At 33.1% G+C, this 522,554-nt stretch overlaps 4 protein-coding genes across 15 annotated transcripts; 1 reads left to right on the top strand and 3 right to left on the bottom strand.

Annotated features, from left to right (window-relative positions):
* Positions 1-44,576: 44,576 nt before the first annotated feature.
* Positions 44,577-318,920, top strand: LOC114330502 (papilin). 12 transcript variants are annotated; one of them, XM_050654186.1, is made up of 37 exons: positions 44,578-44,799; positions 202,130-202,190; positions 216,548-216,781; positions 223,493-223,572; positions 224,553-224,703; positions 230,037-230,160; positions 231,054-231,134; positions 233,320-233,492; positions 234,675-234,807; positions 238,113-238,453; positions 238,624-238,809; positions 240,580-240,747; positions 243,881-244,066; positions 245,183-245,324; positions 245,900-246,135; positions 246,193-246,835; positions 246,953-246,991; positions 247,031-249,151; positions 249,285-249,464; positions 251,135-251,311; positions 257,682-257,858; positions 261,018-261,197; positions 263,622-263,792; positions 268,270-268,542; positions 273,004-273,180; positions 273,482-273,685; positions 278,084-278,275; positions 284,317-284,514; positions 296,498-296,686; positions 301,205-301,438; positions 302,936-303,127; positions 304,281-304,414; positions 307,658-307,808; positions 310,962-311,486; positions 312,971-313,126; positions 315,192-315,314; positions 316,181-318,920. In XM_050654186.1, exons 1-37 carry the CDS (start codon positions 44,771-44,773, stop codon positions 316,378-316,380), a joined length of 8,961 nt encoding a protein of 2,986 aa, XP_050510143.1. In that variant the 5' UTR covers positions 44,578-44,770; the 3' UTR covers positions 316,381-318,920. The 12 variants fall into 12 exon arrangements, with proteins under 12 accessions (XP_028135683.2, XP_050510143.1, XP_050510144.1 ...); XM_050654187.1 differs by lacking the exon at positions 246,953-246,991; XM_050654185.1 differs by having other exon boundaries at positions 246,953-249,151.
* A 51,852-nt stretch (positions 318,921-370,772) lies between these two features.
* LOC114330492 (insulinoma-associated protein 1-like) lies at positions 370,773-395,749 on the bottom strand. Its single transcript, XM_028279839.2, has 2 exons — positions 395,007-395,749; positions 370,773-383,411 (listed from the first exon to the last, which is right to left on the bottom strand). The coding sequence occupies exons 1-2, from the start codon at positions 395,707-395,709 to the stop codon at positions 383,317-383,319; spliced, it is 798 nt and encodes a 265-aa protein (XP_028135640.2). The 5' UTR covers positions 395,710-395,749; the 3' UTR covers positions 370,773-383,316.
* An 85,203-nt stretch (positions 395,750-480,952) lies between these two features.
* LOC126886851 (uncharacterized) lies at positions 480,953-483,727 on the bottom strand. The gene is made up of 2 exons (XM_050653950.1): positions 483,657-483,727; positions 480,953-483,357 (listed from the first exon to the last, which is right to left on the bottom strand). Exon 2 carries the CDS (start codon positions 482,718-482,720, stop codon positions 481,464-481,466), a length of 1,257 nt encoding a protein of 418 aa, XP_050509907.1. The 5' UTR covers positions 482,721-483,357; positions 483,657-483,727; the 3' UTR covers positions 480,953-481,463.
* A 3,207-nt stretch (positions 483,728-486,934) lies between these two features.
* On the bottom strand, positions 486,935-487,492 carry LOC114330190 (uncharacterized). The gene has a single exon (XM_028279518.2). The coding sequence runs from the start codon at positions 487,409-487,411 to the stop codon at positions 487,034-487,036; it is 378 nt and encodes a 125-aa protein (XP_028135319.2). The 5' UTR covers positions 487,412-487,492; the 3' UTR covers positions 486,935-487,033.
* Positions 487,493-522,554: the final 35,062 nt, after the last annotated feature.

The following is a 522,554-nucleotide window of genomic DNA, read 5'->3' as shown; positions in this document are numbered from 1 at the left end:
TTTCCTTGTCCGAGGAAGATTCCTTTGTTCTTTCTAGAACGAGTAGCTGATTGGTATCTATTTGCACAAGATATCGAGCAAGGAGAAAACTGAGTAGAGAATTCGAGGAGCCCTGGTTTTGTTTGTTTTTTTTAAGCAGTTTGGACGAGAGGGACCTTTTCTCAACATCCAAAAAGTACGTGTGGGAGAATCAAGAACGAGGCAATCTGGATAAAGAAGGAGTGAAGAAACAAAAAGGTTAGTCAAATCAATTGTCGATACGGAGAGAGCTTGTTTATATCCACACCATATATGCTTAATTTTTTTGTATTGAGCAGTTCTATAAATCAGTTAGTCATTTCAACTTATTAGTAATCAATTCAAAAGGAGAAAAGTAAATTTTATTAAATTTAGTATGAATAAATAATAATTTATTTAAATAATTTTTGAAGTTATACTTCTTTAGGCGCGATTTCATTGAGGGTGAAATTTTATTGATCTGCGCGCATGCGCACACCGACAGTATGGTATTAGTCGTTATACGGGCTCTGATTGGGTGTGGAAATGATCTGTCAATAATTGTTCAACATGGAAGTTATCGGTAAACAAAAATATTGTATATATTAGTTTTTATTGTTGTGAGGACAGAAATAAAATCAAATTTATAATTATAGTGACTTTTTAAATAGTTTTGAAAAGCCGCAGGTACGTAATTCTAAATGTTTCAGTTGTATTCCAATAAAAAATTATCTTCATACCTATCTATTTGGAAAATGTAAAAAAATAATGTAGTTACCTATAGAGCTTTTCATCGATTGTCATTTGTTTCGAGCTTCTGTCATGTGTCACATAATATTAATATATCAACGTCATACGTCTTTGGTTTGTATCATTGTATATGTATACCAATAACGTATTACGTAGATATATTAATATTATGTGACACATGACAGAAGCTCGAAACAAATGACTGTGAATGAAAATCCCTATTAGTAGGCAATGCTTTAATTTACATAATCTGTATCGTTTTCTTACTCTATATTTTGTTGTATTTTAATTCGACAAAAATCAAACTAATAATTTGATTCATATAAATAAACAAAATGTCAAAAAGTTTATGGTGTAACCGTTTAGGTTGTGTATATTCCCACATGACGTATACGCGAATGTGGTGTAGTGGGAAATCGCTTCAACTCTCGTACGGCGCGGTAGACGTGAAGTGGGTTCAAGCCCCAAGCAAGTTGTTATTTTTTATTTTTTTTTATAGATTTTATGATTGTAAGTATATTATTATATAATTTTTTTCAGAAAATACGTATTTAATTAAAATTTTTGGCAACAATTATTGTTCAGAAATCATTTGTGGCATTTTTCAATGTGTTTGTGTGTGTTTTATTCTTTTATTTTTTTTTATTTTTGGTATTGTTTTAATAAAAAATTTTGGAAAGTAGTAGAGAAACGGTTGAAAGTATATTGATTTCGTTGAAATCATATAATAGAAGTATAACTTCTTACGTGCGTACAAAGTACACACATTCTTTTTTTTTTTTTTTTTTGTTAAAACAAGGAGACATCAGAATTAACGCTTGATTTATTAAGTAAGAAATTGTTGCAACAAATTTAGATTTTAGTATTTTTTATCTTATTTATACGGCATATGGGAAAAATAAATAATAGATTACATTTATATGATATTGAATGTGTTTAATTTCCCTGTCTTATCCTGGAAGGAGTAAGCAACTAGAGATACTAGAAGCCACGAATTAAAGGTATTGCATCGAATACAAAATTAGCCCTGAGAATAAAGTTTATTAGAAAATTTAATTTGAATTTGGTTTTGTTTTTACATAGGCGGAAATTAAAATAAATGAGAAATTAATTAAAAAAGAATTTGCTAATCAATCTAATAAAAGAGATAAAGTAGAGCATAACAATACATACAGTTAAAATAAATGGTAAAGCGGTAACGATTAATTTTATTTAGGGTGCTAAATTATAGAGCGAGGTTTTCACGATTTTTTTTTGCCAAAAAAAGGGGAAAACTTTTTTCCTGTGTAACTCGTTTATTTTTAATGTTAGAAAAAACAATTATAAAATATATGTTAGAAAATACAATTTGTAAAAAACAAATATGAAGCATTTTTAAAATACTTTAAAAATGTTAATAAGCTTTTCCCGAAAAGTGCTTAATTTTTCGGTGATTTCGCGTTGAATTATTCGATTTGGAATTAGACGAATAAGAACGTATTTTTCATGAGCTACAACTTTGCTTTTATTCAATTTATAGACTTTACTGATACACCATTTTTTTTGTTTTTTTATAAGCTACATTTTTTTTAAGAATATTTTTTCCATTAAAATATTTACTTTTTGAGTTATTTGCGAAAAACGGTCAGAAAACGTAGTTTTTTTTGTCGAAAAGTAAACATTTTCAATCGCGAATACCTCTAAAAGTATTGACTCACGTAAAAAACTTTATAGAACAAAAGTTGCTTATAATCTGTCAATTTATCCATTTCCGGGCTTATTTTAAATACGCGTTTTTCACCCCCCGAGAATGGGTGACTGTCACCCCCAGTAAAAGCAACCAACGGCACAAATTCAACTTTGAAGTGAAGGGTAAGTAGAACCTAAATCCAAATTTACAGGATAGGGAGGTTTAATTATGTTAAAAGTAAGAAGACTGCTTACTTGGGGCATATATCATATATTACGAGGAGAACGATACACTTTTCAGCAACTGATACTCAAAGGGATGATAGAGGGTAAGAGGGGTCTGGGACGTAAAAAGATGTCATGGCTGCGTAATATTCGCCAATGGACAGGAATCCACAGCTATGGAATGCTTCTCAATGCTTCTACAAACAGTCTTTCTATAGATTTGATTATGTAGGACTTTTAGTAGGACCAATATTGCATAGCATAGGGTTTAGTGAATCCCTCTGTTTTATAGTGAATCCCTCTGATAAAGAAATATTGCATGTTGCAGGGAAGAAAAGACCAACAAAGAAAGAGAAATTACGAAATGGATACGAAGAAGAGGTACAAGAAGAGGGGTGAAAGAAAGGAAGATAAAGATAGGATTGGGATGGAGGTTAAACAGGATTTGAAACAAAAATTTGAGGTACGAAACTTAAAGAAGGAGGCAATAGATATGAATGAATGAAGAAAAACAGTGACATCAGAGAAACCACAAGAAATATTGAGCAAGGATGTTAAAAATAGATTTTTAAGTGGAACACAGTTACTCTACTAATGGAAGAGTATGGCTTATGTATGTATGCATACTTTTGATTCCTAAAACTAAATGTGTGGCCTGAAATAAAACTCCCAATTCACTAATATAAAAACACCCACTGTCAGTCTACATTACCACTACATGATTAACATAACATCCAAAGTAGCAAAAACTTCGAAAGAATAACAAATAAATTGCTAACATGAAATACACCAACGCTTATTGTGTCGTTAAAACAATTTTTAGAAAATAAAGTGAATGTTTGTAAACTGTTTACATTGCGAATGATTTTCGGCCTTCTGTTTTACATCTGAGAGATTTAATCGAGGAACAAAAAGAGACTTCAAACAAATGAACAGTTTGCAACTTTTTATTACAAAAGTAAAAGTATGCCAATTTGATGTGAAACATGCAGTGCAGATTGTATTTAGGCGAGGAAAGAAGCATTACACCTAAGAATTTTGTGCAGTAAGATGAATAGTCATGCAACTTTTTGCATTCGATTCAGGAGAGTGTCAGGAAAGTTTGTGAACTAAATTGATCTCCAGAAGATGAAAATTTCCATAAGAAAAATGCATTCAAAGTGCATCTCGAAGAGTTGGAAAATGAAAAATTTATAACTCAGGAAATAGTGACGGAAATTAGTTCAATTTTTATACTCAGGGTTTTGGAGGCCGTTGAACACGAATTTTATGTTGACGATGGACTTCAAGATCTGGTGCCCAAGGTGGAACTCGTCGCCTGGAGTTTTATGTTATAATCATTCAAAATCAGTCTATAACCATTACTTGGGGGGTTTTGGTGGTCGCTGAGCACGAGTTCCATGATGGCGATGGTCTCCGGGGTACCTGGTGTCCATGGTGGAACTCGTCGCCTGGAGTTTTATGTTATAATCAGTCAATTATAACCATTACTCGGGGGACGTCGGGGGTTTTGGAGGCCGCTGAGTACGAATTTCATGTCGGTCATTGTCTTCCAAGTTGGTGTCCATAGGCGTAACCAGGGGGGGTTTGGGGGTTGTACTTTGAGCTCTATACGCTTAACATTATTAGCTTCGTTCGCGGTAACGCTGGTGCCCAGGGTGGAACTCGTCGCCTGGAGTTTTCTGTTATTATCATTCAAAATCAGTCAATAACCATTACTCGGGGGTTTTGGTGGTCAAGTCCAGGACTAGTTACGAATTCTCTTAGTAGTCGGATTGTACGCAAGCGCGGTTCAGAATCAGTTCAGGATTGATTTACACCGCGAACGAATTTAGAACTAGTCCTTAACACTATCATAACCTAGTTTTTATGTATCCATCTTATTTTGATGAATTTGTTATTTTAATTCAGATTTGCGTGAACATTTTACTAGATCAGATCAACCAGATATATGTTTATAGTATGAATAGGCATATTTTAATGAAATATTTCATTGTTATAAGTTTTAGTGGCTTTAATAAGCTACGAGACCATAATATTAAAAAACATCCAAATATTTTTCTAAGAAAAAAATTTGTTCTATTATACTGGTTACTGGTACCTATTGTATAATTGTTATTAATTACATGGAGTCTTTTTAATATTTCTAATACCTACATATTTTAATATTAACGTCCATATTAGGTATTGTTTATTAATATTATATTAGGGTATCCTTGTCTAATAAAGATTTCATAGATATAACCGATATACCTATGTTATTTTATTTATTTTTTAAGTAGTACATTTTACATTACATTGGTTATTTTTGTATCACAAATAAAATAAATAATGAACTTTAAAGAGACACACAGTATTTAGTACATATACCTTCATACTAAAAAATGTTTAATTTGTTTATGATCATATTAAACTGTAAAAATTATACACCAAAGTATGTAAAAAAGATTTTATTGACAATCACAATCAATAAATTTCTAAACAAATTAAAATGAAATAAACACAGAATGAAAAGCAAACACCGCTACAAATCAGGTGTTTAGCACAAAACAATATAGAAATGTTTGTAAGTCTTTTGAAATTCCTACTGCGCATATTCGGACTCCGAGTTCGCTTCAGATACCAAGGATCGGTTGGACTGGTTCCGAACTCGCAGTTCGGTTACCGCGAACGACAAATCTGACAAAATCCCGGACTAGCAGTTCAGAACTCGATTACCGCGAACGCTCTTTTTTAAAGTGCGCATGCGAAGCAATCCTGGACTAGTACGGGATCGTTACCGCGAACAATACTATTACTATTCCATACCCCCAGACACCATCCAGTAGTTGTAACCTCCCCCCCTTAGGATCATCCTGGTTACACCTCTGTTGGTGTCCATCGGCGAGATGAAATTCGTGTTCAAGGACCTCCAAAACTGCCATGTATAAAAATTGAACTCATTTCCGTCAGTATTTCCGGAGTTACAAATTTTTCACTTTCCATCTCTTCGACATGCACTTTGAATGCATTTTTCTTATGGAAATTTTCATCTTCCGGAGATCAATTTAATTCACAAACTTTCCTAACACTCTCCTGAATCGAATGCAAAAAGTTGCATGACGATTCATCTTACTGCACAAATTTTTTGGGTTTTTTAGTGCTTCGTTGCTTCGTCTAATTGGAAAGGTACTATTATACTTTTTTATCGCTTAAGGGGATGGGTACATATTTTCGGCTGCAATGCTATTCAAATGGTTATTCATTTTTTTCGAATCCTGAGAAAACTAATAAGTTATTTTGAAAAATTTAAACGCAGAATGAAAGATTACGTTTTTACCGAGGGCCGAAATTCCCTGAAAACTTCTATAATGTTTATTTTAATAAGTTACAGAAGTGAAAAACTAAGAGAAAATTTAGTGTGATTTTTAATTTCAAATATCTCATTCAAAATAAACTTTTTATTTATTCTAAGGGACTTTCGGCCCTCGGTAATAATTTAGTCTTTCATTCTGTGTTTAAATTTTTTAAAAGTATTTATTAGTTTTTTCAGGATTTGAAAAAAAAATGAACACAATGTCCGTGGTAATATTTTCCAAATCTATCTTTGTCTTACAACGCACTCAGTCGAATAGAATATTGTCAGTCAGACAGTGACAATCAGTGACAATTTTAAATATTTGACATGGCATCGGGACTATTTTGAGTTGTTGATTAAATAATATTGATATATACCTAATGTATTTGATAAATAATTGATTTAAGACGTGAACTTAATAAAAAGTTATTTATTGTGTATTATTTGTGGAAGATCCAAACAGAGAATAGATCAGGATAATATATTCTGTGATCCAAGTATTTTGTTGTTAAAGATGTTCAAAATTATAAGCGTTCCATAGTAACAATATATTATTAAAAAATTACCTTAACACTTTTCCTCTTTTCTCGATTGAGTATTAGTTTTTGTTGTACATATAAATTATTACAATCACTGAATACATAGTTAGTGAAAAAATTATCACATTTATTAACTGAATTAATAATTTGCAATTATGCAAATAACAGTTATCCAAGAACATTCAAAAGCCATCTCTTTAAGTTAATGATGAGTAATGATGACATTTTCAAGTAGAATGACATTCTTAGTAATGTTTACATATCCATACCAGTGTGAATTTTACTACACGTAATTTGCCGTGTAAAGACAGAAAAAAGTAGGAATAGCCGCAAAATATTTGCGAATTATGTACCCATGGCCTTAATCTATAAAGTTTGCCTTCTAGTCCAGGGCCGAAAAATAAAAACGGGAAAAAAATCAATACAGGTATTTGAAGGTGCTAAATCGTAGGGGGGACATAGTTAATTAAAAATACATACAGAGGTACTCGTAAATCGAACTCATTTTTTTTATAAACAAAGGCCAAAATCAGAAAATATTGTTTTTTTCCTATAGCATTTTTAGTATCATATTTACAGCAAAAGTTGTTTTATGAAAGTTGTGTATCATAAAAAAACGAATATTTTGAATTTTTACAAGTTAAAATCCATAAAGAATTAACCGAAATAACTGTAAAAAACCACGTTTTTTGCACTATTTTGTAAATGTTAATAACTTTTACCAAATAGGTCGTAAGGAACTTATTATACCTTGATCATGAGGCAATTAAGTGCCTTTATTAGTGTACAAAATTTCAAGAAGATCTGTTTGTCAGTTTACGAGTTATATTAAATGTTTATCCCAGACATCGAATATTTAAACAATCATTGTTGCCCTAGGAGTATTTTCAGAGCTTTTTGGCAAAGTACAATGAGTTCTTAAAGACTAAAAGTACTAAGAAAGTTAAAAAAAGAATATACCTATTTGTTTCTTAATTGTTGTTGAACAGGCCGATAAAAAAATGGTGAATTTTTTCCTTATAGACAATTAGAATATCTTTGTTATTTTTTCTGATAAATAATTATAATTGGTTGTATCAAAAAGCTGGTAAAAAACACACATTAAAAAAGAAAAACAACTTTCTAGGACCAATAATGGCAAAGTCATACTTTTTTTTTGAAAAATCACATCTCGATTATTTATAAATATTAAGAGTTGAAATTTTTACAGAATGATAATAAATATCTATATTTTATATTTCAATTGATAAGTACGGAATATCTTCTATTTAAAACGAGTAATTAATAACCCTTTAAAGTGAAGTTAATCACGCTGACTGAGCTGGGACCATGTGATGGGGAAGATTGTCGAAGTCCAGTTCCGCGCGTCGTGATTTTGCTATAGAAAGTTCAATTTGGAGCGCTTGAAAAATTTTATAATATCTCAGCTTCCAGAGAACGTAGAGCCTTCATTTTTTTTTAATTTGGGTAACTCGACGAAAGAATAACAACTAGCTAATTTTCATTTACCGGAAAAATCGTAAAATTCTGGAAAATGGACTTTTTTATTCAACATCCATTTACAATGTTAACACTAATATATTTTGATAAATATTTTCATAAAATATTATAAATTTGTAAATAAATATTAAAATATAATTATAGTATATATCTATTTATATACAGGGTGGTTCATTTTATTCGCATCGGTGTCTGTACGGAAAACGACTTGATTTAAAAAAAAATTCTTCATAGACATATACAGGGCAATTAATACTACAATCTAAAAATAATGTGAAATATACAGGGTGCTACAAAAAGAGTAGTATATCAAAGATATATTTTTTTATGGAACATCCTACAACTGATGAAATTTTTAAATTGCCCTTAAAAAATAAGCTAGACTATACCTAAGTACAGGGTATTTTTATTCATTTAAATTTTTACAAAAATATAAAATTTTAGAAAAAAATAAATATTTACAAACCTAAGAGTCGGTGACAAATTTTTTCTTAGATCTTCATAATAAGACTATTCAGCATTTTTGAACAGATGTTTATTGTAACAAAATTTATAATTACTTAATAGTACATTTTTAGATTTAAAAACTAATTGAAAACAAAAACCTTCTCAAATTGAAAAAAAATGTGTGTATACACATTATCCCTAATTTTTTTAAACAAATCTTCTTCAACTTCCACTTTCGTCATCTATAATAACTGTCAAAAGGTTGTAGCATCTTTTGTCGCCAGTGTCACCTTTGCAATTTATGCAAAGCTCGGTACAATTGATTTATTTCAAGAAATTATGGATAATGTGGAAGAAATTAATGAACCTGTACAAAAACTGTGTAGGATTAATGAAGATGAATAATTATAATCTATACATAATGTTTTTTTTTAATTGGGAACGTTTTTGTTTTTAATTAATTTTTAAATCTAAAAATGTACGATTAAGTAATTATAAATTTTGTTACAATAAACATCTGTTTAAATATGCTGAATAGTCTATTATGAAGATTCAAGAAAAAAATTGTCACTGATCCTTAGATTTGTAAATATTTATTTTTTTTCTAAATCTTTACATTTTTCTAAAAATTGTATTAAATTAAAACACCCTGTACTTAGGTATAGTCTAGCTTCTTTTTAAGGACAATTTAAAAATTTCATCAGGTCTAGGGTGTTCCATAAAAAAATATATCTTTGATATATCACTCTTTTTTGAAGCACCCTGTATAATTCACATTATTTTTAGATTGCAGTGTTAATGGTCCGGTATATTTTTTATGAATACATTTTTTTTAAATCAAGTCATTTTCCGTAAAGACACCGAGGCGAATAAAATGAACCACCCTGCATATAAATAGGTATATACTATAATTTTATTTTAATATTTATTCACAAATTTATATTTCATGACAATATTTATGACATTATATGTGTTAACGTTGTAAATGCATGTTGAATAAAAAAGTGCATTTTCCAGAATTTTCCTATTTTTCCGGTAAATGAAAATTAGCTAGTTGCTATTCTTTCGTCGAGTTACTCCAATTTAAAAAAAAGGCTCTACGTGCTCTGGAAGCTGAGATATTGTAAAATTTTTTAAGCGCTCCAAATTGAACTTTCTATAGCAAAATCTCGACGCGCGAAACTGGACTCCGACAATCTTCCCCATCACACGGTCCCAGCTCAGTCAGCGTGAGTAACTTCACTTTAAAGGGAGCTCTTAATATTTATAAATAATCGAGATGTGATTTTTCAAAAAAAAAGTATAACTTGACTATCATTGGTCCTAGAAAGTTGGTTTTTCTTTTTTAATGTGTATTTTTTACCAGCTTTTTGATACAGTCAATTATAATTATTTATCAGAAAAAATAACAAAGATATTCTAATTGTTTATAAGGAAAAAACTCACCATTTTTTAGCGACTTGTTTAACAACATTTAAAAAACAAATATATCCTTTTTTTAACTTTCTTAGTACTTTGAGTCTTTAAGAACTCATTGGACTTTGCCAAAAAGCTCTAAAAATACTCCTAGGGCAACAATGATTGTTTAAACATTCGATGTCTGGGATAAACATTTAACATATCTCGTAAACTAACAAATAGATCTTCTTAAAATTTTGTACACTAATAAAGGCACTTAATTGCCTCGTGATCAAGGTACAATAAGTTCCTTACGGCCTTTTTGGTAAAAGTTATTAACAGTTACAAAATAGTGCAGAAAACGTGGTTTTTTGCAATTATCTCGGTTAATGTTTTATGGATTGTAACTTATAAAAATTCAAATGAATCGTTTTTTCATGATACACAACTTTTGTGAAACAGCTTTTGCTGTAAATATGATATTAAAAATGCTATAGGCAAAAAAACATATTTTTTTACTGTGGCCTTTTTTTATAAAAAAATGAGGTCGATTTATGAGTACCTCTGCATGTATTTTTAATTTAACTATATCCATCCTACCATTTAGCACCTTCAAATACCTGTATTGATTTTTACCCTGAAATCGCTCATATTTATTTTTCTACCCTGGTCTATTCTGTCTTCAATTATATTATTTTTTGTTTTTACCTACTAATCTGGATTAATATGAAAATTCCACACCTGTAATTTTGAACCAATCAAAATACGTTATTTTGACAAATCACCATGGCAACGGAGGTATATTATCGGAAATTTTTTGCTCGTGGGGTACCCAACAGCGAATTATAGTGGAAATTTTTTGACGTTTACAATAACAGAACATTTTTGACAGACTGGTTTTTATTTGTTTACATAATTTAGTTTTGATTCATTTTCTATCACTTGTAGTTACTCAAAACTTATGTAAAATTGAAGAATATACTATTTTCTATCTTGAAATGGTATTCCCATGCAACTACAATGAGTAGAAATTACGAATTTGAAAGCCTAAATAATTGCTGACAAAGCTATGGCGCGCTATTAATCTGTTCATGCAGCTTTGGATTTTCAAATGCAAATTTGGTGTGGAATTTTCTTACCGAATACCACGCGAAGTCAAATTAATATCCGGAAATTTTTTTTTGATCATGAATATTTTTAGAAAATTTCCCTCGTCTGCGACTCGGGAAATTTTCAAAATATTCATGATCTCAAAAAAATTTCCGGAAATAATTTGACCTCTAGTGGTATTACTAGTGAAAACTTCACTTCAATTTTTGAAGTGACTACTTCATCAAAAATTTGACATTATAAGAAGAAAAATGAGATCTTGTGCGCTAAAATCTGTCCACTCGGCTCTTTAACCCTTAACCACTGACATGCGTTATGTACCTTGCCGAAAGTATATTTTGTTGTAAAACGTGTTTTATAAAAGATTTCTAGAACATCATCTGTGTACCTTCAAGTGGTGTATAATTGTACCTGCTCCCAACTGCTGCAGTTTTAGTATAGTTTAGTTTTTGAGCTACGTTGACGTAAAGTTTTCTTGCGGTATCACGTACCGCAAGTCAATGTTTACGTTTCTATAGTTAAAAGCAGTTAATAGCTATTTGTATAACAAGGGAGGAAAGTGTAACTTTTCCTCCCGAGAATGAAGTTTACTGCCCGACGCGTAGCGGAGGGCAGTAATCATTCAAGGGAGGAAAAGGCACTTTACTCCCATGTTATACATATGGGTTTTCCACCTTCCTCAAATAACAAGTCATTTTTTCATTTTTACTTAATTTCTTTATGGAACTAACCAACAAAATTTATTAGAAGTAAAACAACGAGTAGGTACAATATAACTGTCAACTGTCAAATATAAGTCAAATTATTAATGTAAACATTGTTAAATCAAAATAACAATTTACTGTTTTTTACCATTCTGCAAAATACAGGATGTTTTATAAATAAACGTTAAAATGTATAGATACTTCGTAATAGAAAATAGATATTATACAGGGCGTCAATAAGTTATATTTCATGAATGAAATACCATGACGTCACTTTTACTTTTCCTCCCTAGGGAGGAAAAATATTTTCCTCCCTAGGGAGGAAAAGTACAACTTTGCTCCCTACAATCAGGTCCGGAAAAGTATACTTTCGGTAGAGGTAGGTGGAAAAAGTATTATTTCGCTATTAGTGTGGCAGCAAGCTCATCCAGTTGTTCTACCTTCAAGTGGAAAGCACTATTTTGCTTTTTTGAGTTACCAATACTGTTTTTTTGTAGTTCAGTTATGTATAAGGATTTTGTAAGAACCTCCACCATTTTTTTAATATTATGCATGCGTTCATAATTTTTATGAAAAAATAAAGTGTGTTATTTTGAGCAGTATTTTATTCTGTAGCAGTGTGAAGAATCATTCCGTAGTTGATGTAAAAAACAAATACAGTGATATAAGATAAATTCATATTGAAAACAAAGTAGAATAGGCAACGGTATGACATACCGCGTGTCAGAGTTTATGCCCTAAAACATCCACGTCAGTAATTAAGGGTGGTTAAATATAAGGTAAAAAGGACTAATCTTAATTTTTTTATATCGCACCCTTAGTAATATAGAGGCACAATTCAAAAAAATAAATTTTTGGGAAATCGCGTTTAAAAATTCTGGTTTCCAAAATTACAGCTATTTTTTCAAATAACATACTTATTATTTAAGTTATAAATGTGAAATTTGACCGATTTGTTATTTGATAATTGCACTATAATGGCAATGAGAAAAAAGAAATAATATAAATAAATTCCATTAATTACATGTAATTGAAAAAAATACTTTCAAGTTAGTCCCATATAGTACAAAAAAGCATAACAGAAATAAGGAACTGTTTAAGTTTGATCCCTTATATTATTAATGCTCTATCACTGTTTATGGAAAATAGCGATCTATTATGAATTAGACCCAGGGAGCGTTCAAGTATTACGTAACGAAGTTTGGGGGGGGGTCAAAAATCTTCAAAAATTGCGTTACGCAATAGTTAAACGCCCATTAGAGTGCGTTACGTAGAGGGGGGGTCAAAAATCGCGTTACGTAATACTTGAACGCTCCCCCATTTATTTATTATATTTTGCATAATATAACGGCTCAACTAAAAACTATTCTATACAGGGTGTTTCATTAATAATTGTCCATATAGTAACTGGAGAAACCTTAGAACAAAATACAAAGATTTAACCTAAAACACTTAAATAAAATGTGGTTCCTTACTCAGTTACAGGGTGTTTTATCTAGAAATTTAAAAACTATTTTTGCTTAGCATTTTAAAACTATTCGACTTATCCTTTTCATACTTGACAGAAAGTGCGACTACTATATACCCTACTAAATTATTATAAACAAATCTTTCTAGATGCTACCGGAGGCGTACGACAGGGGATAGTGAATGGTTGATCCTTCTCAAATTCTACGCCACTGGAGGAATTACTATTTTAGTGCCATTTTTATATTCTCCAATACTTTCTACATAAATAATATACTCTTCATTGGTAACGATAAAGTCATTAGTTTTCGAGATATTTGAAGTTAAATATGAAACGGCACAGTTATTTTGATTAATCTACGATATGATTCATTCATGATTAAAATTTAAAAATTATTTGTACCCAGTACTTTAAAACTATTTGGCGTATCCTGATCATACTTTGCAGAAAGTGTAGGTACTGTACACCTTACTAAACTAAGATAAATATACGTTTCTAGCTACTACCAGAGGCGTACGACAGGGGATAATGTCTGGTTGACCCTTCCCAAATTCTACGCCACTGACAAAATTGCTATTTTAGTGTAATTTTTTGATTTTCCAATACTTTTTGTGTAAATAATATACTCTTCATTCGTAATGATAAAATGATTAGTTTTCGAGATATTTGAAATTAAAAATGAAGCGACACAAAATATTAATCAAAATAAACTTATCGTTTCATTTTTAACTTCAAAAATCTCGAAAACTAATGACTTTATCGTTACGAATGAAGGGTATATTATTTTCATAGAAAGTATTGGAGAATCCAAAAATTGAATTAAAATAGCAATTACGCCAGTGGCGTAGAATTTGGAAAGGGTCAACCATTAACTTTCCCCCTTCGTACGCCTCTGGTAATATCCAGAAACTTTTGTTTAACATAATTTAGTAGTTTGTACAGTACCTATACTTACTGCCAAGTATGAAAAGGATACGTTGAATAGTTTTAAAATGCTGAACAAAAATAATTTTTAAATTTTAAGATAAAACACCCTGTAACTCAGTAAGGAACAACATTTTATTTAAGTGTTTTAGGTTAAATCTTCGTATTTTGTGCTAAGGTTTCTCCAGTTACTATATGGACAATTATTAATGAAACACCCTGTATAATACAAAACATAGAGAAATAACAACAAGGAGAGTGCTTGGTTGCATACATTTGATTGTCACACTAGACGCTAGCGACTCGATGAACTACTTACTGAACTACACGGCTAACAGCGGGCGTGGCGGGTTATTTAAAATTGTTCTAGATTTCACTTAGCTATGAAGATCTATTTACAAAAACAAAATAACTGTATTTTAAGTTTTCTTTAATGTTTTAGTGTAAAAACCTAATTTCTATGAAATAATTTGGAAATTGTAATATCATTTACGCATTATTGTATTTATAATGTCATAAATAATACTAAAATTTTAAATTTTTTCATAGAAATTATATTTTTTCACAAAAAAATTACAGAAAAATATTAAAAATACAGTTATATTGGTTTTGTAAATAGGTCTTCGTAAAACATGGGAATAAACACTGGGAAAAAAACTACACACCTTTTATTTTTATTAATCTTCACGAAGACTTCTTTATTTATCTTATATTTTACAAAATGCAGGTATTACTATTTTGATTAGTAGCCTAAAAATATCTAAAGAAAAATATTATACAATACACAGAGAACTTTACTAAAACTAAAATAAAAGCCTTTAAAATATCAACTCTTACAGTAAATCAGTTATTCCATATTTCTCTCAGAACTTTTCAGAAAAATAGAAAATAATATAAACACTGGGAAAAAAAACTATGTATTCTCCTTTTCATGAACATTTTTCAGTGCGTCACAAATTATAGAAAAAAAGGTAAGTCCGTGATAATACATATTTATGACATTTATTCTAACGTGACATTTTAGTTAAATCTGACAGTTGTCAAATTTTATTTTCAATTTGGAATAAAACCAAATCAATTGTGTCTATTGCATTTATAAAATGGTATTTTCTTTCATTTGTATAGTCTTATAAATTGTACAGATTATATTGATAATATTATTATTTTATTTAATAAATAATTCTTTTTTGATTATGGCGCCATCTATCGACAACTAGAATAATCACCGAACTAGAATAATTACCGAAGTATTCCCAGACGTGCCTTTTTTTCTGTCACATACAATTTAATGCGTTAGAGAGAAATCGAAAAACTGTGACGCACTGAAAGATGATCATGAGAAAAAGAATACATACATTTTATTTTTATTAATCCTCACGGGCAGGGCCTAGCCCCGTGAAGCACCTGCCTCGGGACCGTATTTGAATGGGGCCCGGAAAGATCACCAAACTTTAATTTATTACAATAACAAAACAAATTTTCAAAATTCTTTCATTTTACGAATAAATGATAACCATAAGAGTTATAATTAAGTAGATAGGCGCAAACTTTCGGTTCAATGCTCTTTAAATGCATTCATATTTTCGAATCCTCAAAAAACTAATAAATATTTTTAAAAAATTTAGACGCAGAATGAAAGATTATAGTATAAGAGCTGTGAGACATTTTTGAGTAGGTATTTTAGGCAACCTGAAAATTTTTCAGGTGACTCTTCTATGATAGCCTAATACAAAAATGCCGGTCTGGCTGGAGGGTAGCGGTTATTTTCCCCAAAAATCCCCCCCAAAATTAAACAAAAGGGTAAAAATTGTTATTACAAAAAATATCATTGAAGTGACTTGAAAGTAAATTTAAATATTCAAATATAAAGAATATAAACAGGCCAGGCGATTTAAGGGCGATTTTAACTCTGCAAGATACTTGCATTGGCGCCCCAGGAATATTTTCAGGGGGTGCATCTGAACTTCAGAAGATTTCATTTGAATCTGTACATACTATTAACGAGTATAAAATATACAACTATACATGCATAGATATGTACATTCCTTCCGGACAGGGAGGTGCAATTGTTATTTTGACAGGGTATTTTTAATTTTAAAAATAAATATTCTAAAAAAGACAGGTTTTTTTGGTGAAATTTTCCAATTGCCATTTGATCAAACAAATTATGCGTGCATATAAATGAAAAAGCGCTATAGGTAAGCAGCAGTGTGAGAAAGAGCGTATACCGATAGCTGTTTGCGTCCTCTGTTGTAGCTGAGCGAGTCCGTTCGCTCGAGAAAAATCACGTGACCTGGCGATATCCATGTTGTTGTTCCTCGAAACGTTAGAATAATTATTATATATTATAGTTTTTTAAGTAACTTTTTCTTAATTAAAGAAAAATAATACGTACTATACAATAGATTTTGCAAATATGATAGAAAAAGACAAATTTATTATTATAAATATATAGGTAGAAAAGTATAAAACTATAAACTAAATTAATTCTGTGTCCGAATCTTGTACTTCTTCTTCAAACTCCTCATCTGAGCTTAAATGTTCATTCTCTTCTTCTTCGTCAGACTCCACTCGAGACTCAGATTCCTCTTCTACATGATTTGTAAATAGTTGCAATATGTATTTAGAATTCATTGTAAATTAATTAGTGATTAATTAGTTGAGTTGCTACGTATTCTCCGTCCTTTTATACGGAGTCAAAGCCTGGACAATCACGGGCGCATCTGAAGAAAGACTTGCCGTTATTGAGATGTGGAGTTATCGAATACTGTTAAATCTGAGTCTCGAGGGGAGTCTGACGAAGAAGAAGAGAATGAATATTTAAGCTCAGATGAGGAGTTTGAATAAGAAGTACAAGCTTCGGACACAGAATTAATTTAGTTTATAGTTTTATACTTTTCTACCTATATATTTATAATAATAAATTTGTTTTTTTCTATCATATTTGCAAAATGTATTGTATAGTACGTATTATTTTTCTTTAATTAAGAAAAAGTTACTTAAAAAACTATAATATATAATAATTACTCTAATGTTTCGAGGAACAACAACATGGATATCGCCAGGTCACGTGATTTTTCTCGAGCGGACGGATTCGCTCAGCTACAACAGAGGACGCAAACAGCTATCGGTATACGCTCTTTCTCACACTGCTTCTTACCTATAAAGCTTTTCATCTATATGCACGCGTAATTTGTTTGATCACCAGGCAGTTGGAAAATTTCACCAAAAAAAACCTGTCTTTTTTAGAATATTTATTTTTAATATTAAAAAATACCCTGTCAAAATAACAATTGCACCTCCCTGTCCGGAAGGAATGTACATAGCTATGCATGTATAGTTGTATATTTTATACTCGTTAATAGTATGTACAGATTCAGATGAAATCTTCGGAAGTTCAGATGCATCCCCTGAAAATAATCCTGGGGCGCCCATGCAAGTATCTTGCAGAGTTAAAATCGCCCTCAAATCGCCTGGCCTGTTTATTTTAATTATATTTGAATATTTAAATTTACTTTAAAGTCACTTCAATGATATTTTTTGTAATAACAATTTTTACCCTTTTGTTTAATTTTGGGGGGGATTTTTGGGGAAAATAACCGCTACCCTCCAGCCAGACCGGCATTTTTGTATTAGGCTATCACGGAAGAGTCACCTGAAAAATTTTCAGGTTGCCTAAAATACCTACTCAAAAATGTCTCATAGCTCTTGGACCATTACATTATTACTGAGGGCCGAATGTCCCTCAGAATAAATATAAAGTTTTTTTTGAATAAGATATGTATTTAAACCTGTACTCACCTTATTATGAGTACTTAAATATGTACAGCAAACTGTACCAAGATAACCTGGCATATATTCGAATGGACGGATACCTGTCTGACAAATGCACTTTGGAGAAGGGAGTACGCCAAGGATGCGTTTTATCTCCCTTATTATTTAACATCTATTCGGAGTTCATAATGCGCAGAGTCTTGGATGGTTGGGAGGGAGGAGTAAACCTAGGTGGTGTTAAGATATCTAACTTGCGTTTCGCAGACGACACTACACTTCTAGCCTCTAGTCCAGAAGAAATTACTGAATTATTAAAAAAACTCGAGGTAGAAAGTGCTAAATTTGAACTCATGGTTAACTACAACAAAACCAAAATCATGGTTATTGATCGCCAACAACAGTTTCCTGAAACCCAAACTATTGCGGGATGCGAGGTAGTCTCATCTATGATATATCTTGGAGCTCTAGTTAACAACACAGGCAGTTGTGAACCCGAAATTAGAAGACGCATTTAACTAGCAAGAGCAGCAATAAGTGAACTAAACGGGGTATGGCGTAATCGTCACATTACTATGACAAACAAAAAGAGACTCGTTTCAACTCTGGTCTTTTCCATATTTTACTACGCATGCGAGACATGGACAGTCAAAGAATCAGATAGACGACGTATAGACGCCTTTGAAATGTGGACATGGAGACGCCTGCTTCGAATTCCATGGACGGCTCGCCGTACAAATATCTCGGTTCTGGATGAAATTAAACCGGATCAGCGTCTCTCCAGTACCGTTTACTCTAGAATTTTAAAGTTCTTTGGTCATATCCATCGAAGTGATCACAAAATGGAGCGGTTGGTGGTCCAAGGAAGGCCTCAGACTCAACGTCAACGCGGAAGATCTCCACAGCGATGGGCGGACATTACTAAAAAGCTTCTCAACAAACAGTATACTGAGGCAATACATGTAACTGATGACCGCGACCAGTGGAGAAATATTATCAATCAAACTGTCCGAGCCCAATTATGAACCACAACACATCTACTAAGATGTTAATGACTATGATGATGATGTATTTAAAATTAAAAATCACACTCAATTTTCTCTTTTTTTCACCCTGTAACTTATTAAAATAAACATTATCGAAATTTCAGGGACTTTCGGCCCTCGGTAGTAACGTAATCTTTCATTCTGCGTTTAAATTTTTCAAAAATACTTATTAGTTTTCTCAGGCTTCGAAAAAGACGAATGCTTTTAAATAGCATTGAAGCCGAAAGTTTGCGCCTATCCCCTTAAACAATGTTTAATTGTTTAAATATAAATTTTATTTATTGTTAATAAAAATTTTATTTTCTTGTCCAACTATTAAATAATTAATACATTTAAAAAAGATATTATTATTAAATTATATTTAGGGGCCCGAAAATTGTGTAGTGCCTCGGGCCTGATTTGAAGTAAAATAGCCTCTGCTCACGGGGACCCCCCGCTTACCGCATGCATGTATGGAGTGCTGATAAAACAAAATAAGAAAATCTATGCAGTAAAATTGTCTTGAAATAATGATTTAAAACACAGATCAACACAAAATACATGCATGTCCCCACTCTTCTTTATTTATCTTATATGTATTTTACAAAATGCAGATACATATTACAAATTTGATTAGTAGCCTAAAAATATCTAAAGAAAAAATTATATAATACACAGATAACTTTACTAAAGCTGAAATAAAAACCTTTAAAATATCAACTTACAATAAATAAGTAAAATATTTTTAGGTGATAAACAAATCGAACAAACCTGCAATTTAAATAAATGTTTATAAGAAAAATCAAAATGTTTGCCATTAAAAATTGTTTAACTTTACACTATAATCTCCAGTACAAGGACCTAAAATTTCCTTGATACATTTAAGTTTTAAACTTTGTGTTTGTATTCCCTGCGACATGTCAGACAAACTTTTCCTCTGGGATATCTTTCAGAGTTGCTATGTTTTTGAACGCTTAATTCTCAAAGATGTCACTTTTACGTTATTATGTCTCTCAATACAAGTTTGGTTTATATAAATACAATTATGGTCACAGAGGAAAAGTTTATTGTACGTACATGTCGCAAGGAATGCATACACAAAGCTTGAAACATATATCTGGACCTCAGATTTAAACTATATGATAGACAATATATCTATATTGCACCACTGACCATCTTCTAACAATTAGGACACTAATAGAAAAAGCTAACGAATACCATATAGATCTGCACTTAGCGTTCCTTGACTACGAAAAAGCATTTGACAGCGTGGACATGTGGGCAATAGAAAAAGCTATAAACAACTGTCGAATAGATTCCAGATACAGAATGCTAATACATAATATATATAAGAAAGCAACAATGACAGTACAATTGGAAGAAACCACAAAACCCATACCAATTAACAGAGGAGTGCGACAGGGAGATGTTATTTCTCCTAAACTATTTACATTAGCACTGGAAGATGTTTTCAAAACAATGGAATGGACAAACATGGGAATAAACATAAATGGAAAGAAACTAAACCACCTAAGATATGCAGACGATGTAGTAGTCATAGCATCAAGTTTTGAAGAACTACAAACCATGCTAACCGAACTAGCAAATGAATCCGAACAAATAGGTCTAAAAATGAATTTTGCCAAAACAAAAACAATGACAAACACACAAGACAATAGAAACGTAATACTAAACGACACCACAATAGAAGCGGTTAATGATTATATATATTTGGGACAGATTATAAAAATAAATAAGGAAAACCAAACAGCGGAGGTAAAAAGAAGGGTCAGATTAGCCTGGGCAGGATTTGGAAATTTAAAATGGGTCCTAAAGAATAAAAAAATACAACAATACTTAAAAACAAGAGTGTTTGACCAGTGCATACTCCCAATTCTCACATACGCATGCCAAACATGGACCTTGACCAAGGCAAACATGGATAAAATAATAAAGACACAAAGAGCCATGGAGAGAGCAATGTTAGGAGTAAAATTGACAGACAAAAAGCAAAACAACTGGGTCAGAAATAGAACAAAAGTCAAAGACGCAGGTCAACATATAACCAGGCTAAAATGGAGCTTCGCAGGTCATAACGCTAGACAAACGGACAATAGGTGGAATAGCACGATACAACAATGGAGACCATGGACAGGAAAGAGAGCAAGAGGACGACCCCAGATGAGATGGGGAGACGACATTAAAAAGATAGGAGGAACGCACTGGAAACAGAAAGCACTAAACAGAAGCGAATGGAGGAAACTGGGGGTAGCCTATATTCAGAATTGGACGAATTAAAGGGCAAAAGAAGAAGAAGAAGAAGATATCTATATTTGAATGTATATAATCAATTTCTATAATCCAACTAGTAAAACAAGTGGATTAAAAAACTTGTTCAAAAAAACACCATGTCGACATAGTGTAGGTTACCTCCGAGGTCCAGATATGAGCCGTTGCTTATAGTAAGGGCGAACTCAACATTGGGTCAAAAAAAAAATTTTTTTTGATACCATTTTAAATTAAATTTCCTACCTCATTTGAAGTTTCGCCTTCAAAATATACCTTCAAAACTTCTTTTTGTTGAGTTCGCCCTTACTACCTGCATTTTTAAACCCAAATTTCTTGAAACGCTTTTGTTGAGTTCGCCTTTACTATCCGCAATGCCTCATATATGAGGCGCTCAGAGCAACAGTGGCCTAACCCACAATTTTACCAAAACGATTTTATTACATTAAATTTATCCCTTATTTAAGTGTTTTCAGATGCAGAGTAGCTCAAGCAATGGTTGCTTGAGCCAATCTGCATTTGAAAATAATTAAGTAATGCATAACTTTAATGTAATAAAAGCGTTTTGGTAAAATTGTGGGATGTGGGTTAGGCCACTGTTGCTCTGAGCGCCTCATATATCAGTGAGATTTTAGGTTCTTGTACTGGGGACTACTATACTATGTGAGTTATACAGTGATGAACGTGCTAATAACAGGCAAAATAACGCAAAAGATGGAAAACACATTCAAGTCATGAGATAAAAAGAAATGAAACTAGGAGATGTGAGATTTAGGGATAAAAACTATAAATTTACATTCTACTTATTGGAGGAACTATTTCTTTGCTACTAAAAATGCGTACATTTGAAACAGAGATTTCATCAGAAGAATGTGCAGGTATAGGCAAAAGTTGATCGTGAATTATTTTGGAGTGCACTGCATTATTCAATAGTTTTGTTTTTAAACTGCTTGTAAATTGTGTTTCCTCAAAATGATCTTCGCATAAATAACACATAGTTTCAGTAAATTCAATACCAATAATTTCAAACCAGTCATGACGTCTTTTTAAATCTTTATCTGGAAATCTAAAAAACTTTTTATTTGTATACTCTGGGTCTGTGACAGGATGAAAATATTTGTTATTACAATAGGGCGCTAAACATCCGTGAACATATTTACCGGGTTTCGATTTAGAATTTGACATTGCAAAATGATCAACTAATATTACCTACATACAATATAACCACTATAAATTGTAACTAAACAGAACCTTTATTGATATTTAACCTACCTGTACAAAACACTATCTTTTGTCACAATACTAGTTTTTTTATTTGTATTTACACTATAAAATGATAAACTAATTTTACAGTTGAGTCCATTGGCAGAAAGTGGTTATGACAATCTGTGTGAATGAGGTGAACTTTGTATGTAAATTAATGCCAAAATAAAATTAGTTGTGAAAAAACAAACAATAAACAAACCACAAACGTTGCAAATTGTACTTAAATCTGAAAACGCCCCAAGCGTATTTTTTGCACCTCTATCTTTTCGATGTACTGAGTAGAATGTTCATAAAAATAACATGTGTCTTTACTTAATAACAGGCGGTAGCTGGTTTGTCTTTAGTGTCATGCGTGGAACACAATTGTGCTAAATAAAAAGTATGTGTTTTATCTCTCCAGGTATTAATGAACCACGGGTAAAGAACCATGGACTCAACTGTACCTACATATAATATAACTACCATACCTTTATTAACGTTTAACACCTTGGCTAGCGATCACTTAAACTAATAACTTGTAATTTTGTACAATTTTATCATCACATTTTACTTTCAATATCTAATATGCAAGTTATATTACACTTTTTCGAAAACCATGATAAGTAACTATAATTTCATTATCTTATTTTGAAACCAATATGAGAAACTAAAAACTCTCGTTAGAGCATTTTAAATCATTTAATAACAATGGAAGCCGGCGTCTCACACGGTATTACAGTCACATTTGGTGTGAGATGCTGGCATCTCACACGGTAGCCAAGGTGTTAACCTATCTACTTACATGTATTTACACTATATCTGTTATTCTATTAGTCTACTTGACTCTCTTTGGAGACAAACATGAGAGGCCTATGTCCAGCAGTGGATCGAGAGAGGCTGATGATGATTAGTCTATTATCACTTCTCTGTAATTCCAAGTACCTGAAAATAAAACAGAAGGCAATATTAATACAATGCATATATAGAGTGGATATCAAGGTTAAAGAGCTGAACTAACTCAAAATATAAAATGATTTTCTTATTAAATTTGTAAAAGTATTTCTAAGAATACACAAATAGCATTTTGCAACTAAGAAAAATAGTATATTAAGTATGGAGAACGGTAAGGGTTTTATACCGATCGAAGACAATTGTTTGGGGGAGGAGCGGAGCGACGACTCCAATTATTGTCTGAGATCGGTTACCCTTAACGTTCGACATGCTTATAACGTTTTTTGCACGATTGATACCATTATAAATTATAAAATTAAACATTTTCGTCATATTGACTAGTTTCATTCATTTTATCAAGATAGATACTTTGGTTGTTAGGTAATAACTAGGGTGCATAACAACAATGGAGAATTGAGTTTTTATTTAGTTGTCAATAATTTTAAGTACAATTTTGATTCGAAAATCAAAAAAATCCGTTATCAAAATACCTACCAAAGTTTTAAAAAATGGTGCGAAGGCAAGAATTTAAGAATCGAAGAAAAGACTCTATTCTATTGGCATATTTCTTTCAAAGACATATGCAGTTGAAAGCTCCTGGAAGCCTCTGGGCAGAATATTCAATGATTAAATCCACCGTTTTTCTTTATGATGGCATTGATATTTCCAAGTTTTCAACTTTGATCGCGTATTTGAAGAGAAAAAATGTTGGATACTACTAATGTATGCGATTCTGCAGGAGTTTCTGTTAGAAGTGAAACCACAGCCCAAACAAGTGGGATTTCATTAAATAATTTAACAAATTGTACCATAAGTTTCAATATTAATAAATAATTCGTTAGTTTTCTTTATTCTTTCAAAAAATAAATTAAAATTAAGAGATTTTTTAACTCGACGGTAAGTGAATTACTTACCGTCGAGTTAAAGTACTTACCGTCGAGTTGGATTACTTACCGTCGAGTTGCTAGTAAATGTCACCTACTGACGTAAAATATGTCACGGTAAACAGTCAAAAATGATCAATCGTGCAAAAAATAATATTAATTACTGGAAAATATGGAATTAACATTACTTTTAGTTTTTAGTATAATGCTGTAATTGATCACATCATAGTTTTTGAGAAGTTATCTCCTAAACGAAAGCAATTTTGATTTGTTGTAAACACCACATGAATGTAATTTAAAAATTTGGTTGTATGTTCATTTTTACAATAATTATTAAAATTTATTGACCACCATTTTAAGGGTACATTTTTGGACATGGTTAATAATTTAAAAAGTCCACCGAACCCACTGCAGGTAACATAGAGATTTTAGTTATCAAGGTCCATAAAACACAAAATATTTGTCATATACCTACCTACCAACAAGGTACTTTTTTTACCTTATGGCTCTGTGGATTAAAGTAAAAATATTTATTATAAATAAAATAATTATTTACCTACCTAACGACATTAATGTTATCTTCAATGTTGCTGTACTTCGTAATTATCCTTTTGAAAGTTGTTGCCTTTGTCTAGCCTGTCTATACTCCCAATCCTAGAACGAAAAAACATCAATTTTATTTTAATGAAAACTGAAAATCAATAAAGAGATATGGTATGCATAGAGACTTATAATTTAAACTTGAATGGTATGAATTAAGAAGTTTATAAATAAAACTAATGATAACATGTTATACACTCTATGTTTTGCGTATGATCAGATTCTTACGGCCTAGGATTATCACGATATTGAATATATGACCTGCAAAATCTTAGAAGAATACCTGCACTGGAATTTAGAAGTGAATAGAAACAAAACGGCATATATGTGTGTTGGAGGTATACAGCAGGATCTATAGTTCGAAAATGAAATAATTAATCACTGTCAGGAATATAAATACTTGGGTCTTAAAATTACACAAGATGGAATATTGGACAAGAATATCCAAGAAAGGTGCAGTGCAGTGGCATTATTGAACACAATCCTATGGGACCAAAGACCAAAGTATCTCCAAAGAAAATAAACAACATCTATAACAGCATTGTAACAGATAGCAGCGAAGTTTGACCACTAAAAGAAAAATCCGAAGAGCTGCTGGTATATCAAGAATACATAAAATCAGGGTTTTAGTTTAGAGAAAGGGTTGCTACGATGGGCACTAAAAGGACGGCGGAAAACAGGAAGACCTACGAAAAGCTGGATAGGCTACGAACAGGCACGTAGCCAAGGGGCACGTCCATGGTGTCCGGACCCCTTCCAAAACTGCCTCGGCTTTTGTACCAAGTTATTATTTTTTTTGAAAAAGTGAACGCAATTATTATTGTTTTTTACTAGGATTATTTCTGTTTTTATTCAGTGTACGGATCAACTTATATCCAACTTAAAAATCAGATTTAGCAAAAACGAAAGTATTCTATCAGCATTTCAAATTCTTTTACCTGAATTTGTCTCTACAGAAAAAGCAAAACTGCTAGAAAATTTGGCTGACTATTATTATTTCTACGACACATTCCTTATAGCAATAAAAGCTGAATATATGTATTATATGGAGTACATACATATATCGAAGTTCTCCACGTAATGGAGCATTGTAATAAAGATTTTTTTTCCAAACATTTACAAATTCCTTACAATTTTGGCAACTATACCTGTCACAACGGCCAGTGTAGAACCTTCGTTCTCAACAATGAAGCGAGTAAAAACTTTATCCAGAAACAAGATGGGAAACGAAAGACTCAGTTTATTGGCTATTTGTTCCGTTCATTGGAGGTCGAAAGCCAGATATATAGATATCAAATCATCATCACAGATGTCTTACAGCTAATAGCATAGCTGAAGTGGAATTGGGCGGGCCATGTAGCCAGACTGAAGAACAGTGGTGGACCCAAAAAATTACAGTGTGGAGATCACAAACAGACAGGAGAAATAGAGGTAGACCACCTACACGATGGACAGACAACGTCAAAAGGGTTGCTGGGAATTGGTTGCAGGAAGTCCAAGATCGACAAAACTGGAAGAAATTAGGGGAGGCCTATGTTCAACTTTGCATGGAGAAGGCTAGATGATGATGATATATCAAATAACCAAAAATTATTGGGTAGACAGCTGAATAGAAGACCAGGTGTACTAACATCATCAGGGACGCTAAAATGATATTAAACATACAATGGTGAAATAAGCTATTAAAAACAACTTATTTGATTAGGGTGAGATTGTCGTCATATAGATGTTATTTCTTAGTAAAGTAGTAAACACTTCTTATTGTAATTTTAAAATATTAAAATAGTTTTTTCAAATTTTATTTTGTATACGGATCTAAAATTTATTCTGAATATACTGTCTAATCTAACAAAAAAATTGAGTTGTGTTTGGACCCCCCTCAAGAAAATTTTCTGGCTACGTACCTGGCTACGAAATAACAACTTGTTATTTCTCTATGTAATCCGGTCAACTTAGACATCAAAATGCTTGGCAAATAACAAAAATGGCCGGAGAGCCAAATTTTGGTGGAAAGCTAGGGTATACCATAACAAATAAAGTTTAAAAAGTCCCCATCGATCCCATGTGTGCGTCAAAAGTTATTCGGGGTCAAAGGTCAAAATTTGAGATTTTTTGGATTTTTTTCGAAAACGGTAAGTTTTATAAAAAAAAAACCTTAAACCAAAGTTGTAGATCTTAAAATTCTCTACAAAAATAGTTCTTACTATTTTTTTCCTAAGAGTTGCCATTCCTGAGATATCGTGATTCAAAGAGTCACATTATACATGATATGCACACGTTTTTACACCACCTGTGAGGTAGTGTACTCGGCGCGTTTTTTTTACCGTGGTTTCCCCTGTAGGCCTACTCCACTAACTGTTTTGACAATTTTAGGATAATTTAAGGACACAATACCGGTCAAGTTCTAGATATTACCTTATTATTGATATTGATTATTGATATTGATTATTGATATTGCTATTGATTATTAGGTTAACTATTATTTTGATTTCTTTAGATATTTTAATCAGATTCATATTCTTGAAATTCTACTTCAACAGTCAAGTCTTCTTCAATTTCATCTTCTTCCTCTTCCTCTTGCTGGATGTTCAAAAATTGTTCAAATGTGACTGAGTCATTGGTCTCTTCATTAAAATCACAGGAGTCTTCCTCTGTTGTACTAAACTGGACATTTGAGCAAGACTGACCTTGGCAGTTGGTACACACTAGAGAACACAGCAACCCGACTTTTTTACATCCACATTTGGCACTACAACCTTTTTTGCAATCGCAAAAAATAGTGTTAAGGAATTTTTCTGGACCAGGTGGGAGTAAGGTTTTAATCGGTTCCAGAGTATTATCTATCAATTTCCAACCCCAGTCTTCTGGACTCAGTTCATTGCCTAGCCATGTTTGAACTTGATAATATACTCGATACAAATGTTGAAAAGCAGATGCTGATGTTGGAGGAAGACATGATAGTTGTACTTGTTTCTTGTTTCGCGTATTTTTTACAAAAGTTAAGTATCGGTATTTATCAAGACAAATAATTTTTTTTGAGCTCCATAAACCGCAAGAAGAAAGCGAATTCCTTCCGTAATTATTGTTTGCGGTGTAGAATCAAGCTCTGTAAAAACTTTACAGCAGTCAGTCAAATCTTTTTTTTTTTCGAATAATTTAAGTACTGACGTTTTGACCCTTCTGTACATTGCGGACGTAATGTCGCAGCCGGTTATCGCATGTAAAAATAAAATGTACTTTTGGCATTTGGGATAAGCCGATAAACTATTCGAAGAATATATCTCTGTTCGCTGTTGAGCCCTTCCAGGTTTCAGAAAATAAATAACTTTATCTACTGGAGTCCTTGCAGTAATCAGTACCAACAAATCAACACCTTCACCAACTACAATTGTTGTGTTTGTTGCCTTAAATTTTTCAATTGCTGTCTCAATTATAAGGACATCTGCGTCATTTTTAGCTTGTTTCACTTCAATATTCGCAGCTGTTAATTTGTCAGTTAACATTTCAGCTTTCTTCTTGCGGTTTATGGAGCTCAAAAAAAATTATTTGTCTTGATAAATACCGATACTTAACTTTTGTAAAAAATACGCGAAACAAGAAACAAGTACAACTATCATGTCTTCCTCCAACATCAGCATCTGCTTTTCAACATTTGTAATAATTTGTATCGAGTATATTATCAAGTTCAGACATGGCTAGGCAATGAACTGAATCCAGAAGACTGGGGTTGGAAATTAATAGATAATACTCTGGAACCGATTAAAACCTTACTCCCACCTGCTCCAGAAAAACTCCTTAACACTATTTTTTGCAATTGCAAAAAAGGTTGTAGTGCCAAATGTGGATGTAAAAAAGTCGGGTTGCTGTGTTCTCTAGTGTGCACCAACTGCCAAGGTAAGTCTTGCTCAAATGTCCAGTTTAGTACAACAGAGGAAGACTCCTGTGATTTTAATGAAGAGACCAATGACTCAGTCACATTTGAACAATTTTTGAACATCCAGCAAGAGGAAGAGGAAGAAGATGAAATCGAAGAAGACTAGACTGTTGAAGTAGACTTTCAAGAATATGAATCTGATTAAAATATCTAAAGAAATCAAAACAATAGTTAACCTAATAAGCAATAGCAATATCAATAATCAATATCAATAATAAGGTAATATCTAGAACTTGACCGGTATTGTTTCCTTAAATTATCCTAAAATTGTCAAAACAGTTAGTGGAGTACCGAGTAGACCTACAGGGGAAACCACGGTAAAAAAACGCGCCGAGTACACTACCTCACAGGTGGCGTGGAAACGTGTGCATATCATGTATAATCCGACTCTTTGAATCGCGATATCTCAGGAATGGCAACTCTTAGGAAAAAAATAGTAAGGACTATTTTTGTAGAGAATTTTAAGATCTACAACTTTGGTTTAAGGTTTTTTTTGATAAAACTTACCGTTTTCGAAAAAAATCCAAAAAATCTCAAATTTTGACCTTTGACCCCGAATAACTTTTGACGCACACATGGGATCGATGGGGACTTTTTAAATTTTATTTGTTACGGTATACCCTAGCTCTCCACCGAAATTTGGCTCTCCGGCAATTTTTGTTATTTCAAATGTCTATATAGACCGGGTTAATGATACAAAATGTTAAAACATAATCTAACCAGGATTTTCGTCATAGAAAGACATGTTACTGATTGCTCCCTTAAAACCAGAGGTGAGGTGGCCGGGGAGAGTAAGAGAGAGACATAGGCATAAATATATTTACCGAACCATTCTTTTTCTCCCTCTGTCAACGTTAACCGGTAGACAATTTCATTTTGTGCCCATCATTCAAAATCACAAATTTTGAGTTGAGCCCTTATATTACTGAGGATGTGATATGTATTCTGTTTAATATTATAACATTTTGTTTAATATTATAACATTTTGTTTAATATTATAACATTTTGTTTAATATTATAACATAACATTTTGTATAACATTTTGAATTATTTTCTAGGTATTTTGCACTTTGTTTAATTTGTTAATAACCGTCAAAAATTAAAGCATACTCTTCTAACATTCTAACTAAACCCGCTTTAAGAAAAAAACATTACGAATTGAATTAAAAAATAATCAACTTTTCCGTTTTTATATGCACCATTAATATGTTGGAAACGTCAATGGACCTTCTTCGAAGTTTACGCCCTATTAAGAAACCATCTGAGGCGAACATGGCCCAGTGGGATCCCAGTGACAATTAACTTGTTGATTGAGACATCTGTCCGCAATATGATAGCAAAGAGAAATTCTTGAATAGTTAAAAGCTGATATTTCAGCCATATTTCAAATGAACATCAACAAAACTGTTTCTGAAATGGTAATTTCTGAGATTAAACTATTGATTTTGTTTGTAAAATCAATATTTTTGTTGTTTAGAGAAAAATTCGATAAAAGAGGTATGTGGGTTTAAGCCCAAACTTTAAAACCAACTTATTTCGATAGTGTTTTCTTCGAATACGAATACAAATCAAGCAATTATGAGCCGAATAGTAAACGGAGCAACAATATAACAAAATAAGAGACACTTTAATATTCAGAAACGCTGGTAAAACAATATAATTTTTGCAGATGTGACACATGGTCACAAACAGAAGAAAGAAGCCACGTAAATATAATGTAGTGGAGAAACCACTAATTATGCCAAAGAGGAAGAAAATTAAAACTGAAGAAATGAGAAAATGATAGTACCATTTTTGGCATTCTTTTTTTCCTATTTTTAATGTGTCTGTAAATATAGTATTCTCTGTACTTTAATTTATTACCGTCGTTTTTTGGTTCATATAGTTCTTTAAGTTCTTTATTATTCTTTATTCTCCATTGACCATCTATTTTCACAACTCGTCTTTGTATTTTTCTCTCCCATCTTTCAAAAAAAATCTTTATCTAATTTTTTTAAGCACCTCTGTTTTGCATTGTGACCAATTGGATAGCAGAGGCGCAGAAGAAAAGAAGATGGAGAAAGAGGAGAAAAAGAAGAGGAGTCCAATGTTCAACAATGGACAAATCGGGGCTCATTGATGATTATGATGTTTCGCATGCATATATGTATCGGTAGGTCTACTTTTTTGTAGATTCTAATTCTTGTTCTTCTTGAGACATATTATTATTTAAATTTCATTAATGATCACAGATTTTTAATAGGCCTGGATCCCGCGTGCCAAAAAAAGTTGATTAATAGCAAGCTGAAAATTTGTTGAAGTTATACTTCTTTACGATCGAGAGTGAAATTTTATAATGCCGGGCGCATGCGCACACAGACATTATGTATTTCGTTGCTAAACTTTCAAGATATGTATGTATCAGCGCAAATAAGTAATATTATATCCGCTGTGTCTAGGTACACGCTAACGTGTACGCAAATAAAAAAGTTAGGTACACGCGAATTAAACTTCATCAAGACAGTGACGTCATTATCATGCGCAGTGACTGTATATTTTGGTACAGCTATTTTGATATGTTTAGTTTATTTGTTTGATAGAAAAATATTTGTTATTAAGGGAAGGGGGAGGGAAACAGAACTATTCAGATGTTTCAAACTTAATTGTAATAAATCAATGTGTATATTATAAAAGTATATATTTAGGTTAGCAAAATAAATATTTAGTTGACTAGTTAGTGATTTTTATACGTAAGTTAACGATACCAGTTTATCAATCAATGCTGTCGTGTTTATTTCTTTTTATATAGGGACTTGAACTTGTTACGATTTTCATGGAAAATTGGTTATGACTTTGTAAATACCCTATATAACATAATAAACCTTTATATTTTTGTGATGGGGACGTTAAGAAGATTTCGAACATAAAATAAAATATAGGGTGTTCCATTTAAAAAAAAACATAAGTTTGGTCTGCCACTGTGTTATCGAACGCCCTGTAACATTCTAACTAATTTTGTAATATGAAGCTCAAAGTTTGCTACAATTTTTATTACTAACTTTTATTGCTATCTATTGCTATAACTATCTACTGAGCTTTATCACACTAATCAATCGCCCTGTATATTTTATCTTAATACTTCTGCTACCCTTAATCACGAATTTTTGTCTCTTATTTTTTCATAATGTTTTAAAATTTTGTTAAACTCATTAAAAGAACTAAATAATTGTCCTCACTCTATAATTAATTTAAAAACAAACACTAAACAAATAAAAATAAGAAATCTCTTTACTAATCAATATTAAAATGTAAACACAATGCGATTACACAAATTCTAACCATCGCCACCCTCACTCTGACACTCGCGGTATTCTCAAGTTAGCGTGTATGCAAAAAACCAGTAAAAGTGCACGCTAAATAGTGACGTTACTGACTTAATGACGTTTCGCGTGTACCCAAACTTTTTTATTTGCGTACACGTTAGCGTGTACCTAGACACAGCGTATTATATCATATAAAAGGATATATTAGTGTTCTTAGTAAATTTATTATTTATTATAATTTTTGTGTCTTTGGATTTGTCTTCCTCAGGAATAAGATATTTTATAATAATTGTAAGTATATTAAAGTATTTTTGTATACTTCACATGGTCTATTAAATTTGTCAGTATGTATGAGAAATCTTGTAACCTGTCAAAGCAAAAGGAATATAGCTCAGTGGTAGAGCGTGTGACCGGAGATCAAGAGGTCCCGGGTTCAAATCCTTGATTGACGATTCATATTCTTTTTTTTTTTTGGTACATTCCATGTCAAATCACTCAGGCAAAAAATTTTGGATCTCCGATTTGTCTGAAAATTGGTATATAGCTTCTAGGTCTGGATCCCGCGTATGAAAAAAAAGTTGATTAATAGCAAGCTGAAAATTTGTTAATAGCTTAAGGGTGGCTAGTCGGGCAAACTTTGATATATGGGAACACTGGAACAGGGGAAGTTTTAATTGTGGAACAGGTTAAAAATTTGGAACGGTCAGACCACGAAAACGGCACATGTATTTTGTCCGACAGAACATACTTAAACTCTTAGAACAGAGATTAAACTCTCATGCAAAAATCAGACTGCTATTTATCACCAAATGGGCGTTTTAATGAGTGGAACATGTAGAATATGTCAAATGACAGGAATTATGACAGGTGATAAATAGCAGTCTGATTTTTGCATGAGAGTTTAATCTCTGTTCGGAGAGTTTAAGTCTGTTCTGTCGGACAAAATAAATGTGCCGTTTTCGTGGTGTGACCGTTCCAAATTTTTAACCTGTTCCACACTTAAAACTGCCCCTGTTCCAGCGTTCCCATATATCAAAGTTTGTCCGATTAGACACCCTTAAGCTATTAACAAATTTTCAGCTTGCTATTAATCAACTGTTTTTCATACGCGGGATCCAGACCTATTCTGCGGGACGTAAAAATAAGATATTTAAGGTCAAAAAATCTTCTTCTTCTTTTTTTCTCAAAATGTGATTTTATGCGATTTTACAGTGATTTGGTGTTTATTTAAACAAATTTGCATTTTCTGTCGTAAAGTATCAATGAAAAACATAATATTTTAATAGAAAGGACTCAAAAATGTCATTATATGGCATTATAACAAGTTATTTTGAATCAAAACAAGTTCTTGATCAAATTTTATAGTGTAAAAAACGTTAAAATACCGTTTTTTACATTTTCCTCCATTTCCAAAATACATCATCATCGATTTGGCTGAAAATTTGCCCACAGATATCCAAAAGATAGAACTTTAAGTGGTTAGAAGGATTTGAATTATATTACAATACCAAAAAAGTTACATGCAGTAATATCAGACTCAAAAGTATATATTAGTCCAGTCGGGATAGCATTTGACCTTGAATGCCGAGCTGCTCAAAATTTTATTTTTCTGATCTTTAAGGGAGTCAATAGTAGCCTAAATTTAAAAGCACGAATGAATTCCTCCGTTACGTTAGCCGCCATCTTGATTTTAAAGGAGAACCTGTTTGGCTCAATATCTCCGCCATTTTTAACTTTTCGACAAAAATGGTAGGAACTGAAATTGTTCCAAATAAATCGTATTTACAATTATTACAATTTCTTTTTAACAATTTTTGTCGTGAGGTCGATATTTTCGAGTTAATTTTACTTACAGTAGACGCCTATATTTTTGACTATAATATTGCATGTAATTTTTTTGGTATTGTAATATAATTCAAATCCTTCTCACCACTTAAAGTCCTATATTTTGTCTATCTGTGGGCAAATTTTCAGCCAAATCGATTGTGATGTATTTTGGGAATGGAGAAAAATGTAAAAAACGGTATTTTAACGTTTTCTACACTATAAAATTTGATCAAAAGCTTGTTTTGAATCAATGTAACTTGTTATAATGCCATATAATGACATTTTTGAGTCCTTTCTATTAAAATATTATGTTTTTCATTGATACTTTACGATAGAAAATGCAAATTTGTATAAATAAACACCAAATCACTGTAAAATCGCATAAAATAACATTTTGAGAAAAAAAGAAGAAGAAGATTTTTTGACCTTAAATATCTTATTTGTACGTCCCGCAGAAGCTATATACCAATTTTCAGACAAATCGGAGGTCCAAAATTTTTTTTGCTCCAAAATTGAGTGATTTGAAATGGAATGACCCTTTTATATTTTTGGTATCGTTTTAATAAAAAAGAATGTGTGTGTACTTTGTACGCACGTAAGAAGTTATACTTCTATTATATGATTTAAACGAAATTAATATACTTTTTATTTATATTTTGTTTAAATATTAAACTAATTTATACTTACTACTTCTCAAACATTTTTATTAGAACAGTGCCAAAAATTAAAATAATAAAAGAATAAAACACACACAAACACATTAAACAAGCCACAAATGATGTCTGAACATTAATTGTCGAAATTTTTTTTAACTAAATACGTATTTTCTGAAAATAAAATTATATAATAAATATACTTACAATCATAAAATGTATTAAAAAAAAACAAAAAAGATAGTTTCTATTGGGACTCTAACCAGCGCTGATAAGCGCACTTGGTATTGGAATTCATTCGCCTTCAACGCTTAGCCACGGACAGTATGTGTCATTATTTACGAAGATCGACTAACTAAACGGATTAAACTTGTGATATTTTGATATTTTGAAAATTGATCAAATTATTTTAATTTTGAATTGAAATGATTTAGAATTGAAAGAATACAACAAAACATAGAGTAAAAAAACAATATATTAGGTGAATATTGATAGAAATTTTGATGGTAATCAAATTATATAAATAAAAGTATTACATACTATGTATTTTGGCAGATCAAATAGGTAGGTTTATACCCATGATACATTAACAATTATTACGTACCTGGTACCAGACTGCCATTTATCACCTGTCATAATTCCTGTTATTTGACATGTTCTACGTGTCGGACTTATTAAAATGCCCAGTTGGTGATAAATACCAGTCTGATTTTTGCATGAGAGTTTAATGAAAGGGTAACAAATCAATTGGAAGTTCTGTCCGACAAAATACATGGGACGTTTTCGTAGTTTGACGTTCCAAATTTTTAACCTGTTCCACAATTAAAACTTCCCATGTTCCATTGTTCCCATACATCAAAGTTTGTCCCACTAGACACTGTTAAGCTGTTAACAAATTTTCAGCTTGCTATTAATCAACATTTTTTTGGTACGTGGGATCCAGGCCTATAACGTCTAGAGATGGTATATAAAAGGCACAGCCTACTCCATCATTTTGTTTTGAAGCATCGGTATATATTTGCAGGGTATTTGGAAGTATAATAATTAAGGGTAGTTTTGTTAAGTGTGAGAAGTTCGGAATATAATGTGGTCGTTGTTCTCTGATATAATGGAGTTTGAATTATCGACATTTCTAAAACCTGAAAGAAATCTGATTTAGGTGGTTTTTTAATAATTTTGCAAATATTGCAAGTATTACGAAAAGCTGAATTCATGTAAGGTGGGGGAAGATTTTTTCGACCAATATTTGATTGTTTATTAGAAGAAGTTTAATAAAGGAACTTTATTACTTACAATGGGATCTTTTATATAGGATTTCAGAATAGAGTACAAGGCTAAAAGATACCTATCTTATTGTCTTCGTATTTTATGATAATAACTATGATTTCTATGAAATTAAATAGTTTAGGAATTTTATGAATCAAATATATTTCGCCGGAAATAAAAAGAAGAGGAAGCCGTGTTATCTCGAACGGCACATCCTCCCCACCCACATGCCCGTGTAATTATAATCTCGAACTGATTTTCAGTATCAAAGAAAGACATTTATATTCTATCGTTATATAAAATGGCACAAAACGTTATTCAATGTATCCTTGATGATATATCCATTGATTGCCCACACGCTAGTAGCGAAAAACATTGGCGTTTTAACAATTCAAAATTTAAAATGTGAACCTTAGATAACATTGTACGTAATAATATTTTTTCAAAAATAACAATAATTATTAGAAAACTACCTGAATCGGATTTCTTTCAGACTTTCTTCTACTTCTTCTTCTTGTAGTTCCTTCTCCTATCGGAGGTTGGCTATCATCACAGCTATCCGTACCTTATTGGCGGCTGCTCTGAAAACATCTACTGAGTTGCAACTATACCACTCTCTTATAGCCACTTTACACGATGCAACTAATTGCGCAATTAATTGCACAATTTCTTGCAGCAATAGAAATTGCATCGTGTCATACGAAAATTGGAGAAAAGCTGCAACTTCTTGCAGCAAACGTTCAAATAGAACATGTCCTATTTTTCATGCAATTTTTTCTGCAATTTGGTTATATTTTTAGTAACTTTTAAGGCTATACAGTTTGTTTTTACTACATTGACATTCTGTCAACCTAAATTTCAAACTAAACAATTTTTTAACAAAAGTAGAGGAACTTTTTACCAATCCATTTCACGCTTCACGGATAACATTATTCTGGTGGATAACTTTAATTATGCAACATAGGGAGTAAAAAAACTATTTTCTATATGTATTTCTTACAACTTGTTTCCTTTTGTAAATGAATAATGTATTTATTATATTTGCATTAGGTATTAATTGATTTTGTTATAATACATAGTATTATAATTTTCTCAAATTATAATCTAAAATTTTTAATCTAATATTTGATAACTCTACTTAAAAAATTACATTTAATTTATAAAACAACATAACCTAACATGCTATTTTGTCAAAGTTTCTATTTCATGTCCAACTTATTGCACAAGTTCTTGCGCCTTAATATCTCATATTTCGCACCTCTGCCTAATTCATATCAGTAAGTCCATTAAAAAAAACTAGAAACAACACCAAGAGTCTCTTTGTTCTTCTTTTTCCTAAGCTTTTCCCTTTCCAGGGATCACTGTTCTTTACTCTTCTTCGCCACTCATTTCTGTACATCATGTATTCTCCATTTAAATCTCTCTCTCTCTCTCTCTCTCTCTCTCTCTCTTTCTCTCAACTCCTCTAAAACATAGTTCTTTCATCTTCTCGGTTTTCCTCTACTTCTTTCCCTCAACTTCTAAAAGGTTTATCATTCATCTCACATAGTTCTCATTTCTACGTCTGACGTGACCGATCTAGATCATGTCTAGCAGTGGCGACGCGTGACTTTTTCTAAAGTGTTACCAAACCCACATGTAGAAAATCTTGTTTAAAAGAACTTCGCAAATATAAGTCAGTGGCGGATCTACGGGGAGGGAAAAGGGGAAATTTCCCCCCTAACAAGGTCCAAAATTAAGGAAAAAAATTGTTGAAACATAAAAATATATTAACTGACATGAAACTTGAACCACGGACAGACAAATTCAACCCAATAAACACGCCAGTTAGGAAAATTAAGGGAACTTAATGCATATAAGTTATAATTTATGTCTTTTATGTTGTTTTGGTTTATCTTTATTATGTTTTTTGGTTGGTGTTACATTGGAAGTTCCCCCTAAGGTAAATTTCTTCTCCCAAGGGAAATGTCTAGATCCGCCACTGATATAAGTTTTTGTTTATTTTATCTGGAAGTATGTTAATAACAGAATCGTAGAAAGAGGGTTCTGTCATTAATCCATTTAAAAAGCGTTACTCAATGAAAATTAAAGAAAATGACGACATTCGATCTAGCAATTGGGTATTTCTTTGTCATGTTTTAATACATTTCATTGCTGAAAAACTTTTTGCAACGGATGCACTTGTAGGTAGCAGGAATTATTAAAAATAGGTTTGCCAATTTAAAGGGTTCCTGTACTGCATTATCAAGTTCTGAAGACGTTAAATATTGATACAATTTTTGTACATTTTTTTTTCAATATAATCTGGATCATTTTAAAGAAATGTCAATTCTGTTTTTTAACTTTACTGTGTCAAATTTTTGTCCATATAGCTGTACAAATTGATGAAAGGCCCTATCTGAAAATTTTTTGCTTTAAATTAGAAAACCTATTTTTAAGTTGGATAATCATAGTGTCAAAAATTTAAAAAAAAAAGTCGTCAACGACACTCATCCATGTTTAATTGCACGCACACTGTAATAGCTAACTAACCACTGTAACCATACCAAAAAGTGGTAACGTGCCTACTAATATCCACAGCGCGCTTACGCCTTCGCCTTTCAAAATTTTCATACACGAGCCGTCTCCGACCGTCCGACCGATAGCCGATGGACCTTCATTTGTATCCACATTTAAAAGTGGTAACATTAACCTGCAACCGAGTCGCATAAATTCGCCAATATTTTCGTGCGCCTAGTTGACTTTTTAGTGAATTACTATTAACACTCATATTTTTATAAAAAAATAAAATGGAATTATTTCACAGTAGTCATAAAATATTATTTATTTGCAAGATTTTTAACTGTTACCAATGGTAACAGTGGTTACATGGACGCTTCGCCAGTGATGTGTAGGTAATATGCTCATCATGAAACAAATGATAGAAAAAAAAACAAAGAGTAAAATTTTGAACGCACATGTGATCTTTATCATCTTGGAGAAAGTATACGATAGCGTGCCTAGGAAACAATTTTATTGGAAGCAATGCAAAGAATGCACGTTAGAAAATGGGTGGATGTAACACAAAGAGTGAATAAAGAAACAAAGATGAAAATAAAGTTAAGCAATGAAATAACAAAAGCAGTCACCGTAAACAAGATGGTGGTCTATCACCTACACTTTTAATCATATTATACCGATCAGGCTTTGAAAAGATGGTATAGAAAATGCGGTATAATGTGCACACCAGTACAAGAGAATATTATTATATAGGACATGAAATATATGATAAGGAAATTAAAGGAAGAGTATGAGCTATCTATGGGGACTCAAGATAAGTATGTGTAAGACCGAATACTGATGTATTGGACAAAAGCTTCCTGATTTGAACTTAAGTTTAAAAGAAGACACAGTTAAGAGTTGTCAGACTTTTAAGTATTTAGGCTCAGTGATAAGACGATACAGATAACGTTAACCAAAAATTAAAGTACATAAATACAGCTATACAAACAGCAGGAAAGAAACATCTGACAAAAACGACAACAAAGAACAAGGGGTGGATGACACAGGACATACTAGACTTGATGGAACAAAGAAGAAATATGAAGAATTACCTAGCCAAATACAAAGAAATAAACAAACACATAAAAAAGAGAATAAAAGAAGCCAAAGAGGCGTGGATTAAAGAACAGTGTGAAGAAATGGAAACCTATGAGAAAAAGTACGATGCGTTCAATATGCACAAAAAAGTAAAAGAGATAACAGGAAGCATAAAGAAATGCCAAATAGGTAAACTTAAAGACAAAGATGGAAACCTTATTGTAGATCTAGATAATAAAATAAAAAGATGGACAGAATACCTGAATGAATTATTTGAAGACGATAGAAACAACCTAACTCAGATAATCAATGCAACTGGGCCAGACATATTGAAAGAAAAGGTAGAATACGCAATAAGAAACGCTAAAAATGGAAAAGCAAACGGACCTGATGAAATCCCTACAGAACTGCTGAAGCTTTTGAATGTTCAATCCGTAACCATAATATTGCATATATTCAATACAATATACAGTACTGGTATAATACCACAAGAATGGTTGCTGTCTACGTTTGTCACCATACCGAAGAAAACTAAGGCAGTGCAATGTTCAGATCATCGAACAATCTCCTTGATGAGTCACCTGCTTAAAATATTTCTTAGAGTCATCCACAACCGAATCTATCAAAAACTAGACATCGATATTAACGATACACAGATGGGATTCAGAAAAGGATTAGGTACAAGGGATGCCCTCTTTGCCCTGAACGTTCTAACACAGAGATGCCTAGATGTTAACCAAGAGGTACACGCCTGCTTTATAGACTTTGAAAAGGCCTTTGACAAAGTACGCCACAGTAAACTCAAAGAAATCCTGGAGAGTAAGAACATTGACATCAGAGACATACAAATAATATTAAATCTGTACTGGAATCAGCGAGCTAATATAAAAATAGAAGACCAAACATCGGACGAAATAGAAATACGTAGAGGGGTACGACAGGGTTGTATATTGTCACCGCTCTTGTTTAATATCTACAGCGAACAAATATGCCAAGAAGCTCTCTCATATGCAAACGAAGGGATAATAGTCAATGGAGAAGTTATCAATAACATTCGATATGCTGACGATACTGTGATAATGGCAAGAACAGCGGAAGATCTACAACATCTAGTTGAAAGTATGAATGAGATATGTAATAACTACGACATAAGGATGAACGTCAAAAAAACCAAATATATGACCTTCAGTAAGAATCCAATAAATGACACTAGTATCACAATAAACGGTACCCAACTTGAAAAAGTAAACGAATACAAATACTTAAGAACCCTTATCAATGAAACAGGTGACCAAAATCACGAGATACAAAGACGTATTGAAATTGCCAGATCTACTTTTATAAAAATGAAAAAATTATTTTGTAATCGTGATATTAGTATTCATCTACGAACTAGAATGTTAAAATGCTATGTATTCAGTACTTTGCTCTACGGTGTTGAGTCATGGACTCTTAAACAGAGGAATATTAAAAATCTTGAAAGCTTTGAGATGTGGTGCTACCGCCGTATACTAAGAATAAGTTGGGTGGATAAAATTACAAATGAAGAAGTAATACGCAGAATAAATAACAAGCCAGAAGTTCTACTGAATATAAAAAAGAGAAAACTTGAATACTTAGGCCACCTGATGAGGGGACAAAAGTACACATTCCTACAAAACATAATGCAAGGAAAAATCCAAGGACGAAGAAATCCAGGCCGTAGAAGAATGTCCTGGATGAGAAATTTGAGAGAGTGGTTTGGCTGTACCACTAACGAATTGTTCAAAACAGCAGTAAATAAAATTAGAATCGCCCTAATGATATCCAATCTCCGATAGGAGAGGCACTTAAAGAAGAAGAAGAAGATAAGACGAGATGGTTATCATTCATCATTCTCTTTGCCTTATCCCTATGCGGGGTCGGCTTCCCTAATTGCATTTCTCCACACAATTCTATCTTGGGTCATATCAATGTCAATCCCTTTTACCAACATGTCCTGCCTTATCGTCTCCCCCCGGTCTTCTTTGGTCTTCCTCTCCTACTCCTTCCAAGAATCTGCACTTCAGCTATTCTTTGTATTGAGTGATTAACGTCTCGACATTGAACATGACCAAACCGTCTTAACCCATGCTCTCTCAATTTTTCATCAATTGGTGCCACACCTAGACTTCTCCTAATATAATCATTTCTAATTTTATCCTTCTTTGTCACTCCACTCATCCATCTAAGCATTCTCATTTCCGCCACATGCATTCGTTGTTCCCCTTTCTTCTTCACTGCCCAACATTCAGTTCCGTACATCATAGCCGGTCTTATTGCTGTTTTATAGAATTTTCCCTTCAGCTTCATTGGAATTTTTCTGTCACATAACACACCACTCGCTTCTTTTCACTTCATCCATTTAGCCCTAATTCTACTGCATGCATCTCCATCTATTTCTCCATTACTCTGTAATACCGATCCCAGGTACTTAAAACTATTGCTTTTTACAATCAGTTCACGATCCAAAGATACCATTTTATTTGTAGTAACTTCATCTTTAAATGAACATTCCAAATACTCTGTTTTTGTCCTACTAAGTTTTAAACCTTTTTCCTCCAGAGCTTGCCTCCACTGTTCCAGTTTTTGTTCTAAGTCTCTTTCACTATTTCCTACTAAGACGATATCATCAGCATACATTACGCACCATGGAATGTTACCCTGTAGTTTCGCTGTTATCTGGTCCAAAACTAACGAGAATAAATACGGACTAAGCACAGAGTCTTGGTGCAATCCTACTTTCACATGAAATTTATCAGTCTCTCCCACACCTGTCCTAACACTAGTCGTTACTCCCTCATACATTTCCCTCACAATCTTTACATATTCACCAGGGACTCCTTTCTTATCGAGTGCCCACCACAGAATCTCTCGAGGAACTCTATCATACGCTTTCTCAAGATCAATGAATACCATATGAGCGTTTGTTTCTTTACTCCTGTATTTTTTCATCAACTGCCTTATAATGAAAATTGCATCTGTTGTTGATCTGCCCTGCATACTGCCAAATTGATTCTCAGATATTTCGGTCTCTTCACGTATCCGTTTATCAATTACTCTTTCCCATATGATAAGACGAGATGGTATTTGGATGAAATATATAGAAATGAAAATATCACAGCAAAAACAAGCCACAAAAGCACTCCATAGAGTGAACGGAACTAATCAAAGAAAACAAAAAAGGATCTTTCAGAGCATAGTGGCAAATATCGTCGATAGGAAGTCATTCAATACGAAATAAAATAAGAACAGTTGAACTAATAATGCATTTTTTCATAAAGAAAAGATATTTACAAATCATCAGAGAGAGAGAGAGAGAGAGAGAGAAGAGAGAGATAGAGCATAAGAACCAAGGAAATGTGGAACGGAATGGAAAAGTGGAATGATCAATTACAAAAAGTTGTAAAACGGAGCCCTGCAGTGTGGTACAGGTATGTACAAAGAATGCCAGAGCAATGGTGGCCGAAAAGAATATTGGACTGGGACCCTCTGGGAAGAAGACTTGCTACAAGATGAAAAACGAACATAGGAAATGTACGAAAATGTAGGAATGTAGGAAACGTACATAGGAAAATTTATCATAGCAAATGCTCTGATAGATAAAGACCTCAGAGAAGGTGCCTGAGAGAATATAGTGCTGTGGAGGACGAAAACGGCAAGCTCATGATACAAAAAAGCCGAAGAATGTCTTAGACAGAGCAACCAACACAGAGGTATTGAGACGAATGGATAAAAAGATAAAAGATGGAAATGTTAGCAACTGCAAAAGGATTTAAGCGTCATATCCGGGCCATGTGTTCCGTAATGATAAGTGCAGTCTGCTGCAGCGTATAGTGGAAGACAAGATTAAAGGTATAAGAGGTTTGGACAGAAAGAAGAAATTCTAGCTGAGAAATAAGAGAATGGTTCCGAATAGAACAAGCTACAAACATAATGCCTACGGCACAAGACAGAGAAACCTATTAATAATTTCCACAAGGAAGAATTTCCTGTGAAAACCTTTTAAAAGGTTTTAACCTTTTATTTTTGGGTGGCTCACCATGTTCTTTTTTTCATGTTTCACGTTTTGTTTCTATATTTGTAGCCCTATAGGGGCTTTTTAAACTAATACATATACCTTTTACCAGGACAAAAATTTTTTACTAAATTTTACTTATTAATAATTTGTTGAAGAAGTATGTAGTGAATTTCAGCACTCAGGAAAGCACAGAAATTCCTGTCATATTTTTATATTCACTACATTTATCTATTACTACATTATTTATTTTGTGTGTTCTTCAGTTACTTATTGTACTTTCTACAGTTACTATTTCAAAAGTTGTTTTGTTACGAACGGCTCTTGGATCAGCATTTTTAGCAATTGCTGGATGTGGCCTGCGATATTTTAGGGAGATTGTTTCAAAGACATCACAATACTCATCAGTAAGTTCGTTGCTTGCTTTGTTTAGAAATTCAGCGGGCATAAATGGAACTTTGGTTTTCGGACATCTGGTCCTCTGTTGTGACATGTTTTCAAAACCTTCTTAGTTCTGTTGTTAGATCTTTCATATGTTTTTAGCAGGTACATATCGTTTGCTTTAATTTCTGTCCAGATTAAATCACGGTTAGAGTAGTTTGGTATGGCAAAATTCCTCTAACCGGGGTTTAACCGGGTCAGAAAGTACCGGCTCTAAGTATCATATCAAAGATAGTAGGGATATTTGCTAACTGGTGGATTAATACACGTTTTTCAGTAGAGGGCGGCACGTAAAGAAGAAGAATAAATTTAAATAAACTTCTTGTATGATATTATAATCTTATGTCGGTTTTATTTCTATTCCTGAAGACACTTTTTTTAAATAGGTTATTGTGTGTGTGGAGAGAAAGAGATGGCATTAGACAAAGAGTCTTTTTGCCACAGAATTTTGTTATAAAGATGTTTACATTTTTATCTTAGTATCATTTATAAAAATAGGTTATTGCACCCTCTCATTTATTTTATACGTATTACCGTCGTTAGACAATCATCATCAACCAAGAAGAGTTGGACGTCGCGTCGTTAGCCGTAGGCCGAGTGGGGCCCACCAGCATTGGCCCTTAAAAGTTTTCGAGTTTTCGTTGACCGATGCGTTGGCGTTCTCGTCGTTGCTCTCTGGATGCGGTGCGAGAAGAGATCTTCCGCTGCTTCTGGTGGTTTGGGATTCGTGGTTTCGTTATTCATTTCATTTCATTCTAATCATTCCTCTCGGTGGAGCCGGCGCGTAGACGGACAGTTCTATGGTCCTTTGGACGTGAATTCTTTTTTTTTTTTTGACTTTTTCGTTTACGGCTTTTTGTTTTTTCGCTGTGGTTGGTGAGTGCTTTTGGGGAATTTTCTGTCATGGAATTATTTAGCAGGCGATATAACATGTAAGTTTGTGATTTTTTTTGAAAATTTTTTGGTGTTGTGAACAAGGGTGTACATTTTTTTAAAAGAAGCTTTCTTTTGTCAAATGTTCCAATATTTTTAAAAATCAAGTAAAAGAAAAAAATGCTCAATATACATTAATTTTAACATTTATATCAAAGAATTAAGCAAAAAATGCCCTGTTCGGGACTGTGAAAAATCCTTGAATCCTTGTGAAAAGTCCTTGAAAAAATCGAGTGCTTTTGGGGAATTTTCTGCCATGGAATTATTTAGCAGGCGATATAACATGAAAGTTTGCGATTTTTTTTTGAAAATTTATGGTTTTATGTACAAGGTGTGCACATGGTTTTAAAAGAAGCTAAAAATATTTTTGTCAAATGTTTTAATATTTTTAACAATTAAGGAAAAGAAAAAAATGCACAACATACGTTAATTTTAACATTTGCACCAGGGAAATAAGCAAAAAAGACACTGTACGGAACTGTGACAAATAAGGCTCTGAATTTTTTTAAAGTTATAGGCCTAATAAAGAAAGCCTTTACGTTTTTTTCAAATATTTTGGCGTCTTTTTTAAATATTAACAATTTAGTGTCAAAAAAGTCTTACCATTAAAAAGCTTAATATTTAGGGGGATAGGCGCAAAACTTCGGCTCTAATGCTTTTTAAATGCATTAGATAAATTTTTTCGAATCCTGAGAAAACGAATAAGTGTTTTTGAAAAGTTAAAACGCAGTATGAAAGATTACGTTATTACCGAGGGTAGAAAGTCACTGAAAACTTCTATAATGTTTATTTTAATAACTTACAGGGAAAAAAAGAGAAAATTTAGTGTGATTTCTGATTTCAAAATTTGATAAAATATTTTTAATATCTCATTTAAAAGAAACTTTTTGTTTATTCTAAGGGGCTTTTGGCCCATTCCAGTGGCGGCTCGTGATTTTTACCATATTTTTACCATAAGTACCTAACTGTAAAATATCTAGATAAATTTGCACTAGCAAAAAAATCTGCCAAAAAAATCTAATTTAAGGCCCCATTTTTTTGACCATTTTTTATTTACATTTTATAATATCATCATAATATTTATAATTTCATAATATCATATCATTTTAAAAATAGTTAGTCAAATTGTAAAAGTGTATTACCAAAGTTTGTGTCGTTTATTTTTTAACAATTCTATCTCTATAAGTAGATATGCATATCAAAATAAATACAGATTTGAACTTTTGCAGTCCATACAGGTTGAAGGTTCACATTTTTTAAGATATTCAACTGAATTTTTTTAATTCTAAAAGCGGCCTACTGCGAATCCAAAAGCACAGTAAATTACCGATATTTTGCTTTGCATTACAGATATAGGAAAACGTTATTTGAACAAGTTGTTCCAAATATTATTCTAACCCCACATACCAAATTTCATCATAAAATTCGCACTTTTAGTTTTTTCATTATTTGTAGTCAGGATCCTAAAATTGCAGAGGAGGCTGCTGGCCGATTAGCCGCCCTTGCCCAATCTCCGGGCAGCGTGTGCCTTAAACTATAATGCAGCTCTAGGAGACCGGGTCTCCGTAAACGCTGCTGGGCTGCGCGGAGCATTAGCAAGTGAGATTTTCCGGCCAGCAGCCTCCTCTCCAGTTTTAGGATCCTGATTACAAATAATGAAAAAACTAAAAGTGCGAATTATTTTGTAATGAAATTTGGTATGTGGGGTTAGAAAATTATTTGGAACAACTTGTTCAAATAAATTTTTCCGATATCTCTAACTCGAAGCAAAATAACAAAGTAAACAAAACAGTGTAGCATGTGTAAAAAATTTATGGGGAGGCTAAGCCTTCCTTGCCTCCTCTGACCAGCCGCCACTGGCCCATTCTAATCATTCCTGGCGGTGGAACCAGCGGCGCGCTGACGGACGGTTCTATGGTCTTTTGGACGCGAATTCTTTTTTTCTTTTTGACTTTTTCGTTTACGGATTTTTGGTTTTTCGCTGTGGTTGGTGAGTGTTTTTGGGGACTTTTCTGGCATGGAATTATTTAGCAGGCGATATAACATGTAAGTTTGAGATTTTCTTTTGAAAATTTTTGGTTTTGTGTGTCTACAGGGTGTGCACATTTTTTGTAAATTAAAAAATATTTTTTTCAAATGATTTGATATTTTTAACAATCAAGGAAAAGAAAAATGCATAAGATACATTCATTTTATTTAAATTTAAACCAGGGAAATAAGCCAAAAAGGCCCTGTTCAGGACTATGACAAATCCTAAATTTTTTTATTTTTATAGACCGATATAAAGAAAAATTATACGTTTTCTGTGAGCATTTTGGCATCTTTCTTTAATTACTAACAATTTAGTGTAAAAACGCGTTTTTTCGATATTTGGTTTACCGTTAAAAATTTACCATTAAATTAAATAATTTGGTTTACCATTATTTAAGGTAAAATTACATTAATTAACATTAATTAAAATATTAATTTATTAATCAAACGTTAATTGAAACATTTAGCTTTAAAATGGCGATTGCTAAAATTTGTAAAATTAATTTGTTGTTCAGAAAATTGCAAAATAAGAAAAAAATACTAAGTTAAGTATTTTTTAAATATTTAAAAACAGAATAAAATATTACATTATTACCGAGGGCCAGCCAAATTTTTTTTTAGTCCGAAGTTTCCTATTTTTTTTAATTTTAGGGGTGAAAAAAAGAGAAAATTTAGTAAACTTACTAATGAAGTAAAAACCTCACGTGTAGGTAGATGGTATATAATGTAGCTACCTACACGTGAGGTTTTTACTTCATTAGTAAGTTTTTTATTATGGTATACAGCCAATGAGAGGAATCTTTTCCTTTTTATTTTAGAAAATTTAGTATGATTTTTAATTTTAAATATTTTATTTAAAAGAAACTTTTTATTTAATCTGAGGGACTTTCGGCCCTCGGTAATAATGTAATCTTTGATTCTATGTACGTTTAAATTGTTCAAAAATATTTATTAGTTTTCTCAGGATTCGAAAAAAATTAATGCATTTAAATAGCATTAGACTAAGATTTTGCGCATACCCTCTTAATTATACAATAATTGTTGACTATCGTATGTGACTCAAAACTTTTAGATATCTTTTATTATGTATACTTTTTGGTATATAGAGTTACTTCAAATTGGAACTGATATTATTTTTGATACTGAAAAGATATTTGCAATAGTTTGGACACATTGCCAGAAGAACAGCTACGATTAAAAACTGATAATTGAGGGCAGGGTTGAAGGAAGAATACCTAGGGAAAGACTTCTAAGCCGTTAGGCGGATCAAACCAAAAATATTGACTAATTGAGTGTTATACAAAGCCAAATAACTAGCCCAGAACAGAAAAGGATGGAAGAAAATCATAAGAAAATTATTAAAATTTGAAGGTGTCACCATATCCCTATAGGGGATTAGGACTAAAAAAGATATAAAAATTAAGAAATACATTAATAAGACAAACAGAAAATCGATATCAGTCGTTTGTCCACTGAAAAGGAGGCATACTTATAAAAGAAAAAAAAAACAACATAGACTATTGACCTTTTAATGAAAACTAGTGACAAATATTTCAACATCCTGAAATTCCAAAAAAATAAAGGAAGTCTGGTACCTACGTTAAATTAATAAACACTCTAGTATTTATAGCACCAATACGCTATCAATTAAATAGATCTGATTTTCAGTTTGTATTTAAATTAAATATATACCTGCTTATGCTTAGAATCGTAATGACGCTAAAATTAGCTATGCATCTATTTTCATTTAAAGTAAATTATTATGCTTAGGTTTACACCGAATGATTTACTTTAGGAAGTTGAATAGCCTCTGGACAATTCACTTATTAACGATATACACTTTTTGGGCAGAAAATTTCTTGTTAATGTTTGCCAAGACAATAACTATTGTCTTGGCAAACATTTATTGACTTATTAACCTTTGGTAAATGTTTTTGTATAAATTTGCACCGAATTTATTCATTCGGACAATATATTATACACTTACCGACAAAATATTGGACTGATTTGAAATTTTGCAAAAAAAGTTGTTGAATATTCTTTAATACTTTTTAACTTCTTCTTCCCTTAGCTTTTCCCTTGTCATTGGTGGCTGTTTTTTACTTTTTTTCGCCACTCATTTTTGTCGACCGTGTCTTCTTCATTTAATCTTGTTCAAGTTTTCTGCCACAGTCTTTCCATATTCTCCTCGATTATCCTCTACTTCTCTTTCTCACAACTTCTAACAGCTCTACTCTTCGTTCCATATAGTTCTCGTTTTTATGTTTGATGCGACTAAACAATTAGGTATCCCCAATCACTGCAATAGGTTGGAAGCATTTGAAATGTGGACATATCGAAGAATGCTGAGAATCTCCTGGACATACCGAATAACCAATGACGAAGTACTAGGAAGAATATAGAACAGCATGAAGATACTGGATTCAATCAAAATAAGAAAACTGCAATACTTGGGTCATATAACACGTGGTGACAGATATGAGCTCCTAAGATTAATAATGCAGGAAAAGATTCAAGGAAGGCGCAACATAGGTAGAAGAAAAATGTCCTGGCCGAGAAATCTCAGAGAATGGTTTGGATGCAGCTCAACTGAAGTTTTTCGGGCTTTACTGTCAAAAGTTAGAATAGCAATGATGATTCCCAACCTTCGTCGCGGAGATGGCACGCAAAGAAGAAGAAAAATCACTGCAAATCTGAAGTCTACTGACTAAGATGTTAATCACTCTCAGACAAGGAAAATGAGCAATTTTGTTCTTGGGCACATCTCTTTTCATAATATATTTGTATAGTACACCATGCTCTATTTTATATTTTCTGCAACTTTTCTTAAACTACCCATTCTGTACGTCAATAACTACTTTTATAATGCCCTGGATCATAATATTAAACAAAAGTTGTGGAGCTATTTAACAACAACGCTCATACGATTGAAAGCGTCAAAGATATTAATACAAATGTAAAATGCAATTCTCATTACAATCAATTGTGGTTTCCGAACTTCATAAAAATGTGCAGACGCAATCAGTTCATCCCATTTACAATAATTTACAGACCATGGTGAATACCCTTCTTCTTCCATTCCTATTATATTAAACGAAAAAAGAAATAAGAAATATGTAGTCCGAAAAGGTTTTTGACCAGACGGTAGACGGTATTCGCCTTTAGAGCTTCGATAATTGCTGGTTTGCTTCGATTATAGTTTTTTAGTAGATTAAATAATTTTTTTAATAATATCTTGGTTTCTTATACTTTATTATTTTATCCGAATCGGTATTAGGATTTGAATATTTTTAGCGATAATTTTGATCATAAATTGTTATGATCGAGCTGAAAATTATTGGTTGTGTTCGGTTTTTGCAGGGTTGAATAAACTCAATGGTATAAAATTGTAAAGAATGATATTAAAAAAGAATAAGAAAACTTTACAAAGAATCTGTAAGATGGAATTAATATTTAAATCGTGTTGGAACAATCAATAGAATATTGATACGATTAATACAAGGATAGAAACAACAAAAAATGGAAGGCATATTACTGATATTACGAGAATAAAAAAAGGAAAATTTTAAAAATTTGTCAAAAAATGGTTGGATATTACATAGTAGTAGATAGATAGACCTACTGAAAAAGTCGGTTTAAAATGAACTTAAATAATACAAAAGTGGTGACAAATCAATATATCACAATCGACTTAGATGGAAGTGAGATTGAAAGTGTCGAAAGGTATATATTATTTACCTAGGTCACATGATCAAACTAGGCAAACAGAATCAAACGGCAGAGATAACTATAGAAGAATTTGAATGACTTGGGCAGCAGTAGGAAGACTCAGTGATGTGTTGAAAAACAAGAAGATACCAATAAATGTAAAGAGAAGGATATTTAACAGTTGCATTCTGCCAGTTATGACCTATGGAATGGAGACCATGACACTTACAGAGGAATCAGCCAATAGATTGAGAACGACACAGAGGGCGATCGAACAAGCAATGTTAGGAGTATCTCTGAGGAAACATATACGAAATGAGGACGTATGAAGAATGACGAAGGTGGAAGATGTAATTGGAAGAATTGCGCAAATGAAATGGAACTGGGTAGAACACAAGGCACAGCACAACAATGACAGGTGGACCAGAATCATTGTAGATTGGAGGCCACGTGAACACAGTCGTAGTAGAAGAAGGCCACAAAAATGATGGCTAGACGACATTAATGCAAACATGGGGAGAAACTGGAACCAAATAGCACAAAACAGAGAAGAATGGAGAACCTAAGGGTAGACCTTTGTCCAGGAGTGGATGCAAACATGCTGAAGAAGAAGAAGTAGGCAGATAATTCTTTGATTATACAATTAGAAATAATCTCATTTTAAAATCTTTTTTAAATTTAATTAAAACAACTGGAGTGTTTCCTGCATTTTTAATTAATTAGTGTAATTATAGCTAGATAGCAATACCGACGCATCTGGGAGTGGAAAAGCAAGAGATTCTGACTTTATACCAAACCGACTTATGCACATATATCTACAAACAGATGCCATAGAAGTGATTAGTTGCTGGAATTCGTGGCGGTCGGCTTCTGTTTCTTCCTCCATTCCCTTTCTTTTACCTGTTAAAAGGATGTTTTCGGACTTAATACTCAGGGGCGTACAAATAATAATTTTGTTATTACAATTATTATATCATTAAATCCATTATCAAGACCATTATTCCGGAAAAAGGAAAGATGCGAAGTATTTTAAAAGGAGAATACATATTATAGCTCTTTTGCAGTGAACTAATTAAGTAGAGAGGTCAGAGGACGAACGAAATACCACAGAATATATACTCTCCTAGAAGAAGAGTTTGAATGGAACAGATGGTCACGTTTATTTGTCTCTTGAAAATACCGTAGTCATTGTCAGGCCACATACACTAACTCAGTTGGTGCACAAAATCCTATGCTGAAACGTTACAGGGCAGTACACTTCTATAAGGTATATATTCTTTGGAAATACTTAGTAATTTGTAGTGTGTTGAGAAAACGAACACTATAAATCATCATCATTACCAGGATCATTCGCTTCGCTATTTTTTGAGTATTGTTTCCTGTTTTTGTGGTAGGTTGTAACATAACTTTTCTTTTTTCCATTAATTCTACGGTTTCCCCTGGAATCAATGTTTGTTCTTTTGGATACATGATGTATCCAGCTTTTTATTCCATTTCATGTTTTATTTGGGTCTTCTAATATTTGTGTTTTTTCATAAATTATCAGTTATCTAGAATTATAGTAGAATAGTAATTTGAGGCTGTAGTTCATTTTTAGTAGCTTATGATCTGATCCTCAGTTTGCCTGTATATTGCCACAGTAGGCATTAATTGTACGTTTATTACTAGGATTTTCCATCTTTTACGCAAGAGTATGTAGTCAATTTGATTTTTTTGTTCTTTATTTGGACTAATCCACGTTGACAGCCTTCTTGGATGGTGTTTATAAAGTGTATTTATTATCACTAGATTGTTTTCACTGCTATAAACTGTAGAAGACTCGATAGCATATATTTTGTTTTTTTATTAAGCTCTAGTCCATTTACATGTACAAACCCTCTACACGTTTGCAAAAACTACTGTGTCGTCAGCATATCTCATGCTATGTAGATGAACTTCGCAACTTCGGTTACTGATATCTCTTTCATGAGTTGAGGTTGAGGTATGGTTGAGGTTGACTTCAACCTCAATAGCACCTTGGCAGTTATACATTTCCAATACAATTTCTTTTCTTTAATAATATTTTTTGAAACGATTTCCGGAGTGGTATAATTGAAACGACAATTTTTTTACGTAAAAATATAACTGTTATTACGATCACTGTGACTATTTAATCCCATATAAACAAAATCTTCAAGAATAACTCTGTAAGGGATAACTCTTTTTTTAATAGATAAACCATTAAGAACAGCATTATAAATATATTTTATTTAATATCTTAAGACTTCATAAAATAGTCCAATAATTTTATAGTATTCTTTTATGGCTCAATAAATCCCAACCTTTTGTAAAAAGGTGTCGTTAGCTAAAACTGAGACGCTCTTCTTATATTACGAACCCTTAAACCATCCCAGTGGCGTCTTCAACAATAATAACCTTCTGAAGATTAACTGAGAGAAATAAAATTGTATACATTATTTCCTTTAAAATCATTGGCAATTGTGTGATAATAATTTTAGAATTATTTTATTTTTGAAGTTATACTTCTTTAGGCGCGATATGAGGGTGAATTTTAATATGATTAAAACCTTCAATCTGGGCGCAGTCGCATTATAACTTTGTTCTGATTGGATGTTCAAATAACATGTCAAAAATTATTCAATATGGCGGCTGTGGCACAGCTGTGGTTTGATTATTTATGGTTGTTGCGTTTCGAAATTTGTGGGAAAAGAAACAACAAACAAAAGTTAGTTAATAGTTATACTGCCTTTTTAAATAGTTTTCATATATATTTTTGGACTATTTTGGACAAGGAAAACTCATTCTAATTTGGTAAGTAGTTTTTATTATAATCATATTGTAATTATACATTTGGATTAGGTTGGAATAAATTTATTTTCTCAAGAATGGGGATTTTAGAGAGAAATCCGAAATTAGGTCCGATTTTTATTTTTAAATTATGATTTTTTGGCGTATATTTATTTATCTAGTAGGTATGTAATGCTTTGATTTACATACTTAATTTGATCACCAACAAAAGTTCTACCAATCTTCATCTAATATATTGTTTTCTTACTGTTTTGTTATATTTTAATATTTTCTTCCGCAAAAAACAAACTACATAATTTGATTAAATTCAGAACAAGTGTCAAACAGTAAAACGTTCAGTTGCCCTATTTTTCCACATGACAAATAATGTGTAATTGGATGAGTGAGTCTAGGCTTCGATTACGAATCAAAGCTCCCCCAAATTCGCGGGTTCGAATCCCGATGCAAGTTTTTATTTTTTTATTTTTTTATGCATTTTATGATTGTAAGTATATTTGTTATATATTTTTTTTCAGTAAATGCGTATTTAAATTTTTTGCCAACAATTATTATCGTTCAGAAATCATTTTTTCTTTGTTTTTGTGGCATTTTTCAATGTTTTTGTGTGCGTTTTATTCTTTTATTTTTTTAAATTTTTGGTATTGTCTTAATAAAAATTTTTGGAAAGTAGTAAGTATTAAAATTAGTTTAATATTTTAATAAAATATAAATAAACTGTTTAAAGTACATTATATCAATTTCGTTAAAATCACATAATATGTAATAGAAGTATAACTTCTTACGTGCGTACAAAGTACACACACATTCTTTTTTTTTTGACCTATTATTCTTTGCCTTAGTTCGGGCGAGACGCCGAGACACATTAATATGTGGTCATAAGACACTAAGACCTTTACACCCTACCAAATTCCTGTAAATAAGTCCTGTAGCCTGTAAAAATTATACTTCGAACGCCTCTGTCTTTTTTAAGATGGTCATAAAATGTGATGGGATTTATTTTTAGTGCTAACAAATAATGTTAGTGGAATATGTTGTATAACTGATAAACCAGAACAATATACTTAAAACATAAATACCTATTGTCTGGGTGAGGCTTATAGATGAATATTGGATAAAAAGGGGTACAGCACACATAGAAATAAAATATAAAACATTTTTCTTTTTTTTAAATTTTTCCTTACTTTACCCTTATTTTGTATTATCTCTGTCGCTATTCAACTCTTTTATTGGTCTGTCCGTTCTCTTTTTTCCTATTGGTTTAGCTTATTACACTCTTTTTATTTGCCTGTTACTGTCCACCTTTGTTATATGACCGAACTATGTTAATGTTTTCTCCTTTATAATTTTAAACAATGGTTTAATTGTAAGTCTGTTTCTTATTTCTTCATTTCTGAGTCTAACATTAATGTCTATCATGTTTGTTTTTTGGTTCCATTTCTATTTTCTATCATGTATGATTTTATGGGTCCTAATCTGATTTTTGCCCCTTTTCCATTTATTTTTTTCTTTGCGGCTATGTTCGTAAGTTTTCTTTGATTAAATATTTTTTTCTACAACAGTGTTAAAAATGCAATTTTTAGCACTCCATAGGAGCGTTAAAAATGCTACTTTAAAGCACTAGTGCTTTAAACATTTTAAGGCACTGCAGTTAAAAGTGAATTTTCAAATTGTGAAACGTGAAAATATTTATATTTCATTTATTAACATTAATATTAATAGTACAACTTGCGCAATTTGAAAAAGGTGGTTTAAAGGGTTTTTTAAAATTTAGTTTAAACTGTATTATTGCATGTTTAACACGTTTGTAGAAAAAACAAATTTATATAACGGTATAATATTTTCGCTAAGAATTTTTAGACATTCCCCTCGAGTGTAGGCAACCAGTTCTACCTTTTACGGGTCATAGGTTTCATGGTTTCAGCAATTAACAAAAATATTGTATTTTATAAATTTATAACGTTTGTAGAAAAAATATTGTATGATATACGTGTTAAAAAGTACATTTTTAAGGCACTCATCTGAATTGCAGAATTCGCTTCGCTCATTCTACTTTCACATGCGTGCCTTAAAATTATACTTTTAACACATATCATAAATAACTATCTATTTCTTTTAGTGTCAGGTCACATTCTATGTTAGTAGGTGTTGTTTATATCCTTGTTAATTTACCTTTGGCTTTCAATTTCTCTTAGAATTTTTTAAATGCAATGACACACATCATATTATTTATTTTTTGCTCTGTTTTTATCTCTGTTGTATGTATGTACTATTTTTAAGCTTCTCATTATAAAATTGATTTTCTTTTTTTCCTTCTGGTATACTTCTATAGTTATTTCTATTTTCTCCACTTCTTGTTTCATTATCTTCATTTCCTTCTTCAGATTTTCATTTTCTAGTATTAACTCGTTCATTTGCACTCGTTCAAGGCCGTTTTTTAAATTCTGGTTCAAAAAAGTGACTGAAGCGTCTTTAGTAAATAATTTTTATATTTTATATACAATATTACATTTTTCCCTTCTTCCGAGTACCTATATTGGTAGTGTAATAAGGTTAACATAAGTTATTTCGAAAAAAAAAAAATTAATTGATTGTGTACTTTCAAATTATGATATAAAAATTTAAACCATGTTGGAGATAATAATATGTCTCGTCATGTATCAGAATATACCCCACATCCAGACAGGACTTAGATGTCAAAGAACGCGTATAGTTGACCGTGAGTTCATAATAATTATTTTTGCGTTTTATTGCTCTCTATGTAAAATTAGCAATAGCCTTCGTCATATATTTGTTCTCTATGTAAACGTCGAAAAGCTATAAAATCGGAAATGGTTGATGATGTGTTCCACGTTCTCCAGGTAATAAATATGTTCCGGCATTGCGAGAAACATATTTACCAAAGTTCTATTAAAATATTTGTATACTGGGTAAGGTAACTCGCTCATAAGCCTGAAAATAAACGTAGGCCTGAAAATAAACGAAGAAAAAACTAAATATGACAGCGGATAGGACAAAACATTACCATAGACGAAAATAACTTTGGGGTGGTCAAAGAATTCAAATACCTAGGAACAACAATTACCAGTGGCAACACAGGAGAACGGGAGGTTGAAGTACTAATACTGGCGGGGAATACATCTTTCTTTTCCGTTCTCATCTAATGAGGTCAAAGCTTCTCTTAAGATGTGCCAAAATCCAAATGTACAAAACTATAATCGACCAGCAGTGACATACGGAAGTGAAACGTAGGAACGCAAAATCCTGCGAGTTATATTATGGTCCTTGCAGGGACAGTGTGACAAATGAATGGAGGAGCAGATACAACCATGATTTAGAGACTCTCTGTATTAAATAGTGTGATGTATAATGCCTTTTAGGTCCAAACTAATTAAAACTCTCTTTCTTGGTTCAGATACATTATATTTACACTCAACTCCATCAATGACTAACTATAACAACGTGTTTACATATAACAGTAACGACCTAGTACAATAATTAAATACTGAGTACAATAATCTTTCTCCACCGAGTTAATGTTTATATACACATTTAAATAATAACAAAACATGACAATTCAATGTTACTTGCGGTTATTGATACAAGAACAGATACTACATGGATTAATGACTTTGAATGAGTTTTAAACATATTTTGTACAGGGTGATATTATAATACCACACCTCCCCGTTTTGTTAAAATTACATATTTTTAAAATAAGATTGATTGTCTATCATCGCCGTTTAAAAAAAAAAAAAAGAAAGTCCTAAGAAGAGAAGAAGAATATCTGAGTGTATATCCCTCTTTCCCTTTCACAGAGTGTTTATGATTACCTAATACTATTTTCAAAAATTAAATTTCCTAACTATCCTAACTAACTGTAAAATGGTACATTTCAGATCAATCGATTTTTTCCTAAACATGTATATTCTTTTTCCTATTTTACACAAAAGTTCATATTTTCCCTATACTAAAACTGGTATTTTATAACCTATTACTAGTTCACGTACTTCACGTCGTGTCTTTTCGTCCTTTTTTTTTTCGTTCACTAATTCACTTCATCAAAACAGTGTCCACAGTGAATGAAATTGATCCTAACTTTTAAATAGTCTTTTAGTGCCTATCAGCCGTAACTAATCTAATTGTAATAAAATCTCGACTTTAATACCTCCTAAGCTAAGCTAATATTACCTAAAACTCTATTAAATAGTATATATATTATGGTATAAAAAAATAATTTAACGTTACTTTGCTATTTCATCTTATTATTTCAGTCTTATTTTGATTTATTTATATACACCTTACTAATTTTAAAATATTGTACCTATAATAGAAATGTAATCTCTCTAAAACTTTTAATATGTGTCTCTAAAAAACTTCTAATAACTCTCTTGTACCTATAATAAATATTTAATCTATCTAAGAACTTCACTTTTTGTGTCCCTTTGCTTACTATCTACTAACACTTATTGTAAGATATTGTCTATCCTTAATTCAAACACTTCCATTTTACGCGAAAATTTAACCTGAATTCATTATCTACATTTAAAAATAAGTTATTTATAATTTACATTACTTTAGAGAAAAAAAATTTACAACTTTAATTCTTAGACATAATTCAATGATTAGCTACTTATTTGATATTATTCTTAATTCTGCTTTATTTTGACATTTCTGACAAATTTTATTTTCCTTGTTCCATTTTTCCCACATATTTTAATCAAATTATTTTTTTCTCTCTCTCTTCTTCTTGTCTGGTACTATAACTATATTTCTTAATTTTTCTCCACATAATAACACTTCTACAGTGTACATACTTCATCTTCATATAACAATCATTTGTCATTTAATCATCAATATATCATTTCATAATATAACATCATAATAATCACTTCCTTTACTTATCCCTCAATGCCTACGTTCGACTAATCAAAGTGGCTTTACTCGAGAGAAAAGTTCCAATTCTTCTACATATTCCATATAACAATCATAATACTCAATACTAGCCACGAAACCTCTACAATCTACCTTAACAGAAGCGGGTATAACATCGTTGGCTAGATCAAATTCTTTTACAAATTTCACAACCTCAATCCCTTGCTTTGAGGCCGTTGTTTATTCACGAATAATCATGAATAAAATAGGTACTCTCAAAACACAGAGTGGGTCTCTAATAAGCTTTCAAGCTTCTATAAATCATTAGTACCTTCCTAATTTGACAAGAGCAGTGGGTTTCTTATTTTCTCTAGTTGCCTCATAATATTTAGCTTATAATATTGTTAGTTCTTCTTCTAATCTATATAGTTCTTCTTCAAATTCCTTATCTCGACTCATCAGGTCGGTTCGTTAAAAATATATCTCTTGCTTATAGCAATGTTTGTCTTAGAGCTCTTATATCAACGTATGTCATCACTAATCATTATTCATTAAAAAAATCATTTATATATCATTTATCACACAAAAAATTATTAATTCAGGTTCATATCATACAAAATTTAACACAAAATCGATTAAAATGTATCTATAGAATCAATAAATATCAATAATAAAAACAACTGGCTAATAAAAATTCAATAATGGTATACATATTCGACAAAAATTCAATAAAAATTTAATAATAGCATATGCAAAAGTTAGATAAAAATATTCAAAATCGGTTGATATCTCAAAATTCGACAGAAATTTTTGAAAAAAAAATTCGATATTCCATAAAATATTCAAAAATAACCGTACTAAAAATCGAAATCGGATAGATTTTTCAAATAAATTCAATAAAAATTCAAAATTCAATAAAAATTCAAGAATAGCATATATAATAAACTTCGATAAAAATATTCAATTCAAAAATCACTTCATATTTCAAAATTCATAGATATTCTTAAAAAAAAAATCGATACTTCATAAATTATTCCAAAATCAGCAAAGATAAATATTCAATTTTTAATAAAAATATAAAAACGAGGGAAGCATTTTTAATAAAGATAGACATTCTTACTTACATTTTATCACTTTGTCTTTTTACTGGGTTTCCTGTCCATCTTCGTCCTGGTCCATCTTCGCCGTCTCCGTTTCCAAGCTGGTGCCGCCATCCCTGCTCCTTTCAGAAGACCTCCTCTAGTCTGCAGGATCAGCCATGTATTAAATAGTGTGATGTATAATGCCTTTTAGGTCCAAACTAATTAAAACTCTCTTTCTTGGTTCAGATACATTATATTTACACTCAACTCCATCAATGACTAACTATAACAACGTGTTTACATATAACAGTAACGACCTAGTACAATAATTAAATACTGAGTACAATAATCTTTCTCCACCGAGTTAATGTTTATATACACATTTAAATAATAACAAAACATGACAATTCAATGTTACTTGCGGTTATTGATACAAGAACAGATACTACATGGATTAATGACTTTGAATGAGTTTTAAACATATTTTGTACAGGGTGATATTATAATACCACATCTCTTCGCGCAGGGAAACATCGTGAGATGCATAAAAGCCAATAGACTAAGATTGGCAGGCAGATTAGCAATGTATTTTCGGAACGATCAGACGATAGAAGACTGGCAGGATGGACTAGAAAAATGTGGAAAGATGCAGTCATAGAAGATCTGGAGAAGATGGAAGTGAGACCATGGGAAATAGTAGCATAGGACCTGAACCAATGGAAGACAATAGTAAACGCGGCAAAGACTCACGAAGAGCTGTAAAAGCCAAAGATGATGATGATAATTCGCTCATAACACTGGGTAAGGTGTAACAAACATGAGGTTGTTCTTCATCAGTATTTCAATATAATATTAAGAATAAACATAAAATGGATTAACCAAGTACACTAAAAGGAAGACATTTTTCAACTCACGTTATAGATTAAATAAAATCATAGATAAATTGTAACAACTGCATGAAAATTTTTCTTCCTCTTTCTCATAATCCTTAGTGCCCTTCAGGATGTCGGATGTCTGGTTCCGCTTCTTATCCATTTCTTTCATACGCTTCTATTGGTGGCCACATTCTTCATATCTCTTATACTCATGTGGCTCCGTTCACCTATATCCTGGATTTTGTCCATTCATGTCTTCTACGGCATTCCCTTTTTCGATTTCGGCAATTGTTTGTTTTCGAACATGATAATATCACCAAATAAAACGAAAAATATGATAATCTCTAAAGATCCAATAAGATGCAAGCTGGAAGTGGGCAGCAAAATAATCCAGCAAGAAAGAAGTATCAGCTACCTTGGAGTACTAATGCACAGTCATGGTGATACAGAAGCGGAAGTTGCCCAATAAATAAACAAAGCCAACATAATAGCAGGATGTCTTAACCACACTATCTGGCGAAACACTCATCTACGGACAGAAACAAAGGCCAAGATTTATAGGACAGTAATTAGGCCAATTATTATGACTTACACCACAAGGACAAAAAGACTGATGGAAACGTGTGAAATGAAAATAGTCCGAGATATCATGGGAAAATCATTATGAGAAAAACAACGTAGCACAGACCTCAGGCAAAGCTGTAATATAGAGAACATAGATGACTGCAAACTGAAAAGAAAAAAAGAATGGTATAGCCATATAAGCAGAATGGGAGAAGGAAGACTGGTAAAGACAGTACGACACAGATCACTAAACGGCCGAAGGAGCATAGGAAGGCCAAGGAAGAGATGGAGTGACCACCTGGATACCTGACGAGGAAACATCCGAAGCTGGAACGGGCGCGATCCTATTAAGGAAGCAGGAAGTAGAAGAAGAAAAAATATCTAGATTGAGGGCATCAAAAGTGGACCTCCTAAGTTAATTGTCTAAATGACTCTACCATATTCCCCCAGATCCCTATTATCTTTCATATTTTTGAAGTACATTTTAGTCGTATATACAATAAAATTGCGTTAAATCGTTGTTTACCATATATTTACTATGCCACTGTACCGAAAAAAGAGAAATCTCAAGGGATTTACGTGCGAGAAAGCGGTCAAGTTAAAATACAAATTTAAGGGTTGTCTACGACGACTTTGAAGAATCCCTTCTCACGATAATTAATGCCTTTTTGATGTAATCTCACGCCCTAGTGGTAAAAGATCGGAATGCGTGTGCTTTATTTTTGTTATCATAACTGATACCCAGTGACAAACGAAAAATAAAAGGGTTGAAATAGTTCTAAATGAAGACGTTTTGGTAATTTAAGGCGTTTTTAACTTAAATGTTTAAAGATAACGGCTAATTATTTAGGATTGGGTGAGTTTTTATTAACTATACTCTATAAAAGCTTTTATGACATATAAAATAAATAAATTAGTAATGCTTTTAAAAAACTTTATGGTTTTGTTTAATTTCCTTTTAGTAATTTACTATTTTTATTGGTAGTAAGCCGCAAAGGAAAGAAGACATACGTGAATGCAAGGACTGCAAGGTAATAGTGAGCGAGACAGTAAGCCAACAACATAAGCTGCTTGTTCTGAACATCGAAGTAAAAAGCGAAACTAAACAAAAATATCGGAGAAGACCACAAAAAATCAAGTGATGGATGCTAAAAGATGAGAAAGAAGGTCTATTCAGGGAAAGAATAGTAGAAAAATATGTTTGAACATGAAAGGAAGCCCTAAGACAATTTGGAGAAAATGGCCAGTATTATTAGAGAGACAGCTATTGAAATACTTGGGAAAACGTCAGGAAAGAAGTTTGAGGATAATGAGACTTGGTGGTGGTCAAACGAAGTTCAAGGAAAAATAAAAGAGAACGGAAAATTATATAAAAAGTGACAAGAAACCAGATCGGACACAGATCTTCAAAACTATATGGTCGCCAAAAAGGAAGCGAAACTAGCAGTAGAAAAAGCTAAAGCAGAAGCGTATTCAAACCTATACGATCAACTTGATACCAGGGAAGGCGAAACAAAGATATTTATATAAAATAGTCAAACAGAGAGCAAAGAAAGCAAAAGATTTCAATCAGATTAGATGTATCCGAGATGAAAATGATAAAATACTAATTCACGAAAAGGATGTCAAAAACAGATAGAGAAAGTACTTCGACAGTTTATTAAATGAAGAATTTGACACACAGCCTGTGGAGTTAACGGAGACACCAAAATAACAAACGAGGAAGTGGCTCAAGCGCTTCAAAAAATATAGAAAGGAAAAGCAGTTGGACCAGATGATATTCCTGGGGAAGTATGGAGAACATTGGGAGAGACAGGAACAAGTTGGCTTCTTCTTCTTCTTAAGGTGCCGAGACCGCTTGTCGATCGTTGGCTCTCATGTTGTGCAGCATATTAACAATCATTGTCTTATTTACAGCCGCACGAAATAGTTCAGTGCTAGTTTTCCCAAACCATTGGCGTAGGTTTTTAAGCCAAGAAGTTGTACGGCGGCCCACACTTCTTTTTCCCATTATTTTACCTTGCATGACAAGGTGAAGTATGTCATATTTTTCTGGGTGACGCATTATATGACCAAAGTATTCCAATTTGCGCCTTTTAACCGTGTTCACTACTTCGCAACTTTTATTCAAACGTTGCAAAACCCTTTCGTTTGTGACTCTTTCTACCCAACTGATCTTCAGAATACGGCGGTAGACCCACATTTCAAATGCTTCTAGGTTTTTTAAAAGCGATTCTGTCAGTGTCCATGCTTCAACCCCGTAAAGTAGTACTGGGAATATATAACATCGGACCATTCTTATGCGAAGTTCCAAATTTAGATCATGACTGCACAGGATTTTCTTAAATTTCATAAAACTTGTTCTTGCTTTGGCAATTCTACTTTTTATTTCTGTACTAGGGTTCCAGCTTTCATTAATATGAGTACCCAGATATACAAGATTACTTACTCGTTCAATTGAGTCATTACCGATTGTTACGTTATAGTTATTATTATTTACGGCTGCCTGTTTACTAATAACCATAAACTTTGTTTTTCTTGCGTTGAGTTTGAGTCCATATATCGCGCAGAATGCCACCATTCGATTCAATAACGCTTGAAGATGTTCAATTGATCCAGTCAGCAACAAGGTGTCATCTGCGTATCTGATATTGTTCATAAGCATACCATTAATGAGTATTCCCTCTTTTGCGTTTTCCAAGACTTCATTTAAGATTGTTTCAGCGTAAAGATTAAACAACATTGGTGACATTGGCTAGCAGGTCTAATTAATAGAATTATGGAAGTTGGATAAATGCCAGACGAATTGAGAAACAGTATACGGTGTTGAGCGCGCTAATAACCGGCAAAATAGCACAAAAGATGGAAAACGTATTAAGTTGTGGGATAAAAAGAAATGAAACTAGTTAAGATGGGATATTTGGCAATATTAACCTATAAATTTATTTATATTGATAGTTTTCCACCTTTACACGTATCAGAGGAGTGTGTTAACTAAAACTGTCACTGTGACATTGGTAGTTGCCAAACTCGTTCGATGCGTCTAAAGGTGGGAAACAATCAATATAATGTAAATTTATAAGTTAATATCGCTAAAGTTCCCAGCTCGACTAGTTTCATTTCTTTTTATCTCACAGCTTAATACGTTTTCCATCTTTTGTGCTATTCTGCCGGTTATTAGCTCGCTCATCACTGTATTAGTACCTGATTACAAAAACAAGGGAGACATACAACAATGTACAAACTACAGGGCTTTAAAACTGCTTAGCCACACCATGAAAATATGGGAAAGAGTAATTGATAGACGGATACGTGAAGAAACCGAAATTAATATCCGATAATCAATTTGGCTTTATGCAGGGCAGATCAACAACAGATACAATTTTCACTATAAGGCAAGTGATGGGAAAAGGAACAAAGGAACCAACGCTCATATGGTATTCATTGATCTTGAGAAAGCATATAATAGAGTTCCTCGAGAGATTATGTGGTGGGAACTCAATAAGAAAGGAGTCCCTGGTGAATATGTAAAGATTGTGAGAGATATGTATGAGGGAGTAACGACTAGTGTTAGGACAGGTGTGGAAGAGACTGATAAATTTCATGTGAAAGTAGGATTGCACCAAGGCTCTGTGCTTAGTCCGTATTTATTCTCATTAGTTTTGGACCAGATAACAGCGAAACTACAGGGTAACATTCCATGGTGCTTAATGTATGCTGATGATGGAGTATTAATAGGAAATAGTGAAAGAGATTTAGAACAAAAGCTGGAACAGTGGAGATCATTCAGTTCGTCATCACTCCCAGGGATGGCAAAAAATCATAATTTAAACATAAAAATCGACATGTTTCGAAATTATTTATCGTTCATTCACGAAATAATAAATTTATTCGATTTGGTTTTCACGTACTGTATATAATTTATAATTACTTTTAAATATTACAAAATATGCTGTAATCAACTTTAGGTGAATACTGAATACAAAATAGACTGTGGGATACCCATTGTAAGATCACGGATGGTACACTTCACTCGTATAGTCAACAACAAAAAAACAACATACTGACACGTGGTGTTTCTCTTATTTAAATAAAAAAGACTCTATATTTGATATACTGAGGTGAAGAAGATGTATTTACCTTAGCGCTGGTAAGAGTGCTGAGTATTTTCTTAAATAATATTTGATTTTTTAGTGAAATTTAAGCGAAGTTTGTTTTTAGAGCTTTTGAATGAATGCTTACCGGAAGTTGACAAAAGGCGAAACGTATATTTTCATAAACCGTAAAGAAATCTTAATGCAATTTAGAAAATATATTCATCTTTTGTTCTCCTTATTCTAATTTTTTTCGGGCAACTTTTTCTATTTTACCATGCATACAAAATAAGAAAGAAAATATTAGAAAAAAGAAAGAGATTAAATTTGCATACATTTTTTTATTACATAGTGTTGTATGTTGTATTTACTGGTAAATAAAAATTGATATACGATCTCTATTTGTTGTGGCTTTTTTCCAAACGTAACGGCAGTAGAAAAAATATTGTTCCTAACTTAAGCGGAAAGTGTCTTCTTACATGTGCATGTGTGTTGTCTTGTTTGACATCTACTTCAGATAAATATGCTCTTTTATTTTCTTTACAACTTTCCTTCATCCTTTGTACTCGATTTGTTATTATACAAATTTTACAGTTTATTTTCCGAAACATACAAAGATAGAGAGTATAATATAGGACTATTAAAAAACAGTAAAACACTTTTGCGAAAATCATTCTGCAGCTTATAGTCTAAGAGCTAGAGCCGAAAAATCATCGTCATAAGTAATATGGAGTTTGGCATGTGAAATGTGTCTATTAGTCCGTTCTTTAACGGTAAAATATTGCAAAACCTCTAAATTTTAAAGAACCGCTTGGATTGACATGAAATTTGGCATACACATAGCTAACAAGTCAAAGAAAAAAAGTGATAATGTGCTGATATGTGCTTTTGTCCTGGGGGTGCTTTTCACCCCCTCTTGGGGGTGAAACAATATTTGTCCAAAGAAAGTCAGGAAATGGATAAACTGGCTAATTTTAAGTAACTTTTGTTCTATAGAGTTTTTTCACTAAGTCAATACTTCTTGAGTTATTTGGCAGTGAATATGTTCATTTTTTCAACAAAATAACCACGTTTTTAGACGGTTTTTCGCAAATAACTCAAATAGTAAGTATTTTGTCGAAACATTCTTAGCAAAAATAAAGCCTGTAAAAATTTTAAAAAAATGGTGTATATATCACGTCTCTACACCTAGTAGGAGCAGAGTTATAGCTAATTAAAAATAGGTTCATATTCGTCAAATTCCAAATGGAATACTTTAACGTGAAATTACCAAAAATGAAGCACATTTCGGGGAAAACTCATTACAACTTATTTAAAGTGTTTAAAAAAAAGCTTCATTTTTGTTTTATAAAAAAATTTCTAGCATCAAAATTAAACAAGTTACGCTCAAAATAAAGTTAGTCCCTTTTGGTTTTGGTAAAAAAATCGAGAAAATCACCCCCTAATTAGTATCTTAAATGAACTTAATCGTTACGACTCACAAGTTTCTTGACTCGTGTATATATTGTTTATATGATCTGTAAGTTTCATTGGTTCAAAGTCCTTATTATTGAAAGGGCTGTAGTTAAAAGGGGTTGAACGAGTCACTGATCACGAATGTATGCAAATTTAGAAACACCAAATCTTAATCAATTTTTGTCCAACAGAAAAACAAAAAAATACATGATATTCAGAAAAGCAATGCTGACTTTTTGTCTTTCGAAATTTTTGGTATCTCTAACAATTTTTAAGTTATTTTGAAAAAAAGCATATTTTTTAAAATTTTAATTTTTAAAATTTTTACTTTGATACCAATTTTTTTCAAAAATAAGCACTTTGAATCGATGAAACTTACAGATTATATAAACACAACCTAAGTAAAATAATTTGTGGAGCGGTAACGATTAATTTCATTTAAGTTGCTAATTAGGGGTTGGTCTTCCCGATTTTCTTTTGCAAAAACAAAAGGGACCAACTTTATTTTGAGCGTAACTTGCTGAAATTTAATGCTAGAAACTTTTTGTAAAAACAAAAATAGAGCCTTTTTTAAACACTTCAATAAAGTTAAAATGGGTTTTCCACAAAAAGTGCTTAATTCTTTGGATATTTCACGTCGAAATATTCTATTTGAAATTTGGTGAATATGAATCTATTTTTCATTGGCTATAACTCTGGTTCTACGAGATCCAGAGACCTAAAGGGTACACCATTTTTTTACTTTTTTATAGGCTATATTTTTGCTAAGAACGTTTTTTCGACAAAATACTTACTTTTTGAGTTATTTGCGAAAAACCGTCTAAAAATGTGGTTACTTTGTTGAAGAATGAACATATTCACTCGCAAATAACTCGAAAAGTGTTGACTTGGCGAAAAAGCTCTATAGAACAAAAGTTACTTAAAATTAGCCAGTTAACCCATTTCCGGACTTATTTTGGACATATATTTTTTCATTCCCAAGAGGGGGTGAAAGTCACCCCCAGGGCAAAAGCACACATCGGCAAAATATCACTTTTTTCCTTTGACATATAAGCAATACGTATGCCAAATTTCATGTCAATCCAAGCGGTTCTTTAAAATTTAGAGCAAAAACCGTGAAAGAATGGACTATATTGTATATTGATAATTATGACCCCTTTCAGGCTGACACCTCAGTGGATACAGGAAGTAGTAGCAATAAGGGATGAAAGGGAAATGTCAGTGTAGTCATTAAAGATTTTCACCTCCTATTTTGTTAAACCTCTATCGATTTGCATGAAAATTGGTGACTAGTTAGAGCATACCTCAAGAAATAAACCTGATTTGGTGCCAACTTGCACTTTTACCCTGGGGACAGATACCACCCCTTCTCGGGGGTGAAAACTATTTTATTAAAAATAACCCCACAAATCGATAGAGGGACAAATTTTAAGTAAAATTTGTTATATCATGTTATTAAAATAAATCAATACTTTTTGAGTTATTAAAGATCAAAGATTTCTCTATTTAAGAGCACATGCGTGAAGTTACGGATGATAAAAAGAACATATTAATAAATTGTATGTTAGTAAATAGTATATTGTACAACAAGAGAGAAAAAAGACATATTTCTCATGAGTGCAGAAGTTTGTTGGCACGAGCCGAGGTACGAGGCAAGTACCAAAAACTGTACTTGTACACTTTACTTTTTCTATGGATGCGTTTTTGTCAAGAGTTCTAATTTCAAAATTAAATAATTTAGGTGCTTTTAGGTATATTATATGCCTAAATTGAAATAACATACATATTATACACATAGGTATTTAATATTCTTAATATTTATAATATACTTTATTTATTTAAAATTATAATTCACAGTTGAACAGTCTTAAAAGGTAATTTTTGATAAGTTTTGACAAGTTTGAATACATTTTGTTTGACAAAAATAATTGTGTTTGTATTGTGCATGTTACCATGGAAATGGCGATCTTATGTATGTAAACCGGCGGTGAACCCGTGAGAAAAAATATTTCTCACTACAATGGCCGACTTTTCTCACTGCCTGAGAAATTGTTCGTTTTAAATGTATGTAAGTAGTGAGAGAAGTTGCATATTGTATAGCATCCATAGAAAAATATTATTTTTAGATTATTTCGATATTATAAATTTAGCAAAAATTTATTCGAATATGTCAAATGTACCCATTATTTTACACCTCCAGTTTCTGGACATATTCAGTTTATAATGATAGAGAAAATTCAATTAAATATCGAAATAATATAAAAATAATATTTTACTAACATACAATTAATTAATATGTTCTTTTTATCATCCGTAACTTCACGCATGTGCTCGTAAATAGAGAAATCTTTGATCTTTAATAACTCAAAAAGTATTGATTTATTTTAATAACATGATATAACAAATTTTACTTAAAATTTGTCCCCCTATCGATTTGTGGGGTTATTTTTAATAAAATAGTTTTCACCCCCGGGAAGGGGTGGTATCCACCACCAAAGTAATAGTGCAAGTTGGCACCAAATCAATTTTGTTTCTTGAGGTATGCTCGTAACTAGTCACCAATTTTCATACAAATCGATGAAGGTTTAACAAAATAGGAGTGAAAACTTTTAATGACTGCACTAACTTTCCCCTTTCATCCCTTATTGCTACTTCCTGTATCCACTGAGGTGTCAGCCTGAAAGGGGTCATAATTGTCAATATACAATGGACACATTTCACAGGAAAAACTCCATATTACTTATGACGATGATTTTTCGGCTCTAGCTCTCCGTCTATTCGTTGTTTAGTTTCTTCGTCGGTTAGCAGCCGCAGGTGACTTACGCAAAAAATGTCTTTAGAACGTGACTCATTAAGCTAATAAGACTTTATTTAGCTAATAAGAATTTAATATCTTTGGAATTGTTACAAACGTTTTAGTCAGTCATATGGTATTTTACCCATATCGTATTATATTCTATTAAACATAGAATATGTTAAGTATTTTGCATTTACTAGCTTCACGAATTCAAGACATACAAAATGGTTCTGAGTTAAGTCTTAAGTAGGTAAATACATGGATAAGGATAATGCGTCAATGACCGTTGTATCACTTGACGTAATCGACCGTACAATATGTGAGAATTTGTTGGTTGGGTATCAATTTAAAAAGGAACAGGTACACCTGCCGTAATGTACACATTACCATATTTTTATAGGCGCTTTTCTGAATGGTGAATGGAGATGAAACTTTATTACGAAATCGGTCAAGTTCATTGAAAGTGTCTAACCTTATTCAGATACGAGTAAATATTTGAACGCATCAACATTGTCTTATGTAACAAGAAGTCAACTCTTAACTTAACAACAAAAATTAAACAACCTTAAATTCCTAAATGTTTAGAACACTTATTTTAAGTGATAGTTAGGAAAGAAAGCATTTAGTAATAGAAAAATTATTGGGTACCATTTTTCAACTGGAATATTTGTTTATCCCATTTGAGAAAAAAAAGGTCATATTCAAATGGCTCTACAGGTGCTTTGTTAATATTTAGAAGGGCATTTTTGATCTCATTCTTATCATAAGATCTCAAATTTTTGTTTTTAAAAAAGTATATTCATTTGTAGAGATAAGTAGAAGAATCCGAATGACTTAGGCAGTAGTCGGGAGACTCAGTGATGTGTTGAAAATAAAAAGATACCAATAAATCTAAAGAATCGAGTATTCAACAGTTGTATTCTACCAGTTATAACTTATGGATAAGAGACGGTGACACTTACAGATTTGTCAGCCAATAGATTAAGAACAACACAAAGGGCCATCGAATGAGTTGGAAGTCTCTCTGAGAAAATATATACGAAACGAGGACGTGCGAAACAGGACAAGGGTGGAAGATGTAATTGGAAGAATTGCGCAAATGAAATGGAGCTGGGTACGACACGTGGCACGACAAAACATCAAAACGTGGACTAGAAACATTGTACATTGGAGACTACGTGAACACAGTCGTAGTAGAGGAAGACCACAAAAACGATGGCTAGATGACAACAAAGCCAAAGTGGAGAGAAACTGGCACCAAATAGCACAAAACAGACAATAATGGATAACTCATGGGGACGCCTTTGTCCAGGACTGGATGCAAATAGGCTGAAGAAGAAGAAAATATTCATTTTTAATTGTTTACTTTCAAATAATTGATGCTGAATGAGATACTATTTTGCGCCTTATAAACAATTAAATTATCTGCGCCGTTTTTACCTTTACAAAAAATCAAAATAAACTATCTGAAAGATTATGAAATACAGGTCTTTAAAAAAAGTTTCTAAGACTCATAGAACCGATATAATTCCCATTAAATTTTTAATTTAGTTCGTGCCAATATAGAGAATTTTATGATTTACATTCTACGAAATCTTAAAATATATACACCGGCGATAAATCGTCTCATATACAGGCTATTTTAACCTGTTAAAAAGTTACCCATTTCATTCATCAATCAGTTTCGACGAAAAAAAAAAATGTTGCCTTTTTATTAAAATTTCTAACTATAAGTAACTACAATTTTACTAATATATTCACTCTTAATTTTATCTTTTTTTCACTCTACCCATTCATCAAAGCATTTTAAGATGCATTTGTTGTTCCTCTTTATTTTTAACTGCTCCACATTCATTTCGGTACTATAGTCCAGGGCTCATCTGTTTTGAGATGGACGTTGAGAGGTGACTCAAATTTTTTTGCAGAAATTGCTTGATAATAACTCAAATAATAATATGTGAGTTATCCTCCCACTCAAAATGGTCCGGAACATTGTTTAAATAATCAAAATGTCAAAATATGAAGGAAAAATTCGATTTTTTTATTGGTTTTTTGATTATAACTTTAAAGCTGTTCATTTTTGAGAAAAGTTTTACTGACAGAAAAGTTGCGTAATTAAATTTCCTACAATATAGAACTGGTTAAAAATTTAAAAAATATTCACTCTTGTTGCAAAATAGCAATACTTGCGAAAAAAACCATACAAAAACAAGTATGCGCATTTTAAGTTTTTCAACCATTTATGCTACATTTAGGACATTCATATTTTACCCAGAAAAACTTTATGATATAGTAAAACAACACTGTACTGTAAATTTCATTAAGATCGGTTTAATTGATTTTGCAAAATAAATTTTGCAATCCAGCTTTCGCAAAAAAAATTCATTTTTTAAAAATGTTGCAGGACTGAAAATACAGCAGATAGTAAGTTGAATTTTTTTTTGCTTATAGAAGTGTACTGTACCTTTCATTTGCAATTTGCAAAATTAAAATCGAATAATTACCACGGCGTCAGGAAATTTTTTAAATAAACATTAATTTTTGGTGCTACGCGCAGGACAGAGGTGTTCGATTCACACAAGTTGATTTCCACCAAAATTTCTTCTAATCTTTATCTAATATATTATTTTCTTACTCTATATTTTGTTGTATTTTAATATTTTAATTACACAAAAATCAAACTAATTTTATTATTGTTTGTGAAATATTGTTTAAACAATTGTGTATGTTTAAAAATAATAAACTTTTATTCTCTAAGTTAAAATATATGAACAAAGAAAGTTTTTGCTAAAAAAAGTGTTATTTTAAAGGATAAAGTATGTGTTTTTATTTTGCAATAAACAAATTTATTTATTTATATCGAAATGTAATAAAAATTAAAATGTATCAATCATTATTAAAGGTCATTGAAATGCCCAATCAGAGCAAACTATCCGCTGTCCTGCGCGTAGCACCAATAATTAATGTTTATTTAAAAAAATTCCTGACGCCGTGGCAGTTAATCGATTTTAATTTTGCAAATTGCAAATTAAAGGTACAGTACACTTCTATACGCAAAAAAAATTCAACTTGCTATCTGCTTTATTTTCAGTCCTGTAACATTTTGAAAAAACGAATTTTTTTTGCGAAAGCTGGATTGCAAAATTTATTTTGCAAAATCTATTGAACCGATCTTAATGAAATTTACAATGTTGTTTTACTATATCATAAAGTTTTTGTGAGTGAAATATGAAGGTCCTAAGTGTAGCATAAATGGTTGAAAAAACGTACAATGCGAATACTTGTTTTTGTATAGTTTTTTCGCAATTATTGCTATTTTGAAACAAGGGTGACTATTTTTTAAATCTATAACCAATTCTGTATCGTAGGAAATTTAATTATGCAACTTTTATGTTGGTACAACTTTTCTCGGAAATGAATACTTTTAAAGTTATAATCAAAAAACCAAGAAAAAAATCGAATTTTTCCTTCATTTTTTGACATTTTGATTATTTAAACAATGTTCCGGACCTTTTTGAGAGGGAGGATAACTCAAATATTATTATTTGAGTTATTTTCAAGCAATTTCTGCAAAAAAATTTGAGTCACCTCTCAACGTCCAAATGTACTAATATTTTTACAGATCCGCCCTGGTCTACTAGTCCTATGTCAGTTTTATAGAATCCTCCAACAAAATTTACAACTTCTTACTTGTTTATCTATTTCATATAAGTCTTTTTTTTTCATATCAGTCACATTTTGTGACGTGTTTTTTTTTAATTTTGAAGAAACTCTTGGTTTCTGAGTTAGAAATTTTCGTTTTAACACACTGTATATTTATAGAATATTTCTCGGAAAAAAGTTACTTATTTTCTAAAGCAAAAGTAATATGCTTCTGTCTTTAATTTAAAATTTTTACGTTTTGTCGTGATGAAATTCATTTTTAATTATTAAAATAATTATAACGTATATTCCACGGTATGGAATAATAAGAAATAAAGACATTGTCGTTCAACTGCTACTGCTTTATGAATAAGCATTATTAATATTAAGAGTGACACGATCTAAATAGTAACACGTCTTTCTACCGTCAGGATGTGATTATCATAAATCAGATCTGAAGAGATAAAGAACTTAGCTTAGTTGGACTGTCTAAAATATTCCTAGAGCTTTATGTTAAGTTAAATTATAGTCTAAGCTCTTGCTACTCGTTTTATAAAACACAAAAGAAGAAATAGATGATCGGTAGTGTTAACGGTTTGGTAAATGGTCAATATTTTGCTCATAGATCAGTCTATTTGTAAAAAAAAACATTAATTTCACATAAAAATCTTGTACAGATATTCGAAGGTTCTAAAAGGTATGTGGTCAATTTAAATATGGATTACAAATGAACGTTAAGAAAACCAAGTTAATGATTATTTCTAAACAACATACAGTAGCAAGGCTAGATATCGAGCGAAAACAAGTAGAAAGAATGAATAACTACAAATATCTGGGAACCTTGGTAAATGAAAACAATGACCAAGGTAGAGAAATCAGGACACGCATTGAAATTGCAAGACAAGAATTTATAAAAATGAAAAAAAAATATGTGTTAATCGAGACCTTCCTGTGTGAGCCTCCTGTGAGGATACAAGTCTTAAGATGCTACGTGTTCTCGACTTTATTGTATGGAATGGAAAGCTGGACACTAAAAGTGAATAAAATAAAGAAGTTGAAAGCATTTGAGAAGTGGTGCTGTAGAAGGATTTTGTGCGAGGTCATAAAGAACATCAAAACATGGAATATTTAGGCCACATTACCAGAGGTGCGAAATATGGTATCTTAAGGCTCATACGCTCATAATGTAAGGTAAAATTAAGGGTAAAAGAACCATAAGAAGATGAAGAATTTTCTGTTTGAGAAACTTAAGAGAGTGATATGGTTGCACTCAGTAAATATTTTTAGACAGCTGTCAATAAGGTACGGATAGCTGTGATCATCGCCAACCTCCGATAGGAGAAGGAACTACAAGAAGAAAATGTATATGAGGGGTACCTAACTGATGAAAAGTCAAATCAACAATCTTAAAAAGTGAAAAAAAATGTTTGGCCTATAAAACGTTTTAGACATGGATCCCGCGTACCAAAAAAAAGTTGATTAATAGCAAGCTGACAATTTGTTAGTATTTAGCTTAATGGTGTCTAGTCGGACAAACTTTGATGTATGGGAACACTGGAACAGGGGAAGTTTTAATTGTGGAACAGGTTAAAAATTTGGAACGTCAAACTACGTAAACGTTCCATGTATTTTGTCAGACAGAACTTCCAATTATTGATTTGTTACCATTTCATTAAACTCTCATGCAAAAATCAGACTGGTGTTGATCACCAACTGGGCATTTTAATGAGTGGAACACGAAGAACATGTCAAATTACAGGAATCATGTTGGTTAGTGGTAGAAGTCTGATTTTTGGGTGAGAATTTAATGAAAGGGTAAAAAATCAATTGGATGTTCTGCCCGACAAAATACATGGGACGTTTTCGTAATCTGACGTTTCAAATTTTTAAACTGTTCCACAATTAAAACTTCCCCTGTTCCAGTGTTCCCGTACATCAAAGTTTGTCCGACTAGACACCGTTAAGCTATTCTCCTTTTCATGACCATTTTTCAGTGCGTCACAAATTGTAGAAAAAAAGGTAAGTCCGTGATAATACACATTTATGACATTTATTCTAACATGACATTTTAGTTAAATCTGACAGTTGTCACATTTTATTTTCAGTTTGGAATAAAAACAAATCAATTGTGTTTATTGCATTTATAAAATGGTATTTTCTTTGATTTGTATAGTCTTATAAATTGTACAGATTATATTGATAATATTATTATTTTATTTAATAAATAATTCTTTTTTGATTATGGCGCCATCTATCAAAAACTAGAATAACTAGAATCAATGTTATAAATGTCTGTAATCAGCGACGTGCGTTTTTTTCTGTCACATACAATTTAATGCGTTAGAGAGAAATCGAAAAACTGTTACGCACTGAAAAATGGTCATAAAAAGGACTTTATTAACACATTTTCAGCTTGCTATTAATCAACTTTTTTTTGATCCGCGGGATCCAGGCCTATTTCTTATACAAACACTTTGAAGAAAAATGGTTCAAATAAAAGTTGTAGACCTTAGAAAGGAAAAACGAAAGAAATGACGGCCAAGAAAAGGCTTGATAAATGAAATAAACATGTCATCCAGAAGGATGTGCTACACAGAAATGAAAATGATATCGATGAACATTAAAGCATGAAAAAAGAGAATAGACACCAATATAACAAAAAATCCGACAACTCAGTAAATTAAAAAGAGTGTAGAAAAGTAGAAGATTATGAGGTTTTAATTGAAATATAAAGAAAATACTTGATTGGAACTTAAGACTGATACATAATATTTTGTAATTGTCTTCAAGAGATTTTTCAATGAAGTTTAACTCTACTAAATCGATTCATTTGCGAAGTATTCTTTAAAGTTTAAAGCAACGGTAGCAGGTAGCACCAATATTTATTCACCTTAAATAAACAATTATAATATATGCATTACCTGAGCATTTGCTTTCAGCAACAAGATAACGGTATAAGGACTTAAGAAAAATATTTTATAACACTTACCAACTACTGCATATACTCGTATCTTACCTACTAAATATTATCATCGAGTTCAATAGACTAAAGTGTAAATCTCTAATTTATATTTATCTGGGCTCATTCACAAAATTCCTTGCACGATGAGATATATCTCCGCATTGTGCGCGATGTCAAAATTTTTTGAGTAAATATATATATTGTATGTAAAGACTTAATATAGGAAATGCAAAGCGATCTACTATTTCATTCGTATTCGACCATCTGGCAGACATTTAAATGGACGAATAAATATACAAGTGAATTGGAAATTAATGAAAGGTGAAATGTTTCTTATGAACATGCTTAGATATAATCTGTCCGCAGGTTCTTTGCAAATGTATGCCATTGCTATCAAATTAGCTTTGATATTTCTTTTGTACGTTTCCTTTTCTACTCACAGAGACTAAAATCATGGTTGGGGCTCATGGAATCTCAAATATCATCATTCTCTTTACCTTTTTCACTATGCTGGATGGGTTTCTCTAAATACATTTCTCTGCTTCTATCTTGGGTCATAGCAATATCAATCCCCTTTACCCCCTCTCTCCCCACACGTATTCTTTGGTCTTCGTCTCCCACTCTTTCCAGGAACCTGAAGATCAGCACTTTTTCATATTGGGGATTAACGTCTCGACGTTGAACATGACCAACCATCTTAACCTATGCTCCCTTATTTTCACATCAATTGGTACCACCCCTAGACTTTCTCTAATATCTTTTTTACATGCCATCTTCGCGACGAAGGTTGGCAATCATCATTGCTTTCTTGAATCTTTCCCTGCATTATTAATTTTAGGAGTTCATATCTGTCACCACGTATTATTATATGCAATCCAGTATTTCCCTTCTGTTTTCTATTCTTCTTAGTACTTCTTCATTGGTTATTCTGTCTGTCTAGGAGATTCTCGGGATTCTTCGATATGTCCACATTTCAAATGCTTCCAATCTATTAGGACATTTTTTATTAAGAGTCCATGTCTCCACACCATTCCAAAGAATAAAAGTACATACCACTGTTCTTTAATATACTCATGCTGAATTGCAGTGCCGGCGCTAGGGTATAAGGTGCCCGCCTTCAAAACTAGCACAGGCGCCCCCCACTCCACACGCATACACACAGATACTCGTACAACCCCAGCCTCGGGAACATTATGTGTGTTCAAATGGAACAGTGAGACCCACATGTCCGAAGATCAAACCGGTCACACTACGTAACCTGACGCCGTATCTATCTGACCCCTCAAGCTGTACCACCACCCTCCCATCACATTACATAACGAATAACCGAAAATACTTTCCGTATCCTGTTTTAGTATCGATATCGCTGTAAACTGCGATGCAAGGTCGCGAGGGTGAACGGGTGACACATCCTTGGTATGTGCGATCTCATAAGAAAATGAAGATTTGTTTTGATATCGATGTAGCGACCACGATCGCGACCTACACCGCGCCCATCCATGTATCTTCGGCATGTTTTTACCCTCAGGAGGCTTTGTACTGAACGTTACCTTGGATGCACTGGGTAATGGAACACATCATCTGTATTACTTTATGTGGTTAAACAACCTGATTTTAGGGGTAGTTAGAAGAGCTTTTCTCCCTATTAATGACTTGATTTTGGACTTGTGTCCTAAAAATGTGTGTTCCGGGCAGCGAGGCACCGACTTAAGTCGGTGTAACGCTATCCGCAATTGTCCCCGGTAAATAAAGTTCGGTTACAGTTTTATTGGACCCCTCATCTGAAAAAACAACTTCACTTTAACTTTTTTAAGAAATTGGCTAAGAGAATTAAGATTGTTTTTTTTTGTGTCATTTCTTCTTTTTCGGCTTTTATTTTTCGATTTGTGCCCCAGATAATTTTTTTTATTCCATTTTATTTAACTAAATAAAAATAATAACTTAACCGTAAATTAATAATAGTACTGAGTGAGTAGTACTCAGCAAATATAATTTTATACATTTGAATGCTATTCTTTAACTGCAGAGTACCTACAACTGACAAACTATTCTGTAATCACATGAAATAATACTAAATCTAAAGAGCTCTAAACTAAATTTTATAATGTTTATTTTAAATATTATGTTTTTATGGGATTAATACTTAACTTGATACCTATAGTCTAAGAGCTGGGAGCGGATTTTGTGCGTGATAAGTAATATGGAAAAACTATACGGGGATATGTTGAATTAGTTGTGTACATGACTTTCACCAACGGCCGGAAACCAGAGTTGGGGCCGAGGGTAGTTATAAGGGGTCAAAGTCGCGGTTTTTATTATTTTTTTTTTATGACGCTCATGATCGAGATAGTTCACCAAGATTTGGGAATAAGTAGGTCATGATGTACCTAAGTAAAATCTCTAGGGGCTCAACGCTGCGTGGCCGACAAAGGGGTGGGGGTAGGTGTGAATATAAAAAATATAAGGGGTTTTTTGCGACGTTTGTGATTGAGATAGTGCACCAAAATTTGGGTATAAGTAGACCATGACATAAATAATTAAAATCCCCAGAGCCGGAAACCAGAGTTGGGAAGGAAGGTAGTTATAAGGGGTCAAAGTTCCGTTTTTTATTATTTTTTTTGTGACGCTCATGATCGAGATAGCGCGCCAAAATTTGGGAATAAGTAGATCATGACGTAACTAAGTAAAATATCCAGGAGTGGAACGCTGCGTGGCCGACAAAGGGGTGGGGCAGGGGTGAATATAAAAAAAATGTAAGGGGTTTTTTGCGACGTTCGTGATTGAGGTAGCGCACCAAAATTTGGGAGAAAGTAGACCATGACATAACTAAGTAATATCCCCAGAGGCGGAAACCAGAAGGGCGGACGAGGGTAGTTATAAGGGGTAAAAGTCGCGGTTTTTATTATTTTTTTTTGTGGCGCTCATGATGGAGATAGTGCACCAAAATTTGGGAGTAAGTAGGTTATGACGTAACTAAGTAAAATCTTCAGGGGCGGAACGCAGCTTGGTGTACAAAGGGGTGGTAGGCAGGGGTGAGTATAAAAATATATGGGGTTTTTTTTGCCGTCCGTGATCGAGATAGTGCACCAAAATTTGGGAATAAGTAGATCATGACATTACTAAGTAAAATCTCCAGGGGCGGAACGCTGCGTGGGGGACAAATGTTGTGCCGGGTCACAAAAAAAATAATACACACTGCGACTTTGACCCCTTAAAACTACCCTCATCCCCAACTCTGGTTTCCGGCTCTGGGGATTTTACTTAGCTAAGTCATGGTCTACTTATTCCCAAATTTTGGTGCACTATCTCAATCTAGGACGTCGCAGAAAACCCCTTATATTTTTTATATTCACACCTACCTCCAACCCTTTATCGGCCACGCAGCGTTCCACCCCTGGAGATTGTACTTAGTTACCTCATGACCTAGTTATTCCCAAATTTTGGTGCACTATCTCGATCATGAGCGTCACAAAAAAAATAATAAAAACGGCGATTTTGACCCTTTATAACTACCCTCATGCCCAACTCTGGTTTCCGGCTCTGAGGATTTTACTTAGTTATGTCATGGTCTACTTATTCCCAAATTTTGGTGCACTCTCTCAATCACGAACGTCGCAAAAAATCCCTTATATTTTTAGTATTCACCCCTGCCCCACCCCTTTGTCGGCCACGCAGCGTGCCACCCCTGGAGATTTTACTTAGTTACGTCATGACCTACTTATTCCCAAATTTTAGTGCACTATCTCGATCATGAGCGTCATAAAAAAATAATAAAATCCGCGACTTTGACCCCTTATAAATACCCTCGGCCCCAACTCTGGTTTCCGGTAGTTGGTGAAAGTCATGTACACAACTAATTCAACATATCCCCGTATAGTTTTTCCATATTACTTATCACGCACAAAATCCGCTTCTATCTCTCCGACTACTATTAATAATAATACATAATAATCAAGTATATTCAAATGGGAAATAAGCCACAATTTTACCTAAAAATGATTTTATTAACGTTTCGACGCCCAAGTCGGGTGTCGTTGTCAAAATACAAAATAATACTAAATAAATAAAAATGTTGTTGCTTAGTAAAAAATTCTTCTAATAATTTATTTAATCTGACTCATTTATATCGGCAATTCAGACACGTATTATACATTTTAAAGTAGACGACTTTAAAATGATATTGCCAATATTGATAATATTGGCAATAATAAAATCATTTTTAGGTAAAATTGTGGCTTATTTCCCATTTGAATATACTTGATTATAAAAAATGCCACAAGAAAATAGCTTCAGAACAATACATAATACTTTAATAATTAGACAGGCGCAGGCGGCAAGAAAACAGTATCACAATCTTGTTTATTTTACTAGAAATCATTCATTTCCTCTCATAACTGCTGATACAAAACTAACAACTTGCAAGAAATTTGAAGAACATAAACAAGTTGAGCAAAGTTGTTTGGTTGAAATATGATATCTTTGACCAATAAAATTTAATACATGGTAAGATTTCTATGCCGCATTGCATATTTTTGTATAGGTATTATGTGATATGCAAAACTAACAAACACAGATTAGGGTATTATGACGAATTTAAACCACATTTAAAAAATGAATTTTTGTATTTTAGTATTTTACATAACACCAGCAGAAAAAAAGCTCATTTTGGCGCCCCCCAAATAGGGGCGCCCGCCTGCAATGCATCCCTTGCAGGCCCGTTATCGCCGGGCCTGCTGAATTGTATCCTTTTTTGTCACTCCACTCATCCAATCTAAGCATTGTCCTTTCCAACACATGTATTCGTTGTTACTTTTTCTAACTGTCCAACATTCAGTTCCGTACATCACAGCTGGTCTGCCGGGTGCCCCCATCGATTTTATTTATAAAATCACTGTTTTTCAAACGCTATGGCTTATCGGATAATTCTTGGTTTATAGAAGGAGATGGGGGCTATGGTTCTGGAGTTTTTAAATTTAATTTTGTGACTTGTATGGGTTGGCCTAGAGCTGAAATTGAATCGGAATTGCGAACATAAATAGAATACAAAATGGAATTAACATGAAATGAAATGGAATGCTCACAAATCCTACTTTGGATGCTACGATCGAGCGATTTGGTCTATGTAAGCTCGGGCGTAGTCTACACAAGGAAATTTCATAAACTTCGTGTTGTTCATTTGGAATTTTGGAATGTTCTCTTTGACTGGTCGGAAAAGAGCTGAAAATGCTGAAAGTGTTTGTTGGGTGTAAAAAATATTGTCTTTATTCCTATTGATTTGAGGATTTTGTCGTTTTGTCAGTGACACCTTTACTTGAAGGAAGGAAAGTTTTCTTATGAAAAGGGTTTGAGTCTTTGGGTTGAGATTGAGTTGAGCTAGAGATTGCAACTTGTGGATACTTCTATCCATGTCATTTTCGCGGTAGCCATTTTTGTTGAGGGCTGTTTTAAAGAGACTATTTAATATTCTTATATCATGTATAATGTATAATTTTAATCTAAAACAAGAATCTAATAGGTCTGGATCCCGCGTATGAAAAAAAAAGTTGATTAATAGCAAGCTGAAAATTTGTTAATAGCTTAAGGGTGTCTAGTCGGACAAACTTTGATATATGGGAACACTGGAACAGGGGAAGTTTTAATTGTGGAACAGGTTAAAAATTTGGAACGGTCAGACCACGAAAACGTCACATGTATTTTGTCCGACAGAACTTCCAATTCATTAAATTCTCATGCAAAAATCAGGCTGCTATTTATCACCAAATGGGAATTATAATGAGTGGAACACGTAGAATATGTCAAATGACAGGAATTATGACAGGTGATAAATAGCAGTCTGATTTTTGTATAAGAGTTTAATGAATTGGAAGTTCTGTCGGACAAAATACAATTTTTAACCTGTTCCACAATTAAAACTTTCCCTGTTCCAGTGTTCCCATATATCAAAGTTTGTCCGACTAGACACCCTTAAGCTATTAACAAATTTTCAGCTTGCTATTAATCAACTTTTTTTTCATACGCGGGATCCAGACTTATTACTATGGTTTTAATAGATTTTATTTCTTTATTTATAAAATGAAGTTGGTGACGTGAATCTGACATTTCGTTGTTATAATGTTGATGGAATTATTTTGCATATAGCTTTTCTTGTATCATTAGTTAAATAACATATCCTTGTCGGAGATCTAGTGATAGAAATTGTAGAGCCCGGAAAGGGCTATCCAAAGTAGAATAAAATCAATTGTAAGTTTCTATTTGTGCAAACAACTCATGAGATAATTTTTGATGTGCAAAGTGAAGAATAAAATTTTTTTAAAGTAAAAGTGCAATAAACATTTCTGTATGTGATTGTTCGACTCAAAACCAAATTACTCTTCAAATATTGATTAAAAATCTTCATCAATAACGCACTCAATTCATTGTGTATGAACCTATGCGTATGTTTAAACTTTATTACTCTCTTTTATCGTCTTTTATTGACGGTAAAGAAGGAACTGTGGCAATGGGTCACAGGTGTTTAAAAATTTGGGCCACTCAAACGCATACACACAATTTTCTTCTCCCAAATAATGTGCGTTTAGATGTTAATTAACCGAGTAAACATTCATTTGCGGTTTAACAGGATATCAAACAGCCGGTTATTTGTACAAGTCGAGTTCTGGAAGGTTTTGGCCGAGTTGAACTAATTGATTTCAAGAATTTTATCAAATGAATCAGTCTTGTTATCTTTTACGTTACTATCAATTCTTCAAACTACTTATTATTAGATTTATTTATAGTCTGAATTTGTTGTTTCACTTAGTTCAATGACAAATAGGTGAGATAAATAAGTAAATTTGGACATTCCCTAGGAATCAGCTGTAGGAGATAAAGCAAGATCTGCATTTCAAATAATGTTAAAGCTATTCACAAATATTTGCAGGGCAGCAGTGTGCAAAGTACAGATTGCGGTGATGGTCGCCAACATCCGAAACTGATAGGCACTTTTCATATACGAAATCTGGTTTTTCAGCAGATAAAAAAATACTTAAAATACTCTAACATCGAAGTAAAAACTCCTTAGTAGTAGGTATTTAATTTAAAACCATAAAAATCCAAATTGATAACATAAATTTGTTTCGAACGAACGTTTTCGGGTTTATCAGTCCATCATCAGTGAACTCATGTACTTGCAAAATAGTCCCAAAACTAAACAATGGTTATATGTATAATTCAATTTACATTCTTAAATCGTAAAATTATAAAGGCTTGAAGCCGATGTTAGCGGATACTTTCCGGGAACATATTGCGAGACTCTACCCGAAATCTCAAACAATATAATTTTACGATTTAAGAATGTAAATTGAATTATACATATAACTATTGTTTGGTTCACTATTTTGCAAGTACGTTCACTGATGATGGACTGATAAGTCCGAAAACGTTCGTTTTGAACAAATTTATGTAATTCAGTTGAATTTTTAAGGATATTAATTAAATTATACCTACTACTAAGGAGCCACGGTATACAGCCAAGCCCCGGGACGGGAACTTTCCCGTTTTAGAAAAAAATACTTGTCTTAGATTAATCATCATTCACTTTGCTTATATCCTAATGCGGAGTCGGCTTCACTAATTACGTTTCTCTATAAGTTTCTTCGTCGTCTAGTTTCTGAACCAAAGGGGTACGTTTTTGATAAAGGGTGAATTAATGTTGTTCTGAAGCTATTTCCTTGTGGCATTTTTATAATTTAGTATTTTCTATGGGAAATACGCCACAATTTTACTAAAAAATGAATTTATTAACGTTTCGAAGCCCAAATCGGGTTTCGTTGTCAAAATACAAAATACTATTAAAATAAACAAAAATGTTGTTGCTAAGTAAAAAAATTTTTCTAATAATTTATTTAATCTGACTCATTTATATTGGCAATTCAGACATATATTATACATTTTAAAGTAGAAGACTTTAAAATTAATGATATCGCCAATATTTATGAGTTGCGTTCCTGGGACGACTTTACTAAAAGATAGTTCATTCGATTACATGAAATCAATCCTAACTCAAGAATATCCGTCGCAAAAAAATCATAGCATGTGATCTGTCTTTAAAAAGACAACCAAATGCAACGATGACAGTAAAATTCTCGCGTTAGAGATTCCATAGTAAATCACGAGGGAAAAAACCAGGAAAAAACCTCGTGATACTATCCCGACATCGTAAGTATTTGGTCTTACATTTAATTTACTTCAAAAAACTAATACCAAATTCTGACTTTAATATGTTTAAATTATAAATAATATTAATAATACATAGATATACAATAAGTAACACTAAAATATAAAATTTGTACTCGATATGTTATTGACTTACTAATCGTGTAAAAATTAATGAAATTTATTTAAATTAATGAAACGTTAATAAATTCATTTTTTAGTAAAATTGTGGTTTATTTCCCGTAGAAAATACTTAAAGGGTGAATTAGTACCTATGCACTATACCAGCGGTCACCAATTATATTTCCTGAGGGTCCGTTTCGAAAATATACGACACTTCCGGGGTCCGCAGTTAACACTACCGGTCTGGTTGTTCCAATTCGGTAAACAAATCAGAAGGGTGCAATGCGAAATTTTTAGGCAGAAATTGTTTTTAACAGTATTTTAATAAATCCAAAACATCACCTTTTTTGCTCCCGAAAATATGTTTTTAGCATTTTTGGGTCATCTTAAACAAAAAAGATTTTCTGTCATTTTTCTCAATACTTGAGAGATGTCAAGTTTTGAGCGATTTATAAACTGAAAAATGCGAAAATATGTGTACATTATTATTTTTTTTGCGGTTGTCAAGTGTCTAAATTAAAGTTTAAACATTCAATATCAAGATTCTGATGAGTTATCGGGGTTTATTTCAATTTCGACCGTTTGTTTTTATTGGCCTATTTAATTAGCACATTGGCAATAATTGATTGAATAAATAAATAAATGATTAAGAAAAAAATGTGTTAATAATAAATTATAAAATTTTAATAAATGCGAAGTATTTGTGAAGTACGTATAATATGTATAATAAGTGCGACAGAGACGCACATTAATTGCGATGTGCGGCGAATTAAAAGTCGAGCGGACTCGCATAATTAACAATTAAAAAACAACGGTCTATATTGAAGTGTCCCGTTTACTCGTTAGAATCTTGAAATTGAATTTATAAACTTCAATTTAGGGACTTGGCAACCTGAAAACTAATAATTACATACGAGTTTTCAAACCTCAAAAATGCGTAGGTATTTTCACATTTTTCAGATTTTAAATCGCTTATAAATCGAAAACCATCAACTTTTGAAAAAAAAATGGCAAGAGACCTTTTTTTTTAAATACAATTTTCGGGGCTAAAAAGTAATTTTTAATTTGTATAAAGAGATTGTTTAAGGGGACCCTTCTGATTTGTTTAAGGGGACATTTTTGAACAGGAATCCACAAAAAAAAACGAATCAGAAAATTTGTCATTCTTTACAAAATTAAATTATCAGTGAGAAAAATGACATTTTTTATTATTTACAACCTGTCTGAAGTTTGGAATGAGTTTGGTGCAACTGATTCTCATTGGGGAGTTGAGATATTATCTGTTAGCTGGGATCTGTACCGATTTTTAATAAAGTTCATTCTTGATAAAGCGGCTTCGCACACATGTTGTGTCAAACATAATATACAATTTCATGGCCAAACATTTTCAAAATTGCCAAACGCTATATTCTGAATATAATGACGGTCCGCACAAAAGTAGCTCACGGTCCGGATACGGACCGCGGTCCGCTAATTGGTGACCCCCTGCACTATACTATTAGGGTGCATTAGGGTGAATTATATGCACTTTTTGTACATATACGTCTACAGAAAACCAATTTGTGCCATCTTTTCTATTTTTTCGCAAATATTGTTCTGTAACTTTTTTCTACACAGTTTTATGTACATGTATGTATGCAATGGTACATTTAATAGAAAGAAAGAACTCGTAATAAATGGAAAACATGTCATGGATTGAATATGAATATTTTGCGTACCTATTTATTTTCTACGGGTTTGTGTTCCAATTAATTCACCAACTTAATATATTTTGCAAAATTTTACAAATTTTAAAACATCTGGTGGTACTTGAATTAGAATCAAATCACTCTTTTGTTTGAATCATTCTGTAGAAACATAATACTTATAAGATTTGTGTGTGGTCCAGTCATTAGAACATCATCACCCTCGTTTAGTAACTTGAAGCCCAGTATACCTTTCGTTAAATGGGCTCATAGATACTATAGCAACCAGATATAGATTTGACTTGTAGATATTATAAAGCGATTTTCATAGGCGACCACCGAGGAAGCCATTAGGCCATTAGTACCTGAATTATTGGAAAATGGAAAACATCATGCATTTGGTTACTGACAAACCATATTATGGTTGTTTTTTATTATAAGCTGAAAATATTGTATAATATGGTGTATAGAATTTTATGATGGGATAAAATCTATACAGAAATGAATGAATAGATTTAACATTCAATAATACTGTCAAATAAGTGTTGTCCATTTAAACATTCTTAACAAAAATAATCTGATAGCGTCAGCATTTATGAGATAATTGGGAAAGTATTCAATCAATGTACCAATTTAAATGTGGCATAAATTATTGTAAAAGGATTAAGGATTTGTCCTAAATTAAATGGTTTTCGAGATAATTAAGACTACGATTTTCACGCATCCAGCATTCATCTATTAACTTTTCACATTTCCGCACACGTTTTTCCCAAATTGCAGGAATAGTAGCCTTCAATGCTTCTTGAAAAATGAGCTACTTTGGTCACATACTAAAAGAAATGAAAAATATGATTTGATGCGATTGGTTATTCAAGGGAAAGTGGAAGGGAAAAGAGGAGTGGAGAGATGACTGTAGAAATATATAGTCTGCGTTAAAATCCTTATTAGGGAATAACACTGTAATAAAAGAGAAGAAGTTTTTAGTTTTGTAGAAGTAGACAGATGTGGTAAGACACGAGGTATGAAGAATAAATACTGTTTTAGCATGTACTATTTTATTTAATGGATGAAAGTAGGAAGCCGAGAGATAATTAGAAGACCAACAAATCCTTCAATGACGCACGTCCTGGTCGAAAAATTTAAAGCAGTGTAGTGGAAAAATAACAGTAGAACTTTTAAAAACTGTTGCGTTGCAGAGTTGCAGACAGAGTAAAATGGTCCGTCATAAAGTCCATAAAGTCATAATGTCCTTAAAGGATGATGGCACACGAAGAATAAAAGAAGAACATACCGAATAATCTGAAGCGGAAAGTCTTCGATCAGTGCGTTCTGTCAGTACTGACCTAGGGTCAAGAAACACCGTCCCCCTAAAAAAAAACCAATGCCTGAAAACTAAGACTAGCGCAAAGGTGGATGGAATGTTCACCGATAGGAGTAACAAAAAAGTTAAGATCGGAAACGAAAACCTAGGAAACAGAACCAGAGTTACAGATGTTGTGGAGAGAGGTTGGAGATTGAAATGGAGACGGGCTGCAACGTGACAAGAAGAAAGATTGGAAGGTAGACACAATGGTAAGATGACCAAAAACTGGATCCATACTACACAAGACCAAATACTCGGAGTTAAAACGGTTTAATGATGACGATGATGATATGAAATTAATGTATTTTTGATTCGTATAAATTCCATATTTGTGTTTTTTATACAGGGTGTCCAGAAACTCTACCGACAAATGAAGACAGGAGATTCCTCAGATAATTTTAAGATAATTTAACCCAATTCACCTAGTCCGAAAATGCTTCCTAAGGGAGCTAGAGCTCTTTGAAGATGGCGTCATGTAATTAGTTTTTCTTAAATACCTCCAGAACGCTTCTATTTAGAAAAACGAAAATTTGTATACATATTTACTTTCCAGAAATGAATCGATTCCATCCATTGCGAATTTCTAGTACAGGTCATAGGCGTCCGTTTTGGGTAGGGCAACGGTTATTTTATCGCCTAACTTTTTTGTCTTTAATTTTTAAGCATTTTTGACTCTGAATTATTTAATACTGAGTTATTCTAGTACTAAAAGGTACTCTTAGTTTAAGTCGATAGGATACACCGTTTTCTAGAAAAATCGATTTGAAAATTTTTGGTTCCTTGAATTTAAAAAAAAAAAGATTAAAAAAAAACTATTTAGAAAGATGAAAACGGGTACATTTATTTATATTCCAGAGATTAATCGATTTCATTAATGGCGAATTTCTAGTACCGGTCATAGGCGTCCGTTTTGGGTAGGTCAACAGTTATTTTATAGCATACCTTTATTGTCTTTAATTTTTAAGTATTTTTGACACTAGATTATTCAATTATGAGATATTAGAGTACTAAAAGTTACTCTTGCTTTAAGTTGGTAAAATACATCGGTTTTTTTTAATTTTTTTTAACTTTTTTTTTAAATTCCGAAAACTAAAAACTTTCAAATCGATTTTTCTAGAAAATGGTGTATCCTATCGACTTAAAGTAAGAGTACCTTTTAGTACTAGAATACCTCACAATTTAATAATTTAGTATCAAAAATGCTTAAAAGTTGAAGACAAAAAAGTTATGCGATAAAATAACCGTTGCCCTACACAAAACGTACGCCTATGACCGGTACTAAAAATTTGCAATGGATGGAATCGATTCATTTCAGGAAAGTAAATATGTATACCAATTTTCGTTTTTCTAAATAGAAGCGTTCTGGAGGTATTTAAGAAAACTAACTACATGGCGCCATCTTCAAAGAGCTCTAGCTCCCTTAGGAAGCATTTTCGGACTAGGTGAATTGGGTTAAATTGTCATAAAATTATCTGAGGAATCTCCTGTCTTCGTTTGTCGGTAGAGTTTCTGGACACCCTGTATATATTAATAAATTGTTTTCTTTTTGGATATTTGGCTTTGGTTTCCAATTAGCTTCTATGAGTCTAAAGGGAATACAGAAGTAAGATATGAAGCACGAATAACCCCGAGAAATTAATTTGCAAAATTGATTTTTTTTACATTTTTGGGATAAGCAATAGATGAAAATTTCAGTAAATTAAATTTTGGTTATCATAATAATAAATATAATATATTAATTTAGGCAGTATTTTTGTGTAGAAAACTTTCTCAGAGATTGTGAACTTGTCTCACGATTTTAGCGTCAAGATAACCGCACGTCATCTTATTTTATGACATAGAAAAACAACAAACACCGTCTACTTGAGCTCTTCTCTCAACGAGATGCTGCATAAAGATTTACCATGTAAATAAATTAGGAAACGTGTCTATGATCATTACAGATATGGCGAACCCGCTCATTTGACTCTCGTTCATTTTCTTTTTATTTAATAATTCCTATCCGCCGGTCATTAAATTTATTAGCATAGTACTTTACTTTAAGGTACCGTTAGTATGTATATTGTTTGTGATTTACTGAGTGATTCAGCAACATTGAAAATACGAAATTTATTAAAGTTTAGGTTTAGGTCCTAATGGTAAAAGTCCTTTATTGTTCAACCTGATCAGGGATGAAATAATAAAAAAAGTAAGAACTACAAAAGGGATACCAAATGGGAGAGAAATTACTTAAAATAAGCTATACAGACGATGCAATACTAATCTTTCAAAGTGAATATAACGTGTGATGGTATGCTGCACCAATTTAATATAACCGCCAGAAAATTTAGCATGTTAAATTTTCCAAAAAAGAGAAAATACGTGGTTATAACAGCAAATCCAGTAAAATGCAAATTAGAGCTCGGTGTCAGATTATAGAACAAGTGAAGAAGTTTAAATATCTAGATATCACACTATCTAGCTACGAAAAGTTCCAAACAGAAGTGGAAGATTAAGTAAATAGAGCAAACAGAGAAAAACAGTTATCAGACCAATAATCACATGACATTCGCGGCAGAAACACGACCTGACACAGAGAGGACAACAATAACAGAGATGAAAACCGTTGGTAAAATCGATGGTAAGACACTATGTTCTTAATCGATGGTAAGGACAGCGAGACACGGTTTCCTAATAGGAGGATGATCAATGGAAACCCCACGAAAACGATGGAACAACAACTTACTGGAGGCACATTGAAAAAACAGACCGTCATGCAAGTATATGCAAAAAGAAGAGAACAGAATAGTTAAAAGTTATCTACAACTATCGATCTATACGGACTAATCTACTATATACAGTATGTTTGGAATAAATTCGTTATTTCGTAAGCCAGCGACTTTCGGGAAAAATCATGAAAAAAGTCGATTTTTTATTTTTAAATTATGATTTTTTGACATATATATCATACTAGTGACGTCATCCATCCGGCTGTGATGACGTAATCGATGATTTTTAAATGAGAATAGCTATCGTGTGCTAGCTCGTTTGAAACGTTATTCAATTCTCTATTCAATAATATAAACATTAACATAATTATCATACATGGTGTCCAAGAGAAATTTTTTTGAATTAAATTAATTGACACAAAAGAATAATTTATTTAATTTATTTAATTCAAAATACATTCTACAATTCTACTGCTATCAGAAAACACAAAAAAATGTTCAAGCTGCCACCCAGAGCTGCCTCTTGGCAGTTAGAACATTGAATTTAAGCGAAAAGCAATGTTTATTTATCAAATAAACATTTTTTTCTCTTTTCTGACAGCAGTAGAATGTATTTTGAATTAAATAAATTACATACATTTTTCTTGGACACCCGGTATAAATAATTATGTCAATATTTATATTACTGAGTAGAGAATTGAATAACCTTTCAAGTTACCTAGCACACGACCCCTATTCTTATTTAAAGAAATCATCGATTACATCATCACGCTTAAATGGATGACGTCACTAGTATGATATACATATATAAGTCAAAAAATCATAATTCAAAAATAAAAATCGACCTGTTTCAGGATTTTTCCTTAAAGACGCTGGCTTGCGAAATAACCAATTTATTCTAAACATTTCCACCATACTGTATAATATAAGGATATATTGTTTACATAGATAAGGAAAAAATTATTCGTAAAAAATTCGCAACGTGAATACAAAAGAAAATAGATAAAAATTAAAAGGTGGAAGGTAACTGCTCCTATTTTTCTTTGCAGTCATGTTGCTAGTTTATTGCCAATAATTCTCATTCGTGTTCTATGGATTTTCCCTTTTAACTTTTTATTTTGTTTAACTTACATTTAATGCAAATAATAAGTACACCACAGAACCTATTAGCTTTGAACAGCCACTAACACTTGTTCAGTTAAATGTTCCCATGGACTAGATAACGTAGTGTGTGGTACATTACAAGAAATAGAAAAGAATTAAATTCTTCTAATGGCAATATAACGTTTAACTAAAAAGTGTCTTCAGCTGTTTGCACATGTGTGAAGGAAGCTTGTACCCTATTCCTAGACATGTAGCGTTTTCATGTACAATTGCTATTTACAGATTTTATTGTCTTTTGATGACCAACTACCGGAAATATCTCAGTTGTTTTTGTAGTAGGACATTTCATAGACGTTTAAGTTATGCGAATATAAAAGCCATTGGGGTGCAAGATTTCGACTAAAAATAACCTCAGGAATAGGAATAGTTGTAAACGAAAACATTCACTCATTTTCTATAAAAATTATTAAAAGGATGTTACAACTATCTACGACTTTACTAATATATTCTTCTTTTTAATTTCCTATTACTTTGTAGAAGGTTCTTACAAAGGAAAAAAAGATAAGAACATTTCGCAGAAAATTTGATGTCTAAAAAGGGTGATAAAACGGTACCCGAAAACTACAGAGGAAAAAACCTGCTTAGTACCGCTCTGAAATTGACCACAAAAGTCATAACCATCAAAATCACCAACGAAATAGATCTAGCAGATGAACAACAACGTTTTAGATCCGGACGATCCTGTAACGATGCAGTAGGTATATACAGTGCGTCCATAAAGTAACGCATAAATTCATTATTTCGTAAACCAGCGACATTAAGGAAAAATCCCGAAACAGGTCGATTTTTATTTTTAAATTCCGATTTTTTGGCATACATATCATACTAGTGACGTCATCCATCTGGGTGTGATGACGTAATCGATGATTTTTTTTAAATGAGAATAGGGGTCATGTGATAGCTCATTTGAAAGGGTATTCAATTCTCTATTCACTAATATAAACATTAACATAATTATTTATACAAGGTGTTCAAAAAAACATTTTTTTAATTAAAATAATTGAGACAAAAAGAAGAATGTATGTAATTTATTTAATTCAAAATACGTTTTATTCTTGTCAGAAAACAGGAAAAAACGTTTATTTGACAAATAAATATTGTTTTTCGCTTAAATTCAATGTTAAAACTGCCACCCACCTGTCTCTTGGCAGTTTGAACATTTCGTTTAAGCGAAAATCAATGTTTATTTGTCAAATAATTTTTTTCCTGTTTTCTGACAGTAGTAAAATGTGTTTTGAATTAAATAAATTACATATATTCTTCTTTTTGTCTCACTTTTTTAATTATTTTAATTTTAATATTTGAACACCCTGTATAAATAATTATGTTAATGTTTATATTATTAGATAGAGAATTGAATACCCTTTCAAATGAGCTATCACATAACCCCTATTCTTTTTTAAAAAAATCATCGATTACGTCATCACGCCCAGATAAATGACGTCACTAGTATCATATATATGCCAAAAAATCGTAATTTAAAAACAAAAATCGACCTCTTTCGGGATTTTTCCTTAAAGTCGCCGGTTTACGAAATAACGAATTTATGCTTTACTTTATGGACGCACTGTATGTCGTCAGGCAAGTCATGAAAAAATCACTAGACTACAACGTCTCGGCTTACTGTTGCTTCATAGATCTACAAAAGGCATTCGACCGTGTAAATCTGAATGACGTAATTCACCTGTTATACAGGGTGTCCCGAAAAGAATGGTCATAAATTATACCACACATTCTGGGGTCAAAAATAGTTCGATTGAACCTATCTTACCTTAGTACAAATGTGCTCACAAAAAAAGTTACAGCCCTTTGAAGTTACAAAATGAAAATCGATTTTTTCAATATATCGAAAACTATTAGAGATTTTTTATTGAAAATGGACATGTATAATTCTTATGTCAGGAACATCTTAAAACAAAATTATAGTGAAATTTGTCCACCCCATAAAAAATTTATGGGGATTTTGTTCCCTTAAACCCCCCCAAACTTTTGTGTACGTTCCAATTAATTCATTATTGTGGTACCATTAGTTAAACACAACGTTTTTAAAACTTTTTTGCCTCTTAGTATTTTTTCGATAAGCCAGTTTTTATTGAGATGCGGCTTCTTTTTCAATATATTTACGTAAAAATTTTATGGGGGTTTTGTTCCTTTAAACCCCCCTAATGTTTGTGTACGTTCCAATTAAACTATTATTGTGGTACCATTAGTTAAACACAGTTTAAGGGAACAAAACCCCCATAAAATTTGTATGGGGTGCACAAATTTTACTTAATTTTTTTTAAGATATTGCTGTCGCAAAAATGCCACATGTCAATTTTCAATAAAAAATCTCTGAGAGTTTTCGATATATGAAAAAAAATCGATTTTCATTTTGTAACTTCAAAGGGCTGTAATTTTTTTTTGAGTGCACTATTGTATATAGGTAAGTAAGGTTCAATCAACCTATTTTTGACCCCAGAATCTGTGGTATAATTTATGACCAATCTTTTCGGGACATGTATAAACGAAACACCATCAGATATTATCAAGACTATCGAAAACATATACCTACAGCAGAAATAACATACAGACCAGAATTAATAACAAACTAACACAGCCGATACCAGTGGAAAGGGACATACGTCAAGGAGACTCATTGAGCCCGCTGCTGTTTAACCCAGGATGAAATTGTTCATAAAATCAAAAACCTGAGTACCTACAGAATGGGTGAAGAAATTATCTCTATAGTATGCTATGCAGATGATGCCATACTTATTGCAGAGAGTGAAGATGACCTTTAGACAGGACCTATTTTACCACTAGGCCCATGAGGCACCTGCCTCGGGCCCACATTATTAATGGGACCCGAAAAGATAATTTTTTTTTATTTCAATAACAAAATAAGTTTTCAAAATTCTTTCATTTCATTCATTTAAAATCGCGTTGGACCAATTAAACGAATATTCAAACCAAAAAAGGATGACGTCAGTTTAGGCAAATGATTTATTAGAGAAAATGAATAGGTACGTTAAGTTTTTTTTGACGACTATTTGGAATACAATTTTGGACCAAATAAATGCAATCAGTAAAAATTACAGTAGTGTGTGAACTTTACAATAGTTTAATTAAATGTGTATACAGAATGTTGTTCTGAAGCTATTCCCTTGTGGCATTTTTATAAGTAACTATTTTGATTGGGAAATAAGCACCAATTAAATTGAAAAAATAATTTTTTAACGTTATGTCCAAATCGGATGTCGTTGTCAAAATACAAAATATTGCTGTATATTTTGTATTTTGACAACGACATCCGATTTGAGCGTCGAATAGCTAATAAAATTATTTTTTCAATTTAATTGTGGCTTATTTCCCAATCAAAATAGTTAATTATGTATACAGAAAACAAGACAAAAATTTTCAGAAATTGAAAATGAAGCTAAAAAAATAAGGAAAACAATTTTTTGATGAAAATTCAAGAGTTCCCGATACGATTTTTTTAAATGTATATGAAAATTTTAAAATAAATAGTTTTTTACCTATTTGTGATACTTTAATTACGCAACTATCTATTCGAAAAGATGCTTATAATTCTGTAATAGTTATTTATGATATAAGTGTTAAACGTACACGTTTAAGGCACGCATGTGAAAGTTTGGAGAATGAGCGAAGTGAGTTCTGCAATTCACATGACTGCCTTAAAAATGTACTTTTTAACACGCATATCATACAATATTTTTTCTACAAACGTAATTACAGGACAAATATCTACAAAAACTTTCACTTGAACTTGACTGACATTCCATTTTTATATTTTTTTGACATTACATCAAGATTGCCTATACGGTCAATACGAACTGCAGTGCCTTAAAATTTTTTTAAAGCACTAGTGCCTTAAAGTAGCATTTTTAACGCTCGTATGGAGTGCTAAAAATTGCATTTTCAACACGGTTGTAGAAAAACGATATTTTTAACATCTAGTTCTGACAGATAATAGTAAAACAGTAATATAAGCTTGAAAACTAAAACGGTACTTCGGTGCTTTTAGTACCGAATATTATGAGAACGATATCGATGGTGATGATTTAGTGGAAGAGGTGGCACCTTGTAAAGAACTTTGCAGCACATCTAATATTTTACAAAATCGGCAAAGTATGATGACTTCTTTGATTGAAATTAACATCATATCGATGTTTACAAAAATGTAGAAACGTTACTTACAATTTATTTAACTACATATACCTATAAGGTAAGAGTAAAGTTTTATTTAAGAAATTCTCTAAATCAACAAAGTTTGTCAAGTTTGTCGCCTTTGGCTATTTTAAATATGTATAGAAAATGTTATATTACAAAAAAATTCTATTCATAATTCGAAAAAATATCTTGAATAGAAGTTACTTATTTTTACGTATGGAATCCAAATCTGCAATAAAAAATGGGGGTTCCTATTTCAGATTTTAAAGTAAATCGTGTTTGTTGTCATTCAAGGGGGTTGTGATTGGTGTCATTCGATAGATTTTTGAAAAATATTGGACACGAACACGCATTTTTTTTTCAGTTTTTCGATCTGATGTTCATTTTGTCCAATTCGTTTATATTTAGGGGCCCGAAAATTGTGTAGTGCCTCGGGCCTGATTTGAAATAAAATAGGCTCTGCCTTTAGAGACTTTTACATCAATTTAATAGAACAACAAGAAAGTTCAAGATGATAATTATAGGAAGAATTATAGGATTAATTTAGGACAATTATATAGGATAATATAGGACAATTATAGGACAGTAGTTAGGCCAATTATTACTTACACTGCGGAAACAAGACCTGAAACCACAAGGACAAAAAGACTGATGGAAACGTGTGAAATGAAAATAGTCCGAGATATCACAGGAAAATCATTATGGGATAGACAACATAGCACAGACCTCAGGCAAAGCTGTAATATAGAGAACATAAAAAAGAATGGAATAGCCATATAAGCATAATGGGAGAAAGACTGGTAAATATAGAACGAGATAGATCACCAAACGGCCGAAGGAGTATAGGAAGGCCAAGGAAGGGAAGGAGTGACAACCTGAATATCTGATGAGGAGGCATCCGAAGATGGATTAGGCGCGAGCCTATTAAAGAAGTAGGAAGAAGAAGAAGAAGAAAGTGAAGACACATAGTAAAAACGAACCATTTGAGAAAGGTACTTTGCTGAAACAGCTGTAGTAACATTATGAACGTTAATTTGTAATAAATTTTGGGGAAACATTGAAAACATGTTTTAAGTGTTTTATTGTTAGATTTAGGTCTATTTTTTAAAAACTATAATTTTTTTATGAAAACTGACAATTAGTGGAGTCACTGAAGGTTTTCACCTCCGATTTCGTTGAACCTCCATCGATTTTCATGAAAATTGGTGAGTAATTAGAGGATACCTCAAGGAACAAAGGTGACATGGTGCCAACTTGCGCTTTTACTCTGGGGGTGGATGCCACCCCTTCTCGGGGGTGAAAATTATTTTATTAAAAATAATACCATAAGTCGATAGAGGGACAAATTATAAGCAAAATTTGTTATATCAAGTTATTAATATAAATCAACACTTTTTGAGTTATTAAAGACCAAAGATTTTATTTTTTAGTAAGAAAATGCATATTTTAAATCGGTTTTTCACGTATAACTCAAAAACTACATACTTTTACAAAACAGTTATTATTACTAAAATTGATGATAATAAATAACTGAATACATTCCTCAAACTAAACTAATGTTAGTTAAAAGCGAGTAATTGGCAATTGAATGTGTATTTTTTTCGACGAGTACCCAAATCTAAGTATTCAAGCTTAAATAACGGGAAAACGATGCAATGTATAAACTATACCTGCTAATCATTTGTCAACGTACTTCAGAATAGCTATTAAATGAGCTTCAGAACAAGTTAATGGCGTCAAAATTAAGCAAGTTATGATGAAAATAAAAGAACCCTTTCGAATTTTTTAGGAAAAAATGAAAAATATTTCCACAAAAATTAAAATTCATAGTAACCCTTACAAGAACTTCTTTATATTAGCATAAGTAATGATTTCAAGAATTTTGACCAGATTAGAATGCATATTTTTGAAAAAAAGATATAATTTAAAAAAATCATAATTTTTAAAATTATTGTAATTTTCATATTATTTTGATAATAACTCCAAAAATACAAAAATATTTTACCTGTTTTACTATTTCTATAGGGTGAAAAATAACCGAGATAGAAACGTTTAAATCTTAAATTTTGCTGTGAAAACCATGCAACTAGGGCCATTTAACCTTTTATTTTTGAAAAAATAAGGGGTGTAAAAGATTACTTTTAACGTGGTTAAATAGTCCTTGGAATTAACTTTCAAAAGGTATTTAGATAAACCTAATGTCTTAAAAATAGATGGAGTTATTAAAAAAACACTAACATTTTTTGGAAACATTTTTAAAAAATAAATTTTGAAAAAATTTTGGTGCATAAATTTTAATGCTATCAACATGTTCGGGGGCTCGCTTGATATATATTTTTAAGTACTTTGACAAAAATGTTAAATAAGTTTATGTTATAAAATGCATAATTTTCCCGTTATTTCAGCTTGAATACTTAGATGTTTTTACTCACCGAAAAAAAAATATATTCAATTACCTATAACTCACTTTTAGTCAACACTAAAAGGTTTTTATAGTAAAGGCTTTATTTAGTATTTTATTAGCTTCAATTTTGGTAATTATAACTTTTTTGCAAAAACTTATAGTTTTTGAGTTATTGATGAAAAATCGGTTAAAAACATGCATTTTTCTCAAGAAAAATTAAAATTTTTGATCTTTAATAACTCAAAAAATTTTGATTTATTTTAATAACTTTATATAACAAATTTTTCTTAGAATTTGTCCCTCTATCGAATTATGGGGTTATTTTCAATAAAATAATTTTCACCCCCGAGAAGGGGTGGCATCCACCCCCAGAGTAAAAGCGCAAGTTGGCACCATATCACCTATGTTCCTTGAGATATACTCTAACCACTCACTAATTTTCATGCAAATTTATGGAAGCTGAACGAAATCGGAGGTAATAGCTCATATCCACCTTCAGTGACTGCACTAAATGTGTTTCTATTGTAGTAAGTTGTACTTATTACCTTGCATCGCCTTAATATAAAGGGACTGGCAAAACAGCAAAAAGTATTGCTCAAGCTTAATTGCATAGCACTGCAGCAGTGTATATAACAGCTTTAATAACTCTCTCAAATTACGTGATACATCAGAACTAAATACCGTGAAACAAACTATAACAGTGAAATCCATAACTTTCTCACACAGCTAATAATTCCGGTGAAGACGAAGCATAGCAACCAGCAACGCCTAGAGCGTAGTACTCAAATAACCCTAAATCGTCGTTGTATCTCACAAGATGTGATTACTACAAATGAGAATAGTGATGTAACTGAAATCGAGACGTGCAGTCTGGTGGATATTAAGCTTGTCAGAGATGCCGATAAACCGATTATTTACTATCTTGATTCTTGTTTTCAGCTTCAACAGGTTCCTGAACTTTTACTTAAACTTCTTCTTACCGGTACCACGGTACTGTTGAAATGTGCATCGAGATAACACACACGCGAATCGGCATACATTTGGTATATCACGGAATACTTGATTAAATTCAAGATTTAAGGTAGGGTTTTATGCGAGTTAAACCCACCATAAATAAATAAATAGAGTAAGTCCGAGAGAGAGGGTCGTTGTTTCTGTCAAAGACTACAAAAATCAAATTAGTAGCACATTTTTCGAAATTTTTTTATTTTAATCCAACATTTAATCATTTAGTTATCTAAAGAATATAAAGTAATTGACAAATTTTAATCGAATAAAAAACATAACTAAAACTTTCGATTGTTCAAATGCAAATTTCCCATTTTACAATTAAAATATGTGGATAAGTATTCTAAAATAACATATTTGAAATCCTTGTCGCCTGGGACATCGATTTAATAAAAAATCAAGTGCTTTTGAAAGTGCCTTTCTTTATATGTAAAAATTTTTTAGACTATGTAAAGTGCTTAATTTGGGACCAGCATAATTTTTCAAATTTGCATTTTTTGCTGATCCTAGTTGGCAAAATTATTATGCAAAGACTAGTAAACCGATCTTGACGAAATTTAGCACACAATTATTGCTATTTTTTTTATATAATAAACATTAAATTTTCAATTTATAGCGAGTCAATTATTATGCAAAATTGAAAATCAATCATTTTCTAACCAACAAAATCAATAAACTAACAACTTTATCTGATGAACAACAAGGATTCAGATAAGGAAAATCCTGCGTAGACGCCGTGTTTGTACTAAGACAAATCACAAAAAAGGCCATCGAGTACAATAAACCAGCATATTATCTATGTTTTATAGACCTGACAAAGGCTTTTGATCGCGTCCAAGTCGAAGATGTATTACACCTACTGTATAGAAGAAACATAAAAATATAACATCGAATACAGATCGTTAAAGCCACTGCTCTTTAATATAATAATGGATTTAACTAGTTTTGATGGGAAATAAGCCACAATTTTACTAAAAAAATGATTTTATTAACGTTTCGATGCCCAAATCGCGTGTCGTTGTCAAAATACAAAAAAGTTAATGAATTAAACAAAAATGTTGTTGCTTAGTAAAAAAATTCTTCTAATAATTTATTTAATCTGACTCAATTATATCGGCAATTCAGACATATATTATACATTTTAAAGTAGAAGAGTTTAAAATGATATTACCAATATTTATGAGTTGCGTTCCTGGGACTACTTTACTGAAAGATAGTTCATTCGATTACATGAAATCAACCCCAACTCAAGAATATCCGCCACAAAAAAATCATAACATGTGATCTGTCTTTAAAAAGACAACCACATGCAATGGTGACAGTAAAATTCTCGCGCTAGAGATTCCATAGTAAATCACGAGGGAAAACCAGGAAAAAACCTCGTGATACTATCCCGCCATTGTAAGTATTAGGTCTTACTATAGTTTACTCTCAAAACTAATACCAAATTCTGACCTTAATATATAAATGAGTCAGATTAAATAAATTATTAGAAGATTTTTTTTACTAAGCAACAACATTTTTGTTTAATTCATTAATATTTTTTGTATTTTGACAACGACACCCGATTTGGGCATCGAAACGTTAATAAAATCATTTTTTTAGTAAAATTGTGGCTTATTTCCCATCAAAACTAGTTAATTGCAAAAATGCCACCAGAAAATAGCTTCAGAACAACAATAATAATGAACGAAATAATACAAGTAAAGGTCATGGTTACAGAATGGGGAACAAAGAAATCCAAATATTATGTTATGCAGACGACGCCGCATTAATCGCCGAGACAGAAGACGATCTCCAAAGATTAACACACATATTCAATACAACAGCCAAGAAATACATGATAATATCAGCAGAAAAAACCAAATGTATGACAACATCTAAATACCCACTACAATGTAAAATTAAAATTGATGGGAAAATAATAAAGCAGGAAGCAACGTTTAGATATCTGGGAATAGATATAACTAGTTACGGAGATGTTGAAGAAGAAGTACTACAACAAAGCTTAAAAGCAAGTAAAGCGGCGGGATCTCTTAATGACACAATCTGGAACAAACATCTAAGACAAGACACAAAAGCATGAATCTATAAAGCAGCAATTAGACCTATATTGACATACACGGCAGAGGCAAGACCTGACACATCTAAAACGAGAAGACTACTGGAAACAACAGAGATAAAAATACTTCGACGAATATCAGGGAAAAGTCTGTTGGATAGGGAGAGAAGCGAAAACATAAGAGCATGCAATGTAGAAGACATAAATGGATGGGTGACAAAACGGAAACAAGAGTGGAACGAACACATTAATAGAATGGCAGAGGATAGGATAGTACTAATAGCACGAGATAAGCCACCAAATGGACGAAGAAGTATTGGCAGACCAAGAAAAAGATGGTGCGATAATTTAAACAATTTAGTAGGCTATTATTGAAGAAGAAACCGACTTCAAGGCCTACATACAAGAAAGAAGAAGAAGAAATAAATGAATTTTTGGGTATTCTGACCGAAACACTTACCGACTTGTAGTAACCTCTTTTTTGGTGCATTCGCCGAATGAATGCACGCCAGTGCATTCGATTTGAAATGTTCGATTGGAACCCTCAGGCCCTCGGGCAGCAGACGCAGCATCTCTTTGTGGAGATTCGCGCGCGCCGACAAAAAATTATAGGGTTCCACAAGGTATTTACTTGCTAATTCACGAACCCTCTTCTTTTGTTTTCAATGGGATCAACATCCGATGACATGACAGATTCGTGGTATTTTAACGAACACCATTCGAAAAAAGAAAACAAAAATTAGATAGAAACTGGGAACAGACACAGAGACGGACTGAATTATGACTTCTGTGGTTTTACTAACAATGTCTAAGAATCGAAAAGAGATTATTATCGAAGGTTAACAACGAGCTTCCTTACAGTTGGTATATTTGTTCATTCTGTAATAAATAATAAAAAGTAATAAAATGACAATTCATCTTCATCTTCTTTCTCGAAACTCCTTATGCCTCTCAGGGGCGTCGGAGGTTTTATTCATCCTTTATCCATATCTTTCATTTCTTGCGGTCCTTTGCTAACTCTTTCATTTGTTGATGTGTTTTTCCTTTTCCTGTCCAATTTCTATAATCTAATCGATCCATCTTTTCCTTGGCCTCCCTTTCCTTCTTTTATCATATCTTTTGGATTCCATCACCTGCTTTGGCAGTCTTCCGGTCCATTCTGTTAATATGTCCATATCATTTTAATTTTATTTTTTTAATTTTTGTGATTATCGATTCCTTTTTCAGTCTTTGTCTAATATCCTTATTTCTTATTCGGTCCTATTTCGTTTTCCCTACTATTTTTCTCAACTGCTTCATCTCCGCTGCGTTTATTGTACTGTCTATTTTTGCATTGTTTACCCATGTTTCACTTGCATATATTAAAGTTGGTAAAGATATTGCATTGTATACCTTCAGTTTTATTTCTTTATCTATTTGTTCCTTTCCAAACATTGTTTTATTTAGTGCATAGTAGATCTTATTTGCTTTTTTGGTCCTGTATAAGATTTCTTGGTCTAGCTTTCCATCCTCTGACATTATCATTCCCAGGTATTCAAACGTCGAGACCGTTTCTATTATTTCGTTTTTGCACCTAATATCGTTTGGTTTATATCTTCTCTTTTCTTTTGGGTTACTATCATGGTCTTCGTTTTCTTTACATTTACCTCCATTTTCAAATTTTCTATTTCTTCCACCCAGATATCGATTAATTTTTGCGTTTTCTCTTTATCGTCTGCTATTATTACTAGGTCATCTGCATATAGTAATCCCTCCATTCTCACTGGTACTTAATTACTATACCCTATTGTTGACTGTAATTGCCTTCTTTTATCCATCTTTTATCCATTACTAATATGAATAAAACTGGACTGAGACTGTCCCCTTGTTTTATTCCTCTCCTTAGGTATATTATTGGCGATATGTTTCCGTTTATTTGTACTTTCGCGAGTACGTTTCTATTAGTATAGCAGAGTAGAGAAAATGCTACAACTGTGCCATACAATAAACAAAAAATGTAAATACAGAAAATATAAATACAAACACGAAAATATACAATACAAAAAGGAAAATTTTCAAAACCGTTTATAGACCTGTTCTGACTTTTGGCAGCTTATCATGGGAAAAATAACGAAACAGAAAAAGAGCAAGATACAAGCTATAGAGATGAAGTTTTTAAGGGGAGTTAAATGTGCTATCAAAATGGATGAAATAAGAAACAAAGACATAAAGATACAATCCATATTGGAGCTTATAGAACAGAGACAGCTGAGTTGGTAGGGCCATTTATATCCGATGAAAAATACTATAACAGTGAGAAAACATCAACATATTTAGTGAGAATAGATATACAACCATTTACAAATCCTAATAAAGAGGAAGATTTAGCGGACTAGTCCCTTGGAAAAAGTAAACCATCCAGATTATAAACAAATATTGAAAGGATATTGAACATCATGGTCATAAATAAGTAATTTTTCTAACAAGATAGGGATTAATATTTGCCTTATCAATTGTTTTTGGGCCACTACGCCTCTGGTTCTAACATAACCAAAAAATAAAAAACAACTAAATTAGAATCTGCTGAGTTGGGTGGCCTCATTATTGTTTCTTTCGTACCACCGTTCTACAATTGCCGTTAGTGCTAAATTCATTATTTACAATTATCATCTTGCGACCGATCGAAACAAATATGATTCAGTACTTAACGATTAAATGCAATTGATCAATATGTATTTAACTGCAGTAATTTCAACAATTAATAAATTATACAGCTTCTGACAGTGGTTTATTACTTGTAATAAAAGTTTATATGCACTCCAAAAAATGAAAAACAACAAGGCTCCGGGAGATGATGGAATAGTTACAGAAGCTATAAAACTTGGCGGAACTTCTCTTCTGAAAAAAATACAAGACAATACAATTTCTTCTGTATAAAAAGGGTGACAACATGAACCTAGAGAATTACAGGAAAATTTCTCTACTCAACCATTTATACAAACTGTACACCAGAATAATAACCAATCGATTGGAAGCAAAATTTGAGCTGTACCAACCAAAAGAACAGGCTGGTTTTCGCCCCAACTACGGTACAAATGATCACCTACAGTGCATCAAAGTCTTGATTGAAAAATCAATTGAATACAATAGACCTCTAGTTCTAACGTTTATAGACTTCCATAAAGCGTTTGATACTATCGAACTACCCGCACTACTTAAGGTATTGGAAGAGTGTCGAATTGATCATAGGTACACCAATATTATAGAAAATATATACAGAAATGCTACAACAACTATAAATCTGCACGGTCCTACCAATAAGATATATATCAGGAGAGGTATTCGACAGGGAGATACTATTTCGCCTAAGTTGTTCATCACTGTACTTAAACATGCTTTGAAATCACTGGAATGGGAAAATAGAGGAATAAATATCGATGGTGAGATGCTTAGTCATCTACGATTCGCAGATGATATTGTTCTGATTTCAGATGACCTAAAAACTGCCAATGATATGTTGAATGAACTCCGCGATGCAATACGTAAAGTAGGTCTAAATATTAATTACCAAAAGACCAAAATGATGACGAATTTAGTTCCGAGCCATCCTTTAAAGGTAGAAGACGTCGAAATTGAAGTTGTTGACAGCTACATATACCTTGGACATACGGTAAAAATTAGCAGAGACAATCAAACTGCTGAGCTGCTAAGAAGAATAACTCTGGGATGGGCAGCATATGGAAGACTACGTGATAATTTTAAAGGTGATATACCTATCAGCTTAAAAAGAAGAGCCTTTAATCAATGTCTCCTGCCTGTTCTTACCTTACATATTGCGTAGAGATACTTCCCCTAACAAGGACATCTGCACGAAAACTACAAGTGACGCAACGTAGAATGGAAATTGGGCATAAAGTTAAGAGATAGGGTAAGAAACGAAGAAATTCGTAGAAGTGGTGTAGAAGACATAATAAAACACATAGCCAAAATTAAATGGAAGTGGGCAGGACACGTCGCTAGAATGAGAGATGATAGGTGGACCAAAAAAATCTTGGAATGGAGACCGAGAGCGGATAGACGAAACCCGGGAAGACCACCCACAAGATGGACTGACGGCATAAAGAGAATTTGTACCAACTGGATTGCAGCAGCACAGGATAGATCTGAATGGAAGTTTTTCGAGGAGGCCTATGTTCAGCAGTGGACGACTATGGGCTGATGATGATGAATAAAAGTTTAAAGCAAATAAAAAGGAGATACCAGGCTATAGACACTTATACATAAGTAGTACTAGAACTTACTGTCACTATAGAGATATAATACAACTCAATTATAGTTGTTCGGAAGCTTTGGACATGTTATGAGAGCAGGCACAGAAAACATGGAAAGATTTATTATCCAAGGAAAGGTAGAAGGCCGATGATCACGAGGAAGATCCTCAACAAGATGGATCTAATATGACATTAAAGGAATACCTATGCAAAAGACCTATGCATGAGTTAAAAGAAATGAAGAGATAATATTTGGAGACAGACAATACATGACATCGCGATGACCATTACACTCCCTTAAGAGAGAGATTAGAATTAGGAAGTAGAAGGAAAAGGATATGGATAGATCAGATCAAACAAATAGGAAAGAATAAAGGGAAAACTAGTGAAGAATTAACGACGATGGCCAATAATAGAAATCGATGAAGAAAATGGTTAAAGGAAGATCAAAATCCTGACACGACAGCTGAAAAGGCAAAAGGATATGAGAAGAAGAAGAAGAAGAAGAAGAAGAAAAAAATTTAGCGAAAAACCCAACGTTATAGTCCATGAAAAAATAATCAGTCCATTAAATTTTTTTGAGGAGCATCTCCGTTTTTTACGGTTTTTAACAGTTGTCAAGGGAAAATCATAAAAACCAAGGTTATAGAGTTCATCACAATATGACGGTTTAAAATTTTTTATTGAGAATTTACTTTTAGTGTTATGTTTTTATGAGATTAAGCCATCATTGTTGATGTAATGAAGTTTTCCACTCCGGCAATTAAAAGCAAATCAGGTTTGAAAATCCTGGAAAAATTCTCATAACCTGTTTATGAGAATTTTCCCAGAATTTTCAAATCTAATTTTACAGTTACAGAGCCTTGCTGAGAATTTACTATTTTTAATGTTTTAAGATTTGACAAAAATCACAGCAGGAAAACCAAGGCCATGCAAAAATGATGGTTAAAAATTTTTCGAAAACCATCTCCTTTTTTGGAGCTTTTAAGATTTATCAGGGGAAACCAGAAAAACAAACGCAACAGTTCATACAAGAATGACGGTTTACGATTTTTAATCGAGAATTTAATATTCTTAATAGTTATTTATGATATAAGTGTTAAAAGTACAATTTTAAGGCACGCATGTGAAAGTTTGCAGAATGAGCGAAGCGAATTCTGCAATTCACATGAGTGCCTTAAAAATGTACTTTTTAACACGTATATCATACAATATTTTTTCTACAAACGTCTTATATATCAACAATTATAATTTATTTATTCTCAATTACAGGACAATATCTACAAAAACTTTTACTTGAACTTGACTGACATTCCATTTTTATATTTTTCTTGACATTACATCAAAACTGCCTATACTGTCAATACGTAAATCATAACAACTAAAGAATAACATCTTACTTTTATTGTTGTATATTCTAACAAATTTTAATAGCTTTTTTCTACAAACGCGTTAAAAATGCAATAATACAGTCCTTTTAAACCATCTTTTTCAAATTGTGCAAGTTGTACTATTAATATTAATGTTAATAAATGAAATATAAATATTTTGACGTTTCACAATTTGACAATTCACTTTTAACTGCAGTGCCTTAAAATTTTTAAAGCTTAAAGTAGCATTTTTAACGCTCCTATGGAGTGTTAAAAATTGCATTTTTAACACGGTTGTAGAAAAAATTTATTAATTTGACGTTTTGACTTCCACTTCCAATTCCAATTTCATGTATTCATTGCAAACCTCTAGTAGGTAAGTGTAGACAAATTGTAGATTGTGGTAGACTTTGTCAGAAATATCCGGAAAATATTCTTGAAATCTATAGAAGATTTTTTATGATTATTGAATAATAAAAAATGATATCAAAAAAGACACGCTTTCCAAAATCTGTTGAATCTTTCAAATTTCGAGTAACTTACGAAAACATTTCAAAGGGGCCTTAAGTCCGCCACATTAAATTTACTGTTACATCCAAAAATAATCATAAAACAACATAACTTCATTTAGTACAAAAATGAAACATCTTGTATAAATATAATATTATCTTGGAAAGAATCCACCCAAAAGTAATACCTTCGGTAGGAATACCATATCATTTCGGCTTGTTAGTAACTTAAGCTCGAAATCAGCCGCTTTACCTTACAATTTTCCGATAAATTGCTCAACGATGTTAATCGTGTAAGTACTAGTGCTGAAAATTACAGACATGCTTCGTTTGCAGTATTACTGCGAGCATTTTAAATTATCTTTACCATTTTACGGTTTGCGTTATAAGTTAAAGCTGTAAAAGTCGTATGAATAACAAGCTGATGTATATGGGCTTAACTGAGCTTTTTTTGGATGTATTTTAAGGTTTGCGCCAACTTTTATTTTATATAGGCATATTCCCATCCCAGAATAAGGTTTAAGAACGGAGTCTTTTTTGACTATTTTTGACAAGAAAAGAGTATTTCCTGAAATGTACCACATCAACAATAAGTACTTGGGACATGAAATTCGGTTGGGAAGAGATAACCAAACGTGCGAGCTCCCACGTCGCATAGGATTAGCCTGGGCAGCGTTTGGTTAACTGAGCTATGTATTTAAATCGGACTTACCCATATGCCTGAAAAGGAAAATCTTTGACCAGTGTGTATTGCCTGTACTCACTTATGGAGCGGAAACATTAACACTCACAAAAAAGTAGTGAACAAGATTCACATAACTCAGAGGGCTATGGAGCTCCAGATGTTGGGTGTCTCCCTGAGGGACAGAATCCCAAACGAAGAAATTCGTCGTAGAACAAAAACAACGGACGCCGTCGAAAGAATCGCGTCGCTCAAGTAGAATTGGGCAGGACACGTCGCCAGATTGTCAGACAATCGATTAACAAAACGTATTGTCGAGTGGAGGCCACGAGAAGAAGCACTACGGAGCAGAGGACGACCAATAACCAGATGGGCTGACGATCTGAAGCGTATTGTCGGCAACTGGATGCAAGCCGCACAAAACAGAGAAAGATGGAAAGAGCTGCGGGAGACGTATGTCCAGCAGTGGACGAGTACGGGTTGATGATGATGATGATGACCACATCAACAAAAACAAAAAGTGAATTAATTATAAGACAGATACTTGCAAGCTAAATATAAAAGATTGTTGAATATAACAATAAGTTATCAAAAAATGTTAAAAGCCTTATATTAACAGAGTCCCGTATATATCCTCGCTATATCAAAGCTATGATCAAATACATCTGTCAAAATGCGACAGCAAGCGTTAAACTGGCAGATAAAAAGACCAACGCATTTACAATAAAACGGTGAGTGCGACAGGGGGACACAATTTCGCCAAAATTGTTTACATTATTAGAGCATATGTTTAAGAACGCAAATCTGAGTGAAAAATGAATTGATATCAACGGAGAAATACTTAGTCATTTGAGGTTCGCTGACCTGACGATATTCTTCTTTTTGCTGACAGCATCGATGATGCACTATCGCAACTGGAGAAACTATACCTAGCCTCCCTATAAGTTAGATTAAAAATCAACCATACAAAAACACAAATTATGACAAATCTTGTCTTAAGCGAAAAGATTTCAGTAAATGGCATGCCTATTGAAGAAACCACCTCGTATAAGAAGGTACTTAGGGTATGAGATACGCATAGGAAGAGATAATCAAACGTGCGAACTAAGTCTCCGCATAGGACTTAGTTGGGTGGTATTTGGCAAGGTGAGCTATGTCCTGTTAGAATTGCCCATGTCTCTCAAAAGAAAAGTTTTTGACCAGTGCGTGTTGCCAGTACTTACATATGGTGCAGAAAAACATAAAATTTGTGTTACCCAAAGAACCATGGAAAGCTCGATGTTAGACATTTCTCATAGGGATCGGATTACGAACAAGGAAATAAGACGGAGAACAGTAGTGACAGATGTCACAGAAAGAATTATGACCCTTAAGTGTAACTGGACGGGGCACATAGCTAGAATGTCGGATAACAGATAAACACAGCTAATAATCCACTAGAGACCGACAAGAAGCATATCGAAGTAGAGGTCGTTCGCAAACAAGATGGTCTGATGACATAAAACGGATCGACAAAAATTGGATGAAATCAGCACAAAACAGAAATACATCCGGGTTAAATGATGATTTGCAAGTTAAGTGACATGTATTGCAATATTTTAAAATTCTGATAAACTAAAAACCTCTAACATCTTATTCGATAATAAAACTATTTGGCTCTATGTTACATGTGAAAAAAAGGACCGAAATGACTGCCTCTTCGGACGCTCGTAGAAAAGTATGTTTGGCCAGTAGAATTATTAGTTTCACAAAATAAAATACATTTTGTAAGTGAGAATATTGTGAATGTTATATTTGTATCTAATTGTAAATTAATTTTGTAGTATTTCCTGGATGAAGTTGAAAAAATAAACATTCAACGAAATATCGACCTTCCGAAATAAATGAAGTTTTAATTAAAGTCGCAGACCGCATTCCCCACATTGTAATACGTGAGGAGAACAGAAAAAGCTAAGATGTTACACTATTCCATGTATTTGCGGAAACGTTATTTTCCAATGCCCATTATTTCTCGTTATTTTCCCTGGTTCATTTATTAATATCCCTTCATATTTTTTCATGTATGGATTATTTTTCTGATATCCTCTTTCCATTTTTCTTGTTCCCCGGTAAAAGGATCATATTTTTTTTGTAATTTTTCTTCTATCTCTTGAGTTTGTTTTTGATGTATTTTTTTTTCTTGTTTTCCATGTTCTCTTCATAATTACATTATGTATTTCGTAGTAGAGTATTTCAGAATAGTACCTATTTCATATAAGTGATGTGATCGAGAATTTCTAAATCCACTAGAATTTATTTTTTTACGACAAAAAGTAAATAAAACACACAATCATTTATTCTTGACGTGACAAAATAAGAAATCAAGTTGTTTTTTGTTCGTTGCATAGAAGTGGAAGTGACTAGTGAAGTTGAATATAAAACAAACCGCAGGCAATTCAGCAATTTAAATTAATGACTTTGTGTCGTTGAATTCGCTTTTTCGAAACTTCTTATTCATTAAAACTTTATTATTTGTATTTTTCAGACTGTTACATTACTCATTACTGTACGGATCGCAAATATTTTCCCACACTCACCATAAACTTCAGATATTCGACAAAAATAATTAGGAATAATGTGCGAATTTATGGACAGTGATAATATAGGCAAACATGTGGTATCTTGTAGCGTCAAGTAGCATTTATGAATACAGTGTGGCCTTTACATTTTTCCAAGTATACAACAATTAACAATGTGAGCATAATAATTAACAGTGGCCATCCATTAGACAATGGAAGAAGTCGAAATATCAAATAATTATTGGAAGACTCGACTATCGATCTCCGATCTTCTAGGCAAACAATATAGACAACATACAATTCATCCACAATAAATCGAAGGACACTAACAATTGGCTTTTTTACAGGGTGATCAATATTTGTTACTAATTCCATTATATCTGTTGTTAAGGGGAAACAAAAAAAAATACTGTAACACTTTATTTTATTAAACGCTTTTCTTTAGTTCAATCGTTTGGGTCAAATGTTTAGACGTTAATTTGACTGTCTTTCCTTCAATGCAAATAAACGAAAATTTGCAGATAGCTGCATTCACAGGAACAATACACGAACAGTCAGTGAAATTTTGTTTATGTTTATTAATTATTGTTTAAATAAAAAAAAACAATTTGAATGGAAAATACTTAAATTCTCTTGTTTTTACAATGAAGAAACTTGAAACGTTTCAGATTGTAGCTAATTATACAGAGAGAGTCTGTAAAGTGGAATAAATTCAATATCTCAAATACTAATTGTTTTTTTGGAAAATGCTCAAACCCGTCGATTAGTATTTCAAATTGTCCTTTTTGACATTCAATAAAAATGTATACAGGGTGTCCCAATTTAGAGATATGACGTCATCGTCGATTTTCTTAAATGGCAACACTGTCATTTTGATAGCTAATTTGATAGGGTTTGTAAAGTTATACATAACTGCAAAATATCAAATTTTTATTCTCTACCATTTACAAGATAATAGAAAATAACAAAGTTATATCTGTAATTTGGAATATATTCAATAATTAAAATACTAACTGTTTTTTTGAAAAATGCTCAGACCCGTCGATTAGTATATCAAATTGTCATTTTTGACAGATAATAATAATGTATACAGGGTATCCCAATTTAGAGATATGACGTCATCGTTGATTTTCTTAAATGGCAACACTATCATTTTGATAGCTATTTTGATAGCGTGTGTAAAGTTATACACATCTGAAAAATTTTAAAATTTTATTCCCTACCATTTACAAGATAATAAAAAATAACAAAGTTATGAAGAACAAGAAGTAATCAAATAATAATTGAATTTATTTATTTCAATTAAGCAAATGCTCATAACGTTGCCCATTGACAATTTGACAATAATTGAGGGCAACATTATGAGTTTTTGCTTAATTTATTGAAATAATTAAATTCAATTATTAGTTGATAACTTCTTTTTCATAACTTTGTTATTTTTTATTATCATCTAAATGGTAGAGAATACAAATTTGAAATTTTGCAGTTGTGTATAACTTTACACACCCTATCAAAATAGCTATCAAAATGACAGTGTTGCCATTTAAGAAAATCAACGATGACGTCATATCTCTAAATTGGGACACCCTGTATACATTATTATTATATGTCAAAAAGGACAATTTGATATACTAATCGACGGGTCTGAGCATTTTTCAAAAAAACAGTTAGTATTTTAATTATTGAATATATTCCAAATTACAGATATAACTTTCTTATTTTCTATTATCTTGTAAATGGTAGAGAATAAAAATTTGATATTTTGCAGTTATGTATAACTTTACAAATTCTATCAAATTAGCTATCAAAATGACAGTGTTGCCATTTAATAAAATCGACAATGACGTCATATCTCTAAATTGGGACACCCTGTATACATTATTATTGAATGTCAAAAAGGACAATTTGAAATACTAATCGACGGGTCTGAGCATTTTCCAAAAAAACAATTAGTATTTGAGATATTGAATTTATTCCACTTTACAGACTCTCTCTGTATGAACTAGGTATACATGATTTCACTTTTTACGTTAATTGTTTACGTTATGTTTCATAAATAAACAAAAAAGTTTCAAATTTTTTGCCGATTCCGACTACTTTTCATGTTTGTACATCATATGTGTCATACACATATATTTTAACAAACATGACGATATATTTTAATTACGTATTTTTTATGGGAAATAAGCCACAATTTTACTAAAAAATGAATTTATTAACGTTTCGAAGCCCAAATCGGGTTTCGTTGTCAAAATACAAAATAATAAAATTGTGGCTTATTTCCCATAAAAAATACGTAATTATAAAAATGCCACAAGGAAATAGCTTCAGAACGATATATTTTAATGTTTGAAAAGGGTAAGACTACAAAGTAAAAAATAAAAAAATATGAAAAAAATTTTTAAGAAACGCTTTTCTTTAAATACGATAAAAAAATCAACTAAAAGGCAAAAAATAAAAAATCCAAACTCGAAGGGTTATTCGAAACAAACTGTTAGACAGATTAAATATACAAAAATCTCACACATTCGTTAAAAAATTGAAAAAACTAACACATCTGTTAAAGAAAATCGTGAGGCGAAAACCGTTTATTCGATGAAGACGCGCCCTACCCTTTTCTTTAATAAATGTGTAGATTTTTTCAATTTTTTAACGAATATGTGAGATTTTTGTATATTTAATCTAACAGTTTTTTTCGAATAATCCTTTTAATTTTTTTTTATTTTTTGCCTTTTAAAGTTATTTTGACTTTTAAAAATATAAGTTATTTTGTGTTATGCGGGCTATTAAAAAAGTTATAAGTAACCAATTTTCTATGAAAATCATAATAATCTTAACTCCCTGTATAATTAACAGGTGCAAAATTCATAAAAATAATTGTTTTTCCTGATACTCTTACATTTAATACATGGTGAGTCAAAACACAAATGCAGTGATTCAAAAATCCAAAACTGGACAATTCAGAAAAAACATCAACCAAAAATCAACGCAAGCGAAATGGAACATTAGAGAAAAATGTGCTGAAAAACGAAACGGGACAGGAAAGAAACGGAGATATCAGACAAATGAAAGTAGAAACTTATCAGTGCGTAGGTACATTAAACATAAGCAAATGTTCGGGTTTGGACATATTAATAGAATGCAACCAAAAAGTAATTACTAGGAAAATATTAGAATTGGAACAGAAATGGAGAATGGAAAAGACCCATAAGGAAATGGATAGATCAGATCGAAGAAATAGGAATAAAGGGAAACTATTGAAGAATTAAAGACGATGGCCTAAAATAGAAACGCATGGAAAAAAGCAAAAAAATTGGACTTACAATAAACAAGGAAAAGACAAAATACACATTATGATAATGGGAGAAACAGATAAAGATAAAGAAGACAATTCCACATTGGAGATACAAGGAGAAAATAAGTAAGTGCATGCTTTAGAGAGTTTTATACCTTTATACCTTTGTGTAAAATTAGATGAGAGAGACATAAGCAAGGGGAGGAAAAGGCAAGCATAGCAAAAGGAAATAAAAAGTATGGAGCATTGCGATCATTAATGAAATCCAAGTAGATCTCAAGAAAAACAAAAATTAAAATCTACAGAACAGTTATCAGATCAACAGCTGAATATGCTTGCGAAACATGGGTGCTTAAAAATCAGAAATAGACTTTTAAGTGAGATTGGAGGAAAAATACAAAGAGTAATATATTTATGGAGGTGTGAAAATAGATGGTAAGAGGAAGGAAGGAGAGAAGGAATAATGAAGAACTTAAAGAAGTAAATAACGGATCAAAAATAACGACGGCAATCAAGGCATAGAGAAAGGTAGACCAAGAAAGAAACGGATGGACAGCGTATATGAAGACTCACACAAAAGTAATATTAAGAATTGGAAAGAAAAAGAATTGGACAGAAATAAATGAAAGAAAGTGGTTAAGAAATGTGTGCAAAGGCTAAAAGAAATATTAAATGTATTTTATATAACTAAATATAAATAGTAGATAATTATTGTAATGGAAAATTAAACTTTTCAGTCCTGTTAAGGTTGTTCTGAAGCTATTTTCTTGTGGCATTTTTACAATTTTAACTATTTATAATGGGAAATAAGCCACAATATTATTAAAAAATTATTTTTATTAACGTTTCGACGCCCAAATCGGGTGCCGTTGTCAAAATCTCTAACGCGAGAATTTTAATGTCACCCTTGCACGTGGTTGTCTTTTTAAAGACAGATCACATGCTATGATTTTTTTTTGTGACGGATATTCTTGAGTTGGGGTTGATTTCATGTAATCGAATGAACTATCTTTCAGTAAAGTCGTCCCAGGAACGCAACTCATAAATATTGGCAATATCATTTTAAAGTCTTCTACTTTAAAATGTATCATATGTATCTGAATTGCCTATATAAATGAGTCAAATTAAATAAATTATTAGAAGAATTTTTTTACTAAGCAACAACATTTTTGTTTATGTTGATAGTATTTTGTATTTTGACAACGGCACCCGATTTGGGCGTCGAAACGTTAATAAAAATAATTTTTTAATAATATTGTGGCTTATTTCCCATTATAAATAGTTAAAACCTGTTAAGGTTGTTGACTTCCAAGGTCTGTTGAGCTTTGTAAATAAATAAAGCAATACTTTCCGAACATACTGTATAAGTACATCTAAGTAAAATGGTCTGGTACATCCATTATCTAATTTTTGCTTTTATTTTGTTACAGGTAAGTGAAGTCCGGCTTGGTACGGTATAAATAACATTAAAGAAGACGCCAACGTTACTGACGATGACGGTGACGGTGACGGTGAGAACAACAAAGCTGCAGCAGATAAAGTGTAAAATTCAATTATAATTTGAAAAAATCTATTCCGACAAAAAGAGGTACTTGGTCTTTCAGTTGCAGTCTCAAGGCTGCTTGCAGATGCAGAGGTAGCAAATAAATAGCAATGAGACGACACTTTTTCATACCTATACATAATATTAAAATGAGTATGTGAATAGTGGTAGTTACTGGTCTGGTGTTTGAACAAAGAGTACATAATATACATAGAGATGTATGAGTTAGAACAAAGAATACATTTATATTTAGAATATGTTATAAAGTACAAAGAAAAAATATTGGTAAAGAAGAAGTTATTTTGAAGTGGAATTAACACTTAAAAATTATTTCTTCTTCTTCTTCTTCTTCATGTGCCATCTCCTCTAAGAAGGTTGGCAACCCTCACGGCAATTCGCACTTTCGATACCTCTAAAGAGATCAGCAGAAGTGCAATTAAACCAAGCTCTCAAATTGTTTAACCAGGAGATGTGTCTTCTTCCGCGACTCTTTCTACCCTGTATTATTAATTGTAACAAGTTATAACGCTCGCTCCTCATAACATGTCCCAGATATTGCAGTTTTCTGACTTTAATTGTATTCAAAACCTCTTTATCTTTTCCCATACTTCTCAACACCTCGATATTCGTGACTTTATCCACCCAACTTATTCTTAATATTCTTCTGTAGGCCCATAACTCGAAGGCTTCTAATCTGTCCGAAACATCCTTCTTTAATGTGCAAGCCTCCAACCCATAGAATAATACGGAGAACACGTAGCATCTCAGAAGTCTTATCTTTAAAGAAATTGTAATGTCCCTGCTACAGAATACTTTTTTCAGTTTGTTGAAAGCATTTCTTGCCTGTCGTATTCTTGCTTTAATCTCTTCTGTGTGCTCATTAGTTTCATTAATTATTGTACCCAAATATTTAATATTTTTCAACCTTTTTAATTTGTTCTCCATGTAAACTTTATTTGTAAAAATTATTTGATAAAGCTTTATTAATTTATCGTGTTCACTTTGTATACACATGTATACACATCATAAAATTCTAGTATAAAATAAATAAAAAAGTAAAATTATTTACAAAACAAAAATTTTAATTTAAAAAAAAACTATTCTATATAGAGGGTTCTTTGTAGGTACTATTAGTCTGAATCGTGGTTGAACATTATTCTCTACATACCATTATCGCAGATGAGTTCCACTGTCATTCTCAAGATCTTTCTTTGAAAAATATTGATAAGGTTTATTGTCTTTTCTTTCATGATCCATGTTTTACGTCATATTATTATTACAACTGTTCTTTTACTGGGTCTAGGAATCTCATACATACACCATTTTTTTTAACTTTTTTATGGGCTATATTTTTGCTAAAATGTGTTTTTCAATAAAATGCTAACTTTTTGAGTTATTTGCAAAAAACCGTTTAACACGTGTTTTCTTTTTATCGAAAAAATGCTATGGAACAAAAGTTGCTTAGAATTAATCAGTTTATCCATTTCTGGACTTATTCTGAACGTATATTTTTCACCCCCGTGAAGGGGTGAAACTTACCCCCATGGCAAAAACACGCATCAGCACAATATCACTTTTCTTCTTTGACTTGTTACTTATGTGTGTGCAAAATTTAATGTCAATCTAAGCGGTTTTCTTTCAAATTTATAGGTTTTGCAATATTTTACAATGTTTTTGTTTTACAATTTGCAATGTTTTATAGTCAGCAAACGGACTAGTAAACAGTCTGATTAAATCGATGACGAAAAACATGGAAGTTTTCGATATGTGGCTTTACTGAAGAATCCTGAGATATGCTCGCTAAGAGCGATTCCAGACCCGTCGGCTGGAGAAAGAGGGGGTGGGTTTAGTCGGTAGGCGGGCCGTGATACAGATAGGACGGGCCGAATACGACACACCTGGGACACCTTCCCAGACGGTCTTTGCCAAAACTTTCAAAATAAGTAGAACTAAATAATTAAATAAAGGTACGAAAACTACAATAACTTGGCCAAGTGATGAGGGTAAGGCTTTATGAAAGCGTAGCGTTGGAAGGCTACGAATGCTTTGGCTGCGAAATCTTAGGGACTGGTTTAATTGCTCGTTTAACCAGCATTTTAGAGCAGCTGTAAACAGAATACAGATAGTCATGATGATCGCTAACCTTTGAAACAAGACGACACCTTAAGAAGAATAATAATACAAGGCAAGATAGACTAATGAAGCGGGCCAGATCGAAAAAAATACGTCATGGCTTATAAACACATCCTCTGTATCCCTTTTTCGAGATTCCCTCAACAAAATTAGTATAGCCAATATTTGATAGGCATGGCACAGGAATAAGAAGAAGAATCACCACAGTTATACGAAGATCAATATTCTCTTCAAGCATAGTAATATACAGACGCCCTGTAAAGTTTTGTATGATAAATAATGGCTCAAAATCGTATTTCGAAGAATACTATCCCACACGTAACTTTTTGTTCACGTTCTGTATGTATCCTTCAAATACTTCAGAAGTCATTCATACGCAGAAAATTGCAAAAAGTGTACCTACTTACTACTTACACGGTTTATTATTATTGAAGCTCATATTATTTTGATTAAACTAGTGCCCAATCTTGGTAAATTCCAATTTATTTGACAACACTGGTACGCATATTAGGTACCTACTCACCATCATCATCAAATGGTACCATATGCAACTGCAAGAAGAGAGTCAATGTTGTAATTTCGTTGCATACCAAGCTGAATGACTGGTGCTCGCTGCTTGCCTAGACCCTGACATTCGACCTCAACTGGTTTGTGCATCATACAGGGTGATTGACACTTTTTTTTTATCTAAAAATGGTATTTAAAATTCTCTGCTTATTATTTCCTGATCGTGAATTTTTAAAGAGAAACTTTTTTAATTCCTGGGTTTGACGGTCTGTTACCAAAAACAAAACAGTTTATTACTGCGTAAACGTTGCGACTTTCTTCAGCATTTTCAATAAGCACTTTAATGACTTAATTACTTAAATATTATTAATATTTATGTCTGCACTATTTGCTGGTTTGTGATGGAATTCAGAATGCATACTCAGAAGAAATATTCAAAAAAGCATTAGAAGATGAAGTAGCAGGCATAAAAATAAATGGCTTACCCATATGTGAAATTAGATACGCCGATGACACAATACTAATAGCAGAAGCTATTACAGATCTACAAAGAATTTTAGATAAGGTTGTTGCAACGAGTGAAGAATTTGGTCTGTCACTAAACACAAAGAAAACGAAATTCATGGTTATATCAAAGAAAAATATTAGAAACATCAATCTACACGTAAATAATAAGACGATAGAACGAGTTCAGAATTATAACTATTTAGGGACAAACATTAGTGAAACAAACGATTATACCAAAGAAATCCGAATTAGAATAGAAAAGGCTAGAAGTGCATTCACTAATATGAAACAAATATTATGTAGTGGATACCTCAGATCCAAAACTCCTACAACACAGCAAAACAACCAACGATCCACATCGAGTCAACACTATGTTTGTGCGCAATATTCCTTCTATGTAGATACCAAATACACCAATATCTACATAAAAGGGTGGTTGAACACAAACATAGTGTACAAACAAACAAATTAAACATCAAACAAACAAATTAAACATTATATCACAATCACAATAAAGATGCACTAGAAATAAACAAACCAAGATACGTTAAAAGTTACGGGTAGCACTCCCAAATCATAATTTACAATGTATATACAATGTAATTCCCAAATCATGTTTTACAAAGTTTATCATTGTAAATCAGGATTCGGGAGTGCTTTTCGTAACATTCAACATGACTTGGTTTGTTTATTTCTAGTGAATTTTTATGGTGATTTTAGTATAAGCTGATTTCATAAGCCTTTTGAAATCCCGTTCATGAAATACCATTGTAGCAATGTTTATTTATATTATAGATCTTTCTTTTTAAAGTTCGTGGTATAAATTTATTCGCTTTTTAGAAAATTTATAAGAAAATAACTTAAAGGGAAACAATTTTCTTTTTATCTCACAATAAAACACTGAAAAACGTTTGTTTTCTATACTTCCACAAAATTTATTACAACTATGTTATTACTAGAGCTGTTTCGGCAAAGTGCCTTTGCCGAAACAGCCGAAAAAGGCAAACACATTGTAAAATATATCACTTGAGAAAGGCACTTTGCCGAAACAGCTGTAGTAATAACATAGTTGTAATAAATTTTGTGGAAGTATAGAAAACAAACGTTTTTCAGTGTTTTATTGTGAGATAAAATGAACTTCCATCAAGTAACGGTCGAATCCATCAATTTTCTTTTTAATCAAAGCCTGACTGCGACACATGTCCCTTATTATTGATTGAAGGTATGGTTAAAAGATTATAATATAAAATGATTTTCACTTATAATGTCCCAGCAGGTTTCAATTTTTAATCACCCTTAATATGAACCAGACCCATCAAATCGTAATCTTCACCATTTATTTTATTCGGACCATCAATAATTAATTGTTATTTTCGATAGCACATATTACTCAAAGGTTTTAACAACAACTTTATTTCATAACTCTTATTCAGTAAGTAAATACTAAATAGATTTTTTCCTGAAATCAAAAGTACATTAATTTTTTATTTCATCAGACGGTGGAGAATGATATATCACATATGGAACCTCGTGGTGACTTGAACCGTTCTTGAACAGACCCAGAGTTATTAATGGTAATGGTGTAATGTATTTTATAATTTCGATAAGACAAGTGTGTGACTGAAATGTTATCTATGAAATACCGTGTTGTTGGTTTAAATACCTTGAAATTATTTATCAAACTTAGAACTCGTGATTAATAGTTTTGTACTTTCTATCAAGATTTATTTTACATTTCAATTTAATCACGATTACATCTTAAAAGATTTTACGACTATATTCAACTTCTTCTGATATCAATGCGGAAATTCTCTAGTTCAATCAAAAGATTGTCATCGTTTATTGTCAAGTTATTGTCAAGTTTATTTTAACACTTTGATTACTTGTCAAATACAAATTGGCACTTCGCCACTAGATGGACGGAGTTTTCGGTATTTTGGAAAAATGGTATCTAATATCAGTTTATTTACAATATCTCCTTTCTGATGCATTTTACGAAAAAACATTTCTATACTAAATTAAACTGGAGAAAATTTTCTAAAATTTATGCAGTTACAATTTTTCTTGTAAAATCAATACTTTTTGGCGTACGAGCGCCGCAAAGTACATTTCAATATATTAGGCCTGGATCCCGCGTACAAAAAAAGTTCATTAATAGCAAGATGAAAATGTGTTAATAGCTTAACGGTGTCTATGGTCTAATAGGACCAACTTTGATGTATGGGAACACTGGAAAATGGAAATTTTAATTGTGGAACGTGTCATCCTGACAAGTTTATGATTGTGAAAACTAGCAGGTTCTTTTTAAGTTTATTCAATAGCAAACTTTATAAGTATGTATACGCTATGAGCTTCTAGCGGATTACTAATGCAACTTTCACCGGTAATTTTTAAATTTATTGTTTAATTATTATCGCTTAATATTTACAACACAAAAAAGTAATTAAATCGTAATCGATTTTTTAAAGATTTTGCAAATCATTTTAACGTTCTATTAATGAAATATTAATTTCTTACTTCGGATACTTTCACAATTATCGTGTAGATGGCGCTTAGATTAATTTATAATTACATATTACGACGTATTAAAAAAACTTATATTCAGTATTTAAAACCTAAGTATATTTAAGGTGAAAATATACACCACAGCTTTGACCAACTAATATTATTTCCTATTAAGGGGATGGGTACGTATTTTCGGCTGCAATGGTATTTAAATGGAGATTCATTTTTTTCGAATCTTGAGAAAACTAATAAGTATTTTTAAAAAATTTAAACGCAGAATGAAAGATTACTTTCTTACCGAGGGCCGAAAGTCCCTGAAAACTTCTATAATGTTTATTTTAATAAGTTACAGGGTTGAAAAACTAAGAGAAAATTTAGTGTAATTTTTAATTTCAAATATCTCATTCAAAATAAACTTTTTTGCACGATTGATCATTTTTGACTGTTTACCGTGACAGATTTTACGTCAGTAGGTGACATTTACTAGCAACTCGACGGTAAGTAATCCAACTCGACGGTAAGTACTCCAACTCGTAATTCACTTACCGTCGAGTTAAAAAATCTCTTAATTTTAATTTATTTTTTGAAAGAATAAAGAAAACTAACGAATTATTTATTAATATTGAAACTTATGGTACAATTTGTTAAATTATTTAATGAAATCCCACTTGTTTGGGCTGTGGTTTCACTTCTAACAGAAACTCCTGCAGAATCGCATACATTAGTAGTATTACTAGTATTGCACAATATTTTTTCGGCAAAATCTATTTTATTTTGAAGAGAATCTTCTACATAGCTTTCTGCCACTGTCGATGAACGCCAACCTCCATGACGCTTTAATCCGAGGACATCAACATTCCCAAGCCCGTTCAATTTCTTCAAATTCACTTTCGCTCATATTTTAATTTATAATAATCAAAATTGTACTTAAAATAAAGGCGAGTTGACATTACTAGTGAATAACGAACGTGGCTCACGCTTACGTATTTTGCCCGTGCTATTGTTAGATATTTTATTATCTATTTTCAAACTCGAGTAGTACATTTGTATTTATGCAATGCATAGATACAAATGTACTGCTCGAGTTTGCAAATAGATAATAAAATATCTAACAATAGCACGGGCAAAATACGTAAGCGTGAGCCACGTTCGTTATTCACTAGTAATGTCAACCCGTCTTTATTGACAACTAAATAAAAACTCAATTATCCATTGTTGTTATGCACCCTAGTTACTACCTCACAACCAAAGTATCTATCTTGATAAAATGAATGAAACTAGTCAATATGACGAAAATGTTTAATTTTATAATTTATAATGGTATCAATCGTGCAAAAAACGTTATAAGCATGTCGAACGTTAAGGGTAACCGATCTTAGACAATTGTCACAAACAATTGTCTTCGATCGGTATAAAACCCTTACCGTTCTCCATACTTAATATACTATTTATTCATTATAAGGGACTTTCGGCCCTCGGTAATAAATTAATCTTTCATTCTGGGTTTAAATTTTTCAAAAATACTACTCAAGATTCGAAAAACATGATTACATTTAAAATACATTGAAAATTTTGACAGGCGTCAAAATGTTCCTTTCCTCTTAATGATTTTAATTTCAATGTTTTAAATTAATCACTTTGACATTTATGTCAAATTTCCAGTAAAAGCTTACAGACTTGTCACTACTAGCGCTCGCGAATTTTTAATTATCCCCTCTATACCTACGAGCTCATAGCGTATAATATATGAAAAAATGTTTGTCCGACAAATATGTTAGGCGTTTTAATAAGTCAAACACGTAGAATATGTCAAATGACAGGAATTATGTTGGGGGTAAATAGCAGTCTGATTAATGCATGAGAGTTTCATTAAAGGGTAACAAATCAATTGGAAGTTCTGTCCGACAAACTTCCCCTGTTCCAGTGTTTCCGTACATCAAAGTTTGTCAGACTAGACACCGATAAGCTATTAACAAATTTTCAGCTTGCTATTAATAAACTTTTTTTGGTAAGCGGGATCCAGGCCTATATGCGTTTTGGAAGAAAACGTGGGGTAGATGAATAATAATGTAGATGAATACATAAATTGTAGGAAATTTTCTGTAGTTTAATTTTGTATGAATGTTTTAGTAGTAAAATGCGTCTGGAAGGAGATATTGTAAAAGATAACTATTAGGCCCCATTGTTCCAATATGGCGACGCAAGCGACGGAGATACGAGGTGGCAAAGTTGGTATTCAAAAAGAGCACATCGAAATTTATACGTTCCCTTTCTTAACCAAATGACTGAAATACAAAGAATCATCACTTTGTATAGGCCGCATATTGTAGTATTATCAGTTATCTTTAAGTACAACGTGCCAAAGTATTTGGAAAAGAAGACGTTTGGCCAATTTTTATTTCCAGTTAGGACTCACGGAGCCGAAACATTTTCCTTAAACCAGGCCACAGCAACCAAACTTAGAGTAGCCCTCAAAGAAGAATGGAACGCTCGTTACTTGGACTAACTCTCAGAAATCGGGTTAGAAACTAGGAAAAAGAAGAACAGGCGTCACAGATGTCATAGACCACATAGCATGCCTGAAAGAAATTGAGCAGGCTATGTGACCAGAATGAATGACGGGCGGTGGACCAGAAAAATTACAGTATGAAGATCATAAGCAGATAGGAGAAGAGAGATAGACTACCTACACAATGCACAGACGACGTCAAAAAATCCCTGTGAACTAGCTGCAGAAAGCTGAAGACCGACAGATCTAGAAGAAATTAGGGGAATCTTATGTTCAAAATGGGATGCAGAAGGCTGGGTGATAATGTTGATTATATATAAGACACACAGCATGTGGCCCGAGGGTAAAAAAAATTTTGTGTACTACTTTTGATACACATAGGTCAAAGTGTTAAGTGGTGTTAAGACAGAAAATTGTCCAGAATATCTCAAATAAAGGTAGATATTTTAGACATTTCTGAAACATTTTCTCGGGGAGAGACAAATCTTCATGATTTTCCGAGGTCCTCTTCGCATTTTTATTTATAGTTAACACAATTTAGTGACAAAAAACATGTGTCTTAGAAAAACAAACTATAATGCATTAAAATGTGACACTTGAGGAAATTTTGTGGAAATTTTCAGGTCTTCTTGTTCTGTAGAAAGAATTTAATATTTCAGGAACTTCGTGTTTATTACTCCCGTCCCAGTAATGATAATTTACGTTCTCTTCTAAAATACTTGAAATGAACTCTTAGGTATGCGGAATGCCATAACTTAAACATAAAAGGATGCTAGACATAGCTCTAATAAACTACATAATGATCATTACCAGTTATAATGCGTATCTAATATGCTAATATATATTTTAAAAGCTATAAAGTCAGTAATTTTCTCTAATACCGATAAACTGGCTGTTAAGTGCCTTTATGTACCAACAACTAATTGGTAATGTTTAAATGGAAAGTGTATGTTATCGGTATAATATCAATATCATTAAAAACGACAGAAAAACTAACAAGAAAATTGATCACTCAATTAAGCACGTTCTGAAACTATGTTCTTGTGGCATGCCTAAGTTAAATTAAGTTTATATGGGATTAAACTACGGGATTGTAATTGAAATTATGGATTATATGGAAAAAATACTGAAAGAAAAACTGGAAAAATCTATCTCAAATAAAATCGGAGAAGATCAGGCGGGGTACACGGCAGGAAGGTCTTGCATAGACCACATATTATACAGTCTGTGCAGTCATTAGTTGGTCTGTGCCCATTGAACTGGCAAGTACCTAGCATTTTCGAGCAGGGAAACATGTTGCCCTTTGAGCATGTATTCTATTATATCTAACAACATCGACTTGTAGTCACCTTCTTCTTCTTGCAGTACCGTCTCCTATCGGAGGTTGGCTACCATCACAGCAATCTTAACTTTGTTGGCTGCAGCTCTGAACAACTGTATTGAACTGCACCCATACCACTCCCTTAAATTTCGCAACCAGGAAATCCTCCTACGTCCCACATTTCTCTTTCCCAAAATTTTTCCTTGAATTATGAGTCTTAACAGAGAGTACTTTTCTCCTCTCATTATGTGGCCTAGATGCATGTCTATTAAGCTAGAAAGACCATTTCATAAGGGAGCCATGAAACACACCCCATATTTTTTTGCTATTTTATTGCTAATTTATTACGCAAATTAAAAATTTATTGCTTCATCCCCTTCAGAGAAACAGGTGGCCATTCCAGCTTAATATTAAGCTAGAAAGGCCAACATTCATATATCCGGAACGAAAGTAGATAGAGAGTTGCTTCCGGTGGCCTATTTTATTGCTAATTAATTGCTGAAAGATTAAGTTTCCAAGAATTTACAAACTCACCCCCTTCAACCCCTACCGATATCATCATTCCCCGGAATCCACAAAAAGTGAAAATAACCAGTTTAAAGAGCTAAAACCAAGTACGTATTTTTTGCTTATTTATTGCTACAGGTCTAAGCCAAAAATGAATTTTTTGCTTCATCCCCTAACGAGCCACAATGGCTACTGCGGTTTAATACTTAAGGCTACAATACTCAACACTCCTATTTCAGGAAAGAAAGCAGATAGAGGGTCGTTTCTGGCGGCATATTTAATTTTTAATTAATTGCTGAAAGATGGGGTATACCAGAATTTACAAACTCACCCCCTTCAACCCCTACCGTTATCATCGTTCCACGGATTTCACAAAGAGTGAAAATAGCAGTTTAAAAACTTAAAACCAAGTGGGTATTTTTTTCTAATTAACAGCTGCAGGTCTACGCCAAAAACCAATTTTTTGCTTCATCCCCTAACGAGAAACAATGGCTACTGCGGTTTGATCCTTATGCTACAATACCCAACACTCCTATTTCAGGAACAAAAACAGATAGAGGGTCGTTTCCAGCGGCATATTTTATTGCTAATTAATTTCTGAAAGATATGGTATACAACAATTTGCAAACACACCCCCTCCAACCTCCACCGTTGTTCTCATTCCCCGGATTTCACAGAAAGTCAAAATTACTAGTTTAAAAACCTATGACCAAGTGGGTATTTTTTTCCTAAGCAACTGCTGCAGGTCTACACCAAAAACGATTTTATTGCTTCATCCCCTAACGAGCAACAATGGCTAATGCGGTTGAATACTACAACACTCAATTCTCCTGTTTCAGTAACGAAAACAGATAGAGCGTCGCTTCTGGCGGCCTATTTTATTATTAATTAATTGCTTATTTATTACGCAAATTACAAATTTATAGCTTCAACCCCTTCAGAGAAACAGGTGGCAATTCTAGCTTAATATTAAGTTAGAAGAGCCAACATTCATATTTCTGGAAAGAAAGTAGATAGAGAGTAGCTTTCGGCGGTATATTTTATTGCTAATTAATTGCTGAAAGATTGGGTATACCAGAATTTACAGACTCATCCCGTCCAACCCCTACCATTATCATCGCTCAACGGATTTCACAGAAAGTGAAAATTACCAGTTTAAAAATCTAAGACCAAGTGGGTATTTTTTTCCTAAACAACTGCTGCAGGTCTACGCCAAATCTGCGGTTGAATACTTAAGCTACAACACTCAATTCTCCTATTTCAGTAACGAAAGCAGATAGAGGGTCGCTCTATCTCCTTTCGTTCTTGAAATATGAGTGTTGGGTATTGTAGCTTAAGAATTAAACCGCAGTAGCCATTGTTTCTCGTTAGGGGATGAAGCAAAAAATTGGTTTTTGGCGTAGACCTGCAGCCGTTAATTAGAATAAAATACCCACTTGGTTTTAAGTTTTTAAACTGATTATTTTCACGCTTTGTGAAATCCGTGGAACGATGATAACGGTAGGGGTTAGAGGGGGTGAGTTTGTAAATACTGGTATAACCCATCTTTCAGCAATTAATTAAAAATTAAATATGCCGCCAGAAGCGACCCTCTATCTGCTTTCTTTCCTGAAATAGGAGTGTTGAGTATTGCAGCCTTAAGTATTAAACCGCTGCAGCCATTGTGGCTCGTTAGGGGAGGAAGCAAAACATTCATTTTTGGCTTAGACATGTAGTAATTAATGAGCAAAAAATACGTACTTGGTTTTAGCTCTTTAAACTGGTTATTTTCACTTTTTGTGGATTCCGGGGAATGATGATAACGGTAGGGGTTAAAGGGGGTGAGTTTGTAAATTCTTGTAAACTCAATCTTTCAGCAATTAATTAGCAATAAAATATGCCGCCGGAAGCTACCCTATATCTACTTTCGTTCCGGAAATATGAATGTTGGCTATTCTAGCTTAATATTAAGCTGAAATGGCCACCTGTTTCTCTGAAGGGGATGAAGCAATAAATTTTTGTTTTGCGTAATAAATTAGCAATTAATTAGCAATAAAATAGGCCACCGGAAGCAACTCTCTATCTACTTTCGTTCCGGATATATGAATGTTGGCCTTTCTAGCTTAATATTAAGCTGGAATGGCCACCTGTTTCTCTGAAGGGGATGAAGCAATAAATTTTTGTTTTGCGTAATAAATTAGCAATTAATTAGCAATGAAATAGGCCACCCGAAGCAACACTCTATCTACTTTCGTTCCGGATATATGAATGTTGGCCTTTCTAGCTTAATATTAAGCTGGAATGGCCACCTCTGAAGGGGATGAAGCAATAAATTTTTGTTTTGCGTAATAAATTAGCAATTAATTAGCAATAAAATAGGCCGCCGGAAGCAACTCTCTATCTACTTTCTTTCCGGATATATGAATGTTGGCCTTTCTAGCTTAATATTAAGCTGGAATGGCCACCAGTTTCTCTGAAGGGGATGAAGCAATAAATTTTTGTTTTGCGTAATAAATTAGCAATTAATTAGCAATAAAATAGACCACCGGAAGCAACTCTCTATCTACTTTCGTTTCGGATATATGAATGTTGGCCTTTCTAGCTTAATATTAAGCTGGAATGGCCACCTGTTTCTCTGAAGGGGATGAAGCAATAAATTTTTAATTTGCGTAATAAATTAGCAATAAAATAGCAAAAAAATATGGGGTGTGTCTCATGGCTCCCTTATGAAATGGTCTTTCTAGCTTAATAGACATCCTAGATGCTCCAGTTTTTTCGTTTGTATGGTTTTTATGACTTCGCATTCCTTCCCCATCTTCAGCAAAACATCTTGATTTGTTACTCTGTAGTCACCATATTCTATTAATATATAATATGTAAACCATATATTATGGGGTTACCACTTTAAATAGTGTGCTAATTTCAAACTATTCAGCAGAATGCACTGAAAATGTTCTGAATTAGAACGAAAACGTTCTGCCATCCATTTGGATGACATTTTAGATACTGGTAAATAGGGAGAAGTGTACTTTTGAAGTGTGTAAATTAAATAATTCCTAGCTGAGCGCTTTCGGCTTATAAAGCCATCTTCAGAGCTATGATCAAAAGGTTCAAAATACCACTATGAAGAGAGATGGATCCCATGTATGATATAAAATACTTCTATTTTCTTATGCAGTTTTTTTAATTGATGGAAAAAAATTTGGAAAAAAAACCTTGTCTGACTGTTGAAAAATGCTCAACTTTGCTATTGTTTTGAGGTCGGAAAAGTTAAAAGCATCTATTACAAGCACAAAGGACTTTCACACGAAAAATTACATTACATAAAACGAATATTTGATCATGGTAAGGTCAAGAAAACTTACCACCTAAAGTCTACGGTGACAATTCTGCATGCATCAAATAAATGTAATCTATAATTTGTTTATCCAATATGCCGCATAAATAAGATTTGAAAAAAAATACTAAAATCTAAATTTGTTGCAACAATTTCTTACTTAATAAATCAAGCTATAATTGTGATGTCTCCTTGTTTTAACAAAAAAAATTATTTAAATAAATTATTATTTATTGATATGTACTAAATTCCATAAAATTTACTTTTCTCCTTTTGAATTGATTACTTAAAGTTGGAATGACTAACTGAGTTATAGAACTGTTCAATCTAAAAAAAATAATGAGCATATATGGTGTGGATATAAACAAGCTCTCTCCGTTTCGACAAATGATTTGACTAACCTTTTTGTTTCTTCACTCCTTCTTTTCCCAGATTGCATTGTCCTTGATTCTCCCACACGTACTCTTTTGATGTCCCTGAGAGATCCCTCTGAGATCCCGTTGAGATCCCTCTCGTCCAAACTGCTTCAAAAACAAACAAAATCAGGACTCGCTCGAATTCTCCACTCAGTTTTCTCCTTGCTCGATATCTTGAGCAAATAGATACCAATCAGCTACTCATTCTAGACAGAACAAAGGAATCTTCCTCGGACACAGGAAAATTTTACTTCTCAACCGGTCAATAATTTCGTTTCAACTTGATTCTGCTCGCAAAGGTCGATTTCACCACTTTACACTGACTTCTCACTTTTTCAAAAACTGGACTGCTCTCCCCTGATATTCGTCACACAGTGTTTATCTTTTCTCTCTGAAATTCCGACTCCACATTCTCATCCCTTCCATCGATCTTTCTCTACCAATCAAAAACAACCTCTCTACCCAAAACATTCATACTTTCCTTTCCTAAGAAAACCAACTTAATTTGTATCCAACTTTCGATTTTGTTAAAACTCTAAGAGACATCAAATTACTATCGTTTTTTCAAAAAACTAAACAAAAGGCCTTACATTCTAAACTCAATAAAATTTGTTTATCGTTTAACCCTTCTACGAATTATTTACAAAAATCCTATTGATGTTAACAAAACGAAATAACATGCACATTCCAATATTTTCGAACCATTGTCTGTAAATCCTTTCAAAAAACCCATTAACGAAAACCACATTAACGATTTCACCGTCCCCGAAAAAGCACTGTTTATTAACTAAATTAGACTCTATACAATTTTTGGTCATATACAGGGTGAAGAAAATCCATGATCTCGTGGTCCCGATATAAATTTATTTTCTGAATTTTTCCAAAAAAAAACAATTCTACAACAATTAATATTCTTGAACTCCTAAGTGGAGCATAGAGCTTCAGTGAAAACGCGCCATCGGGTTCTATTTTGCGCTAGAGCCTTCACCTCATTCCAAGACTTTCCTTGACTTCTTATCTCGTCCATGATGGATCTTCCCCAAATTTGTGCTGCTCTTTTTCTTTTTCCTTGGGGATTCCACTCTAGGGATGTATAGCCAACAAATATTTAATAGGTTATGTTTTTATGCTTGGCCTCGATCTTGTAGGCAATAAATAGCCTACTTTTATGAAGCAAATTAGGCAACTAAAAAGGGCACCCGGTGGCAATCCCTATTGCCACCAGTATTAAATATATATACATACAAGGACGAAATGGATAGGGCGAGGATAATGGCTATAAGACCCGTGTCAGCAAAGGTGGGACAAAACATATTGAGATGGTTTGGACAAGATCAACGCCAAACTGATTCTCACATTCTATGGATTTGCCAAAAAACTGAATATAGAGCAAAATTTTCAGATTTAGGAGACCTTGAGTTAAAAAAATTCTTTTTATAGAGATTGTATTTTATATTACCTAAGGCTTTGTTGTCTGATAATTTAGTCATTAAAACACTAAACTTCAAGCAAGTATTCCTGATTTATTATGAATTCTTTAAAGTGTATTTCCGAACTTCAAACGCGTATATCTGCTTCCGTTTCACATACTCTTCCTGCATATTTTGTTTTGAAAGCACGCTGGATATTGCAGGAATTGTGTAATGTGAAATGCCAGTTTCACTTCATGTACATAAATATTGGTATTTTTAGATCAGAACTCGCTTTGGCATTTTAAAGTGACAGAAAGTATTTTCTATCGAATAACAGTATTTATGATTATTATATGAAGCCATGAGAGCTAGGGTGGCCATGGCTAAACTGATAAGAACATTACTTTACATAATCAAAGAAAATGATCAGAAGCTATCAATGTCCGATTGTTTTAGTAGTTTTATGTTGACCAATAATGCTTCTTCTTATACATATACGCCTCATATTATTGTAATAGTAAAAATGGAAAAGATTTTAAGCGTACTCATACCCACTTAAATAATAATATTTTTGAAAGTTAAATACTTTTTTATTTTTGAAATGTTTTGAATCTTTCAGTCCTAACGTATCGTTGAGCTTTAGGCATTGGTTGATTTATTGCATGCAATTTTTACCATAGCAGTGATCTAGATTATGAAGGATTAATTTTAGAACGCCGAACATTTTTAGTAATATTATTTGTTCTCCATTTTTTCACATGTTTTTTATAATTCTTGCCGTTAGTCTATCCACTCCAGGTGCTTTTCCATACTTTAACGTTCTTATTGTTTCTTCTTATAGTTCTTCTTCGTTTATTGAGTTTTCTGTATTATCTTCCAATATATAGTTTGTGTCGTATATTAATCGCATCAACATATCAGTTGATCCGATTAGTTATATAAGGGAAAGCGGAAGGAAAATGGGAGACGACGCGTCCAGCGAAAAATTTAAAGTGGTGGAGTGGAAAAACAACAATAGAACTCTTCAGAAACGCTGCAGGCAGAGTCAAATGGGCCATCATGATCGCCAATGTCCTTAAGGTACTAGTACACTTTAGAAGACCAAAAATAAGCATTTTTTTCAAGATTTTTTTTCTCAGAACCTTTATAAAAAATGAACATATAACTTTTTACATATTCTTATCTAACTCTTAGAGAGTACAAAAAATATATCTTTTTTCACTTATGCATGTACACTAATATTGTAGAGGGCGCAAGTCGAGGCTTCGAAAAAAAGTAGTTTCGATGGCGCACAGTTGGAATCTCTGAAACAAAATATCGTACGGAATTTGAAAAAGGAAGGTTTCTTAGGTGACAATTTACCACAATTTGACCAAAATATAAAAAATAAATATTTTTTAACCATGAAAAACTGAAGAAAAAAGGGCGTCACAAAAAAAATAAAAACCGCGACTTTGACCCCTTATAACTACCTTCGTCCCCGGCTCTGGTGTCCACCCTTATGGGAAAGTCATGTAGACTACACATCTAATTCAACATATCCCCGTATAGTTTGTCCGTATTACTTAGCACGAGCAAAATCCGCTTCTAACTCTCCGACTAGACCACTTTCTTTTATAAAACTGTAGAGATGATAACAGTTTTAGTAATCAAAATCGAGCTAATTTACTTGGTCTATAGTCTATATTTACTAATAATATGCAATACTTCCATAAACTACGTACAGTCGGAAAAATGAAAGAATACCCATGAACGATCACATCAATCACTTATTTTGTATTTGCTGTCTTTTTCTATAAATAACAAACGTTTGTTATAGAAAAATATAGCAAATACAAAATAAGTGATTGATGTGATCATTCATGGGTATTCTTTTATTTTTCCGACGTATATAATAAACTGCTCGTCAAAAGTTAGGGATATAGAAAATTATGCTGATTTTCATAGTTGATTTTTTCGCGAACAGACGGATTCCGCTATTTTTTTTTTATTTTAGATTTTTCTTTAGTATTTACACAATTGTGAAAAGGTTTACTCAAACTTATTTTTTGTACTTATACCGGGTGGAAGAAAAAAATATGTTTTTCTTATGTTAAGTTTTTGACACCCTGTAGGGAGAACGAGGTACAAATGTGACTATACATCAGAATTGTATTGTAGTCTTATGTTTTGTGAACATGTTGTTGTTTGAATGTCGCTGATATCTTTAGAAACAAAAAAAATAGACGGTTTTGTAATTTATCAGGTGTTTTAACCGAAACAAAAGTTTGAGACACCTTGTAGGGTGAAAAAGGCACAAAGGTGAGTATACCTCGATATTATGTTGTAGTCTCGTATTTTGTGAATTTTTTTTTAATTTCTCTGATATCTTTAATAACAAAGAAACTAGACGGTATTACTCTTTAATATGTATTTCAATGTTTCACATGTGTGATGTGATGCATGTCGTCAGTTAAAACACATATTAAAGAGTAGTACCGTCTAGTTTCTTTGTTATTAAAGATATTAGAGAAATTAAAAAAATAAAATATTCACAAAATATGAGACTACAACATAATATCGAGGTGTACTCACCTTTGTGCCTTTTTCTCCCTACAAGGTGTCTCAAACTTTTGTTTCGGTTAAAACACATGTTAAATTACAAAACCGTCTATTTTTTTTGTTTCCCAAGATATCAGGGACATTCAAAAAACAAAATGTTCACGAAACATAAGACTACAATACGGTTTCGATGTATATTCACATTTGTACCTCGTCCTCCCTATAGGGCGTTTCAAACTTAACATAAGAAAAACATTTCGTTTCTTCCACCCGGTATAAGTACAAAAAAAAGTTTGAGTAAACCTTTGCATAACTGTGTAAATACTAAAGAAAAATCTAAAATAATAAAAAAATTAGCGGAATCCGTTAATCTGTTCACGAAAAAAGTTACTATGAAAATTCAGCAGAATTTTCTATATCCCTAACTTTTGACGAGCAGTTTATATAATCGCTAGTGGTCAAATTATATAGATAAACATTAAACGATGAGTAATGCGGAAATTGTAATAGTTGATAATATGTAAAGCGAATAATTTGATATAAATCAAGTGAAATTGAAATGTGTAAGATGTGTTACAAATTAATAACATTTTTTACATTGTGTGTTACCTATGTGTATAGTCAAGAATATAATTTGGAGATAGCAAAAACCAAGAGGATGCTTACTGTCAGTGCGGTCAATCACAGGAATATATATATCAACTCTATTTGTTACGATCACAAAGGTAACTGTAGGGGTCTTGATACCAATCTACGGTATTTTGTGACATCTAGTCGACGAACGAGAGGTGGTATTATTAGTCCTCCATTTAATACAAAACTTTGGAAATTAACTGACAATCAAGCAAAGTATATTTTCAATCACACCGCTACAAGATATCTGCACAACAACAGTATAATAGTACCATCCGGAGCTGTAGCTCTATATTCACAAGGTTTATATTTTGATAAAATTATGGATGTATTCTTTTATTGGTTTCCCAACACAGAACATGCATTTATTCCACTCTTTACGGGAGAAATGGATAATATCACTATCAATCTAGCAGCATCTTCCATATCTTTCATCACATTTAATACCTCTGATAGCACGTTTCTATTAAAACTTGGAAAACGAATAATGATAGCCAACAAATGGGTTTGGTCCACCGATCAAGAATTCATCTTTGTTGATGAGGCCAGTGCAAGTGCTAAACCATACACCAGTCAAGCACTGAAGAAAAATCTGATACCTACAAAGGACACATTTACGATTTACCAAACACACCAAGAAGATTCAAATGTTAAAAGCTCCCAAACAAGCGAAGGAGAATCAAATGTTAGCAACTCCCAAACAGGCGAAGAAGAATCAAATGTTAACAGCTCCCCAACAGGCGAAGGAGAATTAAATATTAAAAGCTATCAAAGAGGCAAAGAAGAATCAAATGTTAAAAGTTCCCAAATAGGCGAAGGAGAATCAAATGTTAACAGTTCCCCAACAGGCGAAGGCGAATTAAATATTAAAAGCTACCAAACAGGCAAAGGAGAATCAAATGTTAAAAGTTCCCAAACAGGCGAAGGAGAATCAAATGTTAGAACCTCCCAAACAGGCGAAGAAGAATCAAATGTTAACAGCCACCAAACAGGCAAAGGAGAATCAAATGTTGAAAGTTCCCAAATAGGCGAAGGAGAATCAAATGTTGAAATCTGCCAAGCACGCGAAGAAGAATCAAATTGGATATTGTATATTTTAATATGTTTGGTGTTTTGTGAAATTTTCAAGTATATTTTTAACTTGTCTACAAATTGTTTTGTTTTGTGTAATTCTAATGGAGTAAGTTATAGAGATATTTTACTAAGATCTTCCTCACAGACTTTAACTCATCAAAAGTTATTTTTTAGTGAACAAAATCAATCAGAAAATGTTAGTAAAATAATTAAAACCGCAAATGAATCTATACTGATTGAAAATGAAGTGTACAGCATGTAAATATGTGTATACCCTTTTTACTACAAAAACACGCTTACGTCATTCAATATTTTTTCCGACGTCAGAGCATTGCTAAAACATTAGAATATGACTTTTCACCACTGCCATTTTATTGTACAGTGAGAAGCTAGGCATTTTTACTTGTGAGATATATTTTCTTTGTTTTTGTTTACTGTACAAATAATATCTATTATACCTAATTCTTTATTCTAATTAATGATTTCAATCAGTTTTCTATATTTTCCGAAATATATTAATTAACAACAATATTATCATAGTGTATAATCAATAAAATAGATCATAATTTAATATTTTAAGGCTAAAAATCACAGATGGGTGTACTGAATGACTATACTTTAGTTACTTTAGTATTTTTTTATTTTGTATTTTTTACTGAGAGATTAGGTTAGTAATAGGGCATTCCAACATGCTGTCAAAATTAAATCAATATGGCACCCGGGAGGCAAACATAAATGTTATTCTTAATGTCAGTTCTAAATTCTAAATATCAGTTCTTAATGTGTTTTATATCATTTTAGTTGCGTTTCGTTGTAATTTTGTTTTGTACAAGGACTAATTTAACATTTTCATTAGAAGAATTAATCTAAAAAGATAATATGTCTCATTTCGGTTTTGTTTTGAAGACCCAAACGAACTAATTTTTTAAAGCCGGACCTGATTTTTTTCTAGTTTGAATAAATCAGTTGATTAGGTGGTAATAGTGTAACGATTGACCAAAATAAGAGACACATCGATCTGACCGTTCAAAAATTATGACGAATATAAATTTCTGTCAAAATGCGAAACTCTCCCTGTATATTATTAAACAATGGGAGCAGACACTTTTTAATGGTCATTTGTTATGCCCCATAGGGGCCTCTATACGAGGTAGGAGTATGTACAGTTCCTCATGACTCACCCTGTATAAACAAACACAATGTTTTACAGTTTGCCTCCCAGCGTTTGCACAAACGTCAAAGTCTTGGAATGCCCTATTGCTGATATGTCATTATTTCTATTTAGGTTATCTAAAGTATTGTATACTCTTTTGTTCCAAAATAATATTAAATTTATTTAAGTAAACTTAATTTTAAAGTACAATTGTGGCTTATTCCCAACAAAAATACTGAATATATTAAATGTTTAACCATCGAAAAATGAGCAATCTTTGGAAATGTTTAAAATCATCTTAAAAGTATCTTTGCCATTTTATTTATTTATTTTTAGTTAAACATTTCTTTACACGTTTTATATTATGATAATATTAGAATAAATTGTTTATTCAATATCAATAAATTAAATTACTATGAAAGTTAATATTTTAATGTCCGACTGGTATATTATTTGACAAATAACGACATGATTTCGAAGTCAATTGGGTATGATATAATGCCCTAGGGAGTTATTTTGAAAAATAACGCCCTAGGGCATTAAATTTAAATAACTAGTTAAATACTGTGAAGTTGACAAATAACAACCTAAGTAAAACTATGGTTACCACAATTACGTTACGACTATTACTGGTAAATGTACTTATTTAAAAACTAATTAATTCAAAATTCATTCAAATTTTTTGCATATAAAGAATAATTTAGTCGGACATTACACGTTAAAGGCACCATCCCTCGGGCCAAAGGCCCTCGGTATATACACCATTGACCTCAAGCGTTATTATCTTTATAATACCCTTGGTCTTGGTACCTTAATAACTATAATCTCTCTGTATGTTCTATTTTAAGAAATACATGATTTTTTATCAAATTATATTTAATTTTAATAAAAGGTTGATATTGCAATAAGGGAACTATGGAAACATCAAAACCACAGTGTCATCAAAACCGCAATATCGCAAATTACATTATAGTCACATTAAAACTTACTATAAGATGCATTTTGTGATATTGAATTAAAATTCTAAATCTTAAAAAGTTGCGTCTTTTAAAGAAAGTCATTCCTAAATTAGATATTAATCTGTTTTTGAGGTTAAAAATAATTTATTAATTAAAAATTAGATTCTAAAAATATCTCCTTATGAAAAGTACTTATTTTTATGTCGATATTCAAGTTATCTTAATACATACACTTGTAAGAAGAATCAAAATGATCATTGATGTCATTTTTGAAAAGAAATGAGGCATTCAAGAGAAATCTGGCGCTTTGCAAGAGGTGATAGAATGAAGGCGGAGGAACTATACATAAACCCCAAACATATAAAAAAGATACATGGATTGATGACATCTTTTTTTATCATCTTTCTCTCCTTCTTCCTATACTTCTGCGAGTCCTGTTCTGCCTTCTCGATACCGACAAGAACTGTATCTAGCTCCTACTCTCATTTTTCATTTATCAACTGCACCTTTCTCACATAGTTGTGGATTCTGATCCACCATCTCTCATCCATCACTATCTTCTCCTAGCATCTCTCTCACCGTCTCAAACACTCTCTAGCTCATTCCTTTCTCTTATTACCCATCTGACACACTCCAAAAGGGTAAGCGGCACCTTGTGCTCCTAAGCCCCATAATACAGACACTTGTGCGACTCAACCATTTTAAACCTGTCCCGTTAGCTGCGGAAGCTATGTATGCATGAATTTCACACTGGTGCTAACAGCGACTGTGAACTCCATATTCGAAGGCTGCTAGGTCGACACTGAGCAGTGCAGCGAGGCGAAAGTGGTGAAGTGAGAGAGAGGGAGATTTGACATGTAAGGCAGTGTTGCCAGATTTCTCCCAGCACATCGTATTCTTTTTCAGTGACATAGGGAACTTTTTTTACAAATGACCCTCGTATGAAGCAACTACACCTGGGCTTCAGAATTTGTTCAAATTTTATTACATCTTAATAATAACAGTGCCTGATGGTCACATTATTAGCTTTAATGTGAAATTCATATATCTTAATTAAATCTTCAATCTTCACTACATAATAAATATAATCAATCTTATCAATAACCACCATGTGTCGGGAAAATTCATTATATAATTATATACCGGAGAATATGAACTGGGAGGATCAAACTGATTAGAAAATTACTATATCTCTGAACTTGAGGAACTAATTATAGAAGAAATTGTTTTAAGTTAGTAAAGTCCGGATATTTAAAACGAGTACCTAATGTCAGAAGTGGGGAGAAGCAGGAAAAACTTATTGTAGGTTAGAACGTGACAAAGATAAAAATGAAGTATGTTTTCTGAAGTAAAAAATATTCTTTCAATCTCAGTCAGACAGAAAACGTTATAATCCAAAGATGTACGCCAAACAAAGAAACGTACTCCACCGAATCAACTGAATAATTAAGATTCTAAATTTTATTTTTTCGCGCAAAATTGTAGATTCAAAAATAATATTACCAGGTTAATGCAAAAAATAAGAAGAAGAAGAATCGCAGACCATGAAGACAGCCATGTCAGAAACAGGGCAAAACTACAAAGAAATAGAGAAAATACCTAAAATATTATCAAAAACTATGTGGCTAGAAGAAAAGTTAAAATAATTTGCAGAAAGAAGAAAAGAGAACATCTAGAAAAGCAATTGAAACACATAGGAGAAGCCTACATAAAGAAAGAGGTAAAAAATGTCTACCAATAAGTTATGAAATCCAGAGAAACTAAAAAGAATAATACAAACAATAATATAAAATAAAAATAAAAGTATTGCAGACACAGAGAAGATTTTTGTTTCTAGGAGAAACAACAGAAAAATTTAACAGATGGGCTGAATACTTAGTAGATCTGTTACATACAGTTTAACAAGAATAAGAGGAACAAGAGGAATAAGAAGTCAAAAAAATTATAAGAGACCTAAGAAATAGCCCTATATTATATTTATGCGAATCCATGGACTATCTGTATTACTAAAAATCCACAAGGAAAAAGTTTTCCTGTAGTTGGCTGTATACCATGTAATACAAAAAATAGTAAAATCCTTTATAAAAGGTATATTTAAAATCCCTAAAAAGGACTACATCACAATCACATAACTAGTTTTCGACTGGTTTACCAGTCATCATCAGTACTTACGTAAAGTTTACATGCTAACCACCAACATATAATTTACAAAAATATTAGGGTCAAAGCCCTGTAATGTTTCCTTAACGGATTACTTTTACAGGGCTTTGACCTTAATATTTTTGTAAATTATATCTTGGTGGTTAGCATGTAAATTTCACGTAAGCACTGATGATGACTGTGATGTGATAGTGATGTAGCCCTTTTTAGGGATTTTAAATATACCTTTTATAAAGGATTTTTTTTTATTTTTTTTGATCTGTATTACTATTTTTTAGATGTTTTATTGTTAGGCCCGAATCCCGCGTACCAAAAAAAAGTTGATTAACAGCAAGTTAAAAATTTGTTAATAGCTTAACGGCCTCTAGTCGGACAAACTTTGATGTATGGGAACACTGGAACATGGGAAGTTTTAATCTTTGGAACAGGTTAAAAATTTGGAACGTCAGACTACGAAAACGTCCCATATATTTGGTCGGACAGAACTTCCAATTGATTTGTTACCCTTTCATTAAACTCTCGTGCAAAAATTAGACTGCTCTTTATCACTAGCTGGGTATTTTAATAAGTCCGACACATAGAACATGTCAAATGACAGGAATTATGTTGGTGATAAATAGAAGTCTGATTTTTGCATGAGACTTTAATGAAAGAGTAACAAATCAATTGGAACTTCTGTCCGACAAATACATGGGACGTTTTCGTAGTCTGACGTTCCAAATTTTTAACCTGTTCTATAATTAAAACTTCCCTGTTCCAGTGTTCCCGTACACCAACGGTTGTCCGACTAGACACCATTAAGCTATTAACAAATTTTCAGCTTGCTATTAATCAACTTTTTTTTGGTACGCGGAGTCCAGGATAATTTTGAAGGATTCCTATAATTTCCTGTGAACAATCAATGTATTCAACCCTTCCTATCATTGACAACTTTTATAAATTATTATACAAAGACATCTTATTCACAATAGATATATTGATTCTTGAAATAAAGTTATATAACAGCGACACACCCTGAACCAAACGATATTTGAATACACCACGTCAAACAATCTGTATAGGAATCTGTCAATTAACAATGAAAAGTGTTGGAGCTTATCCTCAAAGCTTGTCAGATTTTTAAATGATCATGATGACTGAAGAATAACTTAAGAAAGTTCCGACTTCTTCTTGATTATTAAAAAATGTACCCTTTCGCTTATATCTGGCTTGTCAACCACTTAGTGTGCTTGATAGATTATTTTTTTCCGATGATTTTTAATTAATTCTAGTAGGCCCTATTCAACCGGTGTTAGAACTTGGATAAATATGGTAATTTTTTAATTCAAAGAAGTTTTACCGATATACTGGACGTTAAAAATAAAATTTACACAAAATAAAACACAAAGATTATGGAATAAATTAATTTTTTCGAAAATTTGTGATTTTGGAGACAAATCACTAGATTTTTATTTTTAAATTATGATATTTTGACATATATGTATATTATACTATCTAGTGACATTATCCATCTGGACGCGACGACGTAATCGATGATTTTTTAAAATGAGAATAGCGGTCATGTGCTAGCTCATTTGAAAGGTTTTTTAATTCTCTATTCAATAATATACATACTAATGTATTTATTTTACGGATATATAGCTTAGACGTATGTCTGAACTTTAACGGTCAAAATATATTGTTTATTTAACTCTCACCATTCTTCTATACGTGTTTCAAAGCTTTACCTTTCATCAGGAAAGACTTTGTGAGACGACTGAATTGAATCATCTATGTACGTAGGTGACAAGAGTCCTGAATGGTCGCATTCAGGAGACGAAAAAGTGAGGGAGCAGTTCCCGACGGAGCGGTAACAGTTGTCTTTCGTCTTGTGAATGCTCTGCTCCCTAAATTCGTGACAGCGTATCACTTTCTGTTATATGTAAGGTTATATACTGGCCTCTGCATAACAAATTGTTTTTTACTTCATAATTATGGTCAAAGACTATGGATTGTTTAGCGTCTGCGCTATTTTCCAATTGATAATTATATTAGTACTTGACGCCATATTTCAACAAGTCTATTGACAAATTCACAAAATTAGCATACGTTGGGACGGAGGTAGCGAATTAAAACGAGCTCACTCTCATGGTGACCGTTCCGTAACATGTTCAACAAGTAGCGCCACATTCAGAGAACGAATTCCCAACAGTTGCGGAACCGCTCCGTCACTTTTTCGTCTCCTGAATGCGACAATGTACTAAAGTAATGCACCAATAAAGTTGACACTGATCTCATGTTACCTCGTTAGAGGTTTTAGAGCATTTATTGTATTAATTGCATTAGCAAATAATTACAATTTTCATCATATACTTTTTGTAGTAGCAGACTTGTTATTTCCAAGACAGAAATTCATGACAATTGTTGTAGGCATCATCAAGATTTTCTACAAATGTTATATCTACATTGAATTCGCGTTGTCAGTGTCGAAAGGCATTGCAGAAAGATGGTAGATAGCGAATATATTGATACAACAAAAATACTTGTAGATGCAATCAAACGCAAGCTTAATATTTACATAATGCAAAATCACATCGCATAAATTCTTCTGCATAAATGTTAGGCCAGTATTAAATGCAGACTTGGTGTCTTTGTGAAGATACTCGATAATAATCATTGTTAGCTCTTTAATACCACAACAAATAATGTTACCTAATTGGTAATTAACATTTAATTGATTTTAAACGAGAAAAACTGTTTGTTCTTTCATAACCATTGATGCATCTTATCTATCCATTGGACTCTGCTCATTATCCCAGGCTTTTTTGTATATCTGGGATCTGTATGTCTCTGTTTTTGATGTATGATTCATACATTTATCTTATCACTTGGAGATCTGTAAGTTTCTCTCAGATAAAAATTGTTGCATTCGCATGGTATTTTATAAATGCAGTTTTTATCTCTCCTGTGTGTTAAATTTGGTTTAGGAAAGAATAAGTTTCCAATCGCTGTAATGTATTTATGTAATCGCATTATACCTAAGCCGCCGCATAGGACTCACTTGGGTGGCATTAAGGACAAGCTGAGCTATGTTCTTAAGTCAGAAATGCCTATTTGTCTCAAAAGACTTTGACCGGTGAGTGTTCCCACTACTTACATATGGTGCAGAAAAATTAACAATAACGAAGAAAGGACAAAAAGGACAATAAATAAAATTTGTGTTACCCAAAGAGCCATGGAACGCTCAATGTTAGGCATTTCTCGTAGGGATCGAATTACGAAGAACAGGAGTGATAGATGCCATAGAAAGAATTATGGCCCTAAAATGGAACTGAGTAGGGCACATAGCTAGAATGTCGGATAACAGATGGACACAGCGAATAATATACTGGAGACCAAGACAATAACCACATCAAAGTACAAAATACATCAGCACAAAACAGAAATACATGGAAAAGACTGAGGGAGACCTATATCCAGCAGGGGATAGATCCGGGTTGAATGATGATGTATATCCAGAAGTCCACATACGCTTTAGTTTTTACTTATTTAGAAGCAGCTTATTGTACGTGGTTAACTTCAGCCTACAACCAGTACATTTTTTTGCAAGCTCTACTCGTTTCTTTTTTATGTGAGGTTTCTAGCTCTGTGTTAGCATATGGAATCTTAACATTTCTTATTTTAACTGGTATATAATTATCTTTCTTATTTGTGAAGTTGATATGCACGGATCTGTTCTCATTTAACGCGTCATCTCTCAGCTAAGGTGACAATTTGATCAATACACATTATAGATTTTTCTCAGCTTCTTTATGGTTATCTCCCACTGCCATAATTGTCATGTGATCAGCAAAGCTGGTCATTGTATAATTTTGAAGGTCGAGGATATCGCTAGTCTACAATAGATACAGCACTGGTTCAAGTACGCTACCTTGAGGTACACCTGCCTTGATTTCTTTTGGATTGGAGAAAGATTCCTCTTGTTTTATTCTATCAAGTCTATCACAAATAAGATTTTAAAATTTGAAAATCTTGCTGAGAAGTACTACTTCCAATTTGTGGCATAGTCCCTTATGCCAAACTTTGTCGAAGGCCTGTGGCACATCCAAGTAGGCAGTGGAACAAAATTTTCTTTCAAAAAAGAAGACAGTGGAATGACTCTCTAAAACCAAACTGACAGGTGGGGATCAAATTATTATCTTCTAGAATTGGTTTCAACCTCTTGAGTAGCAGCTTCTCATAACAGTATTGTAACGTTTTCAAATTTTAAAAATTATGACGTATCTTAAACTAACACTATCATCGGGGGACTATTTTTATAAATTGGATATTTATAGGCAAAAATAGCCAGTGTCGACTTACGGAGCGGAAACGTTGACCATGACAAGGAGAGAGAGTGCAAAACATCCATGTGTCTCAAAGGGCGGTGGAACGTGTTATGTTAGTCGTTTCACTAGGAGACAAGAGCCCAAACCGCAAGCTACGACAAAGATCAGAAGTAGCTGATTTAGAGATGCATCAAGTCAAACTAGTTTGATTTTATTCAACAAACTTGACTTGACAACCAAACTTTTTTTGTAAAAAAGTTTGACTTGACTTGATTTCAATATCTTTAGGTTTGACTTGAAATCAAACTTCTTCAAACAGTTTGATGTTTGAATATCATATTGCGCAACGCGTTTATTTCCAATTCTAATTGAGAGCGTACCGACTTTTGTTTTGACTTATTGGGATAGGTCTGAATCTGCTACTCCGCAAATTAGTTTGTAGTTCATATTATTCAGAAGTAGATTATGATTGGCTTGTTTAATACGTTCGTTTTGAAGTGTGTGCTTTGTGAAATAATATCTGAACCTGAATATTTTTCGGCTCAGAATAAGTACCAGATCAAATCTGATTTTGAAGGTATTCCCAGTGCAAAAATTAAGAGAAAAAAATCTGCATAGATACTTGTATTATGTAAAAGTAAAAATAAAGAACAGCGTTATAAAATGACAAATAGTGAACTAATTCTTTAAGACGACATTGCAAAGTCGCTAAAAATTCATTAAACCTACTCTATCAAAAATATAATATTTTGTTGTTCCTTCATAAATTTTTGTTAAAAGGGCCGTTCAAGTATTACGAAACGCAATTTTTGAAGCTCTTACAACCTGTTTATCCCATCTGTATCTTTTAATCTTTTGTTGTGAAGAAAGGTCCAGCCATTGATTTCAAACACGTGTTACTGTGCTTGATCTGGTTAGGGAGAGTTTAAATATTACGTAACGCGATTTTTGAAGATTTTTAACCCCCCCTACGTAACGCACTCTTATGGGAGTTTAACTATTGCGTAACGCAAATTTTGAAGATTTTTGACCCCCTTCCCCCAACCTGCGTTACGTAATACTTGAACGGTCCCTTAATACAAATTTTAAGATTTTTTCACATGAATACTATTGTCCTATTGTAACATGAGCGGAGCGTAAGGGGGCAATATAATACAATCCAGGGGTTCCATGTAAAATATAAACGAAAGTTGAAAAGTTGGGAGATTGTGACTCCGTAGTTTTTTATTTAAGTTAAAAACAATGTTACGTAACGCGCTGTTAAACCCCTCTCCCCCTTATACCGCGCCGTAACGTTTTACATGCCCCCCCTTCCCCCAACTTGCGTTACGTAATACTTGAAAGCTTCCAAAGTAGATTAAATTACACTTGTTACACTTGTAAAATAATCCAACGAATTCTTTGTTTTAATCTAGTAACACTCAAATATAAAAAAGTTATATCGATAAAACGAAACTTGCCAGCAAGCAATTCATGCATACAGGAATCATTTTTAAAAAATTTACCCTATTTTGATTATAATCGCTCCTGTATCAAGATACTTTTATGTGGCACGCATTGTATTATTAATTTTCTTATCTTAATTGGCAACTAACATGTCAATCTCGACAAAAAAGTATATCTACTAAATAAATTATTTTTCAAACTCTTTCAAACTAGTTTGACAGTTTGAATTTTCAAACTTGTACGATTGACCAGTTTGACTTGACTTGAATTATTTGTCAGAAGGATTGACTTGAGTTTGACTTGAAATTAAGTCAAGTTCACACATTCAAGTCAAAAAAATATTGTCAATTTGCTACCAGACTTTCACCATGTAATCAAGTCAAACCACAAAGTTCGTCATTTGCTACCAGACTTTCACCATGTAATCAAGTCAAACCACAGCTCAGATGTTACCTGGGGCATAATATTAAAATAGTTTAAACATCCATGCTTTAATTGGCATTTTTAACTGATGTTTCTTTAATGGACCACTTATACAGGGCTTTGACCTACATATTCTTTGTTAAACTATATCTTGGTGGTTAGCATGTAAACTTCACGTAAGCACTGATGATGACTGGTAAACCAGTCGAAAACTAGTTATGTGATTGTGATGTAGCCCTTTTTAGGGATTTTAAATATATACCTTTTATAAAGGATTTACTGTTTTTTGTTTTTTTTTATTCAAGTCAAACTTGTGCAACTCTATGGCTGATGCAATAGAGAGAATAGCAACACTGAAATGGAACTGGGCAGGTCACGTGGCTCGAATGACAGCTAACAATATGAACAAAGCGGATACTGGAATGGAGTCCAAGAGATGATGCCTACCGAAGCAGAGGTCGTCCACCAACACGTTGGACTGATGATCTAAAACGTTGTCATAGGAATTGGATGCAAGAGGCACAAGATCGAAATATATGGAAAATTACGAGGGAGATCTATTTCCAGCAGTGGGCAAGCGAATATTGAATGAGGATGCAAAAATATAATTACTTAAAATTTGTATAAATGAAGCTGAATTTTGACCGTTTGTGGAAGATTGTGAAACTTACCGGCCTATTAACAAATGCATACAGAGGGAGGTGTATCAGTTGTCAGTATATCCAATTGCACATCTGATCTATTTTAATGATATCATGCTGTCACTGGATATTTGCATATTTATATGCAATTCTATAGAGCTTTTTACGTCGAACAATAATAAAATCCGAAGAAAGGGACCATTGTGTCTCTTTTCGCATTGAGTAAAAATAATGAAGGAGGTACGTCAGCAATCCGTCGTCGTATTTGTTTTTAAAGGAAATTCAAACAAGTGAATAGATTTGTTAAGAGGTTCCCACAAATGTTTTGAGGTATAATAGGGTAGTAGCATTAAAAGATTTTTTTAAGTGAATTAAAAAACAATGAATTCAAGTAAAGACTCCCATTAATGCATGAATTAGTTAAAATTACATCTCTCTCTCTTTAATCCTGACCCCCCCCCCCCGGAGGGAGTGTAGTGGTCGACGTGATGTCGTGTATTGCCCTTTTCCAAAAATCTCTGCCTCTGGTAATTTCTTTTAACTTATGCATAGGTCTTTTGCCTATTAATGTAATTTGATCGATCCATCTTGTTGGGGATCTTCTTCGTCATTTTCGACCTTCCACCTTTCCTTGTATAATAAGTCTTTTCATGTTTTCGGTGTTTTTGCTCTCATAACATGTGCAAAGTATTTTAATTGTTGGAGATGGACTAACTTTTTTTCTCTTAAAATTAAATTATGTATCTGTCCTACGGTCGGTACACTAGTAGTGTAATACTAAAATACTTTATTCATATATCCATCCTTCACTTGCAAAAGCACAATAAAAAGTCAGGAAATCTAATACTCCATCTCACCCTATGTAAGCTATACATATTTTAATATATAAACAACCCCTCAAAATCCCTATTACAGGTTTTAAAGCTCCTAATGAAGGGCTAAAACCCAGAAGTTGTCCAGCCATTATAAGACGATTATCTACTATTACAAAAATAAATCAAAAAATCTTCGTCATATTTCACTCATAAATATCTAAAGAGTTTAGAGCTCAACAAGAGAATTACTGGGTCTTTACTATTCCCTGCGGTTACCAAGCCGTGATTATGTAGTGGGAAGGAAACGTCAGATAGAGATACATATACATACTTTTTAAGGTATCAGGTAGATTATTTCTTTAAAGATAAATAATGGATTTTTTATTCAAGCTTTTACACCCCGGACCCGCGGGGGTGGGTATTAGGTGAGTGAAAGGGTACGTCACAATGTATACAAAGAATATTGATGACAGAAACAATTTGGTGTTCATTCAATAGCTTAGTCCTTAGATAGTGTGGTCATATCATCTTGATTATTATTATTCATGAAATAATTAAGGCTAAATCTATATTTACTTATGTTGGATTAAATCAGCTGGAACATTTTAGGGACATTTGTGAATTGTGTTAAGTATGCTAATGGGATTATTTGTTATTAGTAAATGCTGCAAGAAAATTAAGACAGAGACTTGAACGGGAATCAAACCAAAAAAGTTGTTAACCCCGGGAGGCATCTAAACATTCCGTATATGTATTTGGCACCTAGGAGTTTTCTATTGGATCTTTGCGGCACGCGGTCATATTTCAACAAATAGGCGGCGAGGTGCCAAACACGTATACCGAATGTTATTCGGTGCGAAATTTATATACGGAGTGTTAAATATTCGTAGACCGAAAAGACAACTTTTTATTAGTCAGTTAAAAGGAGGTTGATTTTAAAATATTTTTTAATGTATTATTAAATAAAAATAAAACAATTATAGTAGTTGGAATGTTGTGTATGTATGTGAAAAAATGGCTTGGATGCGGGTCCGTTAGCCACAGATTTTTATTTTATTTTTACCTCAATTTATTAGTTTTGTTATATTTATACCTATTTCACTTAAATGACTATATTTGTTTCTTTCAAGTAGTTTATGAGTAATTTAAATATTTTCATTTTATGACAACTTAGTAGATATTCTATACTAATTGTAAAATGAACTTGTGTTTGTCGTAAATTGTAATATCTCTCGTTAATTTTGCATTCAAAGAAAATATGGTTCAAATCTCTAATCGAAACATTATCACAAAAACAGACTGATGAATTAACTATTCCTAATTTGTGCAGATGTGCCTCTTATTTTCCGTGTCGAGTTTTTAATGTGACGATAGTAGAAATATCTTGCTTTGGCAGGTTATACTTAAATATGTATTGAGGTGGCGGAGGAAGTTCTTGATGTAAAGAAAAATATAAATTTTTTGATATGCTTGAAATATTTGTACATTGTTTTTTCCATATTTTATTTATTCTAGCTTTGACGTCATTTATCTGTCGATAAGATCTGAGTTAGGATCTCACCTTTTTTTATTGCATCTTTGGCCAACTCATCCACTTTCTCATTACCCAGTACACCGGCATGCCCTTTTGCCCATATAAATACTACTTCCACTTTAGACAAATTATTTTTTATAGTTGGAATGTTATTTGGTGCGAAATTCGTATGCTTTGTATTCATTTAGCCATTTATTCATGTCTTCTTCATTTCTAATGTCGACTCTGTATTTATTTACATTGATTACAATGTAATGATTACAAATCCATTATGTAAATAAACAATGTTATATAGCATAAATAATATTTAAAATACAACCGTAAACATATAACCAAGTTAACGTATTTTCGTCTGGTAGCACACAGCCCTAAACTTCAACAGAATTGAATAGCTGAAACAGACCTAAACATACTAAACACACGTCCAAGTCAATAAAAATTCTGTTAAAGCGAAACCTTAGTCAAATAAAGAAATAATGTCTTCCAAATCTATACCGTTCCATTTATGAATTTCGCAACAAATAACATTCCGTGTAGGTAATAATTGTTTTATTTTTCTATAATAATACATTAACAAAATATTTTTCCACCTACCTCTACCGAAAGTATACTTTTCCAGACCTGATTGTAGGGAGCAAAGTTGTACTTTTCCTCCCTAGGGAGGAAAATATTTTTCCTCCCTAGGGAGGAAAAGTAAAAGTGACGTCATGGTATTTAATTCATGAAATATAACTTATTGACGCCCTGTACAATATCTATTTTCTATTACGAAGTATCTATACATTTTAACGTTTATTTATAAAACACCCTGTATTTTGCAGAATGGTAAAAAACAGTAAATTGTTATTTTGACTTAACAATGTTTACATTAATAATTTGACTTATATTTGACAGTTGACAGTTATATTGTACATACTTGTTAGTTTTAGTTCTAATACATTTTGTTGGTTAGTTACATAAATAAATTAAGTAAAAATGAAAAAATGACTTATTATTTGAGGAAGGTGGAAAAACCATATGTATAACATGGGAGTAAAGTGTCTTTTCCTCCCTTGAATGATTACTGCCCTCCGCTACGCGTCGGGCAGTAAACTTCATTCTCGGGAGGAAAAGTTACACTTTCCTCCCTTGTTATACAAATAGTTATTAAAATCAGTCTTCTTAAACTGACTTTAATAAAAAGTCGTCTTTTTTAGTCTACGAATATTGGACATTCCGCATATGAATTTCGCACCAAATAACATTCCAAATATTATATAATTGTTTTATTTTTATTCAATAATACATTAACAAGTAGTATTTTAACCAATCTCCTTTTAACTGACTCTAATAAAAGTTGTCTTTTTGGTCTACGAATAATTAACATTCCGTATATAAATTTAGCACCGAATAACACTCCGTATACGTATTTGGCACCTCGCCGCCTATTGGTTGAAATATGGCCGCTTGCTGCAAAAAAAGTCCTAGGTGCCAAATACATATACGGAATGTTTCGATGCCCGCGGGAGCAGTCGCGCCCTTTTCTGTCACGTAATCGGTCGCGCGTTGGATTAAATTTAACAATACGAATTTAAAACAAATTTTTATTTTATAGTATTTTTATTAACTTATTATGTTAAAAATATCTATTTCTAGCAATTATTAAAGCTAATCGGAAAAGAAATGAATGGAAAAATATTGTAGAAGATGCTAGTGCTAGGTCACACAACCAATTATAAACTAAAATGTTAATGCCTGATTCCCCGCAACAAATGAATCGGAAGAGCCCAAAGAGGGCGGCAATCACTCCGCCAGGAGTATATTAATTTATATGCCATGATGATGATACTCTATCAGCAACAATCGCGTTTTTGCAATTGAAAAAATAGTAACATTTAGTAAACAAATTAAATATCTCATACTATTGAATATTTTTCAACCATTTTTTTATTCTTTCATAAAAACATGAATTACCGCAGCAGTTAAAAGAGTAAATTGTGTGCAAAAATAAAGATATACTTTCTTAAATTTGATATAAAATTTGTTTATGGTGATAATGAATTACATTTTGATTTACATGTATTTTAATTTTATTGGATCAGATTATAACTTTTGAAAAGCATTTTAGTCCCATTAAGTCTATACAACATAACGGAGAATAAAAAAAGCCATGCACTAAGGAACAAATTAAAATGATATGGGGCCTAATCTTAAAGTGTAATAATGTCTTCCTACTCATTTTCGGAACCAGTTGAGCGTGTAGCCGTATCTTGGTCTTCGTCTGAGACCACTAACTGACTTAACCATATTTGGAAGTGAATCTCAATTTTCGTCTCGGACTTGCTTAATAAAAAACTCATTGATGGTAGATGGAACGTGTAGCGGCACGAGAGACCAGTTATTGACGTTTTTTATAAAACTTTTGTTTGAAGAACATTATAAGAGCGACCTGTGCTTTCCCACAAAAAATATTCATTGAATAAATAAAACAATCAGGCCCTCTGTGTTTATTTGTAGTTTTTTTTTAAATTTCAAACAGTAGATAAAATTAGTTTTGGCGGTTATATAATTTTATGTACTAATGAATTATAAGAAAAGGTTGTTACTTCAATAATTGTAAGAGAGGCGATATCATTGAAAATATTTATTTTAAAGATTGTGTCGCTCATTAAAGCTTCATCTTGTTCTTGTGCCGTCTTCTAACGAGGGTTGGCGATCACTTCTTTAAACGCTTCTCTATCTTTTGCAACGTGAAATATCTGTTCAACACTGAGGTTAGTCCAATCTCTGATATTCCTCAGCCAAAATTTCTTCTTTCTTCCCAAGCCTTTTGTCCCCTCTTCTCTTCCTTGCATGATGACGTGTAGCAGAGAGTATTTATCGTTTCAGAGTATGTGGTCCAGATACGATATTTTTCTTATTTTGTGTTCATAAGCAATTTGTGTTCATAAGCTTTTTGCCATGTCCAATTAGAATTTATACTTCTTCGTTTGATACTTTTGCAGTCCAAGGAATTTTCATTGAATTTGCTTTGAAGCTACTTGCAATTAATCGAGAGATTTTTGTAATAAACCGTGTCCTACTCGTATAGATCTGGATCCCGCGTACTAAAAATAGTTTATTAAGAGCAAGCTGAAAATTTGTTAACAGACAAACTTTGATGTACGAGAACACTGGAACAGCGGAAGTTTTAATTGTGAAACAGGTTACAGGATTCAAACGTCAGACTACGTAAACGTTTAATGTATTTTGTTTTACAGAACTTTCAATTGATTTGTTACCCTTTCATTAAACTCTCATGCAAAAATCAGAATACTATTCATTACCAACATAATTCCTGTCATTTGACATGTTCTACGTGTCGGACTTATTAAATGCCCAACATATTTGTCAATTTGTCGGACAAACATTTTTTCATATATTATATAAAGTTTGCTATTGAATAGACTTAAAACAACCTAATAGTTTTCACAATCATAAACTTGTCAGGATGACAATGACAAGTTCCACAGTTAAAATCACGTTCCACAATTAAAACTTGTGGAACTACTACATGTCATTTTATCACATTCTCCACTGTTTTAGAACTTCCAATTGAGACTTTGTCCGGTTGTTCTTGTCTGGTTGTTGGCTCTTCTATGTTTGTTTCTCTCATCTCTTTGTCTACTCCTTCTCTCCAACTTGTACTCGCTCTGCCTGGTATTCTTCTTACATCCTGGTTGCCATTTTAGTATTTCCTTTGGCATTCGTTGTTCATCTATTCTTGGTATATGTCCGAACTAGAAAGGTTGTTTTCTTGATACGTCATCTGTGATTGTTTGTCTGGTTTCCATTATTTCTCTAATGCATTTGTTAATCCTTTCTGTTCTAGATCTTTCTGCCAGTCTTCCCCAACAATGCATTTCTGTTGCTCTCAGCATTGCCAATGTTCCTTCTTTCAATGGCCATACCTCACAGCTGTATAGAGTGATACGTTTTACTAGCTGTTGATGATGATGATGATGATGATGATGAGAAAGTATCAAGTTCGCAGAAAACTAACTCTAACACTAATTGATTTATAAAACATAAAATAATCCAGGATTGTCCATAGTTGGTTTTTGTCCAAATTAAATACTCAAATATTCTCAAATTCAAATTTCCATAATGTGATTACCAATTTTATTCAACAGTTTAGTAAAATATCGTCAGTTAACTCTTTCCTGCTTAAGTTTCATTGTACTTGATAGTGGCTGCCCTTCAATTTTTGTAAAATATGGTAATTGAGAAAAGAATATTAATAATCTTTAACACTTACAACACATTCCCACCGCAATCTCGGAAGATTCAGAGTCTTAACATAAAATTACATTTTTATTAAAACATACATGTCAAAAATATTTAAAATATTTCATCGCCATGAGACATAGTCGCCACTGTATTTTTCTTTAAAGTTTTTATGAAATTATAATAAATATAAAGCTGTTAATAGTGTTTAAAACCTTTTTATCCCGTAGACCAATTAACGATATTTTTGGTTTTCATAGACCTACCTAGTGTCGAATTTTTTCGAAATTTATTCAATATAATCTAAACAAGCTAAAAATGTCCCTTTGTATGCTCCACCTTAAGTTCTTCGTTAGTACTAATTGTGATGAGTTTTTTTTATATTATGAGATAACTTATTAATTCTTTCCGAAAAATCAGTTATTCGCCTACTTCTAATAAGGCATACAAATCTCTTACATGAAAATAACTTAAATGCTTATGGCGAGAAAACCCTCCAATATATCATTAATGCAATACTCTACTTTCTATCAATCATGTGATAATGGACTGCTATCAGTATGATTGGTCTAGAACCAAACACAACTTAAAAGAAAATCTAAGGTTTTACTCCATTTAGCTATTGGGTCAGATGTTATGCCGTTGTGTAGGACTTAGCTTTCTGTATTACTACAGAGTTATTTGATGAGATTTACTACTTTTTCTGGTGTTCACATTTCCTTGAGTGCTTTCCAGATGTGTGAGTATGTTAAAGGCTCTCTTGAAGTCCACAAATAGTGCTGAATAATGAAGACTTGAAGTGTGTTAATTCGGTCTATGTATGATTAGGTTGGTCCGAAGATGGCTTGTTCCTTCCTTAACATGGGTTCCACAGTATAGCAATCGGTTGTTTATGAATATTGCTGTTATTGTATTTAAGGTATTCAGAAGTTTCGTGTTTCTCCAGGTGTCGCAATATATTTGGTCACCCTTTTTTGGTATTTTTATTATAAGTCCTGCTCTCCATTCGTTGGAGAGCTTTTCCTCCCTCCAAGCCCATTGATTAGCTCTGTTGTCGTGGTCGAGCAAGCTCTTAACATATTCTTCTTTGTGAGCCGTGCTTGTTTTCAAGCGTTGACTATCGTCGTATTAACAAGCTGAAAATGAAATGAAATGTTTCTCGGTCGGCAGCTATATGAAACAATTCCTCGACCGTTCGACCTGTCCATTGTCTAATGTTACGCAGCTAGGACAGTGATTTTCTTCCAACCCAGCATTTTCCTTCGATTTTGCCCTGAATTATTAACCGGAGTAAGCGATATTTAGGTTCTCTCATTATATGACCGAAGTATTGAACATTTCTCATTTTTACGACGTTGATGAATTATCTCTCTTTGTGCATGGTCTCCAGCACACGTTCGTTGGATATATGTGCTGTCCACGGGATTCTGGAGTATGCGACGGTAACACCACAACTCTGGCTTTTAACAAGTCTGGTGAAATATTATCAAAGCCGGCTGCTTTGTGCGCTTTTAGTGAACTTTGCTTTTATTCAATTCAGATAGTCAATTTCAATTAGATAATGATTTCTACAAGCAAACTTTCTGATTAGCCAGTAGCTCATCCTTATCTCCATTATTAGTAGATATGTCCATGAAAGATTTTGAACAAACCATTGGACATAAATAAGACAAACGTTTTGTTCCAGATAGCCCAGATTTTAAAACAATCATAAAATATGTTGAATTAATCATAAAAAAAGGATGTGTGTGTACTTTGTACGCACGTAAGAAGTTATACTTCTATTATATGATTATATGATTATAAACGAAATTAATATACTTTTTATTTATATTTTATTTAAATATTAAACTAATTTATACTTACTACTTCTCAAACATTTTTATTAAAACAGTGCCAAAAATTAAAATAATAAAAGAATAAAACACACACAAACACATTAAAAATGCCACAAATGATTTCTGAACATTAATTGTCGGAAATTTTTTTAACTAAATACGTATTTTCTGAAAATAAAATTATATAATAAATAGGTATACTTACAATCATAAAATGTATAAAAAAAATAAAAAAATGAAAGTTTCTATTCTGATTCGAACCAACTTATCAGCGCGATTGGTATTGGCGTTGTATTGGGGTTCATTCGCATTAAACGCTTCGCCACGGAGACAATGTGTCATTATGTGCGAAGATCGACTAACTAAACGGATTAAACTTTTGACATTTTTTGAATTATGTAAATCAAATTATTTTGATTTTGAATTGAAATGATTTAGAATTAAAAAAATACAACAAAACATAGAGTAAGAAAACAATATATTATGTGAATATTGATAGAAATTTTGATGGTAATCAAATTATGTAAATAAAAATGTGTGTGTGTACTTTGTACGCACGTAAGAAGTTATACTTCTATTATAATATAATCTAACTTTATATTAAGATTTCAACGAAATCAATATACCTATCTACTTTCAATAGTTTTTTTTGTATTGTATTTAAATATTAAACTAATTTTAGACAGAACAAAAAAAAAGATATGACTGCCAGGATTTGAACCTCGATCCCTAGGCGAATGCTCTACCGATCAGCTACCACGGCTTTTGTATTCAGTCGATCATTTCTCGGACATAATTACAATCACGGTGACAGATACATTAATTGAAAATAAACATTTTCAATAATACTTATTAGGAGGAAGAAAAATCCACAGATATAAAAATTATAATAAATATATTTACTAAAAACATTAATAATATATTCTTTTCACATAACTTAAAAGATGTAGCGACTATTTTTTATTACCATACTGTCCGTGTGCGCATGCGCCGGGGAATGTAAAAATTCACCCTCGTGCCTAAAGAAGTATAACTTCAAAAGTATTACATACTATGTATTTTGGTAGGTTCAAATAGGTAGGTACCTATGATACATTTACAATTATTACGTACCTGTTGCTTTAAAAACTATTTAAAAGTCACTACAATTATAAACTTTTTTGTTTCTGTCCTCACAACAATAAAACTAATATATTATACATTTGTTTACCTTCATATTGAACAATTATTTATTATTGACAGATCATTTCAACGCCCAATCAGAGCCCGTATAACGACTTATACCATACTGTCGGTGTGCGCATGCGCGAAGATCAATATAAATTCACCATCAATCTCAATCGCGCCTAAAGAAGTATAACTTAAAAAATGAGAGCGTACTTGCGATAGAATAAAATACCAAGTGAACTATAAAGACTAATCTTAGTTAATAATGTTATCATAAAACTGTTACGCTACTGATGCGAATGCGCCAACAAAATGAGTTATTTTCAGAGTTGAGGAACGTCTTGATCAAAATCAAAAGTAGTAAATGCTCCTTGGCACTTAATAGTTTCGAGTTCATTGGTACTATAAGGCAAGCCACCGCAGGTGTCTTTTATTACCACCTTGGCTGTTAAACCCTGTAATTGTAATGAAGAAGATCCATAAACAAGATTTTAATTAAATGCTTAGCCGGAGCCAACATCAACGGTTTATATTTGTCCTGTAGGTAATGCCGACAATAGAGTTAGAGATATAGAGTGATATAGAACGGGAAGTGTCCAATGCCCAATTAGTCTTTCGCTTAATTGATCCGTTTTCCTGGTATAAATTGCGTCATTTATAAGACTTAGCAACCGTTTAGCTCCTGTGGTATGTAGTTTTACTAAGCTTAAAAACGTGCTGAGTATTACATTTATTGAATGCGAATTAGATATACAGGGTACACGCAACGGCGGATCCAGCAACCTTGCAAGGAGGGGGCAATGAAATAAAAAGTTTCTCGTCACTCGCGCACGCAGAATTATTTTCGGAATGGGCTGTTACTTTCTTTTTCTTCATGTACCATGTCCTTTCAGAACGTTGGTTTATATCATAGCTATTTTAATGATTTTATTCACTGCCACCCTAAATCAACCTCGAAGTGCTTCTTCGTCCTGGACTGCGTTTGGCTTCTATCTTCACTTGCATATTATTTTGTAGCAACCTATATTTGAAGCTTCTCATTATATGTCCAAAATACTCCACTTTTCTCTTCTTCATGCCTTCTATAATGTCAGTAGTCTTGCTGATACGTTCTAGTATGGTGAAGTGTCGAATTTTCTAGTATGGGTATCACCCATGATACTTTTAAAATTCTTCTATAGCACCACATTTCGACCTTCATAACCTCAAGGCGATTTAATTAGATCGATTTGTAACGAAAAGTCTTGGATTTAAAATATTGTTTATTGTTTTAATTTCAGTTATTTTAATTGATTAATTGTAGTAAACTTTGTATCTAAGGCTTTTCGTCTTCGTCGTTTTACGAGAGATGTCGCTGTTTTGCGTCTCAAAGGTGGAATCATTGCATCGCGGTGATTCCCCTTAAATATGCAGGGCCTCGATTTGTGACCCTTCGCTTCGTTATCGAACGTATTCGCTTCGTATACTAAACAGATACGAAGCGAATACGTTTGATAACGAAGCGAAGGGTCAAAAATCGAGGCCCAGGCTGTTGATATTTTAGCTATAATAGCTATATGGAGATGGTGGTCCAACTCTGAATCACATAAAAACAAAAACTGCCTTTTCCTCCTTCCTAGATCGTTTTTTTTTCACAGTCCAAGACTCGACACCATACAGTAAGACTGAGAACACGTACTTCGGAGAAGGAATTCTGTTTTATGTTTTAGTTATTCAGTTATCAACAGGACACAAAACCCACAATTTATTTTCAATCGTAATTATATCTTTCTTAAAAAATGCAACACCAGGCGAAGTCTCAAGGAGGGGGCAATTGACTCCATTGACTTCCCCTTGGATCCGCGCCTGGGTACACGTAAACTCATCACCAATTAGCATTAATACACTCGTAGATAGTACAAACTCATCATCGCAGTAAAACCAGGAAATTTAAAATAGACCTGGAGAGATTTGCAAACTGATCACTGGTCTACCTGCATGATGGCAAATCATCATCAATCAGCCAATCGCGTCCACTGCTAGACATAGGCCTCCCTCAATTCTTTCCAGTGTTCTCTACACTGGGCCGCTTGTAGTCAGTTTCCCGCTACTCTTTTGTCGTCGGTCCATCTAGTCGGTGGTGCCGACTAGATGGACCTGCTCAGTGTGTTCAGTTCCACTTTTGCCTGATTTGTTGGTTTTTATGTGGTCTCGAAAGCCCACGTTCAACATTGCACATTCCATGGCTCGTTGTGTAATAGGTTTATTTGCGGATTTTTGCGTCGGTGTTAAAGTCACTGCTCCATAAGTTTGTACAGGTAAAACACATTGGTTCTAAACCTTTCGCTTAAGACACATGGGAATTGAACTTTTTACAATATGACTTAGTTTGAAAAATGCTGCCCATGTAAGGCCTATTAATTCGCCTCTGTATTTCATGTCTCTACTTATTTTAATAAAATGCTTGCATATCACAACACTTTGACCGACCGTATGCTCAACAAAGTACCCTAAAAATTTACTGATAAACTGAAAAATGCAATGCAAATAAAATAACGAAGTTGGAGACTATATCCGATATAACGAAAAACAGCACATGCTCACAATAATTTTGATTAAAAAGTAAAAATAACAAACCTTTACTGGAATTAAAGGGCACAAATCGTAATAGATAACGAACCCAGTTCAGAAATTGAAATCAGGAAAGGAGTTGGGCAGGGATATATCATGTCTCCATTACTATTCAATATTGAACATTTATTTAATGCTTGTATTCTTGTATTTTTTTGGCAGTATGTTTGTCCCGTTTGTTCTTCTTCTTTTGCAGGTGCCATAGCTAATAGCTATCATCATAGCTATTTTAATTTTTGCGGCAGTAGCTCTAAATAGTTGTTTTGAGCTGCATCCAAACCATTTTCTCAGGTTCGTCAGCCATGAAATTCGTCTTCTTCCGATGCTTCTTCTGCCATCTATCTTTCCTTGCATTATGAGTCGCAGGATGCCATACTTCTCGCCCCGCATCACATATCCGAGATTTCCGCTTTCTTTCTTTAATTGTAAGTTCAACTCCCGTTTGTTAGGTATCCCGTTTGTTATTAATAAATAAATACAGGCAGTAATGTTGGAACTATACTGGGTTGGGATAAAGTATGGAACCAAGCAAATATCTTTGAAACCAAACGAACAATATTTACGAAACTTTGCATGCAAGTACAGTGACGCAAAAGGCATCTGATGCCATATTTTTTGTTACTACTCCACTTCCAGTTTTACCGGAAATACCCTTAACTTATTTACTTAAAATGGAATACCCTGTATATTTTTGCAGATTTTAAAAGAACTTGTTATTTTTTATTCATACATACCAAATTTGCAAGAAAAAATTTGTTAAAAAGTGTCTGTAGAAAATTTTTTGTATTAATACAACGTAGTAGAAAATAAACGAGTACCATCTATACTGTAGACTGTAGACTAAAATAATTGTTGTTTACATGCACTGCATGACTTCTTTGAATTTAGTATAGTAGGTAACTGTTACTGAACTAATTGACAGAAATAAGTTGTATTAAAAATGGTTAATTTAAGTGAAAAAGATCGTATTGAAATATTAATGATAATCGGTTATGGTGAATTTAAATTTTTTGGAGGTGAATTTTCCAAATCGATGGATTGGACGTAGAAGATTCATAGAGTGGCCCGCTCGTTCTCCGTACCTCAAGCCGTTAGATTTTTTCTAAGGGTAAGTTAAGAGTATTTCCGGTGAAACCGGAAGTGGAGTAGTAACAAAAAATATGGCATCAGATGCCTTTTACCTCACTGTACTTGCATGCAAAGTTTCATAAATATTGGGCTTTTAGTTTCAAAAATATTTGCTTGGTTCCATACTTCATCCCAACTCTGTATAATTGAAATTAAATTAACAAAGTTAATTGTTAATTAAAATTATTATCAATATATTTTAATGAGATAGCAACAAAAAGTGTAGAAAAGAAAATTTATTATTCATTGCTGGTAATCCTCAATAAATTAAAAACTGGGGCTATATAGGGCGTGTATATTTTAACTTGGTGAATGGTTGGCCAAGTGCATTCGAAAAACCTGTTGGATTTTTATTATTAATGGTATCGAGACACGACAAATATGTTTGGAGAGATTTACAGAACAAATATGTAAAACTATTAAAGAAGAAATTAAATTAAAGTGCGTCAAGAAAATACCTATATACTTCAGATAAGTTTTTAGGGCGATTGTTTTTATTTTCGTATTTTTAACTATTGCGATTTGGTGACACCTGGACAAAGAAGCGACGAATCAAGTATAAAAAGCAAATAGATTGGCACGATACCTTCATAACACTATATGGCGAAACCGACATATTAACACTGAGATGAAGATGAAGTTAAGAATTTATAAAGCTAATGAAAGGCTAAAAATGACATATGCATCAGAAACAAGACCCGATATAGCCACAACATAAAGACTACTGAAAACGACAGAGATGAGACTACTGAGAAGAATTAGAGGAAATACGTCGAGAGATCGAAAGACCAGTGAAGACATTAAAAGAAAATATAACGTACAGTGTATAAACGAATGGACACTGAAGCAAAGCTTGAATGGACAAATAATGGAATAACCACAGAAGCAGAATGGGGGGAAACACGTGTGGTTAAAATAGCAAGAGATAAATCACCAATCGGTAGAGGAAGTATCGGCCGATTGCGCAAAAGATGGAGTGACAACGTTCCATAGAGGTATCAATCTAGTGAACAAGCAGAATTACTTATAAAGAGAAAGAAGAAGAAGAAGAAACAATTTGGTGACTTGGCACATCTTTTTTGGTCGGTCCATTCCTCCTCATTTATGGCTCTATCTCCCATCATTCTTCTGATTTCTTCGCTATATTTTAATGGTCTTCCTCACCTCCTTCTATTCCATGGAACATAGTTTAAGTCTTGTTTTGGCCATCGTTCGTCTTTCATTCTCATTACATGCCCGTACCATAAAAGTTGTTTGGATTTTATTGTATCTACGGTAGGCATTGTAAATCCTTCCTGTTCTTCTTCTTATTTCTTCATTTGGGATGTGATCAAGTCTGGTATCCAACACGCATTTCTTAGATAGTCCATTTCTATCAATTGCAGTTTTTTCTTCTTTTTCATCGTCATTTGCCAACATTCAGATCCGTACATCAAAAGCGGTTCTATAACCGACCTGTTGATTGTCATTTTCGTTCGTAAACTAATTTTAGAAGACCAAAAGTTTAGGCGTTGATCTTCACACTGTTCTTCCAGAATTCTGTTTTAGCTTCTCTAATAGCTTTTGCTTATCTATCTTTATAGACGCTGATATGCGACGTAGTCTTTTCCTTTAGATTCTCTTCTCCTGTCCATCATCTGTAATAATATACTGTCTGTCACCCAAGGTTTTCTTCTGTACATACTCGTATTATTTTCGGTCGTAGTTATTGGTGTAATATTTCTCCCTTAACGTCTTCAAAGAGGTTTATTCTGTTTCAACATTATTAACAACTGTTTGATTGGTTATTCGTTCTATCTACTGATTCCAAGTAACCCTCAAGTTTAGTATTACCCCAATATAGTTTACTTCAGTCACCAGAATGTCGGTATTTTGGTCTATCAGTAAATATAATATTACCCGTTTCTTCGTTTGCAACTAATAATAGTTCTTTTCCTTTGGTTTAATCAACCTTGGCCTTGAACCCCAGTTCATCTCATTTGCTTTAAATGAAAATGAACGAAGTAGGTACTATAGACAGAATTATTAAAAATCGACATGACTACGTTAAATTAATTGCTGAAGAAATTCAATTAAAAGCAAAGTTAAAGAACTTGTGTAAAGGAACGTGAAAAAAATGTGTAAAAGAAAGTGTATAGATACTTCTACGGAATAACGAAGCGAGAATAATATTCACAGCTTTATGTACGGATAGGTACAGATTTGTGGTTATATTATGCTAGTTTTATAAACTAGTAAATAATACTGGCTATAGCAGATTCCAAGATTATTCTTCTGGAAATTAACAAATCGAAGGTTATATGAACACCTAGAAATTCCAGACGATAAAAATTATAGGCAGTGGTGTAGGTGTGGAAAACTGTAGGGACTCAAAATGAATCCAAACAATTCAAAATAAGGCAAAAAATGGATAGGGACAGTCCTAAATCCAAAAAAATATTGTACTTATTATATTAAATATATTGAAATAGTAAAGATTTGGTTTTATTTTGCTGTAGAGAATCATTCCACCTATACTCTGTCGATAGAGCATCCTTACTTTTCTAGCATAGGTTAACACTTGATCAGATCGACTTGATTTAGCATACCTATAGATAGTGAGTCTTCTGATACTTTGTTCAATCCCTTTGCTGTTGTGAAGTACGACATGTAGTTACTAAGCCTCTTCAACGTTATTGCACAAACTGGGATTATGAAAATTTTATGAAATATTCGGTTAAGTTTTCGCCTTTTCAAGGTGAGCTGCTCCTTTTTTGTTGTTGAATCATGGCGTGGGACGAACAACATCATAGGTAGTGGCAGAACTGCTATCAGAGGAATCGGGGAGAAGTTGATGTATGATTTGATGTTTAGTCAGTCTTGTCGGTACCTTACGGGAGGTACCTCGGGTGTTACCAGCTTTACATTAGAAACGGCTACCGGATCAGCGTGTTTGTTGTAGCTTATTATTATCTGCGATATCTTAACAGATGTCCTAGTAGATATCCTAGAAATCAAATGTGGAATAGAGAAAGCAAGATTAACGTTTCAAAAAATGGCTAAGCTATTCAAATGTCATGATTTATCAGTACCCATAAAAATGTTACTAGGATATTACATCTTTCCTATACTGTTGTACGGAGTTAAGTGGGTGGGCTCTCACCTCTCACAGACGCCACCTGCAAGACAATTGAGGCTTTCGAAATGTATCTTTATCGTCGAATCCTGAAGATATCTCATAAGTACCGACCACGTTACTAATCAGGGTGTTCTATTAAGAGTACCGAAAAAAGAGCTTTTAACCATAAACAAATAGCCAAAATCGAATACCTTGGCTACATCATGAAGAACAGCGAGAGATTTGGGCTGCTCCAACTAATCTTACAGAAAAAAAAGTAGAAGGAAAACGTAGACCTGGAAGGCGAAGGATTTCCAGAAAAATCTACGTACGTGGTTCAACACAGGAACCACAAATCTTTTCACAGTAGCAGTGATAGGCACTACAACAAGAAGAAGATTCGTAGCCGAGTTGCTTCTAGGACGTCATAATACTGACCTGGAAGTTCGTGGTCAAACAAGTTAGGAATCTTGGCTGGGAGGAATGGAACTTTCTTCATGGGTTATCTGGTAGATATGTGCCTCCCTCATTTTAAAATCTCTATTGCTCTGGTGTTGGAGCTATCATCTATTGTACGTAGTACATATTTTTGCTAAGAGATCGGATTCTGTCCTCTATTGGTTTATATAATTTTTAGAGATATGCAGGAACATGTTTGAACTGTCATTTCCCAGATAGTGTACCTAGGAAACCTCTTCTTGTTACCCAATTTAGGGCGTTTTTAATGTCAGTGTCCAAGCTGAAAGTCTTACTAAAATAAACTCCCAAATAGGACACTGAAGTTCTGAAGTGGAGCCTTTCACCTTTGAGCTCTTGACACTATTTGGACCCTTATTTATATGTGGTTCCAGTTCCAACTTTTTTTTTATATAATATTTCAGTTTACACATCACATCCAAATAAGGTCATTTTACTGATATAGCCTTTAAATACTCCCACGGCACCCATCGTGTTTGTTGTACATGTGTATTGTGTATGTAGTAAAATATTTTGCACTGACACGTCACTGGTAGTCAATATCCTAACCACAGAAATTTTATGCCAGTCATGAGGGAGCAATAAGCAAGTGACGTGAAGAGACAGACACCTATGCATGATTGACTGGACGTTAACCAAGATAATTATTGTAAAAATAGGGGGTATAAAACTCGTTTACCTGCAGCATTTCGCTATCTAGGTAATGGGAGAACAGCACAGCGAGAAATGCAAATTCTTGTTATACAGATATACCTGAATTTAATACACCTGAATGTAACTTTATTCCGGATGGTAAGTCATTTGCACCATGACAGTAGTATCATGGATTCTTACCTAAGGTTTGTATACAGATTCTTCTGCGTATAGCAAATTAAACATTGATCCAACGGTAAGAATAGAAACTAAATCCAGTAATATTATCAAGAATCTCAAATACATAGATGAGATAGACGCCAACCCGATGTATCAATTGGGCCACCTATTATCCTACAATTATTTATTTTCAATTTTACATATTCACTAATAATAATTGCATTCCTTAATCATACTTTTTACTATCAGATTGACTATATCTTAACTCCAATTTATTTAAATTTTTAATTTTCACCTACATTCAAATAAAAATTCCCCTTCTACCTATACAACCACCAATACAATATCAATATACATACTGTTGACATATAAAGGACATCGCACACATCTTATGGAAAATATAATGTCACTCAAATTCAATAAAATTTATACGAATAGATGCGTTTTAAATTAACGGTCAAATCTTATCATTGCGCCAACTCTATATTTTCAATAATAAGAGCAGAAATTGATATAAATAAATCTGAAATCAAATGGGTACGTACATAAGTTAGAGAGAGAAAAAATATTTTAAAATACCCAAATTGTCGGTACTCCATAAATCAGCGGATTAGTTTCACTAATCCGCTTAGACCCAGCGGGGTTTAAGCTCTTGTGAATAGCACCCAGAGCAATAGTAATTGTAACTGACACTTTTACTGACTCAAAAAATGTGATTTCGATAAACTTTAATTGCAATTTGCGCCGTAATTAATCATAATTAAGAGTTGGCGCAATGATAAGATTTGACCGTTAATTTAAAACGAATCTATTCGTATAAATTTTATTGAATTTGAGTGACATTATATTTTCCATAAGATGTGTGCGATGTCCTTTCTTGATATGATAATATCCCATTTCAAAATTTAAAACTTCTTCTATATCACCACCTACTTATTTATTTTTATTTCTGTCATTACTACTAATCAGCTCACTTTTTCATTTTGATTATTTTGATCAGGTTAATTTTATTTGATGCAGTCAATTTGTAGTTACCTACAGTTAAAATAATTTTTATTTTGTAAAACACATTTTCTTTTCATTTTAAAAAACAATAGATTTAAATAACAGACATTTTCAGATATTAAAATCTTTACCATATCTTCGTCTTGGATCATGACTTTGTTTTTAAATTCCTTTGAAAATCGACTACCTTCTTCCTCAACTGTCAATGTCACATCAAGCATTTCCTTACACAGCTTTGACACTTAGTCATCGTTGACCGAAGATGGTTGATTGGGTCCTCGGGTAGAGTTTCACCATGTTCCCAGAGGTTTAATCCCTGAACATCGGCGTTTAGCCTTTTTAATTTTATTTTAACATAATGTAGATTTATTTATAATCACAACCATTGTTTGGTTCTGGGGCTATTTTGCAAGTATTCAAGTAAGTAATCATAACCACACTTTTTAACTTTCAAAATTTCAACCATCTTTTCAATTTTAATAGTGGGATTACTTATTTGATTTTAGATTCACTGATGATGGATCGATAGGTTTGAAAACGTTCTGATGAACTCATTTTATTGAATCCATTGGCATTTAAAAAATTTTTAGTAAATATACCTTTTACATAGAAGTGGTTTTTACTTCATGTTCCAGTTTGTTTAACTATAAGGTATACAGCCAACCCAGGGAACTACCCCTTTTTAGTTTATAGACGCTAATGTAGCAAAACAACTGATGATTTACAACTCGATGTTTTCAAAATTAAACGATCTGCCAAATATTCATAAAAATAATATTCCTCTTCACCTTATCAGCCCAATCAACTCCACTAGTTACAACCTATCCTTTGCTAATATCGTAGATGCTACTTTTGAAGATCAAATTAATTAAAATGTGGAAGATTCATTTACATTTGTCAAACAAATCAGGAATTGTACAATTCCTCAAACCTATGTAGGTACCTATATCCATAAAAGCGGAATTGCTTTTCACGAATATTCCTCTTAACCTGATTATTAAAATTTTAGAACAAAATTGGCACTTAATAGAACTTAACACCACACTAAGTAAGAATAACTTCTTCAAATAAATCGACTTTATGAGTCTTGTTCTAGCATTCATACGAGTAAGACCTGAGCCAAGTATAATTAAAATCTAGTTTACCTTATCAGTAGTAATTAGTGTATTTGATTTCGATTTAATAGTGTATTTTAAAAAGTGATTTCTGGACAAAATTTGTACGTATTGCTTTCTTTATATTATTAAACCATTATAAATTGTATTTAATTTATAAAAAGTGCATACCAGCGGCTGGTTTCACCAGTTTGCTGGTTCTTGCTGACCATCCAGCATAATGGCTTTGAATGCAATTCTGATACCAGAACCATTTAAAGAAAAAATATAACACGAAGCTATTGTCTGTATCTGCATGACAAGTACAAACATACACAGTAATCCTACAGTTTCTACCTCAACCATGGCCCTTCAAAGTGCTACAAATACTCAAGCTACTACATCAATTTCGTACGTAAACGCTGCAAAATCTTCGCCGAAACCACCATCCCTACCCAAAAGAGCAAGCCATAGTCCTTCACGCAGAAGAAAACCTTAAACTTCTAGATTACGTTAAAGCTATTGGTGATGTCATCGGACCAAAAAATATTTCCTTTGCTTCCAGAATCTCAAATAATAGAATCTGCATATATCTAGCCAACCCAAATCTCGTTGATCAACTTCTGAAGTCCCACCCAACTATCCAAATCGGATCCCTAATTTTAAGTATTAGGAAACTTGTCTCCCCGACAAAAAGAATATTAATCTCGAATATCTCTCCTTATATTCCCCACCAACTTGCAGAAAATGCAATCAAGAGTCTTGGTCTTCAAATAGCCTCCCCAGTGTCTTTCCTTAGAGCAGGAATTCCAGGTGATGAATATTCCCACATCCTCAGTTTCCGCCGCCAAGTGTATGTCTTTTCACCCTCTGATAATTTCGAGCTTCACACCTCCTTATTAATTTCATTTGAAGGCAATGATAATAGAATTTTTCTTTCAACGGACAAGATGGAATGTTTCGTATGCAAACAGGCTGGACACGTTGCGTCAAATTGCCCCAATACTTCATCTGACAATGTGTTATCACAAAATTCTACTCTTTCTCATGACCCAACTCCCACTACCGAATCAACGCCACAGCAACAGCATACACAACTTGTGACAGACAATGTGTTATCTCAAAACTCTACTATCTCATATGACCTAACCACCACCACCGAATCTACGCCACAGCAACAGAACACACAACTTTTCTCCCATACTGAATCACATCAAGCTGAAGACGGTGATCCAAACAACATAAATATTCAAAAACCTTCTTCAATTTCTTCTACTCCTCAAACCCTACTGCCAACTTCTGAAGCGAGCAAAATAATTCCCACCGAAGAGAACATTCCCACTAAAAATCCATGTGAAAAAACCTCTGAAGTAATGGATCAACAAGCTTCACTCGGAATCATAGGAGAATCATCCAGTACATCTGTGAAAAGAAGTATTGACGAAACGTTATCCCCTCCCATCGAAAATCTGAATACTAATAATCCAACGTTTGCTCTCCCTCAAACACCACGTCAAACCAACATCCAAAAGCCCAAAAAACCTAAACGCACAGCACCTACTCCTGACGCACTTAAATTTTTCATGAATAAAAATTCCACAACACTCCCATTAAACTATGATCAGCTAATAATGCTAATTGAAAATACCCAAGGTAACAATTCACCTATAGAAATTATCCAGGAATACACAACCGATCTCCCCGGTTTAATAAACCTATTAACCATATCTTACCCATACCTATCAGACAAAACTACGAAACATCGCTTCACCCGACTTAAAAATAAATTGAATCACTATCTAGGTAAAGATATCACTGACAGTGAATTATCTTCCTCCGATGCCTAATTTTCAACTCTATATTACAGTGGAATATTGATGGACTGTTCCATCGTTTACCCATGCTTCAAATCATCCAATCAGCCCTTGAACATGTCAACAAAAACAAAATACCAAAATGCTTGATCCTAAGTGATTCACTCGGTGCTTTACAAACTTTAAATCATGTGTATCCTAAAAACCCCCTAGAGAAAATGGTAAAATCTGAACTAGAAGAGGCTCAAGAAAATTCCAGACGCATTACCTTCATATGGATCCCATCTCATATTGGTATCGATGGAAACGAAGCAGCAGATCAGTGCGCCCGTAAAGTGTCGGAAAGTGTCGAAACAGAGGTAACGGAGTGTCGAAATCTCGCGAGTGACATAAAATCGTACTTTAGAAATCTAATCACGTGTAAATGGAACCAAGAATGGAAATATTCACAGACATCTTTAAGAACAATCAAAGATAATGTTTACCCGCGGCTATCGAGAATACGAGCCCGAAAACTTCAAACTGTTATCACACGTCTGCGTATAGGTCACACAAGATACACGCACTCTCACCTGTTTACAAGAGACGATCCCCCTAAATGTGAAATTTGTGACGAAATAAATAATGTAAAACATTTTTTAATTGACTGTCCACTTTTTGCAAATGAACGAATTAGATTCAATATTCCTAACAACATCAACAAACTTTTAGGCACAGATGGTTACTATGACAATATCGCAAACTATTTAAAATGTATAGGGCTATATTATAGAATCTAAATTACTGGAAGTTATACCTACACTGTATTCTTAATTTAAGATACATACTGTAATTATAGATAATAATATCGATAATTATTTAAAACTCATAGAATTATATTATAGATTGTAAGTTATTGGAACTGTACTCCTACACTGTATTCCCGCTAATCACCTCTTGGTGGATGCGGTAAATTTTCAAAAAAAAAAAAAAAAAAATCGACTTTATTTTTTTCTAATATGTACGTTTTATTTGGTGGAACTTTTTACTCACAAATCATGGGCTCACAGCACTCCATCGGTTCTTCGATCAGCCACATTCTAGCCAACATAGTTTTAGATCACTCACTTATTTATTAAAAAAATATATTGAAAATCCTTTATAAAAGGTATATATTTATTAAAATTCATTAACGGGCTACATCAAACTCACAGAACGTTTTCGATCTAAAAAGATTATCATCAGTGCTGATACAGGTTAATCACACGTTGAGCCATCAAAAATATGTGGGGAAAAAACCTATAAATGTTTTAAAATTATATTAAATTTACATTATTATGTTATGTATGTCCTCGATATGGCCTTAGGCATCGCATGAGTCCCCACACGACACATGGGTTGCTGATCTGAAGGATATGTCCTTACATTGGGGACGATGGTGAACAACTGATCCATATTTTCAATTTTTCTTATTATATATTACTCTTTCCTGTCTTTCTTTTATAACAGCAAATCTAATAAGATGTAAATTGGAGCTGGAGGGCCAGATAATGAGCTGGAGGATCATCACACTATCTAGCTACGGAAAGTTAGAAACAGAAGTGGAAGATCAAGTGAATAGAGCAAACAGAGCCGAAGGTTGTCTGAATGACACACTATGGAGAAGTACAAATATCGGAAAAGAAATGAAAGGCAACATTTACAAAACAGTCATCAAACCAATAATGACATACGCGGCAGAAACACGACCTGACACCGAGAGGACAAAAAGACTGCTAAAAATAGCGGAGATGAAAATCCTTCGAAAAATCGATGGTAAGACACTATGGCAATGAGCTAGAAGTACAGATATACGACGGAGATTCAGAACATTAATAACAGGGTGAGAAACAGATTAGAATAGAACGACCACATAAGCCGAATGACAACAAATAAGGTAGTCAGGACAGCGAGAGAAGGTTCCCCAATAGGAAGACGATCAGTGGGAAGACCATGAAAACGATGGAACGACAACTTACTAGAGGCACATTGAAAAAACAGACAGAGCCATGTCTATACAATAAGAAGATGATGTCTTTCTATAACTTTTCTATTATTTATTAAGAAAATGTACTTGTCACAGTCAAGTAAGCTTTCAGCGAAAATCTAGAAATGTGAGAAAATAGCATGAATTACATGAATGCTTGTAGTTACAGATCAAACTAAAATTTAAATTCTTGTTGGTTGTCAAAAGTATGTGCATTTCTCTAGTAAATAAATGAACTATGTTATACCAAACGGTATTCACCTTAAAACTCAGGTGAAAGCAAACACCAGAGTATCAGGCAGCGTACTCAATTTGGTATAATAATATGAATTCACGTTTTACCTGTGTATCACCTGCTCTCCGTTCTGCGATCCGGATAACATCAACCCGCGGTTAAAAGCGAATTCTAACAGGTGTTAATGATTTTTTTCATAATTATTATATAATTGGCGCTATCGTTACCGACACCATTGTAATAGGTACCATGTCGATGGATCGTCCGTCGACTCCGAAGGTTACTGGAACGAAAGCGAATTTGGTCCGTTTGTGCTTACTAGAGAGTGAAATTTTATGAATGGAATGAGACAGGCTTGTTTCTGTTTCGTTTCCTACCTGGTTGCGTGCGAAATGTAATAAATTAATTTGCCGGTTTGTTGGATTTTGCTCTGATTTAAAAAAAAATTGACTTTTTTCCGTTTTTTTACTGAATTTTTTGCATTTTAATACCAATTTGCATGATGAATAATAAAGTTTGCTGGTGAATCAACGTTAAACAGTAAATTGGTTTTTAAGTAACTTTGATATAATTGTATAATGAATGCTGTAACTCACGAAGTTTTTTAGTTTTTGAATTACATAATTTTACAATTTCCATAGTGATTTTATGATTGAATTATGAAGGAAATTACACATTGAATACTACAATCATCTTCCACGTAAGCGGAAATGTTTTCTTCGTAAAAATCACAAAAATAACTCTCCACAAATAATAGTCTAAGATCTGAATATAGGTCGACTTACACCCATATGCTTTCCGGATGAAACATTATTAATTTGTTTTAAAAATCCACGAGGAAAAATATCCTGTAATTGGCTGTATACCATTACAAAAACATAAAATCCTTTATAAAAGGTATATTTGTTAAAATCTCTATAGAGGGCTACATCAAAGACATAACTAGTTTTCAATCGGTTGACCGATCATCATCAGTGTAATCTTTGAATCTAGCATGCTAACCACCAAAGTAAAAAAATATTTGGGTGTAAACCCTTTATAATTAATCCGTCATAGGAACATATGAAAAAGATGTGGTTTTGAACATGGATGTATGAAATATCCAATGTTTCACGCTCGAGGTATCAATGAGCTCAATTTGACTAGTTCACATCATGGCTGTATATAAGCAAGTCCACTGGATATTTCATACATCCATGTTCAAAACCACATCTTTTTCATATGTTCCTATGACGGTCATGACGGATTAATTATAAAGGGTTTATACCCAAATATTTTTTTACTTTGGTGGTTAGCATGCTAGATTCTAAGATTACACTGATGATAATCGGTCAACTGATTGAAAACTGGTTATGTCCCTGTATAGGGATTTTAACAAATATACATTTTATGAAGGATTTTATGGATTATTTGTTTTATTAAATTTCATATATAGACAAATACGACTTCATGGGTTGCCTATCAAAATCGTGTCAAAGCTCCTTAATGGGGATGGGGGAGGGCGTAGGGTTTGAAATCAACATTTCATGCACATTTTTGTGAATTTTTTTTTTGGAAGTATGATATAGTTTTTTATTTTTAAATTAAATAAGCATATTCAGTATAATTCAAAGAATAGTCAAAAAAAAAGTTTAAGAAAAAATATTGAAAAATAAGCCAACGGTGGTAAATTTCTAAAGACACCTCAAAAAATAATGGATTTGCTGTGGAGATCATCACTGGATCATGTGAAACAAAAAGATCAAAAAGATTTTATTAGCTTATGCGTTTATTGAGGAAACTGTAGAGTTTTTTTAGTTGTAACGATTTTTGACTTTTTGGTATCACTCAAAAGTCAAAATAACGAAATTTTTGGACAAAAGGGTGAAAATCAACATATTTATTATTGTTAAATAATATCTCGACAGCGTTACCTCACGAAATGTCTAATGAATATAGTGATGTGCGCGCTAATAACCGGCAAAATAACACACAAGATGGAAAAAATAATACATTGCGAAACAAAAAGAGATGAAACTAGTGGAGGTGGAAATTATCGTTATAAATGTATAAATTAACATTACATTACATAGTTTCCCACCTTTAGACGTATCAGAGGAGTATGACAACTGTCACTGTGACAGTAGAATTTTATAAAATACTCCTGTCACAGACGTCTAAAGCTGGGAAACTATTTAATGTAATGTTAATTTATACCTTTATAACGATAATTTCCACCTCCACTAGTTTCATCTCTTTTTGTTTAACAATGTATTATGCTTTCGATCTTTTGCGTTATTTTGCCGGTTATTAGCGCGCTCATCAGTGTATATGCAAAGTTTTAGGGCGATCGGTCTAGTAGTTATTGAGTTACAATGCTGTCTTTGAAAAAATAGTTTTGAGAAAAACGCGTTTAAAGATTTGTCAACTTTTATTTTTAATTTTAATACGTCGAAAAACTCATAAGCTAATAAAATCTTTTTGATTTTTTTTACATGTTCCAATGATGAGTTCTGATGTCCATCGCAAAATCCATTTTTTAGATGTCTTTAAAAAATTGCCACCGTTAGCTTATTTTTCTATATTTTTCCTTAAATTTTTATTAATGTTCCTTGAATTATACTGAATATACTTATTTAATTTAAAAATAAAATAAAAATTCTATAATACTCTCAAAAAAAATTCACAAAAATGTGCTTGAAATGTCGATTTCAACTCCTACGGCCTCCCATTAAGGATAGCTATGACACGATTTTGATAGGCAATCCATGCAAGTCGTATTTGTCTATGTATGAAATTTAATAAAAAAAAATGTTTCATCCGGAAATCCGATGGGTGCAGTACTAAAACACCGTAATGTTGCTTCTGCAAAAATTATATATCTTACGATTATAGATCTATTTATGGTGCATATCTATATTTCTTTTCGTATTCTTTTTGTCTTCTTCTACACGGTTGAGAGTATCTTCAGTTGACGGCTTCAGTGATCCACTTCTTTGTGTATTTCTACGTTGTGTCAGGGTCTCAGGTAATCACTGATATGACAGCTTTGGCTAATGCTTACTTATTCTGTGGCGTTACAACCCTTCATGGTCTAGCAATAACGTCTCCTGCTATATTATCTGGCCACCGGAGTCGAGGGCGTTCACCTGGTCTTGTTCCAGTTAGGATTTCCTGCCATACCACCATACCAGTTTTATTATCCTTTCGTTAGAATGTCTTCAGAGGTGCCTATAGGAATATTTGAATCTTAGCTTTTGCTAATGCTTCTCTAAAATTTTCTGGATGTTTTGGAACCATTTTTTGTGTTTTATTTGTAATTGTCTTATTGTTAATGCGGATTACTATTTGTAACCAATCTGCAGACATCATTTTCTTCATATTGATTACTGAGCTTCTGCATTATAGAGTAACAAGAATATAATATATTTCAATGTTGGTGGGGTTGCACGTCCATTTCAAATTAGGAAAGAGAAATAATAATAGATTTACTCACAATCAGTTTAATGTTACCTATATAGGATGACCGGTTTCGCATACTACAATTTGCTATACATCTTCAGATCTCCGGTAAGGCAACTAAACTATGCCGATACAAAAGGAGTGTTTTTATATTGTCGTTGAAACATACTCACAACTTCGTTAATGGTTGACAGAAGTTTATACTAGTCATCGGCTTTATTGTATGTATTTAGACAAATTTAGGACGTTTTTTTTTGAGGATAAACAGATAGAGTAAAAACCAGAATAGCATAGAAAAATATACCTACTGTTGATAATTTGATGTAGTTTTTTGTCGAAAAGATCTTTGTTTGTGATATTGTATTATTCAAAAATATTTTTATTTATTGCATAGATATATTTTAAAATATGTGTTATTTATTTATATTGTTGAACTTATTGAAAATTAAAAAAAAACAAGATAAATAGGTGGATGTTATATTCTCCAACATAACATACACCTGAAGTAAAACATTTTCATGAAGTAACAAACCATGAAGATTTTTGTTAAAATACTTATATCACTAGTACGAACGAAATTTTTATTTTCAATATTAACAATATTGAAAATAAAACTTTATTAGAACAAATCTTCTGGTTACACCGTTCGTGGCTTTTAAAAATTGCAACCAACGAACTGAAGGAGATAAGAAGGCCGAGGGAAATTTATCAGATTGCATCTCACTACCCGCCTGTCCAGCAAAGTAAACAGGGCCCCCGTAAGAACTACTGGCGCCTGTGTGCAAAAAAGGATTTTGGCGCCCCTTGTCATTTTATAGGCATAGGTATTTTGATATTGTTTTTTTATTTATTTTTTTGGGGTCCGGACAAATAATCCCCGGACAAAAAATCCCCACAAATTATCCCTGGACAAAAAATCCCCGGACAAATAATCCCCGGACAAATAATCCCCGGACAAATAATCCCCGGACAAATATTCCCCAAAATTTATTTTTGACAAAATATCCCCACAAAAATTCCCGGACAAAAAATTCCCACGAATTATTTGTTGCCGGATAATTCTCAAAAAGTTTTCCCGAAATTTTACCAAATTTCGAATTCCAATTCCATCCCGAAATCTTCAAATTTTACATTAATCGTCCAACACTACATGGAATACAATTTTTACGTACACCCAGCTCGACCAAAATGGCCGAGTTGGGCGTACAGAGGAAACTAACTGCGGTAACGCAAATGCATCTAAGTAACTCCTTTGTACAAGTTAGAATAGTGGGAAAAATATCAAACCGTTTCTGCGTAAATTCTGGACTGAGGCAGGGAGATCCGTTGTCAGCATTGTTGTTTAATCTGGCCTTAGAATATGTCATGCCAAAAATTTATCCAAAAATCAAACCAGACATAGCTACTCGGGGAGAGGCCAGATGGGAGAAGGTCTGTAGGACGGCCTAGAAAAAGGTGGTAAGATGCAGTCAGAGGAGATTTGGAGAAAATGGGAGTGAAACAATGGAAAATAGTGGCACAGGACCGACAAACATGGAAGGGAAAAATAAACGCGGCAAAGACTCTCGAAGAGTTATAACGACATTGATGATGATTATGACTAAAAATATGATGACATGGAATTGGAATTCGAAATTTGGTACTTAATCGAAATTACAATTCATGCTTAATATCAATTGCTATTCATTATTTTCGTACCGAAAAGCGGTTTCATGGCGATTGCTATCTACCTATACCGATTGCATTCACGGGAAAACTTTTAGAGAACTATTCGGCAGCAAATATTTCTTGGGGATATTTTGTCCGGGATTTTTTGGGGGGATATTTTGTCCAAAAACATTTGTAGGGATTATTTGTCCGGGAATTTTGTAGGGATTTTTTGTCCGGGGATTATTTGTCCGGGACTATTTTGTCGGGGATTTTTTGTCCAGGGATAATTTGTGGGGATTTTTTTTCCGGGATTATTTCCGAGGATTATTTGTCCTAGCTTCAATCGACAGGGTGCCAAGCGGTGTCGTGGTTGAAAAATTATTTAAAAACATTTTTTTCACAAAAAAAATTAATTCGAACACATTTTTTTTAGATAACTTGGGTCATTCTGAGTAAAAAAGGTCCCTTGTCATTTTTCTCTAAAATGGATTGTTGTTGAGTTATACGCGATTTAAGATTTGAAAAATGCGAAAATGGCCATATAACTCGACAACAAAAAATACCTTTTTGCTCAAAATGACCCAAATTATCTAAAAAAAAATTGTTCGAAGTAAAAAAATTATTTTTGTGAATTTGTTTAAAAAAAATTGTTTAAACAATTTTTCGACCAAGGTACCGCATGGAACCCTGTGGATTTGTTATAGGACCTTTTTTGTGTAAGTTTTTGCAAAGAAATCTAATCGAAATAATTTTGCTAACGTGGGCAACGATACAGTCTTGACTATAGCGCTAATTGTTAATAATTAAAAACAACAGCTTTGTAATAAAATAGTGTCAAAAATTTCTTCAGAATGTTGAAGGAGGGGTTTTAAACTTTGATTTGGTCGCTTTTTGACTTTCATAGTAATAATTTTTAATCGAGTTATTAGCCTTGAAAATGGTAATTCTCGCATTTTTTTAATTTTAAATTGCATATAACTCGACAACAATCAATTTGAGTGAAAAATGATAAGAGACCTTTTTTACTCAGAATGACTCAACTAAAAAAATTTGTTCGAAATGAAAAAATTATTTTGTGAATTTGTTTAAAAAAAAATGTTTTACCAATTTTTCGTCCACGGCACCGCTTGGCACCCTGTGAATTTGTTATAAGGACTTCTTTTTGAGTTAGTTTGTGCAAAAAAATCGAATCGAAATAATTTCGCAAAGGGGGCGACGATGCAGTTCGGTCTAATTAGTTATTCGATAGGTATGCAATTTTCAAATATTGTCGATTCATCATTTAACCACCGCAGAATCGTTCACTTATCGATGAGATAGAATTACCGCCCACACACTCTTGCTCAACCAATGTGTTTGGAATTTTTCCAAGAAATCAGCATATAGTTAGGTATTTCTTATCTACAGTTGGGTGTTTGTTATTTTTATAGCGGGATTTTTTATTTTATTTTTATAGAAAGACTAAAAATGTCATCCAAGATCCAAACAAAATAAAACTGAACTATTTAATTTCTCAACTTTTATTTTAAAATTAATTTTTGCTTTTTTATTTTTTTTGTAAATATTTTTGCACTTTTTGACCCTCGGTTTTGGCGCCCCTAAAGGACGGCGCCCATGTGCATTTCACACTTTGCACATATGGTAGCGGGGGCCCTGAAGGTAAAATTCCAACAAAGATTAGTTCCCAATACTCGAAATAGGAGTAGAGTAAAATAAATAAAAATAATAAATAATCATTTCGTTGTGAACCGAAACAAGAGCCGTCTTACTTTAGTTAGTTCAGAGAGCGCCAGAGAGTTCAGAGAACTAGTTTCTACCCTTATTGTGTTTTCCTCAGACAGCGCATATTTAATTCTCTCTGAACAACTAAAATTCAGGCCGTCAGCCTCGATCCACAAACGAAAGATCATGATGACATGGATGCCGTTGCGGCATCTGCTAAATACGAACGAAAGTTTTACTTTCATTATTAACAATTTGAAAATAAAATTTTATTAGAACTAATCTTCTGGTTACACCATTCGTGGCTTCTAAAATTTGCAAGCCAACGAATTACCGGAAATAAGGAGGCCGATATCACTAGTACTTTAACACAAAAAATCTTCAAAAAAATTTGTTTTAATACCTACGCGAGCTTCCAATATACTAATTATATGCTTTTCCCGTACAATGTTTACGATTGCATAATCTCGTCCATCAAGGAAGTCTTCAAGACGTGGCTCATTAATTTAAGAAAAAGGTACTATTAGTTGGAATTCTTATAAAGCACCGGCCATTAGTTTAAAATTTCTAGATAATGACACACTTCGAGAAATTCCGGCAAGAGAATTAATTCTTTGAAGGTCAAGGAATTTCGAAAATGTTTGTTCTCGTTAAGAACATTCAGCACTAATGACATCGAAAACAAAAAAGAAATACAATGGAAAATAAATAAATATTTTCTTTATTTCTGAGTAAACCACAAACATTTTTCACTAATTTTTGACGATTCGAGCCACTCCGGAAATCGTTCTCAAAAAAGATTAACTACTTAAGAATTTTTTTAAAAAGTGTAACCGCCAAGAGTGCTGTGATTTACAGTTTAAAGAAATGGCATAAAAAGATGAATAACTTAAAATAAATGAAGTGTTGCCATATGATTCTTTATACAAATGCGAAATCAGTTAAAGTAAAAAGTATTCTATAAACTCTATATTACCGTTAAATAAATAACAGCACAAGAAATAAAGAAACAAACAAAAATTATTATTCACGACAATATATACTGATTCATCATCATCAATCCCGTCCACTGCTGGACATAGACCTCCCTCAGTTCTTTCCAGTATTCTTTACACTGGGCCGCTTGTAGCCAATTTCCTGTTACCCTTTTGTCGTCGGTCCATCTTATAGTCGGAGGTCGTCCTCCGCTTCTTTTATAGTTTCTGGGCCTCCATTACATGATTAGTCTTGTCCACCGTCGATCTTGTGTTCTAGCTAAGTGGCCCGCCCAGTTCCACTTATCTTTGCCTGATTTGTTGGTTTCTTATGTGGTCTAGAAGGCTCACGTTCAGCATTGCACGCAGCGCCGGATAAAGGGGCGGGCGAGCTAAGCGGTCGCCCGGGGCGCTAAATTGTGAGGGGCGCCAAATTTTGAGGGACGCCCATATAAAAATAAAATATTTTATATATTAACTTTTAACATTTTTCCTAATATGATTGGATAAGTCTAATATTATTTAATTTAAAAGAAAACTATTTCAATCTATAGTCAGAATTCATAACTCAAAATAAAGATTAATAGATTAAAACCAAAGCCCACTATTAAAAATAATGCAACCTGCAACCTAAGAATTGTTATGGCTTGTATCACTCATACAAAGTTAATGCAGACTTCCCACAATTTCTTTTACGAAAAAGTTTGTTAATTTTTTTTTTTGAAAAGGTCATTTCGTCGGTCTAATGCGCAAATTGCCTGAGTCCATTTTTTCCGAAAATTGTTTTTTGGTGTCATCTAGTAGTAGACGGTAAAAGCTACCGCCTGACAGTTCCCACAAGCGTCATTATTTTTTTATTTCGCGCCAATTTCGCTAAACGAATTTTGCTGAAGTCCAAACGTTCTTTCCCATTCAGACGAATATTGCCTATGTCCGTGTTTCTGAAGTTGTTTTGATTGAAAACGTTAGAAAATGTAAGTAAATAAATATATTTTGACTATTATTTTTAATATGGATATAGTATGTAAGTAGAAAGTTTGCGTAAATATTTTGTTTAACTAATTTTGGTCAATTATGTATTGCATGGAGTTAGGCAATTTTCTCTTTTTTAAATTTTGTTCAAAAGTTTTTTGTCTCTCCTGTAAAATTTTCATTTGTGACTTAGGCAATTTGCGCATTAGACCGACGATTTGTCACGTATAACGTATGTCAACAATCTACTTAAAAATATGTAGAGGAAGATCAAATTTTTAATTATCAACAAACTTAAGAATAGTCAGCGATAGGTACTATACTGGCGTAAATGTTATACGATACGATACGCCTCATTGGTTAAATAATATTTAGTCTTTCTGTAAATTTGCATTAACAATGACGTGCGTGCTTTGTGAAATAAAAAAGTTTTGTAAGATATTGATTGTGGAATTAATGAATTTTTATTCTTTTTATGTTATATAGATTTAGGTAAGTTGCTATCTACGTAATAAAAAAAATATTCATGGTAGGAAATCATAATATTCAATCGCACATTGTCATGAGGTAAACGACGAAAATTTTGAACATTTGAAGTGATTTTTTAAAAATGTTATTCTTATCGGTTTTTAGTAAATATTATGTATATTATTACCTATTCTTTCATTGTAAAGTGATTTATTTATTGTTTTAATTTTTTTACCAAACTATGACTATTGACGATTAGGAATGATAAGTTATTTTTCACATGAATGTACAGAAACCTATTTTGAGTAGGTACTTTGTAAGCGTCGAGATGTTTTATTTTTGCACAAAAACGGCGCGTCGTATGAAAAAAGGGTAGATTTTTTGTCACAAATTGAACGAGGAATTTTAAAATGATTGTTTTTGAAATATCTCAGTGGCGTACTATTTTTTTTTTAATTTACACCGTTACCAGTATGCGCGCCAATGATGGATACAAAATGCTTTATTTTATATCAAAGAATGCGCAATGATTTTAGAGCAATAAATAAATCGTCAGTTTGTTAGAAAGATTTCAACACCTCGTTTCTCAGAAATGCGTTTATAGAACAAAATATCATTATTTTTTCATGTAGAATTATTCATTAAATTTTGTCGCACTTATTTAGAAACACCCTGCATCCTTTCTAAGGATTTCCACAGTTTTCAGTGTATTCCTTCGCTCAACCGTTTTCTCCAGTTCTTTCTGTTTTGCCAGTCCCCTTCCCGCAGATTTCTTCTTTCCATTGCTTCGTCCACTTCATCTGAAAGATCTTCGGGGCCTGCCTCTCTTTTTCTGTTTATCCAACGTTTTTTGTTTGTTCTTCTCAGTGCCAATACCAGGTTAATTGCTTCTGTTATATCTAGTCTATTATATCTGAGTTCATCTTCATTTCTTAACCTCTTTGTTATTTATTCTGTCTTTTTGTTACTCTGCAGCTTCACCTTAGGAATTCCATCTCTATTACTCTTATTGTGTTTTTGGTTTTCTTATTTATTATACAATTTTCACACCCATAAGTCAGGATACTTCTTGTCATAGAAGTTCAATTTTCGAAGAGACACTTAGATGTCTTTCTGCCATTGCTTCCCATAGTCTTGGTTCTAGGTATCGAGTCACAGGTCTACTCAGTATATAATAAAACAATTAATCAATGATTTTCAATTGAATTTAGATGATTATAGATGCCAAGGATATGATAAGGGCTCTAACATAAAGGAAAAAAATAAAGGTATACAAGCTCGTGTTTGCAAGGAGGAATATCCTCGTGCTTTTTTATACCATGTGGATGCCACTCCCTCAATTTAGTCATTGGAGATGCAGATTGTTCGCACAATCAACATCTTTTTTGGTATTGTACAACCAGTGGCGTAGCTAGCATGGGTGACACCCGGGGCGGTAATCCATGGTGTCACCCCAAATCTTAAAAATAAATATTTTTAAAATCAACGAAAATTCGATAAACGTATGTTTTGAATAATGAAATAATTGAGAATTATAGTTAATAAACCGAGGTTATTTAGCCTTGTTTGCGCCAGTTTTGCTCGCAAGTATTTCTGGATTAATTTTAGCTTACTAAAACATCTCTCACATGAAGTAGCCGATACACAAATGGTTATATATAATTTTAATGCAACCATTAAATTTGGGAGAGATTCCATGACATCCCACTCCACAATGAATCTTAAAAAGTCTACAACTAACCATTTAGATGCTGTGATAATGGCCGCTTGTAAATGTCTTCTCAGCCTTGGTATTTCTAGCACAAGGTCTGCTTCTGATACCTCTTCATGGTAAAGTCAAAAAATGTTGAAACAGCTAACTTCAATTGTTCACTGTTCGTGAAAAGCAAAGTGTGTGTCTGCACAACATCGAACAATGAAGTCACATTATAAATAAACTTTGATCTGGTTTCGAGTTCAAAATTGAATAGGTCAAAACAGTCCAACATATCCTGTTGAAGTTTCACTCGAAGTGTCAGTCCTCTATCGGTAGCTAGGTCACCATCCATTCGTTTTTGACGTCGAATTCGTTTTTCGGTGGGAATGTCGTCGTCCTCATATTGTTTCGTGGCAACATCTATTGCTTCATCTATAATATGACCACGTTTTTCTTCAATGTAAAGTGCACCTATTTTGGTCGCTGATTGATCAACGGTTATGCCTTTACTTTGCAATTCAATCTGACAAAAATTGGTTTCTCTTGGAACATCATTCCAAAAGAAAAGATGACAAAGAAATGTGAAATTACACACGTCGGGCATCAATAGGGTATGTCTATATGCACTTCTGGTGTCTAAATTTTCTTTTTTATGACATAGTTCCTCAATTGCAGCCATAAAACTATCAAAATGTTCTGCCAACAGAGCAGCTGTTTAACTGCAGCATAGTGAGCACTCAAACGCGTTGTGGAAAGTCGTTTAACAGATGATTTGCTGTGTTCAATAAGCACTTCCCATCTCAGCAGCTAGTGGAATCAGAAAAAAAAATGAAAATTTCCTCTACAGTTCCGAAAAAAGTTACTCAGGATGTGTTGTTCGGAAAAGAGTGATGGCCACAAAAATCATTGGTTTAATGATCAATACATCCAACGAAAATGGGCTTTTTGTTTTTTGCTTTAAGGCGCGAATTTGCTTTTTAACGTAGACGCAAAATTTCGCGCCAATGTGTTTTAAATGAATTCATATTTTTCGAATCCTGAAAAAACTAATTAGTATTTTTGAAAAATTTAAACGCATAATCGAAGATTACATTATTAGGTACCTAGGGCCACAAGTCCCCCGAAATAACCAAAAAGTTTCTTTTGAATGAGTTATTTAAAATTAAAAATCACACTAAATTTTCTTTTTTTTTACCCCTGTAACTTATTAAAATAAACATTATAGAAGTTTTCAGGGACTTTCAGCCCCGGGTAATAATGCAATCGTTCATTCTGCGTGTAATTTTTCCAAATATAGTGTTCTCGGGACTCGAAACAAAATGAATGCATTTAAAACAAATTTGCGAGAAATTTTGCGCCTACGCCCTTAATAATAGCTTGTATTCCTCCATGTACGCCGCTCTTCACAGCTGCATTTTTGTATTCCTGTGAACGGCACTTCAGATCAAGCTTCAATCAAGCTTCAATCATCAATTTCAAGCTTCTTGAGAATTTCGTTATTTAGATAAACAACTGCTTTTTTCCTTTTAACAGAAAAATCAACGAAATGCCTCTTTGACCTCGACTTTTCTCGGTTTCGTGTGTTTACAGAATAATATCGAATTGTATTTTGATTATAAAGTCGGTAAAGTTACAAATTCACGATTCATTCTTTTGTGAGCAGGTCTCTCGGGTGTCACCCTCGAACGGGTGACACCCGGGGCGGACCGCCCCCTCCGCCCCACCCTAACTACGCCACTGTGTACAACGTTTATACACATTTCTTTTCTGTTTGTTGACAATATGCATTTATGTTTATCTTTTGTTTCGCTCCTTCGTCGCTTGAACTTCAAATGCGCTCGTTATGCCATGCCATATGTTGCATCAGTTTTATATAAAATACATGTAAAAAATATATTTATTCAAGAAATAGTACAATAGTTATTATTTATAAATAATAACTACTGTAGGTACCATTTCTTGAATAAATATATTTTTACATAGTTCTTTATAATGAAATTTTGATTTTTTTTTTCGCTTTTTTACTATTTTTTTTATATGTGCATTAAATTTGTATACTAGTATGAAAGGGCGCCAAATTCTGTTTTGCCCGGGGCGCTCAAAACCCAAGAACCGGCCCTGATTGCACGTTCCATGGCTCGTTGTGTAACTCTGACTTTATTCGCGGATTTTTGCGTCAATGTAAAAGTCTCTGTTCCATAAGTTTGTACGGGCAAAACACATTGGTTATAAACATTTCGCTTGAAGCACATGGGAATTGAACTTTTTAGAATATGGCTTAGTTTGCCAAATGCTACCCATGTCAAGCCTATTCGCCTTTGTATTTCATGCGTTTGATTGTTTCTGTAAGTGATTTGTAAGTGTCTGTTTGTTGTATGTTATTATTGTCAAAGTTATATTTCCATTCATTGCGAGATTTGTCATAAGTTTAGTTTTCTCAAAGTTTATTTTTAATCCTGCTTTCTTTCTGTCTGAGAGCAGGATATACTAATTACTGATGGCAATAAAAAATGCAGCACTTTTTATACGGTTATGTATTTGGTAAAAAATATTTTTTAATTTGGTAAGTCTTATTTAAAAAAATTTATGTGATACAGTTTTGAAATACTGAAGTTTTTTTCTTTTTTTTTGCAAAAACAAAAAAGTTAAAAGTTTATATCTGTATATTTAACTTCAGTTTAGTATTTTTAATTTTTAGTCATTTTGGATGGTTTTTGATTTACCCAAAAAGGACGCATTGTATGCATCAAAAAGGCTGATTTTGGTTTATGGGAAATTTTACGAAGAGTTCAAGCTAATCCATCAATGGTGTTAATAGTTTGGAGGAAGTGATCCAAATATGAGACTTATCGGCGTCGTGAAAGGTCTGGACGTGAATATCTAAGAGATGATTTAGTTACAACTGTAGAAAGGATAGTCTCAAGAAGAAAAGTGAATCAAAAATTACATGGAATGAAAATTAGAGCTAACCTTCCGCTTTGGTGTTACTTTTGACTCCACAGCATACGACTCGACGTGTAGAATGGTGCAGAGCTCGGCAAAACAGGAATGTCTCTGATAGGCCCGTAAGGGTAAGATATTTTCGAGGTTAGAGACGAAATCTAGATTTGGCTGTTGAACGTCAATACAGCAACGCAACTAATCATTATGGGTGCTATATGTTTGGGAAGCAGATTACGTCTACTTCTCACTAACGGTACTTTGACAGCTCAACGATATATTGGTGAAGTACTGCAACCGGTTTTACATCCTATCTACAAACCATCCCAAATTCGAACCTTCCACAGGATAACGCAAGACCTCATATTGCCCGTGAAACCATGAAGTTCATACAAAAATCTGTTCTAGAAACTTTGGAGTGGCCATCAAGATCAGCTGATTTGTCACCCATCAAACATTTGAGAGATATGGTAGGTCTATAAACCTAAATCAATTACCACGTCCTTCAGCAAACTTAGAAGACCTGTGGTATGCCCTAAGAAGAATAAAGATGAGTAGTCCGCAACATGATATACAACACTTAATTCGATCAATGTCGCATAGAGTAACTGAGTGTATAGAAAATCAAGGAGGAGCCACTCCTTATTAATTTTTTTGATGAAAATGACGTTTTTAATTTGTTTATAATGGTTGCGTTCGCTGGTACAGTGGACAAATTGTCGCCGACAATTTCTAACCTCACTTAATATAAATAATACCGTTAATAGATAAATATACAAGGTATATTTACTTTTAATTAATATTAAAAACTAATTATTAAATTATGCTAGATAAATATACCTTGTATATTTATCTATTAACGATATTATTTTATATATTTTTAAAGTGCGCATGCCTTTTGCTGCTAAATTGTTACTGACTAGTCGTCGACAGGCACCCGCGAACGCACTTATTGTAATTAAATAATAAGAATATTATAATGTATACTAGAATTGAAAAGGCCAGATCAACATTTAAAAACATGAGAAATAATATATTCACCCATTCTGACATATCTCTCCCACTAAAAATACGGCTGCTAAAATGCTATGTATGTCCAGTCTTGTTGTATGGCGCAGCGGCGTGGACATTAACGGAAACATTAATGAGGAAGCTGGAGGTATTCGAAATGTCGGTGTATCGACGTATCCTCAAAATATCCTAGACGACTCACACCACCAACGTAGAGGTATTGTGCCGAATGGGAAAACAAAAAGAAATATCTTTCACAATAATTAAGAAACGGAAACTTAAACACCTCGGTCATATTATGAGACATGATAAATATCATATACTCCAACTGATAATACAGGGTAAAATAGAAAGCAAACGCGGACCCGGAAGAAGAAGACACTCATGGCTTCAAAACTTACGTCAATGGTTTGGACTAACATCGATCGAGTTATTCAGAAAGGCCGCAAACAAAATTAAAATTGCTATGATGATAGCCAACGTCCGCAACGGACAAGGCACATGAAGAAGAAGAATGTATACTTCCCCAAATAAATATTAAAAAAAAAATTGTCCTTCTAGGTGGTGCATTTTATTTTGCCATCAGTGTCTAACTTTTGTATTGTACATATTATAAGACATTAACTCCGACAATATTTTTAAATTAAAAAATAAAGTAATCAGAAAATCAAATCAGAAGTTCAATTGTTAAGGAGTACATATAGGTTATTTTCCCTCTTTTGTAAAAGTAAAAGAATAATATTTATTTTCACTTCTGAGTTGTTGGAAAATCCGTTCTTACATTCTACGATCCTGTTGAATGTGTAACAACTCGGACTACCTCATGTAACTGTGGTTTGCCGTGTAAGCGTGGAAATCCTGCCAAAAGCTCGACTCGTCCTTGCTCAAGTTCATTGAATTGAATCTGAACAGTGAACGAACTGCCGAATATTCTGGGTCTACACCTCCTTGGTATCACATTCTCCTGATATTCGACATGCTGAACTTGCCCGTGTTTCGACACCGGACAAGGTTGTTTGTTCCTTTATTGGTTGGATCCCTTAACGATGAGAATATTGAATATTATACAAAGCTTCTGTGAAATTGTACTTCTGAAGTATTACGAAAAAAGCAAGTTAAGATTGTGTTGTAAGTTGTTTTTCAGATAGTATTATAGTTAGTTCCCTCCTATACATAAAGTTAACCCGTGTTGAGCTGCCCCCCCCCCCACTTGCAAAAATTAAAAAACAAATAGCCCTGATTTATGAGCTATTTATGAGCTTTCATATTCTGCAAACTAAAAATTTTGAGCTCGTTCCACCGAGCAGGAATTTAATACTTTAGTGGGGGGGGGGGGGCTGAGTCAGCCCCCCACTACTTAAAAATAGGAATATTGAATCGGTTTTTGCGGCAGAATTACGAGCTATTTATGAGCTCTTGAAATTATATAGTTTAGATTTTTGAGCTCATCCCCTTCACCCCCAAACAACCCTTTAATTGCTTTAACTTAAGAGAAAAATGCTGAGAAAACTTAAAATATATCATTAATTATTTATATGGGAAATAAGCCACAATTAAAATGAAAAAAATAATTTTATTAACGTTTCGACGCCCAAATCGGGTGCCGTTGTCAAAATACAAAATATTACTAGAATAAACAAAAGTAAAATAGAGAAACTTAAAACAATAGGAAATAAATTCAACATCTCAACAACATTCAAAATAACAAACACATTGAGATCTATTCTATCTAAAACTAAACCTAACAATGATCAAGAAAGAACAAAGAATTGCATTTATAAAATACCTTGTGAATGCGAACAATTTTATTTAGGTGAGACATCAAGACCATTAGACGTTAGAATAAGTGAACATGAATCTTATATTAAAAATAGAGAATTTGATAGATCTCAAATATGTCAACACGCATGGGATAATGAACATAGAGTTCAGTGGAGAGATTCAAGTATAGTCCTGAAAGAATCAGATAGTAAAAAGAGAAAAATAAAAGAAGCGGCTCTAATTATGCTAAATGAAACCAATTGTGTCGCAAATTCCTCGGTAGAATGCAGTAGGATGTGGTTACCCATACTGAAAGGGGAAGTCAATAGAAAGAAAATACCAAGTTTAGTAAGTCAATAATATCGAGCTAGTACATATTTTATATTTTAGTACATATTACTTATATATCTAGTATTATTGATATTATTTATAATTTAAACCTGTTACAAGTCAGAATTTGGTATTATTTTTTTGGGAGTAAATTAAATGTAAGACCAAATACTTACGATGTCGGGATAGTATCACAAGGTTTTTTCCTGGTTTTCCCTTGTGATTTACTATGAAGTCTCTAACACGAGAATTTTACTGTCGTTGCATTTGGTTGTCTTTTTAAAGACAGATCACATGCTATAATTTTTTTGTGACGGATATTCTTGAGTTAGGGTTGATTTCATGTAATCGAATGAACTATATTTCAGTAAGTCGTCCCAGGAACGCAACTCATCAATATTGGCAATATCATTTTAAAGTCTTCTACTTTAAAATGTATAATATATGTATGAATTGCCAATATAAATGAGTCAGATTAAATAAATTATTAGAAGAATTTTTTTGCTTAGCAACAACACTTTTGTTTATTCTAGTAATATTTTGTATTTTGACAACGGCGCCCGATTTGGGCGTCGAAACGTTAATAAAATTATTTTTTTCATTTTATGTGGCTTATTTCCCATATAAATAATTAATCATAAAAATGCCACAAGGAAATAGCTTCAGAACAACATTAAAATATATCGTATTGCGGATATAATTCCTATAGCTTATATCCTCTAAGAATAAACTATTAAATCACGTGCATTTCGATTATTGAGCTGCAACCCATTTTAAGTTTTCTCAGCATTTTTCTCTTAAGTTAAGGCAATTAAAGTGTTGTTTGGAGGTGAAGGGGATGAGCTCAAAAATCGAAACTATATAATTTCAAGAGCTCATAAATAGCTCGTAATTCTGCCGCAAAAACCGATTCAATATTCCTATTTTTAAGTAGTGGGGGGCTGACTCAGTCCCCCCACTAAAGTATTAAATTCCTGCTCAGTGGAACGAGCTCAAAATTTTTAGTTTGCGGAATATGAAAGCTCATAAATAGCTCATAAATCAGGGCTATTTGTTTTTTAATTTTTGCACGTGGGGGGGGGGGCAGCTCAACACGGGTATAAAGTTATTTTGTAAGATAATTTTAATGATAAATGTAACTAATGTAAGTATCTTCTTTTTTAATAAAGGGTGATTCATTTAGAGGTACTTTTTTCAAAAAGAAAAAACAATGAAAAAAATTAATTTTATTTGAAAATCTTTATTGTCGTACAAAATAATCATTCTTTACAATTACTTCTTAAAGATAATTTCTTTCAAATGTTGACCGTGGCTGCGGTTAAGATGGTCCATTCTGAAGTTACAATTTTCGATGACGCGTTCGAGCATTTCGATTGGTATTTGACCAATGACTCTAGTAATATTGGCATCCAATGCCTTAATCGTAGCTGGTTTATCTACGTAAACTTTGAACTTTAGGTAGTCCCAAAAGAAAACGTCTAGAGGTGTGATGTCATAAAGGATATATGCGGTCAATTCACTGGTCTGAAGCGTGGAGTAAATTGCTCACCGAATCGTTTTCGCAGTAAAGCCATACTTTCACGGTCTGTATGGTAATTGGCGCCATATTTTTGGAGCCAAATGTCATCGAAACTAGGAGCTTCAATTTCTGGCACCAAATATTCAGTTATCATGGTGCGATAATGGCTTTCATTCACAGTAACATTCTGGCCGGTCTCTGTTTTAAAGACATATTATGGACCGACGATTCCACCGGCCCCTAAACCACACCACACTGTTGTTTTTTCTGAATGTAATGGCAACTGTTGAACCTCTTCGGGTTGCTCATCAACCCAAATATGGGCATTTTGTTTATTCACATCCCAATTAAGCCAAAAATGTTCCTCATTGGCAAACAATTATGTGAACCATAAGCGCACGAAACACATTCCTCATTGAACGCCTATTTTAATAATACAGATGAATAATTTCTAGACGTCGGCGTCGCGTCGTGCCGAGCTGAGTTTTTAAACAATAATGAATAAAAACACAACGTCAGGTGATTAGGTGATACGATTCATTCACGATCTCCTATTAAATCACCACCAAAAAAAGTACCTCTAAATGAATCACCCTTTATTAGCAGGCCATATGAAGACGTCCTTATTATCATTAATTGTGGTTATTAGCACTTTTATAAAGTGACAGAAATCGTAGAGCTCGGGAAATATGAAAAATGCATATTAAGTGCATATTTGCATATTTTGGATAAATTTTATAAGTGCATCTGCATTTATTAAAAGTGCATATTTTGAGTTATTTATGAAAAACCGCTTTAAAATATGAATTTTTTCACCAAAAATTTTTGATAACTTAAAAAGTATTGATTTATTTTAATATCTTTATATAACAAATTTTCCTTAGAATTTGTCTCTCAATCTATTTGTGGGGTTATTTTTAATAAATTAATTTTCAACTCCGAAAAAGGGGTGGCATTCACCCCCAGGGCCCAGGGTAAAAGCGCAAGTTGGCACTATTTCACTCTTGTTTATTGAGGTATCGTCTAACCATTCACCAATTTTCGTGAAAATCGATGGAGGTTGACCGAAATCGAAGGTAATAGTTGATTTTTTCCTTCAGTAACGGCACTATAGAAAATAAATTGCAATTCAATAATAGAAATGCTCATATTTTGCAATCTCATAAATTAGTAAATGATAAGTAGTCGCAAAATAATTAATTTTTTAATTTTAAGTATAATTTTCTTTTAAGACGGGAAGATGGGGAGGTTTTCTTGGGGTTGTAGCTCAATAATCGAAATGCACGTAAGTTTATTCTTCGAATTTATACGCTATATGAGTTATATCCTCGATACGATATATTTTAATTTTTCTCCACATTTTTCTCTTGAGTTCAATCAATTAAAGGGTTGTTCGAGAGTTAAGACGATAAGCTCAAAAATCTAACATATATCAATTCGAAAGCTCATAAATAACTCGTAATTCCACCGCAAGAACAACTCAATTACTCTATTTTTATGTAGTGTAATATAAATATTAAATTCCTGCCCAATGTAACGAGCCTGAAATTTTTAATTTACGGTATATAAGCTCATAAATAGCTCGTAATAATTTAGCACTATTTGTATTTTAATTTCTACAAGGTGGGGGGTCAGCTCAACAGGGGTGAAATAGAAAGAAGTTTTTCCGCGTATAAACAATTATTATCAGATAGACGACACAGTTTTTCTATAGAAAATTTGAAAAAATATTTAATAATATACAGTTTTAACTTTAATAACGATATAATAAAGAATGATGATGATGATGATGAATTTAAAGATTGCTGCGTTTTTTATTTATATGCATTAAATGCATAAAAGCATATTTTAGTGCACATTTGAAATGTTTTTTGTGCATATTTGCATGCATATTTTAGGGTTTTTTAAGTGCATATTTCCCGAGCTCTAGTGATGAGCATGTTAATTACCGGCAAATTAACGCAAAAGATGGAAAACATAATACGCTGTGATATAAAACGAGATGAAAACTAGTAGAAGTGGGAAATTCAGCGATAGAAACCTATAAATTTACATTATATTGATAGTTTGACCTAGATAGGGATATATATTGATAGTATTAACCTTTAGGCGTATCAGACGTGTTTGGCAACTACCACTGTAACAGTTTCAGATTTAGTTGACACACTCCTCCGATACGTCTGAAGGTGGGAAACTACCAATATAATGTCAATTTATAGGTTTCTATCGCTAAATTTGTCACCTCTACTAGTTTCATTTCGTTTTATTTCACAACGTATTATGCTTTCGATATCTTGCGTTATTTTGCCGGTTATTAGCACGCTCATCACTGTATACATTTAATCATATTTCGATAAGTATTTAATAAATGTCATACATTATAGAAAAAAGTCAGAAATTTACCGACTCATTTAGTGTTCGTTTGACTTATAGAAGGAATATCATTCAGCATCCAGTACCCTTAAAAAGATTATTTGAAATATTGACCAAGGCAAGCCTCGTTGTAGCCTCTTCTGGAAGCCGTCCGAGCATGCACCACGGTCGCCTTTTGGCTTATTGTGCTTTGCTTTTGCTGTGGCAAACTCACACAAAAAACGGAATATCTAAGAATAAATGACGAAGAACGAGATCTACAACTCTCGATTAGAGATATGAAAAAATGCGAAGAATTTAAATACCTAGGGAGAGTGATAGCGAAGGAGGGAACATCGAAACGGGACATTCAACAAAAAACACAAGAACGAAATGCGGTACAAATACTAAATTCGTTACTTTGGTCTCCTATAAAATTTTTAAAGGTTTTAAAAATAGAGAGAAGGAACCAGCGGAATAATGAGAGATAGAACCATACATAAATGAGGAGGAATGGATCGACCGAAAAAGGTGGAGATCGAAATGCAGAAAAGCTTTGGGGCCCTGGAGATAGAGATAAAATGCATCCCCTATACAGAGGGCGTAGCAACATACGTGGTTTTAAATCTTTCGAATAAACATTAAAATTTTGTAGTAATAAAAGTTTATGGTACATTAAAACACAACGACTAAACTTAAATTTTGTTACATAAATTTCTTCCGACACGATTCTTCCTAATAATGTATTATGTGGACGTGAAACTCAGGAATAACAAAAATCTACAAATAATGCGTTACTAATAATTATAACACCACAAAGACAAATTTTGCAATAATACATTAACTACTACAAATATTTCTATACTTTTCTTACTGTCTGGCAAATAGAAACTATCATAACTGTTTGTAAATCTGCAGTTGTTTAACCAAGAAATTCAGTAAATGCTTGATGTTCAAGTTGTTTGACGTAAATATCTGTTTATTTTGACAAAATGTTACGTATTTCAGTTTGTTCCTGTATTATTACAGTATTGAAGTTGGAAGTAATGGATACATTTCGCAACGTCAATCAATGAATTCGGCACCGGTGGCCCAATTCATGAAAAGTTATTTTTGCTTGATTATCGTTATTTTGAAAAGATATTTTTATTTTTTGATGGTGTAATAGGTAGGTTAAGAACTTTAATATAAGCGTAATTATATTTCTTCGCTTTCCTCTTTGGTTTCTAAGTACACCTATCATCATAACAATTTGAATTTTGGATACAGTTGAAAACTGGATCATTAAAATTGTAGCGAGGCCAAAACACTTTGTCCAGTTTCGCTGCCATGATATTTTTCTTCTACATACCTATACCCCTTTTCTACAATCTTTCCTTTTGGAAACTATCTGGCATCCGCGATCTTCTTTTTCCAGACTATACAGAAATATATTATAAAGTATGTAACCAACAAAATATCTTTGAAACAAAAAAGACGTATTTCAGGAAAGTTTGCATGCAAGTATGACACATAACACATTTGTCGCCATATTTTTTGTTGCTACTCTTCTGTTCTTTTGTTTTTTTCACCGAAAAAACCCTTCAACTTATTTATTTTAAATGGAAAATCTTCAAATGTAAGATTGATGTTCACTTATTATTAATATTTAATTGCCTTGATGTTCCGCCTAAATAAAAGTTTTCGCATTCTCAAGATAAAGTAAAATTCTAAAACCATATCTTACAACGAACAAGAAAGAATATGGGCAAAATAACATAATAACGATTCTCTTTTTTTTCTTTTTATGAGATACAAAAGAGCTACCAGCTTTGCCATATTATTTAACTTCAAAATTCATAAAAATACTACAACGATGTCGTTGCTATGCTCATTTCTAATATCTGTAATCATCTCTTGGTAGGTAAATGATTATTAAGAAAACTGTCGTATTATTTACCATAAAATAACTATTGTTTACTAATCATAAGATCTATGTATTGACTGTCATTGGTCGTTAACATTTTCATATATAAGATAATGTAACCATAATTACACAATGGAATAGAAAGTCAAAAGACAAGAAGAAGCAGGCAGGTGTAATATAATTTTTCATCTATATACCAGGGACATAACGATTTTCACAAGACACTCTTTAAGGGGGTAGGCGCAAAATTTCGGCTCCAATGCTTTTTAAATGCATTCATTTTTATTCGAATCCTGAGAAAACTATGATAATTAAAATTTAAACGCAGAATAAAAGATTACGTTCTTACCGAGGGCCGAAAGTCTCTAAAAACTTCTATAATGTTTATTTTAATAAGTTACAGGGGTAAAAAAACAGAAAATTTAATGCGATTTTTAATTTCAAATATCTCATAAAAAAAAGTGTCTGTTTATTCTAAGGTACTTTCGGCCTTCGGTAATAATGTAATCTTTTATTCTGCATTTCAAATATTTACTAGTTTTCTCAGGATTCGAAAAAAATGAACTCATTTAAAAAGCATTTAAGTCGAAATTTTACACTTACCCCCTAATGCATACAGGTATATACAGTGAGAACGTTTAGGTTGGAATAAATTCATTTTCTGATAAATCCCGAAACAAGTCGATTTTTATTTTTAAATAATGATTTTTTGGCTTATATATGACATCATCCATCTGGGAATGATGACGTAATCGATGATTTTTTTAAATCGGAGTAGGGGTCGTGTGATATCTCATTTGAAAGGTGATTTAATTCTCTATTCAGTAATATAAGCAATAACAATTATTTATACGAGGAGTCCAAAAATAATTTTTTTGAATTAAATTAATTGAGACAAAAAGAAGAATGTATGTAATTTATTTAATTCAAAATACATTTTACTGCTGTCAGACAACAGAAAAAATGTTTATTTTCTGTTTAACATTCACGAATGTTTTCAACCAAGAAAGTTATTTTCTTCCTACACCTCTACGGCCCTCTGTTTTGCATTTAAAGATCAGTTGTATTTCCCCTCATTACGTCCCTAAAAAAAGACATTTTTCGGTCTTTAACAGTCCTTAGCAGTTTCTCTATCTTTGTTGACTCTCCTTAGTACATTCTCATTAGTTTTTCTTGCTGTCCAAGGCATTTTCAACACCTAGGAATCCACATTTCCAATACTTCAATCCTGGTCATGCATAGTGACCACACTTCTGCACGAAACAAAAGTACAGTCCCGACCACTCAACCATTCTTTGTCTTAATTCTAAACTCATGATTATTGCAAAGAAACGTCTTCATTTTCATAGAAGCAGTTTTAGTTATTGCTATTCTGCGTTTTATTTCTTTGTCTGGATCTGGTTGGTCCATATGTGGAAGTATTGAAGTATAAATTCCATATATTATGGAAGTAATATTTAACTGCCGTGTTTCAAATTGTTTACTTTCTATACATACATGATACATGCTATTAAACGTCCGCTTTTCAAGGATCGATATTTCCACTTGGAAAAGCGCCGGAAAATCTCCGCCTGGATGCTGTTTTCCTGATTTCCCGTGACCGTATAAACCTACCTACCGAGCTCCAATAAGGGATTTATTTGGGTTATGTACTTTCACGTTACATTTCCAGGTAGGCGAAGGACGGAGGAAGCAGAAAGCGTGATAACGAGGTGTATTATTGCAGATATCCAGATATTTATGAATGAAAGGTTTCAAATTGAACGGAAATGTGAAGATATAATGAAAAACGAATAAAAAATACTACGAGACTTGTACTACAACGGTTAAAACTAATAATATAATCAAAAGTGAATATAGTATTTTTTTAAAGAACGATTTCTAAGGTTACAACAAGGTATTTTTTGAGTTGAGACTTCTGAGCTTCACTGATGAGGCATAAGGATGCTGAAATAGCTATATGGAGATGGTGGTCCAACTCTGAATCAAATATAAACAAAACCTGCCTTGATATTTTTTATCTTAAAGTATTTTTTATTTTTTTGGGCATTCGAACTAATTTTTGGAACATTTTTTCGGCTTAGAACAAGACATCTTGAAAAGCGAAAGTGTAAAATAAGTTTGTTGGTGCAAAATGGGGTTGGTGATAAAATCACATTGGGATGCATCTACTGCTCATAAAAGTGACCAATAGGAATCAAGATGGCAATATTGTTTCTTAAAATAATATTTCCATACAGGGATGCTCTACATCTCCGACACTGTTCAAGATATTCCTGGAACAAATATTAAAACCATGGAAAAAGAAATGTGAAGGGATACCAATTCCGTACAACTTCTTGTACACATTAAGTTTTGCAGATGACCAAGTGGTAACGGCACAAGATGAGGAAGATCTGTCTTATATGCTCCGAAAATTAAAAGAGGAATACACAAAAAATGGACTGGAAATAAACCTAGAAAAGACCGAATACTTAACAACATAATGATAGGGAAATAATTCGGATTCATACTCTCAAAAAATGGAACCACCGAGCAAGAGATAACCAGCAGATTATCACCGACAAGAACATGTATTAAACAAATGAACGCGGTACTGTGGGATATACAGATTACCAGAAATACAAAGAAGGGAATATATTATAACACCTTGATACGTAGTGTAATGACCTATGGAGCAGATATTTGGGTAATAAACAAACGGAACAGGTCCAAAATTACAGCAACTGAAGTGGAATTAATAAGAAGAAGCTGCAGAGTCACAAGAATAGATCACATTAGAAATGATAGTCCAGGGTAATAAGGTTTTTTCCATGACTCTTGAGCAGCCAGGGTACTGAAGCGTTTTTTCGACAGGTAATACCTATAAGAGCAAATTGTAACTATTTCCTGCGTAGGATCTGGCGGCCATTTTTATTTATAAACAATTAAGTGTCAAAAAATGGCATTTTTCACTTTTTTTTCAAATCAACGGAAAACAGTGAAACTTATGATTTTTTTAGTACAAATATCTTCGATATTATGGAAAAAGCTTTAAAATGACGTATTACAAAGTTTAATATACTCATTTATTGTTAATATAATTGCGAAAAAAGGTCAGAATTGCAAAAAAAAATTATTTTCGCAATAACTGTTGTAAAAATTAGTGTACAGCTTTGAAATTTTTGTCAAATAAGGGTTCTTTGGTGCTTAATATGTGATAAAAATTTCAAAGAGATTCATTCGATTGTTTAAATTTTATTCAAATTGTTTATCCCAGAGAGCATTTTTTTTGCAATAACATAAGTCAGAAGAAAATGATGTTAGAACCATTCCACAGGTGTCAAATGAAAGAGCATGAGCTATATTTTCAACTTGATTTAAAAAAGTGAATAAAAATGCATTTATTAGTAATAAATAATTATGCAAAAGTATCATAAATCTTTCTGTATAAACTTTGTATTTTGTTATATAAGAAATTATACATATTTATTACAACTTTTTATCAATTATGATATAGACATTATTACTTGGTAGTTGTGCACTTAACACAGGGTAAAAATGTTATTTTTTTTTTTGGAAAAAGTTATTCAAAAAGTTTATAAAGAAAAATTGAAGATTCTTTTGCATAATTATTTATTACTAATAAATGCATTTTTTTATTGCCTTTTTTTAAACCATGTTGAAAATGTAGCTCATGCTCTTTCATTTGACACCTGTGGAATGGTTACAAGGTCATTTTTTTTCTGACTTATTGCAAAAAATGCTCACTGGGATAAACAATTTGAATTAAATTTAAACAATTGAATGAATCGCTTTGAAATTGTTATCACATATTAAGCACCAAAGAACCCTCATTTGACAAAAATTGCACACAAATCTGTATACTAATTTTTACAACAGTTATTGAGAAAATGTTATTTTGCAATTCTGACTTTTTTCGCAATTATATTAACAATAAATAAGTATATCAAACTTTGTAATACGTCATTTTAAAGCTTTTTTTATAATCTCGAAGATATTTGTACTACAAAAATCATAAGTTTCACTGTTTTCCGATGATTTCAAAAAAAGGGGAAATGTCATTTTTTGACAGTTAATTGTTTATAGATAAAAATGGCCGCCAGATCCTACGCAGTAAATTGTTATAATAGTTATAATTTGTTCCTATAGGTATAACCTGTCGAAAAAACGCTTCAGAACCCTGGCTGCTGAAGTGTCAAGAACAGGGTATACTTTTGTCTTATTACCCTGGCCTATGAGGAGATAAAACGAAGAATGGCAGTAGAACAAGACATACTCAGCTACATTGAAGAAAAACGTTTAATTTCGTATGGACATGTGAGAAGAGCAGATACTGCAAGGTGGATATTAAAGATTTCGGATTGGAGCCCAATAGGAAATAGAAGAAGGGGTAGACCCCGAAGATCATGGAGGGGTCAAGTGGACGAAGCCACGGAAAGACGAGACCTTAGAGACGGAGAATGGCAGAACAGAAAGAAGGAAGACGGCGACTGCTGTAAAGATTAACTAAGGGCTCAAAATTTGACAGTTTGTAAATGGAGATCTACATAAAGTTTATGGTCCATTTTATAGAGGAGTAAAAAAGGTATAACCCGTTAAAGTGATGGTACCTACTCGTAAAATACCGCCACGTTAAAGTGGAGGAAAGAACTTTAAAAACTCCGTTTTTTTAGAACGGAACTCCAAATTTAAGCGCGCTGGAAAAATTTCTAATATCGCGGCTTCTATGACACGCAAAACATTCATTTTTTAAACTGGGGTTGCTCAAGAAAATACTTAGAACTGTTTATTGAACTTGTCGGTATTTAGAGTCACTGTTTGTGCAAGTACGTGTGCGATCTAGCTCAGATTTAGCACATTTCAATAACTCATTAATTTCGATAATTCCAAGTATGTAGCTTTATTACATGTCAGTATTTAAAAACAAAGTCATAAACATTTATAAATGACTGGCAAAATAATGTTTTTTTTTTCAATTATCTCGATCAATTATTTGTGTAAGTATTTTAATTTAGAAACTAAGGAAACTTAATTTAGAAATTAAAGAACTTTCAAGATAGAACTTTTATTTCAACCATTTTTCTATAAAATGTACAAAAAACGTTTTATAGGCAAAACATGATGTTTTTACATTTTAAAAACCTTCAAAAACTGTATAAGCTTTTTTACAGATAGATTGGAGTCTAATCTTTACACGTAAAATAATTATTGAAAAACAAGTCAGAGAAAAAAATTGTGTATTTATTATACATAAAAAATATAAGAGCTCGGTTTTTTCTCTTGACGTGAAGCGGACTTAGGCAGACACAAAATATTATCAGACTAAATGAAATCTCATACTTTTTCCGCTTGGAAAATAACTTTATCCGCAACTTATTAGATAGAAAAAAACGTTGTTTTGGTTTGAAGTTAGAAGTGTGCCAGCCATCTCCTGATAGAACACATCAATCAAAGGAAAGAATTTTTAGGTGCAATACTGTTTAGGAGAGCAGAAGATTTAGATAGTATGACCTAGTGTAAGGCTTACAAAGGATAATTTCATTTATAGAATGAAATTGAATATGCCTTGAATAATTTATGTAAATATGAATATAAATCAAAACATTTTTTTTTCTTTTATTTGTCTTCAGGTAATAGATACGTACTACCTACATATTTCAACAAACTGAAAAAGTATTCTGTAGCAGGGATATTACAATTATTTCTTTAAAAATTAAAACTTCTGAGATGCTACGTGTTCTCCGAATTGTTTTATGGGTTGAGGGTTTGGACATTTAGTCCAGGGTAATAAGGTTTTTTCCATGACACTCGAGCAGCCAGGGTACTGAAGCGTTTTTTCGACAGGTAATAGAGAGTTATTGCCAACGTCTTTTAAGTCGACCTGTAATAAAAGATCCTTTATTTTGACATATAAGCATGCGCAGTATTGCGTCTTTTATTTTTGTCTTTTAATAAAATACAGGCCGCCTGTATTTAAGGAAAATTAGAGGACACCTTTATTTTAATAAAAGTTCCTTTATTTTGACATAACGTGTCAAAAATGTGAAGAAAGGTGTAACTTCACTTGTATTTTGAATTTATCTTGTCGCTTCTTTGGATTGATAATTTATGTATTGTGGGATTGATATTTGATTAAACTTTCATCATTAAAGTTGTATGTTGGGTTTTATTTATTAAAAACAACTCTAAGTAATATTCTGAGATATAGATTATTGTTGTTTTGACCCAAACGAATATAGAAAAGAACATTTTATTGAAGCTTGAGTTATTACAAGAAGTTGTAAAAAGGAATATTACGTAAATAATTTTAAATTGTTACTAATTACAATGATCAGACTTAAAATATCAGTAACTCATTTATTAAACTCAATATATTTTACATTTTTCTATAGAAATAAATATTTATTGAAGATATAAGAGATTGAAGATATAAGATCAATAAATTTTAATGAAAGTTAGGATTTGTTAAAATTCTAGATTCAAAATAGAGTTCTATTCAACAGATATATAACAACAGGTTAACAAAATAAAACAAAGGTTCAAGTATTTATTTTTGAAAATTTAATCTTTTATAGATTAGAATCTATAAAGTTTTTAATCAAAAGTATTAATACACTTTCATTTTTATGCCATCTTCTTCTTTTGGTTCTTATCCGTTTCGAATGTTGGAAATCATATAGCAATCGTAACCTTGCTAGCTGCGATTCGAAACAGTTCCATTGATATTCTCCCTCTACCAGGTCTTCGCTTACCTTTGACTGTACCTTGCAATATGTACTGCAGCAGGGAGTAACGGTGCTGATTTACCATATGTGTCCCAGATACTGCAGTTTTATGCGTTTAATGGTAAACACAACCTCCAATTCCTTCTTCATTCCTCCTTGTTCGTGATCCATTTCATGCCATCAGTATTTGTTTATTTAAACATTGCCAAAAAAATTAATAAAAACCAGCATAAAGCTTAATTCTTCTATTATCTTTTTGTATATCGGGAAGTTTATTTGACAGATTAGAGGTCTTTTCATTTTCAGATAACTAATTATTGGGAAGTTTATATAACAGTATCCTTAGTATCTGTCTTTTCAGCTCCGGATAACTAGTTAACGGGAAGTTTTTCTCTGTCAGATATCTATTAGTATCTAATCTGTCAGATAAACTTCCTGATAACTAGTTATCCAGAGGTGAAAAGAAAGAAAGAGAGGGCCATAATGGATAAAAGATCAAACGCCAATAGCATGTATGTACATATTTATAAATTTATTATTTAAAACCTGCTAATGATCATAAAATACTTAAAATCAGTCACCAATATAATATTTATATTTATTTATAAATTTATTAACAAACTGCAGTCCAATAAAAATAAAATTAGTTTAAGCGTTAGCTTTAAATGTCGAACAATAATTTTAAACAAACACACACACAATTTAGTCGCATTAGATTAGCTCCTGGTTGAAAATGTACTGCCACAGCTTCTATATCAATATCAACAGCACACTCATTTGCCAGTATTTCAACGTTTTCTCTATTATGTACTACTGCAATATGTAAAACTGAACAAGCTGATATTATTCTTTGAATAAAAGGTAACTTGCATCTCATTACATATGGTAAAATGGGAAATCTCTTCACAATACCAAATGTTCTTTCAATAACAATTCTTGAAGGGATTTGTGATGGATTATAAAAACACAACTTCTGTCTGAAAATTCTGGAATGGTGTCATTCGGTAGTTGTAGTTGAGGAATGGATATCCACTATTCCCTAATAATATATTCTCCAGAAATTCCCCATTACATATACCCATAATGCAAAAGTATTTAAAAACTCCTAAAATAGTATTTCCAATTTATTGCACTTCCATATTATTGAACGATGAGTATTATGGGATATATTATGTTGTTCTCTAAACATCTTTAAATGACAAAATAATTAAATTTAACGTTTTTACTCTTCAATTATCTTATTTTAATTTATATCGACAAATGGAATTTTATAGGTTATTTTTATATTTACAAAAATATTTCATGTCATTTGTGAAAATAAAAGATTCTTTAACTGCGTTTGCAATACCACTCTTTTAGACCCGTCCTGTATTTGTCCTTTATTAAAGTATCCTGTAATAAAGGATCCTTTATTTGCCGGTGGCAATAACTCTCTAATACCTATAAGAGCAAATTGTAACTATTTCCTGCGTAGGATCTGGCGGCCATTTTTATTTATAAACAATTAAGTGTCAAAAAATGACATTTTTCCCTTTTTTTTCAAATCAATGGAAAACAGTGACACTTATGGTTTTTTTAGTACAAATATCTTTGAGATTGTGGAAAAAGCTTTAAAATGACGTATTACAAAGTTTGATATGCTCATTTATTGTTAGTATAATTGCGAAAAAAGGTCGGAATTGCAAAAAAAAATAATTTCGCAATATCTATTGTAAAAATTAGTGTACAGCTTTGAAATTTTTGTCATATAAGGGTTCTTTGGTGCTTAATACGTCATAAAAATTTCAAAGCGATTTATTTAATTGTTTAAATTTTATTCAAATTGTTTATCCCAGAGAGCATTTTTTTTGCAATAACATACGTCAGAAAAAAATGACGTTAGAACCATTCCACAGGTGTCAAATGAAAGGGCATGAGCTATATTTTCAACTTGGTTTAAAAAAAGCGAATAAAAATGCATTTATTAGTAATAAATAATTATGCAAAAGTATCGTAAATCTTTCCTTATAAACTTTTTATTTTGTTATATAAGAAATTATCTATATTTATTACAATTTTTTATCAATTATGATATAAATAACATTACTTGGTAGTTGTGCACTTAAAACAGGGTAAAAAAGTTAATTTTTTTGGTAAAAGTTATTCAAAAACTTTATAAGGAAAGATTTACGATACTTTTGCATAATTATTTATTACTAATAAATGCATTTTTTATTTGCTTTCTTTAAACCAAGTTGAAAATATAGCTTATGCTCTTTTATTTGACTCCTGTGGAATGGTTCTAACGTCATTTTTTTCTGACTTACGTTATTGCAAAAAAAATGCTCTCTAGGATAAACAATTTGAATAAAATTTAAACAATTGAATGAATCGCTTTGATATTTTTATCACATATTGAGCACCACAGAACCCTCATTTGACAAAAATTTCAAATCTGTACACTAATTTTTACAGCAGTTATTGCGAAAATAATTTTTTTTGCAATTCCGACCTTTTTTCGCAATTATATTAACAATAAATGAGTATATCAATCTTTGTAATATGTCATTTTAAAGCTTTTTCCATAACCTCAAAGATATTTGTACTAAAAAAATCATAAGTTCCACTGTTTTCCATTGATTTGAAAAAAAAAGGGAAAATGCCATTTTTTGGCAGTTAATTGTTTATAAATAAAAATGGCCGCCAGATCCTACGCAGGAAATAGTTACAATTTGCACTTATAGGTATTACCTGTCGAAAAAACGCTTCAGTACCCTGGCTGCTCGAGTGTCACGAACAGGGTATATTTTTGTCTTATTACCCTGGCCTAATTAAAGAAAGATGTTTCAGACAGATTAGAAACTTTCGAGTTAAGAGGTTTTAAAATACAATTAAAGTTAAAAAACTGCAATATCTGGTACATGTCATGAGAGCGTGCGTTATAACTTGTTGCAATTAGTAATACAAAGAAGAATACAGGGTAGAAGGAGTGTTGGAAGAAGACACATCTCCTGGTTAAACAATTTGAGAGCTTGGTATAACTGCACTTCTGCTAATCTCTTTAGAGTAGCGGTATTGAAAGTGCGAATTGCCATGATGATTGCTGACCTTCTTAGAACAGATTGCACATGAAGAAAAAGAAGACACATAATTACTTAACAACGAGTAAGTAGTAGTTACTGCATAACACTGAATGACTTTTGACTTTTGAGCTTGGTTTAACTGCACTTCTGCTGGTCTCTTTAGAGCAGCAGTATCGAAAGTGCGAATTGCCATAATGATTGCCAACCTTCTTAGAGCAGATGGCACATGAAAAAGAACAAGATACATAATTACTTAACAACGAGTAATTAGTAATTATAGCATAACATTGGATTACTTAGCGTGGTAGACAAATAATTATTTAAAACTAAACTTTTAAGACAACTCTGACATAAAATTTGTCTATTATTCAACTGCTAAACATTTATATTCTTGATGCCTCTAGACGTAATAATTTTTCTCTATTTCCGCAATAAATAGATAACTATTAATTATTTCTTTGTTGTTTCAGATCGCCGCTAATTATAGCTGTTATATTTATTACCTTCTTCCACAATGTATTAAGCCGACACGTAAGTATAATTAGCTATTCTTTAGCCTTTAACGTTTACAAATTTACTTTCCTTAAAAGAACGTACGAAACTTCAAAATAAACTTATTTTAAAGTAAAATTATGGTTTATTCCCAATAAAAATAGTAAATTGATTTTTATGTTTATACTTAAATAAACGCTTGAAAAAGTGAAACTAATAGCACAAGACTGGAAGAGCACAAGAAAAGAATGGAAGAGATGGGTGAATATGTACCTAAACTAAACCCAAATCCGACATCTGAAAGGATATAAGGAAGGCGAGAAAGAAAGACAGAAATAATGTTTATAAATATGACTTTGATTAATCTTTGAAAGCACGGTTCTCGTATTATACTGTAGTGTTTTAGTCTTCTAATTTTTTAATGAATTTAATAAAGCAAGTCTTCAGTTGCTAATTACTGTCCGTAATGTGAGGACATATCCTCCGGACTTGAGTAACCCACGTGTTGTGGGAAGTCCTGTGATGCCTGGTGCTATACATATCTAGGACAATTTTAACCATCACTTATAATTAATATAAAGATAACGTAGCTGTTATAAGATGTAAAGGATAACTATCGCAACCTATCAAGTATGAAACTGGCGTTAGACAAGGATATTTGTTGAGCCCATTAACATTTAATCTGATAATGAATGAAATCATAAAGAAAGTTAAAAAAGAAGAGGATATAGAATAGGAGAAAAATAATAACAGCCGAAAATGAAAATTAAAGAATTCGAAGACACAGTGCTCATATACAACATGGTGATCTCAACAGAGAAAACTATCAGCGGAACTGAGACGATGTAAACTGGTCGTAAATATCAAAATAATAGAACAAATGATGGAAACAGAATATATATATATATATATGTATATATATATATATATATATATATATAAGAAATACTGGATATTAGTGACTGTCAATATCAACAAACAAGTGGTTTATTAGGGTTGCAGTCAGAAGTTTGGCCAGGATATCAAAGAAACACTCTTTTGACTTTTTGTCTAGCTTTCGGGGTTGTTTGACCCCTTTATCAAGACTCTGTAATATAAAACAAAAATGTAAGTATTTTAAAATATTACATTGTTTTAGTAAACCTACTAGTCGTTGAGATTATTAAAGAGAAGCTTGATGATGCTCAACATTTCAAATTAACACAAATATTGAAAACAGAAAACAAAGGACACAATACATTTTAAAATTTTTGAATAATTAGCAGAAATACAATAATTATTCTGTCATGTTAACCTACTGATAATGTAAGTCAAAAACTCTGACACATAGAGAACAGAAAGAAGAAACAATCAAATTAAAAAGTATCAAATAAAAAAGTAATTAAGTGTTATGATTATTGTGGTTCTTTTTAAAACATCAGAGGCCCATACAAGGTGTGTTCAAATTCACTAACTGTACTTAAGAGTATGCAACTCATTATACGTCCATGTGTGTTTTGTAAAACAAACAAGTATTTTTATGTTTTGGTTTTTAGTGTTGCGCAAGTAGATAACAATATATGTTGCTAAGTTTTTCTATATCTGATTTTTTATTTATACATGAGTTGCTAGATTTTATGCAACACATTTCCACAAAAACGCGTTTACAGTGGTTTGTTTCCCTTGCCAAAATACAGGAACCCTCGAAATTGAACTCATGTTTCAATGTTATAGCATGTTCTGTTAGTGCACATGCATTTATTTTGTTAACTTTTATGTCACTACGGTGACTGATGGCTCTACTATGGAAATTACGAGATGTTTCGCCAATGTACACGTTGTTACAATTGAAACAAGGTATAGAATATACAACATTCGAATGTTGTATATTCTATACCTTGTTTCAATTGTAACAACGTGTACATTGGCGAAACATCTCGTAATTTCCATAGTAGAGCCATCAGTCACCGTAGTGACATAAAAGTTAACAAAATAAATGCATGTGCACTAACAGAACATGCTATAACATTGAAACATGAGTTCAATTTCGAGGGTTCCTGTATTTTGGCAAGGGAAACAAACCACTGTAAACGCGTTTTTGTGGAAATGTGTTGCATAAAATCTAGCAACTCATGTATAAATAAAAAATCAGATATAGAAAAACTTAGCAACATATATTGTTATCTACTTGCGCAACACTAAAAACCAAAACATAAAAATACTTGTTTGTTTTACAAAACACACATGGACGTATAATGAGTTGCATACTCTTAAGTACAGTTAGTGAATTTGAACACACCTTGTATGGGCCTCTGATGTTTTAAAAAGAACCACAATAATCATAACACTTAATTACTTTTTTATTTGATACTTTTTAATTTGATTGTTTCTTCTTTCTGTTCTCTATGTGTCAGAGTTTTTGACTTACATTATCAGTAGGTTAACATGACAGAATAATTATTGTATTTCTGCTAATTATTCAAAAATTTTAAAATGTATTGTGTCCTTTGTTTTCTGTTTTCAATATTTGTGTTAATTTGAAATGTTGAGCATCATCAAGCTTCTCTTTAATAATCTCAACGACTAGTAGGTTTACTAAAACAATGTAATATTTTAAAATACTTACATTTTTGTTTTATATTACAGAGTCTTGATAAAGGGGTCAAACAACCCCGAAAGCTAGACAAAAAGTCAAAAGAGTGTTTCTTTGATATCCTGGCCAAACTTCTGACTGCAACCCTAATAAACCACTTGTTTGTTGTATATATATATATATATATATATATATATATATATATATATATATATATATATATATATATATATATATATATATATAATGGATTTCTACGGCTGTCGCCGCCTCTCCATACCCAGCTTCCAATTTTTTCTATCGTAACACGTATCTTCATCTAATTGCCTCGAATCCATTGCGTCCTGAATATTGTCCCTCCAGCTTCTCCGTGGTCGTCCCCTTCTTCTCTCTCCGGTGGGACCCACTCTAATATTTTTCTCGGCCAGCGAGTCTCATTCATTCTTTTAACGTGCCCGAACCATGTCAGCTGTCTCTTCATACGTTCATACGTTCTCTAATTGTTTCATTTCTTACATGTTCTAATCTGGAAACCTGACAACTTCTCCTCAAGAAGTCCATTTCTGTACTAAGTAGCTTCTTTTTATTTCTTGCACTTATATCCCAAACTTCTGCACCGTAGATTGTAGCGCTCTTCATTATACTTTCATATATTCTTTTCTTTGTTTCCTTCCTGATATCTTTGTCCCATAAAATTGAATTGAGGGATCTAGTGATGCTTCTACTTTTATTGATCCTGTGTTGTACTTCATCTTCACTATTTCCTCGTTTGTTAAATATAGCTCCCAAATATTTGCATTGTTTCACACCAACAATATGTCCTTGTTCCAATGGTAGGTTTTCAATGTCTACGTTTCCCACTATGAAGTATTCTGACTTATCCATATTTATTACTAATCCTGCCTGTTGGTAATGCTCATTTAGCTTCCGTATCATATAGCTTAAGTCATCTTGATCTTGGGCTATTACAACTTGGTCGTCCGCAAAGTATAATGTAAATAGGGAGTCATCTGCCACTTCCAGTCCCATCGGTTTTACTGCTTTTGTCCACCTCTGTAAGGATTGGTAAAGGTATATTTTAAAGAGAGTGGGAGATATACAACATCCTTGTCGGAGGCCTTTTGAAGTATTAAATACCTCAGTGAAATTTTTGCCGTTTTTGATTCTTGTGTTAGTGGTCTCATACAACATTCTAGTTGCTTGTATGAGTTTTCCATCGATACCGATGTCTTTCATTGAATTCCATAGTTCTATAATGGGGACACTATCATAGGCTTTTTCTAGGTCGATAAGAGCGATGTGGGTTTCCTGATTTCTTTGTATTCTTTTTTCTAGTGCTATTTTTAAAGTGAAGAGATTATCTACCGTTGAACGTCCCGCACGAAAACCAGCTTGTTCTTCAGCTTGCTTTCCTTGAATTTCTTGTTCTATTTCATTTCTTAATAGCCTGGAGTATAATCTTCCAATGGTGCTGATGACTGCAATTCCCCTATAGTTTTTGGGGTTATTTTTAGGTCCCTTCTTATGTATGGGAGTAATATGTGATGTTAGCCATTCATCTGGTACTTTTTCTACATTCAGGCATCTTTCGAAAAGATTTTTAAGCATATCCCATAGTTTGGGTGGTCCATATTTTATTAATTCAGGATTAATTCCTCCAGCTCCGGGTGCTTTCCGGGATTTCATATTTTTAATAGCTTCTTCCACTTTGGTTTTATCTAGTTGTATTTCGTGTTCACTCTGTATATCATTCTCTTTTTCTTGTATTCTTGTTATGTATTGTGGTCGTTTTTCTACCAATAATTCCTTAAAATGTTGTTCCCATTCGGCATCAGATATACTCTTAATTGTGTGTCCACCTTTATGTGATGTTCTGACATTCTTTATCATCTTCCACAGAAACAGAATACTTGGGAATAAAACTGTCAAGCTACGGAAAAGTGGAAGAAGTACCTACAAAAACAAGTGAACATGGCGAACAGAGCAGCAGGATGTTTCAAGAACACAATCTGGAGAAACAAATACCTCACAACGGATAATGACTTACACAGCGGAAACAAGAGCAGATACGGCAAAAATATAAAAGCTGCTATAAACAGCAGAAATGAAAGTTTTATGAAAAATAGCAAACCAAACTCTAAAAGACAGAGTAAGAACTGAGGAAATACGAGCGAGATGTGGTATAGAATAAATAAACATGTCGACCAAAAGAAGAAAAATAGAATGGAATCAACACGTAGAAAGAATGACAAAAAAGAGAATATTAAGAATAGCAAGAGACAAATCGCCAAATGGAAGAAGATCATTGGGACGACCGAAAACGTCAATTGAGGCTAAAAACCGAAGTAAAACAGGCATTGAGCCTATTTATAAAGTAGGAAGAAGAAGACTTATAATTAAACATAATAATATATAATAATATATTAATATATAATAATATATAATAATATTTCATAATTGTAAAACACTTAAAGGGTTTTCACCCACATATATTGGTGTCTCAACATGTTGTGTTAACAGTACTGATGATGAACTCTTCAGTTCGAAAACGTTCTGTGATGTAGTCCTTTAAGGGATTTTAATAAATTTATACCTTTTATAAAAGATTTTACTAATTTTTTTGTGATTAATGGTATACAGCCAGCTAAAAGACAATATTTGCTTTGTGATTTTATTTGGGAATAATTATTAAATTCTATGTGAAGAAAACATAAGTCTGGCTTCACAGACATGGTGAATAATCATTCAACGAGGTCGACCTTGATATACAAGTATACTTAGACATATTAAACATTAAACCATTGAAATTCGCACTATCATAAAAATTCGGTTGTTTATTTTGGGGCGGTTTTTAATGAACATTAGATTAGATCATCGGTTGGAGAGCTGGCAATCATTTTTTGTATTTTCTAGGTTCACTATATAATATAAATAATCAAGTACTAAAGTACTACAACAAAAGGATGACGTAAAATACCTAGGTATGCACTTGGACCGCAGATTAACGTGGAAGAAACACATATTCACGAAAAGAAAACAGTTGGGTCTGAAACTCAATAAAATGTACTGGCTGATAGGAAAAAGGTCACAACTGAGTTTGTACAATAAAATTTTAGTATACAAGGCAGTGATTAAGCCAATATGGAGCTATGGTATCCAACTGTGGGGATCTGCGTCGAGATCCAATATCGACATCCTGGAGAGATTCCAATCGAAAACCTTGCGCATTATCACAAATGCACCGTGGTACATGCTCAATGAACACATCAATCGTGATCTCCAAATGAAGACTGTCAAAGAAGAAATTGCCAGTTACGCCCAAAAATATGACATCCGACTACAAAACCACCCCAACAGGCTAGCGAAGAACCTAATGAGACCCCAGGCAAACAGAAGGCTAAAGCGCCACACTCCAAGCGATCTACGAACAAGATTTTAAATTTTAATTTTTAAATTTTCAAAAATATTTTATTTATTATAGAGTTTTATTTATAGGGTTTTATTTATTAGTCACAAATAATTTTGTTAAGTACTAAAATTATGATTTTATAGGTTATTGTCACTGGACAGTCTCCTGCAAGTCTCTTTTAATTGTTAAACAATTTACTTATTGTAATCATTATTACAGATTGTAAATAAATGGGATGTTAAAAAAAAAAAAACTATATAATATTGTATGTATAATATGTTTAGATTCTAGTTAGATTCACTTAAACACATGTAGGTATCTGACATTTATTAACACAAACCAGACTTAGCAAGGCAACGCTATCTGCTATACCTAATTGTCTATTCTACTTTGATTTTCATTCATAAAAAAATAAGCAAAAAACATACCTGCAGATTTAAACGGTCAGATCTCGTACTAATAATACGTCTCTAAAACCCTTTCACACTTTTCTGCTACAAAAATAAACGAATCTCGATCGATGTATATCAATCATCCTTGATGAACTAGGTTTTATGAGTTTATAGGTATAAGTGATGAAACAAATTATGACTCAAAAAAGTGGCCACTGTATTAAATACAGTGGTGAAAATAACTTCAACGTGAGTTTACTTTTTAGACAAATGATACAAATGGAAATCTTCAAGTCAGTCAGACAATGCACATAAGTGTGCCTTCTTCTTAATGCGTATAAGTTTGAATTGTAAATGTGATGATGTAAAATCCATTGTTTCCCTTCATTTCAAAAGTACTCAAAGTGAAATACTTTTCTTCTTCTAAAATAATTATATACGAAGGAGTTGCGCTTGAGAGTATTTCGTGAACTTACGTCTCTTTTGATATTTAAGGTCATTCCTCTTCAATCTACTCTTAGTAGATTTGTATTCACAAGCTAGTCACCTCGTTCCATCTTGGTTTTTTGCTCTTCTTACCAATTTTTCTGACCGCTGTGCAGTAAATGTCATTTTTTCTTATGACTGATTTTGAGACTATGCGTTTGGCTGACTATGCGTTTGGCTATTTAGTCTTCTGAAGTGGCTGTATTATCGTATTAATACATAAAAAAGGCAGAAAGGATACATGTAAAAATTACAGAAGAATTTCATTAATCAGTACTACATACAAGATATTGACTTCAGTGTTACTAAAGCTATTACTGCCATATACAGAGGAAATTATGGGCGATTACCAGTGCCGCTTTAGGACTGGAAGATCAACAATGGACCAAATATTTACTATCAGACAAATGCCAGTAAAGTATTGGGAGTATGATAAAGACGTACACCAGATGTTCATAAACTTCAAACAAGCATATGATTCCATATATTGCTTAAAACTTGGGAGTGCAATGGTGAAGCTAGGTGTACCAGGCAAAACTTCAAAGGCGTTCTGCATGAACATGGGGAAGATGGAAGTAAGACCATGGGAAATAGTAGCACAGGTCCGGAACCAATGGAAGACACAGTAAACGCGGCAAAGACTCACGAAGAGTTGTAAAAGCCAAAGATGATGATATCTAGTCTTCTGGTTTTAGGGCGGTAAAGCTAAACGACCCCTTCGAAAACAACAAAAAATTTCAATTTGCACTTTCACTATTTATCTTTCTGTCTAAAGACAGAGTAAGAAGTGAGGAAATACGAGCGAGATGTGGTATAGAGAAAATAAACATATGAACCAAAAGAAGAAAAATAGAATGGAATCAACACATAGAAAGAATCACAGAAAATAGAATAGTACGAATAGCAAGAGACAAATCGCCAAATGGAAGATCATTGGGACGACCGAGGAAAATATGGTCAAACGACGTCAATTGAGGCTAAAAACCGAAGTAAAACAGGCATTGAGCATATTTATAAATTAGGAAGAAGAATACTATTTTTATCCTTCATGTACCTATATATTTCTTTTCTCGTCATAAGAATTTATTAGAGACTGAGTGTTGTCCATTTATTATCTTTTTCTTGAGCACCTTTTTATTAACAACAAAAGTGTGAATAGCACATATTCTCGTAATACTCGTACGCATAAGTACGCAATTCATCTCTGGACATAAATCTTGGGAAATTTATTACACCATCCCATCGGTAAGTAAGAGATGTGTAGCTACAATTATCTCCATCGATAATTTTTTTTATACGGCACAGCATCTTCGATTTATACCGACCTCACAGATCGTACGCTACTTGGCAGTCCGGTCGTGTCATGTTTTAACTTTTTTTCTTTAATTATTTTCCTATACAAAAATCGATTAAAGGAAAATTACAGTCATTTTCTTACGGTATAAGAGAGGTTAACTTTATAGGAAGAAGAAGATTCTCTATGTGGTTAAATTGAATTATTTCTATGAAAATCGTATTTTGGTTGCGATTTAATAAAACTATAAACAAGAGGACTAAAGAAGATTATAAGTAAGTTCGTATGTCATAGCCCACTATCAGGTACATAATTAATAATTTCCTGATGTACATAATTAATAATTTACTTATTTCCACAATATTTAATCGATGCAGATTTTCTTTACTATTTGGCTCTTCAAATACTTCATAAACCATTGTACTAGTCTCTGTTGATTGTTTCTCCATATTTCAAACACTTACAAAGGCCATAACCTTTCCATAGGTTCTGTTGCATCTAAGACTCATCAATTTGTTGTTTCTTTTTATCTGATGTGAGAAAATGAGGAACCCATTTGGAATACAGCTTTCTCATGCCCAAATGTTCATGTATAACCGTGAAAACGCTACCCTCTGATAACTTTAAGAGTTTTAGCTATCTCGTGAAACTTACTTTGCAGTTTTCCGTCATAATTTTTAGCGTTTTTCGATGCTTTTGGGAATACCTGTCTCGTTTGGCCTTCCAGAGCGTTTAGCATTATTAGTCTCAGTACATAAATAGGGCTTTTCATTCACAGTCATTTGTTTCGAACTTCTGTCATATGTCGTATAATTCGAGTATATTAATATTATACACAGATTATACAACATATGACAGAAGCTCGAAATGACAATCGATGAAAAGACCTATTCAGCAAACCATCGTTTAATGGTTGTAATCTATGAAGTAGAGTTTCGGTAACACTCTTTGAGCCGTTGCTTAGTTTGGACGGTATTTTTTTCCGTCAAATAGCAGTGATAAATCAACACAGAAAATTCCTTTGAATCTATTATTGTTCTTAAAAATCACAAAAGTAGCGTCACAAAAGTGACAGTATAATTGATTATAGAGTTACTATGATGAGTTATTGATCCTACTTTCTTGTGACATCTTAAGGTGATACAGTAGCGATCAACAGGTAGCAAAAACGCGTTCCAAGATTTCGGCTGTAATTTTGAATATTTTTTCGAGATATTTGCCACACTTATTCGTAATATAATAAAGAATGGCGATACAGAGCCGAATTTGAATAATATATTAATATATGGAAATTACTCTGTAATTACTCGTAAAAAACGAGCCTGTACCATTAAGAAGAACAAAAAAATACACTTTCTTGAAATAAACTTTTTTATCCGATGCCTAGATTTTGTGTCATTTTGGAACTACTAAAATTTTTTATTTCATTAGTAGTGCCAAAATGACACAAAATCAAGGCATCGGATAAAAAAGTTTATCTGAAGAAAGTGTATTGTTTTGTTCTTCTTAATGGCGGTACAGGATCGTTTTTTTTTAATATTGTATTTAATTACAGAGTAATTTCCACATATTAATAAATTTTTCAAATTGGGCTCTGTACCGCCATTCTTTATTATATTACGAATACGTGTGCCAAATATCTCGAAAAAATATTCAAAATTACAGCCGTAATCTTGGAACGCGTTTTCGCTACTGTTTCCTCTTAATACAATTTACTATTTTTATTGGATATAATCCCAATAGGTCTGGCTTATTCCCAATATTATTCTTATTCCTTACATTATTATTCCTTATATCAGTAGAACATTAACAAATTTACTTTAAAATAAGTTTTGCGGTTTGGCGTTTTGCATTAATTACGAAAAAAGAAACATTTTAGAAATCAAAGCATCAAAAATATTTAAAGGCTGTTATGTATTTCTTCTGCTCCAATTTATTTCATTTTGTTGACCTATTTATTTAATGAACGTTTTTTGCAGGAGATTGCTTATTAAATTATGCTAAAAATACCAAGACTTTCTTTTACTATGAAGATACCATTGTGTGGAAAGCAGGCGCTCAAATAAGATATATATCTTATGTAACTCATCTGTAAAAATAAGAAGGCCAAGGTCAAGTTATTTTCTCAAAGGGGATTCATTAATTAATTACAAAATAAAAAAAACTGGCAGTGACTACTAATAACATTGCTACGATAAATACCTATAACGACAGTTTGGGTACAAACTTGTGACATTCTCATATCGCTATGGTGGCACTACCGAAGCTCATAAAAGAAATATAGACACATAAATCCATCTCCAGTGATTGGAATATTGGAATACTTTGCACCTCAAACTCAAAACAGGAGATATACTTGAAGTCTCTAAGCACAGAGAAATGCATCGTATAAAATATTTTAACAGCCAACCACTGGCATTTTTCCTTTTATTAGTATAAAAATTTTATACTAGAATAAATTTATAAATAACTATTTTTTAGAATATTTAATATTCTCCACTATACTATCCACCGTATCGCACCATATTTATGTAGAACGAATAATAGCAAAATACCATGCTGATTTGAGAGATGGTAAATCGGCAATTCATTCAGATTGCAACCCCTAGACAAACTTTAGGAAAAACACTGGAATATGGCATAGGTACTCATCACATACTTATAGATTAGTGTTTAACCTAAAGGGGGTAGTGTACTCCCAGGTGTATAGTGCCTTGTGTATTTGTTTTTATATTTTATTTAAGTTGTTTTATTCATAAACGAACAACTATATTATTTTATTAACTAACCTCTTCTGACTACTTCACACTTGCCAGGTCCCATTTCCTAGTGTGTTGTCATGTTTCACTCTTCGGGTTGATAACCTACTAGTTGGTGTCTGGGTGTTTTGTGCCTCACTGGTCTGTTTTCGGTGTAGTTCGTCAAGTTCCTTACACTTTCATTTGGATGATTTCTTAGTTAGTTGAAGATTCCGTACACTTTTTCATCCATTTTATCTAGGACTCCTACCTCTTTGTAGCTTCCCTTATAATGTGGTTATGTACTACTTAAATCTTCTTCCTGTTGGCTTTGCCCCAAGCTACTGATCCATATGTTATGGTTAATATGAAGAATGCTGTCTTGCTCTTGGTGATAGCGCTGTTAACGTGTGGTGTGTATGTCATTCTAAAGTCCATTAGTGCTCCTAAATATTTTGCTTGGTTGGACCATTCTAACTGTGTTTTGAACATTCTCACTTGGCAGACTTCCGAATTTTTGTTTGGAACATGAATAATTTCCCACTAAATGCACCAACCTTCCAACTGATTTAGAGCATCTTGTAGACATCTTATGGCTAGATTTGGATTCAGGCTTCTCGCTAATATCGCTGTGTCTCGGTACATAGAGTACATAGACTGAGCATGGATTGCAGGGTGGTTGGTGTGTCCGCGTTGTATAAGGTATACAGAAAGGGTGACAGTACTCCCCCTTGTGGCACCCCAGCCTCGATCATTCCGATTTCAGACTGGACGTGTCCTATCTAAACCCTGAACTTCCTATTGGCTTACTGACGGCTAGGAATGCAGTAGCAGTGTATTTCCTCTGATTGACTCCCTCTGTGATGTATTCGATCATCTTAACATTTGTAGCTCGCTGGAGTATTTTATTCTAAAACCAAATTGTACTTCCGCTATCATGTACATTGTTTCAGACTCTTCTTTTAACCTAGCTAATGTTACATTGTCTGCAACCTTGCTTACTGACGATAATAGGCTGGTTGGTCTGTAGTGTTGAGAGAATATTCCATTTTGTCCTGCTTTCCGAAGTATTATCACTTATTGTTCTTTCCATTTCTTAGATAATAAGTCTTCCTATTTCTTAAAGATAAGATAACCCCTCATACACTAACTGACTTTACAGGGAAAATAATAACAGACGAAGAATACATTCGGACAACTTGACAGAAGAGTAGATGACGGCTTAGGTGAATATTTTTAATTTGGAAATATCGATGAACAAATAAAAAACTTTTAAAAAAATTCGTTATAACCGTGTGTTGGTTGTGTAGCCACTTCCTTTTCCTTTGCCATCTGGTCGTGATTAGTTGCTGTATACGGAATTCCGTCTAGGCAACGTCTACTTTTTCAACGGTCTGTTGGACGTCTGAATTTTGCTATTGATCTTACGTTGAGACAACTGGTTTGTCAAGTTAAATTGCCTGATAGTACTCCACTAATTATATCATTGTAACGTCAGGAAGAAATAGATAACTGCAAATCAATTACAGCCAGCAATTACTATCCCATTCGTGAGGGCAAATTTAGAATTATCAGATTGGAGATTATTCTTAATAATAGATCTATGATGTAGGTCTCTTCTTCTTGTACCGATGCATATGCACTAATAAACTGCAAGGAAATATGTTATATAATGGGTATACTATCAAATAATATCGATGTTTATATAATATATGTTACAGTTCAAGTTAATTATCCAGTTGGAGTTGACTTTTCCTAGTTCGAGTCAACTCAAACGGCTGGTTTTAGTAAAAGTTAATTATAAATATAAAATGAAGATTTTTATTCAACATTTACTAGTAAAAGTAAGACTCCAGCTTAAAAGTAAATAAAAGACTCCAACTAGTTAAAGTATACTCTTCCCAATGCCATTTAGCAAAAGTTGATTCACACAAACAACCGATTCTAGAAATTAAATGTTACTGCATATTAAGTTCAAATCGTGATATTTATAGTCCAGGCTGTAATGGGGGCGACGCCATTAGGTAAATTATTAGAGTTCGATTTTTTTGCACAAACTTACTCAAAAAGAGGTCCTTATAACGAATCCACAGGGTGTCAGGTGGTACCGTAATCGAAAAATTGTTCAAACAATTTTTTTTAAACAAATTCACAAAAAAAATTCACTTATTACATTTTTTTACATCATTAATTTGGGTCATTCGGAGCAAAAGAGGTCTTTTGTGATTTTCTGTAAAATACATACAGCTCAACCAATATAACTAATCTTTTGAACTCAAGCATGGGACCCATTTTAAATTTTATTAATGAATTATGCCTACAAATTTCCGCAGAAAATTTCAAAATCGTAATTTTCATCACGTTCACAAATTCAGAAAACCACAATTGACGAGCAATCCTGGAATATTTTACATAGACATACTCACAAATGTAGAAGTCTTGTGAAAACTTTCGAAAGAAACAGGACTGAATAATAAAATAAATTAAAATAAAGATATAAACACTACAATACCTTGGCCACGTGATGAGAAAAACAAAATTCCAGCTTCTGCAGAATATTAGGCAGGATAGATTTTAAGAAAGTGTAGCGTTCGACAAAAACGAATGTCTGTGCAATCTCAAAAAGTGGTCTCGAACATTACACACTTTTAAAGTACTTGTCATTCCAATTCATTCATTTTTTATTTAATTATTTCTTACCTTTCGAAATAAGAAATACACTGCTACTGCATTCCTAGATGCCAGTAAGGCATTTGACAAAGTATGGCACTAAAGGCTTACTCACAAAATGAACCAAGAAATAGTATCAAGTTTGATTAATTTTTCTGCGTTTTATGGAAAGTACAATATATGTAGTAGATTTACTTGTTACTTTTTGACATAAGAGATTATGCTCCTACATAAAATATCCACCCGACCAAATTTATATGGAATCACTAAGAATTTTAAACCTGCAGCTTTTGGAAGCTATAGGTGTAAATATTTTACTTGAAACGATAAGAAGAAGAGTTGCCTTGCCCAAGGACTATATAACCGGAGGAAGTTACGGGATCCCGAGTTAATCAGGCAGCACAAGATTGATTACGTAAATTGGTGTCTTCAACACCAAAACTGGAACATTGGAAATTGGAAAAGTGTGCTAAAAGACAAACAAGAACGGAAACTGCCAGATTTGTTCATAAATATAAAAGAGGAAGGGTCATGTTCTGGTTATGGGGAGTACCTAATAATTATGATCGGTAAAATAAATCCTTTAATTTTCATCCAACCAACTTTAATAGCTCGCAGGTATGTTGATTTGGTCCTATAGGCTCCTGAGAGACGATGGATGGAAGAAAATTTAATTTAACATTAAATCGCTTAAAATAACAAAAAATATCAGATGATTCCATATAAGTTTGGTTAAGTGTATATTTTTTTCTCGTGCAGTATGATTTTTCTCAAGGTTTATTTATTGCGTGTTTCGAAGAAAAGTACTTCTCTCAACTATAATTTTTTTTTTCAGAAAATTCGCCACTTCAAAGACAGATTCAAAAGGCAGCAAGGCGCTAACTTATACCTTCCCGGCAGTTACGTCACAAATAACAATGATCCAGAGTCGGGACCCTGGGAAGAATGGTCAGCACCCGGTCCATGTTCCAGGACTTGTGGTGGGGGTGTATCGACTCAAACTAGAAAATGTACACAAGGATACGATTGCAGGGGACCAACGGCAAGATCTTTTTCCTGCAATACACAGGTAAATATTTAAAAAATGATAATTAGATAAGATCTTGATATACAGTGAGGACGTTTGAGTTGAAATAAATTCATTTTCTCGAGAATGAGCGAATTTGGAGAAAAATCCTGAGACAGGTCGATTTTTGTTTTTAAATTATAACTTTTTGGCATATATATCATACTAGTGACGTCATCCATCTGAGACGGTCAATGAGAGTAGGGGTTGTATGATAGCTCGTTTGAAAGGTTATTTAATTCTCTATTCAGTAATATAAACATTAACACAATTATTTATACAAGGTGTACAAAACACATTTTTTGAATTAAATTAATTTACACAAAAACAAGAATGTAAGTAATTTATTTAATTCAAAATACGTTTTACTTCTGTCAGGAAAACAGGTAATAATGTTTATTTCACAAATAAACATTGCTTTTCACTTAAATTCAATGTTCAAACTGCTAAGAGACAGGTGGGTGACAGTTTTAACATTGAATTTAAGCGAAAAACAATGTTTATTTGTTAAATAAACATTTCTTTCTGTTTTCTGACAGCACTCAAATGTATTTTGAAATAAATGGATTACATATATTCTTCTTTTTTCTCAATTAATTTAACAAAAAAATAATAATTTTTGGACACCCTGTATAAACAATTATGTTAACGTTTATATTACTGAATAGAGAATTAATAAACCTTTTAAATGAGCTATCACACGACCTCTACTCTCATTTAAAAAAATCATCAATTACGTAATCACGCCCAGATGGATGACGTCACTAATATGATATATACGCCAAAAAGTCATAATTTAAAAACAAAAATCGACCTGTCTCAGGATTTCTCTCCAAATTCGCCACTTCTCGAGATAATGAATTTATTCTAACTCAAACGTCCTCACTGTATATATTATGATGAACTGTTTAAAATTTAATTATCCTGATATGATATGGGTACGCTCTGAGCTTCACTGGTGTCGCTACTAGCGGATTACTAATGCAACTTTCGCCAGTAATTTTTAAATTTATTATTTAATTGTTATCGCTTAATATTTACAACGCAAAAAAGTAATTAAATTGTAATCGATTTTTTAAAGATTTTGCTAATCATTTCAACATTCTATTAATAAAGTATTAATTTCTTACTTCGGATACTTTCACAATTATCGTGTAGATGGCACTTAGATTAATTTATAATTACATATTACGAAATATGTATTAAAAAAACTTAAATTCAGTATTTAAAAGGTAAATAGGTATATTTAAGGTAAAAATATACACCAAAACAGCTTTGACCAACTAATATTTTTCCATGTTTTTTAATGTTTTTAATTTCAATGTTTTAAATTAATCACTTTGACATTTATGTCAAATTTCCACCGAACGTTCACTGATTTGTCACTAGTGGCGCTCACGAAATTTTAAATATCCCCTCTACCTACGAGCTCACAGCGTATAGGTATAAAAACGGAGGAGATACGATATTAACAAGCATCTATAACCCAATAGTTAGAAAATGGGAAGCAGAAGAAATGCCCGAGGATTGGAAAGAAGGTAGAATTATACCAATATTTAAGAAGGGAGAAATAACAGACTGTAACAACTATAGAGGAATATCTCTACTGAGTACAACATATAAAATTCTAACAGCCGTCATCAGACAAAAACTCACTCAATTCACAGAGAAAAAAATTGGGGACTACCAGCAAGGATTCAGAAAAGGCAGGTCCACTACAGATGCGATCCACATGATTACACAAACAATCGAAAAATGCCACGAATACAACAAAGAACTCCACATCACCTTCGTAGACTTCAGATAAGCCTCAGACTGAAAGAAATAAATTATTTATTGAAATGAAAAATCTAGACATACCAGCAAAATTAATCAGATTAAGTGTGGATGGATCTCGAGCTAAAGTAACGACAGAAGAAGGTAGCACAAAATCAATTGCAATACAGGAGTGCTACAAGGCGATTCCCTGACAACCACACTGTTCAACATAGCAGTAGAAGGAACAATTAAGTCCAGTGGAATTAAAGGAACTATAGCCCACTCCTCAACATAAATAGTGGCATATGCAGATGATGTCATTCATGGGTCATTTCAACGAATACAGGACTCTCTTGGATTATCTCGACAACGAATATTTTACTGTGCAAAATATGAAGAACGAAAGTAAATTGGAAATTACATTGTTGTTTATTGGAATAATTATTAGCGCCATTTACTTTCGTACTTCTTATGATGCACAGTAAAATATTCGTTGTCGAGATAATCCAAGAGAGTCGTATATTCGTTGAATGTAATCGTATATTCATAGGTCTTATGGGAAGAGACAAGGCAAGATTAAAAGAAGCAATAACAATCCTGGCAAAGGAAGCACGGAAAGTGGTCTAGAAATTAACGAAGGAACAACAAAATATCTACTCTACTCTAGAAGAGAAGATAACAGGACGAGAGAAATCAAGATAAAAAACTACACTTTTGAAAGAGTTCAACAATTGAAATATTTGGGAGTACATAATAGTGATTGGCCAAAAATAAGAGAAGTGAAGAGGTAATGGAGCGAATACTAGCAGGCAACAAAACATACTGGAGATATCACAGGCTATTTAAGGACAAGGACTTCTCTAGAAATACAAAACTGAAAATATAGTTGCAATCAGACCAGTGAGTAGTTGTGCTCACAGAAAAAGATAAACAAAAATTGAGAATATTCGAAAGGAAAATCCTCAGACGGATTATGGGCCCGATAAGAATAAATCTTATTTATCAAGGACTGATACTTCTTCCTTTTGGTTTATAATGCAGTACATATTTTAGGGGAATGCAATTAGAACGAAAAGATACAATGTTTCGGAAAAAATCAAACAAGGTTATATTTTTCTAAAACTTTTTTTGTTAGTTTATAAATATGTTAAAGTAAAAAGTTCTACTCACAAATTTCGCCGCTAATTGTTTATTAATTGTTTAAACAATAACAATTGTTTTGTATAAATAATGTTAAGAATATGGGTGAATTCAACATTTTATTTTGATAAAAACTGTTTTTATTTTAGTTTTGATTATGCTGAATCCGAATCTGACATTACAATTTGCAAATTCAAAATGGCGGATTTTTTCCTAAAAATCCTTAAAAAGTAGTTGTAAAATCCGAATTTTTTTTATAAAACGTGTTTGTTTGCATATATGTGGATATTTTTGAGAGGTTGTTGAACCTGAACCAAATTTTGATAATTTAAATTATAAAATGGCAGATCCAAAATGGCGGATAACTTAAAAAATAATTGTAAAATCCTAATTTCTTTACAAAATGTATTTATTTCTACATATGTTTATTTTTGAGTGCTTTGATAAACCTAACTTAAATGTTAACATTATAAACTATAAAATGGCGGATCCAAAATGCGGCTTTTAATAAAAGAACATAAAAAAGAACATTTTTCTAAAACATTTATTGTCTTTATTTTTAACAGGTTGTTGAATCTGAATTAAAGATTAAAATTTAAATTTCAAAATGGCGGATCCAAAATGGCGGATATTTAAATGAAAAACAAGTAGAATCCAATCAAACAAATATGGAATTTCATTCTTAAAAAAAAAAGATAAGACAAATAATTTTCAAAATATTAAAAATTAAAATGTATTAAAAAGAATATTTAAAAAAAAACAAATTTTCGATTAGAAGGATATAATTACATATTGGAACATAGTTTTTAATTCCAAACAACTTTTCTTTATAAAAATTTTCGATATTGTGAAATATAAAGGTACTTTACTCTTGAGTGAAATTCATATTTTTTGACATACCTCGTACAAAATTAACAAAATTTGATACTTGATGGTTGCATCTTATGTTATATATGATGAAGAAAATTTTATAAAGAACAACTTTTTTTCGTAAAACTGATATTAAAAAAGTTATCAATAGGTTCCAAGTTACGCAGACATACTGTATAAGAGCTAAAAAAAATTTTTTTGTTGAACATTTATTATTGTTGAAGCTTATTATTAAATGTATTTTAGGTAAGTTTTACAGAAAAAAGTTTTGATCACTCTGTATATACATTTTTTCAGCTGGTAATTTTCGGTTTTTGTATTACATTTTTGTTATCTTTCTTAGTTTTCTCAAAAATAAATTGTTTATTTCATTTTTAAACTAAAATAATTCAGTTTTTTTTTTAAGATTATATCTCAAACTTTAAAAAAATAGCAAAAAAATTGTATTAGTTTTATTCAAACTTGAGTAATACCGTCTTAAAGTGGTGGGAATTCTGTAAAACTACGAAGTTTTCAAAAATTACATTTTTTGAGACATCGTATTATTTGAATTAAATTTTTGAGATTTTTTTTGAATAAAACATCGTTTAGCAAGATGATTGAGAGTTAATGTTGTTCTGAAGCTATTTTCTTGTGGCATTTTTATAATTAAGTATATTCAAATGGGAAATAAGCCACAATTTTACCTAAAAATGATTTTATTAACGTTTCGACGCCCAAGACAACGACACCCGACTTGGGCGTCGAAACGTTAATAAAATCATTTTTAGGTAAAATTGTGGCTTATTTCCCATTTGAATATACTTAATGATTGAGAGTTAAGTTGTGCAAATTTGAGAGTTTTATAAGTAAAATTGTATTAGTTACACATTTTTAAATCATTTTTAAACAAAATTCATGTAAGGCTCAATTTCCGCCCACACCGTACGTATGTCCATACATTTTATTTCTTTTTATTACAACCATAAGATAGCTTATTTCATCTTCTTTCATGTCCAATTTGTAAAATTTCTTTTGATCCATTAGTTAAAGAATTAAATTTAAAAAACTCAACCGTGCACTTCTTCCAACGCTAGTTTACAGTGCGCCAATGTGTGTGAGAAGGGTGACTTTAGCGTTATAAATAAAAAATTACAGGAGCTAGAGATTTAATTTTAGAAAAATCTTTATATAAGGTTTTTTTGTAAAATTTTTTGAATTTTTCAATGGTCAAGTCAGTTTTTTTCTAAAAATTATATTTTCAGAGTTATTTTAAAAAACATCTAATTTCGCTGTTCGTTTGTTTAATAAAAAATGAAGCACCCACTTCTCGAGTAGAACTTTTTGATATGTTGTTTATTAAATATTTCTTAATGAAATTACAAAAAGTTTTATCTTGTTTGATTTTTCCGAAGTGAAAATCTAAATGCACTCCCCTATTTATTTAGTTAATCGGTTCTCATCCAAATAGTTGTTATTAAATAATTATTATTTATTCGATTTGTATCTATTAAGTATGTTTTCCTTTATCGTTTGAAAAATGAGGCAATAAAGTTACAGGCTTTATTTTTTAAAACTACATTTTGTACATAAGGACTTAAACGTAGGACAAGCTATTTTATTGTTCTCATCATGTGGTACCATTGTCGAAGTGAATTACAAGCCTGCAGTCGGCTCAACAAAAGACAAGCCACTAATAAACCATGTGGTAATAGGGCGTTATTAAAAAATACGTGTCTTGGACCATGACTAACGTAACAACAGTGTTTTACGATGATGGAATTGATTTTATTCCTTTGTGCCTTTATAAGCTGTAAGTTTAAGAATGGGAGGTAACGATTTTTAAAAGGTTTTAAGTTACTTGGTGAGGAATCTTCCTGCTACGGCCATTAAATAAATTAAAAAATAACGGACGCATGTATTTAGGTTCGGCGCGTGACAAGATTATATCAAATGAGTTAATTTCATGTTTTTACTATATGAGATGCATAAAAAAGATAATATGTTAAGTATGGTAACTACACTTCTCCAAGAATAACGCACCACCTTAAAAATGGGTCATTTTTGATGTTTCGAATTTCCTAAACCAAACCGAAACCCAAAACAATCAATATTTTCGTTCTCTTTGTGACTATGGTTGATGTTTGTTAAAAGATTCTTTAATCCGTAGTATGGCGGATTAAAGAATTTTGAATTACAAAATACAAGAACAAATAAGAATGAAAAAACGGAATATAGAATGGGAAAAATGGTCAGATTCAATTGGGAACAAGGAACGTGAGAAGTAGCAGGGGAAAAGATGCAGAACTGGTCGAGGAAATGATAACCAAAAAAAATAGAAATACTGGAAATAATTGAAACAAAGATAAAAGGAAAAGTCGTAAAGAAAATACACAAAGGATACTGGCTATTTTGATTAGGATAAGCAATTAAATAAAAAGGATAGGGCTAAAGACGGCGTGGGAATAATAATCGCACCAAATAGGTTAAAGGATATTGAAGAAGGAAATTATATCAACGAGAGAATAAAATTAATGAAAGACGAAATATGGTCAGTAATAAGTACGGCGTAAAAGAGAACGCAAGAAAAAAAGGGAAAGACTAGAAATAAGAAGTGGGCCACTAACATGGGGAACTTTGAAATAACAACAAAAGACTAGAGGAATGCATGGGACAGCATGACGGATAGTAAACAAAATCGGGGAAAGAATAAAACAAATATATAGAGAAAACAGACCATAGTCGTAATACCAGATACAAAGACATACACAAATATACAAGAGTAGCAGAAAACAGAAACGAAAAATCAATGCTAGACTATTTGAGGTGGTATAATATGTGGTGGTGGTATTAAAGGAATGAGTACAAGACGCAAAGATAAAAAGGGAGGCAGACATGTTCCCATTCAATTAAATAAATTGAATTGAATAAATTTAATTAATATACAGAATCTCTATTTTGTTTTAGGATTGTCCAGACATGGCTGATTATAGGTCACAGCAATGCGCAGAACATGATAACATTCCGTTTGAAGGAATGAATTATAGGTAAGATTTAAGGTTCATATTAATTATATAATATATAATCACAGACAAAACAACCAGCCTCCAGATACAGCAAAAACAGCTTATTTGGTACGGACATGTACAGAGAATTACAGACCACCGCCTACCGAAGTTAATATTGCATTGGCAGTCAACTGAGCGGAAAAATGACAAAGATCGAAAACAACATGGCTTGATGAAGTCCAAAAGGTAATATTAGAGAAAGATCTACGAATGAGCCAATAGTCATAAATGGAGACTGGAAACCAGAACGCACAGAACGCTATAAAGCGGGCAGGACATAATATTATTACATATATGTTATAAGTATATTCGACAGTATCGTTGTTCTTATATTTTCTTCTTTTACATAGCGAATTATAAACATGGCGAAATAATCGTGTCTTTGTTCTAGCCCCTACATCTCTAGACAACTAAGTCAACCATTTTTTTTGCATTTTTAATATCATTTCTTTACCTGAATTCACTGTTTTGTACACAAATATATCTCTGTTCGTAAATGGATCTTCTCTTATCCATCATCTATAATATTTCTTTGGCCATCCATTCTCTATTCTTTTTTGTTTCTCTTGAGCCTATAACTTCTTTTTCTTGTGTTGTTGTTCAAAGTATTCCAAACTTGCGCAATATTTTGTCGTGGGTGTTTATAGTCAATAGTTTCTGGATCACTAGGTCTTTAATCTCTATATGTTCTAGATTGTTTGTTTTTTAATTTTTTTTTAGTCAAAAGTTTAGTTTTTCCATGAAAGATTGTTTTGTTGCCGAGCCCACATCAGCACCGGGATATGTACATTTCTAAATCTGTCTCGGATGAGTATATAATCTATTATATTGTTACTGATCTAAAGTTACTGAGCGATCAACACAGTACTGTAATAATACACGACTTTAACTAAAATGGTATGGACATGTAAAAAGAATGAAGAACTAATTGCTAATATTGTTTATAATAACTTTTTCAGATGGGTACCGTACACAAAAGGTCCAAAAGCTTGTGAGTTAAACTGTATGCCCAGAGGAGAAAGATTTTATTATCGACATGCTGACGCTGTAGTAGATGGCACTAGGTGTACAGACGAAGGCTTCGACGTTTGCGTACAAGGAGAATGTCAGGTAAGTGACACACAGTAAGTTAAATATACTAAAACCGGTTAAGGGTGCTGGATAAGTATTAGTAATAACTAAAAGTTAAGTAATTGTGAGTTACGAAATGACGATGAAAGAGACGAAAAAAAATGGATATATTTTATAATAGTAGAGCGTATTGGATATCCCGATTTGATCACATGCCAAACGAAGAAATAAGAGGAAGAACAGGAAGGATATACCAGTGGCGGCTGGTCAGAGGAGGCAAGGGAGGCTTAGCCTCCCCATAAATTTTTTACACATGCTACACTGTTTTGTTTACTTTGCTATTTTGCTTCGCGTTAGAGAATTCGGAAAAAGTTTTTTGGAACAAGTTGTTCCAAATAATGTGCTAACCCCACATACTAAATTTCATACAAAATTCGCACTTTTAGTTTGTTCATTATTTGTAGTCAGGATCTTAAAACTTTAGCTGCTGGCCAGAAAATCTCATTTGCTAATGCTCCGCGCAGCCCAGCAGCTTTTACGGAGACCCTGTCTCCTTAGAGCTGCATTATAATTTAACGCACACGCTGCCCGGAGATTGGGCAAGGGCGGCTGATCGGCCAGCAGCCTCCTCTGCAATTTTAGGATCCTGACTACAAATAATAAAAAAACTAAAAGTGCGAATTTTGTGATGAAATTTGGTATGTGGGGTTAGAATAATATTTGGAACAACTTGTTCAAATAACTTTTTCCTATATCTGTAATGCAAAGCAAAATATTGGTAATTTACCGTGTTTTTGGATTCGCAGTAGGCCGCTTTTAGAATTAAAAAAATTCAGTTGAGTATCTTAAGGCCATCGGTACATAATTCGCAAATATTTTACGGCTATCCCTACTTTTTCTGCCTTTACACGACAAATTTCGTGTAGTAAAATTCACACTGGTATGGATAGGTAAACATTACTAGAATGTCATTCTACTTGACAATGTCATCATTAACTTTACAATTTTGAACATCTTCAACAAAAAAAAATACTTGGATCACAGAATATATCCTGATGTATTCTCTGCTTGAATCTTCCATAAAAAATAAACAATAAATAACTTTTTATTAAGTTCACGTCTTAAATCAATTATTTTATCAAATACACTATCAATAAGGTTTGTTCTAGCATCAGTTTCAAACGGTTTGAAACCATCAGCGAATAGTGGACCAGCGCGAGTAGAGTGGATAGCACTGGTGACTCATTATAATCTCTCCTTGACCAACTGTTTGCTGACGGTTTCTGACTAGTTTGACTGTTTGCTAGAACAAACCTATTATTATTTAATCAACAACTCAAAATATTCCCGATGTCATGTCAAATATTTAAAACTGTCACTGCCTTGTTATCATATTCTATTTGACTCAGTGCGTTGTATGACAAAGATAGCGAATGTTCGATTTAGAAAATATCACCACGGACATGGTGTCCATTTTTTCGAATTCTGAAAAAACTAATAAATATTTTTAAAAAAATTTAGACGCAGAATGTCCCTTAGAACAAATAAAAAGTTTCTTTTGAATGAGATATTTGAAATTAAAAATCACACTACATTTTCTCTTAGTTTTCACCCCTGTAATTTATTAAAATAAACATTATAGAAGTTTTCAGGGACTTTCGGCCCTCGGTAAGTAAGTAAGTAACTAAGTAAGTAAGGTATGCTTTATTGTCAAAAATTTTTACCAATTTGTGGACAAAGCTTACACAAAATAAAAAAATACAAAAAGTAAGAACGTAATCTTTCATTCTGCGTTTAAATTTTTCAAAAATACTTATTAGTTTTCTCAGGATTCAAAAAAAAATAAATCCCCATTTGAATAGCATTGCAGCCGAAAATACGTACCCATCCCCTTAAAAAATGTGAACCTTCGACCTGTATGGACTGCAAAAGTTCAAATCTATATTTATTTTGATATGCACATCTACTTATAGAGATAGAATTGTTAACAAATAAACGACACAAACTTTGGTAATACCTACACTTTTACAATTTGACTAACTATTTTTAAGATGATATGATATTATGAATTATGATGATATTATAAAATGTAAATAAAAAATGGTCAAAAAAATGGAGCCTTAAAGTAGATTTTTTTGGCGGATTTTTTTGCTAGTGCAAAGTCTAGATATTTTACAGTTAGGTATAGCCTCCCCTATGGTAAAAATCACGAGCTGCCACTGGGATGTACTATACCGCAAATACAATAGAATCCAAACAGCTTCTATGGTACGGGTATGTAATGCGAGTGAATAATGAACGATGGCCAAAACAGGCCTTAAACTATGTTCCTTGGGAGAGAAGAAGAAGAGGAAGACCAGCATTAGAATGGAAAGAAAGAATCAGAGGAATAATGAAAGATAGAGCCATAAATGAGAATGATTGGATCGACTCAAAAAGGTGGAGATCGAAATGTGGGATGCGGCGGAGGCTGTAGACTGTAGAACCCCCGTAGATGTAATACATACAGAGAGAGTCTGTAAAGTGGAATAAATTCAATATCTCAAATACTAATTGTTTTTTTGGAAAATGCTCAGACCCGTCGATTAGTATTTCAAATTGTCCTTTTTGACATACAATAATAATGTATACAGGGTGTCCCAATTTAGAGATATGACGTCATCGTCGATTTTCTTAAATGGCAACACTGTCATTTTGATAGTTAATTTGATAGGGTTTGTAAAGTTATACATAACTGCAAAATATCAAATTTTTATTCTCTACCATTTACAAGATAATAGAAAATAACAAAGTTATATCTGTAATTTGGAATATATTCAATAATTAAAATACTAACTGTTTTTTTGAAAAATGCTCAGACCCGTCGATTAGTATATCAAATTGTCCTTTTTGACATATAATAATAATGTATACAGGGTGTCCCAATTTAGAGATATGACGTCATCGTTGATTTTCTTAAATGGCAACACTGTCATTTTGATAGCTATTTTGATAGGGTGTGTAAAGTTATACACAACTGCAAAATTTCAAATTTGTATTCTCTACCATTTAGATGATAATAAAAAATAACAAAGTTATGAAAAAGAAGTAATCAACTAATAATTGAATTTAATTATTTCAATAAATTAAGCAAAAACTCATAATGTTGCCCTCAATTATTGTCAAATTGTCAATGGGCAACGTTATGAGCATTTGCTTAATTGAAATAAATAAATTCAATTATTATTTGATTACTTCTTGTTCTTCATAACTTTGTTATTTTTTATTATCTTGTAAATGGTAGGGAATAAAATTTTGAAATTTTTCAGATGTGTATAACTTTACACACGCTATCAAAATAGCTATCAAAATGATAGTGTTGCCATTTAAGAAAATCAACGATGACGTCATATCTCTAAATTGGGACACCCTGTATACATTATTATTATATGTCAAAAATGACAATTTCATATACTAATCGACGGGTCTGAGCATTTTTCAAAAAAACAGTTAGTATTTTAATTATTGAATATATTCCAAATTACAGATATAACTTTGTTATTTTCTATTATCTTGTAAATGGCAGAGAATAAAAATTTGATATTTTGCAGTTATGTATAACTTTACAAACCCTATCAAATTAGCTATCAAAATGACAGTGTTGCCATTTAAGAAAATCGACGATGACGTCATATCTCTAAATTGGGACACCCTGTATACATTTTTATTGAATGTCAAAAAGGACAATTTGAAATACTAATCGACGGGTCTGAGCATTTTCCAAAAAAACAATTAGTATTTGAGATATTGAATTTATTCCACTTTACAGACTCTCTCTGTATAAATATAGATAATACAGTTGAGTCCGCGAGTCTTTACCCGTGCGTCATTAATACCTGGCGAGATAAAACACATACTTTTTATCTAGCATCATTCTCTTCCATGCATGAAACTCATGACAAACCAGCTGCCGTTTGTTATTAAGTAACAACACATGTTATTTTTATGAACCATCTAGACTCAGTGCATTGAAAAGAGATAGGTAGAAAAAAAGACGATTCGGTATGTTTTCATATTTTAAGCACAATTTGTTTGACGTTTCTGATTTGTTTAATTTTGTGGCTGTCAGTCAGTTGAACTTTTTGCGGTTTTTGTCGAATTTTTGCGTTTTGAAGTTTCTTTATATTACACAAACAGTTGTTTTCACAACTAATTTTATAATGGGCTTTGAAATTTTAAGGTAAATAATTATATTTAGGCAATTAATATTTAAAACATACAAAGCTAACGTCATTCACACAGTAAAGAAATGACTGTGTTTAGATTTCCGTCAAAGTGAATAAAATAACAAAAATAAAATATGTTATTGGATTTTTTATAAATTGTTTATTTATTTATTAATCAATAATAATAAAAGAATTTATTAAGCTACTTCAAATGTAGCTGTATATTTGATAACGTCAAATTTTATAATAAAACCCGTAATCGGAACAGTAGCCACTTTCTGTCAGTTGTTGTTGCGTGAAATAGATTTCCGACTTATTTCGTATGCTTTAAGTGATGACGCACGGGTAAAGACTCGCGGACTCAACTGTACATATAATAATTGTTTGTAAACAAAAATGCAAAGACAAGCTTGTGACAGACAAAATCAAACAAAAAATTGAAAGTAAATCAATAATTTTTATTTTCATAGGGACAGAAAAAAATCCGACTGTAGATAGAATGACTGATTTTTTATTTAATATATTAGGTCAAACCGACAAACAGGTGTATGTTCTCAAAAAAAAAACTGATAGTGTGTAAAATTTTTTTATTAAAATTAGCTGAGTACTTTCAGCACATCACGTGCCATCATCAAAGCTTCGTTCTATAGGTATAAATCCTTCATAGAAGAGTAATTGCCAAACAACATATTAAAAATGGATAGAGACTGGGCTAAACCTCAGATCTAGGGTGTAAAAACCCCTTACAGTTATTAAAATCACATCTAAATTCTTTTTAAAGACAATATGGCTGTGCTACCCCATTGTATATTCAAGTGAACAGCTGTGGAACACTTGAATACCCAATGGTGTAGCGCAGCCATATTGCCTTTAAAAAGAATTTAGATGTGATTTTAATAATTGTAAGGGGTTTTTAATAATTTTACACCCTAGGAGGCTTAGCCCAGTATCTATCCATTTTTAATATGTTGTTTGGCAATTACTCTTCTATGAAGGATTTATACCTATAGGACGAAGCTCTGATGATGGCACGTGATGTGCTGAAAGTACTCAGCTAATTTTAATAAAAAATTTTTACACACTATCAATTTTTTTTGAGAACATACACCTGTTTGCCGGTTTGACCTACTTATAAGTCATACAGTCTTTTTCAATTAACTATTTTAGCCTGTTGGATGTGACCGAATGCTGGGATCGAGTGCCCGAGAAGATGAGTGCCGAGTCTGCGGAGGAGATGGCAGCACTTGCAGAACCTTCACCAATACCATTCAAATGAAGGATATGCAAGTGGGTAAGTAATTTTCACTTTCACTTGTACTATTCACTATACATGACCATCGCTCAAACTCTTCGTTTCTTACAGCTCTTTCTAGACCTCTGGCACTAAAGGGTATTACTATTTCTTTATTTCTTTGTGTGTCTCTAACATTTAAAATCTTATGAAAATAATATGAAAATGATAACGCTTTGCATGAGAATATTACACCATGTGTCACTAAAAGTATATCTAATCTACCATAATATTATATAAATGTACATCCTTTCTTTGATCTCTTTACAATTTACAATCATCGTTAACATTTTAAATGCCGATGGTGATGATGTAGTAGGTATACTAATATTTTCAAAAATCACCCAGTTCAACTAAAACTTTGTTTTCATTAATAAATTCGCAAAGTCTATTTGTTCGTTCATTAATTAGTTTATGCGTCGCCGCCCCTGCGATACTTGGAGCCGATCTACCGATGGATCAACATGTAGTTTTGTCTCCTAGATCCAAAAAGGAAAAGGCCATTTTGATATCGAACGGTTATCTCGAACTATCTTCGAGATAACCGACCTCAAAGTCAAAAAATCAAATTTTCAACTTCAGGTATACAATGTAATACATCAATTCAATGCGTTTTTTTAGGTAGATTACGAATTTCATATTTCCAGTTTGATATACCAAATTCGATATAACCGATCTCAAAGACGAAAAAACGAGTTTTTAGAGCAAATGATGTTTTCTAACCGTTAACAAAGTTTTCGTTATGATAATGCTCGCATTTTCAGTTGGTTAATTTTTGTTTTCTTATTTGATAGGATAGAGGTTGTCGAAAAACTAGAAACAGGATTATTGAATATGTTGCATAAAAATGGGAATATATTTTAGATACCTAATAATTATTTTAAATTTTTTAGGCTACAATGATATACTACTAATTCCCGCTGGAGCCACAAACATAAGAGTCGAAGAACTTGCCCCTTCAAACAACTACCTTGGTGAGTTTACAATATCGTGACTTTTAGATTAGATAATATATTGATTTCTATTTAAATTCCATGGATTACATTCTCTCTACTATACTAGCTATAGTGTCTTCAGAATTGGAGGACTTAGTTATGACTCTCGTCTTGTTTATACACTGTATTCTCCGTATTTATTTATAAAGTCGCAGTCTTTTCTAAGAGAGAAGAAATACACCCTACCAGGCCTCTCAGGCCATAAACATGCTAAACTCTTAAGAAGAAATCCATCAGATAACAAAATTTAATTCAGAACCTGCATTTGGAATGTGAGAAGGCTGTTCGTACATGGAAAACTTTTGAGACAATGCAACAAAAGAAATAATGAGAAAGAAAATTCCTCAGGAAAATTATGCCTACGAGATAGACACACCTCATAGTTTATCGCAAAGTTTTACGAAACCCTACTGGCATCAGATAGCTGAAGTATATCGAAGCAAATAACTACAAGAAAGAAGGTGCGACATAAATGTGTGCTGTGGACATAAATGATTATTATCCCCGCAAGGAATGGTACACACTGATGAACACACTGGTCAAACTCAATTTGGTTTTAAGAATGGCTTCGCAACAAGACAAGCACTTTTTTCAATACGTGTGCTAGTTGAAAGATGTAGATATGTCGATTCTGATGTATACTTGTGTTTTATAGACTTTCAGAAAGCTTTTGACCTGGTGAAACATGATAAACTAATAGATATTTTAAGGTCATGTAATATCGACGATAAAGACCTCTACCAAGTGTGTCAAACCTCTACCAAGAACAAAAGGCTAAAACCAGAATAAAAAGCGAAACATCTGCAAAGATCAATATCGAGGATTACGACAGGGATGGGTACTGTCACCTTTGCTGTTCAACGTTTACTTTGAGAAGATATTTAAGAAAGCTTTGGAAGGCACCTTGGATGGTATAATTATAAACGTGCAATGTATAAATAAACTGCGATACGCTGATGACTACGACATTCTGGTAAATAATGCTGAAGCACTGCAACGCCTAATGGGTCGAGTAACGAACAACAGCCTGTAGAGAATTTGGAATGAAATTGAATACAAAGAAGAAATAACGATGGTCATCAGCAAGCACCAAAACAGAAGGGTAAAGGTCAATGTCGACGGAACAGATCTGGAAAGAGTGACAAGAATAACGTACCTTGGAAGTAACCTTGATGAAACTTGGGACCACTCACTAGAGATAAGAACACGTCTGGAAATTGGACGTACAGTGTTTTACAAAATGCAAAAAGTTCTATGCAACCGCCATCGCCAGCTGGGTTTCTCATTGAGAACTAGAATACTTCAGTGCTATGTTTTCTCCACCTTGCTCTATGGTGTTGAAGCCTGGACAATGACAAAGGCAACACAAAAAAGAATCCAAGCGTTCGAACTCTGGTGCTACCGTAAAATGCTCAGAATATCCTACATGAGCCATACGAGAAATGCGGAAGTCTTGCGGAAAATGAACAAGGAAAGAGAGCTTATGCTTATAATAAAAAAACGGAAAACACAATATTTTGGTCACATCGTAAGAAATCAAAAGTATGAACTGCTCCAACTTATAATCGAAGGCAAAATCAATAGTAAACGAGAACCAGGAAGAAGACGCAACTCGGCTTAAAAACCTACGACAGTGGACAAATATGACCTCCATAGAACTAGTCAGGTCGGCTGCAAATAAGATTAAATGGGCCAATGTAATGGACAAAGTCCTTAAGGATAAGGCATAATAAGAAGAAAAAGGAATTGTAAAGCGACCAATCAACACTTCGTCGCCGTGGCAGGACGATTTGGCCTTAAGTCCACGCTTTAAGAGCTGGTTTGGGAGTTGCTACTCAGTCAGTACTTTAGCAGAAGCCCTTAGGTGGTGTTACCACCTAAGTAAGCAGAAGGTGTTACCAGTTTTACACTCTGGTATAACTTTACCCTCTATTGTGTTGTTTATATTGTTGCTGGTGACCCATCTCCACCTCGCACCGAATGGAATTGGTAGGTAGTAGGAGTGCGTGCGTACGGAGCGGTACAGTTCTTTCCTTTTTCTTCCATTCAGTTCCTTTTCAATTTTTTCCAATATACATTTGCATTCGATTGCATATTTAAAAAAGTATTACTAAGGTAGATTGTATGGTGAACGGTAGGTACTAATATATTGTATTTTCCATAGCTATAAGAAACACATCAGCCCATTTCTATTTGAACGGAAACTGGCGCATCGACTTCCCCAGAGCCACCGATTTTGCAGGAACCAGATTCAAATATGAAAGAACACCTCAAGAATTCGATGCTCCAGATATCATTACAGCTCTGGGTCCGACTGATGAATCCCTATTTATTGTTGTAAGTATAACTCCACATATTTTTTGTTTTTCTTAATCGCGGAGACGGAAGTCTTTATAAGACAACCATCAACTCATGGTGGATGGTAATGTAAGAGTTTTTCCGATTTAACACCTGTTAAGGAGGTAATGGTGAAAAACAGATGCACTAGTACTTAACCCATTCGCTGCCGTTCACGCACCAGCGAGTGATACGGTTACTTCAGTTAGGTGCCGTTCAACAAACTGGCTCCTAGCCAAGTTCCATCCTCTTCTATCGGCAACGAATGGATAACCAAACCTTGTCTGCTCTTTCATCTTTTATCTATCACATCTACTAATTTCGCTATTACTATAATATTCCTTCTTAACTTTCTATAATTATCTTCCGCCTTCACTCTAGTTTCTTATTCTTCTTCTGCATCCTCACAATCATAGCATTCATAGGATTCCAATTAATCTCACTTCTTCTTCTTGTTACCGTACTTCTTGTTCTACTTCGTCTTCTTATTTTTCGTCTAGTCCAAGTAATTCCAGTACATCTTATTACTGGTGTAAGTGACAGAGTGGCGTATCAATGAGAACAAGGAGATTTCATCTGAGCTCATCCAACCTTAGCATATAACAATTTATGCTGAATAGTCTCATCGGAAATTACGCGCACATGAATCCTGCTATATGTGGCTGCACTATTTTATCATAGCTTCTCTTAAAACCTCATGGGCCCCATCGCGGCTTACTAAAGGATGAAATGGTTTGAATGACAGCACAAAGCTTTAAGTTAACTTTATAAATTGCTAAACCTAAGGTAAAATAATGGAAAAGGAACTTAAAATAACGTAACAGTCTACTATAGACAAAATACTACAATCGCAATAAAGATGCACTAGAAATAAACAAACCAAGACACGTTAAATATTACGGGCACTCCTAAATCATGATTTACAATGTATTAATTTTGTAAAGCATGCCTTGGGATTTAGAATGTATATGTATATACATTGTAAATCATGATTTGGGAGTGCTCCTCGTAACATTTAGCGTGTCTTGGTTTGTTTATTTCTAGTGCATATTTATTGTGATAGCAGTGATATTGTGCGGCAAGCCAAATATTAAATGTAGGTAGTAATTATAGGTTCTTATTTAATAAAACGGCACAAAAATAATACATACCTTATTATGCTAATACTTTCAATTATTGCAGTTACTCTTCGAAGGTTCGGACGTACCAGTTAGCTTTTCTTACAGTTTACCAACCTCGGTACCACCTCCACCAAATGAAACCTACTCCTGGATATACGACGAGTTTTTGCCATGCACAGTTACATGTGGAAAAGGTAAAAATCTGATATTTTTACGTAGATTATTTTTATATCTGGATGTAGTTGATGTCTTATCACCATATTCAAAATGATGCATTTATTGCCATTTGTTTCTTCTTTATTAAAAGTCTCGACACTCTTATAAGTTAATTGAAGGCAAAGTGTTAGGTTTATTGTTTCCCCCCTATTAGTAGTCATCGCACAAGACCAGGAAAATCTGCCGTTCATAACAAAGCAATTAATACAAGAATAGGAGGTATGGAATTTAAAAGTTAATTCACCAAAAACGAAATACATGTGCATAGGAGGAGTTGAAAACGATGAACTGGAAGATGGAAACGTAATTTCATCATATTCCGAAGATATCTGTTTGAGGTCAAAGATGAAAAGATATGGATGCACTGAAACAGAAATTGAACAACGAATTGTAAAAGCGAAAAAAATAAACGCACTAAATTCATTACTTTGGTCAAAATCTATCAACTGAACTGATATGTGAAAGCTGGCAACTCACTAAGAAAACGGAATAAAAACTTCTTGTTCTGGAAATGATGTTTGGTGCAGATCAGCAGGTTCATCCAAAATGATGCATGTAACAAATGAAAGAATAAGTAAATCACGGATAGAACTGGAATTAATATTGGATTGGTAGCCACCTGAGCAAAATAAACTAGGAAGACCGTGAAATGATAAAGTAAAACCTGTGATATAAGGTTTTAATTAGCATAAAATTGTACCTAATGCTAACAAAATGAGTTTGAAAATAATTTTGCAGTAAGACTAACTTATGTCAAACACTGGCAGAATAAAGTTGTCTATACAATATTTAAAGTTACAGCCAATGCAATACAAGTAGGTTAATATCACATCATTCTCCCAAACTATAGTCTTCCAAATACCGTGGTAAATGATGAACTCTTTCAGATCTTAAGGCGCTCCTGAAGGAGGTGTTGTTGAACTTCGCTGAGAACACACTGGGGGTTCTTCAACAAGTAATGAAGCCGGTGGAGGGTGATATATAGATAGACGTATCTGCCTTGGGCTGTATGTTTTGCGTGGTTGTAGATGAGGAAGTATTGAGGCTCGAATGTAACTCATGTAGGTAACATGATAATTTGGCGGTAACACTAACTTATGTCAAACACTGCCAGAATAAAGTTGTCTAAACAATATTTAAAATTACAGCCAATGCAATACAAGTAGGTTAATATCACATCAGACTGAAAACAACATGGCTTGATGGAGTCCAAAAGCCAATGTCAGAGAATGATCTACAGCCAGGAGACACTACCGATACCTAGACATGGTTAGAGACTGGGAACCGGAAGGCACAAACTCTATAAACCAGATTTTAAATAGGATCCTACGTGTAGCAAGAGACCTCCATTTAGAAATTAAGTTGATCTGGTCTACTTCTTTACTTTTCTGTTTTATAAGTATTCGCTAAATTTATTTTTCTAAGTCCTCTTCTAGACAACTACTGGGTTATACACAACTTCTCACAGTGTTGTACCTATTTTTGTACGTTTATCAGGTTTTGATAATACAAAAATAGCCATATAATTGTAGTCTTGCCGTTTCTTTTAGTGAAAGTTAGCAAGAACACTGGCAAATATGTTAATGCGGCTCTAAACAAGGATGTTGAATCAAGACCTGTCCAGTTTCTGATATTTCTAAGCCATGAAATTGGCGCCTACCAGGACCCCGTTTTCCTTCAAACTTCTCCTGGATGATCAGTTACGCGAGAAGGTACTTTTTGTTTCTCATTATGTGTCCCAGGTAGCTAACTTTTCTAACTTTGATGATCTTTAACAGCTCCCTATCTGTACCTATTCTCCTCTGGACATTTTCGTTAGTGGTGTGGGTTGTCCAAGGTATTTTGAAGATTCTTCTATAAAGCCAGAGTTCAAAAGCTTCTGGCTTGTTCAGCAGCGTTATGGTGAGCGTTCAGGTCTAAGTTCTATACAATAGTACTGACCATACATAGCAATGGTGAAAAATACATCTTCTTCTTCTTCTTTTTATGTAGACATGACTCTGTCTGTTTTTCAATGTGCCTCCAGTAAGTTGTCATTCCATCTTTTTCGTGGTCTTCCCACTGATCGTCTTCCTATTGGAGAATCGTCTTTCGCCGTCCTTACTACTATATTTGTTGTCATTCGGCTTATGTGGTCATTCCATTCTACTCTTTTGTTTTTCACCCAGTTATTAATGTTGTCCACCTTGCATCTCCGTCGTATATCTGCACTTCTAGCTCTATCCCACAGTGTCTTGCCATCGATTTTTCGCAGTGTTTTCATCTCTGCTATTTCTAGCATTATTTTTGTCCTTTCTGTATCAGGTCCTGTGTCTGCCGAGTATGTCATTATTGGTCTGATGACTGTTTTCTAAATTATGCCTTTCACTTCTATTCCGATGTTTTTATTTCTCCATATTGTTTCATTCAGGCATCCTGCGGTTCTGTTTGCTTTTTTCACCTGATCTTCCACTTCTGTTTCGAGCTTTCCGTAGCTAGATAGTGTGATGCCTAGATATTTAAACTCCATGACTTGTATTATTTGATCCTCAAGCTCTAATTTACACCTTAAGATCTGATGTTATAACCATGCATTTAGTCTTTTTTGTGGAAATTAACATGTTAAATTTTCTAGCAGTTATATTAAATTCGTGCATACGTTGTAAATCATCTTCATTTTGAGAGATTAGTATTGCGTCGTCTGCATAGAAGATTATTTTAAGTTGTTTTTCTCCCATTTGGTATCCTTTTTATGTTCTTACTTTTTTTATTATTTCGTCCATGAAATAATAAAATAGGTTGAACAATAGAGGACTCAGGGAATCTCCCTGTCTTATCCCATTACCAGCTTCAATTGGGTCAGTTAGTTCTTCATCTACTTTTACTTTTATTGTGTTGTTCTGGTAGATATTTTCAATCGTTTTAATTATTCCTAAAGGTAGCTCTCTTGCGTACAATAAATGGATAACGTCTTTTAATTTGACCCAGTCAAATGCTTTCTTAAGGTCCACTAAACATAAGTATGACGGTTTGTTGTATTCTAATGATTTTTCTTGAACCTGCCTCATTATAAATATAGCGTCGGTGCATGATCTTCAAGACCTAAAACCTTGTTGTTCTTCTGCTGTTATAATTTTATTCAGTTTGTTTGTTATCACTTTGGTCGTAAAAAAAGACATCAATACTGATATTAATGTTACTGTACAAACAAGCTTTTCATTTTGATAAAGCCTTGTTGGGCTATCTCTATTCGCTATAATAATTGTATTACTACACCATGATAATAAAATTAATATTTTCAAAGGTATTCAATACAGGAATGTCAGCTGCGCCGGAAGGAATTCCTTAGAACCAGTACAGGAATCTCTATGCGACTCGCACACTAAACCAGAAGACGTGAAAACTTGTAACCAAATAGACTGTCTTCCACAATGGTACCCTTCAGAGTGGAGTGACTGTTCAGTACCATGTGGTGAAGAAGGTGGCGTCCAAACCAGAAAACTTGTATGCCAAAAAGTAAATGCGAGCGGAATTCAAGAAGTTGTAAGTGCCGATGAGTGTTATGGGCAATCCAAACCACCAACGGAAATGAAGTGTAATGTCCAAACACTGTGTCCAAAGTGGTACATTGAACCCTGGAAGCCGGTAAGCACTTTTTCTTATTTATTTAATGCACAACTTAGTTTTTGTCTGTTCTCTGAAGATGAATATACCATCTTTAGTGTGGTATACTCAAGTTTTTAACTCTTCCAAACATCAAGATTTTCAAAACCACTCCTTCTACACATTATAGTATCTGATATTTTTTGTTCCAGTGCGATCATCTTTGCGGGCCAGGAAAGCAGACGAGGAAAATAACATGCTACAAAGAAGAAAATAATAGAAAAACAATATTGACAGACGATGAGTGTGATGCTGTAGAAAAGAAGCCTTCTACAGAGCAATCGTGCAATTTGAGGCCGTGTGAAGGAGTGGACTGGATTGCCTCACAGTGGTCAGGGGTAAATCGGTCTATTATTTTGTAGTAATTAACAATTTTTTGGACAATTTATGTGAATTACAAAATTATTAAGGTATTGACAAGACTCGTTAACGTTAGTAGCAAATTTTTTGAATTTTTACCTCGTAACATAGTTAATTTTTAGTAGAAACCCTATAAAAGAATACGGTTGTTGTACTGGGGTTACTCTGAGAAGAGGGTTGGTTGTTGAAACACTATTTCATACTTTATTTATTGAACACTACTACTTATCAGTAACGAGTTGGTGTGCTTAAAGTAGAACCATCTGCTCGTGCATCTGGATTAAGAATGATATTTAATCAAACGAATGAATTAGAATGAATCACGATGCCTTCATGTATATATAAACAAACTTGTAACATGTAGTTTGTTTATATTGCCGACTCAGCTTTGACCATGACTTACGAAAATATGAATTAGTTGACTATGCATTATCGTCGACTGGTGCTTCTAATAAATCTAGGTGACCTACTAAAATGTAAACAAATGTGTATGTTTTGGTTTTGTTTCTATTACATTTAAGAATTAAATGAATATTTCTTGATCTCAATTTTGGATGTTGATAAACCTTTACAACCCCATTATTGTCCATAAAACTTTACAACTTCTATTCATAGATAGCAGCAATCTCCTCATGTTATATTTAACAAGCTACTCCCATGCCTGCTCAATTGCTTCCCATAGTCCAATTCCTTTATCAACTCTGCCCACATTTTCTATGGGATTAAGGTCTGGACTCCGGGAAGGTCACGGAAGAATAATAATATGAGTTTCTTCCAACCACTCTCGAACAATTCTACTCGCATGCACTGGGCAGTTAGGTTGAAAAATTGTTGTTATTGGAGAATCTCTGGATTATTGATGGTAACATTATGTTCTAAAGAATATGTTTGTAATATGATCCTACTAATTTTTCTTCTATGTGAGAACAAACTCCCGGGCTTTCAGCACTTATCCAGCCCCATACTTTCACTGAGAATACTCCTCTATTTCTTAAATGATGAGTATACCGTTCACCAAACCTATGATTTATCTTATTCGACCATTGCTACATATTTGATAAACTATAAACTCTTATTCCACCATTGCTACATTATAATGATTGAAACACTTTTTTCATCGGAAAATGCAAGGTTAGGCCAAAAGTTGTCTTCGCATGCTATTAATTCATTACAAAATGCAAATCGTCTAAAATTGTGATCCTCAGTCAAAAGAGGTTTCTTTGCAGCTGCACAATTTATTAGTTCACTTCCTTTAATCATTTTGCGCAGAGTGCGAATGCTATTTCTACGTTAGCTTTGCGAGCTGTGGCAAAAGGACCTTCTCTCAGATATCTACTAATAACTCATCTTGTTGCTTTGTGGAGGTTTTTTGTCCGTCTGAACCATCCAACCGTGCTGTAGAATGAAAATCATCTCATCATTGTTTTATTTTCTATATGCACATAGGGCTCACATTCAAATCTGCAGCAACTGGCCTTAGTGACCAACCTTTTTCGCAGCTACTAAACTGTATCATAAACTATAGTCTTAACCTCTAAACTATAGTATAGTATCTAAATTGTGGGTACTAAATTCTATTCTGAGAAATGATAATTGAGCTTTAAAGACGACACTGTTGCCAAGTTGCCTAACTTAACCTGTGAAACGACTTTTTTACATTTACAAGATACAGTTTGACATATTTTGTCCAACTAAAAATTGTTAGCTACGCACTATAAAATATTATTTAAAAAAATCTTATCTTTCAGTGTGGAGCATGTGGCCTGACACAAGAAACCAGGAAAGTATTGTGTGCCACCGAAGATTCAGAAGTACAACCCGACGAACTGTGTGAAGCTGATCGGAAACCCGATACAATTCGTGAATGTGAAATGACACCCTGTGAATATTTGTGGTACGCCGAACAATGGAGTGATGTAAGTAATTATACCCTGTTTTTAAACCAGGAGGAGTACACTCAAAAGACTGATTCACGCCCAACAATATACCACTAGAAAAATAACCAGAATCATCTTATTTTTTGGTTGATCATGTCAGCCCTTAACGCTAATCCTGTTATAAAATGAGTTAGGTGAACTAACTAGCTAACTAAATGACCATCAACGATTAAAAATTTATTCTTAATTACAGGACAATAGGAAAACATTTTACTTGAACATAACTTGTATAACTGACATTATATTTTCTTGACATTGACATTACTTCTATTATCAATACTGTCAAATACATAAAGTGACAACCATAGAATAATAGCTACTTTTTATATTGTATATTCTAACAAATCCATCAATATTATATTATACTGATATTATACTAATACGTCGCTAAAGAGTTCTAAAAACAACTGTTTTTTGTATAAATTCAGACTAAAAATTAAAGAAATAACGTAAAAAACACAAAAAATCGCTGATATAACTAATTAACCTATTAATTTTAAATGTCAATAGTGTCAAAATTTCATAATTTAGTGGAGTAAACTTGCCTGCGGTTGAACCAATTATTACAAACAAGCATTACGGCGCGGTAAATTTGAATTACTCCTCCTAGTTCATAAAAATGAGGTATAGTACTTTTTATATTTATTGTGATTTTAAGGTTTTTGTCTATCATAGGTCTGGATCCCGCGTATGAAAAAAAAGTTGATTAATAGTAAGCTGAAAATTTGTTAATAGCTTAAGGGTGTCTAGTCGGATAAACTTTGATATATGGGAACACTGGAACAGGGGCAGTTTTAATTGTGGACAAGGTTAAAAATTTGGAACGGTCAGACCACGAAAACGGTACATTTATTTTGTCCGACAGAACAGACTTAAACTCTCCGAACAGAGATTAACCTCTCATGTAAAAATCAGACTGCTATTTATCACCAAATGGGCGTTTTAATGAGTGGAACATGTAGAATATGTCAAATGACAGGAATTATGACAGGTGATAAATAGCAGTCTGAATTTTGCATGAGAGTTTAATCTCTGTTCGGAGAGTTTAAGTCTGTTCTGTCGGACAAAATAAATGTGCCGTTTTCGTGGTCTGACCGTTCCAAATTTTTAACCTGTTCCACAATTAAAACTGCCCCTGTTCCAGTGTTCCCATATATCAAAGTTTATCCGACTAGACACCCTTAAGCTATTAACAAATTTTCAGCTTGCTATTAATCAACTTTTTTTTCATACGCGGGATCCAGACCTATCAGGCATGCAAAGGTATTTGAAAACTCAAACTCAGAGATCAGCAAGATGTATATGCATAGTTTCCTGTTATAGTAACAGCTTATAAAGGGCGCCATCTGCTGAGATGGCCTTGAATGAAAATAATTCAACTTCGTTTTATGGTACCATACCCAGGAGCGTCATTTGAAATTTTGTTTGGGGGGGGGGCAAGCACTATATATACAATAAATTATATATGATGTTATGATGAATATTGATGTATTTTCTGTAAATTTCAGTCATTTTCAGGGCCAGGGTGGGGGGCAAATGCCCCTCCCCTGGACGCCCAAATGACGCTCCTGACCATACCGTACCATCTGCATTGGAGGATGGCAACAATTTCAGAAAAGTATTATCTTTTTTATGCAGCTCGAGAAGTAAATATAAGTCCAAACTGTTCAAATCCCTTGAGAAAGAAATACGTCAGGTTGAAAAGCCATCACAATGTTAAACCGTTGATTGATAAATACGGAGTATATTTATCAGTCAACGGTTATAATTATTATAATTATAAGGGGCCATTTAAGCTTGCTGTTTAAAAAAGTACCAAGAAATTTTACAGAATCAACGATACTGAATAATGTTACTGTCTGTATCCACCTTAAAAGAGAGTGTATTAGGATCTGACCAGGCTTTTATTAGTAAGTAGATCAGAAACTATAGTTGCATGAAGAGTTGCAATATTTGCAGCAAAGAGAAAAATGTTTCCATCGGTTTTTAAATTACTGATGTCATTTATAAAGATAAGAAAAAGTAGAGGACCCAATAGTAAACCCTGTGGTACCTCACATACAATCTACGTGAGACTAAAGTCAGCATCATTTGCTGTGACCAGTTGTTACCTCCAAGAAGAAATACCTCGATTTCCGTAGAAATTTATAAAAATAAATACAATATATAGATAAAGAATAGATTACAGCCAAATATACTCAAACAATATACACTGTTTCAAAAACAGCAACAATTACAAAAATTGCAATTTGGCATTATACATTATACAGTGTCTCACACAGCCAATGGTGAATGGACAATGAAAAGTAGCTTGAAAACAAAAAAGCTCTGTTATTATGGAATAAATGCGAGCGGCAGCAAATAGATATACATAGGTAAATACAACTTCTACCTAATAAGATAGATATAGAATCCATTACACGAAAATGTCGATATCCAAATCAATACACACTGTTTCAAAGCGTTTTAAGAGTGAAATTGTAGAATATTTTATTGACTTTTTTGAATGAAACTTTTGTTCAATGAAATTTTTGTTTCGATGTGCCGCGCCGTGGCCCCTGAATTTAGGGGCCCCGTATAATTGATACGGCTGATACGGCGGTAGCTACGCCTCTGGGAATCAACCGAACAATCACGGATGACATCAACAAAACAACTTATCTGGTTCGTATATACAAAGAATAGATGAACAACGAATGCCAAAAGAAATACTTAAACGGCAACCAGAAGGAAAGAGAAAACGACGTAGACCGAGAAAAAGTTGGAACGAAGGAATAGATAAAGAGCTGAGAGAAAGAAACATAGAAGAACATATGGAACAACCAGACGAAGTGGCGATTGGAAGTCGGAAAACGACAGAGAACGTTATAAACCGATATGTAGATAAACCAATATAATAGTAGTAGTAGTAGTATATTAATAAATAGGAGTAGCAAACTTGTTTGTTCGTTTTTGGGGTTCAAAAATTGACAATTGAGCAAAATTCAGACTATTTTTAGAGATTTAATGGCCTTTTCGTCTCTGAAGCTTTGACCATTATGATAAAGCTTAGTCTTTCTTTGTGATGCTGCAGTTGAATCTGATATAATAAAAAGAACTTTTCTGATTTTAGTGTTCAGTAACGTGTGGGTCAGGAGTACAGACACGAACTATACGCTGTGGAAGAGTGACTGCAACAGGTTTTGAAACGGTAGATAACTCCAAATGTGATCCTTCCAAACACTTTGAAACTGTACAAAACTGTACTGGTGAAATAGAGAAATGTGACGGAGAATGGTTTACTGGACCCATGGGACAGGTAAGGCATACATATCGCATTATCGAAAGTTCTTACAAACACTATAAATTCTATAAAGATTTAAAATTATACTGGGAGATTATTAGATTCATTTTTTTCAAGAATAGGTTTTGGTGACATCTTAAAATAAGTCGATTTTTGTTTTAAATTAGCATTTTTTGCATACATAACTAGTGACGTTATCCATCTAGACGTGATGACGTAGCTGATTTGAGAGGTTATTCAATTCTCTATTCTGAGATATAAATATTTACATAATTATTTAGGGAGTACGATAAGTGCCCAAAAGATGATGTTAAAGTAATAGTAGAAGACTTAAATGCTAAAGTCCGAAGAGAGTGTGAAGGTGAATCGGCAAAACTGCAGATACTGGAGTAAAGGGAATCCTCGCTTGAAAACTGAGGCACACACTCATCACCCTCAAAAAGTAAACTTATAAACAGTAATCTATAATAGAATAATTATAGGTCGTATTTTCTTCAATGAGACACTTACGGGGCACAGACATCTTTATCTTTTACACAATGAACTTACATTCGCCCTTACAGATATTTTTCCAAATGAAAATGGTAGTTATGTAGTTACGTAGCTAAAGGTTCTGAACCAAGGCCAGAATAAAATAAAAAAAAATGGTAGTCATTTGCCAAACGAAACCATATGGTTTTAGCAAGACGGTGGAGTTTCGCACTGTGCACTTCCTCTTCGTGCCTTTTTAAACAGATGTTTTCCTAGAAGGTGGATTGGTAGACGCGGAACACTAGAGTAGCCCCGAATATCTCCGGATCTTACTCTACTTGATTTTTTCTATGAGATGGAGTTACTCAATATCAAAATGTAATTACGCCCAACTGGATAACGTCACCTAGTTATATATGGCAAAAAATCAATTGAAAAATTAAAATCGACGTGTTTTGTGATTTGTCTCCTAAGTCGCATATTCTCGAAAACTGAATTTATTCCATAATGTTGCCCTTTACTGTATATACTTTCAATTTCACCTTTATAATTTTAAGATATGTTTTTCCAGCTATATGTTAGTAAAAAATAGTAATTCAGTAAATAATCTTTTAACTTTTGTAGACAAAAATTTTATTTTAGAGTGTTTTATTTTTTTAGTGTTCTAAGCCATGTGGAGGAGGCACAAGATCCAGAAAACTAGTTTGTATCAAGGATGGCCAGGTGGCTGATTCTTCTGCATGTGGATCCGATAAAATTGTCTTTGCTGATGAAAAATGTAATGACACACCATGTTCTGAAGGTAATGAATATACTATGCTAGTTGTTTATTCACGTTTTATCACAATATTCATGAAGTATCATGATCAAAAGCAGATTAATGAATACCTAATGTTATGTGGTAAAAGTCCGAGATAAAGGAATACAAGGGATAACAGGAACCAGAAAAGCGATTAATTGAAAACGTTGAAAATGCAATAAAAGGTCTGCCAGAATTCACCATAAGCCAGGAATTACAACTACATAAAAACTAATGTATGTATGTACGATGGAGGAATTATATTCATCAGTTAGATTTTGCTACTGGTTTTCTTTAATTTTGCTAGAGGAAATGGTTGTTAAATCTATTTCTAGCTCTAGCTATCCTTTGTCAATATTATCATAGCTATCAAGCTGCTATCTATTGAACACTGTCCATGGCTTGTGATCTAGTACAAATGTGTTGATTGTTACACCACACCAGAAAAATCCTCAAGCTATCGAACCTCTTTTTACTGTAGTAGGTAACTCCGGAATCGATCTTTTCATTATTTATTTCATACTCTATTGTTTATAGTAATGTCATAATGTCTATATATTTATTAATGTATGTTCTAGATACCATATTACCGACAGACATAACACAGTCTGTTGATGAATCTGAACCAACAAAAGAGTCTTCCCAAAAACGGGAAGCTACAACACCTGTAAGTGCAACAAGCGAAGATTTGCTGTCAGAGGAAACTGAAGTTACTTCAGAGCTTGAAACGACAACTACTTCAAGTGTTTCTACGACTCCAAATCCCGACGACTTTGAAATTGTACCTGACACTAATTGCGATGATGGAGAATGGGTAATTAAATTAGATTAAAATATTACAAAATATTGTTTTAAATTCTATATCTTTTAGGTTGAGGAAGAAGAAGAACCACCAATGCAAGGAGATGATCCGTTCGCTTACGACGATGCGATGTTGGGTGATCAACCGGTAGAAGGTTCAGGTGATACTACCGAATCATCAACAGATACTTCTCTCTTCACTGAAACGTCTATATCAACAGAAACTTCGTTAAACACTGACACGACAGTCAGTTCCAAAACTACTGAGCCAGAAGTTCTTATAGAGTCTGATCTTGGTAGAGATGTCACAACCCCAAAAAGTGTCCAGACTTCACCAGATTCCACCGATGCTACCATCGAATTTACTGGCTCTACTGAATCTCCTGGCACTACTATCGAATTCACAGGTTCAACAGAAACCCCTGAATCTACTATAGAGTTCACTGGATCCACTGAATCTCTTGGAACTTCGACAGAATTTACTGGATCTACTGAATCTCCAGGTACGACAGTTGAGTTTACTGGCTCAACAGAAAGTCCTGGATCAACTGAAGCTCCTGAATCCACCACAGCGTATACCGGATCAACTGAAGCACCTGAATCCACTACAGAGTATACTGGATCAACTGAAGCACCTGAATCCACTACAGAGTATACTGGATCAACTGAAGCACCTGAATCCACTACAGAGTATACTGGATCAACTGAAGCACCTGAATCCACAACAGAGTATACTGGATCAACTGAGGCACCTGAGTCTACTACAGAATATACTGGATCAACTGAAGCACCTGAATCTACTACAGAGTATACTGGATCAACTGAAGCACCTGAATCCACTACAGAGTATACTGGATCAACTGAAGCACCTGAATCCACTACAGAGTATACGGGATCAACTGAAGCACCTGAATCCACTACAGAGTATACTGGATCAACTGAAGCACCTGAATCCACCACAGAGTATACTGGATCAACTGAGGCACCTGAGTCTACTACAGAATATACTGGATCAACTGAGGCACCCGAGTCCACTACAGAGTATACTGGATCAACGGAAGCACCTGAGTCAACTACAGATTATACTGGATCAACTGAAGCACCTGAATCCACTACAGCATTTACTGGATCAACTGAGGCACCTGAGTCCACTACAGAGTATACTGGATCGACTGAGGCACCTGAGTCCACTACAGAGTATACTGGATCAACTGAAGCTCCTGAGTCAACTACAGAGTTTACTGGATCAACTGAAGCTCCTGAGTCAACTACAGAGTTTACTGGATCAACTGAAGCACCTGAATCCACTACAGCATATACTGGATCAACGGAGGCACCTGAGTCCACTACAGAATATACTGGATCAACTGAAGCACCTGAATCCACTACAGCATATACTGGATCAACGGAGGCACCTGAGTCCACTACAGAATATACTGGATCAACTGAAGCTCCTGAGTCAACTACAGAATATACTGGATCAACTGAGGCACCTAAGTCCACTACAGAGTATACTGGGTCAACAGAAGCTCCTGAAAGTACAACAGAATTTACAGGCTCAACAGAAGCTCCAGAAAGTACTACAGAATATACAGGCTCCACGGAAGCGCCAGAAAGCACAACCGAATTTACTGGTTCTACCGAAGTGCCAAGTAGTACCACAGATTTTACAGGCTCTACAGAAGCTCCTGAAAGTACCACCGAATTTACAGGTTCTACTGAAGCCCCAGAGAGTACAACCGAATTCACTGGTTCAACAGAGTCTTCTGTGTCAACAACTGAATTTACTGGAAGTACTGAAAGTACATCTGAATTTACTGGTAGTACGGAAAGTACTTCGGAGTTTACAGGAAGTACTGAAAGCACAACCGAATTTACAGGCAGCACCGAAAGTACGTCTGAATTTACTGGTAGCACTGAAAGTACTTCTGAATTTACAGGAAGTACTGAAAGCACAACGGAATTCACAGGAAGTACAGAAAGTACTACTGAATTTACGGGAAGTACCGAAAGTACAATTGATTACACAGGAACTACAGAGAGCTATACTTCTTCTGTTACAGACATATTCCTACCCAAACCACGCTTGTGTAGAAGAAGAAAGATTAAAAAATGTAAGAGCACACTGTTTGGTTGCTGTTGGGATAATATTACACCAGCTGAGGGTCCATTTGATAAAGGATGTCCGATGCCAGAAACTTGTAAGGAATCTAAATATGGATGTTGTGATGATGGTGTCTCTGCAGCTCTTGCGCCAAACAATGGTGGGTGTCCATCTTCCCATTGCAAAGAAACTCTATTTGGATGTTGTCCTGATAACAAGACTCCATCTGAAGGAAATGATAATGAAGGTTGTCCTCCTGCTTGCTTTAGTTCAAGATACGGTTGTTGCAATGATAATTCTACTGCAGCTACAGGTTTTAAACACAAAGGGTGTCCGGAATCTACTACAACTCCTTTACCAACAACTGAATCTGTCACTACAGAAGGAACTACTGAAAGTGCAATGTCTACCGAATCAGCGGAAACTACAACATCAATATCAACTACTGAATTTTCAACTGAAACAACACTACCAGCTGATTGTGGACTCGCAACGTATAGATGTTGTCCTGATGGAGTTACAACGGCCACTGGCCCTGGGTACCAAGGTTGCGGTCTTCCCTGCTCAGATAGCAAATTTGGTTGTTGTCAAGATGCTAAAACTCCTGCCCATGGTCCAAGTGGTGAGGGTTGTTGTCTTAATTCAACGTTTGGCTGTTGCCCCGATGATATTACTCCAGCAAGTGGCCCTAACCAAGCTGGCTGCGGCTGTGAACGTTCACCTTATGGATGCTGTCCAGATAACAAAACTTCTGCTTTAGGGTATTACAACTATGGGTGTGGATGTCAATATTCTGCGAATGGTTGTTGCCCAGATAGAGTCACTCCCGCAGCTGGACCAGACTTTGATGGTTGTTTATGCCATACATTCCAGTTTGGTTGCTGTTCAGATGGAATCACGCCAGCTGAAGGACCGAGAGAACAAGGTAACGTTTATTCATAATTTATTTCAGATTTCTTAACTTAGCACTGATTTTACAAAAGTTTTTTCCTGTTTCATTATTATTTTTCTTTTCTTTGGATGATTAACGTGTATCTGTATTTTTATGATCTGTTTAGGTTGTGGTTGTAGAAATACTGAATTTGGCTGTTGTTCTGATGAAAAAACTCCTGCATCGGGACCCAATCAGGAAAGATGTACCTGTGAATATACTAAATTTGGTTGTTGCAGTGATGGTGTTACTGAAGCGAAGGGTGAGAACTTCGAGGGATGTCCTGTAATACCGCAGAACCTTCAAGGTAAAATGTACATAATATTTTTATTTTGTGCAACATTATAAATAGAAATCGTATTTGAATGTGAAGATACTACATATCGAAGAATGATTAATGATTGTAAAGAAAATAATATTTTTTTCGGAAATTGTCTATTATTCACTTGTCGTAATATTTGAGGATTACTATCATAGCCAGATGGCTTCTTGGTCTCTAAAAAATGTTAGTAGCCTGCGATCTAGTGCCTTATAGACTTATGGTTCCCTAGAACTATAATGAATGTAGCAGAAGGCCTTAACAAGCAAAATAAGAACATAAAGAGGTGTTGGACAGGGAGACACCATATCTCCAAAATTATTTACTCTTGCATTAGAAGATGTGCTCAAGAAGTTAAATTGGGAATAACGCGGAATTAAAATCGATGACAGATTTTTAAATCACTTAAGATTTACCGACGACATAGTACTCATAAGCAACAATACAGAGGAACTGATCTGCATGATGAAAGAGCTTAAACGAGAATCTGAGAAAATCGGTTTAAAAATGAATTTAAATAAAACAAAAGTGATGACACATCAAAATATTACAATCGACTTGGAAGTGAAATCGAAAGTGACGAAGAGTATATATACCTAGATGACACGATCAAACTAGGCAAACAGAATCAAACGGAAGAGATAACTAGAAGAATCCGAATGACTTGGGCAGCAGTAGGAAGACTGAGTGATGTGTTGAAAAACAAAAAGATACCAATAAATTTAAAGAAAAGGGTACTCAACAGTTCTATTCTACCAATTATGACTTATGGAATGAAGACCGTGACACTTACAGAGTTGTCAGCCAATAGATTAAGAACAACACAGAGGGCCATCGAACGAGTTATGTTGGAAGTATCTCTGAGAGAACGTATACGAAACGAGGACGTGCGAAGCAGGGCGAAGGTGGAAGATGTAATTGGAAGAATTTTGCAAAAGAAATGGAACTGGGTAGGACACGTGGCACGGCAAAACAACGACAGGTGGACGAGAAACATTGTACATTGGAGACCACGCGAACACGGTCGTAGTAGAGGAAGACCACAAAAACGATGGCTAGATGACATCAAAGCCAAAGTGGGGAGAAACTGGCACCAAATAGCACAAAACAGAGAAAAGTGGAGAGCTCATAGAGAGGCCTTTGTCCAGGAGTGGGTGCAAACAGGCTGAAGAAGAAGAACCATAAGGTATACCCTATATTTTGTACCGTATTCTGCAAATACATTAAAAAAACTACTTTTCTATTAGAATCTTTGTGCCTTTTTGTGGAAGGTTTTTCAAGAGGAAAAACAGGCTGAAACTGACAAAATTGGGTAAGAACCCCAACAAAATACTTAGTGTGTACGTGGACCAAAGTACTTTCTTCACATTCACAAATTTTTCACCTTCCAATATTTAATTAATTGTTAAATTAATGTCATGTTGTTATTTAAAAAACATTTAATAAAAAATAAACAAATGCAAAAAGCAAGAAACAAATAGTATTCAATAATAAAGAAAGGACTTAAAGACAGTGTATATTCCCCCACCAATGTTCGACAGATTTCTTGTTTGGCTATGGAAAACCCAGGACTCTTGTATCAAAGTTACATAGAACCTTTTAACACGATCTATTTATTAATTATTTTAGTTCTTAATCTTGTGTTATTTTATTTTTAGTTGGTTGTTCTCTCGCTAAAGAAAAGGGTAATTGCAGAAATTACACTGTTAAATGGTTCTTCGATTTGGAGTATGGCGGTTGCTCGCGTTTCTGGTATGGTGGCTGTGAAGGTAACGCAAACCGTTACAAATCCAAGGAAGAATGTGAAGAGATTTGCGTAGAACCACAAGGGGCTGGTAAGTACTTTCCTATCTTCGCTTCACATATTAGATGCAAGAATAAACAGTTTGTAGCTTTATTTACATCTCAAATCCATCAGTATTCGGAAACTATTTACCAAATTTGATGTTATAATTTGTTGTAATGGATGTAATTTATTCAAAGCAAAGTACCGACGTAAAACGCACACGTACCATCCAACAAATTCCATGCCCAAACATTTGTATTGATCACAGTTTAACAGTACTTAAATAGTAGATGTCGCATAACAAAGCAACCAAAACAAATGTAGCCATTCTAAAGAAAGTGTATTTTCGGACGGAATCTCAATTTTTAATATCTCCAAATGTTCAATCACAAATTAATCGCTTAATTTGTAATCTCACATTAATCTTAACTTCCTAAATGTTTATAGTTTCACCATGTATAATTGTGAAACATATCAATGAATTGGTTAATTAGAGTTTATTTCTAATTATTGTACTTCCTAGTGTTGCAATGGCTTCCTCGTTTAAATTGTATTTGTAAGCTTTCAAAGTTCAAAGTTTTTGTTACTATGCTAGATGCATTAACCACTATGCTGAGGTATATATTATTGGTGAACTTATAAATTAGGGCTCTTCCCTATTAGAGAGTTTTTAAGCCCCTTGTTTCAGCAACGTTAAAAGTTATACGCTATTCTGCTCATGCGCATTAACTGAAAAATAACGTATTACCTTATTAGCGGATAAGGTATCCCCTTATTTAGGTAGAAATAAGGTTCACGTTATTAAGGGATTACGTATTTGTAAGATTGCCAAATGTCATATATCTAAATCACAAAAAACGAAAAAAAAGTCATGAGCTGAACCAAAGAGAACTAGAATAAAAAATATAGTAACGATGTATAAAATTGTACAAACAAATCAACATTTGTTTTTCTTAAAAACTATCAGGTAATAAACATATTAATTATATTATAATTGAACATAATCTGCTTGGCAACCCTGGTAGAATAATTCTAAATTACACCATTTCTTGAGAAATCTGACACTTGATTGAATTGTCTTGTTAAACTTAGGATGGATGTTTTGTGTTCCTAAAGTAGTAAATTGGCTTTGGTGAACATCTTAATACATTTTCTTCCATTATGGCAAATAATTCAATAAAATAAGTTATAGCACACAACTGCCGTTTTATAGGTTACGTTTGCCAAATGTCAATTAACGTTAATCTGTGTGCGCATTTTCTGAAGAGTTTCAAAAACTATTTTTTCTACGACCGTTTAATAATATGTTCATTATTCGCTATTTTTTAATAGATTATAACACCCATTACTTTACCCGTGAGTAATAGTTCATTACTCACGGGCTGAAGTTACTTACGGGTCATGGCACTTTTAATATACCTATTAGCAAATAAAATTACTCAAACTTGTTTATTTAATAAAATAATCATTGTAATTTATATCAACAATTAAATTCGAAAAATGTTAAAGGATTTTTAACTGTAACAATGGGTTAGTATATGTATTTTTTACGTTTAAATTTCAACATTTGACATTTTAAGATTGAAAGATTGACGTTATTAAAAGGTAAATAAACAATCGGTATTAATTCCGTAAAAGGACTTACGAATATAAAATTTATACAATGAATTCTGTTTTACTTACTGTTGATTGTACAATAGATTTTTATTGAGAGCACACGTTCTTTTCATGTAATTGTCTTAAAATATGTCTTATTTTTAAAAGCCTCCACCATTCCATGACACTATTAATGACAACTGTTTGATTGTTTCATAAGCTCAAGTAGGGTAATTCTAACAGTGTTGCCATAGTTATATAAAATATGTTTTCTTATGAAAAATAAAATTTTTCGATTTTAAATAATGTTAGTAGTTGATAATTATTATATTTTTCTACTAATCCAAATAAAAAAGGTCGTAGAAAAAGTATAGTATTCTACTTGCATGTAATGGCTATTACTCACTCTGATGAATTACGACACTCACCTACGGCTTTCATTACGTGTCGCAAAGCACATCGCACACATCTTATGGAAAATATAATGTCACTCAAATTCAATAAAAAATATACGATTAGATTTGTTTTAAAATGACGGTCAATTCTTATCATTGCGCCAACTCTTAATTATGATTAATTACGGCGTAAATTGCAATTAAAGTTTATCGAAACCACATTTTTGGAGTCCATAAAATGTTAGTTACAATCATTATTGCTCTTAGTGCTATTCAAAACAGCTTAAACCCCGCTGGGCCTAATCGGATTAGTGAAACTAATCCGCTGATTTATGGAGTACCGATAATCTGGGTATTTTAAAATATTTTTTCTCTCTCTAACTTACGTACGTACCCATTTGATTTCAGATTTATTTATATCAATTTCTGCTCTAATTATTGAAAATACAGAGTTGGCGCAATGATAAGATTTGACCGTTAATTTAAAACGAATCTATTCGTATAAATTTTATTGAATTTGAGTGACATTATATTTTCCATAAGATGTGTGCGATGTCCTTTCATCATCGTGAGTAATAGCCATCATTACATGCTCGTTGAGTAAGAGAGTTTTTAAGCCCTTTATTTCAGCAACGTTAAACGTTATACGCTATTCTGCTCATGCGCATTACCTGAAAAATAACGTATTACTTTAATAGCGGATAAGGTATCCCCTTATTTAGGTAGAAATAAGGTTCACGTTATTAAGGGATTACGTATTTGTAAGATTGCCAAATGTCATATATCTTAATCATAAAAAACGAAAAACAAGGTCATATGAGCTGAACCAAAGACAACTAGAATCAAACATATAGTAACAATGTATAAAATTGTAATCAAAATTTGTTTTTCTTAAAAACTATCAGGTAATAAACATATTATATAATTGAATATAATCTGCTTGGCAACCCTGGTAGAATAATTCTAAATTACACCATTTCTTGAGAAATCTGACACTTGATTGAATTGTCTTGTTAAATTTAGGATGGATGTTTTGTGTTCCTAAAGTAGTAAATTGTCTTTGGTGAACGTCTTAATACAGTATGGCAAATAATTCAATAAAATAAGTTATACCACACAACTGCCGTTTTGTAGGTTACGTTTGCCATATGTCAGTTAACGTTAACCTGTGTGCGTATTTTCTGAAGGGTTTCAAAAACTATTTTAAGCAAACATGTTATCCCTTATTTATCACTCAGTGCGCATGACAAGTATAACGTTTTACGTTTAACGTACGTCAAAAAGTAGAGGGTCTAAAATCTCTCTTCTATTATATAATTTTACCTAACCAACAACTGTAGTGTAATAATTCAGTAGCTGTCATAGTGTAGGAAACAGAGGTTGAACCTCGCAAAATGGACACAAGTCTGGTTTTATTTTTGGTATATCAAGGGGTGCTTATTATAAGACTAACTTTTTCTTAAAAAATTTCGCCCCGGAACCCCTCTTTTCATCCCTTCAAAGGGGGTAATTTGTGGTTTTTGCGAAACGTAGCCGTTCCTGTACGTTTTGCAAAAAATTTACTTAATAGTGAAATGAAGAGGACTATATTTCTTACTATTTATTTCCCGACAACACATGTCTATCACCCACCGTTTAGCGGGGGTGGCGCCCCAAAGTTAACAAGTTTTTAAAAAAGATGTTTTTAAAAAAAATTATTTTTTCCTAACTGTAATGAAAATTAAGAAGAAACCCTGGGGAAGATTAATCACAAGTAAGTGGCTGATTTTTTGGTATAGGTTTCATTTAAGGGCAATTGCCCATTTTTTAATTACAGGGTGTTACATTTTAAAAACCCCACCCCTTTTTATGCCATCTGAACCGCTTATGCTAGAGTAAAAAAAAAGAATGTGTGTGTACTTTGTACGCACGTAAGAAGTTATACTTCTACTACATATTATGTGATTTTTAAGACTATACCAAAAATTTAAAAAAATAAAAGAATAAAACGCACACAAACACATTGAAAAATGCCACAAAGAAAAAATGATTTCTGGACGATAATAATTGTTGGCAAAAATTTTAAATATGCATTTGCTGAAAAAAAAATTATATAACAAATATACTTACAATCATAATATGCATAAAAAAATAAAAAAAATAAAACTTGCATCGGGAATTGAACCCTTGAATTTCGTGCCGCTTTGACTCGTAATCGAAGCGTAGACTCACTCGTCCAATCGCACATTATTTATCATGTGGAAAAATACGGTAACTGAACGTTTTACTGTTTGACAATTGTTTTGAAAATTATGTAGTTTAAATTTTGTGGAAGAAAATATAAAAATATAACAAAACAGTAAGAAAACAATATATTAGATGAAGATTGGTAGAACTTTTGTTGGTAATCAAATTAAGTATGTAAATCAAAGCATTACATACCTACTAGATAAATAAATCTACGCCAAAAAATCATAATTTAAAAATAAAAATCGAACCTAATTTGGGATTTCTCTCTAAAATCCGCATTCTTGAGAAAATAAATGTATGTATTTCAACCTAATCCAAATGTATAATTACAATATGATTATAATAAAAACTAGGTACTTACCAAATTAGAATGAGTTTTCCTTGTCCAAAATAGTCCAAAAGTCCAAAAATATAGGTATATGAAAACTATTTAAAAAGGCAGTATAACTATTAACTAACTTTTGTTTGTTGTTTCTTTTCACACAAATTTTAAAACGCAACAACCATAAATAAACTAACTACAGGTGTGCCACAGCCACCATATTGAATAATTTTTGACATGTCATTTGAACATCCAATCAGAACAAAGTTATAATGCGCATGCGCCCGGTCGCTAGGTTTTCCCATATCAAAAATTTACCCTCTATCGCCGGTAAAGAAGTATAACTTCAAAAACTGTCAGCGATTATCCATATACTGGTGTTATTTACAAATTTCTATAATGCACCCCCATTTTTTTTCGGAACCACCCAAAAAAAGGAGAATTAATAAAGAAAGTGATTTTCTTGGAATTCTTCACACACCATGCCCTTTATTAAAATGCTTCATATATCATTTTGTGCACGTTCTTATTACCCATGCATGGACACCAAAAGCGATTTCTTAATGCAACCTCGGTAGCCAAAAAAAAATAAAAGGGGGGTTGAAATATTTTTTTTTCTTTTTGACCCATATGGAGATTTGCTCCATCAATAGGGTTTTTCATAAATATATATGATTATTTCAACATCCCTGCGGAAACTACCCCTATCCTTGAAAATAAACTGTAGAGACTACCCCTATCCCTTGGAGAGCATGTTTTGACGATTTGACAATTTATACAGAATTAAAGACCACTATTTTCTCTACAAATAAAGTCCTATGCATTTTTTTCGTATAAGCAACCGTTACGGCACAGTGGCGCCGTAAACCTCAGAAATGCTTTGGCGGGCTCCAGTTTTTGTTTTTTTTTTCGTCACCTATTCATTTTATGGATAACGTACTTATGGAAAATAAAAGAACACACTGTCTGCTACACATTATGACTTATGCATCTTTTATTTTCTTTGCACCCTAAAGCCACAGTGGTGGCCCAAAATCAATTTTTGATTATTTCCTTTATTAATTCTCCTTTTTTTTTGGGGTGGTTCCGGGGAAAATATGGGGGTGCATTATACAAATTTGTAAATAACACTAGTACATGGATAATCGCTGAAAGTTTTTTTACTCTAGCATAGGCGGTTCAGATGGTATAAAAAGGGGTTTTTTAAAATGTAACACCCTGTATTAAAAAATTTGCAATTGCCCTTAAATGAAACCTATCCCAAAAAATCAGCCACTTATTTGTGATTAATTGCCGCAGGGTTTCTTCTTAATTTTCATTACAGTTAGGGAAAAATAATTTTTTTAAAAACATCTTTTTTAAAAATTTCTCAACTTTGCGGTGGGTGATAGACATAATATGCTGTCGGGAAATAAATAGTAGGAAATATAGTCCTCTTTATTTTCGTACAGGAAGGGCTGCGTTTCGCAAAAACCACAAATTACCCCCTTTAAAGGGATGAAAATGGAGGTTCCGGGGCGAAATTTTTTAAGGAAAAGTTAATCTCATAATAAGCACCCCTGATATACAAAAAAAATAAAACCGGACTTGTGTCCATTTTGCGAGGTTCAACCTCTATTTCCTACACTATCAATAAAACAGTTTTTTTTACTCCACGACTATAATATTTATCATCGTCGATCGAGAAGAAACGGACAAAGGGAGTAAACCTCTATATTTACGAAATTCCCCCTTCCGAAAATTTTTCGAAATAGAAAAGTTGTCCGATTCGACATGAATGACTGAATAAAAAAGTCTCATGAGGGAGGTAATATATTTTTTAAAAGGTGGGTCCAAGGGCCATTTATTTTCAGCTCTAATAATTTGTTTATTTTCAGGCAGGTGCAATTTACCCAAAATATCAGGTCCATGTGAAGGTTATTACCAGAAGTACTACTACGATAAGGAATTAAAAACCTGCACTCCATTTATATATGGAGGCTGTCTCGGCAACAACAACCGATTTGAAACGAGAGAAGAATGTATGGATCTTTGTGCTCAAGATCAAGTACAAGGTAAGTTAAATTTGATAGTGTTTTTCAGAACAAAGAGAAATCCAGCAGTGAAAACAAAATCCTAATGAAGCAGAGAAAAAGTATAAAAGAAATATAAATACAAGTAAAGAAAAAATGAGGAAGATGAATCAAGAAGTACACAAACCAATCAGAAAAGATTTGGGAAAATATAATAACGAAAAAATCCCACAAACGCCACAGGCAAATAAAAGCTTGAAGGTACTTTGAAAATTAAAAATTGGAAAGAGTCAAATAATCAAAAAACAAATAAGATGAAATGAAAACCAACAGGACTGAGCTGTTAAAACTGTGGAAGATTTATATCAAGTAGTAAACGAGACGCCGAAATATTTACAGATAAAAAGGCGACTGAAAAACCATAATATAAAGGGTACAGGGGAAAAACTATCACTATACTCACTATACTGTTGTAGACAACAACCATGCTTTGACTGAAAAGATCTGGGGGTGGATGTTTCATGACCATTATGGTTTTATGGCATATCAAAATTCTGATTCTTCTGTGTGTTTCTGCATTATTTCTCAGTGGCGGCCGGTCAGGGTCGGCAGGGTCGGCAGTGCCGACCCACACATTTATAGATATAATTTTTTTTAATATTTGTATCTGAAGTTAAAAAAATCTGTCAGATAATACAGACTAAATTTTATTCATGGGTTTTAAAAGGATTTGATCAATCCGAACGTTAAAAGTGATCCCTGCGCATAACACGACTTCTCAAAAAATGAATGATCCGAGCCATTCATCCGACTTTTCGGCTAGCCGTACCCAACGCTTGACGACACGTAAAACTCAACGACATAACAAGTCGATGAGCAAGCGAAAGCGAACATACATAACATTCTCTCCGTGGGCATTGGACTGGGGACGACTGGGGTTTAAGCGGCCAAGTACGGCACATTTAAATCTGCCGGTCGGTGTTTCATTTGGAGCATCGCATCGCATCGGCAGAAATTGTCAAAAATAATCACGCGGTTTTACGTCGTTTGATATTGTAATTTTTTTAAGTTGTCAGGAATTATCATTTAGTGGACATGATGGATCGAAGCATTTGTTAAAAATCAAAGTTTTTATAGAGAATTAATAAAATTGTTTTAGAAATATTTACTTTCTGATTCGAAGTGTATTCGTAATACAGAATGAATTAATACATAATATAATCAAATAGTTACATTTTGAATAACGTTATTGAATCTGAGATTTAGAAAACCATTTGCGTTTCGCTGGAAGTAGATGAAACTTCTGATTATCATGTCATTCACAATTAACAATTATATTGTTGTTCGATACGCGTTACGTGGTAATATTTATGAGAGGTTTTTAGGTTTTAGAGACGTGAGTAAAAGCAATAAGGCAGAATATATTTTTGGTGTTTTAAAGAACAGATTAAAATTGTTTGATATCAAAAATAAATTGGTAGGGCAAACTGGGGCAATCTTATGACGGCGTTGCTGTGATGTGTGGTGAATTGAATGGTCTCCAGGTAAAAGTTAAAACTATTGCATCACAAGCTTTATTTACTCACTATGAACTATGATGCGCATATAATGAACTTATTTTTGCATGATACGTGTAAAAAAATAAAGAATATCGTCTTTTCTTGCCAGTTTAGCTCACCTAAACGGGTTACTGCTTTAGAACAAAATTGTTTCGAAAAAACAGCGAACAGTTTGTCAGAAGCGATGAAATTTTAAATCTCGGTTAGTTTTATCTAAGCAGATTATCTCTAGTAGTTTTAGTATCTGTAGCAGATTTTCGTAACAACTTTTGAAAGTTTTTGATTTTATTATCGAAGGCGACGATTTTGAAAGCGGCGATACCTCGATCAGTGAAGCAATCGGTTTGAGAACTTTATTAAATGATTACTCTTTTAATATTCTTTTAAATATTTTTAAGACAGAGTTGGCCCAAGATATTCATTGTTGTTCAAAATCAGTCAACTGACATTATTAATTCCAAAAATAGAATACGAAAGCTGGTGCAAAATCTCAGATATTTCCGTAATGATAGTAGTTTCCAATATATACGCAGTGACGTTTTGGATTCGCTTGATATTTCTGAACCATCCCAAAAAAGACACTGACATGATACATATGTCGAAAAACGAGTAGGTATATCTTGAAATTTTGGATACCTACTATTATATGCAAATAGATAGTCGTTTTTCGAATTTTGAAGATTTGCAAATTTTTGACCTCTTTTACGATTCAAAATTTAAAAGTACCCTTTGCCAAAGAATTTCCAAGATATTTATTATTACAAGTTAGGTACTTAAAAATTATGCCGATCCAAATATTTTCAGAAAGTGAGATAAGTTACAAAATATGTATGTATAATTATATGTAGTAAGTACTGCAATTCATTACAACAAACTGTTCATCAATTTTCTTATTACCACCAATTTCTGCCTCAAATAAACGGGATTTATCTTGTCTCAAAAGAATCAACACGTATTGTCGAAACACCATGAAACAAGAGAGAATGTCAAGTACATCAAATAAAAAAAAAACAAAAAACAACAAAATCTCCTATGATGATTTAAGCCTTTTAGTTTGATGGTATACCTATACGAAAAGACAAAAAAAAACCTTGCCGACCCTATCTCCAAGACCACGAGCCGCCACTGTTATTTCTATGTATGTTTCCTTCATGATTATTGGTGCATCTTTCCATTGTACTCTGTACTCATTGTCCCAGGCATGTTTGCATATCTGTGATTTGTCAAAGTCCCTGTTTTTGATATATGTTTCATGCTCGTTTATCCTGACGCTTAGTGGTCTTGCAGTTTCTCCCACGTAGAAATTGTTGCATTCATAGGGTATTTTGTAGATGCAGTTATTTGACCTCCCTTGTGTGTTGTTAGTTTTGATTTTGGACAGGATAGATTTGATTGTGTTGGGTGTTTTAAATGTTGTGGTCCTGTTGTACTTGTTTTCCATCCTTTTATTTTTTCTGATCAGCCCTTTACATATGGTATTGTTGTCCTCCTTGAATCGAATCCCTTGCTGTGGGATTGCTTGTGGTGCTGTGTTGTTTTCTTTCTTCTTGTGGAATTCCTTGTTTATAAAATGACAATGGCTAGTTAATGTTGAATTATAGTAAATTTTTACAGTAAATGACAGCAGTATTGTGTATTTCAGATCCTTGTCAACAAAAGAAAGACCCAGGACCGTGCGAAGGTAAACACCAGAGATTCTACTACGACAAAGAGCTGGCACAATGCCAAGAGTTTACGTATGGAGGCTGCAAAGGAAACAACAACAACTTTGTTACCATTGAAGCCTGTAAACAACAATGCGCTCCAGCTGGTGAGAGAAAAGGTAAACTATATAATTTTGATATTTGAAATCGCTAACGAGAGTTTAATATAGCATGAGTAGTTTCAGATTTGAAAGTTTTTTGGTTTGAGGTTTGACTTTTTTGTAAGATTACCATTAAAAATTTTTAACTAATTTTTTAAATAGAAAGTAGGTTTGAATCAACATTCAAAAACTTAAAATAGTATTCTTTTAATTCTTCTTGATGTGCCTATCCGTGACGAATGTTGCGAGATTATCATGGCAATCTTTATTTTATCTGCAGCAACACGGAAAAGCTGTACAGATGTTGTGTTGATCGAGGTTTTGAGGTTGTTTAACCAGTTGGTTCTTCTTCTCCTTGGATCTCGCTTTCCATATATTTTTCCTTGCAGGATGGCTTGTAGGAGGACATATCTGGATTCATTTCGCATAATATGTCCAAAGTATTCCAAGTTTTGAGATTTGATAGTGGTTAGTACCTCCTCATTTGTGACCCGGTCAGTCACGGGATTTTAAGAATTCTCCGATATAGCATGTCAAATCCTTCCAATTTTCGGCACATATTTTCGTTTAAGGTCCACGATTCAACACCAGAAAAAAGACAGAAGACGTAGCATCGCATCATTTTTACTTTTATGCCAAGATCAAGAGAGAGGTTGTGGCTCTTGAAGAAGGTGTCCATCCGATTGAAGGTGGATCTAGCTTTTCCGATGCGCACTCTTATCTATTAGTTGTTGGTCCATTCTTCATTTATTATGGTGATTGAGGTGCCGAGGTAGTTGTAGTGCCTCACTCTTTCTACAGGGGTTTGGTTGATGTAGGGTTGACCTTTTGTTATCTTTCTCTTACTATTGATCGTAAACTTTGTCTTCTTTACGTTTATATTGAGTCCATATTGTTGACTGTAATACGTGATTTTGTTCATGAGGACTTGTATGTCTTCTAGGTTGTCCGCAAATACTATGGTGTCATCTGCATATCTGATGTTATTTAGCCGGTACCCGTTTAGTAGAATACGTTTTGAATTTCGTGCAAAACTTTGATAAAGCTTCTTTTAATATAATATAAAAATTAACAGTAGAAAGTTTAGAAGCAGTTTGTAATAAACCAATTATTGTAGGTACCACAGGTATTGTACCAAAAGTATTGTACCGCAACCGCAACCAATTAGTTTATTGTACATCTTCCATTCCTTCACTATGCCAATTCCAGAATTCCTGAACCCTGTGCCAGCTTAAAATTAAACAGGTTCAGTGGATGGGTACCATATTTTTGGAGTCATTTGGCTGTCCCAAAAATATTGCTGATCAGTATTGCAGTAAGTAATGAAAAGTGTAGTGTCTGGGGACTCGGGAGACTGAGACCCCTGAAGCCCTGAGGAAGACATCAAAAAGGATGTCGAAAGCTCGGCACAGTGAGAATTGGCGCAGTTCATTCCAGAATATTACAGATCTACAGAGAATTTTAGATAAGGTTGTTGCAACGAGTGAAGAATTTGGTCTATCACTAAACATAAAGAAAACAAAATTCATGGTTATATCAAACAAGAATATTAGAAACATCAATCTACACGTAAATAATAAGACGATAGAACAAGTTCAGAATTATAACTATTTCGGGACAAACATTAATGAAACAAACGATTATACCAAAGAAGTCAGAGTTACCAATGCATTCAATAATATGAAACAAACATTATGTAGTAGAGACCTCAGCCTAAATCTTAGAGAACGAGTACCAAAGTGTTATGTATTTTCTGTTCTTTTGTATGGTGAGGAGTATGGACTCTTAATAAACAAGGTCTCAATAGATTGGAAGCATTTGAAATATGGATATATCGAAGAATGCTGAGAATCTCCTGGACAGATATAATAACCAATGAAGAAGTACTAAGAAGAATAGATAACAGCAGGCAAACACTGGATTCCATCAAAACAAAAAAAAACTACAATACTTTGGTTATAATATAACACGTGGTGACAGATATGAACTCCTAAAATTAATAATGCAGGGAAAGATTCAAGGAAGGCGCAGCAGCATAAGTGGAAGAAAAATGTCCCGGCTGAGAAATCTCAGAGAATGATTTGGATGCAGCTCAACTGAACTCTTTAGGGCTATAGTGTCAAAAGTAAGAATAGCAATGATAATTGCCAACTTTCGTCGCGGAGATGGCACGTACAGAAAAAGAAGAATTCCAGAAGTCTAATGAGTTTAAAATTCATTTTTATAATAATATTAACCTTACTTTTAAGTATAACAAATCATAGAAAAAAAATGTTAATGGTATTCTTACTTAGACGAAAAGACTGCTCTATATTGATTTTAATCTACAAATCATCAATGTACTAACACACTTTGACCAATCCACATACAATCACAATAACACAGATACACCATACCTTTGTTTTGTCTTGTGAATGTTAACTAACAGCTAGTGTGCATTAGATATCTGCTCGTTACCAAAATATGAAGGTAATTGCACGGAGGTGAATGCGAACTGGTACTACGATACGTCAAGAAAGAATTGCGCACCGTTCTATTACACAGGTTGTTATGGTAATCTTAATAACTTTGAGACTAGAGAAGCATGCCAGGCTGACTGCCCACCGGAAGTTGGTGAGTTTCGATAATTCTGTTGAAGCTTTTTCAAAAGAAAGTCTTTTGCATTATTATTGTATACAGCTTTCAATCACTTAACTTTCCAACTTAGTAGCTTAACAATTCTATGCAGCTTTTTATGATAATTCACAGTTGAAAAAATCTTTAATGGCTGGTTTCATAAAATATATACAGTGTAACCCCGATAAATCGGCCTCCGATAACCCGGAAGCCCGGCCAACCCGGACAGATTTTCATCAGACAAAACAAAGATTTTTTCACTTTGACTGAGTTTTTTACCAATAAATAAACAATACGGTATACATCTGTACGTAATTTAAATGTACTGTGTGTATGTATTTATAGTCCAAGTAATGAAGCTTAAAATAGGACAAAACCTCGCAATTTTTACAGAATGGATCGATTTGCTTGAAAATTTGAGAATAAGTAGTGGATAGTCCAAGGATCAAAATCTATATCATACCGAAAGGGGTTTTTACCATGGGGGTGGTTGCCACCCCATCTCAGGGATGGAATTTTTTATTATATTTTAATCACTAAAGTTGGTAAAAACGTTCTTAGCAAAAAACGCTCTATAAATTTTTTTAATAAAATTGATAGTTTTCGATTTATTCGCTATCGAAAGTGTTGGTTTTAAGTATATCAAAAAAATCAATGTTTTTAATATAAGTTTTCTGCTAATAACTCCAAAAGTTTTCATTTTATCAAAACAACTTTACTTAATAAAAATGTACCTTCTGAAAAAATAAACAAAAACGTGTTTTTAGATTTTCTTTAAGACCAATAGTAATCAAGCTATACTTTATTATATGTTGGCTCTTCTTCGTCAAATGCTAAATATTGTAGTTTCAAAGTCAAAAGACGAGAAAACTATGCATTTTTCGAGGACAACTTGTTCAAACTAATTTAAACTGTTAAAAATATCTATCTCCAGAAATAAAAAAAGTCTCTAGCTCAAAAATTAAGTAACTTATAATGAAAAGAATGTCAGTCTCTATTTTTTCAGCGAAAAAGTGATTGGAAGCAACCCTCTAATCACAACCCCAATTAAAATTAGTCATTCACCTTATTTGGTCTTTTTTTTATATATGTATTATTAATAGATTCTAGAAGTTTGACCGGCTTAGAATGAATAGTTTAAAAAATGGAGTTAAAAGCAAATAACGAATTTTTGTAGTTTGGAAAAGATTGCCTTTTCTTCAGAATAGAAAGATTAGGATCAGAGATACGAAAAAATATTTAAATATGAAATTGTAGCCAATTTAATTTCCAAAAATTTGGTTTGCAAAAAGTTTTTCTACGGCAAAAATTGAGTGAGCTATTGACTATTAAAACTTGTAATAACATCACCTCTTTTTGCGACTGAGGATTTTAACAAGAATTAATATTAATAGCCTTATAGACCTTACAAAAACCTACAAAATTCTTTTTTACCAAACTTCTAGGATCAAAATTAAAAATGTTAGGGTTAAAAATCAATATATTTTTTTGAAAAAAAAAGAAGAAATCCAATGGGAAGCATAATAATGTAAGTTAGGGGTGTTTTTAGTCATTGGCCTTATTCATTCTTATTTATATATGTATTATTAATATATTCTAGATGTTTGACTGGCTTAGAATGATTAGTTTTTAAAAACAGGAGGTAAAAGCGAATAACGAATTTTTGTAACTTGGTAAAAAATGCCATTTTCTTGAGAATATAAAGATTAGCATCAGAGATACGAAAAAATGTTTCAATATAAAATTGTAGGTTATTCAATTCTCAAGAACTTGGTTTGAAAAAAATTTTTCTACGGCAAAAATTGAGTGAATCGTAAATGAGTATACCTATCAAAACATTGATTTTTTCGATATAAAACTAACATTTTCGATGACAAATAAATCGAAAACTGTTAATTTTATCAAAAAAATGTATAGAACATTTTTTGCTTAGAATGAATGTTTCTATCAACTTTTGTGGTCAAAATATAATAAAATATTTCCACCCCCGAGATGGGGTGACAACCACCCCATGGTAAAAGCACCTTTCCGCATCATATAGATTTTGATCCTTGATCTATCTACTACTTATTTTCAAATTTTCAAGCAAATCTATCCATTCTGTAAAAATTGCGAGGGGAAAAGCTTCAGTTCCTGGCCTATTAATGTTTTTGCAATTATAATGGAGTTTATCTGTAAGTATAACGTATTTTATCAATTTTTACCATATTCTCCGGCTAACCCGGATTTTCGATAACCCGGATCGGCCGTGGTCCCGATTAATCCGACTTATCGAGGTTCCACTGTACATATGTATCTACCGTTAAATTCGATCCTAGTGTCATTGTTGTTTATAAAGGGTACCCCCGTTAAGATAGGCCAAATGTCCTCACTTCCAGAAGTAAATTTTATTGATGCCTTTTAAGCAATACAGAGTAATAAATTAGTCGACAAGGGATCTATAATTTCATCCACGACCTGTCGTTCATCGTGATAACAATCTTTAGCGAACGACTTCCTTTTATACTCACAAAAGTGAAACAAATAAAATGAAAGTAAAGATGATTCAGACTTGATTACATGACAGGACAGGGACTCTACTATGTGCTTATACGTATTTTGGCTTTACCGTAACCTCCTCGGAGCACCTGTGTAGAGGCACTGAACTGGAACCAAATATTTCCATCTCTTCGGTGTAATTATTAATTACCAAAGATGCTACTAGCACCATCTATTAATAGTTAGTCAAAAGAGACAGGAACTAAAATTTGAATTGTTATCCTCTGATATTATAATTAAAAAATATTAGACTAAGTTTTCAATCTAATAGCACACAAAATAGCATTAAAAATATTACTCTACATCCCACCAGATTGAAAACAATGGGAACCTTCTCTGGTTACACCTCCAAGGCTTCTAAAATTTGCAAGCCATAAGGGATGCTGAGACTAAAGCATATGAGAGAATTTTACAATTCTTAATTCACGTCCCATCTGCTCAGCGCGGTAAACTTCCAACGCTGAGCAGATGGGACGTGAATTATAAATTGTAAAATTCCCTCATCTTCTTTAGTCTCAGCATCCGTTATGGCTTGCAAATTTTAGAAGCCTCGGAGGTGTAACCAGAGAAGGTTCCCATTGTTTTCGGTCTGGTGAGATGTAGAGTAATATTTTTAATGTTATTTTATGTGCTATGCTATTAAATTGAAAACTTAGTATTTTTGTAGCAGTTGCCGCTAGGGCATTCCTGCCATTTCGTTCGTTGCAATGCGTAACTGCACGCCGGGGTTTGTGTCCTGGTTGGGTCAGAGAGAGCAGTATATGTGCCTCCTGATGAGAGACTAATAAGTTTCGAAACCAGTAGATGTGGTTAGTGCACTCTCTGATTGAAATATAATATAATGCGGCTGTAGTTTCATGTTGCAACGAAATAATGGTTATTCATTTTTGACAAAAAATATTATTTAGCGCAATTTTAAGCTATCACTCCCCTCCACCCTCCTATAACAAAAAAACCGTCATCAATTTAAAATTTCCAAAAATTCATACGCATAATTGAGGGAGGCATTTACAAAACTTGTCTATTTTTATAGATACGTAAGTTGAGTATACCTATATAACCTAAAAATTTGGTAACTCTGAACTTATATTTTTTTTGTTTTGTGTATTTTATTAAAAAATATATTACTGATTTCTTGTAGATGTTTGTAAAGTGCTCCTTCAAAAATCCGAAAAACTGTTTTAAGGGATTTTGAAGGATTTTCTCAATTTTATAGACTTCAAAATAAATCAAATCAATGTTTTTATAGGATATAATTTGAAGTACCTAAACGAGTCCTTTGGGACATTCAAAAATTGGGCGCAATACCTTTAAACACCTAAAAAACTATGTTCTGTCATGGTATTTAAGGATTTTTTCGAAGTTTTGGAAAAATTGGGTTTTTGGGGATTCTGGAGGATTCTGGGGATTTTGGGGACAATAACTTCAAATTATATATTTATATAACCTTAAAAAACCTTAATTATTTGATCTATTTTGAGGTGTATAAATGGAGCAAAAAGATGAGGAATTTAGGCTTTTGATAACATACACAAAACAAAAAAAAAAATTTAATGCAGGTCTGTCAGTCTAATGCATGGCTGCAGGTGTAAAAGACATGCAGCCATGTCTAAATGAAAGCTATAAATATGCTTCTTTCGAAAAACAAAAATGTATTTTTAGGTTACGTACTCAACCTACCCTACGGGTTCATAAAAATTAGCAAGTTTAATCACATATGACGTAAAGGAATGAAAAAAATAATAATTCTGGGAGGGAGGGCTTTTGTATTATCTTAACGGGGGGTATACTTTTATAGAATTTTATTTATAGCCTTTAAAGAATTATTCTGTAATTTGTTATCTACGTTTAAGACATCTTAATCTTGCCAAAAAAACAGTTCCAGTAGCAAAATCTTAGTACCAGCAATGTAGTAATAATCTTTTGTTTCGAATAGAAAAGGACATATGCATTCTCCCAGCCGACACTGGAGAATGCGATCGTTACGTTGACAGGTGGTACTATGACACCAAAGCCAAATCTTGTCAACAGTTTTACTACGGAAGCTGTGGAGGAAACGGTAATAACTTCCAAACACAACAGAGATGCCAAGAAAGATGTCAATCGAAAGAAGCACCAATGCCAACACCAGAACAACCAGTACAACCAGCGCCTATACCTACGCAAGAGCCACGACCAGCACCTGATACTCCACCAACGTTTGTTATCGGTAAGTAATATTTTATTGATTATCGAAAAGCATTTGACTGCGTTAACCATCAAAAGATGAACGAAATTCTAAGAACAACTTGAATTGACGAGCAAAACCTACGAGTTATCTCAGAACTGTATTGTCACCAAACAGCAACAATTGAAATAGAGCACACAACATCCGAAGATATACACATCCGACGAGGAGTGCGACAGGGTTGCGTCTTATCACCGCTATTATTTAATCTGTATTTGGAGTCTATATTCAGAGAAGCATTAGACGAGGTCCAAGGTGGAATCAAGATTAACGGAACCAGCATAGACAACATCAGGTGCGACGATGACACCGTCCTAATAGCAAGCTACGCACAATAACTACAAAATATATTAAATGCGGTAGTTCGTCCTAGCGAAATGTTCGGTTTACACTTAAACGTTTCCAAAACTAAAATTTTAGTATTCTCCAAGGCACCAATAAACGTACATTTGTATGCCAAGGGACAAATAATAGAATAGGTAACGTCCATAAAATATTTGGGAGCAAATGTCAATTCCAGATTCCAGGGGTTTCCTGACCCGGGAAACTAATACCTGTTTAGGGTCCCTTGTCCAGGGTTACGGATGAAGTCCACAACGGCAGCCATGGCGGAGAAGAACACCTTCGGTACGGTATGGATGGCGGAGTGGCAACCCCTTGATTTTAGGGTTTGTATGGAATCAAAACAGAGCAGCGTCTGACTCAGAATGAGCGGCTGACAACAGCGTCTGACCCAGAATGGGCGGCTGAATGAAAACTCGCCAACCCGCCTGACAAGCGTGGCGTTTTAATGTCAAAAAACCCTCTTCAAAGAAAAACATGTCGAATCACAAAACAAACGGAATATTACCCCAGGTGGGTAGAGATAACAACTCACAGTCCCACACCGACAAACCGGTCCGCCTCAAGGATTCTGGGGGAGGCAAACATTCGACTAAACTAAACGTAGGTACATATAACATCAGATCCATGAATGAAGACACTAAACTCCACGAATTAGAAGAAGAACTAACTCATATACAATGGGATGTCATCGGTCTGTCAGAGATAAGAAGAAAAGGAGAACAAAAAATACTATTAAACTCGGGAAACATGCTGTACTACAAAGGTAATGAAGATAACACCAACAACGGAGTTGGTTTTATAATAAACAAGAGAATCGTTAGATACATACAATCCACCAAGGGTATATCAGACAGAGTAGCCTACATTATGCTTAAATTAAAAAGAACGTCGTTGAAAATTATACAGGTATACGCACCAACAAGCACATATAAAGATGAAGATATTGAAAACTTCTACGAAGAAATAACACTCGCTGTGGAAGAAAAGAAAACTAAATTGACGCTAATAATTGGAGACTTCAATGCCAAATTAGGGGTAAGAATAGACGAAGACGAACACAGAATAGGACAATATGGATACGGCGAAAGAAATAATAGAGGACATACATTAATGAACTACTTGGAGGAAAGACAACTTTTTGCTATGAACTCGTTTTTTAACAAAAAACCGCAAAGAAAATGGACATGGATAAGTCCCAACGGCAATACTAAAAACGAAATAGATTACATCCTTACAACAGAAAAAGCCATCATCAAAGATGTTACAGTGCTGAATCGTTTCTCAACCGGTAGTGATCATAGACTTGTCAGAGCCAAACTCAGCATTAATAGCCAATTCGAAACAAAAAAGAAAATGGAAAATAGATCGAAACTAGATATGGGAAAACTTAAGAAAGCAAAAGAGGAATATAAACAAAAAATAAGGGAAAGTATACCGGCCACTAGAGATTTGGAAAACAAAAATATCGATGAAATAAATCAGCTATTAACCGATACATTAGCAAAGGCGGGAAAAGAGGTAGCACAAACAAGAATAAAAAAGGAAAACTATATATCCCAGGAAACAAAAAACCTCATGAGCAAAAGAAAAACATTAATAGAACAAGATAAGAGAAACACAGTAGATTACAAAGAGGTAAACAAAGCTATCAGAAGGAACATCAAGGAAAGTCAAAGGATAGTACAGGAAGAAAAAATAGAAAAAACCATTGAACAAAATAAAAATATGAAGTGCTTAAAACCACAGCTTGGAAGCATACAGATTAATAGAAGAATTAACAGAAATTATACAAATAACACAAGAATATTATAAAAACCTCTATAATACAAAACAGAAACCAACACAAGAAATCCTTAAGCAATTACAAATAAAAATAAAAAATGTCAATTCCGACTTACAACCAGAAATCAGTAAGAATGAGATAAAAAGAGCACTCAAGGAGATGAAGAATAATAAATCGCCAGAAAAAGACGGGATAACTGTAGAAATGCTAAAAAATGGTGGGAAAACAACTAGAGAAGTTTTGTACACACTTATGAATAAAATATTAATGACAAAACAAATACCCAACACTTGGAACGAAGCAGTAACATTGTTACTATTTAAGAAAGGAGATAAAAAGGATCTAAAGAATTACAGACCCATAACTTTACTAAATGGGATGTACAAACTATTAACCAAGATATTAACAAACAGATTAACAACTAAATTAGATGGATACCAGGCAAGAGAACAAGCCGGATTTAGAAAAAGCTTCAGTACAAGTGACCACCTTTTAACGATGAAGATATTAATCGAAAAAGCTAACGAATATCATATCCCGCTATACATGGCATTTATTGACTTCGAAAAAGCATTTGATAGTGTGGAACACTGGGCAGTAAAGAATTCCCTACAAAACAGCAGAATAGACTACAGATATACCGACTTAATTACAAATATATATGATAAGGCGCAACAACAACTATCAAGCTAATGAAACAAACGGAGCCTATTAAAATAAACCGAGGAGTAAGACAAGGAGATACCATCTCGCCCAAGCTATTCAACCAAGCGCTAGAAGATGTGTTCAAACAACTGCACTGGGATGGTTTGGGTATAAACATAAACGGGCAATATCTGAATCACTTACGATATGCTGATGATATTGTATTAATAGCAGAAAGAAGTGAAGAATTACAAAGAATGATGGAAGAACTAGATATAGAATCGACAAAGATAGGACTGAAGATGAATTACAGTAAAACAAAAACCATGACCAATCAACAAGAAGAACTAGTAATTACAGTGGCACAAACAAGAATAGAACAAGTAAAAGAATATATATATCTAGGACAAATCACTAGATTAAATAAAGAAAATCAGACCGAAGAAATAAAGAGAAGAATAAGGTTGGCCTGGGCATCATTCGTAAAACTGTCTTATATTCTAAAGAACAGAAAATACCCGCAATACCTAAAAACAAAAGTCTTCAATCAATGTATACTCCCTGTTTTAATATATGGCTCTCAGACATGGACGTTTACAAAAGAGAATATGGAAAAAATAGCAAAGACAGAAAGAGCCATGGAAAGACAAATGCTGAACATTAAATTATCAGACAGGAAAAGAAACGAATGGATCCGTAACAAAACAAAAGTGAAAGACGTCTCTACCCAAGTAGCAAAGCTTAAATGGAAGTTCGCCGGACACACCCTACGGCAGAAGGATGAAAGATGGACTAAGATGGTAATACTTTGGAGACCATGGAACCACAAACGAAAAAGGGGAAGGCCACAGATGCGATGGTCAGATGACCTGAAGAAACACACTGGGTCAAAATGGATGCAAATTTCCCAAGATAGAGAGGCATGGAAGAAGGAAGAGGAGGCCTATATTCAAGGATGGATGTTTAGGGCTGATTAGATAGATAGAAATGTCAATTGCCAGTGTAACCCAAAAAAAGAAATCCTATCAAGAATCGAACAAGCGATGAAGACACTGATGAACATGAACATTTTTTACAAGATCAGACCTTTAGTATGGAGCTCAGAATTCGAATGATCGGATGTTATGTGTTTTCTGTCTTGCTATATGACTGTGAATGTTGGACAATAGACTCTGAAACAGAAAAGAGAATAGATGCCTTTGAGATGTATATACAGACGGATTCCACGGGTACAAAAAGTTTCTAACAATGAGGTACCTCGGCGCATGAACAAACAAAACTAGAATAATCCAAGAAAGAAAAATGCAATACTTTGACCATCTGTTGAGAGGGAAAAGATATGATCTACTTTAAATCATATTGGAAGGTAGTACAGCAGTACAGGGCAAAAGATCAGTAGGAAAACGCCAGTAGAATGAACATGTTAATCTAGAAAAATTTGCAAAGTCTAAGGTTATATTTATTTTCATAGTTATAAAGTAGTTACAGGGGTTTTATTTTTATCAACCCAAATATTGGTGTAAAATAATTATTTATCATTTTATTATAAAAATTATATAGACGTAACTTTCAACATGACATAATTATTATGTTATTATTGATTGATCTACCAAAAGTGATAAAAGAAAAATGAACAAACAATTTTTAACAGTAGTTTTTGGTTTTTGTAGATATGTGTTTCCTTCCTAGCAATACTGGACCTTGCAGAAATCGTCCTAGTAACTACTCTTACTATTACGATTCCCGTGACGGTGTTTGTAAAGAATTTGTATATGGAGGTTGCGAGAGTAACGGCAATAACTTTAACTCAGTAGAAGAATGTCTTCAAAAGTGTGGAGGAGCTCAAGGTAATGCTGTAGGTTACTCAGCTTCTACGCAAATCATTGACTATAAACATCATCATCACCATCATCATCACCATCACCGTCATCATCTATCAGCTTTGCTTTTATTTTTACTGTTTAACAAATGCTGCATTTTTCATGCAGTTCATCTTTTAGACAAAATGTTGATTGAGATTTGAAATAAATTCTCTCACTCATTTTTTAACCCATTTAACAAATGTTTACTCATCTTTGATTATCCAGTGGAAAAAACCCTCTGTATGCATGATATATCAGATCTTTGATTTGTTTTTACCCTTTCCAGATCTTTGTACCTTACCACCCGTTCGAGGACCTTGCAATGGCGAGTATCCTCAATATTACTACGACCCAGGTACCGACTCCTGTCAAGAATTTATATATGGAGGCTGTACCGGTAACTATAATAGGTTCCAAGATCAGCAGTCATGCGAAGAAAGGTGTAAGAAGGTTAGGGAACCAGAGCCAACGTATACTCAGGCTCCAACAGGTTTGTATTTATATTTATATTTAAAAAGAAAATAAAAATGAAATTGAAAAAGAGATGAAAGATGTACAAAAACAAAATGGCTTTCGTGCGGGCAGATCCTCTATGGATAGCATATTTTCTCTACAGCAGGTTATTGAGAAAAGATTATTCTACAACCTTTCTACAACTTATGTAGTCTTTACAGATCTGACAAAGGCATACGACAGTATATTATGATACTTTCAGTCCTCTGGGTAGGAATTTATACTCTGTTTCAATGAAAAAACAAAGAATATGCAAAACAAATATAAAAGCAGCACAACTTTAAAAAACTAGGGACCTAAAGTAAGGCTGCACATCCCTTACACTCTTCAAAATATATCTAAGGCTCTCTCAGTGTGGAGAAGAAAGAAGAAAGTGCTGTAATCCGGGCAGCAAAGAGTAGTACACCAAGTGGGGCTTTACAATTAATATACAAAAACCGAGTATGTACATAGTTGCAGGAGAAATACCAGAAAGCCTATAAATTGAAGTGGGAAGTATAAAACCAGCTGAAACCTTTGGGAGTTTGAATATTTGGGAGTCCAAATAACATCAAAAGCAGTGAGTAACGAAGAAATACATTACAGGATTGGCCAAGTAAGATCAGCTACCAGACAGCTACACGGACTATTGTGGAACAGCAAAATAACAAAATAAAATAAAAGCAGAATTTATAAAGCAATATAGAGCAAAGCAATAGAATTCTGGAGATAAATAGAAGAAAAAAAGACAAAATTAAGACCATGGAAAAGAATCAATGGAGACGATGTTGCCGGTTCACTAGACTATTGATGAACGAATGAACGAAGCTACCTATTAGAAGAGAAATGAAAATTGATCTAGACATAATAGACATAATAAAAGCCAAAATAATTAACTGGTATGGAAACCTGCAGAGAATGCCTGAAAATACATGACCAAAAAATATATTATAGGCGATAGGCAACACAACAATCATACACATATAGCCACTATTGAGCTGTTTGGTATTGTGAACTCATAGGTACTTGCACATGAGATCATTTATCACAAACATAGGAACAATGCAGAAGAAGGCAAAACGCAGATAACTAGAGATATATAAGAAAACAAATTAAGAAAACAAGCACAAGTTTCATAGATTCTGTCAACATGTTTACAATTCTTCTGCTTTTGAAGTGTCTGTCAGTTTGTTAAGCCATCGAGCTGACAACTCTGTTAGAGGTATTGACCAGGGCGCATCTGTTAAAATATTAGTAGATTTGGACGTTGAGAGGTGACTCAAATTTTTTTGCAGAAATTGCTTGAAAATAACTCAAATAATAATATTTGAGTTATCCTCCCTCTCAAAAAGGTCCGGAATATTGTTTAAATAATCAAAATGTCAAAAAATGAAGGAAAAATTCAATTTTTTTCTTCGATTTCTGATTATAACTTTAAAAGTATTCATTTCCGAGAAAAGTTGTGCTGACATAAAAGTTGCGTAATTAAATTTTCTACAATATAGAATTGGTTAAAAATTTAAAAAATAGTCACCCTTGTTGCAAAATAACAATAATTGCGAAAAAAGCATACAAAAACAAGTATTCGCATTTTACGTTTTTCAACCATTTATGCTACACTTAGGACCTTCATATTTCACCCAGAAAAACTATATGATACAGTAAAATAATACTGTAAATTTGATAAAGATCGGTTTAATAGATTTTGCAAAATAAATTTTGCAATAAAAATAAATCAAATAATAATATTTGAGTTATCCTCCCTCTCAAAAAGGTCCGGAACATTGTTTAAATAATCAAAATATCAAAAAATTAAGGAAAAATTCGATTTTTTCTTTCGTTTTTTGATTATAACTTAAAAGTATTCATTTCCGAGAAAAGTTTTACTGACATAAAATTTGCGTAATTAAATTTGCTACAATATAGAATTGGTAAAAATGTTTAAAAATAGTCACCCTTGTTGCAAAATAGCAATAGAAAATACAATACAAAAACAAGTATTCGCATTTTACGTTTTTCAACCATTTATGCTATACTTAGGACCTTCATATTTCACCCAGAAAAACTTTATGATACAGTAAAACAATACTGTAAATTTTATTAAGATCTGTTCAATAGATTTTGCAAAATAAATTTTGCAATCCAGCTTTCGCAAAAAAAAAATCATTTTTTCAAAATGTTACAGGACGGAAAATAAAGCAGATAGCAAGTTGAAATTTTTTTACTTATAGAAGTGTACTGTACCTTCTATTTGCAATTTGCAAAATTAAAATCGATTAATTACTACGGCGTCAGGAAATTTTTTAAATAAACATTAATTTTTGGTGTTACGCGCAGGACAGCGGTGTTCGATTAACACAAGTTGATTTCCACCAAAATTTCTTCTAATCTTTATCTAATATATTATTTTCTTACTCTATATTTTGTTGTATTTTAATATTTTAATTTGACAAAAATCAAACTAATTTTATTATTGTTTGTGAAATATTGTTTAAACAATTGCATATGTTTAAAAATAATAAACTTTTATTCTCTAAGTTAAAATATATAAACAATAAAGTTTTTGCTAATAAAAATGTTATTTCAAAGGATAGAGTATGTGTTTTTATTGTGCAATAAACAAATTTATTTATTTATACCGAAATGTAATAAAAATAGCAATCATTATCAAAGGTCATTGGAATGCCCAATAAGAGCAAACTATCCGCTGTCCTGCGCGTAGCACCAATAATGAATGTTTATTTAAAAAAATTCCTGACGCCGCCGGCGCCGTGGTAGTTAATTGATTTTAATTTTGCAAAATTGCAAATGAAAGGTACAGTACACTTCTATACGCAAAAAAAATTTCAACTTGTTATCTGCTTTATTTTCAGTCCTGTAACATTTTGAAAAAATGAATTTTTTTTGCGAAAGCTGGATTGCAAAATTTATTTTGCAAAATTTATTGAATCGATCTTAATCAAATTTACAGTATTATTTTACTGTATCATATAGTTTTTCTGGGTGAAATATGAAGGTCCTAAGTGTAGCATAAATGGTTGAAAAACGTAAAATGCAAATACTTGTTTTTGTATGTTTTTTTCGCAATTATTGCTATTTTGCAAAAAGGGTGACTATTTTTTAAATTCTTAACTAATTCTATGTTATAGGAAATTTAATTACGCAACTTTTATGTTAGTACAACTTTTCTCGGAAATGAATACTGTATAAGTTATAATCAAAAAACGAAGAAAAAAATCGAATTTTTCCTTTATTTTTTGACATTTTGATTATTTAAACAATGTTCCGGACCTTTTTGAGAGGGAGGATAACTGAAATATTATTATTTGATTTATTTTCAAGCAATTTCTGCAAAAAAATTTGAGTCACCTCTCAACGTCCAAATGTGCTAATATTTTTACAGATGAGCCCTGGTCTAATACAACAAAATATAGAGTAAGAAAATAATATATTAGATAAAGATTTGAAGAAATTTTGGTGGAAATTAACTTGTGAATCGAACACCGCTGTCTTGCGCGTAGCACCAAAAATTAATGTTAATTTAAAAAATTTCCTGACGCCGTGGTAAATAATCGATTTTAATTTTGCAAATTGCAAATGAAAGGCACAGTACACTTCTATAAGCAAAAAAAATTCTACTTGCTATTTGCTTTATTTTCAGTCCTGCAACATTAAAAAAAAATGATTTTTTTTGCGAAAGCTGGATTGCAAAATTTATTTTGCAAAATATATTAAACCGAACTTAATGAAATTTACAGTGTTGTTTTACTATATCATAAAGTTTTTCTGGGTAAAATATGAAGGTCCTAAGTGTAGCATAAATTGTTGAAAAACGTAAAATGCGAATACTTGTTTTGGTATGTTTTTTTTGAAATTATTGCTATTTTGCGACAAGGGTGACTATTTTTCAAATTTTTAACCATATCCATATTGTAGGAAATTTAATTATGCAACTTTTATGTCAGTACAACTTTTCTCAGAAATGAATAGTTTTAAAGTTATAATCAAAAAACCAATAAAAAAATCGAATTTTTGCTTAATTTTTTAAACAATGTTCCCGACCTTTTTGAGTGGGAGTATAATTCAAATATTATTATTTGGGTTATTTTCAAGCAATTTCTGCAAAAAATTTTGAGTCACCTCTCAACGTCCATCTCCAAACAGATGCGCCCTGGACTAGTAGGTAATCGATTTTCACAAGACCTTGTAAATAACTCGTAAACTTGTGTACTGCATCCCCAGAATATAAAATAAATTTTATTTTATAGTGTTTATTTTTTATATTCAAAGAGTGCATCGGCATGATCGTAGCTCTTGTTAAAATCCATTACCTCTACAAAACTGCTGGTTTATGATATTAATTTATTCAGTTTAATTTAATAGATATCTGTTTCAGCTGCCGTTGATCTAGCCGCATGCTCCTTACCTTATGACTCTGGTAACTGCACTGAACGATTTACTGCATTCTACTACAACAAGGAACAAAGAAGATGTCTTCCGTTTATCTACAATGGATGTGGAGGCAACAGCAATCGATTCAACAGTGAAGAGCAGTGTCAACGACAATGTGGAGAATTTAGAGCTCAAGGTAATATTTTAATTTTTACCACGTTTTTATAGGTATACTTCACCTGATCTTTGTCTGTCTCTTTGTCACTTTGTCCGGGAAAAATCTTGTAAGCGATTTTAAACTTACTTCCCGACTTATAGCTGAAGATCTGAAATTTTCAGAATAGCTCAGAGCTCGATGACGATATAATATTCAACGGCTTTTACATGGATGCATTGAGTTTTATTTGGAATTTTAAGCCATTTTAAATTTTATATGGCAAAATTTGTTCCCACTTCTCTCAAAAGATAGCGCTACTAGTTTTCTCATTAGATGGTTTTCTCAATAGATGGCGTTACTTTATACAGGGTGGTTCATCTTATTCGCCTCGGTCTCTATACGGAAAACCACTTGATATTTAAAAAAAATTTCTTCACAGAAATATACAGGACCTTTAATACTACAATCTAAAGATAATGTGAATTATACAAGGTTTTCCAGGCTGAAAAATCTACGAACGTGGTTCAACACAACCACTACAAATCTTTTCAGAGCAGCAGTGTGCAAAGTGCAGATTGCCATGATGGTCGCCAACATCCGAAACGGATAGGCACTACAAGAAAGAGAGAGATACAAGGTGCTCCAAAAAAGAGTGGTATATCAAAGTTATATTTTTTCTTATGGAATGCCCTATATCTGATGCCATTACTGAATTGACCTTAAAAAATAAGCGATACTTTAATAAGGGTTCCCTATACCTAAATACACGGTGTTTTGATTTATTTCGATTTTTATGAAAATGTAAGGTTTTAGAAAAAAATAAATATCTACGAATTTAAGAATCAGTAACAAATTCTCTCTTGGATCTTAATAATAGACTATTTAGCATACTTAAACATATGCTTACTGCAACAAAATTTCCTACAGGGTGGTCAAAATATGAGATTGATCTATTACGAAATTCAAGCTGTAATAACTTACTTATTTTAAATGGAACACCCTGTATCTTACTAGTCTATCGAGTAGAAAATTTACTTAGCTTTCAATTCATATTAGGGTTTCCTATGCCTATCTTTTTACAGGGTGGTCAAAATATTAGATTTTTCTATTAACAAATTCAAGCTGTAATAACTTACTTATTTTAAATGGAACACCCTGTATCTTACTAGTCTATCGATTAGAAATTTTCTTAGCTTTTAATTCTTATTAGGGTTTCCTATACCTATCTCCCTTCAAATATTTAAAGATTTCCTATTTTGTAAGCTTTAAAAATTAGAATTAAGTACGTATGTCGTGGTTATGTACAACACATCACCAACACCGGCAATATACTTAAATATCTTAGTCAAGATACTTTCGTTAATAAAATTCACATTTTTATCATTTAATAACATAGAGTGTTCTTATTTTAAATGACATACTCGATGTTCTATTCTTTATAATGGAAGATATTTAAAATCTCTTCAATTCCATGTAAACATTCTCAATACACATGTTATTCTTTAAATATAAATTCCCATGTTATTCTGTAAATACCCATTTTTACATATTTTTGTACAATAGGCTCGTTTTCGTCATAGTAGCAATTGCATTTAATTGTTTGTAATTGCGATTCAAAGATTCAAACCAAAAGAGGTGTTCTTAAATTTACTTAATAACTGTCGGTTTAAGATATGGAAATTACTTATACGGAATGAAATATAATTTAAATATCTTCCAGAATACTGCATCTAATATAGGGTATGCAATTTAATATAAACATATTCAATGTCACATGCAGGCCAAAATCAACTAAAATAATACAACACTCTGTGTGATTACATGATAACAATGAAAATTTTATTAATGACAGTATCTTGTCTAAGTATATTGCCGGTGTTGGTGGTGTGTTGTACATAACCACGACATAGGTACTTAATTGTAATTTTTAAAGCTTACAAATTAGGAAATCTTTAATATTTAAAAAATGAAGGGAGATAGGTATAGGAAACCCTAATAAGAATTGAAAGCTAAATAAATTTTCTACGCGATAGACTAGTAAGATACAGGTTGTTCCATTTAAAATAAGTAAGTTATTACAGCTTGAATTTCGTAATAGATCAATCTAATATTTTGACCACCCTGTAAAAAGATAGGCATAGGAAACTCTAATACAAATTGAAAGCTAAGTAAATTTTCTACGCGATAGACTAGTAAGATACAGGGTGTTCCATTTAAAATAAGTAAGTTATTACAGCTTGAATTTGTTAATAAAAGAATCTCATATTTTGACGACCCTGTAAGAAACTTTGTTGCAATAAGCATCTGTTAAAGTATGCTAAATAGTCTATTATTAAGATCCAAGAAAGAATTTGTTACTGATTCTTAGATTCGTAGATATTTTTTTCTAAAACCTCACATTTTTATAAAAATCGAAATAAATCAAAACACCCTGTATTTAGGTATAGGGAATCCTTATGAAAGTATAGTTTATTTTTTAAGGTCAATTCAATAATGTCATCAGATATAGGGCATTCCATAAGAAAAAATATAACTTTGATATACCGCTCTTTTTTGGAGCACCCTGTATAATTCACATTATTTTTAGATTGTAGTATTATAGGCCCTGTATATTTCTGTCAGGAATTTTTTTTTAAATATCAAGTGGTTTTCCGTACAGAGACCGAGGCGGATAAGAGGAACCACCCTGTATATCATGTAAAATTTTATAGTTTATAATTTTAGATTTTTAGAGAGTGCTATTCGCAAAAATCGATTAACAATTCTCACTGTCAGGTTTTTGTCATTTTACTACGACTTTGTCATTTGTTTCTTCTCTGTCCAAATCTTAAAATCTCTTAATAGCACAATTTCTTTGTGACTATATTTATTTTAAATAAATTATGATAATATTCTGGTAATAGATACTCTATTATACTAAAATAGCAAATAAAGATACACTGGAAATAAACAAACCAAGACACGTTAAATGGTACGAGGAGCACCAGCACTCCCGAATCATAATTTATAATGTATAAACTTTGGAAATTATGATTTGGGATTTACAATGTACCTATATACATTGTAAATTATGATTCGGGAGTGCTCCTAGTAACATTCGACGTGTCTTGGTCTGTTTATTTCTAGTGCATCTTTATTGTGATTTTAGTATAGTAATTCTCTCATTGATTTGCTCTCAGTTTTTCAAGTTTCCTTTTTTATTAATATTGATACCCCTGCTTGTGGTCCTAGTCTTTTACTTTTAGTCCAGAAAGCCACTGCGCATCCTCTAGGAAAAATATTCCGATTCGGATTTTTTGCACAATCTTACTCAAAAAGGACCCCTTTGAACGAATTTGCATGTTGCTAGGACCAAAAGTTGGTCAAAAATTTTTTAAACGTTTTTTTTTGTTTTTTTCCTAAAATTTATTTTTTTGCATGGAACAAAGTTCTTTTAGGTTTTTTGGATCATTCCAAACAGAAAAGGTCTTTATAGACTTTTCTCTAAAGTTGATAGTTTTTAACATATAAGCGATTAAAAATTGAAAAATTGCGAAATCGGCCATTTTTAACCTTCAAAAACTATGTGAAAAACTTTAAATTTGAATGTTGCCAAGGTAATGTATTTTTACTACAAAAACGTTATTACGTAGGTCAAAATTTTTGACGTAAGAGAACTGTCAAAACATTAGAATGTGACTTTTCATTATTGCCATATTTTTATAAACATGACAATAACGAAAAGTCACATTCTAATGTTTTGACAGTTCTCTTACGTCAAAAATTTTGACCTACGTAATAACGTTTTTGTAGTAAAAATACTATAGTTAGATATTCTTTAAACATCGATGATTGATGAAATCCCGAAGAGTTTTCTGCAATACAGTATTTAAAACTCCTTTGTTTTTTAATTTCTAATCACGCGTGCGCGACACTATTTTCCGCCTTTGCATGTGTATACAGTATGATGCAAATGAAAGGAATAAATTCGTTATTTCGTAAACCGGAGACTTTAAGGAAAAACCTGAAACAGGTCGATTTTTATTTTTAAGTTATGATATTGTGGCATATATGGTATACTAGTCTGGGCGTGGGCGTGATGACGTAATCGATGATTTTTTTAAATGAGAATAGGGGTCGTGTGGTAGCTCATTTGAAAGGATCTTCAATTCTCTATTCAGTAATGTAAACATTTACATAATTGTTTATACAGGGTGTCCAACAAATGTTTATTAAATTAAATTATTTGACAAAAAAAGAAGTAGAAGGACACCCTGTTTAAATAATTATACAAATATTTATATTACTGAATAGAGAATTAAACCTTTCAAATGAGTTAGCACACGACCCCTATTCTCATTTAAAAAAATCATCGATTACGTCATCACGCCCAGATGGATGACGTCACTAGTATACCATATATGCCACAATATCATAACCTAAAAATAAAAATCGACCTGTTTCGGGATTTTCCCTTAAAGTCGCCGGTTTACGAAATAACGAATTTATTCCTTTCATTTGCACCATACTGTCGGTGGAAAATAGTGTTGCGCACGCTTGATTGGCAATTAAAAAACAAAGGAGTTTTGAATATTGTATTGCGAAAAAACTCTTCGGGATTTCATCAATCGATGTTTAAAGAATGTCTACCTACCTTGGCAACATTCAAATTTTCAGTTTTTCACATAGTTTTTGAGGGTTAAAAATGGCCGATTTCGCAATTTTTCAATTTTTAATCGCTTATACATATGTCAAAAACTATCAACTTTAGAGAAATGTCACTAAAGACCTTTTCTGTTTGGAATGATCCAAAAAATCTAAAAAAACTTTGTTCCATGCAAAAAAAAGTAATTTTAGGAAAAAAACAAAAAAAAAACGTTTAAAAAATTGTTGACCAACTTTTGGTCCTGGCAACATGCAAATTTATTAAAAGGGGTCCTTTTTGAGTAAGACTGTGCAAAAAATCCGAATCAGAATATTTTTCCTAGCAGATGCGCAGTGGATTTCTGGACTATTTCTCTACGTCACTATAAGTATGTATAAAACCTCCCATGTCTCCACTACCCTAGCCTTTTTTATTGATTGGTACCCTCCGCTACCTCTGATTTTAATTATTGTTTTATTTTTGCTATAACTTCGTCTGATTTGATTCCTACCCTTGGACATACCACGTGTCTATATCCAATAGGATTTTTTTACACGTCTGAAGGAGCAGGCCCTTCGCCCTAAACTCCTACTAAGAGGCCCAGGATTTTCTGTTGGGTTTATTCCCTTAGCAAATCTGATCCAGTATTAGACGCTGGACCCTCGCCTTCATCCATCCCTTCGAGGGTAGGGTTTGCTAGTGGCACCTACAGTTGTAGACTTGCGCATTTCTTGGTATTTATTGACGGTATCCAATTAGACCTGGATCCCGCGTACCAAAAAAAAGTTGATTAATAGCAAGCTGAAAATTTGTTAACAGCTTAATGGTGTCTAGTCGGACAAACTTTGATGTATGGGAACACAGGAACAGGAACTGGAACAGGGGAAGTTTTAATTCTGGAACAGGTTAAAAATTTGGAACGTCAGATTACGAAAATGTTCCATGTATTTTGTCGGACAGAACTTCCAATTGATTTGTTACTGTTACAATTTCATTAAACTCTCATGCAAAAATCAGACTGGTGTTTATCACCAACTGGGCATTTTAATTAGTGGAACACCAAGAACATGTCAAATGACAGGAATCATGTTGGTGATAAATATGTCTGATTTTTGAATGAGAGTTTAATGAAAGGGTAACAAATCAATTGGATGTTCTGTCCGACAAAATACATGGAACGTGTTCGTAATCTAACGTTCCAAATTTTTAAACTGTTCCACAATTAAAACTTCCCTTGTTCCAGTGCTCCCGTGCATTAAAGTTTGTCCGACTAGACAGCGTTAAGCTAATAACAAATTTTCAGCTTGCTATTAATCCACTTTTTTTGGTACGCGAGATCCAGGCCTAAATTAACTTGGATACTGTCACAAGATCTATACGTTAGCCATTCACCCTTCTTCTTAATATTTTATGCGTTTATATCTTTCATAATCACTTTAAAATTATTTTTTTGTAGATGTTTGTAATATGGATAGAGATCCAGGACCATGCAGAGGCTACTTCATCAAATATTATTACGACAGGGACACCAGACGGTGCGAGCAATTTGCCTATGGAGGATGCAGGGGTAACGGAAATAGATTTAGCTCAGAAGAAGAATGTGCTCAAATATGTATCACACATGAAGAGAAAAAACCAAATATTACAGCAGCTGGTGAGATATATTTGCATGCGATTTTTAGTTTGTGGTTATTTAGACCTAGAGTTACGTAGTAAAAATCCCCATTTTAACTGTTCTAAAAAGTAGTGACAATCAGAATATATACAGTGAGGACGTTTGAATTGGAATAAATTCATTATCTCGAGAATGGGCGAATTTGGAGAGAAATCCTGAGACAGGTCGATTTTTATTTTTAAATAATGACTTTTTGACATATAAATCATACTAGTGACGTCATCCATCTGGGCGTGATGACGTAATTGATAATTTTTTTAAATGAGAGTAGGGGTCGTGTGATAGGCCATTTGAAAGGTTATATTTAATTCTCTATTCAGTAATATAAACATTAACATAATTATTTATACAGAGTATACAAAAAAATTGTTTTTCTTAAATTAATTTACACAAAAAGAAGAATGTAAGCAATTTATTTAATTCAAAATACATTTCACTGCTGTGAGAAAAACAGAAAATAATGTTTATTTCACAAATAAACTTTGCTTTTTGCTTAAATTCAATGTTCAAACTGCTAAGAGCAGGTGGTAGTTTTACCATTGAATTTAATTTAAGCGAAAAACAATGTTTATTTTTCAAATAAACATTTCTTTCTGTTTTCTGCCAGCACTCAAATGTATTTTGAAATAAATAAATTACATGCATTTTTCTTTTTGTCTCAATTAATTTAACTCAAAAAAAATTTTTTTGGACACCCTATATAAATAATTATATTAACGTTTATATTACTCAATAGAGAATTAAATAACCTCTGAAATGACCTATCACACGATCCCCATTCTCATTTAAAAAAAATCATCGATTACGTCATCACGCCCAGATGGATGACATCACCAGTATGATATACAATCCTGACCAAAAAAATCGGGACACCTTAAAAATGGGTAATTTTTGATTTTTCGAATCTCCTAAACCTGTTGTCCGATTTTAGTGATTTTTTCAATATGTTATAGCTTTATTCTCTCAGAATATCGATGTAGTAATAGTGTTGCTGAACAGGTAAATGTCATTTTATACCGTTTATACCGGATGTAACAATAATACTGTGTTTTTTCCTGAAAGTTCGTAACACCCTGTGGAATATTCTAGCATTTAAAAAATATTGAAATTAAAACACAATTGTAGCCTTAGTCTTTCTTAACATTCTGCTTTTTGATTCATTCACTTATGTTGGATAATGAAAAAGTTAGGTACTTTGACAACTAGCCATGTTCTTCATCAATACAGGGTGTTTCTAAATAAGTGCGACAAACTTTAAGGGTTAATTCTGAATGAAAAAATATTGAAAGTTTGCTTTATAAACATATGCCCGCAAATGCTTCGTTTCCAATATACGGGATGTTGAATTTTTTCTTACAAACTGACGATTTATTTATTGCTCTAAAACCGGTTGACATATGCAAATAAAATTTGGTAGGTTTTAAGAGGTAGTTATTTCACATTTTTTGACATACAACTAAAAATTTTATATTCATCATAGGCGTGCATACAGGTAATATGACCGGGTAATATGACGCGTATGCACGCCAATGGTGAACATAAAATACATAATTGTATGCCAAAAATGCGCAATAACTGCCTCTTAAAACCCACCAAATTTCATTTGCATATCAACCGGTTTTAACCGGTTTTAGAGCAATAAATAAATCGTTAGTGTGTAAGAGAAAATTCAACATCCTGTACCTCGGAAACGAAGCATTTGCAGACATATGTTTATAAATCAAACGGTCATTATTTTTTCACACCTTAAAGTTTGTCGCACTTATTTAGAATTACCCTGAATTGATGAAAAACCTGGCTGGTTACCAAAGTACCTAACTTTTTCATTATCCAATAAATGGGTCAAAAAGCAGAATGTTAAGAAAAGCTAAGACTACAATTGAGTTTTAATTTCAATATTTTTTAAATGCTAGAATATTCCACAGGGTGTTACGAACTTTCAGGAAAAAACACAGTATTATTGTTATACCTGGTATACAATGACATTTACCTGTTCAGCAACACTATTACTACATCCGTATTCTTAGAGAATAAGCCTATAACATATTTAAAAAATCACTAAAATCGGACAACAGGTTTAGGAGATTCGAGACATCAAAAATGACCCATTTTTAAGGTGTCCCGATTTTTTTGGCCAGGAGTGTATATGCCAAAAAGTCATAATTTAAAAATAAAAATCGACCTGTCTCAGGATTTCTCTCCAAATTCGCCCCTTCTCGAGATAATAAATTTATTCCAACTCAAACGTCCTCACTGTATATAAGAGATCATAAATACGAAGTCTATTAACTACAAGTATCACATGTAAAGATCTAGACTCTAGACTGTAGTTGATAAGTGCTAGAATATTTAGAATGGGATTACTAACTGTAAATCGATGTAATCGATGGTAGAAGAAGTTTTTTAATATATTTATATAAAGATGAATTTTAGTTCCTTGGGACCTTCGTACAAGGTTTATTTACTACCTCGAATCTCGAGGTATCTCGAATACCTCGAATAAAAAGTCTTTTATGTAGTACGTAATATCAAGAGGCATGAATCTTATTTTACTTCTTCCTTTTATAGTTCTCTCATATACATATTGGGCGAAAATTAAACGGGACAAATAAATTACATGTATTTTCTAAACTTCTCAACAAAACATTGAAAAAATGTGATAACACAATAAAAAATAGACTGCTAAAACTTACCTTTAAAACAAAATCTACGTAGAACTTTATCTCCTATTCTCCTGGTCTGCATCAGGATCTATGACTCGTAAACTGGAGCTTTTTTGCATCCGTTCAACGATAGTTCGCGTGAATCGCTCCGGACATCTTCTGATCCCGGCGACGACCAACTCATTCTGACATATATTTACACCATCACCAAACAGTTTCTACTAGTTGGCCATCAAGAAGTCTAAATAAGAGATTTTGATGATTCCTCTTCAATTTACAGCACTTACGATGATATTAATGTAAGTTTGTTACACTTTAACAATTCCATCTCGCTCCTCTTCGTTAATCTTGTTTTGTCCCACTTCTTTCTTCATATCAAAATCTCTCTCTTAGACAACTTTTTGGCAGCACCCGGATCAGCCTTGAACAACTTACCCCGGTCTCGAAAGACTCACAGATTAGTCACGTTTATTGGCCACTTAGAAACTGCCAATGATCCACTCTTATATCTCTCAGTTATCAAAATCTCGCTCTCACTCTTACTCTGTGGAGTCCCTACCTTTAATAAATATTTCAATATTGGAACTTAAATTATTATATCATTAATTTTGCATTTTATTTTATATTATATTTTTACTTAAACTATTATTAATAATTTTAATAATATTTTATAGTATTATTTAAGCTTTTATGTATCTCACATCTCCACCAGAAATAACTATACTCCTACCTTTACCGATAATAACGACCCGACATTAACGACACGGCACTGGATGCTGATAGAAGATTTGTTAGTACATACATATATTTATTTTGCGTCATATACAGGGTGTTTCATTAATAATTGGAAATATTTTAACTGTAGATTCTGGGGCTCAAAATATTAAGATTTAACCCAAATCGCTTAAATAAAATGTGGCCCCTTACCGAGTTACAGGGTGTTTTATTTAAAAATTCAAAAACTATTTATACCCAGTACTTTAAAACCATTTGACATATCCTTGTCATACTTGGCAGCAAGTGTAGGTACTGTACATCCTACTAAATTATGTTAAGCACACTTTTCTGACTACTACTAGAAGCGTATGACCAGAAAAGGTGAATGATGGATCCTTCCCAAATTCTACGCAACTGGCGAAATTGCTATTTTAGCAAAATTTTTAGATTGTCTAATACATACTTTCTATGAAAATAATATATTCTTCATTCGTAACGATAAAATCATTAGTTTTAGACATATTTGAAGTTAAAAACGAAGGGACATAATACATTAATTAAAATAACTGCGCCGTTGCATTTTTAACTTCAAATATCACGAAAACTGATGACTTTATCGTTACAAATAAAGAGATGTTATTTACATAGAAGGTATTGGAGAATCCAAAAATTGCACTAAACTAGCAAATTCCGCCAGTGGCGTAGAATTTGGGAAGGGTCAACCATTCACTTTCCTCTATCGTACGCCACTGGTAGTAGACAGAAACCTTTGCTTAACATAATTTAGTAGTCTGTGCACTTGTGTACCTACACTTGCTGCCAAATATGACAAGGATATGTCAGTTGTTTTAAAGTACTGGGTACTTTACAACAATTATTTAGAATAGCTCGAGACAGAGACAGTTTCGCCATGTTAATTGCCAACGTCAAGAGGACTTGATAGGACACGTTAAGAAGAAGAAGAAGTACTTGACTAGTTTTTAGATTTTTAAATAAAACACCCTGTAACTCAGTAACAAGTCACAATTTACTTAAGTTATTTATGTTAAATCTTAATATTTTGAACTCAAGAAGCAATAATCTACAGTTTAGATATTTCCAATTAATAATGAAACACGCTGTATACAAGAATTAAAAAGTAGTACTATAAAAATGGGTAAATCTTCCTAAACAAAAATATTCATAAATTCCGTGGTCAAGAAAAATTAATGAAAAATTGAGAAGCGTCCAAAAATCTTTAAAAAAGTGTATCCAGGCCAAACACATTGATTTTTACAATTTGTTTTAAAAAAATTGTTTAAATAAATTAGGACTACTTTCCGGATGGCTTACCTCTTGAACCTTATTCTGGGGTTATGAAAGCGATGTGATGTAAAAAATTCTCATCGGAATAGTAGTGCAGTTAGTGAGGGTTGGCGCCGAATTCCATCCTACTGCATCAATTTACTTGATATTTTCACTGTAAGTAGGGTATAGTTCAAGAAACTAAGTCTACCCTATATCTAAAGCGTTTTTATCTTGGGTGTGGTTTCTTGGAATACCCTCTACATATCTCCTAATTCAAAGTCTACTCTATATACTATGGAGCTTTTATTTCGGGGGCGGTTCCCACCCCTTCCCAGGGGTTAAAATTTTTTGGTCAAAATAACCACAGAAGTTGCTAGAGAACCTAAATTCTAAGCAAAATCTGCTCTATAATTTTTTTTTGAAAACTCAATACTTTATGAATTTTTCGTGGTTGAAAATTTGCCATTTTCATTGAAAAATTTCACCTTTTCGGACGGTTTTTTGCGAATACTTACAAGATTATGCATCTAACGAAAAAAATATATATAAAACGTTTTTGTAGCTTATGAAAAATCAAGAAAAGTCATTTCTTCATAAATCTTTTATGAATAGTTATAATACAAAAAAGTAGGTGAAAAAAGATTTTTTTGTGCATGCTCAAATCGGTGTCTTCAACTTAAAATAACCGAGAAATGGTCTGTTATTTTAAGTTGAACACGCCGATTTGAGCATGCACTAAAAAAATCTTTTTTCACCTACCATAGATATCTCTTTTTGTATTATAACTAGAAGGTTCATGAAGAAATGAATCTCTTTGATTTTTTATAAGCTACAAAAATGTTTTATATAGTTTTTTCGTTAGATGCATAAATTTTAAGGTATTCGCAAAAAACCGTCAGAAAAGGCGACATTTTTCAATAAAAATTTCAATTTTCAGCCACGAAAAACTCATAAAGTATTGAGTTTTCAAAAAAGAATTATAGAACAGTTTTTGCTTGGAATTAAGTTCTCTAGTCACTTCTGTGGATATTTTGACCAAAAAATTTCCACCCACGAGAAGGGGTGGGAACCACCCCCTAGATAAAAGCACACATTGGCATGGTGTATATTTTGAAATAGGAGATAAGTAAAGGCTATTCCCAAAATTTCATTAAAATCCATAAAGTGAGATAGAATTCGGAAGTAAGTAATATCCTGTTTTTGGTTTTGAAAAACCAAACAGCGGAGGTAAAAACAAGATTAGTCAGTTTAAGATTTGGGAAATTAAAATGGGTCTTAAAGAACAAAAAAATACAACAATACTTAAAAACAAGTGGATAAAAAATAATGAAGATACTTGGATAAAATAATGAAGACACAAAGAGCCAAGGAGAGAGCAACGTTAGTAGTAAAATTAAAAGACCAAAAGCAAAACAACTGAGAAAGATAGGAAGAACACACTGGAAATAGCAAACACAATACAGAAGCGAATGGAGGAAACTGGTGGAAATCTATGTTTAAAATTGGACGAATTAAAGGACAAAAAGAAGAAGAGGAATCCTGTTTTTGCTCTCATTGACTGGCGTCATCTGGCGTTTAGTTTTTCGAACTAACAGGAGATTTTCGCCTTTTTTATTTGAAGTTGCTCTATCCAGTGGGCTTCAGAAATATATTTAAGTACCCTTTTAGACTAAGACACTGGTGTCTGACACCGGTGTCCGCCACCGGTGTTCAATTGCAGCAAAGCGTTGTTGAGTCTGTAGTCGTTCATTTAAAACTATGCTTTGCTGGCGGTGGTGGACACCAGTATCTTAGTCTAGTCTGAAAGGTACTAATACTTACATAATACACATTAATAGTACAATAAATACGACCAATATGAATTTATTTAAAAAACTTACCATTTTCTACCAGTTTTTCTGCTATATATCCATAAATCCATTACCACTTTTCCTCACAAGATGGACGCCGGCCTAGAACAAAGAGAAATCTGTTAAATAAATAAAATAAGACAATTATACACACAAATTATTAACTCTAATATGTAAAATAAATGTTTATAATACATATTCAGTTTTATTTTAGATTTATTGCTGCAAGGCAAGCATTTAAAAAGTGAAGAAAATGCTTACAAACAAAGACCTTCAGTTGCCTGTTATCTCTCAGATTGAGGGCTCTAAGATGCTACATATTTTCTATATTACTATACGGAATGGAAGTTTGGACATTAAAAAGACAACACATAAGAAAAATAGAAGCGTTCGAAATGTGGTGTTACCGAAGAATATTGAAAATTCAGTGGGTTCAAACGATTACCAATGTTGAAGTGTCCTGGCGTTTAAATAAGGAGTTAGAAATTATGAACAGTATAAAAACAAGAAAACTGGAATATTTGGTTTACATAACCAGAGGAGAAAAATATGAGTTGCTGAGAATTATTATGCACGGGAGGATCCAAGGAAGAAGACGCATCTCCTGGCTGAGGAACTTTAGAGAATGGTTTAACTGTAGTTCATTACAACTATTCAGAGCAGCAACCAACAAAGTGACCATAGCTATTTGATATCCAACTTCCGCTAGGAGATGGACCTTTAAGAAGAAGAAGCCACTTCCGTGGTTATTTTGACAAAAAAAAATTTCCACCCCCGCGAAGGGATGGGAACCACCCATACAAGATAAAAGCGCACATCGACATAGGGTAGACTTTGAATTACGAGATAAAAAGAGGCTATTCTCAAAACATTAAAATCCATGCAATAGGATATAATTTGAAGCAACTATGAGAGCCGAATGGGAAAATAAAACAAAAACAGCCCATAGCAATCCATAGCACAAGGATATGTAATATCCCCAAAACTCTTCACCTTAGCTCTAGATGTCTTTAAATAACTGGAATGGGAAGACAACATAAACGGAAAGAAACTCAATCACCTCAGATATTGCGATGATGTTGTTCTTATTACAACTAACCAAGAAGAACTAGCCACAATGCTGACTCGACAAGCACGAGCATCAGAGAAGATTAGGATTAAAAATGAACATGAGTAAAACAAAAATCATGACAAAAACAAATAACAAAATCAATATAAATATAAATAACGTAAATATTGAGGTTGTTGACGAATATATATACCTAGGTCAAATAATCAAAGCTAATAAAGAGAACCAAACAATTGAAGTACAAAGAAGAATCAGATTGGCGTGGACAGCGTTTGTAAAGTTAAGATGGATAGGTACTAAGAGGGACAAAGATACCTAGAAACCCGTGAATTTGATCAGTGCACCTTTCCTGTTCTGACGTATGGCTCAGAAACGTGGACATGTGGAAACGTGGAAACAAATGTCAACATAAACAAAATAGAAATAATTCAGAAAATTGGAAAGATCCATGTTGGGAATAAAACTTCAAGAGAAAAAATCAAACAAATGGATAAGAGAGAAAACAAAAGTAAAAAATGTAACTGAACATATAACAGGGTTAAAGTGGATATTTGCGGGCCACAATGCACAGGAAGATAAAAGATGGAATACTGAAATACAAAACTGGAGACCGTGGACAGGAAGAACAGGAAGACCTCAGATGCGATGGAAGGACGATATTGTAAACGCTGAAGATTTAGAAAAGGCCTATATCCAAAGTTGGATGGAAATGGGCTAAAGAAGAAAGAAGAATTCGGAGCTAATCTCCTGTTTTTGAGTGGCGTCATCTGGCATATATAGTTTTTCGAACGAACCGGAGATTTTTGCATTTTCTATCTGAAAGTTACTCTATCTAGTGGGCTTCAGAAATAGATATAATATTTACATAATACACATCAATAGTACAATAAATACGATTAGGTAATATGAATTTATTTATGAAACTTACCAAAAAGTTTTTCTACCCTAGCTATGAATCCATTACCACTTTTTCTCACAACATGGACGCCGCACTAGAACAAGCGAATCTGTTAAATAATAGTAAAATAAAACAATTACATACAAAACTTATTAACTCCAATATGTAAAATAAATGTGTATAATACATATTCAGTTTTATTTTAGATTTATTCCAGTAAAACACTTACTATCGGCTATTTTGTTAGAAGACTGCATTTACGTAACGCTTGCATAATAACGATGAATTGAAATGATTTATCTATGATCTATTATCGATTATGTTCGATATATTGTCGATTGTTTTTAACTCTTTTGACGCTGTCGAAATGCAGCCGATGTGAATGCAATTTTAGAGCGGTGTTGTCACTCAAAAAATCAGCAAAATTTTCTGAGCGACAACTCCGCCTCGGTCATATTCGTAGTCACCTCGAGTCACATCGGGTATATTGCGACAGCGCCAAAAGAGATAGATAGCTCGATATGAGCTCGATAATAGACTTTTAATTTTGTAGATCATTTTTTCATTATTGTTCTTCGTATGCAAGCGTTACAGAAATTCATTCTTCTTAATAAAATACCCAATAGTAAATAGTAATAATTGTTTTATACGGAAATAAATCAAAAATAAAACTGAATTTGTAGTATAAACATTCATTTTATGTTAGAGTTAATAATAATTCTTGTATATGTTGTTTTCTTTTATTTATTTAAGGGACAGGTTCTATTGTATTATTAGTGCCGCTTGCATGTTGTGAGGAAAAAGTTGAAGTGGATTTGTGAATAGGTTAAACTGGTATCAGGTAAGTTTCATAAATGATTTCAAACCTACATACTCGTATTTATCGCACTATTAATGTGTATTATGTAAATGACAAGTAAATATGTTTTGCATCTTTGCTTTAATTTTGCCGGTTCTTAGCGCACTCATCACTTTATATTTGTATCAGTTTAGTGATGTTCTTTTTCTTCATGTGCAATCTCTAAGAATGTCGGTAACCATCATGGCAATTCGCACTTTCGATACCGCTGCTCTAAAGATCAGCAAAAGTGCAGTTAAACCAAGCTCTTAAATAGGACTTTTCAACGATTTTCATTTGTTTCTGTCATATGTCGTGTAATCCGTGTATAATATTAATATACAACATATGACAGAAGCTCGAAACAAATGAAAAGCGTTGAAAGTTCTATTGTTTAACCGGGGACGCGTCTTCTTCTACGACCCCTACACTGTCTTTTCCTTGTATTATTAACAGCAACAGCAAGTTATAACGTTCCATCCTCATGACATGTCCCAGGTATTGCAGTTCTCTACCTTTAACTGTATTTAAAACCTCTCTTTTCACATTCTTCTCAACACATCGACATCCGCGACTCTACCCACCCAACTTATTCTTAATATCCTTCTGTAGGCCCATAACTCGAAGGCTTTAATCTGTCCGAAATATCTTTCTTTAATGTCCAAGCCTCCAACCCATAAAATAATACGGTGAATACGTAGCATCTCAGAAGTCTTATCTTTGAAGAAATTGTAATATCCCTGCTACAGAATACTTTTTTCAGTTTGTTAAAGGCATTTCTTGCCTGTCATATTCTTGCTTTAATCTCTTCTGTGTATTCATTATTTTCATTAATTATTGTACCCAGATATTTACATTTTTCAACTTTTTAATTTGTTTATATTATTATTATAATGAGTCAAATCAAATAAAAATTAGATTCTTGAAAACGAATATTTGTTTCGAGTAATATTAGATTTGTTCTGGCATCAGTTTCAAACAGTTTGAAACCATCAGCGAATAGTGGACCAGCGCGAGTAGAGGGGATAGCACTGGTGACTGTATTATGTTCTCTCACTGACCAACTGTTTGCTGACGGTTTCTGACTAGTTTGACTGTTTGCTAGAACAAACCTAATAATATTCGGAAAATTTGAGATTATAATGTTAGATCTCGTTTGCGCTTAGAAACGATAATCGATTTATACTAAACAAGCATATTTGCTTATAAAGAGGAAGAAGATTAAACTTCTTTCTTTTCTTCTTCTTCTTCTTCTTATTCTTCTTCTTCTTCTTTTTGTGTAGATATGACTGTCTGTTTTTCAATGTGCCTCCAGTAAGATGTCCTTTCATCATTTTCTTGGTCTTTCCACTGATCGTCTTTCTATTGGAGAACCGTATCTCGCCGTCCATACTACTCTGTTGTCATTCGGCTTATGTGGTCGTTCCATTGTACTCTTCTGTTTTTTACCCAGTTCTGTTGTCCACTTTGCATCTCCGACGTATATCTGCACTTCTAGCTCTATCCCATAGTGTCTTACCATCGATTCTTTGATGGTAAGGCCCCAGGGTTCTAAGATTCCAAGGGTTTTCATCTCTGCTGTTTTTAGCATTATTTTTGTCCTTTCTGTATCAGGTCGTGTTCATACTGCATATGTCATTATTGGTCTGATGACTGTTTTGTAAATTCTGCCTTTCACTTCTTTTCCGATATTTTTATTCATCCATATTGTTTCATTCAGACAACCTGCGGCTCTGTTTGCTTCATTCATTTTTTGATCTTCCACTTCTGTTTCGAGCTTTCCGTAGCTAGATAGTGTGATGCCTAGATATTTAAACTCTATGAATTGTTCTACTATCTGACCCTCCAGCTCTATTAATTTACATCTTATTAGATTTGCTGTTGTAACCATGCATTTCGTCTTTTTTGGGGAAATTAACATGTTAAATTTTCTAGCGGTTATATTAAATTGGTGTAGCATACGTTGTAAATCATCTTCACTTTGAGAGATTAGTATTGCGTCGTCTGCATAGCAGATTATTTTGAGTTGTTTTTCTCCCAGTTAGTATCCTTTTTTAGTTCTTAGTTTTTTTATTATTTCATCCATGATAAGGTTGAACAATAGAGTACTCAGGGAGTCTCTTTGTCTTATCTCATTGCCAGTTTCAATTTCGTCAGTTAGTTCATCTTCTACTTTTGCTTTTATTGTGTTGTTCTGGTAGATGTTTCCGATCGTTTTAATAATAATTATTCCTAGAGGTACCTCTGTTGCGTACAATAAATGGATGACGTCCTTTAATTTGACCCTGTCAAAAGCCTTTTTAAGGTCCACGAAACATAGGTATGCCGGTTTGTTGTATTCTAACGATTTTTCTTGAATCTGCCTCATTATAAATATAGCGTCGGTGCATAATCTTCCCGACCTAAAACCTTGTTGTTCTTCTGCTAATGTTATAATTTTATTCAGTTTGTTTGGTATCACTTTGGTCGTTTACCAAGTTACTTACATACAATATTCTAACTGAGCGATTAATGAGTTAATAAAAACTGTGTGATAAATGATAAATTAACATTTCTTCTACTATCGTTTTACACAAACTGCTAGCATTAATATTAACAGTGATGTGCATGTTCTGTAAATCTAACCTTCTCTTTCTACAGCACTTTGCCGAATGCCAGTAGATAGAGGATCTTGCAATGAAGATATCCACAAACGGTGGTACTTCGACGATTTTAAAGGAGATTGCATTGCTTTTATTTATTCTGGTTGCGGAGGCAATTTCAACAATTTTAAATCATACCAAACTTGTATTGATTCTTGTAGAGAGCTCTTACTGATTCCCGAAGCTAGTAAGTTTGAAATAATTTGCCTCTTCACTAGACTCATCGGTTTTCTTCCATTCTTCCTCTCATTGGTTTTATGCTGATATATACTATCTCGTTTCTTATTAACGTTCACTAACTTCATACAGTTCTTCCATATATTCGAGTTTTAACATTTTTTACACTAACTAATATACGCTATTTATAGTATCATTTTGTATGTCATTCGAGATGTTGACTGTTAAATTACGAGACTGACGCTGCTACAGAACAAATCATCATCATCAGCCTATAGTCGTCCACTGCTGAACATAAGCCTCCCCGAAAAACTTTCATTCAGATCTATCTTGCGCTGCTGCAATCCAGTTGGTACAAATCCTCTTCCCGGGTCGTCAGTCCCTCTTGTGGATGGTCTTCCCGGGTTTCGTCTATCCGCTCTCGGTCTCCACTCCAAGATTTTTCCACCTATTATCCCAGCGACGATAGGTCCACCTATCACCTTCATCCTAGCGACGTGCTCTGCACACTTCCATTTAATTTTGGCTATGTGTTTTATAATGTTCTCTACACCAGCGGTTCTCAATATTTTTGAGTCAGGTACCACCAAATACTTGTTATTATTTTTGGCACCACCTAACTTAAATACCTATCTAGCTAGGTCTTCTTCTTCCTTCTTGTATGTAGGCTTTAAAGCCTGTTTCTTCTTCAATATTAGCCTCCTAAATTGTTTAAGTTATCTCACCATCTTTTTCTTGGTCTGCCAATACTTCTTCGTCCATTTGGTGACTTATCTCGTGCTATTCGTACTAAGTATCCCATCCTCTGCCATTCTACTAATGTGTTCGTTCCACTCCTGTTTCCGTTTTGTCACCCATCCATTTATGTCTCCTATATTGCATGATCTTCTTATGTTTTCGCTTCTCTCCCTATAGTCCAAGTAATGAAGCTTAAAATAGGACAAAACCTCGCAATTTTTACAGAATGGATCGATTAGCTTGAAAATTTGAGAATAAGTAGTGGATAGTCCAAGGATCAAAATCTATATGATGCCAAAAGGCGCTTTTACCATGGGGGTGGTTGCCACCCCATGTCAGGGGTGAAAATTTTTTATTATATTTTGACCGCAAAAGTTGGTAAAAACATTCATTCTAAGCATTGATTATAGACACGGATTGATTATAGACATCCGTGTCTATAATCAATGTTCTAAGCAAAAAATGTTCTATACATTTTTTTGATAAAATTAATAGTTTTCTTTTTATTCGCTTTCGAAAGTGTTAGTTTTATATTAAAAATATTAATGTTTTTAATCAGTTTTCTGCAAATAACTCAAAAAGTTTTTGTTTTATCAAAACCACTTTGCTTAAAAAAATGTACCTTTTGAAAAAATCAACAAAACCGTGTTTTTAAATTTTCTTTACGACCAATAGTAATCGAGCTATAGTTTATTATATGTTATGTCTTCTTCGGCAAATGCTAAATACTGTAGATTCAAAGTCAAAAGACGGGAAAACTATGCATTTTTCGAGGATCACCTGTTTAAACTAATTTGAAGTATTTAAAAATATCTATCTTCAAAAATAAAAAAAAGGCTAGCTCAAAAATTAGGTGGCTTATAATGAAAAGAATGTCAGACCCTATATTTTTCAGCGAAAAAGTGATAGAAAGCAAACCCATAATCACCACCCTGATTAAAATTAGTCATTGACCTTATTTCGTCTTTTTTACTTATGTATTATTAATAGGTTCTAGAAGTTTAACTGGTTTAGAATGATTAGTTTAAAAAAAATGGAGTCAAAAGCAAATATCGAATTTTTGAAGTTTGGTAAAAAATTCCCTTTTCTTCAGAATAGAAAGATTATCATCAGAGATACAAAAAAATATTTAATACAAAAATTGTAGCTTATTTAATTCCTAAGAATTTGGTTTGCAAAAATTTTCTCTATGGTAAAAATTGAGTGAGCTATTGACAATTAAAACTTGTAATAACATGCAAAAATCACCTTTACCAACCCTTTCAAAGTCATCACTTTTTGCGACTGAGGATTTTAAAAGGATTTGGTATTAACAGTCTTATAGATCTTATAAAAACCTACCAAATTATTTTTTAACAAACTTTCTAAGATAAAAATTAAAAAGGTTACGGTTAAAAAATCAATATATTTTTTTCAAAACAAAAAAAAGGAAATCTAATTGGAAGCATAATAATATAAGTTAGCTTTGCTTTTAGTCATTGGCCTTATTAATTCTTCTTTATTTATGTATTATTAATAGATTTTAAAAGTTTGACTGGCTTAGAATGATTAGTTTTTAAAAAACTAGAGTTAAAAGCGAATAACGACTTTTTGTAGTTTGGTAAAAAATGCCATTTTCTTCAAAATAGAAAGATTAGCATCAGATATACGAAAAAATGTTTTAATATGAAATTGTAGGTTATTTAATTCCCAAGAACTTGGTTTGAAAAAATTTTTTCTACGGCAAAAATTGAGTGATTGGTAAATGAGTATATGTATATCGAAAAACATTGATTTTTTCTATATAAAACTAACACTTTCGATAGCGAATAAATCGAAAAGTATTAATTTTATCAAAAAAATGTATAGAACATTTTTTGTTTAGAATGAATGTTTTTATCAACTTTTGCTGTCAAAATATAATAAAAAATTTCCACCTTTAAGATGGGGTGGCAACCGACCCCATGGTAAAAGCGCCTTTCGGCATCATATAGATTTTGATCCTTGAACTATCCACTACTTATTCTCAAATTTTCAAGCAAATCGATCCATTCTGTAAAAATTGCGAGGTGAAATGCTTCGGTTCCTGGACTACTATCCAACAGACTTTTCCCTGATATTCGTCGGAGTATTTTCATCTCTGTTGTTTCTAGTAGTCGTCTCGTTTGAGATGTGTCAGGTCTTGTCTCCGCCGTGTATGTCAATATAGGCCTAATTGCTGCTTTATAGATTCTTGCTTTTGTGTCTTGCCTTAGGTATTTGTTCTTCCATATTGTGTCATTAAGAGATCCCGCCGCTTTACTTGCTTTTAAGCTTTGTTGTAGTACTTCTTCTTCAACATCTCCGTAACTAGTTATATCTATTCCCAGATATCTAAGCCTTGCCTCCTGCTGTATTATTTTCCCATCAATTTCGATTTTATATCGTAGTGGGTATTTAGATGTTGTCATACATTTGGTTTTTTCTGCTGATATTACCATAATATTGTATTTCTTGGCTGTTGTATTGAAGATATGTATTAATCTTTATAGATCGTCTTCTGTCTCGACGATTAATGCGGCGTCGTCTGCATAACATAATATTTGGATTTCTTTGTTCCCCATTCTGTAACCATGACCTTTACGTACTGCTTCTATTATTTCGTCCATTATTATATTAAAGAGCAGTGGGCTTAATGAGTCACCTTGTCTGACTCCGCTTTTTACTGGTATAAACTGCGTTAGTTTTCCATTTATCTGATTTCGGATTTACTTCCGTAATCTAGACTCTTAATTATTTCATTTTATCCGCTTACTCAATATCTTTATTGTTTATCTAGATCCTTGTTACGATTTTATCCCTCTTACTGATAACCACAGTTTTTGTTTTCTTTATGTTTATTGCTAAATCAAACTCTTCCCCAATATCACAAATTGTGTTTAGGTCTGCAGGCAGGTCTTTCTCACTTTCAGCGATAACGACTCTATCGTCGTCATAACGAATGTTATTTTTATCTTCTGTTTCGAAGTACATATACAATAAATGGTGATGGTGAAAGTACACAGCCATGTCTCACTTCTGTACTTATCTGTTGCACACCATAATGCTACCACAGCCTGTTGGTTCCAATAGAGATTTCTTGCTATGTTATTATTATTTCTGTCGAGTGTTTTTCGCTTTAGACATTACATGAGAATGTTGTTTAATTTAGTCGAAAACTTTTCCATAGTCTACAAATGCAACGAAAAGATCTTTTTGTTGGCCTCGACATTCTTGGGCAAGAGTTGTGAAACTGTACAGAGCTTCTACTGTTCTAAAGCCATTACGAAAGCCAAACTGTCTATTACTCATATCCGCTTCACATTTTCTGAATATTCTTGTATGTAAAACCTTTAAAAATGTTTTCAATAAGTGTGACATTAAGCTGATTAATCTATAGTCATTACACTGTTTGGGGTTTCTGGTTCTTGGTAGCGGAACAAAGGTCGATAGGAGCCATTCCGTGGGTATCTGACAAGGTTTGTAAAAGTTGTTACAGATGAAGTTAGTTATTGCACTTGGATTGTTGCATTGTGAAATATTTCTTAATCTTTTGTTCTCTTTCTGATCATAGCCACCGTGGGTTTAATTGAAAAGTGATATATCACCAAAGAAGTTTCCTGAAGTAAAATATTACTTGTTGACTTTGAAAACCTTTAACAATTACGAAAAAACATTATCTATCAGTAATTTAAATATTATCATGAATTCTTTAAAGCTATCAAGATCATGACCAAAATTTCCATAGGTAATCTAATATTATAGAAACATTAACATTATTCTATTCCTCTAGAACCGACTACATACATGCCAACTCAACTTTGCCAAGAAACCTTCAACGAATGTACCACCCTTCGGTGTGCCTATGGAGTCGATCCATATGTAGACGAGAACGAATGCAACAGATGCCGCTGTCATGAACCTTGTGCAAATGTAGACTGCCTACCAGACGAACAATGTACCATCGACATCAACAGAAACAGAATGTCACCACAAGAGGCAGAATTCATAACGATTTGTAGATTACGTAAGTATATAATATAGTTTTTAAAATATTCTTCTATTATTAAACCATTTCAAATGATTTATTGTACCATTTTAAAGAATTGAGATTTTCATACACATCTAGACTCTAAATGCATGGTTTTATAAAGATAACCAATGCGATCTAATGCCTTCTTCTTCTTCTTCTTCTTAGACTTTGTCTGTCCATGGTATCTTTAGGATCCTTCTGTACAACCATAGCTCAAAAGCTTGAAGTTATATAAGCACTGAGTACACTAGCACTAGGGCGAGGTCATGGCTTTTTAACACAGAGCTCATAGTCAAGAATGCATTTTTTGTCTTTGTGATGCGACATCTAATCTCTTGGGTATTGTCCCACGGCTCATTGACTATAGGTCCCAAGTAGTTGTATTGTGAGACACGTTCAATTCTCATTTGGTTCACATACATATTTGCTCCAGTTATGTTTTCATTGCTGATGATCATTAGCTTGGTTTTGCTGGTGTTTATATCCAGTCCATATATATGTTCTACTTGTTTCCATTATTTTGTTCAATAAGTTTTGTAGCCCTTCTAGGGCATTGGAAAACACTATTGTATCATCTGCATACCTCAGGTTACTGAGCTTGACTCGATTTATTGAGATGCCTTCATAAATATCTGTTAGAGCCTCTTCAAAAATGTGCTCTGAGTACAGATTGAATATCAGCTATGAAATTATGCACCCTTGATTCACTCCCCTTAAGATTTTGACCTGATCTGTATATTCTCCATCTATTCGGAGCACTGCTGATTGATTCCAATACAGGTTAGCTATTATTTTCAGGCCTGTTCCGTCAATCTCTGTTTTCTTCAGCACTTCCATCATTTGTTCATGCCTGACTCTATCGAAAACCTTTTTCTAGTCAATCAGGCATGCAAAAACATCACAGCTAACATTTAAATTGCCTTATCCATTGCTAACCGTTTCCAGTTTACTGCACCTATTTTTCTAGCATTAACATATATGCCTACGCCATCCTTCCATCTACAAGTTTTGGTCTACCTCTTCGTCTACTCTCCATTGGCTGTAACATCAGAATTCGTCTAGGGCCTAGGGGGTTGTTTTGTTGTAATTTTGCTAGATATCCTGCCCATCTTAGTCTTTCAATTTTTATGAGAAATGTTACGTCTCTACCACCAGATATCCGTTTGTACTTATGTTTGTACCTTCTTCAAATACCGTTTTCACAGATGCCACCAAATATTCTTCTCAGGATTCTTCGTTCAAATATGAGCAAGAGATTTTCATCTGTCTTGAAGATGGTCCATGTTTCCGATCCTTATGTCAGCACTGGCAGTATAAGGGTTTTGTATATTGTTTTTTTTTGCTTTCTGACTTAAGTTTCTACTTTTCTTAGGAGCTTATTTATACGAATAAAAAAGGAACAGAAAAGAAATATAAAGGTTGTTAAAAAATTTCGAAGTCAAGAATTAGTAGCAATATTTACTAGTTTATTTCTATTATTTTTATTTTTAGGCAACAAACCAGGCACCTGCCCACGACTAGAGATCACTGACAACTGTGAGCGTGAATGTAATACAGATGCAGACTGTGCTCTCCAAATGAAGTGTTGCAATACAGGATGCGGTACTTCCTGCGTGGATCCTCCTGGACAGTTAGTCACTCAGAACCTGCCAGCATATACGGAAAGACCCACTGACAGTCCATGTAAGTCCACCACCACCATCATCATCATCATCATCATGCAACCTCCTCCGCCCACTGCTGGATATAGGTCTCTCCCCATTTTCGCCATTCTCCACAGTTTTGTGCATATGTTGCCATTTCTTGGCCATTCGTTTAATGGCGTCCATCCAGCGTGTTGGTGGTCGTCCTCTGATGCGTTTGTCTTCTCTTGGATGCCAGTCAATTAGTTTTCTAATTCATCTTGAGGCTTTTAGTCTCGCTACGTGACCTGCCCAATTCAATTTTAGCTTGGCTATACGTTCAACGACATCAGTGATACCTCTTCTTTTCCTTAAGTCTTGTTCCTTATTTTGTCTTTTTTTCTCACGTTAAGGATCGATCTTTCCATGCGCCTTTGCGCCACTCGCATTTTAGTGCTGTTGTTTTTGTGAGTGTGATAGTTTCTGCTCCGTATGTCATAATAGGAAGAAGGCATTGGTCAAATGTCTTCCGTTTCATAACTATCGGGATGTTGCTCTTAAATATATCTCTTAGTGAACCATATGCAGCCCAAGAAAATGTAGTTCGTCGTGGAAATTCACAGATCTGATTATTCTTGCTTATTCTGATTTCATGAGCGAGATATATGTACTTTTCTGTCAATTCTGCCACTTGATTTTGGATGGTTAGGTGTTCGCTGGGAACTAAATTTGTCATAAATTTGGTCTTACTGAGGTTCATTTTTAGACCTATTGTTGAAGATACGTTTTCTAATTCTTGTAGCATTTGTTGTACTTCACCTAGATCTTCAGCAATAAGTACTATATCGTCGGCAGATGATTGAGCATTTTCCCATCTATTTTTATTCCCTTATTTTTCCACTTAACATTTTAAAGCCTTACTCGAGGACCGTTATAAATAATTTAGGTGAAAGAGTGTCACCCTGTCTCACACCTCGTTTGATATAAATTTCTCTGGTGGTATCATGTAGTTTTACACGCATTGTGGCGTTTTGGTACAATGTTTATACTAACTTTGTAAACCGGTAGTCTATTCTACTGTTGTTCAGAGCAGTTATAATGCCGTTTAGTTCCACGGCGTCGAAGGCTTTGTGAAAGTCTACGAAGATTGTTAGTGTAAATTAGTAACATCAGTTACTTGTAGAAGAGTCAGTAATAAAAATGATTTATTCTAGATGAGCCACCACATGTAGATCCTATAGAATACAAACCAGAGATAGCAGCTCCAATCGGTGACCAAGCAACGCTACGATGCGCTGTATCTGGAAATCCTAATCCAAGGATTCGCTGGAGTAAAGATAATATTGAGGTAGGGATCTTAAAAAAACTCACTGAAACTTAATGATTCATGGACGTTAACTGGAACTTAATAAGTTATTATTAACTATATTTTAATTATTTTAATAATGAATTTTGTATCTGGGACTTTTTTCTTTTCTTTAACAGATGTCGCTACAGCGCCCTAAAAGTGAATTTTAAACTATTTTTGAAATTCCACATAATAGTACGTTCTTTAGGGGTAAAATATTGCAAAACCGCTATATTTTAAAGAACCGCTTGAATTGACATGAAATTTAGCATACGCATAGCTAATAAGTCAAAGAAAAAAAAGTGATATTGTGAGGATGTGTGCTTTTTTCCTGGGGGTGAGTCTCACTCCTTATCGGGGGTGAAAAAAATATATGTCCAAAATGAGTTCGGAATTCGATAAACTGACTAATTCTAAGCAACTTTTTTTCAATAGAGTTTTTTCACCAAGTCAATACTTTTCGAGTTATTTGAGAGTGAATTTGTTCATTTTTAAACAAAATATCCACGTTTTTAGACGTTTTTGTCGAAAGATATCGAAAGTATTTTGTCGAAAAAATATTCTTAATAAAAATATAGCTTATAAAAAAATGAAAAAATTTTTGCATATATTAAGTCTGTAGATCCAGTACAAGCAAAGTTGTAGCTAATGAAAAGTAGGTTCTTATTCGTCAAATTCCAAATCGAATATTTCATCGAAAAACAACCAAAAGACGGAACACTTTTCGGGGAACACTCATTTCAATTTTTTTTAAGTGTTTAAAAAAAGGGTTATTTTTGTTTTTTAAAAAAACTTCTAACCTTAAAAGTAAGTGAGTTATGCTCAAAATATTGTTGGTACCTTTTATTTTTTGGTAAAAAGAATCGCGAGAAGCACCCCCTAATTAGCATATCAAATAAAATTAATCGTTACCGCTAGGGATGGCGGTTTTTGACAAAATACCGGTTTTCGGTTATACCGGTTTTTAATGCTTATGGTTTAACCTGGGGGTTATAACCGGCCAACAAAAACCGGTTTTTCCAAAAACCGGTTTTCGGTTTTTTTAATCCAATAGGTTACAATGTTACATTTACAATGCACTTTAATTTGCGATACTCCACTCGACTCGATACTCAATATCAATATGATCAAAATTAGTACTATCGAAAGAACATCAATATCAATATAAATAAAACACAATTTTTAATAAAACCATTTTATTCTATTAATAATTATTATATTTATTTATTATTTTATTAATATTATATATTTATTGATTATTATTCTTTCAAAGGGGATTTAAAAAAAATAATATCAACATAAATATTTTACTTAAAAATAAATTGGATAATGCAATTTAGCTTTTATTTTTACTACCATCAAAAAAAATTTTTCATGTTTTTCTTTTAACACGTTTGTATATTTTTATAATAGGTACATTTTAACTCATTTAATACTTCCTGTATGGGTGTATCGTTTTGAAAACGTAGGGAAATCCTTGGAGATTCGTATTCGTAATCGGTAATTCGATATTCATAGTCAGAACATTATTTTTGGTAATCAGAAAAAGTCATTTACCCACTTTCAATGTCAAGAGTCAAGTGTGAAAAATAGATGATGTTTGCGTCTACTTCAACCAGATCACTTCTTATGTAAATATTATGATTACAAATACCTTTTCAACGAAATATTATAATAAAACTTAATTGTTTCTGGATGATGTGAGTTTGCACTTTCAGTTTGCTTCTGTATTTATAAAATAAAATTTGAATTATGGTTTTGTTTGGAATAATTACTTGAGAATAATAATTATGATTGGGATCCAAAATAATACCTAACCTAATCCTAATCACCGCAAAAACCTAATAACCGGTTTTTACTTTAAAAAGGAAAAACCGGTTATAACCGGAACAAAAAACAACCGGTAAAACCGGTTATTGCGAAGTAAAAAACCGGTTTTAGGTTAAAACCGGTAGGTTTTTCCCATCCCTAGTTACCGCTTCACAAGTTACTTTGCTTATTTATTATTTATACGATCTGTAAGTCTCAGCGGTTCAAAGTGTTTATTTTTGAAAAGGCTGTAGTTAAAATGGCTTGAACGAGTCACTATCCCGAGTGTATGCAAACTTTGAATAGCCATAGCACACCCGATTTTTGTCTAACAGGAAAACAAAAAGTCCAAAATATTCAGAAAAGCAAAACGTACATTTTATTATTTCTTGAGATTTTTGGTATTACTAATAATTTTTAAGTTATTTTGAAAAAGAGCATTTTTTTCAAGATTAAAAATTTTATTTTAAAACCACTTTTTTCCAAAAATAAGTACGTTGAATCGATGAAACGTACAGATCATATAGACACAACATAAATAAAGCACCATGTGAAGCGGTAACGATTAATTCGATTTCAGTTGTTAATTAGGGGGAGATTTTCTCGATTTTTTATGCCAAATCAAAACGGACCAACTGTATTTTGAGCGTAACTTGTTGACATTTGATGCTAGTATATTTTTTTTATAACATAGACATAAAGCTTTTTAAACTCTTTAAAAAAGTTGTAATGAGTTTTTTTCAAAAAGTGCTTCCTTTTTTGGTTATTTCACGTTGAAATGTATTTGTTTGAAGTTTGGCGAATATGAACCTATTTTTCTGTAGCTATAACTCTGCTTCTACTAGGTCTAGAGACTTCATGTATACACCATTTTTTTCACTTTTTTACAAGCTATACTTTTGCTATCAATGATTTTTTCGATAAAATACTTACTTTTTGAATTATTTGCGAAAAATTGTCTAAAAACGTGTTTGTTTTGTTGAAAAATGAACATATTCACTCGCAAATAACTCGAAAAGTATTGACTTAGTGAAAAAACTGTATAGAATAAAAGTTGCTTAGAATTAGGCATTTTATCGAACTTCGGACTTATTTTGAACGTATGTTTTTCACCCCCGAGAAGGGGTGAAACTCACCCCCAGGGCAAAAGCACACATCGGCACAATATCACTTTTTTTCTTTGACATGTTGGCTATGCGTTTGCCAAATTTTATGTCAATCCAAACGGTTCTTTAAAATCTACAGCAAAAACCGTCAAATAATGTACTATAAATAGACTGTTTGGTTTCATTTTGCTTCAGAGGTGTGCACGCAGCCCCACTGAGGACGTCGTAAGACAGAAACAGCTGTCTAGGGATTGTGCATCCCTCTGAATCGAAAGGAAGCATAAACTGTTTTACATTTTCATTTTTAAAACTATTTATAACATTTTAGATCGACGGTACTCAACCAAGATATAGAATAAAACTTGACCAAACACTTCAAATCATCACTTTGCATAAGACTGATTCAGGAATTTACCTATGTACTGCCTCTAATGGCATCGGCGAAGCTATCACCAGTGAAGTAAAACTAGAGGTTTTGGGTAAGTATAACTACTATGGTGGTGGAATTGATAGTGCTAGTGTATAGATACGTTGTATCTTAGATAACATTATTTGTTAACTAACATTAAAAATTAGTAAGATCAGTGTTTTAAAGAAGTTAAAGAAGAAGGAAGAGATACTGTTCGATCCTAATCTATGAAAAATTGAAGAGAAAAATAGGAACGGAGGATAAATAATTAATTTTCTTGATGTGCCTATCCGGGAGGAATGTTGACGATTATCGTTGCAATCTTTATCTTGCCCTTATCTGCAGCAGCGTGGAAAAACTGACACAGATGTTGTGTTGAACCAGGTTCTGAGGTTCTTCACCAGAATGTTCTTCTTCCTGTACTTCGCTTTCCAAATAGTTTTCCTTGCAGGATAGCTTGTACGAGGACATATCTGCAATAATTTTCTGTAATGTGTCCTAAGTATTGTAGGTTTCCAGATGTGATGGTGGTCAGTACTTGTCGGTTCTTCTTCATTCTTCTGAAGATCTTATTTGTGACTCGTCACTCCACGGGATCTTATATTATATTGCCACATCTCAAATACTTCCAATCTTCTCCACATATTATCTTCGTTTCACGATTCAACACCATAAAAAACAATTAAGACGTATTATCGCTTTCTTTTTATATCAAGAGAAAGGTTGTGGTTCTTGAAGAAGGTCCGATTGAAAGTGGATCTAGCTTTTGCGATGCGTGCTCTTATCTTTTGATTGTTAGTCCATTCTTCATTTATTATGGTGATAGAGGTAGTTGTAGTGCGTCACACTTTCTACAGGAGTTTGGTTGATGTAGAGTTGATAGTAGGTTCTGTTATCTGTTTCTTGCTAATGATCATAAGCTTGGTCTTCTTTTCGTTTATACTGAGTCCACATTGTTGACTGTAATACGTGATTTTGTTCATAAGGACTCGTAGGTCTTCTAGGCTGTCGTAAATACTATAGTGTCATCTGCATATCTGGCTTTGTTCAGCTGGTACCCGTTTAGTAGAATTTCTTTTACAGTTTCGTGCAAAGCTTCGCTAAATTTTTTTTAGAATAGAGATTAAAGAGTAGAGGAGACAAAATACAGTATTGACTCACCCCACACGCGATTTTCACGTATTTTGGTCTGATTCTAGCAAAGGCTCCAATTAATTTTAGATCTTGGCTGTTAATTTCTGAGTTTTTTAGTATTTGCTGTACTCGATTCATCTTGGAGTGCTGTACTCGATTAGACGCTTTCTCGTAATCAACCAGACATGCTTATACGTCGTAACTGACGTCTCTGTAGTAAGACTTGTACTGAGAACAAAGCCTCTCTCGTACCAGCAGCATTTATAAACCCGAACATGTTGGGGAAAATATAATGTAAATTCTTGCAAATAGCTTGTAAATTCTCTTATGGATTATCCCTAATAACATTTTTTTTTCTCCAGGAAGCCGTCCGTGCATGCATCCCGGTCGCACCTTGTGGTTTATTGTGCTTTCTTCCATTTCTCAAGACACCCATCCAATATATTAGTGCCCTTCACTAGCCTGTAAAGGTCCACTGGGTTAGTGTCATACACTTTTGGACTTGGTCTGCAATCTCCCTATATTGCTTGTCTCTTGCGGTCCAGAGCCTCGCAATCGCACAATATATGTCTGACTCTTGGTCTCTCTATTACATAGTCTGCAACCGAGATCTCCATTGTATAGTCCTATCGTGTGTAGGTGTCCTTTTACTGGAAAGTGTCCATTTAGGGAACCTGTAGTGATTTTGAGCTTATTCCTGTTCATTTTGAGCAGTTCTTCAGCTCTTTTTGCGCATGTCTGAGGTATAAATCTCTTCGTATAATACTCTTCGGTCTCTGATTGTGCTTTTGGGCACTCCCAGTGCCGGTTTTGGACCGAAGTATCTTGTTGATGATCCTCGTCTAGCAAGTTCGTCAGCTTTTTCATTACCAGCGATCCCTTGATGTCCAGGCACCTAAATGAGTTTTACCTCTTTATGCGCCAGGGTGTCAAGTTCTTCGCGGCATTTTCATACAAGCCTTGAGGTTATTCTTGGGTTCTTTAAAGCCCTCAAGGTCAAAGAACAATCTTACTGTACTCTTCACATTTCTTGGTTTCTCGTTTTTTTGGAAGTGTAATAAACTCAGACCTCGGCCAGTCTGTTGGTATAGCTTCATTATATATTATGTTATTGTACCAATGAACATACGTTACTACAATAAAAAGCACAGATAGACAGTTTAGTATTGTCTTGTTGACAGTATAGTGTAGTGACGAGCCAACACTGTACATTTTATGTTTCGCTGGTGACCAAATTCTGATTTCTCAGGATCATGACTTGAGTTACGTGACACGGAAGCTAATAGAAGAATATAAGGGATATTGGAGGGACAAAGCAGTCCATTACATTAGACAATGAGATAGAAATTAAACACTGCGATGGTGTGATGAATACAAGTACCTGGCCATGAAAATAAATCAAGATTGAACACTCGATGCTGCTATCAAAGACAAAAACATACATGGAACCAAAAACTACCCAAAGCGAAACAGCTCATACAATACCATACTTAAAAGTATAATCACATATGGTAGTGAAGTTTGGACACTGAAACAAAGAACAGAGAAAATGTTACTAGTAATAGAAATGGACTTCTGGAGAAGAGCAGCAGGCAAATCAAGAAGAGATCGTGTACCAAATGAGAAAATACAAGAAATGATGGGAGTCACACATACAATAATTGATGACATAAAAACAAAACAACTCATATGGTACGGCCATGTACAGAGAATGCCAGATGACAGGATCCCTAAACAGATTTTGACGTGGACACCACAAGGAAGAAGGAAAAGAGGAAGGCCGAGAAGAAGTTGTAGGGAGGGAATTGAAAAAGGACTAGAGGAAAGAGAAATCCCTCCAGGTCTATGGCTAAGCAGAGAAGAATGGCGGTTAGGAGTCAGAAGGCGTCGGATAACGCCGTAAACCGATAGTAGTACTAGTAGACATTTTAGTATTTAAATGTTAAGGGTAGTGTTACTAAACTTATTTAATTTAACTGCTAGATTTGATTTACTTACTTTAAAGACTTATTTTGATTACTGTATATACTTAATATTTGTGTCGTAACTCTTGTTTGTGTTACTAACTCTTCTTTTACTTTAAACGTAGATTCTGAACCTAGACCAGTAACAATACTATCAGAACCAGGAGATGAACAACCCCTAGTAGTATCCCTTAATGCTCCCACAACCCTAAACTGTTTTGTCCTTGGATATCCATTCCCTGCCGTAACGTGGTGGAAAGATGACTCGATGATACCGTTCAAAAACTCTGAATTTGAAATTAGGAAAGACTATTCATTGCTTATCCATTCTGTAGACTTACACAACTTAGGTATATACACCTGCCAAGCCTACAACGGATTCGGTAAAGCAGCTAGTTGGTCTGTTACTGTAAAAACTAGAGGGCCTGTTAGGTTCCACAGACCTGAAGATCAAATCTATAGCAAGTGGATCGTGAACGATAATGAACCTACTACAACTGCTGCTCCTGTAAGAACCCCTCCTCCTGATTGGGAGATACCTAATACACCCTATAATCCTGATATACCCCCTTATACGGAACCTTCCAATGAAATTATACCGAATACCTTGCCGGATGCTCAAGGTGGAAGGCCTCCTCCAAGCGTTAGTGGTATGCATGGTTATTATTAACATTATTTCTTGCTTTGCTTGTAATGGCTTTTGGTATTTTTACTATTTTTTTTTTCACCAATGGAAATTTTAACAATAGCCGTCATAGGACTGCGGCAATTCCATTAGTGAAAAAAGATATTTTATGCTTGTTTCGAAAATTTTTACTTATATACTATATTTTAACGGAAAAAGCTAGAAAAATAATTGGTTATTTAATTTAAAAACTTTTAAATGACCTGTGGTAAAAGTTTTTTGTAATTTACTATTTTACTTGAGAAATATGTCACAATTTAAGTTGGAAATGAAATATATATGACGTTTCGACTTCCACTTCGGGAATCATTATCAAAATACCTTTTATTTTGGTTATTTGGTTATTATGTATATACATAGTATAAATAAAATATTCATTCCTCTAAATCTGTCGATATACAGGGTGGGCCAAAGAAAACAGTCTACCTCGATATTTGGCAGTAGTTATTATATTTTAAGAAAATACCGAAACAAGTCGATTTTTATTTTTAAATAACAATTTTTTGATATATATCTTATACTAGTGACGTCATACATCTGGGCGGGATGACGTAATCGATGATTTTTTTAAATAGGAATAGGGGTCGTGTGGTAGCTCATTTGAATGGTCATTCTCTATTCAGTAATATAAACATGGATATCACTAACTATACAGGGTGGCCAAAAAAATAATTTTTAAGTTAATTTAATTGACGCAAAAAGACAAATGTATGTAATTTATTTAACTCAAAATACATTCTATTGCTGTCAGAAAATAGAAAAAAATGTTTATTTGGCAAATAAACACTGCTTTTCGCTTAAATTAAATATTCAAACTGCCAAGAGGTAGGTGGGAGCCTGTTTGTGATATAATTTAAACGAAAAGAAATGTTTATTTGTGAAATAAACATTCTGGCAGTATTTTCTGGCATTTTCTATTTTTTGGCAGTAGTACAATGTATTTTGAGTTAAATAAATGACATAGCTACATTCTTCTTTTTGAGTCAATTAACTTAATTCAAAAAAAATTTTTGGTCACTCTGTATAAATAATGACATTAATGTTTATATTACTGAATAGATAATTAAACACCTTTTCAAATGAGCTACCACACGACCCCTATACCCATTTAAAAAAATCATCGATTACGTCATCACGCTCAGATGGATGACGTCACTAGTTTGAATTTATATTCCAAAAAATTGCAATATAAAAATAAAAATCGGCCTGTTTCGGCATTTCCTTAAAATCTAATAACTACTGCCAAATATCGAGGTGGACTGTTTTCCTTGGCCCACCCTGTATTTAAAATACATTTAAATAAAGCTCATACATAATAAGGCTTTAATCAAAAATTTTGCAATATTTTCATGGCGCTTAAAAATATTCAATATGATTTTATTTTTATTGTAAAATATCTAGATCTAATAACGTTTACATGATCTAATTGATTCAATTTATGTTTTAAAGTACCAGTGAGGGCCCAAATCACAAACAACGATCAAAAGTACCCACTAGGTAGCGATATCGAGTTACCATGTGAGTTTAGTGGGTACCCCACACCTCAAGTTCAATGGTACAAAGATGGTGTTGAAATCTACCAAAGCGACAAGATACGTATAACAGGTAAGAAATAGCTATTTGCATAACAAGGGAGGAAAGTGCTACTTTTCCTCCCGAGAATGAAGTTTACTGCGCGACGCGTAGCGGAGGGCAGTAATCATTCATGGGAGGAAAAGGCACTTTACTCCCATGTTATACATATGGTTTTTCCACCTTCCTCAAATAACAAGTCATTTTATCATTTTTACTTAATTTATTTATGTAACTAACCAACAAAATTTATTAGAACTAAAACTAACAAGTAGGTGCAATATAACTGTCAGCTGTCAAATATAAGTCAAATTATTAATGTAAACATTGTTAAATCAGAATAACAATTTACTGTTTTTTACCATTCTTCAAATTCAGAGTGTTTTTAAATAAACGTTAAAATGTATAGATACTTACGTAATAGAAAATAGATATTGTACAGGGCGTCAATAAGTTATATTTCATGAATGACATACCATGAGGTCACTTTTACTTTTCCTCCCTAGGGAGGAAAAGTACAACTTTGCTCCCTACAATCAGGTCCGGAAAAGTATACTTTCGGTAGAGGTAGGTGGAAATAGCTATTTGCATAACAAGGGAGGAAAGTGCTACTTTTCCTCCCGATAATGAAGTTTACTGCGCGACGAGTAGCGGAGGGCAGTAATCATTCATGGGAGGAAAAGGCACTTTACTCCCATATTATACATAATATGGTTTTTCCACCTTCCTCAAATTAATAACAAGTAATTTTTCATTTTTACTTAATTTATTTATGTAACTAACCAACAAAATTTATTAGAACTAAAACTAACAAGTAGGTACAATATAACTGTCAACTGTCAAATATAAGTCAAATTATTAATGTAAACATTGTTAAATCAAAATAACAATTTACTGTTTTTTAACATTCTGCAAAATACAATGTTTTATAAATGAACGTTGAAATGTATAGATACTTATGTAATAGAAAATAGATATTGTACAGGGCATCAATAAGTTATATTTCATGAATGAAATACCATGACGTCACTTTTATTTTTCCTCCCTAGGGAGGAAAAGTACAACTTTGCTCCCTACAATCAGGTCCGGAAAAGTATACTTTCGGTAGAGGTAGGTAGAAAAAAATATTTTTGCCCTCGGAGGAGTGTCGATAGAAGTAAAAACTTTCATAGATAGATCTGGAAAAAAGGTCTCTTTTGGAAACTGGCACCAAATAGCACAAAACAGAGAAGAGTGTAGAACTCATGGGGAGGTATATGTGCAGGGTGGATGCAAGCAGGCTGACAAAGAAGAGGAGAAGAAAAAGAATCACCACCTAGTTTGGCCTTTAACGTAAAAATATATGCAACTTATTTTACATTATAATCAATGTTGTGCTGATTAAATTTTAAAGGACTATATTTTTCCCAAAATAACTATCTATCGAAGTTTTCGCTTTAAATGTTCTTAACTACTTGACTTTAATTAATTCATTTTGAAACCTATATATTTTTCTTTGCTTTCCTGGACAGTACATTAGTAAGTATGTACATTTTTCTCATTCAAATATTTGTCAAAGAGTTTTTATATAGGTAGGTACATTTAAAATGTAGATAAGTACACATACACACTCAAAAAGTGTAATAAAAGGGTAAGTAAACACTAAGAAGATAAAGAAGGTGCGACATTATAAAAAATGCAAGCAGAATAATATAGCTTGTTGAACAACAAAAAAATATATAAAATCACAAAAAACGACGTAAAAACGAGATTGTGGCAAGATTGCTGTACTCAATGGAGAGAAATAAATTTTAAAACACTTAGATGTAGCTATAAACTTAGACTTACGGCAAAATTAGAAGAAAATAATGTGAATAATAACATTAGAAGAAAAAAACTTGATTGTCAAATTCTTGTTGAAAGTAAGTCTATTCTTGAAGTGTGCAAGAGTATCTTTATCCACATAAAAATACCTATAAAGAGAACGTTTTAGCAAGTAGAAGATGTCTTATATAGTCTTTGAAAAAGTTGATAGATTATTTATAGACTTTACTGTACATCTAGGTATAGTTTACAAATATTCAATTTTATTAATTCTATCAATATTTGACATTTTCAGAAACGGAGAGGTTAAGTGTGCTATCAATAGAACAAGCAACGAAAGGTGACTCAGGAACGTACCAGTGTGAAGCAACAAATGCATATTCCAGAGCTTCCAGTGATTTAGTGATATCCATTGAAGGTAATATGAAAACTGATATTTGTTTTGTTTCTTTGATCACAAGTATATCCACATTATACCTTTTCATACTTTTTTATTTTCTCTTTCATTTGTTTTCGTGCAACGTTGTCTTGAGTTTCATGTACCTAACCACCTTTCATGTTCCTTCGGTGCTGTTGTCTTCATTCAATCTTCGCTTGTCTACTGCTGGATATATATCTACCTCATAATTTTCCATACTGCATACATATAAATACTAAAATGTACATAAATATGGTTTAACAACCCTCACACTCACATACATGCAAGCATTCAAATGTAGTGGCAACTAAAGTATGTCAAGTATAAGTATAAAATGTACACTTACTTTCCGGTATAAGGGAAGAATATAGTAGTATTCAATATCATACTTTTTCTCCAAATTATGCTAAAGGGAGAGATGGTAGAGGAACAGATTTGATTGTAATGCACAAACAAAACAAAATAATTGGCAGGATCTTGAGGGAATTAGTAAGGGAACACGACATTAAACATCTAAACGCCACATTCTTTGAAAGGCCCGATGGAAAAAGGTCAAGAAAGAGATGGACGGACGCAGTAGCCAGTGATCTACGCAAAATGGGAGTACAGCCATGGGAAATAGCTGCTCAGGACCGACAAAAATGGAGGGAAATAGTAAACGCAGCCAAGCCTCACATAGAGTTGTAGAGCCAAATGATGATGATGACTTATTATATATTCCAAAAGCGTAGTGAACAGTTTGGGCGATATGGTGTCCCGCTGACGTACTCCACGTTGTATCGGGAATATTTCTGGCTTTGACGATCACCCACTCTAACACTGATTGTAATATACTGATATTAAAATGATTTCTTTTCTTTTCGCAGGAATGCACATCCACCCCAGCTGCACCGACAACCAGTTCTTCGCCAACTGTGCTCTAATAGTCAAAGCGCAATATTGCACGCACAAATATTACGCGAAATTCTGCTGCAGATCGTGTACAGAAGCAGGACTGCTACCCGTGGACGGTCCACACATCCACAAATCCAAGAGGCACAACACTTTCGAGAACAATTTAGTATAACCATATTTCCAACCTAGTCTCTTTTAATTTTTAAAAGAATCCGTGAAAATCCGAGAAAAAATAAAGTTTTTTGTGTGTAAAAAAAATCATGAACTAAAAAAATACTTGTTTACAGTTCATTGGGAAAATTGGGAAATTTATTTGAAAAGTATTGAAAATTGATTTTATCGAAAATTATGTAGAAAAATCCAGAAATAATATATTTTACTTTGTCATGTGCTGCTCATCGTTAAACTGTTCTCCACAGTTCATATCGTTGTTTATCCCAGCTTATTTTTATGTTATGGTTCACGTTAATGTATTATTCTATTATTTTGGTCTGTTTTTTTGGAGTGTTTTCTGGTTTCAGTGGTTCTCTCTGTACTAAATTCGCCATTATTTTAGTTTTCGTAGTTTATTTCTGATCCTACTTTTTAAGTTACTGGTAATTTATGCAACCTTTCCTGAGGTTCTTTTAGGTTGTCATTTATTAAAATTGTATCATCTGCAAATCTGGGGCGATTCAACTGTTTGTCATCAATCTTAAAACCTTTATATTCCCATTGTAACATTTAAAAAGCATGTCGAGACAAAGTTTTTAGAATTGATATTGTTCTCACAGTCTCTGAAGCTTTTTGTCCACAAATTGTGGGACAATGGACTGGTTGTATTCAATGATTTTTTCATCTGGGCATTTATGTATGTTAGATAAATTTCTTTCTTTCGTTATTTATGTAAATAGCTGCCTTGGAATGGACTCTATCGTCACATCCTGATGTGAAGCTATTGAGCATAGCGACATTTATTAAAAAAAAAACGTTTTGTCTGTTTCTTATCTTGTTTCTTCAAAAGTTTTCCTTTCTGTAGTCCTTAGTTTCATATTTCTTGTGTGCTTAGTTTCATTCTTGTATGACCCATCTATATTCTTCACTGTATCATTTTGCTGTTTTCTTTTTCTTCTTTATTCTTATGGTCTCTGTTACTGCATTTAATACTTTTCTTTAATTTTGTCCCAATCAATATCCAGATTATCCGTATTTATCAGTGTTTGAAATAAATACACTCACCGGCACAAATTTCCGCCACTAAAAATGTTTGTTTAAGTTTGACAATTTATAACTTTATTATTTGTACTCCGATTTACAAGATTCTTGGATCAATTTGTAGGTACATGTATTGACATCGTTTGTTATTATTCCGGTAATAATTTTTTTTGCTTAGTTGGCGTTATATGGGGGTGAATGAAAACATTGTATTTTCTCCCAACTTTAAAAAATTCTGTGGAAAAATTGAAGGACTGATTTTTATATTATCTCGAAGGCATCCTTAAGATTTTGTTTTTTTTTTAATTATCCAAATAACTCTTTTCTTGTAAAAGCTGTAAATAAAAACACTGATTTGAAGGTTTATTTAATTAAGATTATCAAACGCACTAAAAGTAACAACACAAAATTAAAAACAAAACAATTCAATAGCGAGTATGTCCACCTCTCGTAGCAACGACTGATCGCAATCTGTTTAACATCGAATAAATAAGATGTGTTATCCTTCCCTGGGGAATAGCCCGATATTCCTCTACCGGGGCCATAACTGTACCAAATTTTCTGGAGGCCTAGGATGATGGCGAATAGCTATTTTCAATTCATCCCATAAATACTCGATAGGATTGAGATCTGGGCTGCATGCGGGCCATTCTAATATTATCAATCCAACCTCTATTTAAGATATTTACGTTTATTCATTATATGAGTCAATCAGTGTTTTTATTTACAAAAAATTGAGCAGATCTTACAAAAAAAAGATATTATCGATGCCTTTGGGGTAATACTAAAGGACTATGAAGCAAAATAGGCTCTTCAATTTTCCACATAATTTTTTAAAGTTATTAGAAAATACAACGCTTCCATTCAGCCCCGTATAATGCCATCTAAGCCATCAAATATTTTTTGTTACCGGAATAATAGCAAATGATATCATTACATGTACCTACAAACTGATGCAAGAATCTTGAAAATCGGAGTACAATAATAATAAAGTTATAAGTTGTCAAACGCAATCAAAAATTTTTAGTGGCGGAATTTTGGGTGAGTGTAGGTATGTCCATAAAAATTTCTCGGATTAATAATAACAGTAAACTATCAGTAAGAATAACAATGACAAATCTTAAAGATGAGAAGAGAAGTTTTTGGAAATAACGTAAAAATATTTGTCAACGATAAATTTTCTGTTTTGAATCGTACAAAATTTTTGTAGCTGTAGACAATTATTTTTACTTTTACCTAAAGCTAAAATGCATAGTTAGTCATAAAAACTTCTCGCCATTTTTGAGATACGAATAGACGTTTTTGCCATATTGGTGGACAAATTTTGAGCCATATTTACCGTTTGTTAATGTTTAAACCGAGTCCTCGAGATATTGTAGATATGTTCGTTTTGTTAGTTTAAGTTATCAAAAAACCTTGTGCAATCTACTTAGTTCTTTGTATATATATTTTTAACAATATTTATAAAAAAATGTCTATGTAAAAATGTGTTTAATACATTACGAAATATAAAAGAAATTTTTGTTTTCTTGAACCTTCTTCTTTAAGTTCCGCCTCCCAATTCATATCATCATCACTATCTTTACTCTATCTACCGCTGCTCTGAAGAGTTCTATGGAACTGCATTTAAACCAGTCCCTTAAATTTCTCAACCATGACACTCTCTTTCTTCCTATAGTTCTTCCTATAGTTCTTCCGCCTCTTATCTTTCCCTGTATTATCAGTCTTAGCATTTCATATCGCTGACCCCTCATTACGTGTCCCGGATATTGTAAGTTTCTTATTTTTATTGTGTTTATTATTTCGTATTCTTTGCCCATTTCTCGCAATACTTCCGTGTTCGTTTTCTTCTGTGTCCATGCTATTCTAAGCATCCTTGTGTAACACGATATTTCAAACGAATGCAGCTTATTTATGTGTTCTTGCATCAATGTCCAGCTTTCAAGTCTATATTGCGGTATCGAGAACACGTAGCATCTCAAAACTCTTACTCTCAGTTTTAATCTAAGGTCTTTCTTGCAGAGAACTGTTTTCATTTTTACAAACGCATTTCTTGCTATATCTATCCTGGCCCTTATTTTTGTTGTTTGATCATTGTTGTCTAAATTCCAGATTCCTAGGTATTTGTATTTATCAGCTCTTTATATGGGTATTATACCTTTCCCAAATGTATGCTTGTTTGTATGTTTGTTTTCTTAGTTATTATCATGTATTTGGTCTTTTTTATATTCATTTTTAGTCCACATTCCTCACAGAAACTGTTTGTTTAGTAGTAATTGTAGTTGTTCAGCAGAGCTTGCCATAATCACGGTGTCATCTGCATATCTTATGTTGTTAATAGATCTTCCGTTAATTATTATTCCTTCACTTTGAGATAGTAATGCTTGTTGTTGACAACAAGCTTCCTTCCATCATTGCTGCCACGCTTTACTTACTTTTTCTTGATCATTTGCCTGCCTTAAATCTTTTCATTTTGACTTCATTTACGTTACAATTCTCAAAAATTTCTTAAATTAAAGGCAATTTGTGGTAAATTTAACAATAGTTATATAACGATTTATCCATTCTATGAATGTTATGTCGGAGAGAAGATTATTTGATGTTTTGAAATTATTAGGTATTCTGCTTTTTAAGTTTCTTTTACTGCATTTTGTTTCCTGAGGTTGGCAACACTGTTTATCAGGAAACAATCAGGTTTACAGCTCGGAATAACGCTTCATTGTGGACGTTAATGCAAAATGTGAAGTGGAGACTAAGGGGAAGCATGATTTTGATTTCTGTCTATTAAGTGCAAACATAATGTCAGTATCTCTTGTTAATTTGGTATACTAACTATAATTTTTTCCGTATCTATACAGTAAGCGCTACGCTACTTGACACATGGGTAGTAACCTAATGGCTATGCTTATGGGCTAATCCGGTCCATTATCAGATGTGACTTTCATCCCTGTCATGTTACTATCAAAAAACTATTCAAAATAATTGTTTTTCCATACAAAAAATAAATTATTAACCAGTATTGTTACTCTGATTTAAAATAGCTTTATTCAAACATCAAGAATATTACAATACTTCTTTAAAACTGTTACAACTTTAACACAATGATAACTATAAACGTCATATACAGCTGATCTATTAACTGTCAGCTTTCTATGTTAATATTAAGTTTCTATACATTTTCTGACATTCTAAACGCCACTAGACAGAAAAGTAAACAGTGCAACAAGTGGACGGTCCAGGACTGTATTAGCTCAATGTTTCCGTGTGTCTAGTAGCGTGGCGGTTACACATAAATATGCATGTGAAAACCGATTAAAAATCGCAGAAAGAAAAGTTCTTAAAGGAATATAAGGACGACTAAAGTTATCATTACACAGAAATACGGAGTGAGAACTAAGTGATATTTTGAAAAACTATATAATAATAATAATAATAATAATAATATTTATTTAGGAATAACAATAAAGATTTACAAAAAATAAAAAGCATAATGAGTACTACCTAAATAAACATAAATAACTCACTGAAGTTGAGTTACCTTGTATATATATTATTAATATACATACAAAAGTAGCACCCCTTGTGCGTGAGACTTAAAAATATAATATATTAACTTACAATATAAACAAAAACAAAAAATATTTAACAATTGTATAAATGTATACAGTTATATGGGAATTTATAAAAATACTAAAAACTCTAACATTAAATAAGAAAAAAATAAAAATATACTAATTTTACTATATGTAATTTGTGATATAAATGTGTCCATCAATTCAAGGAATGTTGCAGTTGATAATAAAAATCTCTATAGATGTAAACTTTATTTTCGATATTTATTTCATACTTAAGTTTATTTATTAGAATTGTCCATTAATAAGTTCTTCGCAAAATTTTGTTGATTTGCTCCCAATCCATTGTTTAATTTCATATTTATACCTATGTTTTTTATAATTTTTAAATTGTTTTAAATTATCCGGTAGTAAATTGTACAATTTGGGCCCTATGTAACCAACATATCTTTGGAGGATGGATTTATTACATTTTGGTAGAATTGCATTATGTTTTATATATCTAGTTTGATGGGCATGACTGTTAAAATATAATATTATCTTTTTTTCATGTATATGTATAAGGGCTTTATAGCAGAATAATTTACGTACAGTTAAAAATTTACTTTCGTTATATAACAGCTCACTAGAATATCTTAAATTTTTCCCGTATATAATTCTAATTATCCATTTCTGAATAATATTTATAGAATGTAAGTAATTATTGCGTATTCTACCCCATCCTAAAAGACCATATGTGAGTTGAGATTGTATAAGTGCATAATAAATAATTCGTAAATGAGTTATTCCTAAAAATTGTTTTAAAAATTTAAATCTTGATAAGAGTCCTCCTAATTTATTTACTATATTATTTGCTTGGGTGTTCCATCGTAAATGCTTATCAATTATTATACCTAGATATTTAATTTCGTATGTATGTGGAATTTCATTTTTTGCATAAATTTTTAACGGGCCAAGATTTGGAAGGTTATTAACATATGATGTAAATGGCATATATTTTGTTTTTTCTACATTTAAGGTAAGTTTATTAAACTGAAACCACTTTTGAATTGTAGCAAAATCTGTTTCAGCTTTTTGTTTTAAGTTATTCCATGTATTTGCATCATAGAAAATAGCTGTGTCATCTGCAAAACTTATTATCTTACCTGTGATATTCAGTCTAAATAAATCATTAATATAAATATTGAAGAGAATTGGCCCCAAGACTGTTCCCTGTGGTACTCCGTAAGATATAATTCTTCCTTTACCGATTTCTCCATCTATAGAAACATGTTGTTGTCTATTTAGCAGATAACTTTCTAGGATGTTATATGCAAGTCCTCTTATACCATATTTTTGAAGTTTATTCAGCAGTATTTTATGTGAAACCGTATCAAATGCCTTTGCTAAATCGACAAATATACAAAGAGATGGTTTTGCATTATCAAGAGCTTTGTAGATGTTAGCTGTTAGAGTACAGATTGCATCTTCCGTTGATTTTCCCTCTTGAAACCCATATTGACATTCAGATAGTATATTAAATTTTTTAAAAAAATTTGTAAGTCTTATTTTAATTATTTTTTCAAATATTTTGCCTATATTTGAGATCAGTGTTATAGGCCTATAATTTTGACAATATATTTCTTCGCCAGATTTGAATAGTGGTTTAATAGTTCCAATTTTTAATATATCTGGAAAAATGCCTAAATTAAGACATGAATTTATTATGTATGTTAAGGGATTTGAAATCTGTTTTGATATTTCTTTTAAAGTTTCAGATCTAATATTGTCGTGCCCTGGTGACTTTTTATTTTTTAAAGATTTTATAATTTCTTCAATTTCATTTTCAGTCGTTTGAGACAGGTACATACTATTTTTTATTTCCAGTATGTTTTCTCGAAATTCAGTTGGTTCAGGGATCATTTCTGCATATCGTTTTCCTAAATCGGTATAGTAGTCAACAAATTCATTTATAAATATATATATATAATATATATATAAATGGCATAATTATATAGGTATGGCCAAAACGGTTGAAATGAGCTGGACCTGAAGAGACAAGGTTATCGTGTCATCAGGATTAGTGTGAGAAGAGCTCCCAAAGAGAAAGTGAGCACTGAGAAGACAACCTAAGAGGTGCTGTAGAGAAGAAAAAGAATAGTAACCAAAATTGAGTATATTATTATTTGAAACTGCTATCAATAAAGCTGTAATAGCAAATATGATGTCAGCTTAACGAAAACGGATGAAACTAGAACAAGAGGAATATTACAGTCGTAGTTAAATGCCATTATAAATATACTAATAATTACGGAGGCAAAATCCCACAAGAAAATAGCTTTAAAATACTATTCGATACGTTTACTAAATGTTAGGTACAATCGAATTATTAGAAAATTGTTGGGTATGTAAAACGACGCAAAAGGATATCCAGTTCTATGTGTCTAATTATCACATTAATTATTACAAATATACATTTCTGTACCCATTTTCGATATTATACTTTTATTATTACCAAAGAATATACACCCAACCACACAGTTGTTTACTTCTATTGCTCTTATGGTACTAATGTTTGTATTGAGACTTTATATAGTTTCACGATAATAACTTTCTCTCAATAACAACTAAATTGTAGTGGCCTGAAAAGAAGGCGTTCACAATTTCCTTCAACTACATAATATGTATCTCAATAACGGAATTGTTAGCTACCTTGTAAATTGAACTCCTCCTCCTTTCTCACTCTCTCACTCCTCCACACTTACCTATTACTACCAAAAACTCAAAAACTAATTCTCTATCAGTTTGTCTGATATATTAGAGTTTCAAAGCGTCAATAATATATAAACCAATAATGAAGGTGTATGCATTAATAAAGAAACATATACTTTCAATAAGTTTTTACGATGTGAACCAAAGTTTTATTTGGTTTAAATTGTTGGGTCCGCAACAAGACTCTAAAGGATGTTCAGTTCTAGGTGTCTAATAATTATCACATTTATTATTACCAGCATATATTTCCGAACTTACTTTCAACAAAAGCATGTTATTATCAGTCAGTGATTACAGATTATATAAAAGCTTTTAACACTGTTTCACTTTCAGTCCTAGTCGATCCTGTAATAATGACTTACGATTCTTATTTCCTTGTTTTTGCAAGATACCAAATGTTGTTAATAGGCCTGTGGCCCGCTACTATATCCAATGAATTTTTGAGAGTATTCTACAAATGTTACAGCTTTTTCGTACAATTTTATTTTACATTTTTTCTGATGACTTTCACTTTAGGTATGTTCACAGTGTACGGTTCGAGATCGGAAAAGGAAAATTCTGACAGTATGGCGTTTTTATTGAGTTACTATCTCAGCGTATTAAAGTATTATTTAATCAAAAGAGAAGTCATCAGAAAAATAATGGGGAAGGTAGTCGAATTTGAAGCATCGACCAAGCACGATCAGCAGTTGCAACCGATTTACAAAAAGGAAGCTAAAAGAAATTTTCAACTTGGCAGTATTGTGCCCAGTTTTTGTATGTCTGCATTTCTTCTATTTTTTCTTATGAATATTAAAGTTTATTTTATTTGGAGAAAAATGGAACTGCAAGGTCTGGAATCTGGAAAAATTCTGCCGTTTCCTTGGTTTCCATTTTACTATGCAAAATACTTTGACTATTATTTCTTTTACCAGGTAAATATTTTGTTTTTAAATTTCTGCACGAATTCCAATACGTGTGAGTATGTGTGTGCGTGTGAATGTAATATGTATGTATGATCCAATCGCTAATAATTTTTCTTCTTCTTCTTCTTCTTTTATATAGGCAGTACTGCCTGTTTTTATTCAACAGTGCCTTTCATTCTGCCCCTAAGTTGTCATTCTATCTTTTTCTTGGCCGTCCCATAAATACTTCTCCTGCCTAACGGTGACTTGTCCCTGGCTATTCTTACTATCCTTGATTCAGACATCCTGCTTATGTGCTCATTCCACTCTTCTTTTCTGTTCTTTACCCAGGTATTTATATTGTCTACCCCACATATGCGTCTGATTTCCTCACTTCTTACCCTGTCCTGTAGTCCTTTTCCAGCAATCCTTCTTAAGATCTTCATTTCGTTGGTCTCCAGATGTCTTCGTGTTTTGCTTGTATCTGGTCTTGTTTCAGCCGTGTAAGTCATAACTGGCCTAATAACTGACTGATATATTCGGGCCTTTGTTTCCAATCTTAGGTGTTTGTTTTTCCAAATTGTGTCGTTTAGGCATCCGGCCGTTCTACTGGCTTTAATTATTTGGTCTTTTATCTCTTCTTCGATATTGTTGTCGGCTGATAGATTAATTTCCAGGTGTTTGAAAGTCATTACTTGTTGTATAATTTAATTGTCTAACTCCAATTTGCATCTTATTGATTCTTTGGCAATTACTAAGCTTTTTGTTTTTTGGGCTGATATTTTCATATTCATTTCTTTTGCGTTAATGTTGAACTCGTGCAGTAATCGTTGTAGGTCGTCTTCGCACTCTGTTACTAACACGGTGTCATCAGCGTAACAGTGTACCCTCTATTTTTCTTCACTTGTTTTATTGTTGCATCCAATATTATGTTAAACAGTAGAGGGCTTAGTGAATCCCTTGCCTGATTCCTGTGTTTGTTTCTATGGGTTCTGTTATTATTCCATTGACTTTCATTTCTATTTTATTTCTTACATATATATTTTCTATCAGTTTTATGATATCCAGTGGTAAATTTTGTCATATAGTAGGTGTATCACATCTTTTAATTCGATTCTATAAAACTCCTTCTCTAGGTCTATGAAACAGAAAAAGGCTGGTTTGTTATATTCTAATGATTTCTTCGCTATTTGCCTTATCACAAAAACTGCATCGTTACATATCTTCCACTTCTAAATCCTTGTTGTTCATCCGATATATTTATGCACGCCATTATTTTCTCCATAAGTATTTTTGTTGTGAGTTTCAGTATAGTGCTCAGTAAATTTATCCCTCTATAGTTACTGGGGTCTTTCCTATCACTTTTCTTAAATAACGCTATCATTTGAGTGGTTCTCCATTCTTCTGGAATTCTTCCTGTATTTATTATTTTACTTATAAGGATATTCAGTTCTCTGTGAAGTCTATTTTCTCCGTATTTTAAAAGTTGATTAGCTATTCCATCTTTCTCAGGAGTTTTTGGATTTTTTATCTTTTTTAAGGCGTTCTTTATATCTTCCTCTTTAATTTCTGTTTGCTCATCCGATTCTATTCCTGGTGTTTCCAGTTCTTCGGTATTATCTGTTTGATAGAGGTTTTTTATAGGTAAGTTGTCCATGTATTTGTATTAATATGTTTTACTTCTATCAGTTCTTTCGTCACTGATCTTTGACCTCTTACCATGTTCCACATTTCCTTTTGCATCCCAAAAAAGTCGTGCTCCATCTCTTTTGAAAATGCTTCCCAATGTTTACTTATCTTACGTTCTCCAAGTGCTTCCGTTGCTGCCATTTTGATATTATCGCTGATCTTCCTCCAACTTTCTTCTATGTCTTCATCCGGTGTTATGTAGTTTTCATTCAGTACTTTTTGCAGTCTTCTCTGGTGTAGATCTCGGGTTGACAAGTCTCGTAGCTGTTCTACCTTTATTCTTGTCTCACATTCAACAGGGTCTTCTTTCCTGTTCCTTTGTAGCTCTATCCTGATTTTTCCAAGTACTAAGTTGTGATCGCTTCCAATATTAGCTGCACTTAAACATCGTATGTCTAGTACTTGAGAGTGGTGGATGTTTCTGTTTGTCAATATAATATAATCAATAACGGATATATGTGTCCTCTTCTATTTTGGAATGTATATTTTTGTTGATCTTTGTGTCTGAAGAACGTATTGTTTATTCGAAATTCGTTCTGAGAGCAAAAGTTAATAAGTACTCCATTTTCATTTTTTGATGTCTTCATTGAATCGTGGCTTTATTTCTGGTATAGTTGCTAACAATTTTTGTTTTTAGAAATTGTGAATTTCATGCTCTTTGAAAATTGTATTGTGTTTTACATATCTAAATGTGGTTAACAAAAAGGTATTTTATACATTTGTTCATTCCAAGCTACTGGACGATATTAGAAATAACCTTTTATTCCAATAATACATCTAAAGTTTACCCTTCTTTAAAAAGCGCCCTCTTTTGCACTGTTTACGTAGAGAAAAGAGGTTATAATGAAAGAAAATTGCATCAGATCTACCAATTCGAGCTAGCTCTACCATTACACGTGCACAAAATTTAAAAATATAGTGGAGTTTTTGCAGGTTTCTAATGCATTTTGGGGAGGTATATATATCATGTCTACAGATGCTTTAATAGGATCGTTAATAATGTTCAGTGCTTCATCCCTTAAATTATTAGGAGTAGAACTTGGACGATTTGGAAAAAATGATAATAGTTCTTTGGAAAATATAAATCTTTTGAGGAATCTTATTTTAAAACATCAGAACATCATTGAGTGAGTAATTTAAATTCTGTAAAACATTAAACAATATCCAAAATATATTTAGGTTGTAAAAAGATAAGATTTTGCTTACTCTAATTACTTAATCTGAATACGATTTTGAATACTAGCCATGCTACCTTTTTTTTAGAAATGTTGAACAATTGAACAAGAACTTTGGCCTGATATTTCTGCTAGAGTTTACTATAAAATCATTTCACATCTCGCAAATTTTGTTTACAATGCTGGCAGTAAGTAGATTTTTTTATATTATGAGACTAAAATTACTTGATGGATTCGACCGTTACTTGATGGAAGTTCATTTTATCTAACAATAAAAAACTGAAAACGTTTGTTTTCTATACTTCCACAAAATTTATTATATCTAAGTGACTACAGCTGTTTCGGCGGAGTGCCTTTCTCAAGTAATATAGTTTACAATATGTTTGCCTTTTTAATCTTCAACTGAAGAGGTTGAGGAGTGGGGAGCTGTTTGTCTCGAGTTGGTCATTCAGAATTATATCTGTATTTTTCAGTTTATTAATTTCCATAGATTCTAAAAAAGATAGCTTAAGGCCTTTATTTTGAATATGTAGAATTTTAAACTCTTCATTGAAAGAATGATTATGATCTAGAAGGTGAAGTGCGTATGTAGAAGTGTCTGTTTTTCTATTGTTGAATGCCCTTTTGTGTTCTGCTATCCGTTTGTCAAAAGTTCTGCCAGTTTGACCGATGTACGTTTTCGGACAGTCACCACAAGTTAGTTTGTACACACCACTCTGTAGTTGCTTTCTCTTTCGGCTTTTATTGTTCTTAATATATTTGCTTAAGTTGTTGTTAGTTCTGAAAGCTGGTGTTATTCCTTTCTTTTTTATGTATCTGGCTATTGTTGTTGTTATCTTGCCAGTATATGTGAGAGAGCAGAAGGTACTGGGTTCTTTCTGTGGTGGTGGATACACTAATTTCAGGGCTTTCTTATGGAGTTTTTGGTTTAAAATTTTGTTAACTGTTTGTTCGTTATAGCCGTTGTTTACTGCTATTTGTTTAATGATGTTTAGTTCTATTTCGAAGTTATTTTTTGTCATGGGAATTTCTGTCAGTCTATGTATCATGCTATGGTAGGCTGCTAATTTGTGTTGTGTAGGATGGGATGATGAATTGTGTATAGTTGTGTCAGTATGGGTAGGTTTATGATATATGGAGAACTCATGTTTGTTGTGTAGTCTGGAAATCGTTACATCTAGAAAGTTTATAGAGTTATTCTGTTCTGTTTCTACTGTAAACTCAATATTATTATGAAGTGAATTAATATATGATAGAAATTGGTCAAGTTGTCTGTTAGTTCCTGTAAAGCATACTAGTATATCATCCACGTATCTCCACCAATATAAGAACTGTTTAAATACGGGATGTTTAGAAATTGTTGTTTCAAGTTGGTTCATAAATATATCTGATAGCAATGGGCTTAGAGGATTACCCATAATAAGTCCTGCACTGTTGTTTGTGTATATTTGATTATTGAATTCAAAATAGTCTTGATTTATGCAAATTTCAAGAAGGTATAAAATTTCAGATGCAATGATCGGATTTGTACTATTATGTTCTAAAAGATTCTTAACTAAAACAAAAGTTTCTGTAGGAGGAACACTAGGAAAAAGATTTTTTACGTCAAATGAAATTAGTCTGGAGTTTTTGGGCAATTGAAAATGTTGTATTTTATTAACTAGTTCTAGTGTATTTTTTACGGTGAATTTAGGTGAAAATTTAGTGTATTCTGTAATAATATCTGACAGTTTTTTTGAAATTTTATATGACGGAGCTGTATAAAAAGAAACTACAGGTCTTATTGGGTGGTCAGGTTTGTGTAGTTTAATAAAAGAGTATAATTTAGGAGGTTGTGGGTTCATAATATTAAGGTATTTCTGTTCTGTTGGATTTAGTATTGATTTTGAATTTTCAATGGCTAGTTTAATTTGTTTTCGGTATTTTTCTGTGGGGTCTTTGTTTAGTTTTATACTGTTTTGGTTAGTTAAAAATTCTATTGTTTTGTTATTATAGTCTCGTTTGTCGATAGCAATAGTAGTGTTACCTTTGTCTGCTTTTGTAAATATTATGTCATGTTTTATTGATTTATTTTTAATTAAAACGGCTATTTGGTTTTCTTTGAAACAGGAATTATTAGTTTCACTACATACATCAGTAATAGATTTTGCAATGATGCTTTTTTCTATGTTTTTGGCAGTTTTGTTTAACGCTACTTCACACTCTACACCTAAATACTCTAAATTTTTTTGATTATTATGTTGAGGCAAGTTGTGTTTGAATCCTTTCTCTAAAAGTTCTATTTCACTATTATTGAATTTAGTATCTGTTAAGTTTATAAATCTATTGAAAAAACTATGATTTGAAAAATTTGTTGTATGAGTATTGAGTTTTTTACTATTGCAAATTAGATTATTTAGTTTTTTACATTGTGTATTAAATTTTTTGTCTATTAAATTATCTACTTCAGTTCTTACTTTAGAATCTAGGATGTCAAATTCTATATTATCTAATCTATAATGTAATTCTGAATGACATACCTTAAGATAAACAGCTATAATATCTCGTTTTCTGTATTGGGTGCTCCTATCCCGTTTCAGCCATCTGGTTTGACCCTGGAGGATACCTGCTATGGCAGCGGCACTGCGGTTGTTGGTTTTTAACTTTATGTATTTCGGGAACACGTTGTTTTTCACGCACATGTTTAGAAACCAGATATTTTGTGTTGTTACTCTACGCTTTAAAAGCAATCTTGAAAACAATATGGTCAATAGCCCTGTATTGGCTTCCTGTAAATAATTGATGGATTCGACCGTTACTTGATGGAAGTTCATTTTATCTAACAATAAAAAACTGAAAACGTTTGTTTTCTATACTTCCACAAAATTTATTATATCTAAGTGACTACAGCTGTTTCGGCGGAGTGCCTTTCTCAAGTAATATAGTTTACAATATGTTTGCCTTTTTAATCTTCAACTGAAGAGGTTGAGGAGTGGGGAGCTGTTTGTCTCGAGTTGGTCATTCAGAATTATATCTGTATTTTTCAGTTTATTAATTTCCATAGATTCTAAAAAAGATAGCTTAAGGCCTTTATTTTGAATATGTAGAATTTTAAACTCTTCATTGAAAGAATGATTATGATCTAGAAGGTGAAGTGCGTATGTAGAAGTGTCTGTTTTTCTATTGTTGAATGCCCTTTTGTGTTCTGCTATCCGTTTGTGCTGTAGTCACTTAGATATAATAAATTTTGTGGAAGTATAGAAAACAAACGTTTTCAGTTTTTTATTGTTAACTAAAATTACTATTCAACTAAAAATTATCAAAATACCGAACGAATTAAAAAAATGGAAACATGAGACATTCTTCTTCTTCTTCTTTTTGTATAGACATGACTTAGTCTGTTTTTCAATGTGCCTCTAGTAAGTTGTCGTTCCATCTTTTACGTGGTCTTCCCACTGATCGTCTTCCTATTGGGGAACCGTCCTTCGCTGCCCTTACCCATCTATTTGTTGTGGCTTATGTGGTCGTTCCATTCTATTCCTCGGTTTCTTACCTAGTTATTGAATGTTATCCACCTTGCATCTCCGTCGTATATCTGTACTTCTAGCTCTGTTCCATAGAGTCTTACCATCGATTTTTCGAAGGGTTTTCATCTCCGCTGTTTCCAGTAATATTTTTGTCCTCTGTGACGGCTCGTGTTTCTGCCGCATATGTCATTATTGGTCTGATGACTGTTTTGTAAATTCTGCCTTTCATTTCTTTTCCGGTATTTTTATTTCTTCATATTGTGTTATTCAGGCAAATTGCGGCTCTGATTGCTCTATTCACTTGATTCTCCACTTATGTTTCGAGCCTTCCGTAACTACATAGTGTGATGCCTAGATATTTTAACTCCATCACTTGTTCTATTATGTGACTCTCCAGCTCAAATTTACATATTGTTGAATTTGCTGTTATAGCCATGTGTTTTATCTTTTTTGGGGGAAATTAACATGTTAAATTTTCTGGCAGTTATGTTAAATTGGTGATACGTTGTAAATTATCTTCACTTCAAGAGATTAGTATTGTGTAGTCTGCATAGCAGATTATTTTAAGTTGTTTTTCTCCCATTTGGTATCCTTTTTAGTGCTTACGTTTTTTATTTCCTCATTGCCAGCTTCAATTGGGTCAGTTAGTTCATCTTCTACTTTTACTTTGATTGTGTTGTTCTGGTAGATGTTTTCGATCGTTTTAATTATTCCTAGAGGTACCTTTCTTGAGTATAATAAATGTATAACGTCCTTTTATTTGACTCTGTCAAATGCTTTCTTAAGGTCGACGGAATATAAATTTGCCGGTTTGTTGTATTCTAAGGATTTCTCTTGAACTTGCCTTATTATTTATAAATATAGCGTCAGTGCATGATCTTCCCAATCTAAAACCTTGTTATTGTTCTGCGAATGTTATAATTTCATTCAGTTTGTTTGTTATCACATTGGTTGTTAATTTTAATGTTCTGTTTAATAAGTTAATTACTCTGTAATTTTTCAGGTCCGATTTGTCTCCTTTTTTGATGAGACGTATTAGGATGCTTGATTACGATTATTCTGGTAGTATTCTCTTTTGTTCGATTATTTTTTGTATTGGTTTTAATAGTTGTTTAGTCAGATCTTGTCCTCCGTACTTTAAGAGTTCCTTCGAAATTCTGTCCTCTCCTGGAGATTTTCTATTTTTTAATTTTCTTAGTGCTTCCTTTACCTCTCCTTCCTCGATATTTATTTCTTCGTTTGTCGTAACTTCATGTGTTAGTGGTTCATTATCGTCACCTTTAGCAAATAGAGATCGGAAGTAGTCTGCCCATGTTTCCGTCTGAATGTGTTTCATTTTATTAATTCGTTCAGCTCTTTTTTTTTGTCCTCTGATCATTCTCCATACTTCTTTTTGTGTTCCGTAGAAGTCGTGTTCGATCTATTTTGAGAAACTCTACATAGTTCTTAAAATTGCAAATTGTTTGTGTTAAGCATTATGGATTTCCCACTCATTCTGTATAACTTTACATTCTTGTATCAAAGACTAATAAAAATCGATGAAACTGTTTTAGGAATTAAAAATTACGAATGAAACAATATTTGATTTTATGAAATTTGTTATTGTCCTAGCCCAAGGCGTGCTTACATATTATCAAGCAAATAGAGTAATAGCAGAGGTAAGAATACAGTATACTTATAGATAACACTTTTGATATACCTACCTAATCTTCATCAAGATTGAAATACGCCTAACACCCTGTCAAGACATTAGATTTGAAGAGATGTATGCTCCAGTGAATTATACACAATTTAATCCGATTAATAACGATTTTAATTTTTGTTCAAACTTATAGTTAACACATTCTTAGATTACACACCACACACCACTCTCTTTTTTATCGACAATAATCAATAATATTACCTTTATATTAGAGTGAAAAGTTAGGTGAGAAGATTTACAGATGTAATTGGACAGAACAACCGACTTTAGTGACCAGAAGTCTGATAATAATGATGATACGAACCACAAGAGTGTTAAAGGTGGAGTGCCATGGTGTCGTAATTTTAAGTAACCAGCTTACACTCAAGGTAGTCAATCATGTTTTTTTATTATAAAAAAGTTTTAAGATGTTTATTCATCATCATCATCATCATCAACAGCTGTTCTATCCATCGTCGGATGTAAACCTCCCTTAGGTGTGTCCATTCATATCTCTTTGCTGTTGTTTACATCCATTCGTGGCCAGCCATTCGCTTGATGTCATCAGTCCATCTTGTTTGAGGTCCGCCTCTACTTCTTTTGCTTGCCCTTAGTCGCCATGAAAGAATTCGCCTTTTCCAACGGTTGTCTTCCATTCTTCCTTTGTGTCCTGCCCAGTTCCATTTTACCATGGCAACCTTCTGGATCACATCTGTTACTTTTGATCGCCTTCTTATTTCTTCATTGGACTTGCGATAACTGAGCTTAATGTTAAGCATTCTCCGTTCCATAGCTATATCTGAGTCACTTAAAGTTTGTGGACTACGCTGTTGTTAAAAGCCCAAGTTTCAGTTCCGTATATCTGAATTGGCAACACGTACTGATCGAACCTTTTTGCCTTTTAAAGTATTTGGTTTTGATTTAAATTCTGTTTGTAATCAACCAAATGCTGCTCATCCTAAGGAACATCGTCTATTTAAATCAGCCTTTAGGTTAAGCTTTGTGAGTTCTATTTTTTGTCCTAAGTATATATACGACTCAACCTTTTCTATATTGTTGTTGTTCGGTGTTATATCAACAGTTATAATATCTAGAGATTCGTTCGTTAGATAAAATAGTTTTAGCTACATTTATTTTTAATCCTTTTTTTATTATTGGTATTTAGGTCTGATAGCGTTTCCTGAAATTCTTCTCTGTCTTTTGCTATTAGCGTAACATCATCGGAAAATTTCAGATGGTTTAGGCTTTCGCCGTCTATCGTCACTCCTTTATTTGCCCATTCCAAAGTTCGAATCATATCTTCTAGAGCTAAAATAGGTAAATAGTTTGGGTGAGATAGAATCTCCAAAGATGTTTATTGACATTATTGAAATGACAAACTTCACTTTATTCAGAATTTTATCGGATGATGGTTAATTCTTAATAAACATAGTAAATCATATTTAAATGCCACAAAAAAATAGCTTCAAAATATTTTACTTGCCTCAAATTTAATCTACATCTTTTTTTTCAGGTTCTACAAGCAATATATACGTATCTTATATTCAGAATTAGTAAATCATAAATTACAAAAAATATCATTAGACACACAGACACTATTCTATAAACACATCAAGTAAATTAGTCAAAAATATTCGAATAAGTAGGTACTGTAATAGGTAATGTTGTTAGCAATGAGAACATTAAAGATTTTCTTCTGTTAATTGGCTTGATTTAGCTACGAGTGTATCCTAAATATCCATTTGTTTTTTCTTAATTTCTTGATGTCAAGAAAATATGCACACACTGAATTTAACGATTTGATTTTAGTCAATAGGAGTCAACAACGAAATTTTTTAAAAACTGTCAAATGAAACTCAAAAATTCAGCGCTCTACATTTATTGACTTATCAAAGGGCTATGATACAGTTTGGAGAGAGGGCTCGATATACCTATTATACCTACAAATTTCTTAAACTCACAGCCTGACTGATAAACAATATGCTTATTTATAGAATGTTAAAAGTTTCAAAAAAACTAAACAGCGGGCTGCCACAGGGAGCAATTCGTGTCCCCTTCCTCTTTAACTTGTACATTTCAGGCATACCAGAAACAATATCAAGAAAATTTGACTAGACTGACGACTGGGTACTTCCAATAAGATATGTGATTATCGAAGAGTCAGAGTAAATTTTAACAGAAGACTTGGAAAAATTTACTTGGACTAAGAAACCATAGAGGCGTTATTTGCTTTTAATATGATAGCTCAAAGGTGTTTCCGATAAATTACTGGCACTGCTTTGAATAAGTTCATCTTTTGCATTATTAGTTGGTTTCTAATTTCTCATTGAAATATTTGGACATGTATTTAGAACTAGCTTTAAAAGATTTTAAATTTGAGATAATTAATTTTAAAACTTGAAAATGTTTAAAAATGATAATAGATAGCAATGATCGTTAGAATTTGTTCAGTAGGGCAGTGTATTGCAATCCTAACTTTTATTGCAAAATTATTAGGTGTGTAGTAAAAGAACAAACTACATAAGTTTGACGTCTCTATTATTACGTATAATATTAAGGAAATATATGTATATAATTTTAGCATATAGGTATATATAAAACTTCAGTTTCAGTTGAAAGCAATACACCAAAAATGGTTTACAATTCGTATTTTCTCGTTTTTGCAAAGTATCAAATGATGTTAATAGGCCTGTGGCCCGCTACTATATCCAATTCATTTTTAAGGGCCTTCTACAGATATTACAGTTATTTTGTGCAATTTTATTTTACAGTTTTTGTAGTATTTTATTCTTTAGGTTATTTTGTTACGTACAGTTCTAGACCAGACGAAGAAAATGCCGATGTTCTTACGTATTTATTGAGCTACATACTCAGCAACGTAAAATATTCTTTAATCAAGAAGAATGTTATCAGAAAAATTATCAAAGAGGTAGCTGAATTTGAAAAATCGATTAAAGAAGACAAACAGTTGTACTCCGTTTACAAAAAAAAAGCTCGACTCAATTTTAAACTTGCAAGTGTTATGCCAATTGTTGTTTTGTTCACATTTATTCTTTTTAATAATATTTATATTAAAGCTTATTTTACTTGGAGACGCATGGAACATCAGGGTCTTGAATCTGGTAAAGTTTTGCCATTCCCTTGGTTTCCATTTTATTACGTGAAATATTTTGACTACTATTTCTTCTACCAGGTAAATGGTTTTTTTTTATTTAATTTTACCATAACCACCGTCACCGTTACTTTATAATTTCACCTAAAATTGTAAAGTAATTTTCTTCTTTTTTTCTTTATTTTTCTTCTTTGATTTTTTTTAATTTTAATTATCAGTAAAAACGGATCATTTACCTATATCTGGCACTTTCCTAACTTTTGTGACCATTATGGTGAATAATTATTATATTATTAATAATTATTTATTAATCTTTCAATAGTTATAGTAGCAGCTGTAACAGAAACAAAAAGAAAAGGAAGAGCCTCGATAACTGAAAGTATATAATTATATAATATATGAAAACCATTAATACAATAAGACCAAAGAATATGCAATCACAAGCATTTGAAACAATGCAAGGAGTTAGACAAAGAAGCAATTTAAGCCAAGTAGCTATTTAAAAATGTAATAGATGAGATAGTGAAAAACTTTGAGAGAACTTTTAAAAAATACTCTATAGCAGCGGTTCTCAATCTGTGGTACATGTACCACTGGTGGTACATTTCATTTTTTGAGGTGGTACACAAAACGCAAAAACAGCCAAAATCAGCACCACTATTATAGTTCACCTAGTTAGATATGTATTTCAGTTAGGTGGTACCGAAAATAATAAAAATCATTTGGTGGCACATGATACAAAAATATTGAGAACCGCTGCTCTATAGTGTAGAAGAGAACATATTTATTTGCTTTCAGTAAAATTCACTCAATAACAAAAGCTTGTTATAATTTCATATTTGTACAGGAAGACTGTTCCAGGAAAACTGAATAAAGAATTCCTATTTTTATTTACCCATTTTGGTGACTTTAGGTAAAAACGTCTTATATTTCTATTAGAAGAATAAATATCTTCTATTTCTAATAGAAGAATATCTATTGGGTCGCGAAGTCAACATTAACAAAACAGAAGCCATGTGTATTGGAAGGATAAAGCAGTCTATTATATTAGACGATGGAGTAGACGTTAAACACTGTGATGAATACAAGTACCCGGACATGAAGATAACTCAAGATGGAACCCCCATGCTGCTATAAAGAACAGAAACATACAGGGTAGAAAAGCCATATCCATGATGAACGGCATTCTGTGGCACCACCAAACAATATATAAAGCGAACAAACAGCTCATATATTATATACAATACCATACTTAAAAGTGTAATCACATATATGTGATCACATATGTAATCACATATATGGCAGTGAAGTTTGGCCAATGAAACAAAACGCTGGACGGAAGGGCCGCCCGAGAACTTTATCGTACCGATCTATTATCGATATCGTACTAGATACAGGCATTCTATAAAAATAACAAAGTTACTCGTTATTTTGATATTTTAGAAACACCTTGTATACTTGAAAATATTTTATGGTTCTACGCATCATTAATTCCCGCATTTGAGAAAATGTTCGGGGACACACTATAGATTATTGCATAAATCAATAGAATATTAGTCATACTTTCATTTCAAATTAGTCCATTTTTCTGAGAAATTAATAGTTTACAATATTTGCATTTTACTGCATGTATTGTAATGAAATTTTGGGAGTAGCCCAAAGCCCAATCTCCTAATTCAAAGTCTATCCTATATACTATGGCGCTTTTATCACGGGGGCGGTTCTCACCACTTCTCGGGGATAGAACATTTTTATTTTCGAATTGCATGGAGCAAAAGGAAGAATTTTAAGAAAATTTAAAAATGCGCTCTATAATTTGATCTTATTTTTTTCACCCGTCCAACTTTTTGAAAGTAGAAATAACACTATATTAAGAGGTATTGCAAAAGAAAAACAATGCATTTAAATTCTGGTGAATGTGGGGTTAAATGTATGTACTTCTCATTTCTCCTTAAAGTACATTAGTCATATATTTTTTTGCACCATACCTCGCTTAGTTTGAATGTAACCGACATTTAACGGTGCTCGTTTTAAAGGCCTTTTCAAACACTACAAAAGCATGAGCACTTTGAGCATGCACCAAAAAACAAACTCTTTTTACCTACCATATCTCTTTTTGTATTATAAATAGAAAATTTACGAAGGAACGAATCTCTTTGTTATTTATAATTAAAAAAAAATTTTATGTAGTGTTTTTAGTTTGATGCATAGTTTTTAAGGTATTCACAAAAAACCGTCCGAAAACTTGTCATTTTTAAATAAAAATGGCCAATTTTCAACTACGCATAACTCAAAAAGTATTGAGTTCTCAAAAAAAGTATAGATCAGTTTTTGCTTAAAAATAGGTTCTCTAGCCACTTCCATGCTTATTTTGACCAATAAATTTTCCACCCCCTTGAAGGGGTGGGAACTGCCCCAAGATAAAAGCGCCATAGTATATAGGGTAGATTTTGTTTCTTGAGCTATTCCCTACTTACTGTGAAAATATCAAGTACATCGATGTAGTAGGATGGAATTCGGAGCCAAATACCCTCATTGACTGCTCTATAATAATGCTCTGCTATGATCGCGTGAGAGGGGACACACACAAGGTTCTAGCAAAATTTCAATTTTCTGTAACTTTTCGAGTTTTTGAGTTACAGCAACGAGTTTTATGTCATTGGAAAAATAATTTTATATTCTTTCAAAATATGTAAAAATATACAGGGCGTATGTAAAAAATTAAGATTTTTTTTCATTTCCGGTTAAACCGGAAGCCATATTGTGGGTAAAATTTATTGTGCTAACAGATAACAAAGTATGTTATATATGCTATATATGTTTGCCAAATTTCAAATTTTAGTTTCTATTACAGAGGTAGTTACGGGCACTTGAATATTTTTTTATAAAAAATTCGTAACTCCCCTCCTGTGAGGAGTTAAGAAATCTGACCAATGTTATTCAATTTACTGATAGGATATCAAAAATATATAAAAAAATAAACAAATTTGGATTTGGATTTGGAAATGTCAAATTCCGTATTTCTATTTACCTATCGATGAGCTAACTTTAAGTTAAATTTCATTCGTTTCGGTCAAAATTTGCAAAAATGGGCCCCAAATAACCCCCCTATTTCGGCCCCCTTTGAGAAGTTTTTTTCAAAAGCTTAGTTTCTCGACAAAATTCTCTTAAACTTACTCATACCGAATTTCATCGAAATCGGTCCAGTAGTTTTTGCTGGGCGGTGGCGACATACGTACGTACATACGTACATACTTCCGACATGTTTTTTATTTGCTTTTTAGACTCAGGGGGACTCAAAACGTCGAAAAAAGGTGAAATCTGAAAAAAAATTTTTTGCACGATCCTATAACTTTATTTATTATACCTACTCTGAAAATGCTACTAGGAACAGAAATGGACTTCCGGAGAAGAGCAGCAGGCGAATCAAAAAGAGATCGGTTACCAAATGAGAGAATACGACAAATGATGGGAGTCATACATACTATAATTGATGACATAAAATCAAAACAACTAATATGGTAATATGGTATGGCCATGTACAGAGAATGCCAGATAACAGGATCCCGAAACAGATTTTGACGTGGACGCCATAAGGGAGAATGAAAAGGGGAAGGCCGAAAAGAAGCTGGGGGAGGCAATTGAAAAAGAACTAGAGGAAAGAGAAATACCTCCAGGTATATGGTTAAACAGAGAATAATGGCGGTTAGGAGTCGGAAGGCATCGGAGAACGTTGTCAACCGATAGTAGTTAGTAGTAATAGTAGGTAAAAACGTAATGATGGTCAACAACAGTCAATAACAAAATAATATTCAGTTTAAAAAAGATTAACAATGTATTATCACATACAATTGATAACTGATGTAATATTTTCAGCTCTCTAATGCATTTTGGGGTGGTATGTTTATTATGGCTTCAGATGCTTTAATTGGTGGTTTAATTATGTACATTGCAACTTCAATCAAAATATTAGGAGTAGAATTTGAAAGATTTGGAAAAAATGCTAGTGATTCGTTAAAGAATAGAAAGATTTTAAGAGATCTTATTTTAAAACATAAGCATATCATTGAGTAAGTAACTAAGCGCTTCGGCGCTTACTATCTTTAAATTTAAATAAAACAACTTATATATTTTTAGAAATGTTAACCTTATAAATAAACACTTTGGATTTGTCTTTCTAATCGAATTCACTATAAAATCCTTTCATATGTCGCAAGAATTATTCAAGATGCATTCGGTAAGTCAATATAATTTATATTACTAAAGTTAAAAATTACAAACCATTTTCAATTTCGTTGCAACACGAAATTAAAAACGGTTTTTCATTTTTGATTTACATGTTTACTCTGCTGTAGCAGACATGTGCTCTACTTTACTGCGCTGAGCAGATGGGACGTGAATTATAAATTGTAAAATTCCCTCATCTTCTTTAGTCTCAGCATCCGTTATGGCTTGCAAATTTTAGAAGCCTCGGAGGTGTAACCAGAGAAGGTTCTCATTGTTTTCAATCTGGTGGGATGTAGAGTAATATTTTTGATGTTGCTTTATGTCCTATTAGATTGAAAACTTAGTCTTATTACTAAAGTTATTCAATGTTTCATCAGGGTCATGTTAACTACGTTTTCAGTTTTCATTGTATCGAAATTTGAATTATTTCTTTATTCAACAAATTCTACAGCATTTGGAAAACTCAGTTGGATACATAAAAACTGCAAAATACATGAATATTTGGTGAGCAAAGTGTTCAACCAGTGCATTCTTCCTATCATGACATATGGATGTCGAACCTGGACCCTAACCAAAGCAAATATGAATAATCTAGCCACAACAGAAAAAGGGCAATGGAAAGAGCAATGCTAGGTATACGACTATCAGATAGAAAAAGGAACGACTGGATAAGATCAAAAACAAAAGTCGAGGATATCACAACAAAAATTGACAAAGTCAAATGGAACTTCGCAGGTTACACTGTTAAACAAAAAAATCAACGTTTGAACTTCACAATACAACATTGAACCACCTTACAAAGGTAGACGACCAAAAGGAAGACCACAGAGATGGGTCTCTCTCTCTCTCTCTCTCTCTCTCTCTCTCTTCAATCCTGACCCCCGGAGGGAGTGTAGTGGTCGACGTGATGTCGTGTATTGTCCGTCTCCAAAGATCTCTGTCTCTGGTCATTTCTTTTAACTCATGCATAGGTCTTTTGCATATTCCTGTAATTTGATCGATCCATCTTGTTGGGGATCTTCCTCGTGATCTTCGGCCTTCCACCTTTCCTTGTATAATGAGCCTTTCCATGTTTTCTGTGTTTGCTCTCATAATATGTCCAAAGTATTTTAATTGTTGGAGATGGACTTTACTGGATAGTCGTTGGCTAACTTTTAGGTCTCTTAAAATTGTGTAATATATGTTGATCTTCTGGTATCTAAAGTGATTCTAATCTTCAGGTTCTTTTCAATGTTAAGTAGTTAAGGGAGAATGAAACATCTTACCTCGACGAACACCAAGTTTATTCTGATCTTCGCATTGTATTATTTGACAATCGAACTATGTTATTTTTACAAATACACGGGTTGCTTATTCAGCACCCGTGGCTCAAAGATTCGTACACTAAATATTTAAATAAACAATCAAGGTAAATGTTAGTCGATATTACACAATCTTGACCCAGTTCGATATTGGATATTTTCTACCTATTGTAATACTTATGAGAATCTTTATCTCTCTTATTCCAGGACAATTGAATTATTTGTTATTTGTTCTTTGGTCGGTCCAAGGAATTCGTAGCATTCGTCTCCAACAGAACATTTCAGTGGCGTCTATCTTTCTTCTTTCCGAAGTTCTCAGGATCCAAGATTCACATCCGTAGGTCAGTATTGGGAATATTAAGCAGTTGATCAACCTCATCTTTAAAGCTCTTGAAATTTGGCAGTCCTTCCATATTGTGGTCATTTTTGCTGTGGCGACTTTTGCTAGATTACATCTACGTTTTATTTCTTCCTGTAGTGACCCTGTGTTTGTGATTAATGATCCCAGATATAAGTATGAGCTCACAACCTCAAACCGGTCAATTGTGATTATGTGTGGATGATTGTTATGTAGTCTATCCACTATCATGATCTTTGTCTTTGATATGTTTAATTGCAGACCAAATATTTGACTTTCGTTTTCAACCAGTCGTATAAGATCAATCAGCTCTGCTTGACTATTTGCAAGAAGGGCTGTGTCATCTGCGAAACGTAGGTTGTTTATTTTATGACCATTTAATGAGATGCCTTTTTCCCATCCTTCAAGTGCTCTTCTCATAATATGCTCTCCATATATATTGAATAATTGTGGAGATAGTATACATCCCTGTCTGACACCCCGTTCTAGATGAAATTCGTTTGAAAGTGTTTCAAGCACTTTAACTGATCCAGTAGTGTGTTCGTATAGTTCAGTTATAAGCGAAATAAGATGTTGGGGTACGCCTACTTCTTTTAGTATTCGCCATAAGTGTCTCCACTTGACCCTGTCGAACGCCTTACGATAATCTATAAATCATATGTACAGTGAAATATTGAATTCCCTAGATTTTTCGATTATCTGTCTTATATTTAACAGGTGTTCTCGAGTACCTCTACCTTTGGTAAATCCAGTTTGCTCTTGTGGAATTTCTCTTTGAAGGAATGTTTTTAGTCTCTCATTGACTATATGTAGCATTATTTTACTGACATGTTATATAAGAGAAATAGTTCTATAATTGTCGCATTTATGGAAGCTGCCTTTTTTAAGAATTGTCGTTATTGTAGATTTTATCCAGTCTTCAGGCCATGGTTTAGAATGCCATATTTGGTTACAGAGTAGATGAAGTAATTTTACGCCAGTTTCTTCTGTGGCTTTAAGCATTTCGGCTGTTATCATATCTGGACCTGGTGCTTTATTATATTTGAGCTTACTGATCGCGAGTCTTACTTCATTTTCAAGTATGTCAGGTTCTTCTTCCACCTCATCAGAGATTTGGTTAACAGGTTCTTGGCGTTGATCATCTTTATATAGGTCCCTGCAATACGATCTCCATGTCTCTGCTATATCTTCTCTGTTTCAGTGTTGTCTTCAATGGCCCAAGTTCTGGCCTTGAAGTCTCTTGTTAAGTAGCGTATTTTTCTAAATAGATCTCTCGGCTGGTTATTCTGATCATGTCTCTCAATCTCTTTGCATATACTTTGATAGTACTGCTTTTTGTCTGCCTTGCATCTTCGTTTTATTTCTCTATTGAGGTTTCTTAAACTAGCTTTTTCCCTTTCACTATGCACGCCACTTTGACAAATTAATATTTCTTCTATTCTCAATGATTTGAATGGTTTTATCTGTTATCCAGTGTTTCCGTTTCACAGGATTATTTATCTTTGGATGATCACTTGGTGTTGTTACACAATGTTTAAAAGTCTCCCATATTTCTTGTGATGTTCCGTTACGAATAGAGGGCATTATTTTATGTACTTCATGGAGCAGCATGGGTAGATGACATAAAAAGAATAGCCGGAACGTGGTAGGAGTTGGGAGAGGCCTATATCCAAACATGGACGACAGAAGCCTAAGAAGAAGAACCTGAACAGAAATAACTTAGTTTTAATGAGTCTTCCTGAGCCCAGAGAGATATACTTAATATTTATTCATATCTGGTACCCCAAACTCTAATAAATAAAATAAAATATATGTTTTAGGACTTGGATAATGCAAAGGAATTGATTTTTGATTGTTTTAAGTTTATGATTGTGCTAGTCCAGGGAGTGGTTCTATATTTCCAGGCCAACAGAGTAATAACAGAGGTAACAAACTAAACATTTACCTAGTATATTACATTGCAGACAACAGTGGGACATAACTCTCTTAATTCTTTAATGTTTCAAATACTGAAACTTTGTTTTTAAACATTTTTTTAATCTGATTTTTAAATTTATATTTAATTATTATTAGTATTTAGCTTTCTCCCTGCGTCATCTATGCGGTAATAATCCAACTATTGGAACCAGCTAAGAAGGAAACTGTAATCGGAAAATAAATCGACAGAGAATTAGACGATCTTTCAGCAAAACTTTGAGCCTTTGATGACAGGTAGCGATGGTAGTTATTATTAAAATCTTAGAGTAGGGAGAATAAAATTTTCCATGCTCTAATTAAAATAAAATTAATTTACTATTTTAATGAAATACAAATAAACTATATACTTATGATGTTAAAATCATCTAATTATCATTATAATATTATTAAAGACTGTAACAGTTTATAAGTTAATCCGATGATTAAAAATATTCTTTAATAGTAGTTTACAATCAACCTGCGCCATCTACACGCTAATAGCCAAACCATAGTAACCAGTTGAGAAGGAAACTGAGGGAGAAATCGCAACTCATCAATTTTATACACACCCAATTCATCTAGAGACATTTTATATACACCCAACTCATCCTAGACATTTTTTGTATGTTTTGTACGTTTTGAAAATCTACGTTTTTTTAGAGTTATACGATTCATCAAGAAAAAAGCAACTGCGGGGAGGCGACAGTTCATAAAAAAATGACAAATTAACATTGTTTATCAAGAATTTAGTATTTTAATGTTTATAAGGTTTCGTAAAAATGGAGCAGATAAAATCAAAGGCTATATTCTGCTTGGGAAAAGACATGGTTGGTAAATTGCTCATGGTTTACAATATTCTATAAAAACCATTAAGAGGAAACAGTAGCGATCAACAGGTAGCAAGAACGCGTTCCAAGATTGCGGCTGTAATTTTGAATATTTTTTCGAGATATTTGGCACACGTATTCGTAATATAATAAAGAATGGCGGTACAGAGCCCAATTTGAAAAATATATCTATTAACGTGTGGAAATTACTCTGTAATTAAATACAATATTAAAAAAACGAGCCTGTACCGCCATTAAGAAGAATAAAAAAATACACTTTCTTCAAATAAGCTTTTTTATCCGATGCCTAGATTTTGTGTCATTTTGGAACTACCTACTAAAAAATTTTATTTCATTAGTAGTTCCAAAATGACACAAAATCTGGGCATCGGATAAAAAAGTTTATTTGAAGAAAGTGTATTTTTTTGTTCTTCTTAATGGCGGTACAGGCTCGTTTTTTTAATATTGTATTTAATTACAGAGTAATTTCCACACGTTAATAGATATATTTTTCAAAATGGGGTCTGTACCGCCGTTCTTTATTATATTACGAATACGTGTGCCAAATATCTCGAAAAAATATTCAAAATTACAGCCGCAATCTTGGAACGCGTTTTCGCTACCTGTTGATCGCTACTGTTTCCTCTTAACCGTTAGGAGTCTATGTTAAATTGTAAGTCTGTAAGTCCCTGATTTCTGTGCATACTTCAACGAATGATCTTAAACCTAGCCTATAATTAAAAAAAAAGCTAAAACTGGAGTGCTCTTGTTTATTCAATGTTAACTTTATTATTTCTCTGCTAGTACCAAGGACTCTATCTAGGTCAAGCATACGGCAAAATGAATATTGGAAACAGATGTTCTTATAGTCTGAAGCACTATGAAAAACAATAAGAAATCAGCTCAGAATCATAACAGCGTCTCTTACTGGACATACAGCAGTCAAGAGATATCGTACATAGTGAATGGATATCTTGAATTGATATTGAATATGACACACAGTATCATGCATCAAAGACTCAGCTGCAATCCCACTGAGTCCAAGGAACCCTACACCTACACCCTACACCTTATCCAGTAGCTCACCAGCTCAACTAAGTCTTGGGCCCAGCCACCAAGCCTGGAACTCTCAATAATTCTTGTACAAAACTATCTATAATCTAAAGTATCTCCTATGCCATGGTGAAGGGAAAGGAAATCCGTGAAGAAGACAAATTAATGACGTAGCACAAGGTAGCATATATCTATTATATGGTGTTCTTGTTATTGTTTTTATGGTGCTGTTGTTCGTATTCCAGTTTTTGAATAATTTCTTGGTTTTTGGTATTTGAGAGTTGTGTGAGTGAAGCCCTTCTTTACCACGTTTATTGTTCTGAAGCTGTTTCTTTGTGGAATCTTATGCAATTTACAATTTTATTGGGAAATAAGTCACAATTTAAGGTAAAAATGAAATTCATTTACTTTTGACTCCATTAAGGAAGTCGAAACGTCAATAAATTTCATTTTTAACTTAAATTGTGGCTTTTTTCGGGACTGACAGTGATAGCAATATGTAGCCTCCTGAGCTACTCAATCCACGCAGTCAACTACATCACTACCTCAAGCAAAGTTGATATTGATATGATTCTGAGAATACAAACACATTGAACTTAGTACGTTCTGCACACAAAATACTCTGTTAACTTTCATCTCAAGAAAACTCTTATTATGCTCTTATTTTCTACCATAAGTTCGGTGAATACCAATTCAGAAAAGCCCTCTCTCTTCCTGAACAAAACGTAAGTTTACGTACAATAGAAAAAAGAATGTGTGTATACTTTGTACGCACGTAAGAAGTTATACTTCTATTATATGATTTAAACGAAATTAATATACTTTTTATTTATATTTTATTTAAATATTAAACTAATTTATACTTACTACTTCTCAAACATTTTTATTAAAGCAGTGCCAAAAATTAAAATAATAAAAGAATAAAACATACACAAACACATTAAAAATGCCACAAATGATTTCTGAACATAAATTGTCGGAAATTTTTTTAACTAAATACGTATTTTCTGAAAATAAAATTATATAATAAATATACTTACAATCATAAAATGTATAAAAAAAATTAAAAAATAAAAGACTAAGTTTTCACTCTAATGGCATATAACATATCCCACCAGAATGAAAACAATGGGAACCTTCTCTGGTTACACCTCCGAGGCTTCTACAATTTGCAAGCCATACGGATGCTGAGACTAAGGAAGATGAGGGAATTCTACAATTTACAATTCACGTCACATCTGCTCAGCGCGGTAAAGTTCCAACGAGACTGGTTCCCTTCATACTCCACACAGAGTAAATGTAAATCAAAAATGAATAACCATTTTCAATTTCGTTGCAAAACGAAAATACAGCCGAACCATATTCCAGTCCAATCAGAGAGTGCGCAAGCACCTCTACTGGTTTCGAAACTTATTAGTCTCTCATCAGGAGGCACATATGCTGCTCTCCCTGATCCAACCAAAACAAACCCCAGCGTGCAGTCCCGAATTGCAACGAACGAAATGGCATAGATGCCCTAGCGGCAACTGCTAGCAATGTGCTTCAGCATATGTGCCTCCTGATGAGAGACTAATAAGTTTCGAAACCGGTAGAGGTGCTTGCGGCACTCTCTGATTGGACTGGAATATGGTTCGGCTGTATTTTCGTTTTGCAACGAAATTGAAAATGGTTATTCATTTTTGATTTACATTTACTCTGTGTGGAGTATGAAGGGAACCAGTCTCGTTGGAACTTTACCGCGCTGAGCAGATGTGACGTGAATTGTAAATTGTAGAATTCCCTCATCTTCCTTAGTCTCAGCATCCGTATGGCTTGCAAATTGTAGAAGCCTCGGAGGTGTAACCAGAGAAGGTTCCCATTGTTTTCATTCTTGTGGGATATGTTATATGCCATTAGAGTGAAAACTTAGTCTTTTGCTAGCAGTTGCCGCTAGGGCATCTATGCCATTTCGTTCGTTGCAATTCGGGACTGCACGCTGGGGTTTGTTTTGGTTGGATCAGGGAGAGCAGCATATGTGCCTCCTGATGAGAGACTAATAAGTTTCGAAACCGGTAGAGGTGCTTGCGGCACTCTCTGATTGGACTGGAATATGGTTCGGCTGTATTTTCGTTTTGCAACGAAATTGAAAATGGTTATTCATTTTTAAAAAATAAAAGTTTTTATTGGGATTCGAACCAGCTATCAGCGCGGTTGGTATATTGGGGTTCATTCGCCTTGAACGCTTCGTCACGGAGGCAATGTGTCATTATGTGCGAAGATCGACTAACTAAACGGATTAACTTTTAACATTTGTGAATTAAATTACATTATTTTGATTTTGAATTGAAATGATTTAGAATTGAAAAAATACAACAAAACATAGAGTAAGAAACCAATATATTAGGTGAACATTGATAGAAATTTTGATGGTAATCAAATTATGTAAATAAAAGTATTACATACTATATATTTTGGTAGGTTCAAATAGGTAGGTACCTATGATACATTTACAATTATTACGTACCTGTTGCTTTTAAAAACTATTTAAATGTCACTACAATTATAAACCTTTTTGTTTCTGTCCTCACAACAATAAAACTAATATATTATACATTTGTTTACCTTCATATTGAACAATTATTTATTATTGACAGATCATTTCAACACCCAATCAGAGCCCGTATAACGACTAATACCATACTATCGGTGTGCGCATACGCACAGATCAATATAAATTCACCCACAATCTCAATCGCGCCTAAAGAAGTATAACTTCAAAAACCTGATTATGGAGCGTCTTATGATCCAAAACATTTTGTGTATGGATTCTAGTTAGACTTTTATCCAATTTTAGAGCGAAGATTTAGGTGGACAAATATACAAATGCAATTGGATTGAACAACCAGCGACAATAACCAGAAGCTTGCTTATAGCCATGATTAGGACAACACGAATATTGAAAATGGAGTGTTACGGGATAGTAATCTTAAGTAATATGTTAACGTTGAAGGTAAATAAATTATATACAGTGATGAGTGCGCTAATAAACCAGCAAAATGACGTAAATGAGGGAAAACATATTAAGTTGTAAGATAAAAAGAGATGAAACACAACTTAATATATTTTCCATCTTTTGAGTTATTTTGCCGGTTATTAGTGCGTTCATCCCAGTATACCTAAATATTAAGACAAAACAAATTAGTTATTATTTAATTCTTTACTAAATTTAGAAATACATTTTCTATATTTTTTGTTTAACTTTATCAAAACTTTTATTTTTTTAGGTCCTTCAAGCAATATATACGTATCTTATATTTAGCTTCGCTAAAAAGTAGAATATATGTATGGAAACACAATTTCCATCGAAAGTCATTAGGTACCTACATACTGCGTAATCGCGCACGAACTTGATTCTTTTTGTTAATAAAAATTTAGATGTGTTTTTACGTTATACAAAACCTGATTTAAAACAAATAAACACTTTACTTTTGCCTTTGATGTCCGTTTATTTAAGCCCCTTATAAAAAACTAGCGATTTTACCCGTAGCCTCGTAGCCATGTGACGCCATGGGGGATACAAGGAATTACCCCCTCTACAGTCAGTGCACTCAATTTTTTTACTTTCTTCCACTTTATCGTATCTCCCTCCAATCTTTTCTAACTTCCTCTATTTTTGCTGACCCCTCTTATTTTTTTCTGGCTCCTTCCTATTTTTCTGGCACCCTCCAATTTCTTCTGACACCCTCCAATTTTTTCTGACTCCCTCAAATTTTTTCTGACACTCGAAAACTATCAACTTTCGATAAAAATGACAAGAGACTTTTTTTGTTTCAAATTACATAAATTTTTCTAGTTTTTCGCATCAAAACTAGATAAAATCTTCAAAAATTCATGAGGTATGGTATAACGTATAACAGAATTAGTGGAGTCACTGAAGGTGGATATGAGCTATTACCTCCGACATGGTGCCAACTTGCGCTTTTACCCTGGGGGTGGATGCCACCCCTTCTCGGGTTGAAAATTATTTTATTAAAAATAAACCCATAATTAGATAGCAAATTCTAAGCAAAATTTGTTATATAAGGTTATTAAAATAAATCAAAACATTTTGAGTTATTAAAGATCAAAAATTTTAAGTTTTCTTAAGAAAAATGCATGTTTTTAACCGATTTTTCATAGATAACTCAAAAACTATAAGTTTTTTTAAAAAAGTTATTATTACCAAAGTTGAAGCTAATAGAAAATTAAATAAACTCCTTATTAAAAAACCTTTTAATCTATATATATATATATATATATATATATATATATATATATATATATATATATATATATATATATATATAAATATATATATATATATATATATATATATATATATATATATATATCTGTACCGTAGAGGTAAAGGGTAGTAACTCCATTTTTTTCTAATTTGGACTTAATACTTTTGCTAGGCTTAACTTGTTCCAATTTTATTTGTGGCAAAAGATGGTATGCGAAGTATTACTGGTGGCCTATATATTCTTATAAGAAAAAGTAGTATATCCTTTGGAGAACGAGGTAAAGTGTAGTAACTCCATCAGATGTCGGATTTGTTTATCGGGCGCGCTATTTCGCGCCTGGTAAATAGCAGTATCTCCATACAAATGTTAGTCACTTTGATTGACAGAGACTTTTACTTGATAGATAGTTGACAGTAACAAAAAATAAAAGCAACTGCGACCAATCTTAGTACATTAGTTACCACTACATTATGAAAAACCGAAAGGTATAACATAAAAGAAGAAGGATCACTTACTAATCGTTTTACAGTGGATCCCCAGTCAGTTTCAAGAGTTTAATAGAAATTTGAAATGAATACCAACTACCCGTATTTCTTGCCTTCGTAGACTACGAAAAGGCGTTTGATAGTATCGAGTTGTGGGCCATAGAACAAGCTATTAATAATTGTAGAATAGATTCGAGATATAGACAACTAATACATAATATATATGAAAATGCAACTATGATAGTACAACTAGACGAAAATACAAATCCCATCCCTATTAAGAGAGGCGTGAGACAAGAAGACGTAATATCGCCAAAGCTTTTCAACCTAGCACTAGAAGACGTCTTCAAAACGACAAATTGGTCAACCTATGGCATTAACGTTAATGGCAAGAAGCTAAATCACCTCAGATTCGCTGACGACATTGTGATTATAGCGAGCCGAGCTCATTCGAGGAACTGCAAATTATGATAGAGGAACTCGCAGGCAGCTCCCAATACGTCGGTCTAAAAATGAACATGAAGAAAACAAAAATAATGACAAACACAGATGACCCCTGACGCATAACTATAAATGGCAGTGAGATAGAAAAAGTCCAGGAATATATCTACCTAGGCCAAATCCTGAAACTTGACAAAGAAAACCAAAGTGCGGAAATTAATAGGAGAGCAAGACTAGCATGGGCAGGATTTGGAAAACTTGGTTGGATACTTAAGAACCGCAAAATACCTCAATATTTGAGGACCAAAGTGTTCAACCAGTGCATCCTTCCTATTATGACATATGGGTGTCAAACCTGGACCCTAACCAAGGCAAATATGAATAAACTAGCTACAACAGAAAGAGCTATGGAAAGAGCAATGTTAGGTATACGACTGTCAGATAAAAAGAGGAGCGACTGGGTAAGATCAAAAACAAAAGTCGAGGACATAACAACAAAAGTTGCCAAACTTAAATGGAGCTTTGCAGGCCACACTGTTAGACAAAAAGACCAACGTTGGAATGCCACGATACAACATTGGAGACCTTACCAAAGTAAACGACCGAGAGGAAGACCACAGATGAGATGGGTTGATGATATTAAAAGAGTAGCCGGAACGAATTGGAAATATGTTGCTCAGGATAGAGACCGATGGAAGGAGTTGGGAGAGGCCTATGTCCAAACGTGGACGATAGAAGGCTAAGAAGAAGAAGAAGAAATAGAAATTTAGTTGTTACCAAAAAACGTTGATGATAGCGATTGTGAATAAATGTTTTTTATCATGTTTGTGTTTTTATTTGCGCTTATATAGGCACTTACTATTTTCTACACTTTTTATCTGCTGGTATATGCTGAGGCAAAAGACCTTAAGTCACAATATTGTCAAATATATAAAAAAAAATTTTATCACAGTAGGACAATACTGTTTAACTGATATACAACGTTACAATTACATAAATACATAATTTCATATGTCTTCAGATTAAGAATGATTGCAATAATTTTCTGGAATTCATCTTATTTCCCCATTATCTCAAAACTTCACTAGATGGATATACTACCCTTTACCTCTACGGTACAGATATATATATAATATATAAAAGAAAGTTGAGTTATGTTAGTTACACCATTTATAACTCGAGAACGGCTCAACAGATTTTTATGAAATTTTACACGTGTATTCTACCGGAATCGGAATAGGTATAACTCTGATTTCATGCCCGTACGTCATAAGGGGGCATCCCCCCCCCCTGATATATTTTTTTATTTTTTGACAAACCGTTTTTTTTAATTTTGCAAATGATACATACAATCGTAAATTTTCACTTTTTTATCTTCAACCGTTATTTTTTAATAGCCATTTAAATATTTTTCATCTTTGTTGCCGTCGAAACGACTTGACCGATTTTTATGAAATTTGGCAGGTAGACTCCCTGCAATTCCGAACAAAACGATGCTATTTTTTCTTCTCTAGCACAGTCCGTTTCCGAAATAGCGAACCGTAAGCCGTAGAAAAATTCTGAGCACAGAAGAACGAACGAACGGGAAGTTTCATAAAAGAAAAGTGCAACAGATTAACTTTTGGACTCAAATTGGATAAAATATGAATTATTTAATTTTACGCAATTTTCAAAAAATCTTACTTTCACCTGGGCAAGCCATCCAGTTTATTTATGTTTATTAGATGAATTAACGAAAAATATCATGTACACTATTGCATGATCTTCCTAGAACGCCGATTATAACGAAACTAAATCCAGTGTAAAGCACATTCTAGTGATAGGTTAGGTAAATAAACAAAGACAAAAATTAAATTTTTAAATACATTTGTAATAGAATTCTTATATGTGGCGTACAAAAATACGCCAGCGCGTGTAGTTAAAGGTTTAGGTATGAATTAAAATAATAAAATTTATTTTACTTTAAAAACTAAGCAGTTTTTCCATTTTCTTACCTACTAACATTCTCAATTTTGACGTTTATTTGTGTCAGTCAAAATGATTTGTCAATTTTGAGGTTAATGCCCCTTAATGCTAACAACCATATTGTCATCGAGAAAGCTCAGTTGCCTCAATTATCTCAATATAATACAATGTTTGTATTTATGTATCTATCTAAATCTATATATTGTATGTTCCCTATGTCCAGCTGAACGATTTACGTACTGTATACGTGGAATATCATATAAATTGTCATATTATGTATCTTTTTTATGTATTTTAGCCTCGGAGATCGCTGGGAAAATTTACACTCAAAATAACAAAATCCAGTTTGGCAACACTGTGTGAATGTTGATAGTAACATATCCCTTTTAAGATAAACAGAACTGTAATTTAGTCCAGACAAATTAATATATTTTTTGCCAGCAAAAATGAAATTTTTCAACCAAATACTTTTTCAAATAAGTATGATATGCAAAATAATTTTTAATTGGGTTCTGCTAATGAGTTTGCTTTTTTGTCATTAAAGTAGAAAAAAATTTTAATTTCACTCATTAAATCGTTATCGTCCAGTTATCGTTTTAATTATTTTAATAACCGTCGACCAATTCTGAATGATTAATGAGTTGTTAAAACATTTTATCTGTAGCGGCTTCTGGAATGCCTTAAAACTATCGAATTTCATTCGACCATACCAACAAATTTTGCAATATTGTGAAAAAATATTTGGACATATAATTTTTTTTTAATCGAGCAAATTGCATTTCGATCAATTTTCATGTCTAGCAATTCATTTTCGAGCAGTTGATTTTGAGTAATTGATTTCTAGCAATTGCGTTCAAGAACTGATCTAGAATCACAATTATGACAGATTATTTAATTATGACACACTAAGGTGCAACGAAGTTCACCGGGTCAGCTAGTATTAACTAAAAGTGAGTTATAGGTAATTGAATGCATATTTTTTTTGCGAGTACCCAAATCTAAGTATTCAAGCTTAAATTACGGGAAAATGATGCATTTTATTACACAAACTTATGAAACATTTGTGAAAGTACTTAAAAGTATTTATCAAATGAGATACTGAACAAATTAATAGCATTTAAATTTATGCTCCAAAAATTTTTCAAACTTTATCTTTTAAAAATTTTTCCAAAAAATGTTATCGTTTTTTTAATACCTCCGTTAACTTTTAAGATATCAGGTTCACCTAAAAACGGTTTGAAAGGTAATTCCAAAGGCTATTAAAACGCGTTGAAATATTTTACACTACTTACTTTTTTGTACAAAGTCAAAGATTAAATGGCCACGGTTACATGGTTCTCGCAGCATAATTTAAGCTTTAAACGTTTCTATCTCGGTTATTTTTCACCCTACAGAAATGGTTAAAAGGTATACCTAATATTTGATATAGACAAAACAAAAATTTGGTTATTTACCATTTTTTACGTATATTGAGTATTTTTATAGTTATTATCGAAAGAAAATGAAAATGACGATAATTTTAAAAATTCTGATTTTTTTTTAATTATATCTTTTCAAAAATATGCATTCTACACCGGTGAAAATTGTTAAAATCATTACTTATGCTAGTACAAAGAAATTTTTGTAAGGATTACTATAAATTTTAATTTTTGTGGAAATGGCGTATGTTTTATTTTTCACTTTTTCCTAAAAAATTCGAAAGGGTTCTCTTAGTTTCATCATAACTTGCTTAATTTTGATGCTATTAACTTCTTCTGGAGCTCATTTGTTAGGTATTCTGAAGTACTTTGGTAAGTCTTTAGCAGGTATATTTTATAAAATGCATCGTTTCCCCGTTATTTAAGCTTAAATACTTAGATTTGAGTACTCATCGAAAAAAATATACATTCAATTACCCATAACTCCTTTGAATTAACATTAGTTTAGTACTTTGAGTGAACAGTTTTTATTATTTAATTAGTTTTTTATTGTCTTCAATTTTGGTAAGAATAACTTTTTTGTAAAAGCTAATAGTTTTTGCGTTATACGTGAAAAACAGCTTTAAACATGCATTTTTTTACGAAAAAATAAAATCTTTGATCTTTAATAACTCAAAAAGTATTAATTTATGTTAATAACTTAGTGTAACAAATTTTGCTTAGAATTTGTCCCTCTATCGATTTATGGTATTATTTCTAATAAAATAATTTTCACCCCAGAAAAAGGGTGGCATCCACCCCCAGGGTAAAAGCGCAAGTTAGCATCATGTCACCTTTATTCCTTGAGGTATCCTCTAACTGCTCACCAATTTTCATGAAAATCGATGGAGGTTCAACGAAATCGGAGGTGAAAACCTTCAGTGACTGCACTAAATGGAGAGACTGGATTTAAGACAGCTAAAGAAAGTGGTAGAGATTTAGGCGAAAGAGATGGAGAACATAAAGACAAAAATAAACGAAAGGAAGAGCATGCTTTTGATAATAAATAATACAAACAAAACGTATAACAAAACGATCCAAAAGAGAAATTGCTGGAGATATCAGAAATATAAGATTAGCTATCAGAAGATATCAGATAAGATCAGAAGAGAAAAATATTTTATTTGCATGCTTTGTGGACTTTGAAATGGCATTTGATAAAGTTCGGGGTAAGTAAAATTAATGCAGATGCTAAAAAATATAGGAAAATATGACAAACATATCCGTGTCAATAAAAATTGGTATTGAAATCAAACTACTACTGTAAAAATTGGAGATAACCACACCTACGAAATCTCCATACGACGAGGAGTCAGACAAGGTTGCATTTTGTTGCCAACATTGTTCAATGTTTACTCGGACCAGCTTGTTAAAATGGCACGTGGGAGACATATATGGAATAAAAATTAACGGGAACTACTTAATTAGATATGCGGACGATAAAGTAATTCTGTCAGATAATATTGAAGGTCTCCAAATTTTGCTTGATCGTATATTCACGGAGTAGAAGAGGAAATGAGCATTAAAATAAACTTATACAAAACCAACTTTTTAGTTTTTAGTCATTAACCCACATCCAGATGCAGAGCTTCAGTTAAATGGAGTCCAAGTTGAAAGAGTGCACAAAATGACATACATATTTTGGGAACTGTCATAACGGACCAACTAGATCCAGACAGAAATAAATCGCAGAATAGCAATCGCTAAAACTACTTTTATGAAAATAAAGTAATTGCTTTGCAATAATCATCTCAACTTAGAACTAAGACAAATTAAGTGATATATTTGTAAGGTGCAGAAGTGTGGACACTGAAAGTATCAACCAGGAACAGAATGGTATTGGCAATATATATTATTCATAGACAGAGACTGAAAATACCCTTGACAGCAAGAGAAATTGGTTAATCGGTCCGTATCAAATCCATCTAATTAAGTAAGAAAAAGCAAGAAAAACTGAGGAAGTAGTAAGGAGGGTCAACAAAGACAGAGAACTGCTAAAGACTGTTAAACACAGGAAAATGTCTTATTTGGGACTTATAGTGAGGGGAAATCGATATAGAATATTACAATCGTTCATTGAATATCCTAATTCTCAGTCCCGGCGCTAGGATATAACGTGCCCGCCTGCAAAACTAGTATAGGCGCCCTTCTGTTTTTTAAAATTAGTATTTTGTATAAAACTAGCAGAAAATAAGCCCATTTTGGCGCCCCCAAAAGGGGCGCCCGCCTGCAGTGTATCCTTTGCAGGCCCTTTATCACCGGCCCTGCTAATTCTGATATTCAATCAACGCTACAACTGATCCTTAAAGGCAAAATCGAGGGCCGTAGAAGGGTAGGAGGAAACAAATTTCTTGGTTAGAAAACATTTGTGAATGGACTCAGATAAATTATTATTCCATGCTGCAGAAAATCGAGAAGCCTTCGCAATGGTGATCGTCAACGTCGTATAGTAATTCTTATATGGCACGTGATTAAGGAGAAGAAGATTGAGAAGACCTTTACAAAATACGTAGATAATTAAAGCTTAAACAGGTGAGCAGACTAATTTTGTCTGAAACGCAAGGATTCAAGATTCAATATCAAAGATTAAACAGGCAAAAATGACACAATTACACAAACGATATACTGGTTGCCTACTTCTGAAAAATGAGACCATAGATGTTTAAAATATTAAAACAAAATCCGTATCCTGTGAGCCATATTTTAAAATTATTTCTAAAAATTATACATCAAAGGATATAGACTGTGCGAAGAAAAAATCAGTCGAACACAGTTTGGTTTTTGAAATGCAGTGAGTACAAGAGATGAGGCTCTATTTAGTATACAAGTGCTATTTTAACGAGGTAGAGACGTAAATTGTTTCATTGATTACCATAAAGCGTTCGATACAGTAAACCACGACAAGCTGATGGAGATATTAACCAATACTGGAATAAACACCTGTGATTTAAGGATTATCAGCAATCTGTACCGGAATCAAATATCACCTATCCGTACAGAGGCAGGAGAATCCGACCATATCAAAATCAAACGTGGGGCGTCAGGGATGTAGGGGAAGGACGGGGAAGATGACGCAGCGTCTAAGATGACGCATCTCTGTATTTTATCAAGTACTTCACTAAATTCAGTTTTTATACCCGTGGCGCCCTCCTTTAGAAACTACTATTACTTTAAAACTTCATCGGTCAGCTTTCGTACTGTTTAGTATCTGTGAGGCAGAGTAACGCGATACACGTTGATTTCTTGTTATTTTTGACACTGCAAATATTAATGGTAAGTTGTTTAAAAATGGTTCCATTGGATTTTCTTCATATTCATGGGAGTAGGTGATATTTATTTTCAGTTAGCGAGGATTTATCTGTTAAATATTTGATGATGGATAATTTTGATACCTAACCATTTTTTGTAGGTTATGCTGAACAGGCTAAGTTGACGCAGACTGCGTCATCTTTGCTGTTATAGTGCGTCATCTTTGCCTTTTCAGTTCATTACCTTAAATAACAATGGAGTATAGAATATTTATTATTTAGTGTCTATTTTGCATTTTGAGGCATCTTTTTCTTTTTTAGAAATGGGAAAATATATACGAAAAACACAGAGAGGATAATTTTCTGCAGCAGCTCTTAATGCAGCATTGAATGCAATTTGTAGAGATGGTCGTAAAATTCGGGAAGTGGCAAGGGCATTTTCAATACCAGAAGCTACATTGAGGAGAAAACTTAAGGTTAAAAATTTATTAAAGGAAGTTAAATCAGAGTCTCTTGGTAGAGCCCCATTGTTTTCGGCACATCATGAAAAGGAGATACTAGATCATGTTCTCAAGCTGGCCAATTTATTTTTTGGTATCACTTGCATAGAGCTGAGAACCATGGCATTTGCTTATAGCAGAACGCAATGAAATTAAACACAATTTTAATAAGAATAAACAAATGGCTGGAAAAGACTGGTATCTAGGATTTATAAAACGAAATCCTCAAATTTCCTTGAGAAAGCCAGAAGCTACAAGCATTAATAGAATAACAGCCTTCAATAAAATAGAAGTAGACCGCTTTTTTAAAAATTTGGAAACAGTGCAAGAAAAATATAAATTTCTGCCAGATCGCATTTACAATGTTGATGAAACCGGTATATCTACGGTTCCTAAAGAATTATGTAAAAGACTTGGACCCAAAGGAGTAAAGCAGTTTGGAATCATTTCTTAGTGGGAACGAGGGAAGAATATCACGGTAAAAATGGCGTTCAGTGCCTCCGGTAACTACATACCTCCATTATTTATATTTCCCAGGAAGAGGATGAGCCCACAGCTTCAGAAAAATGGACCAAGCGGTGCGATTTACAACTGCACGGATAATGGATGGAGTAATACGTCTATGTTTTTATTATGGCTGAAGCATTTCCAAAAAAAAGTCCTGTCTAGTCCAGATAATCCCGTGCTGTTAGTATTAGATAATCACTCGAGCCATATTTCACTGGATATTTATAATTACTGCAAAGAGAATCGGATTATAATGGTTAGTATTCCACCCCACACATCCCACAAATTACAACCTCTTGATGTGTCATTTTTTTCTGCATTAAAATATGCGTATGGTCGCCATTGCAATTCCTTTCTAAAATCTAAGATCAGCAACTCAGAGTTTGAAGATAAAATTACTCCATATGATGTCGCCGAGATTTTTAAGTTAGCATATGATCAGGTGGCAAATATTGATAAGGCCGTTTCTGGTTTCGGAACGTGCGGAATTTTTCCGTTAAACTCTGATAAGTTCACAGAAGATGACTTTTTTCCTGCTGATAATTTAAACAATGATAGCTTGGATAGAGATGTTTCTCCTGAACCTGCACCTCAGGGAACACCTCCACTAATAACAACACCATCTATAAGAGAACCAGAATTACCACGTTCATCAACCAGCCGACAGTCTCCTGAAAGTCGTCACACAACCCCCACAAAACAAAATGAAATAACTAAACGTCCACATATTTCTCTTTCACTTATTTCTCCAGTTCCTTTGCCCAATAAAAAAATTAAAAGAAAATATGGACGACAAAAGCAACATTCTGAAATTCTAACAAGCACCCCTTTAAAAGAATTCTTAGAAGAAAAAGAGAATAAAAAAAAAGAAAAACTGACGAAGTCGGAAGAAGGAAAGAAAAAAGTAACCAGACAAGTATTGGTTAATGATCCAGGATTAAAACTAAATAAAAATAAAGGGACAGCCAAAGTACAAAAAATAATCAAACAAAAAATAAACAAAAAAATCTTGGAGGATAGCGATACTGAAGAAAGCGATTTTGATGAAGAAGGTCTTTGCAATGACGATGAGTTGGATGACATAATCAACGAGGGAGGTGAAACTGATATCTGCATATTATGTGGAGACTTCGGCAAAAAGACGGAAACATGGTTCAGATGCACAAGTTGTGGACAATGGGTGCATAAAGAATGCAGTGGAGCCAAAAGTCCCGAAAACTACATTTGTGACTTTTGTTAATATGTTAAAAAAGCTTTGTTTACATTTTCTTACTTTCAGTATTAAAAAATAAATTTTCTTTTCATATCACTTGCGCTTTTAATATAGATACCTACATGCGCCATCTTCACCATCACTGTGCGTCATCTTTCCCTCGGTGGAAGGTAAGATGGCGCAAAAGCGTTTTTTTTAAAGCCGCATAAAAAATACTTCCTTTTATTGAATATAAAAATAATCCTAGAAATTGGTTATAGAAATGTCCAATTTACAGGCTCGTAGCATTCAAAGTTAGCTTAAATATTTTTTACCCTTAAATAAAATGTATTTTGCTTAGGTGCGTCATCTTCGACGTCCTTCCCCTATACTATCCCCACTGCTGTTTGACATCTACTGTGAGGAAATCTTTCAGAAAGCAGTGGAAGATGTTGAAGCCGGAATTCGAATTAACGAAGAATGTATTAAGAACATAAGATACGCAGACGAAACGGTGGTATTCGCTAACAGTTCTGGAGTTAATGAACAGACAGACTCGCAGAAGTCAGTCAGGGATACGGACTTTCACTAAACACTAAGAAAACAAAATGTATGATGATCTCTAAGAATGTACAGCAATTTGGACGAATCAGTGTGAATGGTCAACAAATAGAAGAGTAAAAACATATACCTACCTTAGTACGAACGTCAATGAACGTCAATGAAAATTGGGACCACAGAGCAAGCAAGATCTGCATTTCAAAAAATGGCAAAATTATTCAAATGTTATGATTTGTTGATATCTACCCATAAAAGTCAGATTACTACGATGTCGTATCTTTCCTATAGTTGTACGGAATTGAGTCGTGGGCTCTCACAGGGAAATTAAGGCTTTTGAAATGTGGCTTTATCGTCGAATCCTGAAAGATATCTTATACCGACCACATTACTAATGAGGATGTTTTGCTGAAAATGCAAAAAGAAAAAAGCTGTTAATCAAAATACAAACAGCCAAAATCAAATAGCTCGGTCACATCATGAGGAACAGTGAAAGATATGGACTGTTATTGCAACTAATCTTGCAGGGAAAAGTAGAAGGAAAGCGAGGACCAGGAGGGCGAATGATTTCCTGTCTGAAAAATCTACGTACGTGGTTGAACACAACCACTACAAATCTTTTCAGAGCAGCAGCGTGCAAAGTACAGATTGCCATGATGGTCGCCAACATCCGAAACGGATAGGCACTACAAGAAGAAGGTTAATTTTATAATATTTTTATATACCTAATTTTTATTAGGTATATAATTTTACAATATCAAAGATTACACAATCAAATCACACAGGTACATAAACGATATACTGGTTGCCTACATTTGAAAAAGTTGAGACCATTGATGTTTAATAATAACCATTATTATTTAATAGAACCCTTATCGAGACTAAACTATTTCTGGCAATTAAAAAGAGTTATTAATTTTATGATTTTATTTGTCTTTATTATCTTTCTAATTAAGTAGCAACATATAAAGACAAAATTAATTTGTTACTATTTTCTGTACTTGCATATCTACGAATTTTAACGCCATCTATCGTTCCTACAAGCAAATAATTTTCGAATCTATTATGATTACCCGCTGCTCGCTTAAATCGCCCTAAACAATGTAAAAATGCATTCCCAAAAAACTATAAAAACACAAGTAACCACTGGTAAAAACAATTGAGCATCCATACCGTTCGGAAACAAAAAAATGAGCATCAATACCGTTCGGAATCCACGTCGGGAAACGAGACACTGGACGACCGGGCAAAGAAAGACAAATTAGGCATTCCATCGCCATGATTGATAATGTTGCAGGTTTCTTTCGCAGTCCTAATGGGCATTTTGGTAAGTTATTTTAAATTTGAATTTACACCGGGTTCTTTTATTCTTTTAAAACGTAAATAACCCACAGTAAAAAGATTATAAAGTGGAATTGTTATTAAATTATGCTAAATAAAGTGTAAATGACTAAAGGGTATGTGATTAAACTATATATTTCTGATAAATTATCTTCATATTATTACTAGTTATTTGTTGAAAACAATAGGTAATGCATGTTTTAACTTCACAAAATAATATTTTTTTAGTTCTTATAGTGAATGTTTATTGACATATATTCGTATTGTGGTATTTTTTATTAATATTCATTGCAAATGCTACATTTTTTATAACAGTCTAGCAAGCGTCTACTTAATTCCTGGAACTGACATGACGCTTGCTTGACATAAATGCAAATGGACTCTTGCTTTTTTGTTGATATATTTTTAATGTTCAACTTTATGATATAAAAGGAAAGTAACTAAATAAAGCAAAACTATTTAAAAAAATTAAATTTTTTGTTAGTTGCAGTGATATTAAATTTATTATTCAATTTATTTTAATATTTAACATCAATTGTATGGAATTATATTTACCACATATGTTTATTTTATTTCTTGTGTACCCTAAAATGGGGTGACTTTGACCGATTTTGTACTTTAATCCTATAAAAATCATATTTTAAATTTTGCTACATTTTTGTATATGCAAATATGTTATGGGTTTAGGCGTCTACTTTCAGTATCTTAGATTATAATTACATACCTACCTACAAGAAAATAATCATGACTTAGAAAAAAAAAAATAAAAAATGCCTTTGGGGGGAAGTTGACCGTATATGCTTTTTGCCTGTTAAACTTATTTTTCTTTTAGGTGGGGTTAATTTGACCGTTTTTTAAACCATTTTTTCTTAATTGGTTATATCGGTGGATTTAACAACCCTTGGAATATTAATTCTTTTTTTTTTATTTAAAAATGAATTCTTAGATATTTATAAATTTGAATCGTTAAAAATAATTTTAAAAATTATACAGGGTGGCTGAAGTATATCACAATAGATCTTTTTTTATGTTTTTGGTCAAATTGACCCCAGCGGTCAAAGTAACCCCATTTTACGGTAATAACTTCTTATGTGTTTTTCTTTTCTTCATCATCTTCTTGACTGGTTTTACAACTCGGGGTGAGTCTTTGCCACATCCACTATAGCCCCCCATCTTCTACGATATTGCGCTCCCATTTCTCATTGTTTTATATCAATCCTAGTTAAATCGGATATCATCTGTACTTTTTTTCTGGGGCCTCCTGCTGATCTTCTACTGTTTGGTCTCTCAAAAAACGCTGTCTTTAACACTCTGTCTTCTTCTGATCTTGCCACATGACTTGCCCATCTTATCCGGATAGCTTTTATATACACTCACCGGCACAAAATTCTGCCAGCCAAAATATTTGAGTTTTTGATTTGTTTGACAATCTATAACTTTATTATTTGTACATACTCCGATTTTCAAGATTCTTGAATCACTTTGTAGGTACATGCATGTATTGATGTCGTTTGTTATTATTCCGGCAATAAAAAAAATTTGTTTAGATGGCATTATACGGGGGTGAATGGAAGAGTTGTTTTTTCTCTTAACTTTAAAAAATTCTATGGAAAAATTGGAGGGCTGATTTTGTTTCACACTCCTTTTGTATTATCCTGGAGGTATTACTATAAGGTTTTGTTTTTTGAATTATCCGAACATCTCTTTTCTTGTAAGAGCTGTACCTAAATACAAACATTGCTTTGAAGGATTATTTAATTAAAAATATCAAACGCACCCAAATTAACAAAACATAACAAAATTAACAACAAAACAAAACAATTCAATAGCGGGTATGTTCCCCTATTGCAACAACGACTGCTCGCAAGCTGTTTAGCATCGAATAAAGATGTGTTATCCTTGCCTGGGTAATAGCCCGGTATTCCTCTACTAGGGACATAACAGTACCTAATTTTCTGGAGTCCTAGGATGACGGCGAATAGCATTTTTAATTCATCCCATAAATGCTCAATAGGATTGAGATCTGGGCTGCATGCAGGCCATTCTAATCTTATCAATCCAACCTCTATTTTATGAGTCAATCAGTGTTTTTATTCACAAAAAATTGTACAGCTCTTACAAGAAAAGAGATATTCGGATAATTCAAAAAACAAAATTTTAATGACACCTCCGGAATAATATGACAGGACTATGAAACAAAATCAGCTATTCCATTTTTCCACAGAATTTTTTAAAGTTAGGAGAAAATACAACGCTTCCATTCACCCCTGTATAATGCCATGCAAGCAAAATTTTTTGTTACCGGAATAATACCAAACGATATCAATGCATGTACCTACAAGCTGGTGCAAGAATCTTGAAAATCAGATCACAAATGATAAAGTTATAAATTGTCAAACTTAATCAAAAATTTTGGGTGGCGGAATATTGTGCCGGTGAGTGTATATGTACAATGCACCAATTCAGCATTGTGGCGCTTTCTCCACTCTCCTGTGAATAATTCATCTCTTTGAGGGTCAAATATCATTCTGAAAAGCTTACCTTTCAAATACCAGCAGCTTATTTATTTCCCGCGTATGTATAGTCAATTCTTCACTTCCATATGTATTAGTAGTAGTTTCCTTTTTCTTTTACAATAACTTTTATTATTATTTTTCTTCTTCATTAATTTTTATACACTTGTTGTCTCTTTCGGAGCTAAAATTACCTCCAGCTTTTCAAGGTACGTCTTAGACTCCTTGTTTTAGTTTGCAGTGTTTAACTGCTTATTTAGTGAGTCTGTTTCCATCCTTTCTGTTTATATGTTGTCTCTGGTTGGTTATTTTCATCTTCTTCTTCTTTATAAGCAATTCTGCTTCTTCATTGACGAATTAATATCTATATGGAAGGTGTCCACCTTTCGCTCGGTCAACTGATACTTCTTCTACATATTGGGAATTTATCTCTTGCTATTTTGACCACACGGATCTCCCTCATTCTGCTATGTTGTTATTCCATTATTTTTCTGTTTAGTGTCCATTCGTTTATTACTGTACTTTACATCATTTTCTTCTACTATCTGCACTCTTTTTTCGATCTCTCAGTGTATTTCCTGTAATTCTTTCCAGTAGTCTTTGTATTGTACTTTACCAGTAGTCTTTGTATTGTGGCTGTGTCAGGTCTTGATTCTGATGCGTATGTCATTATTGATCTTACACTGACTGTATAAATTCTTGACTTTATCTCAGTGTTAATATGTCGGTTTCGCCATATAGTGTTATTAAGGTCAGTCTATTTGCTTTTTGTACTTGCTATTTCACTTCTTTGTCCAGGTCATCATAGCTGGACAGTATAATTCCAAGGTATTTTATTTACATTTCTTATTCAATACTGATTCCATCAATTTCTATTTTATATCTGATTCGTTCTTTGCTGATTCCTTTGAGTTTCCTGAGATAAGATTGTCATATTAAATTCTTTTGCTTTTTTGTTAAATTTGTGGTATTCTTCGCCGACTATTTTCATCTTGGGCTATTAATATTGCGTCTTCTGCGTAACAAAGTATTTGTACTTCTTTGTTTCTCATTCTGCATTCCCTTCTTTTCTTACACTTTTGATGATTTCATCCATGATTAAATTGAAGAGCATAAGGTTCAATGAGTCCCCTTGTCTTATTCCGCTGCCTATGCATATAGGTTCTATAAGTTGTCCATCTATTCTGACTTTCATTTTGTTGTTATGGCTGTTTTCAATGGTTTTTATGATATTTAGGGGAACTTCTCTATTATAATAATATAGCAGATGGATTACGTCTTACTCTGTCAAATGTTTTCTTCAAGTCAATCAGACACAGAAATGCTGGTCGATTATACTCTAGTGATTTCTCAGTAACTTGTTTTATGACATCTCTACACAATCTTCTAGTACGAAAATCATGTTGTTCATCTGCTAAACTTATAATCTGATTCATTAAAATTTTTTCTTATAAAATTTTAGTTGTAAGATTCAGGGTAGTTTTTAACAAGTTTGTACGTCTGTAGTTTTCTGGCAGTTTTTTATCTCCTTTTTTAAATAAGAGAATTAGTTCGCTCGTTCTTCGTTCTTCCGGTATTGTATTGTATTTAAACCATGAAATCTGGCGACTACCGGGACCCCGTATCTTCCTCTGGATAATCAGCTGCGCGAGGCGGTACTTTTAGTTTCTCATTACCTACTCTCACCTGTACCTATTCTCCTCAGTGTGGGTTCTCCTATCTGGACAACCCACACTGATGGTGTGGGTTGTCTAAGATATTTTCAAGATCCTTTTATAAAACCAGAGTTTAAAGGCTTATATATTTGTATATCTATTACTTTTTTCGATTTAACTATTTCAAAAAATTTATGTGTACTAAAAAATATTCTCTTTGTTACAGCATCCAGTGCCTTGTAGTAATGTCGGGTCGTTACTATCGGTTTAGGTAGGTGTATACTTATTTGTGGTGGAGATTTGAGATACATAAAAGTTTTTTCAATAATATGAAATATAATTATTATTAATAAATAGTTTAAGTAAAAATATAATAGAAAATTAAATACAAAATTAATGATATAATAATTTAAGTTCAAATATTGAAATATTTATTAAAGGTAGGGACTCCACAGAGTAAGAGTGAGAGCGAGATTTTGATAGCTGTGAGATATAAGAGTGGATCATTGACAGTTTCTAAGTGGTCAATAAACGTGACTAATCTGTGAGTCTTTCGAGACCGGGGTAAGTCGTTCAAGGCTGATCCGGGTGCTGCCAAAAAGTTGTCTAAAAGAGGGATTTTGATATGAAGAAAAAAGTGGGACAAAACAAGATCAACGAAGAGGAGCAAGATGGAATTGCTAAAGTGTAACAAACTTACATTAATAGCAGCGCAAGTGCTGTAAATTGAAGAGGAATCATCAAAATCTCTTATTTAGACTTCTTGATGGCCAACTAATAGAAACTGTTTGGTGATGGTGTAAATATATGTCAGAATGAGTTGGTCGTCGCCGGGATCAGAAGATGTCCGGAGCGATTCACGCGAACTATCGTTGAAAGGATGCAAAAAGCTCCAGTTTATGAGTAGGAGATACGGTTCTATGGAGTATGGAGTTCTATGGTTCTATGGAGACCAGCAGAATAGGAGATATGGTTCTACGTAGATTTTGTTTTAAAGGTAAGTTTTAACACTAGTTTTATTCCTATTAAAACAGATGTTTTCGTTATATCATTTAAAAATATTTCCACGAAGTTTCCAATATGTTCACTCAACACTTTGTTGTGAAATCTTTGTATCATAATAATATTGCTTTTATTGGATGAATACCATTATGTCCACACTGGTTTAACAATGTGTTTATATAAAAGTTCTTTATTGTAATATATTGACAATTTGGAGTTTCTACCAAGCAGCCAGTACATTTTTCTGTATTTGATTTTGAGTTCTTCACGTTTCTTTTGACATAGGTTTTCAAATCCAGTATCCAGTGTAATACCCAAATGCTTTGCTGTGTTAGCATATGGGATAGAGGCATTATTGATTCTAATATGTACTTAGTATATATTACTATTTTTTGTTTGTGAAGTTAATGTGCATAGATTTTGTTTCATTCGATTTAATTCTCCATATCTTTGTCCAATTTTATTTGGTCCATTGATGCTTGTAATATTCTTGCTGCATCATTGTATGCTTGTAATACTCCTACTGATGAGATGACCGTGCCATCAGAAAAAGTATTACCTAGTTGAGTTGCTTTCTGAAACAGGAATGTCGCTTGCGTATACAGGGTGTTCAGAAAATCCCCTGACACACGAAGATCAGAAATTCCTAAGATAATATTAAGACAATTTAATCCAATTCATAGTCCGAAAATGCTTCCTAAGGGAGTTAGAGATCTTTAAAGATGGCGTCTTGTAATTCGTTTTTTTTAATACCTCCAGAACGCTTACATATATTAACAAAAACGAAAACTGGTATTACGCCTACTTACCTTCTAGAGATAAATCGATTCTATCAATTGCGAATTTCTTGTACCGGTCATAGGCGTGCGTTTTGGGTATTCTTCTTCTTCTTCAGCCTTCAGTAATCAGTAATCCATCTTTGGACATAGACCTCCCCCAATTCAATCTAGTGTTGTCTATTTTGCGCCACCTGTTTCCAGTTGTGTCCGCCAAACTTCTTTATGTCATCGGCCCATCTCATTTGTGGCCTTCCTCTACTTCTTCTTCCTAACCACGGTCTCCATTGTTGTATTTCGTGATTCCATCTTTTATCCTTTAGTCGGGCATTGTGTCCTGCGAAGCTGGATTTTAATTTGGCGGCATATTCTCCTGCGTCTTTTACTTTGGTTTTACTTCTAATCCATGTATTTGTTTTTTTTTGTCTATGAGCCTCACCCCGAGCATTGATCTTTCCATCGCTCTCTGTGCCTTTACTATTTTATCCATATTGGCCTTGGTGAGTGTCCACGTCTGTGAATCATACGTAAGTATAGGGAGGATACACTGATCGTAAACTCTGGTTCTCAAATATTGTTCTATTTTAGTGTTTTTCAAGATCCAACTCAGTTTTCCACATCCTGCCCACGCTAACCTTATTCTTCTAGTAATTTCGGCAGTTTGATTTTCTTTGTTAACTTTCATTATCTGTCCCAGGTCATTCAACGTTATTTTTGAAATGTTCGGTGTATTCGTCATTACTTTTGTTTCTTCCAAGTTCATCTTAAGACCTACTTTTTCCGAAGCTTGAAATAGTTGCGTCATCATGGTCTGTAATTCTTCGAAACTTGTAGCGAATATTACAATGTCGTCAGCATATCTCAAATGACTCATTTTTCTTCCATTAACATTTATTCCTTTATCTACCCAGTTAATGTCTTTGAACACATCTTCAAGTCCCAGTGTGAACTTTGGTGAAATAACGTCTCCCTGGCGAACTCCTCTGTTGATTGGTATAGCTTTGATTTTCTCATCTATTTGTATTTTCATTGTAGCTTTCTTATAAATATTATGTCTGAGCATTCTGTATCGAGAATCTATCCTGCAGTTGTTCATAGCTCTCTCTATTGCCCAAAGTTCTATGGAGTCGAATGCCTTTTCATAATCAACGAAGCCAATGTATAAGTTCAAGTGATATTCATTGGCTTTCTCTATTAGCGTTCTGACTGTAAGAAGATGATCCGCTGTACTGTAACCCTTTCGGAATCCTGCCTGCTCTACCGGTTGATAGTTATTAAGCTTCGACGATAGCAAATTAGTTATTACTCTCATAAACAGTTTGTACATTTGGGACAGCAGGGAAATTGGCCTATAGTTCTTCAGATCTCCCCTGTCTCCCGTTGTTTTGGGCAACGGCCATTTTATCGCATAACTTTTTCTCTTTAAGTTTTAATCACTTTTAAGGTATTTTGTCCAATAAACAAAGTTCTTCTTCTTCTTTCTAGCATGATCGATCATGCTAGTAGGCTAGTGCCTGTTCATTGTCATCAAGTCTTCCCCGGACGATGAGGTCCAGCATTCTCTTATTGTTCTCTTTGTGTCCGGTCTTGTTTCTGCCGCATATGCCATAATAGGTCTTATTGTTGTTTTATATATTTTCACTTTGCTTTCAGTATTTAGATATTTGTTCTTCCATACGATTTCGTTCAGGGATCCCAAGATTCCAGCTGCTTTCATTGTTTGTTGTCTGACCTCTTTTGAGAGATTTCCATAGCTTGTTATTTCCGCTCCAAGATATTTGAAGTGATTCCCTGTTCCACAGTTTTTGGAGTCAATTTCCAATTTTCGTCTCATCGGTTCTTTGGAAATTACTAGGCACTTAGTCATCTAGGTGTTGATGAGCATATTTAGTTCTTTAGCTTTATTCTCAAATGCATGCAGTAGCCTTTGGAGGTTGTCAAAATCGGCGATAAGGACAGCATCGTCAACGTAGCAAACGACTCTAAAGAATGTGTTACCCATCTTAAATCCAGCTGTTCTGGGAAGGTTTTGATTATTTTGTCCATGTATGAAAGGGCGCAGTGAATCGTCTTGACGGATTCCTGTGTTTATAACGATCTCTTCTGTGGTCAAATGTCCTACTCTTATTTTTGTTTTACATTGTTTGTTAATATCGTGTACTTTGTACTATTAAAAAAAAAATAGTTTAATTAGCATGTGGTTTAGCCCTTTTTCTCCCATTATTTCTAACACGTCCTTTAATCGCACTCTGTCAAAAGCCTTGGTCATGTCGACGAAACACATATATGCAGCTTTATTAAATTCTACGAATTTTTCCGCTGTCTGTCTGATAACAAGTATTGCATCGATGGTAAATTTATTTTTCCGGAAACCTTGTTGTTCTTTCCGTATAGTTATAGTTTTGGCGATTTCTTTCAGTATAGTATTTGTGAATGCTTTGGGAGTGCTGTTAAGCAGTGTTATTCCCCTATGGTTTTCTGGATGTGTTTTCTCCCCCTATTTGAAAATGGGTATTGTTATACTCTTTTTCCATTCGCTCGGTATTCTCTGTTCTTCTCTAATATTCTTAAATAGGGTTAGTAATTCGTTCTGCAATTTTTCCCTCCGTGCATTTCATTGGTGATATCGTCTGGTTCAGGACTTTTTCTGTTTTTAAGGGACTTTATGATGTTTTTTATCTTATCGTTTGTTATCTCAATGTCATTGTCCTCCTCATATCCATTCTTTAACTGTATTAGGTCTTCATTTTCGTTGTATAGATTTTAAAAGTATGTTTCCCATTGCTGTGTCGTAATTTAATTAGTTTATACGGTGTCCTTGACTTCCAGCTTATTTCTTATTAAGATTCCCCATACTTTCCTCTGACTCCCATACCTACAAGTCTCTTTCCATTTCTTTTGTAAATTTCTCCCAATTGTGTTCTTTTACTTCTTTTATCCTTGCGGTTACCTCGTTTCGTTCTGTTCTGTAGTTGTTCCAATTTTCTGGTGTTTATTTCGTATATATTTATTTTATGCATTCTTCTTTTGTTTGGCCAATTCCTTCACTTCCGGCGTGAACCAGGGCGTTCTACAGATTGTGTTGACATTTAGTTGTATCTTTCCTACTGCTCTCATGGCATTTTATGGCTCTATGTTATTTTTTATTGTTTTCCATTGTTGGTCTATACTGTCTTGCGTACTAACTGGCCTTTGGGCGATTTTCTGATTTAATCGGTCGTCATAAAGATATTGTGTGCTCTCATTTTTCAGAGCTTCAACATTGAATTTGCAGATCGTTTGTGGTATCGGTTTGGACATTTTTGGTATCTTTAGTCTCATTTTGCAAACAAAGTTTTGTGAACAAAACCTTTATTATTCACACACATGATTACATTACAATTTCTAATATACTATGTTCTGTACATTTTATATACAATTTACAATGACTAAAGTAAAGAAATTATTATGTTACAATATAATACAATTTTTTTTAAATATATATCTATTAAAGCTATAAAACTGACAATTTTCTTAAAAATAATATAAGGTACTTGAAACATCAGTAAAACCTTTTTACGTCAAAGTGAATCAGAAACAACTTCTTTGAGTGAAATTTGGCAACACTGTTTGAAAAACAGTTTAGTTATTTAGCTACAAGATTAGCTACGCGACGCTTGAAACTGGCCTCTAGCTTATCTTGGGTTTGAACGTAGTACAGGGTTTATAAAATAGGCATTTCACCTTTTAACTTTACATCACACCATCATTTAATGAGGTTATCTTTATTTAAACAAATTTTTTTAGCTATTTCAACAGGTATTCATTTAAGGTCACAATGATCTTTGGAAAGGAGGAAATTGTCACGAATAATTAGAATCAAAATTTAACAAAATATGGTTACTGACAGATCGTTAAGCTTATAATTTAAAAGATCACATTGCCATGTTTAACTAAGCATTTATACATTATTCTTTTATATTTTATATAAAAGCGGTCTGATCTTCAGTATCTTAACATGGCATTTTCATTTTAGGCACAGTTGAAATATAATATTGATTCACTTTAACTATAAAAGCAGATTTATAATAAATAATTTTTAATTTAAAGATTGCTTAAGGCTTAGTTAAATCTATACACTTATATATAATTATTCATATATTGACTAGAATATATTGAATAGGTACAAGCTGACTAGAAACACTCGCTTTATAGATTTTTAATCTATTTTATACATTTCTTTATAATACTGTACAAAAATATACTAGCTAAGAAGGCAGAAAGAAAAATCAAGCTTTTCAAAGCTACATAATACATATTTCTTCCTAGGCTAAAGTGGTTAAGATAATCTAGAATAGTTACTATTTTAGGAAATATAACAGAAAGCTACGAATATGGGAAAGCTACAGTGGCTCTATTCATCGACTCTCAACAAGCTTTTAACAGAGTACAACGGAAGGAAATATACAAGGCACTACGTGAAATAGGAATTAGTGAAAAATTAGTAAGAATGATAAAAGTAACACTCGGAAAAACAGAGAATATTGTTAAAATAAATGGAAAAGAAACATATCAGTTTGAAGTCAGTGAAAAGGGGCGACAAGGGGACCCACTGTCATCACTGTTGTTCGGTATCTTTCTTGAAATAATTTTTCAAGACCTTATGTATCCACAAAAACACCAATGCTAAGAAATCGCAGATAACATAGTACCATACACATAAACGAAGAAAAGACCAAATATATGGAATGGACAGAATGAAAATACATACAAAGACAATACCGGACAATAATCACAGAAGGACAGAAAGAAAAAAATATACCTATATTCGGAGAAGTAGAAAGATTCCAGTACCTAGAACCAACATTAACCATTAAACCAAATATGAAGGAAGAAATTCAAGCGAGAATTATGGCTGGTAACAGCTAGTTGTATCTTTGCTCTCAACAAGTTACTAAGAAGTAAAAAACATCTAGAAGAGCTAAGATAAGATAAGAATATATAATACAGTGATAAAACCTATAGTATTATATTCCAGTAAAACATGGACGATGAACAAATCCTAACAAGTCATGCTCCAAATGTGGGAGAGAATATTCCTCAGGAAAATATTTGGAGGAAAGCTATGGAATGGAATGGAATTAAATTAAATGAAATATAGAAATTAATAAAATTAATTTAAAGATATGAAATAAAAAGACTGTAGAATTAGAGAAGATATATGGAGAACCAAATATCGTAGGGATCATAAAATCATAAATACGGAGATGGTCGGACATATCCAAAGGATGCCAAATACGAGACTGCCCAAAAGGCACTAAATGGAAGGAATAGGAGAAAATAAGAAGAAAGGTAGGCCTAGAACCATCTGGAAGAAGGATATTGAAAGAGACATATTATACGAACTAAGAGTTATTATATTTACTATATTACAAGCGTAAGCTTCATTGGTCCTTCGAGCCGGATGAACACTAGGGCTTTTTCAACACTCAGTGCGAAGTGCGTACGCATCTACGAGTTAAATTAAATTTGGGGGTGAGTGGAGCATACAGTTTCCTATCATACAGAATATTCGAGATACTCTTAGCCACTTAAGTGATAACACATGACTAGATTATGACTAGAACTGGCACATTATCCCATTATAATCTTTTTTTATATAAATATGGCAGATATTCACTTTAAAATTTTGGTTTTGAGTGTGGTAAGCTGCCGCTTGGAGCGTATTGCAAACTTGTTCCCTTGCCCGCACTTTATAATAGTCTAAACTTACGTAATTACATAGAAGAAATTGTGCGAGCACTTTTTTTAGTCTTACACACATTATTTTATTAGCAGGAACTTCAATGATACGACATGTTTTCATTTTGGATAACACTAAAAATTTATTTCTACATAAAAAAGTAAATATTGTACACGAAAACAAGATAAAGTAATTTAAAATTCGATTTTAGCCCAGAAACAGACGAGCCACTCTGCAGCGCTACTCTTTGGCGCCACAAAGTGGCTTAGACAGGCGATTTTGTAGCGCTAACAATTTTGTAGTGGACGCCACTAGAAGCGAGGATCGGCGACAGTGGCTGGCCACTGTCGCTCGTGTGGAATGGCACGTTTAATTTACGGCTAATCATCGGAAGCTACTTTGTGGCGCCACAGAGTAGCGCTGCAGAGTGGCTCGTCTGTTTCTGGGCTTACTTAACAAAATCTGAAAAAAATTATATCAAAAATCAAGTCTTTAAATGATCAGCCACGCGAAGAAGAGAAGATACAACTGCATCTTTGGAGATTCGTAAAATAAATAAAATATTTTTTTGTTATTGTTGCGAAACCAAAACGTGTAATACTGAAAATGTAAATCCATATTGTTTTCGTATATAATATTCATTTTTTTATCGTTAATCTTATAAGTTAATATCACCTTTTACTACATAACTAATTATTATCAACTAAAAAGTACCATACAGCATTTAATATAAGAACCATACCTGTATTTCTACGGTACCTACTTTTCGAAAAATTCCAATTCGTAATTAAACTATTCTAAATTCCAATGGTGTGAGTTTATTTCTAAATTGGTTAATATACAAAAAAATACTTAATCACAGTCAATTGAACAGTAACGATGATGACAGGTGGATGACAGATTTTCAACACTGTAGTTTTCTTCCCATCGTCTGATTCCCAATAAGGTAACTAAACCGCTAAAAGAAAAATTGCAGTTGCAGAATGTGGTCAATGATAAGGGTTAATAAGGCAAGAAACTATTTGTGGGAAATATACTTTTTCTACTTAAGGTTTTTCTACTTAAGGAATATACTTAAGAAGAAGAATCAGACGTTGTTGAAAGAATAACAACACTAAAATAGAACTAAGCAGATCATGTAGCAAAACCAGTTAATGATCGGTAAACGAAAAGAATGTTGTTCAAAATATTATTCATAAAAACCAAATACCTACATTTGATATATTGATTTCATATTGCCATAACTTATGAATTGACACAACTGTAATTTCTTTTTTTGGGGATTAGTAACCCTTTTGGAGATCTGATGATGAGCAGAAGATTATTGAAAGAAGTTGTCCAGGTCACTACTAAACTGACTGCGTTTTCTTTCTTTTTATTAACCAATTAATAACAGCTTCCTTTTCAAAATAAGTTTCACATAAATACAGCGGAGGACGTGTTCAACGAAGAATGTCTACACCTCATCCGGGATCTTTATACGTTGTACGATTAGACATGTTATTGTTTTCGCAACACTCCCGTTGGAATTGAAAATAGAGCCAACTGGTTTAATAAAGATTCATGGATAGATATAGTCGTTTCGCTAAACTCAGACGCAACTGGCTAGATATTTTAGTCGATAATTTTTTTGTTTTTTGCCAATTTTGCAAAAATTGGCAAAATTACTAACTAATTAGTGATTATTAACTATTTAGTAATTATTTTTTGCCAATTTTACTAAAATTGGTAAAATTACCGACTAAAACATCTAGAAAGTTGCGTCTGAGTTTAGCGAACAGACTATATTTGGTACCTATAGATATACAGAGTGGGCCAAAGAAAACAGTCCACTTCGATATTTGGCAGTATTTATTAGATTTTAAGGAAATGAAGAAACATGTCGATTTTTGATCTAAGGGGGACACATTTTTACGGTACATACATATGTCATTTATCAACTCCCTCCCTTCCACTTCCCCCACCCCTTATTTTTAAACAGGAAATAGGGGTCGTGTGCCAGCTGATTTAAAAGGTTATTCAATTAACCTTATAACTGTAAAACTATAACTGTTTATACAGGGTGTCCAAGAACAAAATATTTTAATTAGATTAATTGACACAAAAGGAAGAATGTATGTAATTTATTTAATTCAAAATACATTCTACTGCTGTCATAAAACAGAAAAAAGCCATGATAAATAAATTGCATTTCGCATAATTCCAATGTTTAAGCTGCCACCCATCTGCCTCTTGGTAGGTTGAATATTGAATTTAAGCGAAAAACAATATTTATTTATCAAATTTATTTTATTTATCAAATATTTATTTTTTTTATTTGTCAAATAAACATTTTTCTCTGTTTTCTGTCAGTAGTAAAATGTATTTTGAGTTAAATAAATTGCATACATTCTTCTTTTTGTGTCAATTAATTTAATTCAAAATAATTTTTCTTGGACACCCTGTATAAATAATTATGTCAATGTTAATATTACTGAACAGAGAATTGAATAACCTTTCAAATGAGGTAGCACACGACCCCTATTTAAAAATAAGGGGTGGAGGAAATGGCAGGGAGTGGGTTGACAAATGACAGATGTATGTAACGTAAAAATGTGCCTTGGATCAAAAATTGACCTGTTTCGTCATTTCCTTAAAATCTAATAAATACTGCCAAATATCGAGGTGGATTGTTTTCTTTGGCCCACTCTGTATTTATATTTCTTTATAAATCATTAGAACAAATAAATATTTGTGCGGAAACTGATATTATGTGATTTAATAGATAATTGGCATTTTTACTAGCTTTCCACCTAGTATGTATAGCTGGTTGTACATAATATGTATATGTAATTGTTAATTTTATGCTGTATGGTTTGACACGATGAATGTAATATCTTACAAGTATCCCTGTAACGTATTCTTGTCCCACTGCGTGGAAAAATCTTACAATTCTAAAATATAAATTGAATCCAGCTATGTTTTCTATAAAAATTGATAAAGGAGTTATAAAAATTTGTTTGTTTATATAACTACGGACACTAAATCCGTTCGCCAATTATAGAAACTATGAATGATTTTTAAATTAATAAATAATATAAAATAAGAATTATCTTAATATTTTGAAAATATAGTGTATTATTATAGTGTTATTAAATTTATAATAATATGCCTGCCAATAGATATCACAATAGTTTCAACGAAGGTTTCCAGTAATATTAAAATTTTGTAAAAATTTCAAATTTAGGAAAGAAAATTGAAAATTATACGTAGGTACCTTATAATAACATTCAGATTTTATAAAAACATACAATAGGATTCATGTTAATTTAATGCCCATAAAAAAACTAAAATTATTAGATCTCAGATCTTTTCGACTAGATTCTAACTAATGCTATTTTGGAATGACTAGCTGAAGTAATGGACTAGATATGACTAGAAACAATATACATACTATGTATGTTACGTTTGGTAATTAATACACCCTTCTTAAAATAAATGACTAGATCATCAACACAGGATAATATGTAAGACTACTCTAAGAAATTAACTACCCACCTTCATTTTTGATGTCTCGAATTTCCTAAGACTGTTGTCCCATTTAAGTGATTTTTTTAACATGTTATACCCTTATTCTTTAACAATATCGCTGTAATAATATTGTTACTAGACAGGTAAATTGTCATTGTATACCGGGTGTACCAATCAAACTGATTTTTTCTCAAAGTTTGCGTGACTCTGTGGAATATTCTAGCATTTATACAATACTAAAATTAGAACCCAACTATAGCCTCATGTTTTCTTAACATTTTATTTTTTGATTCATTCGTTTATGTGGATAATAAAAAAGTTAGGGAACGTTAGGTAACAACCAGCCTTGTTTTTCGTCAATGCAGGGTATTTTTAAATAAGTATGGCAAACTTTAAGGGCTAATTCTGCATGAAAAAATAATGACAGTTTGCTTTATAAACGTATGTCTGCAAATGCTTCGTTTCCAAGAAAGGAGGTGTTGAAATTTTTCTCACAAACTGACGATTTATTTATTGCTATAAAACCGGTTAAAATATGCAAATGAAATTTGGTGGGTTTTAAGAGGTAGTTATTACGCATTTTTTGATATACAATTAGGAATTTTAATATTTACCATTGGCGCGCATACGGGTAATATGACGGGTAATATGTGCGCCAATGGTGAACATAAAATTCTTAAATGTGTGTCAAAAAATGCACAATAATTACCTTATAAAGCCCACCAAATTGCATTTGCATATCTCAACCGCTTTTAGAGCAATAAATAAATCGTCAGTTTGTAAAAAAAATTCAATACCACCTATCTCGGAAACGAAGCATTTACGGACATACGATTATAAAGCAAACTATCATTATTTTTTCATGCAGAATTATCCCTTAAAGTTTTCCATACTTATTCGAAAATACCCTGTATTGATAAAAACAAAGCTAGTTGTTAAAGTACCTTTTTTACTGTCCGACATAAGCGAATGAATAAAAAAACAGAATGTTAAAAAAACATGAGGCTATAGTTGGGTTTTAATTTCAATATTTTATAAATGCTAGAATATTCTACAGGGTGTGTTGAACTTTGACGAAAAAACACATTTTGATTAGTATACGCAGTTAGTACATTATTTGAGGGTTTTTGCTGTAAATTTTAAAGAACCATTTAGATTGACATAAAATTTGGCATACGCATAGCCAGCATGTCAAAGAAAAAACATACGTTCAAAATTAGTCCGAAATTCGATAAAATGCCTAATTCTAAGCAACTTTTATTCTATACAGTTTTTTCACTAAGTCAATACTTTTCGAGTTATTTGCGAGTGAATATGTTCATTTTTCAACAAAACAAACACGTTTTTAGAAAATTTTTCGCAAATAATTCAAAAAGTAAGTATTTTATCGTAAAAACCGTTGTTAGCAAAAGTATATCTTGTAAAAAAGTGAAAAAAATGGTGTATACATGAAGTCTCTAGACCTAGTAGAAGCAGAGTTATAGATAAAGAAAAATAAGTTCATACTCGTCAAACTTCAAATAAATATATTTCAACGTGAAATAAACAAAAAATGAAGCCCTTTTTGGAAAAAACTCATTACAGCTTTTTTTAAGAGTTTAAAAAGCTTTATGTCCATTTTTATAAAAAAATATTTCTATCATCAAATGTGAGCAAGTTACGCTCAAAATACAGTTGGTCCGTTTTGATTTGGCATAAAAAAATCGGGAAAATCACCCCCTAATTAACAACTTAAATAAAATTAATCGTTATTGCTTCACATGTTGCTTTATTTATGTTGTGTCTATATGATCTATAAGTTTCATCGATTAAACGTGCTTATTTTTGAAAAAAAAATGGTTTTAAAATAAAAATTTTAAAATCTTAATTTTGAAAAAATGCTTTTTTTCTAAATAACTTAAAAATTATTAGTAATACCAAAAATCTCAAGAAGTAATAAAATGTACGTTTTGTTTTTCTGAATATTTTGGACTTTTTGTTTTCCTGTTAGACAAAAATCGGTTATGCTATGGCTGTTCAAAGTTTGCATACACTCGGAATTAGTGACTCGTTCAAGCCATTTTAACTACAGCCTTTTCAAAAATAAGCACTTTGAACCGCTGAGACTTACAGATCGTATAAAGAATAAATAAGCAAAGTAACTTGTGAAGCGGTAACGATTAATTTTATTTGATATGCTAATTAGGGGGTGCTTTTCGTCATTCTTTTTACTAAAGAATAAAAGGTACCAACAATATTTTGAGCATAACTCACTTACTTTTAAGGTTAGAAGTTTTTTAAAAAACAAAAATAAACCTTTTTTTAAACACTTTAAAAAATTTGAAATGAGTTTTCCCCGAAAAGTGTTCCGTTTTTTGGTTATTTCTCGATGAAATATTCGATTTGGAATTTGACGAATAAGAATCTACTTTTCATTATCTACAACTTTGCTTGTGCTGGGTATACAGACTTAATATATAGGTACACCATTTTTTTCATTTTTTTATAAACTATATTTTTATTAAGAATATTTTTTTCGACAAAATACTTACTTTTGAGTTATTTGAGAAAAACCGTCTAAAAACGTGGTTATTTTCTTTAAATAAACAAATTCACTCGCAAATAACTCTAAAAGTATTGACTTAGTGAAAAAAACTCTATAGAGCCAAAGCTGTTTAGAATTAGTCAGTTTATCGAATTCCGAACTTATTTTGGACATATACTTTTTACCCCCGAAAAGGGGTGAAACTCACCCCCAGGGCAAAAGCACACATCGCCACACTATCACTTTTTTTTGACTTGTTAACTATGTGTATGCCAAATTTCATGTCAATCCAAGCGGTTCTTTAAAATTTAGAGGTTTTGCAATATTTTACCGTTAAAGAACGTACTAGGTATACAATGACAATTTACCTGCCTTGCAACCATATTATTACAGCGATATTGTTAAAAAATAGGGCTATAACATGTTAAAAAAAATCACTTTAATCGGACAGCAGGTTTAGGAAATTCGAGACATCAAAAATGGGCAATTTTTAAGGTGGTGCCTTAATTTCTTGGAGAAGTGCATTTGATATGTGGTAAAATATGATTTATTTTCTAAAGAAAAGCATTTAAAAGCTTTGTATTAATTTGTCTTTTTGTCATTCTTTTCGATAAATTTATCGAAGAGGACTAGAAAAAACGAAAAACTAGGTTTTTATCAAAAGTTGTATTGCAGGTAGCAAATGACTAGAACAGTAACTAAATAATAATAAATATATAAACGACTAGGTGTGACTAGAAATTTTCTTTAAATATGTCTAATGACTAGATAGACTAGAAAATGTTAATATTACAGTCAGTCGATAACATTTTGCTAATTATAGTATTTTTTTCTATAACACAATTTTCCTTAAAAACTAAAAAGAGATCGTAGCGGAAATCTGTTTATCAGTGTTCTATTTACATTTCGAAAAATATTATATACATTTTTTAACTTGGAGTTATTGGTGAACTTTATCAATTAAAACAAACACTGACTCATTTGAGGTTTATATACTCGCTAAAGTAAATCGGTTTTTATTACAAAATGATGTAAAACATAAACTAATTTTAAAAATATGAAAATATGATAAAAAACATCACACATTTTAATACAGTTCTTTTAGAATTCATACCATCGAAAAAATGTTAATAAACTGTAAATAAAATTAATCGTTTTAGCCGATATAGACCAGAGTCGAAGCCATTGAAAATTATTTTATAAACTCATTAAAAAAAGACAGAGATAGGTAAAAGACACCAATCAGATACAAAAAGAAACAATAAATGATGGAGGACATGTTAGATTTAATGCAAGAAAGACGACAACATAAAAATAAAGATAATCAGATGTGCAAAAAAGTGGAGAAACAAATAAAATATAAAATTAAGCAAGCGAAAGAAGAATGGTTAAAAGGGCAATGCATATAAATAGAGAAATTACAGAAAAGACACGATAGCTTTAACACACACAAAAAAAATAAAGAATTAACTCACAAAAATAGAAAAAGAAAACCGAGAATAATGAAAGATGCAAATGGGAAACTAGTTTTGAATACGAAAAATTAAGTCCAGACCAACTCCCAGTAGAAAGTTTAAAATGCGTAGTAAATGATGAAACCAAAGATATTATAGTAGACTTGTTTAGCACAATATACAAGACATGTTTATTGCGCTATTCATATTCTGTTATGTGTTTTAAATGTACTTATTCTATTCATTTTTTTCCAATCCTGAGAAAACTAATAATTATTTTTGAAAAATTTAAAAGCAAAATGATAGATTGCATTATTACCGAAGGCCGAAAGTCCCTTAGAATAACCAAAAAGTTTCTGTCACCCCAGTAACTTATCAAAATAAACATTATAGAAGTTTTCTGGGACTTTAGGCCCTCGGTAATAACGTAATGTTTTATTCTGCGTTTAAATTTTTTTAAAATATCTACTTATCAGTTTTTTCAGGATTAAAAAAAATGAATATATTTAAAACACGTTGAACATTTTGACAGGCGACATTTTGTGCCTATACCCTTAACACAAACGCTAAAGACTGCAGTGAATTTGGAACAATAACATTAATAAGCCATGTATTCAAATTATTTTTGAAAATAATACAAATAATACAAATAAAAAACTGGAAGAAGGAATAATGATAGTCAGTTGGGATTCAGAAACAGACTAGGATACAGAGAATTATTTGCTTGTAATATGATACCTCAAAGATGTATGGATATGATTGTAGATGTGTATGTTCGTTACGTTGATTTTGAAAAAGCATTTGACACATGCAAAATTGTAAGAAAGATTTTAAAAATCTAGAAATTTTGGAAAGAGAATCAATGATAAGAAAACGTTTATATTGGACATTGCACATTTTAAAAAGCAATCAACCTATATCAACAATAAAACCGACATTAAAGACACCTGCAGAATTCTAGTCTAAGTTTTAGTATTCCATCAAGTGTTCATTGACAATGACTATTCGCCCAAAATAATATCAACATTTGGTATACACAGTGGCGCACAGAATTTTCTTCTGGGAGGGGTTGGCTTGGACACTAAATTTTTTTTGTATTGTTTGTGAAAAACAAGTTACATTTTCCTATAGACGAGGATATAAAGCATTACGTTATGAAACCTTTTGCGTTTTATTCAAGGGAGTTTTAGGAAAATTATTGAATGCTCGGCATGAGGGACAAATGAAAATTGCATTATTATAAACGGACAATAAAACAAACGTTGTTAAACAATAAAAATTCACAACTCGAAAAATAATCATGGAAATGAGTTCAATTTTTATACTCGGGGGTTTTGAGGTTGCTGAAGAGGAATATGGGGTCGGCGAAGCTGTAAGAGGTACCTGGTGCCCGGTATCCTGGTATTCACGTCGTCTCCTGGAGTTTTATAGAAATTCATTATGAAAATCATTGAAACTTGTTATTCCGAGGTGTTTGAGGTCGCTGAACACGAATATTGCTTCGGCGATGCTGTACGAGGTACCTGGTAGATATCTATATTATCTCCTGGAGTTTTGCAATAAATATTGTATGGAAAATGCTGTATGAGTATGAGTTACCTGGTACCCGGACTCTACTTCGTCTTCTGGAGTTTTATAGAAATTCGATATAAAATTCAACAGTGAGTAACAACAGTAAGATGGTGTAGTTCATAGCTCAAATTATGAAATAAAAATCGAGATATAGAGATGTCAGAACCTCAAGTACATGATTAAAAGTATCCTTAGAGTTGCCTTAAAAATCCCGGAATAACAAGTTTCAACAATTTTTTTACGAATTTTCATAAAATTCCCGGAGACGACGTAGAAACAAGGCACCAGGTATCTCGTATAGCATCTTCGTTGCAATATTCGTGTTCAGCGAACTCAAAACCCTGAGATAATAAATTTGAACTATTTTCATAACGAATTTCTATAAAACTCCAGGAGATGACGTAGATTCCTGGTACCAGGTACCTCTTACAGCTTCGCCGACCCTATATTCTTGTTTAGTGACCTCAAAATTCTCCGAATATGAAAATTGAACTCATTTCCATGATTATTTTCCAAGTTGTGAATTTTTATTTTGTGAAGACTTTGATATGCACTTTGTAAAATGCATTTTCCGCCTACAACAATGCAATTTTCATTTGTCCCTCATACCAATAGATCAACTTTTTGATGAAGCTCTCCCGAATAAAATGCAAAAGGTTTCATAACGATCCGTCTTACTCTAAAAAAGTTAGAGGTTTAGGCGATTTTGGTGCTTTATTTCCTCGCCTACTCCTACTACTATTCTTTATATATCTTTTTTATATGCCCTGGGAGAGGTTTTAACCCAAACCCCCCTGGGTGCGCCACTGTGTATATACACTGAAAGAAAAAATCGTGTCTAAATTTTCAAACTCGTTTAAATATCCCAAGATTCACAAATAACTCCAAAGTACGTACTTACCAATATCTATAGAAACATATATACATTGTTGACCCTGGTTTGGTGTCAGAAATTGTTGATCCACGAGACGTTTTGCAGATACCTTTCGACGCCGGAGACGTTGGCGTCGTAGGAAGACGAAACGACGGACGTCTCGGGATTGCTACAGATCGGCCCTGGAGGCGGCAAAGGCGGTGGCCGCCAGAGGCGGGGCGGCATCCTAGGGATGGGTCTGATTACAGGGACAAGCCGGTGTCATTCAAGCTGGTGCATCGACTGGTGCTTCTTTAGGTAAGCGATTCTGCGGAAGCGTTTGCCGCATTCGGAACATTGAAATTGTTCGTCTGATTCTACAAATAAATTTTAAATTAATACGTATGACAAATAAAAAAATACAAAGTGAATTTTTAGTTACCATTTATACATTAATCTGTAGATTTAAAACTTTTTTAAAAACACAGAGTTCCAGAAGGATCTATAAATTGTGATCAATTCAGATTTCCAATTAAAAACTGTGTCAGATATTTTAGATAACTTATTTAGACAAAAAACTTTTGTGGAAAGAACATATCACAAAAAAGCCGAAAATGCTATAAATATCTTAAGTACTTTTTCTAAAACAAACTAGGAGCAGATTTCAACATTAATTTAATGTTTCATCGATCTATGATAGGTCAAATTCTTGATTATATTTATTACCTACTTGTACGCATACACATCGAAAAAACATTTAATGTCCGACTGGTATATTATTTGACAAATATTGACATGATTTCGAAGTCAGTTAAGTAGATATGATATAATGCCCAAGAGCGTTATTTTGAAAAATAACGCCCTAGGGCATTAAACGCAAATAACTAGTTCAATACTGTCACGTTGACAAATATCAACCTAAGTAAAACCATGGTTACCACAATTACGTTACGATTATTGCTGGTAAATGTATTTACTTGAAAACTAATTAATTCAAAATTGATTAAAATTTTGTGCATATAAAGAATAATTTAGTCGGACATTAAACGTTGAATGCACCACGGGTATTATAGATAACAACGCTTTCGGTCAACGTATATCCCTCAGGCCGAAGGACCGTATTGTTCTCAATACAAACCAGAAATTTAGAAGAAATGGTGTAATTATTATTATAAGTTTACTGATGGTTCGAAAAAAGGAAACCACACTGCATGCACCGTATAATTAATTTTATATGGTTATACTGTAAGACATCTTCTACATACGTCTTTAAAGCCAACGCTATCTAATATAACACCACATATATAATAGTAAGAGTAGGAGTACCACAAATACCAATAAGACGTCGAAAAATGTATAACAAATAATAATTCCAGAAATAAAAAATATAATTAATAAGTAGTAAACATAAAGAGCAGATACACAACACTTTAAAGGTTATTAAATTAGAAAAAGAATGAGTTGTACAATGTTTAGAAAGAAGCCATGGATCATAATTGATTATTCGATTGAGAACATGAAAAAATGGATAACTTACGGAACTTATAGATATACAGTCAAAGGAATAAGACAGGGAAATTTACTAAGCCATATGCTACATTCTAATCGTGGATTAAGTCATAAAGAGAGTCAATAAAGGAAGAAGATACAGAATAGAGAACAATAAAATTAAAATTCTCTGTTACGAAAATTATACAATAGATATCCAAGATAGTACAAGATGAAAATATCCTTCAAAGACTAGTTCACATATTTTATGCAAGAACGAAAGAATTTAACATGACGATTTCAACTCACAACACTAGAACAATATTAATGAGTAAAAAAACAATAAGATGTAAACTAGAAATCGATGGAACTAGCACCGAACAAGTAATAGAAACAAAAGTAGCAAGGAATTACATTGTCTAGCTATGAAGACGTTGAAAAATAAGTTAGAGATCAAGTATAAAAAGCCAATAGATTAGCAGGATGCCTTAATACCACTATATGGAGTTACCAACATATTAACTCTGAGTGTGAGATAAAATCAAGAATCTATAAGGCAAGTATAAAACTAATAATAACATGCGCATCAGACACAAGACCTGATACAGCCAAAAAACAGAAAATACTGGAAACAGCAGAAAGGAAAATACTCATTTCTGAACTACAGCAAACACGCTGAGAGCCCGAATAAGGAAATGATGAGATCAGAACAAAATGTAATACAATGTACAGGGTATCAATGAGTGGGCACTTAAAAGAAAAAAGAATGGACCAATCACATCAGTAGAATGGTGGACACAGAAATCGTTAAAATAGCAAGGGACAAATCACCAAATGGTAGAAGCCATATCGGCAGATCGCGCAAGTTGTCTTTCATAGAGACAACTCGTCAACAAACAAGCAAAGTTTCTTATAAAAATGAAGAATAGTAAGAAGAAAAGAAGACAAAATACAAATTGCCTCAACTGTAACTGATCTTTTACAACAAACAAATTAGTTATGAATGACTTCATCAATATTCGACATGATAGACAAATAACAACATACATCAAAAGAAAAACTACTTACTGATAAAACACGATCATAACTACTCAACTAGAACTAAAATTAAGAAGAATAGGATAGTTGAAAAACTAGAATTAAACATCCGAAATGCTCTATAAAAAAATAATAAAAACGAAAATGTAGTTACTGCAAATAATATGGAATTACTGAAAACCAAATCAGATAATAGCATGACCAAAACAACCGAATGAAAGAATAATATCCTAAAATTGCTATGGAGCAATTATTCATAATTGTGAAGTTTTATGTTTTTATAAAGGAACCCGAAGAAACATTATGGAAAATGGCTCTCTGTCAAATGCTCTGAAACTGGGTTCTGGTAGTCCTTGATGTGTAGAACAAAAGACTCAATGGACCTCTCACTCCAAAAAATCATGGTGTTAAGATATAAGCCTCTGAAGTTATAGGTACAGTGAGACCGTTTGAGTGTGAATAAATTAATTTCCTCGAGAATGGGCGACTCTGGAGATCAATTACAAATCAGGTCGATTTATATTTTTAAATTATAATTTTTTGGCATATATATCATACTAGTGACGTCATCCATCTGGGCGTGCTGGCGCAATCGATGATTTTTTTAAATAAAAATAGGGGTCGTGTGATAGCTCATTTGAAAGGTTATTAAATTCTCTAATCAATAATATAAACATTAACAATTTTATTTATACAGAGTGCCCGAACATTTTTTAAATTAAATTAATTGAGACAAAAAGAAGAATGTATATAATTTGTTTAATTCGTAATACATTTTACTGTTATCCGAAACCAGGAAAAAATGCTTATTTGATGAATAAATATTGTTTTTCGCTTAAATTCAATATTAAATCTGCCACCCACCTGCCTCTTAGCAGTTTGAACATTTAATTTAAGCGAAAGGGGTCGTGTGATAGCTCTTTTGAAAGGCTTTTTAATTCTCTATTCACTAATATAAACATTAACATAATTATTTATGCAGGGTGCCCACATTTTTTTTTAATTAAATTAATTGAGACAAAAAGAAGAATGTATATAATTTATCTAATTCGAAATACATTTTACTGCTTTCATAAAATATAAAAAATGGTAATTTTAAAAATAAACATTGCTTTTCGCTTAAATTAAATGTTCAAACTGCTAAGAGGCAGGTGGGTGGCAGCTTTAATATTGAATTTAAGCGAAAAACAATATTTATTTATCAAATAAACATTTTTTTTCTGTTTTCAGACAACAGTAAAATGTATTTCCCATTAAATAAATTATATACATTCTTCTTTTTGTCTCAATTAATTTAATTCAAAAAAATTTTTGGGCACCCTGTATAAATAATTATGTTAATGTTTATATTATTAAATATAAAATTGAAAAGCCTTTCAAATGAGCTATCACACGACCACTATTCTTATTTAAAAAAATCATCAATTGCGCCATCACGCCCAGATGGATGGCGTCACTATTATAATATATACCTATGCAAAAAAATTATAATTTAAAAATAAAAATCGACCTGATTTGTAATTTATCTCCATCGTCGCCAATTCTCGGGAAAATGAATTTATTCCAACTCAAACGGCCTCACTGTACCTATAACTTCAGAGGCTAACCCAAAGTTTCAGAGCATTTGACAGAGAGCCATTTCCCATAAGGTTTCTGAGGGGTCCTTTATAGTTATAAAAAACAAAATAAGTTATCGATCGAAATACTACAGAAAACGACAATAAATATCGTTCCCATACCACCAGATCGACAACAGGTGGAATACTTTCTTTGGTTACAACCTCCCGAGATTTTCAAAAATTATAAATCATACAGGATGCCGAGGAAATTAAGATGAGAGAATTTTAAATAATTCACAACCCATCTGCTCAGCGTGGTAGAAGTTCCAACAAGAAAGATTTCTTAGTACTCAACAAACGAGTAAATGAATTAAAATGTATAAACATTTTCAATTTCTTCGCAACACGAAAATGCAGCAATTGCATAATACTCTGGTTAAATCGGAGAGTGCAGGAAGAGTGTATACCGGTTTCGGAGGTTTTTTCCTCCTCACCAGTAGTCCCTAGGCTCATCCGCAGCATTTCGTTCTCTGCAATTCGGAAATTCCCAAAGTGTGATACCCGGGGAAATCGGAGAGAAGAGGATATGGGACTACTGATGAGGAGGAAAAAACCTCCGAAACCGGTATAAACCTGATAAAAAGCTTTCCATAAATAATCATTTCTTAGGTCGTAAGAATTATTGTAAAAATCTTTTAAAATTAGTTTTAAAAGTTTCCTATTAGTTTTGTGTTCATCAAATATCGCGCTAAAAGAATAAATAATAAAATTTATAACAAAAATAACAATGTTACCGTGCGCATTCGACAATATTTTAAATGTCGACAATAATTATAATATTGGCGAATGCGCTAGTTAAATTGGTGTTTTTTTATAAATTTTTATACATACAATAAATACTGAAAAAAATAATATCTAAAATTGCTATGGAACAATATTCACAACTGTTTTATGTTTTTATAAATAAAAGAAATGTTATAAAAATGTAAAAGAATAATAATAAAATTTATAAAAAAATACGAATTTTAACTGGCGCTCCCGCCAATATGAACATTATTAACAATAATTGAAATACATATTGGCGAATGGGCAAGTTTTTTTTTATTAATGGCATGGACTTTATGTCATTCAGCCAGTCACAACATGAGTATTAGTTGTTCTGAAGCTATTTCCTTGTGGCATTTTTATGATTAATTATTTATATGGGAAATAAGCCACAATTATTAAAAAACCACTTATATTAAAAATAGAGAATTTGATAGATCTCAAATATGTCAACACGCATGGGATAATGAGCATAGAGTTCAGTGGAGAGATTCAAGTATAGTCCTGAAAGAATCAGATAGTAAAAAGAGAAAAATCAAAGAAGCGGCTCTAATTATGCTAAATGAAACCAATTGTGTCGCAAATTCCTCGATAGAATGCAGTAGGAGGTTACCCATACTGAAAGAGGAAGTCGATAGAAAGAAAATACCAAGATTAGTAAGGCAATAATATCGAGCTAGTACATATTTTATATTTTAGTACATATTACTTATATATCTAGTATTATTAATATATTTATAATTTAAACCTGTTACAAGTCAGAATTTGGTATTATTTTTTGAGAGTAAATTAAATGTAAGACCAAATACTTACGATGTCGGGATAGTATCACAAGGTTTTTTCCTGGTTTTCCCTTGTAATTTACTATGAAGTCTCTAACGCGAGAATTTTACTGTCGTTGCATTTGGTTGTTTTTTTAAAGACAGATCACATGCTATAATTTTTTTGTGACGGATATTCTTGAGTTAGGGTTGATTTCATGTAATCGAATGAACTATCTTTCAGTAAATCGTCCCAGGAACGCAACTCATAAATATTGGCAATATCATTTTAAAGTCTTCTACTTTAAAATGTATAATATATGTATGAATTGCTAATATAAATGAGTCAGATTAAATAAATTATTAGAAGAATTTTTTTGCTTAGCAACAACACTTTTGTTTATTCTAGTAATATTTTGTATTTTGACAACGGCACCCGATTTGGGCGTCGAAACGTTAATAAAATTATTTTTTTCATTTTAATTGTGGCTTATTTCCCATATAAATAATTAATCATGAGTATTAGTGTCATGTGTAGTGTGTATGTTGAGTAAGTGTCTTGTTACTTTGCAAAGTCGACGTCATTGTCTTTGCAAAGAGACGCTAATTGTATTCGAACGTCTGCGGTCCCTCCGGTGAGTTAAATGAGCAAGTTAAAATTGGTATTTTTTTTAACAAATTTTATCATTTATCCTTTTACCGCGATATTTAGTTTACACGCAGTAAAAAATCCGACCTTTATTTATTATTATTTGAGATACAGTTTTTCCTGGTAAATACCTATCATTATTTTTGGAAGTGAATGCTTCTTATCGTTCGGTATGGAATTTTGGCGGGTGTAAAGTCATATTGGGCGTTATTCAAAATCGAGACAAGAGAGCGTCTCGAGACGCTATAGGTTAGCTTGCAGTAGGTATAAATATCATATTATACGTATCTGCACACTTATTTAAATTGAATAAAGGCATTTTATTATTTATTTATTATTTGGATTTAAACAAATTTTGTTATATTCAAAATAATAGTCGAAAAAGGCAGAGCGAAATAATTTAGTATCATACTACATAGACCACTGTAAAATTAGAAATATGACAAGTTCCTTGGAGTTAAAATAATAATTTTAGAGAGAACTCTAGTGAGACTGAAAACTGAAATTAAGAAATGAATTGGACAAGTATCCAGGTGACAAAACAACTAAAATGAATGTAGTGGAATACACAAATTAGTAAAGATTATACAAAAATCAGAATCTCCGAGACCATAGTCGAAAACACTGCAACTTATGGAGCTGAGGTCTAGCAAATGACAGAATATTTCAAAAAAGAAGCTAATGTCAATGGGAATGTGGTTTTGGATACGTTGTTGTAGACTAACACTTCACGACAAAATAATAAAGAACGAGATACAGAAAAGAGTGGGTATTGAAACAACAATAATCGACATCATTGAAGCCAAAAATTTTGAGAAGGTGTTGGCATGTAAGACGTAGAAAAAGGAAGGAGTAGAGTCCAATGCAGAGAAGAAGAAAAGGACACATGAGAAATACATGGCAGGAGGGCTTTAAATCAGCCATGACCGTAAGGTATCTATAGGAAAGTGACTACTGAGATAGAAAGCAATGGAAACTGGGATGCGAGAAACTACTATGATTTGTAAGCATAATCGTAATATATCTATACACAAAATAACGATATCAGTTATAAACCCTTCCCTCCACCACTGCATAACATTTTAACCGAACAAAATATTATACTAGACACACTCTATTCAACGAAATAATATAATCCATCTTTATACTGTCCAAGAAACTTACTCGCCAAATAGTAGAAACAAAATATCAGATTAATATGGCTTTACCATCACAATACTTATTTCTGATAATCACTAGAAAATTAAATCAAGCTTTGGCTCAAGTTTGGATCAAAAGCCAGGTGAATACACTCAGAATTGCTACCCTGAAATAACTTTTGAGTTTCAGTCTCTTGCACGAAACTGGTATCAGTAAACACATTACAGCTAACTGGATTGGAGATGATAACTTTAGGCTCTAGGAAAAACTAGCGTGTAGTAAAATAAGTAATAGAACAGGGCAAAATCAAACGGGTAAAAAACTAACTTAAGTCATTTATATCACCGGGCCTAGACAAAAGGGAAATTTAAATATGAAAATACTTTAATCTTTTTAATCCAAAAAATTTTCAGATAGGATAGCTAATGTGCCACGGTATGTATTCAATATTCAATCATACACTTTAGATAGGTACTCCATTCATAACATTAGACATTAACATACACGCAAACGGAGTCAAAGAGAGAACAAAGTTACAAATACAGTGTTCAACAATTGACCTTAAAAATTGGCCATTTTTAATGTCTCGAATTTCCTAAGAATTTCTTTAACATATTATAGCCTTATTCTTTAACAATATCAATATCGCTGTAATAATGTCGTTGCTAGATTGTTGTAAATTGACATTGTATACCGACCGGGTGTACCAATCAAACTGTGATTTATTTCTCAAAGTTCACCACACCCTGTGGAATATTCTAGCATTTATAAAATACTGAAATTAAAATCCAACTATGTATAGCCTCAAATTTTCTTACCATTCTGTTTTTGATTCATTCGCTTATGTTGGATAATAAAAAAGTTAGGTACTTTAACAACTAGCCTTGTTTTTCATCAATACAGGGTGTTTTTTAATAAGTATGGCAAACTTTAAGGAGTAACTCAGCATGAAAAAATAATGACAGTTTGCTTTATAAATGTATGTCAGCAAATGCTTCGTTTCCGAGATGGGAGGTGTTGAAATTTTTCTTACAAACTGACGATTTATTTATTGCTCTTAAACCGGTTGAGATATGCAAATGAAATTTGGTAGGTTTTAAGAGGTAGTTATTGCGCATTTTTTGATATACAATTAGTAATTTAATATTCACCATTGGCGCGCATACGGGTAATATGACCCTTATGTGCGCCAATATTGAACATAAAATTCTATCTCAAGAGTTGTATGTCAAAAAATACACAATAACTACCTCTTAAAACCCACCAAATTTCATTTGCATATCTCAACCACTTTTAGAGAAATACATAAATCGTCAGTTTGTAAGAAAAATTCAACACTTCCTATCTCGGAAAAGAAGCATTTGCGGATATACGTTTATCAAGCAAACTGTCATTATTTTTTCATGCAAAATTACCCCTTTAAGTTTGCCATTTTTATAGTATTGATGAATAACAAGGCTAGTTGTTAAAGTACCTAACTTTTTTATTATCCAACAACCGAATGAATCAGAAAACAGATTATTAAGAAAACAAGAGGCTACAGTGGAGTTTTAATTTCAGTATTTTATGAATGCTATAATATTCCACAGGATGTGGCCAACTTTGAGAAATAAATCACAGTTTGATTGGTACACCCGGTCGGTATACAATGACAATTTACAACATCTAGCAACGATATTATTATAGCGATATTGTTAAAGAATAAGGCTGTAACATGTTAAAGAAATCACTTAAATCGGACAACAGGTTTAGGAAATTCGAGACACTAAAAATGACCAATTTTTAAGGTGATCCTTGTCAATTGTTGAGCATTGTAATTGTCATATAATAAAAGAATACTTGTACCAAAGTAATTGTGTGAAAACTTGAATAACTGTTAATGGATAACAAGCTACATGCCTTACAGCTCCTCATATTTATTTATTACATACTTCTTTGTTCTTTAGTCGATCGTAAATTACCGGTAACAATTAAAGTTTGTTTATCCGTTTAAACTTTTATGTGTTATTTCCGTGATTCGTGATACCCATATAACTATGGATTTACCTTTCTGGCAATCATTGCTAATAAAACTTTATTTCTTTCACGATACAGTAGCCACACCGCAACCACACCTGTTGCTGCTAGATAGATATTTATGTTTTTAAATTTTATTGTGGTATTTTTTGTTTACCAGACCTCATTTCAATCCTAAGGATTGAAATGAGGTCTTCTTGGTGGCCAAGTAAACTCACTTCCACGACCAATCCATCGAAGCGAAAACTGTTGATTTAAATATTGTGCGGTTTCACTGTAATTTGATTGAGCAAAGACACAAGTCATATCACGCATCTCATTGTTGGAAAAATCGTTATACAGGATGGGCCAAAGAAAACAGTCCACCTCGATATTTGACAGTAGTTATTAGATTTTAAGGAAATACCGAAACAGATCGATTTTTATTTTTATATTGCAACCTTTTGGCATATATTTCATACTAGTAACGTCATCCATCTGAGCGTGATGACGTAATCGATAATTTTTTAAATGGGAATAAATACCTCTTGGCAGTTTGAACATTTAATTTAAGCGAAAAGCAATGTTTATTTGCCCAATAAATATTTTTTTCTATTTTCTGATAGCAATAGAATGTTGAGTTAAATAAATTACATACATTCTTCGTTTTGCGTCAATTAATTTAATTCAAAAATTATTTTTTTGGCTACCCTGTATAAATAATAATATTTATGTTTATATACTGAATATAGAATTGAACACCCTTTCAAATTAGCTACCACACGACCCCTATTCCCATTTAAAAAATCATCAATTACGTGATCACGCCCAGACGGATGACGTAAGCAGTATGAACTATATATGAAAAAATTGTAATTTAAAAATAAAAATCGACCTGTTTTGGCATTTCCTTAAAATCTTATAATTACTGCCAAATATCGAGGTGGACTGTTTTCTTTGGCCCACACTGTATAAATTTTTTTTTTCTTATTAATTACAGAATTGTTAAAAAAATATATACCTACTACTTTAACAGTTAAATACTCTTATTATTATCAAATAATACGACAAGTTTCATTGCTACACAGATTGGTCTAAAAGTTTATAAGCCTACTTGAAAAATCAATTTTCATAAATAGGCATTAGATACAAGCGTACTTGGAACAGAAAGAAACGAAAAATTAAATTACAGGTAAATTCATAAATGTAAGGTTTATGTAAGAAGAATATGCGTATATCAGATAGAGAACACGGACTTGATCTAAATACGAAAAATTCCAAGTACATGGCAGTCAGTAAGCGCGAAATATTGAATACACAGCTTTTGGTTAACCAACAGCAACAACCAATTGACAGGGTGGACAGCTACACATACCTTGGTCACAGTAGCCTTGGTACCAACATAAACAGCCAATGAGACCACTAAAATGAAATAAAACAACGCATAGAAAAGTTAGATCAGAGTTCATCTCGATGAAGTCTTTTTTCAGAAGTCCCGATTTGCCACTTGCTACCAAATCTCAATCATCAGATGCTATGTGTTTTCTACGTTATTATACGTAGTAGAGGCCTGGATACTTTCCGAAGCTTCTTTAAGAAAACTCGAGGCATTCGAGATGTGTTGTTAGATAGAGACGCACGTTAAGAATTTCGTGGGTGGATCGTGTGACTAAAGTTGAGGTCCTACGTAGAATAGGTAAGGAATGCGAGATCATTAACACCATCAAAGAGCGCAAACTAAAATATCCTGGCCATGTTATGAGGAACGAACAGAGATATGGCTTGTGGCAACTCATTCTTCAGGGCAAGGTATTTGGAAAGAGAGGACCAGGAAGAAGAAGAATATCTTGGCTTCAAGACCTGAGAAAGTGGTTTAATACATCGACAACCGGACTATTCAGAATAGCAGCAAGGAAAGTTAGGATAGTCATGACGATCGCCAACATCCGGAATGGATAGGCACCGTAAGAAGAAGAAAAAGGTTTTTTTGATATTAATAAATCTTTGCTAAACAGGATCATAAAGTGTATTGAAGTAAATTATCTGCATTTTGGCATTTTGTTGTTGTTACATAGAGAATAAAATTTTTTATTAAAAATTAAAATTCATTTGACTTTTTAGAAGAATAACTCGAAAACCGATTGATTTGCGCGAATCAAACACGAGTAAATTTTTTGTAGAATTTAACGTTTATTCATATTTTTTATCATTTCGCCCATTCAGCCGATAAAAAATTATTTTGATTTATCAAATACAACCACGTGTAGGTAACTAGCGACCTCTATAAGCAATGCTAACTTGGAGTCTAAATTAACAATCATCATTCCAAAAAAAGTAAAATTGCAAATTTTTAAATAGGAATTTTGAAAATATACAACATGATTGCAAAAATTAAAGTTCAAACTTTAAACATTTGATATCACGAAAACTAGCAATATTAAGGTAAGTATGTTTTGCAGAATTATCATCCTTAATGAATCGCCCTGTATATTTTTAAAAATATATTCAAAAACTTACCCGATTCGCCTTCTCCGTGATCCTCCAGTTTGGCGTCCTTCGTTTGCCGAGGCCTGTGCCACCTTCTATGTGAAGCCAGATTAGCAGGGCAATTAAAAACTTTATCACACTCAGGACATCTGTATTCGATATTAACGATTCTAGAACATCTGTGCTGCGCCAATCCAAAGGCATCTTCGTACAATTCTCTGCACAGCCTACACACATAATCTCCTATTAAGTTTTCAATCTTGGCTAACTCAGCTTTGGCCTCTTCTGTGATTTCAACAACGTTAAATGCTGGATCTATGTCGCCTTTTCTTACCACTAGGTTCTCATCAGGCCGTAATTCCCGAATTATAGTTCCTGAAACTGGAGAAGTGTTGTCTTCTTCGAAATTAAGCTTTCTGATAGCTTTGACTTTCTTAGCTGAAGCTGGAGTTATTTTCGATTTCTTGAACGGTGGCTCTGGTGTCGGTGATTGATGACTTCTTTTGCTACCAGGAGATGGAGTGCAAGGTGGAGTAATTGGTGATTGATTGTGTTGATGCTTGACACTAAGATCCAGAGGAATAGCAGTGGTGAGTTCGAGGGGTTCTGTGAACTTGAAGAAATGTTGCTGGAGGTGAAAAAATTGCGGCTCCAACGCTAGCCTCTGCAGACTCGTATAGTGATTTTTGAAGTTAGCGAATTCCATACCATGATGGTATGGCACGCGAGGCATCCCTCGCGAAATGTCACGGCCTACTGATACCGAAGCACATTTCTCGACGGTAACTTCTTGTAGTGTTGCATCGTTGAGCCCCAATAGTGGTTTCACCCCGCCTCGAGTACGCAGTAAGCGTGCGCTAGGTGGGGCGACCGATCTACCCTTATTGGTCGAGGAACGGCACTTTCTGCGTATTGGTAAATCACGTTCTACGGTGTTCAGTTGATCGTAACGGATTTCGGCGGCGGAGGATTTTTCGTAACGGTTTTTAGGCAATTACTGTTCGCGTACGATCATTAGAGGGATTCCCTTGCAGATGTCGATTTTACACCCTTGTTGTAAATAGATAGGAGTTGTGATAGAAGCCCTTCGGCGGATTTTTAATGTTTTTAATTACAATATCCACCACAGAGAGTGTTTTCTACACTCACAAAAATAAATTAACAAGTCAACACATTTATTTTATTATTTTAATAAAATTTCTAAATATTATTAAAATAATAACAAGGTATTATTTTTATTAACAGGTTACTGCTACTGCTACCAGAAGATATTTGTGTAAAAATATTAACAATTTTTAGTATAGAAAATAGAAAGTAATCTTTTGCATGTCCTTTAATTTTATGATTACTACACTGTGAAGCATAAGTTAATTAGATTTATCTTTGATAGATATTTACAGAGTGGTGCAAAAGATATAGACAGACGAGACTTACGAATTATCATCAATCTGTATTGGAATCAAAAGGCCAATATAAAGATAGACGAACAAGAGTCCGAGAATATTGATATAAAGAGAGGGGTAAGACAGGGTTGTGTACTGTCGCCGCTATTGTTTAACGTGTACAGTGAAGCCATATTTCAGGAAGCGATAGCGGAACTGAGTGATGGAATCTCTATAAACGGAAGAACACTAAATAACATAAGATTCGCTGATGACACCATTATAATGGCAGACACCCTTGAGTCGCTACAAGAATTGTTAAATAGAATTAACGATTATTGCATTCGATATGGACTCAAAATAAACAAGAAAAAAACTAAATTTATGATTGTCTCAAAAACACAACATGGAAATGAAAGGTTAATACTAGAGCAAACCCAAATAGAAAAAGTAAAGACATACAAATATCTGGGAACCTGGGTTGATGACAAAAATGACCAAAGCAAAGAAATTAAAGTCCGAATTGAAACTGCAAGGCAAGCATTTATAAAAATGAAGACACTGCTTACAAACAAAGACCTTCAGTTGCCTCTCAGATTGAGGGCTCTAAGATGCTACATATTTTCTATATTACTATACGGAATGGAAGCTTGGACATTGAAAAGGCAACATATAAGAAAAATAGTAGCGTTCGAAATGTGGTGTTACAGAAGAATGTTGAAAATTCAGTGGATTCAAAAGATTACCAATGTTGAAGTGCTACGACGTTTAAATAAGGAGTTAGAAATTATGAACAATATAAAAACAAGAAAACTAGAATATTTGGGTCACATTACGAGAGGAGAGAAATATGAGCTGCTGAGAGTTATTATGCAAGGAAGGATCCAAGGAAGAAGTAGCATAGGAAGAAGACGCATCTCCTGGCTGAGGAACTTTAAAGAATGGTTTAACTGTAGTTCATTACAACTGTTCAGAGCAGCAGCCAACAAAGTGACCATAGCCATTATGATATCCAACCTCCGCTAGGAGATGGAACTTTAAGAAGAAGAAGCAAATGTCTACTCAAACTCCTTTTTTATACTTATACCGATGAAAAAAAGAATGTGTGTGTACTTTGTACGCACATAAAATGTTGCACTTCTATTATTATGATTTCAACTAAATTAATATACTTAACAGCTTATTTGTATTTTATTTAAATATTAAACTAACTCTCTTTACCTACCACTTTGACGTGATTTGAACCCGGGACCTCTTGATCTCCGGTCACACGCTCTACCACTGAGTTATATTCCCTTTGCTTTGACAGGTTACAAGACTTCTCATACATACTGACAAATTTAATAGACCAAGTGAAGCATACAAAAATACTTTAAATATAAACTAAAAAGGGGTAGTTCCCTGGATTGGCTGTATACCTTATAGTTAAACAAACTGGAACATGAAGTAAAAACCACTTCTATGTAAAAGGTATATTTACTAAAAATTTTTAGAATCCCAATGGATTCAATAAAATGAGTTCATCAGAACGTTTTCAAACCTATCGGTCCATCATCAGTGATTTGAATACTTGCAAAATAGCCCCAGAACCAAACAATGGTTGTGATTATAAATAAATCTACATTATGTTGAAATAAATTTAAAATGGCTAAACGCCGATGTTAAAGGATTAAACCTCTGGGAACATGGTGAAACTCTACCCGAGGACCCCGGGTAGAGTTTCACCGAGGACCCCGGAGGTGGTCCTCGGGTAGAGTTTCACCATGTTCCCAGAGGTTTAATCCTTTAACATCGGCGTTTAGCCATTTTAAATTTATTTCAACATAATGTAGATTTATTTATAATCACAACCATTGTTTGGTTCTGGGGCTATTTTGCAAGTATTCAAATCACTGATGATGGACCGATAGGTTTGAAAACGTTCTGATGAACTCATTTTATTGAATCCATTGGGATTCTAAAAATTTTTAGTAAATATACCTTTTACATAGAAGTGGTTTTTACTTCATGTTCCAGTTTGTTTACTTTAAATATACTTACTATTATTATAAAATATCTTATTCCCGAGGAAGACAAATCCAAAGACACAGAAATTATAATAAATAATAAATTTACTAAGAACACTAATATGTATATCCTTTTATATGCTATAATATGCAGGGCCGCTCCGTCCATAAGGGCGAAGTGGGGCGGTGCCCCGCGGCGCCGTATTGAAAAGGCGCCGGCAGGTGCCGAAAAAAATCTTTTTGACAATACCGAAATTACCAGAAATTTTTTTTACCAGAAATAATAAACAAAATTAATGACATTGACTAAGGACAAAAAGGATTTTACCCACTGGTAAAATCAAACCAGAAATATTAGCAATATTTTATTGTAAAATTGAAAACTTATCAATTAGTCTAGACGCCAAGTAGAGGTCACCGTGTCCTTTTTAATTCTGATGGAAAAACTCAACTGTTTCTTATGGATTTTTGGCTGCTGATAACAAATTTCGAGAGTGGATTTCGATCCGAGTGGTCAAAAAATTGTTATAAACAATTTAATTGTTTACAAGGCTCTGGCCTACAAACTAAAAGAGATAAAAAAAATGTTTCAAATAAAATTTGTTCCATAATAAAAAAACGAAGAAAAAAACGTTTACTAAACTTAAATCCAACAATTAGAACTCAAGATATTGTAAAATTAGTGCACAATACAAATTGCAAATTGGTAACTCGGCTTCTACGAATGCAAATGAGCTTTATAAGATCTTATTTTAAAATTTAATTAATAGGTTTCCAAGCAAACTTTGTTAAATTACTTTATCTTTATTTGTTTTACAGTTATACCTGTTTGAAGTGATAATTTTCTTAAAAAAATTGTACATTAATTTGTTTATAAGGGGTTCAAGCAAATTTGAGCTATAAACATTTATACTTTAATTAACGATAATGATAGAAGAACTCAAAAGGAACAATTTGAGTTTATGAAAATGTTTGTAAGTTTATTTTTGGCCAAGATATCGATATTTTCGCTACCTACTTGAATTTCGTCACCTACTTGACTGTGAGCCGATCTTGCGCCTCATATCGCGCCATTAAAATATTAATATCTTGGCCAAAAATACACTTATGGACATTTTCATAAGCTCAAATTGTTCCTTTTGAGTTCTTCTATCATTATTGTTAATTAAAGTATAATTGATTATAGCTCAAATTTGTTTGAAACCGTTATAAACAAATTAATGTATAATTTTTTTAAGAAAGTTATAACTTCAAACGGGCATAACTTTAAAATAAATAAAGATAAAGTAATTTAACAAACTTTGTTTGGAATCCTATTAATTAAGCTTTAAAACGAGATTTTCTAAGGCTCATTTGCATTCGTAGAAGCCTAGTTACGATCGATAAAGCTAAACGAATTTCGTCACTACGAACATTTTCATAAGCTCAAATTGCTCAAATTAAGCATAAATATGATAAATAGGTAACAGTTATATACCATTTTTGACAAAAGTTTTTATACAAACAATGACATTACAAAGATAGACGTTACATGACGAATATGACAGCGGAAGTGATTTCCGGAGTATCTGCTGCACAGGGTACCTACTGTTCACCTCCTCTGGTGGTGTAGTTTTCGGCAAAAAATGTATTAAACAATTTGTCAAAAATAAGTACTCGGGGGTTTTTGGGGTTGCTGACGATGAATATGACATCGGAAGTGATCTACGGAGTACCTGGTATCCAGGGTACCTACTGTTTACCTCGTCTTGTAGAGTTTTCGGCAAATTCATTAAAAAATTAGTCAAAAATCATTAGTCACGAGATAAACAGTTGGTACCCTGGGCACCAGGTACTCCGGAGACGATTTACGATGTCATATTCGTCGTTAGCGACCCCAAAAACCCCCCGAGTAATGAATTTTGACTAATTTTTTAATGAATTTGCTGAAAACTCTAGAAAACGAGGTAAACAGTAGCTACACTGGGAACCAGGTACTCCGTAGATCACTTCCGATGCCATATTCGTCGTCAGCGATCCAAAAATCTCCCGAGTAATGATTTTTGGCTAAGTTTTTAATGAATTTTCCAAAAACTCCAGAAGTTGGTACCCTGGGCACCAGGTATTCCGGAGATCACTTCTGATGTCATATTCGTCGTTAGCGACCCCAAAAACCCCCCGAGTACTTATTTTTGACTAACTTTTTAATACATTTTTTGCCGAAAACTCCACAAAACGAGGTAAACAGTAGGTACCCTGGGCACCAGGTACTCCGGAAATCACTTCCGATGTCATATTCGTCGTTAGCGGCCCCATAAACCCCCTAGTAATTATTTTTGACTAATTTTTAATAAATTTACCGAAAACTCCACAAGACGAGGTAAACAGTAGGTACCCTGGGTACCAGGGTGTCCAGGGTACCCTCCTAGTGATTACCCTCCAGAGATCACTTTCGACTTCATATTCGTTTTCAGCGACCCCAAAAACCGACCGAGTAACGAAATTGAACTCATTTCCGCCGATAATTGATGAGTTCTGAATTTTTTTATTGTCTGTTTGAGATGCACTTTAAGAATGCATTTCTTGTATGCAGTTTTTCAATATTATATCTTGGCTCAGGGTCACAAAGTTTCCTGGCGCATTCACGAATCGAATGCAAAAAGAATTATTAAGATCCGTCTTGTCGTTTTTTTTTCGGATGTTCAGTGCTTTATTGCTTCGACTATAGCCTACTAATGTTACCCTATTATATTGGTCAAGGAAAGAGTTTATTTTTTCGAGTGTATGTGCACTATGTAGGGTGGCTAGTTGGTTTTATCTGGTACACATTTTCCATGAATTTATTTGTTGTGCTTCCTGTTTGATTTTTAAATTCGTCCGTTAATTCATTAGCGATTTGTGTTGAATCATTTCCGGGAGAATGTTTATACTTTTTAGGGTTTCCTACAGTTCCAATAATTGTTTCTTTTTTATCACTTAAACGGTTTCTCGACGCAGGCGGCTGCGGCTGTCTGTCACTGAAATTAAATTTATGAGAACCTCTTTACAACAATATTGAGTCCTTTTTACGATATTGCGGTTAGGGCAAATTAGTTGTTTAGTTGCTAATACAAAATCATTAAGATACATTGACACATTGACTCTTTTATTGTTCGATATTATTGTATCGAATTCTCTTCTTATACTACTCCACCTTAAAAAGAAATTAACGCACCACCTTAAGAATGGGTGTTTTTGATATCTCGAATTGCCTAAACCTGCTGTCCGATTTAAGTAATTTTTTTAATAAGTTATAACCTTGTTCTTTAACAATATCGCTGTAATAATATTGTTGCTAGACAAGTAAATTGTCATTGTATACCGGGTGTACCAACCAAACTGTGTTTTTTTCTCATAGTTCACCACACCCTATGGAATATTCTAGCATTTATAAAATACTGAAATTAAAACCAATCATAGCCTCAGATTTTCTTAACATTCTGTTTTTTGATACATTCGTTTATATTGGATAATACAAAAGTTAGGTACTTTAACAACTAGCCATGTGTTTCATCAATTAGGCAAATTTTAAAGGGTAATTCTACATAAAAAAGAAATGACAGTTTACTTTATAAACTTATGTTTGCTTTATAAACTTATGCAAATGATTCGTTTCCGAGGTACGGGGTGTTAAAATTTTTCTTACAAACCTACGATTTATTTATTGCTCTAAAACCGGTTGAGATATGCAAATGAAATTTGGTGGGTTTTAAGAGGTAGTTATTGCACATTTTTTGACATACAATTAAGAATTTTATATTCACCATTGGCGTGCATACCGGTAATATGATACTTTAATGATAAGCAGACATAAAATTTCAATAGGAAGTAAAAAAATTAAGCGTAGTGACTTTAGAGGGCAATTACTTTTATCCCCCTTCACATGGCGATGGGTAAAATTATTAGTGTAATAATAATTTCTCTCTCTCTCTTTGTCGACGTTTAAATTGGTAAACTGGTGAAGCGCGCCTCAAGACACGTCGTTGGTTCGAAGCTTTACGCTTTGTCCACATGAGGGCGGTTTGCCAACGTCGACTGCGCGGTTTACTAGTTTTCCTTGGTAACTTAATTAGGCATTAGGGAGCGTTCAAGTATTAAATAAGGCGATTTTTGAAGATTTTTAACCCCCCCCCTTAGGTAACGCACTCTTATGGGAGTTTAACTATTGCGTAACACAATTTTTGAAGATTTTGACCGCCCCCCCCCCCAACCTGCGTTACGTAATACTTGAACGGTCCCTTAGGGTGTGATCAAGTAAAACAAGTAAACCGCGCAGTCGGCGTTGGCGCGTTACACACTGGCGGATCCAGGGGGTGTCAGGGGGTCATGACCCCCCCCATAATTGTAAACCTACGTATCCTAGGGTTGGTAAGACTAAGTGATCTTGCATCAAAGATAGGTAATTAAATCACCCACAAGACATATGACCGCCTCCCCCCCAAAAAATTTCTGGATCCGCCACTGGTTACACTTATCCAACATATAACTTCTCGGGTACCAAATGTTGATTTAAACGCAGAGGGTTTTATTATTAACATTAAAAAAACACGACAAAAATTAAAACAAATGACACCACTATGGCCAACATACCAACACCAGGGGGAATCGGGTAGGGAGACAACCTCAGCCCATTTCTATTCAAGATACTAATGGATAAAATAATAGAAGATGTGGAATCGCTACAACTAGGATACAGACTCGGTCACAGTAGAATCAGTATAGTGTGATATGCGGATGATGCAGCCCTGATTGCAGAGGATGAGGATGACCTACAAAGACAACTTTATCGATTCTACCAATAGTCCAGGGCGGATCTGTTTTGAGATGGACGTTGAGAGGTGACTCAAATTTTTTTGCAGAAATTGCTTGAAAATAAATCAAATAATAATATTTGAGTTATCCTCCCTCTCAAAAAGGTCCGGAACATTGTTTAAATAATCAAAATGTCAAAAATTTAAGGAAAAATTCGATTTTTTTCTTCGTTTTTTGATTATAACTTTAAAAGTATTCATTTACAAGAAAGGTTGTACTGACATAAAAGTTGCGTATTTAAAGTTCCTACAATATAAAATTGGTTAAAAATTTCAAAAATAGTCACCCTGGTTGCAAAATAGCAATAATTGCGAAAAAACCATACAAAAACAAGTATTTGCATTTTACGTTTTTCAACCATTTATAATACACTTAGGACCTTCATATTTCACCCAGAAAAACTTTATGATACAGTAAAACAATACTGTAAATTTCTTTAAGATCTGTTTAATAGATTTTGCAAAATAAATTTTGCAATCCAGCTTTCGCAAAAAAAATTCATTTTTTCAAAATGTTACAGGACTGAAAATAAAGCAGATAGAAACTTAAAAAAAATTTTTGCTTATAGAAGTGTACTGTACCTTTCATTTGCAATTTTCAAAATTAAAATCTATTAATTACCACGGCGTCAGAAAATTTTTGAAATAAACAATAATTTTTGGTGCTACGCGCAGGACAGCGGTGTTCGATTCACACAAGTTGATTTCCACCAAAATTTCTTCCAATCTTTATCTAATATATTATTTTCTTACTCTATATTTTGTTGTATTTTAATATTTTAATGCCACAAAAATCAAACTAATTTTATTATTGTTTGTGAAATATTGTTTAAACAATTGCATATGTTTAAAAATAATAAACTTTTATTATTTAAGTTAAAATATATGAACAAAGAAAGTTTTTGCTAATAAAAGTGTTATTTCAAAAGATAGAGTATGTGTTTATATTTTGCAATAAACAAATTTATCTATTTATATCGAAATGTAATAAAAATTAAAATGTATCAATCATTATAAAAGGTCATTGGAATGCCCAATCAGAGCAAACTATCCGCTGTCCTGCGCGTAGCACCAATAATTAATGTTTATTTAAAAAAATTCCTGACGCCGTGGTGTTAATCGATTTTAATTTTGCAAAATTGCGAATGAAAGGTACTGTACAATTCTATAGGCAAAAAAATGTTCAACTTGCTATCTGCTTTATTTTCAGTCCTGTAACATTTTGAAAAAATGAATTTTTTTTACGAAAGCTGGATTGCAAAATTTGCAAAATCTATTGAACCGATCTTAATGAAATTTAAAGTATTGTTTTACTGTATCATAAAGTTTTTCAGGGTGAAATATGAAGGTCCTAAGTATAGCATAAATGGTTGAAAAACATAAAATACGAATACTTGTTTTTGTATGTTTTTTTCACAATTATTGCTATTTTGCAACAAGGGTGACTATTTTTTAAATTTTTAACCAATTCTATATTGTAGGAAATTTAATTACGCAACTTTTATGTCAGTACAACTTTTCTCAGAAATGAATACTTTTAAAGTTATAATTAAAAAACCAAGAAAAAAATCGAATTTTTCCTTAATTTTTTGACATTTTGATTATTTAAACCGGACCGGATTTAAATGTTCCGGACCTTTTTGAGAGGGAGGATAACTCAAATATTATTATTTGATTTATTTTCAAGCAATTTCTGCAAAAAAATTTGAGTCACCTCTCAACGTCCAAATGTATCTACTAATATTTTTACAGATGCGCCCTGGTCTACAAGCAAGTCGACGACTCAACATGAACACATTCCGCAGCAAATACAATGCATTACCATTGTGAAAGATCCCATTAGATGCAAGCTCGTGATAGAGGGGAAACCCGTAGAACAGCTAAACTAGTTCAAATATTTAGGTGTAGATTTATCAGTTATCATGACTCAGCCAGAGACCTAAAAGGACAAATAAACAAGGCCGCAGCCATGTCTGAATGTTTTAGAGATATAAGTATGGTCTGGAATAACCCATATATGAGAATGGACAGCAAAGTTAGAATTTATAAATTTTGCATAAGACATGTAATGACCTGTGGTATTGAATCAAGAGTGTGGTATTATAATATCACCCTGTACAAAAGATGTTTGATTGAAAGTAAAGCATATCATAAATTGTCCACCCTGGACCAAGGCCGACGCGTGAGGTTGCAAAGTTCATTCTAATATATAAGTAAACGCCCGATGATATCATCATCATTATTATTTGTAGTAGTAATGTAAAGGTAGGTCGTTACTGTGATATGTAAACAATTTATTATGGTTAATCGTTGATGGAGTTAAAAGTAAATATAACGTATTTGAACCAAGAAGAGAGTTTTAATTAATTGGGACCTAGAAGGCAGTAACCACACACTTATTTACGACAAGAGAAGACACCAATAAAACCAAAAGCATGCTACGAACAGCCGAAATGAAGACACTAAGAGCAATAGCAGGGAAGAGAAAAAGGGATAAAATACGAAATAACATCATACAGGGAACAATGTGGCGTGCAAAATGTAGTAAGATGGGGTAGGCAAAGACGAAGAGAATGGTTCAGTCATGAAAAAATAATGGAGGAGCACATACTACCAAAAATTGCGCTAGAAGGAAAACCAACTGGAAAGCGTCCACTGAGAAGACCATCAAAAAGATAGAGAGATAGTTGACAGTCTACCTCTCAAAAAATACTTCAACGTCGGAATTAACAGATCGACAGATCGACAGATCTACAAGTACATATAAAAAGTGAAAAGAAATCCTCATTTTGTTGGATGTATGTATTGATGCTAATGTTACTTGCTATTAAATTATTGGTATCGGTATAGGTATAGCAATCAATAACTCCTACAAATGTATCTTACGCATATCTTATACTCGATTTCTCGGGTTTTATACATACAGGGCCTTACATTTTTTAAGTTTATGTTAATTAACAAAAAATAAATAAAAATAGAAGCTAAAAAGTTATTTCTATAATATATTTAAAAATACTGTATCAATGACTGTAATATTTTTCCACTGTAACTCATATCAACGTTCCCCTACAAACACGTAATGAAGTTCACCCTGAATCACACGGTGTCGTGCGTGAAGGTATACAACCAACGGCAGGAGCAGGAAAATGGTTGAATCACCACGACTACTCACCCTCATTCCTGCGAACGGTGGCGTACAAATTTCCATTGAGGTCCTTTACTGCCCTTATTCAACTCACCTTTTGTTGCGTGACCGACCGCATCTAGATGCAGACGTTGCTTGTCACAAAAACTTTCTTCCTGGTTTATTCCGGATTAAATTAAATTGAATGTAAGAACACCGCTTCAATCGTTGATTAAATATAAATATCTTTCATGTCTTTTATGTATGAATGCGATTCGAGGAATAGTATTTTATAAATAGGTAGGTACACAAGAGTATTAATATTTCTCGAGGACAGGAGTACAACTGAGATAACTCTGGTATAAAAATACCAATAATTATTGTAGGTCCTATGTTCTTTTGTGGTCGGTCTTAGTGTATTTCCCTCCCGCTGGAGATTAGTTCTTCTTCTTAAAGTGCCGTGCATTTCTGCGTAGGCCCGTAGGCTTCCACCGTACATTGTCTTGTCTGGTGAGATGTTAAATATTCAAGATTAAATAATTCTGTTTTTAGCAGCATTGCGAAGCATTTCATAGCTATGGATTTCTGTCCATTGGCGAATATTACGCAGCCATGATATCTTTTTACGTCCCAGACCCCTCTTACCCTCTATCTTCCCTTCGAGTATCAGTTTTGTTTACATTGCTATTTTGCTTCGCGTTAGAGATATCGAAAAAAGTTATTTGAACAAGTTGTTCCAAATAATGTTCTAAGGTCACATACCAAATTTCATCACAAAATTCGCAATTTTAGTTTTTTCATTATTTGTAGTCAGGATCCTAAAGCTGGAGAGGAGGCTGCTGGCCGGAAAATCTCACTTGCTAATGCTCCGCGCAGCCCAGCAGCGTTTACGGATAGTTTAACGCACACGCTGCCCGGAGATTGGGCAAGGGCGGCTAATCGGCCAGCAGCCTCCTCTGCAATTTTAGGATCCTGACTACAAATAATGAAAAAACTAAAAGTGCGAATTTTGTGACGAAATTTGGTATGTGGGGTTAGAACATTATTTGGAACAACCTGTTCAAATAACTTTTTCCTGTATCTGTAATGCAAAGCAAAATATCGGTTATTTACTGTGTTTTTGGATTTCTCAGTAGGCCGCTTTTATAATTGAAAAATTCAGTTGAGTATCTTAAAAAATGTGAACCTTCAACCTGTATGGATTGCAAAAGTTCAAATCTGTATTTATTTTGGTATGCATATCTACTTATAGAATTGTTAACAAATAAACGACACAAACTTTGGTAATACACTTTTACAATTTGACTAACTACATATTTTTAAAATGATATGATATTATGAAGTTACGAATTATGATGATATCATAAAATGTAAATAAAAAATGGTCAAAAAAATGGGGCCTTAAATTAGATTTTTTTGGCGGATTTTTTTGCTAGTGCTCCCCTATGGTAAAAATCACGGGCCGCCACTGTATAGTAATATATGCCCCAAGCATGCACTCTTCTTACATTTAACATAATTTTGCTATTTTGTTCTGGGTAGGTTTTCTATTATTTTGTCCATTATTAAATTAAATATGAAAGGGCTCAGTGAATCGCCTTGACGGATTCCTGTGTTTATAACTATGTCTTCTGTTGTCAGAAGTCCTACTCTTATTTATTTTTACATTGTTTGTTAATATCGTGTACTAGGTTAATTAGTCTGTGGTTTAGTCCTTTCTCTCCCATTATTTCTAACACGTCCTTTAATCGCATGTCCTTAACTCGCACAGGTTTATTGAATTCTATGGATTTTTTCGCTATCTGTCTGATAACAAATATTGCATCAATGGTAGATCTATTTTTCCGGAAACCTTGATGATCTTCCCGTGTGGTTATAGTTTTGGCGATTTATTCCAGTATAGTTTTTGTGAATGCTTTTAGAGTGCTGTACTGGAGATCTTAAACACCATAAAAAAACGAGAAAATGTAACTGAAGTACGAACCTGTCCCTATTTTAATATTTCCCGCTTTGCCATCCAGACAACACGTACCGAAAGTGAAATTAAAGAAAGAGGGAAAAATAACTGTGGTCAATTTAAAGGTGAAAAAACGCCGATGAATTGATAAAAGTAGTCTGGACTTTGAGCGTCGCGGCGTAAAGCCCCACGGCACCAGCGGATGACGCCACACGCAATTGTTGCATTCCCTTGATCGTTCCTAGGCGTCTCGACGGTATATGACGCGACGGTATGTCTGTTGCGAGGAATGTGTCATTAAGAAGAGCCAACGAGTTAAAAAATATAAAAATTGTAGGCATATAATACATACATTTATGACTAAAATTGTCTAATTCAAAATAGCAAACGACTAAAAACTACAAAAGCATATCATATAACAAAAAAAGGTAAAGGGTATATTTAAAAGACCCTAATCAAGGTTACATCACATTAACAAAACGTTTTCGGATTAAAAAATCTATCATCAGTGTTAAAAACCCTAAAATAAGTATAACGGGAAATTAATTCAGGAAAAATGTTGTAAAAAGTTGACCAAGGTTAAAAATTGCCAGAGGTCACACTTACAATAGCATGTATGCGTGAGCCACCAAACTGTTTTAGGTAAAAACCCTTTAAATGTTATAAATTATTAAATGAACAAATTATTATTAACATATTGTTGATAATAATATTGGATGTTGCAAATATACCTGGATATTACCCAGGGCAACACAGAACTCTAATCCACGTGGATGTAATGTGAAAGAGATGACCCTCACATATTGAGAGTTGAATGTCAACTAAAGATAATGGAACTTTAGAAGTATGTAAAAGATAAGCTGTTAAGAATTTAAAGTTTATATTGATATTGAAAATAAAACAGTAATAAAGTAATGAGTAATCCCCCAGAAACCTTATGGCCTCCCAGAAAGCCACAAGTCTCTTAAAAGGCAACTCCTTCACCTGGTTCGGCTGCCTACATGCCGATCCCAGTTTTTTCCACTTCTGATAGGTCAATGCCGAGCATTCCCAGAGGACATGTGAGGAAGTTTCGTCCTCCTCATTACATAGACGGCACCATGAGTCATCCGCCAGTCCAAGCAGATGAAGGTGCCGTCGAAGTCTACAGTGGCCGGTGAGCATATTGACCACCAGGAAGCATCTTCTATGATCTAGAAGAAGCAGTTGGGCTGTGAGACTTTTGCATGGCCACACTATGTGGAGCCTAGCCTGTCTCAAACCACCACAACTGGCCCAGGAGTCCTGAAACCTCTGCAGAAGAAGATCCCTGAGACTACCCCGACCAATACTAAAGGGCACTCCATTCACTGGCTCGGGTCCCACAGGCAGACTGGATAAGCCCCATCTTGCCAGGGCGTCAGCTAGTTCGTTGCCTTCCACACCTGTGTGTCCCGGTACCCATACCAACCTAACCCTGTTGATCAGAGCAGCATCATCCAGTATTCTCTTGCACTTAAGAACCAGCTTAAAACTAATCTTGGGAGACGAAGTAGTTTTCAATCCTAATAGTAAATTATTAATATTGAAAATATTAAAAATATCACTAAAAGATTTTTAAATTGAAAACTTATTGGTACACTTTCCTGGTTGCACTTCAGTTGCAATGGGTGGGAAAACCTCTCGATACGAATCAGTTAAAATATGGAGAACAGTGCCTACGTTCCTTCCGATGAAGGCTCCAATAAGAGCCGAAAATCGCGATTCAAGGGACTGGACTGCACTCCGTATTCTAATTGAAAAGTAAGATTGTTTTGCCTTCGCATTGCAACTGAATAAAAGTGGTATACATTTTTATTTTTAATCTTGGGAGCTTCCAAAGCTCTTGCTGAGCAAACCCTGTCTGTAATCTCTTGAGCACATACCAGGATCGCAAAGATCTCGGCCTGAAAGACTGATGCATGAGGGCCGAGAGCCTGGCCAGACTCAAATCAGCAGCACCTGTCCTTTCGTCCATACTGGACCCATCTGTGAACCAGGTCAGCCCATTCCGACAGATTAGTGTGGGTTCTCGTTCTATCCATTCATCCCTGTCAGAATATTGAACCAAGAAGGAGGATGAGAACTCAAATTGAGGGGCCTTGCTGTCCTGTACCATAGAAAGCACAGGACAACACTCGATAGCCTGTCTCCAAACATCACAATGGGCAATCCTCCCATTCATTCCCAACCAGTATCCAGAGCAGTTGATCTATCATGTCTTCGTGTTCCACAATGAGATGTAGATTATGTGATCTTGCTTCAAGTCCATAATTATTGTAGTACTGAAAACACATAACATCCAGAGCTCTAATCTAAGGTCTTCATTGCAAAGAATTCATATTTAAATCTGTTTGGACGTGCCTGGTTTTGTGAGTACATTCGTTCAGAATTTTTAAGTCCAAAGGTAAAAATCTACAAAAAGTGGAGTAATTAACGGAGCACACTAGTTCGCTCCCATGGTCAAAAAACCCTCTTAATTACATACTAGTTCGCTCCGAAAACCATAACCTAGTTCGCTCCCGTAGTTAAGCGGATTAAGTATTTATTTATTCTATTCTAGGAAAATTAATATCAGGAAAATTGGTACTGTGACTTTTGTATTTTATATTAGAAATTATATAAAATATTGGTGGTTACCTATTTATATAAATACAGTGATAAGCGCGCTAATAACCAGCATTGGTAGCATTGTTTAAAAAGACTCATTCTTTTAAACAATGATAGTATTGTCGTATTAGAAAGGGTGGGTTGTGATTGCGCGCAGCGGTCAAATACCCACTGCGGTTCTCTCACTCTAATACCCGTAAGTTAGGTTTGGACCGAAGGGTTATGTCTCTCTCCTTTTTGACCTTTGCGCGCAATTGCAATCTGCTCAATACAAAGTTTGAGAAATATTTATTAAAAATTTTATTAATAAAATGTATCAAAGTATCTGCTTTATGAAGGCAACATTATCTATTTAAGCTGACCCTGGCTATTCATTATTATTCATTGTGTACCCAGTAAAGACATTATTCAACTATCTTTTCTAAGAAATATATGGCCGGAGCGAACTTACCTATGCCCCTTTTCTGTGGGGTATTAAAATCTGACCGCCGGAGCGAACTAGTATACGCCCGTAATTAACTATTTAGATGGGAAATAAGCCACAATTAAATTGAAAAAAATAATTTTATTAACGTTTTCGACGCCCACATCGGTTGTCGTTGACAAAATACAAAAAGTGGAGTAGGCGGATTTTGTCAGTAAGCCGACGAAATATGAATATAGAATTTTTAAGATATTTTTTTGATTCAGTTCAGTTGTCCATTAGTCATAATATAACAATTTACATCCTTTATTTAAATTTAGTTCCCCAATTACATTGCCAAGTTTTGATAACAAGATTGTAAATATCCAAATGTATACACCTTCAAGCGTTTTCTAATTCGATTTTTCAATTAATATTGTGACTTGAATGTGCTGTAATTATACGCATTCATGTCACTGAGTGTTCGTTTCAACCCCTTCAATTGGATTATTTAACTAACCGTCTTAATTGATTAATACAATTTCAAGCTTGAGCGTATTAAAGATTTTATTCAACGGCAACTTTAGGTTTGCATAGGTAGGTGTATGTTTTCGGAATAAAGCAGTACGCTGTACCTACATTGTTGTTTTTGATTGAAATGAAAATATTGGAAATTAGAAATTTAATAACAATAATTAGGCGAGGTCATAAAGCACTAAAAACGCCCAAACCACTAACTTTTTAAAAATAAGACGGATCGTTATGAAACCTTTTGCATTCGATTCGGGAGAGCTTCAGGAAAAAAGTTGACCTATTGGCATGAGGGACAACCGAAAAGTGCATTTTCCAAAGTGCATAACAAAGTGTTTAAAAAATAAAAATTTACAATTCGGAAAATAATCATGGAAATAAGTTCAATTTTCGTACTCGGGGATTTTTTAAGGTCGCTGAACAGGAATATCGTATTGGCAAAGCTGGTGTCCGGTATCTACGTCATCTGCTCAGTGGCGGATCCAAGGGAGTGTCACGGGGGGTCATGAGCCCCCCCCTCCCAGACATAAATAAATATCAATTCAATAATCCTAAAAAAGAGAAAAACCGAGAGCTGTCAAACAAAAAAAAATTAGGCCCATAGATGCATTTAGACTTTGGTGCATAGATGTCGCTAGAGACCCTACAATCTAATGTTAAAAACACGTCAAGTCAAGTTTTGTCTAAAGCAGTCCGAGCAAGAAGGTGTTAAACTCTTGATATCTCAAAATTGTTAAAAAATGACTTGATACCTTCATGCACTATAATAGCTTCAATTGAAAACCCACTTATCCTAGAGGTGGTAAGACTAAGTGATCTCGAATCAAAGAAAAGTAATTAAATCGCACTCAAGATCCATGACCCCCACAAGAATTTCTGGATTCACCACTGATCTGCTGGAGTTTTTTTAAAATTCGTTATGAAAATAGTTGAAATTTATTATATCGGAGTTATATATATTTATTATTATAATTAGGGCGCTATGTTCGTATTCAGCGACCTGAAAAACCCCGAGCTAATAAAGTTCAACTAATTTCATAACAAATTTCCATAAAACTCCAGGAGACGACGTAGATACAGAGCACCTGGACCTCTTACAGCTTCGCCGACACGATATTCGTGTTCAGCGACCTCAAAAACCCCAACATAATAAATTTCAACTATTTTTATAAGGAATTTTCATAAACCCCAGGAGATGACGTACATGCCGGGCACCAGGTATCTCTTACAACATCGCCGCAGCAATATTCGTGTTCAGCGACTTCAAAAACCTCGGGATAATAAGTTTCAATGATTTTCATAATGAATTTCCATCAAACTCCAAGAGACGACGTGAATACCGGAATACCGGGTACCAGGCACCTCTTACAGTTTCGCCGACAGGATATTCGTGTTCAGCTACCTCAAAACCCCCAAGTATGAAGATTTAATTAATTTCTATTATTAGTTTCCAAATTTTGAATTTTTATTTTTTGAACGCTTTGAGATGCACTTTGTAAAATGCATTTTCCGCCTACAACAATGCAATTTTCATTTGTCCCTCATGCCAATAGATCAACTTTTTTCCTGAAGCTCTCCCGAATAAAATGCAAAAGGTTTCATAACGATCCGTCTTACTTTAAAGTTAGAGGTTTAAGCGATTTTAGTGCTTTATATCCTCGCCTATTACGTTTTTTTTTAGATAGATCCATATCAATCTTAAATAACCTGACTAATCATCCGGACTATAAGATTATTGTAATGGCATCGCTCGTTATCAAACTTTTTTACTCATTCTGATGACGTCCTTATAATGTTATTTCGATGTACTTGAAATGTATCGTGTATTATACGAGCATGTGTAAAAATTTTGAAGCTATTGAAAATGTATTCGCCGGACGGAATATGCGGGTAATGAGAAAGATTCCTAATCATACAAAACGATTAGGGTACATTGTACTGCGTTGATATTGATAATCGCCTCGTTAAAATAGTTTAACAAAGGAAGTGGATGGAGAGGACAGATGGTTTTACTAGTACTTATCATAATATATTTAAAATTCTTAAGCTCTTTATTTTTAGAAAATCAGAATATTCAATAGGTATAATACCTAAAGTCAAATGAAAAACCTTTTTTATTACTTTAATTACTTACTTACTTACTCCGTGGAGTTACAACCCTTCGTGGATTTTAGCCGACTCGACAACATGCCTCCACTGTTCTTTGTCTTGAACAACCTCTATCCAATTCTCCACGCCCATAGCCTTTTCAGGTCTCCTGCTATATTCCTGCTAGGGCGTCCACGTGGTGTTCTTCCAGTTGGGACTTCCTCCCACACCAGCCTTACTGTTCTTTGGATAGAATGTCTTCTGAAGTGTCTTGCCCATTGAAGTCTTCTGGACTTTATTTCTTTTATAATGTTGGCGTCTGGGTAAAGCTCTTCGATCTCTTTGTTAGTTCTTATCCTATATGGTTCTGATGCTTTATCCAGCACATGCCCAAAGATCTTCCTTAGGATTTTTCTTTCTCAAACGCTTAGTCTCTCTTCATTTGCCTTTGTTATCGTCCACGTTTCGCTGCCATACATTACAACGGGTCGTATGATCATTATACAGAGTGGGCCAAACAAAAGTATCCACCTCGATATTTGGCAGTATTTATTAGATTTTAAGAAAATAAAAAAACAGGTCAATTTTTGATCCAAGGGGAACACATTTTTACGGTACAAACATCTGTCATTTGTCAACTCCCTCCCTTCCACTTCCCTCACCCCGTATTTTTAAATAGGGAATAGGGGTCGCGTGATAGCTCATTTTAAAGGTTATTCAATTCTCTATTCAGTAATATTAACATTGACATAAACATTTATACAGGGTGTCCAAGAAAAATTATTTTAAATTTAATTAATTGACACAAAAAGAAGAATGTATGTAATTTATTTAACTCAAAAAACATTCTACTGCTGACAGAAAATATAAAAAATGTTTATTTGATAAATAAACTTTGTTTGTTGCTTAAATTCAATATTCAACCTACCAAGAGGCAGATGGGTGAAAACTTGAACATTGAAATTGAGCGAAAAACAGTGTCTATTTATCAAAAAACATTTTTATCTGTTTTGTGGCAGCAGTAGAATGTATTTTTTATTAAATAAATTAATTAAATTCAAAATAATTTTTCTTGGACACCCTGTATAAATGTTTATGTCAATGTTGATATTAATGAATAGAGAATTGAATGCCCTTTCAAATGAGCTATCACACGACCCCTATTCCCTATTTAAAAATGAGTGGTGGATGAAGTGGAAGGGAGGCAGTTGACAAAAGACAGATGTTTGTACCGTAAAAATATGCCCCCGTTAGATAACAAATTGACCTGTTTTTGTATTTTCTTAAAATCTAATAAATACTGCTAAATATCGAATTGGATACTTTTGTTTGGCCCACACTGTATATATTTATATAAAACGTATATCTTCAAGCCAAAAAACGTAAAATTTCCAAATTTTAATAGTGCTTGTTGAAAAAAAAAATTATTGCGAAAATTAAAATCCAGATTTAAATTTTAAACAGCCGGTATCTTGGAAAAATAGGTTCAATCAAAAGAAGGTGTGTATCTTATCCACACTCCTATCCAATATTTATTCCGAGGAAATAAATTTAAAAAATGTATGGAAAATGCAAATGAGGGCATAAAAATAAACGGTGAGTTAACCAACAATATAAGATATGCCGATGACATGGTGATCCTTGCCAGTAGCATAGATGAATTACAACAGGCAATGGAAAGGGTTAATTCAGTTAGTGATAAATACGGCCTGAGCCTCAAATTCAAGAAGACAAAACGAATGCTGATAAGCAAAAAGCAACAACTTGCTCGACAGTTACGGATAAACAACATACTAATGGGCCATGTAGAATAATTCTACAATTATTGTAGAATCTTATATACTTTGGCACCAATGTAAATGAAAAATGTAAACAGGGCACAGAAGTTAAGGCGAGAATAAAACAAGCTAGAGCAGCATTTAACAATATGAAAAAGCTTCTCATAAACAATCATGATTTATCTAAAAATTAAATAAAAATTCCATTTTTATTCAGTTACAATGCAAAGGCATTCTATTTTTCACTTAGAATACGGAGCGCAGTCCAGCCCTCTGAATCGACGATTTTCGACTCTTGTTGAAGTCTCATCGGAGAGAACGTAGGCCTGCTGCTCCATACTCTAAGTGGCCAACACCGAGAGTTCATCCCCCACACCGCAACTGACGTGAATGGACTAGGTGACTAGCGTCATCTGGCAATTGAAAGATGAAGTAATAGTTATTATTTTATTTTTATATTGGTCGTTACTTCTTTGAGTAACTAGATCCATTTTCTGTTGGAATTTACCAGCTGCACAGACGGGGTCGTGAATTTTAAGTTTTTTGAATTTCCTCTTGTCTTCTTCGCTTCAGCATCCATCTGGCTTGCAAATTTTAGAAGCCTTGGAGGTGTTACCATGAAAATGGACCAATAAGTTTTCAATTTAAAAATCTTTTAGTAATATTTTAATTATTATTTTTTAATATTATTAATATTACCATTAGGATTGAAAACTACTTCATCTAATGATTTATCTCTTCCCCTAAAACTACGTCTAGTTAAATGCTACATTTTTCCGATCTTACAATATGGTGTGGAGGTCTGAACGCTGACAGAGACGCTCACGAAAAAACTAGAAGCATTCGAAATGTGGGTGTACCGACGCATTCCTCGTATATCCTGGACCGAACATGTCACTAACATGGCAGTAATCCACAGAATTGGAAAAAGAAGGAAATCGTGAGCACAATTAAACAAAAAAAACTTGAATATCTAGGCCACATATTAAGACACGATACGTACCGTCTACTGCAATTGATTGTCCATGGGAAAATAGAGAGTAAGTGCGGGCCAGGCAGGAGAAGATACTCGTTGTTCCAAAATTTGCGGAACTGGATCGGGCTCACATCAGTCGAATTATTCAAAAGTGCCGTAAGCAAGATCAGAATTGACATGTTAATAGCCAACGTTCGCAACGGACAGAGCACTTGAAGAAGAAGAAGAAGTATCTTGGAAACTAGCAATATTTGTATGAGGCACGTTGGGCAGAATCATCATATTTTGAGGTCTAGAATATACAACTCACAAATTGAACATTCTTAATGAATCACCCTGTATACAGGGTGTTTCATTAATAATTGTCCATGTAGTAACTGGAGAAACCTTAGCACAAAATACGAAGATTTAACCTAAAACACTTAAATAAAATGTGGTTCCTTACTGAGTTACAGGGTGTTTTATCTAAAAATTTAAAAATTATTTTTGCTCAGCATTTTAAAACTATTCGACGTATCCTTTTCATACTTGGCAGAAAGTATAGGTACTGTACAAACTACTAAATTACGTTAAACACACGTTTCTGGCTATTACCAGAGGCGTACGACGGGGGAAAGTGAATGGTTGACCCTTTCCAAATTCTACGCCACTGGCGGCATTGCTATTTTAGTTTAATTTTTGGATTCTCCAATACTTTCCATGAAAATAATGTACTGTTCATTCGTAACGATAAAGTCATTATTTTTCGAGATCTTTGAAGTTAAAAATGAAACAACACGGTTATTTTGATTAATGTATTGCGTCGCTTCATTTTTAATTTCAAATATCTCGAAAACTAATCATTTTATCGTTACGAATGAAAAGTATGTTATTTACATAGAAAGTATGGGAAAATCAAAAAATTACACTAAAATAGCAATTTCGTTAGTTGCGTAGAATTTGGGAAGGGTCAACCAGCCACTATCCCCTGTCGTACGCCTCTGGTAGTAGCTAGAAACGTTTATTTATCTTAATTTAGTAGGGTGTACAGTTCCTACACTTTCTGCCAAGTATGATAAGGATACGCCAAATAGTTTTAAAGTACTGGGTACAAATAATTTTTAAATTTTAATCATATGAATCATAATATCATATATATTCATCAAAATAACTGTGCCGCTTCATATTTAACTTCAAATATCTCGAAAACTAATAACTTTATCGTTACCAATGAAGAGTATATTATTTACGTAGATAGTATTGGAGAATCTAAAAATGGCACTAAAATAGTAATTCCTCCAGTGGCGTAGAATTTGAGAAGGGTCAACCATTCACTATCCCCTGCCGTACGCCTCTGGTAGTAGCTAGAAACGTTTGTTTATCATAATTTAGTAGGGTGTATAGTAGTCGCACTTTTTGCCAAGTACGAAAAGGATATGTCGAACAGTTTTAAAATGCTGAGCAGAAATAGTTTTTAAATTTTTAGATAAAACACCCTGTAACTCAGTAAGGAACCACATTATATTTAAGTGTTTTAGGTTAAATCTTCGTATTTTCTGCTAAGGTTTCTCCAGTTACTATATGGACAATGGACAATTATTAATGAAACACCCTGTATACTACTTTTCGGCTTTTAAACCCGACTTACGGAGAAAACCGTAACTTATATACTGTTTCATAAAGTGAAAATTTGTAAAAAGATTTTTTTTATCAAATTTTCACATTTTATCGGAAAATAAATCAATTCGCAGAGTAAGTGCGCCTCTCGTGGAAAAGGTTATAAGTATTTTCACTTCTAAAAGTTATTCGATGGTCCCCGATGAATAGAATCCTGTTGGATAAGAAGATTCTTCACCTTTTACATCTCTTATATGGAAAAATTGAATTCACGTCCAATTTCGAGATTTATACCCCCACAATACACGGGAATGATTCAATTTTGATAGATATAAAGAGGCTCTTCCACAAGTTGCGCTCTCACATTCTATCATTAGATGAAATTGGGGAAAATTGAAACAGAAATACCTCACGCCGATTTCCACAATTTTCAGCTTCGTTTCATGGTTAGCGCGAAACCGTTCGTTTAAATTATACTTCGTTTCCCAGTCTTAACTGTCTAGTAGATAAATTTAGTAGGTAATTAAGATTAATGGGCTCTCCTAGTGTAAAAGTACAAAATTCATATACTTTTTTTGGGAATTTCTAAAATAAAATGTACTGTACCAGTATTTAAAGAATAATAGTAAAATAATAATTATCTAGTACAAAGAATGGCATGACTTAGCAGGAGAGATCCTTCATCAGGAGATAGCTATCAAGCTGGAACTTCTTCAGACGGACCATCTCCCATATTATCAATACGTCCCTCAGAATATGCTTGAGAATGACAACTACAAGCTATACTGGGACCGCACTGTACTCACAGATCAAACAGAGGCATATAATAGACCAGATCTCGTACTAATTAATAAATTAACAAGACAAACAATACTGATGTGGCGATACCTAACAACAATAATCTACGTACTAAATTTACTGAAAAGATCGCCAAGTATTGTTCAAGCAATCTATATAGTGTAATGGGTAAGATTATTGTAGCTTTGGGTTGTTCTTCTTTAATATTAGGCCGGCAGCTGGTGTTTTCTGGTAATTAAATATGTAGTTAAAAATATTTATTTATACTTAGGTAAATACCGTTAAATCAGGACATAATATTGTATGTGTTAAAATTAATTTTATCAATTTTTTAATAACATTTAACCTCACAGGGACCTCCCTCTTACCCTTACCGCATGCTTGCATTAATAACTGATGTATAATAGCTTTTATAATTAATCTTGTTATTGTTAGAATTACTGATACTAAAAGAACTTTATAAAAACACAGTTAGATCTAAAATTACTTTAGGTATACAGTTCAAAACTTTTAAAATTCAGCACAAAATGCAAGCATGTCCCCGCTCTTTTTTTATTAAAAATACAAAATCTAAAAATATTTTTTTAACCGAGTCTTTTCATTAGTACACTTATGCTTGGAAAATGAATTGCACAACACAACAATTAAAATACTGATACACTTAACTCATTTTCTCCTTCTTCCGTATTTTCTTCGTCACTATCATCGCCCAATTCAATAATAAATTTATTTGCACCATTAATGTGGAAGTGCCCAATCTTCTTATAATATTCTTCTACTTTGATCACTTTGGCGATTCTTTTCTGCCAGTCTACTTTGGTAATATTGGCTACTTCTTTTTTAATTATCTCAATTACCTTTTTGTCAAATTTAGGAAACGTATTTGAACGCCTTATACTTGGTTTTAATTGTCCCCAAATTAACTCAATAGGATTGAAAACACAAAAGTAGGGGGAAGTCTCAATCTCAATATAGTGTGTCCATGCTTTTCGGCAATACTCTCTAGAGCGTATAATTTTCTAAATTGCTTCGTGTGTAGAACTTCAATAAGTTGTTTTTTTGGGTAAAAATCTTGGAAATACAAATAATTTTCCATTAAAAAATTTTGCAGGTCAGCTTTGAAGATGTATTTGGTATTTTAGTGAGCTGTCGGGAATGATAGGAACCGTTGTCAAGCACTATTACGCTGTTTTTCTCCAAGTTTGGGATCAGCGAGTTTTCAAACCAATCTTCAAAAATGTCAGCTTCCATATTATTGTGGTAGTCAACGTTACAATCTTCCATTTTCTTCCCACATAATTTTAAAGCATTCGGAACCCATCCCTCACTTCCTCCGCAATGTACAATAATTACCCGCGAGCCTTTATTTGCAGGCATTTCTGGTATGCACATGCTTGAACCATCTGTCCATCCTTTCTTTACTGTATCGTGGGTATCATACCAAGTTTGATCTAAATAATAAATTCTCCTATTTTCTTGCCTATATTTAGTAATTTCATTGCTTTTGTAGCAGTCGTATATTGTGGTTTTGAATAGTTTTACGAGTGAAGGATTTAAAGGTCTTGAAAATTTGTAGTCACATCGTTTCTTGCGATGATAGGGTTCATTTTTAACTATTTTATATACATTAGAAAGTGGAATTTCTGTTAAATCAGAGGTGGCTTGTGCCAATAGTGTTTCATCGAAGCCGAATTTCGTACGTAGATTTTTGTATACATTCAAACATACTTGCTGTGTTTCTGCATTTAAATTCATTCGAATCTTCTTTACGAGCTCTTTTTTTTTTAGTAATTACATTCACACTAGCACTGGCAATTTCTACAATATCAGCGTTATCGTACGCGATATTTACATTATCCCACGGGCGCCACATCACTATTCACATTAATTAAATTACAATAATTAACACTTGACACTCTCCAAACGAAATACTAAACCAATATTCAAAATAATTACAGCAACAAAACACTCGTATCACTTAACACACGTACACTCCAGTACTAACACACTGCTAGCTACCGAACTAAAACTAAGATTTTGCACGAAACTTGTGAATAGATATGCGGGAGGTCTGACTGTAAGAACACAGATGCCTTCAAAGGGCCGCTTCTTAAACGTTTGACCTAATATCTATATTTGAAGAATATCATATTTCACCGGCTTAAAGCTATTCCACAGTATTTTTTACTTGGACAATACAGAGATCTGGAAATTCAAATACGAAGACAATGGAGAATGCAAAGTACACAGACTATACCTATTATTATGTCTACGACTGGAGTCGTTCCGAAGAACATCATCGAAAAGATAAAAAAGCTGGGTCTAAATGAACACCTTTATAAGACCATGCAGAAAGCTGTACTACTCTCGACGGCCAGATGTGTACGAAAATTTCTGGGAGATACTCCAGCATACCAAGTCACCTAGGGCTCGATAACACGGAAACCACCAGAGCTCAATCCTTTTGATACCGTAGTTATCTGGGATGAGTCAATTTTCCCCTTAGAGGGAGTGTGAGCATACGGCTAAATTACCGGGAAATTACCTAGACTTTATGTTATATTATAGAAAACAGTAACCAAAGAACACAACAGAATTGGCTTAAGTTGGGGGGAAGTGAAAAACAAAGCAAGAAACAGAGGAGAATGGAAGGAACTGGTACGCAGATTAACCAGTGAATAAACACAATAAGATGCGCAGAAAGAGATATATATATATATATATATATATATATATATATATATATATATATATATTATATTGACTTTATAATAAGTTAATAAATATTAACTTTCAGTGTGTTCGAGAAAAATCCAAATAAACTATTGTCGTTCTTCCCCTGCACCCTTCGTTGTTTACAAAATTTGTATGAGCATTTATTATAAAAAGAGGTACTCGTAAAAAAAATTAAAAAAAATACTGAAAATTAAATGATTTATGCGCCATCTACTGGCACCGTGAAAAAAAAACATAGCTCCACTGCTGCAGTGATTTGGACTAATAGAGATCCTGAAATATAAAATTTCATAGTGATTATTGAAATATAAGTTAACTATACCATCAACTAAAGGTTTTTTGATTGAATAAAAAATGTTAGATTTTTTTAGCTAATTTTAAAATAATTTTTCAATACTTCGTCATTTTTCCAAATTTTAATATTTTTCAAAAATAGTAGTTGATGGTATAGAAAATTACTTGTATTTCACTAATAACTTTGAAATTTTATTTTTCAGGATCTTTATTAGTCCCAATCACTGCAGCAGTGGAGCTGTTTTTTACAATCCCAGAAGATGGCGCATAAATCGTTTAGTTTTCAATATTTTTTATGAATTTTTTTTGTATATACTTCTTTTTATAACGAATGCTTATACAAATTTTTAAAACAACTGGTACAGTACTTTTTATTTTAGAAATTCCTAAAAAAAGTATATGAATTTCGTACTTTTGCATAACGGTAGCCCCTTAATGTTTTACTTTCTTTATTTTTCTCTTTACTTATACTTATGCCTGGATCCCGCATACCAAAAAAAAAGTTGATTAATAGCAAGCTGAAAATTTGTTAATAACTTAACGGTGTCTCGTCGGACAAACTTTGATGTACGGGATCACTGGAACAGGGGAAGTTTTAATTGTGGAACTGATTAAAAATTTAGAACGTCAGACTACGAAAACGTCCCATGTATTTGTCGGACAGAACTTCCAATTGATTTGTTACCCTTTCATTAAACTATCATGCAAAAATCAGACTGGTATTTATCACCAACTGGGCATTTTAATAAGTCCGACACGTAGAACATGTCAAATAACAGGAATAATTATGACAGGTGATAAATAGCAGTCTGATTTTTGCATGAGAGTTTAATGAAAGGGTAACAAATCAATTGGAAGTTCTGTCCGACAAAATACATGGGACGTTTTCGTAGTCTGACGTTCCAAATTTTTAACCTGTTCCACAATTAAAAATTCCCCTGTTCCAGTATGCACGTACATCAAAGTTTGTCCGACTAGACACCTTATGCTATTAACAAATTTTCAGCTTGCTATTAATCAACCTTTTTTTTAGTACGCGCGATCCAGGCCTAACTCTTTCGGGTGTCGGATTTGGGTTTAGTTTAGTTACATATTCACCCATTTCGTCCATTATTTTCTGGTGCTATTATTTTAATTTCTTCAAGCGTTTTCTGTTTAATTTTTCCCGCATCTACTGTTTGATGTATCCACTTTTTCCTTGGTCTGCTATTTTCTTTTTTGCGATATTTCTTGTTTCGTGAAATTTCTCGTTAGTCTACTGGGTTTCATTCCTATCATATGTCCATACCAGTTTAGTTGTCACTTTATTATTGGTTCCTGTTTGGTTATCCCTCTTATTGCCGCATTCCTTATTCTATCCTATTTGTCTTTCCGACTATAGCTCGTAGATATCTCATCTCCATTGCGTTTATCCTACTATTATGCTTTTTCTGCAGACTCCAATTTTCACTATAGTTTGCTTTTTAAATCAGGAGGAGTAAACTAAAACGACAGATTCACACCCAAGAAAGTCACTAGAAAAATTACCAAATACATCTTCTTTTTTTTGAGTATATTTATTTTGGACATTATTATGTCCAATATAGAAGACATAAATGGATGGGTGACAAAACGGAAAAAGGAGTGGAACGAACACATTAGTAGAATGGCAGAGGATAGGATAGTACCAATAGCATTAGATAAGTCACCAAATTCCAAAAAAGGCCAACAATTACCACCGTTTTTTAGGAATGGTTATCTCTATCGCCAAAAAACATATCCCCCGAGGTTTTCGAAAGGAGTACATCCCAGGCTGGACGGAAGAAAGCCAAAAACTATATGAAGAATTTTTGAAATCAGAAGATCCCGAAATCGGTGACAACTTACTCAAGTCACTGGATTCAACTAGACTTAATAAATGGAAATCTACCGTAGAACATATTGATTTCTCCCGTTCCAGTCGGAAGGCATGGGGACTGATCCGCAAACTGGGCGAAGCAAGCAGAGCACAACACTTAAACAAATCAACAATTGAGCCAAATAAGATAGCCAATAGAATAATTGAGAACTCTCGAGCTCCATCTGAGAAAACTCATACATCGATGGTAAAAAAAGCTCTTAAACAACTTAAATCAAATACCCCCACAACATCAGAATACTCACGTGCCTTCTCATTGGATGAAATAAACGAAGCGCTTAACCAAACCAAAACGGGAAAAGCAGCTGGTTTCGATGGAATATATCCTGAGTTTATAGTCCACACTGGTACAAAAACAAGACAATGGCTCAAAGAATTCTTTAGCGACATTGTGACTACAGCTATGCTTCCCCCAGAATTTAAAAGAACAAAAATTATCGCAATCCAGAAGCCTGGCAAAGACAACAAGCTGCCTGAAAGTTACCGGCCTATCGCCTTACTCAGTTGCTGTTATAAATTACTAGAACGACTCTTATATAATAGAATATGTAACACCATTGAGGACGCTGTACCAATTGAGCAAGCTGGATTTAGAAAAGGACGAAGCTGTTGTGACCAAGTGCTGTCCTTAACTACATTCATCGAAGCTGGCTTTGAAAGACGTGAAAAATCTGCCATAACATTTATAGACCTTACGGCTGCCTATGACACTGTGTGGAGAGAGGGCCTTATTTATAAGTTGATGAAAATCATACCCTGTCTCAAAACTACTGTCTACTAACTAACAGACTGTTTCAGGTATATATAAATGATGCACGAAGTAGCGTTAGAAAACTTAACAACGGCTTACCTCAAGGCTCAGTGCTAGCTCCTTTATTATTTAACCTTTATACGGCGGATATACCTGAAACAAAATCGAGAAAATTCGCTTATGCAGACGACCTGGCCATTGGCTTCCAAGATAATAGTAAGGAAGCTGGAGAACGAGCTCTAAACGAGGACCTAACTACACTTAGTAACTACTTTAAGAACTGGCGCTTACGTCCTAACACAAGCAAAACTGAAACCTGTCTCTTTCACCTGTCGAACCAACTTGCGGGCGATACCCTCAATGTAACTCTAAATGATGCAGCTATCAAACATAACAACAACCCCAAATATCTAGGCATCACACTTGATAGAACACTCACCTTCAAAAGCCATCTTACAAACGCAGCCGGTAAACTGAGAACAAGAAATAATATAATAACAAAACTTGCTGGAACAACTTGGGGTGCTTCTGCAGATACTCTTCGGACCTCTGCTCTAGCTTTGGTTTTTTCAGTGGCAGAATATTGTGCACCAGTATGGTTAAATAGTGCACATACAAACAAAATCGATGTCCAACTTAATCAAACCATGAGATTAATCACTGGAACAATAAAATCAACCCCAGTGAGATGGCTGCCTACTTTGAGCAATATTGCCCCACCAGATCTACGCCGTACAGCAGCATTAGTGAGAGAGTATCAGAAAATTGTAGCCAACATACAATTACCAATCCATCAAGACATACCAGACATCTCAAAAGAGCACCAGCGACTGAGGTCTAGAAATCCTCCAATCAGAACTGCCCGAACAATTGGTGATTCCTATGATATACAAAGGCAATGGTCCACAAGATGGATGCCAACAATAGCAGCAGACTATATTCAGATATCCACCCCAACCCAGGGTTTCATCGGATCGGGTCTGCCCCGGCCCACCTGGACGAGGCTTAATCGCATACGTACCGGACATGGTAAATGTGCTGATTCTCTGTTCAAATGGGGTCGTGCAGAAAGTCCACAGTGTGATTGTGGATCGCTTAGACAGACCATAAGTCATTGTGTTTCAGATTGCCTAAATCGGGCCTAACGTGGAAACCTCCAGGACTTTGTGGAATGCTCCCCAGATGCAATTGAATGGCTATGTAAATTGGACATTAATATTTAGATTCATTCATTATGTTTTGGTGTTTGAATAATATATGTGTATATGTGTATATATGTGTGTATATATGTATATATGTATATATATTATATTTGTGTATTTATCGTACTGAGAAAGTCCATACGCTAAATAAATAAAAAGTCACCAAATGGACGGAGAAGTATTGGCAGACCAAGAAAAAGATGGTGCGATAACTTAAACAATTTAGGAGGCTAATATTGAAGAAGAGACAGGCTTTATATTTGATTTGTGCACTAGGTCTGCTTGAGTTTTCAATGAGGAGGTGCGCTCTTACAAAAAATGAGTAATATAACATCATAAGCAGTCCAAATTGTAGGTTTAATTATAGATGGACAATCCCAGATCCCATCAATATCTTGCTGATGTTATGAGAATCCACCACTTCAGCGTTTCAAGAGCTTTAAGAAGGTATAGAGAAAGTTGAGTATACACAAGCACAAGAAAACCAGTTCCAGGACCTGGACCAGAACCCTGTAGATGAACGTTATTTACATCTGCAGACTTTGCGTACACATAATTTTACAGCTAGATAACTGCGAAATGATCTTTCCACAATCCGTAATGTTCGAACAAGTGTCAATTCGGTTAGAAACAGATTAAGGGCATTTGGAATCAGAGCCAAAATGCCTGCTACTCCTCAACTGGTAATGAGGGTACATCGTATGGCACCTTTAAGTTTTGCACCAGGACATGTCGATTGGGATATTAACGACTGGACTAATATTCTTTTTAAAGATGAGTCAATATTTGTACTTTGTGGATCCGACAGTGCAAAGTGTATGTCGAGTCCACAAATTGCAAATCTCGACTCATCAGTAAAAAGAATATTAGTCCAGTCGTTAATATCCCAATAGACATGTTCAGGTGAAAACTTAAACCTGCTATAAAGTGTGCACTCGTTAACAGTGGAGCAGTAGCAGTCATTCTGACTCTGATTCCAAATTCCTTTAATATGTTTCTAATCGAATTGGCACTTTATGAACCGAACATTACGGGCCATGGGCTGTGGAAAGATCATTTTGCATTTGTCTAGCTGTAACATGGAGTATATGCAAAGTCTGCAGATGTAAAGACCGTTCATCTGCGGGGTTTATGCACCTGGGATGTCCTGGAACTGGTCTTCTTGTGTATATACCACTTTCTCTATACCTTCTATACCTTCTTAAAGCTCTTAAAACGCTGGATTAATGGATTCCCATAACATCAGCAACATATTTTTGCGATCGTTCACCTCTTATTAAACCTACAATCTGGGCTGCTTGTTCTGACGTTATATTACTCATTTTTGTAAGAACGCACCTCCCGATTGAAGACTTAGAAGTAGATATAGTACACAGATCAAATTCTTGAACACAAATGTCCAAAATAAACATTCTACTTTGACAACGTTTTGTTTACTGCTTGTTTTCCGGCAAAAACACACTTCAACTTGAAATGTTATTGGTTTGTGGACACCTAAAGAAGACGATAGACGAGTATTATAACATTCTGCTAAAAATTAAAAAAAAAATAAACTTTTTTCTGTTTTAAAAATTATGTGGTACTTTTTGTGATTAGTGTAATTAACTAGATCGTTCGATTAATATAATCACCAATCAAATTAATGTCAAATAATATTTCACTTTCGTTTCGGTCCAATCTCCAGTGCTAACAAAAACCATAAGTAACAATTACCGATTTGTTAGGAACCCCTATTAACAGAAAGCCGGGGCCGGGCAGGGGTCCTTAAACTAAAACGATTCGCGTTTACATTGTTATCCTTTGAGTAAAGTAAAAACAGGTGGTTTCTTTTGAATGCGTCCGTAGCAGCAGACGATACGTCTTGTAAAGCAATCGCAATAGACCCACACCACTTTGATAATGATCTTGAACTTGTTTTGCATTCATTCGTTGTGCAATCAAAATGTGACACCGATGCATGGTTATGCTAATCGTTGGAAGGTTAGATGTTGTCACATTTCAACCTGATTGTTACTTTAGTGTTGCAATTAGAAAAATAAAAAATCTATTCATTTTTAGTAATTTTACTGTTTTTATATATCTTTGTAAAATTAATCAATTAGTGAATGTTTATCTAAGAAAATTAATTAATAATGTAATAACCATGTAAAAGCTGTTGAATATTGCATTACTATCGAGTTCTGAGCTATTCTAACTAGTCGAAAAGTATGTTTAAAATCGATTACAAGATTTCCCGGGCACAGTGACAAAGAGACAGACAAAGAACAAGTGAAGTATATAAAAACGTTTTAAAATCAGCTGGGTTTGAAGTACCTACGATCTTCTCAGGGTCCGTCTTCCAATCCTTTCTTTGGCATGGCTTCGTTGACTTCATTTTTGCATGATCTTCTATGTCGTCCTCTCTTTCTTGTTCCTCTTGAGCTCCTTTCTGCAACTTTATTTATCCATGAAATTTCTGCTCTACGTACGTGGCAGTACCATTTTAGTCTTCTTTCACCTGTATACTACAGGGCACCTTTATCCGCTTTCAGTATTCTACTTATCTCTTCATTTGATAATCTCTCTCTTCTGGTCAGGCCACAGCATCTGCTCCAGTACTCCATTTCGGTCGCCAGAATGCTCTTTTGTTTTTTTGGTTATAATCCAAATTTCTGCAGCATATCAGAATCAAAATCAATATTTCAAAGATAAAATGAACGGTAGTTGGAAAGATAAATATAGATCAATATAGTCTGCTTTCTCTTAATGGTGAGGAGATGGAATGTGTAAACTGGTAAATTTTCACTCTGATGAAGAGATCATAACGCACCATCAATGCAAGACTATCACAACTCAAAAATTACCATTTTTTGTTTTTTATGAATCTGTAATGGTAATGGGTAGTCTAACATAATGAAAGAGTATTATAACTCAAAATTTAATATAAGACATTATTAAACAATATTAATGTTGAGTTATAATACTCTTGCATTATGTTAGACTACCCATTACCATTACAGATTCATAAAAAACAAAAAATGGTAATTTTTGGGTTGTGATAGTCTTGCATTGATGGTACGATAACCAGGATCGAAATATCACATAAGAATTTTATTACCTGAAAACTAGTTTTATGTAAGACAGCACCTAAATTGGATCCGTATTTCTCCGATCCGATCCGATCCGATCCGAAGTCGGTTTGAAAACAAACTCATGGTAGGTATTGAATGGCTGCACCTACATTGGATATTGGATCCGTAAATCGCCCGATATCGGGCAATTGATAGGAGAAGCTATAATAGCAGAGCTAAGCAGTTCAACGTCGCGTCGGTCGATGTCGGATCGGATCGGAGAAATACGGATCCAATGTAGGTAAAGCCTAAAGGGTCGTTTTTAAGCTACGTCTTATTGTACGTTTTGTGTGTCATACAAAAACGTACGAAAAAACGTACGTTTTCGTTTTGTCAATAAGCGGATTTCATTTTTTCGATTCGATAAGACGTACGTTTTGCTGTTTACACGCCACATTATACATTGGACAAAACGTATGTTTTGTCGTACGTTTTGTATGACACACAAAACGTATACAATAAGACGTAGCGTGAAAACGACCTTTAACAGAAATCTGTCGGTGCCTATTCACAAGAAGGTTCTGAAATGTTATGTGTAGTCTGTCCTATTGTATAGTTATTAGTTGTGAGACATGGGCATTAAAAACCACAATGCTAAACAAATTAGTAGTATTCGAATTGTGATGCTATCGACAGATCCTAAATATATCGTGGATTTCGCACACTTCCAATAAAGATGTTCTTCAAATGATGAATTCAGAACGTCTTCCCATAAACACAATACCTACAGAGGAGAAAAACAGAATAGCTCAACCACATAATTAGAGGACTTAAATACCATCTATTTCGCCTTATAGAACATGAAAAAGTGAAGGTAAAGAGATGGATTGGTCGAAAGAAACTTTCATGGCTGCGTAATATTAGACAATAGTGTGGTTCCACAGGAGAAGAACTTTTTTGACGGCTAATATCTGAATACTGACACGGCACCTAAAGAAGAAGAAATGGAAAATAATTCGGTTTGATGTTCATGTCATCTTATTTTAATAATTAGTACGTATCCCATCCGCCGAAATAATTATGGAGGTAAGTTATTTATCTAATCTACCACCCGCGAAAAAACACAAATAGGCACATATATTATATTTTATGAACTTATCAGAAAATACGATAGGGTACATCAGCGGGGCCGAGGCCACCTGGACAGCTGAATTGTTACGTCACGGTGGCAGATGTCCGCTGCTGGAGTATTTAAATCGGCGATGGGGGCACTCCCTACTAACTAATGGTTGCGGTCATAGAACACCACGAAAACTCTGTTTATATGGTTTGATGCGTCTGTAAACACTTGTGATTTTTTAGCGAAAAGATTCAATCCTTTCACCTTTGTCGGCTTCCTTTAATAGCTGATAAAAGGAGTTTGGTTAAAGGCATTCTTTTTTGTAAACACCTAATAGTTGGTAATAATTATTGTATATAACGTAATATATTTATGTAAATTATTTAATAATTCTATATAATTTACTTTAAGCATAAACGTTGCTAGTATATCGATCTTTACACGGCCTGTCGTTAGTGTCCCATTTTTTTCTAATCGGGAAAAGGGATGGTCACAAGCTGGAGCTTAGCTCGGCTCGTTTGACCAGCCGAGCTTCTTGCTCAAGCCGGTTTGTAACTTTCGAGCCGAGCTTCGAGCCGAGTCAAATTTTTTTCGAGCCAAGCCGAGCTGAATTCGAAACGAGCCGAGCTTTTCTTAACGAGCTTGTCAATATTTTAGCTAATACTCTATTAATACTTTTTCTAATTTATTCATTTATTTCTGCTAGGACTGATACTTTTATTTGAGAATAAATAATTCAGACTTCTTCTCGAGTTTCTAGTATATTACAAATAAGTAAAGATGAACTCGACAAAAAGTGACAGAAAAATAAAAAATACTGTATGACCGATGAAATAGTACAGTTAAGGGAGAACAGAAAAGGCATTCATTAAAACGATAGACAAAATTGGTTGAATAAGAACTGCTGTGAAATAGAAAATCTAGACCACTCATTTAACATACATAAGATTACAGAAATCACCGGAAGCTACAGACACAGGCACGAAAATACACTAATTAGCGACAATGGACAGATAACAGCAGACAACGAAACAAAAATAGAGTGGAAGAGGCTTTATTGTGTTTAATAGTTATTTATGATATAAATGTTAAAAGTACAATTTTAAGGCACGCATGTGAAAGTTTGCAGAATGAGCGAAGCGAATTCTGCAATTCACATGAGTGCTTTAAAAATGTACTTTTTAACACTTTAATTATATCACACAATATTTTTTCTACAAACGTTATAAATTTATAAAATACAATATTTTTGTAATTGCTGAAACCATAAAACCTATGTCCCGCAAAAGGTAGAACTGGTTGTCTACACTCGAGGGGAATGTCTAAAAATTCTTAGCGAAAATATTATACCGTTATATAAACTTGTTTTTTCTACAAACGTGTTAAAAATGCAGTTCAAATATAAATACAGTTTAAATTAAATTTAAAAAAAAAACTGTTAAACCACCTTTTTCAAATTGCGCAAGTTGTACTATTAATATTAATGTTAATAAATAAAATATACTTAAATATTTTGACGTTTCACAATTGGACAATTCACTTTTAACAGCAGTGCTTTAAAATGTTTAAAGCACTAGTGCTTTAAAGTAGGTTTTTTAACGCTCCTATGGAGTGCTAAAATAGTTATTTATGAAACAGTTCGTGAAGTATGCTTTTGGCGAACACACGCGATATTTAGAGCACGAGCGACAACGGAGCGAGTGTTATACATCGCGTAAGTTGGCAAAAAGTACTTCACGCACAGTTTCACACAATATTTTATCTACGATAAACAAATAAAAAAACTAACTCTTCGTCACTGGAATTCATTTCTATTCTACAATTTTTAGAACTTTGACATTTAAAAATCCTAACTACTTTCAAACCACAAAACTGTCAAAAATTTTGTTGTAAGTCATTGCTCATATTGTCATCACCATGACAACGCGAAAGTTAAGGATATTTGATTATATGAAAGTGTGCCAAAAAACCCATTGAAAGTGTGCGAAAAAGTAAATCCCATTTAAAATACATTGTTATTTCACGCACACTTTAAACCCTTCACGCACTGTTCTATCTATAATGACAGTTTTCACAAACTAAAAACTGATACATAATATGGCATGGAGTAGATTAATTACATTTTTAACACGGTTGTACAAAAACATATTAACGTAACGCTATTTGGGCGTAAATAAAGATGTATATGCGTGCTTTATAGATTATAACAAAGCGTTTGACAGAGAAAGGCACGACCAACTCATGACAATTTTAAAAGAACAGCAAATAGACAAGCGAAATATAAGAATGATAGAAAACTTATAATATCCAAACGGTGCACGTAAAAATAGGTAACACGCAATCGGAAAACATAAAAATTAAAAGAGAGGTACGACAAGGTACTACAATTTAGCTTGTACTCGGAAATTATCATGCAAGAGGTACTGGACAACGAAACTGCTGACGTTGTAGTAAACGGTATCCCTATTAATAAATTGAGGAATTCTGATGATGCCGTGGGCGAAGAATATTGAATAATTGCAGAGAATAGTCCAAAAAGTTTATATGAAAGCTGCATAATCTCAGAGTGTGCTCGTCTATACAGTTTTTTGTGGCAGCAGTGAACAGAGTTCAAGTAATCATGATGGTCGCCTATCTTCGAAAGAAGACGACACCTGAAGAACAATAGGAAGAAGCAAAAATAGGATTTATGAGAAGCTGGATGATGATGATGGAGCGGAACAGAATGGAAATGAAGAAGACTAAGAGGAATGCTAGTTTAGCAATTACCAAAAAACTAAGATAATAAGAAGGGTATACAAACATGTTTTATTGACAATAAAGCATTCGACAAAGTACGACATGAACAATTAATTATTATGCATGTGCTGATATCAAAAAATATAGTCTACAAGGGCCTCAGGATTATATCAAATTTATATTATAAGTAACGAGCAAAAGTACTGAACGATCAGCTGCTAGAGGAAATTGAAATCAGACGTGGGCGCGTGTTGTCATCATCATCATTTGGCTCTACAATTCTAAGTTAGTCTTGGCCGCGTTTACTATTTCCCTCCACTGTTGTTGGTCCTGAGCAGCTATTTTCAATTGCTGTACTCCCAATGCGTGTTGTCGCCAATTCTTAATGCCTACTCAGGGGAGATCTTGAAAAAAAAGCTCCTGAGGGTAAAACAGCTGGAATAAAGGTAGATGGAGTTCCTATTAACAACATTAGATATACGAATAATTAGATAAGAAGACAAAATTTATGAGAATATCGAAATCTCAAAGAAATAACGAGAATCTCTTCATAAACGGATTAAATGTCGAACGAGTCGAATAAATAGCATATCTTGGAACAATGATCAACTCCACAGGTGATTACTTCCAGGAAATCAAAATCAAAATAGAAAAGGCCAGAGCAAATTTTAACAAAATGAGAAAACTGCTCTGCACAAGAGATTTGAAGTTAGAGCTAAGAGTTAGGTTGGCTAGATGCTACGTTATCTCGACTTTGTTTTATGGAATGAAAGCTTGGACCTTGAACGCGGCATCAATGGAAAAACTAGAATCATTCGAGCTGTAAGTGTACAGAAGAATTCTGAAAATATGAATGAAGAAATGGACATCTTAAATACCATCAAAACAAGAAAATTAGAATATCTCGGACATATTACCTACACGTGGAGAGAGATACAACTTGCTCCAATTTGTTATGCAGGGAAATATTCCAGGAAAAAGAAGCATAGGGAGACGCAGAATATCGTGCCTGTGCAACCAGAGAGAATGGTACGGACGTACATCAAATGAACTTTTCAGAGCAGCAGCAGCCGTCTCCAAAGTACGAATAGCTGTGATGACCGCCGACCTCCGTCACGGAGATGGCACTTAAAGAAGAAGAAAACACATACATGAGTATGAAATAAAAGAGGAAAAGTGCAAAATAAAAAAATTAATAATCAAATAAAGAATAACAATGGCGTAAAGAACATAATAGTTAAAACAGTACTAGTGGAAATCTCGAATGTAAGTTATTATTTATTGTTTTTCTTACTAATTTTCTTTGTGGGTTTCCACCGTGATCTTAATTCTGTAGTTATTATTACTAAGAACTGTTTTCCTCTGAAATATCTCTATAAAATGACGAAACCTTTCAGGAGGAAAAAATATATATTCCAAAAAGGGCAAATCCTACGCAAATCCTCTTGTCGTGTTGGGCGAATATTCCCCTTGTGCTCGCTTTAAAAATTCTCAGGTAAATGCAGCAGCCTACGATATGCATATTTGATATGATTTTAATGTGTCTAGAGCCGTAAGCCTCTTATGTGGAACATTACAGCTGCATTCGCTCAATGAATAAATTATATAAAATATCTATCAGGAGTATGCGGCAGTAAAGCCGATCAGATTGCTTCTTTGATGTGTGGACGGACTATTTGCCATATTTTCTATTTTTAGATAAGTATATAGGTTGAATTTTAACGGGGACTTAACAACATGATAATGATGGGAATTTTCACTGAAATGGTAAAAGCGGTCATAATGTAGATTCCCAAAGGCTTACTGTGTTGAACATGATTTTTGATTAAATATATTTATTTGCTATTAAATACCTTTGATCGAAATTATTTTGGATGGATCTGTCTAATTTCGAATAATTTATTATACACTAATCACAAAAAGTATTGCAAATTTTTGAAACAGAAAAAAAGTTTAAAAATAATTTTTAATTTTAAGCAGAACCTTATAATACTCGTCAATCGTCTCCTTTAGGTGTTTACAAACTCATAACATTTCAAGCTGAATAGCCCGATCAAAGAACAATCTGACCCCAAAAACAATAAAGGAAGGATAAAAATTTGGGAATAGGTAGTTGAAATTGTCTATTATTATATAAGAAAAAGTTTACAATTCTACATCCCCTCCATTTTACAAAAATAGAGAGGAATACCCTTTCTCGAAGATGAAAAAAATACATTCAAAATAAGACCCGAATTAGATAAAATGACTAATTCTAAACAACTTATCTTCTATAGAGTTTTTTCACTAAGTTAATACTTTTCGAGTTATTTGCGAGTGAATAGGTTTATGTTTAACAAAATTAAACACGTTTTTGGACGGATTTTCGGAGATAACTTAAAAAGTAAGTATTTTAGCAAACAAAATATTCTTAGCAAAAATATAGCCCATAAAAAATTGGAAAAAATGGTGTATACATGAGGTCTGTAGACCCAGTAAAAGCAGAGTTACAGCTAATGAAAAGTAGGTTCTTCGTCGTCAAATTCCAAATCGAATATTTCAATGTGAAATAACCCAAAAACAGAGCACTTTTAGGGAAAAATTCATTTTAACTTTTTTTAAAGTGTTTAAAAAGGTTAATTTTTGTTTTTTATAAAAAAAACTTGTAATATTAAAAGTAAGTGAATTACGCTCAAAATATTGTTGGTCCCTTTTATTTTTTGGTAAAAAAATCGCGAAAATCGCCCCTTAATTAACATTACCCCACTTCACAAGTTACTTTGTCTATGTATTATTTATACGATCTGTAAGTTTCATCGGTTCAAAGTGCTTCGTTTTGAAAAAGCTGTAGTTAAAATGGCTTGAAAGAGTAACTAATCACGAGTTTAAGCAAAATTTGAGCAGCCATAGCATAACCAATTTTTGTCTAACAAAAAAAAAAACAAAAAATCAAAAATATTCAGAAAAGCAAATTGTACATTTTATAACTCTTTGAGATTTTTGGCTTTCCTAATTTTTTTTAAGTTAATTCCATAAACAATTACGATTTTTTTCAAAATAAAAAAAATGTTTTAGGGACCGCTCAAGTATTACGTAACGCCGCAGGTTGGGGACGGGGTCAAAAATCTTCAAAAATTGCGTCACGCAATAGTTAAACTCCCATAAAAGTGCGTTACGCAGGGGGGGGGGGGTTAAAAATCTTCAAAAATCGCGTTACGTGATACTTGAACGCTCCCTTATTTTAAACCCATTTTTTTCAAAACTGAGCACTTTGAACCAATGAAACTTGTAGATAATATAAACAATACTTAAAGTAACTTGTAAAGCGGTAACGATTAAGTTTATTTGAGAACCTAATTAAGGGGTGATTTTCGCCATTTTTTTTTTCCAAAAAATAAAAGGGACCAACAATATTTTGAGCGTAACTCACTTACTTTTAATGTTAGAAGTTTTTTTAAAAAACAAAAATAAACCTTTTTTAAACACTTTAAAAAAGTTATAATTAATTTTCCCCGAAAAGTGCTCCTTTTTTTGGTTATTTCACATTGAAATATTCGATTTGGAATTTGACGAAGAAGAACCTACATTTCATTAGCTGCAACTCTGCTTCTACTGGGTCTGCAGACCTCACGCATACACCAGTTTTTCAGTTTTTTATAAGCTATATTTTTACTAAGAAAATTGTTTTCGCTAAAATACTTACTTTTTGAGTTATCTCCGAAAAACCGTCCAAAAACATTTTTTTTGTTAAAAATTAACACGTTTACTGGCAAATAACTCGAAAAGTAGTGACTTAGTAAAAAAACTCTATAGAACAAAAGTTACTTAGAATTAGTCATTTTATCCAATTCCGGACTTATTTTGAACGTATATTTTTTCACCCGCGAGAAAAAAAATTTCAGCCCGTATTTTCCAATTTTTGTAAAATGGAGGGGATGTAGAATTGTAAACTTTTTCTTATATAATAATAGACAATTTCAACTACGACCTATTCCCAAATTTTCATCCTGCCTTTATTTTTTTGGAGGTTTTCGTAAAATTTTGCGTTCCCTGATGGGGCTAGAAGCATGTTTTTGCTGCAAAAAAAAAATAGTAAACAAAACGTTGTAAGAGAAAATTTATTTTGGACATTATTTGTGTTCGAGAATTTGTTCTGTGCATTATGTCTGCTTGATTTTCAATGAGGAAGTGCATTCTTACAACAAATCAGGAATATAACGTCAGAGCAAGCAGTCCAAATTGTAGTTTTAATTGTAGATGGACGATCGCAGCACTATATTGCTGATGTTACGGGAATGTACCAATCCATCGTTTCAAGAGCTTTAAGAAGGTATAGTAAAAGTGGTAAATACACAAGAAGACCAGTTCCAGTGCATGATGAACGTTATTTACATCTGCAGACTTTGCTTCGCATACACATCATGTTACAGCTAGACGACAACCGCGAAATGATCTTCCAACAGCCCGTGGCCCGTGGCCCATAATGTTCGGTTCGTAAAGTGACAATTCGGTTAGAAAAAGATTAAGGGAATTTGGAATCAGATCCAGAATGCCTTTTACTGCTCCACTGTTAACGAGTGCACACCGTATAGCACGTTTAAGTTTTGCACTAGAACATGTCGATTGGGTTATATTAACGACTGGACTAATATTCTGATATAGTATAAGGCTCTGCCCTTATAATATATTCTCTCGATTGTTTCATTTCGACATTTTCATTGTTTTGCGTTTAGGTTTTCTTCGAATCATTCTTTCCACCTCCTTATAATTTTTTGCTTCTCTGTTAATACTTCTCCGTCTTCTCTGTATTTACATAGTCTAGTCCGATTGCAATGACTGTGTGCTTTCTTTTATTTTTTTTTTTGAAGAATTTTCAACTTTCGTGTCTATGCCCTAGGATTTCTTGTAATTGTTTTTTCAAATTGTTTTTCAATTGTTTTTTTTTTGTTATATATACTGCGAGACTGTAACAAAGATGATTAGCATCACGCTTTATTATATGTATATACTTAATTATTGTCTTTTTAATTATTCTCCTATAAGGCTTCCGTGCTATAAGATATTAAGAGCGCAGGCGCAAATATTTTACGGCTATCTCTACTTTTTCTTTCTTTACACGGCAAATTACGGGCAGTAAAATTCACACTGGTTTGGATATGTACATAAACATTACTTGACAATGACATTGTCACCATTAACTTAGAGATGACTTTTAAATGATCTTGGATAACGATTATTTGTATAATCACTTAAATTATTAATTCAGTTAATAAATATGATAATTTTTTCACTAACTATGTATTCAGTGATTATAATAATTTATATACTATGCAATCAAAATTAATACTTCATCTAGAAAAGAAGAAAAGTTATAAAGTGAGTTTCTTAATCATATATTGTTACTTGGAACGTTTAGATAAATTTTGAACATCTTTAACAACAAAAAAATTGAATCGCTGAATATATCTTCCATACATACATAATAATCAATAAATTTTTATTAATTTCACGTCTTAAATCAATTATTTATCAAATACACTATCAATATTATTTAATAAACAACTCAAAATATTCCTGGAGCCGTGTCAAATATCTAAACTTGTCACTGTCTTATCAGGTTGTCAGCACATTCTGTTCGACTGAGTGCGTTGTATGACAAAGATGGCGAATGTTCGATTTGGAAAATATTACCATGAACATGGTGTTAATTTTTTTTTCGAATCTTGAAAAAACAAATAAACATTTTTGAAAAATTTTAACGTAGAATGAAAGACTAAATTATTACCGAGGGCTGAAAGTTCCTCAAAATAAATAAAAAGTTTCTTTTGAATGAGATATTTGAAATTAAAAATCATACTAAATTTTCTTTTAGTTTTTTACCCCTTTAACTTATTAAAATAAACATTGTATAAGTTTTCAGGGACTTTCGGCCCTCGGTAATAACGTAGTTTTTCATTCTGCGTTTAAATTTTTCAAAAATACATGTTAGTTTTCCCAGGATCCGAAAAAAAATGAATCCCATTTAAATAACATTGGAGCCGAAAGTTTGCGTCTATCTTCTTAAGAAATACGTTAGAAATTCCAAGACTTTAATAGGTATAAATAATAAAGATTCAATAGACATAAAAAAGTGAAGTGTATTATAAAATTCTACAGGTAAAAGCTGCCTTCTTAACAACTTCTCCGCCCCTGACTTCCAAATAACACACAAAATACATACTAGTCTCACAACAGGTATAAACTATGTCTAGCACGAGTCTTGAGGGGAATCGGAGGGGAAGGAGGGCCATCAACGCGTGCCCTACACCCTTTACCTTTCACCCTGTGAGTCTGAGAACAAAGCCTTTGCCAGCTGCATCTACTGCAGGCTTGCACCAGGACACATCCGAGGGGAAACTTGTAACAATTTGAGGAACAAGGACATGCAGTGGTTTGAGGGGTCGAATTCATCGAGGGTTTATTGATTTTATTTCCTTTTGTTTGCGTTTACGAATATGTGACATTATAAAAAAATGTTTTGAAATTTTCTAGGACTAGAAGATGGAATAACTCGATAGTTTCCGGTCAATATTTATTACAGTAGATGGATTCCCTTACATTTTTTTTTATTTCCTTCATTTCTAATAACTTTGAGCTCTGAAGGCCCGAGCAAAGACGGCTAGTGTGAAAAGAACAATAACATTAAAGCAAGCAGAGGTTAGACATGAGAAAACTATTACAAGAAAAATAAGTATATAAAAAAATAGAGACAATTCTGTCGGGTGCAGACGACTTAAAAATACAAACATCGAAAACTTACTCACTGATGCATTACTCTAAATAACGCTCACAAAAACCAAAGAAAAACTCTAATAGGCCTGGATCCCGCGTACAAAAAAAGTTTATTAATAGTAAGCTGAAAATGTGTTAATAGCTTAACGGTGTCTAGTCGGACAAATTTTGATGTACGGGCACACTGGAACAGGGAAAGTTTTAATTGTGGAACACGTTACAGGTTTCGAACGTCAGACTGTCAGACTACGAAACCGTCCCATGTATTTTGACGAACAGAACTTCTAATTGATTTGTTACCCTTTCATTAAACTCTCATGTAAAAATCAGACTGCTATTTACCACCAACAAAATTCCTGTCATTTGACATGTTCTACGTGTCGGACTTATTAAAATGCTCAAAATATCTGTCTGACAAACATTTTTTAATATATTATATAAATATTGCTACTGAATAAACTTAAAAACAACCTGCTAGTTTTCGCAATCATAAAAACTTGTCAGGATGACAGGCTCCACAATGAAAATCACAATTAATACTTCCCATGTTCCAGTGTTCCTATACATCAAAGTTTATCTGACTAGACACCGTTAAGCTATCAACAAATTTTCAGCTTGCTATTAATAAACTTTTGTTGGTACGCGGGATTCAGGTCTATAAATATATCAAGAAACAAAAAACTTATGAATAAAACTTGTGAACCTAACCTAGAACAAGAAAAAAAAAAAGAAAAACTGCAAAATTAAAAAGGCATAAAATGGATGATAATCTGTAAGAGGGGAACAGCAATTTGAAAGAATCAGTGTGAACGGTTAACAAATAGAAAGAGTAAAAACATACAATCTTGGTACCAACATCAATGAAAATTGGGATCATTCCGTAGAAATCAAATGTAGGATAGAAAAAGCAAGAGGTGCATTTCAAAAAATTGCCAAGTTATTCAAATGTCATGATTATCAATACCCATTAAAATCAGGTTACTACCATTTAATATTATCTTTCCTATACTGTTGTACGTTGCAGCGGCGGCTCGTGGGTCAATCTTCAGGGGGGTCATTTTGGTTTGAAAACTTCAAACTGTTGATTTTTTAAAGTATTTAAAAGATCTTTTAGCATTTATATTTTAGATAAAAAATACAGACTTAGATAAAACTCAATACTATTTACCCTAGTTTTCCGAAAATTAAATTTGTCTTTTTTTAGAGTAAATCTTTTAAAAAATATAGGAAAAATGGTATGAACAGGTTATTGACTGATATATAGATAGGAATATTTATAGTATAATAAATTGTAAATTTATTAAAACGAAACTTACTTTAAATATTTTTATATTTTAAGTCAATTCTTCTATCCTTTAGTTCTGCAAAATAGTCTATGACCTTCTCATTGAAATTTGGAATGCTCTTGACAAGCGTTTTCTCGATGCTCAGCATAGACAAGGCACTAAGTCTAGGTTGTCCCATCGTATTACGCAGGAATGTTTTTACTCTTTTTAAAGTAGAAAAACATCTCTCACTTTCCACGGTTGTCATAGGGAGTGTGCACAAAATATTTAATAACTTCACTGCTTCAGAAAATGTTTCAGACAAATTCATGTTAATAAAAAGCTGAAGTATGGCTACTGCACCAGCACTATTGCGAAAATCCTCACGACAATATAAGACTTCAAGTTCCGATTTTAGTTTGGAAATATTCACTGTGGGATAATTAGCCGTCACCATTTTTAAAATATTTTGCGGAAAGTTGGTAGTGTATGCTTCAAATTTCTCTATGTAGAATAACTGTGAAATCATGAGATGATCATTGAAACTAAACCTGTGATTTATTTCAGATATAATAATATCACAAATTTCAAGTGCAGTTCGTCGCTTTGGATCCTCTGCAGTAGTTTTTCTTTTTTTTGCTGTTGATGTGCTTGGTACTTCTGATTCCAAAATAGTATTTCTAATTATTTGGATATTGTTGTTAAAAGACAGGATACAATTTTTGACAGATATAACATCAATGTCTCGCATTTGCAATTGTTTAAACAATATATCAACATGGGGCATTATTTTATGGAAAAAATTTAACCAAAATAAAAAATGCTCATCTTCCAAATGTCTTTTTAAACCAGTTGCTTGATTTATATTGTTACCATCTTGCTCCTCATCAATAATTTCCTCTAAGCAAGATTTTAAATCATCTTTATAAGTGTATACAATTTCAACACATTTTGTATTGAAAGCCCATCGAGTAGGCGCAGCTTTAGGTAGCCTTACTTTAACCACTCTATCCAGAACCATCGTACGTTTTGGAGATCGGCCGAAAAAGGACGAAAATCCGTGTAAATTTGCAAAAAATATTTTTATCGGTTTGTGTTGACTCGCCGCTTTTTGGAGGATAAGATTAAATTGATGGGCATAGCAGTGAATGAAGTGTGCATTTGGGTATATTTCTTTAATTTTTGTTTGTACTCCTCCCAGTTTACCGCTCATGACTGATGCACCATCGTAACTTTGGGCAATCAATTTTTCAGGTGCTTCATTAATTTTTAATAATTGAAGTTCTTCCAATATTACATTAGTTAAATGTTGTGCTGTAGTACCTAGGGGGTTAACAAATTTCCAAAATCTTTCATGTACAATACCAGTTAATACATATCGCAATATGATAATCATCTGCGTTTTATTGGAGCTGTCTGTGGTCTCATCTACTTGAATGGCCACAAAATTTGTCTGGCCAATCTCCTTCATGATATGAGTATGCACAATGGCTAACATTGATTCTAAAATATCGTTCTGAATTGTTTTCGATGTTCCTTTAAATACTGTACTTTTTTCAATGTGTTCTTTAAACATTAAATCCAGTTCAGAAACAAAATCGATAAGGCCCAGAAAAATTCCACGATTATTGGAGCTGTCACTTTCGTCATGACCGCGCAATGCAATTTCGAAAACTCCACAAAATTTTACACAGTCGATTAGTTTGTTTAAAATATACCTATTTTTAGATACCAATTCATTAAAGTCATGCACAGATTTACGATATACACTATCAAGTTGCTGTCTTATGTTAACACGTCCTAAACTTGCGTAACTCATTGATGAATTTATATGAGTAGTTGAAGAGGCATGTTTTGTAATTTTCACTTTTAAATGCTTAATGTCAGTTACTCCATTTTTCGCCCATACAGCGTCATTCGAAAACAGTAAACACGGATAGCAAAAAAATGCATTTCTCACACTGCAGCCACAAATCCAATCACACAAATTGTACATTGATTCTTTAAAATATCTTTGAATGTCCTTACCCCTATCCTTTGTTGTTTGTTTTAAATTCATGTTTGGTTTTGGTCGACCACTTTCTTTTTTCTCAAGCCGCCGTTCATAATTTAGTGTTCCAGCAGATTTTAAGGCAATTATTTCGTCAACAACACTCATCTTGTTTTTGTTACAATCACAAAAAAATCCAACAAAACAAAATAAATTACGCAAATACGCCGCGATCGATATAGACCTGCCGTGAAGTGCGGTCAGCAGACGGTAACTAACTAAACGTGAGGCCGTCGACTCTACTAGAGGTATACGACGGAAAGGTCACTCCCACTCTCGCCCACGAAATTGCTATCTGCCGTCTCTTTTCTATTTTACATGCATTTGTCCATAAGCCATAAGAACTGTATATAGACAATTTAAAATACGGCCCAGCCACGGGCTTGTGTATAGCGCGAGGCGCGACGTTATTATATCTATTATATTTGTTTTGCCAATGCAGACTGCTGAGAGAGAATTTTATATTTCAGAGTGAAGTTTTAGATAAAAGATATTTTTAATAAAATTGGTATTTTTATGAGATTATTTTAGGGGGGTCATTGACCAATTGACCCTAAGGAGGAGCCGCGCTTGGTACGTTGTACGTGGTTGCGTCATGTACTCTCACAGAGACCACCTGCAAGAAAATCCGAAATTCGTCTTTATCTTTAAATCCCGAAGATATCTTATATCGATCAGATTACTAATTAAGATGGCTCTTTAGGAATACAAAAATAAAAAGAACTGGAGTAAATAAAAGAAAGATTTGGATTGCTGCAACAAGGAAAGAGTAGAAAAAAGAAAATGGAAAACCAGGAAGGTGAAGGATTTCCTGCTGGTTGAAAAATCTACATAAGCGACTTTCCCCGAGCTTTATTTCTTATTACTTTCTTCAGTTCTTTCCTTAGTTTGTCTGTGAATATGGTTGATCCGTCTTTTTATTGAATATCTAACTTTTCTATTAGTTTCTCGTCATGATTTTGTTTACTTATGTATAATTATGCTACTAACCTTAGTAATTCATATCTGTAAGTGATAATATTTCGATCTTTATTTTTTTGTTTCTTTTTTGTTATTTATTTTTTGCCATTGGTTAATATTCTCCTTACAATTTTGAGGCTCTTGTTATCTTCAATAGTTTTTTGGATTTGTTAACTTTTATGCTTTCGGTTATCCGTCCGCATAAATTTTTGTATTCTTGAAGTTCTTATTTACATTTATTGTGAATTCCTTGTATGGGAGTCACTAACCATCGGAAAGAATTATCTTTTTTTGTATTTTTAAAAATAAATTTAATTTAGGACTTAAACTTTGTAAAAACAAAATTATATAATTTTGGTTCTAATTCTGTCACTTCAAATATTCGATTCATAAGATATATCATACTCCTTGCCGAAACAAACAAATAAAAAATATAATATGTCACCCTATATCAGATTATAATATGTATACCACCTGTTGAAAAAACATGTAGGTAATACAATTGAATTCTTGAATGAATAACCGACTTACAAGTAAAAGGAGGGTTCCTTATCTTAAGACCTACCTTACATTGTTGAAGAAGGTCGTATTGCAAGGTGTTACTGTACTTGTAGTAAACGGTAAAAGATATGTGTAGTACCTAATGTAGTGAATGAGGGGCACTCACCTTCAGAATGAAAGGAAGTTTTCTTTTGAATGGATTTGTTAAGATAACATGTCGAATGGGGGTTTGCTAAAAGGGGGTAATTATCTTTTAGTTTATACATCATATTTTAACCTTTCCGTTTGATATAGAAATGAAGGAATTTAAACATGATGGATGATGATACATTTTCTAATAGTGTATTACAACAATACGACACAATGCAACAAATCCATTTTTATTGCCAGTTATGGATGGTGTAATTATCCATGGTAATATGACTCGTATGCAGGCAAATGGAGAATATAAAATTTTTAATTGTATGCCAAAAAATGTGCAATAGCTACCTAAAACCCATCAAACATTTGCATATTAACCGGTTTTAAAGCAATAAATAAATCGTCAGTTTCTAAGAAAAATTTCAACATCCCGTATCTCGGAAACGAAGTATTTGCGGACATAGGTTTATAAAGCAAACTGTCAATATTTTTTCATGCAGAATTAACCCTTAAAGTTTGTCGCACTTATTTAAAAACACCCTGTATTCATGAAGAACATGGCTAGTTGTTTAAGTATCTAATTTTTTTATTATCCAACATAAGCGAATGAATAAAAAAACAGAATGTTAAGAAAACCTAAGGCTATAGTTGGATTTTAATTTCAGTATTTTATAAATGCTAGAATATGCCATAGGGTGTGGTGAACTTTGAGAAAAAATCACAGTTTGATTGGAACGCCCGGTATACAATGACAATTTTCCTGTCTACCAACAATATTATTTATTACAGCGACATTGTTGTTACAGAATAAGCCTATAGAATATTAAAAAAATCACTTAAATGGGACAACAGGATTAGGAGAATCGAGACATCAAAGATGACCCATTTTTAAGGTAGTGCGTTAATTTCTTGGAATAGCGTATAAAGGCTAACTATATTATACAGTGCTAGTCAAAAGTCCGTACCCCCCCTCGTATCTTTTGAACGGTTATACTTATCATAGTGGAATTTGGAGGGAGGAAATAAACGGATATAGGCTTCTTAACTAGTCATGACAGGTGACGTAATAGTGACAGATGACGTTACAGCGCCACTATGACAGATAATTTTAAATGGGACCTTATGGCAAGTGATACCTCGTTTGAAAGGTATTGAAAATACCTATCCAGTCATACTATTTTTTTTGGGTTTAAGTTGATTTTGATTTTGGTGAATAAATTAAATAAATATAACATTGTAGTTTCGTATTTAACTATTAAAAATTCAAATGTCCGCCTATGATTTTTTTGTCAAAAAAGTTGACGTTTTTCAGTTCTCTAGTAGTTTTTACGTCAACGTCAACCTTTTTGACAAGTAATCATAGGCGGAGGTTTGAATTTTTATTAATTAAATGCGAAACTACAATTTTATATTATTTCATTTATTCATCAAAATGAGCTTAAACTCAAACAAAATTAGTATGACTGAATAGGTATTTTCAATACCTTTCAAACGAGGTATCACTTGCCATAAGGTCCCATTTAAAATTATCTGTCATAGTGGCGCTGTAACGTCATCTGTCACTATTACGTCACCTGTCATGATTGGTTAAGAAGCCTACATCCGTTTATTTCCTCCCTCCTAATTTCACTATTATAAGTATAACCGTTCAAAAGATACGAGGGGGGGGGGGTACGGACTTTTGACTAGCACTGTATATTAAATACTACGGTAGACAGCAGAAGATACTAATTTAAAATATAGTCATGTATTCTTTCTGTAATATTTTTTAAATTGAAACTTACAAATATTAATAGTATTTTCATTGTAAAACTCAAACAACTAATGTGTCTTAAAATGCTACATATTTACTGTGAAATATTAAAAACACACTATTAAGTCTTTCCATAAAAAGGTATATACCATTTGTACTTGTACTACATAACCATTCAATTATACCAGTTTCCGCATGTTACATATTAAAATATTCTGTAATAAGCTGGCATTAGATAATTATACGAGCGGTTGCTATTATAGGTGCAAATTGCACAGCAAACACGTTTATTTATTAAAAAATGTGTCAATATTTTTTCTACCACGCAAACTGGAAAAATAATTTAAAATACGAATTTCTATTTTTTAAGTATTTAGATTTGGTACTTGATTAAGATTTTGACATTTTATTCCGTATTTCACAAAATTATTATAAACCTGTCTCTGTTTCTATTTTGGCCAGACGGGCGATTATTTACGGCGCGATAATTTACGGCGCCCATTGGTTTGACTACCTCCTTCACCAACTTTAGATGAAATCATTTCATCTAAAATTGGTGGAGTAAAATTTGCAACCCTTTTGTACCGTCCGCAAGTCGTATTGTATCGTCTGCATATCTGGGATTATGTCCTAGTGTTCCATTAATTGATGTGCCTTCATTGATGTCTATTAGAAATATCTGAGCACGTCTGAGCACATATTAAAAAGTAAAGGGGATAATAATATATATCCTTGTCTTGGTGTAATCTTAGTATGAAGTATAATCACTATGTATAAGACATGAATAAACAATTTCAAATTAAATTTTTTAATACTGTTATATATAATATAATACTGTTTATTATTCTGTTTAAAATGTTTGCATTAACTGAAATATCACAATGAATACAGTGAAATATAAAGAAAGGGTTCAACTACCTCTTGTCAAAAATCCAAAAAGACAATCCTAAATCAACCCTTTGGGCAGCTGAAAGACTTTCGCTCTCAATAAAAGATCGTATTTTTCACCTTTCGAAATAGGTAGTCAACAAAGAACAATGTTGCACTCCCTTTTCAATAAAGGTAAAGGTAGATATGGGTGCACGCATTGGAATTCTTTCGGCACGTGGCTGTAGCGAACGCATAAAATTTAAAAATATAATAACCCTACACGTAAAGTAAATGAGTCACATGTGATGCCTATCTTGCTTGTATGTTTATTCATTAACTCACTAATTTTGTGTTTATTTAACAAGACTACTAGTCATACTAGTGTATTACCATTTTTAAGCGATATCAGCTGTTGGTGAGCTATGTTCCTTTTTTGAGTTTCTCGTATTGATTTTGTTACGTTAATATACCTACACACATCCAAAACATCACAAAAATGTCACAAAAGGAACCTCATACAGACAATAATAATTTTGATTGCATTTGATAAAGTGATATACTACACTGTTATAATAGCTGATTGGTCAGCAATCCTCTTTCTCATTTATTAAGCCCTTGTAAGGGCTGATGACACTCTAAATATCTGTAAACTTGCTCTCTCTCTACGCCATACAGCTTCCTGAAGGGATTTTACCACCAGTCTTCATCTCGTCTGATCGTGTTGGAGCTCTTCCTATTGATCTTCGGCCTTCTACCTTTCCTGGTATTACCTTCCTACGTATGCTCGGTTTATTTTTTTTAATGGCCTGTCTTTTATATGAAGCTCTTAAAAAATTGACGGGTTGGTTCTGCGTTCTCTTTGGACACGCGTAGAATTCTTCCGTAGACCCACATTTCGAAAGCTTCGATTTTTTTGAGAGTCCATGTTTCAGCTGCGTATGCAGCAATAGGAAAAGATATTGACCAACCTGAGCTAATATTCCTTGTTATTGCACGATATTTCGATATTTTAATTAATTTAGTTATTGCGGTTCGGGCTACTGCTAGTATACGCTTGATTTCTGAGAAGCATTTGCCATTGTTGGCGTAAATTATCTTAATCTCAGTATAATAAGAGCGTTGGAGGAAAGTCGTACAGATTAATTATATCGGTACTCCAAACTGATAGCGAACATAATATACAATAATGCAACCATGACCGTCCGACTACACAACGATACCAAATCTATAAAAATCAAAAGAGGAATTAGACAGGGAGACATGTTATCTCCCAAACTCTTCGGCAGTTCAAGTTTATACTTGAACATGTTTTCAAACAATTGGAGTGGGGCGCCAAAGGAATAAAAAGAATAAATGTCGACGGCGAAAGGCTCTCCCACCTACGATTCGCAGACGACATAGGTCTTATAACAGACAAATTAAAAGAGATTAGAACTATGCTTACGCCTTTTAGAACGTTGGTTTAAACATAAATTTTGAAAAGAGAATACATGACAAACCTGGTACCAAGTGAAAATCCAAAAGTTGACTTCAACGAAATTGTATTGGTCCATAAATATATAAATACTTAACTCACCTTAGCATGGGCAGCATATGGAGCTCGACCAGACATCTTCAAGAGCTTCTTCTTATGGTGCCTATCCGTTACGGATGTTGGACACTAACATGGCTATTCTGACTTTGTTGACTGCTGCCCTGAAAAGTCCGGTAGTGGTTAAGTTAAACCATTTTCGCAGGTTATGCAGCCAGGATATTCTTCTTCGTCCTGGACCTCTTTTCCCATGCACTTTACCTTGAAGTATGGTCCGAAGTAGGTCAACAAGATCAATCTTCAAGATGCCAAATTATCTGAAAAATAAGACGTTCGACAATGTGTGCTTCGGTCGAAACACTATCGTTAACCCAGGCCACAGCAACGAAACTTAGAGTGGCCCGAAGAAGAATGGGACCTACTTGGACTAACTCTCAGAGATAGGGTTAGAAACGAAGAAATCAGAAAGACAGGCGTCACAGATATCATAGAGCGAATAGCATGGCTGAACTGGAATTGGCATTGACATGTAGCCAGAATGAAGGAAGGGAGGTGAACCCAAAAAATTACAGTCTGGAGACCACGAGAAGACAGAAGAAGTAGAGGTAGACCACCTACAAGATGGACCGACTACGTCAAGAGGGATGCTGGGAATTGGTTGCAGGAAGCTTAAGACCGACAGAACTGGAAGAAATTAGGGGAGGCCTATGTTTAACTTTTCATGCAGAAGGCTTTATGATGATGCTTTCTCTATGCTGTAATGATCAAACAAAAGTTAAGAAGTACTAGAAATTGTTAACATGAAAGTCAAATATAAAACATAAAAATCTAACAAAAGATGTGTTTAATAATCTGTGTTTGTGTTTCTTCCAGTTACCAAAAAAATAGAAAATAAATTCAGCCATATCTGCCAGGAGTTCCGCCTTTATCATGCCTCTATATTTTTTCATCATTTACTATTATCGTTATTGTATTGTATTTGCCGTACCCGTTAGTTTGAAAAGACCATCTGTGCAAGTTCTTCTCATGTTCCTTCTATAAGTAGGTATTCATTCCGAAAAATAAAACCAGGAGTACACCGAGTGTAATGTTAATAAATCAAATCGTTGATGGTGGAGTAATTAAGTGAATTTCGAGAGGCCATATGGCCAGAATGTGTTGAGATCCATCAAAATTTAGTCGCTGCGCTTGTAGCGAAAAATTTCTATAAGGAAATTATTGGCGCTTACACGTCACTGTTAGCTATGGTGTCTGTTGTTACTTTAGGATAGACACGAATTGGGTTCTGTAATTTTTTTCTTAGTTCATAATGCATTAAATATAAAATAAATTAGTAAAATAGGAAAATTACCTACAAAATTACAATATTAATTGTTCAAATAACAGAGAACGAATATATTTTTAGTTATACCGGGTGTCCACTTATATTTTCCCCCATTTTAACTGCCTATAACTTCTAAACGACCCAAGATAGAAATATGCAGTTTTCGCTGAAATGTTTTATTTTAGTAAAAGTTTTGTTTGAATGGACTGAATATTTTATAACGCTTTCAATTAAGAAAAAAAAAATGGCGGATTTTTGAAAAAAACGTTGAGTTTTTTAATGGAACACCCAGTATATTTTTTGTAAATTGAAAGAGCGGTCATTCACCTATCCAGCGATATAAAGTTTTTTAAAATCGGTTGTCAAATGACTGAGTAATTAATTTTTAAAATGAGAAATGCAACGTGGAAATCACATAAGTAAATAAATGATTAAAATAACTAAGCAAATTTATTAGTGGAGTCACTGAAGGTGGATATGAGCTATTACCTCCGATTTCGTTCAACCTCCATCGATTTGCACGAAAATTGGTGTGGTTAGAGTATATCTCAAGAAACAAAGGTGACATGGTGTCAACTTGCGCTTTTACTATGGGGGTGAATGGGGGGGGGGACCCTTTTCGGGGTGAAAATTATTTTATTAAAAATAACCCCATAATTATTTAGGGGGACAAATTTTAAGCAAAATTTGTTATATAAAGTTATTAAAATAAATCAAAACTTTTTAAGTTATTAAAGATCAAAAATTTTAATTTTTCGTAAGAAAAATTAAGATAAACTCAAAAACTATAAATTTTTACAAAAAATTTATTATTACCAAAATTGAAGCTAATAAAAAATTAAATAACCTCCTTACTAGAAAAACCTTTTAGTACTAACTAAAAGTGAGTTATAGGTAATTGAATGCATATTTTTTTCGGCGAGTACCCAAATCTAAGTATTCAAGCTTAAATTACGAAAAAATGATGCATTTTATAACATAAACTTATTTAACATTTGTGAAAGTACTTAGAAATATCTATCAAATGAGATACCGAACAAGTTAATAGCATTAAAATTTATGCTTCAATAAATTTTCAAACTTTATCTTTTAAAAAATTTTCCAAAAAATGTTATCGGCTTTTTTTAATAACTCCGTTATTTTTTAAGATGTCAGATTGACTTAAAAATGTCGATAATTTTAAAAATTCTGATTTTTTTAAATTATACCTTTTTTTTCAAAAATATGCATTCTAAACCGGTGACAATTGTTAAAATCATTACTTATGCTCATACAAAGAAATTTTTGTAAGGATTACTATAAATTTTAATATTTGTGAAAATGGCGTATGTTATATTTTTCACTTTTTCCTAAAAAACTCGAAAAGGTTCTCTTAGTTTCATCATAACTTGCTTAATTTTGATGCTATTAACTTCTTCTGGAGCTCATTTGTTAGGTATTCTGAAGTACTTTGGTAAGTCTTTAGCAGGTATATTTTATAAAATGCATCGTTTCCCCGTTATTTAAGCTTAAATACTTAGATTTGAGTACTCATCGAAAAAAATATACATTCAATCACCCATAACTCACTTTGAATTAACATTAGTTTAGTACTTTGAGTGAATAGTGTCTTCAATTTTTTATTGTCTTCAATTTTGGTAAGAATAACTTTTTTGTAAAAGCTAATAGTTTTTGAGTTGAAAACATGCATTATTTTTACGAAAAAATAAAATATTTGATCTTTAATAACTTAAAAAGAATTGATTTATGTTAATAACTTAATATAACAAATTTTGCTTAGAATTCGTCCCTCTATCGATTTATGGTAATATTTTTAATAAAATAATTTTCACCCCAGAAAAGGGGTGGCATCCACCCATAGGGTAAAAGCGCAAGTTGGTATCATGTCACCTTTGTTCCTTGAGGTATCTTCTAACTGTTCACCAATTTTCATGAAAATCGATGGAGGTTCAACGAAATCAGAGGTGAAAACCTTCAGTGACTGCAATATATATTCTGTTATTGTTTCCACATATTATTGCATTTCTCATTTTAAAAATTAATTACTCAGTCATTTGACAACCGATTTTAAAAAACTTTATATCGCTGGATAGCTAAATGGCAGTTCTTTCAATATTTATAAAAAAATGTACTGGCTGTTTCATTAAAAAAAAGTCAACAACGTTGTTTTCAAAAATCCGCTATTTTTTAAAGCGATATAAAAAATTCAATCCATTCAAACAAAACTTTTACTAAAATAAAATATTTCAGTGAAAACCGGATATTTCTATCTTGAGCCATTTAGAAGCTATAGGCAGTTAAAATGGGGGAAAATATAAGTGGACACCCGATATAAAAAAGGGATATTTCATGTTTGCTGTATGCTGTAGCACTTTTATCACGCTTTTTCTGTTTATCGTTATATTTAGAACTCAAATTCTATATTTTGAAATTCTGGTTCTAGACTTCTACTTCTTCTTCTTCTTCTACGACACAGCCTAAATGGAGCGTTGGCTTCCTTTATTTTTTGCCTCCACCCTTGTTTGTCTGTGGCTGCTCTTCTCCATACACGGAATCCTAAAAAGGCTTGTCCTTGGCTTTCCAACCGGTCTCTTTCCCTACATTCTAGCGTTCAGTGCTTTTGGTAGCCTATCCTCTCCCATTCTTATCATATGTCCGGCCCATTGCAATCTTTGTATTGTAATGAAGTCTGACAGGGGTGTTTCCTTATAAAGTTGATAAAGCTCGTTGTTGTATCGACTTCTGAGGATTCCGTTTTCCCTCACAGGTCCTAGTATTAATTCTCCTCAATTCTTTACTTTAGAACGTGTCTAGTTTGTTTTTTGATGTTTCTTTTAGGACACATGCTTTACTGCCATGGCATGCTATTGGTTGAATTAAGGTTTTATAGATTCTCATCTTTGTATTTCGGTGGACACTTTTAGACTTAGGTTCTAGACTAGGCATCTAGTAAATCTCATAATTTTTTCATAAGATTCTATCTTTATCAATCCCCTTTACCGACATGTCGTACCCAAGCGTCTCCCCAGGTAATCTGTGATCTTTCTCTTTTATTCCTTCCAAACACCCGCAGATGATACATAATTTGAGTTTGGCAAAGGCCTAAGACTAAGAACGCGTGAAGTTTTTTTTCACTAAATATAACTACACAGGCACTACAAAGGTGCCTGATTGCCTGATATATGCGTGTTTTATTGACTAGAATAAAGCTTTCGATAAAGTACGGTATGAAAAATTAATGAATGCCCTGAAATCAAAGATGACCTCAGGATCATATCGAATTTATATTAAAAGCAGTGAGCAAAAGTACATGTTAACAACAGCTGCCAGAGGAAGTCGAAATTAGACGTGGGGTGAGACATGGATGAGTGTTGTCGCCAAACTCTTTTTAATACCTATTCGAGTATTTAATAGAACTTGAGAAAAGTTCTTAAAGGTGAAATAGCTGGAATAAAGGTAAATGGAGTTCCCGTGAACAACATTAAATATGAGAATGACACTGCCATCTTAGCCGGAAATATTGAAGATATTCAGAGACTGGTGACCAGAATTTCGGGGTTTGGAAAAGACTACGGTCTAACAATGAATGTCAAGGAGACAAAATTTATGAGAATATCAAAAACTCGAAAGAAATAAAAAGAATCTTCTAATAAACGGAACTACTGTCAAACGCTGGACAAATATGCATATCTTAGAACAATGATTAACTCCACAAAGGATTACTTTCAGGAAATCAAAATCAGAATAGAAAAGGCTAGAGCAAACAAAATGAAAAGAATGCTCTGCACAAGAGATTTAATTTGATTTTATTTTATGAAATACAAGCTTGGACCTTTTCTGAAATGAGAAAAAACTGGAATGATTCGATTTGTAGGTGTATAGAAGAATTCTGAAAATATCATGGACAGAACACGTCACAAACAAAGAGGTTCTGAGAGGTATAAAGAGGAATAAAGAACTAATGGAAATCTTGAACACAATCTAAACAAGAAAATTGTAGTATCTGGGATATATTACACCTGTAGAGAGATACAACGGATTATGTAGGGAAAGATTCAATGAAAGAAAACCATAGGGAGACGTAGAATACCTATTAAGTATAGCTGCGCAATCTGAGAGCACAATACGAATGTATATCAAATTAACTTTTCAGAGGAGCGGAATCTAAAGTGCAAATACCTATGATGATTGCCGGCCTCCGTCGCGGAGATGGCATTTGAAGATAATTATATAATTGGATAATATGAAATACATAATATGGATATTACTTTTGATTCTAACAATGATAATCTTTTCTAAAACATATCTTCTTCTTCTTTCTGCTTCCTGCCTGTTCCATCTTCAGATGCCTCCTCATCAGATATCTAGGTTGTCACTCCATCTCTTCCTTGGCCTTCCTATACTCATTCGGCCGTTTGGTGATCTATATTGTGCTATCTTTTACCAGTCTTCTTTCTCCGATTCTGCTCATACGGCTATACCATTATGTTTTTCTTTTCAGTGTCCAGTCATTTATGTTCTCTATATTACAGCTTTGCCTGAGGTCTGTGCTACGTTGTCTGACCCATAATGATTTTCCTGTGATATCTCGGACAATTTTCATTTCACACGTTTCCATCAGTCTTTTTGTCCTTGTGGTTGTCAGGTCTTGTTTCTGCAGTGGAAGTCATAATTGGCCTAACTACTGTCCTATAAATCATGGCCTTTGTTTCTGTCCGTAGATGTGTGTTGCGCAAGATAGGGTGTTTAAAACACCCTACTATTCTGTTGGCTTTGTTTATTTGTTGGGCAACTTCCGCTTCTGTATCTCCATAACTGTGCATTAGTACTCCCAGATAGCTGATACTTCTTTCTTGCTGGATTATTTTGCTGTCCGCTTCCAGCTTGCATCTTATGTTGAAACATAAATTGCTTGATAATATCTGATGGTATGTTTCGTTTATATAACAGGTGAATTACGTCATTCAGCTCCACACGGTCAAATACCTTTTGTATATCTAAGAAGCAACAGTAAACCGGAACGTTGAATTCTAGTGATTTTTCCATGAGTTGCCTGACGTCAAAAACTACATCGTTACAGGATCGTCCGGACCTAAAGCCTAGTTGTTTATCAAAACATATCTAAATTTACATAATATTCTATTTTTGAACTCCTCGAATCCAACTAACCTACTACAAAAATGTGGAGTTTTTTGACTTAAATCCCTTGCACTATCAGTTCATGTGGGTGCGCCCTCATTACACGCCGCTCCGCGCCGCGACGTTCACCGACACTTTGCCTTGCGGACCTTCAAAGACTTCCTATGGTCGATTAATTGCGTTTAAATATTGACAAAGTTCAGATTGGTATTATTTCCAATTACTATTTCGGGATATACTGATAAGTGTTTTGTTGTATGTACATCGCAAAAAGTGCCGATATAATATATCTATAGAGATTTATTGAATTACCTTGATTTAGTACTTATCTGCTTGTTCATACAAAAACTGTCGGAACATTAAATACTAAATTAATTTATATTATGTAATACTGTGAGCAATGACATATTATGTATTGTAATTATATTTTTGTACTTATGTTTAGTATTTGTTTTCAATATTAGCTACAAAATATATTTGATCTGAGCCCAATATTAGTATTCGTCATTTCGCAGATTTCTATACATAAGAATTATATTTATTAGAGCCTTTTCGTTATCTTTCACACTCTCTATTAGGCAAACATTAGACAGTTAATTGTCCTTGCTAATCCCTTTCAACACCTCGACATTCGTGAGTCAAATCTACCTCATAGTTTATTTTCAATATTTTTCATCAGGCCCATAGTTCAAAGGTCTTCATATATAGCACCAGGCTGGCTGAGACATCTAATCTACATCGCGCTATCTGCGCAGTAGATGACACAACACCAATCAAACTGAGGGAACCAGAAATTTGCATAAGCCACCTTATTAAGGACGAAAAATTGCAGAACCTGGATGGGTAAACCTCTGCACGGGCGACATTCCAATGATTCCAAAAATTACCTGAAATATATCGTCAAAGACCCTCAGGTAAAAAACGACAAATGCCGATATGGATGTCAAGACCAAGAAACCATTCAACAGCTTACACGGGGCTGCCAGGCATTTGCTGCAACTAAATACAAAGAACGCCATGACTCAGTAGGAAAAATCCTTCATCAATAGGTAGCTATCAAGCTGAGACTTCTTTAAACGGACCATCTCCCATATTTTCAATAGGTTCCTGAAAATATGCTTGAGAATGACAACTATAAACTATACTGAGACCGTACTGTATTCACAGATCAGACAGTGTAACATAATAGACCAGATCTCGTACTAGTTAATAAATTAACAAGACAAACAACACTAATTAATGTGGCGATACATAACAACAATAATCTACGAACCTACTAAATTTAGTGAAAAGATCGCCAAATACAGAGATCTGGAAATTCAAATACGAAGACAATGGAAAATGCAAAGCCGCAGCCATAGTTACCTAGGGCTCGACAACATGGAAAGAGTCCCACCAGAGCTCAATCCTTTTGATACCGTAGGTATCTGGGATGAGTCAATTTTCCACTTAGAGGGAGTGTGAGCCGTATGGCTAAATCTGGATAATGATCTTATTTCAAGATCATTAAGAACACACAAGAAGGCTTTAGAAAGGACAAATCTACTATACATAGTGTTGGATATTGTAATTATAGTTTTAGTAGACCACTCTGTAAAACCTAACAACTGTTATCAGAGTAACACATTTCTTATTATTGTAAAAAGTACATTCGCCAAATGAGTATTAAATGAGCCTTCTTTGTAGAAAGATGTGTTTTATTTTAGTAAATTATAGTTTGTAATATTCACCCTCAAATTAGGGCTAAAATATATTACACATAGACGAAATTCTTAAAGGAGATACAGACAACTTGTTATGAAGGTAAAATTACTTTGCTGATCAAACTATTAAAAATAACTCTAATAAATAACTCTACCTGTGAAATTGGTCACATTTCAGATTATTTTATGGGTGCATAGGGTTTGAGACAGGTTTGAGATCCTTTATCCATTACATTATTCAACTAAAGTTTTAAAAACTGTAAGCAGAAACAATCATGGAAAGTGAGCACCAGTGTTCAGATTATAGCTAAATGAAAACAAAACCAAATATATCATCATGGGAGGGACAAAGGAAAATGGTCAAGAAGACGGAAGACGAAACAGGCAGAGCCTAGACCCTCTATGGAAGACAATGAAGTAAATTTTTGTGTTTTTTTAGTTTTTCTCATTAATAATATCTTGTCTAATATTATTATCTAGCTTTCTCATCGCACTACTTTTTCCTTCGATGTTTCTCAACCCATTTTCCTTGTCCTGGTTTTTGTTTTGAACAATCTACACTATTTCTTTTTTCATTATTTCGTTTATCTTGGCGACTTCCGTCCATTTATTTGTAACTATTACACAATTATCTGAAAATATTTTTTTATTTGATTATCAACATGACATGTATTAGTTTTTTGTGCTCATCAATTTTTTAATGAACTATACTAAAAGCGGTTCATTTTCCAAATGGCTGAACACATCAAATTAAAAGTTCTATATAGCCTAATTAAATATAGGACGACTGGCTATAGGTAGCGCAAGAGTTACATGAAAGGGTGACTAAGGGGTTTGAATTATATTATGCCCTTGTTAAGAATAAACCCTATAATTAACAAAAATAATTAGAAGACCATATATTTGTTATGCGTTAGGTATATTTTAATCCAAATATCGATTTATTGGCAAAGACAAAATAATCAAATAATCATAAGAATAAACTGCTCTTCAAAAGTTAGGGATAGAAAATTCTGCTGAATTTTTATAGCAGATTTTTTCGTGAACAGATTAACGGATTTCGCTAATTTTTTTTATTATTTTAGACTGTTCTTTAGTATTTACACAGTTATGCAAAGGTTTATTTAAACTTTTTTTTGTACTTATACCGGGTGGAAAAAAAGAAATGTTTTTCTTATGTTAAGTTTGAGACGCCCTGTAGGGAGGACGAGGTACAAATGGGAGTATATATCGAAATCGTATTGTAGTCTTATGTTTTGTGAACATTTTGTTTTTTGAATGTCCCTGATATCTTAAGAAATAAAAAAAATGGGCGGTTTGGTAATTTAACATGTGTTTTAACTTTTAACCGAAACAAAAGTTTGAGACACCTTGTAGAGAGAAAAAGGCAGAAAGGTGAGTATACCTCGATATTTTGTTGTAGTCTCATATTTTGTGAATCTTTGGTTTTTTTAATTTCTCTGATATCTTTAATAACAAAGAAACTAGATGATATTACTCTTTAATATGTGTTTTAACTGATGACATGCGTCACATCACACATGTGAAACATAGAAAAACATATTAAAGAGTAATACCGTCTAGTTTCTTTGTTATTAAAGATATCAGAGAAATTAAAAAAAATAAAATATTCAAAAAATATGAGACTACAACATAATATCGGGGTATACTCACCTTTGTGCCTTTTTCTCCCTACAAGGTGTCTCAAACTTTTGTTTCGGTTAAAACACATGTTAAATTACAAAACCGTCTATTTTTTTGTTTCTAAAGATATCAGTGACATTCAAACAACAGCATGTTCACAAAACATAAGACTACAATCTTATTCTGATGTATACTCACATTTGCACCTCGTTCTCCCTACAGGGTGTCTCAAACTTAACACAAGAAAAACATATTTTTTTCTTCCACCCGGTATAAGTACAAAAAATAAGTTTGAGTAAACCTTTGCCCAACTGTGTAAATACTAAAGAAAAGGCTAAAATAAAAAAAATAGCGGAATCCGTCTGTTTGCGAAAAAATCAACTACGAAAATCAGCAGAATTTTCTATATCCCTAACTTTTGAGGAGCAGTTTAATAAAAATTTATCTGAAGTAAAAGACTTCATTTAAAATGAAGTATTCTAAAGTTTAGACTTCTAAAGTACTTCATTTAAAATGAACTCTCACATGCATCCCATTCAACATTTAAAAATTTATCTGTTACTAAGGCTGCACCTACATTGGATCCGTATTTCTCCAATCCAATATCGGCCGACGTCGAACTGCTTCTCTGCTGTAGCTTCTCCTATCAATCGCCCGATATCGGATCGGAGAAATACGGATCCAATGTAGGTGCAGCCTAAGAAGTAAAATAAAGTTAGAAAGAAATGAGAAGTCCCAGATCTAAACAATAAATCTGAAAAATCTCGTGCAACTACTTTCTGGTAACATCCTTAATCTCTGCCTTTTACAATTTATAAGGTAAGGAGACGACGAATAAAGAAGACGGAAGGGACTCTACAATATGCAGTCACATTCCGTCATTCGTCTAGGAAAAATTCCAACCAAAGTTGATTCCGTGTATTCAAAATATGAGTAAAATGAAAATTGAAAACAGCTTATGTTTAATTTCAGTTCATAGATGATCTACCATCTCCATACATCCGTTTCGGTCTCTCCAGACCTCTTCAATGGGGCTACATGAACACCTTTGAATCGAAACGAAACCAAGCTGTCTATTTAAGCAGAATAATTATGAAAATAATTCTGCGTATCGGACGCTGTAGCGGTGAAGAGGTGGCGACATCTATTAGAGAAGTCGAATCCGCTTATTGAAATAATTTTCGTGCCAAGCAAAATTATTCTTATAACCTTACGATCATTGGTTGCTAGTAGAAACGTTTCGGGACCTCCAATTTCTATTCCTTAAAGCGGGATATTCCTATAACCGGTATTCTAATAAGCGGGTTCGACTGTAGTAAAAATTATAATTTTTTTCCTTGAACATTGCCTTGCCTGTATTGTCAATTCTTTGGGTTTTTTATACGTATTGAAATAATTTTTAAAAAAAATTAATAAATTTGTTAGATTTGTTGAAATAAATGACATTAAATGATTGGTTTCATAATATTTATTTAAAGTACACGTTTAAGGCACGCATGTGAAAGTTTGCAGAATGAGCGATAGCGAGTTCTGCAATTCACATGAGTGCCTTCAAAATGTACTTTTTAACACGCATATCATACAATATTTTTTCTACAAACGTAATTACAGGACCATATCTACAAAAACTTTTACTTGAACTTGACTGACATTCCGTTTTTATATTTTTTTGACATTACATCAAAATTTCCTATACGGTCAATACGAATTGCAGTGCCATAAAATTTTTAAAGCACTAGTGCCTTAAAGTAGCATTTTTAACGCTCGTATGGAGTGCAAAAAATTGCATTTCTAACACGGTTGTAGAAAAAAGTATCAAAAGCTTACTTATAACATATTTTTTAATAACTCCAATCTTAATTCAGTCGACACGTGGCTGGAAGGTGTAGACGAATAATTTTCTGCTTGGACAAACAGAAGATAAGAAAACGCAGCGTGCTACCACTGATCCATGATCAATGCAGGTACCAAGTGGTCGCGCTTACTACATATCGAATGCAAGTATGTAATCACAGGGCGATTGTTATTTTCAGATCCCTTCGGCCAGGTGTATCTTCGTCTGCGAAGGGGGACCACGCGTCCTACAACGCGAGCAGCTGCCCTAGGGTAGCACCCCATCAAAAACCGGCTATTAAGGGCACACATGCCATGACGTATGCGTGCGTATGTGTCGTATAGGTGCGTGCACATTGTTATGGCTCTGCAAATATGTAAATGTACTACGATTGTGTTTCTACACTAAAAAACGTTTTTTAATTTTGGTACACTGCTTATTAATTTATTCTACCACGTAAAAAGTAATTGTATAAATTCTGTATTGTGATAAGTTTGAGATAGAACAAACAACATTTTAAGGATCAAGACTGACAATATTTATAAACTGACCAGATTTAAACAGCGAAATAAGTATCTTTTTTCTTTTTTCACTGCCGTGTATCATGTGTACGATTTCCTGAAACCTTTTTTTTTATATATTTATTTACAAACTCGCATCAGCCTGTACGGCTATTAGCGAAAATGATAGTTTTATTAACAATAATAATAACTATAGAATACTACAATTAAATTTTATATAAACAGTTTATTGCTTTTAAGTATTGAAGGATCACTTTGGAACCGCACTTTGAGAATAGTATTTTCAAATCGTCCGGGATTCCGAATTGAACTCTTTCCGCACTGTGTAACGGGCACTCCACTAGAAGGTGTTTTATTGTCAAGGAAGAATCATATTATCCGTTCGGGCACGTAGCGTTTCGTTTCCGAAAAATATAAAAACCTGATTTTACAAAGAGTTGTCTGATACTATATGCTCCGTATAGTATGAATTGTTCATATTTAAAACCATAAAAACAATATTTTTCGGAAACGACACGCTACGTGCTCGAACGGATAAATATGAATCGTCCTTAAGAGGGGTCTCACAAGCATAACACTCCTGTTGAGGATCTCGTGTCATCAGATGACCATGCGTGAGGCGGCTATGACCAAGCCGCAATCGAGAGATGATCACTTGGGAAAATCGATTTGTGGAATTAGCAGACCATCGTTGAAATGTTGGTTTTATCTCAAATAACTGCTTCTGGTTTTCATGCCATCTGCTATTCCATATATAAACTATTTTGCTGTGGAAATATGATTTGAGATCTGACGCTGGAGTTGTGGGATAGATCTCTATAGTTGCATCCTCTAAGGCTTCTCGAGCATGTTTATCTGCCAGTTCATTTCCAGCGATTCCAATATGAGATGGAACCCACAGGAAAGCAACATTTTTGTGATTTAGATTGTGCAATTCTTGTCTTACGAGTTTGGCCGCAGGGTGGGGAGAATATATTTTAGAGATGATTTCTAAAGAATTTAAAGAGTCCGTAATTATGAGAAAGTTAATTTAAGAACTTTTTCTAACATGACTTAGGGCTTTATATATCGCAAAGAGTTCTCCTGTTAAAATAGTGTTTGTCCCCGCTAGTTTATATTTCTTTATTTCATTCTGTGTTACAAAGGCAGATGCTACACAATATTTAGTCTTTGGTCCATCAGTAAATAACTGTTCGAATGAGGAAAATTGAGAAATTAAGGTTTGATATTTAGAAATAATTATATGACGATTGGTTTCTTTCTTATTTTCTGACACTAGATCCATTGTTAAATGAGGAAAAGATATTAGCCAAGGCGGGGGAGTTGGTATTTTGCTAGGATAGATTTTGGGGAACTTTAAGGTGTAGTTCATATATGATTCGTTTGCATTTTTCTTGAAAGGGAATGTGAGTTTTTGTATGCTGAGTACTTGAAGAGCAAATAGTTTGGTCACATTGTGAAGACTACCGCTTCACTGCATATGATAGTATTAATTCCTGTCTTCTTAAATTTAAAGGAGTTCGGCCTGAAGACTTATAATAGGAGTTGTTCTAAATGCACCACATATTATTCTAAGAGCATTGTTTTGTACGATATCTAAAACTTTTAGAGTTGTTTTTGAAGCAGATGAGTAAGCTTTGCATCCATAATCAATCTTGGAACGAATCAGATTTTTATATAATGTGAGTAGAGTCCTACCGTCCGCTCTCCAGTTTGTACCAGAAAGACATTTCAAGAGGTTTAGTCTTTTTTGACATGCTGCTGAGATATATTTAATATGTTCTTTCCAGGTTAGAACTTGATCAAATATTAGACCTAGATATTTAATTGTTTCTACATGTTCGAGTCTCTGACCTCCAAATTTTAAAGTAGGTATCTCCTTTATCTGCTTTGGTCTCTTTGAAAATAGGATACAGCGAGTTTTGGGTGAAGCAAATTGAAAACCACTCTTTTCAGACCAAGATATAAATTTATCGAGTTGATCTTCTAGTAATTTGGCTATACTCTTTATATTGTTTCCCTTTAACAATATTATGAGATCATCAGCATATAATCTGGCTTGAATGGGTTTATTCATTGATTTGATTATATCATTAATAGCTATAAGAAAAACCTGAAACCTTTCTCTATCGGCTGCTGCGCGAAATCGTTCTTCTACTGTGGAATCACACCATTACGCAGACATGAAAGTTTCTATCGACCAATCCATCTCTTTCTCTTCCTTGTATTCTACGACTATTTCCAGTTTGAATAGAGGCTACTTGATTGTAATATAAGTATTTTCTTCTTCTTGCTGTGCGTATCTGTGACGAATGTTGACGCCATCATGGCAATTTGGCTCTTCAACAAAACCCCATCCAGTTGAAGGAGGTTCTAGCTATTACGATGCGTGCGCTCTTATCTCTTGGTCGTTGGTCCATTCTTAATTTATTATGATGCTGAGGTAGTTGTGGTGCGTCACTCTTTCTACAGGGGTTTGGTTGACGTAGAGTTTATCCTCGGTTATCTTTTTCTTGCTACTTGAGATGTTGGCTAAACGATAAATGAGATCCTGGTGATGAAGTCAAAATTGGAATCGAAATAGACAGGAGAATACTATTCTGTAACAGAGAGCTGAGTCTGACTACTCGATGACGTACTTTGTGGCCATTGAATGCTCTATGCACTACGTACTGTCTACACTGTTATACGGAGATGAGGGGTGGACGATAAAGGCAAGAACCATATCACGTCTGGATTCTTTTGAGATGTGGTTGTATCGTCGGTTATTGAAAATACGATGAATCGAGAGACTATCGAATGATCTAGTGTTGTAAAGACTGCAAAAGGATAAGGAAGTAATGACAATAGTTAAGCGAAGAAAACTAGCTTATTTTGGCCATATCTTTAGAAAATGTATGTATGGTTTTCTGCAGTTGATCGTTGAAGGAAATATTGGGGAAAGACCGACCTTACACCAATGGCTCGACATTAGAGAGGCTAGCACAATTATACGATTAGCACAAGATAGAGAAGAAGAATTCAAATTGATGGTCGCCAACCTTCAATAAGAAGAAGGCACATGAAGAAGAACGTCTTTGTTCATTGCTACACGAAAAAGCAACAAGCTCTACATATATACATATAATAAGATAACTACAGAGACTAGTGATAATACAGTAAGTGCAGAAAAAGCAAGGAAGTCCTAATTCATCATAATAAGTGTATTCAATAAATATCTCTGATGATGAATTCACATTCATCATCCACTGAATAAATGGAAAAACAGACCAGAAAATGATCGCTTGAAAGATGGGCACTATTAGGTATTGATGATAATATATCAATAAAATAGCTACGTGAAATTTCGCATATTTTCTTCTATTATTTTTTTATTAAGAATGTTTTGGTGATTGGTTTAAAAACTGTTTGCGTATCTCTATCAAGCCCCAAAACACAGCCTTGGAAACATCTTATATTTTAGTAAATGTGTATAAAATGCGTGTTTTGTAGATGCGATGTACATTTCTCAGTGTAGCACCACGCATTATTACCAGCTTAGAAATATGTAAATGAACTTCTATTAGGTCTTTTGTGAGCTCTTATTCATCCCTGACGACCCCAGATATTGCACCAGCAATTATTCTGCGAGGGGTCGAGAAGAGATTGTTAGATTTGGCACAGTTCAGGTTTAACTGCTGCTATTTTGATTTAGGTAGGTATGTACCTACTTGTATGTATCAATGTATCAACAAGTAGGTATTTTACAGTTTAGGAATTTTAAGTATTTCAAAATCGTGGTTAGCGTTTATATTGTTAATGTGAATTAAATTTAGTAATAGTTAAACGTAACTGATATGAAAACATCGAATTAGAAAATTATAAAAGACACAAACACTAAAGAAATTGTGAAAAATAACAAATTTCCAACAAATCACGGACAAAATAAAAATGGAAAAATGGTACTTCGATATGTTTTAAAATACGTAGTTCTAAATGTTTTTTACGATAAAACTCGGGAGTACTAACATAGTCCATAGGGAGTCCATAACAAATTATTATTAACTCATAGTTTTACCAAAAATTATTCATGAATATTGTGAAATGTGCAAAAAATAGAAAACATTTTTATTAAACCGTCTACACACGCCCTGACAAATTGATCTCCTGACACGATACCTCCTGACCATTTTTGTCGGGGTCGGCTCTACACAAGTCCTGACAAAAATATCTGACAAAACGTAAAATTATTATTTTACTTAAATTTTATCTAAAATGTGTATAAGCCGTATTTTTTAAATTCTAATGTCATAATTGGGAGTACAAAAGTTCAACGATTTAAAATATACAGCTCCAAATAGTAAATTCTCATAGTTAACACGTCATTTGTGTATAAAAATACATCATTCACGAATACGGGAAGAACGAAATAAACAACGCATTACGAATTTGTATGTCAAACTATCATTTTACTTACATTTTTTCTAAACCTAATATGTATATGCCGTATCTTTAAATTTCTAACGTCATAATTGGAGTAAAAAAATGCAACATGTTAAATTATACAGCACCAGGTAGTAAATTATGTAATCTATATTATAGACCTTAGCATAGTTAACACGTAATTTGTGTCCATCGTCTTTCAAAAGCAAACCGTATTACACCAGGGAAATAAGGCAAAAATATACCATGTTCGGGACACTTGAGCAGCCAGGTTGCAAATGGTTTTTTTGGTTACTATCAGTGGCGTGCGGTGACTTTTTCGAAAGGGGAAGCGATTCAATAAGGATATAAAAATTTTTTCTTAAGGGTCGAGGGTCGAGCAACTTTCCACCTGATAACACTCTGATGCGCAGGGGCTCTCTATCAGCAAAGTACTTAATTATGTGAGACGTCCTGGGTACAAGGACTCATACACTAAATCCGTGACGCGTGAATGCGTGAGGCACTCTATTCCCGCTGTTTCTAGTGACTAGTGACCTATCATTGATCTGTATTGCTAGCTCGGGCATTGATTCCTCGCGCCGGGCTTGGTTTTCTAAAGAAGAATCCTATTTAAAAAAAAATTATACTCCGAGGCATTTTCCACAACACACAACTTTCACTAAAATGAGACTTATTTATACTCGAGGTCTATTCTCCTATCAACTTCTGATAATTGTTGAATGCAGTCTTTTTTAATGGATAATAGGGCTAACTTTCAAAGTCTGTCTTCGCTTGTTGAATTTCTTTTAAACTCTTAATTTGAAACTTTTAATGCATCTTACTGCAAAACTTCGTTCAACTGATGCACTTGTGGCTGGGATAGTTAGTAGTACTAGTTCACACAACTTGACCACTTCACACAGCGACTTGTTTAAACCAGTAGTTATAAAGAAATCCCAGATTTCTGGGTATTTCTTTATCACTCATGTCAGTTGTTTCATAAATGATACTTAACTGAGAATGCATAGGCTGGGATATCAAAAAATTTTCATTATTTGATCGTAATGACATAAATTCCTCTGTGGGAAATTTTGATGAATTATAATTAGAAATATTAAGATTATATATAATTCTACAAATTTTAAATCGTTAAAATTTTGAAAGCTAGAATTCATTTGTTGTAGAATATTATCAAAAGGTCTCTTTGTTTCCTCTGTTTTCTCTGTCTCTCTGTCTCCGAAATTATCAATCTTCATTATTTTTCTTTCATGTTCAAACCCCATATGTTCATTTTTATCCCAAATATTTTTAAACTGCTCTCGTTTTTTAATTATCGTATTAATAAAGTCATCAATTTGTCTTATACAAAATGCAATACCATTTGATTTCTGTAAAATGTCAAATAAAAGATCAGTAAAAGGAAATATCTCTACAAAAAATTTAAATCGAAATATTCTTTAAGCGAATGTATGTAATACCTAAGCACCCCTTGGCAGCAGTAACAGTCGGAGCATCTCACTTTCGGGAAGGCGATACGACGAGCGCTTCCATGGCATACCAAAATTCGCGCGACTAGTGGCTGCGGTCATTGAACCCTGACCAATTTTAAAAGGGACAACTGCATGACAAGCGGCGATTTTAAGATGCGCTTCTGCCAGGAGTGGACCAAATAGTTGAATTGTGTGCATATTGAGTTCGTTCGTACGCGATTAATTTTTAATATTTTTCAATGCCTATTGGCTAGGTAATATGTAGATTATTTGGATTAGGGAAAAATTTTATTATTAAATATTAATTAATAATATATTTTCTTATATCGACGAATAAATAGGGAAGCGGCGCTTCCCCCGCTTCCATGGACCGCACGCCTCTGGTTACTATATACCTACACTAGGTTCGCTTTCAAGATGCAGTAGAAATAAACAAACCAAGACACGTTAAATGCTACTAGGAGCACTCCCGAATCATAATTTACAATGTATAAACTTTGGAAATCATGATTTGGGATTTACAATGTATATACATTGTAAATTATGATTTAGTTGTGCTCCTAGTGGCATTTAACGTGTCTTGATTTGTTTATTTCTACTGCATCTTGAAAGCGAACCTAGTTTTTTTTGGTAATACCATTGTTTATCTACACAATGCTAATACATTATAAATACAAAAATGCCCGTCACAGTTTGGACGAGAAATTTAGTTATTAACAAATAAGGGTCAAAATGAGAGTTTTTTCGTTTAAATCGCTACAGGTAAAAATAGGGTAATTAAATGTCTTATTTATAATATTTTTCTTTTAGTAGATGAGCCAAGGTTTAAAATAGCGTTTTTTGAATTTTGGTCCAATTATTTGTTGCTTCGGATATCGCAAAATAAAACTAAAATTTCGAAAATAAAAAATTTGCTATAACATTTGAGAAAATTAATTTAGGACTTTCATATTGCATGAAAAGTGGAATCAAACAGTCCATACAATGCACAAAAAAATTTTAAGACGATGCGTCAATTAGTTTAAATTTTATTCAATTTGTTTTTCCCAAAGAGCTTTTTTTTTCGGAATGTTATTGTTCAGAAAATAATAATGATACAACAATTCTGTGAAAACAACGTGAAAGAAGAATAGTCATTTTTCAACCAGAAAACATTTTACTAAAATAGAGTAATTTTTGGCTAATTTTAGTTACGTTAATAATGAAGTTAATAAAATACCTCCAACTCTCCAACAACAAGGGCTGAGATGAAAAATAGAATACACAGTGTATTTCGATGTGTTAATTTACAAATGCTCCGTATAGTATAGTATAGTTGATCCAAAAGATGGCATAACCCAGACATCCAAAGTGAAAGTTATCCTTCAACACCAAATTGTTCTATATGGTCCACACAATGTCCAGAAAAAAGTCACACCATTTTGAGCGTCGGGTTTGGGGGGGAGAGGGGGAGAAATCGGTAAATTCGTAGTTTTTTAAGTTTTTCGCCAATATTTCTAAAACTATGCGGTTTAGCATAAACAACCCTCTATACAAAATTGTTCTACATTAAATTTGAAATAAAAAAGGCCCTATGCATAATCTTTCTAAAATGAATGGTTCCAAAGTTACGGAGGTAGTATAGTATAACTGGTCCAAAAAAAGGCCTAACCAAAACATCCAAAGTAAAAGTTTTCCTCCAACATCAAAATGTTCTATATGGTCCACATATTGTTCAGTAAAAAGTTACACCATTTTGAGCGTCCGGTTTGGGAGGGAGATGGGAGAGAAGCCGGTAAATTAGTAGTTTTTTTACGTTTTTCGTCAATATTTCTAAAACTGTGCTTTAGCGTAAGGAATGTTCTATAGAAAAATATTCTACATAAAATTTAAAACAAAATATGTTCTATACATAATTGTTATAAAGTCAACGGTTCCAGAGTTACAGAGGGTGAAAAGTCGAAGTTTTCGATACTTTTTATATTTTTTGGGCAATATTTATGATGTAACTATACCAAAAACCCAGACATCCAAAGTGAAAGTTATCCTCCAACACCAAATTGTTCTATATGGTCCACATAATATTCAGAAAAAAGTCACACCATTTTGAGCGTCGGGTTTGGGGGGGGGGAGAGGGGAGAGAAATCGGTAAATATAAAAAGTATCGAAAACCTCCACTTTTCGCCCTCCGTAACTCTGGAACCGTTGATTTTATAACAATTATGTATAGAACCTTTTTTGTTTTAAATTCTATGTAGAATATTTTTGTATAGAACATTCCTTACACTAAAGCATAGTTTTAGAAATATTGACGAACAACTTAAAAAAACTACTAATTTACCGATTTCTCCCCCATCTCCCCCCCAAACCGGACGCTGAAAATGGTGTAACTTTTTACTGGACAATATGTGGACCATATAGAACAATTTGGTGTTAAAGGAAAACTTTTACTTTGCATGCCCGGGTTAGGCCTTTTTTTTGGACCAATTATACTATACTGCCTCCGTAACTTTGGAACCGTTGATTTTAGAAGGGGTATGCATAGGGCCTTTTTTATTTCAAATTTAATGTAGAACAATTTTGTGTAGAGGGTTGTTCATGTTAAACCGCTTAGTTTTAGAAATATATAATATTTTTGACGAAAAACGTAAAAAACTACGAATTTGCAGATTTCTCCCCCCTCTCCCCCCCAAACCCGACGCTCAAAATGGTGTGACTTTTTTCTGAACATTATGTGGACCATATAGAACAATTTGGAATTGAAGGATAACTTTCACTTTGGATGTCTGGGTTTGGGTCTAACTATACCATACTAGTAGAGTAAGTAGCTCATTCAATGATCGTTTTTAGGCGTACATAAATGTGTTAGGAGATGATTTTGAACACCTTATGTAATTAAATATTAAAAATATTTTATTAAAACTAGCTTCTAATTTTTTCAAACATGTTTTTTGCAAAATTTATTACTGATAAATTATGTTTCGTTCTTTATTTGTTACATTGTTACATTTACATACAAAAGTAGTGTTTAATTGTCTTCACAAAATATTGTATTTTGTCTTTGTGTGTTTTTTTGTAAAATTTATTACTAATTTTCTTTGTTTATTTGTTGCATTTACATAAAGATAGTTTTTAGTTGTTTCAAAAATGTTGCATGTATTGGTTGTGTTTTTGTTTGTAAAATGTATTACTAATAAATTATTTTTATTTCTTTATTTGCTACAGTGTTACATTGATTACCGGATTGATAATCGGTAATCTTCAATTGTCAATTCAGTCATGGCTTACTTAAAATTTAGATAAATTTAAACACTTAAAATAATTTGCTCTGAAAAATGAAAATATCTCGAAAATTAATAAATTTGGGCATAGGGAATGTTATATAAAAATTAAAGTACGTTAATGTTACTTTTCAATAATGATATAAAATACAGGATGTTCCATTTAACATTACTGAGAAAATAATGTACTTGCGTTTTGACTCACCCTGTATTTGATATAAAGAAAATTAGCACTATCAATAATTCTTAAAAGTTTTGACAATAAATAAAAAAATATGGCATTAATAAACCATTGCTGTTGTGCTTATTTTTATTTATACAGGGAGTTAAACTTGTTACGATTTTCATACCAAATTGGTTATAACTTTGTAAATACCCTGTATAACATTACAAACCTTTATATTTTTGTGATGGAGAAGTTAAGAGGATTTCGAATATAAAATAAAATATAGGGTGTTCCATTAAAAAAAAACATAAGTTAGGTCTGCCACTGTGTTATCGAACACCCTGTAACATTCTAACTAATTTTGTAATTGAAGCTCAAAGGTGGCTAAAATTTTTGTTATTAACTTTTATTGCTATCTATTACTATAGCGGAGCTATTGAGCTTTACCCTACTAATCAATCACCCTGTAGATTATTAACAATTATTAATCCGTGTTCTAGTCAGAAATCAGGCCAACAACGCTACACACGTCCTGTCACGACAAATTTGTCAGAATATTGGAATAGCAATACCACTCGACAAAATCGGTCAGCCGGACTGTCGGACTGCCTCATTTTTTACTTGCGACAGGGCTACACATGCTCCAATAGTCAGATCCAACGTTGTCAACACCGACAGTCAGTTGCTTTTGTCAGAGCGTGTGTAGACGGTTTTAAAATAAAATAAATACATGCATAATTAGTTTTTATAAAAATCTTGTTGGAAGATCACTAGGAGTTTGTCGCTTCACTCTTCGGTTTGGTGTTTTACGAATGGAGTTGATATAACTGATGATGATAGGGAAATGAAAGATAACGTAGTAGAAGTTGTAAAAACGAGTTCTAGACTCATGTTTTACTTAATAAAGAAGCAAGTGTGTGTATCATCATCATAGGTGCTACAGCCATAGCCCTATTGAGACCGTGCAAGTTCGGAAAAGCGACACCTGCTTTCATAGCTCGGCAACATTTTTCGCACTTTTAATTATATTGGCTAATCATATTGGTCCTGGTTACTGGACAATTGTTAAGGCCATAGCCCAAAAAAAATTGTAAGAAGAAAAAGTAAGATTAAGGTTATGTTATTAAAAGGTAAACAATTGTATGTAGTAAATAAAATTAATTATTAAAATGCACTACTACAAGCAAAATACAATTAATTAAATTTACTTTTATATAATAATATTAATAATTGCATATCATAGCAATATTATGGAGCAACATATATTTTTTCTTCTTCATTGACAGTAGATATGAAATATAGGTACGTCAATTTGACAATTTCAATTGACAATGAATGATTTAAGAAAGTTGCAAGATTTCTCCGCTATTCGCGCACGATCGTTTCTCGTAGCCCTCCAAGTACTTGCACACGGTGAATAGTAGAGCCTCGACACGCCTCGCTCTTCCCAAGTCTATTTCGCCATTCAGCTATCCATTACCAGATTGATGCACTTTTTTCAAGCATTTTCATCTACCTACAACATCCTTACATCTAAGTTTTGGCCTACCTCTTCGTCTACTTCCCACTAGCTGTGACAAGGAATCTTTTAGTAGGGTTGTTTTGCTCTGATCTTGCTAGATCATTTTCCCTTCTTAGTTCTCCTATTTTATGAGAGATATAACGTCTTCACCAGCAAATATCTGTTTGTATTTGTGGTATATCTCATAGTTGTACTTCTCCAAGTACCGTTTTTACAGATGTCACCGAAAATTCCTCTCAGGATTCTTCATTCAAATATGAGTAAAAGGTTTTCATCTGCCTTTAAGATGTTCCTTGTTTCCGATCCATATCTCAGCCTGGTAGTATAAGCGTTTTGGTATATTGTTATCTTTATTTTCTAGTTTAAGTATCTACTTTTCATTCAGGTTCTTACGTCAATAATAGCACTTGTGTGCCATAATTTTTCTCAGTTTGATTTGAAAGACCTACATCGGGAATTCCGTATAGTAACAATAAAAGGAGAAAGAAAGATTACGAAGAGTCACGAAAACCGACTCTATCGCCATACAAACAGGGAAAAGTTAGAACTGCTGGATAATTAAGTCAAGAGCTAGTCCGCAGGACTAGCTTTCTACCAACTGTGATAGTGATAAATGTATAAATGTTATAGTGCATATTAAATCGTCCAGTGAACCTAGTCACAACATTCAACACTGAAGGGTACAACAATAATTATCAGATTCCAAGGCGAGATCACTGCCAATAACCTAGGACAGTAAAGTAGCAGATCAGGTGCAATATAAAATTCTGGAAAGTCATAAGGATTAATTCATTGTTCCTCTAATACATAAAAAAAACTCTAACACAGGAGAAAAATCATTCATCTCAGATCTCTACGATATCAAAATACCTATTCTTACGAAGGATAAATGATAGAAAATGAGGATTTGACAGCACTCATAAATTCCATAAATAAAACGATCTAAAAATATATATTTTCAATTTTAATTATTTTTTCCATCAAATCCTTTTTATCGAGTCATAGAATATTTAATTATCTACCATTAAAAATTTGCCAAAGTAATGATCTCCCTTCACGCTAACACAGATAATCTTATTACATACACCTCTTTAAACCGGTAAATCACATTCCACGTCCTCTCAAACGAGTCTCAAGAATCAGGTGGTTGTTTGTAAACAAACGAAGAAAAAGGTCTTTCACATTTACCCTCTGCCAGGAGGGTTTATTTTGAAAGAAGTTCACCTTAGAGCCGATCTTATTGTGTGCCGGATTTAGCATAATGTGTGTAGCACCTGTTGCTCCAAGTTGCATAATTATCGTCTTTGGAAATCGCAAGTGGTATTGTTACGATTTATGTCAAGGGCATTTCGGCCGACAGGGTGGTACCATGGCGCAAAAGATGCTTGTAAAAAATAGTGGCCAATAAATACATAAGTTGTTTTTCTTTAAGAGGTTATTATTATTTTCACACTTTTTCATCATAAATAAGTTCCCTTAGCGCTGTTTCACATTATAAGAATTTAAACGTGCGGTGCGAGGGTTAGAACGCACGACGACATTCCAATGGTGGCTCATGTAATCATATGGAGCCTTTCTCACTAGACGGTGGTTGGAACGTTCGGTGAAGTCGCCGTGTTTATGTCGTCCCTTGCTACAACAACAGACGGCAGCCGTGCCGTGCCGTCTTTACGCACCCAGCAGCATAGCGGACTTAATGCATCCTTTCATACACCAGTATGGACCTATGGAATCCAGTTATGGGGAAGAGCATCTAAGTCGAACATTGCTATCATCGAGAGATTCCAGTCAAAAGCCCTGCGCAGTATAGTAGATGCTCCTTGGTTCGTAACAAACCGAGACATTTATAATGATCTAGAGATGCCAACGGTTACTGCAGTGACTACACAGCTTAGCACAAACTACCTAAGACGCTTAGAGCAACATCCAAACACACTAGCAATTAATCTGCTTGACAACAGTGAAGAAACCCGAAGGCTGAAAATAAGAACACCCTTGGATCTACCATTCCAACAGCAATAATTGTACATATGAAATCAATTTTAAATTGTGATAGTTTTATTTTATTTTTTAATATCAATGTAATAATGTAAAGTTACAAATTTTTATTGTTTTTTAACATAAATGTAAGAATGTAAAAGTGCATACAGAGAGTGGATCATTGGATAAACTATCTCTCACGACATTGTACCAATCAACATGTATGCTTATTGTTATTGTATGATGTAACAGATTGCAAAATAAACATTAAACAAAAAAAAATCCTTTCATATGATACTGTCGTTCAGTCGCACGAAGGTAGTGTTCTTGGTTGTTTGGTACATTATTTTCATTTACACTATGTGGCTGTTTAAAGTAGATGCATATATTTAATATTATGATGTCTCAGAATATTGAAGCGAGACCTGTTCTTTGGGACAAAACAACAGAAATATATAACGATAGAAACTTGACGAGAAATGCTTGGAATGGTGTATGCCGTGCACTTAACAGTGAATTTGATGAATTAGGTGAAAGAAAAAAACACATTTGGTAAGTACAGCAAAATTAATTATATGCTACTGATAACAGTAATTAAAACTAAATAAACTTTATTTTACATAGTTGCAATTAACGTTGAGTATAGAGGGTGTTCCATCAATATGTGTGAATATAAAAATAAATCGTATCTTTTTGCGTTCATAGGATGGACCGAATGAGTTCGGTTCCTCTTATTTCTCTTTCTTCCACGATAAAGTAACCACAACGCTATAATTTGATTTCGCTCCATATAATATAACTATACCTGTTATTCTACGAATTTATATTTAATTTAACAGGGTAAACGACTCGGTGAAGACTGGAGTAGGGCGACCGTCACGTCTTGTGTAAAAGTATCTAAAAACAACATTTAAAAACGAGTGGATGACGGAGGGTCTTTTAAATTCTGTACACGAAAACATAGATTGTAATGTTGTTCTGAAGCTATTTCCTTGTGGCATTTTAGTAATAAACTATTCTAAATGGGAAATAAGCCATAATTTTATATAAAAAAATGATTTTATTAACGTTTCGACGCCCAAATCGGATGTCGAAACGTTAATAAAATCAAATGATGAACTAGCTGCTGGTATGAGCACATTGTGAAATGTTAGGTAATAGTCCATTCTTTAACGGTAAAATATTGCAAAACCTCTAAATTTTAAAGACCGCTTGGATTGACATGAAATTTGGCATACACACAGCTAACAAGTATTGTGCCGATATGTGCTTTTGCCCTGGGGGTGGTTTTCACCCACTCTTGGGGATTAAAAAATATTCGTCCAAAGAAAGTCAGGAAATGGATAAACTCGCTAATTTTAAGTAACTTTTGTTCTATAGAGTTTTTTCTCTAAGTCAATACTTTTCGAGTTATTTGGCAGTGAATATGTTCATTTTTTTCAACAAAATAACCACGCTTTTAGACGGTTTTTCGCAAATAACTCAAATAGTAAGAATTTTGTCGAAAAAGCATTCTTAGCAAAAATATAGCCTATAAAAAATTTAAAAAAATGGTGTACATATCACGTCTTTTTATTTAGTAGAAGCAGAGTTATAGCTAATGAAAAATAGGTTCATATTCGTCAAATTCCAAATGGAATACTTTAACGTGAAATAACCAAAAATGAAGCACATTTCGGGAAAAACTCATTAAAACTTATTTAAAGTGTTTAAAAAAAGCTTCATTTTTGTTTTATAAAAAAAAATTATAGCATCAAAATTAAACAAGTTACGCTCAAAATAAAGTTAGTCCCTTTTGGTTTTGGTAAAAAAATCGAGAAAATCACCCCCTAATTAGTATCTTAAATGAACTTAATCGTAACGACTTCACAAGTTTCTTGACTCGTGTATATATTGTTTATATGATCTGTAAGTTTCATCGGTTCAAAGTCCTTATTATTGAAAGGGCTGATAAGCACTTTGAATCGATGAAACTTACAGATCATATAAACACAATATAAGTAAAATAATTTGTGGAGCGGCAACGATTAATTTCATTTAAGTTGCTAATTAGGGGGTGGTCTTCCCGATTTTTTTTTGCAAAAACAAAAGGGACCAACTTTATTTTGAGCGTAACTTGCTTAAATTTAATGCTAGAAACTTTTTGTAAAAACAGAAATAAAGCTTTTTTTAAACACTTTAAAAAAGTTATAATGGGTTTTCCCCAAAAAGTGCTTAATTTTTTTGGATATTTCACGTCGAAATATTCTATTTGAAATTTGGTGAATATGAATCTATTTTCATTGGCTATAACTCTGGTTCTACGAGATCCAGAGACCTAACGCGTACACCGTTTTTTTTTTAGTTTTTTATAGGCTATATTTTTGCTAAGAACATTTTTTTCGACAAAATACTTACTTTTTGAGTTATTTGCGAAAAACCGTCTAAAAATGTGGTTATTTTGTTGAAAAATAAACATATTCACTCGCAAATAACTCGAAAAGTGTTGACTTGGCGAAAAAGCTCTATAGAACAAAAGTTACTTAAAATTAGTCAGTTTACCCATTTCCGGACTTGTTTTGGACATATATTTTTTCACCCCCAAGAGGGGGTGAAAGTCACCCCCAGGGCAAAAGCACACATCGGCACAATATCACTTTTTTTCTTTGACATGTAAGCTATGCGTATGCCAAATTTCATGTCAATCCAAGCGGTTCTTTAAAATTTAGAGCAAAAACCGTGAAAGAATGGACTATAATAAGGAGTCTAATGCTCATAATCTTTTTTGAGGTTTTATTAACTATAGTTTGTGGGCGACCGATTTCGGCGGTTAACAATTTGTACGCCATCATCAGGTCCTTACTTCTTGTCTGATATCTTTGTTCAGTTTCTAAGGGCCTGATGATGGCGTACAAATTGTAAACGCCGAAACCGGTCGCTCCCAAACTGTAGTTAATAAAACCCTCAAAAAGATTATGAGCATTAGACTCTTTATTACCTAACATATTTTTTGTTAATAAAATCATTTTTTTAGTTAAATTGTGGCTTATTTCCATTTAGGATAGTTTATTACATAGATTGTATGAGCTAATCGAAGATCCCACAAATAAATTAGTAGAACAACGATTATAAAAACAAATTAAGACTTTTAATTAAAAACATAAGAAATAAATAACTGACGAAATAGAAATTGCAAATGAATTAAATACGCATTACAGTTCATTAGGACAAAAGTATGGACAAAGAAATACCCATTTGTAATGATACATCGTAATGATACATATCAGACATCGTATCATGTATCTACCTCAGCCAGAAAGTGTAAATAAAACTAATATACCAAACAACACAGCAAAATATCTTCGTGCGACTCAATTCTTATTGTGTGAAAAGGACAAGTGCGTCAAAACTACCGCACGAGAAAACCCTCTCACGTTCAAAATTCTTATAATGTGAAACAGCCTTTAATATCGTCCAATTTAGTCCATTCGGCATCATTTTCCATAATACATTCTATTATAGCATCGATATCTTTTTTTAGTAGATAACCCGTTATGTATTATGATATCACGATTTCAAGAAGTAATTATTAATAATAATTAAAGAAAAAATATGCCAGAAGACGCCATAACTCGTGGATGAAGGATTTGAGAAGATGGCTTGAGCGCTCATCCGCAGAAATTTTTCGTACAGCAGTTTCTAAAGCTACAGTTGCCATTTGGATCGCCAACCTTCGAAAAGAGACGGCGCAATAAGAAGAAGAAAGAAAACATTTGCTTATTCTATAAAAACACAGAATAATATCTTTTTATTCAAAGAAATTTGAAAAGTAATCAATAAATATAAATATGTTCTTTTAATTTTTTTTATTATATTATTTTTTTATTATAAAGTTTGTTTCTTTATTATCATTAGTTGGTTTGATTGGCGAAACAGGAACGAGCGCGATGAAACTTTACTCAGTTTCCCGCTGGAAAATAAACTATTCCAAATGAACAGCTTCTTCTACAAAAAAGAACACATCGGATATGGTATCTTTAGAGATGTTATACATTAGATGACTGCAATATTAGAAGAAACTGGGCAATAAATATGATAATAATAAACTATATTATATGTATCAGTAACATTTTGATTTCTCTAATATTTTTATAAAAAATTAGAAGCAGGTAAATTTTGTATTGGACGCGTCTTTCTATATTTTTGTATTTATAGTGTTTCTTTGTGAGAGATACTATAATCAATGGCGAGAGTAACATACGTTAACTGAAAAAAGGGAACACTTAGACTATCTCAAAACCCCATACGACTTTTTTTATTAAATTAAATTATTAAATTAGAGTCTTATATACGACTAGTATTTTCGTTGCACACAATATTTTTCCAATTACCTACTTATTCCTGTAAATGAAGCTCCTAGTAGTGACCATCTTACTAGAGATGAGTCAGAAGCCAATTGTTAACTATTGGAACCAAGCTAACTAAAGCAGTTATCTACATTCAGTTTTAGCTTTTCTGAGTACTTATTTTTTTGTTACATGATCAACCTGTAATATACGCAGTACTTCACAAAATGTCGATATTTCAATGCTTCTTCGCGATTCCTTGATTTTAATATAAAGGTACGTATCCATACGTGGGTGCTCCGTGCTCGGTGTAGCTGCTCAAATGGACACGGCATGCGCTCCCTTACATATAAACCGCAAACCGGTTGGATCGAAGAGGGTGAGCGCTGAGTTGCGAGTACCAACGTATCCACTATGTGGAGCTACTACACCGAGCACGGAGCACGCACGTATGAATACGTACCATAAAATATCATGTTTCAGCCCAGCATATAGACCTGGATCCTGCGTACCAAAAAAAGTTGAATAATAGCAAGCTGAAAATTTGTTAATAGCTTAACAGTGTCTAGTCGGACAAACTTTGATGTACGGGAACACCGGAACAGGGGAAGTTTTAATTGTGGAACAGGTTAAAAATTTGGAACGTCAGACTACGAAAACGTTCCATGTGTTTTGTCGGACGGAACTTACAACTTATTTGTTACCATTTCATTAAACTCTCATGCAAAAATCAGACTGGTGTTTATTATCAACTGGGCATTTTAATGAGTGGAACACGAAGAACATGTCAAATAACAGGAATCATGCTGGTCAGTAATAGCAGTACGATTTTTGCATGAAAGTTTAATGAAAGGGTAACAAATCAATTGGATGTTCTGTCTGACAAAATACATGGGACGTTTTCGTAATCCGACGTTCCAAATTTTTAAACTGTTCCACAATTAAAACTTCCCCTGTTCCAGTATGCCCGTACATCAAAGTTTGTCCGACTAGACACAACGGCGGATCCAGCAACCTTGCGAGGTGGGAGCAATGAAATAAAAAAGTTCTCGTCACTGGCGTAGACAGGATTCTTTTTAGGGATGAGCTGTTATTTTCTTCTTCTTCATGTACCTACCATATTCTTTCAGAGAGGTGGTTACCGTCATAGCTATCTTAGTTTTATTCACTGCCACCCTAATCAACCATGAAGTTCTTCTTCTTCCTGTACTGCGTTTGCGTGCTACATATTTTCCCGAGCTTATTATTTTGTAGCAACCTATATTTGGGACCTCTCATTACATATACGAAATACTCCAGCTTTCTCTTCTTGATGCTTTTTATAATCGCACTAGTCTTGCTAAGACGTTCTAGTATTGTGGAGTTTTAAATCTTCTCCTCCCAAGAAACTCTTAAAATTCTTCTATACTCCACATCTCGAGGGCCTCAAGGCGATTTAGATCGATTTTATTCACATTCCAAGACTCGACACCAGACAGTAAGAAACGTAGGTGGATCCCTAACGCCAATTTTAAGTCTCTGTTGCATGATACTTTGGAGATCCTTCTAAAAGTGGATCTTATTCGGGCTCTTTGTTTTAGAATTACAATTTTAGAAAATAAGAAATTAATATTTATTAAAAGTAACGAAAATGAATAATTTTCCTACGGCGTGATGCTGTACGCAGCCTACAGCGTCTATTGGAGACCACCGGCTTACTTTATTGCAGTCAACAATACAAACCTTTCTAGAAAACAAATGACCATAACATAGCAGCGGCAATTACTATTTTTATCTGGTCTCTGGCATTGAATTGAATAGATGGTAATAAACAGATTTATTGTGGGAATTTTTCATTTGTTATGTTCCAAAGTTTTTTAATAATTTTCGATTCCAAGGAATTCTGCCATATTTGGGTATGTTTCAGTTATTCAGTTATCAACAGAACACAAAACTCACTATTTTTTAAAATTTAATCTCGTAAAAAAAGTGTCAGTAGACACCAGGCGAAGTCTCAAGGAGGGGGCAATTGACTCCATTGACCCCCCCTTGGATCCGCGCATGACTAGACACCGTTAAGCTATTAACAAATTTTCAGCTTGCTATTAATCAAGTTTTTTTTGGTACACGGGATCCAGCCTAATATTATTATGGGACTGGCGGACTGGCCTAAAAATCGTCCGCTGGCATAAGTGTTTTTGGAATTTAATCATTGACTGTTTCTGATGTACTATATACAGTGGAACCTCGTTAACACGGATTAATCGGGACCGCGGCCGATCCGGGTTATCGATAATCCGGGTTAGTCGGAGAAAATGGTAAAAATTAATAAAATACGGTATACTTACAGATAAACTCCGTTATAATTGAAATATGTATGCTCAGTACACATCTAAATTACGTATCAATTACGCCTTTATCAATTTTACCTAATGCTTCTAATTTTTTTCCATTGTCACTACAACGTTTTTACGTTTTATTGCCTTTACGTAGATAAAAAAACACGCAAACACAAAATCTGAATAGATTTACGAACGATTACAGAACGGAAGCGAACAATACGACTGTACTACACACAATACGGTCTCAATTGCAACGATGTTATGTTATTTCATAACAGTGAAGACTAGACCATTGTTTAAAAAAGGATTTTTTAATAGTCTTTTAGTCTTTTTTAAACAATGCTAAGACAGTTTGAAATAAATAAAGTATACTACAGGTTCCTGTTGTTTCCGATAACACGACAATGAACGTCGTGTGCCATGAGTCATTTTTACTATCGTATATGTAGTTCAAATTACACAAATATCTATTATCTCTCAAATATTATATTACATACATTTTTATTGTTGAAATGTTTTTCTGATAAAAATCGGTCCGGGTTAGCCGGACTTCCGGGTTATCGGGGGCCGACTTATCGGGGTTCCACTGTACTATGCAATGTTTATTTTTGTTGCACTCATAGATTATAGGGGAAGGTGTTGTACGTCGGACACATTTTTACTAAATTAGGGTTTGGGAAGTTGTTATATGCAATAAAGCAACCTCACTTCTGTAGTGTAATATTGAACTATGACATAACAATATAATTTTCCTTAGATGCTTATAACATATGTATTTAAAAAAATTAGGTCACTTCAAAAAATTGTGACGAATTGTCCAAGGTACAACATGGGTGTTGTACCTTGAACACAAAGATGTTGTACCATGGACACAGTATATGATGAATATAAAAATTAATTTTATTTGAACAAACCTTTATAAAATGATAAACGCAAAATTAAATGAATTAAAGTTAGTAAAAAATAAAACTGTTATACATATTAATAAAAACAGAAAGTAGTTTAAACTAATTTTAAAAAGCTTAACATCTCTGGAACTTCATAGACCTCCCTAGAGCAACGAATTTTTTTTGGAGGTCCAATTTTGCGTTTAATATCGCATGCTGGGTATAAGTTCCGATCTTCCCTCTCAGGCCATTTCCAATTTTTTAGCGATTTTCCATGGACGCTATTACAAATTCTTGCTCTTTAATATCAACAATTTTTCCAGGAAAATAATTATTTCCGTAAACGAAAATCACGAAATCGCCTAATTGAAATTTCAAAATTTCGGAATTACTGTTTGTGTTTTCAATTTCGTTATCATAAATTTCAAAAGACATTTCAGACATATCTGATTCTTGTAACGAAAAATTATCATCTGATATGGAAGATTCAGAATCAGAGACGATTTTTCTCTTAACGGACTTCTTCTTGTTTTTGCATTTAGTTGAATTTTGTTGCGAAACTTTAACATTTGTTTTTCTCTTTTTTTGTTTTATTAGACTCGCCATTTTTAACATTTCAATCCTGATTTTCTCTGGCGTATCTGTTAAAATGCGCGACTTTCCTTTCTGTCTTCCCCTTCCATTGTTTTTCCTTGGTGCAGCTTTAGGATGAGGTCTAATCATACTTGGTGTAATAATATTTTTAACTGCAGAAGTGGATGGAGTATCGGCCTCTGGGACTGATTGAGATGAAATATCAGCTTCTGCAACTGATTGAGACGAAATCTCAGCCTCTGTAGCTAATTGAGGTAAAATGTCAGAATTAGCGGCTGTATTTGTATCTTCGGTTTTATCAGAAGTAACATCATATGGACGATCAGTTACCTGTGCTGATAAATAGTCCGAATCGTCGAAAATGTTTTCGTTAAATGGATAAATTCCCGTAGCTTTAAATCCTTGCATAATATTATTGGGAGTAAAAGCTAGTGGAAATGCTTTCCCAACTAATGAGGCCACATTGTAAATAGTGATTGGTTTACCCACATATCCTGGAGTAAGCATCATTTCATTTGTTGCAGTGCTATAATATTTTTTAAATGGACCAAATACCCCTTTGTCTATTGGCTGTAGCTTGTGGCTTGTATGTGGGTGAAATGTCACTAAAGTAATACCGTTTCGCTTAGCTAGATCTATAACAGGCACACTCATGTGACTTTCATGATTGTCAAAGAGCACAATACACGGTGCGTTAGTAGAAGGCCTTACATGTTTAATAAAGTGTTCCATAAACTGAAAAAATAAATTTTCGTTGGACCGTCCAGAAGGATTTGCACCTCCAATTGTACCAGGTGGAGCATTGGTTATCATGAAGTCTTTATAGTTGACTCGCGGGAATATTAGCAAAGGAGGTATGAAACCTCCACCAGCATTAATAGCACCTATCATTGTGACAGTAGAACCTCGCTCAGCACTTGTCATTGAACCGATTTGTTTAGCGCCTTTAGGTCCTAAAATTTTTGGTGGAGCATGTACAGTGGAGAGTCCGGTTTCATCAATATTCCATATAGCAGAAGGTAAAATCTCAGAAAACTTTGACAATGCAGTCTTATTTGCAGACAACTACGTTGGTTTTATTGAAAGCAGTCGAACGGGCTAAACTTGTGGCTTCTGGCTTTCGTAAACTAAGTTGTGGATGTCTTTTGCGAAAAATGCGTAACCAGTAATCTCCGGCCATATTGTGCTCATCCCATGTTTTCGGATACTTTTTATTATTATGCTTTGCAAACTGATAGGCTACAATTTGAACGTATTTTAGGGTCAATCCATACTGTAAATCTGCAGCCTCTTTAATATAATCGCACAACATTAGCTCTTCTTCATCTGTAAAGACTTTATGGTGCATTAAATTATCGTGTAAGGTACTAATTTCCTTTCCTGTATTAGTACAATGTTCAAAATGACGCCTCAGAGTAGTTCTACTAATATTAAAATGTTTAGCTGTCGCAAATAAAGACATTTTCTTTTCTCGTAACATCTGAACGGCCTGCCGCAACTGCTCTTTATCAAGTGGTGTTCGTTTTATACCTTGTTTACTGCGTGGCATATTTTCTAGAGCCTGCAATTATTAAGAAAATAAAAAATAAATATAAACGTTCGACAACTGATTTTAAATATTAAATCAATAAGTTGTACCTAGGACATGTCCTAGGTACAACTAGTGTGTTGTGTCCGAAGTACATCTACCTTACTAAATTTGGTAAAAGTGGCAACATTCTTAAAACTGTTGGGTACAACCTCCTAACCTTCAAACATTTGCAAGCTAATTAAATAATATGGTCTCCGAAATACTAATGTTTTCATAAAACCAAAGCTATAGATTAAAAACATGACTTAAAGATTATCAAAAAAACTTACTTTTTAACGGAAAAATATAAAAATTCCTTGGAAATCTTAACAGGTTTAGTTTGACGTGTTATCACTATGCACACTTTATAGACTTTGAAACACAGATTTTAGCAGCGTTGCCAATTGATTATGAAACAAACAGAAATACTGAAAAGTTTGTTGTGACCAAGGTACAACACTGTCCAAGGTACAACACCTTCCCCTATAACTATGTTCATAGACTAAATAAATTTATTTTGTTTTAGGTAAGTGGTCAGTTCCAAGTAGATGCTAAAATGGTTCAGGGTGAGTTGAGTCTTACATTTTTCTTAAATACTACAACTTATTCAAATTCTAATTTAATCGAGCCACCTCCGTGTTGCGGAGGGCACGTATAACCCTTGGGCCCGGTCCCGGCTACGTAAATAGTCCTAAGGTGGTGGATGCAGGATGCAGTGGCGGATCCAGAAATTTTTTTTGCGGGGGAGTGCGTGATGGATCTTGAGGGTGATTTAATGACTTTTCTCTGATGTAAGGTCACTTAGTCTTACCACCCCTAGAATAAGTGGGTTTTCAATTATTTTTTGGATGCGCCTAAATTTTTTTTGTTTGAAGGCTCTCGGTTTTTCTTTTTTTAGAATTATTGAATTGATGTTTATTTTCGTCTGGGGGAGGGGGTCGTGACCCCCGTGACACCCCCCCCCTTGGATCCGCCACTGGGTGGATGTAAAAAACGTCTCAATGTACGTAAAAACTTAAAAATGAGGCACTAAGAAGTGAGGTGAGAAGTGAAGTGTTCTGAGGAACTAAGAAGAATGTTGTGAAGCATGATTTTACTCACATACAGAACTTAAAACCTATTTCATCTAATATTGCAATAAGATGCAGTTATACAACAGTTTTCAATAGCAACCACAGAAAGGTGAAACCGTCGAAAGAGAGATATCGCATGAACAAAACGAAGTCTACACCTACCTGGACAAAGATTAATAATATAAATGCATATGAACAATCCATCTACAGCATTATCGAAATCAATAACAATACAGATTTAAATGTTAAGAGGGCATATTTATAAATTCGCGAGCGCCAGTAGTGACAAGTCTGTAAACGTTTACCGGAAATTTGACATAAATGTCAAAGTGATTAATTTTTAAAATTAAAAAAAAAAACATTTGTTATAAAAAATATTAGTTGGTCAAAAGCTGTGGTATATATTTTTACCTTAAATATACTTACGTTTTAAATACTGAATTTACGTTTTTTTAATGTTCCGTAATATGTAATTATAAATTAATCTATTAATCTTAGCGCCATCTACACGATAATTGTGAAAGTATCCGAAGTAAGAAATTAATATTTCATCAATAGAACGTCAAAATGATTAGCAAAATCTTAAAAATCCTATTACAATTTAATTACTTTTTAGCGTTGTAAATATTAAGCGATAACAATTAAATAATAAATTTAAAAATTACCGGTGAAAGTACTCGGTGAATAGTAACCCGCTAGGAGCGACACCAGCGAAGCTCAGAGCGTATACGCTCTGAGCTTCGCTGGTGTCGCTAACTAGCGGATTACTAATGCGACTCTCGCCGGAAATTTTTAAATTTATTATTTAATTTTTATCGCGTAAGATTTACAACGCAAAAAAGTAATTAAATTGTAATCGATGTTTTTAAGACTTTGATAATTATTTTGACGTTCTATTGATGAAATATTAGTTTCTTACTTCGGATACTTTCACAATTATCGTGTAGATGGCGCTCTAAGATTAATAGATTAATTTATAATTATATATTCCGAAATATTAAAAAAACTTAAATTCAGTATTTAAAACGTAAGTATATTTAAGGTAAAAATATATACCTACCACAGATTTGACCAACTAATATTTTATTCCTATTAATGTTTTTAATTTAAATGTTTTAAATTAATATCTTTGACATTTATGTCAAATTTCCAGAAAAAGTTCACTGACTTCACTACTGGCGCTCACGAACTTTTAAATATCCCCTCTACGTACGAGCTCACAGCGTATAGAGGAAAGCCAGACACTGTCAAAGGAAAACATACATACAATAAAATAATAATACAAGCACTAATGGAAGAGAGGAGAAAAATGTAAAGTAATAGAAGCAAAAAACTCCATGAACTTAAGAGTCATGTCATGACAGACAAGCAAACGACAGAGTAAAAAAGTAGAGACATGTAAAAAATCTATTAGGAAGGACAACAGAAAGCATAAAAGTGAACAAATTCAACAAACGATTGAAAATAACAATATCCTCAAAATTCTCAAGAGAAAATTAATAAACGGCAAAAAAGAAATAATTATAGGATAAAAACGGCGTTTTAATAAAAGCAGTAGAGGATTGATATAAGGACATACAGAAGTCAACAAAAACATGATGAGCAACTAACAGAATAATTATTAGAAAATTCATAAAAAAAGATTAATTTGAAATTGATGTTTGATACATATGTCAACAGACGAAATAAGCAACGCATTGAAGAAAATGAAAAGAAATAAAGCTCCGGCAGAAGCCGCGAAAATTTGAGGGCACAGTTTAACTTAATTGTTAAACTGTTTAACTTATGTCTGCAGCAAAGTGAAACACTTACAAGATGGTACAGTGAACTTACCATTTTATTACACAAAAAGGGAGATCTAAGCATATAATGGAGATTTATCAGACATCTTCAAGAGCAACACGCCACAATATGTGAAAAAGAAGACGTTCGACCAATGTGTTCTTCCAACCATAACTTACGGCATTGAAACATTTTTTTTTACACAGGGCATAGAACCAAATTTAGAGTGGCCCAAAGAAGAATGGAATGGTAGTTACTTGAAATGACTATCAGAGACAAGTTAGAAACCAGGAAATGAAAAAGACAGGCGTCACAGATTTTATAAGGCTGCAGTGGAACTGGGCATACCATGTGGCTAGAATGAATTACCAGCGGTGGATCCAAAAATTCGTCAACTGATCTATTTCGAGCTGCTGTGAATAGAATAAGATGGGTCAATTTCGTTGCCAACATCTCTAGAAGATAGCACCTTTAGAAGAAGGACCCAAAAATAACACTGTGGAGACCACAAGCAGATAGAAGAGGCAGAGGTAGACACCTATACGATGGACAGACGACTTCAAAAGGAAGTCTAAAAGAAATTAGGGGAGGCCTATGTTAAACTTTGGATACAAAAGGCTAGACCTGATAACCACATCTTTTGATTGATACGTTAATCATACTTGTATACATATAATAATATTAATCTCTCTAACCCGAAATTAAATGTATCATTGACTTAACAACATTTATTCACTTTAATAAACAATAAGAAACAATCACAAGAAATAAAATTGTAGAACGTATTTAAATCTTCTAACTTATTTGCTTCTTTACTCACATTCATCTTCTTCCATATTTTCGTCTTCTACGACTGATAAGGACTTTTCTTCTTTAAAGACTTTCTTAAAACTTCTCCGAAATTCTCTACCTATATATTTATCAGCATCATCTTTCACTTTTCTGATGTTGTTTTCTCCTCTTCCCAGAATCGGCCTAGGGGTGGACACATAGTTGCCCAGAATAGGCCTTGGGCTGTTTTCGTTCTCGATCATCGACCTAATGTTTTTCCTGGAATACCTTGAACATTGAGGTTCTTTCGAATTTGAACCCGGGCTTGATTTTGTTGAAGAAGGGGACGATTTTGGAGTAGCATTTCTTAATGGTGGTGGAATGTATATCGGTGCTTCAGGACTCAGTTCGGATTTCATGGAAGGCGACTGTGAGAGGAATTATTCGCGAGAAATTATGTACGCTTTTTGATGTTAAAGTGACGTTTCTAAAACTATTATTTTTTCCAAGGAAACAAGGATTCCATGACAAAATTTGAAAAGTACAATAGTCATAATTTTAGTGTTAGTATTTTAGTCTAGGCTAGAAGTAAAAGAGGTTTCGTGGCTGATTGAGATCCATCAACTAATTTTTATGTATTCTTATCAGCTAAATCCGAATCTTCAATACGACAATCTGAAGAATTTTTGAGCAGGAATTTGTTATTACCAATTTAATCGTTTCAATGCTTAAAACTAATAAATTAATAAAGGTAAATATACTTTATTTTTAAATCATGTTTCGTTTCTTAAAAAAAAAACAAAGCAAACAAACTTAAATTAAAATCGGTCCATTAAAAGCCGAGATATTGTAAATTTATTATTAACAATTAACAAATTATCGACTGTATTACACATTTTTGCTTATAACTTTGCTTTTCCTTAACTTGAAAACATTTAAAGCAGCTCATTTTAAAGCTATGATTATAAGTTTTAAAATGAATTTTGAAAAATTTAATTTTACCAATTTTTGTCGAGGTTATATAAGTTTAAAATATACAATACTTAGACGATAAAGACATCCGAATTGTGACAAGTCTCTAATGGAATCAGACAGCCAGAATAAAGTTGGTATGGTTTGTTCAACAGTAAATGGTTGAGTTCAATTAATACGGTCGTGAATATTATTAAATTTATCTGACCTGGCCCATTGTTAAGACCCACCCAGAGCGATAAGCCACCGAGGTAGACAGAGTTGGTATTTTGCAATTAACACTGACTAGACGGTACTCTCATAATAAAGCCTGAAATAAATTTTACCTGAAACCGGGCCTTTTATACTATTATCGGTTAATCCAGGATTTTTATAGTGGTAACTAATTGAACTCAACCATTTACTGTTAAACATACCATAATTTGTGTTCTCTCCCCTCTCTTTTTTTTAATATATACTCCGAATAATTTTTTAAAAAAGCAAGTTGACTCATATGTATACCTTGAAACAGTCGTCAACTCGAAATAGTATCAAACAACCGAAATACGATCTAGAGTTGTAAAAGCCAGGGCAACATTTAAAAACATCAGAAATATATTCACATATTGCGACATATCTCTCCCACTAAAAATACGGTTGCTACAATGCTGTGTATTTGCAATCTTAGAGGTATTGCGCCGAATGGGAAAATAAAAAGAAATCCCTTTCACAATTAAGAAACAGAAACCTGAATACTTACCTCGGTTATATGATGAGACATGATAAATATAGTACATTCCAACTGATAATACAAGGTAAAATAGAAAGCAACTGCAGACCCGAAAGAAAAAGACACTCATGGCTTAAAAACGTATCCCAATGGTTTGGACTAGCATCGATCGAGTTATTCACAAATGCTGCAAACAAAATTAAAATTGCTATGATGACAGGCAACGTCCGCAACGGACAAGGCACATGAAGAAGAAGAAGAAGAATACAATTTAGGCATAAAAGAACAATCTAATTTGTTTATAACATATTTTCGGTAGTATGAGATCAAAAAATTTTGTATCATGATAATGATGTATTACAATGGACAACAAATACATATTTTAAGCATTACTAAACTCATTTTGATACATAATATTTTTAGACGCAGTTGCGATCTTTGTATTATTGAAAATACCTATAAAACTATTTTGTTAATCCCGAAAAGAATTTTTATTGGAATAACTCAATTTGTTCAGCTATTTCCGGGCTATTTATTTTATAACCTTACATTATTTTTACTGTCGACAGAGCTCCAACCCCTCATCCTGAGCTTTGTTTGATGTTTCTATTAAATTTTGCACACAGTAAAGATGCTATTAGCCACCCACATGGCGAAAACGTAATAATAAAGAGCTTCTGGTCATTTAGATTATTTAATTTAGATATTGAATATTGATAATTTTCCGTTACCAATTATTTAAATGTAAGTAACTCTTTATCAGTAGGGTTAGTTTAACTATTTAATGGTGACTAAGTACCCACCTGTGCTTTTAACCATAGTTTTATCTTGAACTCCGAAGAATCTTCTTCTTCAGGTGCCATCTCCGCTACGGAGGTTGGCAATCATCATAGCTATTTTAATTTTTTAGGCAGTAGCTCTAAATAGTTGTTTTGAGCTGCATCCAAACCATTCTCTCCGGTTCTTCAGCCATGAAATTCGTCTTCTTCCGATGCTTCTTCTGCCATCTATCTTTCCTTGCATTATGAGTTGCAGGACCAGGATGCCATACTTCTCGCCCCGCATCGCATGTCCGAGATACTGTAACTTTCTTTCTTTAATTTTGTAAGTTTAACTTCCTTCTCTTTACCTATTCTTCTCAGTACTTCATTGTTCGTAACTCTATCTACCCGAGGAAATAGTTCCTCGATGTACTCTTTCCATCGTCGTAGTTTTTGGTCTGTCTCCATCACAATAGTTCCATTTTTGTAGAGCAATATATTTGAGGTTCTTCTATTTCCTATTCCGGCTAGTTTTTGACTTTTTTATGTATGTTGAAGTTGTCATATCTGTTTTGCAGTTCTTCTATTTCTTTACATTTTTCAGAGAAGTAGGTTTCTTTAGCCTCCTTAATTTTTCTTCTTATTTAGTTTTAAAGCTATTTATAGCGAGTTTTATGATGGTTTTGTTTTTTCGCCTTTCATTTATCAACTCTAGAATTTCCTCTGTCATCCACTCATCTTTCTTACATTTGGTTGTTGTATTACGAAGTATATCTACTCGTATTTTCAAATTCTCAAAAAATTTCATAAAATACTTTTTTTAATTATATCAAGCTGACTAAAGTGGTTGTAAATTGTAATAGATCAATAAAAGAGGAGCTGGTTAAGATCATACTCGTATACCGTTATAATAGATTAATTTTCCTAAATCAAGTATAATCACCCATAATGACTTTTACTATTTAATCTCTAGTGTTTCATTTGATTAATAGAGCGCTTTGCTCTAACATTTTTCGTGATTTAGAGCAATCACACTAAAATAACATTCCATAATTCGAATGTAATCTACTTTTACAGAAGACAATAATACCGCTAATATTTGTGTTTTATAATCATAAATTTTGCTTAAGCTGTCTCAGGGGTCTTGTATTTATCCCTTTATTTTCCTCTAATTCTTGGATATAAAGGGCTTTGATCTTACGATTGGTATCTCGTGCTATTTGGTAATACCAATTTCATTTAAAAAAGTGATAATACGTGATATACAGGGTGTCACCATTGATGCGACAACCAACCTGTGAGTATTAAAAAAATGATGCATACGTCGTGATTAGTCGTATACTGGCCTTATAGATTCTTGATTTCATCTCACAGTTAACGTATCTTTTGCGCCATATAGGTTACAGGGGTGACAGATGCCATAGAAAGAATTATGACCCTTAAGTGGAATTGGGCGGGATACGTAGCTAGAATGTCGAATAACAGATGGACACAGCGAATAATACATTAGAGACCAAGACAAAAAGCAGATCAGAGTAGAGGTCGTTCGCCAACAAGATGATCTGATGACATAAAACGGATCGACAAAAATTGGATGCAGACAGCACAAGACAGGAATACATGGAGAAGACTGAGAGAGACCTATATCCAGCAGTGGATAGATTAGGGTTGAATAATGATGATCATGAGGGTTAAAGCATCTTGATAATCTATTTGCTCTTTGTACTTGATCTCTTACTTCTTTTTCGACGTCTTCATAGCTGGACAGTGTAGCTAGAAGCTAGAACACTTGTTTAATGATAACTACATGGACTTCTAGTTTACATCTTATTGGTTCTTTCTTCTTTTTCACGTATCAGAATTATCCGACGTCAGCGATCACCATTGCGAAGCAGGCTTCTCGATCTTCTGTTGCGTGAAATAATTGTCCTGCATTTGGTATTCATTCAGGCGCTCGGATCATATACCACCGGAATGAAAGACATGGAAATGAAAGGTATACAACAATTAGCCGAAATATTCAAGGAAGCATGTAAACAAGAAACAATACCGAAGGACTGGGAGATAGGAGTAATATTGCCGATATATAAAAAATATTGTAACAACAATCGAGCAATTACACTGTTATGCTCTGCACTCAAAGTCTATGAAACAATACTAGAACAAAAGCTCAAAAACATTACAGAAACTACTTTGAATGAAACACAGAGCGGCTCTATAAAGGGGTGTGGCGTAAAAGATCACATTTTCACGGTAAAACAAATAATTGAAAAACCTTTACTGTCTAAAAACGTTATATATAAACGCATATATGGCCTTCATAGACCTGGAAAAGGCATTCGATAGGGTGAAAGGACAAACTGTGTGGGACAGCTTAATAAGAAAGGGTGTTGACGAAAAATTAGTTGACATCATCAAAAGTCTACATAAGAGAAATAGGAACTACATAATCCATAAAAACATGAAATCAACAGAATTCGAAACAACTCAAGGACTAAGGCAAGGAGGAGTCATGAACCCAACCCCTCTTCAACGTCTTTTTGGACGAAATTATGAAAGAGTGTACACCGTAACTAAAGAAATTACATGTAGGGTACAGGAATCTTCAAAGTGTAACCATTTCGGAATGTGCATTCGCAGATAACGATATTGTGGTTTCAGAAAAGAAAGAAGAGGTTGAACAGGCGGCAATCCAAATCTTCGCGCGGACTCCCACTCTAAGGCCACGTCATCGAACGCCACGTCAGATGGCAGAATTACCCCTTAAAGTTTGCCATACTTATTTAAAAACACCCTCTATTCCGTCGGAAGAGTGGAATCTTTAGTACCTGTATGTTAAATTCCTTTGAACCGTGTCATTTTACCGATAATTCACCGCACGGCCGCTTCACAGGGGCCATACATTAGAGTTCGGTATTAGCTTAAGGATCATAAATAACAAATTTTGAGAGAAATTTCGCTACCTATTTCAAGTTGCGCTGATTCCCGTCTTCAGTTATTTGTCTTTTGCTGTTACATTTTCCTGTTCCATCGGAACTCTTTTTTATATTGTTGTTAAGTTGTTAATTACCAAAAGCTGGGGTGTAAACTAATATTTAAGTGAATTAAAAAGTATATAAAACAAACAGTATTGAGGAATAAACGGGGGACTATTATTTAAAGGAAAATATTTAGTTTAATATTAATGAAAATATGAATAAATATATAGATAATTTGAAAGTTACTTGTGATGTTACGTACGATATACAAATATTAATAAAAGTATTTATTACTACAGCACTAAGACATCTTTCTTTTTATTAATATATTGATTAAAAACATAATACATATTTTTGCCAAAAAGATATGCATCTAACAAACCAGTCTTGTTTCATATTCCTTCTATATTATTATTAAAACATCTTTATATAATGACAGTAATAGCGTCCCTAATTGCAAAATTAACTGCACGAAATAGAAGCTCAACATGTTGTAGTAATGAACAATAAATCAACAATAATGAAAATATAGTTAATTTGGAAATTTTTGAGATACTTTACTAATAAATAAATGTTGGAATTAAATTCCAGTCTAGCGGAGCATGCGAATACCTCGCAAATGTTTCAAAGGACTTGTTAATTACTACAACATTTTCAGCGTAATACTTTATAGGTGTACTCATCGGTTTGTCCTCTCCATTCTTACGTTAATATACATCACATCATATTAAAAAACGTTTATCTAGAATCTAGAATCATAACAAAATTAGACGATTGAACATTCAAAAAGTTTTATAAAATATAATACATACGCTTCTCTAAGAAATAATGCCCCACCTTAAAAGTGTTATAGCCTTATTCTTTAGTAATATCGCTGTAGTCATATTTTTGCTAGACAACTAAATTGACATTGTATACCGGGTGTACCAATAAAACCGTGATTTTTTCTTAAAGTTCGCGTGACCCTATGGAGTATTCTAGCATTTATAAAATACTGAAATTAAAAACCAACTAAAGTATCATGTTTTCTTACCAATCTGTTTTTTGATTCGTCCACTTATGTTGGATAATAAAAAAGTTAAGTACTTTAACAAGTAGCCTTGTTTTTCGTCAATAGAGAGTGTTTTTAAATAAGTATGGCAAACTTTAAGGGGTAATTCTGCATTAAAAAAATGACAGTTTGCTTTATAAACGCATGTTCGCAAATGTTTCGTTTCCGAGATAGGTGTTGACATTTTTCTTACAAATTGACGATTTATTTATTGCTCTTAGGGAGCATTCAAGTATTACGTAACGCAATTTTTGAAGAATTTTGACCCCCCTTCCCCCCATGTAACGCACCGTAACGTTTTTCTGTACCCTCCTCCCCCTACCTAAATGTTACGTACCACTTAAGTGACCATTTGAACCTAAATGGAAAACTAGGTTGCGAAAAATACCGGAAACTCGGTAAAAGAACTTTGTTATTATTTTAATCTCATTTGAGGTAATAATAAAAACTTACAATCATCATCCAGCCTTAAATGTCCACTGCTGAACATAGGCCTCCTCCCCTCGTTTCCAACCCCGTCTATCCTGCGCCGCTCTCATCCAGTTTTTATTTAGCTTTCTTAGGTCGTCAGTCCATCTTGTAGGCGGTTGACCAACGCTTCGCTTGTCTTCCCTTAACCTCCATTCCCATAACCTTTTTGTCCATCGTACATCTGTCATTCTGGCTATGTGTTCTGCCCATTTCCACTTCAACCTGGCTATCCTTTCGATGACGTCAGTCACCTTTGTTCTTCTCCTGATTTCTTCGTTTTTGATTTTGTCTTGCAGTTATTCCTAACATTGACCGCTCCATTCTTCTCTGCGTTACTCTTAGTTTGGTAGCCGAGGCTTTAGTTAAGGTAAGTGTTTCTGATTCGTACGTCAAGACTGGCAGGACGCACTGATCAAATACCTTTCTCTTTAGGCATGTGGACAACTCACTTTTAAAAGTTTCTCTCAGTTTTCCAAATGCTGCCCACCCAAGAACGATTCTTCTATTCAGTTCATGTGTCTGGTTATCCCTGCTAATCATAATTTCATGTCCCATGACATGAAATATGTTAAAAACTTACAATATAATATAAATAATAATCTTTTATTACTAATTTTACATTTACATTTTCCATACTTGGCCCCATCCTTACATACATTTTTGGCTTCATCCTTTATTGTTCTTTTCATGCATTTTTCTATTTTATCTTTTTTAATAAAAACTTAAAATAAAATAACATATTTATTATTTCAACATTTTATTTTACTTAGTAAAAATGTTTGTATAACGAATAATATACGATCTTGCCAGTAGTTTCGGAAAAATAGTGAAAAAAATGTGTAAAACTTTTTGTTCTTCAACGCCGTTTTGTATCGTGAAAAAGCATGCCGTTACAAAAACGAATTAGTAAGCAAACCCCAATTATTTTTAAATTTTTCACCTATCCTAGAGATCGTGTTACCTTTTTCTGAAACACCCTGTATATACATATAAGAAGGCACTTATGGAATAAAATTATTTCTGTCCTTGTTTAAAACAATTTTAAAAAACGATGAGACCCGTAGATTTTCATATATTAAAATGTGTGCTATTTAAATGTACAGGGTGATTCACGCAAGCCTACCGTAGTCCATAAGCTTTATTTTTAATGGAACACCCTGTATAGTTTTATATTTGTAAAAGCTGCTTAAAAGCTGATTTCTTGGTCTTTATGAATAATACAGGGTAACCATTTAAAATTATAATGTATGGAAACCACTTATGGAATAAAATTGCTTGTGTCATGTGTCATTATAAAATTATAAAAACGCTAGGATACGTCAACTTTTAAATTCAACTATGGACTATTTAAACATAAATTTGAATATACAGGGTGATTCACTCAAGTCTAGCATAGTCCATTATCTTTAATTTTAATTAAACACCCTGTATATTTATTTTTAGAAGCTGCTTAACAACGTCATCTCAAAAATGTGTATTATGTAGGGTCTATTATGAATAATGCAAGTGAAATTTTGAAATTATGTATAATTTTCGTCAAGATATTTCACATAAAACTTTGAAAATAATAATTCAGGAATCACACCTTAAAATAAGGGTATTATTTTTTAAAATATCTATCAATTTTCTAAACTAAGTATCAATATAGTGGGTTTTGTATTTAATGCTTTTTATTTAAAGACATTTTTAAATAATTTAACCGCATTTGCGGTAATAATAAAAACTTTTTAGACTTTTTGCGGTAATGATAAAAACGACATTTAATTTAGTAAAGTATGAATTAATTCACTTTAACAACACTGACAAGAGCAATACATAGGTTTCTCTGTATTACGTATTTAACAGTTGCGTAACAAACTCCGTCGGGCCCCCCCCCCCCCCGCAGAATTTGAAATGGGGCCCCTTTTAACCCGGGAGCAGTCGCGCCGTTAGAAAAAATCCAACTTTTTATCATTTTCCGTGATAACTTAATGAAACATTTTGCAACATAACTTTCCACTTGTAAGTGCCTCGAAGAAGATTGTAGTAATGCGTAGGATTTTTTTTAAATTTTTTAATTTCATTTTTATTTTTTTTTTGTGGAATTTATGGCTTTGGTGGGAATCAATTAGTTTTAAAATTGTTAGAAATAGATATTTTTAACATAACAAGCAAACAAAATATTATAAAATTGAATTGTTAGATTTTGTTCTACGCGTGACTGCTTACGTGACAGAAGTGAGCGCGACTGCTCCCGCGTTAAACAATTACTAAATACGACTTATTTAACAAAAACTTTTTTATGTTAGCGTAACAACTTACATTTCTCATCTTTATTGGTATACAGACCCATTCCAAATAAACAACTTCTTTTGTACCCAACTTACCTACAATACATTTAATAACCAGCTTTAAAAATAGTAAATGTTAAAACAATTCTTTCTTGATTTCTTATACAGTGTGTTTGCGTAGCTTGGAACCTATGGGAAACTTTTTTATTACATATCTATATTACGAACAAAAAGTTATTCTTTATAAAATGCTCTGCATGGTATAAAACTTAAGTTGCAATAATCAGATATTAAATTTTAACAGATTTTTACATAATATCAGATGACAAGATGGAGCTTTTAAGCGATTGGGGCCCCCCCGCAAGCTTCATGCTGCGGGGCCCTCTGTTACGCCCCTGGTATTTAAAACACTAATGAATACTGCAGAACACTGAGAAAACTAGACTGCATATGGACTTCAGAAAACGAGTAGACAAACGAATTATGACTTTCTCTTAAAATTTGTTTGGTCTGAATCCCATCTGTAACTGTATCTTTTCAGCTTTTGTTCTCCAAAAAGGTCAATTATTGCAAACATGTGTTACTGTTCTTGACCTGGTGACAAATTGAAAGATTTTTCACTTGAATAGATACTATATTGTCCTATTGTAGTTGTAGAAGGGCCGGTGCATGAGAGGATCATAAGGGGCAATATAATACAATCTAGGGGTTCTCCGTAAAATATAAACGAAAGTTGCAAAGTTGGGAGATTTTGATTCCGTAGTCTTTTTTATTTACATAAGTTAAAAAACAATGTTACGTAACGCGCTATTCGAACCCCTCCCCCCATGTAACGCACCGTAACGTTTTACAAGACCCCCTCCCCCCAAGCTGCGTTACGTAATACTTGAACGCTCCCTTAAACCGGTTGAGATATGCAAATGAAATTTGGTGGGTTTTAAGAGATAGTTATTGCACATTTTTTTATATACAATTAAGAGTTTTATGTTCATCATTGGCGCACATAAGGGTTGTATTACCCGTATGCGCACAAATGGTGAATATTAAATTCCTAGTTGTACCTATATCAAAAAATGCGCAATAACTACACAACACACTACTTACTACTCACTACAGTACTGTTGTTGTCGATGTCGGGGTGGTTATTTATACCGTGATCTGACGTGACGTTCGATGACGTGGCCTTAGAGTGGGAGTCCACGCGAAGATTTGGATTGCCGCCTGTCCAACGTCTTCTTCCTTTTCTGAAATCACAATATCGTCATCTGCGAATGCACATTCCGAAATGGTTACACTTTGAAGATTCTTGTACCCTACATGTAATTTCTTTAGTTACGGTGTACACTCTTTCATAATTTCGTCCAAAAAAACGTTGAAGAGGGGTTGGGCTCATGACTCCTCCTTGCCTTAGTCCTTCAGTTGTTTCGAATTCTGTTGATTTCATGTTTTTATGGATTATGTAGTTCCTATTTCTCTTATGTAGACTTTTAATTATTTCAACTAATTTTTCGTCAACACCCTTTCTTATCAAGCTGTTCCACATAGTTTGTCCTTTCACCCTGTCGGATGCCTTTTTCAGGTCTATGAAGGATATATATGCGTTTATATATAACGTTTTTAGACAGTAAAGGTTTTTCAATTATTTGTTTTACCGTGAAAATGTGATCTTGTACTCCACACCCCTTTATAGAGCCGCTCTGTGTTTCATTTAAAGTAGTTACTGTAATGTTTTTGAATTTATGTTCTAGTATTGTTTCATAGACTTTGAGTGCAGTGCAGAGCATAACAGTGTAATTCCTCGATTGTTGTTACAATATTTTTTAGATATCGGCAATATTACTCCTATCTCCCAGTCCTTCGGTATTGTTTCTTGTTTATATGCTTTCTTGAATATTTCGGCTAATTGTTGTATACCTTTCATTTCCATGTATTTCATTCCGGTGGTATATGGTCCGGGCGCCTTTCCGTTTTTAAGTTTGTCTATTGCTTCTATTGTATCTTCGATTGCTATCTCGATGCTTGTTCTCTGTTCTTCACTACCTGTCTCTTTACTGTTTTCTTCATTCCTATTCTTTTTTGTGGTAGTTAATAATTCTTGGAAGTGTTGTCGCCATCTTTCAATCATTTCTTCTTCTTCTGTGACTATTTTTCTGTTGTTAGTATCTATTCTTGTGATTCTTACCTTAAAGAATTACCCCGCACATAATCTACACACACTGAACAACGATGCCTTTGAGCCTATTGTGTACCGGTGTTCTAAAATAAATTCTTCATAATCTAGATCACTAGGTATGATAAAATGGTTTATGTATGAACGCCATTCCTTCGTATACCAATAATGTAATGTACTGTTATAACTCTTTCCCCTTCAAATCATATTATTAACCCTACCTATAAACTCGTAAAGTTTGCCATCGTCTGGTGTTTATATAATATTAAATATTTCCAAGTTTAGATATAGGTATGTTTAAATTTAGTACCAGAAATGCATTACGTAGTGAAACAGGAATATTCATTCAGAGGAATTTGTTTTGGTAATTGGATAGCAATCAGTGCTTAGGGCTTAATGCATTAAAATATCGTATATCTGAAATATCAACAATTCTAGTTTTGATGTAGCTATAAATTTTATGAAAATAGTTTTATTTGAAATTAATATTTTAATGTTAGTCGCTTAGGGCTTAGCGATTTGTATAATTTAAGCGTTTCAATCTAAAAATATCTAATTAATGTTATGAATGGATTCAATTATAAAAATATACCTGTACTTTACATTTTCTTCTGATGTCTTCATTATTTATCTTTCGGTCTTTTGTATTTATTAGTACGTTCTTTAACGGTAAAATATTGCAAAACCTCTAAATTTTAAAGAACCGCTTGGATTGACATGAAATTTGGCATACACATTCATAGCTAACAAGTCAAAGAAAAAAAGTGATATTGTGCCGATGTGTGCTTTTGCCCTGGGGGTGAATTTCACCCCTTCTGGAGGATGAAAAAATATACGTCCAAAGTAAGTCCGGAAATTGATAAATTAATTAATTTTAAGTAACTTTTGTTTTATAGAGATTTTTCATTAAATCAATACTTTTCGAGTTATTTCCGAGTGAATATGTTCATTTTTCAACAAAATAACCGCGCTTTTAGACGGTTTTTCGCAAATAACTCAAAAAGTAAGTATTTTGTCGAAAAAAAAACATTCTTAGCAAAAATATAGTCCGCAAAAAATTTAAAAAATGTGTATATTTTAGGTCTTTATACCTGGTAAAAGCAGAGTTATAGCTAATGAAAAATAAGTTCATATTCGCTCAATTCCAAATGGAATACTTTAACGTGAAATAACCAAAAAATGAAGCACTTTTTGGGGAAAACTCATTACAAATTATTTAAAGTTAAAGTGTTTAAAAAAGGTTTTATTTTTGTTTTATAAAAAAAATTTCTAGCATCAAAAGTAAACAAGTTACACTCAAAATAAAGTTAGTCCCTTTTTTTGGTAAAAAATAGGGAAAATCACCTCCTAATTAGTATCTCAGATGAACTTAATCGTTACCACTTCACAAGTTTCTTTACTCGTGTATGTATTGTTTATATGATCTGTAAGTTTCATCGGCTCAAAGTCCTTATTCTTGCAAGAGCTGTAGTTAAAAGGGTTTGAACGGGTCACTGATCACGAGTGTATGCAAATTTAGAAACACCAAATCCTAATCAATTTTTGTCTTACAGATAACCAAAAAAATATAAGATATTCAGAAAAGTAACTTTTTTGTTTTTTGAGATTTTTGGTATCTCTATCAATTTTTAAGTTATTTTGAAAAAAAGCATATTTTTGAAAATTAAAAATTTTAAAAATTTTATTTTAAAACCAAATTTTTTCAAAAATAAGCACTTTGAGTCAATGAAACTTAGATATAATATAACCACAACATAAGTAAAATAATTTGTGGAGCAGTAACGATTAATTTCATTTAGGTTGCCAATTAAGGGGTTATCTTCCCAATTCTTTTTGCCAAAACAAAAGGGAGCAACTTTATTTTGAGCGTAACCTGCTTAAATTTGATGCTATAAACTTTTTATAAAAACAGAAATAAAGCTTTTTTAAACGCTTTAAAAAAGTTATAATAGGATTTCCCTAAAAAGTGCTTTATTTTTTGGATATTTCAAGTTGAAATAGCCTATTTGAAATTTGGCGAATATGAACCTATTTTTCATTGGCTATAACTCTGGTTCTACGAGGTACAGAGACATCAAGCGTACACCATTTTTTTTTATTTTTTCACGGGCTATGTTTCTACTAAGAACGTTTTCTTCGACAAAATACTTACTTTTTGAGTTATTTGCGAAAAACCGTCTAAAGTGGTTATTTTGTTGAAAAATGAACATATTCACTCGCAAATAACTCAAAAAGTGTTGACTTTGCAAAAAAACTCTATAGAACAAAAGTTACTTAAAATTAGTCAGTTTATCTATTTCCGGACTTATTTTTGACATATTTTTGCACCCCCAAGAGGGGGTGAAAGTCACCCCAGGGCAAAAGGCAAAAGTACACATCGGCACAATATCATTTTTTTGTTTGACATGTTAGCTATGCATACGCCAAATTTCATGTCAATCTAAGCGGTTCTTTAAAATATACCGCAAAAACCGTGAAAGAATGTACTATATCAGTGTTTTTATGTTTAAAGAGAGTAAATATCGTGTTGTGGAATACGTATGTCTCCTATTCTGACATTTAAGTCACATGTCACCTCTCATATTCTTACGATGTTTTATTGTATTTGTTAGCTATTTTTTGAAGTGATTTGTTTAGATATACCTACCTACTTTTTTCCTTTTTACTTTCCTCTGTCATTTTCTGCGTAACACGGTTAGAAATGGTCGCATTCAGGAGACGAAAAAGTGAGGGCTCAGTTTCCGATGGAGCGGTATCTGCTCAATAAATTGTTTTTTACTTCATAATCATGGTCAATTCAGAGAATGAATTCCCGACAATTGCGAAACCGCTACGTCACTTTTCCGTCTCCTGAATGCGACAAATGATTCGCTACGTTTGTCACAATTTATTTGGAAACTAATAGTGTAAAATATTTTCCAAATATTCACAGTGCAATCTTGTACTATTAAAATATCGAACAAAACCAAATACAAGTCCTCATTCTGAGTGAGAACATCAACACAGCTGGAACTAATAGATATAGAACAAACATCAGTATACAAATATCTGGGGCACGAAATTCGTTTAAGTAGAGACAACCAGACCAATGAATTAATACGAAGAATAGGGTTGACTTGGGCGGCTTATGGAAAACTAAGAGACGTGTTCAAATCAGCTCTTCCCATATGCTTAAAGAGAAAGGTCTTTGATCAATGCGTGCTTGCGGTTCCAACTTATAGTTCGGAAACGCTAACGCTCACTAAGACGTCCGATGGACGTCCGCAAACAAAATTCGAACAACACAGAGGGCAATGGAACGGTCCATGTTGGGATTAACCCTAAGAGACCGAATAACCAACACAGAATTGCGCCGTAGATCAGGAGTAACCGACGCAATCAAAAGAATATCGACCTTGAAATGGAACTGGGTAGGGCATACCGCGCGAACGAAGGTCGGCAGATGGACGAAACGTATTCTCGAGTGGAGACCCAGACAAATCGCCTTTCGAAGAAGAGGACCAACGAGATGGACAGATGACCTGAAGCGGATATGCCAAAATTGGATGCAAGCGACTCGGGACAGGAATTTGTGGGGTGAACTATTTGTGGGAGGAAACAAAATTGTAGAGAAAATCAGGTCAGAGAAGATATCAACAGAATCAAGATACCTAACTGGAGAACAAAAATATGTATGCAATAGAAAGGAAAGGAGCTTAATGACCAATGAGGCGAGATCAACAACCTGTCACGGAAGACGATAAAGAACAAGAAAACAAGGAAAAGGCGGAGTGATACCCCGCAAAAACAGATCAAACAAGCAATGGGCAGCTTATACTCCTGTCTAGGAGGAGATACACCTTCCTCTGAAGAAAAGACGCCAATAATTTTGATACTATCTCTATCAAATTTCTATCTAGGAATCTTTCTAGAAAAATTTCCATTTTTTGCTCTCTTTATTCTGTTTTCTCTGTCGTATGTCATTGTGCAATGGCCCACCTTTTTAATTCCGCGAAGTTTCCTTTTTTATTTCCAGCTTGTTTATCTCTTGCCTGATACCAAAAAGTGCATAGAAGCCTCAACCGTGTGCATTTACTGATTAAAAAAATTATTGAAAAATCGTTTGTAAAAGGTAGAAAATTTTTGATTAAAATCGCTTTAAGGGCTACATCACAGCACGTCTTCGATTTTTTTACAAAATCATCATCAATGTTAAAAAATAAACACGTCAAATGCTAGCTGAGCCACCAAAGAAATACCAGGGTGACAACGCTTTAAATGGTATATAATAATGTTATAAATGCATATCTGCTTGAAATTCCATGATGGATAATATTTATCAGGAATTATGCCCTTCGGTAAAGTATGACATTGTCATCACGTGGGATGTAAAGTGAGTTGATGTTTCTCTACATGACGACAGTTGAATAGCAACTGAATAACAACATTAGCAACAGTTAGCTGGTATACAGCCCAGCTACAGGAAAAATTCTGTCTTTTCCTTGTGGATTTTGATTTTAAAAAAGTACTTAACACATTATTTATAATAATAGTTTTTGTTTCAAGGGGGTGTTGGCAACGGAGTAGGTATCTACCAACAAAACAACAGACCAACAATTTGTTTCCGTGTCTATTTAGAGGGATTTATATTTTACATGATGCATAAAGGTATTTTTAGGCATGTTACGGTAGGGTGATTTTTCTGAATCATAATACTCAAGGGTGGGTGATTCATTATCGATTTAACAATACAAAACTTTAATGGATTTGATATTAGTTTCCAAAGGATTTTTGTGAAGTTGAAAAATGTATCTGTATACGACAATATTTTGTGGTTTTTGTGGTACGATTGACAACATAATATATGGTATATAGTATATAGAAATATAGTTATATAGCAAAAGTCAAACAATAAGGAATGCACGTAATTTTACCCTTCTTGGCAACTTTAAATTTGAAAAAAATAGATATAGAGAATAATCAGATTTTTGACATGCCATTCCTGTTACATTAATGACGAGTTTATATGAAGTCATTATTAAATTTGGTGGGATTTTAAATGGTAACTGACGTCTGTCATAATATTGGAGGTTAAATATAATGTCAAATTATTGTTTTCAAATTATATGTAATAGTATGATATATAATTGATTCAAAAAATGACATATGACATAACCCAGACATCCAAAGTGAAAATTATCCTACAACACCAAATTGTTCTATATGGTCCATAATATAATGTTCAGAAAAAAGTCACACCTTTTTGAGCGTCGGGTTTGGGGGGGGGAGAGGGGGGAGAAGTCGCTAAATTCGTAGTTTTTTACGATTTTCGTAAATATTTCTAAAACTATGAGGTTTAGCATGAACAACCTTCTATACAAAAATGTTCTACATTAAATTTGAAATAAAAAAGGCCCTATACATAATCCTTCTAAAATGAACGGTTTCAAAGTTACGGAGGTAGTATAGTATAATTGGTCCAAAAAAACGGCCTAACCCAGACATCCAAAGTAAAAGTTTTCCTCCAACACCAAATTGTTCTGTATGGTCCACATGTTGTTCAGTAAAAAGTTACACCATTTTTATTGTCCGGTTTGGGGGGAGATGGGGGAGAAGTCAGTAAATTAGTAGTTTCTTTACGTTTTTCGTCAATATTTCTAAAACTATGTTTAAGCGTAAACAATGTTCTATAAAAAAACGTTCTACATAAAATTTAAAACAAAAATGGTCCTATCCATAATTGTTATAAAATCAACGGTTCCAGACTTACGGAGGGTGAAATATGGAGGTTTTCGATACTTTTTATATTTTTTGGGCAATTGATGATGATTTTGGGTGGTGAGGTTGACGTTTCTTCAAGGGCTTATCACTAACATACCATCGGCCACTGAAATAGCAAATCCTGTTAAAGAAAATTTCTTTCAATCAGTAAATAATTACACTTTTATAAAAAAGAACTTTTTTTATAATAAAACCTTTTTATTATTTACAGGAAAGAATATAAAATTAATTAACGATAAACGATTTAACGATAAAATGCTTAAAATTCCAAAAATTATACTCTAATAAAAATAGTTATTTTATGAAACCGTTCGTTAAGTATGCTTTTTGCGAACGCACGCGATATTTAGAGTACGAGCGACAACGGAGTGAGTGCTATAAATCGCGTAAGTTCGCAAAAAGTACTTCACGTACAGTTTCATACAATATTTTATCTACGATAAACAAATATAAAAACTGTAACTCTTCGTCACTGCAATTCATTTCTATTCTACAATTTTTAGAACTTTGACATTTAAAAATTCTAACTACTTTCAAACCACAAAACTGTCAAAACTTTTGTTGTAATTGATTGGTCATACTGTCATTACCATGACAACGCGAAAGATAAGGATTGCGACCATGACAACGCGAAAGTTAAAAACAGTGCGAAAAAGTAAATCCCATTTAAAATACATTGTTACTTCACGCACACTTTAAATCCTTCACGCACTGCTATCTATAATGGCAGTTTTCACAAACTAAAAACTTATACATAATATGACATAGAGTAGAAAAAGTACTTTTTCCGCAAATCGCCAGGAAATTTTGACATTCCTGTCAAAATTTCTTGAAGAAAAAGTCAGGACTTCCTTACTGTAAGGAAATGTCATTTCCTTACTGTAAGGAAATGATATTTCCGTACAGTTGTTAGTGTTCTACATAAATGATAGAAAACACATTGCTATTAAAACCTTGTAAATTACCTTAATCATTAAATTTTCTTTATCTGGAGCTTCCTGGATAAATTTTTCAATTTCTTCCTTCGTTAAAATCTTAGATTTCTTTGCCCTATAACCTTGAGCTTGCCGTTTCAATAAAGAACGAAGTTTTGAGTATGTAGATATATCTACATTGTGTTTAAGTGCAAGGGTTGACTTCAGCATTGAATAATTGGCCCATAATGTTGAAGATTTCATCTTTAAACAAAGGTCTAGGAAGTATGCCATTACAACATTTTCTGAGAAAACGTCTGTATGCATTTTCGTACTTTTCTCTTGATTTCTTTGGCAATAATTCTAATGAAGCAGTATTCACTGCCTCAACCAGCTCTGGAGGAGTCCCAGGAATGGAAATTTCATCATCACTTATCATTTTACTTTCGAGAACACCAGCAATTAAATTTATAAGCGTCAAGTTTGACAATTCAACCTCAATACGTTTCCATAGTAACCCAAGTAATTTTATTAGGAATTTCAAAGCACCATTTATTTGGGAATAAAATGATCGCGTTTTTTTTAAATCAATCAATATCTGTCGAATTTTAAACGATTTGCGGAAAAATAGTATGTTTACCTCGTAGGAAAAGCCACATTCCTGGACTCTGTGTTGCTAAGTCTCGGCTTGCGCCTCGACTTAGCAATCTTCACAGTCGTCCAGGAATGTTAAGCTTTTCCTACCCGGTAAACAATGTACTATTTATAATATCACGGTTTTGTTATTGTACACGTACATATTTTATGTAGGGCACAACATATTTGAAAAGAATAATTAACATATAAAATATAAATTTTTAGTAGATGTATTAACTGTTATTTATAATTATGATTCCAAAAATTACACTAGTATAAAATAGTATTTTTTAAAATACCAAATACCACTGTTGTTTAAAACGGTATATATAAACTGCGCGTCATAGAAAACGGGCACCCTAAAAAATGGGTCATTTTTGATGTCGCGTATCTCCTAAACCAGTTGTCCGATTTAAGTGGTTTTTTGAATATGTTATAGCCCTATTCTTTGTCAATATCACTGTATTAATATTTTTGCAGAACAGGTAAATTTTCATTATATACCGGGTGTACGAATCAAACTGTGTTTTTTTCTCAAAGTTCGCAACACCCTGTGGCATATTCTACGGAATGGGACGTTTCGATGCCGCCGGTTCATCGCCGGCCGTTTCGATGCCGCCGGTTCATCGCCAGTCCATTTCATCGCCGTCATATCTCACATTTCCTAGAATTCCTAATTAATACTAAAAATAACTAATAATTGTAACTGTCGAAAATTCGGAAATATATCAGATAGCGATTAATTGACTGGCGATGAATCGGCCGGCATCGGCATCGAACTGGCGGCATCGAAACGGCGGCGATGAAACGTCCTAGACCCATATTCTAGCATTTATAAAATACTGAAATTAAAACCCAACTATAGCCTCAGATTTTCTTAACATTCCGTTTTTTGATTCATTCATTTATGATGGATAATACAAAAGTTATGTACTTTAACAACTAGGCATGCTCTTTATCAGTACAGGGTGTTTCTAAAGAAGTACGACAAATTTTAAGGGGTAATTCTGCATGAAAACATAATGACCGGTTGCTTTATAAACATATGTCCGCAAATGCTTCGTTTCCGACATACAGGATGTTGAATTTTTTCTTAAAAACTGACGATTTATTTATTGCCCTAAAACCGGTTGAGATATGCAAATGAAATTTGGTGGGTTTTAAGACGTAATTTTTTAACATTTTTTGATATACAATTAAGAATTTTTTATTCACCATTGGCGTACATACGAATAATATGATCGGTCATATTACCCGTATGCGCTCCAATAGTGAATATAAAATTCTTAGTTGAATGTCAAAAAATGAGCAATAACCATCTCTTAAAACCTACCAAATTTCAATTGCATATCTCAACCGGTTTTAAAGCAATAAATAAATCATCAGTTTGTAAGAAAAAATTTAACATCCCGTATCTCGGAAACGAAGCTTTTGCGGATATATGATTATAAAGCAAACTGTCATTATTTTTAATTCAGAATTACCCCTTAAAGTTTGTCGAACTTATTTAGTCTCTAAAACACTTTAGACTTATAACACCCTGTACTGATGAAGAACATGGCTAGTTGTTAAAGTACATAACTTTTGTATTATCCAACATAAGCGAATGAATCAAAAAACAGAATGTTACGAAAGCCTGAGGCTATAGTTGAATTTTAATTTCAGTATTTTATAAATGCTAGAATAATCCACAGGGTGTTGCGAACTTTGAGAAAAAAACACAGTTTGATTCGTACACCCGGTATACAATGAAAATTTACATGTTTTGCAAAAATATTATTACAAAGATATTGACAAAGAATAGGGCTATAACATATTCAAAAAATCATTTAAATCGGACAACAGGTTTAGAAGATACGCGACATCAAAAATGACCCATTTTTTAGGGTGCCCGTTTTCTATGACGCGCAGTTTAATTTTAAGTATATAAAGTTTTAATTATTTATCAAAACAAGTAAAAAAAGATACGCAACAGCGGGGTTCCAACTGGGGACCTCTCGATCTGCAGTCTAATGCCACTTAGGCACCATCAATTTGTAGATATCGATTTATTAACGTACTTTAAAATATCATTACAGTAGTCACATTTTTAAAATAGTTTGAAATTAAAAAAAAAATGATTTATCCATACAGCGTGATTGGTCAGTAAAGCTTTGTAGATCCATTATAAGTAATAGATAGTAATAAAAGTTAATAACAAAAATTGTAGCCAACTTTGATTACATATTGATAATAATCAATAATCGTAAATTGTAAGTTTTAAACAATTATTCAGTCATTGCTTACTTAAAATTTGGAAAGATTTAGACCCGTAATTATTAAAAATTTTGCTCTGAAAAATGAAAATATCTCGAAAACTAATAAATTTACACATAGGAAATGTTATACAAAAATTATAGTATGGTAATGGTACTTTTCGATAATGATATAAAATACGGGGTATTCTATTTAAAATTACTGAGAAAATAATGTACTTGCGTTTTGTCCCACCCTGTATTCAATATAAACAAAATTAGCAAAACAAACATTTACGAAAATTTTGACAATAAATAAAAAAATATGACGTCAATAAACCATTGACCTTGTGCTTGCTTTTATTTATACAGGTAGTTAAACTTGTTACGATTTTCATATAAAATTGGTTATAACTTTATAAACACCCCGTATAACATACCAAACCTTTACATTCCTGTAATCGAAAAGTTATGAGGATTTCGAATATAAAATAAAATACAGGGTGTTCTATTTAAAAAAAAACAAGTTTGGTCTGCCACTATTTTATCGAACACCCTGTAACATTCTAGCTAATTCTGTAATGTGAAGCTCAAAGTTCGCTACAATTTTTGTTATTAAGTATTATCGCTATCTATTACTATAACGGATTTATGGAGCTTCACCCCACTAATAATTAATCACCCTGTATAATAGCAGTTAAATATTGCATTGTTAGCTAGTTCTAAGCTATCCTGAAAATTTCAGGTGTCTAGGTAGCCTAGAACTATGTTTAAAATGGATTACAAAATTTGCGGAGTCCGTGACACCAACCAAACCAAGTATATAAAAAGATTTTAAAAAAATATTATAAATTGCCCAAAAAATATAAAAAGTATCGAAAACCTCCACTTTTCACCCTCCGTAACTCTGGAATCGTTAATTTTATAACAATTATGTATAGGACCTTTTTTGTTTTAAATTTGATGTAGAACATTATTTACGCTAAAGCATATTTTTAGAAATATTGACCAAGAACATAAAAAACTACTAATTTAGCGATTTCTCCCCCATCTCCCCCTAAACCTGACGCTCAAAATGGTGTAACTTTATACTGAACAATATCTGGACCATATAGAACAATTTGGTGTTAGAGGAAAACTTTTACTTTTAATGTCTGGGTTACGCCTTTTTTTGGACCAATTATACTATACTACCTCCGTAACTTTGGAACCGTTTATTTTAGGATTATGTATAGGGTCTTTTTTGTTTCAAATTTAATGTAGAACATTTTTGTATAGAAGGTTGTTCATGCTAAACCGCATTGTTTTAACATTGACAAAAAACTTAAAATACTACGAATTTACTGATTTCTCCCCCCTCTCCCCCTTCTCCCAAACCCGACCCTCAAAATGGTGTGACTTTTTTCTGAACATTATGTGGACCATAAAGAACAATTTGGTGTTGGAGGATAACTTTCACTTTGGATGTCTGGGTTTGGATCTAGTTATACCATACTATAACGACAGTTTATTTTTTAACCAACTTCACTTTCCCTTCTATTTCATTGATTGGTCGATTAGGTTCGTAATAGTTTTGTTGTATGGTATGGTAGGTTAAGTTAGGCATAAATTTTAAGAAATGTTGCTGGATAAATGGGCATAGCTCCTAAAGGCTATAATCTATCTATCTATTGCCCTTCATTTGTCCAAAGTTGAACGTAGGCCTCCCCCTTTTTTATCACTCCTCTCGGTTCAGTGATAATCCTGTCTATATGGTCCCTGCGTATATTTTTAGGTCATCCGACCATCTCATCTATGGTCTGCCCTTTCCTCTTTTACGGTCCCAAGGTCTCCAGTGGGTTATCGCTTCATTCCATCTTCCCTCTCTTTGTCTGCTGTTGTGTCCTGCAAATTTACATTTGAGAGTAGCTGCATGTTTGTTTACATCTTTCACTTTGGTTTTATTTCTGATCCATGTATTTTTCTTTTTATCACTTAGCTTGATACCCAGCATCTGCCTTTCCATTGCCCTTTGAGTCTTGGTCATCTTTTCCAGCTTTTCCATATACTTTTGTGTGGAGGTATTGGGCATATTTCTGGTTTTTCAGGATATAGCTCATTTTTTCGAATGTCACCCATGCGAGTCTTGTTCTCCTTTTTAATTCTGCTGTTTTATTTCCTTTACTGTTTCTTTATTTGCCCTAGGTATATGTACCTAGTCCTTGACTTTCTGTATTGTACTTGTTCCTATTTGCATGGTTTCGTTGTCCTCTTCTTCTTTTGTCATATATTTAATTTTTGTGCAGTTCATTTTTAGACCTATCTCGTTTGCTTCCTTGTCCAATTGTGTCATTTCGTTAAGATCTTTCATATTGTCGGATATCACCGCTATGTCATCCGAATATCTCAGGTTATTTAGCAGTTGTTCATTAATGTTGATTCCTCTGTTGTGCCATTCAACGTAAGATAAGAAAAATACAAAAATAAATTGCCTGATGATAAATATATAGGTCATTCAACCTGTTTCATGACTCGAACATGTCGCAAAAACGACTGTGGCGAAATTCATACACAACGATCTAATTATTCAGGATACTTTCATTATTAGCAGCAAAACTACTTCTTATATTGAATGGAACTTGTTTTCTGACTTTCCTGTGTGAAGGGTAAAAGTGGTTGATTTTGTGACTATCAAAAATTTGTTAATAACCATGTCTTCCAAATATGTTTTGTTAGACTTTCAACCGAAACTAATGGTGTAACTTTACTAAATCTATCCATAATTTGTAAATTTAGCATTTTATTGAATGCTACCATTTTAGAAACAATATTACAGTTAATTTGGACCTAAGCGAGGGTTATTAAACGAACAAGAAATTAAAATTAAATATTAAAAACGTTTTGAGTACCCTTCAAAAGTTTCATAAACATCTTTATTAAGCATAAATCTTATGCAGTTTTAATATTATTTTGAAGGACTTCTTTAATTAGTGCTTCTTCGTTCGAATATTTTTCATATCTTAGTACAGTCACTCGAGCATTTGGCTACCAATTTTTTCGGATGGGATGGATTGACGTGAAATTTGAATGTTGCTAGGAGTAGCAAAAAAAAAAACAAAAGTTATGTAGTATCGATATAGGTTTTTAACCTATACTAAAATCACAATAAAGATGCACTAGCTATAAACAAACCAAGACACGTTCAATGTTATGCGGAGCAATCCCGAATCATGATTTACAATTACAATGTATAAACTTTGTAAATCATGATTTGGGATTTGCAATTTATATATGTACATTGTAAATCATGATTTATGAATACTCCTCGAACATTGAACGTGTCTTGGTTTGTTTATTTCTATCTAGTGCATCTTTATTGTGATTGTAGTATAGAGGTGTTTGCCACCACTTCTAGGGGTTGGGTGGTAGTGGTTTTAGAAACTTAAAACGCGCGTTAGCATGTGAACGGTCTCATGTAAAATGTATGTAGTTGTAATGGCGCGTTATCAAAAGGCACTTTAATCGCTTGCCATAGGAACGGGGTCTAAAAGTGTAGGATCAGTCGAGGTGAAGTACTAATTTTTAGAAAAATTCATACAATCCGAAAAAAACTTTTGTCGCATTTTCACCTTCAGTGACTATACTATCTAGAGTTTAATGAAAATTAAATTAGGCACCAACGCATAATTTTTTGTGAACGTGTTTATTCCTTGACGGTTTTTATTTGATATCTACTTATTTGATACTTGAAAAACAACTTAAATAGTACCAGAAATATAAATGTAAAAATATACCTGCTAATGCACTTCTCCAAGAAATTATCGCACCGCCTTAAAAATGGGTCATTTTTGATGTCTCGAATTTCCTGAACCTGTTGTAGGATTTAAGTTATTTTTTAATATATTTTAGCCTTATTCTTTAACAATATCGCTGTAATAATATTGTTACTAGACAGATAAATTTTCATTGTATACCGGGTGTACCAATCAAACTCATTTTTCTCAAAGTTCGCGTGACCCTGTGGAATATTGTAGCATTTATAAAATACTGAAATTAAAACCCAACTATAGCCTCATGTTTTCTTAACATTCTGTTTTTTTTTATTCATTCGCTTATGTTGAATAATAAAAAAATTAGGTACTTAGGTAAATAATAAATTAGAACTGGTAATGTTTTTCATCAATTCAGGGTGTGCGACAAAAAAAGGGTAATTCTACATGAAAAAGAAATGACAGTTCGCTTTATAAACTTATGTCCGCAAATGCTTCGTTTCCGAGACACGGAGTATTGAAATTTTTCTTACAAACTGACGATTTATTTATTGCTCTAAAACCAATTGATATATCTAAATGAAATTTGGTGGAATAAGAGGTAGTTATTGCGCATAACTATGTTGCGTCATATGGATCCAACAGACACTTTGAACTGTCGGATCCACAAAGTGCAAATCTTGACTCATAAGTAAAAAGAATATTAGTCTAGTTCTTAATATCCCAATCTACATATCCTGGTGCAAAACTTAAAGGTGCCATACGATATGCTCTCATTAATAGAGGAGCAGTAGCAGCCATTCTGGCTCTGATTCCAAATTCCTTTAATCTGTTTCTAACCGAATTGGCACTTTACGAACCGAACATTACGGGCCACAGGCTGTGGAAAGATCATGTCGCAGTTGTCTAGCTGTAAAATGATGTGTACTTAAAGTCTGCAGATGTAAATAATGTTCATCTGCGGAGTTCGTGCACCTGGGACGTCCTGGAACTGTTCTCCTTGTGTATCCACCACTTGCTCTATACCTTTTTAAAGCTTTTGAAACGCTGGTTTGCTGGATTCCCATAACATCAGCAAGATATTGCTGCGATCGTCCATCTACAATTAAAACTACAATTTGGGCTGCTTGTTCTGACGTTATATTACACATTTTTTGTAAGAACGTACCTTCCCATTGAAAACTCAAGCAGACATAGTGCACCGATCAAATTCTCGAATACAAATGTCCAAAATAAATATTCTCCTTTAACAACGTTTTGTTTACTGTTTTTTTTTTCGGCAAAAAAACGCTAACGTGAAATAGTACGTTCTTTAACGATAAAATATTGCAAAACCTCTAAATTTTAAAGAACCGCTTGGATTGACATGAAATTTGGCATACACATAGCTAACAAGTCAAAGAAAAAAAGTGACATTGTGCCGATGTGTGCTTTTGCCTTGGGGTTGGTTTTACCTCCTCTTGGGGGTGAAAAAATATTCGTCCAAAGTAAGTCCGGAAATGGATAAACTGACTAATTTTAGGTAATTTTTGCTCTATAGAGATTTTTCACTAAGTCAATACTTTTCGAGTTACTTGCCAGTGAGTATGTTCATTTTTTCAACAAAATAACCACGCTTTTAGACAGTTTTTTGCAAATATCTCAAATAGTAAGTATTTTGTCGAAAAAACATTCTCAGCAAAAATATAGACTGTAAAAAATTTTAAAAAATGGTGTATATATCACGTCTCTATACGTAGTAGAAGCAGAGTTATAGCTAATGAAAAATAGGTTCATATTCGTCAAATTCCAAATGGAACACTTTAACGTGAAATAATTAAAAATGAAGCACATTTCGGGGAAAACTCATTACAACTTATTTAAAGTGTTTAAAAAAAGCTTCATTTTGGTTTTATAAAAAAAATTCTAGTATGAAAAGTAAACAAGTTACGCTCAAAATAAAGTTAGTACCTTTTTTTGTAAAAAAATTGGGAAAATCACCCCCTAATTAGTATCTCAAATGAACTTAATCGTTACGACTTCACAAGTTTCTTGACTCGTGTATGTATTGTTTATACGATCTGTAAGTTTCATCGGTTTAAAGTGCTTATTTTTGAAAAGGCTGTAGTTAAAAGGGGTTGAACGAGTCACTGATGACGAATGTATGCAAATTTAGAAACACCAAATCTTTATCAATTTTTGTCTAACAAAAAAACAAAAAAATACAGTTTTTAAGTTATTTTGAAAAAGAGCACATTTTTCAAAATTAAAATTTTTAAAAATTTTACTTTAAAACGAAATTTTTTCAAAAATAAATACTTTGAATCGATGAAACATACAGATCGTATAAACACAGCATAAGGAAAATAATTTGTGGAGCGGCAACGATTAATTTCATTTAAGTTGCTAATTAGGGGGTGGTCTTCCCGATTTTTTTTTGCCAAAACAAAAGGGACCAACTTTATTTTGAGCGTAACTTGCTTAAATTTAATGCTAGAAACTTTTTATAAAAACAGAAATAAAGTTTTTTTTAAACACTTTGAAAAAATTGTTATGGGTTTTCCCCAAAAAGTGCTTAATTTTTTAAATATTTCACGTAGAAATATTCTATTTGACATTTGGTGAATATGAATCTATTTTTCATTGGCTATAACTCTGGTTCTACGAGGTCCAGAGACCTAACGCGTACACCCTTTTTTTTACTTTTTTACAGGCTATATTTTTGTTAAAAACGTTTTTTTCGACAAAATACTTACTTTTTGAGTTAGTTGCGAAAAACCGTCTAAAAATGTGGTTATTTTGTTGAAAAATAAACATATTCACTCGCAAATAACTCGAAAGGTGTTTTCTTGGCGAAAAAGCTCTATAGAACAAAAGTTACTTAAAATTAGTCAGTTTACCCATTTCCGGACTTATTTTGGACATATATTTTTTCACCCCCAAGAGGGGGGCCCCCCAGGGCAAAAGCACACATCCTCACAATATCACTTTTTTTTCTTTGGCATGTAATTAAGTATTTTCTATGGGAAATAAGCCACAAAAAAATGCCACAAGGAAATAGCTTCAGAACAACATTTGGCATGTAAGTTATGCGTATGCCAAATTTCATGTCAATCCAAGCGGTTCTTTAAAATTTAGAGCAAAAACCGTGAAAGAATGGACTAAAATGTTAAAGGTTTGTAGACAACAAAAGGAGACGATAGACGAGTATTATAACATTCTGCTAAACATTAAAAATTATTGTTAAACTTTTTTTCTGTTTCAAAAATTATGCGATACTTTTTGTGTTTGAAATCCACAAGGAAGAATTTCCTGTAGCTGGCTGCATAATATCATTAATTACAAAAATTGAAGAAAAATCTTCTGCGTAAAAGGTATATTTATTTATTTATTTATAAATTTTATAAATTTTTCTTAAATTTTTTGTGATTAGTGTATTTACAGAGTTTTTAAGCTCGAACATTACCACTTTTAGAAAGTGTGCCGTTCTCTTCGGCTCACGGTCTTTATGAAAACAAAAGGGGCGCAGCACAAAAGTGTCGAAGAGCATAATGGTATTTCCTGCTGCAAAGTAATTGAATTTCCCATGGTCTACATGGGAAACGCAAATAATTCCCAGGCGATGAAAAATTTCTCCATGGGAATCAAAATTTTATTTCGTCGCAATGAGCTAACTATTCGGTGATGGGGTCTAGTGTATCACTATTGTGATTGGCATCAGTGGTGGGGTGGGTGAAAAATAAAAATGGGGAGTAGTTAAAGGGAGAAATACTGTTAAATTACACTAATCACAAAAAATATCGCATACTTTTTGAAACGTTTTTTTTTTTGAAAAAAAAAAGTTTATAAATAATTTTTAATTTTTAGCAGGATTTTATAATACTCGACTATCGTCTTCTTTAGGTATCTACAAACCCATAACGTTTCAAGTTGAAGCGTGTTTTTGCCGAAAAAAAAAACAGTAAACAAAACGTTAAAACAGAACCTTTTATTTTGGATATTTGTGTTCGAGAATTTTATCTGTGCACTATGTCTGCTTGAGTTTTCAATAAGGAGGTGCGTTCTTACAAAAAATGAGTAACATAACGTCAGTACAAGCAGCCCAAATTGTAGCTTAAATTGGAGATGGACGATCACTGCAATATCTTGTTGATGTTATGGGAATCCACCAATCCAGCGTTTGAAGAGCTTTAAGAAGATATAGAGAAAGTAGAGGATACACAAGAAGACCAATTTCAGGACGTCCCAGGTGCATGAATCACGCATATGAGGGTTATTTACATCTGCAGACTGCGTACATATCATGTTAGAACTAGACAATTGCGAAATTATCTTTCCACAGTCCGGGGCCCATCCATAATGTTCGGTTCGTATAGTGCCAATTCGGTTGGCCTGCTACTGCTCCTCTGTTAACGAGTGTACACCGTAAAGCACGTTTAAGTTTTGCACCAGGACATGTCGATTGGGATATTAACGACTGGACTAATATTCTTTTTACTGATGAGTCAAGATTTGCACTTGGTGGATCCAACAGAAACTTTGCACTAGCAGATCCACAAAGTGCAAATCTTGACTCATCAATAAAAATAATATTAGCCCAGTCGTTAATATCCCAATCAACATGTCCTGGTGCAAAACTTAAACGTGCCATTCGATGTGCCTTCGTTAACAGTGGAGCATTGTGGAGATATTGTATCTGATTCCAAATTCCCTTAACAAGGAAGTAGTCGCGCTCACTTCTGTAACGTGAACAGTCGCGTGTTAGATTTCATCTCACAATACGAATTTACAACAAATTTTTATTTTATAGTATATTTATTTACTTGCTCTATTAGAAATATTATTTCTAACAATTATTAAAGCTAATTGCCTCTCCCCAAAGCCATAAATTCCACAAAAAGAAGAAGAAAAAACAAAAAAACCTACGCATTACTACAGTCGTACGGTTTTCGCAGTCTTTCCATATGCTTTATTATTGCACGGTGTGGACCCTGTTAATTTCTCGCGAATTACGAATTCTAATGTAAATTGCAGCACGAAACGTCTCTACCGGTGCTTTTTCTAAGACTACGTTAAAAACACGAATTTCTTTAATTCGAGTTTTGGTTGAAGTTTTTTTCGTATCGTATTTAAATTTGACACGAATAAGCGCCGATGTTTATATAAACAAAGATATGAGCGTTCAAAATCGTCTTAGAATGTTTATAAACATGATGTACAAACTTGAAAAGTAGTCGGAATTAGTGATGTTAGAAGAGAATATTCTCGAGAACGAGAATATTCTCGGCCAGAAAATTTCTCTCGAGAATATTCTTTGCAAAAATTTTCTATATTTTCAAAAACCGAAACAAAAAGATACGGGTCAAATTATTATAATTTAAAAAATATGTAGGTATATTGTTTTTGCCAATCCCATGAACCACTAGCAAGGGTGTTTACAGTGTCAATATTTATTGTTTTGGTGCAATATTAACGTGCAAATATTTTGAATGGTGTTCATTTAAGAAGAGAAGAACAAGTTGAGGAAACTGAGTTACTAGATAATTAATTTAGCAACTTTAAAATATGGTGATGAGTCGGCTGAAATAATATAGTATATTATATTATATATTAATCATAAATATAATGGCAGATTTGGCACTTTATCGGTCTAAGGAGAGATTTTTTGGAAAACCATAGGTTGTAAAATCAATTGAAAAACTAGACTTCAGTGATCATATGGTGAAAAGGTACATGTTTCGGAACAAAATTAACTAAAATAGTAGTTGAAGTATTAAGCATGCCTTCATCCAGTGCAGTGACTGAAAGAAGTTTCAGTACTTATGGTTTTATTGTTTTATTGCTCACAATTTAAAATTGTGGACGTAGACCAATCCATGACTGAGCTGGCCACTCGTGAAAAACAAAATCCCACAACTAATCAGTACATTGAAATGCAGATTGTTGATGAGCTAATGATAGAAATAGATTCTGAATCTGAGGTCTCATCTTTTATCATACCACATCGATTATTTGCTGTTAAGAAGAAAATTACATTTTTTTATAAAAGAAATTTTGTGTTTTCTGTTGTTTTTGTATTTTTTATATACAAAGAACACTGTTGTTTCGTCTAATAATTTTTTATATAAGATCATGATTTTTTAAAACCCTATTTTTCATCTTCAACAATATTCTTAAGTGCGTCATAGGGTTCATTCTCAGAAAATTCTCCATATAGAGAATATTCTCGAGAATATTCTTGAGAACATTCTTCGATTTTTCATTCTCGAGAATTTTACAACACTAGTCGGAATCGGCAAAAAATTTGAAACTTTATTGTTTATTTATGAAGCATAACGTAAACAATTAACGTAAAAAGTGAAATTATGTATAGTTCATATAATTAGCTACAATCTTTAAAAGTTTCAAGTTTGTACATTGTAAAAAACAAGAGAATTTAAGCATTTCCGTTAAAATCATTTTTTTTATTTAAACAATTAATAAACATAACAAAAATTTATTGACTATTCGTTTATTGTTCCCGCGAATGCATATGTCTGCAAATTTTCATTCATTTGCATTGAAGAAAAGGCAGTCAAATAAACGTCTAAAGATTTGACCCAAACGATTGAACTAAAGAAAAGCTTTTAAAATACTAACAATTTTTAAAGACACAGTTATAATAACTGTTTACATTATTTCTCGATTCCTTTGGATCTGGATTTAAATTTTCATATAAATAAACTGACTTATTAAATAAACAAAGCTGTTATGTTGTTAGTATGTGGTTGCCAAATTCAACAATTAAAATCAAGGCAGCGCAATTTTCGATTTCTACTATGCAAGTACCGCTGTAATCAAGCAATAATAATTGTCGAGTAGACAAATGGATGAGTGTAATCTTCGTGAACATTTTCGGCACCTTATATCAATAACCTTTCTATATCAGAAGTGGACAAGAGTACGTTGAAAAAGTCTTAACTTCTGTCGAGCCGGAGCAGGGTCCCAACATTTCAAATTATATTACGCGCCACTGATACTTCAGCACCGCTTTGTAAAAATCACATTGTGCGTCGTCAACGAGAAAATAAGCCGGAACGCGTGTTGGTCGCCGTAACGACGCTGTAGACGTGGCCACGTGCGTCGGCGTCCCCCGAGCTTTGTAATCTTCGTGAACGGCTGCTGAAAGGCCCGTTCCCACACTTTATAGATATCGGCATTGCCCAAGGATGGATTGTTTGACTGTTTGGCCAGCTACTTCATTACGTTCTTCTACTACTGATGACGACAAGTGTTTGGTGTGCAGTTTATGGCTGACTCTAATGAATTTTGATGAGATCTGGAGGTTGTTTGGTTAAGTTAATGTCACTAAAGGGTCCGATATATTTTCTGTCACAAAGATTTGATTATAAATATGTTGTAGCTTAACAATATTAGAATTTTAATTATTGATAATAATATTAAATTCGGATTGGTAGTAGTTGGGTATAAATAAAGCTTGGCTGTAGTTCATGTACATTAATATACATATTACTTTTTTGAGAAATACAAGGAGACTACAGCACCAGAGAGATATCAAAAGTCATGGAAGAGAACAAAAGTTTAAAAGTCTTCATAAGGAAACAGCCAGCAGGAAAAAAATATTTACAAACTGAAAAACACAAAAGACGAAATTCTTTTTAAACCGTGGTAGTCTACTTGTACTTTGTCGGTATCGTCACAAATCACCTACCTCTAGTCTAGATTCTTCATGATAACGCTTACGCTTTGTTTGGATATGAAACGTCTAGTTTACATTCGGTTTCTGTACATTTTCTGGTGTTCTAGACGTCACTAGACATAAAAGTAAACAGTGCAAGTGAAGGGACCAGGGCTGTATTAGCTCAATGTGTCTAGTATCGTGGCGGTTACGGTATAAAAAGTTTTGAAATTAATTTGTCGGACTGGCTATCTAAATTTTTGTCGGACAGGGCTATATTTAGATAAAGGACCCTGCAATCGATCACTTGTTATGTGCGTCCGAAATTTTGTAGTCGCAAAACATGACCTTCCATAATTAATATATTTACGTTGTCAGACTAAAGAAACGAGACTGTAATTTTGTCGGACAAGAGATCAACAATATTTAGTAATTAATTATATCAATACTTCAATTGAAAATTAAGAGTTTTGTAATAACAAAACTATAACGCGCTGGAGTGACATCTTGCAGGTGTCGGACTCGACGATCTCGCTTTTTTGTCCGAAAAAAAAAATATTTTACTTTAACGTATAATCTTTTGATTAAAATTAAAAATTATAGTTTTGCAATAACAAAACGCGTCCAAGCTGCATTCTGAAATTTTTCCGAAATGAAGAAATTAAAGCCATTTTTAAGACATTAGTAATATAGTCCATTCTTTCACGGTTTTTGCTCTAAATTTTAAAGAACCGCTTGGATTGACATGAAATTTGGCGTACGTATAGCTTACATGTCAAAGAAAAAAGTGATATTGTGCCGATGTGTGCCTTTGCCCTGGGGGTGACTTTCACCCCCTCTTGGGGGTGAAAAAATATATGTCCAAAATAAGTCCGGAAATGGGTAAGCTGACTAATTTTAAGTAACTTTTGTTCTATAGAGTTTTTTCGCAGTCAACACTTTTTGTGCAACAAAAATACATTTTGCAACAAAATAACCACGCTTTTAGACGGTTCTTCGCAAATAACTCAAAAAGTAAGTATTTTGTCGAAGAAAACGTTTTTAATAGAAACATAGCCCGTGAAAAAATAAAAAAAAATGGTGTACGCTTGAGGTCTCTGTACCTCGTAGAACCAGAGTTATAGCCAATGAAAAATAGGTTCATATTCGCCAAATTTCAAATAGGCTTTTTCAACTTGAAATATCCAAAAAATAAAGCACTTTTTAGGGAAATCCTATTATAACTTTTTTAAAGCGTTTAAAAGAGCTTTATTTCTGTTTTTACAAACAGTTTCTAGCATTAAATTTAAGCAAGTTACGCTTAAAATAAAGTTGGTCCCTTTTGTTTTTGCAAAAAAAAAATCGGGAAGACCACCCCCTAATTAGCAACTTAAATGAAATTAATCGTTACCGCTCCACAAATTATTTTACTTATGTTGTGTTTATATGATCTGTAAGTTTCATCGATTCAAAGTGCTTATTTTTGAAAAAATTTGGTTTCAAAGTAAAATTTTTATAAATTTAAATTTTAAAATATGCATTTTTTTGAAATAACTTAAAAATTGTTAGAGATACCAAAAATCTCGAAAAACAAAAAAAGTCAGATTTGCTTTTCTGAATATCATGTATTTTTTTGTTTTTCTCTTAGACAAAAATTGATTAAGATTTGGTGTTTCTAAATTTGCATACATTCGTGATCAGTGACTCGTTCAACCCCTTTTAACTACAGCCCTTTCAATAATAAGGACTTTGAACCGATGAAACTTACAGATCATATAAACAATATATACACGAGTCCAGAAACTTGTGAAGTCGTAACGATTAAGTTCATTTAAGATACTAATTAGGGGGTGATTTTCTCGATTTTTTACCAAAACCAAAAGGGACTAACTTTATTTTGAGCGTAACTTGTTTAATTTTGATGCTAGAAATTTTTTTTATAAAACAAAAATAAAGCTTTTTTAAAACACTTTAAATAATTTGTAATGAGTTTTCCCCGAAATGTGCTTCATTTTTGGTTATTTCACGTTAAAGTATTCCATTTGGAATTTGACGAATATGAACCTATTTAGCATTAGCTATAACTCTGCTTCTACTAGGTGTAGAGGCGTGATAAATACACCATTTTTTTAAATTTTTTACAGGCTATATTTTTGCTAAGAATGTTTTTTCGACAAAATACTATTTGAGTTATTTGCGAAAAACCGTCTAAAAGCGTGGTTATTTTGTTGAAAAAATGAACATATTCACTGCCAAATAACTCGAAAAGTATTGGCTTAGTGAAAAAACTCTATAGAACAAAAGTTACTTAAAATTAGCCAGTTTATCCATTTCCTGACTTTCTTTGGACGAATATTTTTTCACCCCCAAGAAGGGGTGAAAAGCACCCCCAGGGCAAAAGCACATATCGGCACAATATCATTTTTTTCTTTGACTTGTTAGCTATGTGTATGCCAAATTTCATGTCAATCCAAGCGGATCTTTAAAATTTAGAGGTTTTGCAATATTTTACCGTTAAAGAACGGACTATAATTAATCATTTTCAAAACAAAGGACGATGTCACTGTGGACGACTATATTTTGCTTAAAAAAATTAAAACATTGTTTTAGATGAAAAACACTACTTTTTGTAATCCCCTACAAACCTGGCGTAATTGTTGCTTCCAATGTACGTAGGGTTTAGAAGTAGCCGATAAAATATGTAAATAGGCAATTTCAATTTCATACATAAAACGACGAGGGCAAGCAGGTTAGTAAACGGCGTGACAAATTTCTATAAAATTCACTTTATAAGTGTTGGGTGAGTAATGGATTTAGGAGCAATATTGAACATAAATTGATTTTTATCCATTTACATAAAAACAGGAGAGTGCAAAATAAAAAAGAAGCTTGTAGGATATGTAGATGACTTCTTATAATGAACAGGTGTACCTACCTCATTTTCAATCTGTCTTGCCCATACCGAAATTGATTTTGAGATTTTTTTAAGAACTGTCTTTTACCAAGAAATTATTAAAGGGGATAGACGCAAAATTTCGGCTCCAATGCTATTTAAATGCATTCATTTTTTTTTTCGAATACCTATATATATTCGACACATATCGAATGAATTCAGTTTGTTGACGTCATACTGTTTCAATGTCCAGGTCTCACAGCCATAGAGTAATAGACATCACACATAATACTTTAGTGTTCTCAATCTTATTGTGACTAATAGCCTTGGGATTGTAACCATTTTACCTAAGTTCATG

Source organism: Diabrotica virgifera, chromosome 6, assembly GCF_917563875.1.
Source record: "Diabrotica virgifera virgifera chromosome 6, PGI_DIABVI_V3a".
NCBI classification, from domain to species: domain Eukaryota; kingdom Metazoa; phylum Arthropoda; class Insecta; order Coleoptera; family Chrysomelidae; genus Diabrotica; species Diabrotica virgifera.
This window is presented reverse-complemented; position numbering and strand designations above follow the sequence as displayed.

What these genes read in the sequence shown, in the direction of transcription:
- LOC114330502 (XM_028279849.2), top strand. Translation starts at nt 44,771, where the DNA reads ATGGAATTATTTAGCAGGCGATATAACAT. An exon ending in TTTGAAGGAATGAATTATAG is followed by an intron (nt 223,573 to 224,552) that starts GTAAGATTTAAG and finishes TAACTTTTTCAG; the next exon opens with ATGGGTACCGTACACAAAAG. An exon ending in GCGTACAAGGAGAATGTCAG is followed by an intron (nt 224,704 to 230,036) that starts GTAAGTGACACA and finishes TAACTATTTTAG; the next exon opens with CCTGTTGGATGTGACCGAAT.
- LOC114330190 (XM_028279518.2), bottom strand. Translation starts at nt 487,411, where the DNA reads ATGAAATCCGAACTGAGTCCTGAAGCACCGATATACATTCCACCACCA.
- LOC114330492 (XM_028279839.2), bottom strand. Translation starts at nt 395,709, where the DNA reads ATGCCTCGCGTGCCATACCATCATGGTATGGAATTCGCTAACTTCAAA. An exon ending in TCACGGAGAAGGCGAATCGG is followed by an intron (nt 383,412 to 395,006) that starts GTAAGTTTTTGA and finishes ATTTATTTGTAG; the next exon opens with AATCAGACGAACAATTTCAA.
- LOC126886851 (XM_050653950.1), bottom strand. Translation starts at nt 482,720, where the DNA reads ATGACAAGTGCTGAGCGAGGTTCTACTGTCACAATGATAGGTGCTATT.